The sequence below is a fragment of the Schistocerca piceifrons genome, chromosome 2 (assembly GCF_021461385.2).
Source record: "Schistocerca piceifrons isolate TAMUIC-IGC-003096 chromosome 2, iqSchPice1.1, whole genome shotgun sequence".
Classification (NCBI taxonomy): Eukaryota; Metazoa; Arthropoda; class Insecta; order Orthoptera; family Acrididae; genus Schistocerca; species Schistocerca piceifrons.
In genome coordinates this window covers 472865551-473442266 of record NC_060139.1, presented here as the reverse complement: position 1 = coordinate 473442266, position 576716 = coordinate 472865551, and the positions used below count along the sequence as shown (strand labels likewise).

The window sequence follows — 576716 nt, the reverse complement described above, 5'->3', positions numbered from 1 at the left end:
CGTTTCACCTTCGATAGTTCTCACATAAATGGGTGGGTGAATTACCGTTAGCTGTGCAAATACAAGACTTTTTTGTGTGCGATCACCACAGCTTGTGATTGTAATTTTCTGTTTATGAATCAAGCACCTTACCCAAACACCTACAGTGACAACAGGTATTGTATTTTCTCTTAATTTATGTCTGAATGCTGATTACCACTATGGGAGCAAGGGAGGAAATGGCATAGACATGTTACTGGCAGCAGTGGCAGCATAGTGTTGGGAGTGTCGGCTGTTGTTACACGAAAGTCAGTGAGGCAGAACTGTACACTTGTGGGCTGTAGAGGAACAGGACTGGAGGCAATCGGACTGTAGGGCAGGGGGTTCCCTGCCAGCTGCGAGCTAACATCCCAAAGATGTTCGGCTTCACATGCGTTTCATCTGCGTCGAAATGTCTTGGCTCAAGCTCAATGTGTTTTGTATGGAGGAAATGATGATCTGATGCTTCCTTAAAATACTGATAATTTAAATTTACTGTATCTTTTAAACAAAAAAGTTACAGAGTTGATATTTACAACATTTGTCATTTTAATGATGCGCTTCTATATGAAATATCGATTGTTGAGATCGACCAAAGCGTTCAGATTTTAGCATTCAGGTCTTTGTTACAAAACTTGTCAATTTCACATTAACAGTAAATCCTAAACTATTGTAGATGAACAATAGTCAGGTTTTATTGGGTTTACCATGACAATTTATGAAGGATGGTAGATTAAAATTACTGTGACTTCATTCCTTGCAGTACTACAGAATTAAATAATCTTCATAAATGTTTCCCTTTATGGCCGATATTTAACACTGCTACGTCTCCCTGGCCACAAATGGCTTCCACGGGGTTTCCCTATGACGTAGGTTCTCGTCTGTTTCATTCGCACACTACAGCGCCTAGGCCTCATTCAGCACAATAGACTCCTGTGAATTTCCCCATCTCGTGGCGAATCTACGCTCTTTGTGGCACACGGTCCTGGACGACACGGTTTGTTTCACAATTCCTGAAGGGTGTCTCTTTCGGCCATATACTTAAATGAGAGCGAAATGCTCGTTAACTCTCACAGCTCTGCCCCACCTGCCATGGGTGTTCACAGCGGTAGCATCAGTAGCAGACTGAGTAATACACACCACTGCTTGGGACACACACTTGGCCTCTCAGTGTAGAGGAGTAGAAGTGGTGACAATATTTAGTTTGTAACAACATTTTGTGTCATAATTGTTGTTTAATTGTTTATTCTTTGGTCAAACTCGGATATAAAACATTTGGGAAAACACTGGCGAAATATGATCACTTATGTAGGAGACATTTTATTATTTACAACTGTATATGTACATTTCATTCATTCTGATCTATAATATTTTGTAGTTTTTTTTTCTGTACGCCTTAAATTCATGTTTAATGACATTCAAATCTGTAGCAGTGACGACATTTATTGGTATTCTGTCTGTGTATTCTTCTTCTGCAGATTGTCTGTTTATAGTGTCAACTGTTGCAGATATTGGCACTGGCGGAATACAGGCATTAGTACATTGTTCTAATTGCCTCATATTTACGCTATGATTGCGTGAATAGTCTATAAAGTCATAGTATACAGCCCTAACACATGGTTGCCAGCGATATACTCTGTCTTTTGCACGTCTAGTTCCGTAGGACTAAGCCATAAGTTTAAGTAAATGCAATCAACAAAATAACATAGGAATCAGCTTGATTTTCAAGGAACTCCTCAACAGAATACAAGGACTAACCCATGATGCTCCTCTTCAGTTTCTATTTGAAATCGCTCGGATTACTGCTAAGATTTTTGAATTCTTGTGGCCGCTTATTGAAAATGGTGGCAGCAGTATACTGCACACCTTTCTGCACAAGAGTTAAGGAAGTGCGATGCGAATGCTGATTGGCTTCTGCCAACTTATTAACTGAGTGAAAGCTGCTAATTTCTGGGAATAAGCTGATATTGTTAACAAGAAACGTCAGTAAAGAATATGTATATTGAGAGGCCAATGTCAAAACACCCAGATTAGTGAACAGGGGTCGACAAGAGGTTCATGAACTTTCAGAATGGGAAGAGTTATCCCAAAATATAATACCATACGACATAAGCGAATGGAAATAGGCAAAGTAGACTAATTTTCGTGTCTAACGATCACTTACTTCAGGTACCGTTCGAATAATAGAAATGGCAGTCTTTGAACAAAATCCTGAACGTGGGCTTTCCACGACAGTTTACTATCTATCTGAAAACCTAGAAATTTTAACTGTTCAGTTTCACTAATCATATGCCCATTCTGTGAAATTAAAACGTCAGATTTTGTTGAATTATGTGTTAGAAACCGCAAAAACTGGGTCTTACTGTGATTTAGCGTTAGTTTATTTTCTACAGGCTGTGAACTTATATCATGAACTGCACTTTTTGAAACCGAGCCAATGTTGCACACAACATCCTTTACTACCAAGCTAGTGTCATCAGCGCCGGCCGGAGTGGCCGATCGGTTCTAGGCGCTACAGTCTGGAACCGCGCGACCGCTACGATCGCAGGTTCGAATCCTGCCTCGGGCATGGATGTGTGTGATGTCCTTAGGTTAGTTAGGTTTAAGTAGTTCTAGGGGACTGCTGACCAAAGATGTTAACTCCCATAGTGTTCAGAGCCATTTGAGCCATTTTGAGTGTCATCAGCAAAGAGAAATATTTTAGAATTACCCGTAATACTAGAGGGTATATCATTCATATAAATAAGGAACAGGAGTGTCCCCAACACTGATCCCTGGGGAACCCCCCAATTGACCATACCCCTCTCAGACCCCACATCACAGCCATTCTCAACACTGCTGTCTGTTGTTAAAGTAAGAGGTGAACCAATTTTCATAGTCCATAATGGTCCAACTTCTGGAGCAATATTTCGTGATGATCACAATCGAACGCCTCAATTAAATCAAAAAATACGCCTAGCGTTCGAAACCTTTTGTTCAATCCATCCAGTACCTCACAGAGAAAAGAGAATATAGCATTTTCAATTGTTGAACCACTTCTAAAGCCAACCTGTCACCATCGCTAATGCACAATATAATTCTCGGAAATTGACAACACTTGTGTATTTAATGTACATACATGTGTCTCCAGAAGTTATTTCCAGCATTGTTTCTCTATACATCTTGATATAGGTACCTTCCTTCCAGACGTATGGAACTCGATAGGAGTGACATGGTGTTGTCATCACCTTTCTTTCGATTTACTCTACCATACTACAAAATATATATAAATTTAATGTGTAGGATATTAATAATAATAATTTTTCATAATACTAATAAGGGATGGGAAATTACTTATTCTTATTTTCTTTGTTCGATCTCTGCTGACATTTCATGGTGATCATTTTGCTATGGAGTTCAGACCTCAAATGAGTGACAAAACTCACAGGACTGGGGTAATGAAAAAGCGGAGGGGAGGGAGAACTTGATCCCTACTGGCCCAGTGACCTTCGCATATGAGAACAATGGCCCTTTGTCCCATTGTTGACACTGTGGTTTGGTGACCTCACCTCATGCCTGGAGGCATGAAAGGGAGGGACTTACCTTATCAGTGATCTACGAATACTAGGGCAATGGCCCCCACTAACGTTGAGCCAGCACTGTGGTTCATTCACCTCACCTCATGTCCAAGGGATGGGAAGGGAAGAGGCTTATGTTATCAGTGACTTTACCATATGATAACAATGAGTCCTATTGAGGTTGAACTCTCCTTCCCCTATTACTCACTTCCCACTTAGTTTGGTAATTTTACATATTACCCTTCTTTCATATTATAGTATTAGGCCTCAATTTGCGTCTTAATAGAAAATGACAATCACAACACGATGTTATGAGACAATGCAACGAATAAGTACCGTTGTTCCCAATTAAGGTTCACAATCTCATACAGGATAGTGAATGAGGTCACTTTCTCATCTTCAATACACATGTTATTAGCATAGTCAACATATTTACATATCGAAAGAAAGTGTCACATATTCGGACCTTATGAAGACTAATACTATGTTGCTGATTCTGGAGCCTACTGACTAAAACAGTGACTTACAGTCAATGAATTTTGAAAAACATCAATGTCTAGTTGGTCAGTCCTCCATAGTTCACAATGGGAAGAGATTAGACGTAATATGTTACATCTGCAGAATAACCTTACCACCCAGTTTAGCAATGTTTCTCTTCACAACGAACCATCGTTTGAGCACTAATCAAATTTTCAATTCGCGTTTCATCATTACCTGTTCAGTACAAAATACTCAAAAGTAACGTTTCTTACATGTCGCCCGCTCAATTTTTCGAACGTTCATAATTATTACAGGCTCATTAATAGAGCAACAGATTTGTATAGTGTTTTACCTTGCAAAGTAATACACAAAACAAACAATTGTTACAATAGTAATCTAGTCATAAAATTAAACAGAAAATTAAACAACAAATACAGTCATAAACGCGCTACATACGTAACCACGAACAACAGCACATCAAAACACCACACGGATGAGACCGATGACCAACCCTAACCACACAAAGAAGCACACATAGCGACTAAACAACAACGACACAAAGAACACACGAAAACAAGGAAGAAGATTCAAGATCGCACACAATGACAAACAAACACAAACTCACACATTAAATAACAAATATTTTCAAAAGTCTAGGCATAAACGTAGCACCCAAAACAGACAGTTCAATCCAAAAATACATTCCAAAAACGACAAAAGACAGAGGCATTTACCAGAAAGGAAGAATATACCAATGATACTGCAATAGATATGATGGAGCGTACGTATGACAAGCCAGGACAACATTCGACACACAGTACAAAGTACATAATATCAGAGCGTCGAAATATGGGACATGCCACTCAACTTTTGCCGTACATATACGAGAGTATAATCACAAACCTACTACATCAGAGAAAGACACGAGAATAGTTAGAACAAATAATGAACGACATCTCCTCATCTTAATAGAAAATTATCACATATAAAAGACGAATGCTGAAAAGAAGCGACTACGAAATGACCAAGTGAATATGAGTAATCACTCATTTTTTACACTGATTGTTCATATGATAGAAATTTGAACAGATTACAAATCTCATTCATCTCCTAAGTATAGAAACAAATAAGAAAGAAAGTAATAATAATAATAATAATAATAATAATAATAATAATAAATAAAAAATAAGAGTGTGTACACACAAGCACGCAAAACACACGTAAAACTTACATCCACAGACATAGTCAAACAAAAAACAATTGAAAGCAAAAACTGAGAAGGTTGGCAACATTTACTGAAACAAATTACATGCTTCAATCAGAAAACAGTTAGACCACGAGAAAGCTGCAAGCTTTCAACTGGTTTGCCACATGAGAGAAACCAGTTTGGCTTACAAATAAATAATTAGACACTGATCTGTAAATACCTATGCATTTTACTAAGAAAACTTCAATGACCGTCTTAAATCTATAACAATAAGCTACTTATCCAAAAGAAAAAAATCATCACTATAGCCCACATAATAGTCTTGAGGGATTCAGCAACAGTAGAGGTATTTACAATAATTCTCATATTTTGTTCTGTCTCAAATGCACATTTTTAATTAGACTGCCTGTTTCGATCACTCTGGATTATCTTCAGATGTAAGTAGTACTTTGACAGGTGGTTCTGAGAAGACAAGTTGCTGACGCAACTGCTTACAGCTGAAGACGCTCGAAAGTGATAGAAACATGAAAGCTACTTAAAAACGTGCAACTGAGACGGAATAATAAATGAGAAATATCTGAGAAAAAATTGTGTAATATTACAGGATACCCACTGAAAATGCCATGGAAATAACGTGAAAAACGTCTGGGCGCACCAGTTACATAAAAAACTTCACTTGCAGTATACAAAAGGCGTTTTTACTGCAATTTATATTCAGCTGCTGCGAAACTAGCCAGCACAAACTTGTTAACCCATAGAAAGTTTTTATTTTTCACTGTGCCACACACGTCTATGGTAGGTAGTCTTTTTGCATTTTATCGCTGTCACTAATTCACTTTTGCAGATTGGCCTGAACCGTTGCTAGTTTCCAGCCAATTCACAGTAGTTTCTTTACTTGTCCAGGCTCGACTCGGTTGAACAGAGTAGAACGTCGCATTTCACTATTGAACTGATGAAGTCGTTGCGCAGTAATAATTTTAATTCTACTGAATATCTATATCACTAATGCTAATAAGTTCCACTCTGTTTGATACAAATTCGCAAACTGCCGTAGCAATCGCCTACATTAGAAGCGACAGTGAGCATAGCGTGTAAAGAGAGATGGCGATCAGTGAGAAATTGCAGGGCTGCGCACTTTCGAAACAAAACACGCAGAGGCTGACGCGACGTGTCATTGTGAGGAAGACAATGTGATGAAATCAGCAAGTGCCTGATGGCCTACCGGTCCGCTGAAACGAGCCTGGTTCTCGCGCTTTCCACCAGTAACGTCACTCAGTGTAGTCGGAAGCATCAGGTAGCTGTCACGTGAATAACAAAGCGGATTCAGTTGTCATTCTCGACAGTACCCTAATTGCTCATCTGCATAGGTGCTCACAAGCTTCGATATGTCGGGTACCTACCGTGTGACCAGCACTGTCAGCGGTAGACCGTAGCACGGTGAGTAAGCCCTGTCGTTGTCTTGAAGGCGTCTTATTGGACGGGCAGGTACACTAAAGGAAAAATTTTAAAAAATCATCACTCCTAAAGACGTGGTGTAGACATCATGCTTGTACCGCCATTGATAAAGAGCAGTTGCAACTGCTACGGTCACAGGTTCGAATCCTGCCTCGGGCATGGATGTGTGTGATTTCCTTAGGTTAGTTAGGTTTAAGTAGGTATAAGTTCTAGGGGATTGATGACCTCAGAAGTTAAGTCCCATAGTGCTCAGAGCCATTTCAACCTTTATATATATATATATATATATATATATATATATATATATATATATATATATATATATATATATATAAAGAGCAGTAAAGGCAAAGGCGATGGTTGAAATTTTCGTCCTGTTGATGAATTAGGAAAAATTATTGACCTCCATCGGATGCTGAAAAAGGAAACTTATTTCTAATACAGCACCCGTAGTAAACACAGCACATATTTGTGGACAACGCTGTTGAGCTCAATTCGTGTAATTAGCTGAGCTTCCACGAGGTCGTTTTGTGTACCTGCAAGCGGTTGTATAATACAGCCGTGTCAAACAACTATTTTGCATACCAGTTATTGCAGCAACAGTTATTTTTCTATATTTGTAACGGATACTAATAAATAGGAGTTATCTGCACTGTTTTTGGCTGACACATACTGATCAATGTCATATTCTATCTTATAATTCTAAAGCTTGTGTAGAATATTGGTGTTTTTTGTATTATAACTTGGGGTAATAGAAAGTTGTTTTCCGCGACCACTTCATTAATGCTACACCAAACAGCCGTCTTGTCTTTTCGATTCCTTAAAATGTAATTGCGGAAAATGCAAGGTCGGTTATGACGGTTCAAAAAATTTTAGACCATAACACAAGTTTATTTTACGTACATAATGAAATATGATACAGTATCAGTATTTGGTTTACTATATTGTAATATTTATTGATAAATGTATCATGGGAGGAAGAAAGGCGCCTTTCTTGCTGTACGGACTGCGTGCAACATGATGAGAAGGGTATTTTCAGCATGGGCGGACCCACAGAACAAGGAAAAAAGAGGCCTGGATTCAATATACAGGGTGATTCAAAAGTAAGTGTACACACTTTGTGAAAGTAATGTATGCATCAAAATAGGCATAAAATGTTAAATTAAAGTTTGTATGAAATTGCTTTATTTTAGAGTTGTGTAGTGGAGTGGGGACCCCAAAAATGTTCAGATGTGTGTGAAATCTTATGGGACTTAACTCCTAAGGTTATCAGTCCCTAAGCTTACACACTACTTAACCTAAATTATCCTAAGGACAAACACACACACTCATGCCCGAGGGAGGACTCGAACCTCCGCCGGGACCAGCTGCACAGTCCATGACTGCAGCGCCCGAGACCGCCCGGATAATCCTGCTCGGCGGGGACCCAAAGCGCAACACAAAGGAAACAGAATTAATTCTTCTCCGCAAGCAACGATACGAAGGGATCCGAAATTTAGCACAACTGGGTACTGCACATTTACCGGAGAATGTGTTCAAAATGATGTCCATGTGGATGAAGACAGGGACATGTTCGACGTCTTACCGCCTTGAGGGAATGTCTTCCATGGTACTAGAGGGAGCTGTAGAGGGCAGAAACTGTGGAGGAAGACAAGCAAATAATTGAGGACGTAGGTTGCAAGTGCTACTCTGAGATGAAGAGGTTAGCAGCACAGGAAAGGAATTCGTGGCGGGCCGCATCAAACCAGTCAGTAGACTGATGACAAAAAAAAAAAAATAAAAAAAAATAAAAAAATAAAAAATAAAAAATAAAAAAAACACGAGTTCCTTGAGCTTGAGACGGCCCCAAACGTCGAAGTCCAGGGGTTAAGATCCGGAGATCCGGCAGACCACGCAGCTGGTCCTGCACGACCTGCTCGCTTATTGAGGCACGCAACACTGAGATACTCTCTTCCCTCCCTCCTGAAATGTGCAGGGGCACCATAGAGTTTAAACCGTGAATTGGTTCGTGTAGCGAATGTGCCGCTATGCAACAGACCACCCAATTCATGATCCAAAAACTGTCTATACATTATGCCAGTCAGATGCTGTGGAATAATATGCGATCCTAGTAACTGATTGTCCATTATACCACACCAAATTTTCACCACAAAACGATGTTGGTGTCCTAGTATTGTCGTTACGTGAGGGTTTTCATACGCCCACAGCGCCATAGAGTACAGCGGACTACACCAAAGTCAAGCAAACAAAGGCATTTAGTACCAGAATCAATCGAGCCGTGTAGAGGGGTGTACGAAGCAACATCAGTCGATATGCAGGCGAACACGACACGCCAAAACCCTCTACTAGCCCATGACAGTATATGTCCCACAAACGACTTTATGCAACATAATTCGGAAATAAAGCAATTTCAGACAAAATTTCATTTAACGTTTTCCACTTATTTTGGCCAATACATCACACGCACGAAGTTTGTACAGTTGCTTCCGAATCACCTTGTATAAATAATTATTTGAACTTGTGCACATTTTCAGGTAATGTTATTTTAGTTAACTGATATTAAGGGCTCGTCTGAAGTGTAATGAGGTGAAGTAAACGCTTTCGGCAGATAAGTTTGTATCTGAGTTGATGAGCATTAGAATACTCTCATTAGACGTTTATACAGTTTCAATAGGATTCGGAACTATAGCAAAATAGTATTGATGTAATTTGGTTAAGAGTTCTGAAATGGTGTAATGTTATTCATTAACAGACGGGCTATTAATGGTCGATTTATTCCTCATCTATAGACAAAAACTGGATGAATTTTATTAGTTACCGGAAGATACCAAGAGTTATGGCTAAGAACATATAGGAGCTGAATAGTACTTACGTTGTACTTAACTACTGTCTTGTGGAACATTCAGTGAGTTGTATAATGTAGATGCGGGAGATAGTTAGTGAGTAAGCTAATGCTTGTAGTTGCAAGCATTTCTTTTTTTTTCCAAGTACACTATGTGATCAAAAGTATCCGGACACCTACGAGGTACTCCAAATCAGCGACCTCAGTAGTCATTAGACATCGTGAGAGAGCAGATTGGGGCCCTCCGCGGAACTCACGGACTTCGAACGTCGTCAGGTGACTGGGTGCCACTCGTCTCATACGTCTGTACGCAAGATTTCCACACTCTTAAACATCCCTAGGTGCACTGTTTCCTATGTGACAGTGATGTGGAAACGCGACAGGATACGTACAGCACAAAAGCGTACAGGCTGACCTCGCCTGTTGACTGACAGAGACCGTCGACAGTTGAAGAGGGTCGTAATGAGTAACAGGCAGACCATCACACAGTAATTACAAACAGCGTCAGGATCCACTGCAAATACTATGACAGTTAGGCGGAGGTGAGAAAACTAGGATTTCATGGTCGAACGGCTGCTCATAAGCCACACATCACGCCGGTAAATGCCAAACGACGCCTCACTTGGTGTAACGAGCGTAAACATTGGACGATTGAACAGTGGAAAAACGTTGTGTGAGGTGACAAACAACAGTTCACAATGTGGCGATCCGATAGCAGGGCGTGGATATGGCGAACGCCCGGTGAACGTAATCTGCTAACGTGTGTAGTGCCAACAGTAAAATGCGGAGGCGGTGGTGGTATGGTGTGGTCGTGTTTTTCATGGAGGGGGCTTGCACCCCTTGTTTTGCGTGGCACTATCCCAGCACAGGCCTAAACTGATGTATTTTTTTTTAAGTACCTTCCTACTTCCCACAGTTGAAGAGCAATTCGGGGATGGAGATCGCATCTTTCAACACGATCGAGCACCTGTTCATGATGCACGGCCTGTAGCAGAGTGCTTACACGGCAGTAACATCCCTGTAATGGACTGACCTGCACAGAGTCCTGACCTGAATCCTATAGAACACCTTTGGGATGGTTTGGAACGCCGACTTCGTGCCAGGCCTCACCGACCGACATCAATACCTGTCCTCAGAGCAGTAGTCCGTGAAGAATGGGCTGCCATTCCCCACGAAACCTTTCAGCACCTGATTGAACGTATGCCTGCGAGAGTGGAAGCTGTCATCAAGGCTAAGGGAGGAACACCTTACTGAATTCCAGCACTACCGATAGAGGACGCCACGAACTTGTAAGTCATTTTCAGCCAGGTTTCCGGATACTTTTGATGACATAGTGTAACTAAAAGTGGCGACATCATTTAATTATTTTTGTTTAATTTGTTTTGTTTATTCGAAACCAAGTCTACAGTATAGGATACGACCTTGTAGACAACAGATCACATGTTCAGAAACACTATAAGGAAGGAAAAAAATTAATTTATGTTACAGCATAAAATATGATTGTCTGGTTATTACTTTATCTAGTATGCCATCCAAAACACAGATAAGTAAAACTATTAATAATTAATTGCGAAAGACAGAAAATTAATCAAACATTACAAGAAAGACGTCTTAGTCAAAAAATAAATAAAAGAAAAAGCTATGCTACATGTAAAAAAAAGAATGATTGCTGAAATAGTGTAAGATGTCTGTCAGATTTGAAATTATTTAATTGATTTTCATGGGTACCTAATAATATTTTTGGTTTTGTAAATACTACTGTACTTAAAGGGAAACAGAAGGATATAATAAGACAGTTTTTTGCTCTGACATAATGGTACAAATATAGTACAAAATGTCTTCGTTCAAGTTATCTCCGAATTTTTCCCACGGATAGTTAGGATTGGATGGCGGACATGTGATGACTGTTAACAGAGGCGACCACCACTGTAATGTGCCAGCGCCAGTTATTTTCAAGTAAATGAAGTTTTTGGCGAGATTCTCTGTATGTCTAGCGTTCTACTCCCTCACTCATATTTAAATTTGTGAATGAAGTTGGTCCTTTGACAGTAGTCAGCAGCGTTCTCAAATAGTAGCCTTCGGAATTATTGAATGTACTGTGTAAATACATCCCACTAGGTCAGACGAATGCGTATTCAAGAGACTTTCAGTTCGAGTGCCCTGTTTACGTAGTTGCAATTTTTTCTCTGAGGCATTCGGTGTGTCGTGTTTAAGAACCTCTGCGTACAGTATGTTTTGGCAATTGCATCTTCTTCACATAGCGTACAAAAATGAGTTGTGTGCGCTGGTGCAGTAGCAACATGTCGTGCGCTCTCTTAAGTGATATACTGTCTTCCTCCACTTCCAAGGTAAACACTAAAATGAACAACATTTGGATGGAGACTGTGAATTTGGAAATTCAAAATGCGCCTCACAACTTCATTGCTACTGATACATCGACCTTTCTGAAATAGTAAACTTCAGCCGTTATCATGAATGAATTCTTTGAGAGAATTTTACGTGCATTTGTTGTCTGTCATGCACGGTGATTGTGGCTTCACAGCACCGTATGATCCCAGCACAATACAATGAGTAACAATATCGAACAGCAATCCGTCTTCTTCACGATCTGATATTTCTGCAAAAATCAGATCATCAATTTGAGGAAACTATATTTTTGTTACTAGCAGCATTTTTCTATTCAGTGGAATACATCTAGCATCGAGTTTCACCATAAATGTAATGCACCACAATCAAATCCACCAATAATGCGAGTTTTTGCTCGAAAATTTGTGCAGTCAGCTCGTGCCGACCTGGTGTATAGGCAATAGAAGCTCTTTTATCCTCTCCCATGCTGGATGGCATGTGAATGTGATGAAAAAGTCAGGACATCTAAATGAACGAACATACAATATGTCATAGAGTCTCGCCCGTCTTCCTGCATATGTCACCAGTAACCTTTCTGCAAGTGTTACCATTTTGCCGATGTTTCTGATGTTTTCATAATTCTCAATCACATCTCTCAAATGAATGTACTCTCTTAAGGCAACGATTTTTTTATCTTATCGAATGGGGACGAGAAGTTCAGATTCAGTTATCGCATACACGTTTGTCACATGTTGATAAAAAGTTAAAGGTACTGCAAAATTCAATTTTTGCCGCTTCGAGGTATCATTCTGCGGTTGCAATAATAAATGACTTTTGATATTTTTTATCGAGTTATTCACCTATAGGAAGAAATAAAATGAAAAAAGCGAAAAGATAAACCAGCGGAAAAATGTTGCTATGGGAACACAAGCAACGTGAATATTTTTCTGATTATTTTAAGACTCTGATTCAAAAGTGGGGTACCAGCTGCTGCCTCATTCTACCTTAGCACCTTTAAAAATTTTCCCAAAAATTTGGCACGGGAATATTTTCTCACTTTTTTAAAGACGCAACTCGCGTATCACTACCACAAGCTGTTCTAACTGTTAACTCACAGTCACTAGTCCATCGCCGTATGTCGCTCAAACCTATCCTCTCCCAGTTACCCTTTCTCACTCAGTCATTCAGCCCAACTCTTTGTCATTACCTCTCTGTGCCTCTCTGTCACTGTCTCCTGCGTCACAGCTACAGTCCCCGTAGATCTGTCCTACTACTACAGTCTCCTCTCACCGTAGCGTCTGCCTCTTGTTCTCTCTTACTACTGGTACCTCATTCCTTCCTTCTCACTGTTGCTGTCTCGTCTCGCTGTCACTATCTCTCTCTTCCTAGTTGTCATTGTCATATACTCTGTCTCTAAATGCCATTGGTTCTCACCCACTTCCACTTTCTCTGTTTTCCTCCCCCGTGGCTCTCTCTCCTTCACTCTATTCCTAGCACTGTTCTGTCATTGTCAACTATGCTCCACTGCCATTCTGTCCCTCTCTTTCTCTCACTGTGCCATTGTCTCCTTCCCTCTTTCTACAACACAACTACTACCCACTACCTTCCAGTTTTTACTACTTTTCTGTATTAATACCATTGACATTGTCTTCTCCTCTCTCGGCATAAAAAAGCGCTAATATGTCCGCATGCCAAAATTTTTTAAAAATGTCTAAAGATGATAAGGATCGTTGAATGATGCACCTGGCACCCTAATTTTCAGTCAGAATCTTTTAAAATAAACATAAACTTATTCGTATTTTTTTGTTCCCCGATAGGAGCATTTTTTCCGCTGGTTCCCTTTTTTCCCCTGCTGGAGCAGGGCATGTAACTCATCAGAAACGAACTTTATAGTTCAGAAAAATTTTGATAGTTCACTTATGCGAAACTGAAATAACGCAAAGCTACTGCCGGACCCAGAAGAAGGACGCTGCAATCGAGGCCGAAACATTCGTTTATCTAGCAGTAATTTTATACAATATGACGCGGTACCATACCCAGAAAACTCACGTCGACTGACTCTGGCCGCGGAAGGCTACGCAAATATAAACGGAAACCTAATTTAATAATGTTTTCGCTTCACACCAGATGTGATGTGCGTATTTTACGTGTATAAGTTGGGTAACTTTTAACATCTGTATTTTAGAAGCGGATAAAGGTATCAAGAAAATTTTCGAGATTGTTCGAGATCGGTATCCTGGGAATATATGTGAAAAATTACAGCCGTGTTTGAATGTGCGGCTCGGTTTTGGTACGGAAAAACGTGAAAACTATTTTTTGAGTTTTCTAAGGTACAGTCCATCAACTAACAGTGCCTCCATAAGCCCATAAGGCCCTCCGTAGACCACATCAAATGCAAAACGAACCGACCGATTTGCTCCATTTACCTAAGTAGGAGGATGTGTGTAATATTCATACTTTGTACTGTAGGAAGGTGGCACTAAGATCACTCTTCTGTTGGATACACAAATGGTCCATAGCCCAAGAGTTACCGAAAACACTTGACCCTACTTTTTTGTTACCAGTAGAACCCGAGGCACGAGCATCGGAAAAGCCCGTTTTTATGCGCGGCGTTTTGGAACATATAAGTATGTATACCTAATAGGTATGCATACTGTCGCATTCAGACCGCTATTAATCTGCTTACTAATGCATGAATGGTGATTTTTATGCGATATAGTGTGTGAAAACAATAAATACAATTATGTTTAGCAGGATAGTTTGAATAATATTAAAATTATAACCATCCTCCGCCTCCCAAAAAATTATAGGATACTGCATCGCATCGTGAGATAGGTGTGTTTCGTTGCCACGTTCAATCACGCTACTCCGTCGTTGAAGTATTATATTTAGCGTATCACGTTGTTCTCCATCTATGACAGTCGACAGTTCGTTGGTTGGTGCGTTGTAGAGTCAGACATGCTGATCGACTGGTGTTTTGTCGACTCTTACATGGATTGCGTAATTCTGTGCCGGTAAGATATCAATTGATTTTTTGAACAGTATTATCGGGGCGTTGTGTTGGTGCAAAGAAGTTTTCAAAGTTCATTTAATACGAAAGTTGGTGCCTGGAATCGCACTGCCTCGCAGACCAATTTGCATGTCATGATCGTCGCGCATTTAGTAGATCTGTAAAAATTTGTGTTCCCGGGAACTGGTATAAGTGATCCTACGCGATGATATACTTGCCCTCGAAGTTTGGATGATGGTGTATTAGTCTTGGAACACTTTATCGGCTCCAAAGAATGTCATTTGAAATACCGAATTACACTACTGGCTATTAAAGTAGCTACACTAAGAGCCAATGCAGATGATAAATGGGTATTCATTGGACAAATATATTGTACTATAACTGACATGTGATTACATTTTCACGCAATTTGGGAGCATAGATCCTGAGAAATCAGTACCCAGAACAACCACCTCTGGCGGTAATAACGGCCTTGATACACCTGGGCATTGAGTCAAATAGAGCTTGGATGGCGTGTACAGGTACAGCTGTTCATACAGCTTCAACGCGATACCACAGTTCATCAAGAGAAATGACCGGCGTACTGTAACGAGCCAGTTGCTCGGCCACCATTGACCAGACGTTTTCAGTTGGTGAGAGATCTGGAGAATGTGCTGGCCAGGGCAGCAGACGAACATTATCTGTTTTCAGAAAGGCCCCTTTCAGAACCTACAACATGCGGTCGTGCATTATACTGCTGAAATGTAGGGTTTCGCAGGAATCGAATGAAAGGTAGAGCCACGGGTCGTAACACTTCTGAAATGTAACGTCCAATGTTCAAAGTGCCGCCAATGCGAACAAGAGGTGACCGAGACGTGTAACCAATGGCACCCCACACCATCACGCCGGGTGATACGCCAGTATGGCGATGACGAATACATGCTTCAAATGGTTCTGAGCGCTGTGGGACTTAACATCTATGGTCATCAGTACCGTAGAACTTAGAACTACTTAAACCTAACTAACCTAAGGACGTCACACAACACCCAGTCATCACGAGGCAGAGAAAATCCCTGACCCCGCCGGGAATCGAACCCGGGAACCCGGGCGCGGGAAGCGAGAACGCTACCGCACGACCACGAGCTGCGGACGAATACATGCTTCCAATTTGCGTTCACCGCGATGTCGCCAAACACGGATGCTACCTTCATAATGCTGTAAACAGAACCTGGATCCATCCGAAAAATTGACCTTTTGTCATTCGTGCACCCAGGTTCGTCGTTGAGTACACCATCGCAGGCGCTCCTGTCTGTGATGCAGCGTCAAGGGTAACCCCAGCCATGGTCTCCGAGCTGATAGTCCATGCTGCTGCAAACGTCGTCGAACTGTTCGTGCAGATGGTTGTTGTCTTGCAAACGTCCCCATCTGTTGACTCAGGAATCGAGACGTGGGTGCACGATCCGTTGCAACCATGCGGATAAGATGCCTGTCATCTCGACTGCTAGTGATACGAGGCCGTTGGGGTCCAGCACGGCATTCCGTATTACCCTCCTGAACCCACCGATTCCATATTCTGCTAACAGTCATTGGATCTCGACCAACGCGAGCAGTAATGTCGCGATACGATAAACCGCAACCGCGTTAGGCTACAATCCGACCTTTATCTAAGGCGGAAACGTGATGCTACGCATTTCTCCTCCTTAGACGAGGCATCACAACAACGTTTCACCAGGCAACGCCGGTCAACTGCTGTTTGTGTATGAGAAATCGGTTGGAAACTTTCCTCATGTCAGCATGTTGTAGGTGTCGCCACCGGCGCCAACCTTGTGTGAATGCTCTGAAAAGCTAATCATTTGCATAACACAGCGTCTTCTTCCTGTCGGAAAAAATTTCGCGTCTGTAGCACGTAATCTTCGTGGTGTAGCAATTTTAATGGCCAGTAGCGAGTATTTGCGGATGTTTTGTAAAAAGTATTTCGGATCAGCTGAGTTACCCGAAAGTAATGACAAGAGATGTTCAGGTGGTGAATGCAACGTCGGACGTCTAACTTCGCTATTTGCGCAGCACGTTCTTGATATTTTATTATTGAGCTTTTGTACACCACAATGTCGACACATCTTTTTCTCCTTTTTCCGATGGCTACTCTTGAACGTAGACTGTAGTCGTTATTGGCACTGAGGCGGATTGCACCAAGATTCAAGTACACATGTACATGTACAAGCATTCTGTTTCTACTCTTACTGTCCGCCGCTTTTCTCATTACGATGGACCTGACTGATCGATCTGTAAGCGATCTGCTTCGTTGATTGCCTGCCGCTCTTCGCTTATCTGAGAAGCTCGTCATCAGATTCTGTTTCGTGCTCCGCTCGTAAATTACCAGATGATGGGTGTTTGGGAGGCATGATTATTTTGACGCATAAAGCAACAACACTCATAGCAACAATGTTGTTATTTACTTTAGGATTGAGAAGAGTACATTTCAACAGTTTTTAAAAATACGTTACTTTACCGCTTTGAAACACAATGTTTATACACTTTAAATTAATAAGTGATTGTCAATGGCACGGACCGCAAAGACAAAACTAAATATTTTTAATATGCCACACCGATATAATATTGCGATGGGCCTATGTAAGACTCTGCCTGTTTCACTGAATATAAGAATAGCTTAAGCCGTATACAAGACGAACAAACAAACAATTATAATTTTTTTGACGAGGAACCCTCGCAGGCCCACAAACAACGAACCAGAGTTTCATCGTTATCGGAGGAATCGTATGGGAAAGCATAGAAGTCGAACAGTCAAACAAGAAAATATTAGTTGATACATGGTAGGTAAAAAATTAAAGTTATGAAAAATATAAAAATATAGAGACATAAAACATCAAACCTGATTTCGTGTTGTTTTCAGCACCATATTTTTAGTCTTTTAGTTGATATCCGTTCTCTACGTTAGTTCCCCTTGTGTAATGGCATGTTAATCTGTTTTTACATATGAGCATCTTTCTCACTGTTGCTGCAAAAGTTATTTCTGGCAAAAACGAATATGAAACTTCTTTCCTACAGTCTCATGACAGCAGTCGTGATACAGTGGCCACTGAAGTTATAGGTCGAATACAAAGACTTTACAGTCTATTTTCAATCAACAATAACACCACTTAACTCCCATACGTCACTCTAAAATTACCAGTAACAATGTGTGGAAATACTGACAGACTTCATTTGACAAAACAGTGACGATGGTGATTTGGAAACAAAAGAAATGCCGGAGCGCAGTATCCTAGTTGTTCGCGATAAACTCAGACGCAGACGGGGACAGATATTTATCCTGTCAGACACAGATGGACTTGCGCGGCACGATGTGGAACGCAGAAATTGCCCATGATCTTTCGTAACGAACCATGCGGAGACTTCGTTCTGAGCGACGCAGAGAGCCCCGACGAAGCGTAAATGACGTCTGATACAAGGACAGGCAGGTGACCTTTCAGAGCAGAGATATATTCAAATCCAAAATTGTAGTTCCGTCGTTCTAGTAAAGGAGAACAGGCGAACTATTGCTTTCGTCACAAAGACACCAGCACACCACTCTCCCTGTCGTCGTCCAGACTGAATTACAATTCCTTCTTCGGTACTCTAATTATTCATGGGACACTGGTTCATTCTTGAAATGATACTGAAGTATTATGTAAACACAAATCATTATTTTTGGAATCGGTCCACTACATAATATGATTTCTACACCATTCCATTCTGATGTTTGGGACCAGTATTTCAGTGTACTTCCTTCAAGCAAAACGTAAAGCAATTTCGTTTTCGTCTAGGAATCTAAGTAGTAAATACTAATAGCGGATAAGTTTGATGATGACGGAGTAACTGGTCATACACGTGTTCAGGCAGTGTAGCATAACCAAGAACAACATGAAACAATGTTTTTCGAGAGGTACCTGAAATTATCTGCTCTTCATTATGACGTAATTAGATGTCACATATAGTTATCCAACAGTAACCGTAATGCAGACATTTGACGGAAATGCAGACAGTGTATGTGAAGTTTTAAAGTATAAAAAAAACTATAAGGCAGCAATAGTTGGCCATCGATGTGTAAACAATTTGCTGCCTGGTACAAATAGAATATAATGCAGGTTGACTGTCGAAACACGGAGAACAAAAGTCACTTAATGAAAACTGAAATTCAAACAAATGATTACTGTACGCGAATTACCTCAACACACAATCTACTGACTTTACGCAAGCGCCTCTTGCCAATGGAAGATGTAATTATCCTGGTAACATTTTTTCCTTACTACAGAAAACAGTTATTTTAACATAAATCTAAATCTACATCTACGCCACACTTCGCAAGCTACCTAATGGTGAGTGGCGGAAGGTACTTTTTGTACCACTAACTGAGCCCTCCATCCCTGTTTCACTCGCTGATAGCGCGTGGGAAGAATGATTGTCAGTGAGCCTCTGTATTGACTCATTTCTCGAATTTTCTCCTCATGCCCACTAAACGAGACGTACGTGGAGGAAAGTAACATATTGTCCGATTCTTCCCGGAAAGAGCTCTCTCGAAATTTAAATAGTAAACCTCTCCATGATACACAACACCTCTCCTGTAACGTCTGCCAATGGAGTTTCTTGAGCAACTCCGTAACGATCTCGCGCCGTCTAAACTGTCCCGCGACGAGACGCGCCGCTCTTCCTTGGATCTTCTCTGTCTGTTCTATCAGTCTTACCTGGTAGGGACCCCAGACATACGAGCAATACTCAAGAATCGCTCGAACAAGCGCCTTATAAGCCACTTCCTTCGAGGATGAGTTACATTTCCTCAAGATTATTCCCATGAATCTGAGTTTGGCATCTGCTTTTTCCAGTACTTGTTTTATGTGGCCATTCCACTTAAGGTCGCTCTGGATAGTTACTCCTAGATATTTTACGGTAGATACTGTTTCCAGATGTTTGTCATCAATAGTGTAGCTGTACAGTAGTGGATTTCTTTCCCATGCATGCGCAATATGTTTTATCTATTTATGTTGGGATCAACTGCCAGAGCCTGCACCATTCATCAGTTCTCTGGAGATCATTCTAAATAGTTATCCTCTGGCGTTGCTACTTCGTTATAGAGAACCGCATCATCTGCGAACAGCCTTCAAGAACACCCGAAGCTTTCTACTAGATCATTTGTATATAGGGTGTCCCACTTACCTTGATCACCCTAAATGACTGTTTGTCCAGATGTAAATTACAAAATGTTTCAAGCAAATGTGCTTTAGCCGTCAGAGGCACATCAATCAGCATCATTGCCTTCGTTGTAGCTTTGTTTTTTACAAAGATATGAACAGCGCTATGACTTTTTTAAATGGCACCCTGTATATTTTATTTGGTAATTCATTTCCTCTTCTAATGACCTATTCAAAAATACATCGCAGTGTACCATTTGTAAGTAGGCTGTTTAGGTTTTTTTATTGGTAACGCCACCTCTGTATGAAAACCACTGGCTGTGCTGTGTGCAGTCTGTGGCTGCTTTGCATTGTTGTAATACTCGCCATTGTAGTGTTAGGCAGCTGGCTGTGAACAGCGCGTAGCGTTGCGCAGTTGGAGGTGAGCCGCCAGCAGTGGTGGATGTGGGGAGAGAGATGGTGGAGTTTTGTAATTTGTCATGAACTGCTATATATACTATGACTTTTGATGATACTAAGGTAAATACATTGTTTGTTCTCTATTAATATCTTTCATTTGCTAACTATCCCTATCAGTAGTTAGTGCCTTCCATAGTTTGAATCTTTTATTTAGCTGGCAGTAGTGGCGCTCGCTGTATTGCAGTAGCTTGAGCAGCGAAGATTTTTGTGAGGTAAGTGATTTGTGAAAGGTATAGTTTAATGTTAGTCAGGGCCATTCTTTTGTAGGGAATTTTGAAAGTCAGATTGCGTTGCGCTAACAAAATATTGTGTGTCAGTTTAAGCACAGTCGTGTATAATTGTTCTAAGGGGACGTTTCATATGTCGACCCTTAGCCTAGGATACCTCACTGGAATCTTCTGATTTTTCTTGTAGTTTGTGTAATTAGCGTAGATTTTGTTTATTGCTAGCACGTAGCTGTAGAGAGAATCTCCTTTGTAGTTGCAGTCTTTCATTGTTGTACAGTAAAACAGTTGTGGCATGCATGTAGATTTGCAGCAAGTATTTCGCAGCTGCAATTAACTAGATATTATTTTCAGTGCTATTTTAATGTGTTCTCTTATTTTTGCTCTTCAAATTGTGTTTTTCTGTGTTGTCGTGCGAAATACTGTGACAATAATGGCGTGTGAAAAACGTAATACTAGGCTCCAAAGTAAACTGAGAAATGACAGTGAAAATGAAAGCAGTGTGTTAGCGCCACCGAGTAATGAATTAACTGATGTTCAAAGTAGTAATTTGGTAATTGTGCATAGGGAAATGGAGCGGGCGGCAAACAATGGCGTGGACAGTGAAACAATTAGTGAAGAGGGAAGCATTATCGATCGATCGGTCGGCAATAGCTCGCCTCAGGAAGCCGAAATGACACGACACGATCTCGCAAATACTGTAGATTCAGGTTTTGGATCCTCACCGTTTTCTCAAATAAGTCAAGACACATTTTCTGCTTGTCAAAATGTGAATGTTTCCGGTGTAAATTCACTGCCGAAAAGCACTGAGGAAAATGTTTCAGACACCAATGTATTGTTATTACAATTAATACAACAAATGGGACAAACACAGCAAAAGCTTCAAAAGTTAGACACAATGGAACAAAATCTTAAAAAGTTAGACTCATTGGAGCAAACTCTTGAACGAACACGTGAGGATTTAACTACTGAGTTACATCACATTGAATCGAAATGTCAAAAAGTCTGTAATGACGTAAAAACACAAATTTGTGAGCATTTCCAACCTATTTTTTCGCGGAATGAAAATGCATTACAGAATCACGAAGCAGCCATAAAAAAAACTGCAAACTATTGTTCATGAAAATCATGAGACCTTGCAAGCAAAATTTGACTCAGTTGCATCTATCGATTCGGTTACGCAACTTGCAAAAACTCAGGAAAACTTAAAGGACACAGTAGATACTCTGAAACTTGGCTCAGAAAAACACACTGAGGAAATAAGTACACTATCGGAGAAAGTAGCCGAACTTTCGGATCAGTTCACTAACTTATCTACAAAGGTAGATGATGATCTGACTGACACAACACCTGTAGCCTTCACGGACACAGAAGAGTATGAACAAATTAGAAAATTCAAACAAAATCAAAATCAAATCAATACACAGTACAAAAGAGAAATCCGGGAAGTGCAAGATCAGTTGGCACAAGTAGTACAAGAATTACGTGTTTCAGAGGACACTCGCGCCCCAATACGGGAAGAGGGACATAGAAATACGGAACAGACACAAAATAACAACACAGGGCACTTCGGAAATTGTGAAAGAAGTTGGCAAGGTACGCCGAATTTTGAGATGGAACCGCCGAAACGACGTAACAATGACCGACATGCGACTTGCCGACATGATGATTTTGACTATAAGCTGTTCATTACTACACGTAAATTCAAAACATTTAAGAATTCTGGCAACGACATTCATCCACAAGCATGGCTCCATCAATTCTCTCATTGTTTTCCTCCCAACTGGTCGTTAGAACACAGATTAGAATTCATGTGTGGCTATTTAGAGAATGAACCAGCTGTAAGAATGCGATCGGTCATTCACGATTGCCACAGTGAAGGAGAATTTTACCATGCCTTCCTCTCAGCATATTGGTCTCAAGCCACACAAGACCGAGTAAAACATGGCATCATAATGATGAAACATTTCGAACAATCTGAATTCTCCAGTCTTGTGCAATATTTTGAAGACATGTTGCACAAGAATCAGTACCTGTCAAACCCATACAGCCCCTCAGAACTCATCCGCATTTGCTTAATCAAATTACCTGAACATTTACGACATATTATTTTAGCAGGACGTTGCAAAGACGACATTGAAGCATTTCAAGGACTCTTACAAGAACTGGAAATTGACACTGACAATCGCGGAACGCAGGAGCGCAACAATTACAGATCACATCCGTCGCAATTCCGCGATGAAAGAAATAATAAGTGGACACGACAAGGCTATTCTTACAACGCAAATCGTGACCAAAACAGACACCACCCATATGACAACCACTGGCAGAGTAATAATAGTTACAGAGAAAGATCGCATTTCCGTAGTAATGAATATGACAGAGACAATCATAGAAATAGACAATATGACAACCAGAACTATTATTATCAAGGGAGACAGAATAACTTTAGACGCAACGGTCCAGCGCGCAGTTACGACTCAGGGAGAAATTCTCCACCACGCGACCGACAAGAAAGAAACTATGGAATCTACCGACATGACGACAGACGATATGATCGTAACGACAGACCTGAATTGCATCAGAACTGGCGGAATTCAAACAGGGCAGGGCCCTCTCGTCACAGTGAATTTGTAGAAGTTAGGTCTCCAAATCCCAATAACGGCGCGCGCCAACAAAGAGACAGACAGTGACTCGCACCGCAGGCAGCCGAGTGCGCCGGCTGGCTCAGCGAAAAATAACATAGACGCTAACCTTGAGAAAAATTCCAGTATTCTTTACCGACGTATACCGCCTGACAATTGCATTCAAGTTCAAACTCTGCGTACTAGGAACATTTCACATGTAAAACCGCTTATTGAGAGATAATCTGCTTTTTAACTTTGTCTTTGCCATAAAACTTTTCACTTCACATTTCTAGTATGCTTTGTCAGATTTAGAATCTGTTAACATGTAACAATGTTTGAAGTGAAATATCCAGTCAAGAATCAAGAGAACTTATTTAAACAGAAATTACGAATGCATTGTTATAGTGAACAGACGACACAGTGTTGTTATTTGTACATTCTTGCTTGTTAGTTGCATGATTACGTAACGACTATCAGGCTTACATACTTAGGACACATACTGGTACTGCTAATGAGATTTTAATGCAACATTTTGGTTTACTTGAAAATACATTCTGGGTTTAAAGTACTTTCTGTGAGATACCAGAGGACACAGTGTTTAGTTTATGTGACAGCTACATGATGTTATCACGACGCTACTAATGAGTGACAATTTACAATGTTGCTTTTGCAGTGTATCTGTTTTATATCTGCACAGTTTTCTGAATTCTTCTAGGAAGAAAAACATGTTTTATTAGTAACTTTTGTGGTATAGCAACAATGAGACAGCCTTTTTCGTGGCATAACAATACGTTACTGTACAGTACTTTCTTCATCACGCCAATAAGCATAATAACTACGATATCTATACGCAAAGCATTTCACTTTTGTTTATCATGAGGTAAGTACATTGACTTCTGCAGAACTTAGCTTTCGGAGGAAGATTACTACAACACTTCCACAGAGATTATGTTGCGACAAGATGCACAGTTTAGCGCTACAGGACACGTATTTGAGTGATTAATTTTGTACTTAAATCATTTATTTTTAAAGATATTTGAAGTACAATGATACAAAGGTTTTCCATGATACATTTTATTCCATTGCTGTAATCTGTAACACCTGAGGGTATAATTACATTAATCCTCAGGGGGGTACACGCTTACTTTGTGTACCGTGTGTGTGGCAACCACAAGGAACCCTAGCTAATATGGTATTTGCTTATACAACTTTACACATCGGTACCATATTTCTCTAACACACAAATTACACATCTATCTGATCATGTAACTGAGAGATAAACTTTTTTTTATTACATCAGTGACAGATGTTTACGCAATTACACAGTTGGATAACTTCACACTTATGAAATTGTATTTTTGTCTGTACTTTGTGAAATGCTTATATTTTTTCGGAACCATTGTGATACTATGAGAGCTTTGAATGATATATTTGGTAAGGGAGCATGATTTTAAAGTACGTTTGAGGTAGATGACACTATTGAAATGAGCAGAGAATCTTTTTTAGGTTTTGAAATTATTGGAGGAAGCTACGACGATTTTGAGAATTGACTGAGATGTTATGATATTTTACGATGACGATGTGTATTATGCTGTTGAGGTATGTTTATGTCAATAAGATGATGCTACCATATATGAGGAATGTGATTACGTGTTTATATGTATATGAATAATGAATAGAAGTTAGGGACTCTTGACTTGTGAAACAGGATGTTGGAAACCAAGAATCATACTTTAAGAGTTATGAAATGTGTGTAAATGCGTGAATGTATCACAATGCCGGCGAAAATTTTTTTGGACACTTATATTTATAGGTTTTTGTTTCTACAGATTTGCAATGCTAATTCTTGACCTGTGAAATATTTTTATGTGAGACTGTCACTGTAGCGGAAACTGCTGTCGTAAATATTTCCGTAAGAAAGTTAAGTGACCACCTGCACGTAATGCGTCGCGGGCACCCACCTGGGCGACGGCCGCCCGAAAAAAAAAGCCATTAGCCTTTCAGAGACGCAGGTGGAAAAAAAAAAAGGGAGGCTATTATCCTGGCTATTGACGTTCCTTTGTAGAAAGCATCGCAAATATTACAAGCTCATTACCTGAAAACATATGGCTACTCGTACTTTGTGCTAATTACTGAAATGCTTATGAATTGATGGGAAATATTCTTACATCTGCAAACCTGATAATGACAAGTGTCTTTCTACGAGAGTTGAGAGCTACTGACTTATGAAATGTCACATGACTATTGAATGATATTTGTATGCTTTGGTTTGCGTAATTGCTCATTTCATTTGATACCTGTTTTCCAGCTGTGTTACAGCATTAGTTTTATAAAATAAACTTAGATGCATTTGCTAATGTGAACACTTTCTGTCAACAGATCTATTAAATAATAATTTTGTGATCCACATTCTTTAAAAAAAAGGAGCACTTGGAAAGGAAAGAACAATAAGAAGGGACTAGTAACAGTAACTGGACACATAATTTTCTTTTCAAGTACATGGTAATATTTTTTTTGCAATAAGTTGTTGTGGTGCACCACTTTAATTACATAGACATTAAGGTGTGATTATACATTTCCCTGATCTGCATTGTTATCTTTAGTGTACTATTTTTTCTGCTTGAGCTATGTCATGTTTAGATATAAGCTGCTGTTTGCCAGGCATAGTGCTACTGAACTTTAATTTGTGGTACTCTGCTAAGCCAGATTTATTTTTTTGTTTGCTGCGCATTGCCTCATCTTAGTTGTAATGTTGAATTGCTTGGTAATTTAGATTTACTGTAGCTTGCTTTGCGATTTTCCATTTTTTTTATTGCTGTTCATATTCATTGTTTTATGTGCTGCTGCATTGCCTCGTCCCTTAGTTTAGCATCTGAGCTCAGTAGATTTAAGTTAGCTTAAGAGGGGGTAGACTATATAAGAAACTGACTATGGAGAATAGGTAAAGAATGCATTGCGAAGTTATATAAAAAAAATTTGGGCCCAAATGAGTATTGTACAATCAGAAATAATTATTTTGAAAGAAATATGAACAGAATACAGAAAGCAGGCTTAGATAGGACTTTTTGGGAATAATGATGAACAAAGGGAGATCTCCATGCAAAATACTGCAGTAAACCAAACCCTGTCCTTTCCCTTTTGTGTTATCCCACTATATGTTTGTGTACCCTTGTGTATTTGTTTTCTTCGTGTCTCTGTGTACTGTTTCATAGAACTTTTTTCTCTTCTAATACTAAGTTACATTCACTATGATGAGGAATACTGTTATCCTCAAATACAATTGGCATTAATAATGTGTTATTTACTTTGTAAAGATGTTTAGACATTATTTATTCTGTTTTGTGTTAATGCTCATGTGTGAAGTTGATGTTTCGAAAGTTATTCCGATCTTTTATGTATGTACTCATGTCATAATTCCTGTAACATTGATGTATATGTTTATTTCTATTCTTTTGTAAAGCCCCTATTATCTACAAATGTTATCTGTATTATTATGTTTCAATGATGTTTTCTGTATCTTTGTAATTGTATTCTCATGTTATAAAATTGTACTTGACACCAGTTCATCAAATTAAGTAACTTGTAAGTTACATTTCACTGCACACGTTTCTGTTGGTCATAGTATATGGACAATATGTGAGAAGTAGGGACTGTTAGTGTTTGCACATGTGTTAATAATTCAGCAAGGGACTGGATAACAGCATTGCTGGTTCTAAGGACAATTTCAAAAACTTTGTGAGTGCACATGTGGTGGTTTATGGACTTGCTATATTATCCGCAAGACTCTTCAATGGTGATTGTGCACCTGCACAGTCACAACAGATGGCTGCTGGCCATCTCTACAAGGACTACAGTGGGTCTGCACCTCTGGTGGACCACCAATACCATACTCTCTGCCAGGACTACAGTGGGCCTGTCCACAATTTCTACAAGGACTGCAGTGGGTCTGCACCTCTGGTGGCCCACCAATACTCTCTACCAGGACTGCAGTGGGTCTGCTCTGTGATGACCTACCTACCTATATTCATCATCTTCGAATGACTCTGCTGTGGGTTTGCTCTGTTGTGGCCCATTACCTGTATGCATGTCAAGAGTCAGCACTGTTGTTCCGTTGGAAGGACAACACTACTTCTTCAAGATTGCATGGAAATCCACTACTTCTGTGTGCATTTTCTTTTACTGCTCAGACTTTGAGAAAAACACTGCAATTTTACTGTGATGAATCAGGACTAACTTTATAGACTGTGAGAAAATTTTAGCTTTTGACCAACATTGTATCAATAAGTGTGTGCATTTGATTTCTTTGTTATTGTAATTATGAAAAAATTTTGCAAATCTGTATTGGCCACTGCCCAATCCAATTTGTAAAATTTTTTGTGGGGAGCATGGGGGCTATGTAAGTAGGCTGTTTAGGTTTTTTTATTGGTAACGCCACCTCTGTATGAAAATCACTGGCTGTGCTGTGTGCAGTCTGTGGCTGCTTTGCATTGTTGTAATACTCGCCATTGTAGTGTTAGGCAGCTGGCTGTGAACAGCGCGTAGCGTTGCGCAGTTGGAGGTGAGCCGCCAGCAGTGGTGGATGTGGGGAGAGAGATGGCAGAGTTTTGTAATTTGTCATGAACTGCTATGTATATTATGACTTTTGATGATACTAAGGTAAATACATTGTTTGTTCTCTATTAATATCTTTCATTTGCTAACTATCCCTATCAGTAGTTAGTGCCTTCCATAGTTTGAATCTTTTATTTAGCTGGCAGTAGTGGCGCTCGCTGTATTGCAGTAGCTTGAGCAGCGAAGATTTTTGTGAGGTAAGTGATTTGTGAAAGGTATAGTTTAATGTTAGTCAGGGCCATTCTTTTTTAGGGAATTTTGAAAGTCAGATTGCGTTGCGCTAACAAAATATTGTGTGTCAGTTTAAGCACAGTCGTGTATAATTGTTCTAAGGGGACGTTTCACATTCACTGAAAAACAATGTTATTAATTACATAACACAACACTGACGTTGACGCTCCCAGTGCTTAGTGCAGGTACTCAGGGTAATGGAACACATCCATGTGCTGAAGTTGACAGAGGACAAATGTAAACAAAAGTAGAATGCATACCCGTCATTCCGTCAACCATCGTCAGTTGAAGAGTTGTGTGAGTAGAACGTTCACAAACGAAGAGAAGGTAGAAATACTACTCATCTGTGGGGACTGTAAGTTAGCAGAATAGTAATTGCAATACTGTTTTCTTATGTATGGGTACATTTAGTACAGTTGTTTAGTCCTTTTAATTACTGTTGTGTAGAGTAGGCATACAGTAAAGGCTGTCCTTCCTACAAACTGCATCAACATAACGTTTCTTTTATTGTTGTTGTTGTTGAAGGTAGGCGAAATGATACGCAGGCAGCGGAACTGTACAGAGAGCGACATCCTGATAAGAACCCACATACCCGACGGATGTTTTCTCGTCTTGTTGCGACGCTTCAGGAAACGGGAAATTTCAACCCACGATAACGCAATCGTCGTAGCACTCGCACAGACGAAGTTGCCGAAGTTACTGTTCTCGCTTCCGTTGCTATGAGTACACATGTGAGCACACGACAGCTTAAACACGAGACTGGCACTCCTAAAACCAGCGTACATGGTATTATTACACGTCACTGGTTCCATCATTACCATGTACACCTACATCAAGAATTACATGGGAATGATTTCCAATTTCCAGAATCGTGAACAGTTCTGTCAGTGGGCACAGCAGCAAATCCTTGCCAACCGTAACTTCATCTCCAATGTTCTATTTACCGATGAATGTTCCTTGAAACAAAGAACAGGTAAATTCAAGGAACATGCATTATTGATCCAGCGACAACCCACGATGGCTTAGACAGGTAGAATATGAGCGTCAATGGAGGGTTAGCTTCTGGTGTGGATTGCTTGGTACTACAATTATTGGCCCTTATTTCACCAATGGTAGTCTAAACGGCACAGCGTATGCCAACTTCCTCAGACTAATTCTTTCTCTTCTTCTGGATGAAGTGCCGCTAAGAACCAGAAGGCTTATGTGGTATCAACATGAAAGATGTCCAGCACATAATGCCTTCCGTGCACGTAGTGTTCTGAACCGAAGATATCCTGCCAGATGGATTGGTCAAGAAGGAACAGTTACTTGGCCTGCTAGGTCTCCTGATTTAAACCCTCTGGACTTTTTTCTTTGGAGACACATTAAAGACGTTGTCTATCGCGATATTCCAACAACTCCAGAGGACATGCAGGAACGTATCGCGCTTGCTTGTAATTCTCTTCATCTGGCAACACTGGAAGCAGTAAATAATTCTTTCATTCAACGTGTGCACCAGTGTATCGGTGTTCAGGGTCACCACTTTGAGCACCTTTGAACTTTCTACTCCTGGGCAATGGTACAGGAGAGTCAAAGTCAATTTTGTGTTATGTTTTTACTTGGTTGTCACTTGCTTTCTGACAACTCCAGCAAGTGGACGAGTTTGTGATCCCAGTCTCAAAGTCAATATTGTATTATGTAATTAATAACGTTGTATTTCAGTGAATGGTAAACTGGGACACATTTTTAATAGGAGAGGAAATGAATTACCGAATAAAAATACAGGGTGCCATTTAAAAAAGTCATACCGCTGTTCATATCTTTGCAAAAAACAAAGCTACAACGAAGGCACTCGTGCTGATTGATGTCCTCCTTAACGGCCAAAGAACATTTGCTTGAAACATTATATAATCTGCATCTAGACAAAGAGTTATTTAGAGTGGTCAAGATAAATGGGATACCGCGTATATTGAAAACAGTAGTGGTCTTAATCACACTTATTTGGGGTGCTCCGGAAGTTACCTTTACATCTGTCGATTTTGTTCCGTTAAGAGCGAGGTGTTAAGTTGTATCTACAAGGAAGCCTTGAATCCAGTCGCAGATCTGCTCCGATACTCGATAGGATAGTTTCTTTTCACTAAACGCCAGTGAGGGACGGTCCCATGCCTCCATATACTGGGATTCTGTTATTAAGGAAGGAAGTAAGAATGAGGAAGAAGAACTTTAACCGTGACAGCGGATACTATCTGAGCAGTGCATGGAAACGAGCGCTCGATGCAGAGAAGCAGCAGACACATATCACAAACATGATACTTGAATTGGAGTGGCAATCATTAAAACGAAGGCGTTTTTCGTTGCAGCGGGATCTTCTCATGAAATTTCAATCACCAGTTTTCTCCTCCGATTGCGAAAACATTCTGTTGCCACCCACCTACATAGGGAAAAATGATCGTCAAGATAAAATAAGAGATCAGGGCTCGCACAGAAAAATTTAAGTGCTCGTTTTTCCCGCGTGCTGTTAGCGTGTGGAACGGTAGAGAGAGACAGCTTGAAGGTGGTTCATTGAACCCTTTGCCAGACACTTAATTGTGAATAGCAGAGTAATCACGTAGATGTAGATGTAGAGACATTCCTTGCAGGGTTTACTTTCCCACGGAAGCGGTGGCGCCACCAGCGCAGACGTTGACACCGTCTGCGACAGCACTACGTAGTCGCCGACCAATCACAAGCCGACCATTCAGAAGCCGTCCACGGGTCATATAAGACCACCACAACAGCAGTGAAGACACTGAGTTTCTCCTTACGAGGACGATGGAGGCTATCGTCGAAAGCTTGAGATCTTATCCCGAATTGACGCGGCAAGAAAACCGAGACTGTCTTACATACATAGTCAGGGACGGTGTCAAATGCCTTCCTGAAGTCGAGGAACGCGGCATCCACCTGGGTGCTGTTATCTACGGCGCCCTCTGTATCTCATGGAGTAACAGAGCGAGCTGAGTTTCGTAGGATCTCTGCTTGCGCAATCCATGTTGATTTTTATAGAGGAGATTTTCATGGTCCAAAAATGTCATAATTCTTGAGCGTGGAACATCTTCCATAATTCTACAACAGATTTCATTTAATGATATAGGTCTGTAATTGTGTGCAAATGTATGACTAGAGCGACGTTTTAGCAACTTGGGGCTCATCGCAAGTGATCATCACAGCAGGATAGTATTTCAATCATTGGTGTCATACTTGACCATAGCGGGTCAACACACAGAATATTTTTGAGACTCTTGTAGTATAAGCATTGTCTCTGGCTGGTAACTAACAGCGGGTAGGTTTTACCAAGCTAAAAATAGCTCTCACAGGGGTTCTAGTTCTACCTGGGTGGTTCTGAAGGAACTTCCTCACCCAACCTAAACGTCAGACGTTTTTTAGTAAAGTCAGTGGAAAATTTATAATAGTGTGTAGTACAAATACGGTAGTAAAAGGTCCTTCCAGGACGCAGCTATAAAGAGTGAACTGTAGAAGCGTAAGGGAGAGGCAAGAGTGATATAGAGAGACAGCAGGTAGTGAATGAAACAGCAGGACTCACAAATCGAAAGAGTGTGTTCGACAGTTTCTAGATTATCTGTGGCACTCGAGGATTCAAGACATCTTTGGCGAAACTTTTCTGATTGAGGTGAACGTTGATGTTGTCCTGCGAGGCGTTGAAAGGAACTGCTAGGACGTTTGGAGCTTTAGTTTACACCCAAGAACGTAGATCACGATGTTAATCAGCATTTCGCTTTAAAAGTGCTAAAATAGTGCGAAATTTATCCTTAGTTTTCCGTCAGAAAGGCAAATGTGGAAGCGTTCATTCGAAGGACAAAGTTGAGATTTATCCAAGCGTTGGCTACTTCAATGACGACCATTCAAGAATTTTTCACATAGTAAGACGTTAACAGCATTGTTGCACTACATTTCAGTGCCAGCCGTGTTGTTGGTAGTATCTCTCAGTATAAGTTGGACAGAGTACGTCGCGTAAGAAACAAATATCTTGGAATTATTCTATAATAATACAGAAGAGAGCCCTATACTTGATTTAAAATAATAAAGTGAGCTTCGGACGACGTGTTACTTTGTGTATTCTGTTATCTTGAAAGTCTCCTTATGGATAAAATGTATGCATACTGTTGAACCCTGAATTTACTTTCAAAACCTTTTCTTAAGAATTTACTTTATTTACTAGCGATTCATCAAGAACATTAACACATTTAATCACACTATGTAAGCGTGGAAGTAGTTGCCAGTGGGTAACTGATGAAAAGAAATTAAATTTCTTTCAACAAATGGAAATTTTATTCCTAAAAGCGCCTTTTTTATTTTTTAAAACCGATTTAAAATTATAATCAGAAAGCACTCTCTAAATATCAAGTCACAATTTATTCAGAGGCAGAAAGAACAAATTTTTATAGTATGAGCTTCCGGGCTGAGAACCTTGCCGCTAACTTTTGACACGGCCGTAGTCATGACCGCTGACAACAACCTCTGAAAGACTACACTGGTGCAAATCTGCAACACACCAGATTACTTTAAACTAAAAATTTTAACAACTCACACAAGTACATAAACTATGCACCCCGTAGGAGGGATGGAAATGGTACAACACATTAACATTAAAAAAATTAACTTGCCACCGAAGGTGCAACTTGATTTTAAAAAAAAACTGTTACGGTGGAAGGTTGGCAACTTTATATACTAAAATGAACATTTAAATAAAACCCATGAAATGCAGTCTTACATAAAATATACAAACATGCTATACATTACACATATACCGCCTCTCAAGATGATAAGCAAGATAAAAACATATTTCAGGAATTCGGCCGTTACACTTCAAGCAATAAATTCGTAAACACCGAATCCGACAAACATGACAGAGGCAGCTATTAACGTATGGCAGATTGACAGGGAGATTACTGAACAACCCGAACCGCAGGTTGCTCTAATCCGCCCCTACTTCACAAGGGAAAAACGGACCACCCAATTCATAAATAACCACCTTCCCGCGGGTGGGCAAACGGAGAAGATTGGTGGGACGACCACAAAACAAAGCGGCTGGTAACCTCACCAAGGAAACAAGTAGAATTTAACAACTAAATGAAACAACATATCTCCAATCACTTAACTTCTAATAAACTGCGATTTCTGGCGAAGACCTGGCGCAGCACCCCCAACGCTCTCCCGAACCGTCCGCTGCCAGCCGCTTCAACGGACGCAGGAAGGCGCACCGATCTCCCGTCTCACGGCGTCGCAGTTCGTACCGGCCAGCCCGATGTCGTGGGTTGACTCCTGTTGCTTTCGTGTCGACCGCGAAGCCACGACCCCTCGCTATACGGCGTGGCCCACTGGACTAACGTGGCGACCTCACATGCGCCGACGCTCAAGGCGGACAAGTCATCTTGTATCCATGCGCGACCGACCAACCGATCGATCCAACCGCCAATGACCATTGCCTGAACAAACTCGGGCAGACTGGCAGCCTAACACATACTAGCACTCCGGACGACAGACAGACACTGACTGCCCCACACTTACCCGGCTGACCAACTGTCCAGACTCTTCGCGTAGCGAGCTCATAGTGCCCCTTAAATGCACGTGAACAGGCAGCCTTTCCCCTTTCCCACCAGAGGGAAACACCAAAGCTGCGATTGCCACAGCGGCGCCACCGCCAGAAACGGAGGGCGACTGCTTCACACTACGCGCTGCAGCGCGCTGTTCAAAACTGTTCTTTGTAACGTTGATTTTTTTAAACAGGAAAAACTATTGTGACTCTGAGTAGGTACCTCTGCGGTAATTTCCTGACTCGATAAGCTTCGATTGATTTTTAAAATTTTATGTGTTATTCTAGAAACAGTAATTATAAATTCGGTCTTTGTTACATAAATGTATTTAATGACAATTTTCTTTGTGCTCAGCACCTTAACTTTCTCAGATCCTATTTCCCTAACATTTAAAAGGTAGCAGAGTGTGGTTTCAATCCACAGACTGTGGGTTACAGGCCCAACACGCTTTCATAGTAAAATGTCAGCCAAATGCAATGAACAGGCGTCAACAGCTAGCACACCCACCCCAGGTCACTATCCAGGGAGACGCCTGAGATGATCGATCCCCGGTAAACAGGCCTCAAGTGTGAGCTGCATACACGCTTATATCCTACTCGAGGCGCCATAAAGGTGCTACCTCGTGAGACGTAAAGAAGCCATAGCTAGATGACAAAAGAAATGATCTTTCTTAATTGCAGGGAGGCCTATTGGTATTAGCAAGCGCATAACTCAGAAGCAAGTATTTTCTTACGGAATGATGTACTTTTCAGCAGAAATCTAAGGCTCCAGAACAGACGAGTGCAGAACTATAAAATTTGTTAATATTTGCGTGAAAAATTTTGCAGAAATATTTGATGATTGTCTTAAAACTGAAAGGCAAAGCAGGCAGTATCGGCTATTGCGATGTATAAACCGCTAATTGGGACTCTCGTATCAGACTCAGGTTTATTATGTCTTTCGGATTTTTATTTGTTTGTACAAAAGCCATTCACGAGTCTGTTGTAGTTAATGACGCCAGACAGTATTACACTTGGCGTTTCTCCACTACGCCAATCAGTAATGCAGTCTGACGAATGGTGTTCACCACGGTAGAGTCTAAGAAATTTGCAGCCATCACTGTAGGACGAGTTGAAGCAACACTGTACTTCGCTACTCAGAATGTCAATGGCTACATCCATATGCCCGCTGCAACGTGAAGTGTTGGTGGATCCTAGTCAATGGAAAGCTACACAAGGGTACATATGCGACCAGTCCAACCCTCAGTAGACAACGTCAAAACGTCGACACAGGCATGTCCACACCTGTTGCACGGCTCCATTATTGGGCCAATACGGCGGATGAAGCTGCTCTGCCAGTTACGACCAAGCAGACAAGTTGGCAGTCATCCCTTGCTGTGGTCAAACTTTGTAGGTATGTACCCGCTCGTCACTGTGCATGATGATGATGTTGTTTGGTTTGTGGCGCGCTCAATTGCGCGGTCATCAGCGCCCATACAAAGTCCCAATTTTTACACAGCCCAATTTTTACACAGCCCAATTTTTGTACACGGTCCAATCTAACCACTGTCACGAATGGTGTTGATGATGAAATGATGAGGACAACACAAACACCCAGTCCCCGGGCAGAGGAAATTCCCTACCCGACCGAGAATCGATCCCAGGACGCCGTAATCCAGAGACAGCAACGCTAGCCACTAGACCACGAGCAGTGGACGTCGCCGTGTACGACCCTCTTTTCACTGGTTCCAGTCGTTCTGCTCCAGTCCAATTCACCTTCTGCCTTTATGACGTACTGACGCGGGGACGGCATGTTAGGTTTCGGATTTTGCATTTTTGATGTTCGAGAGTGCCCGTATGCCCTTCTTGGTGGCATGTTTCGACCTCAGTCACACACTGATACGCGCTCTTTGCCGTCGACGAGACAAACCAACATTTGCTTGCACTTTCTACTTCATTTGACGGCTCTGCGACCAGTGAGCGTGGCGTGAAACTGATCAGTCCTGTCACACAAAAGACGGCACTGAAGAGCCTATGTGCATGTCATATCTCTGCAATGTTAATCACTTATTAGGGCTGCACTATTCTACACATTAATCGATGTGATTATATCCAAAGAATCTGGTACACCTGCCTAGTATCGTGTAGGGCACCCGCGAGCACGCAGAAGTGCCGCAACACGACGTAGCATATACTCTGAAGTAATGCTGGAGACAAATGACACCATGCGTCCTGTAGCTCTGTCAATAAACCCGTAAGAATACGAGCGGGCGGAGATCTCTTCTAAACAGCACGTTGCAATGCATCCCAGATGTGTTTAATAATGTACATGGCCGGGGAGTTTGGTGGCCGGCGGAAAAGTTTATGCTCAGAAGAGAGTTCGTGGAGCCAGTCTGTAGCAGTTCTGGACATTTGGGGTGTCCCATAGTCTTGATGAAATTGCTCAAGTCCATCGGAATGCACAACGGACATGCATGGATGCAGGTGATCAGACAGATTGCTTACGTACATGTCGCCTGTCCTTCCTAGACGTATCAAGGGTCCCACATCACTCCAACTGCACACGCCCCACACCATTACAGAGTCTCCAACAACTTGAACCGTTCCGCGGTGACATGCAGGGTCCATGGATTCATGAGGTTGTCTCCACACCCGTACAAGTCCATCCGTTCTATACAGTTTGAAACGAGACTCGTTCGACGAGGCAACATGTTTCCAGTGAACACTCCAGTGTCGGTGTTGACAGGCCCTGGCGTGGCGTACAACTTTGTGTCGTGGAATCATCAAGGGTACATGAGTGAGTCTTCGGCTCCGAAAGCCCATATCGATGATGATTGGTTGAATGATTTGCACGCTGACACTCGTTGACGGCCCAGTATTGAAATCTGGAGCAATTTGCGGAAGGACTGTACTTCTGTCACGTTGAACGATTCTCAAAAATGGTTGGAATGGCTCTGAGCACTATGGGGCTTAACATCTGAGGTCATCAGTCCCCTAGAACGTAGAACAACTTAAACCTAACTAACGTAAGGACATCACACACATCCATGCCCGAAGCACGATTCGAACCTGCGACCGTAGCGGTCGCGCGGTTCCACACTGAAGCGCCTAGAACCGGAACGATTCTCTTCAGTCGTCGTTGCTCCAGTTCTTGCAGGTTATTTTTCCGGCCGCAGGGATGTCGAAAGTTGATGTTTTACCGGATTACTGATATTCACGGTACACTCGTGAAATGGTCGTACGGGAAAATCCCCACTTAATCGCTACCTCGGAGATGCCGTGTCCCATCTGTCGTACGCCGACTGGAACACCACGTTCAAACTCACTTAAATCTTCTCATTGTAGCAGCAATGACCGATCTAACAACTGCGTCAGACACCTGTTGTCCTATATAGGCGTTGCCGACCTCAGCGCAGTATTCTGCTTGTTTACATATCTCTGTATTTGAATACGCATGCCTATACCACTTTCTTTGGCGCTCCAGTGTATATATATTTAAGACGAAGACGGCCAATGACGTCTTCAGTGAGGTTGCAAACTGCACAGAAGGCTCGAACTCTTGCGGGAATCGGCCAAATGCCGCGAGCAATGAGGATATTGGGCAAGGGGCACTACATTAGTGGATAGTGGAGTGTGGATAAGATGAGAATTTGTGTATGACGGGAGGAGTGCCAGAATAGTCGGTAGAGTTGCGATGGCTTAGTGTTCAGGGTATCTGCAAAGTTAGCAGGAGACCTGGTTTCGAATCTCGTCCGGGAAAAATTTTCAACTTTCCCCATTGATTTAAATCAGTACTTTCTCACAGGTAATGTCTGTAATTCCTTTCTGTCTTAAATTATTTGGAGTAATTCAGAGAATTCTTTCTAGTGTCGTAACTTTCACAGACACTACCGTTAAAACATCCCCTTTGAATAATTAAGTCCGCAGCTCGTGGTCGTGCGGTAGCGTTCTCGCTTCCCACGCCCGGGTTCCCGGGTTCGATTCCCGGCGGGGTTAGGGATTTTCTCTGCCTCGTGATGACTGGGTGTTGTGTGATGTCCTTAGGTTAGTCAGGTTTAAGTAGTTCTAAGTTCTAGGGGACTGATGACCATAGATGTTAAGTCCCATAGTGCTCAGAGCCATTTAAACCATTTTTTTGAATAATTAATGAATGACCTTGCTGGTGAACCTCTTACGTTATTTGATTTTCAAACAGCTGAGCAAAACTGAACGTACTCAGACATTCAGTAAACTGACACACAATATTGTTAGCGCAACGCAATCTGAGTTTCATATATATCAGTTCATGATATCCAGTATTACAAATTTACTGTTTCTGGCGGACACACGTCCAGATCGTCCACTCTTAAAATTCTGCCATCTGTCTCCCCACATCCACCACTGCTGGCGGCTCACCTCCAACTGCGCAACGCTACGCGCTGTGTTCACATCCAACTGCCCAACACTACAATAGCGAATATTCCAACAATGCCAACCAGCCACAGACTTCACACAACACAGTCAGTGATTTTCATACAGAGCGCTACGTGGCGTTACCAACATAAAAACCTAAACTGTCTACTTACACTGTATTTACATCAGACTGTGAATCTGTGAGAGACTGGAAGACTAACATTCCTTAAAAAACCAGTTGTATAGCGGAAAGAGTAATCTGAGACATCGTAATTGCAAAGTTAAGTCACTCTCTTCACAAGCGCGCTGTAATCATAACTTAACATACGCAGCCGCTGGTAATTGTGGGTATCGCGCTCGGTAATTTGAATAATGAACGGTTTATGGAAAGGGACCAGGAAATTCGGCGCAGCGTCCTCCTTGTGGCGGTGAGACGAGGAGAGCGATTTCAGAGCAGCGCCGCTCGTATTACGGCAGCCGAGCGGGGCCGCGAAAGGAGACCGCGAGTGCCGGAGTCGCAGCGCCACGGCACACATACTGGGCACGGCCGCGTCCGCCGTCCCGTTTCCCGTTAGCCGGGCCCGGGCCCACGTCCGCCGGCTGCCAAACCGGCGGGCCGGACACCGGGGGCCGCCCAGCAACAGCCCAGCCACCGCGCCCTCGTGGCGCTGGCTTCGCATGGGTCCGCAGTTCTTCAGTTAGCAAACGCAGCTCTCCATCAATCTGAAGGATCGTGTCACACTGTCGGATTGTCACAATAGCGCAACAAAACTATACCGACAAAAGTCGTGGTATAGCTCCTAATACCGTGTTGCACCTCATTTGCCAAGCGCAATGCAGCAACGCGACGTGTCATAGATTCTAGAGGTCGTTGGAGGTCTCCTGCAGAAATATTAAGTCATGCTGCCTTCGTACTGGTCAGTAATTGCGGAAGCGTTGCCGGTGTAGGATTCTGTGCGCGAACTGACCTCTCGATTAAAAAAAAAAAAAAAAAAAAAAAAAAAAAAGTGGTTCAAATGGCTCTGAGCACTATGCGACTTAACATCTGAAGTCATCAGTCACCTAGAACTTAGAACTACTTAAACCTAACTAACCTAAGGACAGCAGACACATCCATGCCAGAGGCGGGAATCGAACCCGCGACCGTAGCGGTCTCGCGGTTCTAGACTGTAGCGCCTAGAACCGCTCGGCCACTCCGTGACATCTCGATTAATTCCTGTAAATATTCGATGGAATTCATGTCGGACTATATGGGTGGTCAAATAGTTCGCTCGAATTGTCCAAGGGCTCTCTATTGTTCCTGGTCTACATTATCGACATACGAGACAATCTGAGTAGCTGTCTTGGATTCTTTGCAGATGATGCTGTCTTTTACCTTCTTGTAAAGTTGTAAGTAGGCTGTTTAGGTTCTTATATTGGTAACTCCACCGTCACGTAGCGCTCTGTATGAAAATCACTGACTGTGCTGTGTGCAGTCTGTGGCTGGGTGGCATTGTTGGAATTTGCTATTGTAGTGTTGGGCAGCTGGCTGTTATCAGCGCGTAGCGTTGCGCAGTTGGGGGTGAGCCGCCAGCAGTGGTGGATGTGGGGAGAGAAATGGCGGAGTTTTGAGAGCGGATGATCTGGACCTGTGTCCATCAGAGACAGTAAATTTGTAAGACTGGATGTCATGAACTGATATATATATATATATATATATATATATATATATATATATATATATATTATCACTTTTGAACACTATTAAGGTAAATATATTGTTTGTTCTCTATCAAAATCTTTCATTTTCTAACTGTGCCTATCAGTAGTTAGTGCCTTCAGTAGGTAGAATCTTATTAAGCTGGCAGTAGAGGTGCTCGCTGTATTGCAGTAGTTCGAGTAACGAAGATTTTTGTGAGGTAAGTGATTCATGAAAGGTATAGGTTATTGTTAGTCAGTGCCATTTTTTTGTAGGAATTTTTGAAAGTCAGATTGCGTTGCGCTAAAAATATTGTGTGCCAGTTTAGTGTTGATCAGAATAGGTAAAGAGCGAAGTGTCTGAGTACGTTCAGTTGTGCTCAGCTGTTTGAAAATCAAATAATGTAGGAGGTTTCTCAGCACAGTCATTCATAAATTTTTCTAAGGGGACGTTTCACTGTCTTTGTACTCGTCAGTAATTGCGAAAGCGTTGCCGGTGTAGGATTCTGGGCTCGAACTGTCCTCTCGATTAATTCCCATAAATATACTATGGGATTCATGTCGGACGATATAGGTAGCCAAATAATTCGCTCGAATTGTCCAAGGCAGTGTTGTGGGCTCTCCATTGTTACTGATCTATATTAACGACATAGGAGACAATCTGAGTAGCCGTCTTAGATTGTTTGCAGATGATGCTGTCATTTACCGTCTTGTAAAGTCATCAGATGATCAAAACGACTTGCAAAATGATTTAGATAAAATATCTGGCAATTGATCCTGAATAAGGAAAAGTATGAAGCTATTCACATGAGTACTAAAAGAAATCAGGTAAATTTCGGTTACGCGACAAGTCACACAAATCTGAGGGCTGTAAATTCAACTGAATACTTAGGGATTACAATTACAAATAACCTAAATTTCAACGATCACATAGATAATATTGTGGGTAGAGCAAACCAAAGACAGCGATTCATTGGTAGAACACTTAGAAGGTGCAAAAGGTCTACCACAGAGACTGCTTACTCTACGCTTGTCCGCCCTATTCTGGAGTATTGCTGTGCGGTGTGGGATCTGCATCAGGTGGGACTGACGGATGACATCGAAAAAGTACAAAGAAGGGCAGCTCGTTTTGTATTATCGCGAAATAGGGGAGATAGTGTCACACAAATGATACGTGAATTGGACTAGCAGTCATTAAAACAAAGGCATTTTTCGTTGCGACGGGATGTTCTTATGAAATTACAATCACCAGTTTTCTCCTCCGATTGCGAAAACATTCTGTTGCCACCCATCTACATAGGGAGAAATAATCATCACGATAAAATAAGACAAATCAGGGCTCGCACAGAAAAATTTAAGTGCTCGTTTTTCCCGCGTGCCGTTCGACAGTGGAACGGTAGAGAGACAGCATGAAGTTGGTTCATTGAACCCTCTGCCAGGCACTTTATTCTGAATATCAGAGTAATCACATAGATGTTGATGTAGATGTAGACTGTTCTTCAAATCACTCGTGAACAGTTGTGGCAGAGTGACGTAGTCGTTCGGGAACATGAAGTCCATGAATGACTGCTAATTGTCTCCTGGAAGCCCATCATGACCATTTACAGTCAATGAACAGTCCAGTTGGTCCAGGGGACCCAGTTCATTCCACGTTCACACAGCCCACAACATTATGGAGCCACCTCTAGCTTGCGCAATGCCTTCTTGACAACTAGGGTCCGTGGCTTCGTGGGGTCCGTGGCTTCGTGAGGTCTATGGCACAATCGAATCCTACCATCAGCTCTTACGAACTGAAATCGGGACTCATCTGACCACGCCACGGTTTTTCTGTTGTCTAGGGTTTAACCGATATGGTTGCGGCCCAGGTGAAGTGAATGTCTTACTATTAGTAAAAGTACTCGTATCGGTCTTCTGCTGCCACAGCCCATTAATGACAGGTTTCAACGCTCTGTCCTAACACATATGTTCGTCGTACGTCCCACGTTGATTTCTGCGTTTATTTCACGCAGTGCTGCTTCTCTGTTATCACTGACAACTCTACGAAAACGAGGCAGCTCTCGGTCGGTAAGTGAAAGCCGTCGGCCACTGCCTTGTCCTTGGTGAGAGGCAATGCCTGAAATTTGGTATTCTGGCCGTACTCTTGACACTGTGGATCTCGGAACATTGAATTCCCCAACGATTACCGAAGTGGAATGTCCCATGCGTCTGGCTCCAACTACTATTCCTTGTTCAAAATCTGTTAACCCCCATCGTGCGGCCTTAATCACGTCGTAAAGTTTCCACGTGAATTATCTGAGTACAAATGACAGCTCCGCCAGTGCAATTGCCCTTTCATATCCTGTGTACGAGATTGTGCCGCCATCTATATATGTTCATATAGCTATCCCATGATTTTTGTCATCTTAGTGTACATTCGTCCTGCTGAAAGGCGACGTAGCAAGAAATCTGAAAATAAATGTAAATTTGATTGAAGTTTCTCATAGTGAGAAATGAGAAGGAGCGATCTCTATGTACTTTAAAGAAATTTTTTATAGGCAGGATGGCGTTCAAAATTGTTTTTCATTGACCTGTTTGGACAGGTACAACTTCATCTTCAGATCTTCAAAACCTTTCTTGGTTGTACGTCATGTTCCACTGCGCGTTTATTACTCATGCCACGTTAACATTTTAGAGGAGAGTGTATTTCACAATCCCCACAAATTTGTCAAAAATAAAATTACAACCGGGTTTGTCAAAGCTAAAAATGTGACTAAAGTAAACTCCGTCCGGACAGGTCTCGGAAGTCCCAACGGCACCGACCGGCCGCCGTGTCATCCTCAGGTTATAGGCGTCACTGAATGCGGATATCGAGGAGCGTGAGGTCATCATGCCGCTCTCTCGGCCTTAGTGCTCAGAGCCATTTGAACTATGTTGGACCAGGCCTCTTTAAGCAGTTTGTAGTTTTAGTGTGTTCTGAAGAAGGCGTGCTTATCCGCACTATCTAGGGCGCTGCAGTCATGGACTGTGCGGCTGATCCCTGCGGAGGTTCGAGTCCTCCCTCGGGCACGGGTGTGTGTGTTTGTCCTTAGGATAATTTCGGTTAAGTAGTGTGTAAGCTTTGGGACTGATGACCTTAGCAGTCAAGTCCCGTAAGATTTCACATACATTTGAACATTTTTATCCGCACCGAAACCTAGGTCAACATCCGGTTTCACTTTGCTAACGAGGCGGATTCTTTATAATCATTAAATTATTCACGATTGCTGACGCGCTGCAATGTTGGAAGTTCTCATATTTCAAGAGTGTTTTCATGTGATGTCTATCATGATAAATGCAATTAAGATCATTTTACTGGAAAGAAGGCGAATTGTTAGTTGAGTGTTTTGTGTCGTCGCTGCCACTGTAGAGTCTTGTACCATGGCAAGCAAGGAGATGATGTTGTCTGGTAGCCAGTGTACTCTTTTACAACTGCACACATGCGTTAACAGGGTTCTTTATTCACAAGAACTAGAAGCTGCTTACCTTAAGCTAGCTCATGCGTTGTGTACAAGCTCTTCTGTAATAGTCCACGTCAGCCTCACTGCTGGTGAAGTACAAGTTCTGCTATAGACACTGACCGGCCGCTGTGGCCGAAAGGCTCTAGGCGCTTAGTCCCGAACCGCGCTGCTGCTACAGTCGCAGGTTCGAGTCCTGCCTTGGGCATGGATGTGTGTGATGTCCTTAGGTTAGTTGGGTTTAAGTAGTTCTAAGTTCTAGGAGACTGATGACCTCAGATAAGTCCCGTAGTGCTCAGAGCCATTTGAACCATTTTTTGATATCGTAAATTAATCACTTCGGTCACTGCCACGCATCATGTATAGGTATTGTCCCCATCTGTCTTGTCCGTGTATTCATTAATTTTTCGTAGATAAACAATCACATTATCTTGAGTGATATTCTAACAATCACAGAGAACGCAAAACTGAGCCATCGCAAGCTGGCAGCGAACCCTACCGCTTGCCTTAAGTGCACAGCACAAATATTCTCGGAAGTTCTGGAAAGAGCCTACTTGCCTCTGAAATGAGTTTCACTACTTCAAATACTAGCATACCTTTTATCCTTCTGCTACTTTCAGTACCTGTAATGAGCCCTATTGCCCTTATGGAAGCAGGTGAAAATCCAGCCTTTCCTTAAACTCTCACAGCTGAAATGTGTCGTTGATACTTCCCTCAACACAATCTATTTCCTTTTCCTAGCACAATCCACTTCCCCATTTGAATTTTCCAAACAACCACCTACCCTAATATTTCCTCTAATTTGGCGAAGCAAAGCGGTGCCGCTGAGTGCGCGTAACGACAGGGGGCGCCGCAGGAGGAGTGACGCGAAGCAGAGGGGCACAGAGCGGCGCTGAGCGAACCAGGCGTGGCAGTTCATGAGAGCGGCGACCAGAGCGTTGGGGTGCCTCCAGGTACGTTCGGGCATCGCCGGCGTCATTCGAGCATTGTTGTGGGTAGCAGAGTCAGCACCGTTGTTGGCGTTTGTGTTTCTTTTGTTGCACTGTTGAGAAAGCGACAGCAGTGGGAGCCTAAATAGCAGCTGTTTTCACTCGGTAGCCATTACAAGGCCAGCGAAACAAATGGTTCAAATGGCTCTGAGCACTATGGGACTCAACTGCTGTGGTCATAAGTCCCCTAGAACTTAGAACTACTTAAACCTAACTAACCTAAGGACAGCACACAACACCCAGCCATCACGAGGCAGAGAAAATCCCTGACCCCGCCGGGAATCGAACCCGGGAACCCGGGCGTGGGAAGCGAGAACGCTACCGCACGACCACGAGATGCGGGCACCAGCGAAACAACTAGAGGAAACATCAGTGTCACAAACTGCCCGTACAGAATATTTTTCCTTATTCTTTTATTTCTTCCATTGCCTTAAAACGAAAGGCGACAATAAAGTTGAAGTAGCGTAGCTGCAAACACATGAAAATCGTATTTTATTATGTGAAAAAGTGTTTTCAGATCCATCTCATTTGGACAGTTCCATTTGAAGCTTTGTTGAAGTTTCGTCCTGTCAGATACGAGCCTTATATAGAATGTTGACTTTTTACTGCATGTTCAAATGGCTCTGAGCACTATGGGACTTAACATCTGAGGTCATCAGTCCCCTAGGACTTAGAACTACTTAAACCTAACTAACCTAAGGGCATCACACACACCCACGCCCGAGGCAGGATTCGAACCTGAGACCGTTGAGGTCGCGCAGTTCCGGACTGAAGCGCTTAGAACCGCTCGGTCGCAACGGCCGGCTGAACACAAAAGGCAACACACTTGATGTCTTTGGTAGTGGAGAATCTGGCGGCGTATTAAGCTGCCCTCCTTCCATCAAGCGAAATACACTACAAGAATGAAATCTACCACTTTCGCCTCATTCTTATCTCACCTGACATCGATTGGAATGAATTTGCCGTGAGGATCTGCAACTACCATTGATGATTGAATGAAAATGTTTTATAAACACTGTACTGGAATTTTCTGAGAGTTTTAGATGAATGTGCTTCCTATCAAACATCACCAGCCCCGGTTTTTAAAGTTCTGTGTCTCGTATAAATCATTTACAGTATTTAGAAAACCGTCTGCAGAAGGCATTCACTTGTTGTGGCTGAAGATAATCTCACTACACTTTGGTAGTTGACACCACAATTCTTACAGTGGTTACGAATTCTGTTGTGAATTATGAATCCTATTGTGAACGTCAAGGCCATATCTCGAGAACTTTTTCTGGTTACTGTGAACCTGTAACAATTCTCATTTGACCATCTGACGAGGACGCTTAAAAATTAAACTATTCCACTGAAAATATCTGCAGTTACTTGTGTATCGCGCTATATAAGGAAGTTCGCACAGCAACAGTATGGCACTCTACTCTTCTCTTTGTGTACTATCATTTGCCGGAATCTTGATTCGAAATCTCAAACCGTTATGAGATAACAGAGTGTTATGAACATTTCATTCTCAGTTAATTATCTGGGTACGCGATCGGAACGGAATGCGCTATATACGATCCATTCTCTCGAGAATGGAGTGAATTATAGATTCCATCCCAAGTTTAAAGAATAGTTCAACATGTAAACTAAGTTTGGTACACAGTAACGTATTACTTGATGTGCACCAAAAGCAAATTCATAGTGGTATCCATTTTTCATTGCAAACTATTCGATTTTCTTGCACTACCTGGCTCAATTTTGTAATAACACAACACCTATGACGATTAAAGAAATGATAAGCAGTTTATCGTGGATCTGAGGAATATAGCTATGATAAATGCGAGAGTCAAATTTTTTACCGAATAGTTTTTTTAAAAATAGAAGCAGCATGTATCTAACAGCTGCAGTAATTAAATACAACAACATTTCACACCTTTCTCAACACCAGGTTATCTTCTTTCACATCCCGCTTTTGTTTCAGCTTGCTTCACGCCAATATTTTTGTAACGATATTATGAGAAAAGTTAATTTACTAAATTGTATTACGTTTTATTTATGATTGCTACGCATTTTCTGCTTTGAAATGTAAAAATTAATAATCCTAAGCGTTTACCAGTGTATGAAAATTAAGATAATTTTTGAAGTCTCTGTGACGTGACAAATACAGAGACCCTTTGTAGTTTATATTCCATATGGATAGAGAATCGATACATTAAGATAGAGTCGGAAAAAAGACAAAAGAAGTTAATCATTAAATGTAATATGGATTGAATTAGATTTTGATTGTGAATACAGTGGCATGGGAGTGAGTAAAAAAGCACTAATCTCTCAAAGAGCTTACGGACTCCATAAAGCCGATATCCAATAAGACAGCAGAATATGTTTTTAAGTATTATCTTGGTTGGTTGATTTGGGGGAGAGGAACAAACAGCGTGCTCACCGGACCTATTACCTTTCGTTTTATCGTTACAAAATGCAGTTAAAGTAGGATAAAGCAGTATAATAATTAGGACAGTTGTACCTTAATCAATATTTTTGGATTTGTTAAATCATGAGGTATCATACTGTATTCTGTGGATTTCTGGATCATTAATTTTCATATTTAATTACAAATACGGAAAGAAATTCATCGGCGAGAAGTACACTTTTTCCAATTAACACATTACATGTCATTCATCATCAGAAGTCATTTGCTTACGAAGCGACCTGCGAAAATTAGTTGTTGTGAGCAAACGAATTGAAGTGCTGCTTTACCAATTGTTTACTGTTGACTATAATACTCTCTTTGAAATTCTGAAGGGAATAGGAGTAAAATCTAGGGAGCGAAAGGGTTTTTACAATTTGTACAGAAACCAGACGGCAGTTTTAAGAGTTGAGAGGAATAAAAGGGAAGCAATGTTTGAAAAGGGAATGAGAGAGGGTTATAGCCTGTTCCCAATATTATTCAATCAGTACATGGAGCAATCAATAAACGAAACCAAAGAAAAATTTGGAATAGGAAATAAAGTCCAGGGAGAAGAAATAAAAACATCGAGTTTTGCCGATGACATTGTAATTCTTTCAGAGACAGCACAGGATTGGGAAGAGCAGTTGCAGTTGAACAGAATGGACAGTGACTGGATAAAAAGATATAAGATGAACATCAGCAAAAGCAAAAGAAGGATAATTGGATGCGTCGAATGAAACCAGGTGCTGTTGAGGGAATAAGATTAGGAAACTAGGCACTTAAAGTAGTAGATGAGTTTGCTATCTGGGCAGCAAAATAACTAATGACAGCTGAATTAGATATTATATAAGACGTAGATTGGCTATGACAATAAGGGAGTAGAAGCTTTCGAATGGTCGTACTAGAGAAGAATACAGAAGATTAAATGGATAGATCATGTGGACAAGAAATTTTGGCATAACTTGACTCAAACAAGGAATCGTTTGATAGAACACATACGAAGACACCAAGTAATCACGAATTTAGTATTGGAGGGAAGTGTAGGGTGTAAAAACTATAGAGATGCCCCAAGTGATGAATAGAGTAAGCAGATTCAGAAGAATTCAAGTTACAGTAGTTATTCGGAGATGAAGAGCCTTGCACAGGATAAAGTAGCATGGAGAGCTGCATCAAACCACCGTTCCGACTGAAGAGCACAACAGCTACGACAACAGTTGGTAGAGGCACCAAGTTAGGAAACATTGTGTAGCGGGTTCGTGCCTAGCTATATCCTGATTTTCTTTTCATCTTCGCATTTTCTAAAAGATTGTGGGGCTCTCTTATGAAATTGATACAAATATTTTCTGTAACATTCGACGCTATGCGCTCTCTCTTAGGTGTGTTTTTGTCCGAATGTGTGAAGTTTTACTAGCTGAGGTCCTTTGTGACAGAACACGTAACTTTCATTTTTGACTTACAACAATTCAAGGATTTGAAGTTTTTAGTTACGTATGCTACATTCAGAACAAAATAAACAGTATATGAAAAAGGGACGAAATTTGCGTTCTCATAGAGCTAACGAAGGAATTTTAGACCCGTCCATTTTCGTAAACGAATTGTGTGGTTTGTGAGTCAGACAATTCTTGCTGGAGAGCGCTACAGTCGTAAACCAGTTATGAGCACCTCCCGTGTGATGCGGATACTGTGTCTCGTGAGGTTGGACTTCCTGTCCGCGTCCGCGTAAACGTTGGCTGCCGCGTCCTGTGAGAGGATGGCTTAAGTCATGACACGGAAATGGTGCGTACGTGCCAGTAGGTTGTATAACATCAGGTCCCTAAGATGTGTTGACGTGGAGACCTGACAGAATGCCAGAAAGGACGTCGTGGTTGTACCTGACAATGTCGACGACGTGAATCTGGTTGCCCGATTTGCTAATATATCAACACGGGCTGTCCAACGTGTCTACGAGGATTGCTTTACGCTTGTAGCCATATGACATGGCATAAAAACAGCTGTCATAAAAAGACCATAATAGACAGGAAACGGAGACAGTCGCATTCAAACACGGCAGGAAGTGCTGCTGTCTACCTCAATGAGTTTCTGAACGAATATTGTGAAGAGAATTGCATGCAGTGGGTACCCCGGAAAAGGCCGGTGCAGACACTGGCACACAAAGCAGCGCGTCTTCAGTGCGACAAACATCACAGCAAGTGACAGCAGCGGACGGGAGGCGCGTTGTGCGGCGCGACGTGCCGATGTTCTGCCTCTCTTCAAACGATGCAAGGCATCGAATGTACCAACGGTCCAATGAGGCGTTTAAGCCGCAGTGGTCAGAGACAGTAGCACAGGCGGCAAATGACAATATCCGTGTTCACAGAGGTTCACGAACACGTTCCAGGTTTGACGAACACTCAGGCACCCTATTACAACTCGACTGGTCCGCTAAATTACCCGACGTTAATCTCAGAAAATATGTGGATCTGTTTGGAACACATGCGAAGCGTAACTGATATCCCCTCAGCATGGTAGCTCTGCCGGATCTGGTCAGTAATGAGTGGCTTCAGCTGGATATGGCATAACTCATGAAAATTGTGGATTCTCTTCCTCGGCGAATTGTGGCCATTATCCAGAGGCAGTGTTCCACAGTATTAGCCTGACGTCTCCTGGTGGTGACTTACTTGTCCTGTGTACTTATCCAGTACTACAGGACACAAGTGACTTAAGAAACTACGAGCGATATCAGTTTAAAACAACTGATTCTTTACATAAAATTTTACACTTTATGATGTAAGTGTTGCTGGTTTGAAGTTTTGTTGAGTGATGCTTTAGTAATCAGTGTGTTTAGGTATTAGGCTCCTCTCTATCCTGAATAATTTTATCGGTCTTAATGCTTCATTTTGGTGTGAATCCATCTGTAATATAAACAAGTCTAACAAGGGATCGTGGTGTTCCAAACGACAAATTGTTTTGTTCCTATTACAAATGAAGATGCTAACACGATTACGATGCACAAAGGGTCGAATAACTCTTCTAGGGAATTTATGGCTGTGCGTCTTCTCTCTGCAGGAAATTTGCCGCAGACTTAGTTAATGCCGGGCATCTCTGGGTTTCCGGCGGAGCAGCAATTAGAGCCGGAAGCCTTTCCACGAATGCCACAAGGTCCGAGAGCAGAGCTCCGGCAGTTTTAATTACGAAGACACACTAGTGGGCGCATTCAGCAGTCCGTAAGTTCTGAAAGGGGAGTCAGGTTAGTGAGATCCGAAATACGTATAATTTGCTTCTCTATGTGCTTCGGAGATCCTCACGCATCAGCGTATTTATCTCAAAAAGGCGATCTCTGTACATTCAGGCCATCTCCTGTCTGCAAAGCGTTTGGTATTACTTACGTGACTTGCTACATTTTGTTGTTATCCCCGTCATTGGTACAGTTATCTGCTGGTTGTCCAGACGGGTAGACGATGCGATTATAGTGTACGATATTTAGACGACTATCATACTCGTCTGAGTCAGGTGATTAGAGCCACTCTTTTGAGTGTCTCCACTGCTGAAAATATAGCCTGTCTGGTTGGAATCAATCTTACAGCGGGACTCTCAGTGACACTACAAGCCGATTGGAAGGCTGAAGCAGTCCTCGGAATATTGTGTGTCAACATAGCTGGATACTATCTACCCCTGTTTTGCTCGCCGGACACCGTTCATGAAAGAATGATGTGTTATTTCAATGTGTACATTCTAAAAGACATGTTACGGTACGGTTTCCATATAAGAGCTTCTGGTAACAGCACTACAGTCCGATTCACAAATTATGGCGGTTCGCGCAGGTCGAGGGGCGTTCGGAGATCGCAGGGTTGCTGGTTTTTAAACAATAATTACGGTTCGCGCATATACGTGCTTTGTACTCAAAGAAAGCGTGTATCGTTCAAATTGTCCTTCATTGGTTTGTGTAGAATTTGTCGCTTACCGCCACCATCAGCGATGACAATTCGCAACAAATGGACAAAAAATTCACTACATAACTCGCTACGATCACGTTTAATATTCACATTGGCTACCGCATTCACAGCAGAGCACTTAGAACGCTGCCGAACACTGACTGGTTGACGTACGTGCGCAGAAGCAGCCTGAACTCGACCACCATCGTTCGCGACTCAGACAGTATGAGAGTAAGTTTAACCAGCAACATTGTACTGCTTTAAGCTATACTTAATTACAGGAAACATTTTACTTTGTTGGTAGTCTTGATAAAGTTAGTTATTTCACTTCACGGCGTCTGTGAGAAAGAGGTTCTAATACATTTATTATTAGCTATCGCTAGATAAAGCTCACTCATGCGGACAGCGATATTCAGACAAGCAAGAATGGTGGCAATTGCAGACGTCAAGTTACCCTATTTCAGTAGCACTACTTAGCGGCGTGAGGAAACTAAACTTTTTAGTTAGTCTAGGCCTAATTCGTGATACAGTAGTACATGAATGTGCAGCCGGGTGAACAGCCAACGGGTGCAATACATCGGTAAATTACCGCGTTCCTGCCATCAGGTGCGCTGATGAACTGACAGAATCGGGGCGAGAGTGCGTTACACAGGATGGTTACCTGATGAGTTACAAACTTTCAGCGATCATGGAAAAGGGTAAATGTATCTATCTGAGATAAGGGACCCTGGTCTGGAAACAACCGAGTCGAAAGCTATAAACGAAAATCGTTCTGATACCTCTGACAGTGGACTACATTTACCGGCACTGTTGTTGCTAACATTGTAGGGTAGGCAACCTGTAACACCTCCGTTTATTATCCCGACCTGATCTGATCGAATAGCAGTCCAATATTTATTATTAACACGACCGTGAACCTAATGGGGCTGGCAATCGGAATTGACTGCTACGGAAGTTGTTACTTTCCAGTTCGTCCTGTTCAATACTATAATACTGAATGTCTGGTAAAGGAACACCAACACAGTTTTACTAATTACGAACTTATATTCTTCTCAAAGCACAAAAAGGAAACAGCCACTGCCTTCGTCATACATATCTAATTACGGCTAATCCCAGCACAGGCTTCTTCATTTTCCATTATCGTCACATGCTAATCCATCACTGCATCCAACACTGCAATCCAAGGTTAGGCCGGCGCGGTAGACGCGAAATCAAATATCGGCACTAGTAACGTCACTGATCACTTTCGTAATGATACTTCTTCACTTTCCCGGTATTAATCTATTACATAGGGGTCTAACCACGGCGATGGCGACACCCTTCTCCGTTAAAGCCCTGTATTTCAACAATGGCGTTCACACACCCGCCAACCACACTGCGCATCTCGACACTCGCTCTCTCGACACGTCACAATCGATTGTTCGTCCTATCGACCTGTGCCAAGTGCAAAGTTATAGTAAGGGCCTATGGACCCCTTACAAACCCCAACGAGCGCTTAGGAGTAGAGGTTGACATAATAACACAAGTAATCCAATAAAGATGGCCAGCAATCCTGGTATACAATGTCTGTAGTAGACTGCAGTCTGTGTTTACAAGTTAAAGTACTAACGTCGATCAGCCTAACTAACCAAATGGACTTTTACCCAGAGACGGAATTTGCAGACATGATTTTCGTGTAAAGCTAATCAAATGAAAGCAACAGAGAAGCGCACAGGTTGGACAGGACCAAATAGCTGTGTAGAAGAAATCAATCTGATGCCATGGTACGAGGATTGTTCCAACACTTAAGTTCAAATGGTTCAAAAGGCTCTAATCACTATGGGACATAACATCTGAGGTCATCAGTACCCTAGAACTTAGAACTACTTAAACCTAATGAACCTAAGGACATCACACACATCCATGACCGAGGCAGGATTCGAACCTGCGACCGTAGCGGTCGCGCGGTTCCAGACTGAAGCGCCTAGAAACTGAAGTGAAGCAGAAAAATTGGTACCACATTACAACGACCGAGAAGGACATTTACTAAGGATGGGGCCCCTCCACGCCCGCACCAACGTGGTGACCAACACAAAAGTTCTACTGTCACCTCCGTATGCATGTTAGTTTTGAATCAAGGCGTCACAGGATGCAGGCTGTGATGTTATCCATGCGTCTGGGTAAGGCTACTCATTAACATGGTCCATCAGGAGATAGTAGTGGTCGAAAGCGATCGAAGGGTAGCGGTTGTAAGAGCAGAGGAAAAAAAGTGCCAAGGCCAGCGCCAAGGGAAAAAAACCTCTGCGACAGTAGGACGGGAAGTAAGAGCAGTAGCGGTTTGCTAGCTGCGACAGAGCATGCAAGGTGAGGGGGGTTAGCGTGAGGTATCGTGCAACGTTACCTATGTACTGCGTGGTCGTTCGCTGGGTCAGTCCGGTGCCGCGGCTGGGCTCCCTCGTTGTCTCCTGGGCCGGCCGCAGTGGCTTACTCCCTGTAACACAAAAGTTCGGCGCGGCAGCGCGGCGACGCTTGCGCGATGAAGACTGCCCTGGCGGTTTTCTTCTTTGCACCTTTCACCTGCGGTGCTGCTGGGGCAACCGCTGGGACAGGCGCGCGAACGTCCTTCTGCGAGGTCGCAGGAGTGTTCGCAGGTACGACTGCACTGAGGCCTTGGGCGAAGACTGCACGCAGTTGCCTCAAGGCCTCTTCCTTCTCTGCAGCCACGGCGGCTGCGAAGGCAGCCCTCTCCACCGCCATTACGGCTTTGAGGGCTGCTGTGGCCTCCTTCACGGCGATGCCGAGCTCGAGGTCACATCTCTTCGCGGGAGGGCGAGCTGCGTCCTGGCGGCCCGTTTCCGAGCGGCCGTCCCCGCCCCTGGCAGGTGGATCTGCTGCTGCGCCGTCCCTCAGCTGCACCGGGCTGTTCTCCGCCCTACGCCGTTTCCGACGTCGTCTTCTCTTCTGCTGCTGCGTCGGTGCGGCCGCGGCCGCTTCGCCGCCCCCGGCACGGCTGCGGCTAGAGAAAGCCGCGCAACCGCGCCAGCTGGCGACGTGCGGGCCGCCACACCGGACACAAGTCGGCAGAGCGTTGCTGCCGCGGTCGCAGGCGCGGCTGTCGTGCTCACCTGAGCACTTGACGCACCGCGCCGCGTTGCGGCAGTACTTCGCAACATGGCCCTCGCCCTGGCACCTGAAGCACTGGGGCTGAGGATCCATGGCGGTCGGGAGAGCCTCCGTCGTAACCGGGAAGCCCAGCAACTTCCGCAAGTCGAAGATGTCGCTCCCGCCGTCGACCGTTTGCACGGTCACGGCATAGAGCGGCGCCCTCTTCCTGTTGGTCCGGTTGTGCAACCTTGCGGCTGCATTACCAAACCCGGCTCGCAGCAGCCCTTCCCGGACCGCTGCCTCGTCACAGCACCAAGGCAACCCCCTGAGGAGTGCCTTAGTCGTCTTCATCCTTCCTACGGAAGGTGCCTTCTCCCGCGCCGGCGGCGCGTCGACGATGTGGTCGGCCACTGCGACCTTGATCGCCCTGTGGTCGGCCACGTTTGCGGCTCGAACGCAGATCAGCGAGTCTGTATCGACAGACTCGTAGACCACCTCGTTCCGAGCGCAATTCGTCATGGTGTCGAACAGCGCTGTCCACCCGCCTTTGCACTTGACGTACAAAGGGGGGACAGGCCGCGACTCGTCTTCACAGGAGTTCCTTGCACGGTCGGCAGACTCAGAGAGTCGCACAACCGAAGGACCCTTCGTAGCGGCAGGTTTCCTCTGCGCACCCTTCTTTCCCATGCTGCGAGGCGCGGAACACGACAATTTGCACGCGTTGTCAAAACAACGCACGACAATTTGCTCTCCGCAGCGCCCACAGCACAGAAAACGTCTTCACGAGCTCTATGCGGCCGAGTAAGCGAAGCGCGCAACAGCAGCGATGCGCTCGCCTCGCCAGCTCAGGCCGCTCTCTACCGAGAAGGACAACGAACTCCCGACTTACGAGTGAGGATTGTTCCAACACTTAAGTTCAAATGGTTCAAAAGGCTCTGATCACTATGGGACATAACATCTGAGGTCATCACACTTCCATTGAGTTAATAGACTGATCTGTCTCGCGCCACTGGCTCATGTGCAGCATCGACTATCCCTCTTGCGGCCCCATTGCCAATATCTGTGAGGAAGAGTTGGTATCTGTGGGATGTGTCCTTAGAAGGTCTTTGCTTGCCGATACATATATGTGGTTCGCTGGCCCGAGAGAGAGGCACAAAGTTCGGGGATTGGCTATAGCGCCGCGACAAGAGGTGGTCACGAGGTCCGGCGGCCGAAGCCCGAGCTGCGCAAGGAGGGCCTGCGCAGAGCGAAGATACCGGGGAACTCCACCGGGGTCAGCTGCGACTACAAACAGTAGGCCGACATCCCGTCTGTTAGTTGGCAACATTCGTGTCGGACGACCGCTCGTATCCTGGCTGCCCTCTTCTGCCTCGCTTTCATCGGCGCCACTCACAAGGGAACCTCCCCATCGCACCACCCTCAGATTTAGTTATACGCTGGCACAGTGGATAGGCCCTGAATAACTGAACACAGATCGATCGAGAAAACAGGAAGAAGTTGTGTGGAACTATGAAATAATAAGCAAAATATACAAACTGACTAGTCCATGCGAAAGATATGCAACATCAAGGAGAGTGTGAGCTGAAGAGCGCCGTGGTCCCGTGGTTAGTGTGAGCAGCTGCGGAGATGGAGGTCATTGGTTCAAGTCTTTCCTCGAGTGAAGGTTTTACTTTCTTTATTTACGCAAGGTTATGATCTGTCCGTTCGTTCATTAACGTCTTTGTTCACTGTAATAAGTTTAGTGTCTGTGTTTTGCGACCGCACCGCAAAACAGTGCGATTAGTAGACGAAAGGACGGGCCTCTCCAATGGGAACAGAAAACATTTGGTCGCAAGGTCATAGGTCAACCGATTACTCCACAGGAAAACACGTCTGATATATTCTATAAGACACTGGTGACGGCATGTGCACCATATGACAGGAATATGTTGTCGACCCACCTAACTTGCACACTTGGCGAATGGGTAAAAAGATTCTTCTACCTTGCCCGATTTAAGTTTTTTTGTAGATGTGATAATCACTCCCAAAAGTGATGAAAACATAAGAGTTTGCCACATAAATTGAAAATAAGAAATTAATCTTTTCGCTCGAGGGTAGACTTGAACGAAGGACCTCTCGTTCCGCAGTTACTCACGCTAACCACGGGACCAGGGCGCTCCTGCGCTTATAATGTCCTTGATGTTGCGTATCTTCCACATCAACTACTCAGTTTGTATATTTTGGTTATTTTTTCATAGTTCCACACAACTTATTTCTGTTTTCTCGATTGATCTGTGTTCAGTTTTTCAAGGCCTAACCACTGTGCCAACTTATAACTAAATCTGAGGGGGGTGCGATGGGGAGGTTCCCTTGTCAGTAACCGCTGCGACGCACCGTGGATCCATGGAACTGCTTGCTGATAAAGGGGAGTAAGGTTCTGTAATCCTCGTGGTGATTTGTATTAATGTCTACCTGCCCTCCTTATTACACTCCTGGAAATGGAAAAAAGAACACATTGACACCGGTGTGTCAGACCCACCATACTTGCTCCGGACACTGCGAGAGGGCTGTACAAGCAATGATCACACGCACGGCACAGCGGACACACCAGGAACCGCGGTGTTGGCCGTCGAATGGCGCTAGCTGCGCAGCATTTGTGCACCGCCGACGTCAGTGTCAGCCAGTTTGCCGTGGCATACGGAGCTCCATCGCAGTCTTTAACACTGGTAGCATGCCGCGACAGCGTCGACGTGAACCGTATGTGCAGTTGACGGACTTTGAGCGAGGGTGTATAGTGGGCATGCGGGAGGCCGGGTGGACGTACCGCCGAATTGCTCAACACGTGGGGCGTGAGGTCTCCACAGTACATCGATGTTGTCGCCAGTGGTCGGCGGAAGGTGCACGTGCCCGTCGACCTGGGACCGGACCGCAGCGACGCACGGATGCACGCCAAGACCGTAGGATCCTACGCAGTGCCGTAGGGGACCGCACCGCCACTTCCCAGCAAATTAGGGACACTGTTGCTCCTGGGGTATCGGCGAGGACCATTCGCAACCCTCTCCATGAAGCTGGGCTACGGTCCCGCACACCGTTAGGCCGTCTTCAGCTCACGCCCCAACATCGTGCAGCCCGCCTCCAGTGGTGTCGCGACAGGCGTGAATGGAGGGACGAATGGAGACGTGTCGTCTTCAGCGATGAGAGTCGCTTCTGCCTTGGTGCCAATGATGGTCGTAGGCGTGTTTGGCGCCGTGCAGGTGAGCGCCACAATCAGGACTGCATACGACCGAGGCACACAGGGCCAACACCCGGCATCATGGTGTGGGGAGCGATCTCCTACACTGGCCGTACACCACTGGTGATCGTCGAGGGGACACTGAATAGTGCACGGTACATCCAAACCGTCATCGAACCCATCGTTCTACCATTCCTAGACCGGCAAGGGAACTTGCTGTTCCAACAGGACAATGCACGTCCGCATGTATCCCGTGCCACCCAACGTGCTCTAGAAGGTGTAAGTCAACTACCCTGGCCAGCAAAATCTCCGGATCTGTCCCCCATTGAGCATGTTTGGGACTGGATGAAGCGTCGTCTCACGCGGTCTGCACGTCCAGCACGAACGCTGGTCCAACTGAGGCGCCAGGTGGAAATGGCATGGCAAGCCGTTCCACAGGACTACATCCAGCATCTCTACGATCGTCTCCATGGGAGAATAGCAGCCTGCATTGCTGCGAAAGGTGGATATACACTTACTAGTGCCGACATTGTGCATGCTCTGTTGCCTGTGTCTATGTGCCTGTGGTTCTGTCAGTGTGATCATGTGATGTATCTGACCACAGGAATGTGTCAATAAAGTTTCCCCTTCCTGGGACAATGAATTCACGGTGTTCTTATTTCAATTTCCAGGAGTGTATTTTCTGGTTTGTGCCCGACCCTCAAAGTTTTACTCGGTCGGCTCTTTGGTCGTAAATATAGGCAGTAGTACAGTACTAAGACACTAGTTGTCGTTTGAAAATATGTCGCGCTATTATATTGCCTTTTCTTCCTGGTTTGTACCCGATCATTAATATTCTAATTAATCAGCTCTTGGTCGTAAATACAGCCGGAACAATTGTACTAAGGCATAGGTTGTCGTTAAACAAAACAGGGACCTCGTGGTTACACTTAGCTGTTAACCGGTTCAACTCTTTGACTGTAATTGCATTTCACAGTGATTAGTTATAATCTGAATAAGCTATTGTACTGAGCTGTACGTTTCTATGTTTGAAAGACCGGGTCATTATTGGTGTATTTCAGCTGGGTCTTGTGGTTCCGCCGAGTGAGTTCTCTTGTAATAAGTGTTCACAAGTAATGTTTTAAGACGTTCCTTTAGAGTGGCCTTAATAACTGACAATCAGTTTAACTTTGAAAACATTAACAGCCAACAGTCACCAGGGTTCTAGTCAAAATAAAACTGTCAGAAGGAACGGATTGGGATCCAGTCGCACCTTGGCTGCCGATGTAATATCGACTCCTCACCTGTTTAACCTTTAAGCAGAGGTGCGCATCTTAACCCCGAACCTTTCGACGTACAGTTTTCAAATTAAAAGTTAAGTCATCTGTTTTGAGTAACTGAATCACTCTTGTCGTCAATGGTGCTTATATAGTTTCACGTGTTCCGGAAGTGCATTTAATAAGGCATACTGTGTCCAGCACGGTAACAAACACGGCTGTTGCACCCGAAAAATGGCGGGCTGCAGGTCCGGCGGTCTTCTAATCATTGTCATAATGTTTGCTGTTTTGCAATCAGTACTTCAGATTTCTTTTGCAAAGATTAATAGCTTACTCAAGTTAAGGTTTAAGGTCAAAAGAATTTTGCAAATTCATTCATTTGGTAAAAGAAAGTTTTATGGTCAAATGCTTTAATTATCTATACAACACAGTTTATATATTATTAAGTAAACAGGTTGTGTGAAAAGAAAGTTATATTGGTGGTCCCTCCCGTCCACGTTTGCCTTAATTGCAGTAAGCACCACATATCAACAAGATGCAGTGCTTGGTCGATTGGGTGAGGCGCCTGCAATCAGCACTGGATCAGTTGCACGTCAAATGAATGTTTCGCAGAGTACTGTGTGGTGAGTATTACGGGAAATGCAGCTGTACCCTACCATTCACAGAAAATGCGTGCTTTGGCTCTTACTGACTTTGGACCTCGTGCCGTGTTCAGCCAATGGTTCTTGCAGCGCCTTACAGTCGATCTCATTTCCTTGCGTACGTACTTTTCGTGGATACAGCTCGTTTCAGCAGATATGGAGTGCTATATAGTCGCTATTCGTCATTTTTCGGCTGATGAAAATCCCCACGCTACATTTGTGAAGAGCCATCAACACAGATTATAAGTCAACGTTCCTGCAGGCTTATCTGTGATTATGTACTACGCCCATTTCCTCTTCCTCCCCACTTAAACGCACCAGAGTACACATTGTTTATCAGAGACATACTAAACAGGCACCTGGAATATATCCCACTTGTTATTCGTCTAAGGATGTGGTTCCAACATGATGGAGTCGCACCTGCCTTTAGACTGAGGCTTCGTGAATACCTTTTTCACACATTCCCTGAAGGGTGGATAGGCAGAGGAGATCCTGTTTCGTGGCCAGCACGTTCACTTGATCTCACATGACTTGATTTCTTCTTGTGGAGCCATGTTACGAGTCTTGAGTACGAGATGTCTGTCGAGACTGAAGGGGATCTCCTGGAAAGAGTTCTCGCTGCCATCGATGCTGTTCAAACAACACCAGGGATATTAGAACGGGTGCGAAAGAGCTTTGTGTGTTGATGCCATGCCTGCATTGACGCTGGGGGACGCCATTTTGAACAACTGTTGTAAATCTAGCAGCTTGCGAAACTTCTGCAGGTAACTGCAATTCATTATTATTGTACCTTACACTTAGGATTTTTGGTCTCTCTGACATATTACGTCCGCCGTTACTAGTCCATTAACTGTGGAAATTATGTAAGGTCATTGAGGAGTATTCTGTGGGAATTCTGTACTTTATGATCAGGGTTCGGAAGTTGGGGCCCTTAATTTGAGCGCTGCGTGAGGCGAAGCGGGATCATGAGTAGCTCTCCGCCGCCTATACCATTCGATTTGGTCCTTTCGGATTAGGAACTCTTACTCCAAATTGACACTTTTAACTTTCTCCATTATCCTTAGAAATTTGTAAAATCATCACGATATCACCCTATATGTTTTTTCCCTCTTCTCCAGACCCACTGACTACTATGACTCGCTTTTCCATCCATGGTCGAGGCCGTATGCTGTAGGCGTATATGCCGTCTCCGGCGTCAGTTCGTTGTGGTTGCAGGGTACCTCCTTCCTCTTCTTAATCAAATTGTGGACTCAGACGCCTCACTCAGGTTGTAGAAGCACTCACGGGTGATCAGCTGATCCAATAGTTGCACGCCGAAAGGTTCCAATGATGTCTGTATCAGTGGTTGTAATCAATTCCATGTAATCCCAACAGTTAGCGCTCTGCGACCGCAGACTTGTTGGGCTACAGTACCGCTGGTGTTCGCAGTGTCCCATTTCTCCTCACAACCCAGTAACATTTTGTCCACAAGCAAAATAAAAAAGTGCCAAGAAAATATTGATTAGCAACTAAGATTACAGTAATAAGCATGATTGCCTTTTTTGTAACTTCCTTCGTTACAAAGACATGAACAGCAGTTAGACTTTTCGAGCAGGGTTCTACATTATTTATTCGGTTACACACTCTTTCTCCTCAAAATACGTTTAAAAACTTATCACGGTGTATTATTCACGTAAACATGGCGTTACCGTATTAAAAAAGTAGAGCAAAATCGGCTTTGACTCTTCTCTACTAGCAAATAGTGCAGATACCCAGGATAAAATAACTTGCTGGAGTTGACTGTAAGCACATGGAAATACACGCCGGTCACTGAGTCAACCATCTTCAATTAAACTTTTGTGTGAGTACAATAGACACCAACGAAAAGGAAGTAGAAGTGCTACTCATCTGTGGAGAATGTAGGTTACTAGAAAAGTAATTACGTTCCCTTCTGTTTACTATCAACTCCAGCATCTGAACGAATTATGTTACCCTGTGTACCTATGCTGACGCTACTACAGGAGAGTCAGTCAGTTATGTGTTACGTTTTTAATACGTCATTCAAGACATATTATCTTGAAAATACATGCAAACAAAGGAGAAATAGAAATACGGGTATTAATTGTCCATAGCCTAGTGTTTTATTTAAATATTTTTGCCCTTTTTCTTACCTTAACTGCCTAGCTGTAGTCTTCAAGTGTGATCTGTACTCTAGAGTATTATATAAAATTTTAAGACTATCAATAATTATAAGTTTACTGCAGCCAAATAGCCATACAAATTTAAAGTACAATGATAATAATAAATGAAATTAGAAATTTTACATATTGTGATTTGATAGTCACTTATTGAACGTGTCGGTTGGTACAGAGTTCTATATGGTAACGTTTGCATATTTGAAGACACAGTTGACACTCGCACATTGCATTTGGTCCATGATATGATGTGTCTTTGCAAATAAGGTGGTGTAAACCATGGACTGCCATTCTGGTGATCACATGGGTCATTCCTAAGTTTTCCTTTGTCCATGTTCAGTCAATCATGGGGCCTGTGCTGTATAATTTTGGAAGTACGTCTTCCCTTTTTCCCTTCAATGTTTTAAGTATACTTTCCAAAGCGCTGCTTATGGGTAGCATCAGGTTTGTCCGTAGGTCTTCAATGAGGAAGGTTCCCTCGCCACCGGATATACAAGTCTGGATCGTGTTGTTTTGGACACTACTATTGCTTTCTTTATATATGTCGCCTTCACTTTTTCTAGTGTTGTTATGTTTTTCACTGTACTTCAGTATTGGGAAGATTTTGGCTCTGAATAGTGCCGTTGTTGCCTCTAGTATAAGGGATCTGATTTATTTTATTTCATGGATTGCCATTATTGCTTGCATTGCTCCTCTGTTACTTGTTGTGTGAAACATTTTGCAGTTGTTAGTGTTTTGACCCCTAGGTACTTGAAGTCTGCTACAATCTTCATTTTTCTCTCCCGTATGAATATCTCAGCCGACGCAAGTGCTCTTCCTCCATTTCTGAGTACCATCATTGCTGTTTTCCCACATTCATTTCGAAGCCGTGTTCCACACGCCAATCTTCGATATCGTTTATCACTTCTTGTAACTTTGCAATGCTCTTTGCGCCTATTACAATATCGTTTGCATATGCATACGAGACTATACCGTTCCTTTTGGGTATTCTTATAACTTTTTCCGCTGCAAGGATAAATAACAGAGGACTCATAGGGTCTCCCTGATGTATTCCATTTGATTGGAATATCGGCTCCGGTAGGGAGAGGTTATCTGAGATCCTTATTTCGTTCCATTGCAGTGTTGCGCTTATGATTCGTGTCCATACGTTGTTTTCTCCTAGGATTTCCTTTAGTTTTTGGTCATTAATTTTCTGTTTATAAAGTCAAAGGCTTTTGTGAAGTGTATAAATACTAAATAAAACTTTTCTCTGATTTCAAAGAGCTTCCTTAGCTCTTTAGCAGGAGTTCTTTAGCAGTCAGAGTTGATTTTCCCTTCCTTAATCCCATTTAGCTTTCAGAAAGGTGTACGTCGAATGCTTTCTTTACTTTCTGTTATTTTTGTGAACACTTTGGAAAGTAAGTTTTGTAAGGCTACGCCTCTGTATTTTCTGGGGTCCTTGAGATCTCCTTTCCCTTTATATCGCACCTTTACTATAATCTGTCTCCACCGTTCTGGATTGGAGGCTTTTTCTATGCACTTATTGTAGAGTTTTATCGACATTGTCCTTAGTATTTTGGCAGTGTCTTTTAAATATTCGCTGTAAAGTCTGTCAGGGCCTGCAGCTTTTTTGTTCTTGCCGCTTTTAATGACATCTTTGATCCATTATGTGGCCATTGGGACCCATTCCACAGTTGTGGCATTGTATCCTCTCTACCCTCTGGTCTCCCTCTCATGCCTTCCTTGTCCAGTATGTTGTCGAAGTGCGTCTCCCATATTTTCATATCGATGCAATGTGTTTCAGCTGGTTTTCTGTGGCGTAGTTCAATATATTGGGTCTTTTGAGGCTTCCTTCATTAGTTTCTTTCCTTCTCTTGCCGAGAATGTTCTTTTCTTTTAGAGTTTTCTTATAGACATTTCGTTTTTCGACGTAAGTCCTGAGAAGTAGAGGGTTTTCTCTGCACTGTTTTAGTTTTCCTTAAACCGCAACACTGTGTCGAACCATTTTTTCATTCTTCTTTTGTACCTGGAACTGGCGGCTTGTCTTGGGAGTTCTCCTATCGCTTCTGTTGTGTCCTCTAGTTGCGAAATGTGTGTTAGCATTTCGATTTTTTTTATGTCGTGTGAGTTTGCTTCCACTTTCCTGACGTCTATTGTTCTCGAAAGTGCTTCTTCCTCTTTTTCTTGCGTCTTTCGCCATGCTCCTTGGGTATTTATTTCCAGAGGGATATATTTTCGACGTGGTGTGTGCTCTGCAGTCCAGAGAGGTGATATATTACCACTGGTTGGTCCCCTTATGATTGCAATGGCTATTGTACTTTTTTCCATTGTGGTAAATAAATGCAGGTATGTTGGGATTGTTTAAAAGGATAAAGCCTTCTTCCTGCACCTTTTCCACTATTACTTTTGCTCTGTACTTTTGTGTATTCACTCTGCAGTTTAAGTCTCCAGCAATAATTAGTGGTTTATAATGGTCATTCTGAGTGATCAGCGACCTGTTTCACCTATTATATCAATGGCTGCTTTTTTCGGTTTGGAAGCCTGCTGATATTTTTGTAATGTGCTTCGTTTCTGTCTGGAATGTATGTTCCTGTTTGACAGTTGCAGTTATTGGGTTTAATTCCGGTTTTATGAGGACAGCTATTCCTCCACTGGAATTTCCTCTGTCGCCTTGTTTTGTATGGAGATGAGTGCAGTAAAATTCTGGGTATTGCTAGTTTGCGGTTAAAAATGTTTCTGTTAGGACTGCTATGTCATATCCCTGTAGAAAATCTCTTGGAGCTGTGTTCATCGCCCTTTTTAGTCCTTCTACATTCCACAGGACGCCATAAATTCAACTAAATACCAGGAATTACAATTACGAAAAATTTAAATTGGAAAGAAAACATAGAAAATTGTGGGGAAGGCAAACCAAAGATTGCGTTCTATTGGCAGAACACTTAGAAAATATATGCTTGTCTGTCCTGTTTTGGAGTACCGCTGTGCGTTCTGGGTTCCTCACCAGATAGGATTAATGGAGTACATCGAGAAAATTCAACGAAGAGCATCACGTTTTGTATTATCGTGAAATAGGGGAGAGAGTGTCACGGAAGCGATACAGGATTTGGGATGTCACCATTAAAACGAAGGCATGTTTCGTTGCAGCGGTATCTTCTCACTAAATTTCAATCACCAACTTTCTCCTTCGAATACGAAAATATTTTGTTGATAATGACCTACATAGGGATAAACGATCTTCATAATAAAATAAGGGAAATCAGAGCTCGCATGGAAAGTATAAGTGTTCGTTTTTACCACGCGCTGATAATAATGGAATAACAGAGAATTATTGTGAAGGCATTTCGATGACCCCTCTGCCAGGCACTTATGTGTGATTTGCAAAGTATCCTCGTAGATGTAGATGTAGAGATGGATGCTCTCAGATGGGAACATTCCCCGGTACCTCGGAAAATATCATCTGGTCCGGCTACATCTGACCCTGCACTATCACAGTCATACAACATGGTTGGCTGCGAGCCCGCAATAAAGTAGTATTGTAAGTAGGCTGTTTATGTTTTCTTATTGGCAACGTTACATAGCGGTCTGTGTGAGCATCACTGGCTGTGCTGTGTGCAGTCTGTGGCTGGTTTGCATTGTTGTCTGCCATTGTAGTGTTGGGCAGCGGCAGCTGGATGTGAACAGCGCGTAGCGTTGCGCAGTTGGAGGTGAGCCGCCAGCAGTGGTGGATGTGGGGAGAGAGATGGCGGAGTTTTGTAATTTGTCATGAACTGCTACATATATTATGACTATTAAGGTAAATACATTGTTTGTTCTCTATTAACATCTTTCATTTGCTAACTATCCCTATCAGTAGTTAGTGCCTTCCATAGTTTGAATCTTTTATTTAGCTGGAAGTAGTGGCGCTCGCTGTATTGCAGTAGTTCGAGTAATGAAGATTTTTGTGAGGTACAGTAAGTGATTTCTGAAAGGTATAGTTTAATGTTAGTCAGGGCCATTCTTTTGTAGGGATTTTTGAAAGTCAGATTGCGTTGCGCTAAAAATATTGTGTGCCAGTTTAAGCACAGTCGTGTACAATTGTTCAAAGGGGACGTTTCATATGTCAACCCTTAGCCGAGGATACCTCACTGGAATCTTCTGATTTTTCCTTGTAGTTAGTGTAGCTTTTGTTTATTGCTAGCGCGGAATTATAGAGAGAATTTCCTTTTTAGTTGTAGTTTTTCATTGTTGTACACAGTTGTGGCATGCATGTAGATTTGCACCAAGTATTTCGCAGCTGCAATTAACTAGATATTATTTTCAGTGCTATGTTAATGTGTTCTCTTGTTTTTGCTCTTCAAATTGTGCTTTTCTGTGTTATCGTGTGAAATATTGTGACAATAATGGCGTATGAAAAACGTAACACTAGGCTACAAAGTAAACTGAGAAATAATAGTGACGACGAGCGTAGCTTATCAGCACCACTGTGTAATGAATTAACAGACATTCAAAGTAGTAATTTGGTAATTGTGAATAGGGAAATGGAGTGGGCGGCAAACAATGGTGTAGGCAGTGAAACAGGTAGTGAACAGGGAAGCATTATCGATCGATCGGTCGGCAACAGCTCGCCTCAGGAATACGAAATGACAGGACACAATCTTGAAAATACTGCAGATTCAGGTTTTGGGTCCTCACCGTTTTCTCAAATGAGTCAAGACACATTTTCTGCTTGTCAAACTGTGAATGTTGCCGGTGCAAATGCACTGTCGAAAAGCGTAGAGGAACAGATTCCAGACACTAATGCATTGTTATTACAATTAATTCAACAAATGGGACAAAATCTTCAAAAGTTAGACACAATGGAACAGAATCTTCAAAAGTTAGACACAATGGAACAAAATCTTCGGAAGTTAGACACCACACTTGAACAAACACGTGAAGATTTAACTACTGAGTTACATCACATTGAATCGAAATGTCAAAAAGTCTGTAATGACGTAAAAACTCAAATTTGTGAGCATTTTCAACCTATTTTTTCGCGGCATGAAAATGCATTACAGAATCACGAAGCAGCCATAAAAGAACTGCAAACTATTGTTCATGAAAATCATGAGACCTTGCAAGTTAAATTTGACTCAGTTGCATCTACCGATTCGGTTACGCAACTTGCAAAAACTCAGGAAAACTTAAAGGACACAGTAGATACTCTGAAACTTGGTTCAGAAAAACACACTGAGGAAATAAGTACACTATCGGAGAAAGTAGCCGAACTTTCGGATCAGTTCACTAATTTATCTACGAAGGTAGATGATAATCTGAATGACACAAAACCGGTAGTCTTCACTGACACAGAAGAGTATGAACAAATTAGAAAATTCAAACAAAATCAAAATCAAATCAATACACAGTACAAAAGAGAAATCCGGGAAGTACAGGATCAGTTGACGCAGGTAATACAAGAATTACATATTTCAGAGGACACTCGCGCTCCAATATGGGGAGAGGGACATAGAAATACGGAACAGCCACAAAATAATAACACAGCGCATTTCGGAAATTATGAAAGAAATTGGCAATGTGCACCGAATTTTGAGATTGAACCGCCGACACGACGTAACAATGACCGACATGCGACTCGCCGACATGATGATTTTGACTATAAGCTGTTCATTACTACACGTAAATTCAAAACATTTAAGAATTCTGACAACGACATTCATCCACAAGCATGGCTTCATCAATTTTCTCATTGTTTTGTTCCTAACTGGTCATTAGAGCACAGATTAGAATTTATGTGTGGCTACTTAGAGAATGAACCAGCTGTAAGAATGCGATCGGTCATTCACGATTGCCACAGTGAAGGAGAGTTTTACCATGCCTTCCTCTCAGCATATTGGTCTCAAGCCACACAAGACCGAGTAAAACATGGCATCATAATGATGAAACATTTCGAACAATCTGAATTTTCCAGTCTTGTGAAATATTTTGAAGACATGTTGCACAAGAATCAGTATCTTTCAAACCCATACAGCCCCTCAGAACTCATTCGCATTTGCTTAATCAAATTACCTGAACATTTACGGCATATTATTTTGGCAGGACGTTGCAAAGACGACATTGAAGCTTTTCAGGGGCTCTTACAAGAACTGGAAATTGACACTGTCATTCGCGGAACTCGAAAACAGGAGCACAACAATTACAGGTCACATCCGTCACAATTCCGCGATGACAGAAATAATACACGACAAGGCTATTCTTTCAACGTAAATCGTGACCAAAACAGACACCAACCGTCTGACAACCGTTGGCAGAGTAGTAATAGTTACAGACAAAGATCGCACTTCCGTAGTAATGAATATGACAGAGATAACCACAGAAACAGACAATATGGGAACCAAAACAATTATTACCAGGGGAGACAGAATAACTTCAGACGCAACAGTTCAGCGCGAAGTTACGATTCAGGGAGAAATTCTCCACCACGTGACCGACAAGGAAGAAACTACGGAATCTACCGACATGACGACAGACTATATAATCATAACGACAGACGTCAATTTCATCAGAACTGGCGGGATTCTAACACGGCTGGGCCCTCTCGGCAAGGCGAATTTGTAGAAGTTAGGTCTCCTAATCCCAATAACGACGCGCGCCAACAAAGAGACAGACAATGACTCGCACAGCAGGCAGCCGCGTGCGCCAGGTGGCTCAGAGAAAAATAACATAGACGCTAACCTTGAGAAAAATTCCAGTATTCTTTACCGACGTATACCGCCTGACAATTGCATTCAAGTTCAAACTCTGAGTACTATGAAGAGTAAAGGATTGCACCACACTTCACATGTAAAACCGCTTATTGAAAGATAATCTGCTTTTTAACTTTGTCTTTGCCATAAAACTCTTAACTTCACATTTCTAGTATGCATTGTCAGACTTAGAAACTGTTACCATGCAACAATATTTGAAGTTAAATATCCAATCAAGAACCTAGGGAACATTTTTAAACAGAAATTACGAATGCATTGTTATTGTGAAGAGACGACCCAGTGTTATTGTGTGTGTGCATTCTTGCTTGTTAGTTGGATGATTATGTAACGACTATAAGGCTTACATACTTAGAACTTTTACCAGTACTGCTAATGAGATTTTAATGCAACATTTTGGTTTACTTGAAAATACATTCTGGATTTAAAGTACTTTCAGTGAGATACCAGATGACACAGTGGTTAGTTTATGTGACAGCTACACGATTTTATCACGACGCTACTAATGAGTGACAATTTACGATGTTGCTTTTGCGGTGTTTCTGTTTTATGTCTGCACAGTTTTATGTATTATTCTGGAAAGTAAAACGTGTTTTAGTAGTAACTTTTGTGGTATAGCTACAATGAGACAGCCTTTTCCGTAGCACAACAATACGTTACATTATAGTATTTTCTTGATTACGGTCAGGTACGTAATAACTACGATATCTATATGCAAAGATTTTCACTTTTATTTATCATGAGGTAGGTACATTGACTTCTGCAGAACTTAGCTTTCGGAGGACGATAACTACGACACTTCCACAGAGATTATCTTACAGCAAGACGCACATTTAGCGCTACAGTACACGTATTTGAGTGATTAATTTTGTACTTAACTCATTTATTTTTAAAGATATTTGAAGTACAATGATACAAAGGTTTTCCGTAATACATTTCATTCCATTGCTGTAATTTGTAACACCTGAGGGTATAATTACATTAATGCTCAGGGGGGTACACACTTACTTTGTGTACCATGTGTTTGGCAAGCACAAGGAGCCCTAGCTAATATGGTATTTGCTTATACAACTTTACACATCGGTACCATATTTCTCTAACACAGAATTACACAGAATTCTGCAGTAAAAGAAACCATGTCCTTTCCTTGTGTTATCCCACTATATGTTTGTGTACCCTTGTGTATTTCTGTTTTCCTGTCTTTATGTGTATATCTGATGAGAGCTATGTTGTAAAATTTTTCTGATAATATGTTATTTTCTTTGTTTAGACATTATTTATTCTGTTTTGTGTTAATGCTCATGTGTGAAGTTGATGTTTCAAAATTTATTCTGATCTTTTATGTATCTACTTATCTCATAATTCCTGTAACATTGATGTATATGTTTATTTCTATTCTTTTGTAAAGCCTGTTTTACTACAAATGTTATCTGTATTGTTATGTTCTTTAATGATGTATTTTGTACCTTTGTTATTGTATTCTTATGTTATAAAATTGTAATTGACACCAGTTCAACAAATTAAGTAACTTGTAAGTTACATTTCACTGCACACGTTTCTGTTGGTCATAGTATATGGACATAATGTGAGAAGTAGGGACTGATAGTGTTTGCACGTGTGTTAATAATTCAGCAAGGGACTGGATAACAGCATTGCTGGTTCTAAGGACATTTCAAACAAATTTTTTGTGAGTGGACGTGTGGTGGTTTATGGACTTGCTATATTCTCCACAAGACTCTTCGATGGTGATTGTGCACCTACACATTTGCAACAGATGGCTGCTGGCTGTCTCTACAAGGACTAAAGTGGGTCTACATCTTTGATGATCCATCAATATCATTATTTCTACAAGGACTGCAGTGGGTCTGCACCTCTGGTGGCCCACCAGTACCGTAATCTCTACCAGGACTACAGTGGGTCTGTTCTGTGATGACCTAACTACCAATATTCTTCAAAACGTCGACTGACTGTGCTGTGGGTTTGCTCTGTTGTGGACCAATACCTGTCTGCATGTCAAGAGTCAGCACTGTCTTTCCATTGGAAGGACAACACTACTTCTTCAAGATTGCATGGAAATCCACTAATTCCGTGTGCATTTTCTTTTACTGCTCAGACTTTGAGAAAAACACTGCCACGTTACTGTGATGAATGATCAGGACTGTCTTTATGGACTGTGAGAAAATTTTAGCATTTGACCAACATTGTATCAATAAGTGTGTGCATTTGATTTCTTTGTTATTGTAATTATGGAAACTTTTATCAAATCATTATTGGCCACTGCCCAAAACAATTTGTAAAATTTATTGTGGGGAGCATGGGGGCTATGTAAGTAGGCTGTTTATGTTTTCTTATTGGCAACGTTACATAGCGGTCTGTGTGAGAATCACTGGCTGTGCTGTGTGCAGTCTGTGGCTGGTTTGCATTGTTGTCTGCCATTGTAGTGTTGGGCAGCGGCAGCTGGATGTGAACAGCGCGTAGCGTTGCGCAGTTGGAGGTGAGCCGCCAACAGTGGTGGATGTGGGGAGAGAGATGGCGGAGTTTTGTAATTTGTCATGAACTGCTACATATATTATGACTATTAAGGTAAATACATTGTTTGTTCTCTATTAATATCTTTCATTTGCTAACTATCCCTATCAGTAGTTAGTGCCTTCCATAGTTTGAATCTTTTATTTAGCTGGCAGTAGTGGCGCTCGCTGTATTGCAGTAGTTCGAGTAATGAAGATTTTTGTGAGGTAAGTGATTTCTGAAAGGTATAGTTTAATGTTAGTCAGGGCCATTCTTTTGTAGGGATTTTTGAAAGTCAGATTGCGTTGCGCTAAAAATATTGTGTGTCAGTTTAAGCACAGTCGTGTACAATTGTTCAAAGGGGACGTTTCAGTATTAGCTATCTGCTTTGATGTATTACCTTTTGCATGAACTCCTATAGTTCCTTTTCCACCAAGTGAGAGTGTAGTGTCCTAAGCGCTTACGTCTAGTATGACTGACCGTGGTTAGTGCATATAGGATAAAATGGTACTGAGCGCTATGGGACTTAACATCTGTGGTCATCAGTCCCTTGAACTTAGAACTACTTAAACGTAACTAACCTAAGGACATCACACACATCCATTCCTCAGGCAGGATTCGAACCTGCGACCGTAGCAGTCGCGCGGTTCCGCACTGAGGCATGTAGGATAATGTGTTGTCTTTATGCTACTGGTGACTAAGACAGGGAAATGACAATGTCACTTTCATTGCATCGTGATGAAAGGCAGTAAACGACACCTTTAAGATAGGACGATGGGAGCCGCCAGGAATCATGCATCCGACAAAAGACTGTAATGAAGCATTTAAGACAACTGTCGCACACCTACCGAGTTATTCTTTAAAATAATGATTTCCAGAAATAATGCCAACTGAGATACACAACGGCATTGTATGTCTTCATTATGAACATTATAGATGGAAGAAAAGTAATACAAAGGGAACTTGCAACGTTGTATACAGAACGTTTGTAGAGGAAGATAATTCCCCAGAACTGGAACACTGGTGTAATTATATTACTTCATATGAAAGGAATGGTAGCAGACGCAGAACACTACAGTCCCGCCAGCTTCCTTTACGTAATGTAGAATATAAGCAATAAAACTATCATGAAATGCGTAAAAAAACTTTAGATTTTAATCATGAAGAGTAGGCAATTGGCTTTACAAATGGATACAGCGCAAAGAACCATTGGCAAGCCGTGTACAAAATTTTAAAACAAAGTAATGAATATGAACTAACGCTTTACGCAGGATTTATGCATTTGAGAAAGTTCTCGACTCTGTTTCAACAAATAACCCTTCATGTTACAGCTTCCAGTAGACTTCAATCAGGATGGTGAGAAAAGCAAAACTGAAAGAGGAATCCGACGATGAGATTTCATATTATCCTAAGCAAACGTTCCGGATGTTTCCAAAACCTTGAACAGCAGACGACGACGCAGTACTTGTTAGTGAGAAGTGTCTGAAGCAGTCGTTTACCTGACGGTATTGTGCCTACCGTTCCCCTCTAGTGCAGGTAAGTTTCAACAGCGAATGGAAGAACTTACTGCAACAAGTCTGAAAATAGGTTTGAAATTCAGTTAATAGTGTACAACTAACCTAGCTATGAGAAACTTGTAGATGGTTACATTGAAGTCATTGAATCTCTTCTTCAGGGTTCTGTCCTTATTGCAGTTGAAGAAAATAAAACTGTCAATAAATTACCAAAGGAGATTAAAGAAGGCAGTTAAAAAGTACCTGTAAAGAAGTATATTCTGTATGTTGAAGGATTACTCAGATAACACAGAATAGAAGTATATGTAAAACAAATAAATAATGACGATAGTAAAACACCTATCTTTCCACGAAACATTTTCACACTGTATTTTTTCCTTCCTTTTTTTGTTTTCTGGGAAAACTTTCTCATAAAGCTGTGGAATGAATCCTAATAACACGTCATTTCTTTCTGAGCTCAAGATCTCAGTCGTTATAGAGTGATGCTGACTCATTTTTTCAGGCTAGCAAATGGAAAGTTATTAAGCAGAAAATGGCCCTGACGTCAGTTGATAGAGTGTATAGTGTTACGAAGCGGTGTGTGTAGTGTGTGTGCAGGACTGTGAGTGAGAAATGAATAAACAGCGTAGCTTTGGCCTTTTACATTATGAAATAACTTATCTGTGAAACATTATTGTACACTACACATAAATCGAATGAGTCAACGCAGAGTGGCGATTTATTCGCTAAGGAAGGAGCTCCAACCTTCATCCAGCCATCTCATTTATGTTTCCCGTAGTTTCCCTAAAATACACTGACGGGAAAAAAATTCCAACACCAAGAAATAATTAATGCGAGAAATGAAATATCGGGAATACATTTGTCTAGGTAACATATGTAAGTGATTAACGTTGCAAGATCACAGGTTAATGTAAGCGCGAGAGAATCCATTGAAAATGTGAAATCTGATACATGAATAACCGATATAATCGCCAGAATGTTGAATGGGAGCATGCAAACGTGCATTCATTGTGTCATACATGTGCCAGATGTCAGGTTGTAGGATGGAGTTCCATGCCTTTTCCGTTTGATCGGTCAATACAGGGACAGTTAATACCAGTTTTGGATGACGCTGGTCTTCCGATGGTGACCCATATGTGTTTTGGTTGGAGGCATAGCTGGAGATCGAGCAGGCGAAGGCGATATGTCGCCACTCTGTAGAGCATGCTGAGTTACAACAGCGGTATGTGGTTGAGCGTTACCCAGATGGGAAACTCGCCCTGGAATGCTGTCCCTGAATAGCGGACCAACAGGTCGAATCACTAAACTGACGTATAAATATACAATTAGAGTACGTGAAATAACCACGAAAGTGCTCCCGCTATCATATGAAATCCCACCCCAGTTCATAACTCCAAATGTCTACAGTGTCTAAGCATGCGGACACGTTCGTTGCAGGCGCTCTTGTTGCCACCTTCTAACCAACACACGGCCGTCACTGACACCGAGACAGAACTGGCTTTCATCAGAAAACACAAAGACTTCCACTTCGCCTTCCAATGAGCTCTCGCTTGACACCACTGAAGTCGAAATTGGCGGTGGTCTGGGGTCAGTGGAATACACGCTACAGGGCGTCTGATTCGGAGTTGTCCTTGAGGTAACCGATTTGTAACAGATCGTTGTGCAACTGTAGTGCCGAAGTGCCGAAGTGCCGATTGGTACTCAAACTGCTGCTGCAGATGCAGTACGATGCGCCAGTTTTATACGCCGAACACTAACACTATCGGCAGTGCCACATGGCCGTTCGGATCCTTGTCTTCTTACAACCGTGCCTTCTACTGACCACCGTTGCCAGCATCATCTACAATGCCTACATTCGTGCCAAGCCTTCCTGCAGTAACGTAGAAGGAACATATACCTTCTCATAGTCCTGTTATACGACCTCTTTCAAACTGAGTGAGGTGTTGATAATGGCGTTCTTGACTAGCATCAACTCACCACATCCAGTCTCAAAGGTAACAATACTCACGACCGTTACAGCGTGTATTTAAAGTAAACTTGATTTGCAAAATGGTTCAAATGGCTATGAGCACTATGGGACTCAACTGCTGAGGTCATAAGTCCCCTAGAACTCAGAACTACTTAAACCTAACTAACCTAAGGACAACACACACATCCATGCCCGAGGCAGGATTCGAACCTGCGACCGTAGAGGTCACGCGGTTCCAGACTGTAGCGCCAGAACCGCTCGGCCACCAGCGGCCGGCTTGATTTGCATCCCCATAATGCCGCTACTAACGTCCCTCTTATGTGACTGGCTCGAAATTTGAATAGAGATCATCTTATAGATGTAGAAACATGCCTACGAACTTTCGTTTATGTCGCACAGCTACTTCTTGGTGTTGAGATATTTTTCCGTTTGTATATCTACATCTACATCTACATTGATACTCCGCAAGCCACCCAACGGTGTGTGGCGGAGGGCACTTTACGTGCCACTGTCATTACCTCCCTTTCCTGTTCCAGTCGCGTATGGTTCGCGGGAAGAACGACTGTCTGAAAGCCTCCGTGCGCGCTCTAATCTCTCTAATTTTACATTCGTGATCTCCTCGGGAAGTATAAGTAGGGGGAAGCAATATATTCGATACCTCATCCAGAAACGCACCCTCTCGAAACCTGGCGAGCAGCTACACCGCGATGCAGAGCGCCTCTCTTGCAGAGTCTGCCACTTGAGTTTATTAAACATCTCCGTAACGCTATCACGGTTACCAAACAACCCAGTGACGAAACGCGCCGCTCTTCTTTGGATCTTCTCTATCTCCTCCGTCAACCCGACCTGGTACGGATCCCACACTGATGAGCAATACTCAAGTATAGGTCGAACGAGTGTTTTGTAAGCCACCTCCTTTGTTGATAGACTACATTTTCTAAGCACTCTCCCAATGAATCTCAACCTGGTACCCGCCTTACCAACAATTAATTTTATATGATCATTCCACTTCAAATCGTTCCGTACGCATACTCCCAGATATTTTACAGAAGTAACTGCTACCAGTGTTTGTTCCGCTATCATATAATCATACAATAAAGGATCCTTCTTTCTATGTATTCGCAATACATTACATTTGTCTATGTTAAGGGTCAGTTGCCACTCCCTGCACCAAGTGCCTATCCGCTGCAGATCTTCCTGTATTTCGCTACAATTTTCTAATGCAGCAACTTCTCTGTGTACTACAGCATCATCCGCGAAAAGCCGCATGGAACTTCCGACACTATCTACTAAGTCATTTATATATATTGTGAAAAGCAATGGTCCCATAACACTCCCCTGTGGCACGCCAGAGGTTACTTTAACGTCTGTAGACGTCTCTCCATTGATAACAACATGCTGTGTTCTGTTTGCTAAAAACTCTTCAATCCAGCCACACAGCTGGTCTGATATTCCGTAGGCTCTTACTTTGTTTATCAGGCGACAGTGCGGAACTGTATCGAACGCCTTCCGGAAGTCAAGAAAAATAGCATCTACCTGGGAGCCTGTATCTAATATTTTCTGGGTCTCATGAACAAATAAGGCGAGTTGGGTCTCACACGATCGCTGTTTCCGGAATCCATGTTGATTCCTACATAGTAGATTCTGGGTTTCCAGAAATGACATGATACGTGAGCAAAAAACATGTTCTAAAATTCTACAAGAGATCGACGTAAGAGATATAGGTCTATAGTTTTGTGCATCTGCTCGACGACCCTTCTTGAAGACTGGGACTATCTGTGCTCTTTTCCAATCATTTGGAACCCTCCGTTCCTGTAGAGACTTGCGGTACACGGCTGTTAGAAGAGGGCCAGTTCTTTCGCGTACTCTGTGTAGAATCGAATTGGTATCCCGTCAGGTCCAGTGGACTTTCCTCTATTGAGTGATTCCAGTTGCTTTTCTATTCCTTGGACACTTATTTCGATGTCAGCCATTTTTTCGTTTGTGCGAGGATTTAGAGAAGGAACTGCAGTGCGGTCTTCCTCTGTGAAACAGCTTTGGAAAAAGGTGTTTAGTATTTCAGCTTTACGCGTGTCATCCTCTGTTTCAATGCCATCATCATCCCGTAGTGTCTGGATATGCTGTTTCGAGCCACTTACTGATTTAACGTAAGACCAGAACTTCCTAGGATTTTCTGTCAAGTCGGTACATAGAATTTTACTTTCGAATTCAATGAACGCTTCACGCATAGCCCTCCTTACGCTAACTTTGACATCGTTTAGCTTCTGTTTGTCTGAGAGGTTTTGGCTGCGTTTAAACTTGGAGTGGAGCTCTCTTTGCTTTCGCAGTAGTTTCCTAACTTTGTTGTTGTACCACGGTGTATACTTCAGGCAAATGAAGTTACCACTGACTACTTGCTCCATCCTTATCATACTAGACCTGAACGTGTGTAAATGTGTTTATATGTTAATTATTGTATTTTTGTTGCTCTTAAATAGTAGATTAATACCAAGACAGTCCAGTATCCTTGTAAAAGTGATCAACGGATGAATAAAGCTACAACTACTACCACTGCTGCTGCTGCTGCCAGCTCCCTGTAACAGGTAGTGACCGATGGATGGTGTGCGCAGCCAGCGCCCGCCGTATGAGAGAGAAGAGAGAGGCGGGTTGCAGACCTTCAGGAGCGGCAATCGCCTCGCCCCTTGTCCCCTGCAGTGGGAAAAACAAGCAGCGCGGTGACTGAGACAGGCTGCTCGTGACGTCAGCAGTCGTGACCGGCAGAATCACAAGTGGCTCTCGGATCGCTCTTTTCTCAGATCAACGAGTCAGCTCTGCTAACTACCTCAAGCATTCTGAGCCCACGACTTGACCGTCCCGATGGCCACTGGGTTTAATTTGCCCTACCATCCGCTTCACCTCCGTGAAGAACAGAGACTAATGGGGCAATGAATTCTTAGTTATGTTTGCTCTTGGAACGTCTCGTAAAATGTTGTTTCTCTTATTAACCAGGACCCTGTTTTAGAAGGACTGGGTACATTGGCTTTATGGTCGTCTAATTAAACTGAAAGTTGCTGTATAAAATGAGAATGCCACATACCATTTGAAGCGTGCGCGGTTCGTGTTCATCCCGTTTATTGTTTGTCATCTTCTCTTACCATTTACTAGCGTCACTAACTTCCTGCCTTACCTGCCCGTGAGTGGCAGCAGCAGCAGCGCTTATTGATAAGTGCACTGTCGTACCATCTCTGGAGCGACCGATAGTATTTCCGGGTCGTCCTGTGTCTGTAGTTCAGTTGGGAGCTCCGTCGAGGCACAGCAGCAGTGAAGTCGAACGCAAGAGCAGTGAGTCGGCGACGGAGCGCCAATGAGGTACGGACAGCCAGTGCTCGCCGACCGCTGGTGACACACATGAACTGTCCGAAGAAAGGAGATTGGAGCGGGATGACCATTGGTTGGTCGTTCGTTTGGTCGTCTCATCTGGCGACGTGTATTAGGTCTTTTGACGGTTTATGGGCCTCGTCAGTTGGTTATCTTGCCGGACGTGGGTCGGAACCGTCTTTGTGCCGAGATGTCGGGTGGTCAATGGGCAAGTGTTACGTCTGCATGGGTGGTCCGAGCCAGTGTGCCCGGGTCGCTGTGTCTCCGAGTTCCGAACGGACATGGAGTTGGTTCAAATGGCTCTGAGCACTATGGGACTTAACAGCTCAGGTCATCAGTCCCCTAGAACTTAGAACTACTTAAACCCAACTAACCTAAGGACGGCACACACATCCATGCCCGAGGCAGGATTCGAACCTGCGACCGTAGCGGTCGCGCGGTTCCAGACTGAAGCGCCTAGAACCGCTCGGCCACACCGGCCGGCCGGACATGGAGTTGCGTCGGGTTGGAGCTGTAGTCAGCTTCGGACACCCAAGACTCGCCCGAGTAATACCGACAAACGTAACTTGAGTGGGAACGACCTGGGTAGGTCGTTCGGTCGTTCGTCTCATCGGACGACGTGTATTTGGTCGCCGACCGCTTGTGGAAACTCTCACTCTTGTTCCACAGAGATTGCTTTTACGATTGTTCGGGTTCTTTTGCAAGTGTGTGTACGTGGAACCGTGTGCAGCTTCTGTGATTTCCACTGAGCAGATGATTGCTGTCTGCGTATTGGAGTTGTCAGTCGGTCGGTTGAAATAGAGCAGCGAGAGTGTCGGGTGGAAGAGAATTTATTAAGCTGTTGGTTGGTTCCTCAGCCGTCCCTAGGTCGTGTCGCCACCCGATTGTTCAGTGTTACGCTTGACTGCCTATCTCACCTAAACTGTGGTTAGAGTTTCCTCCCCAGGACGACCTTGGAACACTTCTGAGTACTAGTGTCTGTTGTTTGCGATTGTGATTTTATTTGGTCGCAGGTACTGTGCCAGGACTTAATCCATGTTTTAATATTCTCTGTCTATGTTTAGTATATGACCTTCAGAAAAACTTCATGACAACTGTTTTAAGATTAGGCCTTCACCAGTGTTTCATTTAAAATTCTTGTTGCTCTGTATTTAGCCCTTCAGTCGCATTTGTTTCAGAATCTGTGGCTTCAAAATGTAAATCCTTGTCTGTAAGGTTTCTCTTTCATTATCTGGAATTCTTCAAACGACCTTCAGCAGTGTTCTGTAAATGTTTATTATAAGGTTGTCTTTAATTATTCTTGAGTAATTGTTTGGGCCTTCAGCAGACAAGATACTTCAAGTTTTCTTAAGATGTTTTTCTCTTGTACTGTGTAAAAGCTTATCTTTAAATCCTCTCTTTTATTATGTAAAAAATATTTATTTGGGCCTTCAGCCGTAGAGTTAATTTGAATTTCCTTAATACGGCCTTTATCCGAAATTTGTAAATGCTTGGCTTTTAAAGAATTTCCTTAGCTGATCTGAAATATTATTTCGGCCGTTAACCGAGAAGATATTGCAATTTTACTTACCTAATGCCTTCAGCTGTTACTCTAAATTGTGGTGTTTTAAAAGGAATCATTTAAACTTATTCTGGAGAAGTTACGTGGGCCCTCAGCCGAGAATTGATCTTTGTTGTTTTAAAGAGAAAACTGTGCATTGGTTTGAGGAATAACGTTGTGTGTGTTCTTGTATAACTACCAGCAATTGACCTTGGCCCCTTTCCACAACCTGATCCGCTCTGTCCTGCGAAACCAGATTTCACCATTGTTAGCTGAGGTAGTGGCTAGTGGTTGAGTCGACTAAATCATAATGGTTTTCTTCTTTAGCACACTTGGAGCACTGTTCCTCCTAGAAGCGTCAGTGTTGTGTCGTAAGTGTTACTGTGTTGAGCGCATGTGCAGTGTATTGTCGTATTTTGTTGTTAATGACGGTAAAAGGCAAGGGATGTAGTGAAAGCTGGTGCTCGTCCATAACCCACTCATCTGAACAGCACTAACGGGCCACAGAACTTGGCATCCTCATCCGACAAATTATCCCCTTCAATTGTGTGACAAGCTCTTGCACCATGGCACGAAAGAGAGAGCTTAGGTTAAAAGTCCGGTTATTTGCAGCTTCATTTCGTTACCTGTCTTTTAACTGCCGACGAAATGCTGGCGATGAAAAATTCTTCCATCAAGAGGTCCGACCGACGACCCCGAGTCTAGCGCCATCGTACAAGCGCTCATGAGGGACCTCGGCTACTGACAGAGGTTAATTACACTGGCCTTAAGTACGTCTTCGTCCTTGAAAAAGCGTTCGAAAATGTAAAATGGTGCGAGTTGTCCGAAATTCTGAGGAAAATAAGGGTAATGTATCGGGAGATACGGGTAATATACAACATGTACAAGAGCCAAGAGGAAATAATCAGATTGCAAGACCGAGAACGATGTGCTCTGATTAACAAGTGAGAAAGGCAGAGATGTAGTCTTTCACCGTTACTGTTAAGTCTATACATCGAAGACGCAATAATGGAAATAAAAGGAAGTTTCAAGAGTGGAATTAAAATTCAAGATGAAAGGACATTAATCATACTAATGGAATTCTCACTCTGCAGCGGAGTGTGCGCTGGTATGAAACTTCCTGGCCATGACTCCGCAATATCCTTTTTTCCAGGAGTGCTAGTCCTGCAAGGTTCGCAGGAGAGCTTCTGCAAAGTTTGGAAGGTGGGAGACGAGATACTGGCGGAAGTAAAACTGTAGTACGGGGAGTGAGTGGTGCTCAGTTGGCAGAGCACTTGCCCAGGAAAGGCAAAGGTCCCGAGTTCGAGACTCGGTAGCCACAAAGTTTTAATCTGCCAAAAAGTTTCATTAATAATACGATTCGCTGATGAAACTGCCATCCTCATTGAAAGACAAGAAGAATTACATAATCTACTGAATGGAATGAGTGCTCTAATGAGTACAGGATATGGATTGAGAGTAAATCGAAGAAAGACGAAAGTAATGAGAAGTAGAACAGTGACATACTTAACATCGGGATTGATGTTCACGAAGTAGATGAAGTTAAATAATTCTACTACGTAGACAGCAAAATAACCAATGACGGACGGAGCAATAAGGACGTCAAAATCAGACTAGCACTGGAAAAAAGGGCATTCTTGGCCAAGAAAAGTCTAGTATTATCAAACATAAACCTTAATTTGAGGAAGAAATTACTGAGAATTTACGTTAGGAGCACACCATTGCATGATAGTGAAACATGTACTGTGGGAAAATGATGAACAGATAGGAATCGAAGCATTTGAGATGTGGTGTTATAGGTGAATGTTGAAAATTAGATGGACTGATACGGTAAGAAATTAGCACGTTCCGAGCAGAATCGAAAAGGAACATGTGGAAAACACCGAGAAGAAGAAGAGACAGGGTGATAGGACGTCTGTTAAGACATCAGGGATAACTTCCCTGGTTCTAGAGGGAGCTGTAGAGGGTAGAAACTGTAGAGGAAGACAGAGGCTAGAATACATCCAGCAAATAACTGAGGACGCAGGCTGCAAGTGCTACTCTGAGATGAAGAGGTTGGCACGGGAGAAGAATTCGTGGCGGACCGCATCGGACCAACCAGAAGACTAACGACCCAATAAAAAAAAGATGAGGAAGGCTCACTATGGTCTAAACCCGCGTCAGAAAACTCTTACGTGAACAAAGAGAGCTTCGTCGTAGATCCAAGAAGCTGACGAACAAAAGTTGAACGAAGCAAAAGTAAGCGTAAGGAGAGCAATGGGAGGAGCATGCAGTGACTTTAGAACTAAAATTTTCCCAGCCGATTTGACTGAAGACCCTCAGAGGTTTTGGTCTAACGTAAGATCACTGGCATCGGGGTAGCGTTTCTGATTCATAATAAAAACGTCTTCGGCCCGGTTTCGAATCCCGCCGGTGCTTAAATTATGATTAATAATCAGCATTGGCGGCCGAAGACATCCGGCATAAGGAGTTAACCCCATTCTGCCAACGACATTGTCAAAGAGGGCGGAGGAGCGGACAGAGGTTCAGGGTACTCTCTTGTCCTTGGTGTGGGAAACTGCTCCTAAAGGCGGAAGAATCAGCAATGATAAACGGCATGAGGATGCAGAAGGCAATGGAATCCACTGCATTAAAGACACGTAACGTGTATCCACAGGACATGTGGCCTGTATTTGAAGGAGTGTCATGATGATATCTCCATTAGCAAAAGATTCCGGAATAGTCCCCCATTCGGATATCTGGGAGGGGACTGCGAAGGAGGAGGTTACCATGAGAAAAAGGTTAAATAATCAACGGAAGGAGAACGTTCTACGAATCGAGGTGAGGAATTTCAGAAGCTTGAACGTGGTAGGGAAGCTACAAAATCTGAAAATGTAAATGAAAAGGCTCAATCTAGATATATTAGGCGTCAGTGATGTGAAGTGGAAAGCAGACAAGGATTTCTGGTCAGTTGAGTATAGGGTAATATCAACAGCAGCAGAAAATGGTATAAGAGGAGTAGGATTCGTTATGAATAGGAAGGTAGGGCAGAGAGAGTATTACTGTGAACAGTTCAGTGACAGGGTTGTTCTTATCAGAATCGACAGCAAACCAACACCGACAACGATCGCTCAGGTAGGCGTCGCAAGCTGGAGCTGAAGAGAAAGAGAAGTGTATGAGGATATTGAAAGGGTAATATAGTATGTAAAGGGGGATGAAAATCTAATAGTCGTGGGCGACTGGAATGCAGTTGTAGGGGAAGGAGTATAAGAAAAGGTTACAGGAGAATATGGGCTTGGGACAAGGAATGAAAGAGGAGAAAGACTAATTGAGTTCTGTAACAATTTTCAGCTAGTAATAGCGAATACCCTGTTCAAGAATCACAAGAGGAGGAGGTATACTTGGAAAAGGCAGGGAGATACGGGAAGATTTCAATTAGATTACATCATGGTCAGACAGAGATTCCGAAATCAGATACTGGATTGTAAGGCGTACCCAGGAGCAGATATAGACTCAGATCACAATATAATAGTGATGAAGAGTAGGCTGAAGCTCAAGACATTAGTCAGGAAGAATCAATACGCAAAGAAGTGGGATACGGAAGTACTAAGAAATGACGAGATACGCCTGGAGTTCTCTAAGGCTAGTTACAGCAATAAGGAATAGCGCAGTAGGCAGTGCAGTTGAAGAGGAATGGACATCTCTAAACAGGGCCATCACAGAACTTGGGAAGGAAAGAATAGGTACAAAGAAGGTAACTGGGAAGAAACCATGGGTAACAGAAGAAATAATTATTTTCAGCCACAATGGCTATGTTTGTGAACCGTGACTGTGTGGGAAAGTTATTTATTTCAAGTTTCTACTACCAGTCACTTTTTATTTTATGCTTAATCTAACATAATGCAACGCGTTCCGAACATGTTTTGTTCATCTCCAAGCGTTTGTACATACATACATCGAGAAATGTTGCTTAAAAATAAACAGGATTAATCTAGAACACTTTGTTTTTTACTGTAGCTGCTAGTGTGGTATTTGGGGGGAAGGAGGGGGGCAGTGTATATCTAGAAACCGAAGTCAGTGATGTCTTCTGCTGGTTTTCTTCTTCTTTGTTGTTGACTATGTATATCACTGCCTGTATCGGATGCAGATAGATTTGCATCAGTTATGTGTTACGAGAATAGTGTGAAAGGCTTTTGTATGACAGTTGATCACTTACAATTACATCATCTTGCTGCTTCACTTGCATCACTGGTGTAATGGCGGAGCTGTTGATTGACATTACACTATTGCACATTATATTTTGTCACTGATTGCCACTGCACAAGTTGCTTCGATGTTATACACACAACACAAGATGGCGGCCTGTAGCATGTGAGTCTGTATCGATTATCGAGGTTTTGTATCGATATTCTTGGTTCTAGTCAATTATTTACATTGACATTTCTTGAATCTGTTGAGCTAGAATTGGCTTAAGACTGTTGAAGAATTTTGAGTTTTTGAATACGATTATTTCATTAAGAATGTTATCTCCATGCTTTGTGTTATGTATGAAAATTTCCATTTCTTCCATGATATTCATTCTTTTACTTTTTCCTGTTTTGTGTAAAATTTAGAGGTTGTCTTCGATTTTCAAAGGGTGGCCTGTGTCTTTAATGTGAGTTGCTACTGCTGATTTGTTACATTTATTAAGCCTGTAGCAGTCTAAATGTTCTTTGAATCGGGTTCTGAAATTTCTTCCTGTTCGGCCGATATAATATTTATTACATTGGCTGTAGGTAATTTTGTAAATCCCACACGCATCAAGACTTGTATCTGGTGGTTTTATATTGTGAATAAACGCGTTGCATTATGTTAGATTAAGCATAAAATAAAAAGTGACTGGTAGCAGAAACTTGAAATAAATAACAGAAGAAATATTTCAGTTGATTGATGAAAGGAGGAAGTACAAAAATGTTACGGGAAACTCAGGAATACAGAAACACAAGTCGCTGAGGAAAGAAATAAATAGGAAGTGCAGGGAAGCTAAGACGAAATGGCTGCAGGGAAATGTGAAGAGATTGAAAAAGAAATGATCGTCGGAAGGACAGACTCAGCATACAGGAAAGTCAAAACAACCTTCGGTGACATTAAAAGCAAGGGTGGTAACATTAAGAGTGCAACGGGAATTCCACTGTTAAATGCAGAAGAGAGAGAGAGCGGATAGGTGGAAAGAATACATTGAAAGCCTCTATAAGGTGGAAGATTTGTCTGATGTGATAGAAGAAGAAACAGGAGTCGATTTCGAAGAGATAGGGGATCCAGTATTATAATCAGAATTTAAAAGAGCTTTGGAGGACTTAAGGTCACATAAGGCAGAAGGGATAGATAACATTCCATCAGAATTTCTAAAATCATTGGGGGAAGTGGCAACAAAACGACTATTCACGTTGGTGTGTAGAATGTAGAGTCTGGTGACGTACCATCTGACTTTCGGAAAAGCATCGCCCACATAATTCTGAAGACGGCAAGAGCTGACAAGTGTGAGAATTACCGCACAATCAGCTGAACAGCTCATGCATCCAAGCTGCTAACAAGAATAATGTACAGAAGAATGGAAAATAAAATTGAGGAGGCGATAGATGACGATCAGCTTGGCTTTAGGAAAAGTAAAGGCACGAGAGAGGCAATTCTGTCGTTGCGGTTAATAATGGAAGCAAGACTAAAGAAAAATCAAGACACGTTCATAGGATTTGTCGACCTGGAAAAAGCCTTCGACAATGTAAAATGGTGCTAGATGTTCGAAATTCTGAAAAAAGTTGGGGGAAGCTATAGGGAGATACGGGTCATATACAATATTTACAGCAGCCAAGAGGGAATAAAAAGAGTGGGCGACCAAGAACGAAGTGCTCTTATTAAAAAGGGTGTAAGACAAGAATGTAGCCTTTCGCCCCTACTGTTCAATCTGTACATCGAGGAAGCAATATGGAAATAAAAGAAATGATACAATTCGCTGATGACATCGCTATCCTGATTGAAACTGAAAAAGGATTACATGATCTGCTGAACGAAATGACCAGTCTAATGAGTACAGAGTATGGACTGAGAGTAAATCAAAGACGAAGGTAATGAGAAGTAGTAGAAATGAGAACAGCAAGAAACTTAACATCAGGACCGATGATCATGAAGTAGATGAAGAGAAGAAATTCCGCTACCTAGGCAGTAAAATAATTAATGACCGATGGAGCAAGAAGGACATCAAAAGCACACTAGCTGTGGCAAAAAAGGCATTCCTTTCCAAGAGAAGTCTACTAATATCAAATAACCATAACAGAAAAGAAACAACTCACAAATGATCAGACCAACTTGGCAAACCCCATAGTCTTTAAAATGATTGACCACTTAATATAACATTAAATATACACATATAACGACAGGTTCCATTTACCGCTACAATCTACTCCTAGATTCTGTCCTACAATCACCGTCCAGGACCATCCCCGCCCCCCCACCAAAACAAAATAGAATTGTCAACCCACCCTCACTCCTCTCAAGTTTCTACAATTTCACAAATTTTCATAAACTCACACAAACACACACAAAAAATTAGGTTCACAGGTTGGCAACACTCACAACGTGAACGAGAACAAACGAACATACGTAAACACTGTTACTGTGTGGAATGAGAAACAATTTACAAAAGTGAAGTGTAAGTAATGCAGCGCAATAAATACTGCAGAATGGCAAAAACTGCCATGTGCAAATGTGAATCGAAGTCTTTCGACGTCAACCGCTGCCAGCGAGTAGAGAAGGAGCAGACTATGTAAAGAAACACCATAAGTAACCTGCACACCAACTTTATAAACAAAATACTATTTTAACCTAAAACAACCAAAAAATGTACAAGCGTATGTATCCAATTTGCAATGTAACCACGGAAGATGCTTTACATATAAAGGTGAAACGCCTCTGGTGTAATTCTTGTTAATTGAAATGCAGTCAGCTCAAGACGGACAACCAATAGTAACAGACAATTATTATAGTTTTAGGGATTTTTCTGCCCAATCAGATTCAAGTAAATTTTAATTGTATACATGGTTATTATGCTTTTACAGGTTTTTGGTTAAGTAATTTCAGGTAAATTAAAATTTTAAAAGGCGGTAGTTCTATTTAGTTGCGTGTTTCCGTGAATTATTTATGTGCTAAATATGCACAGGCACATATAATACACAGAAGATATACCCAAAAAGGAAGATTGTGATTACTGATTTTGTGTGATTGTTTGGTTTTAATAAAAATCTGAAAGTGCCACTCCGCCTTCCTACCACCCAATCGTCGCTACATGTTGTCTGTGGGTACACTTTCAATCATCGAAATGGCAGACGTTAAGATACCTAGTGACTGGAAAAAAACGCAGGATATTCCCGTTTTCAAGGAGGGTCGTGAGACAGATGCATCTAGTTATAGAGCTATATCGATGGCGTCAATCTGTTGTAGAACTATGTGCCATGTTTTGTGCTCAAGAATGGTGACACTTTCGGAGAACGAAAAACTCCTCGATAAAAATCATCATGGATTCCAGAAACAGTGATCTTACGAAACTCAGCTCGCTTTGTTCGTCGTGAGATCCATAGTTCTGTACATATCGGCGCTCAGTTTGATGCCATTTTCCTTCAGCTGAGGAAGGCGCTTGACATTGTCCCATGTTACCTTTTAACGAAAAAATACGAATTTACCGAATATCGGCCAACATTTGCAATTTGATTAAAGACTTCCTTGCAGATAGAACTCCACACGTTGCTCTTAATCGACAGATGTGACGATAATTTCAGGGGTACTTCAAGGAATTGTGATAGGGCCATTACTGTTTACAATATATATGAATTATCTATCAGAAAATGACGGAAGCTCCAAAGGCTGTTCGCAGGTGATGCAGTTGTCTATAAAAAGGTTGGATCGCCAGAAGACTATAGCGTTACGCAAAAAATGTTCAAATGTGTGTGAATTCCTAAGGGACCGAACTGCTGAGGTCATCGGTAACTAGACTTACACACTACCTAAACTAACTTATGCTAAGAACAACACACACCCCGATTCCCAAGGGAGGACTCGAACCTCCAGCGGGAGGAACCGTGCCATCCGTGACATGGCACCTCAAACCACGCGGCCACTCCGCGCGGCAGCGTCGTGCAAAAAGACCGGCAGAGGATAGATGAACTGTCTTAGGGAATGGTAGTTGACCATGAATTTCAATAAATGTAACATATTGCGCATACACAGGAGAAGAAATACACTGCTGTACAACTACACCATAGATGACGAACAGCTGGAAACGCTGTCTACCGTAAAATATCTAAGAGTAACTATCCATTGAGACCTGATTTGCAATAACCATATGAAACAAATATTAGGAAAACCAGATGCCAGACAAAAGAAGTGACTTACACACCACATGTTCGACCGATTCTTGAAAATTGCTCATCATTACCAGATATACTAATAGAAAATATAGAGAAGATCCAACGAAGAGCGGCGAGCTTCATCACGAGATCATTTAGTCAGCGCGAGAGCGTTACAGCGATGCTCAATAGACTCTACTGGCAGACGCTAAAAGAGAGCGTTGTGCATCATGGAGAGGGTTACAATTGAAATTCCGAGAGAGTGCTTTCCGGACAACATATTACTTCCTCCCACATACCTCTCGAGAAATAACCAAGCCGAGAAAATTCGAGGCAGAGTTAACACTGAAGTTCATCGTCAGTTATTCTCCCCACGCGGTATTCGCCATTCGCCACGCTGCCAGTTAGTGACAGCAGATTTACCCTCCACCACACACAGCCCACAGTCAGGTGGAGCGGAGTGTTGATGTAGATGTGCATCAATGGCTGACTTAGTAGAAGCGCATTTTTGTGATTTGATGTCATTTCTTCTATCACGAAGATCGACGAATTGCTGTGTCTAAAAATTGACATAAAACTTTCTACAGTTTGAAGTACTTATCATTACTCACTTTGTTTACCCTTCCGCGCCTATAATGTGTCAGCTATGAGGTACCTTCTTTTTAAAGCATTCCTAGATTTCACTGTTTTCATCATGTCATTATATTCCCGTAACATTCATTTACTTACAAGTGAAATTTGTTTTTTGTTATTATTCAAGCTGCTTCTAACCTTTTTCGGCAAATTTGTACACGTTATTCGATGATGTGGAACAAGTATTCTCAATTCGTGTGTGATTAAACAAGTGGATTTTTCCGAGAGAACGAGCTGCGAGATTGACCGTGTCTTCCAAATTTTTCTTAAAGATAGACCACTGATAACTCATACGTGTACGTTATTTGCAGTTTGATGTTAGGGAACATACCTAGACACAGCTTGGGCAACGATGATTTTGTGGTGTATATAGGTTTCATGGCCAGTTCGCTCAACAAATATGCAAGCGATCCCCTTTCTCCTTTGCGGTCATGTTAAAAGCCTGCTTCACAAGGCTCCAGCCTTGAGATTGAAGTTCAAAGTCTCGTCAGTAATTAAAAATATAGTAATAACTCGATTGGACACGGATGGAAGAATCGATCGTGTTCCTCATGTAAACAACGAAAAACTAAAAATGACGGTTGAGCGCCAGGATACGCGTGTTAACCACTACATTAGGTTTAATGAGGTGCGAAGAAGACTTAAATATTTGAGAAGAAGATACAAAGAGTTTGTCCTAATACGTTACATATTGTAGCACAGCCAGTCTATTATCACATTGTTGGAAGTAAAAAGACGAATAGCAGGCTGTCACATTTGTTGTATTTGCACCTGAAGTAAAACAGTGTCGGCGGTCATCTCCGACTACAGAACTACACGACGCAACGATAACTGGGTGACATTACATTAGTGATTACAAGGGTGGTAACATAAGTGACACGAGAAGCGGACACAATAGTAGCTGCAGTCAGTTTTCCGGATATGCCAAAACGACCACAGTAAAGCGATACGTGACGCGACATTCTAAAATGGCAACATAGTACGTTTTACTTGTGTCCTCGTTCCTACTTAATCACGACTGCGAGACTTCTGGACTTTACTCCCAGAGTAGCAGCAGCGGAGAGGGCTCGTTTTCCGTTTGACGAGAGTCGTCCCGGCCGTAATCGGCGTAACTGGAGCTCGTACGGCACACTAACCTTTCAGAGACGACTGCGATCAAAGCGGCGCAACGTGTGAGCGGCCGACTTCCCAAGTTCGCTTTCAGACTGCCGACAGAACTCAGACGGTAGTTCTGCCTACTGCAGAATAAGGGAAAACTCTCTTAAATTTCATTCTAGTTAAAATATGGGGATGAAAATGATGTCTCATTGTAACTGATACAAATGCAAATCACTACTCAAAATAATAAAAAAACACTTATTTTATTTTTGCTATGGCTGACAGTCATCGCCGAGTTTTCTTTTTTGTTGAGCTTTTAAGTGTTAACCCAACGGCATTGCCGCAATGCTAGCACCGGTCACTGAAGTCGAGCCCTGTCAGGCTTGACTAGCAGTCAGATGGTTGGCCTTCCGGAACCGCCGTGAGCTGCTGGCAAGAAGGGCGCACTCAGCCCTGGTCAGGCCAGTAGTCTGGGAACTAGCGGCTCCGGTCACGAAAACTGACAACAGCCGGGAGAGCGGTGTGCTGACCACGTGCCCCTTCATAGCCGCCTCGAGCGACGCCTATTGAAACCTTCCCGTCTCCTCTATATCTCTTTTTTTTTACGCAACCTTCCCTTCTACAATAACCTATGAAACCTTTCCTGAGGATTTCTATCTCTTGCTTAATAATAACAAATGAAATCTTCCCTTTGAAATTTATTCTCTTTCTCAACTTCGCATACAAATTTAATTGCTGCTTATTAAAAGTGATTTTCTGATTATTTCGACAAAACAGAATGTGTCGTCGTCGTGACCCTCAGTCGTTATCTGCAATAACCCAAAACCTTTTTTACTGTTACTGGATCACTATCTGACTGCTACATCGAACTGCGACATGAATATACTTACTCTGGTTTACTGTACTCTGTTAACTGCTGGTGGGCTGTAATAATAAGTGGCTGTATTTATTACCAAAGCTGACGTTATTCTTTAATTAATTTGACTGAAGTTACGTAATTCATAGTTACACTTTTTCTTGACAACAATAAAATTTTTGCAAAGTTTTACGTTGATGGTTTTTGGGATGGATTATAATCAGTAATGTAACATTACTGGCAAAAATTAATTATATTCTAAAAACGCTTCAAATATTTACTGTTGGTAATGAAATGATTTTACAAACGTTCAAATGGTACTTACTTTTTACAAAAATCTTACAACTAGCATTGCGCAAACATACATTCAGTAGTCTTGAGTTTCGCAAAGAAAATAATTCAATAATATTAGTTCCTCTTATGATAATAGTTAGTTGATGTCTCTGTACATCCGTTTATAATCTCTTGTAAATCATAGCTGGTGGCTGGCAGGCACACTGCTCCTCTCAACCTCCCGCTTCAGACCTGCTACCAACTCGCTTCACATCTCCCTTACTACTGACTTCCTACGGACGCTAAAGTGCGGTCTCTCCTGCCAACAATGCTTTCTGGTGCAGACAGTCCTTGCTACCATTACAAAATGTGTCAATGCGCGGTCTTTCCCGTTCTTTTCTTAAAATGTATCCATACGCGGTCTCTCCCGCCTTTTTTTAAAATTATATTAATTTGCGGTCTCTCTTGCCAACAATACAATTATTTCCAATATGACAAATATTAATTATTCCTACTTAATCCTATTAATAAAATATAAACATGTTTCATAAACTGTGGTTCGACAACAGACAATAGAAATATACACGTCTTACACTATTAGCTGAGGTGATCCGTCGGTTGGTCGACACTGTTGGTTGCCCTTAGTTTTTAAATATTAAGTCTGTCAGGAAAATTAGTCTATTAATTAATTCTCCATATTTTATCCATTATGAAATGATAAATCGACACCCTAGCTGCAAACAGGCGTTGATATACATCATTGGGGACATGTTGAAAATGTGTGCCCGACCGGGACTCGAACCCGGGATCTCCTGCTTACATGGCAAACGCTCTGTCCATCTCTTTTTTTTTCTGAAGTTTATTTTAATTTTTTTTGTTTTATATTTGTTTATTTATTTATTTATTTTATTTTATTTTATTTTTATTTTCAGAGGCCTTCTGCGCCCCGCTGGTAATATGTTGAGTCACGTCTTCTCGAAATTGATGTGTTCCGTTCAATTGTTCAGAAATGTTCATTGGTTCAAACAGGAAACCTTCTCCTCTCTTGGCTTAACACATTCCAGCTGCGAGGCGGCTCGTGGAAAGCACTCCCAAGGAAGTTCGAGAAAAATTGTCTGTATTTTGGGTGACGGACAACGACATAATGACGGGCATTAAGGTATGTCCAAAAATCGAGTACAGAGTCTACAGTTTGTCCAAATAAGTAGTGAATGGCATGTCCGCGAATCCAATTCACAGCATTGGTCTTTGTCCGAGGAAAATAGTCACGTTCCGGAAATAATAATGAAAGGGGAGTAATCCGATCCGGAATGTCCCGCGTTAGAAAAGCCACAATACGTCGAACCAAGTGCCAAACCTCCGCCGCCGGTCCGCAAACAAACCGATGTTCATCATTGTCTGGCACTCCACACGTGGAGCATAGAGGTGATTGGGCGAGGTGGATACGATGAAGGCGAAATTGGTTGATTTGCTTACCATTGACAGTTATGTACCAGACAGATTGAACATTCGTGTCAAGGTAACAGGCGAACACCGCGCGCCATACATGACGCCAGTCAACCTGTGGGAACTTTAGTTCAATCGGGTTAGGTGGACGACCTAATTGGAGGACATTGTATACTGCCTTTGTCTTGAGTAAAAGCTGTCTTGGTAAGGTGAGGCGTAGATAACTGAGTTCCAGAAAGAAGTACCGTATATAATGGAACTGGGCTGGAACATCCGAGATCATCACTGGGGCTGACAGTGAGACCGGCGAGTATGCCGACAGGAGGAGACCAGTGAGGCTCGTTGGGCAACGTGTCCATACCGTCATCTGGGAGCTGACAAATAGGGCGCGAGCTCTATCCGGCACGTGAAACAGACCTATCCCACCTCGTTCACGGGGAAGAGTAAGGGTCACATAGTTAACTTTGAACAACATCCCAGAGCTGACGAAAGATGCCATCGCTGCCAACATGCGACGTGCCACAGTAAGCGGGAAAGGTAGAACTTGCGCTACATGGGGAACTCGGGATGCGATATATGTATTGACATATCGAGCTCGTTGGAGAATATCTAGGGATCGAAGGCGATGGTCCATAAGCCCTGCTCTGATCATTAAAAGGAGGCGTCGGCAGTTGATGGTGGCTGAACGCTGGAGATCAGATGAAAAATCTATTCCCAAACAACGAATGGTATCAACGGTGGTGAGAGGTGTAACGCACTCCACGGGAAGTCCCGTGCCAATGGACATAACTTGCGACTTACGTACGTTTAAAGAGCTACCCGACGCCTCACCATAAGTCGCTACCCACGTCAAAACAGCTCGAACTTCGTCGGCATTACGTAAACAGATGACGACATCGTCAGCATAGGCCGAGCAACAGAATCGGAAGCGATCTATGGACAACCCTACCAAACGTTGTCTTAGTCCACATAGCAAGGATTCCAAGGAAAAGGCGTACAAAATTGCTGATAGAGGGCAACCTCGACGTACGGATCGACCTATTATTATCGGTGGAGTGAGTCTGCCATTGTACATAATCCTGGATGAGGCACCCCGCAGAAGGCGCATCACTACCGTGATAACGGCGACCGGGAAACCCATATGGTGGAGAACGGCCGTAAGGAACGAATGGTCAACCCTATCAAAAGCTTGACTGAAGTCCAAAGACGCAAGTGCCCCAGAGAGGCGTTGTGCCTGGGCAACGGCGATCATATCCCTGTAGCGGCATAAGGCCGTGCGAATATTGTTGTTGCCTCCCAAAGAGGCTTGGTCTGGTGACACAACATATCGGGCAACGTTTTTAAGTCGTGCTGCCAAAAGGCGAGTGAAGATTTTCATATCACTGTTAAGGAGGGTGAGGGGCCGATAATCACTGATATTGTTGCCACCGTGCGGTTTATGTACAGGAACAATAATTCCTTCCATGAAAGCGTCCGGCACAGGTACTTCCGGAGACATCAGTTCCCGACAGATGGAGGTGAAGGTGGACTCTAACAAATCACGGAAGGTGCGATAAAATTCGAGGGGAAGACCGTCGGGGCCCGGGGAGCGATTGATGGTTCCTGCCCGGATCGCATCGCGGACTTCCTCATCAGTCGCCTCCGACATCAAATCAATCGCCGCATCTCCTGGGATACCACCGAAGTTGAGCTGTGAGACTTCCTCGATCAACTCTGGGGAATGTGGAACTGCGGCGTAGAGCTGCCGGTAGTGAGCGTGAAGCACATTCCCTATGGCAGGTTGGGTTACGTAGCGACGCCCTTCTTGATCCGTTAGGACGTGAATCAATTTTCGGCGTTCTTGGATGATATGGTACATCGACGGATGTTCATGAGGCATGCGATCAGCAGTACGAGATCGTACTATCGCCCCGTCCAAATGCCGTCGCATGAGATTGGAGATTTGGGCCTTAGCTTGGTTCATCCTTGTATGGCGCTCAGGGGAGGCTGGCATCGTGGAGCATTCTCGTAGGATCCTGTAGTAAAAGTCCATAGTGCTCTTCCTCCAGGCGACAACATCTTTGCCATACCGGATTAAAGTTTTTCGAAGAGCAGGTTTTGCACACTGGATCCACCAGGATATGGTAGACGGATACGTGGGTCGGCGTCTATTACATGTAATCCAAGTGTCTTCTATTAGAAGTCGACAGTCAGGTGAATTAAGAAGTGCCGTGTTCAGTTTCCATAAACCACGTCCGTGCCATACTGCCTGTCTTGTGAGAACAACATCACAGAAGTAAGCCTCATGGTCTGAGAAAGCAACAGGCCAGATTTCAGCCTGTCGAGTGTGTTGAATTAGGGATCGCGAGATGTAGATGCGATCCAGTCGGCTAGAGGAGTGCGCAGTGTGGTACGTAAAGCCCAAAAGATCACCGTGAACATGTCTCCACGTGTCGACAAATTGTAGCCGCGTGACGACTGTTTCCAGAGCTGCGCATGGTGAGTGACGCGGCAATTGATCCTGAGGTCGCTGGGTGCAGTTGAAGTCTCCACCCATGATCCAGTCATCGTGTGGTCCCATAAAAAGGGGTGTGACTTCATTCGCGAAGAAGGCATTGCGTTCACGATGGTAGCTGGAGCCCGACGGCGCATAAATATTGATGATGCGTACACTAAAGAGAGTAAGGGCCATACCTCTGCCGCTGGGGAGGTTGGGGAGGTATAGGACATCTTCGGCAGGAAGGCCTTCGCGTAAGATGATGGCAACACCACTACCGGTGTCCGAAGCGGGAGAAAGATGCACCGTGAAGCCATGTGGTGGTGAAAAATCGGCGACATGCACTTCCTGAAAAAGTGCAATATCTATGTCCGCATCATAAATCATATCGCGGAGCAGCGCTAGTTTGTGGGGCGCACGAATGGTCGCGAGGTTAATCGTTGCGACACGATAATGCTGGTGTTGGAGTCCCACAGGCACAGGCGGGGCTTCTTCTTCAGGAGCGAGAGGTCGTCGATCTTGCCGGTCCGCTGAAGAGGCTGCTATTGTGGAGAGTTTGCGGGCGCGGGCGCAACCGATGGGGGTGCCCCATCATCAGCAGCATCCACCCCAGTCCCGTCGATCTCCACGTCGTCTGCCCAGGAGACTGATGCTGCGGTAGGGCATCGGCTGTGCACGGCATCCACGTGGAGAAGAGACGTAGTTTTCGTCTCATCGGATAGGCTCTCTTCAACGTCGACCTGTGGGGGCGACGGCGTCAGTAATGAGGGGTGTTCATTGCCAGTGGTCGCCTGTGGCGGGTCTGTCGCATCAGCCTTTCGGTCATCAGAGATCGGTTTGTCGTCCATCTTCGGGTCTGCATCCCCGGTATCCATCCGTAGAATGGATTCATCAGGGGGTGTACGGCTACGTTTCTTTCTCTTTCGTGTCGATCCTTGTTTTCGAACAAGTCTTTCAGAGTCCGATGGCGGGTGGCTTTCGTCTGACTCCGGACCAGTCTGAAGGAAAGCAGAAGTAGGTACCACTCCCGGATCAACGTCCATCTCAGTAGCATTTTCAGTCACAGTGCTGCGATGATTCGGCAGGTTAGGATCTGGCGTCTGGGGCACCTCAGAAGGAATCTCAGGAGCGGTTGCATCTACCTGATCAGACGACGTCAACGAAGCAGGAAGACTGTGTAGACGTGCTACCTTCCTGGGCAACCTTGGCGTATGTGACAGGGATCTGAGTCATCACCGCTGGGGACGCTTCCTCGCCGACCGGCGTCTGGATCAGGCGGCGTCGCATGCAGGCGGATCTGACGTGGCCTTCTTGTCCACAACCCGCACATGTTCGGGGTTGGCCGTCGTACATGACAATGGCTCGCACCCCGCCAATGGTCAGGTATGATGGAATATGCTTTTTCAGTTCAATTTTGACCTGACGCACACCATTAAGGACATGGTAGGTCGTGAAGGTTTGCCATTTTTCTTCTACGTAACCGATGACGTTACCGTATGGTTGTAACGCAGAGACAACTTCGTCCTTCGGCACTTCAAAAGGTAGTTCAAACACCCTAATCGTGCGTTGACCGTACTCTGCAAGTTCAAGTGTTACAGCTCCGACGTGACCATCAGAGTATTTGAACTTAAGTCCATTGGCATGGCGGCGAATAACATCTTCACACACCTCGGTGTTTGTCATTTTAATATGAACGACACTACTCGTGATCGAAAAATGGATTCCGATAACGTGGTTAGGATCTAAACGAACTTCTTCACGTATGAACGTTTCAACTTCATGTGCACGAGGTCGCGCATGTTCAGCTGGGAAGGAAACTTTAAGGGTCGCACGGCGGTAAGCGCTCGACATATTGTTCACGGTGGACGGACGCAAGCCTGAAAGCTACGACGCGGAAGTAAACAAACGCCTGCAGCGGAGCACTGGCCGGCGCGCGGGGCCGTCCGCACGCTGCCACGGCTGAGAGCCGACTCATCGAGGGCACGGAGTATAATGCGCCTGCAGGGACTTATCCCTTGTACGCTCCCCGTGAGACCCACATTCCCAACAGGTCCACACCACTACATTCGTAGTGCGCCTAATAGATGTTTGCCCATCACATTCATTACTCGTGGCAGGTTAATCTACCAAAATCTCTTACGAGTTGGGGCACAGCGTGTGCGTTCGCACAAGAGGGTCAATGGCCGGGTATCTCGGATCGATAGAGCGTCTCCCATGTAAGCAGGTGATCCCGGGTTTGAGTCCAGGTCGGGGCACACATTTTCAACATGTCCCCAATAATGTATATCAACGCATCTTTGCAGCTAGGGTGTCGATTTATTTATCATTTCTTTCTAGAGAAGCTCCACGGTCATCAATGGTATCTGTACTTTCGGGAACAGATAATACCTTCATATATAGTTTTATCCATTAGTACTCAGCTTGCAGATTTGCATCTCCCTGAAGATCGACTGACTGACGAATTAAACGCTGACGCTTAAACGGTTTATCGTTCTGAGTGACATAAGGGTACGGTTAAAGTCCTTTCATTACAATTTTTGAAGTTTTCTTATATACTGTATAACATCACTTTTACGTGAAAACAAATGCTTTCATTCGTTCATGAACGAAAACGTTATGAGCATCTGTTTAACAGCGTGGTGGTTCACCTTTTGAACGCAGTACAGCAGAGATACTATGTGACTCGCATTAGATAGGTCGATGATAGGTTTCCGGAGGTATGTGGCACCAGGAGTCTACGCACAGATCACCAACTCCCGAAGATTGCGGACTGGTTGTTTGTGGACGGGGATCTGGCACCCGTTAGCGTCCCAGATGCATCCTGCCGAGTTCATATTACTCGAATTCGGTGACCAACATATCAACGTGAGTTCACTATCATGCTCCTCGATTGTCTGTAGCACGATTCTCCTCTTGCAAAACAGAGAGCTATTCAGGTTGAAGATGGTGTCATCATCGTGTAGACATCAAGGATGGAAGGATTCAGCTGATCCACAACTGTGCTCACGAGGTCCCCATCTCCTGAGATCTGTTCTATTACTTGATTACTACTGATGGCAGCCAAGTTAAATGTCCCCCAATAGCACAGTACTGCCCCCACCAACGGGCGTCCGTGGCGCGGTGCACGTTTCGAGCAGCAACTCCCCTGGATAATGGCGTATTTGGATACAGCCATCCACCTTGTGTCACATTGAACGTGATTCATCCGACCAGTCCACACTTTACTATTGATCTACGATCCAATCCTAATGATCCGGTGCCTGCCACAATCGTAATTCACAATGTCGTTGGGTCAACATGGCACCACGTAGGAGTCCACGGCTACGGAGTCTCATGAGAAACAATGTGCGCCGAGCGGTGTCCTCCGAAACTCTTGTGCCTCCAGCAGCACTGATTTTTGTCGTCAGATCTGCCGCAGATCGCCCTTTGTCCCGCTTTGCAGAGCAGGCAAACCTCTGATGCACACAGTTTGTAATGAGGCGTGGACGGTTATCACCCTGCTACCAACTCGTGGTTCCACCATCCCTTACCCTCTCTCCATGGATCCTCACGACACTAGTAAGAGGACAGCCGATCAGCATCGCCTTTTTAGAGGTTCTCTTTCCTAGGTGCCGAGCCATGACAATCTGCCCGTCGTCAAAATCTCTTCTCCATTTGCGGCTGGTATCGTCGCTATAATGTGTCCCTGTTATACCTATACACTATCCTTATCGCGTCACATGCCCACAACGACACCAGGTGGCGCTGAATCTCACGAGGGGCGGTGGTCATAGCGGTTTGCTGGTGAGTATATTTGATCACAAACAGTTCGTACCAAGATGAACAAGACCACTTATGACACAGTATGATAAAAACGTTCTTTGTCCACTTGTGACAAAAATTTTCAACCGTCAAGCGGTTAGTAGTCTAATTTAAAATAGGGAAGAATGCAGGGGACGCCATCCCCCAAGGACCATCAACCTGGCATTACAACTTATTTTAAATTGGACTACCGACCTCTTGACGGCTGAAGATTTTTATCACCTGTGAACAAAGAAGGTTTGGTCCTCTACAGGTTATCGTTTGAAATAAAGTATAACATAAATCTGAGTCCTTGAAGATGTGGCTCTAACGCATCAAACTGGTTGGATCATAAACAAAGATTTATCATGTAGATGAAGCGGTCTTTTTCGTCATGCAACAATTCTACAGCTGTGGAGACCCACAACACAAAATTTGGAGCAACAAACAATTCATGTGAAAATTTGCTATCTTTGGTTATTACAATCACATTCTGTCTAAGGATATCATCATGGCGTATCCTTCCACTTCCAGTTCACGAAATTCACAAAATATTAACGAAATACCAGATGACCGCTTGGTTTTACGAATTATACCGAACTCTTACAATTAGTTCCAAAATGTCCGAATAAATAATATTTTCCTGTAAACGTGTGATATAGTTTAATACAAACTCAATTTCATATCGAAACCGTCTGTTCCTTAATAATGTCCAATTTTAATTATGCAAATAATTTACTAACGCCGCTGACCATCACAAAACCCCATCATTATATTTTTGTTGTTATTACGGTACACCTAGTATCGCAATAAAAGATACCAAAATCGGGGGAAATTTCTTTCATGACAGATAAAAACGAATTAATATTTTTTAATAAATGACTTATGAAGTTGCGACATGAGTTTGGGACCTAATTTCATCAAGAACACGAACTTCAAAGTAAAATACTCCTATATATTTCGAATAATTACGCAGTTACAATCTTTGTTGAAAGTATCACCCCACATAAGGAAACAGAATAATAATGTATTTGATTTTCTTAAATGGGTGTTAAGACAGCTACATCACACAAAGTCCAGCAGCTCTTTGAAGCCATTCATAACACATGTTTTACTCTGGATGTTGCAGCGTTTTTTCACATTCTTAGATTTCCGTCAACCGCAATGTCAACAATTTTCTGTATGTTCCTACAAATATACCAGAATACTCTCAGAAGTTACAGCATCGTTTCTCTAAATCATGTAAGTTGCCAATAGCACAAATTCACGTACTTCCGTCACAGCGGACTCCTTCTTGCAATTACATGTTAAATGACAAATGGTTCAAATGGCTTTGAGCACTAGGGGACTTAACATCTGAGGTCATCAGTCCCTAGAACTTAGAAAAACTTAAACCTGACTAACCTAAGGACAACACACACATCCATGCCCGAGGCAGGATTCGAACCTGCGACCGTAGCGGTCACGCGGTTCCAGACTGAAGTGCCTACAACCGCTCGGGCACACCGGCCGGCGTGTGTCAAATGACAAAAATAAAGTCTAAAAATGTATTCAGTCGTAATTAATGCAGAACGACTAAACAAAATCTTGTATGTTTTAATAAAAATTAATTTTCACTAATTATGCACCAAGTCTTTATCTAAGCACCGATTGGAGATAAAATTATTTCTGTCGCAAAACCGATTAATAGTAAGCGACTGCAAATTTCGTTTCAATATGTTGCGCCATGTCTAATGTATGGTGGAGCATATTGTATGTACCAATTGCATTTGCGACCCTAATCAAATACGCGTTGAGTGCTGCGCATGCGGACACCGCTGAGCAGGAGGGAATCACGCAGTTAGTATACCATGGAGCTGTGTTGTGTGTATACGCGAAATGCCGCGGTGGAAGCCTTTGTCCAAACTGGTTCTGCTACAGAGAGTCGGTAGGCATTGGCACGGAACATTAATGATCGCCATTTGGCTGCACCGAGAGACACAGTACCCTCAGAAGGGTTAGAGAGTGCAGGTCCTCATTCGTCAGACTGATGAAGAAATGTCCGAACTCGTGAGAACCTAGAATGAGTACGCGTAAAGTCTGAACATAGTCCCAGATATACAGCACGGCGACATGAACAAACTTTACAACTAGCATGACGTTCATTGGACTATTTGCTGGATGAGTTCAAGTTTCACCTGTATAAACTGCAAGTCGTTCAAGAGTTCAGAGACGCTGGTGAACAAAACAGACTTGCCATTCCTGCTGATGTTCTTGTAATATTCTGTCGACAACAACTGTTCCTCCAACATTTCCTGACGTCTGTTGTAGCTAACTTTTTCATGACTGGATATTGGAAGAAGAAAATTTTCCGGTGTTGGTCTCAGGAAAACCTAGAACATTTAGATAAAACCCCCGGTGAGTCCAAAAGCTGTGGTGTAGTGTGAAGTTGGCACATGTGCGATTATCGATCCCTTTTCTCATTTTCTTTCTTAAGGGTGACAACAGTAACAACAGTGAATGTCAGCAGCTACTGTAAAATGTCGCAGAATTTCATGATTCTGGACTTTTAGGCAATGGGGTTACTAAATAACATTCGGTTTCAGCAGGATTGTGACACATCCAGTACAAGAGACCAAAGTATGACGATACTTTGGCAAACGTTTCCATGTTATGTTATGTCCCATTCTGGCGATGTGACGTGGACAGCGCGTTCCCCAGATTTAACGGCTCCAGATAACTTACTCTGGGGTTATGTGACAGAATGGTCTTTGTAAATCGTTTGCAGGCAGTTGGCGAACTTTTGAGTGCCATTCTCGTCAAATAAGCACCCTTCCTCAGGATATTTTCATCTACATCTACATGATTACTCTGCACTTCACAATTATGTACCTGGCGGTGGGTTCATCGAACCGCATTCAAGCTACTTACTGTTCCATTCTAGAATGGAGCACGGGAGAAATAAGCCCTTAAATCTTTCTGTGCGAGATCTGATTCTGATTATTTTACGATGATGACCATTTCTACGTATGTATATTTTCGCAGTCGGATGAGGAAATTTGAAATTTCACGAGAAATTCCTGCCACAACGAAAAACGTGGTTTTTTGGAACTTTTTCGATGTCCTCCCGTGATTCCCATCAGATGCATATCCCACACACCAAAATGGGGCGGACAAGCGTGGTGTAAGCAGTCTCTTTAACAGATCTTCTGCACTTTCTAAGTATTTGCAATAAACCGTAGTCTTTGGTTAGCTTTACCCACAACATTATCTGTGTGATAGTTCCAGTGTAACTAATTCGTAATTGTAAACTAATTTTTAGTTGACAGCCTTTAGATTTGTGTGAATTACCGTGTAAGCGAAATTCAGAAAATTTCTTTTAGTACATATGTGGATGACTTCACACTTTTCATTACTTGGAGTCAATTTCACATTTCAAACCATACACACACTGATGGAAGAAAATCACAACATCAAGAAGGTGCTGTGAGGCATAAACTGAAGTTGGTAGGCGTGTTTCAACATCGGAATTATGATGTCTATACAAATTTCGCGCCAGTCGCATAAGCTAGTAGCGCCACTATAAGGATGCACATCAGGTTTGCTTGAAACACATGCTGGAACTGTCGGAAGTGTTACTTAGCCTTGAGATTAGACGTGATGAGTTGATGTTAGTCAAGAATGCCTTTAAGGCGGCGAAGACTCCATTATCAACATCTTACGGAATTTGAACGAGGTCGTACTATCGGATTACGAGCAGGTGGATGTTCCTCCTGTAAGACTGCAGAACGATTTGGCAGGAATGTAGTACTTTATTGCTGGCCGCGGTGGTCACGAGAATCTACAGTCGCAATAAAACCGGGCTCCGGACGGCCGTGTGGCACTACCGAGAAGGAACACCGTGTTCAGCGTGTGGCTCTGGAGCATTGTATTGCATCTGCAGCAGCAGTCTGAGCAGCAGTTGTGACCGTAGTGACACAGTGAACTGTTACAACTGGTTACCTTAAGAACAGCTCTGAGCCAGACGCCCTGTAGCGTGCATTCCACCGACTACAAACCACCGCCATTTGCGACTTCAGTGGCGAGAACTCATTGGAGGACAGGGTCGATGTCTGTTGTGCCTCGGTGTCGTTGATAGCCGTGTGTTGGATAGAAGGAGGCAAAATGAGGACTTGTGACCAACCTGTCCACGTGCTAGACACCTTCACCTGGAGTTACGCTCTGGAATACGATTTGGTATGGCAGCAGGAGCACTCCCGTGGTTATCCAACGCACCCTGACTGCAAATGTGTACGACAGTCTGGTGATTCCACCTGTTGTACTGTCCAGGCGGTGTTCTCCAACATGATAACTCTCGTCCACATACCACTGTTGTAGCCCACCATGCTCTATAGAGTGACATATTGCCTTGGCCGCTTCAATGACCAGATCCGTCTCCAGTCGAGTACCTGTAGGACACCGTCGGACGACAATTCTGACGTGGGCCACAACCAGCATTAACTGTCCCCGTATTGACTAATCGACTGCATCTGGCATGGAACTCCATACCACAAACTGACATCCGGCACGTTTGCATGCTTGCAGTCATCATTCCGGCAGTTACGCCGGTTATTAATGTACCAGAATTTCGCATTTGCAATGACTTATCTCGCGCTTACATTAACCTGTGATATTGCAATGTTGATCACTTAAATATGTTACCTAGGTAAATCTACTCCCGCTATTTCATTACACTACACTAATCCTTTTTTGGTGTTGCGTTTGCTTTTTGTTTTTTTGTTTTTTCGTCCAGTGTATATTTCGTAAGTCATTCTGCAATTGGTTTTGATCATCTGATGACTTTACAAGGCGATAAATAATATCTGCAAACAATCTAAGAGGGTTGCTCAGATTGTCTCCTATGTCGTTAATGTAGAATAGGTACGGCAGAGGACATGTTGAGGCATGTTACGCAACCGTTCTCCAACGCATTCAGCAGGCAAACGGAGGATATTTGGAGGAATTTATTTTGAAGGCGCAGTGAGGTCCGTGTTATATACTGTTGTAACTGCCAATTTATTTACTTGTATTTCATAACTGTATTAAATTGCTAAGTGCATTCTCCTTGTTTCTCTTATCATTTTTATCATTGTATGTACATAGCCACAATACTGCTCCTCCTCCCCCCCCCCCCACCCCTCCCCCGCAGTCTTGTATATGTACTGATGCACCATTCAACAACAGGAATCACCATTATTTTCTCTGCCTCGTGATGGCTGGGTGTTGTGTGATGTCCTTAGGTTAGTTAGGTTTAAGTAGTTCTAAGTTCTAGGGGACTGATGACCATAGATGTTAAGTCCCATAGTGCTCAGAGCCATTTGAATCACCATTTACAACAGATTTCAACGCGCTCTACCGTGTACAGGCGCAACATGCATGCAGCTACACACTGACGCTACACTACTGTTAAAGGGGAGGTTCGTGATGAGCCTATTCGCGGAACTCACTCGTCGGAGCTTTGGCTGATCTCATCGACTTCGTGAGCATGTACCGACTCCAAGACAGAACACGTTGTGACGAAATTTCAAGTATGAATTCTTACAAAATAGCATTTAAAAGGACTTTCACATTAACGGGTGTTTTAAGTTCTCATAGCCTCATTTTTAAACTAACTGGTAATAGGACTGTTATTAATTTCTGTCAGTTCCATTGGTTTCAGCTGTCATGTATTACATTGTAATAGGACTGTTATTAATTTCTGTCAGTTCCATTGGTTTCAGCTGTCATGTATTACATTACCATTATTTATGAAATTAAATTAACGCACAGTTTTGTCCGATGGTAGCTAAACGAACAATCAACAAAGCAAACTCAGACTGGCCATCCCGTTCCAAACCCCCCCCCCCCCCCCGTCCCCTATATAGCTTACCTTTTCGTTCCACAAAACCCTCGACAAGTGAAAGGTCTCCTAGGGGAGTATATCACCCTGACAACTAATGTACTTCCCAACGTTTTAAATCAATATTTTATAATATTTTAGCTGACCATTGCAGATACGTTGTTTAATTCACAAATGTGACTCCAAGTGATGTTTTATGGTACTCCCTGAACCCGTCCGCAAGATTCTCTTAAAATATGGAATGGCAGTGTATGGTGCAAAAATCTGCGCGATACTGACGGCACTGGAACTGGTGAGATATAATTATGAAGCTCCGCATTTGCTCTTAGTCCCTAACTACCCTTGAATCTGGACAGCTCTTGTACGTAGCACACAAGCAAGCACATACGATCCAGGAGATACTTCTCCGTCTACAGTGGTAGGGGGTGAAAAAATGGTTCAAATGGCTCTGAGCACTATGGGACTCAACTGCTGTGGTCATAAGTCCCCTAGAACTTAGAACTACTTAAACCTAACTAACCTAAGAACAGCACACAACACTCAGCCATTACGAGGCAGAGAAAATCCCTGACCCCGCCGGGAATCGAACCCGGGAACCCGGGCGTGTAGGGGGTGAAGGGGCGGTCTGTTTCATACCAGGACATTTGAGAAATCAGGGAAATATGGGTGTAGGTTAGGTAGCCAAGGAAGCCTGCTCGGACACATTGTGGCACAACGTGCCGTCCACATGCGTGATGGAACTTCTCTGTTGAGGCACAGAATAAGGCATCTCAGTGAAAACCAGTAGTTAGAAATCAAGCTTACGAATCAGTTATTGCATTCCTCTTTCGGCCACAGCCACAGAGGCAAGAGAAAGTAATGTTAGCGCACCTCCGGATAAACCATTGTCTTACAACAAGATTTCCCCCTCCGGCCAAAAGGCCGATCATTGTCAAGAGTTGGTGGTTTATGTACTTATTTACACCACTTTCGAACCGAATTTATTCTGTATCACGACAAGGAAGCAGTAACAAGCGTGCTAGTTGACCTGCGCTCCATTTTCGGTTACGGCGAGATGACTGGTGAGCATTTTAAAGTTCTATCGTGTGTGTGACATGCCTAAGTTACCAAGTAGAGGATTTTTCTCGACAACTGAAAGTGGCTGGCTGACTTACATGTTTTGTAAGTGAGCTTCTATCAACCACATACTGATCAAACTGTTTAATTTACTTACAGTTCTAGGTTTCATGTACAGTAGAGTCAATAAACTGAGGTGACAGATCGTGGGATAGCAATACGCACATATACAGATGCGGAAGTACCGTGTACACAAAGTATAAGAGGGCAGTACAATGGCGGAGCTGTCATTAGTACTCTGGTGACTCACGTGTAGAGGATTCCGACGTGATTATGGCCGCACGACGAGAATTAACAGACTTTGAACGAGGAATGGTAGTTGGAGCTAGGCACATGGTACATTCCATCATTAGGGAATTCTATGTTCCGAAATGCACGGTGTAATGAGTGTGCCGAGAATACCAAATTTCAGGCATTACCTCTCACCACGGACAACGCAGCGGCGGTGTTTGCGTAGAGTTGACAGTGTTAACAGACTAGCAACACTGCGTGAATTAAGCGCAGAAATCAATGTGGGACATACAATGAGCGTATCAGTAAGGACAGCGCGGCGAAACTTGGCGTTAGTAGGCTATGGCAGCAGACAACCGACGCGAGTACCTTTTCTCACAGCACGATGTCGCGTGCAGGCTGCTCCTAGGCTTGGGACCATGTCGGTTGAACTCTAGACGACAAACACCGCGGCCTGACCGGATGAGTCCCGATTTCATTTGGTAAGAGCTGATGGTAGGGTTCGGGTGGAGCGGCGGACTCCACGAGGCAATGGACCTAAGTTGTCAACAAAACACTGTGCAAGTTGGTGGTGACTCCATATACCGTGGGCTGAACCGAATCTAGGCTGGAAACGATTATGCTCGGCTACATGAAGGCCATTTATAGCCATTCATGTACAACGAAGGAGTTTTTGTGGATGTCCACGTCCCTTGTCACCGACCCACAATTGTTCGCGATTTGTTTGAACAACATGCAGAACAATTCGAGCGAACGATTTGGCCACACAGATCACCCGACAAGAATCTCATCGAACATTCAAGGAACATATTCGAGAGGTCATTTCATGCACAAAATACCGCACCAGCAACACTTTTGCAATTGTAGACCGTTATAGAGACAGGATGGCTCAATATTCCTGTGCCGACCTGGCGTGGCCGAGCGGTTCTAGGCGCTTCAGTGTGGAACCGTGCGACCGCTACGGTCGCAGATACGAATCCTACCGCGGGCATGGATGTCTGATGTCCTTGGGTTAGTTAGGGGCTGATGACCTCAGATGTTAAGACCCATAGTGCTCAGAGCCATTTGAACCAATATTTTTGCAGGGGACTACCAACAACTTGTATCAACAGCACGTTAAGTTGCTGCACTAGCGGGGCAAAAGGAGGTTCGACACGATGTTAAGAGGTATCTCAGTGTATATGAGACAGGGTAAGGAATGAGTGAGTGAGCTTTTAAAGAAGTTTTTATACTTTCACGTTAACATTTTTAAAAATTTTAATCAAATTCCAATCAGAAATTATAGTATAGGCATTAACAGCCTAGATGTTCAGTGCCCTAAATATCAAAATCATCATCGTTATTCTATAAAATCCCTAGAGATGACATTTCCAGAAAACATTCAACCTTAAATGATGATGATGATCATGATTATGATTCTTATATGGATATTTGATTATTATACGCACAGTCATATTTAATGAATAATCTGAGATTAGGATGGTCAAAATAGATAATCTGAAACATACAATAATTATAGAAATATGCTCAAAATTACTTCCCTCGCTCAAAATACGTACTGCCTCTTTGGTCGACGGTCAGTATCCCCTAGCCACTGTTTGGGTAGCATCTTTCTTCAGTCTCTTGATACCTCTCACTGTTTCTGAATAAATCATATAAAGTGTTGCACTTATAATGACGCTCAGTCTCTTCCCGAATCACAATATTTACACATTGCGGACACAAAAAAAAAAAAAAAAAATGGTTCAAATGGCTCTGAGCAGTATGCGACTTAACTTCTGAGGTCATCGGTCGCCTAGAACTTAGAACTAATTAAACCTAACTAACCTAAGGACACCACACACATCCATGCCCGAGGCAGGATTCGAACCTGCGACCGTAGCGGTCGCTCGGTTCCAGACGGTAGCTCCTAGAACCGCACGGCCACTCCGGCCGGCATTGCGGACACAATGCAAACATTTATAAAATGAGTAAAAATAACGGAAACGGCTCAGTGCTGTAGAAGGTCTCGTGATCACGCCCACCCGCTGACCCAGACTTGTCATATTGCATTTTTAACTTCTGGTGTTCTGAATTACCGTTGTCTCGCACTAATGCGTAATTGTAGCGTGCCACATGTTGAGGCAAATGTGTAGATACGCAGCACTAGATTCCTCTGAAGAGCGTGCGTTGCTCGCGTTCTTGGGTGATTGCGGAACATCGTTCCAGGGATAGCAGAGCAGTGCTAAAGAATGGCGCCAGCTGTGGGACACACGAGGCCTTGTACACAGGTGCCAGCTGACAAGTTCTCGGCTGAGACAAGTCTCGCGCGTGCATTCTCGGTACTGTGACTGCTCCTACAGACTGTTACATCTAATAACTAGCCTAATTCTCTCAGTATATACGCATGTGGAAACCTAAGATTCGAAATTCATACCGGTCTGCACAAGGTGGACTCATAGTAGAGCACGAGAACCGAGCAAAAGCGAAACACGCCACATGTCTTGTCACTTTTTCGAAGTAAAATTCTAGAAATATTGGACATGTTGACACGTACTAAAATCATTATTTTAAAATTTCTCAAGCAAAAACTTATTTCTATAGAAATTCAACCCAAAAATATGATTACAACGAAAATATAGTCAACTGCTAGCAGCTGAGGTTGATCAGAAAATCTGCCAAGAAATGTCAACTACTTGTTGGTTGTGCTACTGTGCCACATATACATACAAACCTGTAAACGACATAGCTTGATAATCTTTATTGTTTTTTTCCCATGTTAAAGATCTTTGAGGCTATACTACAGAGTCACAGCGTGTAATAAAATCGTGACAAAAGAGTTTTCGAAATATTTGCAGTCGCCGAAATAGAGGTAGCATCTCTTATATTTTAGACATGACTGTCGTGTTTTGGCCTCAGAATAATAGTCCCAGAAAACAAGTTCAATGATACAATGATTATATAAATTTAAGCAACATTGCGGGGTAAAAATGCGCTTAAAATTTTGACCCTTGTGGTGGCTGAAGGGAGCACCACCCAGAATGTAGTGACAATCCCATTGTAAATGTCTATTTCCAATCTAAGAGATACTTGAGCCATTAGGTACTCCCCTTTACAAGATTTGAACTGAACCAGCACCTGATTACGTTTGTTATGAAGTATGCTATGATTTTCTATAGAGGGCGTTCAAAAAGCTTTGCACAGTCGTCTCTAATTTTTTTATTTTTTTGCAGGAGTAGAATGAAACTTTTTGAGAACACACTTGGAACATTTAGCTACAAATTGGTATATTAAAGTATTTTATTTTATTTGCAGGTGAGCCATAATGGTTCGTGAATATCAGGTTGCGGCAACGGTCGGTGATGGAGTTCCACTTCAAGACCGGCGATGACTCTGCCACATCGATTCACAGGAAGTTGCTCCCTGTTAATGGGGAGGACACAGTGGATCACATCAGTATCCAGCGGTGGTTGTAGAGGTTTAAAGAAGGTCATTTCTCTCTACTGGACAAGTCACGATGCGGTAGACCATCGACAGCAGTGAGTCATGTGAATAAGGAGACCATTGATCAATTTAATTCAAAATGACTGATGAGTGATGACACGACAGCTTGCTGAAATGGCTCGTTTGTCACAGGGTAATCACTGGCACAATCACTAGGGCACAGAAAAATCTGTGCACGTTGGGTGCCTAGATTATTGACAAGAGAAATGAAAGATTGTTCGTCATCCTCCCTACAGACCGGACTTGGCTCCGTCTGATTTTTAGCTCTTTGGTCGTCTGAAGGCCCACCTCCGTGGTAAAACGCTTGATAGTGAGAAAGACCTTATTTCCTGTGTCAAGCGAAGGTGTAAAAGTCAATTCCCAGACTTTTACCAAAGGACATTTACGTCACGGAAAGAACGTTGGGCCAGATGCGTCTCAGCCGATGGAGGCTACGTTGAGTAGGCTCAATGTATAGCTACCTGTAAATGTTCCAAGTATGTTCACAAAAATTTTGATTCTCCTCCTGCAAAAAAATAAAAAAAATTAGAGACGACTGTGCAAAACTTTCTGATCGCCCTTTGTATATGCGTAAATGGTTTGGGGAACGGAGTGGGCAGAAATCTGCAATTGTTTTCTAATGATACTGTGGTGTACAAGTAAATGTCGAAGTTGAGAGACTGTATGTGGATACAAGATTACTTAGACAAAATTTCTATTTGGTGTGATGAACTTCAGGTAGCTCTAAATGTAGGAAAATGTAAATTAATACGGATGAATAGGGGAAAAAAAACCGTAATGTTCGGATACAGCACTAGTAGTCACGTCGTTTAAATATCTGGGCGCAACGTTGCAAAGCGATATGAAATATATGTGAGGATTGTGGTACGGAAGGTGAATGGTCGACTTCGGTTTATTAGGACAATTTTAAGAAAGTAAAGGATACCCGACACAGGAGCCCATTTTGAATAGCGGCTTATTCTTGAATACTGCTCGAGTGTTTGAGATCACCACCAAATCGGAATGAATGAAGAGATCGAAGCATTTCAGAGGCGGGTGCTAGATTTGTTACCAGTAGGTTCGAATAACATGTAGGTATTACGGAGATGCTTCGGGAACGCAAATAAGAATCTCTGGAGGGAAGGCGACGTTCTTCTCGTGGAACGCTGCTGAGAGAATTTGGAAAACAGACGTCTGAAGCTAACTGCACAACGATTTTACTGCTGGCAACATATATTTCGCGTAAGGACTACGAAGATAAAATAAATTAGGGCTGGTATGGAGGAATATAGACGGTAGTCTTTCCTCACTCTCTTTGCGGGAGGAAACGACTATTAGTGGTACAGGGTACCCTCTGCCACACACCGTACTGTGGCTTGCGGAGTATGCATGCAGATGTGAATGCTGAAACTGCTTAAACTGTGTTGCTTGTAAAACATGTACGAGGGTTGAGACTTAAATAGTGGCAACTATTTATTCAAACCCGTTACAAAAGAGTTACACGTTTGCACCTGTTACTGTCCTTCGAAGTAGTCACCAGCGTTGTGTAGAACCCTTTGCCAGCGATGTGGAAGGCATAGTATGCCTTTAACAGAGCCTGTTCTGTTGATGGTGCGAATGGAGCGGTCTACTGCCAGACGAATCTCTGGAACAGTTCTGAAGCGAATGTCACGTAGTGGCTCCTTCATCTTCGGAATCAAATCAAAGTCACAATGGTCGATGGTACAGCACTTCCCAGCCCCATCGACCGAACAGAATAGCCATAGTTTGCGCTGTATGCGTCCGCCCATTGTCAAGCAAAATGACGGGTGGGTTGGGCAGTAAGTGTCGCCGCCTCTTTCGCAAAGCTGGTCGCAGATGATTTAAGTCCTTGTGACTTTGATTTGATTCCGAAGATGAAGGAACCACTTCGTGGAATTCGCTTCAGAACTTTCCAGAGGTTCGACAGGCAGCAGACCGCTCCATTCGCACCACCATATAACAGGCTCTGGTAACAGTATACTACGTCTTCCACATCGCTGGCAACGGGTTCTACACAAGGCTGGTGAGTACATTGAAGGACAGTAACAGGTGCAAACATGTAACTCTTTTGTATCGGTTGTGAATAAATAGTTGCCACTATTTAAGTTCCAACCCTCGTATATAGTAGAACTGCTTTTAGAGAGTTATTTGCTGTGCTGTTAATTTATGGACAATGTTTTAAAGACGTACTAAGAGGACACGACTACGTAACGCGCACTCTGAAAAGACTCTTGGCTAGATTGCTAATAGGTGCAGCCGAATCGATAGCGATTGACATACGTTTAATGGTGGTGAATGCTTTACGGTGGCTACCAATTTTAGCTGTCAGGTAATACTGTGTTAAACTGCGTCTAATACGTTAATATCTATGACGATTTCAAACTCAATTACACGCAATGTTTCGCCGATCGTTTACTTGGCGCGTCATTTCAGTCTTTGTAAACATAGACGCCCAACGCAAGGTGATTCCCCAGGTTTTTTCGACGTGATTTATTAATGTTGTGTTCTCAGATGTTCAGCTGAATGTTGATTCCATGGAACAGAAAACTAGCCTGAAAACCCGAAAGCACACCACTGATCAGCGTGTTGCTCGCTGGCTAAAGTTCCTGGGTAACACTGGTCTCACAAGACTTCCTGCAAACGTGACTTCATTTTGACGTCAGACGCCATATCGAAGATGTCAAAGAGCTGTCTACTGATTTTCGTTATCGTACAATTCACAACACGTGAGGCGAGTGTCACGTTCCAAACAACAACATCTGCCTCAGTTAGAGAGAACTAGAGGTTACACTTTTTCTTTACCGCAGAGTACGTTAATCTCGAAATTACGTTTTTTACATGTGTAAAGTTCTGCATACATGTGGACTGGACTGTGGATAGTGGAGAGATTAAAGTGTTTGCAAAAATTAATTCCGAAACTTAGTGACAAACTTGTATTTAATGTACGGCATATATTCAACATTGTTCGTTAAAGTATCTTAACAACGTAAGATTGTTTTAAGAAGATCTGAAATAGTTTCAGGAATTGGTCTGTAATTAAAACCTATGGGTAGCCTTTCTAGCAGACGAATTAAAGCAGTAACTCATTTAATTTATCTTCTATGAGTAAATGCTATTTAAAAACACCAGTTCATTGAGGCTCTCTCGAAAACGCGTTGGCATTGTTACAGTTTGTTGTAATAAAATAAAATAACTGAAAACGTCATATTGGCAGTTAACATGGAGGAGTACTTTAACTGTAGACATTCCTGATTTACAAACAAGTAATCTAAAATAACTAGCTTGCAAATTTTTTTAATGTAAGGGTGAGACTAACCTACCTTTTAATTCTCTTCCAAATGTCTCAGTCTTTTCTATGCTTCTTATTCCGAGTGGTTTGTTTTACCAGATGAGCAATGGTATTCACACTTAATTCGTAAACTATTGACAATGGCAACTCATTACTGACAGAGCACTCTCACATGTATGTAACATCGAATGTTACCTATTAAATTAGTAAAGGAGCTTGACTATCTTGGGGGTAACAAGACGAGCACCTGCAACCTCCCACTACCACGCTCCGCGCTCACAGCTACTACACCACGATGAGATTACGGTAGTTTAGACACTGCTGTAACTCACAGCTCATAAACGTTTTAACTGCCGATAAGTCACTATGTGACATTTAATTATAATAATATTTACAATAAGTCATACATAGAACGACGTGTTTTTATAAATCTTGGATACGTCAAAATGACGTCACGTGTACACGAAGTCTTGCGAACAGTTAACCGTGTGAGAAAGGCCCACATCTAACGCTGACGAAAGTCGACAGCAGTTCCTGCTGTTGTCGATATTGCTTGTGACGTCAAAATAACATGAAGCAGGAAGTCTTGTAAATGAGTGTTGTTCGAAGTTGTTAGGGATGAGAGGTCACTCAGTGTCGATGTTGTTTTGTTTCTATCGTTTCAGCTACTCAGCCATACCTCCGACAGTTTTGTTACCGTCCGAGTGTGCTATCAGCAGTCCAGAGTCCTGAAAGTCGCTATTCATCTGATGTCACATTCTTCCATGCCATCAGCAAGCTTCGCAATGCTCGAGATTTTGCCTTGGTAAAACGTAGTCGAATTACAGATGTTTGCAACTAGCAGCAGAAGCGGTAGTTACTGCGAATACTCCAGTGACACAAATACCAGACATCAAGAAAATAACTTTTCTTCACTTCCTTGAGCTAATTCTTATCTTTTTCCTATCTCACTGCTTTTCAAAATCGTGTTCTTCGGTAAAAAACTGTTTTGTAGAAAATATACTGTAAATAAATTTTGATATACCTCGCAACAAACGTAACCTATGTTGATAGTAGTTTCACACAACTTCGTTTAAATTCGCCAAATGCCAATACTGAATAGATCAAGCACTGTTCATCTCGGAGATACGTGCTCCTGTTGTTAGTAGCATTTACGTGCACGTCGTTCACAATTCAGTTCGTCGAAATGAAGATTCGAGTGTAACGTCCTGTCGACGGCGAGGTCTTTAGGGACAGAACGCATGACGAGGATGGACAAGGATGGGGAAAACATCCGTCGTCCCTTTTTCAGAGGAGTCACCCTCGACTTCACCTTCAAAGATTTATGGAGATCACGTAAAACCTAAGTATGGAGGACCAGACTGAGAATCGAACTATGGTCTTCCCAATAGGCGAGCAGCGCCTTACTCTGTCTTGGTATTTTCTGCCATCTTGCGGACGTACATCCGGAAGAGCATTAATTCATCTTCCGATAGTTCAGCTGGTAACCTTACAGCCAACCAAAGTGAATCGGCCTCAGAATTTAAACCACTTGACACTGTATTGTGGAGCAAACGCGCATGCGTCAGAGGTAATACTGTCAGTAATAGGAGCGTCAGTCGTGGATAAGACACTATGCGTCCAGCGTTGAAACAAGGCAAGCGCAGAGCCAGCAAATCTACAGTCCTTAGGAATTACGTGATTCTGAAAGTGATATCATATGTTGGCAGTGAGGACTCAGAACAATAATTTCTCTGAGGCAGCTGACATGAAATGGGTGTCCATGATTTGTCAAGGTGGCTGAGCAGCTTGTCTGTGAATTGCCAGGGGAAATAAAATAGCCACCGCAGATCTCTTGGGTTGTAAAAGACGGGCGTCTCGCTTGTGTTCGATACTCCGTTCTAGTACAATGCGTATTGTTTGTTGTATGCACCACTTACCACACGGACAAGGAATTTCATATGTACCCGCCTTTCATAAAAGTAAATCATCTTTCACAGAACCCAGAAGAGCTGCTGTTTCGACCGCTCGGAGGAACATCACATCTACTTTATGCTTTTCGTTGACCTGGAAATGTTTGAAAGAATATTTCCCATATAGTGTGCTGCATTCGGACCCGAAAGATGGTGACACATTCTATCCGTCTGGAAAATGAAGCAACACATATTCCTAAGCTTTGTGGCTCAGTTCACCCTATAGTCTGTGGTGGAGTGGACTTGTGATATCACAACAACTCCCCCTTCGTGTTCCGTTCGCGAATAGTGCGTGGGAAGGATGACTGCCGATAAACTTCCGTATAAGTTCCAATTTCTCTGATTTTCTAGTCGTGATCTCTGCGAGACGTCGCAATAAGTCGCCCGACTCTTCTTGGAACGCACGCTTTGGAATATCAACCATAACGGCGTTGCTCATCAGAAGATCCTGTGGTGAAACATGCCGTTTTTCATTGTGTCTCCTCTATCTGTTCTACTGTGCTCGACTCAATGGCCAAGTGTAAGTCTTTCAGCTGGACCCCTTCCACAACTTGATCTCTTCCAATGAAACTCTTGTGACTTAGCAAGACAGCCAAGTCACAATGAGAGGAAGCCGAAAGGCACGCGTTAAGCTCACGCAGATTGGCGTGAGGTCTGGAACAGTTAGAGGAATTAATAGTAGCAAATAAAGTACGTAGTTGATGTAATACTTAACTTTAATCCTCAATTGTAGAACATCTCTCTTGACGGTACATGTTATAACCACAATATAAAAAAATATCAAATGCTATGGCGCCTTGCTAGGTCGTAGCAAATGACGTAGCTGAAGGCTATGCTAACTATCGTCTCGGCAAATGAGAGCGTAGTTGTCAGTGATCCATCTCTGGCTAAGTCGGCTGTACAACTGGGGCGAGTGCTAGTAAGTCTCTCTAGACCTGCCGTGTGGCGGCGATCGGTCTGCAATCACTGACAGTGGCGACACGCGGGTCCGGCGTATACTAATGGACCGCGGCCGATTTAAAGGCTACCACTTAGCAAGTGTGGTGTCTGGCGGTGACACCACAGAAACTACTTGGTAAGAGTTCCTAACTGGCGACCAGCAGTGAAGAGTAAGTGGAAGGAGTTTCTGCAAACCATGTCTTTCGTAGATGAGTCATATTTTATTAAGATTCATGCAATATATCTCTGCGTCTGCTTCTTCTACAGTCGTTTTGACGTGCTCTTTCTGTTTTGGCGAAGCCACAAGCGCCGGAACGAAGAATAAGAACGCAAGACCGGAGAAGACGGTGAAACGACGTCGGCCAATAGCGCGCTGACCAGGACGTCACCACGGTAGGAGCGACATCTGGCCGAAGTGAATATAAGCGCCGCTCCTGCCAGCCTCGGCCCCCCTGGTTGCTCCTCTCCTCTCCCATCCCCGCCCTCTGCCCTGCCTTCATTGTTGTGTCCCCCCTACCCTCCATCTCTACACCCTACATCTCCTTTCCCAAGGTGGCTTCCATCAACTCCCCCACCCGGATGGTGCCCTCTCTCCCTCCATTTATCCCTCCTATCAACTCTGATCCTCACTCCCCCTCCTTTCCTCTGTCCTTTCCCTGGGATCCCTCTTCCCCCCTTCCCTCCTGTTTTCTCCCCACTAAACCTCTCCCTACCTCCCTTCCCCCCCCCCCCCCGAGTCATTTTGTATTCCCCTCCTCTGCCTACCCCACTCCCTGTCGCGTCTGCCCAGCGCCCCCCACCCCTCTTATGGGTCCTCATCCTCCATCAGCTCCTTTCCCGGCTGTCCTCCTTTTTTTTTTTTATTTTCCCATCATCTGTCCAGTTTCCCCCGACCTCCTCTCGGCTGTGGTATGTCACATTTGCCAACTTTTTAGTGCAGTGTTCCAGTGACTGTTCAGTATTGTTCGTCTTTCTCGTGTTGCGAACAGAAACCATGCTGTCGCTGGATGTGAATTTTATGTCTTTTGCGAACAGAAACCAGACTGTCGCCGTGTTTTTTTCAATTGTCTGTCTATTGTTTTACCTGTCTGCTTTGTATGTATTTTCTTAGCGTCATCATCCCTCTGTTCTTTGTTTTAAGTTCCACGATTTCTTTTCGTCATGTTATTCTTTAAGTCTCCGATTTTGTCGCCAGTTTTTATTATTTATTCTCTTCATCTTTCTAACAAAGTCTGTAGGCTGAAGAGCGGCATACTAAGCTGCTGCCAGCCCGCCCCCTTCAGGAGGAATTGAAATTCAATAAAGGAAAAAAAAAAGGCAGCCTCGGCCGGACGTTAGTGGACAGGATTCGCAGAGTATTAGCACGGCCTAGCACACAGTGCTATGAGAACTGTTATTAGTGATCCATATCCATTGCTTGTTGGACTTTGTCTATAGCGAAGAACATTACTATTTGCATGTCGCTCTTTGCTTGTGACGCCGACATAACTCCAAAGTTCAGTATTGTCAACCTGCTTTATTGAAATAAAACTGTTAATGTTATTTGCTTGAATTGTTGTACAGCATTCCAAGAATGCAGCGTGCTTTAGGCACCCTATATGAGACGAGTGGTTAGGACCCCACATCTGGCGACAAGGGCTCAAAAACTTTACACTTTAGGTCACTCTGGGCTGTCAGTCATCTGTGTTTTACAGCTGTCACCGTTTCCAAAGATTTATCGCCAACAGAGTAATCGCACAGCAATGGCTCCTCCTATTTATTGACTTTACGTTGATGCCAACTTTCCGTCCTTGCACGACAGGTCATCCCGCAGTTCTGGCGGTGTAACCTTTCTATTGACAACATTGTTGTCCGGGTACATACACACCCTCTGATGTTATCCTCTTGATCACATACGTATATACTGCCTGACAAAAGTAAAATAGATGAAGTACCCAGAATACATGATAGAATGTCATGTAGATTCACACAAGTACCCACTGAGCCGTGGCGGGCCGGCCAGTAGTATCTCTGACATGAGTAGGATCGATTTCCTACTACAGAGGTTTGTCTTGGGACTTGGGCCGGCTCGGGATATAATCGAGTGCCAACCGCGAGTAAGGGTAACAACGCTTTGAGAACGGATGGCAACGGTGCGAGGGTCGGCGATTGGCTGCCGGGCAGAAGCGAAGACGGCGTGCCTTAGACCGGGCGGCGGTTATCGTGTGGTGATACTGGAGGCGGCGGGAGTTGGCCGGCGCTGTGCATTCTCCGGCGATCTCGTGAGCTGTGGATGTGCCCGCTTCCTTGGAGGGACACGCTGCTAAGGTCTTGCGAAGTGATGGTCTGACATCTTCGCAAACCGCCCCAGCATCAAGACACCCAGTCAAGTACTCTAATTACTAAGAGCGCTTAGTTAACTGTGACTGTGATCGCTCTTGCCTCAGTAAGACGTTTCAGGACGTCTGATGTTATGTCTGTTCGATTACCTTTGATGCCTCTTACTAAGGGTGTGCTCTGCTTCGCATAATATTGATGTATTTGCAGAATGTTAGTTCATTAGATATTATTAGTAGGTGTTTAATTTGGTTACGATATCGGTTAATCAATGTGTATATGTCCTCTGCGGGCAATCTGAGTTTTTATTTCTATAGGTTACCGTGTTGAGCTTTGCTGGCCGATTTAAGGTGGCCAATATGTGTGTCATTAAGTTCTAGTGAGTGTCGGTTCTCGTGAGCTAGTTCATTTCCCACCCCTAGAGTTTGTTATCAGGTACTGTTTCACTTAAGCAAAGGACTTGCGAGTGAAATTAGCTGTTGTTGAGCCTTGATTTTATAGCGTTAATTTACTGCTCAATCTTGAATGTTAAAGTTAAGAGAAGTTTTTTGGCTCTGTTGTCGGGTGTGGTCTGTGTTTCAGTGAGCTGAGGCAGCGGGTAACCGAAGCGCAGAGCTTCCCTTTGGATTACAAGTTTGGCTTACAGGCGGTGGACTTCACCTGAGCTCGGCTTCACCTTCGGTAGCGTTTGCTGGGTTCACATTTCGGTGGTCTACTCGACGTGGGGTTGCAAACAGAGACACGTCTTAGTTCGAAGTTAAGTATTACTTCCCTCAGTCGGTTCCTTAGTTCGTGGTTAAACTTCGGCCTTATAAGCTTGGCCCTTACTTCTGTTATTACACATTTATGATTGTACAAAGTTGTAACTTTCTATGCCCTAAAAGCCCATCTTACAAGCCAATGGGCATTTGAATAATTTCGGGGTTGGATCTGCAAGGTTCTCTAGTCTAGTAATTTGCAAGATTGCCCAAGTTACGTTTTAATAAATATGTTCTAATTATTCGTGTTAAAATTGAGCTGTTGTGTCCACTGTTATTTTACAAGTAATGTTAAAGTATTGGAATTGAAAGGGTCTTAAATAACGTGTCTCAGCTAGAGTTGTTTTGTTAAAGTTATGGACAAATTCAGCTTCTGTCAATTTTTATATGAGATCGTTACTAATGGTTTATTAGTTTATTAATGATTTTATGCAATGAGAGAGTTTCTTAAATATTTTACCTGAGTGGCGTTTCTCAATATTTATGGGAATGTGTTGGCTAATGGTTTATTAACTTGCTTATCTTTTATGTAATGAGTGTTTCGTAAATAATCTTGCCTGAGTGGCGTCTGTCAATTTTTATGTGTGATTATTTTTGGTAGTTAATAAACACATTGGAATTGAAATGTTCACTTTATTGGGTCAGCCCTTCCACTCCCTTTAGATTTGAAAATTAAACAATGCAGGTGTTAAGTAAAAACGTTCCACACACCAGCGGAGAGCATGTAAATGATTACAGCTGCAATTCTCTGTGACAGGTAGAATGGCCACTAGAATGCAGCAGTGTTGTTCTTGTTTATTGTTGTTATCAGGCCTACTAGGGTATATAAGCGGGGTTAACACTGTCACACGTTGAGTAATCACCCAGAAGAACGCGGAGATACCGTATACAATGTGAGGCAGCGTTATCAGCACTTCACAGACCTATGAAAAGAGGCCTCATTGTGGGTGTCCATTTAGCAGGCGTGTCAAATTGTGTAGTATCCAAGGTTTTGGTGCATTCATATGTGACAGTGGCCCGATGCTGGACTGCATGCGGGAGCGGAGGTAGGCATACTCGTTGTTAAGGCACCGGGGGACCATATCTGATCATCACAAGGGAGAATCGCTGCACTGTGCTCCAGGCACGTAGCAACCCCTCCACAACTGCGCCTGCCGTCGGAGAGCAAGTGATAGAACCTTTGCAACATTCGTCATCTCGCATTATTCGGAGACTAGCAGAAGCCGGACCAGGGAATTTCCGTCCCACTCACAGGCTACCGTTAACACCACAACACAAACGGGTGCGTTTGGACTGCTGGCGTGATTGGGAAGCATGGACTGCTGATGAACGCTGTAGCACTGTGTTCAGCATTGAATCACCGTTCTGCACGATCCCTATGACCACCGTCGGCGACTATGGTGACGGCCTAGGAAGAGGCTCCATTCGCGAAACGTTTTGGAGATAAACACTGGTTCCTGGCGTCATGGTGCCGGCACCTATTGAGTATAACATCATGTTGCAGCTGCTAGTGGTCCAGAGAACTCTGAAGGCACTCTGGTACTTCACGGACACCCTGCGTCCCCATGTGTTACCTCTGATGCGACAGTATTGTGGTGTCATTCTTCTACAGAACAGCTCTTGACCACAAACGGCACGAACCTCTCTGAACTGATTAACTTCTCTATCAACCATCTGTGTGATGTTGAAGTACTTCTGCGGGTACCAGGATTCCCAAATATGTCTCAAATGAACATATGTTGGACCAGGTTGGATGTCAATTCCATCAGAGCGACAGTATCCAGGGTATCAAGGACCAGTTACGACACACATGGGCTATCTCGCGTCAGGATAGCATCGATTGCTTTATGTCACGATTCCCCACTGAAACAGTACATGCATCCAGCAGAGAGGGTGGAACGTCCTACTGATAAGTGGGATCATTCTGCCAAGTTCTTTGTAAATTTCACTCAATTTTGTAATCACTAAAATAACTTCAGATACCCTCTCAACTTCTAAAGTTTGATTTCGTTTCGTCGCCCCCTTCTGAATATTTCACTTCTTTTCTGTAGCTGTGTATTGTATTTGGTTCGACAGATAACGGTGTCAGTATGAGTTTCTGGACTTTAAGAGTGTAATAACATTGACTGCCTCGAGGATGATTACTCTCTGGCACGAGGGAAAGCGGGGCTTTGGGAAATCACAAGGTGTATCAATGAAAACGAATGAATATGACCGAATAATTTTATTGTCTGAATATGGTATTAGGGGTGAAAATGCAGGTATTTCTATTGATGACTGAGGGCAGCGTACTGAACAACATTACGTATTATTTACTTCATTAGAAAACTGATTATTACGACTGCTATGAGGAGTATATTTTTAGATTAGCTGTTGCCTCTAAGTCATTAATGTTCATTCCTTTCTGGGTAGTAGATCAGGTATCGAGCTGTGGATGCATGGACGCAAAGCAGGTAGTCTGTACTGATAGGCATAGTCCACTTTGTGGCGCAGATATGAGCGTGCAGAAAAGATCAGGTAGTAAATTATGAGATTTTTGTGGGAAGACTTTTCCACGCAGAGAAAAAACAACTAACACGCTATAGAGGGTACACGTTAAGGCATCAGTTATCAAAATATCTCTACCTACACACCTAACACCCTCTATATTTCTGTATATAAAATGAAATGTCCTGACTGACTGACTCACCATTGCCAACCCCAAACCGCTAACGATAGAAACTTCAAATTTGGAATGGGTGTGAATCTTGATACTGTAGGCTTCGTTTAAGAAGGAATTTTTAGACATTTCACCCCTAATTGGGGAATGGAAAGTTTTTTGAATGTGTATTGGTATTAAGGTAACTGTGAAACCAGTGCTACGAAAATTGGTATTTCGTTTCTCAGTCGGAAATACACTCCTGGAAATGGAATAAAAACACATTGACACCGGTGTGTCAGACCCACCATACTTGCTCCGGACACTGCGAGAGGGCTGTACAAGCAATGATCACACGCACGGCACAGCGGACACACCAGGAACCGCGGTGTTGGCCGTCGAATGGCGCTAGCTGCGCAGCATTTGTGCACCGCCGCCGTCAGTGTCAGCCAGTTTGCCGTGGCATACGGAGCTCCATCGCAGTCTTTAACACTGGTAGCATGCCGCGACAGCGTGGACGTGAACCGTATGTGCAGTTGACGGACTTTGAGCGAGGGCATATAGTGGGCATGCAGGAGGCCGGGTGGACGTACCGCCGAATTGCTCAACACGTGGGGCGTGAGGTCTCCACAGTACATCGATGTTGTCGCCAGTGGTCGGCGGAAGGTGCACGTGCCCGTCGACCTGGGACCGGACCGCAGCGACGCACGGATGCACGCCAAGACCGTAGGATCCTACGCAGTGCCGTAGGGGACCGCACCGCCACTTCCCAGCAAATTAGGGACACTGTTGCTCCTGGGGTATCGGCGAGGACCATTCGCAACCGTCTCCATGAAGCTGGGCTACGGTCCCGAACACCGTTAGGCCGTCTTCCGCTCACGCCCCAACATCGTGCAGCCCGCCTCCAGTGGTGTCGCGACAGGCGTGAATGGAGGGACGAATGGAGACGTGTCGTCTTCAGCGATGAGAGCCGCTTCTGCCTTGGTGCCAATGATGGTCGTATGCGTGTTTGGCGCCGTGCAGGTGAGCGCCACAATCAGGACTGCATACGACCGAGGCACACAGGGCCAACACCCGGCATCATGGTGTGGGGAGCGATCTCCTACACTGGCCGTACACCACTGGTGATCGTCGAGGGGACACTGAATAGTGCACGGTACATCCAAACCGTCATCGAACCCATCGTTCTACCATTCCTAGACCGGCAAGGGAACTTGCTGTTCCAACAGGACAATGCCCGTCCGCATGTATCCCGTGCCACCCAACGTGCTCTAGAAGGTGTACGTCAACTACCCTGGCCAGCAAGATCTCCGGATCTGTCCCCCATTGAGCATGTTTGGGACTGGATGAAGCGTCGTCTCACGCGGTCTGCACGTCCAGCACGAACGCTGGTCCAACTGAGGCGCCAGGTGGTAATGGCATGGCAAGCCGTTCCACAGGACTACATCCAGCATCTCTACGATCGTCTTCATGGGAGAATAGCAGCCTGCATTGCTGCGAAAGGTGGATATACACTGTACTAGTGCCGACATTGTGCATGCTCTGTTGCCTGTGTCTGTGTGCCTGTGGTTCTGTCAGTGTGATCATGTGATGTATCTGACCCCAGGAATGTGTCAATAAAGTTTCCCCTTCCTGGGACAATGAATTCACGGTGTTCTTATTTCAATTTCCAGGAGTGTAAAAACAAATAGATACTTCGGCATTTTATAAATTCAGCCACTAAGGTGCTAATATAGTAGATGAAAGTTCTTTAGAAAAGTCATAGCTGACGTATTACTAAAGCATTTTTAAACCTACATCCACGAAGACTGGTACTTTATTTCTCAGTTAGAAATAAAAAAATACGGGTGTCAGTCTTTTTGGAAAGTCAACTGCTCAGAAGGTGAATTAGGGAAAGAAAATTTTCTGAAAATATTTTGTTATGAATGAATTTTAAAGCTAAATCTAAGAAAACTTGTATCTGGCTCCTCAACAGAAATAAAAAATACGTGTTACATAGTTTTTTTGGAAATTCAACCCCTAAGATGGTAAAAGAAGAACGAAAATTTTTATGAAAATGTTTCTATATATTAAATTGCTGCTTGACTTCTAGAGATATATGCATTAGGGGATGATACTTTCTATGCAGGTACTACCAAAAGACCTCAAAAGTCAGGATTAACAAAGACCTCCGACCCCAGCTATCGGAATCGCTCTTTGGTCAGAAGTACATTCTAAAAAAACCATGCTTCTATGGCTTTATTTACCGTGAAAAGTTTGGAAGATGTTGCAGTTTGCGACAATATAAAAATTCGATTAAAGAAAAGCAAAAAAATCTGTGACCACACAACTAACACGGGTGAAGCAGAAGGCGGTAAAGTAGTACAGCATATATGAGGGTCGTTCAATAAGTAATGCCCGACATTTTTTTTTCTCAGAACATATTTATCATTAAGAGTCAGCATTTGGTGACAATATACGACAACATGTCTTGTCCATGTCCTATTTTTCTACGTAGTCTCCGTCACGTTCTACGGCCTACGCCAACGTTGTGGGAGAGCATGGATTCCCTGTCGGTAAAACCTCTTGTCCTGTAGGTGTAGCCATGTTTACACTGCATGACTGACACACTCGTCATCTTCAAAGTGTGTTCTCCGTAGAGAATTTTTAAGAGCCGGTCGGAAGGAATAATGGCATCCGCACGATTCAGCATGTCTCGAACAGTGGCTGAGACAGGACGTCCAGAGCGTGGCTGATCGTGAAGCTCTGTTTCTGCATTTCCTGAATCTGTAACTTTTCTGAGCCATGGTCCAACAGTACTCCTATCAACGGCAGTATCGTCATACACTGCACACAAACGTTTATGGATGGTCACAACGCTTTCTTTTTCTGCTCACAAGAATTCAATTCGAGCAATTAAACAGAGAACCGACTCGTGGAGATAATATCTTGGACCTACTGATAACAAACAGACCCGAACTTTTCGACTCTGTAAGCGCAGAACAGGGAATCAGTGATCGTAAGGCCGCTGCAGCATCACTGAATATGGGAGTAAATAGGAATATAAAAAAAGGAGGAAGGTTTATCTGTTTAGCAAAAGTAATAGGAGGCAGATATCAGACTACCTAACAGATCAAAACGAAAATTTCTGTTCCGACACTGACAATGTTGAGTGTTTATGGAAAAAGTTCAAGGCAATCGTAAAATGCGTTTTAGACAGGTATGTGCCGAGTAAAACTGTGAGGGACGGGAAAAACCCACCGTGGTTCAACAGCAAAGTTAGGGAACTACTGCGAAAGCAAAGAGAGCTTCACTGCAAATTTAAATGCAGCCAAAACCTCTCAGACAAACAGAAGCTAAACGATGTCAAAGTTAGCGTAAGGAGGGCTATGCGTGAAGCGTTCAGTGAATTCGAAAGTAAAATTCTGTGTACCGACTTGACAGAAGATCCTAGGAAGTTATGGTCTTACGTTAAATCAGTAAGTGGATCGAAACAGCATATCCAGACACTCTGGGATGATAATGGCATTGAAACAGAGGATGACACGCGTAAAGCTGAAATACTAAACACCTTTTTCCAAAGCTGTTTCACAGAGGAAGACCGCACTGCAGTTCCTTCTCTAAATCCTCGCACAAACGAAAAAATGGCTGACATCGAAATAAGCGTCCAGGGAATAGAAAAGCAACTGGAATCACTCAACAGAGGAAAGTCCACTGGACTTGACGGGATACCAATTCGATTCTACACAGAGTACGCGAAAGAACTTCCCCGCCCCCCCCCCCCTTCCAACATCCGCCTACTTGGAAAAGAGTACAGGTAGTTCCAGTTTTCAAGAAGGGTAGTCGAGCAGATGCGCAAAACTATAGGCCTATATCTTTGACATCGATCTGTTGCAGATTTGTAGAACATGTTTTTGCTCGCGTATCATGTCACTTCTGGAAACCCAGATTCTACTGTGTTGGAATCAACATGGATTCCGGAAACAGCGATCGTGTGAGACCCAACTCGATTTATTTGTTCATGAGACCCAGAAAATATTACAGGCCGCCAGGTAGATGCCATTTTCCTTCACTTCCGGAAGGCGTTCGATACAGTTCCGCATTGCCGCCTGATAAACAAAGTAAGAGCCTACGGAATATCAGACCAGCTGTGTGGCTGGATTGAAGAGTTTTTAGCAAACAAAACACAGCATGTTGTTCTCAATGGATATACATCTACAGACGTTAATGTAACCTCTGGCGTGCCACAGGGGAGTGTTATGGGACCATTGCTTTTCACAATATATATAAATTACCTAGTTGATAGTGTCGGAAGTTCCATGCGGCTTTTCGCGGATGATGCTATAGTATACAGAGAAGTTGCAGCATTAGAAAATTGCAGCGAAATGCAGGAAGATATGCGGCCGATAGGCACTTGGTGCAGGGAGTGGCAACTGACCCTTAACATAGACAAATGTAATGTATTGCGAATACATAGAAAGGAGGATCCTTTATTGTATGATTATATGATAGCGGAACAAACACTGGTAGCAGTTACTTCTGTAAAATATCTGGTAGTATGCATACTAAACGATTTGAAGTGGAATGATCGTGTAAAATTAATTGTTGGTAAGGCGGATGCCAGGTTGAGATTCATTGGAAGAGTCCTTAGAAAATGTAGTCCATCAACAAAGGAGGTGGCTTACAAAACACTCGTTCGACCTATACTTCAGTATTGCTCATCAGTGTGGAATACGTACCAAGTCGGGTTGACAGAGGAGATAGAGAAGATCCAAAGAAGAGCGGCGCGTTTCGTCACAGGGTTATTTGGTAAGCGTGATAGCGTAACGGAGATGTTTAGCAAACTCAAGTGGCAGACTCTGCAAGAGAGGCGCTCTGCATCGCGGTGTAGCTTGCTGTCCAGGTTTCGAGAGGGTGCGTTTCTGGATGAGGTATCGAATATATTGCTTCCCCCTACTTATACTTCCCGAGGAGATCACGAATGTAAAATTAGAGATTCGAGCGCGCACGGAGGCTTTCCGGCAGTCGTTCTTCCCGCGAACCATACGCGACTGGAACAGGGAAGGGAGGTAGTGACAGAGGCACGTAAAGAGCCCTCCGCCACACTCCGTTGGGTGGCTTGCGGAGTATAAATGTAGATGTAGATATACGCTGCTTGTAACGTGAGTTGTATGTATACGCCATTTTGACACTGTACTACGGCTCTGTGATCAGACAGAACGGTTCGAAACTTCACCGGCGTACAGAACGAATATCAAATGTGATGCACCAACTAGGACGATTGTCTATGTACATTAATGGCTTTTTTTTAAAAAAAAAAATGGGACATTAGTTATTGAACGACCCTCGTATAAATGGTACCAAAGATATCTCCTATCACATCAGTTTTCACGAATCCTCTCGCAGTGGTGGCGCATCACGACGGTAGGAGGGGAGGAAAGCGAGGCGCACACGGGAGCGCGCGCCCCCTCGTCACGCAGCAGGGTGGCTGTCGTGCGCAGCAGCGCCAAAGGTCGGCCCAGCCACGCCACGCCACGTCGCGACCCACATCCTCCTAAGCGCAGCGCCGGTCACGACGAGCCGCGCCGCCCTGGCGAAAGCGGCCTCCTGGTCCTCCTCCACTTGCAGACAGAGCGGACTGCATCCCGCTCAGCGCACGCCCGCGCCGCTCCAGGCGGTCTGCTCAGAGCTGCGCGAGCGGTTGCGTCACCACGGGACGGGACGTCTGGGCGTGGGCCGCTGTCGTGAGGTGGCTGGGGCTCGCTTTCAGAGACGGCGCCGGCTCCCTCTACTTCTGCATCCGCACCTACATACACCGATCAGCCAGAACACTGTGACCACCTACCTAATAGCCGATATGTCCACATTTGGCAAGGATGAAAGCGGCGACGCTTCGTGGCGTGGAAGCAACGTGGCCTTGATTGGTCGCTGGTGGGAGCTGGCACCACATCTGCACGCACACGTCACCCAGTTCCCGTAAATTTCGAGGAGTGGGGCGATGAGCTCTGACGCCACATTCAATCAATCCCAGATGTGTTCGATCGGGTTCACATTTAGCGAGTTGAGGGGGGACGGGGGTGGGGGGGAGAGGAGCACCACATCAATTGGAACTCGCCACTGTGTTCCTCGAACAACTCCATCACACTCCAGGCCTTGCGACATGGCGCATTACCTTGTTAAAAAGTGCCACTGTCGTCGGAAAACATGAAGGGGTGTACGTAATCTGCAACCAGTGTACAATACTCCTTGGCTGTCGTGATGCCTTGCACGAGCTCCACTGAACCCATAGATGGTCATGTGAATGTTCCCCAGAGCATAATGGAGCCGACGCTACCCTTTCTCCCTCCTGCAGTAGATGTGTCACCGTGCTGTTCCCGTGGAAGACGACGGATTCGCGCCCTCTCATCGGCATGATTAAGTATTGGCAGTCTTCAGACCATGCAACGCTCTGCCACTGTGCCAGTGTCCAGTGCCGATGGTTACACCCTCATTTCTGTCGTAATTGCCGATGTCGTGATGTTAATATTGGCACACGTATGGGTCGTCGGCTATGGAGGCCCATCGTTAGGAGTGTTCGGCGCGTTCAGACACATTTGTACTCTGCTCAGCATTGAAGTTTGATGTTAGTTCTGCTGTAGCTCACCTACTGTCCTTTTTCACCACTCCGCCCAGTCTACCACCTCCGACATATGTAATGAGGGATGGCCACACAATGCACGACCTCTGCACTTGGTCACACATTGGTTTCACCACTTGTCGAAGACACTCACCACACCACTCCTCGAACGCCCGACAAGTCATACAGTTTCCGGAATGCTCGAGCCGAGCCTCTGGGCCATCACAATCTGCCCTTGCTCAGACTGAGATGGATCGCTCTCCTGCCTCATTCTGCACACGGAGAGTACACTCAATGATACTACAAGCACTATGCGTGTGTCTCGCTAGCAGTCATTGCTTACCAAGAGACGATGCTGTCGCCTAGACAGATTTATATCGATAGTAGGTCGGTGGTCATTATGTTCCGGCTGATCAGTGTACATACTCTCCAAGGAATCATATTGTGCGTGGCGGAGCGGCCACTTGTACCACAACTGTTCCATTCCCCGTTCCACTCGAAAATCTATATCTACATAAATATTCCGCAGTCCGCCACACGGTGCACGGGACGGGGGTTGGGGGGTACTCCGTACCACTACTAGTCATTTCCTTTCCTGTTTCACTGACAAATACAGAGAGGGAGATGATGATGATGTTTCGTTTGTGGGGCGCTCAATTGCGCGGTCATCAGCACCCGGACAAAGTCCCAACTTTTTTGCAGTCCAATTTCCTACACAGTCCAATCTAGCCACTGACACTGTAAGTGGGGTGCTTCTGTGTTGGCAGCGCTGTGTAGCGCTTTGCATTGGATCTCTGACTGCGCTTTCTTTGTAAGAGACTCTGTGGCTGGTTGGACTCGTTGTTGGAAGTTAATCGCCAGTAGTGTTGGGCAGCTGGAAGTTAGTCGCCAGCCGTGATGGAAGTACTGTTGGGGAGTTGGAGGTGAACATCCAGCAGTGATGGATGTTAGATGTGAGAAGTTAGCATTGATGGAGGGCAGAGGTCTGAAGTATTAGCGTAGGCTAACGATCTGGAAGTATCCGACTTGGAGATTGAAAATTATTCATTATTATATATATTTGTACTGGATGTCAAGGACGATTTATATTCGTGTTTGAACTGGATGTCACATTATTAATGTAAAAAAAATACATTATTTGGTTTGCAACAGAATCTTTCCTTTGCTAAGCACATGCCTATTAGCAGTTAGAATCTTTTATTTAGCGTCGCGCGGGATTAGCCGAGCGGTTTAAGTCGCTGCAGTCATGGACTGTGCGGCTGATCCCGGCGAGGTTCGAGTCCTCCCTCGGGCATGGCTGTGTGTGTTTGTCCTTACGATAATTTAGGTTATGTAGTGTGTAAGCTTAGGGACTGATGACCTTAGCAGTTAAGTCCCATAAGATTTCACACACATTTGAACATTTTTTTTTTTTATTATTTAGCTGGGAGTATTGACGCTCGCTGTATTGCAGTAGTTCGCGTAATGAAAATTTTTTTGAGGTAAGTGCTTAATGAAATGTACAGGTTATTGTCACGATTGCTTCTTATTCAGGGCCATTCTTTTGTATTAATTATTTGAAGCCACGTTGTAATTTTTTTTGTGTAGTCAGATTGCGTTATGCTAGAATGTTGTGGGTCAGTGTTGACATGATAAGAAAAAGTAAAGAGAAAAGTAGGCTCAGTACATTCAGTTTTACTCACAAGGGAACCTCCCCATCGCACCCCCCTCAGATTTAGTTATAAGTTGGCACAGTGGATAGGCCTTGAAAAACTGAACACAGATCAATTGAGAAAACAGGAAGAAGTTGTGTAGAACTGTGAAAAAATAAGCAAAATATACAAACTGAGTAGTTCAAGGGAAGATAAGTAATAATAAGGACGGCAGCAATGCAGGAGCGCCGTGGTCTCGTGGTAACGTGAGCAGCTGCGGAAAGAAAGATCCTAGGTTCAAATCTTCCATCAAGTGTAAATTTTAATTTTTTATTTTCAGTTTATGTGACAAACTCTTATGTTTTCATCACTTTTTTGGGAGTGATTATCACATCCACAAGAAAACCTAAATCGGGCAAGGTAGAAGAATCTTTTTACCCATTCGCCAAGTGTACAAGTTAGGTGGGTGGACAACATATTCCTGTCATGTGACGCACATGCCGTCACCAGTGTCGTATAGAATATATCAGACGTGTTTTCCTGTGGAGGAATCGGTTGACCTATGACCTTACGATCAAATGTTTTCTGTTCCCATTGGAGAGGCACGTCCTTTCGTCTACTAATCGCACGGTTTTGCAGTGCGGTCGCAAAACACAGACACTAAACTTATTACAGTGAACAGAGATGTCAATGAAAGAACGGACAGATAATAACTATGCAAAAATAAAGAAAGTAAAATTTTCAGTCGAGGGAAAACTTGAACCAAGGATCTCTCGTTCAGCAGCTGCTCACGCTACCACGGGACCACGGCGCTTCTAAGCACACTTCGTCCATGATGTTGCTTATGTGGCCCATGGACTACTCAGTTTGTATATTTTGCTTATTTTTTCACAGTTCCACACAACTTCTTCCTGTTTTCTCAATTGATCTGTGTTCAGTTTATCAAGGCCTATCCACTGTGCCAACTTATAACTAAATCTGAGGGGGGTGCGATGAGGAGGTTCTCTTGTCAGCTGTTTCAGAATAAAATAACGTAGAAGTTTCGTCTTCTGGGTCATTCAGCAATTTAAGTAAAGATTAACACATTTGAATAAAGAAGTTTCAACACGAATGATGATGATGACGAAATGAGAGAGAGAGACGGAAAAATGACTGCGTACATGGGCCCGGATTTCTCGTATCTTACTTCATGGGCCTCAAGCGCAGTGTATGTTGTAGGCAGTAGAATCGTTCTGCAGTCACCTTCAAATGCCGGTTCTCTAAATTTTCTCAACAGTGTTCCACCAAAAGAGTGTCGCCTTTCCTCCAGGGATTCCCATTTGAGTTCTCGAAGCATCTCTGTAACACTTGCATGTTGTTCGAACCCACCAACCAAAAATCTAGCAGCCCGCCTCTTAATTGCTTGGATGTCTTCCTTTTAATCCGACCTGGTACGAATCGCAAACCCTCTAACAGTGTTCAACAATGGGTCAAACTAGTGGCCTACTTTCGGTCTCCTTCACAGGTAAACCACACTTCTCTAAAATTCTCCCAATAAAGCGAAGTCGACCATTCGCGTTACCTACCACAATGGCACATGCCCATACCATTTCATATCTCTTTGCAAAGTTACACTCAAATATTTAAACAATGCGACTGTGTCAAACAGTACACCACTAATGCTGCATCCGAAGATTACGGGTCTGTTTTCCTACTCATCCACATAACATACACTTTTCTGCATTTAGAGGATAGCAGTATTAAAATAAAAGTGTACCAGTGTCTCTATTAAACACTTAAAAACATTAAAAGTACAAGTAACTACGTCACGGTCATTAAAACTTCCAAGGACACCATCTTCACTAAAGCTACCACAACGTACAATAGATCGATGGAAAGGTTAACGTTCACGGTCGGAAATGCAACAATTAATATAATATACTGGGCTGTTTTGCCGTCGTCGAACGGATTTCTTCAAAAAAAAAAAAAAGTAATGTTTCGTCCCCACCTGCGGAGCACATTTTCAAGAGGGATCGTAGCTTCTTTGAGTGACCGGTTCACAACCTGGCTCGCTGCTGACTGCAGCAAAATTCCGTTTACCCGTGATACGGCGTAGTGGCTTGACGTCACATGCTTTGATTATCCGAGCGAAACTGGCACTTGTCGGTTGCAGTCGTCCGCTGTCGCTATCACTCCATGGTGGCAGACTAGTACACATCATCTTCAGTACCGGGATTGCACGCCCTCCTCCTTCCTGTCGAAATCCCTGGAGTGTATAATCCCCATGGCTCTGTAATGCCTTTCATGGTACCAGCATGTGGCTGCCAGTATCTCACTACATTTTCAGAAAAGTTGAATTATTTTTTCATGAGGAAGAGCTTCACAAATTAAGGAAGTCAATAACTCGTTCTACATCTACATCTACATTGATACTCTCCAAATCACATTTAAGTGCCTGGCAGAGGGTTCATTGAACCACCTTCACAATTCACTATTTTTCCAATCTCGTATAGCTCGTGGAAAGAATGAACACCTATATCTTTCCGTACGAGCTCTGATTTCCCTTAGCCGGCCGAAGTGGCCGTGCGGTTAAAGGCGCTGCAGTCTGGAACCGCAAGACCGCTACGGTCGCAGGTTCGAATCCTGCCTCGGGCATGGATGTTTGTGATGTCCTTAGGTTAGTTAGGTTTAACTAGTTCTAAGTTCTAGGGGACTAATGACCTCAGCAGTTGAGTCCCATAGTGCTCAGAGCCATTTGAACCATTTGATTTCCCTTATTTTATCGTGGTGATCGTTCCGCCCTATGTAGATAGGTGTCAACAAAATATTTTCGCATTCGGAGGAGAAAGTTGGTGATTGGAATTTCGTGAGAAGATTCCGTCGCAACGAAAAACGCCTTTCTTTTAATGATTTCCAGTCCAAATCCTGTATCATTTCTGTGACACTCTCTCCCATATTTCACGATAATACAAAACGTGCTGCCTTTCTTTGAACTTTTTCGATGTACTCCGTCAGTCCTATCTGGTAAGAATCCCACAACGCGCAGCAGTATTCTAAAAGAGAATGGACAAGTGTAGTGTAGGCAGTCTCCTTAGTAGGTCTGTTACATTTTCTAAGTGTCCTGCCAATAAAACGCAGCCTTTGGTTAGCCTTCCCCACAACATTTTCTATGTGTTCTTTGCATTTTAAGTTGTTCGTAATTGTAATACCTAGGTATTTCGTTGAATTTACAGCTTTTAGATTAGACTGATTTATCGTGTAACCGAAGTTTAACGAGTTCCTTTTAGCACTCATGTGGACGACTTCACACTTTTCGTTATGTAGGGTCAACTGCTACTTTTCGCACCATTCAGATATTTTTTTTTCTGAAACGTTGGTCCGCCCTCTGGCCCTTATGTAAGCAGTTATTCGGTTTGGCACTGATTGATAGAGTTGATGGATGTCCTCTTGAGGTGTATCGTGCCAAATTCTGTCCAACTTGCGCGTTAGATCTTTAAAATCCCGAGACGGTTAGGGGGCTCTGCCCATAATTCTTGGGGAGAGATCTGCCGAACCTTCAGGCCAAGGTACGGGCTGGCAAGCACAAAGACAAGCAGTAGAGATTCTCGCCGTGTCCAGGTCTGCACTATCTTGCTGAACTGTAGGCGCAGGATGGCTTGCCATGAAAGGCAACAAAATGGGACATAGGATATCGTCGAACTACCGCTGTGCTGTAAGGGTGCCGCGGATGAGAACAAAGGGGTCCGCACTGTCACTCCTGGTAGTCCAGGGCTTCACCAGACACATCTCCCCTGGTCAACGGGGTTCAGTTCAAAGAGGTACTCATCACTGAAGGCGACTCTGTTCCAGTCACTGAGATTACAGCCTGAAGCGTTTCAGCTTTCGTATGTGATGATAGATTTCTTTCCCATATAGGTCACTTATATAACTACATAGGCTTCTGTGGCGTATGTTATGATGATTAAAATTCTTCTGGGTGTTGTACAGCGTCAATGTATAAAATACTTTAATTATAAACTATAAAAGCGATGTTTTATTCAGGGCAAGACTGGTTTGGAAGGAGGAAAGGTGTCTATTTGCTGCAGACGATGGGTGTTGGTACGTCTTATTTGTGAAACTTGGCCCTTGGGTATAAAAGGCTAGTCAAGACGGAAGGGAGAAGGTAGCTATTAGTGGACTAATCGGCTGTCAGCGATTCGCGACAGTCTGTAAATCAGCGCTTGGCTTTTAGTAGGTACGGTACGTTTTCCTCCTGGTGTGCGCGGAAATGCACTGACAGCTCACCTACAACAGATTGTTTAGGATTTCGCGTCCATGCAAACTCGTTGGACTGGGTTAGCCGGCATCCCGAATGGTGGAAGTTGGTTTTGATATCAAGTCTCTCTTCGCCATTATACCTGCAGCGGAGAACATTTGCGTTCTACAGGGTCAGATCCCACTTGGTGTTTGTGATACTACGCGCTTATGGCTGTCATTAACGTACTTCGCCTGGCGGGGAAAACATTAAGAACATTTTGAAGGAGTAGCAATGGGCTACCCCTCTCTCTAGTCGCCGCGGATATCTTCTGGAAACTTCTGAGTAAACGGCCGTAGCTTCTGCACTGTTACGTCCCCGTTGCTGGCTACGGTATGTAAACGACACATTCGTTATCTAGCCACACGGATAAGCGGAGTTGGGAAACTTCCTTCAGCATTTGAACAGCCTGAACAAGAACTTGTAGCTCACCCATTGAATGGAAAACAACGGCGCGTTACCAGTTTTGGACATAGAAGTATATATAACTGTCGACAGCATAATGGAACACAAAGTGTACCGGAAGTCAAACCACACAAGTGAGTACCTGCACGCAGACAGCCACCATTACTCAGCGGCACACGCTGACTGCCCGTGCCTGCCCGATAAGTGACACTAACAACATCGAAGAAGAATTGATGGCGCTAACCCACACGTTTCATGCCATTGTTTATGATAATATTATAAGAAAGGTAAACCTGGTCAGCCGGAATACAACAACAGAAGAAGGCAAGAAGAGCAGCTTCCGCTAGTGCATTTACCGTATGTGAAGGGCTTCAGTGAATGGCTAGACAGCATCCTCCACTGACGAGGTTTCAAACCGATTTCCCGCAGCAGCCACAGGATCTGCGACATGATATGTTCCACCAGGCATGCAGTGAACGTCCTTCATACTGCAGGAGTGTATCAGCTACGTGCGCGATTGTCTACACAGCCGAGACAGGGAGGCCAGTCGGCAGGCCGGCAGCTGTGGCCGAGCGATTCTAGGCACTTCAGTCCGAAACCGCGCTGCTGCTACGGTCGCAAGTTCGAATCCTGCCTCGGACATGGATGCGTGTGATGTCCTTAGGTTAGTTAGGTTTAAGTAGTTCTAAGTCTAGGGGACTGATGACCTCAGATGTTAAGTCCCATAGTGCTTAGAGCCATTTGAACCATTTTGAGCCTGTCGGCACACGAGGAGCAGAACATGAACGTTATGTGTGATCAGCGATAGCTGAGCACCACCGTGAGAGCGAACAGCTTATCATTTTCCAGGAAGGCCACGTACTGTCGAAAGAGTCGGGAACACGCTAACGCAAAATACAAGAGGCTACTGAAATTACTACGCAGCCTGACAACATTGGACATGGGCGCGACAGCCTATACAAAATGCTATAAAGCAATTGCGAGTGCGTTTCTGCGCACACCAGAAGGAAAACGTGGCCACCAAAAGCCAAGCATTGATCTTCAGACTGTTGCCAATCACTGACATTCCGGATAGGCCACGAATAGCTTCTTTATTCCCCTTCCTTTTCTTCATGCCATTGTTTATCATAATATTATAAGAAAGGTAAACAAGGTTATATTTTAGGAGCAATAAAGTTTTTCAGTAACCAGTCTGCAGTAAACAGAGGCACCTTTGCTCCTCCCAAACATGTTTTGACATGAGGAAGGGCGTTGTAATTCACTCGAAACGTCACTTTTTTATAGTTTTTAATACTTGAAGTCTTTTATACAATGACGCTGTCGAACATCCAGAAGAATTTTAATCATCGTGATACCAGTTGCGGGAGCCTACGTACTCATGATAGGACTCGATTACTGTAAACCGTATTGTAAGACCGAGGAAAACATGGTGGAATCGAAATAGCCCTAGGCCTAACCCTGGAGTGGCTCAAGATGAGGAAGATCAAGAAAATACACACATCAAAAAAAGTTTTGCATCACCCCGGTTTCCAGAACTCCTGAAGATAGACGTTGACTGTGGATATTGTATCACAGATACAGTCCCTTCGACTGTTCAGATATGTTACTAAACCCGCCCAAGATGTAAACAACCATGCATGAGCAGCGCCGACATCCGATCAGTTCCAGTCATTCCAACAGGAAGGAGGTACATGACTCGTATTGCCTGTAGTTCAACCATGCCTAGACGGTCAATACCGCGGTTCGATCGCGTCCGCATTCTCACTTTGTGCCAGGAAGGGCTCCCAACAAGAGAAATGGCCAGGCGTCTCGGAGTGAACCAAAGTGATGTTGTTCAGACATGGAGGAGATACAGAGAGACGGGAACTTTCGATGACATGCCTCGCTCAGGCCGCCCAAGGGCTACTACAGCAGTGGATGGCCGCTACCTACGGATTATGGTTCGGAGGAACCCTGACAGCAACGCCACCATATTGAATAATGCTTTTCGTGCAGCCACAGGACATCGTGTTACGACTCAAACTGTGCGCAATAGGCTGCATGATGCGCAACTTCACTCCCGACGTCCATGGCGAGGTCCATCTTTGCAACAACGACACCATGCAGCGCGGTACAGATAGGCCCAACAACATGCCGTATGGACTGCTCAGGATTGGCACCAAGTTCTCTTCACCGATGAGTGTCGCATATGTATTCAACCAGACAATCGTCGGAGACGTGTTTGGGGGGGCAACCTGGTCAGGCTGAACGCCTTAGACACACTGTGCAGCGAGTACAGCAAGGTGGAGGTTCCCTGCTGTTTTAGGGTGGCATTATGTGGGATCGACGTACGCCGCTGGTGGTCATGGAAGGCTCCGTAACGGCTGTACGATACGTGAATACCATCCTCCGACCGATAATGCAACCATATCAGCAGAATATTGGTGAGGCATTCGTCTTCATAGACGACAATTCGCGCCCCAATCGTGCACATCTTGTGACTGACTTCCTTCAGGATAACGACATCGTGCGACTAGAGAGGCGGGCATGTTGTCCAGACATGAACGCTATCGAACATGCATGGGATAGATTGAGAAAGGCTGTTTATGGACGACATGATCCACCAACGACTCTGACGGATCTACGCCGAATCGCCGTTGTGGAATGGGCAAATATGTGCCAACAGTGCCATGATGAGATTGTGAATAGTATGCCACGACGAATACGGGCATGCATCAGTGCAAGAGGACGTGATACTGTGTATTAGAGGTAACGGTGTGTACAGCAATCTGGACCACCACCTCTGAAGGTCTCGCTGTATAGTGGTACAATATGCAATGTGTGGTTTTCATGAGCAATAAAAAGGGCGAAAATGATGTTTATGTTGATCTCTATTCCAATTTTCTGTACGGGTTCCGGAACTCTCGGAACCGAGGTGATGTGAAACTTTTTTTGATGTATGTGTTAGCTGCTGGCACACTTTTTTTTTTAATTTAATTATATGGCCTTCGGTTTTCTGACCGTAAATTCATCACCAAATGCAAATTCTTTCTCCTGGAGCAACATAAAAAATAAAGATTAATCTTTTTAAGAACAATAAAATATTCTACCTTCACCTGCAGTTAGATAATAACATTTAAATAGCTGTTAAGACCAGCAAGTTGCTTGGCTATACACGATAAAAGTTACGAGCGTTTGTCTTTTTAGCTACATTCTGGTAGGGCTATTAGTAGATTTAGTGAACGTAAGTAACCATAAGCATGTGGAAGTTGTCGCAAAACCAAATACTAGTTCCTCATTTATTTTATGGGAGCTTCTCCAGTTATCATAAGCAAATCCTCATGAATCGGGTAAGACCCATACCAGCTTGAACTGAGATGAATTGTAACTCATTTTGTTATGCTCCAACATACTGCGCAACGGTTTCAACTGCATCTTAACTCTGCACGACAGCCTCTCTATGCAGCCTCTGTATAGTGAAAGGCATTAATTTGCTAAACTACTCATGAAAAGTGGATCACGTGAATATTATTAAAGCAAGAAACATTATGATATAACGGACGTTAGCGCTTAGCAAGTTTCGCTAATGAGTATTTCGTGGCTAAACTGTGTGAATAAATTATCAGTCCCATTTATATCGTTTATTTTGTCAAGAGGGAGAGAGGTTCAGGGGTCCGGACCCCCGCCCCCTTTATCCTACGCAGAAAACGCAAATATTTCCCGAATACCCGCTTTGTGAAACCCCGGCCCACAAGTAAGTAGTCACGCACCACAGTTGGTTGAGACAGCAATAAACCGTGTTGTGATGCAACAAACTATAGTACTCTGAATTGGGGATTCCGTTCTCCCACTTCTCTGGCACCTCTTCCCCCCCCCCCCCCCCTCCTCCCATTGCTATGCGCGCCAGGACTGTCAACAATTAACGGTGAAAGTTTCGGGCATCGTGAATCAACCGGGCTTAAAATTCGCGTGCGTGTGTTTGATTAGTCACATTTGAAAAAACCATGGAACGGACAAGTCAAAAACCTCTTTTGTGATTCGATCACCAGGGACGGGTTTCTTGAATTTATCTATGTAGAAGATGTTTCAACTCAAGCACTGGCAACAACGATCATAGCGGTTCTCATATCTTATAACTTGGATATGTATAAATTTATTGGGCAAAGCTCTGATGCCGCTGCAGTGATGAGCGGCCGGTTACAAGGCAACAACAATTGCAGAACGATACCCAAGGGCGCAATTCGGACACTGTGTGACGCACGTTCTTAATTTAGTTCTAGCGCATTCATGCGATATACCTATGACACGCAACTGTATTGGAACTACAAAAAATGTAATAAAATTTTTCGACAATCTCCATTACGCGCAACACATGAGACACTTCAGGATGCTGCTAATAGCGATGCCACTCAAGTATACCAACTGCAGACCACCTTAGAAAATAACCAGTTTATTGTGTCGCTAGTTGTACTGACTCAAGTTTCTCATATACAGCGAACCTAAAAAAAAGCAATGCAGAAGTTCAATGTGGACGTAACCAACACTTGCAGCTATGCGAAAACAAATAAACTACTTTGCAAAACATTCGGAATGAAAGTCAATTCTCAATCCTTTCCGAGCAGGCAAAAACACGAGCACAAAGACAGTCGTTCCAAGAACAACTGGAAGGCAAACCCTGCACAGCAACGTACCAGGAGAAAATGAGGAAATATATTACCGCCGAAACGTATTTTTCCCTTTTATTGAACATGTGATTACGGAACTCGATACTCGTTTTAAATAATATGAAGAAACGATCGAAGGAATTCAGATGCTTTTGTCTGAGAAAACCAATAATGACTCCACGACAAAAGAAAGTTTTAAAAAGATAGCACAAATATTTTGGGTGCAAATGCAGGCACAGTATTTCTGAGTGAATATGACATATGCCACAATCACTGGAAAACGGTAGGTCAAACATCTGCCCCTGCAATATAAGCTAATGATCAGTGCAATGAACAGTTTTTCCCTTTGATAAAAAGGTTCTCATCATTTTAACCACACTCTCAGTGTCTACTGCTACTCCAGAAAGATGTTTCTCCACTCTAAAGAGGCTAAAAACTTCGTTATAAATAAAATGAGAGATGACAGACTTACTGGTCTTGCTCTAATTAGTGTTCATCGTGATCTGGCAGTGCAACTAGATTCTGAGGAAACAATAAATAAGTTGGCAATAAGACGTAAAAGGCTAAATATAATACATTAACTAAAGCTATTTTTGTTATTTATGAAATTATAGTAACTTATGACCTAAAGTTACAGCCAAATGCCAAAGTGTCACCAACTTAAATATAAACAAAGAATACTGTAATAATATTATAATATTTTATTATATAATACAAGTAATTGCATTATTTAATAATATACACTCCTGGAAATGGAAAAAAGAGCACATTGACACCGGTGTGTCAGACCCACCATACTTGCTCCGGACACTGCGAGAGGGCTGTACAAGCAATGATCACACGCATGGCACAGCGGACACACCAGGAACCGCGGTGTTGGCCGTTGAATGGCGCTAGCTGCGCAGCATTTGTGCACCGCCGCCGTCAGTGTCAGCCAGTTTGCCGTGGCATACGGAGCTCCACCGCAGTCTTTAACACTGGTAGCATGTCGCGACAGCGTGGACGTGAACCGTATGTGCAGTTGACGGACTTTGAGCGAGGGCGTATATTGGGCATGCGGGAGGCCGGGTGGACGTACCGCCGAATTGCTCAACACGTGGGGCGTGAGGTCTCCACAGTACATCGATGTTGTCGCCAGTGGTCGGCGGAAGGTGCACGTGCCCGTCGACCTGGGACCGGACCGCAGCGACGCACGGATGCACGCCAAGACCGTAGGATCCTACGCAGTGCCGTAGGGAACCGCACCGCCACTTCCCAGCAAATTAGGGACACTGTTGCTCCTGGGGTATCGGCGAGGACCATTCGCAACCGTCTCCATGAAGCTGGGCTACGGTCCTGCATACCGTTAGGCCGCCTTCCGCTCACGCCCCAACATCGTGCAGCCCGCCTCCAGTGGTGTCGCGACAGGCGTGAATGGAGGGACGAATGGAGACGTGTCGTCTTCAGCGATGAGAGTCGCTTCTGCCTTGGTGCCAATGATGGTCGTATGCGTGTTTGACGCCGTGCAGGTGAGCGCCACAATCAGGACTGCATACGACCGAGGCACACAGGGCCAACACCCGGCATCATGGTGTGGGGAGCGATCTCCTACACTGGCCGTACACCACTGGTGATCGTCGAGAGGACACTGAATAGTGCACGGTACATCCAAACCGTCATCGAACCCATCGTTCTACCATTCCTAGACCGGCAAGGGAACTTGCTGTTCCAACAGGACAATGCACGTCCGCATGTATCCCGTGCCACCCAACGTGCTCTAGAAGGTGTACGTCAACTACCCTGGCCAGCTAGATCTCCGGATCTGTCCTCCATTGAGCATGTTTGGGACTGGATGAAGCGTCGTCTCACGCGGTCTGCACGTCCAGCACGAACGCTGGTCCAACTGAGGCGCCAGGTGGAAATGGCATGGCAAGCCGTTCCACAGGACTACATCCAGCATCTCTACGATCGTCTCCATGGGAGAATAGAAGCCTGCATTGCTGCGAAAGGTGGATATACACTGTACTAGTGCCGACATTGTGCATGCTCTGTCGCCTGTGTCTATGTGCCTGTGGTTCTGTCAGTGTGATCATGTGATGTATCTGACCCCAGGAATGTGTCAATAAAGTTTCCCCTTCCTGGGACAATGAATTCACGGTGTTCTTATTTCAATTTCCAGGAGTGTATAAATACTTAACAATTTTATATTTGTTTCCTTTGTCATCCATAAGACATTATTACATACATTACACATTTTTATTTGAAGGTGCCTAGATTAATCAGTGCTTGCTTGCAGCCTTACCTGGATTCTAATGTACTTATGGGATTTTAATTTCCAACTGATTGATTTTATTGGTGGTAAACAACCGTGTCTTTTTATGGTGTGAACGAAGTTATCGGCAAAATCTAGTTTACCTTCCTAAAGTGCAGCGATGGCAGCCCCCTTTTAAGAGCTATAGGTATGTCACTTCATATAGGTATGACGAAGTTACAAAAAGGAGTAATCAGTAGCTGTTAAATATAGTAAACAGACTAAGTTGACGTTCACTTTTAGCTAAGGGCTCAAGCAGATAATTTCGAATGGTGCCAAGTAAATTTCTCATGTTGAAGAACATTAATGAGCAAACAATCACGGTAAGCGTAGCACTAAGCAACTCATATTAGCAGGCATGATCACGCATTATCGAAATGAATACAAAGGGACCCACATGCCATGAAGTTCCGTCAGTTCTGAAAGAAAACAAAATAAATTGAAATCGAAGTCCAGTAAAGCGAGCCCACTATGGCTTAAGTTGAAACGCATTAATTTGCAATTTCTAAGTACCGCCTTATTTGAACTAGATGCATGTGGATTATTTGTAAAGTTCCATGTGGAGCTTACCTCAAGACGCGGTCTGGCTCTCACTACTAAGCACTGGTGTTTTCCGTTCAACTCTCTCCGCTGCGATGGCAGTAGTCCAGTCACGTCACGTTCCATGAGCAAACCATTCGCTAACCACCAGACACGTTACGAGTTTTGCAGAGGCATTTATCCATGTTGCGCCAGTCAGACTGTGCAAGCAGAGGACTGTGCAGTAGACCAGCGAACTGTCGTCTGCTGTTCAACAAACGACATGTGAATGTCTGCCTAGTATACAGGCACCTCTCAATGTTCGATATTCAGTAGCCTTGAGTTCTGGTCTTAACGAAAGCACTATAGGGCCTGTAAGAATTTCTGTAAACCGTGTTCCATAGAGGGTCTATTATCAAGTTAGCGCTTCCGGTGAGACAGCCACGTCGTTGAGACTAATCCGAATAGTCTTAAATCTTCCTTTGGTGAAAGGGTGGTGACCTTCAACTAGATTTCGACATCCATTCTGAACAACTGTTGTTGGAGGTTGTCTGCCTTATTTCTCCTCAGTGGGCACACAAAGACAATTTGATTGACATAATGTGATTCATCATTCAGTCGTGCGTCCGAGATAGTATTATTTCTTGTTCCGATGCTTCGGCTGATAACCTCACAGGTGAGTCGCTTGCAGAATTTAAACACTGTAGAGAAAACGCACGTGCGTCAGAGATAACAGGAGCGGCAGTCATAGATAAAAATTTATGCGCCTAACAGTAAAATAAAGCAAGTGCAGAGTCATAAAATCCACAGAGCCCACATTTTATGCGGCTGATTGTTGTGGATGACATGTGTTGGAATGCCAAGCAGTGGAGACTCAAAATAATTTTACCTCTGAGAGCGCAGACGCGAACTGCGTGGTTTCTATGTCCTCCACGTCTCCACATCTACAACTAGATGTGTATTTTTTACCAACTGCGAAACTGCTATGACTTAAATTCATCCGAGGATTACTGTGTTTAAGACGTTTTGGAAATAATGAGTTTTTGGTTTATATAAGAATAAAAAGCAACAATCAAAGTAGCAATTTCTTTTCTTTTTGTTGGAGGTGAACGGTTTGGATTGCAACGACCATCAGTCGACCAAAATTAAATTAACCGGACTCCACGGGGAGCCGGTGTCCGGAGCCACTATGTACTAACAAACGGTAGCCGACATCTACATGTCTCAGCAAAAGGATACGAGTGAAGCCCATGCGGAGCTCAAATGGTTCATATGGCTCTGAGCACTATGGGACTTAACTTCTGAGGTCATCAGTCCCCTAGAACTTAGAACTACTTAAACCTAACTAACCTTAGGACATCACACACATCCATGCCCGAGGCAGGATTCGAACCTGCGACCGTGGCGGTCACGCGGTTCCAGACTGAAGCGCCTAGAACCGCTCGGCCACTGCGGCCGGCCCCATGCAGAGCATCGGCCTCGATACAGTCCTGGTAGAAATGGCTTCCTGATTCCACACATTCAGATGGCCGACTCTATTTGATATCTCTCAGACGCTTTTCGCCTTTTTTACTTTACGGCATCTTCAATGGGATATAGAATGGTACAGACTTGATTTTATATGTGTTATTTGTAGATTTAAAACATTTCACGTGTCGATTTTAAGTTAATAACTGATTACTTACAGTTCTACGCGGTTTTGGTTGTAATCTACTTTTCCTCTCATCTGGTCACATGCTGGAGGTTGCACTAAAACTTCATTTATGAAACGTAAGCACGTTTTCATGTTCCGAACTTTTTTCTTCGGCGTTTTCGTATTTTTTTTCTCTTATTGTCGCGGCGCACTTTTAGTCTTCTGTCACATCCGTAGATATTTGATCTTAAACAGTGATTTAAAGACGTAAATACTTCGAGTTCACTATATCTCTTATCCTGTTTGGTTTGTTTACGTACATGTTGACAACCTCACAGAGTACATTTTATTGATTTATGTTTATATCTATATGTGTGTGAGTGGGGGGGAGTAAGTAATGTATATACGTATGGGTAAGTATTGTCTGTAGTAGAGGTAGAGAGTCTGTCTGAGGACGAGTGGGTTGGTGTGTTGGTGGTTATTCAGTGCGATTTGTAGAATACTGAATACGAATGTAATGGATGTCAGAGCGTGGTTGAAAATTTTGGTGTTCAACTGATACGAGTATTGGTTTAAGTGTTTTGTGGAGGGGTTCATGGACAAGTGAGTGGAAAGGGGTTGCATGGCATTATTATTACTATGATAATAATGCGCTGTTGGAATGTTACGCTATTATTTTAGCTATTGGTGTCAGTAAAAAGTTGTTTGCCATGTGTACTTGATCGTTCAACAGGATTTTCTTTTCTGTTTTGTTTTCTGTGTGTGGTAATTTTCTTGCAAGGTTAGGACGTGTTCTTTAATGTTGATACCTATTAGTTTGATATCTTCCTCTCTACTGGCTGGTTTGTGATTATGTCCGCTTGAGTGTTCTGCAAACGTGGACTGGTTTCTCCCAAACTTCCATGGTCTCATGTGTTCTTTGTATCTGACATAGAACGTTTTGCCTGTTTGTCCTATGTACCTGCCATAACACGTGTCACACTGACTGGACTATATCTGCTTTCTGATATATGTCTCGATTTTTGTCAGTTTTGGGATGTATTTTTGGATGGAATTCTCTGTTGTGTGTGCTTCGAAAAGGCTGGGGATTTTATGTGTGAGTTGGTGTTTGCGTGTCTTTGTACACCAGCTTTTGCTTTCCTTTATAGTTTCCTTGTTATTCTGATTTATCTGCAAGAAAATTGCCACAGGCAGAAAACAAAAGCAGAAAAGGAAACCCTGTTGAATGATCAAGTGCACATGCCAAACAACTCATTGTTTACACTAATAGGTAAAGTAATAGAGTAGCACTCCAACAGAGGATTGTTATCATAAGAACTCCACCTAACTCCTCTCCACTCAGTTGCCCATGACTCCTTCCACAAAACATTTAAACCGAAACTCAAATTAGATGACCACCAAAGCTTTCACTCACTCTCTGGCAGCTATTATATTCATTTTCAACATTATACAACTTGTACTGAATAACTACCAACACACACACACACACACACACACACACACACACACACACACACACATGCACTCATGCACACGCATACACACTATATATTATTATTATTATTATTATTGGTGTTTTGCCCTTAAAGAGCGCATTTGGACTAAACTACATGGCCAGTTCCTTTTGCTGCCTTCCTTGCTGCCCAAACTTCCCTCATTCACTCGCTGTGTTTCTGTTTCCGGTCCTCTGTCCATGCTTCTTGTCGGCTTTGTGTCTTCGGCTTCATCTTGATTGCCTTTTTGGTTGCCCATATTTCTTTCATCTACTGGCTGTGATCTTGCTTGCGTTCTTCGGTCCATTTTATGCCTGTTCGTTTGTCGCATTGTATCTCATGTAGTTTACTTTTATTAATGATGTTTCTGAACTTTAGCCTGTCGTTTATTGTGTCTGCTGTTATGTTGAGCTGGTTCAGGTCGTTTTCTACCTCTGCCACCCATTTGTTGTTTCTAGTGGTTACCCAGTCAAAGATCTGTTTGGTCAGCCTGTGTGATGGCATTCTGTATAGGTGTCCATAGAATTGTAGTCTGCGTTTTCTAATCTTTTCTGTGATTGTCTCCGTATGTTTGTACAGTTCCTTACAAAAAGGTACGGCCAAACTTTCAGGAAACATTCCTCACACACAAAGAAAGAAAATATGTTATGTTGACTTCTGTCCGGAAACGCTTACTTTCCATGTTAGAGCTCATTTTGTTACTTCTCTTCAAATCACATTAATCATGGAATGGAAACACACATCAACAGAACGTACCAGCGTGACTTCAAACACTTTGTTACAGGAAATGCTCAAAATGTCCTCCGTTAGCGAGGATACGTGCATCCACCCTACGTCGCATGGAACCGCTGATGCACTGATGCAGCCCTGGAGAATGGCGTATTGTATCACAGCCGTCCACAATACGAGAACGAAGAGTCTCTACATTTGGTACCGGCGTTGCGCAGACAAGAGCTTTCAAATGCCCCCATAAATGAAAATCAAGAGGGATGAGGTCAGGAGAGCGTGGAGGCCATGGAATTGGTCCGCCTCTACCAATCCATCGGTCACCGAATCTGTTGTTGAGAAGCGTACGAACACTTCGACTGAAATGCGCAGGAGCTCCATCGTGCATGAACCACATGTTGTGTCGTACTTGTAAAGGCACATGTTCTAGCAGCACAGGTAGAGTATCCCGTATGAAATCATGATAACGTGCTCCATTGAGCGAAGGTGGAAGAACATACTGACGAAACAAAAATGAGCTCTAACATGGAAATTAAGCGTTTCCGGACACATGTCCACATAACATCTTTTCTTTATTTGTGTGTACGTGTGTGTGTGTGTGTGTGTGTGTGTGTGTGTGTGTGTGTGTGTGTGTGTGTGAACAAACCAAAAAGGATAAGACATATAGTGAACTCAAAGTAGTTATGTCTTCTATCACAGTTTTCAATCAAATAGCTGCAACTAGTTACAGAAGACTAACAGCGCGCCACGACAATAAGGGCAAACAATATGAAAATTCTGAAAAAAGTTGGGAAGATGAAAATATACTTACGTTTCATAAATGAAGTTACAGTGCGACCGACAGCATGTGGCCAGATGAGAGGAAACGCATATGGCAACGATAAATGCGAAGAACTGTAAGTAACCACTTATTAACTTAAAAAACGATGTGTGAACTGTTTTTCAATCTACAAATAACACATATCAAAACAAATCTGTGTTTTTCTATTCTCCACTAAAGATGTCTTAAAGTAAAAAAAGACAAAAGATATCTGGGAGAAATAAAATATTGTGCAGCAAGAAAAGGCGGCTTTTATTTGCAAAACACATTCATAACTTTTGAGATTGCTGTTGGTATGGTTTGTTACTGATTCTTGCAAGTGTAATCAAGTTGAAAATATACAAAAGTAAAGTATTACTGCAAGTCGTGCACGTTATTTAGATATTTTCAGTCATGTTTCATTTTCAAATGATTAGCAAAAGTGGCCTTCAGCAGTGTAATAAGTGAAGCCGTCGTGGCAGGAATGTTTGGTCAGCTTCACAGACAGACAGTGAGTCAGTTTTATTTGTAAAATGGAATTGAATCTCTTCTAAATCGTATTAAAGGAGTTCGACAATTTTTCTGCAGACGATACGTTGAGGATTCATTTCGTAATTTCAAAGAAATCCCACAAGCCTAGGTTAGTCGAGCTGTGGCTTGGAGCGGAGGAATAAAAGACGGTAACTTACATATTTAAACGTATAGAAATACAGTGTGAAATCATTTATCAGTGTTTAGACTTGAAAAATATTTTGTAATCCATCGAGTTTTAAGATACCTACAGATCATATTTACACATAAAACAGTTTTGTGCTTCACTCAGGATACTGATATAGTTAAACAAAACACTTACAGTCTCCCACCACGCAAAATATTTGAGAAGTTAGGTAGTAGTATATTTTATTTTAATTTTATTTAATTATAAATTCCTGGATTTTAGAAAGCGTCCTTGAATGTTATAATCTTGCTACGCTAATGCATGGGGTTCAAACGCATTTCTCGCATTCACACTGAAAAATTTTAAAAATATGTGCAGAAAGTGCAACTGTGCGAGATCTTAAATCAAACCAGAACATTACCTTACACGAACTGTCACGTAAAGCCCCGATAAGAAGCTCAGAAATAAATCGAAGTTTATTCAGCACAAGTTTTAAATTAAAGTTCCACATACGTGACTGGTTAAAATCACAAGTTCAGATCACTCACAAACTATCGCACTCAAGTTTAGCAACTCAGACTAGTTCGCCCAACGGGTATTATCCTGAATTCACAAGCTGAAATATTTCAGTGTACGCTATCGACACACGAAAATATCTCAACACCTAAAAAATTTCGGACACTGTAGAGATACAAGTCGCTCATACATACATGTTGCCTCATCTACTTTTCAGATCCACAATCGGTGCCAAGCCGAGCCGAATAACTGCTTACATAAGGACTAGAAGCGGACCAACACGTTATTAACTTGCTCAATTTGTTAAGATCTTTACCTTGAGTAAATCATCCAATTTTTCTGGAATTTTAATCATTTGTTTATCTGTACATGTACATAACGTCTATCGATTTCCGTTCCGTCCCATTCGTGATTCGGTTAATTCCCACGCGAAGACATCAAGGAGCAAGATTTTCGCGCATTGAACCCAGCTGCGGCCAATATCAGTGCGTCCGTGCGCTGTGGGCGACGGTTGACCATTCCGCAGATGGCTGCCTAACGCTTTCGGTGTCCCGTCGCTTCTGCTATTACGGGAGAAAGTGTAGTAAATGTTACTTGGTAAGCGCCCCTAATTCATATGCTCAGTGTGTTTAACTGCCAAAGAAAGGATCAGAGAAAGAATGCACGCTGGAGAGAATGCTTTCCACCTGACAGATTGAATTACAACTTTCACTGTGGCTGCCGAACTAGGAGATAGTCGATTGTGCTCCCTAAATTGCCTTTAAAGTTCATGATTAGTAGGAATACCTCAACACTTCTTGGTATTGTACGAGTATATTACACAAATGCACGCAACTGTACACACAGTTCTAACTACTGAAGAGATAGTTAATCGTCGAGGCCCATCTGAATCTAAGTTCGACACTATGAATTTCAATTGAATTCTTTCATTATTGTTTAACAAAAATGTATACAGGGTAACGTTTCCGACCGCATGAAACTCTTTTCTTGTTTCTGCACAATTTCTTATGTACCTAATCTCGTGTGAAACACTATAACCCCATGCGGAACAAAAGGACGTACTTTCCCCGTGCTTAATTTTGTTAGCAGCCCTTCGCTGGAACATTAAACTAAAATAAAAGTAGTGGCCTGCAACACCCTCTAATACCCATTGTTTAATCAATCTATTTCGCAATTCCATATATCAGAGAAACAATATAAGCTGAACGATAGACTAACAATAACTAAGCCACAGAAACACATAATATAAGTGTATTTGTAACAAGTAAAAGTTATTTAATGGATACACAAGGGGTCTAGAAACAATCATCTCCCCGTAACTCAGGTGCTGTCTACATGTGTTGGTGTCAAACAAAGATCTTTTCCAACATCAATCAATAAAATTCTTCGGAAAGTGACATAAAAGGAAACGAGCAATTCCTCCTCATATCGAAATCATCCTTTTTTCGACAACATGAGAGTTCTGTGAGTCTCGTTACACATAAGCTGATGAGACAAAGGACCCATTAAAGTGTTCATTAGTGACCAGGTATTGTTCAGGTTTCCGAATTACAAGAGCAGTCTACTTTGCTAAATAGACTGCTAAGAGTCCTTGGACGCCTTTTCTCGGATGTTTCGGTAGATAATTGCAGGGTGTAGCTGAAGTCACCCGAAACAAACAGTGATCACCCTGTGTTTCACGCTACGCCCATCATCCATTAAAAGCGTCTGTTTGTTTCCCGTTACAAACAAAATCATTTTTAAAGTCGAATTTGCTTGCTCATTTGATAAAGCTGCTCAAATTACTTACGAACGATACCTGTTTTATCCATATTTACCAAGAGTGACAGTAAAATACGTATAACAACAAGTACTACAGCACCGAACGAGCATCGCTGCTGCATGGCCTAGCAGTCGGTGAGGGCCCAGGGCGGCGTGCGAGTCGCAGCTCTACTGCTGATCATTCTTCGTGTTTTACTGTCCCTGTTGATACATATCCATAATACAAATATCGCACAAGATTAATTTGAGACCGCTCTGTTGAATGGGCAGGCAGAATTCTGCTTTAAAAATGAATTTGTTTGTAATGGGAAACAAACCAACACTTTCCGTTGACGCTGGATATCGCATGAAAACGCCATGAGCGGTATTTCTTCGGGCTGACTCCAGCTATACGCTGCAAAAACGAACTTGCTGGAACATCAAAGAGAATATGCCTGGTGACCTTTAGGAGAGACGCCCCAGTCCCATATATGAACTAGTATTTTTATATCTGATGCAAACAAATCTTTGTTCTGTTGTTTGAACCAATTTCCCACAAATTCGCTGATATCTTCTTCCGAGAAATCGCGCTTCATCCTCCCTACCAAGAAATCCTCAATGCAGTCATAGGTTTTGTTTACTACAGCATATGATCCTACTTATGTTAATAAATGACTGCGTGTTATTTATTAAAACTGTTTTTGGAAGTGAAGAAACATTGCACCGATCCACGGCTTTCAGGATGTCATGCGAGAGAAGCACGACTTGGTTTACACATGGCCAAACTTTTCGGAATCCTTGCTGGTTGGCTTGAAGGTGGTCATTCTGTTCGTGGCAGCACATTATCCTTGAGATCGGAATATGTCACAGGATTATGCAACAAGTGAACGTCAATGAAACTGGATGGCAGTCTTATGGATCGTTTCTATTACCCTTATTCTAGACACTTTGATGTGTGCCGTCTTAAAATTATTGCGCACAGTTTCTTTTTCCTCATATATGGGTGTATAGGGCTGAACGGCGATGATGTGGAACGCACTGAAGAAGGTACCTGGAAAGATGCAGAGCATCGCCTAACCAGCTTTGAGGTCGGTGATCAAAACAACATAAAATTAAGGCTATACTTGTTCCTCTCATTGTGTAGTTCGCTGGGCACACGATAAGAAGCGAGTCTCTCTCTGCGGTGAAGTGAAGGGAGCGCAGAGGTTTCGGCTGCCTCTCCATGTGTGCGGCCCGCCACGTGAAAGGCGTGCAGTGACGGGCCGGGCCGGGCGCCAGCTGTTGCGGCGCCACATGGCGGCCCCTGGGCCGTGAAGGATGGCCAACCGGATTCTCCAGACGCCGCGCCGCGTCCACCAGGAACGGCCGGTCTCTCACCAGCTGGCGCGTAGCTTGACGCAGCACTTGAACCAGCTCACACAGTGGCTTTGTGATCAGGAGGAATTTATGTCGATCCACTAGATCATGAATCGTCACCTCCAACTGGGCAAGTAAAACAGGTTCTTCCAGATGGCCACCGAATGTCAGACACGACCTTCCAAAGAAAACAGATCTAAAGTTCAGAGAGAAAAAATTAAAACTTTGAGGTTTGCCAGTGACATTGTAGAGCAGATGGACGGAAGTGTCTTGAAACGCGATGATAATTATCAGTTGCGAAGGAAATGGAAACAATGTCGACTCACAGTAGTCGAAATAAATCAGGCGATAATCTACTGGACAGCGAGTGGGAAGCGGACAGTATGGAACAGGTCAGGGGCGACTGAGAGAGATCTAAATACAATGAAAAGACTTTTGCTTCTGTTATAATAGTAGGTTTTATAGAGGGAACATCCGGGACGGATAGGGTTATACAATATACACACATCAAAAAAGTTTTGTATCACCTCTGTTCCGAGAGACCGGAACTTGTACAGAAAATTGGAATAGAGATCAACGTAAACATCATTTACGCCCTTTTTATTGCTCATGAAAACCACACACTGCGTGTTGTACCACCATACAGCGAGACCTTCAGAAGTGATGATCCAGATTTCTGTACACACCGGTACCTCTAATCCCAGTAGCACGTCCTCTTGCAATGATGCATGCCTGTTTTCGCCGTGGCATTCTATCCACAAGTTGATCACGGCACTGTTGGTCCAGATTGTACCACTCCTCAACGGCGTTTCGGTGTAGATCCCTCAGAGTGTTTGGTGGGTCATGTCGTCCATAAACAGCATTTCTCAATCTATCCCAGGTATGTTCGATAGGTTTCATGTCTGGAGAACATACTGGCGACTCTATTCGAGCGATGTTGTTATCCTGAAGGAAGTCATTCACAAGATGTGCACGATGGGGGCACGAATTGTCGTTCATGAAGACGAATGCCTCACCAATATGCTGCTCATATGGTCGCACTATCGGTCGGAGGATAGCATTCACGTAAGGATAGCATTCACGTATCGTACAGCCGTTTTGGCGCCTTCCATGACCACCAGTGGCGTACGTCGGCCCTACATAATGCCACCCCCAAACAGCAGGGAACCTCCACCTTGCTGCACTCGCTGCACAGTGTGTCTAAGGCGTTCACCCTGACCAGGTTGCCCCCCAAACACGTCTCCGACGATTGTCTGGTTGAATACATATGCGACACTCATCGCTGAAGAGAACGTGATGCCAATCCTGAGCGGTCAATTCGTCATGTTGTCGGGCCCATCCGTACCGGGCTGAATGGTGTGGTTTCAAAGATGGACCTCGTCATGGACGTCAGGAGCGAAGTTGCGCATCATGTAGCCTACTGCGCTCGCGTTGCGTCATAGCATGGCGTCATGTGGCTGCACCAAAAGCATTATTCAACATGGTGGCGTTGATGTCAGGGTTCCTCCGAGCCATAATCCGTAGGCAGCGGTCATCCACTGCTGTAGTAGCCCTTGGGCGGCCTGAGCAAGGCATGTCATCGACACTTCCTGTCTCTCTGTGTCTCCTCCAAGTCCGAACAACATCGCTTTGGTTCACTCGGAGACGCCTGGATACTTTCTTTGTTGAGAGCCTTTCTTGGCACAAAGTAACAACGCGGACGCATTCGAACCGCGGTATCGACCTTCTAGGCATGGTTGAACTACAGACAACGCGAGCCGTGTACCTCCTTCCCGGTGGAATAACTGGAACTTATCGGCTGTCGGACCCGCTCCGTCTAATAGGCACTGGTCATGCATGATTGTTTACATCTTTGGGCGGGTTTGGTGACATCTCTGAACAATCAGACGGACTGTGTCTGTGATACAATATCCACAGTCAATGTTTATCTTCAGGAGTTCTTGGAACTGGGGTGATGCAAATCTTTTTTGATGTGCGTGCGAGGGGAAATCAAATGAAAACAGATCACCCGCCGCAAGGGGGCTGCGGAATTGTTCCATTCAAAACTAATCACCACACGCGTTAAGACGTTTATCCCGGTGAGAGACGAGACGATCAATTCTTGTTTCGCAGAAGGCGTCGGCCGCTGACGGATTCACAACCACACCCTCGCCTGCATTCCCTCATGTGTCTGAAACCGACGTCCACACTTGTCTTTCTTCAGGTCGCCAACGATGTGAAAATCACTTTATCAACCAAATCGTTGAAGAGTAGCCTTTGTCTGATTGGCATTCTCGGGGCGGACGTTATCGTACAACAGGATGGTTCTGTCCGACAGCCACCAGTGGAAACATCCCACATTCCCCCGCCGAAAAATCCGAAGCTGTTCACACAAGTTCCGGTAAGGCCGTGACGACGATCTTCTTCAATTAAGTTTTTTGCCTAGGATTCACAATCATGTAGAGCTTTATGAAAGACATCATGTGTGCTCGCAGTATGTAACACCGTCACGAATGTATTTAATAGTAATGACAACGACATATAAATATGTCTGCTCATTTTAAGTTGACATGGCTTAAAGCCACAAGAATCTGCACTTGATAATGGCCTAAGGCCGAAACTGCAATCGTGAAATAAAGAAAGTGATACAGGCACTGGCGTAAATAGGATATCCTTTATACGACGTTCTTCTTCAACTGTAGGGGCGCTCTGCTCATTGAATTCCTCGAGTGTGGAAACACAGTCAATGCGCAGCCCCACAAAGACAAGTTGCAGGTAGTGCAGATGATTAAATATCGATATGTTTTCACATCTATAACTAAAAATAATATCGATGTACGTGCACTGCACTTTCTACCTGATATATCGATATGTCTATGCCAAAATGTTAATATCGAATGCCGATATTTTTATTTTATATAATTTTTTTCGCAATTTGCGGTACACATTTGAAGTTGTGCTTTTGCAATTGTTGTAGAACATAATTTTACTTTCATTGTGTGAAGGAGTCATTCTAGTTTTTGAGCTTTCAACATGTCCACTTTTCCTCTTTGTCTGTGAGAGGCAAGTATCTGTGGCACAAAAGAAGTAGTGCGGTTGCACTGGCAGGTGGCAACGTGAATGAAATGACAAGATTTCTGATGTGAAGAATAGCAAACAATTTTTAACGCAGCCAGTGTCCTATTTCTTCACATCGGCATTCTTCAGAAACAGTTGCTGAAAATAATGAACAAATGAATGACTGGTCTTTGCAGTGGGCGGAGACGTTTGAAGGGAAAGGCTGACGTAATCGGCGCTTGACGCAACCAACAGAAACTGCAACGTTTACGTTCATCACGCAGTTTTGACGTTGCCAGGAACAAAAAAAAAGAAAGATAAGAAAAACAGGGAAGTCGACGTGAATTGTTCCGGACAAGTCGATATGTAGCGAAACCGAACGACGGACCCATCCAACACGTTTTATTTTGGCACTTACATGCATTTACCATTGTTAGCAAAGTGGTTATCGCCAAGCGTGAACGTGCACCGTTTTCCTTTCGATTCTTGCTCTAAAGCGGATAGGCAGGCTGCTAGTTTGTTGATGTACAGAATATCTAATAACAAATCAGTAAAAATGGTTCAAATGGCACTGAGCACTATGGGACTAAACATCTGTGGTCATCAGTCCCCTACAACTTAGAACTACTTAAACCAAACTAACCTAAGGACATCACGCACATCCATGCCCGAGGCAGGATTCGAACCTGCGACCGTAGCAGTCGCGCGGTTCCGGACTGAGCGCCTAGATCCGCTAGACCACCGCGGCCGGCAATAAATCAGTACTTAAATACATAGCTCTAAGACCGGTAGTATATTTACAGTGTGAATCCGGTATGATTTTAGGCCTGTACGTCGATGTTACTTTCTTCGATATATCGATACTTTTTCTCTTTATATCGGTAACCTATAGTGATATTATTTTAAAAATCGATACATTCGATTCCCAATATTTTTAAAATATCAGCAGCCCTAGCTGTAGGAACTGCGACGTGACGTAAAGAAAATTTCAAATCAAACTGGAATAGTTTCTCCCTGACAACTCATTCTTTCTATAGAAGATTTACTGTAATTGTAATGTGTAAAGGTGATGAGTAGTGATTACTAACGCACACCTCTATTATTTAAAAGAAATAAAAAAGACCCTCAAATGTCAGCATGAAGCCATATTTACAAATTAATATGCAATGTGACTCTAAAATGACTCGTTCCATATCGTTACCATTTATCATGCAAAATGATCCATGGAACATGAAACTGTCTACTGCACCAGGCATTATGTTTCATTTCATTACTGTTTTACTACTAACTCTATTTGCAACACATAGCACTGAAAGTACCCACAATTTAGGAGATATGATGTAATAAACACGAAAGGTTGATTCTTTAAAGAATTGGTGGTTGAAGCTTACTGGTAACTTACGACAGAGTGAAATCATGGAAACAGAATACAACCTGTTGCTAATTTCACGTATTATACACATTGTTATATAAGTGAATGTGTGTTTCTAAGCTGAGTAAATGATGTATTCCTTAACAGTTGTTAAATCTATGAACGAGTAGTAGAGAAGTGTAAATTTGTGTGCAAGATTGCATTGAAAATTGGTTTCTGCATAAAACTATGCACAAATTACCCATACTATACTACTCCAGTGTTTGATAGTGAGAGTAGTTCCAACAAACTTTAAAACTGATTTTAAAGCTTTTCTAAACCTCTTCTAGCTTGTAAATTTAATGTCCAATATTTAAAACATTAACTCATTTGGAAAGTAATCAGAAGTCTAAAGCTCTTTTGTACATGGGAGTTCGATTCTTGAAACAATCAGAAGTTCACTGGTATGTAACAATTTCACTGCATAGTTATACATTATTCCGATTCCGCACCGCTGTTGACTGATTCGAGAGCAGTGACTGACACCGGTACTTACTGTTTGCTTGTCCGTAGTTTCAGAAGCAGTCGTGTAAAGATACTACGGACCCACGCCCTTCGACTTTTATAACTGACGACTGGTGTCCCTGTGTATTACCTCTGTCACGTACAGTAATTCAAATAGTGTATTCTAGTCACCATTAGCAAAAGCATTTTCCAAATCAGGAAATGATATAAACGTAGGATTGCCTTTCTTTAACCTATTTTCTACGATAAGTCGTACGGTTAGTACTGCCTCACGTGTTCCATAATTTCCCCGCAACGCAATCTGGTCTTCCCCAAGGTCGGCTTATGCCAGATTTTCCTTTCTGCTGTAAACAATTCGTGTCAGTATTTTGCAACCATGACTTATTAAACTAATAGCTCGGTAAAATGGTTCAAATAACTCTGAGCACTATGGGACTTAACTTCTGAGGTCATCAGTCCCCTAGAACTTAGAACTACTTAAACCTAACTAACCTAACGACATCACACACACCCATGCCCGAGGCAGGATTCGAACCTGCGACCGTAGCGGTCGCGCGGTTCCAGACTGTAGCGCCTAGAACCCCTCTGCCACCCCGGCCGGCTAGCTCGGTAATATTCGCATCTGTCTGCATATGCTTTCTTTGGAATTGGAACCATTACATTCTTCTTGTTGTCTGAATGTATTTCCCCAGTCTCACATATCTCGCACTCCAGGTAGAACAGTTTCCTTATGGCTCACTCACCCAAGAATATCAGCAATTATGAGGAAATGTCATCTACTCCAAGGAACTTACTTCGGCTTAGGTCTTTCAGTGCTCTGTCGAGTTCTTCTCTCGGTATCATATTCTGCCTAGTCATCTAATATTCAGTATTGTTTTGTATCACCGCGTTTCGGAAATGTCTGTTCTCTTCTTGTCTCTGTTGTTTTTCCTGCACTTTTCGCTTCAGTATAAGGCTACTGTCCAACAAATAGTTTCAGAAAAACTTTCTAACATTTAGTTTTCCTTTAGATGTTAAGACTTCGATTTTTATCTATGTGTTTCGCATTTTGATTTTACTTTCCATATCCAGTTGTTATAGCCACAAACACCTGCCGGTGTATCAGTGCAGAATTGGTGAATCAAAGTCCAAGGGCAGTGCTGATCCCTGACAAAGACAGAGAATAATTCAATACTATTTCAGAACCCAGTCAGGAGACGTTCAGTAGGGGCCATGTTATTACTTATTGTGTCTTCCTACAAATAGATGCTGTTGAATGTCGTTCTGTTATAATTTAGCTTCGCTCCAAGACAGATGGCTTCCGTAGTCCTTCATTTTCTGGCCTTATCCTGTATGCCACTAAATCCCTCTTTTATTCCCCATTCGCCCAAAAATATCACTGTACCTTTCGAATATCTTTTAACTTTTGTCACCCACTCCTGTTGCATATGATACTGGTATAAGGGTCAGCCAAATGAAAACCGGACACCCGCCACAATGGGAACATGAAATAGTTCCATTCAAAAGTAATCATCACACGCCTTATGATATTCATCCCATTGGGAGACGAGATGATCAGTTCCTGTTTCATAGAAGGCAGCCGGGCGCCGACGGACACATAACAGCACCCACTTTTCCTTAGATCACCACAGGCGTGAAGATCGCATGAAGAAGGATATGGGCTGCACGGAGAATGCTGCAGTGTTTCCCAAACAAACGGCTGAAGTGTGCAGGATGATTCCGTCCGATAGCATTCCTGTGCGTTTTGACTTTACGGCACGTCGCAGTTCCTACAGCTAGGGCTGCTGATATTTTAAAAATATCGGGGATCCGATGTATCGATTTTTAAAATAATATCACTATCGGTTACCGATATGAAGAGTAAAAGTACCGATATATCGAAGAAAGTAACATCGACGTACAGGTCTAAAAACATATCGGATTCACACTGTAAATATACTACCGGTCTTAGAGCTATGTATTTAAGAACTGATTTATTATTAGATATTCTGTACATCAACAAACTAGCAGCCTGTCTATCCGCTTTAGAACAAGAATCTAAAGGAAAACGGTGCACGTTCACACTTGGCGATAACCACTTTGCTAACAATGGTAAATGCATGTAAGTGCCACAATAAAGCGTGTTCGATGGGTCCATCGCTCGGTTTCGCTACAAATCGACTTGTCTGGAACAATTCATGTCGACTTCCCTGTTTTTATTATCAACTATATTCTAGTTGCAGCATTGTGCACTCCTTTTTTGTGCTTATGACAACATTAATGTGGGATAATGAATTTCGTTTTCCCTTCAGGTATTGTTATTATGTGAATGAGCATCACGGATTATTCTTACAGCATTTTTGAGCAATGAAAGCTATCTTTCTTAAAGATTAGTTACCCCATAACATTATTCCATACGAACTATTGAATGAAAATACACTCCTGGAAATTGAAATAAGAACACCGTGAATTCATTGTCCCAGGAAGGGGAAACTTTATTGACACATTCCTGGGGTCAGATACATCACATGATCACACTGACAGAACCACAGGCACATAGACACAGGCAACAGAGCATGCACAATGTCGGCACTAGTACAGTGTATATCCACCTTTCGCAGCAATGCAGGCTGCTATTCTCCCATGGAGACGATCGTAGAGATGCTGGATGTAGTCCTGTGGAACGGCTTGCCATGTCATTTCCACCTGGCGCCTCAGTTGGACCAGTGTTCGTGCTGGACGTGCAGACCGCGTGAGACGACCTTTCATCCAGTCCCAAACATGCTCAATGGGGGACAGATCCGGAGATCTTGCTGGCCAGGGTAGTTGACTTACACCTTCTAGAACACGTTGGGTGGCACGGGATACATGCGGACGTGCATTGTCCTGTTGGAACAGCAAGTTCCCTTGCCGGTCTAGGAATGGTAGAACGATGGGTTCGATGACGGTTTGGATGTACCGTGCACTATTCAGTGTCCCCTCGACGATCACCAGTGGTGTACGGCCAGTGTAGGAGATCGCTCCCCACACCATGATGCCGGGTGTTGGCCCTGTGTGCCTCGGTCGTATGCAGTCCTGATTGTGGCGCTCACCTGCACGGCGCCAAACACGCATACGACCATCATTGGCACCGAGGCAGAAGCGACTCTCATCGCTGAAGACGACACGTCTCCATTCGTCCCTCCATTCACGCCTGTCGCGACACCACTGGAGGCGGGCTGCACGATGTTGGGGCGTGAGCGGAAGACGGCCTAACGGTGTGCGGGACCGTAGCCCAGCTTCATGGAGACGGTTGCGAATGGTCCTCGCCGTTACCCCAGGAGCAACAGTGTCCCTAATTTGCTGGGAAGTGGCGGTGCGGTCCCCTACGGCACTGCGTAGGATCCTACGGTCTTGGCGTGCATCCGTGCGTCGCTGCGGTCCGGTCCCAGGTCGACGGGCACGTGCACCTTCCGCCGACCACTGGCGACAACATCGATGTACTGTGGAGACCTCACGCCCCACGTGTTGAGCAATTCGGCGGTACGTCCACCCGGCCTCCGGCATGCCCACTATACGCCCTCGCTCAAAGTCCGTCAACTGCACATACGGTTCACGTCCACGCTGTCGCGGCATGCTACCAGTGTTAAAGACTGCAATGGAGCTCCGTATGCCACGGCAAACTGGCTGACACTGACGGCGGCGGTGCACAAATGCTGCGCAGCTAGCGCCATTCGACGGCCAACACCGCGGTTCCTGGTGTGTCCGCTGTGCCGTGCGTGTGATCATTGCTTGTACAGCCCTCTCGCAGTGTCCGGAGCAAGTATGGTGGGTCTGACACACCGGTGTCAATGTGTTCTTTTTTCCATTTCCAGGAGTGTATAAAAAAAATATGTCCGCTTACTGATATGTTTCTGTTTTTTTCTTAAAGATGAGTTACCCCAGAACATTATTCCATATGACACTATTGAATGAAAATATGAAAAATATGTCAATTTATTAATTTTTTTCTCGTCAAGATTTGCACCGATTCTAAGTGCAAATGAGGCTAAACTGATTTGTTTTAGGTATTCAAAAATCTGCTTTTTACAATTTAAATTCTCGTCAATAGGGACACGTAAGACTTTTGAAGTTTGCACCATATTTATTATTTCCTCTCCATGTGTTATGCTTATGATTGGTTTAGTACACCTAGATATGCAGAACTGGATATGCTGTGTGTTTTTAAAACTGAGATTGAGATCATTCACAGAACACCAGTCAATGATACTTTTAAAAACTCTGTTTATCATTTCTTCTGTTTCCACATGTGTGGTTGGAATGATTACAATACTGGTGTCAACTGCAAAAAGTGATTCTGCTTGTATTACATATATGAGGAGCAACAGACGATCTAAGATTGAGACTAGGGGAACCTCGTATGTGATTTCTCCCCAATCAGAATAACGTCCCCAGACTACATTGGTTGAATTACTGAGCACAAAATATGAAACGTCCCCTTTTGAACAATTACAAATGACTGTCCTTAAACTGATACACAATATTTTTTTAGCGCAAAGCAATCTGACTTTCAAAAATTCCTACAAAAAAATGGCCCTGAGTAACATCAAACTATACCTTTCACAAATCACTTACCTCACAAAAATCTTCGCTGCTCAAGCTACTGCAATACAGCGAGCGCCACTACTGCCAGCTAAATAAAAGATTCAAACTACTGAAGGCACTAACTACTGATAGGGATAGTCAGCAAATGAAAGATATTAATAGAGAACAAACAATGTATTTACCTTAATATCATCAAAAGTCATAATATATATAGCAGTTCATCACAAATTACAAAACTCCGCCATCTCTCTCCCCACATCCACCACTGGTGGCGGCTCACCTCCAACTGCCCAACGCTACGCGCTGTTCACATCCAGCTGCCGCTGCCCAACACTACAATGGCAGACAACAATGCAAACTAGCCACAGACAGCACACAGCACAGCCAGTGATTTTTCGTATAGAGCGCTACATGGCGTTACCAATAAGAAAACAAAACAGCCTACTTACATAGGCCCCATACTCCCCACAAAAAATTTTACAAATTTTTTTGGGCACTGGCCAATACATATTTGAAAAAATTTTTCATAATTACAATAACAAAGAAATCAAATGCACACACATATTGATACAATGTTGGTCAAAAGCTCAGATTTTCTCACAGTCCATAAAGACAGTCCTGATCATTCATCACAGTGAAACTGCCGTTTCTTTTCTCAAAGTCTGAGCAGTAAAAGACAATGCACACGGAAGTAGTGGATTTCCATGCCGCCTTGAAGAAGTAGTGTTGTCCTTCCAACGGAAAGACAGTGCTGACTCTTGACATGCAGACAGGTAATGGGCCACAACAGAGCAAACCCACAGCGGAGTCAGTCGAAGTTTTGAAGAATATTGGTGGGTAGGTCATCACAGAGCAGACCCACTGGAGTCCTGGTAGAGATTGTGGTATTCGTGGGCCACCAGAGGTGCAGATCCACTGCAGTCCTTGTAGAAATAATGGTATTGGTGGGCCATCAAAGGTGTAGACCCACTGTAGTCCTTGTAGAGATGATGGTATTGGTGAGTCATCAAAGGTGTAGACCCACTGTAGTCCTTGTAGAGATGGCCAGCAGCCATCTGTTGTGACTGTGCAGGTGCACAATCACCATTGGAGAGTCTTGCGGATAATATACGAGTAGCAAGTCCATAACCACCACTTGTGCACTCACAAAGTTTTTGGAATTGTCCTTAGAACCAGCAATGCTGTTATCCAGTCCCTTGCTGAATTATTAACACACGTGCAAACACTAACAGTCCCTACTTCTCACATATTGTCCATATACTATGACCAACAGAAATGTGTGCAGTGAAATGTAACTTAATTTGAAGAACTGGTGTCTATACAATTTTATAACATGAGAATACAATAACAAAGGTACAGAATACATCATTAAAGAACATAACAATACAGATAACATTTGTAGTAAAACAGGCGTTACAAAAGAATAGAAATAGACATATACATCAGTGTTACAGGAATTATGACATGAGTACATACATAAAAGATCACAATAACTTTTGAAACATCAACTTCACACATGAGCATTAAACAGAACAGAATTAATAATGTCTAACATGTTTACAAAGTAAATAACACATTATTAATGCCAATTATATTCGAGGATAACAGTATTCCTCATCATAGTGAATGTAACTTAGTATTAGAAGAGAAAAAAGTTCTATGAAACAGTACACAGAGACAGGAAGAAAACAAATACACAAAGGTACACAAACATATAGTGGGATAACACAAAAGGGAAAGGACAGGGTTTGTTTTATTGCAGTATTTTGCATGGAGATCTCACTTTGTTCATCATTATTCCCAAAAAGTCCTATCTGTACCTCTTTTCTGTATTCTAACCATATTTCTTTCAAAATAATTATTTCTGATTGTACAATACTCATTTGGGCCCAAATCTTTTTCATATAACTTCGCAATGCATTCTTTACCTATTCTCCATAGTCAGTTTCTTATATAGTCTACCCCCTCTTAAGCTAACTTAAATCTACTGAGCTCAGATGCATAAACTAAGGGACGAGGCAATGCAGCAGCACAAAATAAGTAACACAAACAGCAATGACCAAAAAAATGGAAAATTGCAAAGCAAGCTACAGTAAATCTAAATTACCAAGCAATGCAACATTACAACTAATACGAGCCAATGTGCAGCAACAAGAAAAATAAATGAGTAGTAAAACTGGCTTAGTAGAGTAACACAAATTAAAGTTCAGTAGCACTATGCCTGGCAAACAGCAGATATCTAAACATAACATAGCTCAAGCAGAAAAAAATATTACACTAAAAATGGCCATGTCTACTACCTATGTCACATCTTAACACTGGAGTGATGCATCACGAGAACTTAAACTAGCAGATAAGTTACCAAATCGTAAAGAAATTATTTATGCAATTCCTGTGAAGGGAAATGTCTATTTATGTGCCCTCGTTTTCTTGGAAGTAGATCATAAATTTCTTATTGACTGGATCTGTAGGCATAAAATAACTATATTAGTACATATATTAAATTTTATTTTAACCAATGCTGCAGTGCAGCTAGAAACTAGATATTAAAGAAAATGAGCAAATATGTACAAAGGACGGCATGAAACATCATTCATTAACCATATGGCATTTCATAAGGCAGTAAAAATTCTCTCAATTCTCGAGAAAAACGCTTGTCATAATCACGTGTGCAGATGTAAGTATCTTTCCAAGTAATGAGCGTGTCGTATTTGCGGTGCTTTCTACAAAGGAATGTCGATAGCGAGGATAATGGCCTCCCTTTTTTTTTCCTGTGCTCTGAAAGGCTAATGGCCTTTTTTTTTTTTTCGGGCGGCTGTCGCCCAGGTGGGTGCCCGCGACGCATTACGTGCAGGTGGTCACTTAACTTTCTTACGGAAATATTTATGACACCAGTTTCCGCTACAGTGACAGTCTCATATAAAAAAATTCACAGGTTAAGAATTTGCGTTACAAATCTGTAGAAACAAAATCCTGTAAATATAACAGAGGCCAAAAAAATTTTCCCCAGCATTGTGATACATTCACGCATTTACATACATTTCATAACTCTTAAAGTACGATTCTTGGTTTCCAACAACCTTTTCTACAAATCAGAGTCCCTAAACACTACTCATTATTCCTTACCTCATTATACATATACATATTCGTCGACACTTCTTCAATATTTCATCATGAGAAAAACGTAGCATAATAAACATTCCTCAACAACATAATACACATCGTCGTCGTAATAATAACATCATAACACCTCAGTCAAATCTCAAAAACGTCGTAGCTTTCTGCAATAATTTCAAAACCTAAAAAAAATTCTCTGCTCATTTCAATAGTGTCATCTACCTCAACCGTACTTTAAAAATCGTGATCCCATACTACATATATCATTCAAAGCTCTCATAATATCACAATGGTTCTGAAAAAATATGAACAGTTCACAAAGTACAGACAAAATACCATTTCATAAGTGTGAAGTTACCCAACTGTGTAATTGCGTAAACATGTGTCACTGATGTAGTAAAAAAAATGTTTATCTCTCAGTTAAATGATCAGATAGCTGTGTAATTTGTGTGTTAGAGAAATATGGTACCGATGTGTAAAGTTGTATAAGCAAATACCATATTAGCTAGGGTTCCTTGTGGTTGCCACACACATGGTACACAAAGTAAGCGTGTACCCCCCTGAGGATTAATGTAATTATACCCTCAGGTGTTACAGATTACAGCAATGGAATGAAATGTATCACGGAAAACTTTCTTTGTAATTCAAAAATCTTTAAAAATAAATGTTTTAAGTACAAAATTAATCACTCAAATACGTGTACTGTAGCGCTAAATGTGCGTCTTGTTGCAATATTATCTGTGTGGAAGTGTCGTAGTTATCGTCCTCCAAAAGCTAAGTTCTGCAGAAGTCAATGTACTTACCTCATAATACACAAAAGTGAAATGCTTTGCGTATAAATGTCTTAGTTATTACGCTTATTGCCGTGATGAAGAAATTACTGTGCTGTAACGTATTGTTGTGCTACGGAAAAGGCAGTCTCATTGTAGCTATACCACAAAAGTTACTACTAAAACCTGTTTTACTTTCCAGAATAAAACAGAAAACTGTGCAGATATAAAACAGAAACACTGCAAAAGCAACATTGTAAATTGTCACTCATTAGTAGCGTCGTGATAAAATCGTGCAGCTGTCACATAAACTAACCACTGTGCCATCTGGTATCTCACTGAAAGTACTTTAAATCCAGAATATATTTTCAAGTAAACCAAAATGTTGCATTAAAATCTCATTAGCAGTACTGGTAAATGTTCTAAGTATGTAAGCCTTATAGTCGTTCCATAATCGTGCAACTAACAAGCAAGAATGTACACACACAATAACACTGTGATGTCTGTTCACTATAACAATGCATTCGTCATTTCTGTTTAAATAAGTTCTCTTGGTTCTTGACTGGATATTTAACTTCAAACATTGTTGCATGTTAACAGTTTCTTAAGTCTGACAAAGCATACTAGTAATGTAAAGTGAAAAGTTTTATGGCAATGACAAAGTTAAAAAGCAGATTATCTTTCAATAAACGGTTTTACATGTGAAATGTGGTGTAAACCTTTACTCTTTCTAGTGCGCAGCGTTTCAACTTCAACGCAATTATCATGCGGTATACGTCGTTAAAGAATACTGGAATTTTTCTTAATGTTAGCGTCTATGTTATTTTTCGCTGAGCCAGCCGGCGCACGTGGGTGCCTGCGGCGCGAGTCATTGTCTGTCTCTTTGTTGGAGCGCGTTGTTATTGGGATTAGGAGACCTAACTTCTACAAATTCGCCTTGCCGAGAGGGCCCAGCTCTGTTTAAAGCTCGCCAGTTCTGATGGAATTCAGGTCTGTCGTTTTGTCGGTAGTTTACACAGTTTCTTTCGTGTCGGTCACGTGGTGGAGAATTTCTCCCTGAATCGTAACTGCGCGCTGAACTGTTGCGTCTGAAATTATTCTGTCTCCCTTGATAATAATAGTTCTGATTACCATATTGTCTGTTTCTATGGTTATCTCTGTGATAGTCATTTCCGTGGAGAGGTGATCTTTCCCAGTAATTATTACTACTCTGCCAACGGTTGTAATACGGGTGGTGTCTGTTTCGGTCACGATTTGTGTTGTGAGAATAGCCTTGTCGCGTCCAGTTATTATTTCTTTCATCGCGGAATTGCGACTGATGTGATCTGTAATTGTTGTGTTCCTGGTTTCGTGTTCCGCGATTGTCAGTGTCAATTTCTAATTCTTGTAAGAGTCCCTGGAATGCTTCAATGTCATCTTTGCAACGTCCTGCCAAAATAATATGTCGTAAATGTTCAGGCAGTTTGATTAAGCAAATGCGGATGAGTTCTGAGGGGCTGTATGGGTTTGAAAGATACTGATTCTTATGCAACATGTCTTCAAAATATTTCATAAGACTGGAAAATTCAGATTGTTCAAAGTGTTTCATCATCATGATGCTATATTTTACTCGGTCTTGTGTGGCTTGAGACCAATATGCTGAGAGGAAGGCATGGTAAAACTCTCCTTCACTGTGGCAATCGTGAATTACCGATCGCATTCTTACAGCTGGTTCATTCTCCAAGTAGCCACACATAAATTCTAATCTGTGCTCTAATGACCAGTTGGGAGGAAAACAATGAGAGAATTGATGGAGCCACGCTTGTGGATGAATGTCGTTGCCGGAATTCTTAAATGTTTTGAATTTACGTGTAGTAATGAACAGCTTATAGTCAAAATCATCATGTCGGCGAGTCGCATATCGGTCATTGTTAGGTCGTGTCGGCCGTTCCATCTCAAAATTCGGTGCACATTGCCAATTTCTTTCATAACTTCCGAAATGCCCTGTGTTATTATTTTGTGGCTTTTCCGTATTTCTAAGTCCCTCTTCCCGTGTTGGAGTGCGAGTGTCCTCTGAAATACGTAATTCTTGTATTACCTGTGTCAGCTGATCTTGTACTTCCCGGATTTCTCTTTGGTGTTGTGTATTAATTTGATTCTGATTTTGTTTCAATTTCCTAATTTGTTCGTACTCTTCTGTGTCATTAAAGACTACCGGTCTTGCGTCAATCAGATTATCATCTACCTTCGTAGATAAATTAGTGAACTGATCCAAAAGTTCGGCTACTTTCTCCGATAGTGTACTTATTTCCTCATTGTGTTTTTCTGAACCAAGTTTCAGAGTATCTACTGTGTCCTTAAAGTTTTCCTGAGTTTTTGCAAGTTGCGTAACCGAATCGGTAGATGCAACTGAGTCAAATTTAGCTTGCAAGGTCTCATGATTTTCATGAACAATAATTTGCAGTTCTTTTATGGCTGCTTCGTGATTCTGTAATGCATTTTCATGCCGCGAAAAAATAGGTTGAAAATGCTCACAAATTTGTGTTTTTACGTCATTACAGACTTTTTGACATTTCGATTCAATGTTATGTAACTCAGTAGTTAAATCTTCACGCGTTTGTTCAAGAGTTTGTTCCAATGAGTCTAACTTTTGAAGCTGTTGCTGTGTTTGTCTCTGACTTTGTTCCAGTGTGTCTAACTGTTGCTGTGTTTGTCTCTGATTTTGTTCCATTGTGTCTAACTTTTTAAGATTTTGTTCCACTGTGTCTAACTGTTGCTGTGTTTGTCTCTGGTGTTGTTCCATTGTGTCTAACTTTTCAAGCTTTTGTCCCATTTGTTGCATTAATTGTAATAACAATGCACTGGTGTCTGAAACATGTTCCTCAGTGCTTTTCGGCAGTGAAGTTGCACCGGCAACATTCACATTTTGACAAGCGGAAAATGTGTCTTGACTCATTTGAGAAAATGGTGAGAACCCAAAACCTGAGTCTGCAGTATTTGCAATATTGTGTTCTGTCATTCCCGATTCCTGAGGCGAGCTGTTGCCGACCAATCGATCGATAACGCTTCCCTGTTCACTACCTGTTTCACTGTCTACACCATTGTTTGCCGCCCGCTCCATTTCCCTATGCGCAATTACCAAATTACTACTTTGAACATTAGTTAATTCATTACTCTGCTGCGCTAACACACTGCTTTCGTCTTCACTGTCATTTCTCAGTTTACTTTGGAGCCTAGTATTACGTTTTTCACACGCCATAATTGTCACAATATTTCACACGATAAACAGAAAAGCACAATTTGAAGAGCAAAATAAAATAACATAGCAATGGAAATAATGTCTACTTAATTGCCAGCGCAGCTGCGAAATACTTGGTGCAAATCTACATGCCTGCCACAACTGTTTTACTGTACAACAATGAAAAACTACAACTACAGAGGAAATTCTCTCTATGATTACGCGCTATCAATAAACAATAGCTACACTAATTACACAAACTACAAGAAAAAAATCAGAAGATTCCAGTGAGGTATCCTTGGCTAAGGGTCGACATATGAAACGTCCCCTTTGAAGAATTTTACATGACTGTGCTTAAACTGATACACAATATTTTTTTAGCGCATCGCAATCTGACTTTCAAAAATCCCTACAAAAAAATGGCCCTGACTAACATTAAACTATACCTTTCACAAATCACTTACCTCACAAAAATCTTCGCTGCTCAAGCTACTGCAATACAGCTAAATAAAAGATTCAAACTACTGAAGGCACTAACTACTGATAGGAATAGTCAGCAAATGAAAGATATTAATAGAGAACAAACAATGTATTTACCTTAATATCATCAAAAGTCATAATATATATAGCAGTTCATCACAAATTACAAAACTCCGCCATCTCTCTCCCCACATCCACCACTGGTGGCGGCTCACCTCCAACTGCCCAACGCTACGCGCTGTTCACATCCAGCTGCCGCTGCCCAACACTACAATGGCAGACAACAATGCAAACTAGCCACAGACTGCACACAGCACAGCCAGTGATTTTTCGTATAGAGCGCTACGTGGCGTTACCAATAAGAAAACCTAAACAGCCTACTTACAAATTCTACATTCCTTTGGTCAGATATGCCGTTATCCATTGGTTGCCTATACCATCAGTCTTATAAAACTTCAATTCATCTAGGGGAATACTGCGATTCAAACAGTCGAATGCCTTAAACAGGTAGCAGAAAATACCAGCCGCGCTATTTTATTATTTAATGTTTGTAAAATTTGGTGAGTGAACATGTATATAGCATTCTCAGTAGAGTAACTCTTCTGAAACCCAAAATGAGTTTCACTGAGAATATTATTGTTGCTAAGGGGAGATACAGTTCTAGAACGCATTACTTTCTCAAAAATTTTGGAAAATGATGCCACCAATTAAACACGTCGGTATTTATTGATATCTATCCTATTATCTTTCTAAAATAGGTGTTTGACAACAGCATGTTTCACTCACTCTGGAAAAATCCCTTGATTTAGTGATACGTTACGTATTTCAGATAATACTGGGTCTGATATATAGGAACAAATCTTTAGTACTCTATTGGAAACACCATCAAAACCAGATGAGCTTTTATGTTTGAGAGAATGTAGAATTTCCTTAATTTCAGAAGGAGAACTTGATGATATATTCATACAATTGAATTTTATGAGAGTTATATTTTCATCATACTGTTGTGATATTTTCCTTGAAATATTTGTCCCTACACTTTCTACTACATTTAAGAAATTATTATTAAATGTATTTGCTACCTGTGACTCATTGTCTGCCCTTCCACTCAGTTCAATAGTAATATCATCCTGTACTGTGGCTGATTGTCCTGCTTCTCATTTTACTACATTCCATGTAGCCGTAAATCTGTTGGCGAAATTACTTATTTCTGACATAATGTTCATATTCTTTAATTTTTTTAACGTACGATCTCTACTTGTCCTTGCCAAAAGACACATTTCCCTTTTCCTTTCACAAAATACTTTAATCTCTCTAGTGATGATGGTATTTTACATATCTTTTTAATGTCCTTTCTGATTATCTTAAGTAGATAGCTATTTTCAAATAATGATATGAATTTATCATGGAATACATTAAATTTCACATAGACATTCGGATCATTATAAATTTCATTCCAGGTCATCTTTTGTAAACTATTCTCAAAAACATTTATCGTGGAGTCACTAATTATTCTGATTTCCACTGAGGAGTATCCATGCTGTAAGCCATTATGTTATTTGTCCTACCAACTGAGCATCATGATCAGTGATAGCATTTGTTACTGTGTAACCAGTTAATTTTTTGCTTTGAACTTCACCAAACAAAACATTATCAACTAGTGTCCTACCACCTTTACCTGCCCTTGTTGAAAGTTAGTTACAGAGGTCAAACTGAAGGATCCAAATAAGGTTTCCAGCTTATTTTTCTTATCAGCATCCATTAGAAAATTTACACTGAAGTCATCATAGAATATTAACTGCTTGCTGCTGTCTGACAGACAGCATAGTAAGGAATCCAGATTCATCATAGACTGTTCAAAATTTTCCAGTGGGAATATACATACAGAGTTACAATTAAAAGTGAACTAATTTTCAGTATTAATTCATAAGTACATACTTCTATATGCTGATCAATACAAAACCTACTTGTCTCAGTGTTTTGAACTTGTGTTCTGTCTTAATATGTGTAACAACTCCTCCCTTTCCCATTTTAGTTTTGCATGAATAAGCTGTTAGAGTGTAATCTTCCACATGTAACTTACATAACCCTGCGGTCATGCAGTGCTTAGATGGGCACAGGATGTCTCTTTCTTCAGAGCTCCCTAAATTTTCCAAACAGATAAGAGTCCCTCCTACGTTATTACTCAATCCTATAATACTCGGATGAAATAAGCTAACTTTACTGTTCTGTGCATTTTATGGGGCTCTTCTGTTATTTTGATTTATTTCAAAACAGGGTGCATGAATCCTGATTCTAACCTAAGTAAGGTACCTCTCTGACAACAGTAACCACATTTGTCATACTGCATTAAAAGCGAAAACTTACTAAACCATAAGTTTTTCTCCTTTCTTCGCTTTCTGGAGACTATCAGCGAAAAAAGGTGTAGTAAAAGTTTACAATTATGCTTAAGGTCTGTAAAAGTTAACAATTATGTGTACAGTCTGATGCAAGTCACTAAGTGTCCTCATTCTCAAATTCTGGTTGAATGTAGTCTGGGTATTTGCACTGGGTGAGTTACTCTGCCTCAAGACACTACACAGTTTCTAGTTTTAATACTTGTCTTACTGTGTTAAACCTTTAACGAAAGATTATACTTCTTAATGAGTAGATGATGACAGCAATATAAATTTTTTAAATATTTGTTGCTCCTAGAAGCCATAAGTAGCTAACCTTCAGCTGGAACCATGCAGCACAAAGCATGAACCAGGTTAGCCATATAGTATTACAGACAATCACAATTCATTTGCTTGAGCTTTTGAACCTCAAGCAGCGAGATCTGTCATAACTATAGTAATTTTATTAGGTCACATTGGAAATTTTGTTTTAAGTCCCATACACAGATACGACACAACTTAGGATGTATAAAGATGATAAAAATAAGAACCTCTATGGCGTTACACAGTGTCTTATAATATATGGAAAACATATACTGAAGGCCTGAACAGTCTGAAATATTTCTCGGATGCACAGCGACAGACGTGCTCATCAAAGAATAACATAATTCACCGATCCAATTGAAATATAACGCCTCCATTGAACTTCTATGCTTCAATGGCACGCTGATATATTAGATATTAGAAAAATATCAGATTATGCAGCGATGAAGGAACTTTTTTAAACAGTAGAAACAAATGATTTAGCATCGGAATGTCACAAAATTAAAACTAGGAAAAATTATTAAAGTATGCGCAGATAATTTGAGAAATATCGCCAGTCTAGTTTGAAGTTCCGTGAACATTTATTGATGACTGTGAAGTCATATGAAATACAGGAGGGAAGAATGCTACTTTGTAATAACAAATCAGAAGCTGCTCTGGTTCAATTTTCATCAACTGAAGGCAAATAAAATGTAAAGTTTGAATACAACATTCTTGGAACGAAAATAGAGTCACGAATACTTAAGACAATACCTGCAAGATGTTATTTATCGGATATTACATTGAACTCATTCATAGTTTGGTAATAGCAGTTCGAAATGAAATAATAAGTACATAAAGAAAATATAACATCATGTGTTTAATAAAACTACTGTCTGGATTGCAAATAAGACTAGAGCATGCCATTGCGATCGGAGCGTAGCTAGTGTTTGTCACTGGGCTAGTTCTCCTCATCATCTGTAGGTGTGGTGTTGTTCAAATTTACGCTATCTATGGACTGAAATGTGGCTTGAGGTGGCACCATCAGACCGTGCGTACTGTTCTTACTCTCCCGTTCCGCCATAACACTTTTTATCACTTTTGCAGTTCGGTATTTAAATTACTTATTTCTGATCGACGAGAATGCTTCCTTTAATTTTTATTTAGAAGTAATAAAATATAACCAACTAGTTCGACATTATGTTGTCTCTGGTTAACATTTATTTTGGAAAAGAGACCAAAGAATTTGATGGACTGTAACCATTTAGAACTGTTTACTAACATTTAATGCAGAATGGCTTAATGTTAGCGACCGTTGGCAATCAAAAAGCGTAGAAGCTAGATGAGTGCCATGTAATGGTTCGTAATATCTTAGAAGAAGAGCATACTGTGGAACGAAGAAAATCGAAGAAAACCCAATAATGATATGTGATGAATAAATGTTGCCAGCTAATTGTTGACGTAATTGACGAGACCAGTTGTCTAGTTTCCGTAAGTTATTCCAGCCATTTAATAAAATGATATCGGTAGGGGCACCTGAATCAACGTGTATGATTTGTAACTGGCAATAACTAACTTTTCTCATTGTCAAAGCCGTTCAGTACTTCTCCTTTCCGCTACAAATGTGGCCCCTCGAACGTATCAGTACACATCCAAGTAACCGACTCTCAACTACGTGAGCCCAGCTTGGATTCAGAAAATATCATGTATGAATTTCAGAGTCAGTAGAAGCACACCATTTGTTTCAAACACAAGAACACAATCTGCTGGTGGAAACAGTACAGCTACCTGCCATCAAGGACTGAACCCAGCAAATATGATCGTATCTGTTAACACAACACGCTTGAGCAGTCCACATATACACACTCTTCCGTACCACCACGTACTGACATCAGATATGCTGTTTTCCAGTCAATTTTGTGAAACTCACCAGACTAGCTGCTGTCAGAGCATTCACGAGATCAAAGGCACAAAAGCCCACCATCCAGGCACGGCCGTCTCGTCCTCGCTCCATAATTTGTGCACTTCCTCCTCGCTGCCCCGCAGATAACCTCCCTGGGCGTCAACGATTTGGTTTACGCTAGTTGACGGAAGTGCTGCCAACTTAAGCTACTATTGGAACAGTGCCAACCGTGGCACAATCTTTCCGCGAACCATTCGTGATAGAACAAGACAAAGGAATGGCCGAATGGAGATTATGGGCAGAGTCTCCTGAATGCGAGTCCAGTGCCCTTCCTCTGCGTCACCTCCCTCCGTCGGTGTTTATGTAGCTCAACCTCACATCCACCAACAAAATTTCGATGTTTTTCGAGGATATTTTCCGAGCATTTTAGTGCGAGGGATCCGCGGTCTCCGGCGGCTCTTTAAAGAGCAGTTGCATTTCTTTTGAATTAATAGCGCTATTTCTGTTTGTGCCCCTGTTCCACTCAAAATATCTGCACAAAGGAGCAACTGTCGACGGTATGCACTGTGTGCCTGGTTTCGAAACAAATTTTCCCCAGTCACTCACGGTACTTTCTGTTGACAACGCCGGCCGGGGTGGCCGAGCGGTTCTAGGCGCTACAGTCTGTACCCGCGCGACTGCTATGGTCGCAGTTTCGAATCCTGCCTCGGGCCTGGGTGTGTGTGATGTCCTTAGGTTAGTTAGGTTTAAGTAAGTTCTAGGGGACTGATGACCTCAGCTGTTAAGTCCCATAGTCCTCAGGGCCATTTGAACCATTTGTATTTCTATGTGTTTAGTGTTGTGCATTTGGCTGATGACATAATAGGTTTTTCACTGTTGTTTTCCAAACAAAAGTAATTTTTTATTGCTCTGCAGTAAACCAATGGAAACCACGGGTTCCTTGCACCAGAAACTCAGAAAATAGCTCTGAGAAACCGAAATTTTGTCGGTGGAGTTCAAGTTGGCTCTATAAAAATTTGTACATCCAGTGTAAAATGTTGTAAGGTGACCAGTTCACCACTTGATGCAACCAGTGTTTCCTTCGTATCAACCCCTCCAAGACCCAGGCGATCATCATAGGCCACACCACCCACTCCTTCCATCTCCATGATTGCTACCTCCCCGTTTATGGCCGTCCTATCCACCTCACACCTACCCTCAAATACCTTGGCCTCACCGTCGACCACCGCCTCACCTGCACTTCCCATCTCCTTACCATCCAGCGCAAAGCTCACAACAGACTCCGCCTCCTGAAACTCCTGTCCGGCCAGACATGGGGTCTGCATCCTTCCACCAACCTTCACAGCTACAAATCCTTGATCTGGCCAATCCTTTGTTATGCCAGCATTGCTTGGATTTCCGCCCCTCCCAGGTGCTATAAAGCCCTCCAAACCCTCGAGCACCACGCAGTCTACCTCGCCTTCCATATCTGCCTTCCATCCCCCATACGTATCCTCTACGACCTCATCCCCTTCCCCTACCTTCTGCTTTTCCTTGAACACATTCGCACTCTATCTATCGCCGCCGACTCGATCCCCCCACCTCGTGGTGTCCTCCTTCCTCTCCACCCCCCGGCCCATTGCCGCGCCTTTACCATTGTGTCCCGCCCTCTCGCCATCTTCACACCCTCCACCTCCTTTCCCAACGCACCTTCCAGCACCTACCCCTCACAGATGATGAACCTCGCCCAGACATCTACCCCTCCTACCAGCTCTAACCTCACCTCCCCTTCTCCTCAGGGCTCCATCTCCACCCCAACCTTCCCCTGAGTGGCTGTCCCCCTCCTACACCCCCTCCCTCTCCCATGTTCCTCTTTAGTCTCTCTGCACTCTTTCCTACCTTGTCTTCCCTCTTCATCTCCCATATCCTGCCTCTAGGGGCGCCCCCTGTCCCCCTTTTGCCTCATCCTTCCGCCTCCCCATCCCATTCCCCTCTTTTTCCCTTCTCTCCAACCTCTAGTCCCTTAGCAGATCCCTATTAGTGTCTTTTTTTTATTCTTTGTGAGCATTTCGTCGTTTCCAGTAGTTTTGTTTTTTAAGTGACTCGCTCTGTGTGAATTTTATGCTGTGGCCGACATTTAACTTCTGTTTGACTGCAGAGATCTGCGTTCTTTTAACTTTATGTCGACTTTTTAATTGTCCCCCATTAATATGCGGCCGGCTAAATTATTAATAAACTTCTGTGAGATCGCGAATCTCTCAAATTTTACTCCCATGGTCTTTTCGCGAGGTGTACGAAGGAGAAAGCAATGTGTTGGTTGAACCTTCTAGGAACATGTCTGCGTCTGGTAGATGGCTGAGCATCTCCGTGACGCATTCGCGCTTGCTAAATAATACGTAACAAACCGCGCTGCTCTTCTTTGTATCTTCTCGGACAGCAAACTGACCAGTCGTGTTGAAGTGCTGGTCGACGAGGGTTCATTGTGGCAGTATTGGTACAGGAACAGAAAGGATCGTAAAGGTCGCCGGTTTACGGGGCAGCATGGGCAGATATTGGGACACGTGTACCTCTGCTGACGGCGTGTCGTGTTGTGCCGTCTGCGCACGCGCGCGCGGAGGCAGGGATCTGGCCGCGGCCGCGGCCGCCGTCACGTAGCGGCAGCGCGCCGTGGCCGGCGCAGCGGCAGCCACGCTGCCGCCACCTGGGCGAGCTACGTTCACCCAGCTGCGGGAATTCCTCGCAACGTCCTGTGTAAAACGCATGCGAGACCGCGCTCCCCATTCGCACGATGCAACATGTTAGTATTTCCTAGGCTGCGCGCAATGCAGTGCCGCTGCGGCTCTACCCGCGGGAAACGCTTGCGTGCTTCGGGAGGAGTCTGTCCTCCAACAGGTCGCAGCGATTTGCTCGGTTGGAAGACTGGAGGAAGTCTAACTGAGCAGCAGTGACTACCAGTCCACAGCTGCAGTATTCGTTTGGCACGCGCGGGCAGCAACATCCTTCCGATTTAATTACTGAAACATTCACCAGAAATGTCGGCTGACCGCTTCCCTGCCTCACAGGCTGAGCAGCTTATTGAGTTGGTATTCAAATAGCATATTTTGTGGAACATGGCTGACGCCGAGTTGGAAAAGTAAATGCGAAAGGAGTTAACTTGGGCAGAAATCCAACAAAAAATGAATGAAACATGTAAGAAGAAATGTCTTTGTTTATGTCCAATGTAATACATTTATACATTTATTTATAGTGACCTTTAACCACAGTTATAATGAGTTCGATGTTGTACTATGATCACTACTATGAACAACGATTAAAATGCCGCCCGTTGAAGTAATCAGTGAATCCGCTTCTCACAATGAATCCTCCAGCTTTGGTGTAACCGCTGACACCCACCAAGGGTATCATGTTGTCCTTTGGCGGATTCAAACATGGCAGAAAGAGTGGGATGCATCCGACTAGGGTCCCCGAGTACACTCTTTCTTTCCTGATGTACACGAGAGACTACAACTGAAAAATGTCGACCCAAGCCGGGGGATGCTCCACTTCCTGACAGGCCATGGGCCGTATCCGGTGCATTTAAACCGTATGGGAGGAACTGGGACACCAGAACATGTCACGTTGCTGTGCAACACGCTAGCACAAGTGAGACCTATACAGAAAGACAATGACACCGTCAAAATAATACGTAATCCCGATGACTGGAACACAATAAATAGCGTAGCCGATATTGTATCGAACACTTTGCACGAAGAATACAAGCGCCAAAACCCATATGGAAGGAGGTGTAGACAAGCACAAACAACAAAACAAACCACATGGGAGGACACAAACACGACCACAGGTTCCGAAACCGAGGAAAGAACACTAAGTGAACATGACTCAGAAGGGATCAACATGTAAGGGACCAAAAGCAACAATGTATGACACTGCATGCCACAACACAGTCACAAACAACACAAAAATCATAAAACGAGTAAACATCGGCACCACATGCTAAGACTGTAGTAATAAGGTAATGTAGCTTGGGAGGAGAAGGCTCGAAGAACTTTTATTCTGATGCTCCTCCTCAATGGCATCCTGCATAGTGTCTAAAGTATACTGCACACAAGCAGTATTGTATTGCTCGTCTTATTGTATGCAGACAGAAGTACACTCTCTTTTCTGTTCAAAGCTATAATCAATGAATTTCATTTATCAGAAATGTAATAAGTTATTTAAGGAATAATGCATCAAGTAGCAATGAACTATATTTTATTTCAAGTAAAAAGCTACAAACATGTGTATTTCTCATGTGAAGCTAAAATTCATGTATCGCATGAATGAAGTGCTCAATCAGCATTTAATCTGTATAATCTGTGCGAACATACATTAGCGCAAACCATTTCAGATGAGAATAGCTCGATGTTGTACCGAGACCTTCTCATTTGAAACAGATAGAAGTAGGCCATTAATAACGAACGCGCTACCTAGACTGTATTATTCATCCAAATACAGCATATCACTTCCCTCTATATATTACATATTATTCTTAACTATGCTCATTGCGTTACATTTTCTTTTTTGTTTTGCTTTTCTTTGACATTTGCATTGTATAAATTATATTCCTATCAACTAGGTAGTAACAAATTATATGGAACCATTTTAACAATTGTTAAGCATTCAATTCTCTATAACCTCAGGGAAATCTTTATATATTATGTTCTTTACATTATTTTAAAAAGTATTAACAACTGTATACAATAAGACTGTAACAATGAGAAGTCTTTGCTATTAGATTCAGAAGCATCCGACCCACCTTACATTTCAAGGTGGTGGGTCACTCTGCACTGTTAATGAAATAAATAAATAAAAAATAAATGTTCTTGGGCAGTTCATTAGTTTCCAATACGTCTGTATTATAAGGCAGTGGGAACTGGCATTCCTCCCCATCGTCGAACAACTGTTTTGTTACTAAACTGTTATACGCTTGCTCTTCTTTACGATGTAACAATATTCGCGTCACTGTTTTGCGTTTTCTGAGTACTCTTTCCTAACTTCCACGCACTTTCGGAGTGCCGAAATGAAAAGGATTTTACATCGACCACTGCGTCGCATGTTTCGCCTTGCTAATACTAACGCGACGCACTACACCGCGCCTATAATAGCAAAATGTTCCTCGCAGCCCACTGAAACTCTCGTCGTGCAAATTAACCACACACAACACTGCTCTCGTGCTACCCACACAGTAGCGTCCACAGGCTTCCAACAAACTGTAAAAATAAATGCAAACGTTTCCGAAACTTTTTCTCCTTTGTCCCTCCCCCCCCCCCCCCCCCCCCACACACACACACACACGCACACAAGAAAGTGTAAAGGGAAACTACATTTCAAATGTTCGTTTTTATTCTTTTTAAATTACGCATCATACGTGACATTTTAATTTACTACTTTATTGTTACTTACTCTGTTGGCCAGAAAATTTGCGCACGTTATCAATATGTACTACTGAAGTCGACTACAAAACTGTGTTATTGTACGCCACATAGTTTAGCAGATGCGGCAGATAAATACTGAGCAGCGTGGAGAACGAATTTCTCTTGAAAGCCTAAATATTTCTCTATTTTAATAGCAGAATATTTTCATTGAATTAAAAAAAAATGCGTCAGAAGGTAGTTCTCGTATCATTCTATCACGAACAGCTGTCAAATTATTATAAAAATCTACTTCCATTGTTTAGGTTCTAATGCGCACCGCCCAGCGCCTAGGAAAACGTTTCGGGCAGCGTCCTGTGGCCCTCATAGGGGAGCGAAAGACGCAAGCGTATTCCGCAGCAGGCCGCGATATATTTCCGCACCAGGCAAACGTAGCTCAGCGCTTCGTCGCGTTACCAGCGCAGCTGCACGAACGCCGCCGCACTGCTGTGGTGACGGGCGTGGGCCGTGAGTAACTGAGACCATCTGAACATCTATCACTGTAACAGCTTGAAGTTACGAGGGTGGTTTCACATGTGTGGTAAATTTTCATGAAGGAATGAAAAATTTTTGCTGCACTTTATTGATCAGTAAGCTTGATTATTCCAATGATCATATAAAGAACTTCAACACTCTACAGTCTACAGTTAATCGTTGACAGCTGTCTGAATTCGTAAGTGTGTCAACTGCAATAGAAAATGCAAAGTTTTCATTTGAAAGGTTGGACTGTCGCAGGAATCAAAATCTATTAAATTCACGCCGAGTCTGCACCACAATTGAAGATAAAAAAAAATGGTTCAAATGGCTCTGAGCACTATGGGACTTAACATCTGTGGTCATCAGTCCCCTAGAACTTAGAACTACTTAAACCTAACTAACCTAAGGACATCACACACATCCATGCCCGAGGCAGGATTCGAACCAGCGACCGTACCAGTCGCGCGGTTCCGGACTGAGCGCCTAGAACCGCTAGACCACCGCGGCCGGCCAATTGAAGATCATTTACATTTGGATTCACGAATTTAAACGCGGTCGAACAAGCATCGAAGACGAAGAGCGCTCCGGCCATCCCACTGAGATCACCACAAAGCAAACCACTGACAGAATCCATTATGTAGTAAGGCAAGACTGCAGAATAAAAATTTGTGAGATTGCTAAGACTGTATGCAGGTCAACGAACGAGGGCAGAATATCTTGCGCGGAGGATTGGCTACGAAAAACCTGTGTGCGAAGTGGGCGCAGCGATTGCTCACAGTCGACAAAAAGCACGCGATGTTTAACTGCAGTCCGCAAGAATTTTGCGCCAATTTGTGACCTGTTAATGAAACCTGGATCCATCACTACATACCAAAGACGAAATGCCAGTCAAAACGAAGGATAAAGGCTGGTGAACGTGCACCGAAGAACGCAAAGGCCATTTTCTAATCTGGTAACGTGATGACCACTGTTTTCTTATATTTCCAAGGGTTAAATTTCATAGATTGCTTGGAATCAGACTGAACCATAGCTGGACCCTTTTATGCTTCATCGCTGGATCGTTTGAAGCTTTCCTTGGTTGAAAAACGACCACGTTTGACACACAAAAACGAGCTCTTTAACCACAATAATGCACCATCCCACATATCAGCCGAAAGTGCTTGAACTGAGCTTCCAGTTGATTCCTTAGCCACTCTATTCACCAGGATTAGCCAAAGTGACTTCTTCCTTTTCCCTAACTTGAAGTTTAGGCATACTGGGAAGAAATTTCCATCAAATGAGGAAGTGACAGATACAGTCAACGAGTATTTTGCAGAGTTTGACAAGAACTATTATTCCGATAGAATTAAAAAGCTGGGGGATTGCTGGACCAAGTTTATATCCCTCAAAGGAAACTATATCGACAAGTATGGTGAGTTGTTCACGAAGCAAACATATTTTCTTGCTTTTTTTCCAGCCTTATGAAACCACTCTCTTACGGTAATGACAATGGTCCTGTTATGAACCGAACGTAAGTACTACGTTATCAAGATTGCTACTTTCATTGGCTTTCATCTTTACCTTTCACTGTCCTCCAACGACGAGGTAAGCACATCGGACCGAAGATTAGTCAGGCTCAAGAGATATTACGCTTTTACCATATAATCTTGCCTCTAGCCTCGACAAGGCCATTAGTTCCGCGAGGAAGAGAGCCGACAACTTTCTTCAGGTATATCATACCCACCTGAAAATACTCACCGATGATTAGATCCCACAGAGCTACCAATTGTGGGAATGTTCGTTGCTCCCTTTCACCCGCTGTTGCAAATATTCCGGAGGTTTTCTATTGGACTAAGGTCGCTTGATTTAGTGCGCCGGTCGAGGTCGAACATGGCGTCTGAATATTAGTCGTACCAGGAAAGTTTCCGTGCACCCGGATGGCATACTGCCTTTCTCATCCTGGAAGAGGAGACTGTCCATAGCACACTTATCACGAAGAAGAAGCAACACTTCGTCACCGAGAATGTTGAAATAAACGTACTTGTTCATGTACACGCTTATCTCAGCAAGCGCGCTCAAGTCGAGGTACGGACAAAAGCCAAAACACCACAGAACCACTTCAGGCTTGAAATACACCCTCCACACTCTTAGGGTTAAGCGTTTCATTGGCAGTCAGTGCACACAACGTCTGACATTATTTGAAAAAAGACAAAATTTCGACACGTCAGACCACGTGAGAGGCTTACAGATTCTGTACAGTTTGACCAGTTGCAGCTTTGTATGCCGCTATGAGTGACGGCTTTATACGAGTTAACTTGCGCCACTACATGCAGCTCTCTTCACAGTATTTTCTTGGAAATCTGTCGGGTTTGAAACTGATTGCCCATGACAAAGCGTGACAGTCGTCTCCGGTCCCTCTCGGTTAGGATCATTTTAAGTTCACTGCTGTTACGTCGTGGTACGAAGGTGCCAGTGGTACATCACTCGCTGTAGACACGCCGGTCAGTCCGCGTCAATACACCAACTAATCGGACGATTTTATTCACGTCCAAAGACGATTGTCTACTTATGCCATTCAGGTATTCACGTTGACCAATTTCACTGCGTTGATTGCATACAACTGACGGCTACGTACTTATCACTACATTGTCATCACTTACGTCACCGATGGAGAGTCACATGATCGCTTGGTGCCAGTTCTGCACTATCTACAGCACTCCAAAGAGACGAGTGTGTGCTCTTTTATGGGAGTGACTAATACTTTGTCCAATAAACTTATTGAAACGTGCTATTTACAATTACTTTAAAACCGCAAGAGCTTGTGTAAAATTGCCAGCAACCACGTACGTGATGGATCATCATCAACCATTTGACATCCATTGCAGGATTATGAAAGGCTTCCTCTAAAGGCTGCTAATATTTAGCACCGTGGACTCGCATTCGACAGGACGACGGTTCCATCACTGAACCATCCAGATTTAGGTTTTCAGTGAATTCCCTAAACCGCTGCAGCCAAATGTCATCGCGGTTTATTTGAAAAAGAGTTCGACCGGTTTTCTTCCCCATCCTTTCGAAAATCAGAGCTTGAACTCGGTCTCTAATTACCTCGCTGTCGACTGGACATTAAACTCTAATCTTCCTTCCTTCTTCTCTTGAACATGTGCAGGCTGGAGAGTGAAGGGTCTTTATGCTATGATGCGAGTCAGCAACCATTACGTTCCAAGAAGCAAAATGTTATGTTCTCATTGCTGCTGATATATGGGTGGAAGATGTCGAAGGGGATCTGTCCCTGCACGAATCTGGACATGCGAGCAAAAGATAACATGACACGAGTGCATTTTAAACAAATATATTTTACTCAACTTGTTGCACTGTTGACAACTTATGGCAGCCGTGGCAAGCTATTAGTAAAGCCCCAATAATGGTGTGCTCTATGTACGTTGAATGTTTGCCGGTAAGGCTAGCTATCAACAGCTCGGTGTAGCGTTAGGCACAAACTAGCAACACGGAACTAACCTTGAAGGTCCCCAGGTGTCCGCAGCTTAGAACACCGTTCAGGGCGGTCTTGATGGGTTGTCGGCGTGAACAATTTCTGTCCAGTTCCACCTGTGAAGTATCGCGCCCCATCATCATCCATATCGGATCAACATTAGATAGAACGGAAGCTGAAGGTGAAGAGATAGAGAATGTATATGAGGGTACTGAACAGCTAATTCAGTACGCAAAGGGAGATGAAAATCTAATAGTCATGGGGGACTGGAATGCTGTTGTAGGGGAAGAAGTAGAAGAAAGAGTTATGGGAGAATATGGACTTGGTACTAGGAATAATAAATTTCTACTAGTAATAGCGAATAATCTGTTCAAGAACCACAAGGGACGGAGGTATACCTGAGAAAGACCAGGAGATGCGGGAAGATTTCAGTTAGATTCCGAAACCAGATATTGCTTTGTAAGGGGTACCTAGGAGCTGATTTAGACTCGAATCACAGTTAAGCAGTGATGAAGAGTAGGCTAAGTTTAAGAGTTTGGTCAGGAAGAACCGATGAGCAAACAACTGGGATAAGGAAGTACTAAGGAATGACGAGGTACGCTTCGAGTTGTCTAAGGCGTAAATAATGTAGTAAGGAATAGCTTAGTAGGCCTTTCAGTTGAAGAGGAATGGACATCTCTAAAAGGATCAATCACAGAATTTGGAATGAAAAACGTAGGAAGAAACCAAGAATGACAGAAGAAATACTTCAGTTGAGCGATGAAAGAAGAAAGTATAAAAAATTTCAGGGAAATTCAGGATACAGAAATACAAGTCGCTGAGCAATGAAATAAACCGTAAGTGCACGGAAGCTAAGGCGAAATGGCTGCATGAAACATGTGAGGATATCAAAAAGAAATCATGGTCAGAAGGACTAACTCAGCATAAAGAAAAATCATAACAGCCTTCGGCGAAATTAAAAGCAAGAGGCGTAACATTAAGAGTGCAATGGGAATTCCAGTGTTAAGAGCAGAGCAGAGAGCGTATATGTGGAAAGAGTACATTGAATGCCTCTATAATGGGGAAGATTTGTCTAATGTGATAGAAGAAGAAACAGGAATTGATGTAGAAGAGATAGGGGTCCAGTATTAGAATCAGAAATTAAAACAGCTTTGGAAGACTTAATGTAAAATAAGGCAGAACGGATAGATAACATCAAAATTTCAGAAATCATCGGGGGAAGTGGCACCAAAACGACAATTCACATTCGTGTGCAAAATGTATGAGACTGGCGATATACCATCTGACTTTCGGAAAAATATCGTCCACACAATTCCGAAGACTGCAAGAGCTGACAAATGGGAGAATTATCACACTATCGGCTTAGGAGCTCATGCATCCACGTTCATGACAAGAACAATATACAAAAGGAACGGAAAAGAAAATTGAGATGTGTTAGACGGCGATCAGTTTGGCTTTAGCAAAGGTAATGTCTCCAGAGAAACAGTTCACACGTTGCTGTTAATTATGGAAGCAAGACTAAAGAACAGTCAAGACACGTTCATAGGATTTGTCGACCTAGAAAAAGGGATCGACAATGAAAAATGGTGCAAGACGTTGGAAATTCTGAGAAAAATAGGGGTAAGCAGTAGGTTGAGACGTGTATTGTACAATATGTACAAGATTCAAGAGGGAATAATAAGAGTGCACGACCAAGAACGAATTAAAAAGCGTGTAAGACAGGGATGTAGTCCTTAGCCCCTACTGTTCAATCTGTACATCGAAGAAGCAATGACGGAAATAAAAGAAAGGATCAAAAGTGGAGCCGGCCGCGGTGGTCTAGCGGTTCTAGGCGCTCAGTCCGGAACCGCGCAACTGCTACGGTCGCAGGTTCGAATCCTGCCTCGGGCATGGATGTATGTGATGTCCTTAGGTTAGTTCGGTTTAATTAGTTCTAAGTTCTAGGGGACTGATGACCACAGATGTTAAGTCCCATAGTGCTCAGAGCCATTTGAACCATCAAAAGTGGAATTAAAATTCAAGGTAAAAGGATACCAATGATTAGCTTCGCTGATGACAATGCTATCCTTACTGAAAGTGAAGATGAATTATAGGATCTGCTGGGTGGAATGAATAGTCTAATGCGTACAGAATATTGATTGAGAGTAAATCTAGGAAAGACGGAAGTAATGACAGGAAACAGAAATGAGAACGGCGAGAAACTTCACATCAGGATTGAGGGTCAGGAAGTAGATGAAGTTAAGAAATTCTGCTACCTAGGCAGCAAAATAACCAGTGACCGACGGAGGAAGGACGTCGAAAGCCGACTAGCACTGGAAAAAAGGACATTCCTGTCCAAGAGAAATCTACTAGTATCAAACATAGACCTTAATTCGAGGAAGAAACTTTTGAGATTGTGCACTTGGAGCACAGCACTGTATGGTAGTGAAACATGGACTGTGGGAAAATCGGAACAGAAGAAAATCAAAGAATTTGAGATATGGTGCTACAAAAGAATACTGAAAATTACATGGATTGATAAAGTAAGGAATGAGGAGGTTCTGCACAGAATCGGAAAGAAAAGGAATATACAGAAAACACTGACAAGTAGAAGGGACAGGGTGATAGGACATCTGTTAAGACATCAGGGAATAACTTCGATGGTACTAGAGGAAGCTGTAGACCATAATAACTGTAGAGGAAGAAGAGATTGGAATACATTCAGCAAATAATTGAGAAAGTAGATTGCAAGTGCTACTATGAGATGAAGAGGTTGGCACAGGAGAGGAATTCGTGGCGGTCGCATCAAACCACAAACCAATCAGAAAGTCAGAAGACTGATGACTCAAAAAAAAAATAAAATAAATAAAACTACTAAGATACATGCTGACGCGATTCGAATTTCAAACAGCTAATTTAGCCTATAATTGATATAAAAAGAAACAATTAATTTAATACAGTATCTCTTAGTGCATTCATTGTACATTGCATATTTACAATAATTATGATATGATATTCATTTTCCTTTCCCCACAGCTACAGTTCAGACAACAGGAACGCGAGATACTTATATTCAAGTAAAAAAATTCTTCCACACAAATATATCCTTCGCTGCTAGTACTTCACTGATTTGATGACTGTTGAATGATACACTTTTTAGTTAACCAAGTAACTCACTTTCCCTTTTTATAACAATGTACGTAATAAGTGAAATTAGTAACAAGTTGTACACCGTTGATCTGATTTCACTGTACTGTAAGGTATCTCTGATTATTTAAAGAATCGATCCATTACGTTTATGACTTCATATCTTCTGAACTATGAGTCGCACGAAAATATAATTTTTCATGTACATTGAGAGAAATATGTCTTGCGAATAGAGTTAGTAGTAAGAAATTAATACATTAAAACGTCATATTTGTTTCCGAAATTTTACTGCATGGATATCTCAAATGTAGTAAGAGGTAAACTATTTCCTTTCATTATTTTTTGGATGTATCAGTGAGAAAATATATGTAAAGTTTATTGGAGGTCGCAAAGTGCCCTCATTCTCAAATACTGGATGAACATATCGTGGGTAACATGCGCACAATGAGTTATACTGTCTCAATACGTATGCAAAGTTTCTAACAGCAATACTTCACTCACTGTGTTAAATTTCTGCCGTAAGTTTATACTTCTTAATGACGAGATTATGACAGCATATAAAATTTTAAATTCGGCCAATAACTGTACGAAATGCCAAAAATTGAATTTTTGTTGCCCCTAGAAACCGTTAGATGGCAATCTGTAGGCCTAATGGGGTCAAGTGTGCGGCTGATCGTTAGGAATACAAGTTAGTACTTTTTTTTTGAGTTGTCATTCTTCTGACTGGTCTCATGCAGCCCACCACGAATTCCCCCTAGTACCACAGAAGTTATCCCGTGACATCTTAGCAGATGTTCTATCATCCTATCCCTTCTTCTTGTCAGTGTTTTCCATGTATTCCTTTCCTCAGTGATTCTCTGGAGAGCCTTCTCATTTTACCTAATTCTTAACATTGTTCTGTAGCACCAGCAGCACATCTCAAATGCTTTGATACTTTTCTTTTCCGGTTTTCCCTCAGTCCTCAAACAATGCTGTGTTAAAAACGTACGTTCTCAGAAATTTCTTCCTCAAATTAAGGTCTAAGTTTGCTACAAATGGCCGCGCGGAGTGGCCGCGTGGTTAGAGGCGTCATGTCACGAATTGCACGGCCCCTCCCACCGGAGGTTCGAGTCCTCCATCGGGCATGGGTGTGGGTGTTGTGCTTAGCGTAAGTTACTTTAAGTAGTGTGTAAGTCTAGGGACCGATGACCTCAGCAGTTTGGTCCCTTAGGAATTCACACATATTTGAACATTTTGATACTAATGGACTTCTCTTTGTCGAGAATGCCCTTTCTGCCATCGCTGGTCTGCTTTCGACGTCCTCTTTCCTCCATCCGTCACTGGTTATTTTGCTGCCTAGGTAGCAGAATTCCGTAACTTCATCTAATACGTGATCATCAATTCTGATATTAAGATTTTTGTTGTTCATATTTCTGCTACTTCTCATTACTTTCGTCTTTCTTCGATTTACTCTCAGACCATATTCTGTACTCATCAGACTGTTCATTCCATTCAGCAGATAATGTAATTCTTCTTCACTTTCACTCAGGATAGCAATTTCATCAGCAAAACGTATGGTTGATATCGTTTCATGTTAAATTTTAATTCCCCTCTTGAACCTTTCTTTTATTTCCATCATTGCTTCTTAGATGTACACGTTGAACAGTAGAGGTGAAAGACTATATCCCTGTCATACGCCTTTTTTAATCTGTGCACTTCGTTCTTGTCCTTCCACTCTTATTTTTCCCTCTTGACTGTTGTACATGTTGTATATTACTTGCTCTCCCTGTTGAAAGTGTCCTCCTTCATAGGGCTTCAGTGTACTTTATCAGCCTATCCGCTTTCTCCTCTGCATTTAACTTTGGAGTTCCCATTGCACTCTTAATGTCACCACCCTTGCTTTTAATTTCACCACAGGTCGTTTTGACTTCTCTCATTTCTTTTTGATTTTTTTGCATTTTTCATTCAACCATTGCGCCTTAGCTTCCCTACACTTTCTATTTGTTTGGTTCCTAAGTGACTTTTATTTAAATGCACGAAAAGTTCTTGTTGAGAATAACGAATTATTTAGGAATAAAGGAAGCGATTCACCTAAGGCAGAAGCACTGCATCGTCAACAGATACAGAAGGTACAAAGCCTTACTTTTCTAGCTTTCCGAATGGAATTCCTTTCTCAAGCTGTGGGAGAAACATGCACACACACACACACACACACACACACACACACACACACACACACACACACACACACCTGTCTCCCAACATTGGACTCTTTCGACTGCCACCTCTTTCCTGGCCCACAGTGAGTGAACTGGGATGAAGTGGGTATGCTGTAGTGTGGGGTTGGGTGATGGATGGAAAGAGGTGGGAGGCAGGGAGGACTCTGGGGGGAAGCGTCTAGTGGCTTGTGGGAGAGTGGAGAGCTGTCTGTGGGCTAGCTAGGGCTGCAAGTAGAGGGGGCATGTGGAAGATGGCTGGGTGCCCGATCCCACAGACTAGGGCGTGAGATGGCAGCATACAACTAGGTGACACGAACAAACAAACACACTATTTGGTGGGGGGATAGCGAGCTACCTCTGATTTAGGCCAGTGAAGTTAAGAGAGTGAACGATATGCTATAAGGATAGCTACTATCTGTGCAGCTCAGAAAAGCTAGTGGTGGTGTGGAGGATCTAGATGGCATTGCTTGTGAAGCAGTCATTGAAATCTCACATGTGCTCTGCTACATGTTGTGCCACTGGGTGGTCCACCGTGTTTTTGGCAACAGTTTGACACTGGCCGTTCAGTCTGGTTGACAGCTGGTCGGTTGCCATATCAATGTAAAATGCTTTCAGTGGCTGCAGCAGACCTGGTATATAACGTGGCTGCTTCCACAGGTGACCTGGCCTCTGATCGCATAGGATAAGCCTGTTATGGGATAGGAGTAGGGTGTGCTGTGTGGGTATATTGGGCAGGTCTTACATCTTGATCTTCCACAAGGCAGGGGATTGTATGTGGGAGTGGCATAGAGATGGACTAGGGTGTTGGGGAGTTTGGGTGGGTGGTGGAACACCACATAGGGAGGAAATGGAAGTATCCTGGGTAGGATGTCCCTCATTTCAGGGCATGATGATAGATAATCAGAGCCCTGATGAAGAATGTGGTTCAGTCGCTTCAGTCCCGTGTGACATCTAGGAAAGTGGCATGACGGGTGGAGGATGACCAGGTGAAGTAGATGGGAAAGAAGGTATTGAGATTGTGGAGGAATGAGAATAAGGTGCCCTGGCCTTGGGTCCAGATTATAAAGTCATCAATAAACCTTAACCAGACCAGGGGTTTGAAATTTTGGTAACCTAGAAATGTTTCCTCCAGGTGGCCTATGGAGAAGTAGGCGTGAGAGGGTGTCATGTGGATGCCCATAGCTGTTCCACTAATTTGTAAACCTCCCCTTCAAAGGTGAAGTAGTTATAGGTTAGGATGTAGTTGGTTAGGTGTACGAGGAATGAAGTGGTGTGTCTGTAATCGGCAGGGCATTGGGAGATATAGTGTGTAATTGCAGCAATGCCATAAGCTTGAGGGATGTTGGTGTATAAGGAGGTTGCACTTACAGGGACGAGTTGGGATCTGGAAGGTAAGGGTGTAGGGATGATGGGGAGCCAGTGCAGGAAGTGGTTGGTTCTTTAACATGGGAGGCTAGGTTTTGGCAATTTGTTGCAGATGTTGGTCAACAAAGGCCGAGATTCTTTCGATGGTGCCACTATAACCAGCCACAGTGGGGTTGCCCAGGATTGTTAGGTTTGTCGATTTTGTTGGGATGAGCAGGGAGATGGATTCAGGGAAGAGGTTCTGAGAAGGGCCTAAGGATTTCAGCAGGGATTGGAAATTATGTTGGATTTCTGAGATGGTGTCACTTTGGCAGAGCTTGTAGGTGGCGGTGTTAGACAGCTGGTGGAGGCCTTTTGCCAGGTAGTCACTCCAGTTCATTACAACAATAGTGTAGCCTTTGTCTTCTGGGGGATGATCAGGTTGGGACCCATTTTAGGTTACGTAGGGCATTTCTTTCTTCTGCTGAAAGGTTATTGTTCTTAGGTAGGGACCTGGAGAAGGATGGTGAGGCCAGGTTGGAAGTTAGGAATTTCTGGAAGATGACTAGGGGATGGTTAGGCAGAAGTGAAGGAGGGTCAAGTTTGGATGTGGTACGAATTGGGACAGGTAGGGTTTGATGTTATGGCTGGACTAGCTTTGGTTGGAGGGGTTGGTGGCAAAGAAGAGTTTACACTGTAGGAAGTGGGAATAGGAGAGTAGGTCTTTCACAAGTCCAACATGGTTAATCGTGAAAGTAGGGCAGAATATGTGGCCTTTGAATAGGACTGAAATTTCTGTTGTGTGCTGTCTTCTCACGCCCTAGTCTGTGAAATAGAGTGCTCAGCCATTCCCCCTCTACCTGCGCCCATAGCTATCCCATTGATGGCACCCCACTCTCCCACGAGCCCCTAGACACTCCCCCCTAACTGCTCCCTCCCTCCCACCTCTCTCCTTGCCTCAGCCCACCCCACAGTGCACACCTACCTCACCCCAGTACACTCACCATGGGCGAGAAAAGAGTTGGCAGTCAAATGAGCACAATGTAGAGAAACAGGCGTGTGCATGTGAGTAAGTGTGTAAGTGTGTGTGTGTGTGTGTGTTTGTGTGTGTGTATGTGTGTGTGTGTGTGTGTGTGTTTGTGTGTGTGTGTGTGTGTGCATTTGTGTGCATGTTTCTCCTACAGATTGAGAAAGCTAGCAAAGGAAGGCTCTGTGTCTTTCCTCTGTGTGTCTGTCGATGACTTTTATTTTTTAATTCTTGTGTCTCTCTGAACGCTGTTCTACTTACTTCTTCATCGACCATCTGAAAAATTTTCTTTCCAACTTGTGTGATTGCCCTTTCTAGAGGTGACCATTCCTCTTCGAACGAAATGCCTACTGAGCTATTCCTTATCGCAGCATCTATAGCTTCAGAGAATTGCATCTTCTTATTCCTTGGCACTTTCGTATCCCACTTCTTTGCTCTTTGATTCTTCCTGACTACTCCCTTAAACTTCAGCCTACTGTTTATCACTTCTAAATTGTGATCTGATTCTGTATTGTACCTGGGTATGCCTTATGATCCAATATCTGATTTTTGAGTCTCTGTCTGACCATGTTGTAATGTAACTGAAATCTTCCCGTAACTCCCTGCCTTTTCCATCTGTACCTCCTCCTGTTGTGATTATTGAACAAAATATTCGCTATTAATAGCTAAAATTTATTACAGAACTCTTTCTTCTCTCTCATTGCTACTACCAAGCCCATATTCTGTTGTAATCCTTTCTTCTACTCCTTCCTCTGCATCTGCATTCCAGTCCCCCATGACTTTATTATTTTTAACTCCTTTCACGTACTGGATTACCCGTTCAATATCCTCATATACTTTCTCTGTCCCTTCATCTTCCGCTTTCGACGTTGACATTTATATCTGAACTATTGTTGTCGGTGTTGTTTTGTTGTCGGTTGTAATGAAAACAACCCTCTCAGTGAACTGTTCACAATAACTCACTCTCTTTCCTACCATTCTATTCATAACGAATCCTCTCCCGTTTACAGTTCTCTGCTGCTGTTGAAATTGCCCTATCCTCATTTGACCAGAAATCTTTGTCTTTTTTACCTTTCATTTCCTAAGTCCGCTGTATCATGATTGAGCCTTACCATTTCCCTTTCAGATTTTCTAGCTTCCTTAGCACATTCAAACTTCTGACGTTTCACGTCCCGTCTCTTAGAACGTTTTCTTTTCGTTGGTTATTCAATTTTCTTCTCACGGTCACCTCCTCCTTGGCAGTCGTCTCCCGGAGATCCGAATGGGGGATTACTCGAGACTCCCTTGCCAGTGGAGAGATAACGACACTTTTTCAGTCACGGGCCACATGTCCTGTCGATACGCATTACGTATCTTTAATGCTGTGGTTCACATTGCCTTCTGCATCCTCATGTCGTCGATCATTGTTGATTTGCCCGTCTTTAGGAGCAGTTTCCCACCCCAAGGGCAACTGAGTGCCCTGAACCTCTGTCCGCTCCTCCGCCCTTTTTGACAAGGATGTTGGCCGAATGAGGGTGACTTTTATGCCAGAAGGCTTCGGCCGTCATTGCTGACGATTTTTATTCAAAATTTAAGGTTAGCAGGACAGCTCCAATTTTTAGAAACCTTCTCAGATTCCATTGCAAAGGAAAAAGAATTCCAGAACCTAGCCGTCGGCACAGGATTATACTAAACATCATTCTCTTCTTACTATGTAAGATTATGTTGCTCTCAGAACTAAAGTGAAACCACCGTCTTCTACAGGCTTACGCACCCTTGCTGAATCAGTTATGACAAAATAGATAGAATACATAAGGACTTACAAGAAAAAATGAAAATGTTGTTTAAAAGTTTGAAGTTGTTACATATCTGCAATGAGTAGTTGACTCTGAACATAAAAAAGAAAAGTTGGAACGTCTAACAATGATTATAGAGGACAAAGGAAAGGAAGAAGGAAAATTAGGCTTTAACGTTCCGTGAACGACTATGTGGAGGACAAGTTCAGAATAGGTAAGTAAATCTGCCTTGTCTTGTTCAAAGCAACGATCCCCGCAGCATAAATCCGGAAAGTAGTACAGCGCAATCATATCCACAGCTTAAGGGATTTTCGAGATTCATAAAAAAAGACACAGCGATAAGTTGTGGATTAAAAAGTTTCTCTTACAGCGCTGTATACTGAAAAACCACGTGTAGTGTTCCCTCCTCCGCTGAAGTATGGGATGTAGTAAATTAGCACGGCAATACAGGGTCCACAAAAGGTGGGGATGACTTGCACCAGCGTCTTCCACTTAAGGCACAGAATCAGTGAGAGGAAAAAGGGGGGAGGGGAGGGGAAATTCCTGGGAGTATGACCTCCTCACCACCCTCACGCCATCCCGTTTGCTAAAAACAATTTACACTTTTATAGATAGAAAGTTAATGGCATCGAAAATGGCAATGACTCCTAAAAAATTACGAGCTATGATTAACGAAACATGCTTTTCTACCTCGATAGAACGGTGCCTAGTAAAGCACTGTGGTGTTCAAATAAACGTTGGGTTTGATGAATGCTTTACTTTCTAGTTCCCTGAGTGATAGCCCACGTGGAAAGGCTTGCAGTCAGGCCGGCAGCGAATAACGCACCACGAAGGCAATGTGCCCATTAACAAACTAATCGTACCTGTTACCAACGACAAATCCAGAATGGTTTCTCAGTCTAGAGACGGAGCCAGAAAACTACAGGAAGTTAAGGTAAGAAAGACAGACCTTCTAGTTATAAAAAGATAAGACTGCCTTTTCTGGAACGTAGGTAGAAGCGACCAAAACAAACGACATTCTGCCACTTTAACGCTTGCATAGTTCGCAGACCCATGCGCACAATGAGATTGCTAAATTCAGTATACCATTCTATTTTACGTCATGCATATAATGATACTGTCAAACTAGCAAGAGTTTGTTGCTATTAGGAAAGGTAAGGGCGTCATCACCCACGAAAATTAGTTTAAACGCAAAAGTGCTATTCTAGGCATGCTTTTAATGGGATTGGTATGTTCTTGCCTTCATTAGACTTTTTTCAACTGATTTACCCAGACAGTTATAGGAAGACCTATTGTTTTACGTGCACTCCGAATTACGACACATTCTCTGCATTATTTACATTAAGAAATAATGCCAGTGGTAAAATAAGTGATAAGGGGCAGAAAATTTTTTATTACTGTCACGGATAGACCCCATACCTTTAGAAATAGTGTCTGGTGCTTTACCATATCTTCTTTTTTTCCTTTTTTTTTTTTTTTTTTGCTCACACTTTATGCCTTCCTTGGCTAGCATCAACGCTGTAACCACTGCAGAACTTTTTCTCGGCACAGAGTATTTTTATTTGCATCGAATATTATTAGAACAAGTAAATTCTTCTTCAAGGTATTACATCTTCTTTAAATTATGTGTAGAGAATATATCAATAAATGAGTAAGTAAATACATAATAATAATTAACAATAAATCTTCTTCCTTAAAGAAATAAAAGGTTTCACTTCACTCTACGATTCTTCGTATTGAGACGTATGGTATAAAATGAAAAATGATCTTCCATGTGATCAAGTCTATGAATTTTCTGTCATCTAAACATAGTTTTCACTTTGGAAACAACATTGTGTTTTGATGAAAAACCTTTCTTCTTTTCAAAGTTAGGAGGTCGCATTTTCGTTAAATTGTCTTGGAGGAGAAGTTGTTGCACAACATGTTACATTTTCGTTTATTCTGCAGAATTCTGTGTTGTTCTGTGACTATGCCTTTCAATGTAGACTAACCATTTTGCGTCCACGCGTTCACACATAACTATCTGACCTGCTGCCCAGGGGAAGATAAGCGTTAATAGCTGCCTCTGGAGACATATACTTGGAGTTACTAACTAACTTAATGAGATAAATACTGATGTAATGTTGTTCAGTGCACCGTCACAGTTACCAATAGAAATAACTACATCTATACCCGCAATATCCTGTATATAGACTTGGAGTGACAAGGATTTCCTTGTTAGACTGTAGTAGGATTAATTGCTAACCGCTGTGTCAGTATAGTCCTTAAGCCAAATGCATCCCATTTCGGACGAGAGCTTCCCAATGATGGATTTCTGTGAATTGTAATTTCTTAGAAGCAACGTACCGAGCTCTGATATAAATAAATTAGTATTGCGTTAAAATATTTAAACATTTGACTATTGTTATTCTTTTTAAAATCATGTGCATTTTTGGTGCGTTAAACTGAGGGAGGGGACACCAACTGCGAACTATGTTAGAAGTAGAGTATATATAGAATGCCGAACAACAAAAACTCTGGAGGGATAGTGATAAAAAACGAAACGCTGTTGAGAAGAGCAATATGACCCAGAATGTTTTCGGCATCATGGTACGTCCTGAAGAAAAAAAAACAGGGCATGGAAAGCAACCATGAAATGAAAAATATAATCCGTTATATGACAATTAATCGTAATGAAGAGGATGGCTATGGTGCATCATCAGACCGCAAAGCCAAATGCGGGATATTAATGGAGAATGACAATAAGCAAATAAATTAATATATATTCCTGTCGCATTTTTTACTTTTTCCTTTTATATTTATATTTTTGTCTCTAAATATATAAACTCACATTTCTTTCAAGCAAGAAACAGTTCAATGAATTTGGCACCACTTCGACGGCCTGAGTGTTCCCTCTCTATTGTTCCCTCTCTCTCTTTTTCTTTTTTTTTCTTTTTCGCTGCTTATGTACTGAAACTGTTTTCCATCTGTCCTCGTGATGTGGTGTGGACACCATTCCACATCTCCCACCTCAAATATCCGTAGAGGTCACCAGCTGTCGATCACGAAACCTTCACATCAGCTGCCAACGACGCCAGCAACGAGGTATAGAAGATGTTTCTCCCGAGTGTAAAACTATAAGGTTAACTCTTTCAGACCTGAATTTCTTCTGGTACGGAAATTTTATATGTCGTTGTTGTGGTCTTCAGTCCTGAGACTGGTTTGACGCAGCTCTCCATGCTACTCTACCCTGTGCAAGCTTCTTCATCTCCCAGTACCTACTACAACCTACATCCTTCTGAATCTGCTTAGTGTATTCATCTCTTGGTCTCCCTCTACGATTTTTACCCTCCACGCTGCCCTCCAATACTAAATTGGTGATCCCTTGATGCCTCAGAACATGTCCTACCAATCGATCCCTTCTTCTGGTCAAGTTGTGCCACAAACTTCTCATCAACCCGATCCTATTCAATACTTCCTCATTAGTTATGTGATGTACCCATGTAATCTTCAGCATTCTTCTGTAGCACCACATTTCGAAAGCTTCTATTCTCTTCCTGTCCGAACTATTTATCGTCCATGTTTCACTTCCATACAAGGCCACACTCCATACAAATACTTTCAGAAACGACTTCCTGACACTTAAATCTATACTCGATGTTAACAAATTTCTCTTCTTCAGAAATGCTTTCCTTCCCGTTGCCAGTCTACATTTTATGTCCTCTCTACTTCGACCATCATCAGTTATTTTGCTCCCCAAATAGCAAAACTCCTTTACTACTTTAAGTGTCTCATTTCCTAATCTAATTCCCTCAGCATCACCCGACTTAATTAGACTACATTCCATTATCCTTGTTTTGCTATTGTTGATGTTCATCTTATATCCTCCTTTCAAGACGCTATCCATTCCATTCAACTGCTCTTCCAAGTCCTTTGCTGTCCCCGACAGAATTACAATGTCATCGGCGAACCTCAAAGTTTTTATTTCTTCTCCATGGATTTTAATACCTACTCCGAATTTTTCTTTTGTTTCCTTTACTGCTTGCTCAATATACAGATTGAATAACATCGGGGAGAGGCTACAACCCTGTCTTACTCTCTTCCCAACAACTGCTTCCATTTCATGTCCCTCGACTCTTATGACTGCCATCTGGTTTCTGTACAAATTATAAATAGCCTTTCGCTCCCTGTATTTTACCCCTGCCACCTTTAGATTTTGAAAGAGAGTATTCCAGTCAACATTGTCAAAAGCTTTCTCTAAGTCTACAAATGCTAGAAACGTAGGTTTGCCTTTCTTTAATCTTTCTTCTAAGATAAGTCGTAAGGTCAGTATTGCCTCACGTGTTCCAGTATTTCTACGGAATCCAAACTGATCTTCCCTGAGGTCGGCTTCTACTAGTTTTTCCATTCGTCTGTAAAGAATTGGTGTTAGTATTTTGCAGCTGTGGCTTATTAAACTGATTGTTCTGTAATTTTCACATCTGTCAACACCTGCTTTCTTTGGGATTGGAATTATTATATTCTTCTTGAAGTCTGAGGGTATTTCGCCTGTTTCATACATCTTGCTCACCAGATGGTAGAGTTTTGACAGGACTGGCTCTCCCAAGGCCGTCAGTAGTTCAAATGGAATGTTGTCTACTCCTGGGGCCTTGTTTCGACTCAGGTCTTTCAGTGCTCTGTCAAACTCTTCACGCAGTATCGTATCTCCCATTTCATCTTCATCTACATCCTCTTCCATTTCCATAATATTGTCCTCAAGTACATCGCCTTGTATAGACCTTCTATATACTCCTTCCACCTTTCTGCTTTCCCTTCTTTGCTTAGAACTGGGTTTCCATCTGAGCTCTTGATGTTCATACAAGTGGCTCTGTTATCTTCCAAGGGTCTCTTTAATTTTCCTGTAGGCAGTATCTATCTTACCCCTAGTGAGATAAGCCTCTACATCCTTATATTTGTCCTCTAGCCATCCCTGTTTAGCCATTTTGCACTTCCGTCGATCTCATTTTTGAGACGTTTGTATTCCTTTTTGTCTGCTTCATGCACTGCATTTTTGTATTTTCTCCTTTCATCAATTAAATTCAATATTTCTTCTGTTACCCAAGGATTTCTTCTAGCCCTCGTCTTTTTACCTACTATATCCTCTGCTGCCTTCACTACTTCATCCCTCAAAACTACCCATTCTTCTTCTACTGTATTTCTTTCCCCCATTCCTGTCAATTGTTCCCTTATGCTCTCCCTGAAACTCTGTACAACCTCTGGTTCTTTCAGTTTATCCAGGTCCCATCTCCTTAAATTCCCACCTTTTTGCAGTTTCTTCAGTTTTAATCTACAGGTCATAACCAATAAATTTTATATTTACGTGGTAATGTTCATAAGTGATTTTTTTATGATTTTAGATAAAAGATTTATGCAAAAATCCGTACCCATTTTCAAAACATATTTTGTGAACTTGACTTCATTTTAAGGACTAAAACAACTAATTACTAAATATCGTCTATTGCAATAAATAGTAAAATGTTTGTTTCTTGTAGTGGCCATTTTCGCAGAAGTTGTATGTGCAGCATGCAAAAATCATTTTCTTTGAAACAACTGCAATTTATAGCATGCAATACAACAAAATTCAATTAAACAATGGAATGTAGCGAACCAACCACATTCGTGTATTCTGATAGTCACTACCTGCTGCACACTTCCACAGTGACTTGCTAATATAATAGTGATGCCCAATAGTTGACAAGGTTGAACATTCCAAAATGTGCATCTCAGATTTCCATTGGGAAAAATACTACTGTTCCTGCTAAGACAGAGGATCTGAAACGGTTAAAGAAAGTTTTCCACAGCTACTATATTTCTGTCAATGCAGAGAAAATGTAAAAGAACAGAAAACAATGAGACTAAGTTAGAAGGAGAAAGTAGTCAAGGAATAGTGCATTTACTGCCGCGAACTAAGTAGTAAGGAAACAATAACACAGTAATCACAGACACGGGTAATTTCTTAAAAATGTGGTGACAATAAGGCACAAAAGCAGTATAAGGACTTCACAGTATTACGAAATTTCAAATTTTCTCACATATTTCTTACTTTAAATCGTTTATGAATACATTTCATTACTTGTTTTATTTAGTTTTTATTTTACTGTAATAATCAGAAAATGATGAACCATAAAATTTAGTACTGCATATTGCCTAATGACAGACCACATACGAGTATGTCGAAACGCGTGGCGTAAAGAACAGTGGTTGGATGCAGTCTCACTATCTCATTTATGTTTACGGTTAAACTTGATAATAGCAGTCAAAGCAAACAAACATATGGTCTTCTCCTAAATCGATATCTATACTCCACAAATAGCCTCTTGATGTGACGCGAAGGCTACTTCCTGAATTACGATAAATTTCCTCCTTCCTTCTCCCACTAGCGAATTGTGCTTGTGAAGAACACCCGTACAAGCTCCAATTTCACTGATTTCCTTGCCGCGATGTTTGTGAGACAGTATTATGTTGTCTGACTCTTCTTGGAAAGTGTGCTGTCATAATTTCAACAGCTAACCTCTTCGTGACACGCAACGTCTCTCTCGGGATCTGTAAGCATCTTCGTAATGTATCACGCTTACGTTACACTCTTATTTGGATCTTCTCTGTCTCTTCTATTAATACAACCTAGTAAGCGTTCCAAGGCCGATGTGGAGTACTCAAGAATCGGTCGAACAAATATTGTGTAAGCCACTTCTCTCAAGGATGTTTTCCATTTCCTTAAGAGCCGATATATCTCAGTTTGGCATCTACATTTACTGTAGTTAGTTTTATGCGCTATTCCTCTTAGGCCGCTGTGTAAGATTACACAGAGACACGTTTCGATTGTCACTGTCTCCAACCCAATCGAACAACAATGCGCCTCTTTGCCTATTTATGTGCAGTGTGTTACATTAATTTACATTTAGGGTCAACTGACAATCCCTGCATCAGCTATCGATTCTCTGGTGGTCTCCCTAAACTCCACCAGACTAATCTTGGATTGCAACCCTCCTATAGACAAAAACATCGTCTCCCAAGATATCCTCTTGGAGCTAAAGACGTTGATCATTTCAGGATAATGTCGACATCAACGGCCTTACTACCCTCCATTGGCGTACCGTGTCTAGTGACCTCTATGTCAATGGGAAGTTAATTGTTTCCTTCCTTCGGGGCACTCCCAAAATTATCTCTACATCTGGCTATTTGGTACGTTAAGAGCAACGCGTTGAGACCTATCTGCTATATAGTAAGTCCTGGATCCAGTTACAAAAATCCCAGTACTTGGCAAATTCGTATTTCGACATCATTATGAAACAATAGCGATTGAACTTAATATTTTGATAAAGAACAGTCCAGATTGCAATTAATTTTTATTTTTAATTCTGGTTACTGGCTTCGGTCTATAAGACCAAGGCTCCAGACGACCTGAGAAGCCAATGCATGTGGCAGCCGTGTAGTACCAATTGTTCAGCGAATCAAATGACGGAAAATAATTTGGTAGTACTACACAATGAAACCAGTGGTAAGGCCCTTCAGCTGTTAAAACAACTGGAAATATGCAACCATAAAATCGCAAAGGCTGATTCCAAGTTAAATTAACAGACAGATTCGCTAACCATTGTTATTACAGTAATTTGACCAACTCAAGTAACACCAGAGAATTTTAAAGTCTGATTTCAAATATATTTCGTTACGTATGTCAGTTTATTTAAGACTCTGATATCTGGCACTGTGTAATGAACTTTATCTTTGGTCATCTCATATTAAACTGCAGCAGTGAAGTGTTATGATATGTACAATAAAATGTGCGCCTTGAGTAATAATCCAGCCTCTGCTGACATTAAAACGCTAAAAATTTTCTTCCTGGATTTTTCTGTAAGTTATTCCTTAAATGTAATCATATTTTCCGTCAATTGATTCGTAAGTTTCGAAGCTTAACATCTAACCTCATCACAAAAAGAACATACGTTTCGCATCACCTCATTCAAGAGCAGAAGTAAATAATGTATGAAAACGATCTGCACCTGATGATGGTCTCCGACAAGCGTCGTGTGATTCAATAAAACACAAAAAATGTGACCGAAGTCTGGACCGAGCAGCCAGAACATTATGGACTTGTGTGTGTGTGTGTGTGTGTGTGTGTGTGTGTGTGTGTGTGTGTGTGTGTGTGGGTGGGTGGGTGGGTGTGTGTGATGAAATTGAAGTGTTACAGGTTAGTGACTGGATTTCTTTGTGGCAGCTAGAGGGGTAGTAACAGGTTTATTTATGTCTCACGAGGACTGAGGGCTCATGATCATCAACTCCTTACGATATGTAGTTTACTAGGATTGACGCAATAAAGGGACTTCAATGACGGCACGAGGCACCCTAATGCGGTGCCAGCGCCGATGTGTGACTGAGTTCGTGTATTCCAGGTGTCTGGAGTGCAGGCGCGTGAGTTCGACCGTATCCAGCAACTTCTGTGTGAAGAGTATAATCTATTCATCGACTCTTGAACAGTTGATTGGCTCAGCTGACCGTGTAGATTCAGTACTCGTGCCCAACTCGGTGTCTCTAAGATGAGACAAAAGCACCGGTTCTGAAGTCATAGAATGATTGAGAGATTGGAAGTGCGCTGGGAGGACTGTTGTTCAAAAGAGGCGAAGTTTCGTGTGGACTTGCATATCAGTGCTGTTAAGCAGAGGGTACAAATTTATGATGAAGCGAAGGATCTCTATCGGTTTCTCCTCGGTGTGTTGTTTAAAGAGGAGTTTGCTGTCCAGGATGATCCCCAAATATTTGACGTGGTCAGCCCATCCAGTTCTCTATGGCGAAGGGTGAGCCTGTCGCGCAGGTCAGGTGCTGTCGCGTAGAAACATTACAGTGAGGGTCTTTGTAGCGTTAAGGTGATGGCATTGCCTGCAGCCCTCCATTCGGTGGCAATGAGCTGTTGCTAAGACGCCTAATAACCACAGTCACTTGATGACTGCTAGTTGGTAGGGTGGCATCACCACCGAATTGGGCCAGTACCAGCCACGGAACAGTTGGGAAATCTTCCACGTAGATGACGAATAGTAATAGTGACAGTACCAAGCCATGGGGGATGCCTGTTTCAAGCTAGAGCGATGCCCTTCCATCTTAACCAAGAGTTGTCGATGCCGGACGAAACTGTCAATAGGATGGAAGCAGTAGGGCGGAATTGTTCCCAAGTGATGAATTTTGAACAGTAATTTGTCCTTCCATACACGAGCATGAGCCTTCTCTATGTCAAGAAAATGCGGCCTTGTAGCTTGATACGTTAAGATTGTAAACTATGTATTCCGCCATTCGTAGAAACTGGATTTTGGTGAACAGTTTCAGTTCGAAGAGAACTGATCAGATCTGATAACGTCATTGTCCAGAATTGGTTGTTTCTGTCTGACAACGATGAGCCATTGAAGAAGTTTTGATAACATGTACAGCAAGCTGAATGGTCTGTAGTTGGTCGGTTGTATCAGATCTCTGCCAGGCTTTGGTAATGGGACTGTGTGGGTGATCGTCCACTGAGATGGGAAATATTCCAGGAACAACCACTGAGAAGTACTAACAGCTTTTTCGGTAGCTGTTTGCTCTGCATGTTACTCACCCAATCTGACCAGGAGGTGAATGGTTTCCCAACCTACGGATCAGGGTCTCTATTTCAGCGGGTACTGTCAGCTCTGACAACATCAGAAAAGCTATGTCCTTGATCTCCTGTGCTAGCTGCCGTGTCAGTACCATGTCTTAATCACCACCATTTCGATCTCATCATAGGATTACCTGATAGAAATGGTCAAAAATTGCTGCGAAGTCTCGTTCGTCGAATTTTCTTCGTGGACTCAGGTATGCTGCTATCAGTGTGACAACGCCATGGGCTGTGTTGATGGTAACAGCCATCGCCACCAATGTGGCTAGTTGAGGAAGAGTGACCAGTGTGCGCATGATGGCCTTGTTAATGAATATGCCCAGGTCCCCCTGGCCACCCGCATCATCAGTACGGTAACCAATCATATTCTTGAGCTTGAGGACGGTGTTGGCTGGAGATGGGTCTCTGTCAAAAACAGAACATCCACTTTGTGGCAGAGGATGAACTCTTTGAGTTCCGGTTTCTTGAGGAGTACTCCTTTGGCACTGAAGATACCAAATGTGAAGTTTTGCATCCTTGAGGATCTGCGAGCCATTGTTGGAAGAAAAGATCTTCATGGTGCCGTCAAAGAGGACGAGAAGTTTTGATATTGTGTCGGGTGATATGCTGAGCTTTTGAAAAATTTCAATGAGGACTGAAAAGATGTTCTTCTGGTGGAGTGAGGACACAAATTCAGAAATGATGGACAACATCTGAGACAGTTTACTAAAGTCGACGGCAGGTTGGCCTGAAGTAGCTGGAGCCAGAAGTTGTCTGTTCCAAAGGTTTGGTGAATGTCCCTTGGAAGTTGATGTGGGCGTCTGTGGTTGCATTGATGGGAAATCCTTAAGTGTTTCCATTTGTGGTGATAGTGGGGTTGACGTTGGTCGCTGCTGGCGGGCTAGTGCAGCTTGACTCTGTGCTGAGTAGATTTCCAAATGGCTCTGAGCACTACAGGACTTAACATCTGTGGTCATCAGTCCCCTAGAACTTAAACCTAACTAACCTAAGGACATCACACACATCCATGCCCGAGGCAGGATTCGAACCTGCGACCGTAACAGTCGCGCGGCTCCGGACTGAGCGCCTAGAACCGCTTGACCACCGCGGTCGGCGTAGATTTCCAGTGCCTGCTGAAGGGATGGGCATCCCCTCCATTTAGTAGGATGTTCGCCTTGGCAGTTGAGTTTCTGGGTCTCAGTTTTGTTGTATTCGTTGGATGGGTGATTGTCGGTACACTTGATGCAGCAGGATGGTAGTGAGCAATAGTTCGCTCTGTGGAAGAACTGCTAATGGCGGCTGCGCTGTGGCATCCTTCCTTTGGGCGACGAGTTTCGATTTGTACCTTAGTGTCCAGTATATATCACACATCTTAGGTGGACTGGCTGGTAGGACCTGCTGAGAGCATAAGACAGTAGGCTAGTTAAGGTACAAGTTTATTCGGCTGTTCATCTCTAGATTTGAATTGATGAACCGATGCCTGCGGAAATCCTAAGGATTGAAGTTCTTTTTTGATAGCTTCTGCAGTGATCTCCGCTGGCAGGTACTTAACCACTACTTTCTATGACTTATCAGCTGGTGACTGACATGTAAAGAACGAAATGTTTGCATCCCGGAAGAAGCGGAGTCCCAGTCATTGGTCTGTAATCGATTCAAAATGATATTTGATGTTATCACCTTTGTAGATGGATATGATTGGCCCACGGACATGTATCTTCAAATCTGCATATAGAGAGAAGTACAGGCCTGTATACTGAATGGTGATAGATAGACGGTCCCGGAGTAGGTTAAGTAGTGGCTCCTGTAGCTGTCGGTTATACTTTGACGTCCATTTGTTCCGCCTCTGTCTGGAGAGGATCGAATTTATTGGACGTCGGAACATATAATTGACGTTTGCTGATGTCGTCGATGTTTCTGGAGTTTTTCCTTTTGCACCCAGTCTTCTTCCGCCAGACAAATTGGAAATCGCCATCAGTATCGATGTCAATCGCGAGGAGCCAGTCGATGTTGGAGTCAGATGCGGGCTCGTGTGTGTGTGTGGTCTTCGCCGGACTGTGTACCCATGTCATTGTTTGACGTTAACTGGGCAGTCCCTGACTTGTTGGTCCCGTCGTATCCTGTCTTGGATTCTGCAGGAATCGTGATGGGGTCATAGTTTTCCAGAGCATCAATCCTGCCCGTGGAGCTGTGTCTGGTGCCAGAACGCGAACGTTGTCGAGGAAGATGTAGGATAATCGGCCGTGGCTGGGACGAAAGTTGTTGCCATGAGTAGTGCTGCCAGAGTGTACTATTTACGAAGCCGCTGTCGTCATAAGCTGTTTTCCGCCAGCCGTAGCCTGTGTCGTCGTAAGCGGGTTGGCCGTTGGGACGGGCGGCGGCACAAGCACAGCCGGACGGCGATCGGGCGGCCCCTGCGAGACCGAGGCGGCTGCCTTCGCCGCGCGCAAACGCATCGATCCGCTCACTTTTTCATCGGGTATTTAACATTATGCTCACCTACCTAGTATCGATATGAACCTGTCCAGGCGAGAGTAGCGTCACCTGGCGAGGAATGATGCTAGTCAGACACACGTACATCGCATGTAGTATTACTAAACGTACTGTCCATTTGTAGAATGGGCAAGGTGCGCGATCTATCTTTGCCCGAGGCAGATTACGATGGTCAGGAGGCTCGGCATGAGCATTTCGGAAACTGCGTGACTTGTCGGGTGTTGGAGGAGTACTGTGGTGAGTGTCTTCAACACGTAGCGACACCAAGGTGAAATCATGTACAGACATTGTGGTGATGAGCGTCCAACACTCATTACAGATGTCGGACGTCGTAGGCTGAGCAGACTGGTAAACCAGGACAGGCGGCAAACAGTGGCGAAAGTAACATCAGACTTAAATGCTGGGCAGAGTAAAAGTGTGTGTAATCACACAGTGCACCGAACGCTGCTAACGAAGGGCCTCCGCAGCAGAAGACCCCTGCATGTGCCAATGTTAACACCACGACGTCGGCAACTACGACTGAAATGGGCACGTGACCATCGGCACTGGACATTGGCGCAATGGCACAGCGCTGCATGGTCTGACGAATCCCGACACCTTTTTCGTCATGCCGATGGGAGTGCGCGAATCCATCGACTTCCAGGGGAACAGATCTTCGACACCTGTACTGCGGGATGGAGACGAGCTGGCGCCAGCTCCATTGTATTCTGAGGAACATTCATATCAGCAGCCGTACGCCCAGTGGAGTTCGTGCAAGGTACCAAGAGAACCAAGGGGTGACTTGTTGCAGACCACGTACACCCCTTTATGACGATCATGTTTCCCGACGGCAGTGGCATTTTCAGCAAGATAATGCGCGATGTCACAAGGCCAGGATTGTGATGGAGTGGTTCAAAGAACACAGTGGCGTGTTCCAATTAACGTGAAGCCTCCCTCCCTCCCAACTCGCCAGATCGAAAGCATCTGGGATGTGACTGAATGTGTCCTTCGAGCTCATCACCCCCCTCCCCAGAATTTACAGGAGTTAGGTTACTTGTGTGTGCAGATGTGGTGCCAGCTCCCTCCAGCAACCTACCAAGGAATCATTGCTTGCGTGTCACGACGCTGCGCCGCTGTTATCAGTGCCGAAGCTGGACATACCGGCTATTAGGTGGGTGGTCATAACGATCTGGTTGATCTTTGTAAGCAAAAATCTTTCAAAGTTCTTGAACTATTTTCTTCAGGACATCTTGTTTAGGCAATGATCATCAGCATGTACCAATTTTAAAAAAGCATAACACTATGCGGTCGGTAATTATGTCACGAGTTATGTTATTTTGCTACCGGTTTCGCTTCTGAACCATCATCAACGGCAGGAAAATTATTGCAGATGTATCACATATCATACATATTTTAACATAAGTTACCACAGAACACCATAACTGTCAAGAAAAATCAGAAATTGTGACAAGATTAAAATATGACTGCGTCATGTGGCAGAAACGAAACCGGTAGCAAAATAAAATAACAATTACAGAAAACACAGCGTTATGTATTTTTTTTAAAATAATATTTTCTTCAGATTTTTACACGATACTGTAATAAACGTTCGGAATGACGTAGGCTACACAGATTTATTTAACGTTGTTACCAAAAATCTCGTAAGTTTATTGATCGATTAACTTCAAATTCTTAGGCGTAGGCCATATATTTTTAATATATATGGTACATAAACATACATTTGTAAGACGGAGGGGAAACACTGTAAGATAAAATCTAGAAAATCTCTATACCCATTTACTTGAGATTTTTACATGATACTCTAATAAATATTCCGCAGGACAAAGGCTGTGTATTTTTTAAAACAAAAATTTACAGGTTATCTGTTAAAACTGATTATAAGAAAGTGGTACGGTATAGTATTGGTAAGCAGGGCTCATGGGTTGCTGGGGGGAAATGCTGGCCCCATTTGAGGATACAAAAATTTATTTTCACCACTTTATTTAAGACAGAGCACTGGTAACAACACAATTACTAATTAGCATTTTCAAATTGCTGTGATCCACAGCCGGCCGACGTGGCCGTGCGGTTAAAGGCGCTGCAGTCTGGAACCGCAAGACCGCTACGGTCGCAGGTTCGAATCCTGCTTCGGGCATGGATGTTTGTGATGTCCTTAGGTTAGTTAGGTTTAACTAGTTCTAAGTTCTAGGGGACTAATGACCTCAGCAGTTGAGTCCCATAGTGCTCAGAGCCATTTTTTTGTGATCTACAACGATTGTTCAATTGAATAAAAGCAATGAGAATAATTCTAAAAATTTTAAAACAAAAACAGCCTCACGGCCCAACTTTAAGTTAATAAAAATACTTTACACTAATATAACTTTAAAGTAACTGCAGACCTAAGTTGTGAAATTCAGACCTTGTGAATATGAAAAATAACATTTTGTGAAAGCTTTTAGGTTTCAAAAATACTCAAATAGCAAGATCTCATAAATACCTGAATTAACTATTTTGGAAAACATTCGGCAACATGATGTTATGATAGCCTGAGAGATCTACACAGCAATCAGCACATTGTCGACGTTTGGCGTTGACATCGGCAGCGCGTCTGAATTGCGTGCTCGAGAGCTCAATTGACAACAACTGGCAGGAGGGCCTGCGCACACCAATAACGGCTTCTAGAACTCACAAGCTCAGTATTAATAAACAGTTCACTAAGATATTAAAACCAACAGCGAATCACTGGGTAGCGCCAAATGCAGGAAGAGATGTTAAGCGTTATAGTGTGACAACCGCAGTTACTACTAACCGCAGTAGTTCATTAAAAAGTCTCCAATGACGTGAAACTTCACTTGACAAATTTGTAAACCACAACTAGCTTAAGATGATAATTACAAGACAATCCGAACACAACCTTAAATACCAAAGCACCGTTTGATGGCGCAAAGTTTTTACTATTATAGTTGCTAACATGGAAGAAGTTTGCAATGCAGCGGAACCGGGCCACAGCGCAGTTACATGGACTTGCATTACCAAGTATCCCGGACCCACGTCCAAGCGGTTTAAGGAATGACTTGCCAAAATCAAAGTGGCTACACTCAGCAGACACATCCAAAAGTTCCACCACAAAATGGCTCACCATTTAAAGTAAGCCCAGGAGCTCGCTGTTAACATGTACGTCCGCGCTCTCCTCAGGATTCGAGATAGACACGACTCTTAAACAGAGCCTCTGTTGACCGGTGACTGCTTCCGCGCTCCAGTTCCGCCGCCGCCAGACCCAGGCGCCGGAATGTCAACACGGTGCGTCCTCGCAGTACACCAAGCGCCGACTGACTACTCGCAATGCTGCGTGCGCTGTCTTTCCTCCGTCACTGCCCCCGACTGAGTCTCACCTCGCGAGCCGCGGCCGTCCTAAATAGAGAGCGCCAGCCAACCAGGACGCCGCAAAGCGCGTAACTTCGACAGAGAAACTATCCTGCCAAGAGCATCGCAGGAAGTCACAGCTCAGAAATAAACTGGTGTGCTGTACTGTATTGTAAAAATGTGCGGTTTGGTTTTCTTTCTGGCAGACAGTTTTAACTACAACTGAAGGGTATTTACAGCATGAGGGAAATTGCTTTTTCCATATATATTATCTCTACACACAGCATGTTTCCGTAAGAGCGTGCAAAAATTTTGCGGGACATGGAGGATGCTCCACTGAACAATTTGAGATAAGGAACCTGGAATCGGAGGAGCCAGCTTAAGGAGGTAATATAAATACAATCCCATTACTGTGCACTTTTTTATTTACATTAGTTACAGACAGCTAGTTACAGACAACTGAAAATACCATCATTGACACAATGAATGTACCATTTGTACCGTATCTTAAAAAATGTGCCGAAAGTGACGGCCATCAGCCTCGAAGCAAACCTGACATTGGCGAACAAGATTCTGACTCACCCTGACAATCTTCCTGGTGTGTTTCGAATTACATCCGTGTCAAGCTCCGTATCCACTGGGATCTCACACACACTTCAGATATCTCCATAGGAAGTACGAGTAATCAAGGGGATTCATGTTAGGTGACCTCGTAGGCCATGGAAGGGACCTCCCCTTCCAGTCCAGCGACCAGCAAATACAGCACTGAGAGGATTGCGGACATCCACACTGAGGTGAGACGGTGCACCGTCATGTCGTATCCACATCCTCTCGCGAACAGCCAAGAGTACGTTCTCCAGCAACTCAGGTAGAACTCTTTGCACGAATCTCAAATACAGGTGGCCATTCAGTACATCTCCTAGTAATCAGGCTCTTCCTCCTTGTTGCCTTGCAGAAAATAAAGAATTTGCATGTTAGCACACAGCACAGTACGTGTAAACTTGTACGCATTTTAGTTGTAAATAAACTGGAAAACATTAAAGCTAGACAAAGCAGTAGACAAGTTTGGTTTCATATCTACTTAAGCTGGTTTCTCCGATCCCAGGTTCCCTACCTCAAACTGTTCAGCGGAGCATTCTCTATGTCCTGTTACAGTTTTGCACGCTCTTGCTGAAACATCCTTTGTACATAATTATATAAAAAAAGAAAAAACCGCAGTCGGTTTTAACGGAAAACAGAAAAGTTGTACTTGTGGCTTATCGGTTTGTGGTTAGAATACTACTACGAAATCTGAATCATCCGAAACTTTGTAATCATACCCGTCTGCCAATTAAAACTATTCCAAATACTGTGATCAAAGCTACTATGCTCACAGATCCAGCAGCAGAGGTCTTTTATACCCTTCTTCGATGACCCCGACCGATTTATCCATTCATTTTAAGCGATTTCAATTCCCATTCAAGGATTCATTGGCAATAGAGCAACAACAATAAAAAAACTCAAGGTCAGAGGGAAGGGCAAGAGGAGATGGACAGAGTGAGGGGTGGGGAAAGAAATAGACATTGAGAGGGATAAAGAGAGTAGGAGACGGACAGAGAGAAGGGGGAGGAGGTGATGGAGAGAAGGGAGAAGGAGATTAGGATATATATCCAATTCCCATACATATTTAGCAATTTCGAAAGATTGCCAGATTCGTTACTATAAGTATATTGTTAATAGTAACAACCCTGTTAAACTCCAGTGCTGTTCTTTCGAAGTTACCTTCACCTCTATCGATTTATTCCATCAAGAACAGCCTACGAGGGCCGTTCAGTAAGTAAAGCAACACTTTTTTCTCATCCAATTTCGGTTGAAAAAATTCAGAATTTGTCGTGGGACATCGTGGAGTATTCTTGCTTCACGAAGTTCCGATTGGGGATGGCGCTGTACGTAGCCTTCAAAATGGAGTTCGCATCGTTAGTACGTTCCAAGCAGAGCTGTCATTGGGTCTATTTGGCGGAAAAGCAGAGAGTCACACTTACTCACAGGCTCTTGCAGAAAGACTGCGGAGACCTGGGAGTGAACAAAAGCTCGGTGAGTCGATGGGCGAGGCGTTTGTCATTATAGGAACGACGTTGCGCAAACCTGTCCGATCTCCAGCGTGCCGGCCAGCCGCACACAGCTGTGACCCCTGCAATCCTGGAACGCGCGGACACTCTCATTCGAGGCGACCGATCGATCACAACCAAACACCTCGCTACTCAACGTGACGTCTCTGTTGGTCAGCGCACCCGAGACCAGCTCACAAAACGTAACTGCACTGTTCTTCCTCATTCGCTCATCCACCCTACAAATGTTCAAATGTGTGTGAAATCTTATGGGACTAAACTGCTAAGGTCATCAGTCCCACACTACTTAACCTAAATTATCCTAAGGACAAACACACACACACACCCATGCCCGAGGGAGGATTCTAACCTCCTCTGGGACCCATCCACCCTACAGCCCAAGTCTCGTAGCTTCTGACTTCCATCTGTTTGGCTGAATGAAGGATGCCCTCCACGGGAAGATGTACCTGAGTGAGTAGGAGGTATTGATGCAACAAGACTTTGGCTCCGACGTCGATCAGTAGAGCGATACCATGTGGAAATACAGGTCCTCCCGGTAATATGGCGTGAAGCTGCAGCACTGAACGGAGATTATATTGAAAAATAGTGTTCCGCAACCGAAATAGTGGAGAATAATATGGTGTACTAGTATAGCGAATACAACCAGCCTGCTTTCAAAATATGTAGCATTACTTATTGAACGCCCCTTGTATCTAGGTATAAATCTACATCTACATGACTACTCTGTAGTTCACATTCAATTGCCTGGCAGAGGATTCATCGAACACCTTCAACACTTTGATCAAGCGTTCCACTCTTTAACACAGGGGGGGGGGGGGGGGGGAGAGGGGGCAAACTAACTCTTAAATCCTTCTCTGCAAGCTCTGATTACTCGTGTTTTATTACAATGGTCGTTTCTCTCGATGTACAATATGTGATCAAAAGTATCCGGACACCTGGCTGAAAACGACTTACAAGTTCGTGGCGCCCTCCATCGGTAATGCTGGAATTCCATATGGTGTTGGCCACCCTTAGCCTTGATGACAGCTTCCACTCTCGTAGGCATACGTTCAATCAGGTGCTGGAAGGTTTCTTGGGGAATGGCAGCCCATTCTTCACGGAGTGCTGCACTGAGGAGAGGTATCGATGTCGGTCGGTGAGGCCTGGCACGAAATCGGCGTTCCAGAACGTCCCAAAGTTGTTCTGTAGGATTCAGGCCAGGACTCTGTGCAGGCCAGTGCATTACAGGGATGTTATTGTCGTGTAACCACTCCGCCATTGGCCGTGCATTATGAACAGGTGCTCGAATGTGTTGAAAGATGCAATCGCCATTCCCGAATTGCTCTTCAACAGTGGGAAGCAAGGAGGTGCTTAAAACATCAATGTAACCCTGTGCTGTGATAGTGCCACGCAAAACAACAAGGAGTGTAAACCACCTCCATGAAAAACATACCATAGCACCACCGCCTCCGAATTTTACAGTTGGCACTACACACGCTGGCAGATCACGTTCACCGGGCATTCGCCATACTCACACCCTGCCATCGGATCGCCACATTGTGTACCGTGGTTCGTCACTCCACACAACGTTTTTCCACTGTTCAATGTTTACGCTCCTTACACAAAGCAAGGCGTCGTTTGGCATTTACGGGCGTGATGTGTGGCTTATGAGCAGCCGCTCAAGAATGAAATCCTAGTTTTTTCACTTCCCGCCTAACTGTCACAGTACTTGCAGTGGATGATGATGCAGTTTGGAATTCCTGTGTGATGGTCTGGATAAATGTCTGCCTATTACACATTACGACTTTCTTCAGCTGTCGGCAGTCTCTGACAGTCAACAGACGAGGTCGATGTATCCGCTTTTGTGCTGTACGTCTCCCTCCGCGTTTCCACTTCACTATCACATCGGAAACAGTGCACCTAGGGATGTTTAGGAGTGTGGAAATCTCGCGTACAGACGTATGACACAAGTGACACTCAATCAGCTGACCAAGCTGGTAGTCCGTGAACCCGCGGAGCATCCCATTCTGCTCTCTCACGATGTCTAACGACTACTGAGATCGCTGATATGGAGTACCTGGCAGTAGGTGGCAGCACAATGTACCTAATATGAAAAACGTATGTTTTTGGGGGTGTCCAGATACTTTTGATCACATACTACATCACGCAACCGCTACGGTCGCAGGTTCGAATCCTGCCTCGGGCATGGATGTGTGTGATGTCCTTAGGTTAGTTAGGTTTAAGTAGTTCTAAGTTCTAGGGGACTGATGACCTTAGAAGTTAAGTCCCATAGTGCTCAGAGCCATTTGAACCATTTGAACATACTACATCTACATCTACATCTACATGACTACTCTACAGTTCCCATCGAAGTCTCTGGCAGAGGATTCATCGAACCACTTCCGCACTATTGATCTATCGTTCCTCTCTCTAACAGCGCACGGGTGACTCGAACTCTTAAATATTTCTGCGCGAGCTCTGATTTCTCGTATCTTATTAGAATGATCATTTCTCTCGATATAGGTGAGTGCCAGCAAATTATTTTCGCATTCGGAGGGTAACGTTTGAGATTGAAATTTCCTGAAAAGATCTCTCCGCAGTGAAAGACGCCTTTGTTTTAATGAATGACATCCCAAGTCGTGTATCATATCTGTGACACTCTCTCCCCTATTTCGTGATAATACAAAACGAGCTGCCCTTCTTTGAACTTTTTAGATGTCCTCCGTCAATCCTCTGCTAAGGATTCAGCATCACACAGCAATAATTCTAAGAGAGAAATGACAAGCGTAGTGTATGCAGTCCCCTTAGTGGATTTGCTGTACCTTCTAGGTGTTCTGCCAATAAAACATAGTCTTTGGTTTGACTTCCTTAAACATTCTCTCTGTGATCGTTCCAATATAAATTCTTCGTAAAGGTAATTCCTAGGTATTTAGTTGAATTTACTGCCTTTAGATTTGTGTGATTTATCGTGTAACCGAAATATGATGGATTCCTTTTAGTCGTCATGTATATGACCTCAGACTTTTCGAAAGTGAGGGTCAATTAGCACCTTTCGCTGCATATAGGTATATTGCTAAATCATTTTGCAGTTGGTTTTGATCTTCTGGTGACTGCATCATCTGCAAAAAATCTATGCGGGCTGTTCAAATGGTCTCCCAGATCGTTTACACAGGGAGTAGTGGGTATAAACACAGATATTTCTGTTGATGACTGAGGGCGATGTGCTGAAGGACATTACGTCAGTATTTATGTCATTTACAAACAAATAATTATAGCTGTTAGCAGTAGTGCGGTTTCAAGTTGGTTGGTATCTCCAGGTAAACGTGCTAAGAGCAAACCATTAATGCTTATGCTGGGCAACAGTTCAGGTGTTGAACTATGGCTGCATGGATGTAAAACGTTTGGTCTACACTGACAGTCGCAGTCAACTTAGTGGTGCAGTTACGACTACGCAGAAAACATCAAGTAGTAAGTTATGTGACACGTCTGTGGGAAGACTGTTCGATGTAGAGAAAAAACAACCACCTAAAGATATCTGCTCTTATACCCGTTACACCGTGTATGGCCAGAAACAGCAGGGGGCTTATAACATTTCTTTGGGAATGTCAGATATCATTCCTGTTTTACTCGGTGACTTTACATGAGCTGCTACGAACTGTGGGATTCCTGACAGGAAATAACGAATCCGGTCATACCACTGAGATGCTGTTCAATACCCACGCAATTTGGATAGTAGCTGCCTGTCATAAATGGTATCAAATGCCTTCCAGACACTAGAAATATGGAATCAGTTTGAGATCCCTTGTCGATAGTACTCATTACTCTGTGAGAATAAAGAACTGGTTCTGAATCCGTGCTGACTGCGTATTAACAGATCGTTTTCTTCGAGGTAGTTCATAAGAATCGAACACAATATTATGTTCCAATATCCTACTGCAAATCGACGTCAGTGATGTGGTTACGAATCTTTCGCTATCTGCTAGGAAATTCCAACATTCAGTAAGCTACACTACTGGCCATTAAATTTACTACACCAAGAAGAAACGCAGTTGATAAACGGGTAGTCATTGGACAAATATACTATACTAGAACTGACATGTGATTACATTTTCTCGGAATTTGGGTGCATACATCCGGAGAAATCAGTACCCAGAACAACCACCTCTGGCCGTAATAACGGCCTTGATACGCCTGGGTATCGAGTCAAACAGAGCTTGGATGGAGTGTACAGGTACAGCTGCCCATGCAGCTTCAACACGATACCACAGTTCATCAAGAGTAGTGACTGGCGTATTGTGATGAGCCAGTTGCTTGGCCATCATTGACCAGACGTTTCCAATTGGTGAGAGATCTGGAGAATGTGCTGACCGGGGCAGCAGTCGAACATTTTCTGTATACAGAAAGGCCCGTACAAGACCTGCAACATGCGGTCGTGCATTATCCTGCTGAAATGTAGGGTTTCGCAGGGATCGAATGAAGGGTAGAGCCACGGGTCGTAACACATCTGAAATGTAACGTCCACTGTTCAAAGTGCCGTCAGTGCGAACAAGAGGTGACCGAGACGTCTAACCAATGGCACCGTGTATCATCACGCCGGGTGATACGCCAGTATGGTGATGACGAATACACGCTTCCAATGTGCGTTCACCGCAATGTCGCCAAACACGAATGTGACCATCATAATGCTGTAAACAGAACCTGGATTCATCCGAAAAAATGACGTTTTGCTATTCGTGCACCCAGGCTCGTCGTTGAGTACGCCATCGCAGGCGCTCCTGTGTGTGATGCAGCGTCAAGGGTAACCGCAGCCATGGTCTCCGAGCTGAAAGTCCATGCTGCTGGAAATGCCGTCGAACTGTTCGTGCAGATGGTTGTTGTCTTGCAAACGTCCCCATCTGTTGACTCAGCGGTCAAGACGTAGCTGCAGGATCCGTTACAGCCATGCAGATAAGATGGCTGTCATCTCGACAGCTAGTGATACGAGGCCGTTGGGATCCAGTACGGCGTTCCGTATTACCCTCCTGAACCCACCGGTTTCTTATTCTGCTAACAGTCATTGGATCTCGACCAACGCGAGCAGCAATGTCGCGATACGATAAACCTCAATCGGAATAGGCTACAATCCGACCTTTATCAAAGTCGGAAACGTGACGGTACGCATTTCTCCTCGTTAAACGAAGCATCAAAACGTTTCACCAGGCAACGCCGGTCAACTGCTGTTTGTGTCAACTGCTGTTTGTGTATGAGAAATCGGTTGGAAACTTTCCTCATGTCCGCACGTTGTAGGTGTCGCCACCGGCGCCAACCTTGTGTGAATGCTGTGAAAAGCTAATCATTTGCATATCACAGCATCTTCTTCCTGTCGGTTAAATTCCGCGTCTGTAGCACGTCATCTTCGCTGTGTAGCAATTTTAATGGCCAGTAGTGTATTAAGTCCTTCTAAAGAATCGCTAACAAAGCCTGAACAACACTTGCAGTATCCGCACTCCTGCACCTTGTCGTTAGGGAGAACGCACGACAGGTGGCCGGTCCGAGGACCGCTGGTGAACTGGATGGCAGGAGCGGCGGCGCGGCCGTGGTGGGGGCTGCCGGCCGCGAGTGCCCGCCGCCTCCGCCAGGGGCGTGCCGCGTGTGCGCCAGCCGCCACCGGCCCGCTGTCAGTAGCGCAGCGGCAGTCGCACGCGACGGACACGCATCTAACAGCACACGCGCCACGGACCTTGGACCTCACCGCTAGCAGTTACAGGGTTAGGACGCTCCGTTCGCCCAGGCCTACCGAGTGCACCCCCCGGCGAGCAGTCCCCCAGCTTCCTGAGCCGACCACCCGCTTCCTGTCATCGAGCGTCGCTGCGGAACGCGATGCTCCGATCGTGACGGCCGAATCGCTGACGACGCGAGAGTACGCCGCCAAGGTAAGGAAGGAAGGCCTAACGGCACCGCCGCGGCCAGCTGCCCGATACTTTCCGTCGCTAGTGGCACCGTTACCTTCCTCTCGGCCACTGCTGCCAGCGGCTACTCGCTTCCTCCGCCTCGCCCATCCGTCATTAGCATGCCCGTCACCGTCTCCGTGCACTCTTTAACAAATTATTCGTCTTTCGATCGATTCCACAGCTTCCCCGACCTACCTTGATGATCTACAGAGCAAGAAATATTTTTGAGATCTTCAGGTACAGTTTTCCACGACAGAAGAAGCCCCTACTTTATATCTAAATAATCAGCAGCCGGCTGCATAAAAGAAATTTAATTTCTTAACCCGTTTCGGCCACTTTTTGCCCTTCTTCGGGATATTAAACCTATCGCATTATTTGCGAGTGTCAACAATAAGGTGCTTTCGGCAAAATGCAGTTGTCATGTGGTTCATAATGCAAGTCAGACTTGTTGTTTGGCTTCTTTATACCACTTTTGTGCAGGTACTACATAACAACGGCATTTTGCTGAAAGCATCTAATTGTTGACACTCGAAAATATGATAGGTATAATCTTCGGAAGAAGGGCACTAAGCGCCCGAAACTGGTTAGGAAATTAAATTTCTTTTATGCAGCAGCCTCCCGATATTTCTATGTACACAAGTACAGCTGCCGAGTATGGATAAAATACTAAACCCCGAGTTTACTGGAGCAAAGAACACTCTGTGTTGACGTGGCAAAAAATTCGGTATGAATCTCAGATAATGTTTCTAAGGAAACTGTCGTATCTGTTTTCCTAAGGGTGTTAATTGTTTTAATCGCTGCATCGTAACCTCCAAAGACGACTAGCTTTTGAACGTGAGTAGCATTTTATGATTCTCAGAGAAATGGTGCGATGTTAGGATTAGAAAGAGTCACAGAGACGAATCGTGGTGGAGCAGACAACTGCAGAGGAATTGAAAACGCACCCAATATGGTTTGGTCATCTAAACTTTAAGACGATCGACGGTCAAACTTTTAAAAGTAAAAGAAGAAGAAGTGTCGAAAATTGAAGTAAGTCGGTAAGTCATGGACATAAGAGAAATGCAAGAAAATGAACAAACACGCATATTCCGAGACGGTATAGATATCTGTACAATCTCGCATACAGACAGAGACATTCGATTTCCAAATACCTTACAGAAAGCTTTAGTCAGAACAAACAAACTGCCCGAAAGATTAGCAACAGCATAAACAATTACATAAAATATAGTTACTTGTTGATAATAGTAAGATATTGTCAGTAAAACAGTTGTAAATGTCACTAAAGCTATGCTGGCTTGGAATATACCTAAAGCCGTATCATATGACCTCCTTCTCCTCGTTTGCATTTGTGTGACAAAAGTTTACCACAAATACTGCGTGGTACAAATATTCATTTCCCGAAAGGAGCATTCGAAGAAATGAACGTCATTGATATATGTACTTCATCGTAAATTCAGAGTGTGAGTTCAACAATAGTGAACTCCAAATGACTGAAGAATTAGTGGATTACTTACAGCACGTTCAGAGTAGGATATGCCATTTCTGTATTCATGAGAATAAGGAAAGAAAAAGTATCATCAAAATTTTGTAACAAACGTCTCGACGATCTGTGATAGCAATAGCACAGGCTAAACCTTCAATACGTGCCCATTAGAAAACAACTTCCTCATTTTAATCGTGTGTATATAGACAAGTACCCAATTCTGGATTCTATGCCTGACAGTTAAGCCTCATTAAGTGTAAATAACCTGCATAAAGTTACACAACAGTCTACACGAATCAGTCGAACGAGCGCCTTACGGCGAATTGACGTCTACAGTTAGAAGCAGTCCGTTCTAGCGGTAGCGATGTCAGGAACGTGCCTGCTTTGCCGTCCTGCTCTACTATTTCGCTCTTCTTTTTAAAGCACCGCGGACGGCACGTCGAAGTAGTATATGTAAGCAAAGATACCTAACAGCGAAAACGCCGGACGTGTGGGGTAGTGAAAATACGTAGCGAGCACGTCAGTCTTTTTTTTTCGCCACTTGTGTGCTATTTATATGTAGGCCCAAAAAGCTGTGAAGAAACGGTAGTTTTTGCCTTGGCTGAATCTTTCTCCTTCATAAATTGGGAAGTAACGTTGTGAGACATAAATCTCTCTCCATAAACATTAGACAAAGAGATGTTGGTGATGGTTGTTGAAAACTGTGGAATAAATATTTATTTCTTTGCCTCGTACGTGGATCTGCGATTGCTGTTTGAGCTGCATAAATCAAAGAATTGCTTCCTCGCTTCTTTAAATCTGCTTAATTTGTAAGCAGTCCTTAATGGTGGAAATCATAGTAGCAGATTCGGAATTTATCACTGAAGTATGACGGTAGTGATTCATTCTATAGTAGCATGTTAAGTGCGGTTGCGGTTGAGGGAATGTCCGAAAGCATCGTACTTGGCTGCAGTCTCCTCAAGACCTGTAGTCAAAGGAAAAAAAAAAAAAGCTGTGCACCCGCTACGTACCGTCGTCATTCATGCTTCGCACCGGATGAGGTAGCCCTGTGGTCAACACACTGGGCTCGTGGTTTGCACCTTTCCGGCTAACCAGATGCAGGTATTCCGTGGAACTTCCTCTGATAACGCCGCGGCTGACTGCGTCTCCGATCCTTGTCTCTCTGAACGAGTCTTCTGTCTCAAATAATCTTTCTGACGACGAGCCGTTAAAGCACATTTTTTTCTTCCTTTCTATCTCCGCCTTCTGCTTCCCCGCGTGAAGCATTGGATTCATTGCGATCATGTGTGACTCTTCAGTTTAGTGTTGGGACGGTTCTCTGTACTTTCATACTTTATGGTGCTATTAGTCGCAAGACGCTCGAGAAGAGACACATGTTGGGCAAAGATCTAAATGAACATCAAATGCCAAGTTGGACACCGATACAGATTCTACGTCAAATTATGCCGCCATCCGTTTTTCGAGAGGCTGAGTGAAGTTGACATTGGCGGAACGCTCTGCCAATAACAAAAAAATGTGATAATTTACGTTGTGGTCCAGTTTCTGTGAGAAAATGGCGATCCCTGTTTACTAAATGCAGTGCGCTTAGAAAGACAAACGCTTACAAACAGTACGCGAACGACTGGTGACTTATAAGTATGCATTGGTGTCTTCTTTTCACTCTTTCAGTCATCGCTGAAGATAGTCATTATGTCACCATTAGTGCCATGTGTTTTTATCCCATTCTGCAGGTAAGACTCCTAACTCACCAATAAATTGTCCAACCGCGGCCGAAAGTGCTTACCTGTGCGTTTTTGCGCCACGTTGCTCAGAAATGTTGGTTCTAGTGCTGTCTGCTGTGTGGTATTTCTGACCCTCAGAGTCGTTACTAACACCCAGCTGGGCGAGAGAGGCCAGAAAAATAAAAGTTTATAATGATGTAAATCGTTGCCATCGCTGTTTCGGATTCGTGTGTCTGCATCGTTCATATAAATACCAAAATGCGAAACGTCACCGACAGACATTTTTTCCTTCCAAAGGCTTAAGCAAACTTTCACTGGTCTCTTGTCCACCTACGCACTGCTTGAAATACCCAAAAGCTCTCGAGCCATTGGCGATATCGATGTAGGACTCTTAAACGAAAATGAGAGATAGTGTGGCGCTGTAGTGCTAAAAAAAAAAAAGTTCTGTGCGCTGCTCAGTTCGGATCGGTACCGAAGATTTTTCGTCAAAATGTCGCGGTGAAATCATAACAAGTGTTCAATTTTAATATGTAGTTTATATAACAATCTCTTTAATACAACGGTTGCACAGAGTAGTAGAACGATTACAGAACTGCTAAAAATCACAAGTTCGACCTGTCACTGTCCACTGTATGCGCGATGGGCCAGCTACGTAATCGCATCGCACCGTTTTCTTTCATTCCTTTTCGACTCTACCGTAATACTAGCATTTGCTAGGCACTGTATATTTTAGGCTTTTAGGACTCCTTCGAACGCAGTTTTCTTCTGACCCATGTTTTCTGTTATTACGAATCCTTTCAGAAGACTTTTTCATTATTTTGTAATTTTCAGTTTAATACCGATTTTCACTTATATTCCAGGAAATATCTTTATTGTTTCACTTGGGTACTAGAACATTCATAGTGACAATTGAATAACATTTGAATCAGTGTCTTAACTAAAGGTATTTGCTCGGTACACCAGTTTATAACTAATTCGTATAGATCAGGCGTATGTGCATACGCAGGTGCGACGAGTTCACAGTCATATCAAATACTGCTCGACGAACACGTTCAGAGGTGCGCTATCCGTTTTGTGTTCAACCACTGTTTACGTCATATTAGTCTCGTAGTTATTATATTTTATTAACTGTTGTTGTTTTTGTGGTCTTCAGTCCACAGACTGGTTTGACGCCGTTCTCCATACTACTCCATCCTGAGCAAGCTTTTTCATCTCCGAATAACAACTGTAAGTTACATCCTTCCGAATCTGCTTACTGTGTTCATTTCTTGGCCTCCCTCTACAATTTTTTTCCTCGCGTACTTTCCTGGAATTGATGTCTCAGAATGTGTCCTATCAACCAATCCCTTCTTTTACTCAGGTTGCGCCACAAACTTCTTTTCTCCCCTCTTCTCTTCAGTACCACCTCCCCAATGGTTAGATGAGCTTCCCATGTTATCTTCAGCATGCTTCTGCAGCACCACATTTCTAAAGCTTCTATTCTCTTCTTCTCTACACGGTTTATCATCCATGTTTCAATTGCATACAAGACTACACTTCAAACAAATAGTGTGAGAAAAGACTTCCTAACACTTAAGTCTGTATTTGGTGTTAACAAATTTCTTTTCTTAAAAGCTTTTCTTGCTACTGCCAGTCTACATTTTATATCCCCTTTGCCATAGGAAGCTACAATCGTCCGGCCATAACTGGGAGATGGCTCACTGGAACTACAACAGATTACTTCATTTTATGAGAGAAATGATAAAAAGATTTAGTTCACTTGGTACAGCTCTTTGCCACAGGAGTGCGCAACAATTTACAAGTGACATTTGATTAGAAAGCTGTTCAGCATTCACAAAAGTACATGTCCACGTGAGTCTTGACTGACACTGGTCCTACTCGATGACGCTGGCTGCTTCACGAACTGGGCAGAACGCTTCCACGCTCGGCTCTATACTGACCTCCGTGCGAGGGCGCTGCTGTGCTGAGAGAGGGCGTGTCTTCTTCCGCCTCTCCCATTCGTCGTTGCGGATTGTAGCGAGAGCTCGCTAACGTTTGTGGTATCGATGTACGCTGTCGAATCTGGTGTGTCACCGCGATCTCCGGACGACACCACATTGTATATTCAAATCTTACAAATCTGACGGTTTTCTTGTCACAGAAATAGGTCGACCGACGAGCGAATAAACGTTTTAACGTCAAAACTAGCCAGAATTTGAGATCGCTTTACGTTGCTCTTGTTGTTGTTGTGGTCTTCAGACCAAAGACTGGTTTGACGCAGCTCTCCACGCTACTCTATCCTGTGCAAGCTTCTTCATCTCCCAGTTCCTACTGCAACCTACATCCTTCTGAATCTGTTTAGTGTATTCATCTCTTGGTCTCCCTCTACTATTTTTACCCTCCACACTGCTCTCCAATACTAAATTGATGATCCCTTGATGCCTCAAAATATGTCCTACAAACCGATCCCTTCTTTTAGTCAAGTTGTGTCACAAATTTCTCTTCTCCCCAATTCTAGTCAATACCTCCTTATTAGTTATGTGATCTACCCATCTAATCTTCAGCATTCTTCTGTAGCACCACATTTCGAAAGCTTCTATTCTCTTTTTGTCTAAACTATTTGTCGTCCACGTATCACTTCCATACATGGCTACACTCCATACAAATACTTTCAGAAACGCCTTCTTGACACTTAAATTTATAGTCGATGTTAACAAATTTCTCTTCTTCAGAAACGCTTTCCTTGCCATTGCCAGTCTACATTTTATGTCCTCTCTATTTCGACAATCATCAGTTATTTTGCTCCCCAAATAGCAAAACTCATTTGCTACTTTAAGCGTCTCATTTCCTATTCTAATACTCTCAGCATCACCCGATTTAATTTAAAAAAATGGTTCAAATGGCTCTGAGCACTATGGGACTTAACTGCTGTGGTCATTAGTCCCCTAGAACTTAGAACTACTTAAACGTAACTAACCTAAGGACGCCACACATTGAAACGTCCCCTTAGAAAAATTAATGAATTACTGTGCTGATAAACCTCTTACATTATTTGATTTTCAAACAGCTGAGCAGAACTGAACGTACTCAGACATTTCGCTCTTTACCTATTTTGGTCAACACTAAACAGACACACAATATTTTTAGCGCAACGCAATCTGACTTTCAATAATCCCTACAAGAGAATGGCCCTGACTAACATTAACCTATACGTTTCACAAATCACTTACCTCACAAAAATCTTCGTTACTCGAACTACTGCAATACAGCGAGCGCCACTACTGCCAGCTAAATAAAAGAGTCTAACTACTGAAGTGACTAATTTCTGATAGGCATAGTTAGCAAATGAAAGATTTTGATAGCGAACAAACAATGTATTTGCCTTAATAGTGTTCAAAAGTCATTATATATATATATATATATATATATATATATATATATATACACTCCTGGAAATTGAAATAAGAACACCGTGAATTCATTGTCCCAGGAAGGGGAAACTTTATTGACACATTCCTGGGGTCAGATACATCACATGATCACACTGACAGAACCACAGGCACATAGACACAGGCAACAGAGCATGCACAATGTCGGCACTAGTACAGTGTATATCCACCTTTCGCAGCAATGCAGGCTGCTATTCTCCCATGGAGACGATCGTAGAGATGCTGGATGTAGTCCTGTGGAACGGCTTGCCATGCCATTTCCACCTGGCGCCTCAGTTGGACCAGCGTTCGTGCTGGACGTGCAGACCGCGTGAGACGACGCTTCATCCAGTCCCAAACATGCTCAATGGGGGACAGATCCGGAGATCTTGCTGGCCAGGGTAGTTGACTTACACCTTCTAGAGCACGTTGGGTGGCGCGGGATACATGCGGACGTGCATTGTCCTGTTGGAACAGCAAGTTCCCTTGCCGGTCTAGGAATGGTAGAACGATGGGTTCGATGACGGTTTGGATGTACCGTGCACTATTCAGTGTCCCCTCGACGATCACCAGTGGTGTACGGCCAGTGTAGGGGATCGCTCCCCACACCATGATGCCGGGTGTTGCCCCTGTGTGCCTCGGTCGTATGCAGTCCTGATTGTGGCGCTCACCTGCACGGCGCCAAACACGCATACGACCATCATTAGCACCAAGGCAGAAGCGACTCTCATCGCTGAAGACGACACGTCTCCATTCGTCCCTCCATTCACGCCTGTCGCGACACCACTGGAGGCGGGCTGCACGATGTTGGGGCGTGAGCGGAAGACGGCCTAACGGTGTGCGGGACCGTAGCCCAGCTTCATGGAGACGGTTGCGAATGGTCCTCGCCGATACCCCAGGAGCAACAGTGTCCCTAATTTGCTGGGAAGTGGCGGTGCGGTCCCCTACGGCACTGCGTAGGATCCTACGGTCTTGGCGTGCATCCGTGCGTCGCTGCGGTCCGGTCCCAGGTCGACGGGCACGTGCACCTTCCGCCGACCACTGGCGACAACATCGATGTACTGTGGAGACCTCACGCCCCACGTGTTGAGCAATTCGGCGGTACGTCCACCCGGCCTCCCGCATGCCCACTATACGCCCTCGCTCAAAGTCCGTCAACTGCACATACGGTTCACGTCCACGCTGTCGCGGCATGCTACCAGTGTTAAAGACTGCGATGGAGCTCCGTATGCCACGGCAAACTGGCTGACACTGACGGCGGCGGTGCACAAATGCTGCGCAGCTAGCGCCATTCGACGGCCAACACCGCGGTTCCTGGTGTGTCCGCTGTGCCGTGCGTGTGATCATTGCTTGTACAGCCCTCTCGCAGTGTCCGGAGCAAGTATGGTGGGTCTGACACACCGGTGTCAATGTGTTCTTTTTTCCATTTCCAGGAGTGTATATATATATATATATATATATATATATATATATATATATATATATATATATATATATATATATATATATATAAAGTTCATGACATTCAGTCTTACAAATTTACTGTCTCTGTCCAGATCATCCGCTCTCAAAACTCCACCATATCACTCTCCACATCCACCACTGCTGGCTCACCTCCAACTGCGCAACGCTACGCACTGTTAACAGCCAACTGCCCAACACTACAATGGCGAGTATTACAACAATGCCAACCAGCCACAGACTGCACACAGCACAGCCAGTGATTTTCATACAGAGCGCTACGTGGCGTTACCAATATAAAAAGCTAAACAGCCTACTTACAACATATCCATGCCCGAGGCAGGATTCGAACCTGCGACCGTAGCGGTCGCGCGGTTCCAGACTGTAGCGCCTAGAACCGCTTGGCCACTCCGGCCGGCGTTTAATTCAACTACATTCCTCTTAATGTACAGAAATGTTTGTGACGTCTCTCTACGGACAGCTATAAAAATTTCAGTTGCGCCTCACTAACAAACAAAAAAATCTGCAATCGTACCGGGCGGGAACGTGGCGGAGCTGTGGCATGTTGCGAGGGCGTTGTGTGCAATGGACAGCCCTGCGGCTGCGGCTGCGGCTGTGGCGTAGCGGAACGTGTCTCCGTTATTAAATGGCCGGCCTGAGCGCGGAGCCGGCCAGCGCGTTTAAAGGCCGCCGAGGTGAGCCGGGCCCGCCGGCCTGGCCTGGTGAAAGGCGGGACGCGGAGCGCCGCCGCCGCCACGCTGCCAATTTCCACCCGCCCTCCCCACCACCTCCCACCACCGCTATCACACACTCACCTCCTTTCGTTGCCACGTCGCTTCTAACTTCTTTCTAATCCATCAAATGTACTCAGAGAATACTTTGGCGCCTACCTCTACGTAGATGCTCCGCAGACCACAGTACAGTGCACGGCGAAGGGTACCCCGCACCACCATTAGTCATTTCCTTTCATGTTCCACTCGCAGACAGAGCCAGGAAAAAACGACTATATGTCTCCGTATGAGCCACAATTTGTCCTTATCTTCATGACCCGTTCTGCCGTCAGCTTCAAATAACCGTTCTCTATTTTCTCTCAATTGGGTTTCTCGAAAAACTTGTCACCTTCTCTCCAGCGATTCCCGTTTCAGTTCCCGATGCAGGTTCGTAACTCTTGCGTGTTATTCCATTCTACCAGTAACAAATCCAGCAACCCACCTCTGAATTGCTTTGATGTCTTTCATTAGTCGGGCCTCGTATGAATCCCAAATACTCGACCAGTAATCAAGAATAGGTTGTATTTGCGTCCCATATGAGGTCTCCTTTACAGGGCAACCACACTCCCCTAGAATTCTCCCAGTAAACCGAAGTCGACCATTCGCCTTCTCTTTCACAAACCTCACATGCTCGTTCCATTTCATATCGCTTTGCAACGTTACGCCCAGATATTTAAACGACGTGATTGTGTCAAACAGGACACTACTAATGCTGTATCCGAACATTAAGGATTTGGCCGGGCAGTGTGGCCGAGCGGTTCTAGGCGCTTCAGTCGAACTGCGCGACCGCTATGGTCGCAGGTTTGAATCCTGCCTCTGGCATGGATGTGTGTAATGTCCTTAGGTTAGTTATGTTTAAGTAGTTCTATGTTCTAGGGGACTGATGACCATAGCTGTTAAGTCCCAGAGTGCTCAGGGCCATTTGAACCATTAAGGATTTGTGCTTCCTACTCCGGATTAACTTACATTTGTTTCACATTTAGAGCCGCCATTCATCACACCAACTATAAATTTTTTCTAAGTTATATTGTATCCTTCTATAGTCACTCAACTTCGACACCCTACCGCACACCACAGCATCATCAGCAAACAACAGCAGAGTACTCCTTACCCTAATCGTAAGATCATTTATGTATGCAGAGAATAACGGCGGTTCTGTCACATTTCCGGGGTCACTCCCGGCGATGACCTTGCCTCTGATGAATACACCCTATACCGGTAACTTAAGAAGTATTCGAGCCCCTCACGTATCTGTGAACCTATTCCATATGCTCGTACCATCTTTAACATATGGCAATAGGGAAACGAGTCAAAGATACCGTGTCAAACGCTTTCCGGAAATTTAGAAATATATAATGTGTTGCCCTTCATCCTTAATTCGCAGTGTATCATGTGAGAAAAGGGCGAGCTGAGTGTCGCACTAGCGATGCTTTCTAACACCATTCTGATCGGTGGACATAAGACTCTCGGTCTCAAGAAAATTCATTATATTCGAACTGAGATGTGTTCAAGTATTCTACAGCAAACTGGTGTTAGAGCTATTAGTCTGTAATGTTGCGAGTCCGTTCTTTTGCCCTTCTTATATAGAGGAGTCACCTGCGCTTTTTTCCAGTCGCTTGGGGTTTTGCTCTGGGCAAAAGATTCGCTATAGATAAAAGCTAAGTAAGGGGCTAATGCTACAGAGTACTCTTTAAAAAACCGAATTCGGATTCCATCCGGACCTGGTGACGTACTTGTTTTCAACTCTTTCAGTTCTTTCTCTACACCAGCGATGCTTATTACTATGTCGTCCATACGGGAGTCTATTCGATGGTTAAACGACGGTATGTTTGTACAATTCTCTTGCGTGAACGATTTGTTGCTCGTGAACTTTAAAACTTCGGCTTTCGGTTTGCTATCTTCAGCTGCCACACCAGACTGATGAGCAAGTGACGGTACGGAAGCCTTACACCATCTTAACGATTCTACACGTAGGGTTCTCTACCAGAACTTTTGCTAAGGCATGACTGTGGTAATTGTTTCATGCCTCGCTCATAGATATTTTCACAGACGCGCGAATCTCTGCGAACCTTTGCTTGTCATCATTTGCGCGTTCTCTTTTGAACAGAGTGCGCAGCCTGGTATCGGTTACTTTAATACTCTTCAACCATGTGCGGAAACAAGCGAACCAATTTTTTTTATTTATTTATTTTAGGCATTCTATCTCGGTATGGTAGATCCGCAGTTGCCCAGCATTAAGGAAATTTGATATTTTTTTTATTTTATCCGTCTCAGTTACATGAACAGACAATCTATGCTGCAGCAGTTACCGGTTTCGGGTTGACACGGTCATTGTCAAACAACACACCTTGCTATTAACAGTAACCGTTCATACAATATGGTGCCAAAAGGCACGAATGGCTTCCGTACAGGAAGTAAAATTCGTCACAAATAATCCATCACAATTTCAGAGGAATACTGATGTCCATACCCACAACACCACAGAAAAATGACCTTTATTACCCACCATTAAAGCTGTCAATGGCTCCAGACGGTGTTCAATATTTAACAACAGAAATCGTTGATGAATATAACCTAAAATCATTTCTTCATTAAAAAAACCGCTTGTTTTGAATTACAGTGCACGAGTAGGACCAAAAAAAAACAATGTTTCACTACTAAATCGCTTATACATATCTTGAAAACTGACTCGTTCCCCGTCATTTCGATAATAGAATCATTCATATGGACGGTGGAACATATAACTAACTAAATTTTACTGTATCACGGTGTAAAATGTTCCAACGTTTCCGACACTGTTGCAGACGTCTTTGTCACGGTGACGTATACATCAGCTATCAGACAGGAACGAACAGTAATATCACTCGATAATTTGTAACTTTTACCCTGTCACACTGTCACGTGCTCAAAGAACTTTTGCTGTTATGTTATCCAAGCTGGGCCATGTTGAAGTCCATGGCTGTTATTCAATTAAGGAATGTCCAAGGAGAACGCAACCGGGCAAAGGTACTTTCAAGAAGTTTTATTTTACTGGCGTGACCGGTTTCGGACCATTCAGATGGCAACGCTTGTTTGAGTGCTGTATCAGAATTGTCAGTAGCACGTCTTCTGTTCCTGTAACTTGATCTAGTGAAACATTGGTACACCTACATTTCACATTGTTCTTCATGACAGTTAAAACTTCTCAAGTGTTCTTTACACGTGACAAGACATCATTCACCAGAACAAATTACATGCTTTTGACGGTTCCGATATTGCACTAAAATAATCGTTGCCATCTCAAGCTTGGCATATTGACCGGAAATCGCTCATGGTATAAAATAAACGTTCTGAAAAGTATTTGCGATTACGTTCTCCCTCAACAACCCTCATAGGACTTCTGCTCATACCCTCTTTTCTTTTGCCCTCCGTGACAACCCAGCTCCGTAGATGACCGAGCCCTGTTGCTGTTTGGATCTGATAAGGAAAAGTGTAGTGAGTTTGCCTTCAGAAGGCAGAATCAGCATACATCATACGCGTTCGAACAGCAATGGCGCTGGGTGTAACTGTTGGACTTGTAGTTTATTTCCAATGTTCTATTCGTCAGAAAAGCAGGTTGAACTTAGAAACCATCCATTTTCTTTTGTGCTGAGATTATCCTGTGGACTCTTCTCTCTTACTTCTATCTGCATTGTTAGCCTTAATTTCACTACCCTCCGACCTCTAGCTACATTGTACAGTAAGATAATGACGTACAAAAGAATGAATTGGCAAAGTCTAATCATGTGAGTAGCATCTTGTAAAACGTTGTAAATGTTCTGCTCGTATTTATACTCCGTATTTAGAGGTAATTTTGTGTTCAGTATCACTATATTATCGATAGCAGTCAATACAGTGGGGCGAAAGTCTTGACTGTGGAGTCTGTTAAGTTAAATAGTATTGTAGTAGTCCCATGCCTACAGTGCAGTGAATATTACGACCTTTCAGTACTGAGTAATCTGCAATGTCGCAGAATGTTCTTGAGTTTTTTTATGAGTTCGTAGGAAAGCCTAGCAACAGATGTATAAAAGGTCGGAAAACCTTGATTTAAAACGATCCAGAATTAACAAAAGTAAAAAAAGGTATTCTTTTATGTGATAAAGATTTCTCCTATGCACCACTTCATTTTTAAGAGACCTTGAGACGGATACGTCGTCAATCGTTCTTCAGACTGCAACAGTGTTCGTTCAGTGTACGTTACCAGCTGAGTGAAATTTGAATAACTGTTCCGTTCTCGCTAACTGTCGTTATAAAAAAGCTAGTACATACAAACTATTCTTGACGATCGACACAACACTGTTAGGTTTGCGGACTTCCGAGCTCTTCGGTGCATGTAACTGTTGCAAAACATCTCTCGTATAGTGTGTTTTAGACCATTTTGAATAACCAGTTACTTATGCGTTACTGGTCATGAAAGACGGTTTCACCAAAATCGCTAAAACAGCGCAAAGTTTATCATGAGACAATCTCAACATCACCTACGAACGCTAATCGTCTGCCCACAGCGCTACGAAATCATTCCTGAATTTTTAACGTGGGAAACTTCTTCAATCCTGAAACTTTTAATAACATTTACGTACATCCAAGAAAAAACGGACTTTAACTGTTCTATCAATCATTGCAATAATCGTAGAGCTTCACCATAAAAAAGACTGCAATAACGTTTCATATTTTCGGAAGGTAAATAGAGAAAATGCAGCCGGTTATCCTTGCCAACACCGAGCGTGTAATTAAAATTTCCAGACTGACATTCGAAGGAGAAATAATCATGGCAGCGAGAAAGAATGAATATCTGACACAATATTTGGTGGTTGTACTCTACCACTCCATAGTAACAACATCAAGATGAATCGTTGAAGTTTAACATGTAGCCGAGGTCACGGTCAGCCGATACGGGGCACTAGCTGCAGCGGACAGTCGTGCGAGGGGGAATCGTTGACGGCCTGCTGGAGTGGTCGTCTCGGGATGTGCCTGAAATAGCTGTGGGAAACCGCAGAACAGATATGTGGCAAGAGATTTCAGTCCAGTCTCTGCAAGAAAACGCGTTCAGAGCCTAAACACACCTTCTCACTCGGTAACAAGTCAGATTACGATAAATGCGAAGTGGTTGTCCCCACGTAATCTATACCATTAAATTTGAACGATGGGTATATTTCGATAGCGAGTGCATCGTTTTTAATGAGCCTTTATCTGTGACTCCAACTGGACGGCCAGCTGTGCATTAAGTTGCACCCACACCACATGTGCGATTATCTTAACTTAAAGCACTCATACGCCGCAAAACAGAAACTTATGAAGTCTGTAGTTTTACAATAGTCGACTAACTGTGATTTAGATATCCAGTGGAATATGTCATCTTACAACCGTGTATGTAAAGTGTATGCATTGCACTTTTACCTCATTGAGTATGGAGAAACTAATAAAGTACAACTAGCTGCCTGTTATACGTGCACAGTGTGATGATTAATTAAAAAATAAAAACTGAGGCTGAAGTACCTTTACCCTCAAACGGCTAACCCGGATCGTGACGCCCTTCCCAAATGGCTCTGAGCACTATGGGACTCAACTGCTGCGGTCATAAGTCCCCTAGAACTTAGAACTACTTAAACCTAACTAACCTAAGGACATCACACACATCCATGCCCGAGGCAGGATTCGAACCTGACGCCCATCCCATTTGCAGGTTGCCTATATATCGGCTTCCTAGAGAAATTTGATTTTCAGTATGTCATACAATTATTGCAAAACTGAAAAAAATTAAATGCTGTCATAATCTACTTATTAGGAGGTATAATCTTATATTAAAGCTTTAACCAAGTAAGACAAGTAATAGTGTTAAAAACTGCATGTACAGGGTGTTCAAAATTCATGTTGCATACTTCTTGAGGTTGCAAAACGTGATCTACTACGTCCCCTTACAAGTTAGTAGATCAAGTTTTACATAGGAACCTGTGTCCGGAAACGTCGTCCAACGACGCTACAGAGCGTCCTAGGTGCCGGCGCCTATAAATATATATGCAGGGTGATTCCGTGATGATGATGCTGCCAACTTTGTAGGATAATGGAAAGGATAAATGTGTCAATTTGAGGTTTTTGTTGTTGTTGTGGTCTTCAGTCCTGAGACTGGTTTGATGCAGCTCTCCATGCCACTCTATCCTGTGCAAGCTTCTTCATCTCCCAGTACCTACTGCAACCTACATCCTTCTGAATCTGCTTGGTGTATTCATCTCTTGGTCTCCCTTTACGATTTTTACCCTCCACGCTGCCCTCCAATGCTAAATTGGTGATCCCTTGATGCCTCAGAACATGTCCTACCAACCGATCCCTTCTTCTTGTCAAGTTGTGCCACAAACTCCTCTTCTCCTCAATCCTATTCAGTACCTCCTCATTAGTTATGTGATCTACCCATCTGATCTTGAGCATTCTTCTGTTGCACCACATTTCGAAAGCTTCTATTCTCTTCTTGTCTAAACTATTTATTGTCCATGTTTCACTTCCATACATGGCTACACTCCATACAAATACTTTCAGAAACCACTTCCTGACATTTAAATCTATACTCGATGTTAAACAATTTCTCTTCTTCAGAAACGCTTTCCTTCCCATTGCCAGTCTACATTTTATATCCTCTCTACTTCGACCATCATCAGTTATTTTGCTCCCCAAATTTGAGGTAAGGGTCCTTATACCGAAAACGACCTAGTCCAAAGTTATAACCGGAAATCGTTCTGATACTCTGACAGTGGAATACGTGTACTCGTACTGTTCTTGCTAAGACTGTAGGATAGGCAACTTTCAGAGGTGGCAGTATGGACCAAAGCAAGGAAAAAATGTCCAATGAAGATGGGTTCTAAAATGCATCACGGAAACACCCAGTATATACGCACATTTACAGTCCCCGGAGCCTATAAGTTTGAGGCTCTGTAGTATAGGTTGGAGGGATGGGTTCGTATGTGAGTCCTGATCTGCTACGTCCCCTCTACAACTTCCAGATGTGTCTAACGTGAGCTGTGTAATACCCTGTGTGTCTTGAGGCAATGTAATTCACCGCGCGCAAATACCCAAGGTATATTTATCTAGTATTTGAAAATGACAGCCCGCATCTCGTGGTCGTGCGGTAGCGTTCTCGCTTCCCACGCCCGGGTTCCCGGGTTCGATTCCCGGCGGGGCCAGGGATTTTTCTCTGCCTCGTGATGGCTGGGTGTTGTGTGATGTCCTTAGGTTAGTTAGGTTTAAGTAGTTCCAAGTTCTAGGAGACTGATGACCTACGATGTTAAGTCCCATAGTGCTCAGAGCCATTTGAACCATTTTTTTGAAAATGATAGCACTTAATGACTTGCAATAAACTTTACGCAGAATCTTTAACCTTTACGAAACTTTTTCCCGCTGTCTCCCCCCATCAAAACAATGAAAGAAAAAAAGGTTTATCGCTTTCTTCATTTTCGCTGTTCGTGTAAGTAATAAAACCGCCGCATCAAACATAACGTTTTGTCAGGGATTTTCTCTGCCTCGTGATGACTGGGTGTTGTGTGCTGTCCTTAGGTTAGTTAGGTTTAAGTAGTTCTCAGTTCTAGGGGACTGATGACCATAGCTGTTAAGACCCATAGTGCACAGAGCCATTTGACCCATTTGAACCATAACGTTTTAACTTATTATTCCTTTACCACTACCTCTACTCGCGATTCATTTTGCCCATATTACCCCAGCACTGAATGTATCTGCAAAATTATATCATTGTACAACACATAGTGCGGGAGATATAACGTCATAAACAGTGAGATGTGTGAAAAACACGTTGTCGGTTTAAACGGAGCGCAAGTTACGCAGATCACATGCACACTCACACTTAGCAACTTCCAACAAATTTTAAACATAATTTCAAACCTTTTCCAAACTTTCTGTCACTAACACGCTTAATGTTAAAATTTAATATGTAAAAAATTTCTAAAGTAATCAGGAATTTGAAGCTGTTTTACACTCGACTCTTTAAAGAATTTAGGTGTACTGGTGATATTGTAATTAGAACGAATATTTTTATTTAGAATACCAAATTCTGTTTGCGAAGACGTAGATGATGGACACATTCGCGAATGGTTAAACAGCGATCCCTGTGAAGCATAAATTGATCAGCAAAGTGACGTGAATGTGTTGAATGAGGTCTTATCGGCAGAGGACGAGAGAAAAGACGAGGCAATCGAGGAACCCAATATCACGCACTCTGGTACAAAGAAATACTTTGATCTGTTATTAGAGTATAGAGAACAAGATTCGTTTGATTATATCGATGTTTTCAATAACCGCAAAATGAGAATCGTGAGGAAAAGAGTGAATAAAAATTAGAGAAAGATATAAGAATTGGACAATTATTTCTCGAAAGTGAACTGAGACCAAGCGATTCTAAATATAGTCTGTCTGAAGTGTACCTATGTAAAGGGATTGTCAGTTCACAGCGAGTAACGCGCAAATGATGCAATGGTTTTTAAAATGTGACATGTTGCATGTTTTGTAAATATAGTATGTCACAGTTGCCAGGAGAAACGAGTGTTGCTTTGGATTATCCGTGTTTTGCAGTTTTAAGCTCGCATTAAGCCATATATTCTGGAGTTTTCTACACGTGCCGTTAGTGTACACGCATTTATTTCATTTTTCTTAACTTACCAGCCATCATTGTCAGTACTTTTAGTTATGTGATATGTTTAACACGTGGTTAATTTGGAACGACGATATTAAAGTTTCTGTTGGGTAGTACCTGCAGATTATGCACTAGAGTGTTGTAACTTACAGAATATTCTTCCATGCTCCTTCCCATTCAAAAGAGTGTTATGGGATATCGCATTGCAAATAACCGTGCCGTTCCACTACCCATTGTTACGTGTTGCAAATGCTGAATGCTATCTATTGAGATACTGTTTCTTGATGTTGCTCACAAGCTTCATTCTCTTGTCGTTATACTTTACTTCAGATACTGAAATATCCGGAGTGGGTGAGTGTGTAAAATAAGGAAAACTTTACAAGCAGAAAAGCCCCACTAATGACACTAATGCTGATGATAACGGATATCTTAAGCAGATAAAAAAATTGTACATCAACAGTCAAGGAACAAAATTTATGAGTAGAAATACTGAATAAGAAATCTGTGGTCTTTGTAAAATTTCAACTGAATTTTGACAGGGATTTTTGAGCAGATACCCGGCTACGTGGCCAAGGTTGCTAACGCAGGCTTGGTGCGGTTCTACTCGAGTTGGTGGTTGGCAGTTCAAATCAAGGCGATGAAATAAATCTTCTATATGTCGTCGCGGGGAGAAAAGGTTGAGGTGTACATTTCCTTATCATTAGACTTCGCCAAAGTCCTGCGGTAAATCTCAAACTTCTCCGCAGTGGTCAGTGGAGTGAGGGCATGTGGTACTCTTAATGGTGACCTGTCCATCGGCGTGACACGGGTAATACTGGTGGCCCCCAGATGCTGTTCGAAAGGAGTAGGCTGCATGTCGGGACGGTATTTCACTACCATCCTAAAAATTCACAAGATTTACACACAATCAGCACACACATTAGAAAAGTAACTCTCACAGGCTGCGAAGGACAGGTGCCATTTTCCAGGAAGAAGAAACACTTTTACAGATTAGGCGGCTCAATTTATCCCTTGGGTCTCCCAACGAAGAATTCCATACGAATTTATTTTATTATGCAGGTATGAAGACTGGTGAAGTGAACTACACGGTTCAAAACCGTACGTTTTCACACTTTTGTTACTGCTAACAGCATCATCTACACAGACGAAGGCAGCCCTTTACAAAACCTTGCTGCGACTAATTCTTGAGGATTTGTCAACGGTCCGAGTCACTTACATCATAAGGTTAACGGAAGACATACAGAAGATACAGGTATGGCTTTGTTTAACCGGCGTGTTTGCTAAACTCCAATCGGAAAAGCTGCGATACAGTTGATCTGCATGGCGGAGAGCGCTATTCTCGATATACTGGGAGACCATGTTGTAACGAGGGTCGAGAAAATTGCTAATATCCCGCGTAATGAATACAAGACAAAATTAAGGAATGTCGGTCTTATACCGAGCGGTCTCGACATCTATCCCCGCCCCCTCTCACCCCATCTAATGGAATATGAAAGTGATTCCAACACACCACACATCTGCCGTACAGAAACTGGCGAGATACCAATGTATTTGTTAACGGTACGTATCAGTGCGCTACACACTCAACACAGTGTGTCAGATATACGTATGATCCAGGAGCTTCTGTGGCTACATGTTGACCATTTAACTGGTTTTACGCCTATTTCGCCCATAATTATAAGTTTAACGTTACAGACCAGAAGAAAAAAACATTCGCAACTGTATGTCGTTTCACTGGTTAAGAATTTAAACGCAGTAGGAGAATCTGCCAAACAACTAAGTTGATTACCTTCTTCAGATTGCTTATTAACAAAAGGGGAATGTGTTGAAATGCCGTTGTTAGTACGCCAAGCTGTCTAGAAAGCACCAAGCAATAACTCATGAAGTGCAGGCCAATCATTATCTATATTAAACATTTATGAGAACTGAGTACTTTCTCTCTCAGCCGAAAGTTGACAAGACTGTTATGTCTTAATACATTAATGAATTAAAATCAGCAATATAACTTAATATATAGCATTTTTATCTCCCTACTCTATTATCAGACGTAAAGCGAAACTCGCTGAACTCTATTTTTGCAAAACCACTTTTATTACTAATTTTTCCTCACGCATTATTAATAGGAGGGGGTACATCATGTACTGTACTGAATTTGATGCAGCGAATCTGAGCGAAGTTCAAGGCAGTTGTACTGTGCAGCACAAACTAATACTTGTAATTTCTTCAGCAAATTCATACTGGTTGAAATGTCAACATTGACTGTATAAAAAACAGGACTTCTTTAAATTTTTATATCGGACCTTTACCGGGCATCATATTCATTTTCAGCGCCATACACTTAAAACCACGCTTTAACACGTGCAGTCACGTATTTGAAGTCTGATGCCCGTAAATATCATTAGAACACATGAGCGATCTTGAATGTATATACGGCGGTCAACTGCATGAATATATGTGTTCCTGCCTCGTATTATTAAAGCACTGACCAACATGTTCAAGTCAATAGAACGAATGAGGCCAAATGACCGTTATGTCTAGAGTGTTTCCTATTGGGGATTTTCGATATTTGCCAGATTTTCCGGTGTTAATACTAGTCTTTTAAAAACTGTAACATCGATGTTGAAGATATTAATACTGGGGAGAAAAACAGGCTACTTGTTACCACTGTCAATCATTTTTTCGTCGTTTAAGCAAATCTTTTTTTCTGAACATGTCTCATGAGAAGTAGAAATAGCATCTGGAAGAAAAAATAATATTTCGTATTTTGCTCACGTGCTCAATTTGACAACAAATATATGTGTTCAATAGACTGACAAACTGCCTGAGCTGATTAGTTGAGCCAAAAGATTCTAACGAGCTTCGAACAAAATGTAGCAGCAAGGGGTTAGCAAAAAAAAAGATGATAAGACGATCACACCTCAAATTGATTAAAGAAGTACCTATTAAACGCAGTTCAAGGTTCTTTATGATGGACAGATTTTTGCAGCTGCGTGCAGTGATAATAATATCATTAACTGGCATGGTAGAGCACCACCTATGCTAACGGCTGCAGTCTCGTGATGACTGGGTGTTGTGTGATGTCCTTAGGTTAGTTAGGTTTAAGTAGTTCTAAGTTCTAGGGGACTGACGACCGTAGCTGTTAAGTCCCATAGTGCTCAGAGCCATTTGAACCATTTGAACGGCTGCAGATACTGAAAATCTGGAAAATGATCACAACATTCAGCGACCTGCGGAAGTGATTACTCGTGAAATTTGGGTAGAAAAGAACGTTGCAAGCTGTAAAGTAATCCCTATAATTAGTACATTGAATATCAAAATATCTGGCCTGCAAGCAATTCAGATTATTGGAGTGAATCTGAAGTGCAATATAAATCAAAAAGTTCTTATTGCGAGCTGAACATGTTAATCATTTAACCACATCCTGTATTCAACATGCTTTAGCATGTTCGCAGGCCATTAAAACCACCAGGTATTTACTTTCAGCTGGTGAAAAACTGTGAATGAGCTCGTGGTCTAGTGGCTAGTGTTGCTGCCTCTGGATCACAGGGTCTTGGATTCGACCCCCAGCCGGATTGGGGATTTTCTCTGCCCAGGGACTGGGTGTTTGTGTTGTTCTCATCGTTCACCATCATCATCTCATTCGTGGTAGTGGTTAGATTGGACTGTGTAAAAATTGGGGCTTTGCATGGGCGCTGATGACTGCGCAGTTGAGCGCCCCAAAAACTGAACATTATCAAACCGAACTTTCGATGAGGATGCGCAACATGTCGATACGTAACAGGAAAACAAAGAAACCAAGTTTAATTTATGGAAAGAATATTAGAAAGCAGCACAAGAAAAAGATAATTGAAAAACTTGGGCAGAACGGGACCTACAATTACGGTTCAGTTATGATCTGAAAGATCGCCTTCTAGGTCGTAAGCGAGACCCATTAGAAGTATGTGAACACAATTGTCGATGGTATTTATCCAAAACTACAAAAAACTACTGAAGTGTTTGAGATGTAAAATCACATCGTCAGCTTCTGAAAGACTGCTCTTGAAAGTAGGATACGCTCTGTATCAAAAACGCGATAGATTGAAAGGGAAATTTCTCTCAGATTTGTGATCTTTACAGTGTGTATACAGAAAGTTGTGATATATTGTAATGTTGATTATTGCCGCATTTGTTAATTAATATTTATGACTGTAGACGTATTTGTAGGTTTGTTACTTCGCCTTTCAGTCAATTCAATATTTAACGACGGTGTTAAAAGGTTCGATATTTTGGGGACGATTATTATCAGCAAACGATGTTTGGATGTCGATGAAGAAATCGAAGTGTGCGTCGAAGATTTGCCAACATCGGAAATCCCTTATTCACATAGAAGGCCAACGAAATGTCCATCAGCAGTCATTGCCGTCATTTTAGTCTCCCTATACACGTTCGTCACATTAATACGTTCAATGTCAACGTTCAATAAACACCCACACACGGCATGTGGCAGCACTAGCTGTGGAGGGCGTATAAAGCGTTGTGTGTTGCGGAAACGGAGCGATTTATCTGACGTCCGAAAGGCTCACTGGTTTTCGAGCCAGAGGTGGAAACTTTGTATTCGCGTGCCGCCTTGGTTAAAGTGCCGGGTGATCAAAAAGTCAGTATATTTGAAAACTTAATAAACCACGGAATAATGTACATAGAGAGGTAAAAATTGACGCAGATGCTTGGAATGACATGGGGTTTTATTAGAACCAAAAAAAAACCAAGTTCACAAAATGTCCGACAGATGGCGCTGGACAGAAAAAACTGCTACCGCGACGGGTGAGAGGTACGCCGATATGTTACAGAACCGCATCATCCTCACCCTGGTTGATAAACACCTGCTGGAACGTACGATGTTTATGCAGGATGGCGCTCCACCCCATATTGATAGACGCGTGAAAGATCTCTTGCGCGCCTCGTTTGGTGATGATCGTGTGCTCAGCCGCCACTTTCGTCATGCTTGGCCTCCCAGGTCCCCAGACCTCAGTCCGTGCGATTATTGGCTTTGGGGTTACCTGAAGTTGCAAGTGTATCGTGATCGACCGACATCTCTAGGGATGCCGAAAGACAACATCCGACGCCAATGCCTCACCATGCCTTACAGTGCTTTTCACAACATTATTCCTCGACTACAGCTGTTGTTGAGGAATGATGGTGGACATATTGAGCATTTCCTGTGAAGAACATTATCTTTGTTTTGTCTTACTTTGTTATGCTAATTATTCCTATTCTGATCAGACGAAACGCCATCTGTCGGACAGTTTTTGAACTTTTGTATTTCTTTGGTTCTAATAAAACCCCATGTCATTCAAAGCATGTGTGTCAATTTGTACCTCTCTATCTACATTATTCCGTGATTTATTCAGTTTTCAAATTTATACTGACTTTTTGATCACCCGGTATATCGTGACGGCAAAATGGCGATAGCCAAAACCGACGCCACAGATCATAGATGAGAAGGACGAACGATGGCTGCTATGTGTACGGGCGAATATACGTGCAACTGCTGAACAACTTGTCGCCCACATGAACCAAGAGGAAACAAACAGTGTCTTCTCAATGTCCATTCAGCGAACATTGCTGCATATGAGCCTCTGCAGGAAGCGCCTGGTTCATGCACCCATGCTGACAGCTATTCATCCGCGACGGAGGATGGAGTTTTAACTCCAGCACCGCCATGGACGTCCACCGAGAGGCGACAGGTAGACTTTTCAGTTTAATCACGTTCCATGCTCCCTCGGACTGAAACCAAACACCCTGCAACAATCATCGGAAGGGTCCAGGCCGGAGGAAGAAGCGTTTTGTTCTGTGGAATGTTTTCGTGGCATTCCCAGAGTGACCTCGTCACTCTGGATCTACACAATCGTGCATGTGTGCTAGGGGACTAAGTGCATCCCTGCATGCAGTTTTGTTTTACCTCGACACCGCGGCAACTACCAGCAGGACTATGTAACATGTCACACAGCTGGCAGTGTGCGTGTACCAGGACGGGTACACCGTACACCCTTGGCCACCAAACTCCCCGTATTTAAACTTAACCGAGAATACGCAGGACCACCTCAGTCAGGCTGTTCGCGCCATCAGTTCTCAACAGAGAAAGCAACCGCAGCTGACCACCGCACTGGAGTCGGCACCGCTCGACATACCTGTCGGCACCTTCCAGAACCTCAGTGACTTCTCTTGCACGTCTCATAGCTGCAAAAGATGGTTATTCGGGGAACTGACAGGTGGTCACATAAATGCGAGTGGATAGTTTCTGAAAATCATGCGCGTTATGAAGCAATAGATGATACTACAAACTGTTCCTTGTATGCAGATGATATCAGTTTAAGTGTTACAGTGCCTACGAACGATAACATAAGTAACTCTACCTCACTCAAGGTAGATATACTTTCTGACTGGTGCAATGGCAATAGCCTGTCTATGAACGCAAATAAAACACAGGAATTAAACATTTCTTATTACAATAGAACCACCTTACAGACAGTTCCTGTAAAGTTTCTTGGCATTGTTTTGCAAAATAATTTAGGCTGTCAGGCACATGTGAATTATTTAACACCAAAACTTTCTAAAGGAATATTTATTCTCAGAAAATTACAAGCAACAGTAGATGAGAAAATTTTGCTTTCTGTCTATTATAGTTATATTCAATCTCATTTGACGTATGGGACAATATTGTGGGGAAATAATTGCTACTCAAAATGCTTAATTACGGCACAGAAAAAAACTGTCACACTGATATGTAAAGTACCACCTAGAACTCACTGTAGAGAATTATTTATTAAACTTAGTATTATGACCTTGCCACGTACATACATATTTCAATGTCTCTTGTACATTAAAAAGAACTTGTCTAGTTCTGCCCGAGGCAGGATTCGAACCTGCGACCGTAGCGGTCACGCGGTTCGAGACTGAAGCGCCTTTAACCGCACGGCCACACCGGCCGGCAATAAAAATCAATCAATCAATCAATATAAAATGTTGTGCGGCCTTCCTTTCCCTATTTCAGCCATTTGAATATATTACGGAAAAATCATTCACATATAACAAAAATAAAAGGTGATCCACTAGTCATCACCGTAACACGCCAGTAGCTTTTTCTCGCCGCTCGAAGATGCTTATTCATTATTCGCACTCCCCTTTTAGCGGTTATTATATTGCACAGCGTGCTACTTGCGAGGAACCGGCGTAATTTTCCTGTGGGATAAATGGAGTCGCTATTTTTCGCAGTCTCGGCATCTGACTTTTAAAACTACGCCGTAGCCGGCTCGGCGCGCACATGAAAGAGGTGCGGCGAGATGCGGCCCATAAGTTAGGCGGGCGATCCGTCCTATTTGGACCAGCCGGACGCTGTTAGGCGTTATTAGAGCGGAACCAAAAAAGAGCAGGCGCAGGCGGCGGCGGTGGGACCACCTGCAAACGAGGCCGCCGGCCGAGGATCGCGCACACCTCGCAGTGGCCGGCGCGGCAGGTGGAGGCCGAGCTGCGGCTGGGCCGCTGCGGCACCACTCTGCCGGCCGACGATAAGGGCCGCTGCCCGGCCTTATCTGCGCACCCGAGTTAAACATAATATTGTTTGTCGCCCGTTATCGATCACAGTTTGCTTAGCCCAGCTTCAGTGACTGTGCGCCACATCACTCCCGAGAATTAATCTGCACACGTAATTATAAGATCTCTGGTTCGGGATTTGGGGGCCAGTTGGTCATTTCGTAAAACTCCTGTATCCTTATACGAGAGCTGCCACTTTCGAGCTCAGTTCTGACCTCGGCTGTGGAGTTAAGGTAGTATGTCTACAACTTCATTGTCTTATGGGCATTACTATTCTCACTAGTAATGCAGGGTGTTTCAACAAAATTAATCCGGTTTCACAAAACTACATTTTGCATATGAGACGTTCTCCGTCACGGCGCTGATTACTATTAATGTTCGGAAAGCGTCCCTTCCTAGAAGAGTCAATCGATATATTTCTTCTTCCAATGTATACAGCGTGTAACGTGTGTAAGTGCAGATATTTCTATGTGTCGTACCTTAATATGTACACATTTTCAAAGTAGTTTGTTAATTATTTTTTTATTAAGCACTGACCTACATAATTTTCCCTGACAAAGACAATCCAAACTTAACCCATTCATTTATTATCCACAAAATACAAACCCAACGCAATCTGACTGCTGTACATTGACAACATGACTTCCAATAATTAACGCAAAACAATGGCCCTGAATTGCAAGAAATCCTGACAGTAATACAAATCCAGGAAATATGAAACTACCTCCAACTCAGTTAATTGCCTAAACTCTTTTCAGTCACGAATCCCAACAGTGCAAACCCCGTTTGTTTTCATAAGTGCTATCGACAAGGGATTTCAGATCGATTCCGTATTTTTGGATTTCTGGAAGGCTTTTGGCACTGTACCACACAAGCGGCTTGTAGTGAAATAGCGTGCTTATGAAATATCGTCTCAGTTATGTGACTGGATTTGTGATTTCCTGTAGAGGTCACAGTTCGTAGTAATTCACTGAAAGTCATCGAGTAAAACAGAAGTGATTTCTGGCGTTCACCGAGGTAGTCTTATAGGCCCTTTGCTGTTCCTTATGTATATAATTATTTGGAAGACAATCTGAGCAGCCGTCTTATGTTGCTTGCAGATGACGCTGTCATTTATCGACTAATAAAGTCATCAGAAGATCAAAACAAATTGCAAAACGATTTAGAAAAGATATCTGAATGGTGCGAAAATTGGCAGTTGACCCTAAATAACGAAAAGTGTGAGGTCATCCACATGAGTGCTACTCGTAAAAGGAATTCGTTAAACTTCGGTTACACGTTAAATCAGTCTAAAGGTCGTAAAGTCAACTAAATACCTAGATATTACAATTACGAACAGCATAAATTGGAAGGAACACATAGAAAACGTTGAGGGGAAGTCTAACCAAAGACTGAGTTTTATTGGCAAGACACTTAGAAAATGTAACAGATCTACTAAGAAGACTGCCTACACTACGCTTGTCCGTCCTCTTTTAGAATACTGCTGCGCGGTGTGGGATCCTTACCAGATATGGTTCAAATGGCTCTGAGCACTATGCGACTTAACTTCTGAGGTCATCAGTCGCCTAGAACATAGAACTAATTAAACCTAACTAACCTAAGGACATCACACACATCCATGCCCGAGGCAGGATTCGAACCTGCGACCGGAGCGGTCGCTCGGCTCCAGACTGTATCGCCTAGAACCGCACGGCCACTCCGGCCGGCGTTACCAGATAGGACTGACGGTGTACATCGAAAAACTTCAAAGAAGGGCAGTACGTTTTGCATTATCCCGAAATGTGGGACAGAGTGTCACAGAAAGGATACAGGATTTGGGCTGCACATAATCAAAAGAAAGGCGTTTTTAGTTGCGACGGAGTCTTCCCACGAAATTCCAATCACCAACTTTCTCCTGCGAATGCGAAAATATTTTTTTGACGCACATAGGGAGAAACGATCACCACGATGAAATAAGGGAAATCAGAGCTCGTACGGAAAGATAATAGGTGTTCGTTCTTTCCGCGCGCTATACGAGATTGGAATAATAGAGAATTGTGAGGGTGGTTCAATGAACCCTCTGCCAGGAAATTAAATGTGATTTGCAGAGTATCCATGTAGATGTAGATGTAGATGTAGTAGATGTAAGTCACTTACCTCCCAGAAAATCTTCATAACACGAACTACAGCAATTACAGCACGTAGCAACAACGGCCAGCTAAATAAAAAGATTCTAATTACTATAGATTCTAGCTACTATGAGGCATATGGTTAACAAAAAGAAAGATTTTGTTGAAGAGCAAACAATGTATTTAGAAAGTTTTACCTTATTCATCTGACATCGAGTTCCAAAAATTATATAGTTGTCAATAATTCCACTATCCAAACATTATCAATAACATCTATCATCAAACATTTCCCTGCATATTTTCTTATAAACACATCATTTCATTTCACTTTACATTGCGTGTCCTACCAACACAGAGTCTCCACTATCATTTCCATACACTTCCCTATCCACTCGCTAACTGCTAGTCCGTCCAACCACAGAATCTCTTGCCGAGGGCGCAGACCGCTGTCAGTGATATTAACATTCTGTAGCGCTGCCAACATACAAACAGGCTACTCACAACTTCAGTGTTGTTTTTTTCCTAGCATCGAACAGTCTTCCCACGCAGACATGACAAACTTTATGATCTGATGTTTCCTGCGCAGTCGTAGCTGCACCACTAACTGGACTACGTTTGTCAGTATAGACTGACCGTTTTGCGTCCACGTATCCACACTTCAGCACCTGATCTGCTGCCCAGGGGAAAATAAGCAGTAATGGCTTTCTCCTGCCATTTGTAATTCGAAGTACTAACCAGCCTAAATACGTACGCCTTGTAATAGCTGTAATTATTAACCTGCAAATGACACAAATACTGATGTAATGTTATTCAGTACTCTGTCCTCAGTCACCAATAGAAATATACCCTGCACACACTGTATCTCATGAGAAGACCATGAAGGTAAAGTTAGAAAGATTAGAATTCACACTGATGCTCAAGCAGCAGCCATTCGCAAGTGTAACAGAGAAAGACACAGTGAGGTCAAATGTAGTGAGGTATCTCAAACAGAATGACCTCCTCCGTGATAATCAGCAAGGATTCAGAAATCATAGATGATGTTGAATGGAACTCGCACTTTTCTCAGATAACGTCCTGAAAGCCGTGGATGAAGGCTGTTCAGACAGATCCAGTATTTCTCGATTTCGGGAAAAAACCTTTTGACTCAATACCACACCTACGCTTATTATCAAAAGTACGATCACGTGTGGTATCGAGCAAAACTCGTGACTAGACTGATAATTTCTTCGTAGGAAAGGCGCAGCACGTTACCTCTCAAGGAGAGTCATTGTCAAATATAGAAGTAACTTCGAGTTTTCACAGTTGTGGAGAAAGTCAAATCTCCATTCTGTGCAGATAAGTGAATACTGTAGCCGAACGGGCGAGTGAAGTAGCTCCACCAGAGTGACAACATAACTTGCAACTTGACAGCTGGCATCAGGGTAAACGTTTAGTACCGATGCGTAAACTAATATTCACCCAAAATTTCTATCTTCCTTTATGTAAATGTACTCTTGCGAAATCGGATGAATGACCTTCAAATACCCTGCATGTATGATATGGCCGTAGGACAATATTTAAGGAACTAAGTCCTCGACAACGGAAGTTGTAAAGAAAATTGGATAAAGTGATTTTCAGCATACTGTATCGGAAAACATTTTAATACCGGTCGAAAGAAAAGTGGATTAGACATTACCAATGATAAGATCCGCTACAGTTGCAAAAACTTCTAAGGAAAGCACATCCCGGTTTCGGGACCCGTGTCCGATCTTCAGGTGCATCTGAAAAGTTATGAATAAATAATAATGCCTATACAAATTGCTGGCATTAAAAAAGCTAAACAGAACTTATACTAAAATTCTTAAGAAAAAACACTATTTACGTACATAAAATTGAGTCGAATAACAGAGGTTAAATTAGATTAAAATAGTGCATCCAAGTACATGGAACCACCGTAAGTGAAATCAAAACATAAACTATTATCGTCGCTAAATCCCATAATGCCCATACCAAAATTTACGGGCCGGGCTTAATGCCGTACCAAACATGACCCGCATAAAGTTAGATAGGCGGTCTTTCAAAGACTGAAACGAACAAAATAGGAAGTATATAGTCTGCGCACCTGCAGGCATGTGTGAATACACGGTGTGACCGCTGAGTAAGGAGTGCGACTTATTAGTGCTGCATACACACCCATCAGGCCCGCGCCGAGCACACACCAAATATGAAACACCGGCGGGAGGGGCTGTGTAGCCGACATGTAAGATAGTGCACTGCACGCGCCAACTGACTGTCTAAATCGGAGATATTTGCACCGTTACCGTTGGTTCTAAAAACTCACAGACTAGCATCATCTCCAGTGATCGTTAACTGCACTCAACACGAAACCGGGTTGTGCTTTCCTTTTAGAAAATAAAAAAAATTCGAACTGCAACGGATCTCATCACTGTAGATGAATATCAACAGCTGCTGTTATCCCGTCAAGAGAAGTTGATTAGAGTTTATCACATTTGTCTATAGTCGCGTTATTAGGACGGAGCGCTAGGATACGGACAAGGAAGGTGCCTATCGTAGCATTTTTGCCTTAGTGACCTAGGACACCAATGGTAAGTCTAAGCCAGAATTACTAGGTGGAGATTTACGCCGAACGTCGTCCGGATACTACTGGAACGTTGGCCATTTTTTTCTAAAAATATTTTTAAATTGTACATCAGATAAAACTCAGATGTCGTGATACAACAGCGTTTGTAGGTATGATAATACGTTAGTGCTGGAAAAAATTAGTTCCGGTTTTGGCCACCAGGTGCAAATTCGGCTCTGTACATCACGTCGTCGACGTGTCTGATGCTAATATCGAACAAATAGTCTAAGTGGTGGTTGATAATAAAAGCAGCATTATGCCTTTCTCACTTCTTTGACAGAGCGAGGTGGCACAGTGGTCAGCACACTGGACTCACATTCGGAGGACGACGGTTCAAACCCGCTTCTGGCCATCCTGATTTAGGTTTCCCGTGATTTCCCTAAATCGCTTCAGGCAAATGCTGGGACGGTTCCTTTGAAAGGGCCTGGCCGACTTCCTTCTCTAATCCGATGGTACCAATGATCTGGCTGTTTGGTCACCTCCCCAGAATCAACCGACCAATCACTTCTTTGACCTTTTCTGCCCGCGTCTCGTTCGTAACCCATGCCACATGTAAAAGTTTCTATACATCTGTTTTGCATTCACAGGGCCAGACGTACACCTGGTGGCCAACATTGCAATCAATTTTTTTCCCAACGTAAATGGGTTCTGTAGCGCATTACAGTACCTACCAAGTTCCGCTACCACACTATAATTACAGCCCACACTGGACCTCTGTGAAGAGGTGCACTTCAGTTACAACCACCCCATACCTGCAAACAAATAAAAAAAAAAAAGGAATTAGCTCTACGACTACTCTCCTCTATAAAATTACTATATAAATCATAAGACAGTTCGGCTGCGACATACATAATTCAAGTTATAAACAAGGCCATCAACTACAGTAACTAAACATCACTTGTGGTGAGATTTTGTGAACATCTCAGACATTCCATCGCTGGTGGCGGGCAGAGTGGGTGAGTAGTGAAGCGCTAATTGGTCGTGCTGTGCGTCGACGTAGCTTTTCCTCAGTTGAACTTGCCGTCACAAACTAGCCTTCGATACCCTCATGCACGGCCGGAATGCCACAGCGCCGTAACGCTGGCCGCGGTAAACAGGACGAGTGCTTTCCGGCGCGAGGCGTCGGCCCATGGCCGCTCTAACGGTACCAGCGGCGCGCGCGCGCACACAACATGTTTTCGTGGTCCACCTTATCGCGGCCGCCAGATCGCACGCCCTCTCACGGCTGCTGGCCGGCCACGTTATTTTGATCGGACCTCCTGCCGCGCCGCGCCGTTTCGACACAAGCCACCACTGAGAGCCTTGGCGAGCTCTACCGATGCACTAACTCTGGTTGACATCGCTAGTTCCGTGAGCTGCCCGTTGTGTTAGTCCGGAGCGACCGTAAAATAACTTTGTGATTGATGTTTCAGTGAGTCGAGTTGTAGAGGACGCGCGTCACCCAGCCGCAGCTACACTACTGGCCATTAAAATTGCTACACAACGAAGATGACGTGCTACAGACGCGAAATTTAACCGACTGGAAGAAGATGCTGTGATATGCAAATGATTAGCTTTTCACAGCATTCACACGAGGTTGGCGCCGGTGGCGACACCTACAACGTGCGGACATGAGGAATGTTTCCAACCGATTTCTCATACACAAACAGCAGTTGACACAAACAGCAGTTGACCGGCGTTGCCTGGTGAAACGTTGTTGTGATGCCTCGTGTAACGAGGAGAAATGCGTACCGTCACGTTTCCGACTTTGATAAAGGTCGGATTGTAGCCTATTGCCATTGAGGTTTATCGTGTCGCGACATTGCTGCTCGCGTTGGTCCAGATCCAATGTCTGTTAGCAGAATAAGAAATCGGTGGGTGCAGGAGGGTAATACGGAACGCCGCGCTGGATCCCAACGGCCTCGTATCACTAGCAGTCGAGATGGCAGGCATCTTATCCGCATGGCTGTAACGGATCGTGCAGCCACGTGTCGATCCCTGAGTCAACAGATGGGGACGTTTGCAAGACAACAACCATCTGCACGAACAGTTCGACCAGCTTTGCAGCAGCATGGAGACCATGGCTGCGGTTACCATTGACGCTGCATCACAGACAGGAGCGCCTGCGATGATGTACTCGACGACGAACCTGGCTGCACGAATGGCAAAACGTCATTTTTTCGGATGAATCGAGGTTCTGTTTACAGCATCATGATGGTCGCATCCGTGTTGGTCACATCGCGGTGAACGCACATTGGAAGCGTGTATTCGTCATCGCCATTCTGGCGTATCACCTGGCGTGATGGTATGGGGTGCCATTGGTTACACGTCTCGGTCACCTCTTGTTCGCATTGGCGGCACATTGAACAGTGGACGGTACATTTCATATGTGTTACAACCCGTGGCTTTACCCTTCATTCGATCCGTGCGAAAGCCTACATTTCAGCAGGATAATGCACGACCGCATGTTGCAGGTCCTGTACGGGCCTTTCTGGATACAGAAAATGTTCGACTGCTGCCCCGGTCAGCACATTCTCCAGATCTCTCACCAACTGAAAACGTCTGGTCAATGGTGGCCGAGCAACTGGCTCGTCACAATACGCCAGTCACTACTCTTGATGAACTGTGGTATCGTGTTGAAGCTGTATGGGCAACTGTACCTGTACACGCCATCCAGTCTCTGATTGACTCAATGCCCAGGCGTATCAAGGCCGTTATTACGGCCAGAGGTGGTTGTTCTGTGTACTGATTTCTCAGGATCTATGCTCCCAAATTGCGTGAAAATGTAATAACATGTCAGTTCTAGTATAATGTATTTGTCCAATGAATAGCTGTTTATCATCTGTATTTCTTCTTGGTGTAGGAATTTATGGCCAGTAGTGTATTTTATTGTACCCCACGTGCTCGTCGCGTTGCCTGTCCTTCAGACGCAAGCAGCAGGTTGCATTGCCTTGTCAGTTTATGCTCCAAGGGAAGGCAGGCTGTCCGTGGTACTGTCTGTCGCATGAGCAGATGTGACCAACTGAAGTCGGGACTCATCCGACGAGGCCACGGGTTTTCTGTCGTCTAGGGATCAACCAGTATGGCCACGAGCCCAGGAGAGGCGCTGCAGACGATATCGTGCTATTAGCAAAAGCATCCCAATCGGTTGTCTGCTGCCATAGCCCATTAACGCCAAATTTCGCCGCACTGTTCTAACGGATAGGTTCGTCTTATGCCCCACATCGACTTCTGCGGTTATTTCACGCAGTGTCGCTTGTCTGTTAGCACTGATTACACAGACTCCGCTGCTCTCAGTCGTTAAGTGAAAGCCGTCGGCCGCTGCGTTGTCCGTGGTAAGAGCTAATGCCTGATATTTGTGATTTTCGCCACACTCTTGACTCTGTGGATTTCGGAATATTGAATTCCCTAACGATATGCGAAATGGAATGTCATATGCGTCTAGTTCCAACTGTTAATTCCGGTCGTTCGGCCATAATCGCTTCGGAAACCTTTTCGTACGGGTGACCTGGGTACACATGGCAGTTCCTCCAATGAACTACCCTTTTATACCTTGTGTACACGATTCTACTTACACGTGTACATGTGCAGATATCTATCCTGTGGCTCCTGTCAGCACGTCGCGGATTTATCTCACCTGCAGCGCAGCGCTGCGAGTTTGTTTATTAGATTCCGGCCGCGGCCCCCACTGACCCTTCCCGCGTCACCTCTGACTGAGCCCACGACGAGACGAAATAAGTGCTTCGACCGATCCAAACGATTTTCAGCAACCTTCTGCAGCACCGCATGTCAAACGCTTCGTATCACTTCCTTTCCGGTTTTCCGCGGTTTACTTCCACCGAATACTGTGCGCAGAGGTTATGTCGTATGTTTAATACTAGCGAGGAATGTGCTCTTTGCCTCTGCTAATATGCTTCTTATGTGCTTTTCGATTCGTGCGTCATGCGTTATTTTGCTTCCATCGTAGCAGATTTCCTTCACTCCGTCCACTACTTGGTTGCAGTTAAGTTTACCGTTATACTCGTTTCCGCCACTTCTGAGAATAGCAACGTCATCACCGAAACTTTTTACTGATATCCTTTCACTCTGCTTTTTAATCACATTCCTCAGTCTTTTATTTCCGTAATCCTGTATTTGAAGGCTGGTGCCCAGGTGCCCGCCGCTTGTAATACCGTCCTCGCGGTCTACATTGGTCGGTGGGCTGGAGGCCTGGAGGCTGGTGGCGATGTTCAAAACGCCGCTCGCGGCTTCCACAGGAACCTTCGAGGCATCGGCTCCGGCGGTATCGATAAGCTACGATACTTTATTTTCTAGGTCGACAGTTCCTTCAAAACTAGCTTAACCTTTCTTAAGTCTTGTTGCCACTATCAAGAGTAACGTCGGAGGTTCCTTTATCTAGCCTATATCTTCCCTAAAGCCAAATTGAACATCATCTAAGAGAGTTTCAGTTTCTTTTGTATATTTTTCTGGTCAGCAAAACGGACGCAGTAACTGTCAAGTTCACTGTGCGGCAGTTCTCGCGTTTATCTATTCTTGTTATCTTCAGGATAATGTGAATGATATTCTACAGCACGTCCGATAGTATGTCTCCAGGCTCAAGGATTTTACACGTTAATGTGAATAATGATTTCAGAAATTCGATGGAATGTCATGCATCCCATCTACCCTCTTCGATCGCAAGTCTTTCACAGCTCTGTAAACGTCTTTCCCTAGCGTTGTATTTCCTAATACTTCACACTGCTATCCATTTTATCCTCTAACATGTTGTCAAATAGTTAGTTCCATTCGGAGAAGATGGCATTCTTTCCATCCATCTACTCTCTCTCTCTCTCTCTCTCTCTCTCTCTCTCTCTCTCTCTCTCTCTCCTCTCTTCTTAAATGTGGAATTCTCTATGCACTCTTTATATTGACACCTTTGGTTTTAAATTTAAAAAGTATTGTTGACTTCCCCACGTTTTAAAATAATAGTACATTAAAAATTAAGCTATCGCTTCGTCATCCTGGTGTAGTTTAATCGAAGAAGCATCGGAGAAGGATTCGCCCAACATCTCTTAAACCAAATGCTGCGATGTTTCCTTTCGAAAGGACAGTGTCAATTTCCTACCTCATTTTTCCTAAGCACATGACTTGTACTTTGAATTAACCTCGGCTTTGCTGGGACGTCTAAAGTAATACCGAAAACTCTTGTGCTGTATTTATTTTTCCACTCTTTTGCAACGACAGAGCTTGTCCCGTGGTTAAGAAACTCGCTTTATATTCCCAAAGGTGCAAGATCAAATCGTCGTTCGGTCTCCCTGGATTGCTTGTGATTTCCCTAAATAATTTGAAGCAGATAAGAGAATGTGTCCTCAAACATGGTAAAGCCGCTTCCTGCTTCATCATTTTCCAAACTGAGCAAGTGCTTCGTCTCTGATGACCTTGGTGTTTAGCTTCAGCCTTCATTAGTTTCTTTACTTTAATTCCTCAAAACAAAGGCAGTTAATATGTTATCGTAAGAATATTAGAATTAAACATATATTTTAGAGAAGAAGTATTATTCTCCGCGACCGCCTGCTTAGCCGAATGGTAACATGCTTGCCTACCATGCAGCGGGCCCGGTTTCGATTCCCGGCAGGGTTGGGGATTTTCTCCGCCCGTGGACTGCTTGTCGTGTTGCCCTTATCATCACCGACGCGCATGTCGCCCAGTGTGGCGTCGCATGAAATAAGACTTGCTCCCGGCGGCCGAACTTACCAGGACGGAGCCTTCAAGCCAACATTGCCACATGATCATTTCACTATTATTTCAATGGTAATGTTGCATTACGCCATACCTGTGGCACCAACACTACCATATATGTTGCTCAAGCAGTAAGTGCTGTGCCCTCTGAAGTTCCATAAAACATGTAACAAAGGGAACGCATTACTTATCACTTGCCACAAATCACAAAATCTCAACTGTATGTATACAGCTGACAAATAAACACATTTAACCGTGATTGCTTGTGATCTAAAGAGATCTGACACTGTTCTAGACAGCTGGAGAGTCTATTCGTACTCCTAGTACACCATGAAACTGAAGCATTATCAGTACAGTATTTCCCACCTTGCCATCACTGTTGTGAAATCTTCACCGAGATGAATTTCCTAATGATGATGATGAAATACCTTTGAAAGCGTTATCCGCATACAATAATTATTTTTCAAGGACGATTCAGTGATAAATTTAATCGCAGTGTCGTCCACTTTCAGTGATGAGATTAATATCAGTTTCATCTTTTATCGAAAAGCTAGCAAGGAACGAAAGACAAGAAATTTTTTATCTTCTCTTGTTACCACATTTTCATATTTTTACTGTAACACGACTTTTGAGTGGGTACGTGTTAGACTACAAATCCAGAGATTGAAAATATGATACTCCATCGGTCCTATTACCCGTTTCCGTACAGGAACTTGAACAATAAGTACCGTAAGTTCTCAAGGATGTATGCAACAGGAAACATTCCTTCGGAAGTGAGACCTTCGGATATGTGTATGAAATGCTACTTGGCAAACACGGCACCATCTCAATTTTATGGGAGCCCAGAGTCGAGTTTGAAGGCCAAGGGCCGGCCGGAGTGGCCGAGCGGTTCTAGGCGCTTCAGTCTGGAACCGCGCGACCGCTACGATCGCAGGTTCGAATCCTACCTCGGGCATGGATGTGTGTGTTGTCCTTAGGTTAGTTAGGTTTAAGTAGTTCTAAGTTCTAGGGGACTGATGACCTCATATGTTAAGTCCCATAGTGCTCAGAGCCATTTGAATCATTTTTGAAGGCCAAGGAAAAAGGTGAATTCGTAACACTGAAACAAACATATCGAGAGAAATTAAAGGCTGCAAGAAATTGTACCATATCTGTAACAAAAACTTTTTCAGTGTCTGGTAGATCAGGAGAAAACAAGCAAAATTTAGATAACCCTATTGCAATTTTGGACGGTCAGCGTTGAGACGGCAAACGCCATTGTCGACCATGGTCAGATGATATTTTGAAAGCAGAAGAGTAATGTAATAAAAATATAATATAATATAATAAACAAAATGTTGTGGAACAACAGAACACAACTGTAGAAGGCACTAAAGATCGAATTCTGGACGAAATATTTAAGATCCCATTCAATTTTCATTATAATTTGCGTGAGTTACCTGTTTTGCAACAAAATGATAGTGTTCCATGACGCTGCACATTCTATACGTGTTTGCACAATACACACGCGAATAGTATCAGTACCGACTTTCGTAACTCTGCATTCAGCGTAACTACATCAATGACTTACCAAAAACAGTTTAGTAACAGGTCATTTCAACAGATAACAGCCAAGAGTAGCAAAACCATTGATAGCCCGTTCTGACAGAAACATATGTTCTTGGTGAAGACGTACGACAGAATTATGTTTCTTTCTTGATGTACGATTCTTGATATGACCAATATCTTTATAAAATTGATCCACAGATAAATAAAAGTACTACTGTTATTACTATTACCTATTACGATTTTCGTGCGCAGCAACTTGTTTGTCCACTTGTCGCTAAGAATAACGTGCGTCAGTCCTTTTGGCCCACAGATAGATTGTTCGAGAACGATATTGGGATACTACTATAAAGTGTAAAATGTGGCTGTGTGTATGTTTGTGTATGTGTGTGTCAGTCTGAATAGACTGTCACAGAGTTCTAGCTGTTATCACCAGTTTCCTGAGCTCTAGAATACAGCCAACTAATGTTCTACCCGCCTGTAGTCGTTAATGCACGCCTGTATGGTAGCTCTGAACACGGAGATAGCAGGGTGCTAAGTCCGCTAAGGAAGAGATACTGCGGGGGAGAGGAAGAAGGAGGGGAGGATGAATAAAGGTGGAAGCATAGGCATGCCTAAGTATTTCATGAAATAAGAACATGTGGCACTTTTGATAGTGTCTCGTCTGTCAGATAAGAGTTTAAAACTCGGCTATTCGAGAGGCGTAGGGAAAGAGCCAACATCGAGTTCTATTCCCTCCTTTATTTTTTTTTTTTGCCTCTTTTCCACATGAAAACGCAATAGTACACTGCACGTGCATTCATCGCAGACATCCATGACACACCAAATATTCTGGATTCACTACACTGACGATAACACAGAAATTCAACTTTAATAATTAACTGTGTCCCACGGACGCCTATTGAAATTGATAACAGCGTTCTGTTCTGAGGAAGTAATGAGGTATCGTAGTAATACTGTGTTAACAAATTATTCGGTTTCTTCAGAGTAATCCATTATTCTATGGGGCGACAGTTTCAGACAGTCTGTTACGGGGATCTGAACTACTTTCAACGACAATCAATGAGAACGTTCTTCCAGAAAAGAAGCAGCACTAACTAAATGAAAATGGTCATGTTTAAAAACGTGTGTGGCTGTTCTACAATTATTGCGTAATAGCATCAGTCTGACAGTCATTGTCATAGTGCCGGTTCACTTTCTAACGTAGAAGTCTTAGTAAAGGTACAATAGCTCCTATGTACAAAGAAGGAAGACGAAGGGAGAAGGAAGTAGTTAAGCGTTTGACGTCCTGTCCAAGATCACTAGGGAAGGAACATAAACTGGCAACAGACAAGAATGGAAATCAGACGTATCCTTTCACAATGGAACACTTCCCGAAATTGTCTTCACCGACAGGGAAACCTGACGAAACCTCGATCAGGATAGCTACAGAGAAATTTTCATCCACCTTCCACTAAACTTGATTCTATTGTTTGAATCGCAGTTTCCATAGATTAACGTAAGCATGATTTTCCGTAATCGTAAGTATCTTTTCGTTTAACGTTACTTCTATTTGTATAGGGTCTGAACTGGTTAGCATTAGTTCACCCTGAATAAGCAATTTCTTTCTTTTCTATGACCGTCAGTACAACCTGAAGTTATCGGGGCACTGTTATTGCATTTGTCTTTCCGTTGTATAAAGCTTGCACACTGTGCCTTAGCGTGCCAACTCTCGTGGGTCTCTGAGTTGCAGACAGGCAACGAGCTCCGCATTTGCGTAACGAATTACATTCCTTTAAAAGTGGCTGACAGCAAGGCGTTGTACCAGACAAATAAACTTTAATTCATCTCTGCAACGCCTTCGACACTCTCTAGCTATCACGAAAATTGGTACTGCTGTAAGAACAATAAATAAAATAGTTTCAGGTTTCATTTCTGTTGTTAGAAATTTTATTGCATGGTCGATTTCGAGGCTTCTCGCCTCATCCTCAGATGCACATCTGTACACATCTAATCGACATTTACATTTTTATTTCCCAACTCATATAGGTTGTCAATCGACATACCAGTAACCACTGTAAGTAAATGAATAAATTCACAGGAAGCAGCATCGTAGGATGAGGCGTGAAGCATCTAAATCGATCATGCAATAAAACTCATAAACGACACTAGTTTATTTATTGTTATTACTATATGTGGGTGTGTTCCCACCATCCGTTATGATGTATAATGAAGATATTATTGCTATTATTACTTTACTAGCTATTATGTTCAGAAATGTAGTTTTTTGGATAAATATATCCAAACTATATCTATACTAATACCTTCAGTGCTGTGACATCTAAAAATAACCTTACGAAAATACTTCCAAATGATTTTCAGTCAATCGTTTCCAGGCAAGATCCTTAAAACGTTTGAATGTGGTCCCGATATGGGCACAAAAATATTTTGAAATCTACTCTGTCTTCACCGTATCTTGTAGGATTGTGAGACGTTACAAGATCCGATGATGACAGCTCGAAACCGATTATAATAAGAAAAGAATTACCATCGATCTCGAATAACTTGATTCTCCAAGAATAATAAAACATTGAAATCGCCCCCGAAGACTGACACAATGTCGTACTGCAGAAGAATGCTGAACATTTGGTCGATAGATCGAGTAACTAATGAGAAGGTGTTGAATCTAATTGCGAAAAAAAGAAATTTATGCCACAAATTGACTGAAGGTGAGATCGGTTGATAGGACTCTTATCATAAGGAATATACAATTTTGTAACGGTAAGAAGTGTTAAATTATAGATGGAGACCTAGAGATGAAAACAGTAAGATGGTTCAAAAGACATAGGTTGCAGAAGTTATTCGGAGATGGGGAGGCTTGCACGAGATAGAGTGGCATGGAGAGCTACATCAAACCGTCCTAAGACTGAAGATCACGATAACGACGACAACAACAACAACAACTAGAAGAAGCGACATGATGATACAACGTGCGTTAAGTCATCAGCATGTAACTTCCATTTCTCTAGAGTGCCCTACAGAGGGCAAAATTGTCCAACAATCGAAGATTCAAATGGCTCTGAGCATTATGGGCCGTAACATCTGAGGTAATCAGTCCCCTAGACTTAGAACTACTTAAACCTTTTAACCTAAGGACATCACACACATCCATGCCCGAGGCAGGATTCGAACCTGCGACCGTAGCAGCAGCGCGGTTCCAGACTGAAGCGCATAGAAGCGTTCGGCCACAGCGGCCGTCCCAACAATCGAAGACGTTGAATGTAATTGTTACTGTGATATGAAGAGTTTAGCACTGGGGATGAAATCGTTGAGGACCGCGTCAAACCAGTCAGAAGAACGATGACAAATAAAAGTGCAGTGAACGGCACGGAACGTAGTTCCACGCGTTCAGCGACCGGCGTAAACCATGGACGGGCGCAGATGGGCAGCACCTGATAGGTCGATACCATTATCTGGCGGACGTCCAGAACGTTGGCTCGCGATTAGCCTGTTTGTGCAGTAACGAGCCACTTACGTCACGCCTGTTGCGCCAAGCGGGAGGAAAAATCTCTGCCGTAGCTATCTCCAAAGTCGAGAGATGACCAACCACACAACGGCTGCGCGCCTAAAGCTCAGGGAAAACACGAGCGCTCGTGCGTAGCTGGGCTTTCCATTCATCTATCGACCGTCCACCCTTCTCCAACGCTGGGTCCTTGTCACTGAAAAACTGTCTTTAGTCCCTCAAATCTCCTTGCCCACCTGTTAAAGTGTACCTGTTTGACGCAGACGGTTTCAGTCATTTCACAGAGCTATAATAATGTCATTCACGTCGACACAATCTCAGTGCATATATTTCGGCATACGGGAGTCGCTAAGCCTGTAGCCATCTCTGTGGTTTCCGAGAGGCATAAACGATTTTGAGGAATCTTGTTTCATACTCTCCTTCCATTTTGTAGTAAACGATAAGATGCTAATAACGGTAGACATAAAACACATCATGGACAAAGGCAGTACCCAGACGCCTTTTCTGGTGATTGTAGTTGTATTTTTACACATGTTTCAGTTGATTCGTAATGATGTAGGACGCCTTTTCTGTCCTCAAACGCCAGCAGAATCTGCGGTTTAGTATTTGCAGTTAAGGTTGCACATATTCGCCAGTGAATAAGCTATAAAAATTTTTAGTCTTCTTACTTGCACTCGTTCTGAAGATTCGTACAATAGTTTATTGTGTCAGTATCGCGTAATTACTACAGTTATTCACATTACCGATTTCATTGTACTATAGCCGTCTTCAGATGTGATAATAATCCACAAAAAGTTATATCAAGGTATATAAAGTTATACGCATATTGAGGACCATAAAAACAGTATAAAATACGTCAGTAAAATATGCACCACGTCATCACATGGTGAAAGAGACTGCGTGTGACGACATGATGCGTCTTCCATTGACACATTTTATACTGTTTTCATGACATTCAGTATGTATGTAACTTCAGTTTATAAGTCTCGACAAAACTTTTTTGGCTATCACCGTATCTGAAGACGGCAATAACTTGCCGAAACCGGAAATGCAAATAATTATAGTCATCAAGCGACCTCAACATAATAAGTTACATGAAAACTTATAAGGTCGAATGCCTCTATTCGAGAATATGTCAATTCTTACAAAGCACGAAAGTTTCCGTGACCCCACTATCGATGAGGCACTGATCAGCAAGAAGACGACGCACCATTACTCTAGCATCTTAGCAAAAAAGGACAGTACTCAGCTCTTTAGTGAGACAAGATACTGCATTAATCTTATATTGCTTTGATAGTTGCAATGTGAAGCTTGACCTCGGAGATACGCCATCACCAAGTCATTCTGCGGTTTGGAACCCGTCAATAGCCTCAGTTTTTTGATATTACGTGTTTTATCAAATAAACTCTAGCCTCTGTTTACACGATGTAACGCTGTAATCTGACATGAAGACGGTATTTAACATAATTCCCTTAATTTCTGTATTCCTACCACATTACCTGCAGTGTTACTAGAAATTTCATCAGTACTCTTCCAGAATTATCTGTTTTCATATCGCGCTGCTAATACGCTGGACTCGCATTCGGGAAGACAGTGGTTCCAATCTCAGTCCAGCCATCCCAATGGAAGTTTTTCATCGTTTCTCTAAATCGCATAAAGCAAATGCCGGGATGGTTCTTTTTAAAAGACCCATCTGGTTAACCTCCACATCCTTTCCCAGTCCTAGTATGTACTCCACCTCTGATGACGTTGGCGACGCAACGTTAATCCAGAATCTTTCTTCCCTTTCTAGTCAGGTCAGATAGGTAGAACCGCCACTGTTAACAATGAATTTAAATGACGTGGCATATAACGTCTGAGGCTGTTCACAGACAACCAAGTTGTGTGCGAGTAGGTGTTATCATCAGAAAATTGTCACAAAACTAGGAAAGACTTGCAGATGATTACTGCCTGATAACCTACATATAAATAAACGTAATGTAAGTCATGTAAATAGGGGGGAAGGTCCTATAATGTCTGTTACTGGATTTATTTATAAATTTATTATTTACACGTCAACTTCCTAAGGACCAAATTAAGGAGCAAATCTCCAAGGTCTTGGAACGTGTCAGTACATGAAATTACAACGTAATGGTAATAACAGATAAAAATAAAATGTTTATGAACCAAAAAAAGTCAAGTCATAAGTTTAAGTAAACGCCATCAACAACATAGGAATCAGCTTAATTTTCCAAGGAACTCAACAGAATAGAAGGAGTGACCGATGAGGGAACTCTTCGATTTGAAAGCCCGTTATTACTACTAAGATTTTTGAATTCTTGTGGTAGCTTATTGAAAATTGATGCAGCAGTACACTGCACACCTTTCTGCTCAAGAGTTAAGGAACTCCGATCCAAATGCAGGTTGGATTTCTGCCGAGTATTAACTGAGTTAAAGCTGGTTATACTTGGGAATAAGCTGATATTGTTAACAAGAAACTAGCGTAAAGAATACATATATTGAGAAGCCAATGTCAAAATACCCAAACTAGTGAATAGTGGTCGGCAACAGGTTCGCGAACTTGCACCACTTATTGCCCGAACCGCCCACTTCTGAGCCAATAATAACCTTTTAGAATGGGAAGAGCTCGGCGACCAATCACACGATCCAGCCTTAACAGTCAAATATCTAAGACAGGCTTTCCGAATGGGTTCATGATGGGCTACCATTTGACCCAAGCCACGAAGAACACAGATCACACTGCAAGGTTTACACGACAGTGGAAATTCGACCATGACGGCGATCTTTTATGCAATTCGTTGTTGACAACTTCCTGACTGTTGTTTTCTGTCTACTTGCGTCCATAGTCCAGCAATACTCTAGAAATGACAACATTTGCTGCCTGGAACAGAATGATATGAATTTCATAGGCATTATTACTTGAAGTGTTACTTCCTTTCCTGGAGACGATGAGGAATCCTGCCCTATTATGGATATGACATATGTAACCAAGACTGATATGAGTACATCTTAGGAGGAATGAGTATTCAGTGACATACTTCATAGTAACTTGTTAGTTGAAATATAGTGACCATAAATACATTTTCTAGTAGAATATTTTAAATAGTTACAGTTTGTTCTCCCCGCTTCCCAAACTTGAGTTTTGTATTATACTGCTTATACATCAATGGTCTTAGAAACATTGTTCTTAACTGTAGACCAATACGTGAAGCTAACTAATTCGTTCTTGAGAAAAACTACTCCGACTGCGATAGGCTATTTTTCATGTGTCTTGGCAGTCCTGTGAAAACCAATTATCTTTCGTTTTTTTCGGCTGAACGTCTCCTTTTATTTTCCCACAAGTTATTTTCTGCTCTGAGCTTTTCGCTGTTCTCGTTCATTCTTCTTATTGGTCACTGTGCAGCACTTTACGTTCATATATGAGATCTCACTAATATTTTCTGAATCTAGATACACAGGGGATGGACAAAAATATGGAAACACTGCGAGAAATGCATGTTTGATTATAAACACAAATACCAGCCAAGCCTGTCCACAAACGGCACCTAGGGCAATGTGCTCAGTACGTTGCAAGGTCAGTGGTGGGCAGAACAGTAAACTGTATATTTGAGAAGTCACTCTGTCGGAAATAAGTGAACTCGATAAATGGCAAATTATTGGTGCTCGTAATCAATGTAGCTGAAATGTTTGGTGTTTCAAGGACCACGGTGTCGATAATTTATACAGCAAACAGGGAAAGCAGGAAAACATGACCCGCTAACTCATAACGCGGATAAAAGCGTGTGTTGCATGATCGCGCCAGACCTCATTGAGGAGGAATGTGAAGAAAAATAACAGGACGATAGCTGCAAAAGTCACTGAATGTCGCGCTAGCGAACTCTGTCCACAACAAAACAAGACGAAGGTTGCTCCATAAGCAGGAAACTGCAGGGAAACCTGGAACTCTAAAACCAGTCAAGCGCCTAACAGGAAAACGTGGTTCCGAAGCCAGAAAATCTGGACTGTGGAGTAATGGAATAACGTCATTTCGTCGAGCGAGTCTTGTTTCACACAGTCTATAACTTCTGGTCGAATTTATGTCCCAAGAGTGAAACATGGCCGGGCTTCGGCGACCAGTTGGGCAGCGATATCGTGGAATTCCGTGAGCGCCATAGTTATTTTGCAAGGTCGCATTATTGGCAAGGATTATGTGACTGTTTTGACTGGCCAGGTTCATACTGTGTTACAATTTTTGTTCACCAATGGCAATGCTCTTTACTAAGCCAACAGCTCCGACGTTGATACAGCTCGCGTCTTCCAGGAGTGGTTTTGTCAGAACGAGGGTGAATTGTCTCAGTTCCCCTGGCCACCAGTCACCAGGACTCAATATTATTGAAAATTTGTGGCTTACTGTGGAGAGAAGTGTACTAGATCGCTATCCACCTCCATCACTGTTACCTGAACTTCCCACTATTTTGTACGTCAGTTTGTACAATGTTCCCTTGAAAACCATGCAGGACCTCTGTTTTCTATTCCTAAACAACTGGAAACTGTTTTTGAGTGTATACGATTTACTTACAACGTATTAGGCGTGGTAACGTCTTTTTTTCCTTTTTCTTTGTATTTCCATATTTTTGTCCACTCCCTGTAGCTGCTCAAGACACAGTACGGTATATGCCCAGGGGTACCTGGTACCTATACGCCTCCCCTTGTGTTCCACTAGCGTTTGGAGGTAGTGACGTAACCGATTTCTTTTGTTTATGCTCTTAGTCTCCACGAGCAGTATTTGATAAGATGCAACAACGTGCACAGCCTGTCTCGAATTACGCATCTCAAAATTTACTGAACACTAATTCATCGTTATTCCAAGTATATCAAAATTAATTCCCTGAGCATTTACGCCACACTTTCATATGTGATGTACGGGCGACGCGCCTCTGAATTCACTCGACAGCTGCTGCCATGCCCCCTTGATAACGACTCTAAACACCAGAGCAGTACTCTACAAGGCTACGCGTTCCTTCCAGTGTATACACTGATTCGTCGAGAGCAAGTAATTGAAAATGACACTCCCTAAGTAAGGCACTAGACTGCAGGCTGCCGTGTTGACAGCCATCGTCCTTGCACCAAATACTTACAACGGTGTCCTTGAGGGGAAAGCGAGAGCTAGGCAGGTCACCTTGTCTGTCATTGTTCTGGTGCGCCCACCACTATTGCCGACAGACTTGGTGTATGCTTAAGTGCTCCCACAGATAAGAGTAGTTCGTCTTTTTGAAACGACGTTAAACAGCTACTAAGAAAAATATCGTATCTCGCTTTCGCCTGTTAAGTATTGCGTCATAGACGAGCTAACGATAGCCGAACGCTGTGGAGAGGGGGAAATTGCTTATGTAAGAGACTAAGGTTGCGCACGCATTAAGCTACACTTCGCCAGGAATTTTATTTTTTTATTCGTATCTAATTTCCAAGATTGCTTTAGATCGTCGACGACGCCCTCTTACGATTCGTATTAATCTCTGCTCAGGCTGATGTTCGAGCGCCTGTTCCAACGTAAGACGGTGATAGAGTAGCCTTTAGGCATAAGCACGGCGAGGTAGTTAAGAGATTAGACACGTGGTGTCTTTTTTTTTCGGACTTTTTCCATAGTCTTGCAAGAGATGGGAGTTTTGTTGGAAGGAAGGGGAATTCAAATCCCAGTCCAGCCACCGTGATTTAACTGAGCGGAATTTATACGGCTGCGCGCCCGAAATTTTATGGAACAGTCATTGCGCCGCGAAAATATGAAGATACCTTACACAAGTTTTCTGCCTTCATCACCCCTGTCCAACTCCGTCTTGTACCCCGCTTCTAATGTCCTCGACATCTTCTGTAGCGTTTAGCACTTGTTTTTTAGCCAGCTGCATTACACCTCTGTCGTCAGCAATACATTACCACTTACTTCTGATGGTGCTGGTTTTCTTCAAATCTGTCTGAGAAACTTGTTTGAAGAGAAGATGTGGCTTTCAACTGGCCGTGTATCTTTCTAAAGCATCGGGAGCATGGTATCAAGGGCAATTAAACCATCGACGCTCTCGCTAAGAATGCCACTGGACTAAGACGTATTGAGATGTATCTTAAACAGACTTTCTCTAAGACGTACGGCGGGAGATCAGAACTTCTGGAACTGTAAGTGGTGTCTATCGTACCAAGCATGGGGTATAACATTATGCAGCTGTGCTGCCAAGTACATCTGCACGACCGTGGTACTGCCTTGGTATGTACCACAGAATGTTTCTGGTCGCCATGTTCTGCTTCCGGTTTTGATCACAGATGGTACTAAGTGCACTTCTGTCGTCTACAAGTGACTGACTCAGTCCTATACGATTATGGGGCGAAGGATGACATCGACCACATCATTTTCGGCTACCATCTGTGACACGAAGCGGAAACCAATTTATTTTAGTGCTTCATAGACGACGACTTCCACAACTAACTTTTCAGCTGCAGGAGACATTAAAATTTAATTAATTTATTCACATATTATGTAAATATTCTATCACAGAATGCAAGTCATGAAGGTACGAGTACGTGCGTTGTGTGTGTGTGTGTGTGTGTGTGTGTGTGTGTGTGTGTGTGTGTTCGTCGAAAGAGAAAGAAAGAGAGAGAGAGAGAGAGAGACTGAACATTTCTTTTATTTATTAAAATAAGTGCTGTTCACAACAATTTATAGCATGCCATGTGTCGGAAGCTTGCCAAGCGGAAGATGTCCGAAGGTCACAAATGGAAAAATTGTGGGTCTAGCTGTGCTTTAGATTTTCGTACGAGATACATTCCTCTGACTGTCCTAGCGTACGTCTTTACCACATGACGAGCTTACACTTTCTTCTACCACACGAACTTGAGGATTCTCCCGTTTAACTTCTTTCTTGTCTCGTATAGGTTGTCCAGCTTTCACGGCCATAAAGAAGCGGGCTGGTTACAAAGGCACAGCAGCTACCGGTCTTGCTGTCTTGGTCGTCATCTCGGCATCCATCGACAAGTTACTGATTATGACGGATCCTAAGTACGTCAGGCTCCAGATATAGAAATAGATGATTGATGGTAATGGGTGGGCGCGTGTCTTTACTTCACATCAAAGGTTGATTTCATTCAAGTCGATGGTAACACTAGATTCTTTGCAGGCATGATATCTGATTCTCGCTCTTTCCTAGTATTTACCCCATCGCATGGAGTCTACAGTGATGATGATCTGACAAATTTAAATTTGTGGCCAAGTGGCCTTTCTGTCGCCACAGGTGTCAGTTAAACCAAGGAAGTGAATTCGTCGTGCCATCTGTCTGTGAATCGTTTAAGCTTTGTTGTGTGTCATACTTTCTAATGCGGAGGTTGGGGATTGGCCGAGCATTTGTCTAAACGAGCATTGGAAGCTACCTATTAACCATATTCAGACTGATCGGGATACCAGACCAGCTTTCGTTAATACGCCGGACGGATTCGAACCGAGTGTAGCTCACCTCCCTGCCTCGATAGCTACAGATTGGTGTCTTAAGCTATATGAGCTGGTCATGCGATAGCCGGTAACTGGACGCACAACATGTCAACAACAGTGCCGTCACTAAATCGTAGAGCGCATCTCTGATCACTTTTCACCGCCAATGCAAGTATCATTTATAGGCAGTGTAGTTCACTTATTGACTAATGTTTGAAAATGAATATAGTAGAGTATGCATTGCAACAGACTTACATGTCTCACTAGTAGATGGCGTTACATGCAGGCTTATCTGTTCAGGGTAAGTATTATAATACTTCTCGCAAGGATTGCTGGGGACAGTTTAGGGAAATAACTCGTCGCCGGTCGCCGCCTCTGGCCTATTTAGCTGTAATAGATGTAGAGAACTGGCTGGCCTAGATCCGGGGCTCCTTTCCACAGCCGATCCTGCGGCGCCTTACGTAAGGGCAGGTGTTTTCCTTCTGCTCTCGCCTTAAGCGCATCTGACAGTCTGCCAGCAGCTAGACCGCCTGCCAGAACCACTTGTTCACTGCTTTCCTACCACAGGATAGCTTGGTCTCCTTCGTAACTAAAAATGGCATATGTCCTTGTAGCACAGATTTATAAAACAGACAGGCAGAAACATACCCTCAAAATTCTGTAAGTGTGCCCAGAGCTATCAGAACTCTGAATATGTTTCTTCAGTTGTGTATCTCTATTCTACGGTCTTCAATAGCGTAACGTCATTACTATTAATAGCGAAAGTAAACGCTCCTTGCAGTTCATGTCATTTAACATTTTGTACATTCAATGGCGTACTACGATTTGTTGCTAAAACCTCTACGACTGTATATTAGACGGTTGGCAGAAGATACGCTGCGCTGGAAGCAACAGTAATCCTCAAAGGCGATCCTCCATGGGAGGAGCAAGAACTATGTGCGACGTAATAGCCGGACGAGAAACTCATGATCGGTAGCAAAAAATACAAGTTGCAGGATCCTTTCCCTTTTACGGAAATAAAATTTGGAAATATATCAAAGGCCTAAAATTACTTAAAGTTTAGATGACAGTTTATCAGAGTGTTCCAACCAGCAGTCTACTGGTAAATGTGTAATGTTTTATTTAGTAATTTATTCGTCTCCACATTTTGTGGTTTTTGTTATACGCGTGTTTATAAATCTGAGGAAACAACAACATGATTGACATGTCAAAACCAAAGTTGGTAAGTGCAAAATAAACGCACGGCATCATACCGAGAGTTCAAAGAGTTGCGACACCTCAGTGTTAATTCTGAAATAGCTCGATCGGTGACCCGTGGAACCCAAAAGTTAAGCTAGCAGTAGCTTTTCAAACGAAGAGAGTGACTGAGTACTAGTAGCATGGACAATTGCTATAAAGTCCTACGATAAAAGTAATATTATAATTGTACTAATCACTGCATCAGAGAAAGGTCCTGACAGTAAAGTACCAGGCTAGCCTCAGGGGTTATCCACCTTGCATGTCATCTTTTTGTAGAGATATTTGGGGTGCCCACCCCCCATAAACCATGGACCTTGCCATTGGTGGAGAGGCTTGCGTGCCTCAGCGATACCGTAGGTGCAACCACAACGGGGAGGTATCTGTTGAGAGGCCAGACAAACGTGTGGTTCCTGAAGAGGGGCAACAGCCTTAGTCTGGATGATTGACTGATCTGGCCTTGTAACACTAACCGAAACGGCATTGCTGTACTGGTACTGCGAACGGCTCAATGCAAGCGGAAACTATGGCCGTAATTTTTCCCGAGGGCATGCAGCTCTACTGTATGGTTAAATGATGATGGCGTCCTCTTGGGTAAAATATTCTGGAGGTGAAATAGTCCTCCATTCGGATCTCCGGTCGGCGACTACTGAGGAGGACGTCCTTATCAGGAGAAAGGAAACTGACATTCTACAGATCGGAGCGTGGAATGTCAGATCCCTTAATTGGGCAGGTAGGTTAGAAAATTTAAAAAGGGAAAAGGATAAGTTAAAGTTAGATATAGTGTGAATTAGTGAAGTTCGATGGCAGGAGAAAAAGACTTCTGGTCAAGTGAATATAGAGTTATAAGTACAAAATCAAATAGGGGTAATGCAGGAGTAGATTTAATAATGAATAAAAAATAGGAGCGCAGGTAAGCTACTACGAACAGCATAGTGAACGCATTATTGTAGCCAAGATAGACACGAAGCCCACGTCTACAACAGTAGTACCAGTTTATATGCCAACTAGCTCCGCAGATGACGAAGAAATGTATGATGAGATAAAACAAATCATTCAGATAGTGAGGGTAGTCGAAAATTTAATAGTCATGGGGGACTGGAATTCGATAGTAGGAAAAGGAAGAGAAGGAAAAGTAGTGGGTGAATCTGGACTGGGGATAAGGAATGAAAGAGGAAGCCGCCTGGTGGAATTTTGCACATAGCATAACTTAATCACAGCGAACACTTGGTTTAAGAATCATGAAAGAAGGTTGTATACGTGGAAGAGGCCTAGGGACACTGGAAGGTTCAGATAGAGTAGTAAATGAGTTTTGCTATTTGGGGAGCAAAACAACTGAGGATGGTCGAAGTAGAGAGGATATAAAATGTAGACTGGCAATGGCATGGAAAGCGTCTCTGAAGAAGAGAAATTTGTTAACATCGAGCATAGATTGAAGTGTCAGGAAGTCTTTTCTGAAAGTATTTGTATGAAGTGTAGCCAAGTATGGAAGTGAAACGTGGACGATAAATAGTTTAGACAAGAATAGAAGCTTTCGAAATGTGGTGCTACAGAAGAATGCTGAAGATTAGATGGGTAGATCACGTAATTAATGAGGAGGTACTGAATAGAGTTGGGAAGAAGAGGAATTTGTGGCACAACGTGACTAGAAGAAGGGATCGGTTGGTAGGAAGCGTTCTGGAGCATTATCATCAGTTAGGTATTGGAGGGAAGCGTGGAGGATAAAAGTCGTAGAGGGAGACCAAGAGATGAATAGACTAAGCAGATTCAGAAGGATGTAGGTTGCAGTTGGTACTTGAAGAAGCTTTCACAGGATCGGGTAGCATGTAGTGCTGCATCAAGCCAGTCTCTGGACTGAAGATCACAACAAAACAACATCATGGGGTGGACAGAAGTAAGACAACACAAAAACGCAGTACATTAACGTGCCTAATACGCCGTATGAAAACCATTGGCTTTCGAAACACCTTCCAGTCGTCTCGGAATTGGTACATTCAGGTCCTGTTTGGTTTTCAAGGGAAGCTTATACCATTCTTTCTGCAAAATAGAGGCAAGTTCAGTCAAAAACGACGGAGGTGGACAGCGATCATGCGTCCTTCTCTCCAAAGCAGGCCACAAAAGTTCAATAACATTCAGATGTGATGACGTTGGTGTCCAGAAAGATGCGACAATTCATAGTCGTCTTCAGAAAACTAGTCCTGGACTATGCGAACTGTGTGAACGGGGGCTTGTCGTCTTGAATCACATCACCATTCACGAAGAAACATTGTACCGTGGGATGCACTTGGTCAGCCAAAAGGGTCACATAATCCTTGGCAGTAATGCGGCCATGGAGAGTAATAGTGGCGCGTATAGAATACCATGATATGGCTGTCCAAATCATCAGCGAATCCCTCTCATGTATCACTTTTGGGACGCAAACTCGGCCAGAACTACCAAACAGTGTGCGACATGACTCACCCGTCCAAATTACATCGTTCCATTTCTCCATAGTTCAGGTTTTATAGGTTCAGCACCAAGTTTTCCTTTTACTGGCCTTTGCATCACTGCTGAGTGCGTTTGGAATTCCAGCTTGCTTTGCATTTCCCTGCTTATGGAGCTCCCTGCGTGCTGTTTTACTGCTGACAGGATTCACGACTGCGACATTCAGTTCCACAGTGACTTTCGCAGTTGTCGTCCTTTTATTTTTAGTCTCAATCGTCTTCAGTGACCGTCCGCCACGATCACTCAACACACCTAGCGGCTGATGTTTTCCCGCTTTCCCCGTATGCGCCACACACATCTTCGATACGGTGCCTTCTGAAGCACCAAACATTTCGGTTCATTTGGTTACGGAAGCACCCACCATATTTGCCGACGTTCGAATTCACTTCGCTCCGACCCAATGGACTCACGACCACACAGAATAGTGTTCTGACTACAGATAACACTGTAGCGTATTGAGAACACTGCATACGTGCTGTTCGTTGTCAAATACGACAGGACAACCTACTGGCTTCGCTACTGTCTGTATTTATGTCGATCATGCGTTTCCCGTTTTGTTCCCATATTTATGGCCAACTCCTGTACATGTGTTGACTTCTTAAGTAATACAACCCAGTACGTTATCCTCGACGGTGAGTGCTCATCGGAGGTGCCCCATGGAAGTGTGGTAGGTCTGCTATTGTTTTCTATCTACATAAATGATCTTTTGGATAGGGTGGATAGCAATGTGCGGCTGTTTGCTGATGACGCTGTGGTGTACGGGAAGGTGTCGTCGATGAGTGACTGTAGAAGGATCCAAGATGACTTCGACAGGATTTGTGATTGGTGTAAAGAATGGCAGCTAACTCTAAATATAGATAAATGTAAATTAATGCAGATGAAAAGGAAAAAGAACCCCCTAATGTTTGAATACTCCATTAGTAGTGTAGCGCTTGACAGTCACGTCGATTAAATGTTTGTGCGTAACATTGAAGAGCGATATGAAGTGGGACAAGCATGTAATGGCAGTTGTGGGGAAGGCGGATAGTCGTCTTCGGTTCATTGGTAGAATTTTAGGAAGATGTGGTTCATCTGTAAGGGAGACCGCTTATAAAACACTAATACGACCTATTCTTGAGTATTGCTCGAGCGTTTGGGATCCCTGTCAGATCGGATTGTGGGAGGACATAGAAGCAATTCAGAGGCGGGCTGCTAGATTTGTTACTGGTAGGTTTGATCGACGAATGGAAAAACCGGTGGAAGCCGACCTCGGGGAAGATCAGTTTGGATTCCGTAGAAATGTTGGAGCACGTGAGACAATACTTACTCTACGACGTAGAAGAAAGATTAAGGAAAGGCAAACCTACGTTTCTAGCATTTGTAGACTTAGAGAAAGCTTTTGACAATGTTGACTGGAATACTCTCTTCCAAATTCTAAAGGTGGCAGGGGTAAAATACAGAGAGCGAAAGGCTATTTACAATTTGTACAGATACCAGATGGCAGTTATAAGAGTCGAGGGACACGAAAGGGAAGCTGTGGTTGGGAAGGGAGTGAGACAGGGTTGTAGTCTCTCCCCGATGTTATTCAATCTGTATATTGAGCAAGCAGTAAAGGAAACAAAAGAAAAATTCGGAGTAGGTATTAAAATCCATGGAGAAGAAATAAAAACTTTGAGGTTTGCCGATGATATTGTAATTCTGTCAGAGACAGCAAAGGACTTGGAAGAGCAGTTGAACGGAATGGACAGTGTCTTGAAAGGAGGGTATAAGATGAACATCAACAGAAGCAAAACGAGGATAATGGAATGTAGTCGAATTAAGTCGGGTGGTGCTGCGGGAATTAGATTAGGAAATGAGACCTTAAAGTAGTAAAGGAGTTTTGCTATTTGGGGAGCAAAATAACTGATGATGGTCGAAGTAGAGAGGATATAAAATGTAGACTGGCAATGGGAAGGAAAGCGTTTCTGAAGAAGAGAAATTTGTTAACATCGAGTACAGATTGAAGTGTCAGGAAGTCGTTTTTGAAAGTATTTGTTTGGAGTGTAGCCATGTATGGAAGTGAAACATGGACGATAGATAGTTCGGACAAGAAGAGAATAGAAGCTTTCGAAATGTGATGCTACAGAAGAATGCTGAAGATTAGATGGGTAGATCACATAACTAATGAAGAGGTATTGAATAGAATTGGGGAGAAGAGGAGTTTGTGGCACAACTTGACAAGAAGAAGGGACCGGTTGGTAGGACATGTTCTGAGGCATCAAGGGATCACAAATTTAGCATTGGAGGGCAGCGTGCGTAGAGGGAGACCAAGAGATGAATACACAAAGTAGATTCAGAAGGATGTAGGTTGCAGTAAGTACTGGAAGATGAAGAAGCTTGCAAAGGATAGAGTAGCATGGAGAGCTGCATCAAACCAGTCTCAGGACTGAACACAACAACAACAAAAGGTTTGATCATCACACGAGTGTTACGGAAATGGTTCAGGAGCTCGGGTGGGAGTCTCTGGAGGAAAGGTGGCGTTCTTTTCGTGAATCGCTACTGAGGAAATTTAGAGAACCAGCATTTGAGGCTGTCTGCAGTACAATTTTACTGACGCCAACTTATATTTCGCGTAAAGACCACAAAGATAAGATAAGAGAGATTAGGGCTCGTACAGAGGCATATAGGCAGTCATTTTTCCCTCGTTCTGTTTGGGAGTGGAACAGGGAGAGAAGATGCTAGTTGTTGTACGAGGTACCCTCCGCCACGCACCGTATGGTGGATTGCGGAGTATGTATGTAGATGAGGATGAAGACGTGTCGTATAGTTTCCTTGCACATTAAATGTAAATTGGACGTTAAGCAGCAGACAGTACAACTCGTGCCAAAATCAAACATCTTCTTTATCTGCATCAATTTGTCATCTTCCTAAGCGACCTGTGGTAGTTGTGTTTAATTCCTAACGTTAAAGTGGGCGTGATTGTGATCACTACATGCAAATCTTTGTCATTTTGATAACGATATAGATGGAAGGAGGTGAAAACTAGCGCCGACATTTAGCCTACGACTGCTGCCGGGTTCCAAGGATACCCTGTCGATTTCCTGTTAGGGGTGTGTGTGGCATGCCGCGATGTAACTGGCGCGTAATCTCGCGTAAGGAGAAGGGCAGCCGCGCCCCCGTTTCAGCCGCACTCGTGAAAGCCGTGGGCGCCCGGCGGCTGGAGGCGGGTGTCTGGTGTCTGGAGAGAGAGAGAGAGAGAGAGAGAGAGAGAGAGAGTGGAGCCGCTGCACTGGTTTCGCCACGGCTCTGCGCGGCACGCCCCCAGACGAGGGCGCGGCCTATCCGCTATCGACGGTATCTGCGCCGGGCACCGAGCGCTGCACGCCGCTAGCGCTGCTCCGTGCCATCAGCGGCAGATCCGTTCCCACGATAAGCCTGCACTCAGGTCAGCGCTCCTGCAGGATTCGCTGCAGTGCAAGGCTCCGCTCAATTGACAGGGTAGGAAGAAACACGGAAATGGTGTAGCTAGTTTAATACCTGCGCAAGGAAAAGTCTCTTGGATAACTCTCTTTAGTTCACTTTCAAACGTCTTTTTCTTGTCAGTCTTCTGACGACTTTCCCTGTCGCCTGAGTTCTACGTCTACACTGAGGCGTCAAAGAATCTGGTATAGGTCTCCGTGTTCAAATACACAGACATGTCAACAGGCAGAATACGGCGCTGCAGTCGGCAACGCCTGTATAAGACAACAAGTGCCCGGCGCAGTTGTTAGATCGGTTACTGCTACTACAATAGCCAATTATCAAGATTTACGTGAGTTTGAACGTGGTATAATAATCGACGCACGAGCGATGGGACACAGAATATACGAGGTAGCGATGAACCGGGTAAAACATCATATCTCCGATACCGCTGCGGCCGGAAAAAGAACCTGCAAGAACGGAACCGGCGACGACTGAAGAGAATCGTTCAACGTGATAGAAGTGCAACCCTTCCGCATATTGCTGTAGATTTTAATGCTGAGTCATCAACAAGTGTCAGCGTACGAACCATTCAACGAAACATCATCGAGCCGGAGGCCCACTCTTGTACCCTTGATGGCTCACGACACGAAGCTTTAGGCTTCCCCTGGCCTGTCAACACCAATATTGGACTGTTGTTCACTGGAAACATGTTGCCTGGTCGGACGAGTCTCGTTTCAAATTGTATCGAGCGGATGGATGTGTACGGGTTTGGAGACAACCTCATGAATCCATGGACCCTGCATGGCAACAGGAGACTGTTCAAGCTGGTGGAGGCCCTATCATGGTTCAAATGGTTCTGAGCACTATGGGACTCAACTGCTGAGGTCATTAGTCCCCTAGAACTTAGAACTAGTTAAACCTAACTAACCTAAGGACATCACAAACATCCATGCCCGAGGCAGGATTCGAACCTGCGACCGTAGCGGTCTTGCGGTTCCAGACTTCAGCGCCTTTAACCGCACGGCCACTTCGGCCGGCAGGCCCTATCATGGTCTGGGGAGTGTGCACTTGGAGTGATATGGGGCCCCTGATACGTCTAGATACGACTCTGACAGGTGACACGCATGTAAGCACCCTGTCTGATAACATGCATCCATTCATGTCCATTGTGCATTCTGACGGACTTGGACAATTCCAGCAGGACAATGCGATACCTCAACATGTCTAGAATGGCTCCAGGAACACTCTTCTGAGCTTAAACGCTTCCGCTGGCCACCAAACTTCCCATGACATGAATATTTTTGAGCATATCTGGGATTCCTTGCAACGTGCTGTTCAGAAGAGATCTCCACTCATCGTACTCTTACGGATTTATGGACAGCCCTGCAGGATTCATGGTGTCAGTTCTCTCGAGCACTACTTCAGACCATGCCACGCCGTATTGCGGCACTTCTGCGTGCTCGCGGGGGTCCTACACCATGTTAGGCAGATGTACCAGTTTCCTTGCTCTTCAGTGTACATCCTCACACGTACTCGGCAAGCCACCGTCCTGATGTAGCGAAGGGTACCTTGTACCACTACTAGTCATTTTCTTTCCTGCTCCACTCGCAAATAGAGCGAGGGAAAAACGACTATCTATATACCTACGTAAGAGCCCTAATTTCTCGCATCTTATCTCCATAGTCCTTACGGATGTTTTACTTTGGTGTCAGTAGAATCGTTCTGCAGTCAGCTTCAAATGCCGTTTCTCTAAATCTTCTCAATACTGTTTCTCACAAAGAACATCGTCTTACCTCCAAAGATTCCCATTTCATTTCCTGAAGCATCTCTATAATCTCTGCATGTTGTTCGAGCCTACCGGTAACAAACCTAGCAGCCAGCATCTGAACTGCATCGATATCTTCCTTTAATCCAGTCTTGTTCGAATCCCAAACACTCTTACAGTACTCAAGAACGGGTCTCACTAGTGTCCTGTATGTGGTCTCCTTTACAGATGGACAGCACTTCCCTAAAATTCTTCCAATAAACCAGAGTTGACCATTCGCCTTCTCTGCAACAACTCTTACATGCTTGTTCCATTCCACATCGCCTAGAAACATTACGTTTTTCCTAGTTATCAGCATTAAATTACATTTTTCTACATGTAGAGCTAGCTCCATTCATCATACCAACTAGAAATTTTGTCTAAGTTATCCTGTATCCTGCTGTAGTCACTCAATGATGACACCTTTCTGTACACCGCACCATCATCAGCAAACAGCAGCAGACTGCTGCTCGCCCTGTCCTCCAGACTAATTATGTATATAGAAAATAACAGCGGTCCTATCATACTTTCCTGAGGCATTCCTGACTAAACACTTTTCTCTGATGAATACTGTGTTATTGGTACTGGATTCTGTTACTTAAGAAGTCTTTGAGCCTCTCACATATCTGGGAACCTATTCAGTATGCTCGCACCAATGTTGACAGTCTACAATAGGGCACAGTGTCCAATACTTTTCGGAAAACCAGGAACATGGAATCTTCCTGTTGCCCTTTATCCACAGTTTTTCAGCTGTTTCAGTTGTTTCTCTACGTCAGGGATGTCCGCCAGACTTGAGTGTGTGCCATGTTAAAATGTCGGTATTGTTGTACGATTCTCCTGCGTACACCATTTCTTAAACGTGAAAATTAAAACTTCGGCTTTCCTTTTTTTGTTTTATTTTTTCTACTACCACGTCAGACTAGTTAAATAATCACTGAATAGAAGCCTTATAAACACTTAGTGATTTTACAGTTCCTATTTTGTGCCAACTTCTTCATCTTAGAATAGTACTTGCACCTTACATCCTTAGTTGCTTGTTGGATGTATTTCAGTCTCTGACCTCCTCTACAGTTTTCACCGGCCACCTGTCTCTCCAGTAACATGGAATTATTCCTTGTTGTCTTAACACATTTCCTATCATCCCATCCCTTTTTGTCAGTGTTTTCCATACGTTCTTTCCTTCACCGGTTCTGCAAAGGACCTTCTCATTCCTTTTCATCAGTCCACCCAGCTTTCAACTTCCCCATACGGGCCACATCTCAAACGCTCCGATTCTCTTCTTTTCTTATTTTCTCACAGTCTATAATTCACTACCGTACAGTGCTGTTCTCCAAGCATTCATTCTAAGAAATTTCTTCTCTCCAAGCATTCATTCTAAGAAATTTCTTCCCCAATTTGTAGATCGTGTTACTCTCTTAGCTTTATGGAACTGATGGCTTTACACGTAGCTGGTTGAAATCATACTTAACAAACAGAATTACAAAGTGGTGCTGAATATTTCAAACCATGTTGGAAGGGTCGAAAACTTCTGTGACTAGGGAGTCTTACAGGGTTCAATTCTGGGTCGCCTCCTATCCCTTGTATTTGTGAATGATCTTCTACAGTACTTAACATTCAACAAGTAGAATTGGTGCTTTTGGAGTCGATAGAAGTGTTGTAACAAATCCCATTGGAGAGGGAGTAACGTAAGAGGTAGTTAAGGATATTTTTCAAAGAATTTTTAAGTGGTTCTCTGAAAATAGGACTGTCCCTAAATTTCGAAAAACGACGCACTATTTTGAGTTCTGTACCAGAGGAGTCAATGTTCCAAATTTTTGGGTGTACGTACTGATGAAAACTTGTGGAAGAAACATGTTCCTGTACTTCTCAAACATTCAAGAATGCATTAATTGCACAAAAGCGAGGAGTAAGAATAATATATGATGTTCAGTCACCGACGTCATGTAAGTTCTTCTTCAGGGAACTAGGCCTTTTGCCATATTGCAGTGTCTGTAATACTAAGAAGTACGATTCAATGTTAACAACACGTGGTCTGCAGTATCGTATTTACCAGCCGATACCTGGCAGCGACTTTTAATTAAAATGTCCTCCGTTGTCCATAATACACTCCTGGAAATTGAAATAAGAACACCGTGAATTCATTGTCCCAGGAAGGGGAAACTTAATTGACACATTCCTGGGGTCAGATACATCACATGATCACACTGACAGAACCACAGGCACATAGACACAGGCAACAGAGCATGCACAATGTCGGCACTAGTACAGTGTATATCCACCTTTCGCAGCAATGCAGGCTGCTATTCTCCCATGGAGACGATCGTAGAGATGCTGGATGTAGTCCTGTGGAACGGCTTGCCATGCCATTTCCACCTGGCGCCTCAGTTGGACCAGCGTTCGTGCTGGACGTGCAGACCGCGTGAGACGACGCTTCATCCAGTCGCAAACATGCTCAATGGGGGACAGATCCGGAGATCTTGCTGGCCAGGGTAGTTGACTTACACCTTCTAGAGCACGTTGGGTGGCACGGGATACATGCGGACGTGCATTGTCCTGTTGGAACAGCAAGTTCCCTTGCCGGTCTAGGAATGGTAGAACGATGGGTTCGATGACGGTTTGGATGTACCGTGCACTATTCAGTGTCCCCTCGACGATCACCAGTGGTGTACGGCCAGTGTAGGAGATCGCTCCCCACACCATGATGCCGGGTGTTGGCCCTGTGTGCCTCGGTCGTATGCAGTCCTGATTGTGGCGCTCACCTGCACGGCGCCAAACACGCATACGACCATCATTGGCACCAAGGCAGAAGCGACTCTCATCGCTGAAGACGACACGTCTCCATTCGTCCCTCCATTCACGCCTGTCGCGACACCACTGGAGGCGGGCTGCACGATGTTGGGGCGTGAGCGGAAGACGGCCTAACGGTGTGCGGGACCGTAGCCCAGCTTCATGGAGACGGTTGCGAATAGTCCTCGCCGATACCCCAGGAGCAACAGTGTCCCTAATTTGCTGGGAAGTGGCGGTGCGGTCCCCTACGGCACTGCGTAGGATCCTACGGTCTTGGCGTGCATCCGTGCGTCGCTGCGGTCCGGTCCCAGGTCGACGGGCACGTGCACCTTCCGCCGACCACTGGCGACAACATCGATGTACTGTGGAGACCTCACGCCCCACGTGTTGAGCAATTCGGCGGTACGTCCACCCGGCCTCCCGCATGCCCACTAGACGCCCTCGCTCAAAGTCCGTCAACTGCACATACGGTTCACGTCCATGCTGTCGCGGCATGCTACCAGTGTTAAAGACTGCGATGGAGCTCCGTATGCCACGGCAAACTGGCTGATACTGACGGCGGCGGTGCACAAATGCTGCGCAGCTAGCGCCATTCGACGGCCAACACCGCGGTTCCTGGTGTGTCCGCTGTGCCGTGCGTGTGATCATTGCTTGTACAGCCCTCTCGCAGTGTCCGGAGCAAGTATGGTGGGTCTGACACACCGGTGTCAATGTGTTCTTTTTTCCATTTCCAGGAGTGTATATACGAGTACAGGCTGTGACGTACGAACGACGACGTATGGAAGTTTGGGTCTGCCCCTGAGTCGTACACGGATAGTCAAAGCGGTTAAAGCGACAGCTCGCATAAAGTAGGAAATCCGGGTCCCGAGTCCCAGTCTAGCACAAATTTTCATTTCGTCATTCCATTACACAGCTGATGGTTATCTGTATTCGCAAAAGCGAATACATTTCATGTGGTGGGCATTTTAACTGTGCCATCGCTATACATACATTCGCTAATGAAATTCTTCGCTAGTAATCCAACGTAATATGAGAATAACACTATGTCCATACTTACAACACCAGAGGGAAAAATGGCCATTATCACCCATTATTAAAACTGTCAGTGGCTCAGAAAGGAGTTCAATGCGTAGCAACAGAAATTATTGGTCATATGCTCAATATCATAAAATGTCTGACAACTAACAAGGCAAGTTCTGAATCTGACTTAGAACCATTTCTCCAGGAAAGTTCCTTCCACGCTTCTGACGAATTTCTGTTTGTAAACTGGTAGCCATTAAAAAAGTGAAAAATGAAAAAATCATGTAAAAATTTGATTCTGAGTGTAGTTGCTTGAGTAGAACTAACAAAATTGTGTGTTCATTAATACACTAATCGCATCCTATAAACTGACTCGTTCCACATCATTTCGATACATGAATCGTTCAAATGTTCTACGGAACATGTAACAAACTAGCTAACTAACCAAAGCTTATGTTTGATACTAGTAGACATATTCTTGCTACCAATTCCCTTTCTGCCCCTGCTAATTTGCTTTCATTGTCTTTCTTGCTTCGTCCGTTATTTGTTGTTTTGCTTCCAAGATAACATAATTCCTCCATTTTATTCACAAAGGACATTTCAGAGTAGAATCATAAATTCGTGTGGCTCAACGGCAGTGTACAAGTCTATCAGCTGTACGCCACTTCTGCGACATGCGTGTCCCTGTCTACCTCAATTATTTTACCGGGGAAATGGGACCTGCAGTTTAACGTGGAATCCGAACTATGTGTCGCTCGTCGCGATTCCTCAAATCGTTGAGAGGTGAAGGCTACATTACAGGGTGACTGAAAATTTCCCTGGACCAATCGGGATTCGGTCCCGCGACTTCTACGTTTCCAAGCACGCGCCTTAGCGTGCATGTACCGGAGGAAAAAAATATCGCAACACCAAGAAGGAGCTGTGCGACGTAAATGAAAGTTCGTAGGCGTGTTTCTACATCTGAAAGATGACGTCTATTCAAATTTCGGCCGGCCGGGGTGGCCGAGCGGTTCTAGGCGCTACAGTCTGGAACCGCTCGACCGCTACGGTCGCATGTTCGAATCCTGCCTCGAGCATGGATGTGTGTGATGTCCTTAGGTTAGTTAGGTTTAAGTAGTTCTAAGTTCTAGGGAACTGATGACCTCAGAAGTTAGTCCCATAGCGCTCAGAGCCATTTGAATCATTTTTCAAATTTCGTGCCAGTGACATAATAGTGGTGCTAGTAGCGCACAATTAGGACGCAAATCAGGTTTATTTCAATTACCCGCTGTAGCGGTCATGAGTGGTAGGTACCTTTGAAACTAAACATGGTGAGCTGATTTTAGTGAAGAATGCCTTTAAGGCGACAAAGACGCCATTATCAACACTTCACTGAGTTTGAACGAGGTCGTGTAATAGGACTACGAGAAGCTGCATGTTCCTTCTGATGTTTTGCAGGAAGACTTAGCAGGAATGTAGCCACTGTACATGATCGCTGACAGCGGTGCCCACGAGAATGTGCGGTTGCAAGAATACCGTGCTCCAGACGACTACGTGGCACTACCAGGAGGGAAGACTATCGTGTTTGGCGTAAGCTCTAGCGCATCGCACTACAACTGCAGCGGAATTTGAGCAGCAGTGGGCACCACGGTGACATAACGAAATGTTTCAAATCTACTTCAAGGACAACTCCGACGCAGACGCCCTGTAGCGTGTATTCCACTGACCCCGATCACCTCAATCTGCGACTTCAGTGACGTCAAGCGAGAGCTCATTGGAGGGCGGGGTGTAGTTCCGTTGTGTTTTCTGATGAAAGTAATTCTGCCCCGACGCCAGTCATGGCCGTAAGTTGACGAGAAGGAGGTCAGTTGAGGTCCCGCAACCAACGTGTCAGCGTGCTGGGCACACTGGAGTTACAGTCTGAGGTGCAATTTCTTATGACAACAGGAACACCCTGACTGCACTTTTGTACGTGAGTCTGGTGATTCGACCCGTCGTGCTGGCATTCATGAACAGTATTTTGCGACAGAGTAACGCTCATCCATATTCCGCTGTTGTAACCCAACATGCTCTACGAAGTGTCGGCATGTTGCTTTGGCCCGCCCGATCACCAGATCTGCCTCCTATCGAGTAGTTATGCGACATCATCGTCGCGTCATGCACGAACAACATTATCCGTCCCTGAATTGACCGAGCAAGCGCAACAGGCGTGGAACTCCATCATACAAACTGACATCCAGTGCCTGTACAGCACAGTGCATGCACGTCTGCGTTTCACATTTGCAATGGTTAATCCCGCGCTTACGAATACATTAATCTGCGACCTTGCGACGCTAACCACTTAAATATGTCACCTAGACAAATGTATTCCCGAAATTTCGTTACTCTGAATTAATAATTTTCGGGTAGCGCCTTTTTTCGCCTGAGAGAGAGAGAGAGAGAGAGAGAGAGAGAGAGAGAGAGACAGAGGGGCAGAATATGCATAAGGTGAATCACTTAAAACTTGCACCGCAAATATTGCGGATATTGAAAGTGCTATTGATATGTGATGTGTGGTTTTCACATAATGGATTGATAATCAGGGGGGCGTGTTGTTAGCCAATAAACAGATTGTAATAATAGAAAGTATATTTTTTGTGGAAAGATACACTTTTTTACGTGGAACAATGCCTACTGATATTGACAAACTAAAAGTAGGGTAAACCACAATGTTTGTTGCGGGATTTTAGTGCGAGTCGTTTACGAGAGACTGTATTTTGAAAATTTTCCACACCGACCCTTGTCTGAACCATTCAGCCTGTGTATTTTCTGTATACGATGTTGCTATGTTTTCTTACACAGTGCTTGTGTTTTCCTTGAGTGCACTGCAACTTACTAGTCACTTAGTGTGTGACCGTCCAAGCAGTAGTTCGTGGGTGGACGGTGGGATTTACTAATGCAGAAGAAGGCGACATGCTCATGGTGTATGGGGAGTGTAGGAAGAATGTAGTTCGTTCTCGCACTGTGTGTGCGGCAAGATATCCCAATAGACGTCAACCACCTCGGTAATTGTTTATCAACCTTTTCAACCAGTTACTTGAAAAGCACATAGACAACGTAACAGAAGGAAACAAGTGACAACAGAAAAGGAGTAAATTAATATTCTTGCTGCTGTTGCAGCTAATCCGCGCGTTGGCTCCCCCGCAATCGTACGAGGAAGCGGTACGACTCAGTCAAGTCTCCTATGCATTCTCCATCGACATGGGTTCCATCCCTACCACATCACTCTCCATCAAGGGCTGCGTGGAAACGATTATGAGAATAGTGTTAACTTCTAAACATCGTTTATTAAGACACGTTACTCCAGACGCACCATTTATCTTGTTTAGCGATGAAGTCACATTTCCCAATCATGGCCAGGTAAACCGCCAAAATATGAACTATTGGTTTGTTGACGGACCTCGTTGGCTTCGCCAGGCGGAACGTCAGCATCCATGGAGTGTAAATGTATGGTGTAGGACAGTGAACCATCAACTCCTAGACACGATTTTCCTAGAGGAAACACTGAACGTGCAAAATTTTTACAGCCTCCTAACAGACCATCTTCCACGGATGCTATAAGACGTTCCTCTGAAGACTAGGAGGGACCTGTGGTAACAACAAGATGGCATTCCAGACCATAGTGCACGAAGTACTACACAATATCTTCACGAATTGTTTCCAAATCGTTGGACTGGACACAGAGGACTTATATCTCAGTCTTCCCCGGGCTTGACGGCTGTAGACTTTTTGTCTCTGGGATAAGCTGAAAGACGCTGTCTACAAGGACATACCAAGTACACCCGATAATATGCAATGAGGTATTACTGCAGCCTGCTCGGACATCTCCGCTGAAAAGCTAGCGCGTGTGCAACAGTCGTTCCATACCCGTCTGGAAGCGTGTATTGCCACTGACGATGGTCATTTTGAACACAACCTGTGATGGTGAATTGTCCCGTTACTGGTCATAATCCACATAACATGCGTTGTCCTTTAGTGTGTGCTACAGTTGTCGGTGTGAGAACATATCAAAGTACGGTACATCGTAAACGAATCGCATTAGAATCCTGAAATAACCACCACTGATATTAACCATACTTTTAGTCTGTTAATGCCAATATGCATTGTTCCATTTAAAAAGTGTATGTCTGCACAAAAAATACACTTTCTAAGTATTATTACAGTGTGTTAATTGGCTAACAATACGAGCCTCTGAGCCTTTGGGTACCAATCCATTTTGTGAAAGCCGCACATCAATAGCACTTTCCGTTTCCGCAATCTTTTCTGTGCAAATTTTAGGTGAGTCGCCTAGTACATAACGTACTTCACCACTAGACCACCAGGCCTGGCGGAATTGAATATACACATTCGATGTGACGCGACCGTTTCTCAACTATTGATTTCTTCAGCAATCAGGCCACGCTCTTGTCCGCTGTAGTACATGTAATAGTAGCAACAGAGCGCCTTGGAGTCGGGGCGCTGTATTTGTCTCCAGAAGTGTGGAAGGGACGAGATGGGTGGTGACATGCTCAGCTCTGGTGGCTCAGTAGGAAACACACTTCCCCGGAAAGGCTCGACTCCTGAAATGTGCAGCACAGCTAATAGCCCGCTAGGAAGCACACGTAAGGCCGCAGCTATAACCTTGGGTCTGCGATAAAGCTATCGTTTCCGCTATATTCTTCACCCTAGCCGTGCTAGACTTGCAGACTTAACGGGACTGCGTCTTCTGGCGCTGGGAAGAGAGAAGAGGAGAGGAGAAAGGCAGAAAGAGGTCGGAGCTGTGAGTCAGTCCCTGAGGCGAAGGGCGAGAGGCGCAACCAGTGAGTCAGTGGGCCGAGCTCGGCCCGCTCAATTGGAGGAACAGTGGCAGCGAAAAGTATTCTGCGCCGACACACGATCTGAGCCAACAGTTTACGCTAAACACTGAACTGCACTGAACAAAATTGTTTTAGGTATATACACTTCCACTCAAATTATATGAATAGAATTTCCATTGTTCTGTCTCCAGTTACAGAATTCCGGCTTTGCGTACCAAAGCATAGCATGATCTGACCTTGTTACAGACCGAGGTATTTGGTATTCTTATATAGTTAATCCTCAGTCCTTATCCTGAGATGCGTGGCATTCTAGTTAGAGACAAAAACATTTGTTCGCAGTAGCTTGTAGGTTTGAATGTATAACATCCATTAAAACAGCCATAATGATGCGCGCAGCTGGACGAACGAAATGTGAAGGTGATAACAGTCTCAGATCAGTGTCCTACGGCGAAATGCGAGAAGAACAAGACCGCTGTTGAAGGCTGCTGCGACAGCAACCAAACGTTGACAAGACAACGTTTTAAAATTTTCATTTTCTTGACCACGGCTGATAAAGCACCGGGTGATCAAAAAGTCAGTATAAATTTGAAAACTTAATAAACCACGGAATAATGTAGATAGAGAGGTAAAAATTGACACATATGCTTGGAATGACATAGGGTTTTATTAGAACCAAAAAAAAGTTCACAAAATGTCCGACAGATGGAGCTGGACAGCAAAACGTCAGTGACTGCGCATGACAATCGTGTATAAAAAGAACTGTAATGAGAGAGAGAATCAGATGCGCCAGCAGTCGCAGCATGTTGACATTAGCTGAAAAGGCGCTTTTAGTGAAGCTGTATTATCAGAATGGCGAATGTGCTGGTTCAGCGTTACGATCCCATCGCCATAGGAAGGGGATTCGAACGGGTAAAGGTCCGTTGACAAATGCAGCTGTGGCGAGAATGATTTCGAAGTTCGAAGCCACGGGTTGTTTGGACGAATTTGGGCTACCGAAAATCCTAGAACTGTCGTGGAAACTCCATTGCACGACGAGAAAGTCACAGTATGGGTTGGATTTACCACATCTACCGTTGTCGGGTCTTTTTTCTTCGAGGAAATGCGTGATTCTGGTTTTGTAACTGCTACCGTGACGGGTGAGAGGTACGCCGATATGTTACAGAATCGCATCATCCCCAGTCTGGCTGATAAACACCTGCTGGAACGTACGATGTTTATGCAGGATGGCGCTCCACCCCATATTGCTAGACGCGTGAAAGATCTCTTGCGCACGTCGTTGACTGTGTGCTCAGCCGCCACTTTCGTCATTCTTGGCCTCCTAGGTCCCCAGGCCTCAGTCTGTGCGATTATTGGCTTTGGGGTTACCTGAAGTCGCAAGTGTATCGTGATCGACCGACATCTCTAGGGATGCTGAAAGACAACTTCCGACGCCAATGCCTCACCATAACTCTGGAAATGCTTTACAGTGCTGTTCAAAACATTATTCCTCGACTACAGCTATTGTTGAGGAATAATGGTGGACATATTGAGCATTTCCTGTAAAGAACATCATCTTTGTTTTGTCTTACTTTGTTATGCTAATTATTGCTATTCTGATCAGATGAAGCGCCATCTGTCGGACATTTTTTGAGCTTCTGTATTTTTTGGTTCTAATAATACCCCATGTCATTCCAAGCATGTGTGTCAATTTGTGCCTCCCTATCTACGTTATTCCGTGATTTATTCAGTTTTCAAATTTATACTGACTTTTTCATCACCCGGTACATTTGGTTACATGCGACATGAAGCGTTAGACAGGATCTTGCTATGTTCTCCGGTGCCGTCGTTAGATTACTATTAACTGTGTATTACGTTGTCAAAAATCGATAAGCTCGTACGACTGTCGTGTGACGCACTGCTGCTAAGGTCAAGGTGACGGATTGCGCAGTTTCCGCAAATAGCTAGGCGGCTTTCTTGCATCCAGTGGCTATTGTAAGGAGGATGATATAATTGTCGCGTCTATCGCTACATACATCCTAACGTCATCAGCTGTATAAGATGACCGCTTATCGGCGACATCGGATGCACTCGTGGTTTTCTTAACAGGACTTGGCAGGCCTGAAAAACAGAGCCAGAACAGCGATACTCGCTAATCTGAGGTTATCGGCTCGGTACTTAACCGTCTGTCAATACAGAGCTCATTAGAGACGAAACGTTTCTGCTCCGGCTGCCCTGTTTGCGCTCATCTGCGGCATTTAATTGCAGCCTCATAATCGCTCTCTTCGCTGGCGTCCAGCCCCCGTATTCACTTCAACTAAATACATGAAATGCGTTCCAGTTGCGAATATGGACAACCATCAGCTGTATAATGTGTAAGCAGCCTGTTTGTATGTTGGCAGCGCTACAGACTGTGTTAATATCGCAGACAGCGCTCTGCACCCTCGACAAGAGATTCTGTGGTTAGACGGACTAGCAGTTAAGTGAGTGAATAGGGAAGCACATGGACATGATAGTCTTAGTGGAGACTCTGTGTTGGTAGGACATGCATTTAAAGTGAGATGAAATTATATGTTTATAACAAAATATGCAAGGAAATGTATGATGATGGATGTTTGGTTGATAATGTTTGGGCAGTGGAATTATTGACAACTATTCAATTTTTGGAACTGGATTTCACATGAATAAGGTAAAATTTTCTAAATACACTGTTTGCCCTTAAACAAAATCTTTCTTTCGCTGATCATATGCCTCCTAATAGTTAGAATCTTTTTATTTATCTGGCTGTAATAGCTACTTGCTGTGATTGCTGTAGTTGGTGTTATGAAGATTTTGTGTGAGGTAAGTAACTTATTAAAAAGAATAGGGTTTGCATTGTTGGGATTTGTAATTGAAACGAGTTTAGGCAATTAACATAGTTGGAGGTAGTTTCTAATTTCTTTAATTTCATATTTTTTGGACTTGTATTATTGTTAGGATTTCCTACAATTCAGGGCCATTCTTTTGTGTTAATTATTGGAAGTCATATTGTCAATGTATAGCAGTCAGATTGCGTTGGGTTTATATACACACGTGTCTCTATGAAGTGTCTGCGCGCTTTTGAGGTCATCACGTGGCTAACTAGATCCTCTGATTCGTCCCCAATAGCATGTGTAGCACCAGCTCGGAAGTTAAATCTGTTCCGGTGTCAGCATCCAGGATATCAAGGACTGGTTACAGAACTGTGAGCCATTGTGCCTCAGGCGAGGATACAAGGGCTTCATGAAACCCTTCCCAACCGAATCATGGCATACAATCAGTTAATCGTATATAATCAGTTAAATAACAACACATATCATCTCAGCGTAAGCGCGGTCGCACGCACGTACGCACGCACGCACTCACGCACTTGAATGAAGCATAGAAAATTTAACTGCAATATTGCGGTAAATAAATGAATTTTTGGCTTTATCTACAAGACTATTCGATGTAGGCCGGTCTGTATTTAATCCAATGTGTTGGTCCATTTACCCCTTCCCCCTCTGTCGATCTTCTCTTCCTCCCTTACTCTGTCCATCTGCTCCTACCCTTCTACCTGTCCAGCCGCTCCTCCCTCTCTCTCTTCCTTCTACCTCATCTTATATTTTCCCATCTCGTCCTTCCTCCTCTCTGTTCATCTACTCCCTCCAAGTTACCAGCACCAGTCTAATAGCAGGCTGGCGGTTTTTACCTCCACAGTATTTCTTTCCAGATAGCAAGTGGCGAGTACCAAGTTTGGTTGAAATCATGCCAGTGGCTTAGGAGGAGATGTGGAGTATACATTTATACGGATATAAAGATAGATACATCGATTTTTATAATATTCGTGGATTTTTTTCATGTATTTCCCACCGAGAGAGGTGGCGCAATGGTTAGCGCAATCGACTCATATTCTGGAGGACGACGGTTCAAACCCGCATCCGGGCATCCTGATTTAGGTTTTCCGTTATTTCGCTAAATCGTTTCAGGCAAATGCCGGGATGGTCCCTTTGAGAGGGCACGGCTGACTTCATTCCCCATCCTTGCGTAATCCGATGTGACCGATGACCTCGCTGTTTGGTCCGCACCCCCAAATCAACCAACCAGCCATGTATTTTCCATGTCGTAAAGCTTGTGCTACGGAATAGAAACGCCACTCAATGGAAACCATCGTGGAATAAGAATACTCTAGGTGTTTTAACAAACATGAGAATGCTGAAATAATTTTCATTTAATTTGAAAGACTATTGAAAACATATGTCGCACCATTTGTAATGGGAGATTGAAAAGCTGATGTCTTGATTTACTAGTCATGGAAGTTTCCTTTCTTCCTGTATCATGTTAATGACTATTAAAGGTTTTATTGTCTTTGCTACAGACATAACAACAAGGTTAATATCTGGTGGGAGGAAAACTGTTTCAGTAGAGCTAGCGCAGCAATGTCAAGCACGTGCAGCTCCGTTAAAAAACTGTAATTTGCGATCCATATAATGCCAACAACTGCCGCTGAATGGCGTTGCGGTCGAAATTACGATGAGGAGCATGTTCCGGGCGATGCACCTGCTCTTTTCTAAGTGTGGATCAACCGTGATGGAAGCCGTGTTGGGAGTACTTCAGAGGAGAAACAAGCGCCGTGTGAGGACGGCTTCAGAGTTTGTGGACAGCGGCCGCTGACTCGGATGAGACTTGGCGCGGCGTCACGGAAGACGCGAGCGCGTCTGAAGCCTTAAGGACGTAGGAGGCGCTCTCCGCGGCTCACCAGACGGCTTTCGCAATCTGCTGGAGCCAGGGGGCGCGCCCCGCGCAGACTGCGCGCCGCCTTGCTCAACGTGGCGTCGCGAGCGGAGGGCCTGCGTAGGCCAGGCCGCTGCCGGCTGCTTTCTCCACGCTCTAGGCCTACTCCGCCACCGTCCCACAGTTGTCGCCGGGTGCCGCTCTCAGCAAGACGAAGCTGCCGCCAGTTTGCTCAGTGCCCCACGCAGCGTGCGTCAGATACCGGCGCGTCGCTTTCAAACGTTCTTAGTCCTCGGTCGGCACGCGGCTGAGATCCGGCCCGCGGCTGGTTTCAGTCCAGCCCGCTGAAGAAATTCGTGGGACTGAGAGCCAGGTCGCTCGCATTGTATTCCGCCCGGGACCCATTTTCAGTGTTTTCTGACAACTTTCGGTTAGCCTCGGGTTGGCAGTTATGACGCACACCACTGGAAGGCCGGCCGGAGTGGCCGAGCGGTTCTAGGTGCTTCAGTCTGGAACCGCGCAATCTCTACCGTCGCAGGTTCGAATCCTGGCTCGGGCATGGATATGTGTGATGTCCTTAGGTTAGTTAGGTTTAAGTAGTTCTAAATTCTAGGGGACTGATGACCACAGATGTTCAGTCCCATAGTGCTCAGAGCCATTTGAACCAGTAAGCGACAGTCACACGAAAATTACCGGCTGCTCGCGAAATATGCTGACTTGAACAATGGCAGCAGGTGCCATAGCTTGTTAAACAAACAAGCTGCCTATTGCCAGTTCCCGCGTCAACTTCTGTGCTAGTTGTTTGTTAATTCCGTGCAAGTGTTTCCGTGGATCTCTGCTGAGTTCATTCGCAAAATGAGTTGCAATATGAAGAGAAAAGTGGATGCTGAATGTTACCAATTTCAGCAGAAATGTAGAACAGTGTAACTGTTGAAACAGAAGGTAGTTTCAGAACCTTAGACATAGCTGCGGAGCAGCAACTGCGTAAATCTGAAGGCGTTGAAAAATCAGTTACCCAGTTGCAAATAAAGGTTTATTAGTCCCTGACCTAGGCTTCGATATTTGTAAAAATATCTTCTTCAGAAGTGGTAGTCCCTATTACATCTAATCTGATGTACCAACATGTGATGTAACAATGGCGACTGCTTCTCAAGAAGATATTTTTACAAATATCCAAACCTAGGTCGAGAGCTAACAAACCTTTATTTGTAACTGGTTAACTGACTTTTCAACCTCTTCTGAACGTAACTTATAATCTGCAACGATCTGCTTTTACAAGCGTTTATTTTTTTATGATGACGCTTCGAGATGCCTGGCATCCCACCTTTTTATGTTTACATTTATTTACCTGTCGTGAACATTGTTTCATTACTAACGACGTTGCATAATTTTGCAATGGAAGTTTTTAGGACAGCTATTGTAAAACATCGTAACTAAAGAAACACTGTTCACGGTACATAAATAAATGTAAAAATATGTCCCTGTGGCGAACATAAAATGAGTGTCCTCCCAGAAACACGTGTTTTGTGGCATACGTTGTTGGCATGGCTTGCTGGAAAACGGATGCCATTCATATCGATGCACTATCCCATAAACATTAGCTTTAGTTTGGACTTTTTGCGCTACGAGCGCTGCTGTTGCGTCACGTGACGAGGCCGCTCGCCAGCTTAAGTGAGTATATGAGTCGGGCCCACGTGTCACCAAAGGGTACCCACATATGCTTTTGTCCATCCTCGGTTTTGTCGTTGCGTCAATCAAAGTCCTGATCGTGGGCGCCGCGTGAAGCCACTCACTCTCAACACTGAACGGTGTACAACACTAATTATACGACTTATTCATTCGAAAATGTTTATTGATGGACCCAGATTAATTCCCTGCACTGGAACATTTTTTGCACACTTTTCATTCTCCACTCCTAGGAATAGAGCTGGCAGTTTCAGATACGGCCCATTGTAAAGTCACTCCTCCCTTCATCCAACTACCAGATAAGCCGGTAATGGCGGAAAGGGCTCCCCATTTACGAATAAATGTGAGGATCTTATCAGTATAGGGTCCAGTGCTCAGCGTGTCTGGCTGCTATGGGGAGCACCTGCGTCCCATTTTCCTTGGTGGGAAGGACTGGAAAGGCATGCACTCAGCCTCGTGATGGCAATTAAGCAGCTGTTTCAGTGAGAAATAGTGGCACCAAGGTCAAAAAAGCCGACAACGGCGGGGAGAGCGGTGTGCTGGACCCACACTCCTCTGTCCAGCATTTAATAATGCCAATGGTGGAGGACGACACGGTGGTCGGTCGGTCCCGATTGGCCCATCAGCTACAGAACACAGAGTTTTGCACTGCATTTTTATCGTTCCCGACACTTGTTTGACAACCAGGCGGAATCTCCCAAAAACTTGGTCACCACCGAATAATTCAAATTACACTTTGAACCAAATAAACGACGCACCACGAAGGAATGCGACAGAAATCGGTAGACCTGAAGTGCATGTACACACAAACAACTGGTTACAATTTTAAAAAATCGAATGATTCTTTCAAGAGAAAGAGTTTCACAAAGCGGGCAAGTCAGTTACCCGATGGTCCTCCTCTGGTTCTTATGCAAGCAGTTATTCGGCTTGGTATTGAGAAATTTGTTCGATTTACTCCTGTGGAATATCATGCCAAATTCTGTCCATTCAGCCAGGAACGTCATTGGCTGCAAAATAATTGTCATCAGTGAAGCTGTGTCTGGAGATGCCCCAGACAGCAGTGGGATACCAACTTGACTGTCTCTCGTCATACGGCCCAACAACCAGGAGTGATGGACGGTCTGGGATGCCATTTATTTTTATGGTACGACCGTTTTGGTTCTCATCCACGACATCCTTACAGCACACCGGTTCGTCGACGATATCCTAAACCCCGTTTTGTTGCCCTTCATGGCAAGCCATCCAGGGCATACATTTCAGCAAGATCGTACGCTCCCACCGCACACGATGAGAGTTTCTACTGTGTTTATTCGTGCTTGCCAAACCGTACCTTGGCCAGCAATGTTGCCCGATCGCTTCCCAGTTTGAGAACGTTTGGACCTTCATGGGCAGTGCCCGCCAACCAGCTCGAGATTTTGACGACCTAAGGCACCAGTTGGCCCGCCCGGTTGGCCGTGCGGTCTAATGCACGACTTTCCGGGAGGGAAGGAGCGCCTGGTCCCCGGCACGAATCTGCCCGGCGGATTTATGTCGAGGTCCGGTGAACCGGCCAGTCTGTGGATAGTTTTTAGGCGGTTTTCCATCTGCCTCGGCGAATGCGGGCTGGTTCCCCTTATTCTGCCTCAGTTACACTATGTCGGCGATTCCTGCGCAAACAAGTTCTCCACGTACGCGTACACCACCATTACTCTACCACGCAAACATAGGCGTTACACTCGTCTGGTGTGAGAAGTTCTCTGGGGGGTCCACCGGGGGCCGAACCGCACAATAACCCTGGGTTCGGTGTGGGGCGGCGGAGGGGTGCAGTGGACTGCGTAGTTCAAAATGGCTCTGAGCACTATGGGACTTAACATCTGTAGTCATCAGTCTCCTAGAACTTAGAACTACTTAAACCTAACTAACCTAAGGACACCACACACATCCATGCCCGAGGCAGGATTCGAACCTGCGACCGTAGCAGTCCGACTGCGATAGTCGTCGTGGGGTTGTGGACCACTGCGGCTGCGACGGGGACGGAGCCTCTCCGTCATTTCTAGGTCTCCGGTTACCATACAATACAATACAATACAATACAAGGCACCAGTTGGACAAAATCAGCCGCGATATCCCTGAGGAGGACATCCAACAACAAGCCGAATAACTGCCTGCTTAAGGGTCAGAGGTTGACCAATGCGTTATTGACAAGCTCACTTTGTGAAGGTCTTTCTCCTGTATAGATCTTCCAATTTCCTGAAATTGTAGTCAATTGTTTGTCTGTACATATACATTAGATCTACCGATTTCCGTCCCATCCGGATAACTTCTTCGTGTATGTCTTTTTTGTTTTAGAGTATATTTTAATTTATCTCTGGGACAATAATGAGTGTGTCTCTGTAAAGTCCGGTGCCATGGGGCATGACTACTCTACATGAAAAATCGGTTTATATGGATCTCTAGCATCGCTCTCATCGGCGAGAAAGGATTAAACTTCTCACTGCTCCGAGGCCAATAATTAAAAGTCCTGTAACTGGATCCCAAGACCCGATCACAACACTAGAAGATGTACACTGCTAGCGGTTCACATACTGCCTCCAACTAACACTAGGAAACTTCACCGGAACCTCCACAATAGCACAATAGCAAGACAGATCAAAGTCAATACGGATAAAGTCACATGAAAACATGACATTTTTTCCGAATTCAACCTCCGCTAAAAACAAAGAAAAGGACAGGAGTTCAGAAAATGTGAGAAGAGGGAAAAATACCATAACTAAATTTTATAAAGATATACTGTTTTTAATCTATACAGATATGTACCAAAATTTAGAGATATATTATGTACATGGTAGTATATTTCCAGAACGACCACAGGAAACACTCTATAAATAAAAGCGAAACGAATCTGAGAAAAAAAATCTTTAAATACCGTAACCTTAAGACGAAAAAAAACGATAATGATTGCATAAAGAATACAGCTCAGAACCCTCTACGTTAACTGGAATCCCATGAAAAGCTGCCTTGTGCTTCATCATCACCACGAACGTAATACATCGGATGTAATTTTGCAGGAATGTAACCTACATGTTGCATAACATATTTAAGTTCGTAAGATTAACGGCCTGTACGCGATAAGGATATCAGACAATTCTCTTTCTCTCTCTCTCTCTTTCTCTCTGTAGCAGAGAACGGCTTCGTAGATAAAAATACTTAAGCACAAAATTCACTCATATTACCAATTGTCAGGTAAATTACGTTGGTCAGGACGTTGTTACGGAACATAGGTGCACTGTTCTGCTGTTTAAAAAAAATAGAGAGCGGAGTGGGAGGGGGAGGTTCCTTCTCCTAGGCAGGTTCCTTCTTTATTATAAAATAATCTCTTAGAATACGTACGCAAAGCATTTAGTTTCCCATCTTCTCTGGGGCGGAACTAAAAGCGAAGTTCGTCTCAGTAATAATGACACGCCGTGCGCTGTACTAAAGGCTGAAATGCAACTTCACTCTCAAAGCGCCTCTTTAATGAACACCGAGGGACTGGACGCAGAAGAATAGAAAGGAATGAGAGGCACCAGCGCTGGCATTTCTGACTGCAAGAAACTCTCGTGCTTTCCCCGATCCGCCTGGAGAAAGGCAACTCAGCTTTCTAGCAGCGCGGCGCCGGTGCAGCCGCTACCACAGTGACTGTCTCTCTCCACCGTGTTGCGCTCCTGCCGGTGTCTAATACAAGGTACAGTTTCTTCTATGGCAAGGAGTTAACAACAAGAAACGTACATTGATTGCGCTAGAGAGTACCTATTTCGCTGTGGTTGATAAGACACTGTAATTGCTAAAGCAGTGTTATTAGTACTACATCTCGAGTCTCACTCCAGGGAAATGCATCGACAGCAAAAGGATCAAGAAAAACTTGCATTCTGCGGTTATTCTACAACACTTAGTACCTCTGATAATGGGCCGGCCGAGGTGTCCGAGCGGTTATAGGCGCTACACAAAAAAAAAAAAAAAAAATTCAAACGTGTGTGAAATCATACGGGACTTAACTGCTAAGATCATCAGTCCCTAAGCTTACACACTGCTTAACCTAAATTATCCTAAGGACAAACACTCACACCCATGCCCGAGGGAGGACTCGAACCTCCGCCGGGACCAGCCCCACAGTCCATGACCGCTCGGCTAATCCCGCGCGGCTAGGCGCTACAGTCTGGAACCGCGCGACCGCTACGGTCGCAGGTTCGAATCCTGCCTCGGGCATGGATGCGTGTACTGTCTTTAGGTTAGTTAGGTTTAAGTAGTTCTAAGTTCTAGGGGACTGATGACATCAGAAATTATGTCCGATAATGCTCAGAGTCATTTGAACCATTTTTGAACCTCTGATAATGGAGTGCATTTTACGCTAACAATACTCTGCGCTGGTGCCGCGTGACAATAGAACACAGCAGTCATTAATATACACTCTAAGGTATAAAAAGAGAAAGCGAAGCTCCACGAAGGAATTATCCAAATGTAATGAAAAATGGTAGCTGTGACGTTCATGTGCAGACAAATAAATGATTACAATTTCAGAAAAAAAAGATTTATTCAAGAGAAAGAGCTTCACACGTCTTCGGTATGGAATCACATTGACTGGGTACTGTTGTCTTCAGTTATGAGTCCCGCTTTTAACTGACCCGCCGCGCGGGATTAGCCGAGCGGTCTCAGGCGCTGCAGTCATGGACTGTGCGGCTGATCCCGGCGGAGGTTCGAGTCCGCCCTCGGGCATGGGTGCGTGTGTTTGTCCTTAGGATTATTTAGGTTAAGTAGTGTGTAAGCTTAGGGACTGATGACCTTAGCAGTTAAGTCCCATAAGATTCCACACATATTTTTTAACTGACCCCCGATGAGCAGCGGAAACGTTTTAAAGTTCTTATTTTTAGTCTCTCTATTATTTAATGAGCGTTTTATTTATGTGATTGCGTATAGTTATTGATTTTTATTTATGGTTTGGTTTAGCGATTCCTTTTCACTGTTTGCTCCTTTTATTTGAGTTGAGTCCTTTTAATTACGTTTGCGGTGGTTATGAAGTCTATATTGTTTACTGTTCTCCGTAAGTTAAAGAACTACACGACTGCTCACTTCAATATCAAAAAGGGAAGGCTTAGCAAAGTGGATACACACCTGTCTTAACTGATAAGCACCACTAACGTATTCACAGAGACTATCTTGCAATGCTAAATACAAACTAATGGTTGATGGTACATTGTAGTTCAGAAATGAAACGATCGTATAGATCGATAAAAGGACCGGTTATCTCGAAATATGATTACTGTTTTCTCATTTGATGTTCCTCATCTGGCAAGTTCGCTTTCATATTTTAATGACCATCGGCTGTAGCTACCGTCCAATCAGTTGGCCGTATTTCTGGCGAGGCGAAAAACAAAATACGAGGTTGGGACAAGTACCCGAATTGTAGTGCTGCGGTCTGATAAGTTAGCACAGAGGAGGGGCCAGTATTTCTTTAGGCCAAGGCAGGTTAAGAACGCGAGCCTTCTCACTCACCAGAAGTACAGATGAATAATTATAAATTAAGGAATCCTGCGAAAATTTAACATTTGAGCGTGTGCCACTTAGTTCACTGGAAATCACATGGGACAGAATTAGGGTTTCACATTACGGACATCCAGAAACGTTTTCAGATCGATAGTAAGAGCTTCTTAGCTCAAGTAAGGTAACTGAAATTTCTGTTACTGAGACACGATTAAGACTATGCTAAAAATACCTTTTGCACTTTCCAAGTAATAGGTACGTCCAATAGAATAAATAATACAGTACTTCGCACAAAGTACAACTATTACATCACTAGAAGGCTTCAGGTCTTATGGTCGACATATTGACGATATTAAACCAAGAAAATCTCAGGAACACGTCACAGACCAAATGTCAGGATGCTTATTTAAACAGGTGATGTCCGTTTTTATTCTTCCCACTCCCATAACTTTCCGCCGGTGGCCCGACGTCGATGGACCCTTGAACTCTGACATTTCTGCAAACAAGGACACTTTCCACCAGTGTGTGCAGAGAGGCGTCTGATTTCTACAGCTTAGCTGCACGTTCACTGTGACATCTACTTACGGGATGCCTCTACCGATGCCAGGCTGCGGCTGTCAAAACAAGGCATAGTTGCAAATGCAGTCACTTTCCTGGGTGCGATGGGAAAAGTCGATAACAGTCTTCGGTACTGATTCATCAACGACGGAATGTCTTAGCACTAAATGAGTAAAACAGCAATCTGAGATGAGTGTTTTATAACACACGTGACGGGAGAAGACACAAAAACCTCAGTGACATAACATCTTGGCTGTGTCGCTTGAAAGAAATAAGGACCTCACTGAGAAATAAATGCTGTTACTTGTATCATGAGGCTCGGTGGATCATTAGTAGCCGACCGGTGTGGCCTAGCGGTTCAAATGGTTCAAATGGCTCTGAGCACTATGGGACTCAACTGCTGAGGTCATTAGTCCCCTAGAACTTAGAACTAGTTAAACCTAACCAACCTAAGGACATCACAAACATCCATGCCCGAGGCAGGATTCGAAGCTGCGACCGTAGCGGTCTTGCGGTTCCAGACTGCAGCGCCTTTAACCGCACGGCCACTTCGGCCGGCGGCCTAGCGGTTCTACGCGTTTCAGTCCGGAACCGCGCGATCGCTACGGTCGCAGCTTCGAATCCTGCCTCGGGCATGGATGTATGTGATGTCCTTAGGTTATTTAGGTTTAAGTAGTTCGAAGTTCTAGGGGACTGATGACCTCAGATGTGAAGTCCCATAGTGCTCAGAGCCATTTGAACCATTTGATCATTAGTAACGCCAAACAAAAAATACTAATGCATTCTGTTCTACCCCCAGTCTGTCACTTTTTCCATCTCTGACAATGGTTTGTTAATGGGAAAAACATTAAGTTGCACAGTGCTCGAAGCCCATCCAACGTACGAGAAAGGTACTCCTATAACTGAGCTAGACATTCAGTTCACAGTTCAGAGGAAGGCAATGGCATACGACCTGCAACCTTGGCGGACAACACCGGCGACGCCTCGACCATACTTTGACAACTACATCTACATCAACACGACTACTCTGCAATTCACACTGGCAGAGGGTTCATCGAACCTCCTTCAGACTATTTCTCTACATGTTCACTGTCTAACAGCGAGCGGGTATAATGAACAGTTCAGTCTGTCCGTATGACGTCTGATTTATTTTATTGCGACGACGATTTCTCCCTATGAAGGTTAGCATCAGTAGAATACTTTCGCATTCAAAGGACAAAGCAGACGAATACAATTTCGTGAAAAGATCTTTGTTTTAGTGATTGAAACCCCAGCTCGCTTGTCATACCCTATTTCGTAATAATACAAAACAAACTGCCTTTGTTTGAAGTTTGTCGATATTCTCCGTCAACTCTATCTGACAGACATCCCATATCGACAGCAGTACTCTAGCAGAGGACGGACAAGCGTAGTGTAGGCAGTCTCTTTACTAGACCCGGTGCTTCTTCTAAGTATTCTGCCAATAAAACGAAATCTTTGGTTTGACTTCCCTATAACATGTGATCGTTCCAATTTCAGCTGTTGGTAATTGTAACCCCTAGGTATTTAGTTGGATTGACGGCCTTTAGATTTGTGTGGCTGATTGTGTAACCGAAATGTAAAGGAGTCTTTTTAGTACTCGAGTTGATTACATCACGCTTTTCCTTATTTAGAGTCTATTACCACTTTTTTCACCATAAAGATGTCGTGTCTAAGTCATTTAGCTATTGGTTTTCAACTTCTGATGACTTTACTAGACGGTAAATGACAGCATCACCCGCAAACAATCCTTGAGGGCTGCTCAGATTGTCTCGTACATCGTTTACACAGATTAGGATCAATAAGGGCCTATAACACTTCCTTGGGGAACGCCGCATATCTCTTCTGATTCACTCGATGAAATCAGAAATCCAGCCGCGCAACTGAAGCCGTACTCCATAGACACTTAATTTGATTAGACGTCTGTGGTGAGGTACAGTGTCAAAAGCGTCCTGGAAATCTAAAAATATGGAGTCAATTTGGCGTCCCCTGCCGATAGCACTCATTGCTTCGCGAGAAGAAGGAGCTAGATGTGTTTCATAAGAACGACATTTTCTGAATCCCTGCTGACTAAGTGTCAATAGAACGTTTTCTTGAAGGTAATTCGTAATGTTCGAACACAGTACATGTTCCAAAACCCAGCTGCAGATCGGCGTCAGTGATGTGGGTCTGTAATTCATCCGATTACTCCTACTTCCCTTCTTGAGTATTGGTGTTACTGTGCAGATTTGGTTTGAAAAACATTCTGGATGATTAGAGAGATAGGCATTAATTCAGTAGAACGTTTATGGGACATAATCGAGAGATCAGTTTGTACACCAAATCCTGCACAGGTAACACTTTCGCAATTGTGGACGGTAATAGAAGCAGCATGGCTCAGTATTTCTGCACGAAACTTCCAACGGCTTGTAGAGTCCATGCCACATCGAGTTGCTGCATTAGGTTGGGCAAAAGCAAGTCCGACACGATATTGGAAGGTATCCCATGACTTTTGTCACCTCAGCGTAGTGCATGTGAAATAACCCGTTTATGTGACGATCAGCAGTGAAGGAATGTGCCAAAAATTTCGTTTCCTGCATTTTACTTGAATTTCGAACTTGCACACAAAGCTTCTAGCTCTTCAACTGAGCGCAGACTGAAGGCATTCCTTTGGCGTCTCTGCTGGCGTCTCGTACAGCCAGACCTGAGTGCCTCTGTCGCCGTGGCCAGCAGCCCTGCCGTGGCGTCCCAGTGCGGTAGGCCGTTAGACTGCAAGGTAAGAAAGTTCCCTGCACTGACGATCTCGCCTGGACGCGCATTCCGCTCGCAGCGACCCGTCCTCCTATTGCCAGCGCAGCGCCGGCCTGCGGCCGGACTGCGGGCAGTCTAGCTGGCTGGCTGGCTGGCTGGTGGCTTATCGAGGACAGGCGGGCCCGTGCCCTCGCCAGGGTCACGGTCAGGATCAGGGTCAAGGCCGCTCTGGCCTGCCAAGCAGAGCGGACCTGCAACCAGCCCTCATCTCGTCTTCCTTTTTTTCTAGCGCCCCAGTATCACGGCTAGCCATGGGTCGTTGTCTCTCTTTGGTGGCGGCCCAAACTGCGACTCAAGCAGATCACTGTCAACTATCGCCTAGCAGGACAGCTGTTGGATAACCCGACGAGCAGGATGCTGCAAGTATGCAGTCAATTTCTATTTTAAAAAGTGCTCATCATATACACCTACATTTCCCACCATAGCGTGTGCCTATTAGGTGAAGCAGCGGCGCTTTTTCCGCGCGCAGTCGAAATTCCTTTCTCACCGTTGCTTACATGGTAAATCGTTGGGGGCATCTGTAAACTGAAGAACCAAAAGCACTCCAACTCAAGCAGGCACAAGCACAGCGCTAGTCTATAATTAACTTTGAAATTGGGACAACTCAAACTATAAATTTCGTGGCAGATTAGAACTGTGTGCCAGACAGAGACTCGAACTCCGGACCTTTACCTTTCGTGGCAAGTGCTCTACCAACTGAGCTCCCGAGCACGACTCACGACCCCTTTTCACAGCTCCGCTGCGTTCCAAACACCGAAGTTCTCCTGCGAAACTTGGAGAATTAGCACTCCTGGAAGAAGGGAGGTTCCACAGAAATGGCTTAGCCACAGCCTGGGAGGTGTTTGTAGAATGAGTTTTCACTCTGCAGCTGATTGTACGTTCATATGAAACTGTCTGGAAGATTAAAACGATGTACCAGACCAGAAACTCAAATTAGGAACAAAGGAAACATTCAGCCTCAAGGCACAGTAGCGATTTACGAGGGGCGTTCAATAAGGAATGCAACATATCTTTTTCTGAAAGCAGGTTGGTTTTATACTGGATTCCGACACGCCAAATTATTCTTTAAGCTTTTGACTACAAAATTCTTTTTTTAACATAGCCGGCTGCTGTGACCGAGCGGTTCGAGGCGCTTCAGTCTGGAACCGCGCGACCGCTACGGTCGCAGGTTCGAATCCTGCCTCGGGCATGGCTGTGTGTGATGTCCTGAGGTTAGTTAGGTTTAAGTAGTTCTAAGTTCTAGGGGACTCATGACATCAGACGTTAAGTCCCATAGTGTTCAGAGCCATTTGAACCATTTTTAACATAATCCCCGTTCAATGCGACAGCCTTACGCCACCTCACTGGGAGGTACTGCATGGTATCACTCTACTGTTCGACGTCGACGCCAACATCTTGCTGCAGCAATAACTTCCCCGTCATTCACGTACTGCTTCCCGTGCAGTGCATCCTTCATTGGGCCAAACAGACTAAAGTCGGAAGTTGCAAGAACCGGGCTTTAGAGTGGATGAGGAGGAACAGTCCAATAAATTTTTATGAGGTCCACTCTCGTGTGCAGACTTACGTGAGGCCTTTCGTTCTCATGGAGAAGTTCGTTTGCATTTTTGTGGCAACGAACACGCTGAAGTCGTTTCTTCAAATTACTGTGAGTAACACAAAACGCTTCAGAGTTGATAGTGTCACCATGAGGGAGGATAACAAAAAGAACAACCCTTTCAGAGCCCCCGAACACCATCGCCATGAGTTTACTGGCTGAGTGTGCGGCTTTGAACCTTTTCTTCGGAGTAGAAATTGTGTCCCGCAACTCCATGGACTGGCATTTGGTTTCCGGTTTAACATGATGAACCGATGTTTTATCACCTGTGACGATTTTCGATAAAAAGTTGTTATGGTCAGCGTAGGCAATTCCGTGCAGATAGTCGTCCGTTTTTATGGTCTTCTGTCAAGTGGCGACGAACCCAGCGGGCTCACACCTTTGAACACCTCGCTGGTGGGTGTCTGTGTCAGCACTACCAACAGAAAAGTCCAACTGTGCAGCAAGGTGTTTGATTTCAATTCGTGGATCACCTTGAATGAGCGTCCACACGTTCCAGCAAGGCAGGAGTCACAGCTGTATGCGGCCGGCCGGCACGCAGGAGACCGGACAGATTTGGACGACCTTGTTGTGACGTGTCGCTTAACTGCCAGGTCTCAATAGAGATTCTGGAAGCGCCCATGCAGATCTACGATGGTCTCTTTTTCTTCCAAAAGGAACTCAGTGACAGCTCTTCGCTTGGGACGCACCTCTGTTACACACGCCATTTTGAATGCTACGTATAGTGCCACCACCTATGGGAACTTCATGAATCTATAGGGGCTGAAACGGGAATATTCCACGATGTCGCACAACAATTCCGCATTTTTTTCAACCGAAATTGGGCGAGAAAAAAATGTTGCATTACTCATTGAACGCCCCTCGTGTAGGTACTACAAACATCATCTTCATCGCTTCAAGAAATAAGACTTTTTTTCTTGTTGTGCTAGGGTCGCACGTGGCTAATTCCTAGATTGCACACTTGGGACGTTTTGCATGAAACCACAAGCTTTCTTGTCAGAAGATAACTCTGCAGTGATAGCGAAACGCGACAGTAACAGCTAGAGTCATTTACATACCTTACTACAACTATGCTACCGGTCGAATAGAGACTTAAAAACGAAACTTCCTGGCAGATTAAAACCATGTGCCGGACCGAGACTAAAACTCGGAACCTTTGCCTTTCGCGGGCAAGTGCTCTACCAACTTTTTTTAAAAATCTCATTTTGTTCGCTTTTGTTCGTTGCATCTGCTCGGGGCGGATGGCGTAAGACATCCGTTTAAGTTCGATGTTGATCGATTAACTCAGTTTTTTTATTACAGAGGGCAGCTAAACCTCTGACCGAACACGCTGAGCTTCCGTGCCGGCTCTCCTGAGCTACCCAAGCACGACTCACGCCCCCTCCTCACACCTTTACTCCCGCCAGTACCTCGTCTCCTACCTTTCAAACTTTACAGAATCTCTCCTGTCAACCTTGCAGAACTAGCACTCACGAAAGAAAGGATACTGCGGAGACATGGCTTACCCACAGCCAGTGGGATGTTTCCAGAATGAAATTTTCACTCTGCAGCGGAGTGTGCGGTCTCACGATTTGGAATTGTAAATAGCTGGATACTGTTCGTGGTTCACCGGCTTAGGCTGTTCCAATACACCAGAAGGAAGTATTCGACATTAATTCGTTCTCAGTATAACTATTTCAGTCATTAGATTCTTACTAGTAACATCTAACATTGGAACACTACAGAAGTGCTCCCAACCAGAAATTTCCGGGTTCGTGAGGTGTTTCGTTTTTGATTCGGAAAGTTAACAGGTTGCAGCTTCATATTTTGCATATCACAGAGGTACAGATAACAGCCATTGGCGGTGAGGCTCAGTATTTCAACACAACTACGCAAAATATTAATGAAAAACTGGTGACTGATTAACAGAGTAACAAAATTCTCTGTAACACGGACTTCCTTTCTAAGCTTGCATAGACCGTACAGGCTGATAAAATATCTCTCGCTTGTGGATATACGAAATGTCTATTTCCTTACTGCCTTTAGCGATCGTTCTTTTTATCAAATGTTGACAGTTGTTGTCTTAGCAAAACAACGTGTAAGGTCAAAGGATCTTCCTACTTCCAGAACCGAGATCAGTGGAAGGACTTCGTATCAGGAAGTTGGCTGATTTCAGTCGTATCCTACAGTCAGTTTTTCCGAGAGGCGTTACTGTAAATCACAGAGAGGAACAGATGCCTGCATCTGTGCATAAAATAGCTGAAGATACTCTGTCTGGTCCATACCAATAGGCTGTTTGCTTGCCTTGAGAGGTTAAGAGCGTATGTGAACAAGACCATAGAGACTCTGTTCGAAATCCAGCAGGCAAATGAAACCAATACCTACTGCTTAGTTTATTGACTAGTAAAACTGGTTCAATAGATGAGTGTTCTATGAAACGGGTTTTTACTTTATTTTGCTTCATTGTGGGGTATAAATACAGTGCTTTTGCTGCTCTCTGCAATGCTATAGAACTGTGGAGGGACCTACAAGGACTCCACGTATAACGGTTTTTCACTGCTCACACTTGACGCTGAGGCTCCCGCATTGGACAGAAAGCCACGCAACGAGAGAGTGAGGCGGCTGTGTGGTGGCGCTTTGTCCTCGCAGCGCTGGTGTGGTCTGCCCGTTATCTCGGCGTATCTTCAGTATAAACAGAAAGCACTACCGTCTGGGAACGCCTTTCAGACATAGTTATCACAACGATACAGAGATAACAATCTCTCAAAAGCGTTATCTTAGTAGGTAAATAGTGTCGTTCCACTTTAGCAGATATGGCAAATGGCATTAGATAATCCACTGTATGCGTTCACAGGACCAGCGAGTGGAATACACGCAACATTTCATAAACTGTATTACGTACTTCGTGTCCCTGTCTTAATATCCCAAACCACTTATAGTTGAATTCTACAAAAAAATGGTTCAAATGGCTCTGAGCACTATGCGACTTAACTTCTGAGGTCATCAGTCGCCTAGAACTTAAAACTAATTAAACCTAACTAACCTAAGGACATCACACACTGAATTCTACATTAACGGCAGAATGTATCAGCACAAATATAAAATTATTCAGTTTGCCTTTTACAAGATAACTCAAATCACTGTAGTCATTTTATGCACAAGGCACCCAACGTGTATTTACGCCTTAATATTTCATAAACAATTACAGATTTCAGAACAATGCTTTCGACAAGTGATAGCATACAAACGGATGAGACTTTTTGGCGCTAAAGACTCAGGCATCGAGACCATTGGATCCTATAGTCGCAGACATTATGAATATTTTCTTCTTAATACCCGTGATTTTATTAGCTATAGAGTTATTGAAGCAGCTATGGATCTTTAATTACAATGAGAGCTACTGTCAGTGTTTGATAGTTCTTTAAAAAAAGGAGGTAAAGTAGTATTAATGGTTCGATGGAACTTCGCAGTAATATCTGGTAAATGTGCTATACGTAAAAGGCGTATGCCACCGTCACTTTGCAATTTCGCCCACATTGCCGTCTAAGTGTCATATAATGGGATTGAATCTGCACGTATGGCAATCGTTGCTCTCACATTTAGCAAATGCATCAGTTATTTTTGCAAAAAAATACGGTGGCAAAAAATTAACGACCATCATATCAAATTGTTGATGGTTCGACGCCCACTTCTTGACGCGCCTTCTGTTGGCGTTCGTCTCGCGATCTTCTGCCTTCAGGCGTTCAGTGATTTCTCTGACGTTTCGCCAGCACGAGAGACTAGCAGTGTCAAAGATGCGCCGTACGTTGGTGGTGGTCGAAGGCCGAAGGTGCCGAGACGAGGAAACGCATCCGACATTGTATGAGCGGTACCCTTCTGTAGTGGCCGCGGTGGTCGAGCGGATAGAGCAGTAGGCTGCGTCTCTCAAAATCACGGGCTCAATCTCGGGTAATAGAGCGGATTTCTCCTCGTTCCACCCTCTTCGGGGCGGCTTCAGGCACACTGAGACTGCTATCAGATCACTACCGGCGTTCCCTCCTGGGTGTAAAACGGCGGCTGGAGCGCTGGCCCTCCGCCCTACCCCTCCCAGTGACGCGGCAAAGAGCAATTCTGGACATATTGGGTGTCACATTGTCCTGCTGGAATTGTCCAAGTCCGTCGGAATGTACAATGGACATGAATGGATGCAGCTGATCAGACAGAATGCTTACGTTCGTGTCACCAGTCAGAGTCGTATCTAGACGTATCAGGGGTCCCATACCACTCCAACTGCACACGCCCCACACCATTACAGAGCCTCCACCAGCTTGGCCAGTCCCCTGCTGACACGCAGGGTCCATTGATTCATGAGGTCGTCTCCATGTCGGAGATCTGATGTTCCACCAGATTCCTGATATACACGGTACACTCTTGAAATGGTCGTACGGGCAAACCCCCACTTCATCGCTACTTTAGAGAGACGGTGTGTCCCATTGCTCGTGATCCGACTTTAACACCACGTTCAAACTCACTTAAATCTTGATAACTTGCCACTGTGGCAGCAGTAACCGATTTAACTACTGCGCCAGACACTTGTTGTCTTATAAAGGCTTTGCCACCGCAGCACCGTGTAGTGCCTGTTTACATATCTCAGTATTTGAATAGGCATGCCTATACCAATTTCTTTGGTGCTTCAGTGTAAAATGTCAGATAACAGGTCTGCAATAAATAGAGAAATAAATAAAGTGCCTGATATAAGAGAGGAGCAGTGCGACGCGGATTGAGCCATAGTAACATCGTGGCACTAGGTAGGGGATGGTAGGCAGTGGCCGGGCCCGCAGCTCTGGACGCCAGGGCGACAGAAGGGTTGGCGCGTGGCGGTCGCGACCCTTGACTCGGCGCGACCAACGAACGCCCGTGAACTGCGGGCAGGCGGCCAGCAGCAGTGGCCGGCGGCGGCCGCTCCCAGATAAAGCGACGGGGCCGCTCACGCGGCCGACTAACAGTATGCGACGCTAATGTGGCCCAGCTTAATTTCTGCTATCAGACTCGTCACAGACCGGGAAACTGATGGGTCATGTTTGCTAATTCAATCAGATTGCGCTCTACCTCTAATTGCTAAAAAAAAAAAAAAAAAAAAAAAAATTACGCGAAGACACTGTGAAAGGTGGCTACACTGTGCCACTGCGCCAGAGATTGCGCCAAAGAGTACTATTAAGCCGCCTCCACAGTGTGTGTTAAGAGTTCGTAGAAGTGGTTGTTGAGAGTTCGTGGCAGTCAGTGCTTGTGAAGAGATCGTAGAGGACAGTTTTGTCGAGAGCTCGTGGTTGTTGTGAAGTTGGAGCAAGATGTTGTAGTAAAGAGTGTAGTTCCATGTCTTATGCAGTTATTTCATGGGAGAGATAGCAGATGTTATTGTAATGAGTGCATTTCGTCAATATATATGAAGGTAAAATTTATAATGTTCCTTTATTAGTTGTGTATCTGAAATAATGTGTCACTACAGGTTCAGTCAACAAAGCATCTGGCTCGTGTTCTTGTATTAGAGTGAATTTTGGTTTTCTTGCGTAATTATAGTTTTTCTAAATTTCTTTTGTCACGTCAGTATAATTGGTATCAAAATTCTTGTCTTGTTGGAAAAGAACCGTGCCAGATGTGGACGTTGAGTCACACTCCCACATACAGAACAGTGACTCTTTTGCTTATTGGTTTTGTTGGTTTTTTTTTTAGTTGCTGGGGACTTAATTAATTAATTGTGTTTACGAAAATCTACTTACATTGTTTGTTGCAGTCAGATAGCGTAATAATACTAGTCAGGGCCAACCGATTACGAGACTTACGTAATCGGACAGACGGACATACTAAAACTAAAAAACATTTTCAATCTTATAATATTTAATTAAGCCCCCATGCACGTGGCGACCGCTGCTTCGGATCGTCCCTTGGAATTTTTCTGATTGTGAAAATTGTAGACTGTAGTATTGTTGTAGTAATTTTGAGTTTAGTGATTGTAGTCTGTATTGAGTGTGTAGATTTGGTAATTGGCATTCTTCTAATGGCATTTTTCAAAATTTAATTTTTATTGCCTTGTATACGCGTTTGACAATCTTGTGCAATTATTTCAATTGTTCGATTGATCGTGTTTGAGGGAGACATTGCGTGTGAATAGTATTGTTGGAGATAAGGGGTCATTGTGTGTGATTTTCGTACAGTGACGAATCTTTCGTATATTTTGTAAATGATTACGCGATCAATGAAAAAGGCAAAAATGATGAATAGTGAGAATAATGAAATTGTTAACATGGCGAACTCGCCAACAGAGGAAAACAGTATGATGGATAATGAAGTGGAAAACAATGTAATAAGTCGGGAAAATAGTCCGGAACCATTTCAAAATTTTTCTCAATCAGAAAATTCACAGAATCCGAGATTAACGATAGAAGATTCTGAAATTGTATCGAACACAGATAGCTTTACAGCTATGACGGAGGAAACTGGTTGTGCGGGAAATGTTAGGCGCGGAAAGAATTGCGAACCGGCTACCTTGGAACAGTTGATGGGTGCAATATTAAATCTGGGATCACAAATGGGAACTATGGTAACACAGATGGGAACAATGAAGACAGAGATGGGAACAATTAAAACTGAGATGGGAACAATTAAAACAGAGATGGGAACAATTAAAACAGAGATGGGAACTTTGGGATCTGAAATTAAAACTGATATGGGAACAATGGAAACACGGATAGGATCTGAATTTAAAACAGAGATGGGAACTTTGGAAACACGGATAGATTCACGAATAGGGACATGTTTCAAAAATATGAAAGATGAATTAAAGAAAGAAATCAGGGAAGAAGTACAACCGATTCTGAATTCTCACAATAATAGATTAATTGCAGTAGAAATTAGACAAAGGGAACAGGATAGAGAACAGGAAGAAAGAGATCGCGTGATAGTACAGAAATTTTCAGAGTTAAATTTACAACGTGCACAAGACAAGGAAGAAATAATTGAAAGAATCGAGGAATCCGTACCAAATGACAGAATAAATAACTTAACGCAACAGTGTGAACAGTTAACTACCAAATGTGTCAGTACTGAAACCCGAGTCGCGACACTTACGGAAGACGTAAATAAACAGAAAGAAAAAATAGGTGACTTATCGGAAAGAGTTGAGGAAATTTCAGATAAATTGACAAATCTTAGTTTACATGGGGACAGAGATTCAGATGATACAGCCCCATTGCCATTTGCAGAAACCGAAGAATACCAGAACATAAATAAGCATGTTGAAAATCAGGGAAAATTTAATGAACGCGTGAAAAGGGAATTTGAGGCATTACGAAAGCAAGTCAAGCAGATCGAAGGCGAAATCGTAGGAAAAGACGGCAGAAGGAACTTAGAATCACAGATAGCAGAGGGGTATGAAGAAAGTAATTTATTTCATTTACGGGATGCAACAAGAGAGCGCCAGGCGCGCGAACTTTATAATAATCGACACTCGGACTGGGACAGACGCGGTAGGTCTTTGTCGCCACGAGGCGAAAACTTTGACTATAAACACTTTTTGACTGTTCGGAAATTTAAGATCTTCCGCAACTCTAAGAATGACATACATCCATGTGCATGGTTAGATCAATTTATGTACGCACTTCCACCAAATTGGCCACTAAGTCACAAACTGGAATTTATGTGTGGATATTTAGAAAACGAACCGGCGACGCGGATGCGCGCACTCATTAGAGATTGTAATAATCTGAATGATTTTTATCATGCATTTCTATCGGCATATTGGTCCGAAAACACCCAAGACAGAGTCAAACACAGTCTTATTATGCAGCGTAATTTCAAACAGTCTGAGTTCCGCACGCCGGCAGAGTACTTTGAAGACATGATTCGAAAGAATCAGTTCCTGTCCAACCCTTATAGCCCGACTGAATTAATTCGCATTTGTTTAACTAAGCTGCCACAATCCATAAGACAAATTGCTTTGGCCGGAAGATGTAAAGATGACATTGAGACTTTTAAGACTTTGTTGCAAGAACTGGAGTATGACAACGACGACGGGACCTCTTGTAACTTTTTCAGTAACAGTAATTACAATAGATTTTCAGAGAAAAGTGATAGTGGTCGGAACGGGCGTTATATGGGTAATTTTGAGAATGACAGACGTAACAGACACGACAATAGATACCAGCCCTATGACAATAACAGACGTTCTAACAGAAATTACACAGACAATAGCGGTTATTCGTACCGGAATGATCAATCATACGGAAACAGTAATCGGTATCATCAGGACAGAAATTATTCATACAGTAATAGAAATTCTTACTACAGAAATAACCAGGGTAGTAGATACAACAATAATTTCAGAAGTGACAGTCGAAATTATACAAGAAGTAGTTATGCAGACAGACAGGAAAATAGAAATTTTAATAACAGACACAACCCAGAATTTGCATCTAACAGACAGGAGGGACCTAATTGGCATCCTCCACGTGACAGAACTTCAGAGAGACAAGTGCAAATAGTAGAAATGGATCCGCGAAATGACGCGAATACTCAAAGACGTGACGCAAACAATCGACAATGACTTGCAGCTTCGGCTTCTGGCAGCAATATAGACGGTTCAGAAGGTAATGACACTACGACTTTACACTACGTACGCCTGGAAGACATGAGAGACATTTTGTTAGATGAAAAGGAAAATAATGTAGACGCATTTTTACATCCTGTTATTGAAGTATGTGTGGGTAAGAATAAGTTCACTGCAGTATTAGATTCTGGGAGCCCATGGAATGTCATTAGTGAATCAGTTTTTCGTATATGTGTAAGAACTATTGCTTGTCCTGTGTTACCTATTTCTAGAACTACAATTCGAGGTGCGATTTCTGGAAAAAGTGTGGAGGTCAGACAACAGACCAATTTAAATTTTGTTTGTCAAGGATACGAATTTTCTGCTAATTTTATTATTGTTCCATTACTCAGTACACAAATTATATTAGGTATGGAGTTTCTTAACGCACATAAGGCAATTTTGAACTTTAAAGAAGGAAGTGTAAATTTGACTGTTGCTGGAATGCCGAAATGTCTAAAATTTTTCGAGTGTTTAACAAGATCTGAGTCAGATACAAAATGTTTAAGGTTTCTTACTTCTGATGTTTTCGTTGAGCATTATGACGACAATGTGTTTATTCATGATAATGACAATAGATACAGAGACGCGATGGATGAGATAATTAATAGCGAAGAATTAATTAAAGAGAAGGTTAAGAAAGCTGAAGTGCCAGATGACGTTGCAAGAGAAGAGCTGCACCACATTTTAACTTCACATGCTACAGTGTTTAGTCATCACACAGGAACTATACACGGCTTACAATATTTATTTAAAGTAAAAGAACACACACCATTTCGCGGGAAAACGTACGCTATTCCTTTGGCCTACAGAGACAAGGTTAAGAATGAACTTCAGTACATGTTAGATCAGGGCATTATTGAGCCTGCAGTCAGTCCTTATACTAGCCCATTACACGTTGTTCTTAAAAAGGATGGGTCAATTCGTTTGGTTCTGGATTCCAGACAGATAAATAACATCATTATTCCTGAAACTGACCGCCCACAAAATTTAGATGAACTTCTTCAACATTTCCATGGAATTAAAGTTTTATCCACGATTGATATGCGCGCAAGTTTTTGGCAAATAGAACTCCACCCTGACTGTAGAAAATATACTGCCTTTTTAGCTTTTGGTAACTGTTACCAATTTCGGAAATTACCATTTGGACTTACTGTATCTTCAGCAGCATTCATTCGTAGCTTAAATGAAATTTTACCTGTTTATCTTCGTGACAATATTACTTCATATGTTGACGATATTCTTATTGCTAAACGTTCTTGGAGTGAACACAACAAAATTTTGGACTCATTATTACGTGTCTTTGCAAAAGTTGGCATTACAGTAAACTTGGAAAAATCTGAATTTGGTCGTTCTCAGGTGAAATTTCTCGGTCACATTATTTCTACAGAAGGTATTCTTCCTGATCCAGAGAAATTAGACGCTATTCGTAATTATGCTGTTCCTACTACAAAACGTGATGTTCGTAGTTTCCTTGGTGTCTGTAATTTTCTGCGACGCTTTGTTAAATTGGACGATTTGGCCACACCTCGTTTATGTGAACTATCTGGAAAGAAATCTAATTGGTGTTGGGATGAGGAAGCTCAGTCAGAATTTGAACAGCTTCGTGATGCTTTAGTTGCTGCTCCACTTCTTTCACATCCAGATTTATCTAAAGAATTTTGTTTGGCAACGGACTCATCATACAAGGGCCTAGGTGCACATTTATTTCAAGAGATAGAAGAAAACGGCGTTGTAGTACAGAAGACTATTGCATTTGGAAGTCGCGTTCTCTCTAAATCCGAAAAGAATTATTCGATTACGGAACTTGAAGCTTTGGCTGTTGTTTGGGCTTTCACAAAATTTCGCACATTTTTGTTTGGCAGACATACTAAGGTTTACACCGATCATCGAGCTCTGGAATTTCTTATGTCAACAAAATTAACTCACGGCAGATTGTCACGATGGGCGTTGTACCTCCAGGAATTTGACTTTAGTATTGTTTACATACAGGGTTCTTCTAATATTGTTGCCGATGCTTTATCACGTGCACCTATGGGTTTGAAACAAAATGCTGAAGAGGACTACAAGGAAAACAATTATTGTTTGATGTATATTCAAGGTGTTGCGTTTGAGAACTTTATTTCGTCTTCGCTCCAGGACATCGCTAAGGAGCAAAATAAGGATCCAATCTGGAAGGATATTAAGGAGAAGTGGAGGAGAAAGGAAAGCGTGGCGATTAGACAGCATTATTTAGTTCGCAATGACATTCTTTTTAAACGAAAATCGGTCGACAACTCCGTTTGGTTAGTTTGTATTCCTGATGAGTGGGTCAATAAATTGATTTGGTATACGCATTTCAGTTATGCACACTTTGGTCCCCGAAAATGCTATCATAAATTACGAGAAAATTGCTATTTCAGTAATATGGAAAAACGTATTCGATCTGTTCTTGCCAAATGTAAATTATGTCAAATGGCTAAGCCTTCAACGATTTCTCACAGAGCACCGTTGTTTCCCATCATTCCAGCGAAATTAAAGGAGATGGCTGCAGTCGATTTGTTCGGTCCAGTGGTTCGTTCTACTAATGGTTTTGCGTACATTTTCGTAGCAGTGGAACTGACATCAAAATATGTGTGTTTTACACCTTTACGCAAAGCAACAGCTCGTTCAGTATCTAATGCTTTCCTCAAACATTTTCTTAAAGAAGTTGGTCATGTTGATAAGGTTATATCAGATAATGGATCACAGTTTCGCTCTAAAATTTGGCTTCGTACTCTACACCGTCGTAAAATTAAACCAATCTTCATTTCACTTTTTCACCCTCAATCTAACGCTTCAGAGAGATGGATGAAGGAAATCAATAAATTGTGCCGTCTTTATTGTCATCAGAATCACAGAACTTGGGATCAGTACCTTCATATTTTTCAAAACATTCTGAATGAACTTCCTAATGACTCAACTTCTTTACCACCTCTATTGATATTAAAAAATAAAGTACCAACAAATCGCATATCTGAAATCGTTCCTTTTCCGCCTTCACGGAAACTGCGGCATTCTGAAGTTGTCAACCTGGCTCTACGAAATATTGCGTCTGCGGCTGCTAGAAGAGAGAAATCAGCTAAGCGTCCTGGTCGTTCAAAATTCTTGTCAGTTGGTCAAAAGGTATTAATTAAGTCTCATCGTTTGTCTCATAAAGGAAAAGGCTTGTGTCGCAAAATTTTTCTGCTTTATAACGGTCCATATAGAATTCGCAAAATTATTCATGATAACACTGTTGAAGTAGAAACTCTTAAATCTCGACGCTCTAAAGGAATACATCACATATCCAACGTAAAAATTTTTGTGGAATGACATACTTGTGAGAAACCAACAGTTTACGTAAACACGGAGAATGCAAGAGTACCGCGCTGTGTTTTGGCGGCGGCACATACTCAAAGCAACAGTGAAGTCTGCGCGCCGCACAAGGCAGTCGTTGACCGCAAACAATTGCTTCCTACGTCACACGCCTACAGCTGATCGAGCGCTCAGTGCGAATGCACTGACAGCCGTAAACAAACACACAGTCTAATTTCTCCGATTAAATTCAGTATAAAGCTATAAGGACTTGTTGAATTGTGTTATTAACATTCAGTATTTTGCAGGATACGGTTGTATAAAATATTTAAGAACTTCAGGTAAATTCTGTGCGTGTCCGACGTTAAGACGACTTGCTATCGAGAAAATTTCAGAAAGAATGTAATTTCCAAGAAGAAACTAATAAACTAAAAAGGTAACTATTAATTGAGTTTATTTTCAGGTAACAAATTTCCACTTAGGTACGTACTTTAGACGTAATTTGCTGCTCGCGATTACGTGATTCATACTTTGTGCTAATTTCATGTTCTATGAATTTACTTGTGAAGCGACGTGCTTGTGTACATTTACTGATTTTGACAATTATTGATTAATGAACTGGGTTGTAACTTGTGTATATTATGCATCGCTTGAGTGCTATGCTTTTTCACTGATGTCATATTTTTTTATTATGTGTCTGCTGTGCTTATTTATTTAAATTATAATTGTAACCTGATTAATTGTGCTGATGTGATTAGGTATGTAAGTTATACTTCGTCATTTATCTGCTTGCGCCTTCATGTTTACTTATTAAGATTACATATGAACATTTAATTGCTTATGCTGATATGATACTAATGACCTGTTTATTACGTAAGATATATGTTTACTGCTATGCGTATGGATTACATATTTACACATTTCTGTTTTGTTGCCATAACTGCTCTTTAATTTGGTGTATAGAAATGCTGATATACTGTGTATGAACATAGAGTTTAGGTCACACTACTGTATTAACTATAGATTGTTCGCTTGGCAGAGCCTCGTTGTAGGAATTGTGCTGCATCCACTTGTTGACATTCTGTTCTCTACTGGTATATTTACTCGCTATTGCATGTTTTGCTTACGCTCAGTGCCTTATATTTTTAAGATAAAAAAAAATTAACTGCTATCATTCGACGAACGACATTAGTACAAGAAAGTCATCGAAGTCACATGAGTTGAGGTTTTATGGAAGCTGTATAAATTTATGCTAATAGGAAGGAAGCTAACGACATGACATACCAATACTAGGTTTAGACCATTAACAGTTATTACACTGCATTTTTCGTGAGCAATTGAAATAGGAAGTGACACTTGACACAAAAATACTCCACATGTTTGCTTCTGTTTGCCGTAATTCTTGAAGTGGTGTACACACTGTGAAATATTATGATCATTCACACTCCGTAATCGTACTTAATTACTGAGAGTTATTCGAACTAAGTCTGTTAAAGGTCAGGTATGCATTTCTTTTATTTAATGATGGACAAGGAACCAAAATGTATCTTATAATTTATAATGAGTAGAAAATTTGGGTCAGATGGATTACACAGAGGTTGTGTGTTGACAATGTGTCTTCGGATTGTATGAGATGATGAGGTTTGCATTAGGATTTTATCTGTACTTGTTCAAGGAGACTGACTAGAGGAAAGAGTTGTTATGGAAGTGAAATGATATTGGTGCTGAGGTTTATATGTAGCGACGTATTATTGAGGTATTGAGAGTATATTAAGTTGTTGATTATTGGAGTTTTTGTGGACAAGAGGTAAGGTAAATGATATTGATGATAAGACGTATTGAAGAGGTATTAGTGACGTATTGAGATTATGTGATGCAGATGATTATTGGAGTTTTGGTGTATAAGAGGCAAAGTAAGTGAGGAGCATATTTTTTTTTTTTTTTGGTTGGTCTTATGGAACAAGGAGGATGAAGATAGCAGACTAGAACATTAAAATAGAAGGAAGATAGTCTATACACACACTTTGTTAAATAACTAAGCAGTATATACTTTTTTTTTGGAGAGAGGAAGTAATTGCATATCTTGGCTCACTGACAGTTGTTCAGCAACAGTACATTTTAATCTGGCTTGGCAAACATTGGTCTTGACATGATGACTATGACGTTGACTAACTATTATTAACTGTTATACATTGCTGCCAGTACTACTTGATACACATGATGAACATCAGATTTAGACAGAATTTCATTTACACAATTAACACTATTCAGTTACACAGTAGTACTTAATGTGGATGAGAGATGAGTGAGTGTGTTGTGTGTTTTCCTTTCCTAATCCTAACCACCTATCTCCTAAATATTATTTTATTTGTTTGTAGTGGCTTGCACTGACACCCATAAATATTATAGGTTTATTGGTATTTGTGTATTGTAATAGTTAATAGGACAATTATCTGACATCATTTGTGTGTTTGTTATGATTTGTATGTTACTGTAAAAGCATTTGTATGTGTATTCCAACTATTGTTCATGCCTGAACTGTCTGATTAGTGAAGATAAATATTCTGAACTGTTACCTGCACGTTTCAACATGATGTGTGACATTAGGACATGTTTAATTTGTGCTCATAAACTCTGATGGACAGTGTGATCAGTGCTAGTGAATTTTTATCGAACTGCTTCTACTGAAATGATGTCACTTGTTGGTGTCTGCACCTGCTCAACATTGCGGGGTGCAACTAATGAACTGTTTTTACTGAAATGATGTCACTTGTTGGTGTCTGCACCTGCTCAACTTTGCTGGGTGCAACTGATGGACTGCTTCTACTGAAATGATGTCACTTGTTGGTGTCTGCACCTGCTCAACATTGCTGGGTGCCACTGATGGACTGCTTCTACTGAACTAATGTGACTTGTTGCTGTGTGTACCTCTGGAACTTTACTGGGTGCCACAGATGGAACTGCTTCTACTGAAATAATGTCACTTGTTGCTGTCTGCACCTGCTCAACATTGCTGGGTGCCACTGATGGACTGCTTCTACTGAAAAGATGTCCCCTGTTGCTGTGTGCACCTGATCAACATTGCTGGGTGCAACTAATGAACTGTTTCCACTGAAATGAAGTCACTTGTTGCTGTATGCACCTACTCAACATTGCTGGGTGCAACTGATGGACTGTTTCTACTGAAATGATGGTCACTTGTTGGTGTCTGCACCTGCTCAACATTGCTGGGTGCCTCTGATGGATTGCCTCTACTGAACTAATGTGACTTGTGCTGGGTGTACCTGCTAAACCTTACTGAGTGCAACTGATGGACTGCTTCTACTGAAATGATGGTCACTTGTTGGTGTCTGCACCTGCTCAACATTGCTGGGTGCCTCTGATGGACTGCTTCTACTGAAATAATGTCACTTGTTGCTGTCTGCACCTGCTCAACATTGCTGGGTGCAACTGATGGACTGCTTCTACTGAAAAGATGTTACCTGTTGGTGTTCTTTTTGTTGTATTGACTAATCATTGAAAGCATTTTATGTGAACATTTGTATAAACTGATTTTTTGTATATTGTGTAAACTATTATGTAAAGCCACATGTATGAAAAGAAGTTGTATTGCTTACTGTATTTCATATGTTAGGTTAGTGAAAGGTCAGTGCAAAGCCAAAATTTTAACTAATTATGTGATGTTTAGGTATTAATATTATCTTTTATTTTTGTCTGTATTTTTGTGGACGAATTTGGTGGTATTTTCACCACCAATGCTGGCAAAAATACCATCAAATTCTGGCCTGTGGAGGAGGGGCATATGAAAGGTGGCTACACTGTGCCACTGCGCCAGAGATTGCGCCAAAGAGTACTATTAAGCCGCCTCCACAGTGTGTGTTAAGAGTTCGTAGAAGTGGTTGTTGAGAGTTCGTGGCAGTCAGTGCTTGTGAAGAGATCGTAGAGGACAGTTTTGTCGAGAGCTCGTGGTTGTTGTGAAGTTGGAGCAAGATGTTGTAGTAAAGAGTGTAGTTCCATGTCTTATGCAGTTATTTCATGGGAGAGATAGCAGATGTTATTGTAATGAGTGCATTTCGTCAATATATATGAAGGTAAAATTTATAATGTTCCTTTATTAGTTGTGTATCTGAAATAATGTGCCACTACAGGTTCAGTCAACAAAGCATCTGGCTCGTGTTCTTGTATTAGAGTGAATTTTGGTTTTCTTGCGTAATTATAGTTTTTCTAAATTTCTTTTGTCACGTCAGTATAATTGGTATCAAAATTCTTGTCTTGTTGGAAAAGAACCGTGCCAGATGTGGACGTTGAGTCACACTCCCACATACAGAACAGTGACTCTTTTGCTTATTGGTTTTGTTGGTTTTTTTTTAGTTGCTGGGGACTTAATTAATTAATTGTGTTTACGAAAATCTACTTACATTGTTTGTTGCAGTCAGATAGCGTAATAATACTAGTCAGGGCCAACCGATTACGAGACTTACGTAATCGGACAGACGGACATACTAAAACTAAAAAACATTTTCAATCTTATAATATTTAATTAAGCCCCCATGCAACTGGTTTGCGATGTAAGTTGCCCACTACGATCTACGTCAGTATTCCGCACACAAATATATTATTTTTCGACAGAGGTCCGTCATTTCCTATTTTACGTCCTTCCTATTCCACTGGTGGCTGACATGCGTGGAGTTCAACCGTTAATACATCTCCCTGCAAGTAGTGCGTTCTCCGGTCCAGTGTCTGGCCCACTATGTAAGACTGGACTGGTGCAAGGCTTTCATTCGGACGCCGCTTCGCCGACTTACGAACCTACGAGGGTTGCTCCAAAAGAAATGCACACTATTTTCTTTTAATCCATCTTTTATTCTACATGTTTGAAAGTTTTACAGTATGTAGATACATCCTTTAGGACCAATATTTTCATTTCTCCATATAATTTCCATCCCTCTCAACTGCCTTACTCCATCTTGGAACCAGCGCCTGTATACCCGCACGGTAAAATTCTGGACCAACCTGTTGTAGCCACTATTTGGCAGCGTGCACAAGGAAGTCCTCATCTTCAAACCGTGTTCCACAAAGAGTCTTTCAGTTTCCCCAAGAGATGATAGTCACACGGAGCCAGGTCAGGGATGTAAGGTGGGTGTTTCAGTGTTGTCCATCCGAGTTTTGTATCGCTTCCATGGTTTTTTGACTGACATATGGCCGTGCATTGTCGTGCAACAGCAAAACATCCTGCTTTTGCCGATGTGGTCGAACACGACTCAGTCGAGCATGAAGTTTCTTCAGTGTCGTCACATACGCATCAGAATTTATGGTGGTTCCACTCGGCATGATGTCCACAAGCAAGAGTCCTTCGGAATCTAAAAACACCGTAGCCACAACTTTTCCAGCAGAAGGTGTGGTTTTGGATTTTTTTTTTTTTTTCGTGGGTGAATTTGCATGACGCCACTCCATTGATTGCCTCTTCGTCTCTGGTGAAAAATGATGCAGCCATGTTTCATCACCTGTCACAATTCTTCCAAGAATTTCATCTCCACCATTCTCGTACTGTTCTAAAAGTTCGCTGCATATCGTTTTTCTTGTTTCTTTGTGAGCCACTGTCAACATCCTGGGAACCCACGTGGCACAAACCTTTTTTACCACCAACACTTTTAGTATTCTGCAAGCACTTCCTTCCCCTATCCCAACGTAGCGTGACAATTCTTTTACTGTGATGCGTCTGTTAGCAGTCACCAATTCGTTAACTCTCTGCGCATTGTCTGGAGTGTGTGCAGTACGAGGCCTGCTGCTGCGAGGACAATCCTCAATATTGCCGTGCCCGCTTTCATCACTTAACCTGCTTGCCCACCGACTAACTGTACTGCGATCGACATCAGCATCTCCATACAGCTTTTTCAACCTCTTGTGGATGTTTCCCACTGTCTCGTTTTCACAGCACAGGAATTCTTTGACAGCACGTTGCTTCTGACGAACGTCAAGTGTAGCAGCCATTTTGAAGACGTGCTGTGACGGTGCCACTCACGGGAACAGGTTGAGCTAAGTTTGAAAACAAGCAGGAAGGATGTATCTACACACTGTAAAACTTTCACACATGCAGAATGAAAACTGTATTTTTACAGAAATAGTGTGCATTTCTTTTGGAGTGACCCTCGTACTTCAGTAATCGTACCGTGGAGATGGGGCCAGCAGCTTAAAAAGAAAATGGCTCTGAGCACTATGGGACTTAACTTCTAAGGTCATCAGTCCCCTAGAACTTAGAACTACTTACACATAACTAACCTAAGGACATCACACACATCCACGCCCGAGGCAGGATTCGAACCTGCGACCGTAGCGGTCACGCGGTTCCCGACTGTAGCGCCTTTAACCGCTTGGCCACCCCGGCCGGCGCCAGCAGCTTAGCGTGGAATCGGAACCACGTGTCGTTTCTGGTGAATCTTCCCATTATTGAGATGTGCCGTCTCTAATGACGGCGGCACGTTAAATTCTAATCTCCACTACTTCCTTCCTATTGAGATGTAAAGTATTCAGTGCCCCGACCGGGATTCTGACTCGGTTTTCAAGCATGGGTTTTAACATTAGCCACCAGGCCCCATACATGAGAAAATCTAATTCTTCGTAAAGTAAATGAGAATGCCCGCACCACAAATGAACTATTTGCTGCGACAGTTTGGCATGCGACTATTTTTCGAGCCTTATCTCTATTCTTACACTCAGAATGTTTAATCGAATCGGTCGTTTCAGAGGCAGTGAACGAGGAGTTTACTCCTGTCGTGTTCTTGCGATCCGCCAGAATTTTTGTGCACAACCTCAGGCGCAACTGAAACGCGTCTGAAACTTGCTGAAGTTTGTACTTACCGAATATGTCTAGCTAGTGGTGGTCGCCTGCGACATATGATCATTTGACTCCACGCACTTGGACATGCGATCGATGAACTGCTAGAAACGTTTCTGAATGCCAGTTTCTGTGAGGCTGTCCGGAGAGTTCCCCGATTTTGGTTTCTTTCGGAGTGCGAGACCGCCTCTGTGGTAAACGGTACGCACACTGTCGCTGACTGACTTCCATGAAACGAGCGATAGAGTAAGAACACCAGGGTTGAGAAGGTCACTTACATGCCGCCAGACTGACAAGGAAAGTCATGCTTGAGCATGAGACATTACGCACACAGGCTTAAACAATTTCTGTACCAAAAGTAACGTTATATCGCTGATCTCAATTACTCTGCAGTCAGCTCCTCGAAACAGCAACACACAACTCATTAAACCTTTGAGTGCGAAGGACTGCCAGAGGAGCTCGGCGCTGCCGTGCCGCGCGAGATTGTGTGCAAAAGTAGGTTTAATACCTGCACTTCTTTAGCACTTTAGTAGAATACGAAATAAATTTGACTGATGTACTACTAGAGGTTTCTAGCCACCCAAAATGTGAAGTTTTAATCAAAAGTGTACGGCTTTTGTCAGATCGGTCAGCGTTTCCAGCAGACCTAGACCAAACTTTGTGATTTGCTGAAAACCCAACACATGGTGATTCAAAGAACAGTGTTTGAAATCATTGTCACTTAGTTGTTAGCACTTCGGGTGGAATGTCAGTGTGTAGTTGTCGTAAATCCAGCAGTTTACATTTCAATGTATCCTTGGATTTCTGTCGATTCTAAATTTGCCGCATTGCTGTAAGACTATAGTGGATAGTGTAAAAATTCATAAAGTCTCTTAAATACTACAGTGCAAGTCCAAACCCCGGAACTGTATAAAGTAGGCTTTGAACTAGTGTTGCTAGCGTTGCCCGTGGTAGTCACAGGATTCAGTATCCACTGTGTCGACGACACATGTTTCTTCCTTCATATCGCTCAGAAAGCACACTTCCCGTTATCTAATTTCAGGGTGACAATTATTGAACTATATGAAATAAATCGTCAAAAATTCTGAACAGTTTGCGTTAGGACATTCAAATTTCACAGTTGGCCTCGGGACATGATGGGAATTAGTATGGTTTGGTTTAGCGACGAAGCCCACTTCCATTCGAATGGGATAGTCAATAAGCGAAATTGGCTCATCTGGGGGACTCAGAATCCGCATTTCGCGATCGAGAAGTCTCAGCGGGTGACTGTGTGGTGTGCAATGTCCAATAATGGAATAATCGGTGCGATATTCCTTGATGGCACTGTCACTACCAAACGGTATGTGAAGGTTTTGGAAGATGATTTCATCCCCACTATACAAAGTGACCCTCATTTCGACAAGATGTAGTTCCTGCAAGACGGAGCTCAACCATCGAAGCAGGAGAGTGTTTTATGTCCTGTAGGAGCACTTTGGGGACCGCATTCTGGCTCTGGGGTACCCAGAGGCCACTGACACAGACCTCGATTGGTCGCCATATTCTCTGAATCTAAAGAAATGCGACTCCTTTTTGTAGGGCTATATTAAGGACAATGTGTACAGCAATAATCCCAAAATCATTACTGAGCTGCCCGCCCCTGGTTGCTGAGTAGTCAGCGCGACGGAATGTCATACCTAACGGCCTGCGTTCGATTCCCGGCTGGGTCGGAGATTTTCTCCGCTCAGGGACTGTGTGTTGTATTGTCCTTATCATCCTCATTTCATCCCCATCGACACGCAAGTCGCCGAAGTGGCGTCAACTCGAAAGACTTGCACGAGGCGAACGGGCTACCCGACGGGAGGCCCTCGCCACACGGCATTTTTCCATTACTGAGCTGAGGACAGCATTCAGATCATCGACAACATCGATGTTCCGACACTTCAGCGGGTCATGCAGAATTTCGCTATTCGTGTGCACCACATCATCGCCAATGATGACAAGCATATCGAACATATCATGAACTAAATCCGAAAAACTGTAGTGACGTTTACATATTGAATACAGTGTGTTCACGCCGTAGTAACTAAGTTACGTTTTTTTCGTATAGTTCAATAATTGTCACCCTGTACAAATATCGATGTCACTGGGCGAGAGTTACTATTTCCCGTAATAAATGGAAGGGCCAGCGGCCTTGCTGCAGTGCTAAAACCGGTTCCCGTCAGATCATGGAAGTTAAGCACTGTCGGGCTAGGCTAGCAGTTGGATGGGTAACCCCCCGGGTCTGCCGAGCGCTGTTGACAAGCGGGATGCACTCAGCCCTGTTAAGGCCAATTGAGGAGCTATTTGATTGAAAAGTATCAGCTACGGTCACGAAAGCTGATAACGGCCGGGAGAGTGGCAAGCTAGTCGCAAGCCCCTCCATATCCGCATCCAGAGACACCTATCGGCTGAGGACGACACAGTGGTCAGTCGGTACCTTTGGACCGTCCGAGGCCTGCTCGGACGTAGTTTGGAAGTGAAAGTGTACAGTATTGGTGAGTTGAGAAAAATTCATTAAGTTTTGTTGAAATATGTTGAAGTTCCAAGCTCACACGACGCAAGACTCCAGTCCAATCAAGGAATCACGCCTTGCCCTCAGGCCCGGCACTGACTTAAACGGGCAAGCGTCACAATCAACGGGCCACCGAAAGCCGCCGCAGACAGGGGGCTATTTGGCAGCGCGGCCCACTTTTTACGTAATTGGCGGTGCTTCCCGGCGCGGGTAATTACGCCTTTCTCCGTGCGGGCGCCGTTAAAGCTGTTAGCGAGACAGGCAGTCCGGCGGCGTGGCTGCAGGACCAGGGGGTACTCACCTCCAGCCAAATGTCGGCACCACTTACTGCGGCCTGCAGCGCAACTGTCTCGGCCGGGCGCTGAGGCGCACAGCGACCGTTACCCAAATACTTCCCGGAAGGTTTCACAATGCGGGTGTCTGCCAACATAGGTGTGAAATCAGCTCTCACGAGATTCTACCACTGGTGAAAGAATTCCTGGGAAAATGTTGTGTGTTATCGCCCACTTGACAACAAGGAGATGGGTCAAAGTAGTCAGTTCAAATGGACTATTTTATTCACTTTCTTTCTCTTGGGCTACGTCTAGGGAAATATGAAGAAAAAATAAGTAAAATAAAGTATGTGTTTGTTGGTGTAAATCTTGGTCTTGAGGACGTTTATTGAAAACTAGCTGAGTACCAGGCGATGCCCAGCTATGTATGTATTCCAGTTCTATTGGTCCTTCGTCTCTCTCTCTCTCTCTCTCTCTCTCTCTCTCTCTCTCTCTCTGTCCGTCTCCTCTACTGCCCTCTCTATCCAGCTCCTTCTCCTTTATGTCGACCTCCTCAACCCCCCAATCTCTGTCCATCTCCTCCTGCCACCCTCTCTGTCCATTTGCTATCCCCCCCCCCTCTCTCTGTCTCTCTTTCCATCTGCTTCCCACCAATCTCTCCTAACCTCTCTGTCCATATCTTCCTCCCCCACCGCTCTCCATCTCTTCCTCTTTCCTTTCTCAGTCCATTTCCCCTTGGCCTTCTGTCTGTCCGTTCCTTCCTCCCCCTATCTGTATCCGTCTCCTCCTCCCCCCCCCCTCTCTGTCTATCCACCTCTTCCTCTCCCCTTTCTCTCTCCACGTTATCACTCCTGTCCCTCCCTCCGCCGCAACAGCGGGGTTTCTGGTACTCATTCCCACAGTATTTCTTTCCCGACAGTAAGTAATATGCGTACCGAGTTTCGTTGAAATTGAGCCAGAGGTTTAAGAGGAGTCTTTTACCTGTGGTTTAACCTGAAAATGCGCGTTGTATGCAGTATATTTCACACATTTTTTTGCCGGCCGAGGTGGCCGAGCGGTTCTAGGCGCTACAGTCTGGATCCGCGCGACCGCTACGGTCGCAGGTTCGAATCCTGCCTCGGGCATGGGAGTGTGTGATGTCCTTAGGTTAGTTAGGTTTAAGTAGTTCTAAGTTTTAGGGGACTGATGACCTCAGAAGTTAAGTCCCATAGTGCTCAGAGCCATTTGAACACATATTTTTTTATCTCACCTCTATTTCTAGCGAATTTCTTCCCGCAGTTTCGCTTTCACGCATCTCAGTGTTTATGACGCCTTACTTTCTGACGCATGTATTGTATAACGATTTGATTTTGCATGTATATTCAGTGTACATGTGAGTACTACCTGCAAGGTGTGTTGCGAATATAGTTAGTAGTAAAGAAGTAATAAATTAACACGTCACTCTTGATGCGGCAGTTTTACTGCATGAACAGTGAAAATGTATTAAGCGATAAACTTTTTTCGTTTCATCATTATATGGGCCTGTCCCCGAGAAAATGTTTCGTAAAGGTTTGAAATTATCTTTAAAGTGTTTGCAAGTCCCCAAGTGCTGTCGTTCTCAAGTACTGGATGAGTGAAGTCTGGGTATTCGCGCTCCCTGTGCTACATTTCTTCTCCATCCTCACCTGTTTGACAGTAAGTAACACGTATACCAAATTTGGTTTCAATCGATCCAGTGGTTTAGGAAGAAATGTGGAACATTTGTACATACATACATTAACATTATAATATGTATAGATAAAAAATTTAGCTAGGAAACAAACAAATCTGTTGGCAATAATCATAAACTATACCACCTAGTGTTTATTTATTTATTTGTGATTTGGCAGATTTACTTTATTTTAAGTTTTTGGCCAGATATTCTTCCTGCCGCCACAGTCACCAGTTAACCTAGCGTACGCGCCATCTGTGTCTGAATCGCGTAAACTTCGTTCTGTGTGTTGTCGTATTTGAATTGTCTGTGTATCGTATTGTGCGAGGCAAAAAATTAGGAACCAGCACATAATTTGCCTAAACTGTAGTGGAAAATTGTCTAGAAGCAACTCTCAGGCTGCTCGGTGTAACAGACCAGTGGTCCTCCCATCCGCGGCTGGTTTACTGGCTTTTCGCGCAAGTTGTCGCATTACACTTCGAGCTGTAAGAGCAGGTTAGAGGAATCCTACTTCAGCGGCCTGGATTCTGCTCATATCATTTTGCCTGCCAACTCAGGTTTCAGATCCACAGAGCGTAGTAGACACTGTCATGAGTTTGCGTAATTGCGTAAACTGTTTCGCGGATTTCTTCCAATGTGTTGCTAATTACTCCACAGGTTATGTTAAATTTTAGGATCTTGTTATGAATGTTATTGTCGAAATTACCGTCTGTCCCACAGCTGAGATACTGAAAGTGGGTTACCTGTTCTAGAATTACTTTATTTATTGCAATTTTAGATCTTACAGGCGATTTCCCCTCGAATCTCATAATCTTTGTTTTATTGGTGGAGATGTTCATGTTATATTTAGAAGCCAACAAGTTATGGCTGTAAAAGGCTCGTTGAAGGCTGTCTTCAATTTTTTGAATTATTATTTATCATTTGCGAACGTTATTTGAAACATTTCTCCATTTTGACCTCTATGCTGTAAGCGTTACTTTGTTTCCAAGACCGGAATAGGTCATCTACGTAGTTGCTGTAGATCGGTCGACACAGGCCACATCCTTGTCTAACTTTTTAGGTCGTTAAGTGTTTAGACAATTTACCTCCATCTTCGACTAAAATTTTTGTCTCTTTGTTAAAGTGTTTCTACAGTGGTAATTATACGCGTTGAAAAGCCTCTTTTTCAGTAGGGTCCGGTAATAGGTGTCTATTTCTCAAAAACTTTATCATTATCTACAAACGATATATGCGTCTCTGAATTACATTCAATTCTCTATCAGTTATTTTATGATAAAAATACATCTACATCTTCATCTACATCCGGAAGTCACTTGACGGTGTGTAGCGTAGGATATTTCTGGTATCACTATCTGATAGCCCCTTCCGTTTTCTCTTCGCGAATAGCGAGTGGGAAGAATGATTGTCAGTGGACCGCCGTATTAGCTCAAAGCTTTCGAATTTTCTCGCTGTGGTCATCTCGCGAGGCGTTTGCGGGAGGAAGTAATGGGTTGTCTGGCTACTTCCCGCCACTTTCTCTTTCGGACTTGCAGTACCAAACCATCCCGTGATGCGCAACGCCTCTCTTTTAGCGTCTACCAGTGGCGCGTGTCAAACATTTCTGTAGCACTCTCGTGGCGTCTAAACGACCCCATGACGAAGCTCGCAGTTCTTCGTAGGATCTTGCCTCTTCTGCCGGAAAAAGATTATTACACCCATTTAGAGATTTGTCCGTCTCTTGTGGTCTCGCGGTAGCGTTCTCGTTTCCTGAACAGAGGGTCCCGGGATCGATTCCCGGCGGGGTCAGGGATTATCACCTGCCTCGAGATGACTGGGTGTTGCTATGTCGTCTTCATCATCATCGTCATTCATCCCCATTACGGTCGGAGGAAGGCAATGGCAAACCACATCCGCTAGGACCTTGCCTAGTAGAGCGGTGCGGGTCTCCCGCATCGTTCCCCTACGCTCTGTGAAGGAGTATGAGACATCAAAAATGTTCAAATGTGTGTGAAATCTTATGGGACTTAACTGCTAAGGTCATCAGTCGCTAAGCTTACACACTACGTAACCTAAATTATCCTAAGGACAAAGACACACACCCATGCCTGAGGGAGAACTCGAACCTCCGCCGCGACCAGCCGCACAGTCCATGACTGCAGCGCCTCAGACCGCTCGGCTAATCCCGCGTGGCTATGCGACATTGTCATCATCATTTAGAGGTTTCTAATTCACTCAAGATGTATTGTTGCAACAGTGCATATGGAGTACATGAAATGATTTACATTTACAGATCGATAGCACAAGCGGTTCTGAGGTGGCAGGTATCGACCCGTGCTGAAATGGTTCAAATGGCTCTGAGCACTATGGGACTTAACTGCTGTGGTCACCAGTCCCCTAGAACTTAGAACTACTTAAACCTAACTAACCTAAGGACATCACACACATCCATGCCCAAGGCAGGATTCGAACCTGCGACCGTGGCGGCCACTCCGGCCGGCCGACCCGTGCTGAAACATCCATATTAGTACGTGGTGTATCCTCTACGGACGAGAATGCTGGTGCTGACTGTGGCATCCAGTTGATCGTACAGATGTAAGATGTAAGTTCTGTAAGAGTTGCTGGTTGGCGAACAGCGCGAATCACTTCTCGTCCCATCACAAATCACATGTGCTCGGTTTGAGACAAATCTGGAGGTCGTGCTGGCCAAGGGGAAGTTCTCCACGTCTTATAGAGCGCGTTAAGTTTCAGGGTGGTGTGGGCGAGCGTTATCCTGTTGGAACACCACCTCAAATTCCTGTTGCTAGAACGGCAAAAGAACGCGCTAACAACATTCTGCACGCACCGAGCGCTCGTTAGAGTCCCCTCCAGAAACACCGAACTCGAACGAGAGTTGAAGCTAATCGCACTCGAAACCATAAGGTCTGGGGTGCGTCCAGTGTGTCTTGGACGAATGCGCTCTGCAAGACGGCTTTCACCACGACTATGTCGTACACGTAGACGACCGTCACTTGCGTGCAGGCAGAATCCACTTTCATCGCTACAGGCCACGGCGCGCCACTCCATCTTCCAAGTGATCCTCTGACGACATCAGTCGAACCGTGTTAGTCGATGCTGTGGCGTGAATGGAAGACTGCTAATAAATAGTTCGCGGGCTCACAAGCCCGTTTATCTGTGCTGTGGTAGCTGTAGGACTCTTGTGGGCGTCTGCGTTGCGTGGACGTCCAGAACCTCGTCTACGGGTGTGAGAATGTTCACGTGACCACCAATATCAGTATCGTTGTACAACTGAGGCAGCTAGTACAATTTGTGTGGTAATTTTCCCAAAGCACCATCCTGCCACTCGCAAGTCTTTTCAAACTCTCCGAGCACGATTGTGTCTCCCTGGCAGGGTTGCGTGCTTGTTCACATATCTGCACCACACTGAGCCCTCCAATAGTGAGGATTCCCCACTAAAGGGTAGGTACAGATGACGTTTGGCAGCTACGGTTCAAAATGGTTCATCAGTCCTCTAGACTTAGAACTACTTAAACCTAACTAACCTAAGGACATCACACAAGACAAGACAAGACAAGATTAGAACCTGCGACCGTAGCAGCAGCGTGGTTCCGGACTGAAGCGCCTAGAACCGCTCGGCCACCGCGGCCGGCCTGGTAACTATGCTACTACATTATTTGTTCACGGACGTCATTGAAACCGTTATCATTATATGTGCGACTGTCCAGGTGTACTAACTTTTTTTCCGGCAGTATATGCGTCATAAAGAACACTGTGCTGTTTCCACGTTCGTTTCGACAAATGTTGGGCGGATCCTCTGTCGGCTTCACAGGAAATGTGAGACACAGACACTAAAAATACGATGACGAAAGAAGTTTTACACGATTTACAAACAAATGACTTCCCTCTATTAGGTTAACTGGCGACAATGTGACAAGAAGAGAACCAGACCACGAATATGAAATAAAATAAACCTGGCAAATCACGAAAACGGTATAGCCCATAAATGACGCTGTAAACTCTAGGAAGGAAAGAGGCGGTGTGGCCGAGTGGTTCTAGGCGCTTCAGTCTGGAACCGTGCGACCGCTACGGCCGCAGGTTAGAATCCTGCGCCGGCCGTGGTGGCCGTGCGGTTCTAGGCGCTTCAGTCTGGAACCGCGTGACCGCTACGGTCGCAGGTTCGAATCCTGCCTCGGGCATGGATGTGTGTGCTGTCCTTAGGTTAGTTAGGTTTAATTAGTTCTAAGTTCTATGGGACTGATGACTTCAGGTGTTAAGTCCCATAGTGCTCAGAGCCATTTTTTAGAATCCCGCCTCGGGCATGGATGTGTGTGATGTCCTTAGTTTCGTTAGGTGTAAGTAGTTCTAAGTTCAAGGAGACTGATGACCTCAGATGTTAACTCCCATAGTGCTCAGAGCCATTTGAACCATTTGAAGGAAAGAGGCTTTAACCATCAGCTATAGATGGTAACTCTTCGAAGTCTTACAGCGCTAGAGTCAATGAAATGCTGATGAAATAAAGAAATCTCGACTGACAAATACGTGTGCTGTGGCGATCTCATTTTGTCCGTGTGGTGCGTGCAGAAGCCAGGCGCGCCGTTACGGGAGCGCAGCACGGGTAGCAGCGCCACACCGCGCCGCGGCGATTCCGCCCACGAGCGCCAGCACCAGCGACTGGCGCCATGAATAAATGCATGCGGCGCTGCGCTGCGGAGTGGCCGGTGTGTCAGCCAGCGCGGGCGCGGCCGTTTCTTGCAGCCCCCACGTCGCATCGCGCGGCGGTGCCGTCAGTCGCCGTGTCAGCTGGAAGGCCTCAATCAGAGCGGCCCAGCGCCACCGCTGTCGCCGGCCGTCACGCCTCCCTGCCCTTGTCCTGCCCGCAAACAAGTCCGAGCGAGCTGTAGGGAGAGACGGAGCCGGCCTACTCCAAACGTAGCTGTGGAGTTCGCTTCTTTAAAATTTACATTCACATGCACAAGATTACTCTGCATTTCACAATTTAGTTTCTGCCAGAAGGTTCAGCGAACCTCTTGGTAGATTACAACTGTGTGCCGGACCGACACTGGAACTCGAGTCCTTTGCCTTTCGCGGGCAAGTGCTCACGCACTGAGCTACCCGAACACGACTCACGACTCACGACCCGTCTCCACAACGGTAAATCCACTAGCACCATCTCCTATCTTGAGGTACTGTTGGAAGTAAAGCTGTGAGTAGCCCGCCTGGCTAGCCGTGCGCTCTAACACGCTGCTTCCCGAGCGGGAAGGCGTACCGGTCCCCAGCACGAATCCGCCCGGCGGATTAGTGGCGAGCTGAGCCGGCCAGCCTGTGGTTGATTTTTATGGCGGTGTTCCATGTGGCTAGGCGAATGCCGGCTTGTACCCTCTATTCCTCCTCAGTTACACTGCGTGTGGCGATTGTTGCGCACAAACTGTCTCCACGTACACGTACACCATAATACCATAATTAGTCTACCACGCAAACATTGAGTGTATGAGACGTTCCCGGGCGGGAGTGGGGGCGGAGGGGGGTAGGGTGGTCCACTGGTGGCCGAACCGCACAATAACCCTCGGTTTTCGGTGTGGGGCGGCGGTGACGTGAATAGACTGCTGTGTCCGGTTGTGGGGTTGTGAACCACTGAGTGCTACGGCGGGACAAAGCCTCTCCGCCGTTTCTAGGTCCCTTACTCAACACGCAATACACAAAGCTGTGAGTAGGGGCATTGAGTCGTGCTTGGGTAGCTCATTAGTTTTGCCGGCGAAAGGCAAAGGCTTCAAGTTCGAGTCTCCGTCCGGCACACAGTTTTAATCTGCCAGGAGATTCTACATCAGTGCGCATTTCACTGCAGACTGAAACATTCATTCTGGCAATTTCAAGTTATTTCTCTACCATTCCACTCTCGAAAACTTAATTTGAGACACTAGCAGCCTTCGTTCGCCTCATACCCGCAGAACATCGATGCCTGGTGCAGAATTTCCAGTTGGCCGTTAAAGGTATCATATTCGCACAAATAGGTGGATGTTCCCGTTATTGTATGATTACGAGGTTGCTTAGCAACTGGTAGCATTAAGTATCTGGAAATATGCGCACAGAACGACATGAACTGTAACGAACACATGCAAACGCCAGGCTGAGATTAATTTTAAGTCCACCAACGAAGGAAGTAGCTGTCAAAACTGTCGTTCGACTGTTACTTGAATATTTGTCGTCACAGTGGGACCGTTGCCAGGCAATAGAGAAGGTGCAAAAAAGACGAGCGTGTTTCGTCGCAGGTTCGTTTAGCAGCCGCGGCAGGGGTCACGGAAATGCTCTCTCAACTCCAGTGGCAAACGCTACACGAGAAGCGTTATGCATTAAGCTAGGTTTCCTGTTAGAATCCAAAGAACTTACGTGACGAAAGTACTGCAGAATTTCGACCAACAAGGCACGGTTGCCTCGGCGATCTGCAGACAATAAGTAAGTCAAAATGGTTCAAATGGCTCTGAGCACTATGGGACTTAACATCTATGGTCATCAGTCCCCTAGAACTTAGAACTCCTTAAACCTAACTAACCTAAGGACAGCACACAACACCCAGCCATCACGAGGCAGAGAAAATCCCTGACCCCGCCGAGAATCGAACCCGGGAACCCGGGCGTGGGAAGCGAGAAATAAGTAAGTCAATGAAAACAAACTCTTCTCTCTATTTTCTGGCGCTTCATAAATTTGTAAGTGCGTCGTTCAATTCTGTTTGCTGGATTTGCGTTAACACAATATCATGCAGTTATAAGAGTTTCTCCTGCACGTTAGATTGTCAATCAGCTTTCTGCTGCCTCCCTGTGTACTACAAGCGCTATACCCTGAAATACGTGTATTTGCCCGAAAGATTCAAAACTACTTTAGTTTTGCCACTGAGCACGGGCCTAACTACCCGATAGCATTTATCTGTGCTGTGGCGATACGAAAATTTCCCAGTTTATGTTTTGACATTAGTTTTGGTAATTTTCTAGAATGATTGTCTATCGAAGTCGCTGGGTCCAAACGACATATATCGAACGTGCGATCCTAAATCGATCACGCGACTCTGGTGGCGGGCGTTATGAGTATGTTTAAGGTGGTCACTACAGCAATGACTAAAGAAGACTGTTACAAAAATACTCGCAATTACAAAGGAGATGACTTACCTTATTCGTCGTCGGTGTTGTCAGGTGAAGGTCCATGTGATGTGTACGCTACGGGAACAATTCCCTTTTTTCCATTAATTCGCGGAAGTATTTAACTTAGAGCAACTAAGGGTACGACGGAAAACAGATAAAAATGACGATCACCAATAATTGATCGTTTTAGGGTCGCACATTCGACTTCGATAGGCAATCATTCTTGGAAATTAGCTTAGTTGATGGATCGTAAAACTAAGAGGAAATTTATGGAACGTATTAGCCATTAGAATACTTCATTGTGACAACAGTCCCGAATCGGAGCATTTGTGCATTATCATTGTACAAATGATCTCCACAGCGTAAGGAGTATAGTTCGAAGAAAATTTGTCTAATTTATTGTGGTGACCTGATTTTTTAAAAAATTTATTTATTTATTTATTTTTGAGTCATACTCTTGTGAGTGGTTTGATAGAGCCCGCAACGAATTCCTTTCCTGCGCCAACCTTTTCATCCCAGAGTAGCAGTTGCAGCCTACATCGTCGATTATTTGCTGGACATATTCCAGTCTCTGCCTTCCTCTACAGTTTTTGGCCTCTACAGCTCCCCTGGCCTCTACAGTTATCCCTGATGTTTTAACGGAAGTTCTATCATCCTGCCTCTTCTTTCTGTCAATGTTTTCCACACTTACTTTCCTCGCCGTGTCTGCAAGAACTCCTGAATCCTTACCATACGCGTCCACCTAATTTTCAACAAAATTCTGTAGCACTACATCTAAAATGCTTCGATTCTCTTCTTTACAATCTTCCCACTGTCCACGTTTCACTACCATACAATACTGTTCTCCAGACGCACATTCTCAGAAATTTCTTCCTCGAACAAAGGCCTATGTTTGATACTAGTAGACTTCTCTTAGCCAGGATCTGTCCAACGCCGCCGGCCGGGGTGGCCGAGCGGTTCTAGGCGCTACTGTCTGGAACCGCGCTACCGCTGCGGTCGCAGCTTCGAATCCTGCCTCGGGCATGGATGTGTGTGATGTCCTTAGGTTAGTTAGGTTTAAGTAGTTCTAAGTTCTAGGAGACTGATGAACTCAGAAGTTAAGTCCCATAGTGCTCAGAGCCTTTTCTTTCTTTCTTTTTTTTTTTTTTTTTTTAACGCCGTGATCTTAAATTCTTCTCCCTGTGGAGCGAGCTAGTGCATCACTTGCGTGGGAAGTCAGTTCACCTAAAAACTAACCTGCTATTCGTGACGATGAAGGAAGAATTGAAGTATTTCTGCCTTCTTTGTACCCAAAACCAGTATAAGTCCTTCCTAGCAGATTGGTATGTTACTTGTCTAGCCTATTTGCAACGAAGAGCACTGAGTGCTCCAAAATATTTGAGGCACTTAACGGGTGCCGATTTCCTACTGCGACAGCGCGAAAACAGTTACTACGACATCAAATGTAGATCACCCTGATCCGTCATAGCAGAATTCAGCACGCAACAGGAGCCGTCCAGCAGAGTGGTCTTAGCACGCGCCCTGAGCCAACTGCGGCACCTGACGCCGCAGCTCGTCTGCTCCGCCCTGCCGCGACGCCTGCACGGCGAGATCACCGCAGGTGACCCCGTGCTGACACTTGCTGCAAGCGGCCGTTGCGCAACTCAGCGCAGGCCACGACGCGTAATGGAGAAGTACCGCCCCCTCGCCCCGCAACAAACGCTGTGATTACCGGCTATTCAAGTAGTTTCCGACGAGGCTCCCTTCCGTGAACTTGGCGTCTTCTGTGAACACACTCCACAATAGTAAATGACCTTGACGCTGGCGAGACGTCAGTCGTCCCGTCTGCACGAGATGACCTTTCGATCAGATAAAATCTAATATTATCTTCAGGAAATAAAATCCAAATGGCTTTTTCCTTTCTTCTACTTTTTGTAAGTGGAACTACTCCAACAAGACGTACAATAGACTCATTTCATAAAAAAAGGCTTAAAATTCACTGTCCTGGCAATATCGAGACAAAGCTATGGAGCACTATGTGATAGCTTCCTTGGCGTGACTGGTCACCCGCGTGCTTCCGGGTACTTGTCATGTTGTCGTCTCCATCTTACGCACAATATTTCGACGACCGACCCAGCCATACACTTCAGTTCCGTACAGCAAATACAGTCGTACCAACAACTGAGAAAGCAAATGGGCATGAGTCAGTAAATAGGCTAGAATGCTCCAAATTCTTGTATGTACATATTGATGAAAACTTGAATTGGAAGAAGCGTATTACTGAGCTTCTCTAACAATTAAGTTCGACTGCTTTTGCTCTCCGTGTAATTACTAACCCCGGAAAGAAATGTGAAGAAAGAAGATTGGGTTTAAAGTCATCTCGACATCGAGGTCATTAGAAACAGAGCACGAGCTCGGATTAGGGAAGGATGGGAAAGGAAATCGACTGTCCCCTCTCAAAACAACCATCCTGACATTTGCATGGACCGATTTAGGGAACTAGCGGAAAACCTAAATCTGGATAGCCGGACGTGGTTTTGGACTATCGTCCTCCCGAATGCGAGTCCAGTGTGCTAACTGAAACGTCCCCTTTGAAAAATTACTGACACACAATATTTTTTAGCGCAACGCAATCTGACTTTCAATAATCCCTACAAAAGAATGGCCCTGACTAACATTAACCTATACCTTTCACAAATCACTTACCTCACAAAAATCTTCGTTACTCGAACTACTACAATACAGCGAGCGCCACTACTGCCAGCTAAATAAAAGATTCAAACTATGGAAGGCACTAACTACTGATAGGCATAATTAGCAAATGAAAGATTTTAATAGAGAACAAACAATGTATTTACCTAATAGTCATAATATATATAGCAGTTCATGACATCCAGTCTTACAAATTTCAAAACTCCGCCATCTCTCTCCCCACATCCACCACTGCTGGCAGCTCACCTCCAACTGCGCAACGCTACGCGCTGTTAACATCCAGCTGCCGCTGCCCAACACTACAATGGCAGACAACAATGCAAACTAGCCACAGACTGCACACAGCACAGCCAGTGATTTTCATACAGAGCGCTACGTAACGTTGCCAATAAGAAAACATGCCCCCATGCTCCCCACAAAATATTTTACAAATTGTTTTGGGCAGTGGCCAATAATGATTTGATAAAATTTTTCATAATTACAATAACAAAGATATCAAATGCACACACTTATTGATACAATGTTGGTCAAAAGCTAAAATTTTCTCACAGTCCATAAAGACAGTCCTGATCATTCATCACAGTAAAACTGCCGTTTGTTTTCTCAAAGTCTGAGCAGTAAAAGACAATGTACACGGAAGTAGTGGATTTCCATGCTGTCTTGAAGAAGTAGTGTTGTCCTTCCAACGGAAAGACAGTGCTGACTCTTGACATGCTTACAGGTAATGGGACACAACAGAGCAAACCCACAGCAGAGTCATTCGACGTTTTGAAGAATATTGGTAGGTAGGTCATCACAGAGCAGACCCACTGTAGTCCTGGTAGAGATTACGGTATTGGTGGGCCACCAGAGGTGCAGACCCACTGCAGTCCTTGTAGAAATAATGGTATTGGTGGGTCATCAAAAATGCAGACCCACTGTAGTCCTTGTAGAGATGGCCAGCTGCCATCTGTTGTGAGTGTGCAGGTGCACAATCACCATTGAAGAGTCTTGCAGATAATGTATCAAGTCCATAACCACCACTTGTGCACTCACAAAGTTTTTGGAATTGTCCTCAGAACCAGCAATGCTGTTATCCAGTCCCTTGCTGAATTATTAACACACGTGCAAACACTAACAGTCCCTACTTCTCACATATTGTCCAAATACTATGACCAACAGAAACGTGTGCAGTGAAATGGAACTTACAAGTTACTTAATTTGATGAACTGGTGTCAATTACAATATTATAACATGAGAATACAATAACAAAGGTACAAAATACATCATTAAAGAACATAACAATACAGATAACATTTGTAGTAATACAGGCTTTACAAAAGAATAGAAATTTACATATACATCAGTGTTACAGGAATTATGATGTAAGTTCATACATAAAAAATCAGAATAACTTTCGAAACATCAACATGAGCATTAAAACAAAACAGAATAAATAATGTCTAAACATCTGTATGAAGAAAATAACATATTATTAATGCAAATTATATTTGAGGATAACAGTATTCCTCATCATAGTGAATGTAGCTTAGTACTAGAAAAATTCTAGAACATAAATCTTATTAGCTAAACACATAAAGACTGGAAAAACACAAATATACAAGAGTACACAAACACAAGGGGGGATAACACAATGGAAAGGACAGGGTCCGTTTTCAGTGTAACATTTGGTACTGCAGTCCAACCCAAAACTTCATTCCATAGATCTTTCATCTTATTTCAACATTTGTTTCCACCAAAAAAATCCTATCCAAGCATGCTTTCTGTATTTATATGTTCACATATTTCTTACCTCATTATTTATTTTCCATTATCTTACATCATTTATTTCCAAGAAAATCCTACCTAAACTTGTTGTCTCTAAACCCTACTTTTTTGTTCACATGCTCTTTCAAAATACTTTTTTTGGCCAAACCATATTCTTATAGCTTCTCAATGCATTTCTTCCAATTCATCACAACTCGTTCTCTTATATAGCCTACCCCATTTTAAGCTAACTTAAATCTACTGAGCTCAGATATATACGCCAAGGGACGAGGCAATGCAGCAGCACATAACAATTAATGCAAACAGCAATGACAAAAAATGCAGATTTGCAAAGCAAGCAGCATTATAGAAATTAGCAAAGCAATTGCAATATTACAACAAATATGAGCCAATGTGCAGCAACAAGAAAAATAAATCCGTAGTAAAACTGGCTTAACAGAGTAATATAAAGTCAAATTCAGTAACATTATTCCTGGCAAACAGCAGCAGCAAATGCATTAACTTATATCTAAACATGACAAAGCTCAAGCAGAAAAAAATATTACACTAAAGACAACAATGCAGATAAGGGAAATGTCTATTCAAATCTTAATGTCTATGTAATTAATGTGGTGCACCACAAAAACTAATTCTACAAAAAATTTAAGTACTTGCAAAGAAAATTATATATGCAGTTACTGTTATTAGTCCCTTCTTATTGTTCTTTCCATTCCTAGAGCTCCTTTTTCGAAGAATGTGGATCATAAAGTAATTATTTAATAGATCTGTTGACAGAAAGTGTTCACATTAGCAAATGCATTTAATTTTATTTTATGAAACCAATGCTGCAAGACAACTGGAAACCAGATATCAAATGAAATAAGCAACTATGTACAAAGTAAAGCATAAAATAATCATTCAGTAGTCATGAGGCATTTCATAAGTTAGTAGAAATTCTCTCAATTCTCATAGATAGACACTTGTCCTAATCAGTTGTGCAGATGTAACAATGTTTCCAAGTAGTGAGCATGTCGTATTTGCGGTGCTTTCTACAAAGGAATGTCAATAGCGAGGTTAATGGCCTCGTTTTTTCTCCACCTGTGCCTCTGAAAGGCACACACTAATTGCTTTTTTTCCAGGCAACTGTCGTGCGGCTGGGTGCTTACAGTGACCTACCTTCCTTACCGAAATATTTATGACATCAGTTTCCGCTACAGTGACAGTTTGATAGAAATAAGATTTCACAGATCGAAATATTTGCGTTCCAAATCTGTAGAAACAAAATCCTATAAACATAACAGTGTCCAAAAAATTTTCGCCAGCATTGTGATACATTCACGCATTTACACACATTTCATAACTCTTAAAGTACGATTCTTGGTTTCCAACATCCTTTTTCACAAGTCAGAGTCCCTAACCACTACTCATTCTCCTTATCTTATTACACATATACATATTCATCAACACGTCTTCAATATTTCATCATAATAAATACATAGCATAATCAGATTCCTCATATAGCATCATCTCATTGATAATAAACATACCTCAACAACATAATACACACCGTCGTCGTAATAATAACATCATAAAACCTCAGTCAAATCTCAAAAACGTTGTAGCTTTCTGCAATAATTTCAAAACCTAAAAAAAATTCTCTGCTCATTTAAATAGTGTCATCCACCTCAAACGTACTTTAAAAATCATGTTCCCATACCAAATACATCATTAAAAGCTCTCATAGTATCACAATCATTCTGAAAAAATATGAACAGTTCACAAAGTACATACAAAATACAATTTTATAAATGTGAAGTTACCCAACTGTGTAATTGCGTAAACATGTGTCACTGATGTAGTAAAAAAAATGTATATCTCTCAGTTAAATGATCAGATAGCTGTGTAATTTGTGTGTTAGAGAAATATGGTACCGATGTATAAAGTTGTATAAGCAAATACCATATTAGCTAGGGCTCCTTGTGCTTGCCAAACACATGGTACACAAAGTAAGCATGTACCCTCTGAGGATTAATGTAATTATACCCTCAGGTGTTACAGATTACAGCAATGGAATGAAATGTATCATGGAAAACTTTCTTTGTAATTCAAAAATGTTGAAAAATAAATGGTTTAAGTACAAAATTAATCACTCAAATACGTGTCCTGTAGCGCTAAATATGTGTCTTGCTGTAAGATAATTCTGTGGAAGTGTCGTAGTTATCGTCCTCTGTAAGCAAACTTCTGCTGAAGTCAATGTACTTACTTCATCATAAACGAAAGTGAAATGCTTTGCATATAGATATCGTAGTTATTATGTACATTACCATTATCAAGAAAGTACTATAATGTAACGTATTGTTATGGTTCGAAAAAGGCTGTCTCATTGTAGTTATACCACAAAAGTTACTACTAAAACATGTTTTACTTTCCAGAATAATACAGAAAAACTGTGCAGATATAAATCAGATACAGCACAAAAGCAACAATGTAAATTGTGTCACATATTACTAGCATCGTGATATAATTGTGTAGCTGTCAAAGAAACCAAATGCTAAGTCATCTTTAATACCACAGAAAGTACTTCAAAAAAAGAATGTCTTTTCAAGTAAACCAAAATGCTGCATGAAAATCTCATTAACAGTGCCCGTACATGTTCTAAGTATGTCAGCCTTATAGTCGTTACGTAATCGTGCAACTAACAAGAAAGAATGTACACACACAATAACACTATGTCATCTGTTCACTATAACAATGCACTCGTAAATACTGTCTAAATATGTTCCTTAGGTTCTAGACTGGATAGTGAACTTCAAAACATTGTTGCATGTTAACAGTTTCTAAGTCTGACAAAGCATACTAGTAACATGAAGTGAAAAATTTTATGTCAAAGACTAAGTTATAAAGCAGATTATCTTTCAATAAACGGTTTTACATGTGAAATATGGTGTAAACCTTTACTCTTCACAGTACTCAGAGTTTCAACTTGAACGTAATTATCATGTGGTATACGTCGGTAAAGAATACTGGAATTTTGCTCAAGGTTAGCTATGTTATTTTTCTCCCAGCCAGCCGGCGCACGTGGCTGCCTGCGGTGCGAGTCATTGTCTGTCTTTTTGTTGGCGCGCGTCGTTATTGGGATTAGGAGGCCTAACTTCTACAAATTCACCTTGTCGAGACTGCCCTGCTCTGTTTGAATCTCGCCAGTTCTGATGCAATTCAAGTCTGTCGTTACGATTATATCGTCTGTCGTCATGTTGGTAGTTCCTGTAGTTTCTTTCTTGTCGGTTAAGTGGTGGAGAATTTCTCCCTGAATTATCACTGCACGGTGGACCGTTGCGTCTGAAGTTATTCTGTCTCCCGTGATAATAATAGATCTGGTTGCCATATTGTCTGTTTCTATGATTGTATCTGTTATATTCACTACCGCCGCGGAGAGGTGATCGTTCGCTGTAATTATTACTACTCTACCAAAGGTTGTCATATGGGTGGTGTCTGTTTTGGTCACGATTTGTGTTGTGAGAATAGCCTTCTCGTGTCCAGTTGTTATTTCTTTCATCGCAGAATTGCGACGGATGTGACCTGTAATTGTTGTGTTCCCGTTTTCGCGTTCCGCGATTGTCAGTGTCAATTTCTAATTCTTGTAAGAGTCCCTGAAAAGCTTCAATGTCGTCTTTCCAACGTCCTGCCAAAATAATATGTCGTAAATGTTCAGGCAATTTGATTAAGCAAATGCGGATGAGTTCTGAGGGGCTGTATGGGTTTGACAGGTACTGATTCTTGTGCAACATGTCTTCGAAATATTTCACAAGACTGGAAAATTCAGATTGTTCGAAATGTTTCATCATTATGATGCTATGTTTTACTCAGTCTTGTGTAGCTTGAGACCAGTATGCTGAGAGGAAGGCATGATAAAATTCTCCTTCACTGTGGCAATCGTGAATGACCGATCGCATTCTTACAGCTGGTTCATTCTCTAAATAGCCACACACAAATTCTAATCTGTGCTCTAATGACCAGTTGGGAGAAAAACAATGAGAGAATTGATGGAGCCATGCTTGTGGATGAATGTCGTTGCCAGAATTCTTAACTGTTTTGAATTTACATGTAGTAATGAACAGCTTATAGTCAAAATCATCATGTCGGCGAGTCGCATGTCGGTCATTGTTACGTCGTTTCGGCGGTTCCATCTCAAAATTCGGTGTACCTTGCCAAGTCTCTTCATAATTTCCGAAGTGCCCTGAGTTATTATTTTGTGGCTGTTCCGTATTTCTATGTCCCTCTTCCCGTATTGGAGCACGAGTGTCCTCTAAAATATGTAATTCCTGTATTACCTGTGTCAACTGATCTTGTACTTCCCGGATTTCTCTTTGGTGTTGCGTATTAATTTGATTCTGATTTTGTTTGAATTTCCTAATTTGTTCGCACTCGTCTGTGTCATTAAAGACTACCGGTTTTGTGTCATTCAGATTATCATCTACCTTCGTAGATAAATTATTTAGCTGATCCGAAAGTTCAACTACTTTCTCTGATAATGAACTAATTTCCTCCATGTGTCTTTCTGAACCAATTTTCAGAGTATCTACTGTGTCCTTTAAGTTTTCCTGAGTTTTTGCAAGTTGCGTAACCGAATCGGTAGATGCAACTGAGTCAATTTTAGCTTGCAAGGTGTCGTGATTTTCATGAACTATAGTTTGCAGTTCCTTTATGGCTGCTTCGTGATTCTGTAATGCATTTTCATGACGCGAAAAAATAAGTTGGAAATGCTCACAAATTTGTGTTTTTACGTCATTACAGACTTTTTGACATTTCGATTCGATTTTATGTAACTCAGTAGTTAAATCTTCACGTGTTTGTTCAAGTGTGGTGTCTAACCTTTGAAGATTTTGTTCCATTGTGTCTAACTTTTGAAGATTTTGTCCCATTTGTTTCTGATTTTGTTCAAGCGTTGTGTCTAACTTTTGAAGATTTTGTTCCATTGTGTCTAACTTTTGTAGCCTTTGTCCCATTTGTTGCATTAACTGTAATAACAATGCACTGGTGTCAGAAATATGTTCCTCAGTGCTTTTCGGCAGTGAAGTTGCACCGGCAACATTCACATTTTGACAAGCAGAAAATGTGTCTTGACTTATTTGAGAAAACGGTGAGGACCCAAAACCTGAATCTGCAGTAGTTGCAAAATTGTGTCCTGTCATTCCCGATTCCTGAGGCAGGCTGTTGCCGACCGATCGATCGATAATGCTTCCCTGTTCACTAATTGTTTCACTGTCTACACCATTGTTTGCCGCCCGCTCCATTTCCCTATGCACAATTACCAAATTACTACTTTGAACATTAGTTAATTCATTACACAGTGGCGCTAACACACTGCTTTCGTCTTCACTGTCATTTCTCAGTTTACTTTGGAGCCTAGTATTAGGTTTTTCACACGCTATTATTGTCACAATATTTCACACGACAACACAGAAAAGCACAATTTGAAGAGCACAATAAGAAAACACATTAACATAGCACTGAAAATGATATCTCGTTAATTGCAAGTGCAGCTGCGAAATACTTGGTGCAAATTTACATGCGTGCCACAACTGTTTTACTGTGCAACAATGGAAGACTGCAACTACAAAGGAAATTCTCTCTACAATTACGCGCTAGCAATAAACTAAAGCTACACTAATTACACAAACTACAAGAAAAAATCAGAAGATTCCAGTGAGGTATCCTCGGCTAAGGGTCGACATATGAAACGTCTCCTTTGAAAAATTACTCACACAATATTTCTTAGCGCAACGCAGTGTGACTTTCAATAATCCCTACAAAAGAATGGCCCTGACTAACATTAACGTATACCTTTCACAAATCACTTACCTCACAAAAATCTTCGTTACTCGAACTACTGCAATACAGCGAGCGCCACTACTGCCAGCTAAATAAAAGATTCAAATTATGGAAGGCACTAACTACTGATAGGCATAGTTAGCAAATGAAAGATTTTAATAGAGAACAAACAATGTATTTACCTAATAGTCATAATATATATAGCAGTTCATGACATCCAGTCTTACAAATTTCAAAACTCCGCCATCTCTCTCCGCACATCCACCACTGCTGGCGGCTCACCTCCAACTGCGCAACGCTACACGCTGTTAACATCCAGCTGCCGCTGCCCACACTACAATGGCAGACAACAATGCAAACTAGCCACAGACTGCACACAGCACAGCCAGTGATTTTCATACAGAGCGCTACGTAACGTTGCCAATAAGAAAACATAAACAGCCTACTTACATAACCACTGAACAAACGTGACAACCTCCTGACTTATATTGCATATTCCTACCCAGTAACGTGCTACCGAATAATTTTCTATGGTAACTCATTACTGACACATAAAATATCGATTGCATAAAAGCGAGCAGGATGTATAATACGTGGTATTCACCAACGGACGTCAAGTAGGTAACTGTTCAAGAAGCTTGGCATTTTAACTGAGCTGTCACGATACAAATATCCGCTAATGAAGTTCGTCATAAATAATCCATCACAATTTTAGAAGAGCAGTGGTGTCCATACCTACAGCACTAGGCGGGAAAAATAACCTTTATTAGCCACTGTTAAAGCTGTCAGTGGCTCAGAGTGGGGTTCAATATGCAGCAGCAAAGTTTTTGATCATTTGTCCAATAACTTAAAGTGTTTCGCGGGTAGCGAAGCAGGTTTTAAATCCAATTTAAAAGCATTTCTCCTGGGCAACTCCTTCTATTCCATTGAAGAATTGCTACTTAAAAACACGTAGCCAATTAAATAATGTGTAGTTCCATGGACGGGACTAAGAATAATAAAGTGCTCATTAATGCTAGCACTAATCTTGTACACATATCCTGTAAACTGATTCGTGCCACATCATTTCGATAAAAGAATCGTTCAAATGATCTATGGAACATCTAACCAACTAACCGTCTTTTTCAGACGCTGCGAATTGTGCTGTTGTGCGTACTCGCCGTCTGGACTCGAGCTAGACTGTGAGCACTTCTCGACAATCCAGACATGGTGTGAGCTCCAATTGATGAATAGCGATGTACGAATCGTCCAGATGCACACAGCCACTAAATAAATACATCAGAACAAGTTCACGGCCACGTTCCTTTTCTTGCAGTTGCTCAACTGAGCTACTGCTCTGTCTCTGGTGTTTTATTCAAGGACCCACCTCACATTTTCCGGAAACAGTTTAGGGAAACCATCAGTTCATTTCAATGAGTTATAAAAATAAAAACAGAAAGAGGTTCCTACTCATTGGTCTGAAGATGACCACAGTAGTGGTCGAAACCGGTCACCTTGTTAAATAAATCGTGATCAAGACTGTTTTTAATAGTAATTATAAAAATAATAGCTAGAAACAAGTCAAAGCGACTATTCTTAATAAATACACTTTAATTTTCGACTTTGGGTCTGTGTATTAGGGTGACATGGGATCCATTAGAGAAAAAAAGGGAAATTCTGCTATTTGGAGCTGACTGCTAACTTTTTGTTTTAAATACTATTACTACTTAATATTTGTACTACACTAAACTCATGAAATTTTAGATGAAGATCATTCAGCTAACGTTACCAAATGTACTGCCGAACATCAAAATTAAACTAGATTGCGTTTTCCATTTCCCACTGCGTGTACTATTTGTTACAACATTTTCGTTTAATAAAATAGTTGTGATTCTTCATCCTTTCTCGGCGGAACTGTAGAACATGAGGCTCTCACGTCTCCTGACATCGTAGAACAGTTGCCTCGAGAAATGTTATGTGGAATTCACATAACATGGCACAGCGACAGTTCCTAAAGCCGTGTATTCCATAAAATAGTAATTACATAATGATGTCTTTTCATCAAGAACAATTTACGTTTTCTTGCTTGTGACTGTAATCACTCCTCGTTCATATTTTATGCATTTCAGTTTTCCGACTGAATGGTTTACATTTATTCTACTTACACTTACACAAAATGAGGTAAAAGTAACATAGGATAGGAAGTGCACTATATCCTGTATGGGCTGCAAACGTTCATCTTTTCAACACTTATCTCTCTGCCATGACTGTTATTCTGTCAAGAATGAAAGGGTACAATTTACTATACCACATAACCGCGATTTCCACTCTTTTCCCTTTACTAAAATTTGACCTTTATAACCTACACAGAGACCAACATTTTTGTTTCTAGTGACATATGAAGAACCCTATTTGAGATTGTCTGCCATAGAACACTGACAAAATCACCGTATAAGTAAAAAAAAAGTGGCACTTTGTATACAAATAACAAATGTTTGCAAAGTTTTATTCATCGTCACCAAGTTTTTGAAGGCACGCTGCGAAGATATTTCTAAAAGATAGTAATTGGTCTTTCTACAGCTGCTGATAAGCATTTTTATTCTCACGACCCCACCTGTTCGAAGATCTTAAATCTCATTCTCAAATTATCATTTTGTCGTCCTACTTTTTGACCTTAACGACAAAATTATGTACGAAACATTTGAGAAAGACCGTTAAAGTTTCGTAGCTAGTACGAATGAAAATATCCTCAAAATTTTCGTGCAAACATCAGTCGCAATCTTCCTGAAATAACATTTTAGACTCATACACCTTTCGCTGCAATAAATACAGGGTATTCCCGAGAATGGTTCATTGATTGCTTGCTCTGCTTTTGTCTTTGCCTTAACATTACGTTTTATTAATGATAGATTATAACAAGTGTTTTGTTAATTTTATTCTGTAGCCATTGTTTCTTGGTTCCAGGTACTGTTACGACTAAAACACGGAGAAACGAGGCCATCGCCTTGATGTTGTTGAGATAACCTAGGTCTTGCTGATGCACGGTAGGTTTACGATAATCTGTTCAGAAATTTGTTTTCAGCACATGAAGCTAATCTCTCTGTATAATATTTTATGCGAATAACAGGCTTCCATTTTCATCGAGGCTGTTCACGGCAGAATAGACAAGTCTTTCTGTTACAAGCATACTGACTCTAAGATAACATTTGTGCTAGCCACTCTATGTTACCATAAATGGTCTCTAACAATTTTTCTATCATGGGAGCATTAACAAAGCAGTGTATACTTGACAACAGTCCTTGAAGTTCTCTTGTTCTATCGCTACAAGACCTTTGACAGTCTTGATCCGTAAATGAGATACGTATCCGATGTTGGTTCATTATCTGATCGTGATATTTACATTCTGCCAAATTCTTGCCACAATTATTGTTTTTTGGTGAGCATTTTGGGTATCAGAAAAAAACAGAGCTAACAAGTACAGTATAAGGTATTTTTGAATTATATTGTGCCTTTATCACAGTTTTTTAATGTCACACAATGTTTCCAAATATGTAAAGTTTGTTTCTAAACGATTTTATTACAGAAAGATAACAGAAATGTATGAGTTAATGTAAAATGTGGTGCAGCGCTTGCACTGGACTTTATGCCCACGATCATTCTTACAGAACGTTCCCTTGTTGTATGACAGACAAATGTCGATCTATACAAATTGTATACGAATCGCACAATTTCGCTTCATTGTTATTATTGTCACGCATATTTTGGGGCTTAGCGCCGAAATTTTTTTTAATATCTAAGTTGAACCAGGCGGTGGAAAAGTTTCTTGCTTGGTCTTCTATGTGCAACCATCTCAGCCTGACCTGACATTTATCACAGTTACTCCAAATTTCAAGTGCAGAGTGTTGAAGAGGGAACGATGCCTCATGAATGACAAATGTAAGAGCAGAGTTAAGATTTAAGTAAGCATCTTCTGCTTCATAGTCCCCTGCAATTATCTTGGCTGCTTGAACTTTGTTAATAAATATAATAAATTTCAAAATGTGTCGATTCATATTTAAATAGTTACTGTTGAGTAAGCAGGTTTTTGCTGGCAACAACAATATTCTGAAAGATGATGTACTGATGGAATTTCTCGGAAGTATGCTTGAGAAACTATGTTTTGAAATGATTATTACAGTAATTGTAGTTGTAAAATAAATAAACTGCTCCGAAGAATCAAGCAAACCTTTCTGGTGCAAACCGAGTATTGGCTGCATATTATACACAACACTTCATTTGATTAAAATATAATAGCTATATCTTCAAATGTAGACCAAATCTAAAACATCACTTCATTTCATTAAAATACTATAGCTATATCTTAAAATGTAAACAAAATCTAAAATTTATACAATTTCTCGTTTTCCTCTTTTCATTCTCAAGAGGATAATTTAAACGGCATTCTTCTCCACTTTCAGTTTTTAGGAGACGTGAAACTTTTATGTTAAGAACTATGTTATCAGGCAGTTAATAGTCAGGGAACCTGAAAGAATTGTAATGAATAAGTGACATCTGCATTTTATAGCGTAACAAAATACATGTTTCGTGTTTATTTACCTCTTCAGCAGAAAGCCAGAGATAATACAGCTTGATTGATTCATTTATTGATCTCAGTCAAGCAAACTATACAGTCAACCCATTTAACAATTACTGAAACAATAAACGTGAGATATAACATTTAAACCAATACAAGTATACAGATTCGTGTTGACACATGGTGTTGCATTAGCGATGACAATCAGTAGAGTTTCTTTACATTTTTTTTTACATTGTTCGATTTTTGAGTAGTATCGGTTCATCTTATAATTTACAGAACGATTTTTACCTAAGACAAACAGGAAGCTAAGGTTTTGTAAGTGGTGCAACTGTTTCGAAGGAAGCAAGATTGAGTTTAAGGTCCTGTCGACATCGAGGTAGTCAGAGACAGAGTGCAAACTCGTATCGAGTCAAGGATGGGGAGGGAAATCGGCCGTGCCTTTTTCAAAAGTACCATCCCGGCATTTGCCTGGAGCGATTTAGGGAAATCACGGAAAGCCTAAATCTGGATGGCCGGACGCGAGTTTGAACCGTCGCCCTCCGGAATGCGAGTCCAGTATGCTAACCACTGCGCCACCTCGCCTCGGTCGTGTAATTCTTTCCATGGAATAGAACTGGCACTGAGATGGGGAATGTGATTCCGTGTTTCCCAGGTTTCTTCTATAACTCTTCCATATTACAACTATTACAACTGTTGCTAATCCAATCCGTGACGCTTTCGTTACAAAAGCAACATTTCAGCAAAGACAATTTATAATTACACATAATATTTCTGTTTATTTAACATAGAATAGATTCACTCTTTTCAGAATTTGTTTGAATTATTCAGTATTACTTTTCACTTCGTATACAAAATTAAGTGACACCAGATATAATTTGTTGTCTCTGTGAGCTGGTGACAGCATTCTCGACGTGACTTTAGACCGAAAGTACCTTATTTGATTTCTGTAACAATCAGTGCCATTAATCTTAGATCATTGGAAGACGAGAGAAACATTTTCGGTTTAGTATTACCCAACGTGGAACGTTTAGGGAAGAAGAGCCTCCACATCATCAGTCAGTGATCTGTGGTGCGACATCAGAATGCCTCCCAAATGCAGCGAGTCAGCTCGGGCAGCTACCAGAGACGGTCAGTGACCCGGCGAAACGGGCTGAGCACACAGGTTGGTCGCCCACCTCCCCGCCCCCTCTCTCCACCCGCCTCCCATCACCGCCCCCGCCTGCCCCACCAGGATTGCTGCGCTCCACATGTGAGGGCCGGCCCGCTCCAGATTGTCTTTTTCTGCAACCTGACGGCGGCGCCGCGCCTCTAGCAGGCAGCGAACGAGTTTCGGACACCTGCCGTTCGGAGCTGCAGAAACCCGTGACTCTGCCCGCCTGCTTCCGTCTCGGTTTGATGGCACAAAACAGCCTGCATACTACTGATTCTCCCTACTGCTGTTGCTGATAACGTGGACCAACTTCCAATTAATTACGAAATAGCCTGTGTTATTAAGTATGATTCAATCCTCCTTCGAACATGCATGCAACTATTCGTATTTATTCGCCAATACCAGGTCCCTGAAATATTATGTCCTTCCTGGAGTGAATACACGTAATGTGCGAGTGCGCATGGGCGACGACGTATGGATTCTTGGGTCTGGCCGTGATTCGTGCTGGGATAGCCGAAGCGGTTAAAGAAACCACTCGCGTAAAGCAGGAAATCCGAGTGCTAGTCCTCGTCCGGCACAAAATTTCATTGTCGTCATTCTAATATAAAGCCGAAGGTGGTTCATATTCGCATCCTCAAATGCATTTGCTGTATTCCAATTAATTATTATTTTTTTGCTGTGGTTATTTATGATTGGAGGTGAACAAAATATCTTATTCAAAATCACTGGTACGAGCAACGGACTTCTACATTTATTTATAGTTAGGTTAGCAACCAAACAAAGCACATCGTATTTACACACTTGTAATAATCACTAATCACCTTAATTCCATTCCATACTGACAGGGCGCGCGGGATTAGCCTTGCGGTCTGGGCGCTGCAGTCATAGACTGTGCGGCTGGTCCCGGCGGAGGTTCGAGTCCTCCCTCGGGCATGGGTGTGTGTATTTGTCCTTAGGATAATTTTGATTAGATAGTGTTAAGCTTAGGGACTGATGACCTTGAACATACTGACAGGGGAATTAACTGCCCGTTACCGTTTCTTTTAACAGGCTTCGCTACTCTGACTCCACCAGACCTACCATTCGCCGGCCGGAGTGGCCGAGCGGTTCTAGGCGCTTCAATCTGGAACCGCACGATCGCTACGGTCGCAGGTTCGAATACTGCCACGGACATGGATGTGTGTGATGTCCTTAGTTTAGGTAGGTTTAAGTAGTTCTAAGTTCTAGAGGACTGATGACCTCAGATGTTAAGTCCCATAGTGCTCAAAGCCATTTGAAACATTTTTCGAACCTACCATTCCCCTCGACCTACAACTCATCACTGTTATTCACAGATTACTTTTATTCGTAGCCACATCCACCAGAGGTAGCGTACGCTCAGTATTATCGCTGCTCGCTGAATATATAAATAATATCGAAATTCCTTTAAAAGCTCGATGTATGCGGATACTGAATTCTATCCTCGTATGTATTCCGACACTAAATTCTTAGTCTTCGTTTGAATTTGCCACCCTGTTAGGAAGGCTATTAGCCATGACGACGTTATAACAAAATTCTGCTCAATCTGTTTAGCACAGACATGGAAGTTCACACGGTGAAACATTTTTCGAACGACACTGACAGAACTTTCTAATCCACCCTCATCTTCTCCCGTTATTATAGAAGGACAAGGCCATACTAAATCATCTGTCTACCTGGCAACAACTGAGGCCGACAGCTCTACAGAGAATTTTATAGGGATGTTGTGTCAATCAGGCACGTCGGTCATGTAAAAGAATAATTATTTCTCCAATCAGGCTGCAGGCGCCGCTTCAGCCTTTGCTCTGTCCCTTATATAATTTTCTTTGAACTGATAAACATATCTCCAAACTGACGCACTGGAAGATACGGGCTGCAAAGTTTTTCTTCCAGATACACTATCTAATTGTGGTTCCGGTTCCGACTTCCCTTGCAATATATTTTAATGAAGTTGTTTCCTCACTAACAAAAAAAAGGCATGTTATGCAAAATAAACACTCTGAACACGTCGGTATTATTTTTCGGTTTGAACACCTTATAAAATGTAGTACAAAGGTGTATGAAATGAAGGAGAGAAAGATGAAAACTAAAAATAATTTCCTAGAACATGAATGTGGTACAATAGAAGAGACTTCATTTCGACCCCTATGCTTCATTTATGATATGGCGAAACTCTAAATAAGGTCACGTGTTTCCTTGTTTCGATAAACGAATTTGGTTGTTCTGATAACATTGTTAATGCTGGGAGCGCTTCATAAATATTTTGTTGTCGTGGTTTTCGTCTTTTACGTATGTATCATTCAAGTCAAAATACGTTTCAAATTTTTAATGCAAACGTTCTTGATGCATACCGAGGTAAATATTATTATAACAGAGATACCTAGCGTGCGCTAGTGCCACGGCATGCGGCTCCTGTGTACCCACTTCTAATGCCGGCGGTGTGGCATATTTTAATCGCCATAATTTCTCGATAAGGTGAGGGAAAGTGATGGTGAAAGTTCCTGATCCAATGATTATGAGGCAGTGACATCGTCTGTATCACAAGACTATGATGTGATCTTTTTCCTTATACCTGGGTCCGCAACCACCAAACATCATTAGAAGAAAAAGTATTTCTGTTGTATTTTCGATTTGCCAGTAGGTATGAACAGAGTTCCCCGTTATTATCTTTCACTATGTTATCTATAATCAATTACGGATTAGCGCATGTAGATCCTATACTCGTCTTCATAATGAACTGTAATGCGTTATACATGGTGAGTTCTTTTTATCTTGAGACAACGGAATATCCCCAAGATTACGCATCGGATTAAAAAATGGAAAAATACGTGTTCAGTATCTTTAGAAATGCTATCCGGCGATAGTGACCCCTGCCCCACCCTTCGAGGGTGGGTCGGGGAAAGCTTTAAATATTAATTATTAACCTCTGATTTTTCATTGTAATTTAGGATTCTGCGGGAAAAAATACGTAACTTTTGTGTGTAACAATTTTGCCGTTGCACCATAGACGGCGCTGTAATCGAAAATAGCACAGTCGACTTTAAAACGGTATTATCTCGGGAAAGATGCGTTGGATCAAAAACGAAAACCAGATGTGTTCAATAATTGTGAAAACAGCTTGTCTGAGGTATGTCCTGTCACCTATGGGGTGCTTGTTTGTAAGTATTACTTCACAATAAGTGCTCAAACACGTCGCCCCCTTCGGTTCACTTATTTATCGGCAGATGGAATAATTAGTTACAACTGAGTGTTCCCGATGTAATCTGCTGACATGCATTTCTGATACGTTGAATCATATCATCGTGCCTTGCTGGCACTTCTTTGTAAACTTCGCTCTTCCAGTAACCCCTTCCCATTTGCACGAGGCAGCTGAGACAGGGCACACAAAATATACATAAAACGTGTAAATATAGCCGGTCGGGGTGGCCGAGCGGTTCCAAGCGCTACAGTCTGGAACTGCGGGACCGCTACGGTCGCAGGTACGAATCCTGCCTGGGGCATGGATTTGTGTGATGTCCTTCGGTTAGTTAGGTTTAAGCAGTTCTAAGTTCTAGGGGGCTGATGACCTCAGATGTTAAGTCCCATAGTGCTCAGAGCCTTTTGAACCATTTGAACGAGTAAATATATCACCGCTTCATCGTCCACATTAGCTTATCGACATATTTACTTGTTCTGGATATATTGTCTTAGATGCCTCATCCTTCATAATGCAGCAGGACCTTCCAGAAGGCGGTATGATTTTGTAAACATAGATATATAAGAAGCTCCCGACTTTATAAGTAAATTTCGTTCTAGAGCCAGTTTCAAATCAAGGACTTTACGACAGTTATTTAAAACCATAAAAAATATATATGGCTGTTGATGTGAATGAAATTCTTCTGCCGGTTGTACCAGCTGGATGGTGATAGGTCCCGCTCGCTACCGTTTTGCAATGTTCCCGAAATCGACTCATACACTCTATTGATGCCATTGTGAAAATTGAGAGCTATGTATAACTTTTTCAGCCAATCCACGCACCTTCTAAAGAATAAGTGAAGAGCTGTTTCTACATGCTGAGAAGTCCTCCAACACACGATCACATTTTAACTACCAATTACCTTCTCACTGGAGAGGAATAATTTTCCTTATCGGATTTTTGGTTTATACAGCGTGTCCAAATAGTCAGAGATATGACGAAACGATCCTTCGAAGCAAGAAAATTATAGTAAACATGTACTCTTAAGTCCATGCATTAAGAGATACCAGCACTTGTTCGTTTTCGCTACTCTGAAACATCTCTTGTGCTGAACAAGCGCTCCTAGCTTTTAGGGTACGCATTTTAGAGCCCATGCTTACTATTTTTTTTTTCTTAGAGTGTTCGTTCCTGTCATATTCTTGAAGATTGACAACCCTGTATTATGACTGGCCACTGTCACTGGCGCTGTTCCTTATGTCCTAGCTGCTCTATACATTGATGTGGGTGTAATTTGTTGCAACTAATGACTTGCAACCCAACTGCGACAAGTTTATGAACCTTCACTTCTGAGATACTCAAACTACTCATCCTCAGTTTGACGGCTTTTTGATTTTATATTTAAATGAGTTAGTACTTTGAAAATTCTAGAGAAGATTTACTTTTGGTAAATTAAAAGCACAAAAATGTAGATGTTTTCCATTTATAAACAAGAAGTTATTCTAGAAGCAGTACCAGAATACTCGGTTAACAGGATCTTTTCGTCATCCATCCTGCTTCCATTTCAACATGCCCCAGTGTCTTCTTTCTGTCTGACAGCGGACCAGTATTTGTGTCACGTTGTCAAGATTATCCCAGTTTTCCTATTTCTTACTTCCTTTACCTTGTTCAGCTAATGTGCTCCTCTCGTTGCAGTGTCAGTTCTCTAACGATGTCTCCTTAGGTGTAAGAGATACCCGAAGACTCTTGTCTTGACAGGTGAAATAAATGTGTAAATAAATAAATAAAAAGTTTTCTGACTAGTGTGAAGTCCACACGCTAGTTCCACATGCAGATGGAAAATGCGGAGTTTGGCGGTAGATAAGGCTGCGAAGTGGTGTCAGGGTGCTGGTGGTGGTGAGAGGGCGCAGTGGCCGCTGAGAGGTCGACTTGGTGCGTCTGCAAGCCGGGCAGCGAGCACGTGGCCGCCCGCGGGGTGAACGGCCATCCACTCCGGGGCAGGGCGGCACCGCGGGGGGCCCCTGCAGGGCGGCAACCCGACGCTCGCCGCTACTGTCTGCCCTGCTCACTCAGCTTGCGACACCACCACCTTCAATTATTATTACGTATGTGAGCGAGCACTGACCTGACCACTTGCCTTGCACCAGCGACCCTACTTAGCCACGTTGTCTGCAACCCGCCGCTGTTAAACCTGCTGCGAACTGAACGAACCCTGCCATCGTCATACTATTCCACGTCTTTCTCATTCATGAAGTCTTACGTCAGACGCGGCAAGGTCGGTTACCCTCTTTCCTTTCTCCTTTCCACGGACATTAGCGCCCGCCCAGTCGGTGAGGAGAGTCTCTGGCGAGCCTACAAATACTACAGAAAGGAATGCCGCTTAGCATTGGTCGCGGCGTACCTTTCCACTTAACTGTATCTTTTTGTTCTGGCTACAAGTCGGCAATTTGTCTTGACGTGGTCGTAGTTTTAGTCAGAAACGTAACGAGAGTGGGAAAGAATCCGGAATCCTGTCCATATTATTCGGCACGAGACTTTCATGAGTGTCAGAGTCTGTCTTAATCGTACTTTTACAATTTCGAACGTTTTGTCTTGACTTTTAATATAAACTGAAAAAAAACTCACGTTTCTGTTAACACTTACTCATTTTGACGGATTCTTTCTGTTTTATCGAAATCGCTTTCTGTTAACTATTTTTGAATTGTAACGCATACAGCAAGGTGCGAAGTGTGATGCTACTAGTACCAGGTTAAGATCTTGGACCTCAATTTTCTAATTTTGTAATAATACTGCTGATTAAAAGTGACCTAGTGTTTTCGACGACTGCAGAACAATTGGCGAAGAGAAGCCACAACCTGAAGAACTGACGCTCATATGTGTACTTACGCGTCGAATCCCAGGTCCTGCTTGACAAAATCAAACAAAGTTACAGTTTAACTAACTTTTGTCACTGTGGAGAGCACGATAGAAGTGATGTGGCGAATATGTCCTGTTAACTTCGAGTCTGGCTTCTTTATTGTAATGTCTCCTGCCAGACTAAATGAAGGACGGCTGTTCAGCGGTTATACATCCGCTTTTTGGCCACATGTCACAAAAATACTTACGATGCTTTTATTTTATCATAAACTGGGTCAAACAAAGGTTTGAATTTTCAAGATTTATTGAAGTTTCACACTTTTAATGATGATTTCAATGCCATACGTATTTGCGTCTCCTGTCTAGTAGTCAACATAGGTCCATATTATGTTTTAATGCGCCGAAGCGTTCATAATAGACACGTGTTGACTGGATGAAGTCAAATAGTTCAAATGGCTCTGAGCACTATGGACTTAACTGCTGAGGTCATCAGTCCCCTAAAACTTGAACTACTTAAACCTAACTAACCTAAGGACATCACGCACATCCATGCCAGAGGCAGGATTCGAACCTGCGACCGTAGCGGTCGCGCGGTTCCAGACTGTAGCGCCTAGAACCGCTCGGCACTCCGGCGGGCTGGATGAAATCACAAAGGTAAAAAAATACTGGTTACAGGAATTTATCTAACTTAAAAATTCCAATGGCGATGAATAAAGAAATTTTAAAATTAAAAGCCTTTTTTTGTTTAGCTAGTTGGAACATTACAGTAATTTAATGAAAGAAACATTTTCAGTGAACAATTTTATTTCAGAATAAAAAAATGGAGAATAATATACTTCGGTTTTTACAACCAAGGAGATTCACATCTACAACTCAGTGTTACTGCAATTTAAGGCACTATATTCTAATCTAACATTGCCTAAGCATAGTGTGGCCGAGAGAAAGTCATGCATATTGAATCTGAAATCAATATTTCAACTTCAGCTTTACGTACCGATGTAGACAATGCTCATTGTATCATTTCAAATATTGTAATAGTATTGATGATTAAAAGTGACCTAGTGTTTTCGACGACTGCAGAACAATTGGCGAAGAGAAGCCACAACCTGAAGAACTGACGCCTATTGATGTACCTACGCGTCGAATCCCAGGTGCTGCTTGACAAAATCAAACAAAGTTACAGTTTAACTAACTTTTGTACTCATGTCACTGTGGAGAGCACGACAGAAGTGATGTTCCTGTTCTGCACACTGGTGGATAATGAAATCTCCGAAACGTCCTGTTTCTAATAGACTGTTTTTAAATTTATTTTCTTCGCCGTAAAAAGCATAATATCTCTGGTAGTTTTATTTCGTATAGTGTGAACAATGGTCTCTAAACGGCAGCTGTGAGAGTGCTGGCCAAAGATACTCGTACTTTATTCGTTGCCGAACTACAACGTGGCTGTCACGGTGCGTCAGTAGGAATCAAAACAAAATGCTTTGCACATGTGCGTTCATATGTTTCTGTTACAACGGATGTTCTAGGTATCACGAGAAGAATATAAATATCCTGTCTCAAAACTAGTGTACGAAACTGAGACAATTCCGCTGTAACATTCTGCATCTACATACATACTGCACTAGCCACCAAGCGGTGTGTGGCGGAGGGCACTATTCGTGCAAAAGTCATATTCCCCACCTCTGTTCCACTCGCGGATCGAGCGAGGGAAAAACGACTGTCTGAAAGCCTACATTACAAAACACTCATCGTGCCCTGGGTCGAATACTCCTCGCGAATTAACGGCGAGATCTGATAAGTCGGCCAGTCTAGGTATGGTTCTCAGGCGGTTTCTCACATCCAAATAGGTAAATAATGGGCTGTTACCCACGGACCTCCTCAGATACAAGCTACACAAAAATTTAGAAAACGTTGTCACACTTGAACATAGATCAACTCTAGACGCAAAAAAATGGAGTAAACAGCTTTCATCCCCTGGGAGGGCGGGAGGGGGGAGGGGGGTTGACAGAGGAAGGAGGTGAAGTTGTCGAAACGTTAGTATGATCCGACATAGACAGTATGATCACAAAACTTGTTCTGCTTTATTTCACATATACCTTATCCACACACTCCGTTTTTAAGAAACGCTATGAGAGACATTAGAAGTCGGTTATTAGGTACTATATTAACCAAACCTTGAAGTAAAAATAATTCATAAAAACGAGTGTGTAAACAAAGCGGACACCTGTTGAAGCAAATTGTACCATTTGCTCAGACATGCCACAACTGATGATAAAAATTACGAATGAAATAAGCAAGTACTCATTAAGTATGAACATGCTTTAGAAAAGGCAAATGCACCTATGTCTGCGTAAACAAGATACATTTTTACATTTTGAGCCATCGGAAGTAATATAGCGCCTACCATCATTTTTGTGTCTTAGAGAATGTCACTGAAAATGTGACAATGTATTTCGGTAAACAGAGTATTAAATATTGTTTTTTGAGGAAGATTATATGCATTTGTGAATGCGCTTGCGGCCTACTTTGACATCATACAGACAATGAATTTCGCAAACAGCGTTCCAAATACTTTTCAGTTTCCCGCAGGGTATACACAATAAAGATACATAGCACACGAAATATTGCTGTTACCATTTGTAATAACAAATTCATTAGAAAGGATGTATAACTCGTAGATTAGGTGAAGCAAGGAATTGCTCTGGTCATGTGGGCGTCTTAGAATGAAGTATTGCTATACTAATCTGATCGGATAGTTCTCTGCACAGATAGTGCTATATTCTGTGACACGAGGCTTATAATCAGAAATGTAAGTAATCCCTACTCATGTCCAGACTGATGCAATCTTTTTGCCTAACTACAACATGGCAGACGATACAGACGGAAGGAAATTGTTGGCACTTGTAAGTTGTGTACTCCACGGCTACAAATGGCTCTGAGCACTATGGGACCTAACATCTATGGTCATCTGTCCCCTAGAACTTAGAACTACTTAAACCTAACTAACCTAAGGACATCACACAACACCCAGTCATCACGAGGCAGAGAAAATCCCTGACCACGCCGGGAATCGAACCCGGGAACCCGGGCGTGGGAAGCGAGAACGCTGCCGCACGACCGCGAGCTGCGGGCTCCACGGCTACAGTTCTTCACCCAATTATTAGGTCAGAGTAGCACTGCCTTCAAATTAGAATGGCCCAGAATTATTCCTGCACAGGGGTAATAGTGTTAAGTGGTTTCGGTCTATCTCTAGCCTCGAGGAGAACAGAAAAACAATAGGCAGGATTGTTTATTATTTTGATGTATACGTGCAGATAATTCTACTGGTGTCTGAGGGCACTATACTGAACAACATTACATCAGTATTTGCATCATTTGCAGAGTTGTAATAACAGCCATTATTAGTCGTATGTTTTCAGGTTGGTTAGTACCTCCAAGAACGCGTGGTAAGAGCAAGCCATTAATGCTTATTTTTCCACTGGGCAGCAGGTCAGGTGTTGAGACGTGGACGTGTGAACGCAAAATGGCTACTCTATATTGACTGGCATAGTCCACTACGTGCAGTACGACCATGCATAAAACATCAGGCTGTAAGGTTTGTGACACGTTTGTGGGAAGACTGTTCGATGCAAAACAAAAAAGCAATACACTTACATGTATATCTATTAACGTACCACATGTGAAAATATATGCACTTGTAACCGCTGCATACTGAATAGCTTAGCTCCCTAGTAAAATAATTGTACAACCAGAAGCGTGTGTTTTAGCATAAGAGGAACTACCTAAAGCAAGCTGATTTAAATGCACTCACTTCCACGCTGACGTGTTGACTGGATCTCGTTTTGTAGCCACAGCTCGACAGCGACGCGTTTCCGACACACGGTTACCCGAAAAAACTTAGCTCGACTGGATATCTCTTACCAGTCTCTCAGCTCATCGTAAGTTGTTTTTCTATACAGATCAGTAGTCATGACCAACCCAATGAAGTTTTGCAGGTCCTACGAAATGGTTTCACAGGCCGCAGGCCGCGGATTGCTGACCACTGTGTCAGCGTATGCGAGCAGAGCAGTGTCGCCTCACATACTAACCACCCAATATCGACTAAGTCTAGAGTTGTGTTGTACCAAAACCGCTGTTCGGTAGTTTTGGTAGACTACGTACATGACGTAGTAAACGGCAGGATGACCAACAGTACTGGTTGCGCTGGTAGGGCAAGGCAGCTAAGTGAATGTGTAAGAGAGAGACTGGGAACCGACGATTTCTCTTTCTGTTTTGTTTGTTTGTTTTGCAGATAATTAGTGCGACACATCATTCAGAATTAGTCTGTTGTGTAGTTTATATCCTTACAGAATATAAATGGCATTTTATAAGTAATAAAAATTAGCTGATGGCGTAACTTCTGCGCTTGTATGTAACCAAAGCAATTATTTTTGATGCAAGGACAAGTTTACATGCATAAGTATAAAAAAAATATAATTGTTATACTTTTTGTACTCAATAGAATGTGCTTCATTGTGATCAAAGTTGAGTGTCCTGTTATTACTGACAAATACGTAAGCTGTTTATGAATAACAGAAAGAAATTTCATTTTATCTTTATATTGAGGAAACTGCGTTTTCTAGAGCTATGTGATAAATAATGTGTTTTCTTTATTTTTACTATAATATTATTCTTTTTCACGTTACAAATCAGCAATTTTCGAATAGGACCTAAGTTAAACACTGACAATTTAATTTTGCTGTAAATACTGTTTATTTGTGACAGACAGGAGGATAACTGTGTAACACAAGAAAATTGCGTAGGTTATCCAGCCCTTTACACATCCTCACTCAGTCTTTAGACAGTTCGCTGCTTCCGGTATTTAGGGGAATCTGACCGCTTGTTTAAGGAAAGCGATCGTTATGGGGTAACGCCCGATAGATATGCAACACACCTAACGTACAGGTAATGCGGGTACGACCTCAACTGACCAAAGCTGCTAGGAAAACTACCTTATTCTACGTTTACTTACTGTAATCTACGGTAGCCTGCGGTAGTTTTACAACTATAACTAAATGAAATCACAGTCCTCTGGCGCTGGCGCCGCCGGCTGAAAAGGGACACCTACGTGGCTTTCACCGGCGCGCGAAATTACGCGTCACGTCTGCGGGGAAACGGCGCCGGCCCGCCAGTGCGCCGGCCCGCGTGCACCTGTGTGGATGCAGCCGCAGCTTCAGCCGCTGCAGTAATTGGAGAAAGCCGAGCTGGCGGCGCTGGCGGCGGTGGCCGCGGCGAGCGCTGGCTTTCACGGCGACCTGCCCGACCGCCAAGCGCAGTGCCGCGCACCGAACAGCGGCCAACCGCCAGCCGGCCCCGGAACGGCGCTCTACCACTCCTCCCCGCACACCCCCACCGTCCCATCGCGCTGCGACACCCAACCGTTCTCCCGTCGAAGTCAACAAAAGAACAACAATATAGCCACTCGTTTATTCAATCGCATATCGTTTTGCGTAGATCCCGTGACGAAGGAGAGCCGTCAGAAATGTGCAGTGAATCTAGGTATACAGTAACCAGCGGAAAGATGCTTCTATCGGAGCACAAAAAAATGTGTATGTGTTCCCGTTTACTTAAAAGACTATGACTGAAAAGCGGTAGCAGCTGCCTTACTCTACCTCTGAAAACTTCCCAAAAATTTTGGAATGCGAACATATTCGCGCTTTTTTATTCTGAGGGAGAAGGAGACAGTGGCAGTGGGAAACAGACGAAAAAGTAATAAATATTGGAAGATAGTACACGGTGGTTGTGTTACAGAAACAGAGAATAAGACAATGGCGGTGCGAGAGAAGACACAGTGGCAGTGGAACATCCACTGGTCAGCTAAAACATTATCACCACCTGCTTAATAGTTTGTTTGTCCGTCTTTGGAACGAAATACGTCATTGCATCCGACAGTTTGTTGGTAGGTTTGTGGAGGTATGTGACATTAGACGTTTACGCACAGGTAAATAAGGGGCCGCTGATTTGCGTAGGCGGTGATGGCGCCCGACAGCGACCCATTTGGGTTACTATAATGCACCTCAAACCACGGTAGCAAGGTTCTGGCTCCGACACACGGACAATTATACTGCTGAATGATGTCATCGCCGTCGGGGAAGACATCAAGCGTGAAGGGATGCAGGTAGTTCGCAACCGTCAGCTTTTTCTCGATTACTACCACAGATCCCATCAAAGCGCAGGGGAATGTCTCCCATAGCTTAATACCGCCTCCATCGGCTGCGTCCGTGCAACGCTGCACGTTTCGAGCCGCCGTTCACCTCGATGACAGCATTTGTGGAGACGACCAGCGACCTAGTGTAGCGAAAAAGGGAGCCGACACGTTTCCATTGACCGACGGTCGAATCCCGGAGATCCCGTGCCCACTAAAATCGTAATTGACGATGTCGCTGTGTCAACATGGGAGATCCGTATTCAACAATGTGCGACGAACGGTGTGCACCAGCATTGTGCTCTTTCGGCGTAGAGGCCACAAATCACCGTCTATGCTATTTTACACAGCAGACAATCCTCCGAAGCCCACGTTCTGAGAAGAGTTGTGAACGTCCAACCATTTAGCGCCTAGTGGTAGTTTCACTGTCCTTCTACCTCTTTCCGCAGATGCGCACGACAGTAGCACGTGAACATTCGACCAGTTCCGCCGTTTTCGAGACACTCGTTCATGGGCTTTGTTTAATAATAATCTGCCCTTTATTAGAGTCCCTTATTTCAATGGATTTCCCCATTTGCAGCCCATATCTTCGCTAGACTGATCCCTCGTCCGTATCTGCTCCCCTTACATACTTTTGTTAGAGCGTCACGTTCCCGCAACGCCACCAGGTGGCATCCAACGTCGCGATGGCCATCCGTCGTAATGTGGTGGCTAATCAGTGTAGTTGACAGTGACAAATCAGCGCTAGGAAAAAATTGAAGGAGTCAATAGCAGTGGGTGAGGAATAAAGAGAAGGAGAAAGTGCAAGTGAGCGAGAGCCAGTCATAACGAGAGACAGATTCCGTGACAATGACGAGGAGGAAAAGGGAGGTAGTGAGAGTGAGAAGATTCGCATTTTTTGTGCTCCGATAGGGGCACTTTGTTGCTGTTTCCCTTCTTTTCTCTGCCATGGCAGGGCATGTCACTCGTATGAAGAGAACTTTACGGGTCAGTAAAATTTTGGTAGTTTGCTTATGCGAAATTGAAATTACGCGAAACTAATTTCACACCTCAATCCGGATTTTACGCGTGCAAAATTTGCATATGCTTCGGTACTACAACATGAGGTTCCCAGAACCCTTCTGATGATAACGGACACATTTAACAGCATATTTCTACGTGTTGCGTTACTTTATAAACTTTTCCGCCTTACAACGGATATTAATTGCGTATTTTACGTGTATAAGTAGGGTAATTTTGAACAACGGATAAAGATAGCAAGAAAATTTTCAATGTTATTCTAGATCGGGATCTTAGAAATACATCGTAAAAATTACAGTCATTTCCTGTGCATAGCCGTCTTGGAACCCGCGGCTCGGTTTTGGTACCCAAAAACTATGTTTATTCGGGTTTTCTCAGGAACTACCCATGAACTAAATGATGCCTCCATAAGCCCGTTATGGCACACCAGAGACCACATATACCTGGGGGAAAAATACCAGCCGGTTTGTTCCTCTTGTCTAAGCTGGAGGAAGAGTGTAATATTCAAATATTAACCCTCTACTGTCGGGTATACAAGTAGGCCCTATTCTTGTTCCATCTGCCTCGTTTCTATTTGACTGCCCCTTATTCTTCAACATGTAAATACCGACTATAATCAACTAAAGTACAGACATTGTAGACCAGGACAGCTCATGTCAGTGTGCCATCTGCATTGCTTTAGTTGAATTGTTATTCCAATATGTACACCGAAACGCTCGACGGGATTGCGTACCTTACAATGTTAGCAATAATAGTACGGGTTCATGTATTCGATTATCGTAGACACCAGGAGAGTTGTCGCCTATAACTTTCGACTCGTTCGTTTCAGGACTGCGTCCCTCACACCACATTCGTAAATTTACCCTTCTCCATCGTCGCTGAATGTTTGTAACATCATCACGGAATCACCTGCATAGAAAAGACTCACTATTAAACCTAGCCAAAGGACCGAAAGCAACGCGCGCACACACACACACACACACACACACACACACACACACACAAATGTGTGTGAATATCTAAGGGACCAACTGCTTAGGTCTTCGGTCCGTAGACTTACACACTACTTAAACTAACCTATGGTAAGAATAACACACACATACCCATGCCCGAGGGATGACTCGGACCTCCGGTGGGAGGGGCCACGTACACACACACACACACACACACACACACACACACACACACATTATAACAATATGTTTACTTTTGTGCGTTAACATACAGCTATAATCGGCGGTGGAAATATATTTCCAGAGAAAAGCGCATGATGATATATTTGTATTTTAGGCCAATAGACATAACTAGTTATTGTAGTGGTTTTGAATACCTTTACTGGTCTGGGCTAAATGACTATTGAAGATATAATTGTCTTTGGATAGTTCAACAAGAATTTTCTAAGGGATCGAAGTTTATCATGCATTTACCAGTAGAATAAGGAGCGGAGAAACTATTTCGCCGTATGCAACTTCCGTCCGATTTCGACGAAACAATTTGTGACTGTTAACCATCAAAATTTGCAGAACCATAAAAGTAAATTAAATATGTATGAGACAAAGGTTCTATACTAAATAATTAGTCCATACACAAGTTCCATTTAACTTTGAATTTATGGCAGTCGATATATAACAAATTTACATCTTTTAACGTTTCCAGATACACGTCGCACAATGTAGCTTCTCACATGAATCTATTGCTATGCAGTATGGCACTTTCACATTAGACCAAAATAATATTTTTAAACAATAATAATACGGTGGCAAGACATGCGTGTCCGACACAAATTACGAGAGACAGAAGAATGAGAATATCTAGTACATCAAAAGAATGTGTAAAAATGTTGTTCTTTTGTCCGCCTTTGGCGCAGTGGCTTTCAAAGTCAATAGCTCACTGTATTCTAACGGCGCTTCCACAATAAACACGTCACGTCACAGGACGTTATTTGCTAACTGTAGCTGTTTCCGAGCGACTGCTCGGTTAGTGAATGATTTAAAATGGTAGGGCAATCACAGAATGTTACAACATACACGAGAGTTTACAGCGCTACCGGAAAAACAACAGTTCGACAAGCAATACGACAAGAGCATATGTAGAACATTTTCAAGACACACAGTAAGTAATAAAAGATATACTGATCAAAATGTGCATAGTTCAAAACTGCACTGTAACTTAGACGAATATGTAAGCTGAAGGTGCCAAAATGCCTACGTATTTCAGGCCATTGATGATGCATCAATAAACTGAGGCGAAATGGGTCTGGTAGAACAAATATTGCCTTTTTTCAATTGCACAGAGACGATCGTCACCTAAACAATCATTAATATAAGATTAGAATTGACCGTTCCTCACAAGCGTCTTCTAACCAAACTGCGTGTCTACGGAGTATCGCCTCAGTTGTGCGACTGGATTCGTGATTTCCTGTCAGAAAGGTCACAGTTCGTAGTAGTAGACGGAAAGTCATCGAGTAAAACAGAAGTAATATCCGGCGTTCCCCAAGGAAGTGTTATAGGCCCTATATTGTTCCTGATCTATATTAACCACGTAGGAGACTATCTGAGTAGCCGTCTTAGATTGTTTGCAGATGATGTTGTCATTTACCGCCTTGTAAAGTCATCAGATGATCAAAACGACTTGAAAAATGATTTAGATAAGATATCTGTATGGTGCGAAAAGCGGCAATTGACCCTGAATAAAGAAAAGTGTGAAGTTATTCACATGAGTACTAAAAGAAATCAGCTAAATTTCGATTACGCGATAAGTCACACAAATCTGAGGGCTGTAAATTCAACTAAATACTTAGGGATTACAATTACAAATAACTTAAATTGGAACGGTCACATAGATAATATTGTGGGTAGAGCAATCCAAAGACTGCGGTTCGCCCGCATCTCGTGGTCGTGCGGTAGCGTTCTCGCTTCCCACGCCCGGGTTCCCGGGTTCGATTCCCGGCGGGGTCAGGGATTTTCTCTGCCTCGTGATGGCTGGGTGTTGTGTGATGTCCTTAGGTTAGTTAGGTTTAAGTAGTTCTAAGTTCTAGGGGACTGATGACCATAGATGTTAAGTCCCATAGTGCTCAGAGCCATTTGAACCATTTTTTGAAAGACTGCGGTTCACTGGCAGAACACTTAGAAGGTGTCACAGGTCTACTAAAGAGACTGCTTACACCACGCTTGTCCGCTCTATTCTGGAGTGTTGCTGTGCGGTGTGGGATCCGCATCAGGTGGGACTGACGGATGACATCAAAACAGTTTAGCATAGGGCAGCTCGTTTTGTATTATCTCGAAATAGGGGAGATAGTGCCACAGACATGATACGTGTATTGGAGTGGCAATTATCAAAACAAAGGCGTTTTTCGTTGCGACGGGACCTTCTCATGAAATTTCAATCACCAGTTTTCTCCTCCGACTGCGAAAACATTCTGTTGGCACCCACCTACATAGGGAGAAATGATCATCACGATAAAATAAGAGAAATCAGGGCTCTCGCAGAAAAATTTAAGTGCTACTTTTTCCCGCGTGCCGTTAGAGAGTGGAACGGTAGGGAGACAGCATGAAGGTGGTTCATTGAACCCTCTGCCAGGCACTTTATTGTGGATAACAGAGCGATCACGTAGATGTAGATGTAGACCTAGACGTAAGCGTTCGGGTGATGACGATATGCACCAATCGGAATTAGTGGGTGGAAAGTGGAAGCCAGGCGCTGCTTGGAATACCTGCTTGGAATGTGTTATACATGCAGTGGCGCCGTTTGCGTAAGGTCTGTGGCCGCAACGCGGCAGCGGGAGACTTTAGACACGAAATCTTGTGTAACAGGAGCCGCCAGCTACTGCTGAGGCGGCGGCAGCTCTCGCCATACCGGCTGCCGACGAAAGCGGAACAGCGCGAGGCGCTGCCGAGCACGCCCGCCGCCCCTCCGTTTCCCCGTGACTGCGGGACAGCAAAAGTTACGACCGCACCGGGGAGCGTGCTGGCGGCTTACGGCGCGCACAGCGAAGAACTCGGAAACCAGTAAAAATTATATTAAAATTCAGCCTCTTTACTCTACCAACCGTCAAGGCCACTTCTCTGCAAACAACTGAGTTTGTGTAAAATCGATGTTTGAAGACCAACGAAGCTAAAGCTACAGAAAAACAAGTCGTTGAACAAAGAAACAAAATACACATTCACAAGAGTCATAATGCAGTATTAACTGACAAAAGGCTAAATATTTGCTTAAAACCATACATAGACTGATTCAGTTCAGGTGTACACTTCAGATATTTCCTGCACCGTCCAAGATATCGTAATTCAATAGGGCGGTGACTATTTTACAGTGTCTGTATTGTTCGATGCATTGTTCCTTCCGACAAAAATGTCAAAGCGAGGCAATCTGACGAACAAAACAATGTCTCTCCCTGTGCTGGAATCACACGATTTATTTCCGAGAGCTAAGGGACGTGGACTCTAGGACGTTTGAAAGTTCGGGTCCGGCCATGAGTCGAGCACGGATAACCAAAGCGGTTAAGGCGTCCGCTCGCGTAAAGAGATAAATCCAGGTTCTAATCCCCGTCCAGCTAAAATTTTCATATGTTACTAGTAAATAGTATTGCCGCTGTACAATCGTATTCACAATTTGCGAATGTATTTCATAATATCATAATTCTTTCATCCAAATTATCTGTGAAAAAGTCTCCACTAAATGATGTATAGTCCCTTTGCGTTACAGCGACATCTGTATCAACTTCGCTCTTTACAAAAAATGGTTCTGAGCACTATGGGACTTAACATCTGAGATCATCAGTCCCCTATACTTAGAACTACTTAGACCTAACTAACCTAAGGACATCAAACACATCCATGCCCAAGGCAAGATTCAAACCTGCGACCGTAGCATTCGCGAGGTTCCGGACTGAAGCGCCTAGAACCGCTCAGCTACAGTGGCCAGATTCGCTCTTTCAAAAGGAACTATGCCAATTTTTTCCCGTTCCTGTCTCATGTGGAACTTCGTAGGCTCACACCCAAACAAGGAAATATGTCACAAATCGAAAATCAAATGTTACATCGCCGCGACACCAATCTAAAAGGGCATAGAGAAAATCTACATCTACATGGTTACTCTGCAATTCACACTTAAGTGCCTGGCAGAGGGTTCATCGAACCATTTTCATACTACTTCTCTGACCGATGACCTCGCTGTCTGGTCTCCTTCCCCAAACAAACCAACCAACCATACTACTTCTCTGTCATTCCACTCTCGAATGGCGCGTGGGAAAAAGGAACACCTAAATCTTTCCGTTCGAGCTCTGATTTATTTTATTATTATGATCATTTCTCCCAACGTAGGTGGGTGTCAACAAAATATTTTCGCATTCGGAAGGGAAAGTTGGTGATTGAAATTTCGTAAATAGATCTCGCCGCAAAGGAAACCGCCTTTGTTTCAGTGAATGCCATCCCAACTCACGTATCGTATCAGTGACACTCTCACCCCTATTGCGCAATAACACGAAACGAGCTGACCTTCTTTGATGTTTTTCGGTGTTCTCCGTCAATCCTATCTATGTTGTTCACGTGCGTCGAGAACGGGTTAGTTTAAAAAAAAAAAAAGTGTTTCACAGACCAAGAGCAACAAGATATCCTACATCTTTATGGAGAAGGCAGAAGGAAAGCGAAGAGAACAATCGAGTTGTGTGCAGAAAGGTATCTCAACAGACGGTGTCCAAGAAGAATGACAATTCAGCGAATGGGCAAAAATGTTGCTGTTGGCATTAAAGTTTTCTCCGCCGTTCCGCTCCTGCAAGTACACTCTCTCTCATCTGCGTCAGGCTATAGCGCCCCCTCATCCTGTAACAACACTAACCTCAATATCAGAAAGCAGTCGGTTAATTTTCAAAACAGATAAAACCTACGTACTAAATGTTGTAACTACTCTGAAACTTATAACTGGATTCTGAAGAGCGAAACGCATTTGAATTCGTACGCAGTTGAATTCGTCTCTTTTAGAATTACGATTCTGGCAGAATAAGTTACCACAGAACCATTTGAAAAGGCAAAATTCACACCGTAATTTCTGTCACTGATGGAAAGACACTACACGTCTCTTAGAGAGCACTTTCTAAAAATTAATCTGTGTGAAAACACAGTAACAATTTTTTAAACAGATCCGGAAATATTTGAGACGAGCTACTTAACTAAATCACCCGTAGTTATATTTCCCAAAATAGAAGTTGCTATGTTCTCGTGCGTTATCCCATTATTCGTCGTTCAAATCCAAATGGTGGGGGTTAAATGAACTGATTAAGACGCTGCGAAACGGAACAGTTCGCAGAGCACTTGGCCGCGAAAGGCAAAGATCCCGAGTTCGAGTCTCGGTCCAGCACAAAGTTTTAATCTGCCAGGAAGTTTCATGTTACAGTGTTTTTGGCCTACCCTCACGACAGCACTGCAGAATGAATAGCCACAGTCATCACATTATCCAGATCTTTAACACCAGCTGCTCGATTCCGTTGTGTTTTAATCACTATGTTGGGGCTCCATATTTAACGAACAAGGAGGAACTGTAAAACACAGTATCCTTTGTTTTGGGGGATATGACTGTAAGTACTACTGCAGATGTTATCATATTTGGCTCTTTGCCAAATACTACCTCAGTTGCAACTCGTGAATCTGCTAGTCATAATTGTTATATGCTGCTGTTTTTTCAGCGTCACGTGCTCCTGCGGTTTTGATATTCGTTAACCTTAAAGCGTCGATTGTATAGAAATACAAAGTTTTAAACTGGATGCTGCTATCTTCAGTATAGGAATAAACTCTGCTGCCTATGACGCTGAAGTGCTAAGGCTTATTTATTTCGATTATTTTCAGTCTTATTAACATATTTTGGGGTAACTCCGGGCAATCACCAAGAATAGTGGTAGTCCAGAAAATGGCTGTCACACAGATTTGCGAATTCACTTCGCAGACATCGTATAGGCCGCTTTTCAGAAGTCTCAGAATTTTAATTTTGCCATCCGTTATAAGATATGTTGATGATAATTTTGACTCATTCAGAACAAAATGCTACGTTCATTCAGTGAACACCACATGGAAAAACTATTTTCGATTAGATAACAAATGATTAAGCACTGTACATAAAGGTGCATACTAATCAGCAGTTTCCGTTTTTAATAAGATTCTGCAGAAGTGCAAAATTGAGTGATAAACCTCAAATATTAAAATCCAAGACGAACTGTTTCCTTGCGCCACAATACTTCTATTTTGAACAAGAGTTCCTGATAGTAGTTGAGAACTTCTCTTAGTAATGTTTTATTTATTTGTACACTTTCTCACAAATATTTTTCGCGCTTTATTAGTTCTTCAGTTATTTTGTTTTCATATTTTCTAATCAGTATTCTGTGAACTACGTACTGATTTGTTCCATGAGCAAGTATCTCGGTTCCTATGCTCCCAAGGAAACTAATAAATAAATAAATATTACCGATAAATTACCTTGATGGGTGGTAGAACGAACATATCTACGTATATTAAGACAACATTTACTTGGTAATAGGCTTTCAAGTTGGAGCATTTCTCTTGTGAAGTTTGTGGACGGAACAGCATATAGTACAGTAACTGAAACTTCCTGGCGGATTAAAACTGTGCCAGACCAGGAGTCTAAACCGGAACCTTTGCCTTCCTTGAACAATTACTACCCTGAGCTACCCAGGCACAACTCACAATCCATCCTCACACCTTTACATCCGCCAGTACCCCATTTCCTATCTCCGAAACGACGTAAAGGTTCCCGGTTTGAGACCCGGTCCGGTACAAAACATTAACGTGTCAGGAAATTTCAGATAAGGGCGAACTCCACTGCAGAATGAAAATTAATTCTGGAAAGAAACTTCTATGCTGTCGCTAAGCTATTTCTCCGCAATATCCTTTCGAGCAGTGCTAGTCATGGAAGATATGCAGGAGAACTTTCAAATTGGAAGGCAAGAGATGAGGTACTGGCGAGAGTAAAGCTGTGAGAGTGGGTCTTAAGTCGTGCCTGCGTGACCCAGTCGGCAGAGCAATAGCACGCGAGAGGCAAAGATATCGGATTCGATTTCCGGTCCAGTGTGCATCTTTAATGTGCGGGAAGTTTCAAATAGCGCATACGCTGCTGCAGAGTGAAAATCCGTACTGGAGTGCTGTAATTTTCTAAGCAAGCACCTGTAATGCAGGACGGCACCCCATGTGTAAAACACCTGTTACGCCATCTCCCTTGCGAATACTGAACATGAGTTATAAGTATTTGGCCGCTTACGTTCCTCGTTCGGCCAGTGAAGTAGGTCGTTTCTAAGGGGGAGAAGGCGCAGCTCTCGCCATTAATGTCCGCAGTAAACGTGTCCTGTATCCTGCGGTAACTGTCCTCGCAGGCCGTAATACCGTATCTGCCACTTACAGCACGCTAAACTGAAGAATGTCTCAAGCACATCCTTTTTACTGGACGGAGACTACACCCTGAAGTGGTTGCACAACGACCCTAAAACCAATACAGTAGATAGGTGCATAAGGCTGTTGTCGTTCGTCGGGACCCTACATTAGTTTGTTTTGTAAACTCGTGTACAGAGTTCTCAAGAAGTTACATCACCACACCGCCTTCTTGAGGTCTTTTAAGGTTCTGAAGAAATGACGTAATGGCCGCGAGGAACACGTTCGCTGCTAGCACGTAAACATACCGCTGCCGGCGCCGCAAGTAATTCCTCGTAACTGTCCTGACGTAAAAGCAAGCTAACCATGACCAGATTGAATCTTCCACGCTGTATCGGTGTGCGAAGAGTTCTGAAACTTCCTGGCATGTTAACAGTCTGTATTGGACCAGTATGCGAACCCGGGACCTCACCTTCCGCGGTCACTGGTCATACTCTTTTAATCTACCAAGGAGCTTCAAAACAGCACACACTCCGCTACCGAGTGACAGATTCATTCTAGAAACAGTCCTTTAGCCTGTGGCTGATTCATTTCTCTGCGTGTCCTTTATTACAGGAGTGCTAATTCTGCAAGGTATGGGAGAGACGAAGAGTTCTGTGGAATTTGGAAAGTAAGACAGAGGTACCAGCCGAAGCGAAGATGTGAGAGTAGGTCATGAGTTGTAACTAGATAGCTCTGGTGGTCAGAGCCTTTCTCATTAAAGGCAAGATTCTGAGTTTAAATCCTAGTCCAGTACACAGTTTTAATCTGCCGGAAGTTTCGCTAACGTCCACTTATTATTATTATTATTATTACGCGAAGAAACAAGAAATATTAATAAAACTTTCTTAATAGGCCTAATTTACGTTCTTTTAGATAGTAATTTCAGGTACTTACGTTCTTTTAGATAGTAATTTCAGGTACTTACGTCCATCTCCATGTGGAAAAGTGTATTAATCAAGTTGAGTCGTCTAGAACACCCCGCATATTCATTGCAGTGAACTTCATTCTTTCCTTCAATTGCTTACTCTCCATCGGAAAATAGGTGCAGGAACACGAAGTTGGTGCAACAGAAATACAACGAATTTATACACACTTCGTAATTGATTTGTGGTATAATATATAGTTACTGAAAAATATAGAGTTCGTTTTGGCTTGGCGCGTGTAACACAGTGTCGTTTTTCTGATAACAAATCCCCGTTCTGCGTGGATTCTAGTTGTATTACGCTATAACGAACACCTACTCGACTACTAATCACTCAAGATAGAGGTCATAGACTTTTTTTCAAGACGGGCTCGATAACTGATAAAAATCTCGTGTCAATCATGGGTAATGCAATGATCAAAAAACAAGGACTAAGAACATATTTATTTACCAAAAAAATTGTCAAAGAAGGCAACGTTACCCAGAGGTTGTGTGCACATATCTAGCGTGCATGTATCCGAGTCTCACAAACTAAGCAGCAAAGATAAGTTGGTTACATTTGTGAAACTGACTTTGTCTTTCAAGATGTCATCAGTGTTTTGTTTGGTATTGCTATAGTCAGTATATCAGTCAGTTTCATCCGATTTGCTGACTTAACGTACCTCGGTTTTGAAAATGTTTGCTCAAAGACGTAAATTGTTCAAAACACCGATGCCATACCACCGGCAGATTTCTTCAGTTTCGAAAATTCGGCATCAGGTAAGCAGCGGCAAAACTCAACACGTTTTCCTTCTCTGTGCTTCTCTTTCAACGAGTCATTTCCTTGCAACCCAGTGTGTTCAACTGTAGTTCAAATGACATATCATCAGTGTTACAGTCAAACGGATTCTGGAACAGAAAAATGTCATTCTCATTTCTGTCAAGATCGTAAAATCTCTCTAAAAATGATTTCAAGACACAAACAGTTTTTTTTTCCTATCTCGTTGGAAATCAAAGCTTGACGTCTTCGGGGATTCTAGCACAAAACCGTCTGAAATAGTGAATGTGAGAAATTTTCTCCTTCCAGTTGTGCTACAAACAATGACAGCTTTCACCAAAATCGTTTGACGATTCTAAAGAGATTACAGACGAGGTTATCCTATCCCTGAAGTCTGAATTTCAGTTCATTCATGTTACTTATGATATCGACCCAAAATGACAACTTTGACTATCAGCGACGATATGACAGCTGTGGACCAGTTATATCCTTTTTAGAGAGAAAAACATCCATTTCTGTTAGTAGTTTGTGAAAATCGGAACGGAACTTGACCGCAGCTGAGCCATTTCGCTGCTGTGTGGTTAGGCAAAACTCACAGAATTCAGAATCCATTTCTTCAAGACAATCTTGCAACTGACGGGGACTGAGTGCGTGTCCTCGAATTCACAGTAGAAAACACTGGTTTCATTGCACAAGAAACATCTTAAGTCTTTCTCACAGATTGCTTGCTGATGTATGATGCCGTGTGTGAATAGAGCGTCCGCAATTTGCAAATCTTTCAAGTGAGTCCTGATTATTGAACACAGTAAATTTAAGACATGTAGCTGCCAGGAGGTCTCCGCAGGTCCGAAGATCTCCTAACATTTTAATTTGAAATGTATCATAACGTCTCATGTTTCATAAGTTTTACCAATCCCATTCGTCGGTCCGAATGAACTGACGTCACTGGCTGGATCCGGACCGCTGGCCATAGTCCAGCGACCCATGACAGAGGTGCATGCCGTGCGGGATAGCGCAGTATTGACGATTCTGAACTCGCAGTACGAGACAAGTGCAGTTCACATCGCATGGCAGTTGTAATCATTGAAGTTTCCCGGAATAATCTGTAAATCCATTTCAGGCAAATATCTAAATGGCGGGAAAATTCCGTAAATCCATTTCAGGCAAATATCTAAATGGCGGTCCATCAACAAGGTCAACAACTGTTTCTCCGTTAGACCTTGATCATCTGGGGCCAAGCTCCATTTGCAACGTGTATTAAACATCACAATATAGCGCTCGGCCTTACCCGCCTCAGTCATTTCCGATGCAAGATGGAGACATGTGAACATTATGCAATCTCGAAGGAAAAATAACCTGCCGAAAATAATTCGGATGTTTGACAAGTTATCGCACATCATGAAAGTATTTTTTTTTTTTTTTTCAGTTTACCTTCACATTCATCCAAGATGATACCACACCGAGCGGACAACTGTCGTGAGATGGTAATGGATGCGGTGGTCCTCGGCTAGTCATGCCTTTGCGGTGCATTTGTCTCCTAGCAATCCTTACAGTAACAGAGTCCCGAAATCTCACATTTAAATTCGCTGCAGTCTGTCACGTAGCGGACCGCCGATCTTCCCGTTTGCCTCTACAGAGGTGACGTCACGTCAGACACTTGTTGTCGTCCTATGCGTCTGTTTACGCGAGTGGAAATATTGTTTGTGCGATACTGAAAATCTACTCGAGACACCGTTGACCTCGGAAACCAGAATTCTTGTGTAATCTCCGATATGCTACGACCCATGCGTCTTGCACTAATTATCACCCCTCTCCTTCAGTTAGTTAACTTCTGATTTGGTGCCATCTTCAATAAACTATCTGTAACACACTAGTCAGATAAGATATCTTGTCTGCGCCACATGTAACCGCGACAAGGACATCGTACACGCCACATCTTCAAACGGGGTAAGCCTTGCCGTAACATTTGGTTAGAAACCGCTACTGTACTAGTGAGAAACCGCTGCTGTGGAATAATACGGCATGTTACTGATGCCCTGGACCTTGTACTATGCGAAAGTTGAGCTCAGAATGAAAGATGCACATATTATTTGCATTATATCGCAGTCAGATCGTGGACGCCTGACATATGGGACAACCCATTTCCGACGCCGTGCAGGAACTGGGCTTTGCGCGTGCTTAAGTGTCGAGGTTGTACAATTAGTACCTCGGTTCTGGGGTAGCCGCTGGATAGGACGTGTGGACAGAATGGGCCGCCGCCAGCTATCGCGGATTGCAGCTGGGAGTAGATGGGACACAGCGAAGCTAATGACTCGTCGATCCACTGCTGGATAACAACCGTGGAGTAACTGTACTGTCCTGAGCCGGCTGTTCGCTATGGAGTACAGAAGCCACATCCTCGCACGAGTGCCTCTGCTCACCGCACATGATAGAGCACGGAGTTTAGCACGGTCACAAGAACAACGCCGTTAGAAGCTCGAAGAACGGTAAAATATCGTCTGAGTCGCGGCACTCTTCAGAACACACATTTTCGGTGCTGTTGTGTTCTCGGAATTCTGTTGCATTTCAGACCTGATTCAGACGTGCTGGCGTAAGTTGTCGCCAGCACACCGGTCGGCAAAGACGAAGCGCGAAGATCAATAAATAGGCGCCAATCACAAGAGAGGCCGGAGGCACGCCCACAAGCAACAGGCCATCAACGCCCTCTAAGACAACACGTATTTAGGCCCCCGCTCACTCACTCAGTCATCCAGTCGGCATCTGTTAGTTTCCTCGCAGAGCGGGTTCAGTTCATTACGGGCTACGACATTACATAGCGACCAGATTAGTGACTATAGTGGAACTATTATTGGTGGGCTTGTACAAGAAAACATGGACTCTATTGAAGTTAAATAAATGTTTCCAGTTAATGGAAATAAAAAACCGTATTAATCCACGTGTGCATTTGTGTTGTAGACAGAGGATACAGGCCACCCGTAACAACATCCTCTCCCTTGCTTCCTTCCATTACAAGACTACATCAGGCGCCAGACCTCGAAGAAAGTCATGCGTTTGTAGTTGGCGCATGGCCTTTGTGCCAAGCTGTGCTTCCATCTCGAGTTTCAAAATTGATAGATAAGTATGTGGTGGATTTTGTGGACTACAGTTCTACTAGCTAAAAACTTAATGCTGTATTTCTGTACTTGTATTGTCACAAATAAAATTTATTACCTCAGTACTAATGGCATTTATAACAAAAACTTTACTCCTGCAATATTTCCGAAAACTGACATTTTTGAGCTCGTGGCTGCGGACAAAATACCATCTGTTTCTTGCAAAGAAGAAACCAGCAGCCAGCCACCGTTAGTGAATCTATTTATTTACACAAAATTCGCCGTTACCGGTTTCGAACCGACAGCTTCATCCTCAGACAGCTGTTCATGTTTACATTACATTTGTTGTTGTTTACATCAGTTTTTGGAAAGAAAGAAACAGCGAGCAGCATATGTAAACAATATCAAGTATAATATAAACCCGAAGAGCTATCTGAATTTGAACCTGTTGATTCGAAACAGGTAACGGCATTATTTAATAAAATAAATTAACAGCTTCATTATTAGTGGCTGGTTGCTATTTTGTTCTTTGCAACAGTCAGCTTGTAAAAAAAATATTATTGGCACTTGGAACTAATTAGTTTCCTGGTGTTGCACTTATCACGTTCTCAATAAAGTATGTTTTCTAATTTGTCTCATTTTTTGCCGTAATTCTGTTGTATCAGAAAACGTATTAAATTTTTTGGATAGAAATCAATTATGTAGAAACAAACATACATTTCTTTTTCATTTTTCTGACAAGTGTCGGATGTGGCACTTAGAATGTTTCTGGTTGAATGTTTCTGGTTTCCACTCCTCATTAATGTACGCACGTGAGAATATACCTGTAACGGAACGATAACACTAATAAACTCCAGGACCATCAACGTTAATTCATGCATATCAGCTTTGTGAAGACATGCGGTGAAAACAGGCGCAAATAATACCAAGTCACTGTGGTGAGCTCTGAGCACTATGGGACTCAACTGCTGTGGTCATTAGTCAAGTCACTGTGGTACTGCACTATTTCCCAGAAGGATTGGTCAGTACTCAGATATATCACAAGAACGATCATTTGAAACAAAAAACTTCTTATGGACATATACCCTATCCCGAATAGTTTCGGAGACAGAACACGTTCATTGTATATTGTTATTTATTTTCTGTGTTATTCAATAGACTCCCGGGTTTATACGTGTAGACACGTGCAACAGTTAGTAAACACTACACCATGAGATTTACAAACCATCACTTGAGAAAATCGTGTTTTCAACATATTAGCGTCTAAGCACTATCGTACACTTCACATTACAGCTGTTGTACAATTCACAATATTCTAATATCCCACCGTCAACATTAATGCATTTGTACACCCTTGGGGGAAGAATCTTTGTATGTCAATCTTTGTAGAAGATGGTGGTTGGGGCGAAGGCTGGTTGCTTTGAACTGAACAGCAGTTCACCTTCAGCCGTAAAATTTTGAGCTCTTTTATTAACCTACCGGTCTTGGTGTTACATTACATCGTCATCAGACCCCTTGGGTTTTATCCGACATACTATTGTCAAGGGGGCTGATGACGATGTAATGTAACATCGATACCGGTAGCTTAAAAATGAGTTCAAAATTTTACAGCTGAAGGTGTACTGCTACTTACTTCATGTTGGGAGAAAATGTTGTATCGCTTGTCTGAGCGACTCTACATGCTCCCTAAGGAGGTCAGCGGCGTCCTCGATGCGACCAATTAGTTCATCTCGACTGAACTGTGAATAGTTCATTAGTACACCTGAGATTTCATCCAAACCCATAAACAAAAATCTAATAGCGCAAGCTCTCATCAGGATCAGTCCAGCGATTAGCGTAAGACACATATGTGCACGATACTAGCCCCAAGACAAATTTGCATTAAATGTGTTCTGTCCCGGAAACCATTCGGTATATGGCGTATGTCCATTTTTGTTTGAGATGAGCGTTGCTGTCATATCCCTGACTATAGACTATTCCTGCTGGGGCACCTTGTGTTTCATCTTAGAGGAGAACTGTCAACTGTTTGGGTGTAGTGTAAGAGACGGTTGTAAAGTAGCTTGTTTGAGTATGACAGATGCTAAAAGTCGAAAGGGACGAACCTGTTGGACATAGTAGGTGGAGGCTGGCTGGGATTTCCGGAGCTGTCCTGCCGGCGATACTGTGGTGTGGGAGGAGTGGCCACCCCGCGGCACTGACACGGTCACGGTCGGGAGCGTCCAAGCGGCTGCGGGGAATACCCGGCCGCTAACAGCGCTAAGCGCCGCGCCGGATGCTGTCTGCGCTGCGTCACGTCACACGTCACGTCACGTCACGCCGCACGGCGCAGGCGCCCGGCGTCGGCAAGGACGGTGGCGGTGCAGGCCGCACGGCGCAGAGCGCGGGCGGAGCTGCCGGCCCTGAGAGCGCGCGCTGGCAGGTCAACACTGTTACAACAACAATATGAGATGTCCACTGAAGGGTCAGACCACACGGGGTATGTCTAATTAACGCAAGTCCTCGAGGAGCAGCGCCCTGTCTGTAATTCATTTACTTTTATTTTCGTTCATAATGCTGGTAATTCGATGCCATGGCTGCCAGAGTGTTATGAGGGTTATTTTTTACATACAAGTGTCGACAAAAACTGATCGTATTACTTTTATTTCATTTATTCATACTTTTTGCCGAACCAGTTTTGGACACACCGCCCATTATCTACATCTACATCTACATTTATACTCCGCAACGGCGCTGGGTGCGTGGCGGAGGGCACTTTACGTGCCACTGTCATTACCTCCCTTTCCTGCTCCAGTCGCGTATGGTTCGCGGGAAGAACGACTGCCGGAAGGCCTCCGTGCGCGCTCGATTCTCTCTAATTTTACATTCGTGATCTCCTCGGGAGGTATAAGTAGGGGGAAGCAATATATTCGATACCTCATCCAGAAACGCACCCTCTTTAAACCTGGACAGCAAACTACACCATGATGCAGAGAGCCTCTCTTGCAGAGTCTGCCACTTGAGTTTGTTAAACATCTCCGTAACGTTATCACGCTTAGCAAATAACCCTGTGACGAAACGCGCCGCTCTTCTTTAGATCTTGTATATCTCCTCTGTCAACCCGACCAGCTACGGACCCCACACTGATGAGCAATACTCAAGTATAGGTCGAACGAGTGTTTTGTAAGCCACCTCCTTTGTTGATGGACTACATTTTCTAAGGACTCTCACAATGAATCTCAACTTGGCACCCGCCTTAACAAAAGACAGACTAACATGTAACATGTCAACATGTCAGAACTTTAATAATAAATTGCAACGTTACAACTTCGGTAGCTCCTAAAATATACTTACAGCCAACTTAGTTAATGTAATTATCAGGTGTAGAAGTATGAAACAGGAATTTGGTTGCAATAATTACACGTCTGTTGCTTGAAATTCCATGGCCTCCACACTCTCCTGACCTCAACCCTCTTGACTTTCATTTATGGGGGCATTTGAAAGCTCTTGTCTACGCAACCCCGGTACCAAATGTAGAGACTCTTCGTGCTCGTATTGTGGACGGCTGTGATACAATACGCCATTCTCCAGGGCTGAATCAGCGCATCAAGGACTCCATGCGACGGAGGGTGGATGCATGTATCCTCGCTAACGGAGGACATTTTGAACATTTCCCGTAACAAAGTGTTTGAAGTCACGCTGGTACGTTCTGTTTCTGTGTGTTTCCATTCCATGATTAATGTGATTTGAAGAGAAGTAATAAAATGAGCTCTAACATGGAAATTAAGCGTTTCCGGACACATGTCCACATAACATCTTTTCTTTATTTGTGTGTGATGAATGTTTCCTGAAAGTTTGGCCGTACCTTTTTGTAACAAACACCCTGTATAGAACATCTGACCTGTGCGGGATACACATAATGGATGTACAAGTTCAGGTCTTAGACGCGTGGTTGACGACATAAGGGAGTTCGGCGTCGGCCGTGACTCGTGCACGGATAGGCATGCGATAAGCGGGAAAACCGGGTTCGACGGTCCGGCACACATTTGCATTGTCGTCGTTCCATTCTGCAGCTGATGGTTGCCCTTATTCGCAAATGCGAATACATTTAATTTAGTTCTTCAGAGTACTTGAATCCCTTGATCCATGACTTTCAGAATGTCATGTGAGAAAAGCCCGAGTTGGGATTCGCCTGATCTATGTTTTCGGAATTCATGCTGGTTGGCATTCTATTCTAGATGCCACGCAACCTCTTAAAGTCTGTACACTGAGTGGTTACAAATAAAGTGCAGCTACTCACAGAGGTCCAGTGTGGGCTGTAATTATGATATGGAAGCAAAACTTGGTAGATATTCTAATGTGTTAATGCAGCGCTAACGCTGGAAAAGAAAATAGTTCCAATTCCGGCGACTAGGTGCCAATGTGCGGACGTGATTGGAAGATAGACGTATAAAAATGGTTCAATATTTAATGAATCAGGAACATGACGTGGCAGAAAAGGCCAAACAAATGAGGAAGGTACAATGTTCATGTTATTATTAACCGCCACTTACACGATTGGTTCAATATGAGCATCGGAGAGGTTGACGAGTGCTGTCCGCGCCAGTTTTGCACCTGGTGGACAAAATTCGAACCAACGTTTCCCAGCATAAATCGGTTGCGCATTAACGCATTAGAATATCTACCAAGATTCGCTCGCACACGATAACTACAGCCCACATTAATTATACCAGTCCGGTATTTGGTCGACAGGAAAGTTGTTACGTTCCTATCCAATAGCCCCTCTCGTTTCCCCGTTATAGGCCAGAGGGCAAGGAGAGTGCGCGAGACCAGGGAAAGCACAGTGAGCGCAAATGAAGTCGTTCTAGCGCGCTGCCGAGAGTCGTCAACACAATTCCAGTCAGTTACCACCGCTAAATAAAGGAAACGAGGCGGGCACGTCGCCGCCAGAGGTAGCTAACCTCTCCCGCATGACAGCTTTTTGCCGCGCGAGGCGGCCGTAGGTGCTCCTGTGTGAGGAAAGCTGCAGGGCGGCGCGGCGGCCAGAAAAGGCAGCGCGGTGCGCCTAGCGGGGATCGCGGAAGCACATTGCGGCTGCCGGCTCTGCGCCTGCCGTGCTGTGCTGCAACTGGCTCAGTAGCGTGCAGTCCAGGCTGATACGTAAGCACATTGAACAACACCACCCTCAACAGAGATGAACAGTCTCCTTTCAGATGTTAAACATGTTATGACCTGTCGAAACTACAATCGTCCAGTACGGGTTCTTTGATTGCTTTGGGAGATGGCTAATCGGAACTATAACATACGAAACATCAGTTCATTTTATTACAAGAAAGATAAAAATGGTTCAAATGGCTCTGAGCACTATGGGACTTAACATCCATGGTTATCAGTCCCCTAGAACTTAGAACTACTCAAACCTAACTAACCTAAGGACATCACACAACACCCAGGCATCACGAGGCAGAAAGATAAAAAGATTTGCTTAACTTTCTACAATCCATTGCCACAGAATTGTGTCGAATATCTACAACTGTCTTTGAACAGTGAAGCATCGTTTGATATACTCATTTACAAACTCTTCTCTTAAAGAACAAGTTCAGCGTTCACAAAAGTACAGTGCCATCTGAGACTCGAATAGCGCTGGTGTCCTGACTAGATGATGCTGACTGCTTCATCTGAGGCCACCAACAGGGCAGAGCGAGCATATGCTCGGCTCTATATAGACCTCCGTGCGATGGCGCTGCAGTGATGAGAGAGAGAGAGAGAGGGCGTTCCTTCTGAAGCGCCTCCCAATCGTCGTCGAGGATTGCTGCGAGACTGCGCTTATGTCTGTGGTATCGCTGCGCGTTGCCGACTTTGACGTGGCACCGCAATCTTTGAACGACACGGCAAAATACGATTTAGGTGTTTGAAAGCCACACGTGTACAGCATTCCATGCGAATGTGGTGTGTCTTACGTGGGGCAGACTATTAGTACAGTCGAGGAGACGTGCAGGGAACACCAGCGGAACATCCTACCAAAACAGCCAAGCAACGCAGCATTGCCTCAGTTATATCAAAAGAAATACGTCGAGATCAGTATCGTGGTGCAAACGCCAAGTTTCTGGGGCAGCGTCATTAAGGAGTCTACAGAATTAGCAATGTCGGAAAACCTAACAAACCAGGCTCGGAGTCGGGCACCCAGTTTATTAAGATATGACCGGCCATCTCATCCACCAGACAGCGAAATGCTGAGCGAATGTGCGCTTCACGAAATAACAATGCAGGCTCTGAAAAATATATGAGAATCAAAGGGCCTAGTGTTCGGCGAGAGTCGAACTCGGCTGTTCTAAGTGGCACAACGCCAACAGCGCTTCACAGTCTGGTTGGAGTCCGGGCATCGAGTACAAATAACAGCAGTTCACAGTATCTGGTCGCCGGAATATTGTGAACAAAATGGAACCAACAATGCGGTTGTAACCTGAAAACATATCATTAACCATTCACGCTGAGAAAACCTGAGTGGTCACAAGAATTTCAAACTCTCCCTATTTTATTTATGAAGACAATCATTTTGACGCGGAAAAGAGTCAGTTCCACATAAACGTATTTATTTTAGCTACTGCAGATCGCTTCGAAGGCTATGAAATATTTACTCACTATTCATCCACAGGAGAATTCTTCTTTTCAACGAGCCGGCCGAAGTGGCCGTGCGGTTAAAGGCGCTGCAGTCTGGAACCGCAAGACCGCTACGGTCGCTGGTTCGAATCCTGCCTCGGGCATGGATGTTTGTGATGTCCTTAGGTTAGTTAGGTTTAACTAGTTCTAAGTTCTAGGGGACTAATGACCTCAGCAGTTGAGTCCCATAGTGCTCAGAGCCATTTGAACCATTTTTTTGCTTTTCAACGAGAAATAGTGACAAGGAACACAGATGTCTCGATTTTCAGGGCTGACCACTGTGGTTGCTGAAGTCAAGGGGGTCAGAAGAATAGTGACTGGGACAGAAAATTACAACAAGTAGAGTCATGTAATACGAGTAAATTCATAATCTATGCTTGTTTCTGAAAACATCGTTCAGTTTGCTGCGGTATGTACACCACTACATAAATAATTGAAGAGATGACATCTGAGCGCATCGTGGCTGCATTTAATACAATGAATGAGGACATACATCGTCTGCATCACTTTTTATGTTTATTCGCAATACCTGTTTCGACCATTGTTACAAGTCATCTTCGGATCCAGCACGTAGTTGCTCAGTCAAAATCATGTAGTCTTAAATCAATCTTCGCCCTACTGACGAAATGCGATTCTCAGTCACTACATTCTGGATCCGAAGATGGCCTGTAACAAAAGTTGAAATAGGTAATCCGAATAAACATAAAGGTGCCCCAACTGTGCTTGTCCTTCTTTATTATATAATAGTCCTTCTTCATTATATTGTCCTTGTTCATTATGTAATAGTTAGAATTGCAATTCGTCAGTAAGGAGAAGACTTAACTAAAACTACATAGTTTTAATTCAGTCTTCACCCTACTGACGAAATGCGAATCTCAGTAACTACATGCTAGATCCGAAGATGGCCTGTAACAGAAGTCGAAGCAGACAATGCGGATAAAAATAAAAGGTGACCCAGGCTGTGCATGGCGTTCTTCATTATAGCAACAGTATGAATCCAGATTCAGCAGACGGTCATAGTCCGTCAGAAAATTTAATTATGTCATTATGTAACAAATATACATTATCTGATCAAAGGCATCCCAACAACCCTGCACAATATCGAATTCCCCATTGAATGTCATGAGAGGTGACTCGCCAGTATAAAAGGAGGTCGGGAGTGTTGACTTCTCAGTGGAGAAGCACTAATAGTGGAACGTGTCGGTCAGGACAGTTCATTGATTTCGAACGTCGGCTAGTCAGCGGATGCCACGTGACTGACTGGGAACAACCACAGCTAAAACCGGGCCAGGCTGACGTCATGTACTGACGGAGAGGAACCGTCGAGCTCTGCGGACGGAAAAAAAAAATCACGTGAAAACACCGGAAGGAATCGTTCGTGAGTTCCAAAGTCCTATCAGCAATCCAGCTATCACAGTGACTGTTCTTAGGGAATTGAAAAGAATGGTGTACAGTGGTCCTCATAAGTCACCCATTCCCGTAATCCTTGCTAAGCGATGCTTGAGATGTGGTAAAGAGCGACGCCGTTACACAGTAGATCATTGGAAATGAATAATTTGGAATGACGAATCACACTAGACTCTGTAGCAGTAGGACGGAAGGGTTTCGGTTTGGCGCATGCCTGGAGGACGTTACCTGCCATCATGTGTAGTACCGTCCGCCCCGATAGCTGAGCGGTGCCGGCCGGGGTGGCCGAGCGGTTCTAGGCGCTACAGTCTGGTACCGCGTGATCGCTACGGTCACAGGTTCGAATCCTGCCTCGGGCATGGATGTGTGTGTTGTCCTTAGGTTAGTTAGGTTTAAGCAGTTCTAAGTTCTAGGGGACTGATGACCTCGAAAGTTAAGTCCCATAGTGCTCAGAGCCATTTGGATCATTTTTACGGTCTGCCTCCGGCGGTGCTACGGCACGGACGTCTACGTCCCTGCCGGAGACGTTCGCGCTCGCGCAGTTGTTTACCTCTTCGGCGTACTCGCACGTTTGGACGACTCGATATAGAATGGCACATGCATACCGAAAGCCGACTCTCAAGATCAGTTTTTCGAATGAATATGCGAGACCGAAAGCCTACGAAATAGAAAGGTTCCTACGAGACGAAGTTAAACTTGACTACAACAAACTTATCGGAATACACCTCTCCATAGTGAGCAGTGTCGTTTACGTCAAGCTGATTAACGATGCAGTATGTGACAGAATCATCCGAGATACTAAACGTGGACTCACATTTCGTCACTCTGATGGACATGTTGGAGAAGTAACTATTGATCACGCTGGACTGGGCTTACGAAACATACGTATTTTCGAACTTCCCTTCGAGGTTCCGTCTGACTTGGTCATTGACGCCTTACGCCCATATGGAAGAGTGCTTAGCCACGTCGAGGAAAAATGGTCCAACTTCACGACTTACCCCGTTCTCAATGGGGTGCGTCAAATCAGAATAGAACTGACACAACATGTACCCTCGTACTTGTTCATCGGATGTAGAGCTATAGTCATCTACGATGGACAACCCAAAACATGCTCAGGCTGCGGGAAACAGGGCCACGTCCGTTCCGAATGTTTGCAGCGGAGGATAGTGCAAGTTCCAAACAGCGAACCCGTGCCTCCGTCCACGTTGACGCCGCTGACACTAACGTATGCGGACGCATTTCGAACAGATCCCATCCCGAAGAATGACCAGCTACAGAATCCTGACAGCTTACAGCAACTGACTGCAGCCTAGACCGCCTCCAGTGACCAAACGACGCACACTTCTGCCGCTCCGGTGCCGACGACGCCCTTAACCGAGCGGAAACGATCCGTAGGAGGTATGGAAATTGATCCTGCGGTTGTGCCGACAGCTGTTTTCGTCCCTGAGCACCGGGAGTCACTTCCGCACTCGGAAACGGAGGCGCACACGCGCAGACAACGATCGCCGAAGCGCCACAAGAAACGACGGCTAGCGCCGTCGGATACCTGCTTACTGCAGTCCACGTCAGATGGACTTGGGTGTAACGTCGATACAGTGCATCCGGATGCGCAACGGGAGGTTCTACCTCCCACACAGCAGTACGACGCGAATCATGCCAGACAGGGGTTGAATACAGACACACCGGACGGAAAGCCGACGGAAGGAGTCCCTCCACCCACCGCAGCAACGCCGCCGCCTTCGGTCAGCCAGGCCGGAGTAACACGACGGTAACTGGACCTCCAGCACAGGAACTGGGCCGACGAATCCGATACTGACCCACAGACCGACGACGCACCCGCAATGGCGAGTGCTGCGTCCACCGGATGTTAACCACGTAGAAGATGCAGACTGACGCACAGACAACATGTCGCCGAGCAACAGCACGCAAATTAACATAAGCGTTCATGTGCACTTTACGCACTGAGGAACAGCGGCAGGCATATCGAACAGCCTCTATTAATATTAATACGATCAGAACGCCTGTCAAATTGCAATTATTACGAGACATGTTGCATGCGTCAGACGTCGACATCGCTCTTCTGCAGGAAGTATGTGTTGAGAGCTTCCCCGGCCTCTATGTGTACGATACGTACATTACACCTACTACCGACGGCGGCAGCGGAACAGCGATACTTCCACGCGGCAGCACAGTGGCCGAGGTCGTGGTGTACCTGCCGTCAGCGCGACGACCGGCGCTCACAGTGCCGGCAGTACGGGTCGTTAACATCTACGCACCGTCGGGGTCCGACAGACGGCGCGACCGATCCCGATTTTACGCAGAGGAGATTGCAACACTATTCTTAGGTCGGTATGAACATGTCTTATTTGGAGGCGACTTCAACTGCGTGCTCGCACCAAGAGATCAACACCCACGTTATACTTCATGCCCGGAGCTGCGGCAACTCATACAGGACATGAATCTCATTTATACATGGGAGACGATACATGGCGACAGACGTGGATACACCTACGTCACGAGTCACTCTGCAAGTCTTCTCGATCGCATATACGTAACACGTCGTCTCGAACCTGCCATCCTTGATGCGGAATTGTGGCCTGTCGCCTTTTAAGATCACATAGCATATATATGCACGGTCTCCCTGAGTCGTCAACAAGTGTGGAGGAGTCGCAGTGTTTGGAAACTGAATACAGCACACCTCAGGGAACCTGAGTGCAGACGCTTAATCGAAGACACTTGGCACGTGTGTGAACGACGCCTCCCGACATATCCGACGACGTTGCAGTGGTGGCTGGAATGCGTTAAGCCTGCATTGCGCTGAGCGTTAATTGCATACGGAAGAGAGCAGATGATGTGGAGGCGACACACGACGGAATTTTATTTCACGATGCTCCGCGAACTTTCTGTACGAGCACCTTCACAGGAGCGTCGGGCCGGTATAAAACGAGCACAGGCCCAAATAATTTCCATAACGCGCCGCCGTCTGGAAGGTGTCGCAATCCGTGCAAGGGCCTTTGAAAGACTCCGTGGAGAATCACCGTCGATGTATCACGTTATCAGAGAAAAACACGTACTGCCAGATGGTCGCCGTATGACAGCGCAAAAAGACATTGCCAACGCTTTTGTGGAACACTACGGTCATCTCTATGAAGAAGCGGAACACGATCAGGCAGCCTTTCATGAGGTCCGACGAACGCTCTCCGCGTGTCTCGACGAGACGGCCAACCTGGAGTTAACAGCTGAAGTCACAGTTGACGACGTAATGGAAGCGATTGATAAGGGAGCGTCGTACAAATCGCCGGGGTCCGACGGGTTTCCGTTAGAGTTTTATCGTACGTTTAAAGATCTCATGACTCCACGGTGGACTGCCATGTACTGCGAATTGATGTCTCCCAACGTGCCTCTTCCACCCTCCTTCGTGGAAGGAATGGTCATCCCCATCCACAAACCATCTGGCGGCACAGGGATACAGGCCTACCGGCTACTGACCCTTCTTAATTGCGACTACAAGATCTACACCAGGATATTTGCAGCACGCTTTAAATGCGTAATACGCCAAGTAATATCACTTGACCAAACCCAGCTACGAGGAGATAGCAATATACAAACGGCACTCAGCGACTACCGCGATGTTATCGCACTGGCATCAACATGTCGTCTACGGGGTGCATTGGCATCGATAGACTTCGATCGCGCATTTGACTGGCTGAGCCATGCTTATCTCACGGACGTGATGGTGCAAATGAAGTTTCCGGAAAGTTTTGTCACCGTCGTCATGAGACTACTCCACGGAGCCGCATCCAAAGTGCTCATCAATGGACGCTTGGTGGGGCCCATCACCATCTCACGATCGGTCAGACAAGGCTGCCCGCTGTCAACGATATTCTATGCCATCGCTGTCGAGCCGCTGCTCTGCGGGCTCCGGAATCGACTCCAAGGAATGACCATAAGGCATAACAAGTTTATATGCAGAACGTACGCGGATGACCTAGTGTTTTTAGCACGGTCAGGCGACGAGGCAAGAGCGACCTTGCATTGGATTAATTTGTATTGTATGGCTACGGGAAGTCGCCTGAACATGGCAAAGTCGGGAGCGATGAACATCGGGAGAGGACTCCAGACAGGAAATGTAGCACCATTACAGCCGATCAACAAGATGAAATGCCTAGGAATTATCTTCACTACAGACATTCGACGCACGGCGGCACTGAGTTACAGACACCTTCTGCAAACAATTCGTGCGAGTGTCCGAAGTCACAGGTTAAGGGCGCTGGATATGATACAACGGGTCACCTTTACCAACACTTATCTAGCTTCTCGCATCCCCCACCTGGCACAAGTTCTTCATATGCCGGTGGTGTTGGCCCGCCGAACCCTGGCGGCACTAGGATATTTTGTGAGCACAGGTCTGCTTTTTAAGGTAGGATACGAAACCCTCACCCTTCCTCGTAGTCTTGGAGGTCTTGGACTAGTCCACGTACGCGACCGAACAGTGGCTATTTATGTAACCACAATGATAAAGATGTGGTCACGCCACCAGACAAGTCTGACGGGCACCTTGATAGACGAACTCGCTCCACCTTCTCGTTCGGCTCCGGTAGCGGTGTCTCACATCTCACCATCGCTTGCCCATATGCGAACCTTTTTTGTGGAACACAGTTATGTACATATGGAACTACCGACTACCAGGACGGCAACGGCACATGATATATACCACATCTTGACTCGACGACGGCCGGATAATGCCGTAGAGCGCCGCCAACCAACAGTTACGTGGTCAGTGGTATGGCGTACAGTGCACCACCCACACCTTGATATGGGAACGCGCGCTCTGTGGTATCAGGTGGTAAATCGGAAATACGTGACTCGTTCCGGGCTGCATACAATTCATATGGCGGACGAGCCACTATGTCCGCAGTGCAATGTTATAGTCACAGAGGAGTATCGCTTGATATGCGGACCTTCGGCGGACGTATGGTGTTTGGTCAAAAAAATGATCGCCTTCCTCCTTCGGGTGGGGCCGCAAACAATAGCACCACGGATACTACTTCTCCCAGATAGGACATATTATCCCCGAACAAAGACAAATGCAGTGACTTGGATTCGAGGTTTGACTGTGCGTTATCTTTTCCGAGATGGCAGTAAGAATGTACTCGACTTTTGGGCCTTACTACAAGAACATCACTCACAGCTTATGAGACATCCGAGATATCGAACATATTACGCAAATTTTTTAGGGAGTGCCTTGCTTGATCCCCCAACCAGTTGGGGTGTCCCGGGTAGGAGAATGTAATTATTGCCTATAAGTAGCAGAACAAGAAAGGAACAGGACAGTGGAGAGGATCCACAAACACACGTGAAGACGTACCCGACACCAACACGAGGTATAACGGGATTAGCGAGGTACGCGCCCAAAAGAGGAACGTAGACCGTTATTGTTTTGTACTGACAGAAGCAGGATTTTTTTCACTATTATGTAAAAAAAAGAAGTCCACTTATTTACGTTTCCCAGAAAAATTTATTTTATAAAGTCATCGTCTTATATATTTAAAAAAATGCTAGAATCAGTTTATGTTTGTTAGTGTTACATCATTCTGCAAAAAAAAAAAAAAAAAAAAAAGTCCACTTATTTACGTTCCCCAGAAACATTTTCTTCTATAAAGGTCATCGTCTTATATAAAAAAAATTCAAGCAGCAGTTTATGTTTGTTATTGTTACTCCATTATGTAAAAAAAACAAAGTCCACTTATTTAAAAGTGAGCAGGAGACGCAGGTTCTATTCCTGGTTTTGGTACAAATTTTAATTCGTCGCTTCACTCTGCGTATATACACTGAAGCGCCAAAGAAACTTAAAAAAAAAGAAAAGTGGTCTGCGTGACGGACTGCTGTCCTGCGGGCCCGGGTTCGATTCCCGGCTGGGTCGGAGATTTTCTCCCCTCAGGGACTGGGTGTTGTGTTGTCTTCACCATCATTTCATCCCCATCCGGCTGGCAGGTCGCCCAATGTGGCGTCGATTGTAATAAGACCTGCACCAAGGCGGCCGAACCTGGCCCGCAAGGGGCCTCCAGGCCAATGACGCCAAACGCTCATTTCTTTTTCCCAGTGGAGTGCTGAGGGGTAATATTATGGTCACGGTGCAGTCTCCTTATTACACTAAACATAGAAATGGCTAAAATGCTAACTGCAAAGAGATATAAACATATTTTACTGCACTGTTTATCGTGTAAAGTAGAGGAACAGCTTGGAGATGACGTTTTTGTCAGCTTGACAATGCACCGTGTCATAAAGCAGCATCTGTGAGGCAATGGTTCAGGGATAAGAACATTCCTCAAACAGACTGGCCTGCCCAGAGTCCCAACCTGAACGCAATGGAACACACCTGGGTTCAGTTAGAAAGTCGACTTCAGTCCAGACGCCAGCGTCAACATTACTACCATCTCTGACTTCGGCTCTTGAGGAAGAAAGCACCACCATTCCTCCATAGACAATCAGACACCTCATTAAAAGTATTCAAAAAATGTTCACATGTGTGTGAAATCTTATGGAACTTAACTGCTAAGGTCATCAGTCCCTAAGCTTACGCACTACTTAACCTAAATTATCCTAAGGACAAACACACACACCCATGCCCGAAGGAGGACTCGAACCTCCGCCGGGACCATCCGCACAGTCCATGACTGAAGCGCATTAGACCGCTCGGCTAATCCCGCGCGGCATTAAAAGTATTCCCAGCAGAGATGATGCCGTCATGAAGACTAAGGGTGGACACAGGGCATACTAATGTCCAAAAATAGGTGGCCGGATACGTCTGATCAGATAGCGTGTAACGACGTACAGTTAATGTAAGGAAAGTGCGTTAAGTCTGCTGTTGTTTGTCTTATTGTGGATTAACGTTGCATGAAACGGATGCTGTGCGTAAGACATAGTGCTGGCATATTACTGCCGAGAAGCAAGCAATTAGGTCACCATGTTTAGAAGGACAGATAACAGGAGAAACTGTGTCATATTTTCACTAGTTATATTGTGCAGAGTGATTTACAGTACAACCAAAATACTGGCACCATTTGGTGATGAGGAGCTGTACTCCGCCATGTCTCCTCCTGTTACAAAATCTGAGTGCCATATATGTAGCAGTAATAACGTATAAGTCTTGTTATGGTAACCCCCTAAATGCGCGACACAGCACGTCGACAGAGGAGGAGGGAGAATGTGGTGCTTCCGGGCATTTCGTGAGGAGAGCAATAAATTAAGAGAGGAGAACGAGTGTCGTTTTGGGGTCAGAACCCGCACGACGTGTCAGGCACTATGCGGGACCTGCCTTCACTGTCACATTTGTCCCCAAACCGCCAGTAGCGGTGATTAACGCGCGACGCTTGGACCTCACTGTGGTTCGGGTCTCGACCTACCACCGCCTTCCTCAATTTTTTTAGTGTGATGAACAAAGTTCAGGGGGCGGGCAGGTGAAAACTGTGCACTCACATTTCTCTCGACTCTTTGATTGGTAGTGTGTTCTTGATATCTACATAAATCGTTATTAAATGATGAGAATGTCATGCAGTTAACCGAATACTAGTTTACGAAAAATATGACCATATGTCCTTAACATATCACAGTTATTCAAATGGGGAAAAAGAACCTACTGTTGAACGCGGAATCAGAAACTGCGAAATCTTGCCTCTGGTCAAGTTTCAAGATTCTGGTTCTACTGGAAGTATCCTATATGTGACACAAATGGCCGTATCTTTCGATTGCAATGGCTTAGAAGTTCAAAATTTTTGTCAACGCCAAGGCACCGTAAAAAAAAATGGTTCAAATGGCTCTGAGCACTATGGGACTTAACTTCTGAGGTCATCAGTCCCCTAGAACTTAGAACTACTTAAACCTAACTAACGTAAGGACATCACACACATCCATGCCCGAGGCAAGATTCGAACCTGCGACGTAGCGGTCGCGCGGTTCCAGACTGTAGCGCCTGGAACCGCTCGGCCACTCCGGTCGGCAAGGCATTGTAGACCTCAGTTCAACCCGTTCCTGAAAAAAAGGGATTTTAACAGTCGGACAGACAGACAGACAGACAGACAGAAACATGGACAACAAAGTAATGCTATAAGAGCTCCGTTTATACCGATTAAGGTACGGAACCATAAAAACGAAGTCTAGACTAAATGCACACCTGAAAAGGTGCACATGGGGAAGGACTACAGTGTCACAGTAACGTTGACCAATGAGTATACCGTGTTCAAAAATTTGGAGGTCACTACGCCCACGCAGCATTCTGATTGTCCACACCATAACACCTGGGCCATCAGAACTATCATGTTCGACAGTGTTCCTGGATGTATTACGTGTTCACACCTCTCTCCGTGTCAGGGTGCTGTACTGTAGTAGTAACTTCCCTGTGTGATCCATCCTTCATCGAGCTACGTTTCTTGGTTCTTGGGAGTTACTCATGATGCGAAAGTGACTTTCGTCCTGCACACCGGCATATATGTAGAGACGGATATAATTTTCTGCCGTCCCTGAACAAAAAGTATCTCTCTGTGCCAAAAAATAGTGTTTGTGGCAGTAGTGGGAGAATAGCGAATGTGAGATGAATCATACGTACAGACGTTGTGGGAGTGAGTTGCTCCTTGTGGCTGGATCCGATCGCTGCACGCGCCGCCTGCCGGATCGGCACAGCTCAGCCGCGGCCTTTCTGCTGCGTCGCCAGCATTCGTATCTTCTTCCGCGGCGAGTTGCATTGTGTTTGAAAAGACGAAATACGACTCCCCGCACCCGACTATTGAACCCTCCAAAGGTCTAAAACCCGTACTGGAGTTCCAGTTCTGAAAGTCACCTTTTTATTATTATTTACGTTAGGGATTGAAAACACATGAAGTCAAGATCGCTCCTGAAATCTACTTCATTTGGATAGTTTCGGCTAATATTCTAGCCATCTTGAGATCATAAAACATTATTTCTATGTCGTGTCTGTTTTTTAGCAGATGTCCTAAAGAACTGACAACACTTTGATCCAGCAGCCACCATGAATTAAGACATAGTCCCAGTGGGCGTTGATTAAATCGATGGGGGAAAGTTGAACATTTGTGCCGGACCGGGGTTCGAAATTTGGGAATTTGTCGTGAGGTCTTATGGGACCAAACTGCTGAGGTCATCGGCCCCTAAGCTTACAGACTACTTAATCTAACTTAAGCTAACTTACGCTAAGAACGACACACACACTCGAACCTCCGACGGGAGGATCCGCGCGGACTGTGACAAGATGCCTCAGACCGCGAGGCTACCCCGCGCGCCTCCGGGGTTCGAACCAGGGTGTTCTGACCACCAAGCCAACCGGACACAGTGGTCATCGCAATTGCACGGTATGCCCTAACACGCCTCCCGTCACACCCAAAATCTCAACTTATCTCACTCGCAGCATTTCAGCGATTCCCTTAAGAGTTCTAGCGTGGTGTGCATGCGCACTGAACAGATCATTGGTCACCCTCGACTTAATTATTTATATGTGGTGTCTGTTCTTTCGCAGATGTCCGAAAGAAGAGACACCACATATAAATAATGATTGTGTCAGTTACCAAGTTCACAGACACAACATCGTTGTTTTAAGACCATCGTTCTATTACTCTGGTCACGAACGATGAAAAGGTGTTGTTAACTATGTCACGTATGGATGCTGTCATTTTAAGAAGGATTTTAACTGTGTGTCAAGTCGTAATGGCACCAACACTAATCAAGAATCTTTTATGATCTGAAGGTGGTTAGATTGTTGGCTCAAACTAGTAATCCATCCAAATAAAGAAGATTTCGTGTACGATCTAGATATCACGGGTTTTCAATCCCTAACATAAAAAATGACAAAAGATCTCATATCTCACGGTTGATAATGTCAACAAACTTGACTCGCCATTATATTTTTAATAGAATATAGCATCCTGATGCATAAAGTTTAACACATCTCTGTTGGTAGACACATTGAATTTACAATCAGGAAATATTGTCTAAATTATCTTAATCTTATTCTGTGTAATATCTTTGGAGTATTGATCGGATGATCATTGAAATATTACTTAATAAAGAAATAAGATATTAAATAAAACTTGATTCTGAAACTCAAACCCCGTAACAGCCGAATCCCTGTGCTTATCTGCAGCCTTTACTGATATCCTTGACGTTATAGCCCGGCAGGGCGAAGGGATGCAGCATCGCCACTTCCTCTCCAGGCAAGGTAGCTCCTTCATTGTTCTCAAAGAGCTGAGTGGAAGCCGTTTCTGGGCTAAAGGCGAGGAAAACTCGACGGTGAGACCTGAGGCGCCAGAGAGTGACCACTCAGCCAGGGAACTGAACCTACCGTATAATACCAGGACGATGTGTGTGCCTTATATCAAGTAAAACAAGTACTGCAGCTATTAAACTTTACATCAAAATTACGCTTGTCACGATTAACAATCTTTGCGTACGTTTTATGCTGGCTGCTGTGCTGAAACTGCAAGTACGACTGGTTCACACTGAAGTCCCCACTCCGCCAGAGGAGCCAAATGCCACCTCTCCTCTCCACTCTTTTAACGGTCTGGCCTATTTGGTTTTGGTTCCTCTAGCGGTGTGCTACGGTACTGTGGTGAGGGGATTTCAACCACGACTAAACACATGTACTCGCAAACACACAAAACATTAATTACGAAAATTCATTATTCGAGGTTATAATTAATACTCCGTCATATTCTGTCATCCGCCATACTATTCCCGAGCCAGGATAAGTCGCATCAGCTTAAAAGCACGATAGTTTTCGCTAATGCTGCAGCTTGAACTAACAATACTGACCCATTTACCACGCTAACAATAAGATGACTGATGATTACCGATAGCGCTTCGTTACTCGCTACTTTCGTCTTAACGTGACCCTCGCCCTGGTGAACTTATATACAGAGAGAGAGGCCAAAGCTGTTTATACCGTAGAGAACCTGCACAGGCGGTCGCCGTTTGTTTGCCATAATTGGTTCAAATGGCTCTGAGCACTATGGGACTTAACATCTATGGTCATCAGTCCCCTAGAACTTAGAACTACTTAAACCTAACTAACCTAAGGACAGCACACAACACCCAGCCATCACGAGGCAGAGAAAATCCCTGACCCCGCCGGGAATCGACCCCGGGAACCCGGGCGTGGGAAGCGAGTTTGCCATAATTCAGGCGGGCAGTACTGTCGCCTGTTCACCATCACAACCCAAGGATTTGACACTCAAATTATACCAGAAATTCGACCAGGTTGTCTAGTATATGACTACTATATGTTTCATATGGAGTAAATTAAAAATGTGACGTGTCACAGTGTATTAGCCTTTTATTACAACGCTCCGTGAAAAATAAATAAATAAATAAATAAATAATAGGAATCGAGCAGGAAACAAATTGTCTCATTTGTATTATTTTAGGCGCTCTGAAGTGATTTCAGAGTTTCCTGTTTGGGTATTCATTGTTGAAATTAGTAGCCTCTATATAGTTTTTTTTTTTTCATCCACCTTAAAATATTTTAGATGAGATCATTGTGGATCCAGAAACTATGTTTTACGCGGAGAAATCGAGAAGACATACTTCTGTAGTGATGTTTAGAAACGCTAAGGAATGAAAGCATGGCAAAACAAATTTGCAGTAGCCGATTTTCGAAAACGATACTTCTGTTAATACAATTACTCTTATTTTCAAGCGACTGGTAACCAAATATAAAAAGATTATGATCTAAAATTTGTTAATTGACACTTCGGTTCGATAAATGCAGCTCAGATAGAAATAAAAAATTAAAAAATGTGTTGACGCTAAGAATCGAACTGGCGACAACACGGTTTATTACCTGTTAATGCTGCTTACTGAGCTACGCGCGACATTGCGACAGAAGAGCGAAATTTTTTGTAGATATTGGTGCCCAGGAATTTTCGTAGTGGATGGAGATGATATGCTATAGACTGGAAAAGTTTTCCAAAAGTGTTCAAACCCAAAATGCAACTACATAAAGCACTGCGAGCGTACCAATGCAGAGAGACCCGTGACAAAAAAATGCCGCTGAACAGTCAGTCACTTGCAATTCCACCAATGGCCACTCTCTCTCCCTCTGCGTATACGCTCTCTACCTCGCCCGTCTGACAGTGGACGCCTGGTGGCGTGACCGAGGTAAGTGCACAAATAACAAAAAACGAGTCGTTCGCTTGTGATTCCGAATCTACTCGCACAGCTTATTTCAAAACAGTGTCCTAGTTATTTTGTACACATAACACTCGGATGGGATCGGAACGTTCCTATGAAGTGATACACTGAAATGAGATAGACTACTTGAATTTTAAAGCAGGTTCGAGGTACCAAATAGAAACTGATAAGTAATTTTTGTGCAGCGTACAGACCATATAAACAGTGTGACCACTTTATGAATAGATGGGAACCATTATCACCTTTGGCACTAAGTCTTACATAACAACGAGGACAGAGCTGAACAAGAATTACGATTTATTTCGCTTTCGAGCTCATACTTCTTCAGAAGGAGGGAAGCATGAGGAAAGGTTACAGAGGTAGCTTTCAAATCAGAAGAAAGACAGGTACATACTCACAGAATGTACCAAGTAGTCGTAACGTAATATCTGCGAATATGGCGTCCACGTCACGCACCCATAGAAATTCCTGTGCGGGTGCTACGCTACCACCACCTCTGCCTCTAACGGACCGTAAGCTTAACACTGTTATGGTAGCAAGCATCTGCTGTACTAACGTGTTCTAAACTATACTAAGTATTACCAAAACGCAGTTTATGACTAGACATTGTTTTCGGTCGTAAGTGTTTGTTAGTCACACACGCAATCATTAGCATTCTTGATGATAGTTCAGGCATATTTCTACTATGCACGAATGTCGTAATCATTCTTTACGTTCCTGGAGCCGTACTTACTAATAACATACATTCGTAATCAGACAGTCTGCGTACTGATAATCTTTGTCTACTAGTGTAAGGTAAAAAATGCCTAGTGTTCTCGCACTAAGCTGAAAATGAGTACTAACTCTGTTCTGTTTCTTAACTTCTCCGATTCTCTGTCGGATGACGTTTTATTTTTTGAGCTACTAAACTGGTGTTGCAGGACGTTAATTCGTTTTTTTCCACTTGTTGATATAACACTGATTTATGGCCATTGCTTCATAATAAAACTGTTTGCTCAGTTATCATTCAAGTCTTCATATGAGACTCATTTAGCTCTCAAAATGGTAGCAAGTTATCTTCGTTTTCATTGATTATCACGGTACTCCACTAAGTCAATCGAAGAAGGTGATGTCGTAATAGGTGCTTGCGATAAACCAGGTACACTCCAGAGCAGATACCACGCTACTTACGACCGCTGGTAAGTTAGCAACCGCCAGATGAAAACTCGTTTCCGGTCGAGTGAGTTGATGATCAGAATAAATATGTAAACCGATAGCAACTTGTCACTCTTCACCACGACTTAATGTAGGCAGTTGTACTCCCCTCCTTAAGCATTAAGCATCTGTGTAGCACTTCTTAAAGGAATTCACAACTCCATGGTTGCAGTTTCAACATTTGAGCCATTTTGAAGCGGAATAATTTCGTTCCCTAGCAGATTCAAGATTCCGAAACTTACAAGTCATGTCATCGACATATAGTCCGTATCCAATGGCTCTGAATGTAACTCTTTTTTGCAACATTTGTGTAAATAACAGCAAACTGTTGTACATACACGCAGCCATTAGATATAATACATTCCCAGCTAATTTTTGAATTTTGACATGCGCTGACATTACAATCGTGGAGTTTGAATATAAGATAATTGTAACAGTCAAAGACGAAAATTCTGTCCTTCAGAAAGACAAGGAGAATGCGGAACAGGTATATGCGCATAAAGTTACATATCGAGAGGTGCCACGTAGCTTAGAGCATACTAAGCCGGAACAGATTTTCCTGCCGTTGCCAGTCGAACACCGTGTAGACTGCAGCCATAACGTAGAGCATCTCGGTGTGAACATGAAATTTTGTTGAAAATGTGAGAAAACTCTGACCGAAATGTTTCAGGGCGTAATGGAACAGACTTAATGATAGATAGCACGTACAACAAAAACTGACTCAAAAAAGCGACTGCCTTTGGCAATGATGTCGGAAGAATCGGCGATTAGCAAGGACAGTGTTAACGCTGCCATTCATGAACATGTAAGTAATCGTATGACCTTTTACCGATTCATGAGGAGAAAATTGGTAACGGGTTATCAGCCGAGTGGCGTCGTCTTCTAGTCGCAACGTTTGAATGGACTGCGTATCCATCATCTTCAGGTGACAGACAGCATCCCGACACTTCGCCTGAAGATGATGGATACGCAATCCATTGAAACGTTGCGATTCGGCTGATAACCCGTGAAGATTTCATAATATAAACATATCAATGCAGCGTGATTTCGTTCATTTCTTGCAAATGGTGCGAGAAATACTTGTGTTTTACCTGTTTCTAAGATAACTTTCACGCCCCTGATTGCGAGAACGCTCACGGATAGAGGATCAGTTAGAATTAGGCAGTAATACACTTTAGGTGTATTTTTGACTATATATCACGATGAAAACAGCTGTCAATAGATTATAATAGACACTTATTTGATTATTAATCATACTCCCTATGTTTCGCTTTAAATAAGGCCAAGGAAAACATTTCGATTATCGGAATATTATCAGACACACCGAAAAAAGTATCGAGTGAAACAAAATGCCACGACCAAGAATCGAACACAGACCGGCGGTTTAATGCCTTGACCGCTCGAGTGCCGACATCGCTCTGGCAGACACTTTGAATGACGGGAACCCAAGCTATAGCATGAAAACACAAAAACGTTAATAACTTTGTATCCCATAACACATTAATAAAAATGTTTGTTTTGGATGATTTGTCGATGTATGGCATTGAAAATAGGATTTACCGATATCAACTTTGACCTCGATTTTTTATAAACTAGGAAGTGTCTAGCAAAAAATCCGAAACACGTGTCCCATTATTTTCAGTTTAGAACGTCCTTGCAAAACTTGATCAAAATCGGTGACGCACATGTGTGACCCTCCCCTTGTGAATAATCTGGTACTGTGGTCGAATAAATACAAACGTATTATAAGTTTAATTTAATTTACGTCTATGGTCATCAACGTTATTTTTATGGAACAGATATGATGATCGTCGTTAAAGACCGAAACCGGTAATCTGTTAACTAAAAGTTTGTGACCATAGACGTAAATTAAAGGAAACTTACTACATACACGGGTCAGTGTTTTTTCGCGACGATGTTGCAGCTTGTGAAACAAACGTTTAACACCTCCCATAGTGTTGTGCATAAAAAAAGCACTGTGGTCTTCAAAACTATCCGTCTGATTGACAATCGTTTTTAGACACAACCACTTCGCAGTTAAATGCATTGTTTCTTTCCAATACTGTTCTGGAACTGGAACTGGAACTGGAACAGCCGCCGTCGTCTCTTGTACCGTTGTAAAGGCCAAAGTAGCGTTGGGTTCGTCTTCAGCGGAAGCCTGGGAGTAGTGGCGCAGGTCAACCGCCCCGTGTATCCTGTGAGGCGCGGGTGAGGGGGAGGGGGACGGGCCCGCCTGCCCGTTTCTAATCGTGCCGCAGCCGCAGCGGCGGCGGGCGGCGGATCGCGGCCCGTCACGACGCCGTGTGTCTTGTGCAACGCAGCGCGCCGGGAGAGAGCACAGCGGTCGTGCTCTCCATAAATCCCGACGCCTCCGCGATGCTCCGCAGACGCCGAAAAGGGCAGAGTCTTCCCCTCCGTCACGAGGTACGTCTCGGGAGAGCAGCGCGGTGAAACTGCTACCGTCGGGAGTCCGGCAGGCCCCACTGCAACGGCTGTAAACGATTACATCTACTCTGTATGTGGATCTTTTCAGAGATAGCTGCGGGACCCGACTGATCGATACACTAAGTCAAATCAAACAAGTTTCAGCCGTCTAGTTTCCAGACTTATTTTACTTGGCTACCAGTTTCGGCGATTTACTACGCCGTCTTCAGGCCCCTGACCGACGTGTGGGAAGATTTCACCTCGGTCAAAACAGGGGGCCAACAGTACTGGTATTAGTAGATTTCTGCTTGCTGCTGACAGTCAGCAAATGATGGTTGAAGAGATCGCTATAGCAAGCAGAAATCTACTAATACCAGTAATGTTGGCCCCTGTTTTGACCGAGGTGAAAGCTTCCCACACGTCGGTCAGGGGCCTGAAGATAGCCTAGCAAATCGGCGAAACTGGTAGCCAAGTAAAATAAGTCTGGAAACTAGACGGCTGAATCCTGTTTGATTTGAGATTCTGGTTATATCTACTGTTGTATTACGCAAGCCCTCGTACGGTGTGTGACGCAGAGTACACAGTCCACGAGAACCATACCCACCATCCCCCGCCATCCCCATTCCGTTTCATTCCCATAGCGCGTGCGAATAAAAATAGTCGGTACCCATTTATGCAACTCACAATTTTGCTTCTTTTGCCGTTGTTGTCATTGCGGAGACTTGACCGTCGCAGTTTTGAAAATTTTGAGAATAGGATCGTGAAGCCGTTCGACACGATGACAGAGTAAACCGATGCTGCGTCGAGGCAATTTGGACGATATCCGTATGTGTTGTGTTGGTTTAAGGATAGCGTCCTACTCTGAGTGAACTTGGGCAGATCTCTCTCCGGTTCTTCTCTGCAGGGTATTTGTTTGAACTTAAGACAAGTAAACACTTCGAAAACGACATATCGTAAGAAAAAAAATGTTCTAGGTGAAAAATTAATATTGGTAATCGGGACATCTGCCAGTATTACAACTGGTCACCTCCTAGCTACCCCTCGTTCGTGGGTGGGTCGACTTTGTATTTTCAAATGGAACCCTCCATTTTTATTGCATTTTCGGATTCTATGCCAAAAAAACGTTCGGTTTACCCAAACCATCGCTTTTCATTTGTGGTAGATGGCGCTATAATCGACAAATATCAAGTGTATCCGTTTTTCCAGTTAAGAACCGACGCATTTGATTCTACATTTCACTTACGATGCAAAGGTAAATCTTTGTGTCCTAACGGTTGATATCTATGTTCAAACGTTACCTGAGTACTGCAAATACGATCGTAGAATACAAATAGTATGGCTGGACATTGACACTTCTGGCAAATAAGCTACTCGTATGGTAACGCAGTTTTCTGTTCACTACGAGGTCGTTTGTGGGGAGTCCCCAGACCATCTGAATGCATCGGATTGCATCCCTCCAACTCCACCATCAGGGTGATTGATTTATATGTGTGTTTCCATCCAGCTGCCGTAATTCTCGCTTTGGTCCCCACGCGTCTACTTGCGGAATACAAAAAAAAATGGTTCAAATGGCTCTGAGCACTATGGGACTCAACTGCTGAGGTCATTAGTCCCCTAGAACTCAGAACTACTTAAACCTAAATAACCTAAGGACATCACAAACATCCATGCCCGAGGCAGGATTCGAACCTGCGACCGTAGCGGTCTTGCGGTGCCAGACTGCAGTGCCTTTAACCACACGGCCACTTCGGCCGGCTTGCGGAATACAAATCACAACCATTGTAATAATGTAAAATGTCCATGAAGTGGTGACACATGCAGGTGCCATGGATAGTCATCGAAATCAACCACCCCAATGGTGAGAGGCAAGGGGATCAGCCGATATGAAGCATACAGATGGGAGCACGAAACTATTACATCCACGTCGTTGTTCCTGGACCACACCGACCCTAGTTTCTAACCTGACACTGATACGGCTAAGCCCACTGCACTGAATAATCAAATGTGAAACAATAAACTACGTTTCGAATATCAAGATCAACCTTCAGAACAAAGATTTACACGTACGTCGTAAATGAAATGCAGACTCAAATGCGTCGGTTCTTAATCGCAAAAACGGGCACGCTTGATATTTGTCGATTACAGTCCCACATACCACGAATAAAAAACAATGGTGTGCGTAAACTGTATTTTTTGGCGTAGAAACCGAATATGCAATTAGAATGGGAGTTTTCGAGATATTTAATTGTCTCAAGTTAAAACAAACAACCTGTATAGCGACCCACACATCGATTTTTTTATCATAAAGCTAAACATTGATAACAGTAAATTTTGACTAGGAGCGATGGTAATGCCTATGATATTTTTACGTTGTTCACCTGATGATGTGGTTTAAAGCCGCGAAACCGGTCGTGTTTTAATAAACAACAATTTTACCAGCTGTAAGCAGAGTTCTTCCTAACATAACTGATAGAAAGTATGTCTAAAAACAGTTAAAAGAATTCAACAGTTACATCGTAATAGAAACATACTACATGCTACATTCTTCTGTACGATTATTATTCTTATCAAAAAACGATATTAAACCACAATATTTTTAATGAAAAATCAATCACGATAAAAAATTATGGAGATGTAAATATACCTTATAATTTTCCAAATTAATGAGATTTTATCTAAAGTACGAGTTTCAGTTTGACATCATAATGAGCTCGTCCAAAAATATAGCTGAAGGATTTCATAATACAAAGAACACAGGTGATAGGAACACTGCTACAGAGATGACTAACTGGTCTCCTCCCGCTCTAACGCTCTAACAAGGGGAGGCCGCCAGTTGTGAAAAAAATGGTTCAAATGGCTCTGAGCACTATGGGACTTAACATCTTAGGTCATCAGTCCCCAAGAACTTAGAACTACTTAAACCTAACTAACCTAAGGACATCACACACATCCATGCCGGAGGCAGGATTCGAACCTGCGACCGTAGCAGTCCCGCGGTTCCGGACTGCAGCGCCTAGAACCGTACGGCCACCGCGGCCGGCCCAATTGTGAAATTCAGATTCGATTCATACTGCGCATAATAAAAGCTCATGGCCAGAGGTGTAATGTGGCAAAGCACCAAGATGCACTTCTCTGCCATTGTCGAGAAAATCGACAGTTAAAAGAAACCGTTGCGGTGAAATACTCTCTACGATTAATAATTTTCTACAGCGTCGTGACGCAGCGGTTAGCGCTCGGGTACGTAATCCAAAGGTCGCCGGATCGAATCTCGCGCCATGCAACCCTTTTTTTTTAGTATTTGTTTTTTGTAATTCATATATATATATATATATATATATATATATATATATATAATTCCCTGCAATCAGTTGCAACAATTATGCATATAATAAGTTGATGAAAGTCGTTTGTCGTGGAAAAACTGGCGACTTCGAACATCATTATGTTTTCCGCAAACAAAGTTGTATTTCACAAATGTTATTAATTGTCTTCATAATGTTAACCACGTACAGTTAACGGAAGACGTAGAAACGGTATTGCGAAACGAATGCATATAGCGTAAGTCAAACGTTCGAATTAGAATAGAGACCCCACGAACACAAATTTGCTGCGGCGGGTATGAAATATAAACTCCGTTACTCGCTCGTTACACTTGAAGGACAGATGTTGAATGGGCCGAAACGAGCCGCCGCATAACAGCGTAGTTGCCTGCTAACTTCGAAAGAAGGTAGATGCGGTCCCTAGCGCAACTTATAACATCGTCGAAAATCAGTGCGGACGGGAGAGCTTTGGTACACCCTGTTAAAAAAACGGAAAAATGGAGGCGGTACAATTGGAGATCGATCTGCATTCACCAACATGCATAAGCAATTCATTAATAGTTTATATATATATATATATATATATATATATATATATATATATATATATATATATATATTAATTACAAAAAACTAATAATAAAAAGAATTGCATGGCGCGAGATTCGATCCGGCGACCTTCGGATTACGAACCCGAGCGCTTACCGCTGCGCCACGAGGCTGTAGAAAATTATTAATCGTAGAGAGTATTTCACCGCAACGGTTTCTTTTAACTGTCGATTTTCTCGACAACGGCTGGGAAGTGCTTCTTGGTGCTTTGCCACATTACACCTCTGACCATAAGCTTTTATTATGCGCAGTATGAATCGAATCTGAATTTCACAATTGGCGCCTCCCCTTGTAAGTGGAAGCACCAGTTCTCGCCTACCGTCGTGATGGCTTACGGTTCAAATGGCTCTGAGCACTATGGGACTTAACATCTGTGGTCATCAGTCCCCTAGATCTTAGAACTACTTAAACCTAACTAACCTAAGGACATCACACACATCCATGCCCGAGCCAGGATTCGAACCTGAGACCGTAGCGGTCATGCGGTTCCAGACTGAAGCGCCTAGAACCGCAAGGCCACACCGGCCGGCGATGGCTTACGGAAGAGAAAAACGGCTTAAAGAAATCCCCCGTGCTCTCCGTCTGTTTTATCCTGTTCTCGTCACTCAGTTCGTTCGCCGCGTTCCAGAATAGACCTTACCCTTACCCAGATCTCTGTGAATCGTGACAACACTGTCCATTGTGCTCGCTCTTTTTCAATCCCTCTGACATCATTCTTAGAGACAGTCGAAAACTTCATCTATGGAATCACGCCACATGACAGTGGACTCCAATGTGGTGCATAATCAACAGGGTCAATAATGTGTCTAAAGTACTGCAACTAATCGAAAGCAAATAATGCATTTACCTCCATCCTCGTTTTCACTAATTTTGAGATCGATATTTATACGTTAGTCAGTAGCACTATGAAACTATCGTCACACTACTTTCAGCCTACTGGAGATTAGTAACTTCGACGTTCGTGGCGCTTCTAGACGTCTCTGTATGTGCCATGTAGATTGATTTTCCTTTATCGATTTTAGTTAGTGAATGAAACAAATTAGAGATGTATTGGCTCCTTACGATCGACACAATACAATTAACGCTTTAGACACATTCTTGTTGAAATTTCAAGCGAGTAGTATAGTTCTACCGCATACATCCAAAGAACGTGCTCTATTATGATTGTCAAACAACGTTCGGTCAACATAGCTACATGTATATCACAAGGTTTGGTACTGCTAGACTTTGCTGTAACGGCTTATAAGTGGTGGGTCGGGCCGCGACGTGTGTATATGATTGGACGTGAATGTATGCATATAACCACTCTCCGCGACGCGCACACAACGTGATCCACACCGGTTGAGAGCGTAGTGTGGGCTGTGTTAGTGTGAGTGAGGCAGTACAAAAGCAACGACAGTATTCTCAGTGGAACAGCAGGTATTCGTTGTGGAAGGTTACGTGTCAACAAAGTCGTGGAAACGGTGTGGTCAGTTGTTTCGTGATAAGTTTAATGGTGTCAACGTGCCAGCAAAGAGTGCCATGAAACGCCTATTCGGAGAATGGCGTCAGACAGGATCTGTTTTGGACAAGTCAAAAAACATCCCGAAACGTGCCCGCACACCAGAAAATGTGGTTGCAGTTTAGCAGAAAATGCGTCAGAGTCCTACCAAATCATCATGACACCTGTCGCGAGAGACCCGTGTATCACTTCGATCATGCTAGATAACTCCATCTGGACCTCCACATGCATCGCTAAAGAGTGTCTATTGTTCATGCATTAAAACCAGCAGATGCTTCTCAGCGCATCCAGTTTTGTGAATGTCTGTTCACTGAGATAATAATGAATGGCTTGGAGATGGATATTCTTTATGTCTCATGAAGCTCGGTTTCATCTGAGTGGTCATGTCAACTCAGAGAATCACAGGTTCTGGGCAGCGGAAAATCCGCGTAACTTCCACGAACCACCATTGCATGATCAGAAGGTTGCAGTTTAGTGTGCCGTGTATGCACGCCGCATTATTGGTCCCATGTTCTCTCATCAGGCGCATTCATACTCCAATAGCTGTGTTCGACAGACATATTCTCACTACATTACATTTCATAATGAGCAAGGACCGGTTAAAATAACCCGCCCACTTATACATTTCTTCAACGGGTGAGTTGACGCAGTGTTTAAGATACAGGACTCGGATACTAAAGGCATGTGCTTCAAATCAATGGTTGGCAATCCTGATTAAGGCATTCCCCGCGTTCTTACGTCAAAGGCATTGCCAATTACTTGATTGGTCCTTACCCAAAGAAGTTAACATTAGACTGTAGTGGCAACAGGACTTTCGAGTTGGTTCATTTTGATTTTGTATATGTTCGTTGGACTTTTTTTAAAAAAAACTGCCTTAGCTTCGCCCGAAACATCTAGATGATCCTCGTGCCATTGACTTCGGCGCAGCCGTTTGCTGGCAGATACAGCCGTTTGCGGTATCTAGCCAAATATAACAACTATGTTTTGCTTATTACAACCTACTCGCGTCACGCGGGACGAAACCGACGATGTCATTACTTACTTTGTTTGAAAGTGTTTCCTTAATTTTGAAAGTGACATAACGAGTCTGCCTATCCTGATTCATTGGCACTACAATACTCTGTGATTGCTTTTTAGAGCAAATTCATGAGAGTGCTACGCTACAGCCGAGGAAAGTGAATGAAGCAAAATATGATCCAGATAGTTGCTCCATATTAGTGTCTTTCACTCTGAAAGAATCTGCAAGTTTAGCGATATTTGGAACTTAAAAAAAAGTATAATGCTATATCAGATTCTCGTGATGGGAAAGAAATCGCTCTTGACACGAATGTCGAACGCTCACTCTGAGGAAGAACACCTGGAGCAAAATCAATGTCCGGGACGGGCGAGATAGCTTAACCGATTTTTAATGCCAGCAGACGCAGGCTGATTGGTGGACCTGAGGATAAACAGCGAATGAACCGCGACGCACCGGCCATCAGAGACCAAATGGGTAAAACGAGGAAAATCAAACACTTTGCACCCGTGTCGCACAACTCATTGCTCCATACGGAATAAACCACGACTTGACTGCACTGTTGAAAAATTAGAAGTTATTTCGTTTATTTAAACCCAGCAAATCTGTTCTCTACTTGTAAATCAAAATGTGTGCACAAAACAGCCTACCACAACGACGTCCGACATTCTAACGGATTCTGCTCAGTAGTAGTCTCGTTACTCATATGAAAACCTTAAACGTATCTCTTCAGAGACCACTTTCAGTGTACAAGAGTCTCCGCCACCCAGAGATTTATTCGATGAAATAGATTTTCCAAACAAATGCGTATATTGATGGTACTTCTACATTAATCAATGTACAATGTACAACAGACTGTCATGTTTCTGAAGCACTATTATTCAGAAACATTTTCAGCAGTTTTGCTAGACGAATGAACTGCTTTGTCTAACAACATTTGCCATTTGTGCAAGGCTATTATAGCGAAACGATGAATAAGAGAAACTGTCTGTTTTGTGCTGTAGCGTAAATATTCCAGGCGAGTCCTACCTTCGAACTTAAAATGCATCCTGAAGATGCAGTCTGAAATGTTGTTTGGTTTTTTGTAAGCATTGACTACAGATTTAATAAGTTGATTTTTCTTTTATTTTTCTACCGTATGAAGGAGTAGTTGCAGTTGACCTTATTTTTTTACATATCCTGACAGCTTTCTAGTTTCTTCTCCGTTTGAGAAGGCAGTTTTGTTCATTACAGTAAGTACAAAACATACTTAGCTTCCACGTATAAGGGCAACAAATTTGTCTGTACGTCAGTTCTAGCAGTCCTAGTATGAATATAACTGATATAATTAATCTTACAGTATGTGACGTACGGGACTGCAGTATTAAGAATACATAAGGGGCAGTCAAATGAAAACCAAACAGACGGAAAATAAGTAAGTGAACTGTTTACTATTTCAAAAGTTGTCGAAATTAACTGTTAATACATTTATCCCACTGTGAGACAAGACGGTCAGTGTCATGAGCGTAAAATGTTTGCGGTTGCCTACGGCAGAATGATTGTACCCAACTGTGCACCTTTTCGTCCGAAGCAAGTAGACGGCCACGGATGTCTTTCTTCTGGGCTCCAAAAATATGACAATCACTTGAGGGGAAATCGGGATTGTATGGAGGATGTGTAAGTGTGGGCTCACATGTTGCCATGGTTGCTTCGACTACGCTGCAGAAGTTTCGCTAGGAAGCCCTCCTCCGTACAGTCCCGATCTCTCCCCGGGCGATTTCCATAGTTTGGGAACCCTGACTAGACATTCGTGGTTGTCGGTTTATACAAAGAGGTGGGCGCCTGAATACAATCATGGCTCCGGAAGCAACTGCAAACATTTTTCCATGAAGTCATTAACTGTCTTGCCCCACAATAGGATAAATGTATTAACAGGTATGGTGATTACTTTTGAAATAATAGACAATTTACTTACTTCTTTCCACCTGTCCCGTTTTCATTTGACTGTCCCTTATATGATTATGCCCAGCGTGGTCTTTTGTTATGTTAATTTTTTTAAGCTTGACCTCTCATACATCTTTTCTTGGATTTTTATTAAAAAAATGGTTCAAATGGCTCTGAGCACTATGGGACTTAACATCTGAGGTCATCAGTCCCCTAGAACTTAGAACTACTTGAACCTAACTAACCTAAGGACATCACACACATCCATGCCCGAGGCAGGGTTCGAACCTGCAACCGTAGCGGTCGCGCGGTTCCAGACTGAAGCGTCTAGAACCGCTCGGCCACTCCAGCCGGCCGGATTTTTATAATCACTTAGCTGTGTTAGTATTGACTTGATGAATATCATGACACACGAACAGTAAGGTGGCTGTAGCGGCTCTTCCTTCAGTGAGCATTTCACTATCGCACCGAAAACATGATGCCAGCGCAAGTTTCTATTCTCCAGATTGCCGGCCGCGGTGGCCGAGCGGTTCTAGGCGCTTCAGTCCGGAACCGCGCTGCTGGTACGGTCGCAGGTTCGACACCTGCCTCGGGCATGGATGTGTGTGATGCCCTTAGGTTAGCTAGGTTTAAGTAGTTCTAACTCTAGAGGACTGATGACCTCAGATGTTAAGTTACATAGTGCTTAGAGCCATTTGAACCATTTTGTTCTCCAGATTGGAAATTTTTAAGCATCGCTACTTTGTGTTGTTCTGTGGATAAAGTCCGCTTACAGATGGTCGGTGGCAGCCTGTGTTCTCCGCGAGCTGTTCCTTTGCCTGTTTTGCAGTTTCCGAACGCTGCGAATCCTCAGACGGTTACTTTACAGATTATTGGTGGCCCAGTTTTTACCCTGTACAGTCTTAGCCCACAGTGACCTGGAAAAGCAGAGTTGCCTTTAGATATAATGACCCCAGTTTCTGCTGCAGGCATCTTCTATGAGCGGCAATCAAATGAAAACCAAACACCTGCCACAACGGGATCATGGAATCCTTCCATTCGAAGGTAGTCACCACAGATGTTGAAATATTTATCACACTAGTAGACGAGACGATCAATTCGTGTTTCATAGATCGCGGTTGACCTGACTTATCCACCACCGTGCTGAGATTTGTATCTTAATTTTATTGTAACTTTATGTGAATGTAATAACACACATACATAGACACATGATATGTTGCTATGTCAACCTACCTTACAGATATATTTTATTTTTATATAAACTCTTAGATGTTAAGCACTATTCTTTTTTTAAAAAAAGCACACACAGTAAATATTGTATTTTACTTGCTCCGCACCTTTCAACACACCGCAGATATCCTTGCACTTCCTCGTCCACTGACGCCGACGTCCGCGCACGTCCCTCTTCAGGTCGCCAAAGACTTGAAAATTACACAGTGAAAGATACAGGCTGTACAGAGGATGTCGCACAGTCTCCCAACCAAATCGCTGAAGCGTAAGCTTCGTCCGATTGGCAGTGTGGAAGTGGGCGTTATCGTAAAACAAGATAATTCCGTCCGATAGCATTTCGACAGCCCGAGGGCAAAATGCAAAGCTGTCAATGGAAACATACCTTACCTCCCCCGCCAAAGAATTCAAAGCTGTTAACAGCCGGTAAGCTCATGACGACCTTCCTCTTCGACTGCAGGGGGGCCCTTTGCTCATCGAGTTCCTCGAGCGTGGAACTATGATCAATGTGCAGCGCTATGAAGACACTTTGCAGAAACTGCGACACGCCATAAAGTCAGAAACGCTCAGGACGTTGTCGGATGGAATCATCCTGTTGTCCGATAACGCCCGCCCCACACTGCCAATCGGACGAAGGCTACGCGTCAGCGACTTGGTTGGGAAACACTGCAACATCTCCCGTACATCTTTCACCGTGTGAGTTTCACGCCTTTGGCGGCCTAGAGAAAGTCATGCGCGGATGTCTTAAGTGCAAGAGTGGCCACGGTTGTGGATCCGTCAGAGGCCTGCCGCGTTCTATCAAACAGGCAGTGATCGTCTCGTCTTCCTGTGCGATAAATATCTTAACGCCTGTGGTGACTATTTTTGAATGGAACCATTCCGTGATGGTGCGGATTCGGTTTTTATGTGATTGCCCCTTATAATATTGCTCACGTACTGACTGCACGTTAATGGTTGACCCCGCGTCGTCTTGAGACACTTGGTTTTCAGACCAGTGTGTGCGTCCGAGTAAGAGCATGACGTTGGTCTTCAATGACAAACTGTCATGCTTCTGGTTGCAATATCTGACGACGGAGCGAGTTCAGTTAATGATCAGAATTTTGTCCGTGTATAAAATAACCCAACTAGCACTATGAATCGATTAATACGTTCCAAACAAGAACTCCAGTGTGTAACGAAAATACGTACTAATGTAGAACTGCTGCACGAGATATGCTGTAGGGGAAGCTTAGCTGATTGCTACACATGTGACTGAAGCTTCACAACGAAGCAGTCTCATGTGTGGCTCTCGAAAAATTAGGTGTGACTATCACGTAGAGATGGGACGATATTTGGATGGAGTCCTTTGCAGTCGTGCTGAAGTGTTTTAGATACAACGCAGTAACCGCATTGGTAGCTAGTTCCGATGGCGAAGCGGTGTGCCTCCGAAATATCTCCCCATCTCGACGTGAGCAAGTAGCACGATTACCAGTGGTCGTAAAGATAATTTTATGGTAAATTTCCGAGCTCCCCCCACAGAAAAGCAAGCACTCGAGTGTTTTCACAATTACTCAGAAAAAAACTGCACTGAAGTAGTTTAGTTACCAGTGCTTAACAGCTCCCTCAGTTTTGCTGCTGGTTCACGTTACACTTCCCGATATTTAAGCGATCCTAATCACGCACCTCCTCTCCTTATCCAATCCTATCAATCCACGTAGAATACAGTCGTTGCTGCGACTGGAGGCCGCGTTACATCGCATTCATCCAGTTGACAATTTTCGAAATGTGACGTTGTCATGAGATCAGAATAGGTACGTAGAGAAACGCCGAGAATTAAAACATTTATTATTACTACGTGTCGGCGTTAGTAGAGAATTATTGTTTTCGATTTAATCTTTGCTTTTAAATTGTTGACTATTTTTATTATTATTATTATTATATTAAGTGAAACATGGAAGATAAATAGTTTGGACAAGAAGAGAATAGAAGCTTTTGAAATGTGGTGCTACAGAAAAATGCTGAAGATTAGATGGATAGATCACATACCTAATGAGGAGGTATTGAATAGAATTGGGGGGAAGAGGAGTTTGTGGCACAACTTGACAAGAAGAAGGGACCGGTTGGTAGGACATGTTCTGAGGCATCAATGGATCACAAATTTAGCATTGGAGGGCAGCGTGGACGGTAAAAATCGTAGAGGGAGACCAAGACATGAATACATTAAACAGATACAGAAGGATGTAGGTTGCAGTAGGTACTGGGAGATGAAGAAGCTTGCACAGGATAGAGTAGCATGGAGAGCTGCATCAAACCAGTCTCTGGACTGAAGACCACAACAACAACAGCATTATATATTATTATTATTCAATCTCATTTTAAGTTAACTTCAACGAATTAATCTATTTAATGTTCCTCTTTGTAGAAACTATGGAAAGAAACCAGAAATTAATTACTGCCACAGCGATGGTCTCGAAGATATCGTTGACCAGCTGCAGAACTATAAAAGATTGCTCGGCAGTTCGGAAAAAGTAAATTGATTCTTTACTTCGTCAGTAGAACTTTCGAAGACCGTCAGATTGTAATGCAGTTCACAAATGAAACGCGGATGTCCGTCTGGTAGCATAGGAAATTAACAGATAATTATTCACGAATTAATAGCCTTCTCGATGTATTGACCGCATCTGCAGATTGGCCAGGGAGCATCCAAAAATCATTGTCCGAAGCTCTATAGCAAAAAATCGTTGTGCACAATTTTATGTGAGTCATTTTAAATGAACAGAAAATATTAACTTTTGACGTAAAATGGTGCATTTACGTAATTATTACACTCGTTTGCAATAAGAATACTCTGAATCTGATGCAATTAACGTCGTACAATAGCAAATCAAATTCGACAGACTCTGATGGTGTCACAACAATAAGGTTAATTTCTCCACGAGACCAACTCTGAGAGCGTCCTTTATACTTTACGTCATGCTAGAGAGAAATATCGTAATTACAATTCAACCGTTGCACTTCTTTAGTATAAACTGGTGCTCTCCAAAGAGAAGCGCAACCGTCAAGGAATGTCCACTGCGCACTCCCAGTCGATTTACAGGCAATATTATATCAATGATGAAGTTTTTCCGGGTTATCAGTCGAGTCAAGGCGTCGTGCAACGACAGCGCTTCGTCAAGTTTGCTTCTCATCTCCAGGCGAGGCATATCAGTCAAAGATCCCGCTGAATAATGTAAACTGCTGCTGTCTCGCAGCACTTGTCACGTAAAATTATAAATAACTGTCTCTCACTACCAAATAAACACAAACACACGGAAAGATATAATATAAAGAGAAAATGATGAACCACAGATCATTTCTTATTACGTTAGTTAACAAAGACTGATTCTGAGACGTATAATTGTTTTCCTTTGTTCTAATAATTAGACTTAAATGTCTCAGGGAAAAATATAATTATAAGAACTATATTTAACTTCTCTTCGCCTGTCTAACGTTGTTTCGATGCTGAGATCAGGAGATGACGTTCACGACGAGGAACGCCGTTTATTCCTAAGAGAGCTTTAACGTTCGAAGCTATGTGTCTGGGAAGAGAAAAACTTTCTATAGAGCAGTAAATGTTTATTCGTGTTCCTTGTATGTCTGAGTTACAAGTTATGATGTATGAGAAGCATTTTAGTTGGCACGTATATGTGAATTTCAAGCTGCACACTGCTCTCGAATTCCGACACAAAAGCTAAATTTTGTAGACTATATTTATGCCAGTACCTCATTATTGTTGTTTTGTTTAATGTTGTATTGGATATGAAACAGAGAAATTTGCTAATTTATTTTTTGTTTTACTGTTTTCAACAGGTAAGCAGCGAAATAAAACGACAGATCCGCAACATACTGGCTTATTTGGATTTCACATGGTTTGTATAGCGGACGCTTTGACACGAAGGGTTCCTATCGGTGGTAAGTTTACTGACTGCCCTCATTTTCTTTATGATGTTATGTGTGCAGTATAATTGACACTAAAATTGCAAAATTTAGCGCTGAATTAGACATCTGAACATGGCGTGGCTTAGATAAGCTTCGGATCTCACTCCGAGTCTACGGAAAGAATGTACAGTAGTCATGGCTTCTCAGGAGGTGTAACAGAAATTGGCATCAGTCGTGACGATGCTTCCACCTTTACAGGGCGTTTTGGCGACAACTTACTTCGGTCTGTATTCGCGCAGTTCAGTAGTTTTCCATCCGCCGTATAGATTTTTAGTTGACTGGAGCAGTGAAACTGGACCACACCGCTAGTTGGCACAAGGCTGCTAAAATAAGAGTGAATGCGGCCGCAGTAAGATCTGTGGCTTCTGTGGCCAAACCTGGCCACACCTCAATAGGTTCTTTCTCAGCTGCGTAGTGCGAGGTGATGCATCTTCTTCTTCTTCCGTGTCCGGATGCACCAATTATATCTTCCCTTCCCAGTAATTAGCAACGTAGATTGCTTTGTCATTGACTTTCAAAATATCATCTTTAGTGCATGTTATAGACATGTCTGGGCAGATCAGTAGGTGGTCCAAGTCCTGTATTGCTCCGCATTCACACCTATCGCTATCACTGTAACCCCATTTAAATAGGTTTGATTTGCACCCAGTTACTCCAGTGCGCAGCCGATTTAATGACCTCCAAGTTGTAAAAGGTAGTTGAAATCCTGCAGATCCCTCCTCAAGTAGTTCCAGTGTGGCACCATTTCTTTCCAGAGAGATAATCGCCTTGCGACGGGCTTGGTGGCGAGGTGATGCTGAAGAGCAGACAGTAGAAAAATCGTAAATGGACTGACAGCCAAGTCCGTTCCGTTTAAAGTGCAGGAAAAATTTCTTTTCTCTACAAGCCAAGGTATTATGGATACATTACAAGGGATATGGGCGGAGAAATTGGCAAGTATCGGTTTACTACAAGAACAAGAAACGAAGGAAAATCATGATTCTGTCAGTATCTCGCGCTGTTCACTTAAGGAAATACCATCAAATACAAAGTATTTATTAATATATATTAATCAGCCAAGTGAGCCTCTTTCATCTCTCTGGAACTCAACACTTCGTCCTGAAATTGATGATTTGTCCACCACCGACATATTTGTGACTCAACGTTCTATATGCAATTATCATCTCTGCTATGTTGTCAAAGTATAATACTGAGACCGTGACTCACCTATTTGCTTATAGGAACGAAGAACACTGTAAGTAGCTAAGCGTCCGAAATATCAAAATATGTGGGTGCTCTACACGGAGAGTTCTTCGAAATTTTCTGAAATCATTAGTTCTTAACATCTTTTCTTCAGCAAATCTGATACTTGTTTAGGAGCCGCAGGTATGCAATTTCTTCCTTTACTGTAGATATGTTACACTTCCAGCAACATTTTCTTTTTTCCATCAGTCTTTTGAATGGTTTGGTGCAGCCCGCCACGAGTTCCTCTCCTGTGACAACCTCTTCATCTCATAGTATCACTTGCAACCTACCTCCTCAATTATTTTCTCGATGTATTCCAATCTCTGGCTTTAGTACCATGGAAGTTATTTCCTGATGTCCTATCATCCTGTCCCTTCTCCTTGTCACTGTTTCCCACATATTCCTCTCCGATTCTGCGCAGAACGTCCTCATTCCTTACCTTATCAGTCCACCTAATTTTCTACATTCTTTTGTAGCACCAGATCTCACATGCTTCGATTCTCTTCTTTCCTGAATTTCCCACAGTCGATGTTTACTACAGCACAGTGCTACGCTCCATAATACATTCTCAGAAATTTCTTCCTCAAACTAAGTAAATAGACTTCTAATCGCCAGGAATGCCCCTTTTACGAGTTTTAGTCTCCTTTTTTGTCCTCCTTGCTCTGTCCATCATGGGTTATTTTGTTGCCTAGGTAGCAGAATTCATTAACTTCGTCTACCTCGTGATCCCCAATTCTGATGTTAAGTTTCTCGCTATTGTCATTTCCACTACTTCTCGTTCCTTTCGTCTTTCTTTTATTTATTCTCTGTCCATATTCTGTATTCATCAGACTTTTCATTCCATCCAACAGATCCTGTAATTCTTCTTCACTTTAACTGAGGATAGCAATGAGGATAGCAATGTCATCAGCGAATCTTATCATTGATATCCTTCCTCCGTGAATTTTATCCCATTCTTGAACTTTTCTGTTATTTGTGTTATTTTTTTTCGATGTATAGATTGAACAGTAGGGGCGAAAGACTACATACCTGCCTCACACCCTTTCTAATCTAAGCACTTTGTTCTTGGTCTTCGAATCTGATTGTTCCCTCTTGGTTCTTGTACATATTGTGTATTACCCGTCTCTCTCTATAGCTTGCCGCTATTTTTCTCAGAATTTCGAACATCTTGTACTATTTTATACTGTCGAACACTTCTTCCAGATCGAAATATAAGCTGCTGGTGCAAATATCGTATAAACGAGCTCTGCCGCGCGGTTTGAGGCTTCATGTCACGGACTGCGCGGCCCCTCCCGCCGGAGATTCGATTCCTCCCTCGGGCATGAGTTGTAACGTTGTTACTTTATTTTTCTATGAAAGCGGTACTTATGGACAATAAAAGCAGGTTAAGCTGTCTGGGGAAGTTAACCTTGCATTAGTGCGCAACTGTTTCACCAGGTATCCAGTCTAGCTTACCAAATTCCCAACCAGACTAACATTAATTATAATCTTTTAATAGTCATACGACAACCGGTGATATATATATATATATATAAAGAGAATTTAAATAAAAAGAAATAAATCAGTTTATATTTGGAAATTTATTTTAACATTGATCATTGAAATTTCAGCATATTAAATTTGATTCATAAATAAACTGGTGCCTTATTTAGGATTGTGGAAAATGTGAGTTTGTAATCTTACGGAACACATCAAATATGGAGCCAAGATTGGGAGACTGCATACAACACTGCATTCATAAAATAACACACGAAGAACGTTGAAACATATGCAAGAGGAAATTAACCACAACCAACCGATTCAATTTTCGCCCAAAGAAATTACGTTCGTAGCACAATCCTGTCCGTCATGTAGTTACCACACACTGGTATACTAAATTCATACTAACTCTCTGTGAAATCTTCCCAAAAAGAATAGCTGAGGGCTACTTTGATGATTACACCACATGCTTCACGTGGTCAACATGGTTTACACAAAGCGTGTAACTCCACAATAATTTTGATAATTAAAATAAATTAGATCGAAAAGCAATTTACAAAAGAAAAACCTCGAACTGGTTACTAACGTCTTACTATTAACCTGATGGGTCAAACAATTATATGAGCGCGTGGTAGTGGTCTCACAAAGTACACCCCATGTGGGTTGAACATAAAGAAAAGTTGCTATATTGAAAAATACTGTCAAGTCGAGACGTTATAATCTCACACACATTCGCATTTAAGATTGATGATCTTAGTTAGAGTTACTGATCAACACGTGGTTCCACTTTACTCACAAAGTAGTGACAAAGCAACTACCGGGAAATAATCTGAACTTCACACGAGAATTACACTGTGCTGCAATTTAAGATAACATTAGATATTTTAGAGCTAAACCTGAAATAAAGGTGATTAAATTTTCAGTTAGGCTGAACTTAAGAAATCCATTGTCCTACGGACTTAGCAGACACGCGCTTAGCCGGAGATCTTACCACTTCAGACGTTCGCCACGGACAGACTGACCTGCGCTCCTACCGAGCGTGCTTCCTGAGGGTGGCTCACAAATACCAACGGAAGTGGCCAGAGGGGCAGCTTCCTATACCAACATGACAAGGGACGGCCAGGACCATGCTAAGAATGGAAACCTCTCTGCTTTTAGAAAGCGTAGCTACCTGTTCCGACGTTGGTCCTACTGTTCTCTAGCAGACAGGCTTGTCTGCTACCCTCAAGCATGCAACTAGAAATACATTTGCTCATTCATCCTCTCACACAGAAGGGAAGGGGGATGACAGTATCTTATCATATACAGTATATAAAAGAAAGCAGATGTAGGTTCCGTATGAGACTGTGTGACACGAATTACATATAAACTGTGTTTTAAAGCCGGCCAGTGTGGCCGAGTGGTTCTAGGCGCTTCAGTCTGGAACCACGCGATCGCTACGGTCGCAGGTTCGAATCCTGCCTTGGGCATGGATGTGTGTGATGTCCTTAAGTTTGTTAGGTTTAAGTAGTTCTAAGTTCCAGGGGCCTGATGACCTTAGATGTTAAGTCCCATAGTGCTCAGAGCCTGTGTTTTAAAGTGTAGTAGTGTGACAGATCGTTCTTGTTTATGTGTAAAAGTAACACGTTCCACTACTCAGTCTCCTCCCAGATAGTCAGAAACGCCACAGTAAATTTAGAAGAGGAATTTATGCCGTAAATGACAACAGATTTAAGAAATTAAACATGAAAGGAATCCAACAGAGACCTTTCAGAGTGTGAGTGTTGTTCTTAGCATAAGTTAGTTTAAGTAGTGTGTGAGTCTAGGGACCGATGAGCTAAGCAGTTTGGTCCCTTAGGTATTCACAAACATTTGAATATTTGAACAACCTCGGAATGGCATCTTAAAGAGCACCCTGTACGCCACGCCGTCCAGCTGCTTCATTATTATTCGTAGACATATGATGACGCTCATACAAAGGAGGGAGGTCTTCCCTGACCAACACGGAATCGCCAAGTTTTGAAGCAGCTCCCATTACGGGAGCCAGTGGCCCATGAACGTATCAATTTCAGTACAAAACTGGATCTTCCCCAGGAAAGAATCGGTTCCTAGACTTTCGTCCCTGACGTGGTGTCACCGTCAGAGGAGGCTAGTTCGATGGTCGAATCGATTTTTTCACAGTTATTTGGTTGCTGAAAGAAGAAGACGTTTTGTCGTACAATTTGTTATTCCCATGGCACACGTCAAGGGAATCACAAATCCCACCGCAGTGGTTCACGGAATGAAGAAACGTGATAGTGTTGATGATGATCTGTTCATTGGGTGTGAAGCCCAATATCGGGTCCCTTCTGGGGATTATTCAAGAGGAGTATGGTATGCGCCAAGCTGTATTACACCCAATGCCTTCCGTATCGACACAGTCATGACACTACAGCCTAGGAACCTCCACTCACTGTCAATTTAGAGAGCCAGTTCCTGGATTTGGGGAGGCACACCAGCTCTGGATCGAATGCACCAGCGGTTAATGACTGGGGCCGGTATGTCAGGCAGCTTAGTTGTAGTTTTTAAGCGGTTTTCCACATCTGACTAGGTGAATACTGGGATGATACTCACGTCCCGCCTCAGGTACACAGTTTGTAAACGCTTTGGAAACGTTCTCACAGTAGCGCATGAGACAACACTAGACACAGACGCATGAGGTACACAAATTCCGTCCTAGGGTAAGAGAGAAGAGGTGTCGAGAGGAATGGCATCCGGCTGCCCTCTACGACTGCCAAATACAGTAATTAATGTGGCCACGCTATGAAGATACGTCGTGGAGACCAGCAAGCAGCAGAAGAAGAAGATAGAAGATAGAAGATGTGAATGTTCTAACCCTGAATTTTCATGAGGACAGGGTCCACTGCATTAGTGTAATTATTGTATGAAGTCATTCCACATTTGTCCGTTAAAAATTAATTCAGTATTCTAGGAACGAAGGAAGAAAGGAAGATTAGGGTTTAACATCCCCTCAACCTATCTCATGAGTCAAAGTGAGAGTGATGACCATTATCTAGCCTAGCGTACAGGGTGATTCAGCTGCCCATACTGCTGAGTTACACAATGCCTTCAAATACCTCTCGCAAGATTTTCATGTTCTCTCGCTTGATATGGGCAAACTGTTAGTCCTACAGGAAAAAATGAAGAGGACGTATTTGTAGGAAATGTAATGTAGTTAAATTCTATATTGGGCTACGTTTTCGATAGAAGCCTTAGTTTCCTAACTGTTCAAGGAAAACGTACGAAAGAGACCTTCAAATGAGTTTTTGTTCAGCAACTCGAAAGCTGCGCACTGTATCGAAAACGTATCTCATACACTATTTAACTACATTAAATTTCCTGTTCATTTATTCTGCATTTGCGTGTAGCGACCGACATAATATGAAAATCTCGCGCATGGTTTTTGAAGATGTTGCGGGTTGCATAAAACACAGCACCACAAGCAGCTGGATTACGCTGCGAGTGTCACAGAGCAGAGATATCTACATCTACATGATTACTCTGCAATTCACATTTAAGTGCTTGGCAGAGGGTTCATCAAACCACAATCATACTATCTCCCTACTATTCCACTCCCGAACAGCGCGCGGGAAAAACGAACACCTAAACCTTTCTCTTCGAGCTCTGATTTCTCTTATTTTATTTTGGTGATCATTCCTCCCTATGTAGGTTGGGCTCAACAAAATATTTTCGCATTCGGAAGAGAAAGTTGGTGACTGAAATTTCGTAAATAGATTTCGCCGTGACGAAAAACGTCTTTGCTTTAATGACTTCCATCCCAACTCGCGTATCATATCTGACACACTCTCTCCCCTATTACGTGATAATACAAAACGAGCTGCCCTGTTTTGCACCCTTTCGATGTCCTCCGTCAATCCCACCTGGTAAGGATCCCACACCGCGCAGCAATATTCTAACAGAGGACGAACGAGTGTAGTGTAAGCTGTCTCTTTAGTGGACTTGTTGCATCTTCTAAGCGTCCTGCCAATGAAACGCAACCTTTGGCTCGTCTTCCCCACAATATTATCTGTGTGGTCTTTCCAACTGAAGTTGGTCGTAATTTTAACACCCAGGTACTTAGTTGAATTGACAGCCTTGAGAATTGTACTATTTATCGAGTAATCGAATTCCAACGGATTTCTTTTCGTACTCATGTGGATCACCTCACACTTTTCGTTATTTAGCGCCAACTGCCACCTGCCACACGATACAGCAATCTTTTCTAAATCGCTTTACAACTGATACTGGTCTTCGGATGACCTTACTAGACGGTAAATTACAGCATCATCTGCGAACAGCCTAAGAGAACTGCTCAGATTGTCACCCAGGTCATTTATATAGATCAGGAACAGCAGAGGTCCCAGGACGCTTCCCTGCGAAACACCTGATATCACTTCAGTTTTACTCGATGATTTGCCGTCTATTACAACGAACTGCGACCTTCCTGACAGGAAATCACGAATCCAGTCGCACAACTGAGACGATACCCCATAGGCCCGCAGCTTGATTAGAAGTCGCTTGTGAGGAACGGGTTCAAAAGCTTTCCGGAAATCTAGAAATACGGAATCAACTTGAGATCCCCTGTCGATAGTGGGTCCGGCAACAAACGATTCGGAAGAAATCTGCAGAGCAACACGGTGCATAATGTCACTCGGGCACTACACGGCGCTTAGAATGGGTGTGCTCTGGCCGTAGCCGCGGGCGGGTCTTCTCGCGACGCTACGGAAACCCGGTGTGCCGGACGGACGGAACGTTCCAGCGTGGAGGAACGGATCTGCAGGCACCGTGGAACGGCCGCATCCCCCGCTCAGTGACAATGGTCGAAAGCAGGGCGGCCCGACAGGAAAACGAGGCTGTTGTTGCCAAACAGGATGGCGGCGGATCAGCGCCAGCGGCAGTGGAAAGCGGGAAAAGTGTGGGCCGAGCTGAGCAGAGCCGAGGCGAGCCTTCCAACTGGCGCGGCGGCCTTTCGCCGGGCAACCGATCGCCCGGCCCACTTGGGGGGCGCTTCGCCGCGCCTCGCTTCCGGCAGCCGCCTCACCAAACAGCGTCGCGCACCGCTGCTCCGGACCAGAGCAGAGCGCAGCGGCGAAAGCGAGGCACGGAGAAAGGGGTTTCTCCGCAAGGCGGGCCGATCACGTTGTGTCGCGCTACACGCCCAGCCCCATTGCCCATCCACTTACCTGCAACACTTCCTCGCACGAAACTATAGTCTTAATTCGAGATTTTTTTCTTTCTACTGTCTTCCAGACCTGTTTCGGGGCGGGCACGTTGCAGCTACCTCCTACTCTACCATACATGTCGAAAATAAAGATAAAACAAATTTTTTTAAAAAAAAATCACATTCCACTATTTAAATTGCTGACATTGGTGAGATATGAGAGCAGGAAAATTAAAGAGACCTTTGGAGTAAAGAGAACCACTTGCATGATTATCAAGAGCACAGATGGAAACCCAGTTCTAAGCAAAGAAGGGAAAGCAGAAAGGTGGAAGGACAGTATAGAGGGTCTATACAAGGGCGATGTAATTGAGGACAATATTATAGAAATGGAAGAGAATGTAGATGAAGATGAAATAGGATAAATGATACTGCGTGAAGAGTTTGACAGAGCACTGAAAGACCTGAGTCGAAACAAGGCCCCGGGAGTAGACAACATTCCATTAGAACTACTGACAGCCTTGGGAGAGCCAGGCCTAACAAAACTCTACTACCTAGTGACCAAGATCTATGAGACAGGCGAAATACCCTCAGACTTCAAGAAGAATGTAATAATTCCAATCCCAAAGAAAGCAGGTGTTGACAGATGTGAAAATTACCGAACTATCAGTTTAATAAGCCACGGCTGCAAAATACTAACGTGAATTCTTTACAGATAAGTAGAAAAACTGGTAGAACACGACCTCGGGGAAGATGAGTTTGGATTCCGTAGAAATGTTGTAACACGTGAGGCAATACTGACCCTACGACTTATCTTAGAAAATAGCTTAAGAAAATGCAAACCTACGTTTCTAGCATTTGTAGTCTTAGAGAAAGCTTTTGACAATGTTGACTGGAGTACTCTCTTTCAAATTCCGAAGGTGCCAGGGGTAAAATACAGGGAGCGAAAGGCTATTTACAGTTTGTACAGAAACCAGATGGCAGTTATAAGAGTCGAGGGGTATGAAAGGGAAACAGTGGTTGGGAAGGGAGTGAGACAGGGTTTTAGCCTCTCCCCAATGTTATTCAATCCGTATATTGAGCAAGCAGTAAAGGAAACAAAAGAAAAATCCGGAGTAGGAATTAAAATCCATGGAGAAGACATAAAAACTATGAGGTTCACCGATGACACTGTAATTTTGTCACAGACAGCAAAGGACCTGGAAGAGCAACTGAACGGCATGGACAGTGTCTTGAAAGTAGGATATAAGATGAACATCAACAAAAGTAAAACGAAGATAATGGAATGTGGTCGAAATAAATCGGGTGATGCTGCGGGAATTAGATTAGGAAATGAGACACTTAAAGTAGTAAAGGAGTTTTGCTATTTGGGGAGTAAAATAACTGATGATGGTCGAAGTAACGAGAAGATATGACATGTAGGCTGGCAATGGCAAGGAAAGCGTTTCTGAAGAAGAAAAATTTGTTAACATCGAGTATAGATTTAAGTGTCAGGAAGTCGTTTCTGAAAGTATTTGTATAGAGTGTAGCCATGTGTGGAAGTGAAAAGTGGACGATAAATAGTTTGGACAAGAAGAGAGTAGAAGCTTTCGAAATGTGGTGCTGCAGAAGAATGCTGAAGATTAGATGGGTGTTGTGACTTGGCAAGGCAGCCAAGTCACAATGAGAGGAAGCCGAAAGCACGCGTTAAGCTCACGCAGATTGGCGTGAGGTCTGGAACAGTTAAAGGAATTAATAGTAACAAATAAAGTACGTAGTTGATGTAATACTTAACTTTAATCCACAATTGTAGAACATCTCTCTTGACGCTACATGTTATAACCACAGTATAAAATAATATCAAATGCTATGGCGCCTTGCTATGTCGTAGCAAATGACGTAGCTGAAGGCTATGCTAACTATCGTCTCGGCAAATGAGAGCGTAATTTTCAGTGATCCATCTCTGGCTAAGTCGGCTGTACAACTGGGGCGAGTGCTAGTAAGTCTGTCTAGACCTGCCGTGTGGTGGCGCTCGGTCTGCAATCACTGACAGTGTCGACACGCGGGTCCGACGTATACTACCGGACCGCAGCCGATTTAAAGGCTACCACCTAGCAAGTGTGGTGTCTGGCGATGACACCACAGATGGGTAGATCACTAACTAATGATGAAGTATTGAATAGGATTGGGGAGAAGAGAAGATTGTGGCACAACTTGACCAGAAGAAGGGATCGGTTGGTAGGACATGTTCTGAGGCATCAAGGGATCACCAATTTAGAATTGGAGGGCAGCGTGGAGGGTAAAAATCATAGAGGGAGACCAAGAGATGAATACACTAAGCAGATTCAGAAGGATGTAAGTTGCAGTAGGTACTGGGAGATGAAGAAGCTTACAGGATAGGGTAGCATGGAGAGCTGCATCAAACCAGTCTCTAGACTGAAGACCACAACAGCAAGATGAGAGCAGAAATAAAATCTTTGAGGAGTTGTTATAATATAGTACTGTATTAGAGCCGAATAGATTACTTCAAAGAAGTCGTATTCAAATTCATACTCAAATTACTCTTTTGACGCGTTTCGGATTTATTTCCGTCATCAGATATCCAAGTGTCCAGAGGGTCATAGGATATGAGCGTTAGTAGATATAAAAGTAACATAAGCTGACAGACTACTCACAGCAGCTCCGATGCAGTTCTACATGGTCGCCCCATTCTACAAGATTTCATGTCTCATCTGTATTACTTTGGGGACTGTAGATAACATTAATTCTGACAGAGACGCTAAGGACGCAGATCAGTAGAATGGAACGGACAGTGTCTTGAAAAAAGTTTGTAAGACGAACATCAACAAAAGTAAAAAGGTGGCAATGGAATGTAGCCGAACTAAATTAGGGGGTGTAGAGGGAATTAGATTAGTAAATAAGACACTAAAAGTAGTAGATGAAGTTTGCTATTTGGGCAGCACATGTGGAGAGGATACAAATAGCAGACTGACAACAGCAAATAAAGCGTTTCTGAGTAAGAGGAATTTGTTAACATCGGATACAAATTTAATAGTTAGGAAGTATTTCTTGAAAGTATTTGTCTGTAGTCTAGCCTTGTACGCAAGTGCCACTTGGGGCTTGACAGTAGTAAGCAAACTCAAACTATGTCGGTTGTAGCAATTATGCTGAGATTAAGAGATCTGAACGGGATAGTATCATGGACATCAGCATTAAAACAGTCTTCGGACTGAAGGCCACAACACCAACATTGATGAGATGATAGCAGACTCTGACGGTGGTGAAGTTTGTGTTGTCACAGTGCTATGTTGGTGTTGGAGGATCCGTCGTTACAGTGCAAGTGGTCTGTCTGTACAGACATAGTAATCACCTCTAGATAAAATGTAGTAATGCCTGGGGTTTCCGAATGTGAAGACGCGACATCATGAGGAGCTTAGGAAATAATGTGGGCTGGGGAAGAGCATTGTCAGTTGGGCATGGTGGGCTAGAAGAAGAAGATGTGCCAATGCTTGTGACGAAGACAGGGAACTGTATGTATTTAAATGCTCCACTGGCTAAGATGTGAATGAGGCTAAACAAAGGCTTCAAGCTGGAATACTGTATAACAGGAGTGGGTTTGGCAGTGGTGGCCAAGGTACTTTGGAGGCACATGGATCGGGCTGCTAGTGTGATTCGTTGGAGGCTACGGGGTCGCTCAAAATGATGGACATTTTGGACAACAGTGGTTACAAAGTGGTTTGTATCTTCAGTGTTAAGGACGGAATGTAAGGAGTTGCTTGGGTCGGGTGATCATAGCTAGATCAAATGGAAATGGTTAGTTCGCGTTAGATGGGATGAGGATAAGTCTTACATCTGTAGGAGCTTGATTATATTCCGCTGCTCGCATTGAAACATGCACCCATGTTGTCACACAATGACTGTCGTTGTCGTTTCTACGCAATCCACACTGAGTCTTTCCAGTGCTGGGCTTATTTACAGATTTCTACTGATTCCCTAAACTTGCATTGATTCTCAGTAAAAGTCACAGATTGGTGTGAATTACACGCCAATACATCACTACTGGAGGCCAATCCAAAACTTGAAAAGAATTCACGAAGAAAATAAGATTAAACTCCACGACATTACAGCTGTTTCATACTCTTCTAAGACACGTTGAGAGGCAATATAGGTATTCAGATTCGTGTGAACGGCATCGTCTGCGTGCGGTGTCGGAGATCCAACGTGGATCCCCCGTGTAGCAACCAGGTACCTCATCCCTCAGCCATGGGCGCGGAATCTTTAACTTGCAGCTGATTCAATTACTTATCTTGAACACGAGAGGCGTATGGAACCAAGATAGAAAGCTTTGTGGCGCAGATTCAAGTGTCGCCATAGCTCATGATAGACACACTAAAACTCCAAATTGGAAAATGTTTAATATTGTCTTTCCTGCTGCAGCTAATTGATTGCATCAACAGTCATCATCTCTTGGTACCCCGAATCTGGAATTATTCAACCACGAGTTTAAAAAAAACTTCAGAATTAGTATGAGATAAAATAACATGACGTAAATTTAATTTCAGGGTAATTGCAATCAGCTGGCGTCTGCATCAATATCACGAAGGGAGAGAAAGCTATTATAAAACTTCTGCAGTGACAGGGTAGGAGGACAGGTTATTAACGACAACTGCGAAAGCCTTTTGCCTTACGTAAGATGGAGAGAGGGAGACGTACGATAGTTAATTAAATCTGCATTCATATCAAACAGGAAATTCCGGAATGACATTTTTCTTTCTGAAGCGTAGTGTTTATTGAATTAAATCTTCAGTTCAAAAAAATGGCTTTGAGCACTATGGGACTTAACATCGGAGGTCATCAGCCCCTAGAACTTAGAACTACCTAAGGACATCACACACATCCATGTCCGAGGCAGGATTCGAACCTGCGACCGTAGCGGTCGCACGGTTCCAGACTGTAGCGCCTAGAACCGCTCGGCCACTCGGGCCGGCTAAATCTGCAGTGATATTTTAAATCTCGAGATAGGACGTAAACCAAGAATGTAACATTTCAGTGGCCATTGTCACTATCAACCTATTCCACAACACTCTCTTCGCGAATGTTCTGTCACTCTCCATACAAATCTCCTAATCACTGTGCTATTTATGTCGGTCCAAACGATTTTTTATTAAGGAAATATATTGGAGTGTTCACAGAACTGAACCGTTCGTTATGGGTTATAACATCGCCGCACTGGAAATTAAAATGGCGTATCGAACCGATTACTTGATTAACTGGTTACAAGACTTTTGAAGCCTTGTAACTAATTTCCGTCTACACGTAAAAATTTTATGTATTGAAAGGAGTCCCAAAGCGTCCGTTAAACAAAGTTTTCACCTCTTCAAGAGATTGTGAGCTTGGTCGCTGCTACTTGAAGTAGAAACTCTGATGGTGCAGGTAATCGTTCGTAATCAGGACGCTATGTTTTGTAGCTAGGCTTAAAAAACGGAGCTCGCCGACAGTAGCGATGTAGGCAATTATAAGAAATCATGGCAATGAAAAAAAGCTCTACATTTCACCTGATGTGCTACTGTAAGGAAGTTTTACTGAATTGCATTAAACGGAGTTAGAGGCACACCCCACATGTCATCTTCTCGACCTATAAATTTACGCCAACATGTTTGGAATGGAAGTCACGTTGCCACTATAACTGATTTATGGGTCTTCAGCATTTTTCGCTCGGAAATAGAATGGAGTTCACGTCAAAGTCCATCGTGTAATGCAGTAGCAGTTCTACAAGTATTCATTTCTGCGCACAGTATGCTGCTTAAAAGAAAAAGAAAAAAAAAGCCTCATGCAACCAAGAATTGAAAATATCCCATAAATATACGTGTACACGTAACTGAGATGTTGTGAGTTGCTGATACTCTCCATATTACCCAGTAACTCAGAGACCAAGGGATCGCAAAATTATTTAACCAGAACGTTGGAACGACAATGAAAGATCTTATGGGTCTCATTGGTGAGTTTCCTATATGTAGATGATATTCTATATATAGAATATGAAACGAGCGACCTTCATCATGCAGTTTGCACTCTCGTTGTGCTCACGTGTATGAAAGTTGACCATGTTTTCATTACCAGGTTTGCCCGGAAGCTTAGTATAAGAATAGTGGCTTCTAGCAGCGTGTGACTTACGACACGGTGGTTCTCGCTACGTGCGGTTTGTCATGTCGGCCGAAACTTTCATAACGAGTGCATGTGGGCGCCCTCACGTACTCACTGGGTCTAACATGGGACAGATACTGATTCAGGACTCCCGGAGCCCTTGGCAAGTAACTGTGCAGTTTATCCAGTATCAAACACCGTCCCACCTACGAGGTATCGCCTGTATTCCATTATGTGTGGTCATTAACATTCTCTTTACACAGAATGTATCAGCTTCATTTAGGTTTACATGTCACATGGAGACAAATCTAGTGCTAACTTTTTATCATTACAGACACTACTGATCATGGCAACTTGTATCACTGACATACGCGTCAACAGTTTATACATGTAAAGTATACACCTCGACTGGACTATTCCTCCTGGCTCGTATTTTCTGTTAACCAAAGGTTACTTTCTCTGGTGTGTCGAAACTAAACATTTAAACTACAAATCGAACTATGGATTTATGAATACAGTATGACCATTTTAGCGGAGGTGTGCGTCGAGAAAACTTAGTAGGTACAACCACATCAGTTCTGAGTTTGTGTTCGAGACTTCTGGGACCGTCTACGTCCTCACTGTCAGCGATTCGGTTAACAGATTTTGAATCCAAATATTGACATATAAATAGTCGAGTAATAGTTTTCAAATATTACAGTTTTGGCCTCTTTCGTACTCTTTCATGTGCCCATGTCGCATGACTTCTTTCTTCAATGGTCAGTTGAACTTTTCTTTGGTCTGCCTATTTACCTTTCCACAGTTAATAAAATATTTCGGGCTATTATGGCGTGGTCGAATGGCTTTCACATTAAAATCCAATGTTTCGTCCCCATCTGCAGAGAACATTTTCAAGGGGGATCGTAGCTTTTTTGATTGCCCGATTCACACCCTGATTCGCTATTGCAAGGGTGTGATCAGACCCTTAAAGAACATAGGATGAAACGTTGGATTTTAATTTGAAATCCATTCGACCACGGCATAATAGCCCGGAATATTTTGTCAACTGTGCCATTTCCGGCCGTGAAAGGTTATAAGTTATATTATTTGCCTTTTACAGATCAGATGCTTTTGCTACGAATTTTATTTTTTTGTTGTCTCACACTCAAGTTTTATTATTTGTGCAACTATTCCATTTTTTTATATACTAGCTAAAACTTTTAGCTGATAATTATTGTTCTTATTCCTCTCTAGCATCATACAGGAAGCCATTTTTCTCACAAATTCACCTTCATTGTACGGATTCTCCATTATTTTCCTGTTGTTAGTTTCAGAACTTGTTGCAATCGCAAAAGCACATTTTACCTCGTTGAAAATAAACATTCTTTATGTATATCGGTAATTTCAGTATACCTGCCTACGAAGGCAAATTAATTTCCGATTAACATCTCTCGTTTACGAAGACGATATCATCAAAAGGACTGAACTTCTTGCCGGCCGTTGTGGCCGTGCGGTTCTAGGCGCTTCAGTCTGGAATTGCGTGACTGCTACGGTCGCAGGTTCGAATCCTGCCTCGGGCATGGATGTGTGAGATGTCCTTAGGTTAGTTAGGTTTAATTAGTTCTATGTTCTAGGGGACTGATGACCTCAGAAGTTAAGTCGCATAGTGCTTAGAGCCATTTGAACCATTATTGAACTGAACTTCTTCACTCTGTCTCTTCATCTTCCGTGACAATTTTGGCAGAGATGAGGCTAGTTTATATTATATTTTTCACAAACTAATAATTTCAGAACTTTTCAGCTGTCTATGAATTGTAAATGGCTTTGTGGAATATGTTGTCACTGCCAAAAGAAATTTTATCATCAACTAAGAGTGATGTCAAATAAAGTGGGTTATCTTTATCGCTTTATTCCTACACATTGAGAAGCCGACTCCCGTTAATATAAATGTTACCACGCCCGGTTTACCTTTAACAAAAATTCGCAACTGGGACAAAACTTGCATCCCATATATGTCACTTTGTGCCATCTTTCGAGAATATTGTAGTCTAATCAGTTACTTTATATTTTAAAATTTTGAAAAATTTTTATCAGTTACAACGAATTCTTCTAACATATTCCATAAATGTTTTAAATTTTTCAGTTAAACTTAAGCCAAAAATTTAATAGTTAGTAGGAGATGTCACTTTCCCCAGTGAATGTCGTATTCAATATTTACAGGTTCAGGACGTTACATACTCACCAGTCTCTCTTTAAAAAGTATGTTGTCAATAAAAGTCAACAACAGTTAACTAATTTTTTCAATTTTTTTATGGTGGACGTAAAGTAACCACGCGTTAAGGCGTGTTATGGAAAATACGTTGTTGTTGCTAAAGTTAATACAGTGTTAGTTCGTAAGTCTTTAGAACATTTCAGAATTATGTCGAATGAACGCAGACGCAGGGAATCGTTAGTTGGTGTACAGGAGATCCAATACCATTTTCTTACAACGAAGCCGATTGATCACAAAAATGAACACACAGCAAGCTTAACAAGATTCGGAGAACCGACAAGGAGGATTCAGTGGGCGATTCGTCATGGGCTCGTTTAGTTAGCGCGAGAGCAACAGAGCGCAGGCTGAATATTTACAGGGCTACCATTGTCTCTGTCTTGTTATGAAGTGCTGTAATTGGTCGGAGTGCGCCCTAATGTCTTCTTTAGGTTGTAGCTGTTGTTGCTGTTGTGACAGGCTGTTCTGTTTTCCTTTATTATTTATTCAATTTCTGGCAGCTAACGTAGCTACGTAGCACGACTGGTCACCTGGCGAGGGCGAAGTTGTATTTCTTCTCTATTAGGGGATGTGACTGGCGAGGCGTTGTGTCACGTGATGGTCAAGACGCTTAAAAAAAATTTTAAAAATAAAAAATAAGGAAAACGTAGGGCATTTATGGAAATGTGTCGATATTCTTTCTTCCCGCAGATCGCCCACTAATGGGACAGGAAAAGGGCGAGGAAACGTGAAAGAGAGAAGCACAAGAGTGATTGACGCTCGGTCACATGCCGGTTGGCAGTTTTTGGAGTGCCACTGTAGGTGTAGCGTAGCTGATGAATTTCTATCCTGATTCTGGGGTTCCATCATTTCTTCAGGACACAAAGAAATTACGGATATTGGCTGCGAGTGGGCATTGATTTAAGTCAATGGAGAAAGTTGAAAATTTGAGCAGGACAAGGATTCGAACCCGCGTCTCTTGCTTACATGGCGGATGCTCTGACCACTAAGCAATCCGGAGACAGTGGTCACCGAAAATGCAACCACGATCCTAGTACGCCTCCCGTCAGACCCAAACTCTCAACTTATCCACACAGTACTAATGTAGTACCCCTTAATCATTATCATCATTACTCGTGGCATTTCGCCGATTCCGGTAAGAGTTCGAGACTGGTGTGCATCCGCACGGAATAGATCATTGACCGTCCTCACCTTAATTATATATATGTGGTGTCTGTTCTTTGAGACATGTGCGAAAGAACAGACAACACATATATATTCAATAATTTTTTCTTAATGCGGGGCCACAGTCATAATATATTTCTTTTAAGTCAGTACCGACATTAGACTGTCGTTCATTTACATTGTTACATTCACACTTACACAATCATGCTTTCGGCTACGAAGTGCCATTATCAAGTGTTTTAAGTGTTATAAATTGCCTGGGATGGCATACTGTCGTATTAAAATACACTATTAGACACTTTGTCTAAAAGTCGATATTTCTGGCAGAGACTACTGTTTCATTACTGTGTACACCATCGTGACTGAATCAAGTACACTGTAAATAAACAAGAATCTAATGGCGGTACTGACTTTAAAGAAACATATACATTCACTTCTAGTCGTCTCGAATTCATTCACTGAAAGTAATCGGTATCTGGAACTTAAGTGCTTGAACACTGTCCCCTTCCAGCTTGCACTCTGATACTCCCGGCAGGTTTCCCACAGCGATGTAAATGGAATGATCTTATTAAATAATACTCAGAGCAACTATAAGCAGAGTACTCCGAACTACACGAAAAAAAAGTTAGCTACATTTCTATGTTGTTGTTGTTGTGGTCTTCAGTCCTGAGACTGGTTTGATGCAGCTCTCATGCGACTCTATCCTGTGCAAGCTTCTTCATCTCCCAGTACCTACTGCAACCTACATCCTTCTGAATCTGCTTAGTGTACTCATCTCTTGGTCTCCCTCTACGATTTTTTCCCTCCACGCTGCCCTCCAGTACTAAATTGGTGATCTCTTGATGCCTCAGAACATGTCCTACCAACCGATCCCTTCTTCTAGTCAAGTTGTGCCACAAACTCCTCTTCTCCCCAATTCCAATCGATACCTCCTCATTAGTTATGTGATCTACCCATCTAATCTTCAGCATTCTTCTGTAGCACCACATTTCGAAAGCTTCTACTCTCTTCTTGTCCAAACTATCGTCCACGTTTCACTTCCATACATGGCTACACTCCATACAAATACTTTCAAAAATGACTTCCTGACACTTAAATCTATACTCGATGTTAACAAATTTTTCTTCTTCAGAAACGCTTTCCTTGCCACTGCCAGTCTACATTTTATATCCTCTCTACTTCGACCATCATCAGTTAATTTGCTCCCCAAATAGCAAAACTCCTTTACTACTTCAAGTGTCTCATTTCCTAATCTAATTCCCTCAGCATCACCCGACTTCATTCGACATTTTTATATCTTTCGCTATTTTGAATTTCTGGTGTGTTACTGTCCTCTTATCCTGCCTAAGCAGGAACTTAAGAGTCCCGCGGAACACGCATTTGAACCTGTGCTCTGGAGAGTGGAGTTAGCGTACGGCGTATCCGCGAGTACGGGGAGGACGCAGAAGCGAAGGTCCGGAGCGAGGTCTCTGTACTTCGCCCACGCGGCGGGCAGCCGGCAGCAGGCAATTAAGAGCCGCGCCGGCCGGTCCCCCAGCCGAAATTCTAAAGAGTGCAATCAACCTCGGCACGGCAGCGGCAGCGGCAGCGGCGCGGAGCAAAGTCGTGACTGGAGATCCAGAGCGCCGATAGCCGCCACCACTGACAGCGGGCCGACGAGGCTGCCAGAGGCTAGCCGGCTCAGCCGCTGACACCGCCAGCAGGAACGCGTCCTCCCTGCTACTGGGCCTCGTCTCCGTTTGCTGATTTAACACGGTTCGTCACTCCGCTCGCTAACTAAATATCATCCGCATTTTAGCTTAACTCCTGCAAGCCGTATCGTCGATTATCTGCTCTGTGCACCCATCATGCACACAATTCCGAAGCCTGCAACACTCGGCAGGTGCGAGAATTATCCTATAATCCTCATGCACCCAAGTTACTCATAAGAATGATACACAGAAAAATGGAGAAGAAAATTGAGAATCTCTTAGATGACGATAAGTTTGACTTCAGGAAGGGTGAAGGTAGCAGAAATCCAGTTCTCACATTGCGGTTGACAATAAACAAGTTCTAGGAGAGGAGGAGGAGGAGATTAGTGTTTAACGTCCCATAGACAACGAGGTCATTAGAGACGGAGCACAAGCTCGGGTTAGGGAAGGATGGGGAAGGAAATCGGCCATGCCCTTTCAAAGGAACCATCCCGGCATTTGCCTGAAGTGATATAGGGAAATCACGGAAAACCTAAATCAGGATGGCCGGACGCGGGATTGAACCGTCGTCCTTCCGAATGCGAGTCCAGTGTGCTAACCACTGCGCCACCTCGCTCGGTCAAGTTCTAGGAAACTGATGACCTCAGATGTTAAGTCCCATAGTCCTTAGAGCCATTTGAATCATTTGAGCACGTATCCATCGAACATGTGGACCTGCTGTACATACTATTCCTTTGGTTTTATTTTTGTTCATGTGCATTTCATATCCTTCAGCTAGACTCGCTCCAATTCATTATGTACGCGGGGCGTTCAATAAGTAATGTAACACACTTTTCCCAGCCAATTTCGATTGGAATAATTCGAAATTTGTTGTAGGACACCGTGGAATATTCCCGCTTCAGACCCTATAATTCGTGAACTTCCGATACGCGACGGAGGTATACGTGACCTTCAGAATGGCGTTTATAACGGAGGGGCGTTCCAAGCAGAGCGATGTCATTGATTTTTTTTTATCGGAAAACCAGAGCAACGCAGATATTAATAGGGGCTGGCAGTGAACAAAAGAAAGGTGAGTCGTTGGGCGAGGCATCTGTCATCATTGCAACAAGGATGCGCAAACGTGTCCGATCTCCCGCGCGCCGGCCATACGTACACAGCTGCGACTCCTCCAATGTTGAAACGTGTGGACACTCTCACTCGAGGTAATAGTTGGATCACAGTCAGACACCTCGCTGCTCATCTGGAGGTGACTGTTGGTAGTGCTGACACACTCTTCCACCGGTTGGGATACTCAAAGTCGTGTGCGCGCTGGGTTCCTCGTCGCCTAACAAAGAACGTAAAGACCAGTGAAGGACGATACGTGTGGAACTGCTTGCGCATTACGAGGCTGATCGTGATAATTTTTGTCCAGCATCGTCAGAGGCAGACAAGCGTGAATTCTCTACAGCTCTGATCTCACACCTTCCGAGTTCATCAGTTTGGCCCAATGAACGATATACTGCGCGGGAAGCAGTACGTGAATGATGGGGCGGTTACCGATGCAGCAGGAGGTTGGCTCCGACCTCGACCAGTGGAGGGATACCATGCGGCCATATAGGCACTCCCAATAAGGCGGCGTAAGGTCGTCGCATTGAACGGAGATTATCTTGAAAAATAGGATTTTGTAACCAAAAGAGCGGGGAATAACATGGGGTATTTGAATCCTGAATAAAACTGGTGTGCGTTTCTTACTGAACAACCCTCGTATCTGGTACACATTCCTCACGCCGATATCATTTTTAAGGTGTCTCGAGCGAAGTTCACATGTCATGGTTTCCATCATGTTTTTTGTTTGTAATAGTTCTTTCGAAAACTTAAAGTTGATTACTTAATAAACGTAGAATTATAATTAGTTTGAAATAAATGTAGATGCAAGCCGGCCATAGAAAAAGCCAGTATTTAAGTGTCCGACATTGATCAAATGTGTTGTTTTTATGAAATAAATGACACGTTCCACATTAAAACTCGATAATGGTAACTTTACGCTCGGAACCAGCAATCAGTAGGGATGTTACAGTTAAGTGGATGGGTCATGCTGAATCGCCTCCCTGCTACCACAATTGGTATATTCACATAGCTTACTCTGTTGACTCCAAGATGAAAGGGGACAAGGGGCGGGTGAGTTACAGAAGGTACATTAAACTGCTGTCCGCAAAAAGCCATTCAGTCTGAGCACGGTCTTTCACAGAGACATCGGTACCCGAGGAGCTTTAAATAAAAATAATAATGGAAAACGGAACGAGTGCGCCTGCCTTATTGCGAGATACAGTCATTTCTGTAGATACGATAGCTGTAGAATTCACGCCATGACCCTGTTCGAAGGTTAACGTATTCTTGCTACTAGTCCTGTAGAACTGGCTGAGCGGCACTTGTGTGACATTATCTACGAGCATGACCTGTTTTGCAACAAAAATATGCGGTGAGAATTGCTCTTCCTGACGATAAGGTGCAAGCGACACTTCTCGAAATGGGGCAGCAGTAAGAAACTGGATTCGTACTTGTGTCGCGTCGTCCTGATACAGGCTTTTTGACGGTCTCTCTTCAACCGTGTTACAACCGATTTGTCTTTCCTTGTTCGCCTACTTATCTGAGTGCGCCGGCACGGTAGCTCAGCGTGTTCGGTCAGAGAGCCGGTTGGCCTCTGTAATAAAAAACTGAGTGAAGGGATCAACAACTAAACCGCCTAGCTAATCCTGTTTAAGTTCCAGTCATTCCCCTAAATCATTGAAAGCGATTGCCGGGATGTTCCCTTCGGAAGGGCACGTTCAATTTCTTTACCCAACCGTCCTTGCGTTCCGTCTCTGATAGTCTTTTTGTAAACGGGCCGTTAAACCCTAATCTTCTTTCGGTTTTTTGACATCTCGAAAGATTTGCACCAGCCTGTACGGCATCCAGATTTGAAGCTTGTGTTCTTCTAATGGAGTTCCCTAAATCAGGATTAAAGTCGTGTCATTAGCATGATTTTGGGAAATTTACATTTTTCTTTATAACTCGCTATAAACTTCGCTTTCTCTACTCCTCTCACGATCCGATTTCGACCTATGATGAAAGCTGCCATTAAAGATTTGTAGGTAGACGATATCAAGGGTAGGTAAGTACGAGAACTATCGCACATTCAGATTAACATCTCATGCATCCAAGCTGCTGACAAAACTGTAATAGAGAAAAATGGACAAAAAAATTGGGGATCTGTTGGATAACGATCAGTTTAGCTTTACTTGGTAAACACACCAGAGAGGGAGGTCTGACATAACGTTTGATGATGGAATCAAGATTTTACAATAATCAATGCAGTCACTGGATTTGCCGTACTGGAAGCAGCGTTCGACACTATAAAATCGTGCAGTATTATCGAAGTTCACAGGAAAATGTCTGCAAGTTATAGGAAACGACGAATAATATACAATATGTACGAAAAGAAAGAGGGGAAAAAGAAGACCGGAAGGCCAAGAACGAATTTCTTAGATTTGAAAGAGTTTGTAGTCTGTGGCTCTACTGTTCAATCTATGCAATGGAGAAGCAGTGATGGAAATAAAAGAAAGGTTCATTAATGGAATTAAAATTCAAGATGGGAGGATGTAATGATTGCATTCGCTGATGACAGTAAAAGTGAAGTACAGGATATGTTGGGTAGAATGAACAGTCTAATAAGTATAGAATATGGATTGATAGTAAAGCGAAGAAAGACTCAAGTAAAAAGAACTAGCAGAAGTTAGATAAATGACAACATAAAAATTCGAGAGCACGAAGTAGACGAAGTTAAGGAATTCTGCTACTTTGTAAGCAAAATAACACCTGACGGGCGAAGCAAGGAAGACATAGAATGCAAACAGAGAAACAGAGCATCGTTGGCCAAAACTATTAGTAAGGAACATCAGCCTTTATGTGAGGAATAAATTTTCTGAGACCGTGCGTTTGGAACGTAGAACTGTGTGGTAATGAAGCATGAACTGTGGGAAAACCAGAAAAGAAGATTATCGAAGCATTTGAGATGTGGTGCTATAGAAGGATGTTGAAAATTAGGTGGGCTGATAAGAAATCAGGAGATTCTCTGCAGAAGAGGCAAGGAGAGGAATGTGTGGAAGACACGGACAGGAAGAAGCGACGGGATGATAAGGCTGTGCGTTTAGATATCAGGGAAGAACTCCCATGGTACTTGAGAGAGCTGTAGAGAGTAAAAACTGTAGGGAAAGACAGAGACAGGAATAAATCCAATAAATACGAGGGCGTGATGAAATATAAAGCCTTCAAACTTTTTATTCTGTCCTCAGTAAAGGTTGAGGTATTACATGTCAATGCATGTCAATTGATCGACTTTCCCGCTTCGCTGACGCAAGTTACAACCAACCCTCTGCCGCTAGAGGGCTCCGAAATGTAGCGTGTAATATGGCGGTGTATAACCTAACTGCATCGGGGCGGGAGAAACAGCGTGCTGTAATCGAGTTTCTAACCGCAGAAAACGTGCTTCTAATTGAAATGTACAGGAGTATGAAGGCCGTGTCGGTGAGCGATGGGCTGCGACATCTGCAGCAATCCGAAGCCTTGGGTTCACTGTCATCGATCGTCCTCCATCCATTCCCGACTTGACCCCGTCCCATTTTTATCTGTTTCCAAAACTTAAAGATCACCTTCGAGGACTACGCTGTGACAGTGCAAGAGCAGGCGAGGTTGTGGCTCCGTCAACCAAGTCAAACAGGCTACAGTGACGGTACCAATAAACTGGTCTCTCGTTGGGTGAAATGTGTCGTCAGGGTGACTATGTCGAGAAATAAATATTTAGACATGAAGAATAAATATCTATACATTATACACTGAGTGAGGTGGCGCAGTGGTTAGCACATCTGACTCGCATTCGGAAGAACGACAGTTAAAACTCACGTCTGGCCATCCTGGTTTAGATTTTCCGTGATTGCCCAAAATCGCTTCAGGTAACCGCAGAGATCGTTCCTTTGAAAAGGGCCCGACCGAGTCCCTTCCCCATCGTTCCCTAATCCGATGGCATCGATGACCTCGCTGTTTGGTCCCCTCCCCCCCTCCCCCCCCCCAAAAAAAAATTAACCAGCCAACCTATCTACAAACCTTTAAGGGTTTTCACTTTAAAAAATTCGGAGACAGTACTTTTTACCACGTCCTCGTATTTGAGAATGTTTGGTACAAATGCTGCTCTGGGATAAAAAGGTAGGCAAAGGGGAGGAATTCGAGAAGGTAACATCAAATCAGTTGGAAGACTGATGACCCAAAAAAAAGAGGAGAGAAGTTTTTGGCGAAATAATAGAGCCTCGAGTGCTTGCTCTGCAAGATATTTGCAGAAATGTTGGTCCGCAGGAAGGACAGAGACGACACTAACGAAGCTAACGTAGAGTGTCAAGGTCGGTGACGTAAGAAGCCGGCTTCAGCCGGCGCGCCGCCAGGCTGACCGTAAATAACGGGGAGAGGTTCGGCGCGGCCGTCCTACGCCGGGCTGTCGTCGTTGGCCCTCCACTGTGCACTGGACTGGCAGCGACCAGCGCCGGCTATCGCTCACCGCTACTCCTCCACGAACAGCGTCCCCGAGACGTCAAAAGTTTTCGTTTTCTGAAGGTAGCGACCAGCAGTCGAGGCCATATCCAGCCGCTTTTAAATGTCGCCAGAGAAATTGCTGCAAACCATCTCCCCCCGTACTTTCCGACAAAATCATTCGACTATAGTTGCAGATAATTTGCATTCTCTTGCAAATTCCTTTGGGCGTTTCAGGTGAGGAAATCCACGTATTGCCGTTTTTTCCGTGAGCATAAGATTATTATTATTAGCGTACACTGAGGCGACACAAGTTATGGGATAGCATATGCACATATATAGATGGCGGTAGTATGCCGTACACAAGGCATAAAAGCGCAGTGCACTGGCGGAGCTGTCATTTGCACTCAAGTAATTGATGTGAAAACGTTTCCAATGTGACTAAGGACTCACGATGGAAATTAACAGACTTTCAACGCGGAATGTTAGTTGGATCTAAACGCATGGAACATACCATTTCGGAAATCGTAAGGGAAATCAGTGTTCCCAGACCCACAGTGTCAAGAGTGTGCCAAGAAACCCAAATTTCCGGCTTTACCTCTCACCACGGACAATGTAGTGGCCGACGGCCTTCACAGTTGTCAGTGCTACAAGAAAGCAAAATTGTGCTGGCGTAAGCTATCGCCAGCACACCGGTCGGCGAGGAGACTGCGAGAATGTCGACAGTAGGCGCCGAAGCAAGCGAACCCGTCAGTAGAGATGCCAAAGACAAACCGCAAAGAAACGCGCCTCCGACGCCGTCTCGACCGCCAGTATTTAGACGGCCGCCGCGGACCGGAGGGCCCAGTCAGCTGCAGACAAGCGACCAGAGTAGTGTACGCAGTGGACTTGTACCTCACCAGCAGTGAGGCTAGCTTGAACTATTACGGAAGAGCTTGTACCGCAACACCTGGACTATCTTACGTAGCTTCCTGCTTAAGTTAATAAAATGGTTCAAATGGCTCTGAGCACTATGCGACTTAACTTCTGAGGTCATCAGTCGCCTAGAACTTAGAACTAATTAAACCTAACTAACCTAAGGACATCAGACACATCCATGCCCGAGGCAGGATTCGAACCTGCGACCGTAGCAGTCGCTCGGCTCCAGATTGTAGCGCCTAGGACCGCACGGCCACTCCGGCCGGCTTAAGTTAATAAAGAACCCTGTTAATATACGCGTGTAGTGAAAGAGGATACCAGCCATCAAACAACCTCCTCTCCTTACCTTCCGTGGTGTAAGGCTACAGTCACAACGAGACGACACAAAAAACACTGCGTTAAATAACCGCAGAAATCACTGTGCGACAAACAACGAACATACCCGTTAGGACAGTATGGCGAAAGTTGGCGTTAATGGGCTATGGCAGGAGAGGAGCAATGTGAGTGCCTTTCCTAACAGCACGACATCGCCAACAGCACCTCTCCTAGGCTTGTCACCATATCGAACTCTAGAAGACTGTGACCTAGTCAGATGAGTCCCGATTTTAATTGGTAAGAGGTCGTGGTATGTTTCGAGTGTGACTCAAATCCCATGTAGCCATGGACTCAGATTGTCAAAAGGTACTATGCAGGCTGGTGGTGACTGCATTATAATGTGGGCGTTGTTTACATGGAAAGGACTGGATCCTGTGGTCCAACTGGACTGATCATTGAGCGAAAATGGTTGTGTTCGGCTACTTGGAGACTACTTGCAGCCAGTTCCCAAATAACGATGGAATTTTTGTGGATTACTGTGCACCATGTGACAGGGCGACAATTGTCCGCGATTGGTTTGATGAACATTCTGGACAATTCGAGCGAATGATTTGGTCATCTATACCGCTCAACACGAACCCTGTCGAAAATTTATGGGACATAATTGAGAGGTCAGTTCGTGCACAAAATCCTGCACTGGCAACGCTTTGGCACTTATAGACTCCTAAAGAGGCAGCATTGCTCAATATTTCTGCAGGGCACTTGGAACGACCTGTTGAGTCCATGCCACATCAAATTGCTGCTGCACTATGTCAGGCAAAAGAAGGTCCGTTACGATATTAGGAGGTATACCATTACTTTCGTCACATTAGTGTATGTTTTGTAGGATAAGGCACAGTCGTGACGTTATAAACACCTTTAAATTTACTGGACTCTTTAACCATTCGAAAAGGCACAAAAGAATTTCGGACACGTGCCCTGAGAGAAAATTACGATGCTAAAGTGAATTAGAAGGACCCTGAAAGTTTCCGACGGACGAATTTTTTTTAATACAAATGTATATTGGAAACTGGAAATTTTTGTTTCTGTAACGTTTTAATTTGCTGTTTGTCGTGGTCTACAACCCGCGGAGTGATTTGATGCTGCCGTCCACACTAGTTTATCCTGCGCAACCGTCTCCGTCTCTGCAGAACTGCTGCAAATGGTCCCTCCTAGAGTTCTTACTACAGTTTTTACCCCACTCATTTGCCTGCATTAACGCACTGACATTTTCTTGATACTGGAGGTAGGTGAGACATGTGCTCCATATGTGGCCTAAGTATGTCGGCACGATTCGTGTCTACGTACTGCACGCATACTTTAGCCATTGGACATTATTCGCTTAGGCCCATTATGACACGAGTGATTCATATTCAACGTGTTTCACAATCTAGATTGTAATGCGTTGTGCCTACATATTGTTTTATAAATTTGCATTCACTACGCATGTATTCCTATTCCGACATTTGGCTCTTCGTTAGTGTAGGAAGCACACACGAACACCACGTTTAAAGCCTCCACCCACGCTCGGGGCGGTATCTGAAACCGTGACCTCTGCTTTACGATACAATGACGCTACAATGAAATAAGTTCTTTTCAGCCTTACCGTATGCTCTGTTTACGTGACAACGGACATGACACTGTTCTGTTCCGGCACATAATATGGCAACGTTTAAAAAATGAGTCATTTTGAACGTTCACAATGTTTTACATTATCATAACTTTCTTCGGTGTCTTCTTGAATGCTTTTCACTGAAAGGTACACTATTCAAGTTTTTAAAAAAAATACATAAATGTCTGAACAGAGAACGAGTATTACTCCTACAGAAGGATACCCACCAAACTGCGTACTATTAGTTTCCGAAGTCCTTTCGATCTACCTAATCGTCAATGAAACATTGGTGAGGTGTACACATATTTTCAATGTTAGAGAAAGACAAAGTACCGTGACCGTCGCATGTCCCTCCTCTTACATCTTCTCAAGTGGTAGTGGTCTCATTTAAGGGAATGCCTTGTTGCCTTGTGAAGACGACAGCTACTGAGACAAATAACTCATTAGTCAATTTTATCTCGTAGAATATTATCCAAATAATACACACATTAGCCACTTACATTGAAGGGAGTGTATTCTCGTCCATATACAAGTGACGTACAGTTTCGCGAACATCTGTGTAACGGGTAAGTCGAGTGTGAACCTGGGCTTCACTTCAGTACATGTATTAAATATAGATAAAAACCCCGAAAAAACTCAGGCATCAACCTCCTATTTTCTATCCTTGTTCATCCTAGCTGTTACAGTTAAAATGCGATACTGGAAATCTGTGGCAGTACTTGCGAATCAAATAGAGGGTGTTACAAAAAGGTAGGGCCAAACTTTCAGGAAACATTCCTCACACACAAATAAAGAAAAGATGTTATGTGGACATGTGTCCGGAAACGCTTAATTTCCATGTTAGAGCTCATTTTAGTTTCTTTCACCTACGCTCAATGTAGCACGTTATCATGATTTCATACGGGATACTCTACCTGTACTGCTAGAACATGTGCCTTTACAAGTACGACACAACATGTGGTTCATGCTCAACAACAGATTCGGTGACCGATGGATGGCAGAGGCGGACCAATTCCATGGCCTCTACGCTCTCCTGACCTCAACCCTCTTGACTTTCACTTATGGGGGCATTTGAAAGCTCTTGTCTACGCAACCCCGGTACCAAATGTAGAGACTCTTCGTGCTCGTATTGTGGACGGCTGTGATACAATACGCCATTCTCCAGGGCTGCATCAGCGGTTCCATGCGACGGAGGGTGGATGCATGTATCCTCGCTAACGGAGGAGATTTTGAACATTTCCTGGAACAAAGTGTTTGAAGTCACGCTGGTACGTTCTGTTGCTGTGTGTTTCCATTCCATGATTAATGTGATTTGAAGAGAAGTAATAAAATGAGCTCTAACATGGAAAGTAAGCGTTTCCGGACACATGTCCACATAACATATTTTCTTTCTTTGTGTGTGAGGAATGTTTCCTGAAACTTTGGTCGTACCTTTTTGTAACACCCTGCATAGGCTGATACCTAGTGACTCGAGCCGTTTCTTGACTCCACCCACCTTCTGGCTCTGCAGTGCCTTCCACCGAACGCCTGGCGTCTTCACAGCACACCGCTGCCGAGTTCGAAAGCTGAGCTGCAGCCCGAGCAGTTGCAGCGCGCAGTTCGCCGTACAGCGTTCCCCAGCCCGCTGGCCTCGTTCCGTTCCTCATCGACTCCGTTCACGAACATAACGTGACACGATTTGCATCTCAACAAGTTTGCAGGTTTCACTGACTGCTTTCACTTTCAGATAGTGTGACCCTAGCGCGCTCGTTTTCTAATCAGTTCCGTCACGAAGCTCCTTCGACACCTGCAGCAACTGAATAGCTCATCATTATTCATACATAAATATAGACGAAGAAAGGCTATTAAATCACAGGGAGACGTTCGCAGCAGACAGCACTAAGCAAATACGGCACCGCTAAGCACATTGTGCCACAACGCAGTGTAACACCACAATCTTATTTCATGGACGCGTAATTCTCGAATGAAGACGTACTGAGAGGTGGTAGCAGCGGTGGAAATACTGAGAGCGGATGATACTAGCATAGTTTCGAAATATGTCACTTCTCTTTCCTTTCAATTAAGTAAAGTACCGCATTTACAACCTTCATAAGCTGCAGCACATCAGTAGCACTTCGCTAAAAGCCGGACAATAGACTGAAGGAAAATGGAAGATCTCAGATGACAACTTTTTAAAATAATTGGAGTTATACATTCACTCAATAAGATGCAGCAGGTTCGACAAAAGGTGAATTAGACCAAATCAGTGTGTGAAAAGTGCACAAGTGAAGCACACAAACGTTATGAAACTTGCGGGACGTTCAAAGCAAAACATGAAATGCAAATGATTGGAATTGCAGATCTATAGTGCGTGCAAAGGATGGGCAGCTCCCTCTGAACAACTGAGTCAGACATACGCACCTTCTGAAATAAGATTGGAATTCGATGCCTTTTCAACGTCATACTTATCAGACACTGAGTATTAGTGAAGATGGACGGAAAATGAAATTCGCCGTTTCCTTTACAGAGGGAACATCATGGTGTCTTGGTTAACAAGTCAAAATCCTGTATGAGGACGAACAGACGGAAACTTGTAAGTCTGCCTCTCGTGGAAACGGCCACAAGATACGTGCCATGTAGTCCACTAAAAGTCGTCGTCGTGAAAATAATTCTTCGCATCGTGAAAGTCCATAAAGCGAAAACGATTCGTGTGAAGACGACGCCGAAAAATTAACGAAGAACTGTAAACCTGTCAGCAGATCATGCGATACCAGCCTTAGCAGAAGTAAGTTTTCATTCAATATCCTCCCCATTTTCAGCTACATTCAGTGAACGTTTCGTCTCGTTTACAGCGTCATGTGCGAAACACTGCAAAAGAAAATCAGTTCTACCTACGTTTCTTTTCAATAACTTAGTTTTTTTTCTTACTTGACGCGAAGACAGTGCATAAGAATGCTCAATGCCAGTTGCTGTGATCCGAGCACGATGATACTTCATTTATACAATCTCAACGAAGGAGATGGGCAGAGCTCATAACGATGTCGTAGGGACAACCTGTGCTACGTCCTTGATTAGAATCCCTCCTATTCGTCTGACATTCCTGTGTGTATGTGTGTCTGTTTCTTGATAACGTGAGTGTAGGACGTGTTTTCGTGTATATGGAAGATTCAAATCCCAGCAGTAAATTAAACGTGTTTGGCACGCTTCAGTTCAACGATAAATGCTAATCTCACCTCTTACATTCTATAAATGACTCACTCATCTCATCACGAGAAATGTAAGAGGTAAGAATTTCAAAAAGAAAATATTTTAATAACGTAGTTTGTCTAGCAACTCATTGATTCTCTTTGATAGAAATTCCTAGAGTTCGAATTAATCCACTTCCAAACTGTTAGCCCTTCTTCACGCATATTACAGGACGGTAGACATATACGAGGCGTGTTTTTAAAGTAAAGTCCGATTAGACTCGAAATGGAAACCACTGTGAAAATCCGATGGAACTTTGCTCAGATTTGTTGGGCAGTGTCTTTAGTGTTCCTTTCGATCGCTTCACGTCACTCTTTTCAGTTCAGAGCGCAAAGTGATCACGTAGATATGCCTAAAACAACAGTGTCTCCCGCCAAGTATGTAGATCTGGGAGAGATGTCGCCTGAAGGTATGCAGACCACATAACATATTTGTCATGCGTTCCTTTCTTCATGACAGTTCCTGGCCGCATTCTACAGGGGCAATGAAGATGCTCCTGCACCGTTTTCGGTGGGAAGTATTTGATCACACACAATGCAGCCCTTAATTGGCTCCCTCCCTTGTTCCACTTTACTCTCATGAACCGCTGGCTACGAAGACAACATTTTGGCACAAACAGCGAAAGTCAGACCAGCGCAGCGAATTGGCGGAAAGCACAGGCGGCTGCTTTCTGTGACGAGGGTGCTGGAAAGTTTGTACAACGCCACGACAAATGTCTAAGTCGGAGTGGCTTCTGTTTAGGGAGGTAGCTGGAAGGTGTGGCTAACTGTTTCGAATAAAAAAATTTTTGATTTTCACTGTGGTTTTCATTTCGCGACCGATCGGAGCTTACTTTCTGAACAGCCCTCGTACATAGCTTTATCAGGCCCTTATCTCGTAAAGGTTTTACAGAGATATGTTTTACAGAGATGTTCTTCTCTTCCAAGAAATACAAGTCAGTTTATAATACATTACTGCGTGTGAGCACAAAAATTTCGTGTATCCGTGCCTCCCTTTAAGTTATACTAATAGGTAAACCTTCTATTCATTGTTAAGATATTTGGAAGCTGCAGTTCGTCTACAAAAAAAAACTCTAACGTCCAAGAAATTATTTTCATGGCGGATTCGACAAATATATTCAAGTTATCACACACTTCTTCCGCAGGAACGATGGAAGGTGAAATAAGAAGCTACTCTCACAGAGGCATATGCTGCAGCGTTGGTACGCTCCATCCGTCTATAGAACAGAAAGCAAGCACAACATATGATACAATAAAAAGCATCCTCTGCCATTTAATTTCCAATGAATTGCAGAGTATAGGTGCGACAGCCTCAGTTCCGCTGCGTGACTGAGTTGCGGAGCGCAATGGAGCAGTGATTGTGACACTGAATTTGTTTTTGAAAGGAACATGGTTCTTATCTTCGTACATCCATTCTGAGTTCGGTTTTCATTAGTTTCATAGCATCAGTCCAAGGGAATATCAGTACTGTTTCCTTAGCAACACTAAGGCCGAAATTAAACTAATACTCTCCCTCCTAACAGGTAACCGTTCAAATAACTGTATATTTACGTTGCTCCCACTCTCGTAATCAGTTAAAGTGGCTTGTGCAGTACGACGACGAGAAATTAACCTGCCGTTACGTGGTTACAAAACTGTAATCCTGCATTTATGTGCCTTTACTCCGTTCCCTTTTGAAGTAGGTGCAATACTTTGCCTAAGTGATTCAATTTATACACCGCTGTTCAGAAGAGTAAAATACGTGCTTAGCATTAATTAGGTTTTATATCGTTCTTACGTTCACATCTCCAAATACAGATAACGGTTTAGCACCGAGTGAATAGCGATCGTATCTCAAGCCATTTCACTTCAGTAGCAGAATATATCCCGTGGCTCCGCGGGATTCAGAGATCCGACAGACACTTCCCAGCAGTCGGCTTTGCTTCAGCTGCAAAGGCAAGTATTCGATTTCCGTCTCTGACTCTATTCACAAATGTTTAAGTGTAGTTGCACGTCTCACTCAGTGTCTAACGGCGGAGAGTAGCAGCCCTACAAGCATTGAATTACGGTCTCTGGGTTCCTTACTCTTATATTACGTAAACAGGCACGATCATCATTGATGAATCCATGTCGCTATGCTGAGAAGTGTATGTGTAATGAGTGACGAGATACCGTAGCGTTTGAATGTGTGTGTGTGTGTGTGTGTGTGTGTGTGTGTGTGTGTGTGGGAGAAGAGGGAGGAGGGGAGGGAAGGCGGGGCAAGGAGAGAGAGAGAGAGAGAGAAAGTAGGAAGGAGCGACAGTGTGTGAATGGATAAGTGTGACGTGTCAAAAGATGCTTGCTGTAGCTCCCTTAAATTTCCACAAGATTTATATTATTTCTCAGACACTTATTATCTTTACATTTTTGTTGGAGGCCGTGACCGTCACAAACAGGCTGACATTAGGAGGGACAGGAAAGAAACAGGTTGTAGCCTTGTTAAAAAAAAGGAAAAAGAAAAAGTTCCGGACAGCCACCTAAAGGACTACGTAGAATAATCTAGAACCAGTATGGGAACGACAGAATTGTGGTTTGAAACCGGCTCCTGTATCTTATGCGGACATCGTGTCACTAGCTGCGACACCTCACCCGTTGGTATCGGTATATCTCCACAATTTTCAAGAAACCTACTTAACTTTTACTGTAACTGGCAATCCTGTAATAACGTAAGTATCAATATCTATGATATACGGCGTACTGACAATGTCTGAGAGTATATCATTGCAAGTACAGTTTTTTAAACTTGCGAACATTATACAGCGTTACTGGTAACCTATTTTTATCTTTATCGCCAAAATTATTTGCTAATCAGACGCATACATGAGACGCCTCGGATTTTTTCAGACGTCAGATCAAAATAAATGAACACGAAGTATGACGTTGTACAGTAAATGAAGTACTGCTAACATCAATATCTGATTAGGTACTTTACTGACTGTAGCTGATATGCAGGACTTAAGTCTAGAAAGCCAAGCTATTATCATGTTTAGTCTACTCTTAAAGGTCGGTTCACACTGTACGCCAACGGAAAGGAAAGGAAGGTGACGTCGCCATCGAATGGTGGTGCGTTCACACTAGACGAAACGTCAACGTAACGTCACTTTACGGTTCTGAATTATGTAAGGGAGGTAATAAGAGGCCATACATGGAACGAGTCAGAATACAGTAACAGAATAAAAGAAGTAGCAGTTATGAAGTTTATTAATGGTTGAAGAGAAATTCATAGAAAATCTTTTTGAGAAAGGCTGCGTGTTAAATTTCCCGCATTGCTGAGGAATGTCGTTCAAACAACTGAAAACAACAGCATTTATTTACTCTCGAAAATCCATGCGCACAAACACATCAAATATTGTTCAGAAGTCAATACCTAGAGTCTTTTAACATTATCCATTGTGGTTTTTTCTTAAGAACGAAATGAGACACTTTCATTTTTCTCCTTCAGTAGCACTTCTCGTCATCGATGTTAAAAAAAATGATATTTTAGTGAATTTTTATCGTCTGTTTATGTTCTTATTCACGCCCAACGTGGGATTTTTCTGTGGCCAGGTATTTTAAAACGTAAATATTTTTTCGCTTCAGACATTTAGCCTCTTTTGTGAAAGAGCGTTAATAGTAAAAACATCGAAGTCCTCAAACCCACGTAATGTGCCACGAAAAAGACATATATTCGTCGCGACATATTCTGCAACTCAACTGAATATTTGTTTTACTGTCTGAGTTGCAAATTTATTTTTATGATACGATTAATTTCGATCGATATTTGATCGTCTTAAAATCTAAAAACAAAACAAATATATAACTACGTATCCGTTTTCCATTTCTTTACAATGGGCAGAAAAGTATTACATATAACTACTGCATTTAGCTATGTGCCTGCTTTTGCAAACCGCCATCCCCATATGGTACTGCGTGCAAGGGTACTGTGGCTTGCAGAAGTGGACTGAGGTACATGCGCTACCAAGCAGAAGCAAATAGAAATGACTATGAATGTCACCCTCGCTTTCTGTAATTTTAGTTACTGCAGATAATTCTAATTTATAATTTTAGTGTTTTATTTTTTATAGTTTTATATTTCCTTCTTTTAAACTTTTAATATTCTAGAAACAATTTTATTTTAGGTAATTTCCACATTCCATAATTTTATCGTAGGCCTATCTCTTTTACAAACGCGTCATACAAACTGTGTCCCGAAAAGTTCATACATAAAGGAAACAAGAGATACAAACAAAATACCTTTATTGGAATTCAAAATAATCATCATTAGCTACAATACACTTGTGGAATCGTTCGAAGCACCGTGGTCACGCGCGTTGTTGTGTATCAGCATCAAATGGTTCAAATGGCTGTGAGTACTATGGGACTTAATTTCTGAGGTCATCAGTCCCCTAGAAATTAGAACTACTTAAACCTAACTAACCTAAGGACATCACACACATCCATGCTCGAGGCAGGATTCGAACCTGCGACCGTAACAGTCGCGCCGTTCCGGACTGCGCGCCTAGAACCGCGAGACCACCGCGGCCGGCACCACTCTGATGGTTGACGTCGGAGCCGCCGTGTTTCTGCACCAGTAGTCTCCCCACCACCGACATACTGCTTCCCGCGGAGTGCAGCCTTCACTGGGTCAAACAGATTGAAGTCGGAAGGTGAGAGACCCGTGGATGAGGAAGAAGAATCTAAAGAAATTTTGAGAGCTCCTCTCCGGTGTGCAGATGTGTATGAGGCCTTGAACTATCATGGGGAAGGAGAATTTCGTTTGCGTTTTTGTGACGACGAACGCGCTGAAGTTGTTTCTTCAGTTTCCTGAAGGAAGCACGATACATTTCAGAGCATAGCTGCAACACGAAGGAAAGTATCAAACAGAATAACCCTATCAGAATCCTAGAAGACCGTCGCCATGACCTTATCCGCTGAGGATGCAGCGTTGAACTTTTTCTTCGGAGGAGAGGTGGTGTGACGACGCCTCGTTGATTGCCGTTTTGTTCCCGGCGCGAAGTGATGAACCCGTGTTTCATCACCAGTGCCGATGTTCGACAAAAACTTGCCACGATCAGCCTCGTAAGGTATAAGCAATCCTGCATACACGGCCCTTCGTTGTTGTTTAGTCTTCTGTAAGGCGGCGGGAAACCCAGCGGGAACACACCTCTGACAACCCCAACTGGTGAACGAGTGTGTCAGCACTGCCAACAGAGACGTCCAGTTGAGCAACGAGGTGTCTCATTGTGATCCGTCTATCTCCTCGAATGAGAGTGTCCACACGTTCCGACATTGCAAGAGTAGCTGTGTGCTGCCAGCCGGCACACAGGAGTTGTGACAGGTTGACCCGACTCTGTTGCGATGATGACTGACGCCTCGCTCGACGACTCACCGTGCTTTTGTTGACTGTCATGTCTTCGTAGACATTTTCCAAGCGCCTGTCAATATCAGTGACGCTCTGGCTTCCCACCAAAAGAAACTCAATGACAGCTCTCTGCTTGGAACGCACCTCCGTTACAGACGCCGTTTTGAAGGCTAACTATAGCGCAGTCACCCGCCGGAACTTCATGAAACTATAGGGACTGAAACGGTAGAAGTCCAGGATGTCGCAAACAAATACCGCATTTTTCCAACAGAAACTGGTCGAGAAAACTGTGTGTTGCACTACTTATTGAATGCCCCTTGTACAACAACGCGTGACCACGGTGCTTCGAGCGATTCCACAAGAAGGGTTCGCTGACAATTTCAACAGCTTTACAACCGATGCTTGAAATGTGATGTACCTAATGGTGATTGCCTCGAAAGTCAGTAAAAGTATTTTGTTTGTAACTATTCTTTCTTTTATTTCCTGAGACGATTCACGGAACATTTAAGACGGACCTTGTGTTAATATAAATTGTACGGCATGCAAATTATTTAAGCTCGTGTCATTCGTGTCACTCCTTCCCTCTGCCTTCTCTCCCCTATCCCACTCCGCCTCGGCCCACTATTCCCCTCTCTGCCCTCTTCCAGTTACCTGCCTTACTGATTCGACAAGTTACTCACGTAAGAACATATGTAAAAGCAATAGTTAGCTGTCTAACACTTCTCTACCTATTGTAAAGTAATAGAAAGTCGTTAGTTTTTTCTCTGTTTGAGTTTTAGATCTGAAGATGATCAAAAGTTGATCGAAACTAATCGCGTCACAAAAATGAATACGCAACTGAGGTGGTAAAACAAAGGATACATTTTTAAAAAATTGGATGTGGATTAAGATGACACGAAAACACAATACTCTCACCCACAACGTCAGAAGTAGCTTCCCGAGAAACCCAGAAGATGACGTCCTGTCCCGTCCAGTACCGGTCCGCGACGTCCAGTGTTAATCGACATTACAGGTCTATGGGATTTCTTTAGTTATGAGTAATAGTAAGGAACAGGTTCAGTGGAAGTGCTGTATTGCACATTCGTAGGCTGGACGCGAGCCATGAAACGAAGCGAGCGTACTTGTTGCGCTATTACCGACGAAAGGCGGCCGTAACGCGGGTCTGGCCTGCCACATCAGAGCGGTTAATTACGCTTAACGGCGCTCAGCGGCAAGGGGCCAGCGTCAAGGGGCTAGCGGCTCCCCCTGCACACGTGTAGCTCCAACTTCCACCATGTAAGCCACAGGCAGTTTGTGACCAGTGGGGCACGATAATCCATTCTCCCCCCTCCCCTCCCCCTCCCCGTTTCACCCACACCATTTTTATTCCATTTGCGGATGGAACGCGGCAATAAAGATTATCGACTTTTTGAAATTTCGGGAATAATTTTGTCTAGGTGACATGTTTAAGTGATTAACACTACAAGATCACAGATAAATGTAACCGCGAGATAAGTCATTGCAAGTGTGAAATGCTTATACGTTAATAACTGGTGTAGCCGCCAGATGTTGAATGTAAGCTCTCAGACGGACATGAATTGTGTTGTACAGATGCCGGATGTCAGTTTGTGGGATAGAATTCCATGCCTGTTGCATTTGGTCGGTCAATACAAGGATGGTTAATACCAATTGCGGATGACGCTAGAGCTGTTGGTGATGTTCCATATGTGCTCGATTGGAGACCGATCTGATGATCGAGCAGGCAAGGCCACATGTCGACACGCTGTAGAGCACGTTGAGTTACAACAGCGGTATGTGAGCGAGCGCTATTCTGTTGAAAAACACCCCAATGTTATTGATGAATGGCAGCACGACAGGTCAGATCACCAGATTAATGTACCGGGTGATCAAAAAGTCAGTATAAATTTGAAAACTGAATGTATCACGGAATAATGTAGATAGAGAGGTACAAATTGACACACATGCTTGGAATGACATGAGGTTTTATTAGAACCAAAAAAATACAAACGTTCAAAAAATGTCCGACAGATGGCGCTTCATCTGATCAGAATAGCAATAATTATCATAACAAAGCAAGACAAAGCAAAGAATATGTTCTTTACAGGAAGTACTCAATATGGCCACCATCATTCCTCAACAATAGCTGTAGTCGAGGAATAATGTTATGAACAGCACTGTAAAGCATGTCTGGAGTTATGGTGAGGCACTGGCGTCGGATGTTGTCATTTCAGAATACCTACAGATGTCGGTCGATCACGATACACTTGCGACTTCAGGTAACCCCAAAGCCAATAATCGCACGGACTGAGGCCTGTGGACCTGGGAGGCCAAGCATGACGAAAGTGGCAGCTGAGCACACGATCATCACCAAACGACGCGCATCTGCGGACATTTTGGGAACTTTTTTTTGTTCTAATAAAACCCCATGTCATTCCAAGCATGTGTGTCAATTTTTACCTCTCTATCTACATTATTGCGTTGTTTATTAAGTTTTCAAATTTATACTGCCTTTTTGATCACCCGGTACAGACTGGGATAACCACGAGAGTGCTCCTGCTGTCATACGAAATCGCATCTCATATCATAACTCCAAATATTGGTTCAGTGTGTCTGGCACGCAAACAGGTTGGTTTCAGACCCTCAACTGACCTCCTTCTAACCAACAAGCGGCCATCACTGCCACCGAGGCGCAACCAGACTGCATCAGACATCTACCCTAACCTCCCATGAGTTCTTGCTTGACAGTACTGAAGTCACAAATGATGGTGGTTTGGGGTCAGTGATATGCACAAGACGTCTTTCTCGGAGCTGTCCTCGAAGTAACCCATTTGCAACAGTTCATTGTGTCACTATAGTGCCAAATGCTACTAGAATCGCTGTTGCAGATACAGTACGATGTGCCACAGGCCATACACCGAAACCGGCGGTCTTCCCTCTCGGTAGTGCCACGTGGTCGTCCGGAACCCGAAGTTCTTGCGACCGTACATTCCCTTGACCACCACTGGCAGCAATCACGTACACTGGCTACATTCCTGCCAAGTCATTCAGCAATATCACGGAAGGAATATGCGGCTTTTCGTAGTTCTGTTACACGACCTCGTTCAAACAGTGAGGTGTTGATAATGGCGTCTTTGTCTCCTTTAAGGCTTTCTTGAATAACATCAACTCACCAAGTCCAATGTCAAAGATAACTAACACTGACGACTGTCAGAGCATGTATATAAAGCAAACACGACTTGCATCGTTGTAATGTAGTGGCGCTACTACCGCCAGTCGTAAGCGAATGTCGCGAAATTAAAATAGACATCATGTTTCTGCTGTACAAACACGCGTACCAGCTGTCGATTATGTGGCACAACTTCTTTTTGATGTTTTTTCTGTCATTGTATAAGCCACAATTTCTGTATTTTTACAAAATTTTTAATTTCGCGAAATCACTATCTGTTCCGAAGTATGTGATGAAAAACTGACCGCTAGATGTCACAAGAGGCGCACTCATCAGTATAATAGGAGGCGGCGAGTAGTGTGGTTTGGCGGATGCCTGGAGAATGTCACCTGTCATCATTCTCAACCTTGAGAACGGCAGGGTGTGCTCCTGCCGAAATATCGGCGGTGGTCGACGACGTCACCCGGCAGCAAACCCGTAAATTATTTTAGCTTCCAGGTTGTCGTGTGGTGTGTAGAAACGAAAAATAAGGTGTTCACCTCGAAACATCGAAGCTGTGCTGCAGCATCTTCGAGGCAGCACTGACACAGCTGCTAAAAGAGACGGATTCGATCTTCTTCTGCCAGAAGTAGCAAAAATGGCGCCAGCGAAGCATTCCCTACAAGTTAATCGCCGCGCGCAGAAGCAGGCAGCATTCGGGCGCTGACGTCAAGGTCGTAGATTACGACGGCCTGCAAAGGTCAGCGCCCACATAAAAAAATACCTGCGTCGCCGTTTACCCGAAAAAATAAAAGAAGAAATTGGTGCTAGAGGCGTGAGCTCCCCACCTAAGAGCAAGGTGCACTCTGGAAAGCGAACACTCTCCGCCACTGGCTGTAAACTGGATTCATAAATCGATTACTTACGCTGTATCTTGTCCCGTAAAGTGCAACCCGAGTGCGAGATTATCGCAGCCATGTCGTGACCAGAGGTTGTTTACGGCGTCCGCATTACACTGCTCGACAATACGGCGGAGAAGGCATACGGCGCGAAGGTAGCTGTCCGAACCAGCATACGACAACTGGCCCGACACGTTGCTTTAACCCGACACCTGATGGAAAGTTTCCGGAATTACCCTGTCGTACACGTCGTGGCTTAGAAAATTGGAACTATTACAAAATGCTGAAACTCAGCTTCTTGGATACGATAAGTCTGTGGCCATTTCAGAAATAGTCACTACTTGAACAAAACTCCATTACGGCATGTGACAAAAAAGATACATAACAGAATTCCACCAGATAGTAATTTTAGAGGCTCATTGTAAGGTCTACAGTACTTGAGAGAGTTCGTATGCTGCGTGGTGTGGGATTCGCATCAGATGGGATTCACAGAGGACATCGCAAAACTTCAAAGAAAGGCAGCTCGTTTTCTATTATCGCGAAATAGGTGACAGAGTGCCACGGATACGATACGCGAGTAGCGGTGGCAAGCGTTAAAACATAAGTGTTTCTCGCTGTGGCAGGATCTTTTCATGGAATTTCAGCCACCAACTTTCTACTCCGAAGGCGAAAATATTTTGTTGATGCCCATCTACATAGGGAGGTATGATAATTGTACTTAAATGAGTTAAATCAGAGCTTGGATGGAACGGTAGAGAAATAGTCTGAAGTTGGTTCGATGAACCCTCTGTCAGCCACTTAATTGTAAATTCCGATGTGAATGTAGATGTAGAACGTGCTGCAAAGATTTCTCCGTTACGTTAGTGTTGCAAAGCGAAATTCCATCGCGCTGTTTTTATTATGCTGGGTGCTTCAGGAGGAATAATTAATATTAAGAGGTATAAAAGGAACGCTTAATCGTAGCAAAATACTTCATATGGACGTATGCCCTATCTGAATGGTTTCCGACATAGAGCACGTACAGTGTATAAGAGGAACGCTCAACTATAGCAAGAAAATTCATATGGAAATATGCCCTATCTGAATAGTTTCCAAGATACAACACACCCAATGCACATGGCACACACAACTGGCCTGAATCATACTTAACAAACACAATGCAAAAATTTTTGGTGAATAATTCAAACAATGTTGGAAAGGTCGAAAATTGTAGTGAGTGGGATAAATCACAACTGGAGTCCCTCAGGTTTCAGTTTTGGGTCCAGTCCTATTCCTACGGCAAATAGACATCTCGAGCAAAGAGGGTGAAAGCAACGAGATAGGTTGGGCCAGAATAAAACTTCAAAGAGGTTGCGTGAGTATGACTCATACGTGCGCGCCACTAGCCCGAAAAAAACGTACATTAAAAGTGCTGTACCTCGTAAACCATTCGGAATGTGGCATATGTCCGTGTAAAGTTTTTTGCTTCCCTGAATATTGACTGTTCGTCCTGGGACACCCTGTATCTAATAGCGAAAACTTTTACGGTTAAAAGTATACGACAATAGAGGCAAAAACGTTCCAGTAAACATGGCCCCACAAACGAGCCGTTTGCAATATAAATGCGAGCATCTATTTATGAGTTGTCACTGATTTCAGTATGATAAGTTGCCCTAGTTAGCTCAAATGTACCTGAAATGTAAATGTTTCAATTTAGGCCGCACCTTATTAGGCTTAAATTTCACCCATGGCCCATGACTGGGGAACGTGGTACAAGCAGGATGAAGTGCCGGTTCGTTTTGCCGCGAGGAGTGGCCGCGCGGTTTGGGGCGCCATGTCACGGATTGCGCGGCCCCTCCCGCCAGAGGTTCGAGTCCTCCCTCGGTCATGGGTGTGTGTGGTGTCCTAAGCGTAAGTTAGTTTAAGCAGTGTGTAAGTCTAGGGACCGATGACATGACCAGTTTCGTCCCTTAGGAATTCACACACATTTGAACATTTTGAACCGGCTTGTTTTTCTGCTGAGGTAAGACGAGCTGCAACGCGCCTTTATGGCCCAAGATGGGTAGTTTGAGCAACGCCTTACCTTGGGGTCCAAATCACCTGTCCTTGATTCTATTCTAATGCCTGTCGTGATATCAGTAGTGAAACGTATAGCACTGCCTTCGGCACGGTTGAAGAACTGGAGCAAAACATTGCGCTTTTTTCAGAAGATTATCTGCACATGTTTGTAAGAATTCGTACACCAATACAGAGACTAGTGGGGTATTGCATCAAAATGCGAGGACTACACGTGGAACACATTCGTTAACAAGCACAAGTGTACAATAAATTGTAAGGTGTAACGTACTTCGTATTCCTTGCTGAGAAATGCCGTCTACAAAATGTGAGCCCAATTAAAAGGGGGCTTAAATGAAAACTTTAAATTTCAGATATATTTGAACCAACCAGGATAATATTTCATACTGAAGTCAGTGGCGACTGGTAACCACGCTTTCACAGTTCTCTCATAAATGGCTCGTCTGCAGACCCATGTCTCACGGAATGTTTTTGTTTCTGTTTTATACTTTAATGCGTATAAGACGTCATTGTTACTTAAGATGACGACGAGTGAAATTATTCGAACGGCAGCTACGCATCTTTTAGCCAAAGAGCTTAAGATGACGTTGACGAAGAAGAAACGGACCCAAAAACGTTGGTTACGGGAATGGGAGTCTCGTAGGAATCGTTTCGGTGCATACAGTACGATAATAAGAGAATTGTCTGTAAGGAAGACTTTTGAATGAGTAAAATCAATTGTGAAATAGTTCTGAGCGACATTTATGCCTGTATAATAAATTTCTAGTACACGTATACGAGATTCCATGCCAGCTCGCATTAAATTACAAGTAACGATTTGATATCTAGACACTGAAATACACATATCGCATTCCAAACATCACTATTTCTAAATTTTTATGGAATACTGTGTGCTATCCACGTGGGCGTGCTGAAACGTAATACCTCCAAATTTCTTACGTGGAAACTCACGGCTGGGTTGGAGATTTTCTCGTCTCAGGGCCTGGATGTCTGTGTCGTGTTCATCCTCACCATTACGTCCTCATCGAAGCGCAAGTCGCCACAGTGGCGTACCTCAAAAGACTGGCACCAGGCGATCGGGTCCACCTGCCGGGAGGCCCTCGCCACACGCCATTTCATTTCATTTATATAAATGAAGTACATAAAAATGACCATTTGTGCCAAAACAGCCTCGCTTATTTGATGTGTATTACGTCTGCTGCAATATTAGAACGGCCTATTTCGTTTTATCTAGCAGAAAGTCACAGAATAGACGTAATCAAATTGAGAAACCACAGCAGTGTTGGGTACTAAAAATAAATGTGTAATGTCTTATGGGACTTAACTGCGAAGGTCATCAGTCCCTAAGCTTACACACTACTTAACCTAAATTATCCTAAGGACAAGCACACACACCCATGCCCGAGGGAGGACTCGAAACTCCGCCGGGACTAGCCGCACAGTCCATGACTGTAGCGTCTTAGACCGCTCGGCTAATCCCTCGCGGCTGTTGGGTACTATTCGTGTTAACAGCATTTTCAGTATTAGACAGCGATATTTTGATTTTTCATGTAGCGAAACGTTTGACGAAGTTTGACAAGGTTAATAGATTCTTCCTCAGAAAGGGAAGCAAGCCGTGTAGAGGTGTACTAATATCAGAGGGAAAAAAATGCTGAGACCTTAGGGTTGAAGAAATGTGTACTGTCTTTCTTGTCTCTTGTCTTTACTGGCTTTATGTTTCCTATATTTATGTCACACGAAAGAGAAAGTTATTAGCTTATAGGCAAAATGACTGCAAATTTTCTGAAGAGTTCTTATTCTCCAGTTATTATTCTCCCGGTCACAAATAACCCCACCCAGTACTAAAATGGTTCAAATGGCTCTAAGCACTATGGGACTTAACATCTGAGGTCATCAATCCCCTAGACTTTGAACTAACTAACCTAAAGACATCACACACATCCAAGGCGGAGGCAGGATTCGAACCTGAGACCGTAGCAGCAGCGCGGTTCCTGACTGAAGCGCCTAGAACCGCTCGGCCACTGGGGCCGGCCAGCCAGTACTAATTGTGAGGCTTTTTTTAAGGGGTGTAGGAAGTCAAACCAGCCGAATGGGAGCAGGAGAGGCACTGCAGTACATTTTAATTTAATGGCCTAATTTCTACTGTCCTGAAAGCAGGTTTGATGGCTTAATTTCTACTGTCCTGAATACAGGTTTGATGGTTTCCATTACAAATTATGCACGTTTGAATCCCACAGAGCAGAATACAGTGACGCGCGATAGAGGAATGTGTGAAGAGGCGTGGCACTGCACTTAGGCACATTAAGACCGAATAACGTCTTACACTTACTCGAAAATATATGTTTTGTACACCAACCTTTTCAGAAAGATGTGTGCTACAAAATGAATACGATTTTGAAAAATTGTTTATTTTTTATTTTTGACGCCCTATCTCAAACGCACGAAGAGGGAGCGGGGGGCGCTACTATCAAGTTTTTTCCCCGGTTCGGAAATATCGTAGATCCGGGGCTGCGTATAAGAGTCGTCCAGGTCCCTCACGATTGCCTCAGTACCTGTTGATCGATTATTGCCCTCGATATGTAGGCGTAGTACGGAGTTGCGCCACTGTCATCTTGCCCACGTTTGCCCTCGATCATTTTCCATACCGCTTGCGAAAGCCGTGCCGAACGCCTGCTGCGCGTTCTGCACTCAACTTATGCCGCCGCCGGCGATCCGCCTGTAAGCACTGGACGGTCAGGCGGCTCGCGGGGAGCGCGTGAAGACGGGAGGTCAGCGGTCGACCAGGGGGTCGGCGTCCACACGTGGCGCAGGCTGACGGCTCCCGTTACTCGCAGCGCGCTGCGCGTCAGTTACGTCATCTATCATGGCGAGATTCAAGGGTCCGCTCGCTGACCGAACAGTCGGCGCGTCTCACTGCCTCATGAAAGTCCCGGATTACATTCTCTATACTGCAAAGATTTGTAGTATTTGAATTTTAAATTCGCAGTTTTTGCAAAGGACGTGCTTGTAGCGGATATTTACTCAAATTAAAACAATTATTCCACAAGAAAACAGAGTTCAACTTGATGTTGTTGTGGTCTTCAGTCCAGAGACTGGTTTGATGCAGCTGTCCATGCTACTCTATCCTGTGCAAGCTTCTTCATCTCCCAGTACCTACTGCAACCTACATCCTTCTGAATCTGCTACGTGTATTCATTTCTTGGTCTCCCTCTTCGATTTTTACCCTCCACGCTGCCCTCCAATGCTAAATTTGTGATCGCTTGATGCCTCAGAACATGTCCTACCAACCGATCCTTCATTCGACTACATTCCATTATCCTCGTTTTGCTTTTGTTGATGTTCATCTTATATCCTCCTTTCAAGACACTGTCCATTACGTTCAACTGCTCTTCCTTTGCTGTCTCTGACATAATTACAATGACATTGGCGAACCTCTGAGTTTTTATTTCTTCTCCATGGATTTTAATAGCTACTCCGAATTTTTCTTTTGTTTCCTTTACTGCTTGCTCAATATACAGATTGAATAACATCGGGGAGAGGCTACAACCCTGTCTCACTCCCTTTCCAACCGCTGCTGCCCTTTCATGTCCCTGGACCTTATAATTGCCATCTGGTTTCTGTACAACTTATAAATAGCCTTTCGCTCCCTGTATTTTACCCCTGGCACCGTCAGAATTTGAAAGAGAGTATTCCAGTCAACATTGTCAAAAGCTTTCTCTAAGTCTACAAATGCCAGAAACGTATGTTTGCCTTTCCTTAATCTATTTTCTAAGATAAGTCGTAGGGTCAGTATTGCCTCACATGTTCCAACATTTCTACGGAATCCAAACTGATCTTCCCCGAGGTCGGCTTCTACCAGTTTTTCCATTCGTCTGTAAAGAATTCGCGTTAGTATTTTGCAGCTGTGACTTATTAAACTAATAGTTCGGTAATTTTCACATCTTCAACACCTGCTTTCTTTGGGATTGGAATTATTATCTTGTTCTTGAAGTCTGATGGTGTTTCGCCTGTCTCATACACCTTGTTCACCAGATGGTAGAGTTTTGTCAGGACTGGCTCTCCCAAGGCCGTGAGTAGTTCTAATGGAATGTTGTTTACTCCCGGGGTCTTGTTTCGACTCAGGTCTTTCAGTGCTCTGTCAAACTCTTCACGCAGTATCGTATCTCCTCTTCACCTTCATCTACATCCTCTTCCATTTCTATAATATTGTCCTGAAGTACATCGCCCTTGTATAGACCCTTCAACTTAGAAGTCTATATTTTATTCATTGAGAACGCGAAATCATTGACCGACTACCGAAATACAGTCTTTGGGTAGCAATAAAAGACAAAGGCGCATAACTTACCAGAGACTATAAGAACCGGAAATATGGATTCCACCAGTTCTGTTGACGACTAGTGGATGTTGAATGGGGGAGGGGTATAACAACCTGTAAAAGTAACCGTACGACTGGGAGCGAGTCAAGGGGGTCGCTTATAACGGAGCACTTTTATTCCCTAAATTAACGTGGGTATAAAAGACTGCAAAGAAGTACGAAACACTTTAGAATTGGCACTGCTGTTTGACGTACAATTTTACTTTCCGAGGATCAGGTCTTTCACTTGTGTAAGCGAGACTGACCGACATTTCGTCACGCAGCAGCTCTTCAGCAGAATTTCAAAATACTGTCTAGACGTATCATGATCTAAAGCAAAAGCAATCAAGACCAAATGTCTTTATCGTTTAAAGATTGTAATTGACAATAATATAAACTAGTTAGTTAGGAAATTTAAAAACTTAGATTTTGATGTCCTGTAATCAACATGAAAGTTGACAAATAAGTTAAATGAATTGCCATTTGTGTAAGGTATTATAAACAGGATGCTTAACAACTAAGCCATGCGGACACATAAATCAGTTTTTATGAAATTATGGCAATTCGTTGTGAGATTGAGACTGTGAACATATAGAAGTTGGCCAACCGTTGTGGTCGAGCGGTTCTAGGCGCTTCAGTCTGGAACCGCGCGACCGCTACGGTCGCAGGTTTGAATCCTGCTTCGGGCATGGATGTGTGTGATGTCCTTAGGTTAGTTAGCTTTAAATAGTAAGTTCTAGGGGAATTATGACCTCAGATGTTTAGTCCCACAGTGCTCAGAGCCTTAAAGAAGTTGATAACTACTGAAAAAGCGGAAATGAAATTCCCCAAAAGAGATGAAACAAGAAGCGAAAATTTAAATGAAAATGTAAAATAACAAAAAAGCAGCTTTTAAGAGCACCTCTCGCAGATGGAAGACAGAAGGTTTGGGGAGAAGGCTTCGCTCTATATATCAGCTGGTTGGAGAGGTGTTGAACGCCTGAGGAAGAGATGGGAGACCTTGGAATTCTTATTCGATTGAACAGACTGTATGGTCCACCATGACAGTGATGATGATGATGATGATCGTGATGATGATGTTGATATTGCAAAAACGTTTTACCTTTTGAAGACTAGAGAGGCTTTCCTGAACGCAATGATGATAACTGAACGTCTAAGGCTTAACTGAAGATGGAATAGTGGTGCCTCTTCTGAGTACTGAAGTCAGTGGTCATTGCTGTCCAATGGTGGCTTTGGCAGAGAGTGATGCAATGGTGAACCTGTCTCCCAGGCCTGATTGCTGAGCTACGATGCAGGGGTTTAAGGCAGACTCATGTCTCAGACAAAAACAACACCTGGTGGTGGTGTTATGTACTCGTAAAGTATGCGTTTCGTGTTATCTAACGTCATATATTTTTCCGTATTTATTACATAGTAAAAGCGATACTGCTTCGCGAAGCCAAGGAGATATGATATTCTGGCATTACTTACCCCACATTTCTTTCTACTACTGAATATGGTTGAGATTTTCCCCTTAAACAACCCTTGATACTTCATATTATTTATCGTTTGGTCCAATACATCATTTTTAGTAGAATGTCTGTTCATAAGAGTCAGGGGTAACGCTACTAATTTATAATTAGAGTAGTTAAGACGTGAAACAGCGAGTTCAGCACAAAGTAAATAATTATATAAAGTGGAATAAGGAATAATGATAACATAATTAACCATATTTGCTTTATCAGATTTACTTATTATGATGTCCCATAAATTCAGAGACTTAGTAGAACCAGTGGTGAAGCAAGAACTGTCTCAACTTTACCTTAAATCTATTTAATGTCGTTATATATTTTAAGCAAGAAGGCATACGACTGTATGACAAAACTCAAAGCATTAAATACGTTTATTTTATATAAATTTGCACTTATTGTGCTTATGTATAGGGTCAACTTCTGCCTAGTTTCATATGAGTGAAAATATAGTTTCGTTGAAGACGTTATCTTCTCTTAAATTCTCTCTTTCGTAAAGATTAGTATTTCATAGGGTATTTCACAGTTTTTGTTTCAAACGTCTAGGGGCAATAGATCACGTCATAGTGAACTACTTTCGTTAGAGATGAAATGTTCACTGACACTTGCCGGCGACGCTGGGCATCGTTTTATTTGATCAAACTAGCTGGGTCCAAAAGCTAGGAGTGCTGTTTATTATCCACCCTAGTAAACTGATGCAGTGATTTTTAACAAGATCACTTAAGAATGAGTGTCTCTAAGCGGAGAAAGATATTTTAGAAGCGGAGCAGAAACTATAATTTTGCTACCCCCTTTCAAATGGAGCAGACGACCTGATTGTAGGCAACACACAAGGCATGCAAATACTATGAAGTGCCTACACCCTGTCACTTCTCAGGGGCATAACAAATACACTCCTGGAAATTGAAATAAGAACACCGTGAATTCATTGTCCCAGGATGGGGAAACTTTATTGACACATTCCTGGCGTCAGATACATCACATGATCACACTGACAGAACCACAGGCACATAGACACAGGCAACAGAGCATGCACAATGTCGGCACTAGTACAGTGTATATCCACCTTTCGCAGCAATTCAGGCTGCTATTCTCCCATGGAGACGATCGTAGAGATGCTGGATGTAGTCCTGTGGAACGGCTTGCCATGCCATTTCCACCTGGCGCCTCAGTTGGACCAGCGTTCGTGCTGGACGTGCAGACCGCGTGAGACGACGCTTCATCCAGTCCCAAACACGCTCAATGGGGGACAGATCCGGAGATCTTGCTGGCCGGGGTAGTTGACTTACACCTTCTAGAGCACGTTGGGTGGCACGGGATACATGCGGACGTGCATTGTCCTGTTGGAACAGCAAGTTCCCTTGCCGGTCTAGGAATGGTAGAACGATGGGTTCGATGACGGTTTGGATGTACCGTGCACTATTCAGTGTCCCCTCGACGATCACCAGTGGTGTACGACCAGTGTAGGAGATCGCTCCCCACACCATGATGCCGGGAGTTGGCCCTGTGTGCCTCGGTCATATGCAGTCCTGATTGTGGCGCTCACCTGCACGGCGCCAAACACGCATACGACCATCATTGGCACCAAGGCAGAAGCGACTCTCATCGCTGAAGACGACACGTCTCCATTCGTCCCTCCATTCACGCCTGTCGCGACACCACTGGAGGCGGGCTGCACGATGTTGGGGCGTGAGCGGAAGACGGCCTAACGGTGTGCGGGACCGTAGCCCAGCTTCATGGAGACGGTTGCGAATGGTCCTCGCCGATACCCCAGGAGCAACAGTGTCCCTAATTTGCTGGGAAGTGGCGGTGCGGTCCCCTACGGCACTGCGTAGGATCCTACGGTCTTGGCGTGCATCCGTGTGTCGCTGCGGTCCGGTCCCAGGTCGACGGGCACGTGCACCTTCCGCCGACCACTGGCAACAACATCGATGTACTGTGGAGACCTCACGCCCCACGTGTTGAGCAATTCGGCGGTACGTCCACCCGGCCTCCCGCATGCCCACTGTACGCCCTCGCTCAAAGTCCGTCAACTGCACATACGGTTCACGTCCACGCTGTCGCGGCATGCTACCAATGTTAAAGACTGCGATGGAGCTCCGTATGCCACGGCAAACTGGCTGACACTGACGGCGGCGGTGCACAAATGCTGCGCAGCTAGCGCCATTCGACGGCCAACACCGCGGTTCCTGGTGTGTCCGCTGTGCCGTGCGTGTGATCATTGCTTGTACAGCCCTCTCGCAGTGTCCGGAGCAAGTATGGTGGGTCTGACACACCGGTGTCAATGTGTTCTTTTTTCCATTTCCAGGAGTGTATAAAAGGATGTGTTCTATCGCCAAGAAGTGGCAGCGAACACTTCGTCTCCAATAACAGTTGATCCTAATGATATGATCTGTCACCACTACACTTTAGATGCAAAGACTTTGAAGCACCATACAGATCAAACAATGCAGAGGCAATATTTTCAGACTTTTAATTAGTGGCCTACAGGGCTCTCTGCACTGAGCTTGATTTATTACTCTGATAATTTCTTTCTGTATTTTAAATACATTCTTCTTAGGGTTCCGTATTTCAATCAGTAAAAATGGAACCCTTATAGGATTACTTTGTTGTCTGTTCTTCCCTCTGTCTTTTTCTTCGATTGTTAAAAACCCTTTTCCTCAGGAACGAGTTGTCGTATCAAGCTGACATTTATGTGACATACTGAAGTCTTTAGGCCCTTGCTAGTGTAATAAATGTAAGCTTCCAGATCACTGCAACCAAAAGATACGACCATTTAGGTCACACATTTTCATACTACCAAGCTCACTCATTAAAACCTATAGGGTACTTCCCGTTGGCCTAGAGTCATGAAATTTGGCAAGGGGTAAGGTTTCACAGCACAAGTAAAGAAAAAAGTCCGAAAATTATTATTTGTAATTATATCACACGAAAAAATATTTGTTTTGTAGTTTGTTGCCGACGTCAAACTTGAAATAAAAACAATGAATAGTTCTGCAGACTAGTCTGCGAATATTTGTTTGACATACAATTTGAAATGCTTCATGTGCATGCAGTAATCGCTATTGGATACATGATGATAGATAAATTCCGAAAAGCGTCATATGAGCAAGAGAATCTTTCCCTGACTGATTTTTGACTTTCACCATAGCGACCCAGTCAACCTGAATGGATGACTACTGATTATTATCATAACAGGCGCCTGCCTCATGCATGACTACGTCACATTTATATTATTGACATTAAAATATTGTTGAAAATTTTGGAATCCCTGGGAGCTATATTTTGCCAGTATCAATGTCGATAATGGGCGAAAGTGGTCGAGGTTTTAGATTCCCAGGATGGTTAAACGGTCTATACACATAATTAAGTTTGTACGGAGCTCTCAGTGCGTGAATCCTACTCGCACCTGGTCACTTTTTTTTTTAATTTTGGAATTACCCCAAAAAATAATTTCTTAGATCAGACGCGATTGTATACTGCCATGGCACATTGTCACTACTGATGAGTAGTTTACATTTTGAGCGAGAATTCTAACAATGTACGTAAGTGTATTCAGTTTTATTATTTATTTTGCTAAGGTGATTTCCCATTTCAAATCATTCTGAATGTTTATGCCTATAAATTATGTTCACACACGTAGCCATCCATGCGAATATATTAGTGAGTTAAGGATGAGAGCAAGTGAGATGCAGCTTAAGGATCACTTCGTCTCTCATCTACACAGACAGAGTCTAAGTATGCGCTCTGCATTTTGTGGTTAAGGGTGTGAAGCGTCTTGAGGAGGATTCGTGGGACTTTTTCCTACTAGCATCGAGGGTACCGTTCTGTGAAACTTCGCGGAAACGGTCTAGAGCAACAATTTTACCTTTCTCTGAACCACTCCTCTAAAAACTGCCATTACACATTTTCCTGTACGGCCTCCTCATATCTCCTTCTGAGTTACTTCAGTCTATTTTAATCGTGTTGACCGCTTTCTCACAAGGAAGACATACTCTATTTTAATCTTGCTGTCCGCTTTCTCACAAGGAAGACATACTGCCTGAGATTTTCCATCTCATTTACGAGCTCATTGAATGAGGATAACATGATGTAATTGGTCGTTACCATTTGCATTTACTATATTGCTTCGATACTCGAGTGACAGAAAGTCAGTCTTGAGGAGGCAGGCACAGCTCAGCTCTCTGTGCGACAGCAGTCTTACGTAATGACAAGTGGAACGTGCCTGCTGATTAAACAAAGGCCGCAAACGGCTTATCCTGCCAGTTACGCGAGCTGCTAATCAGTCGCCTTTGAGAAAACAACAAAGTTGTAACCACCACACAGAAAATGTCGTGGAGAAGGCGATCCAAGGACTGCGTTTTATTGGCGGGACACTCAGAAGATGCTACAAGTCTGCCAGAGGGACCGGCTTACACTACGCTTGCCCATCTTCGAAGGACATCGAAATAGTTCAAAGAAGGGCAACTCATTTATATTGCCACCAAGATGGAGTGAGAACGTCACAAATATGTTCATGGTGGCAATCATTAAATCGAAAGCTTCTCTGGTTGCAATCACCAATTTTCTCCTCAGAATGCCAAAAGACTTTATTGACTCGTATGTGTGTAGGTAAAGCTGACCATCGTGAGGAGTTAACAGAGCTCGGATGGTAAGATTTAAATGTTAATTTTTTTCACATGCTATTCGGCACTAGAACGGAAGAGAAATAGTCTGAAAATGGTTCTACGAATCCTCTACCAGACAAGTAGTCATGTAGATGTAGATGTAGATGTACACCTGCGAGGTCTTCTCTGACACGATTAACCCTCTCCAATATGAAACAATACTCTTGTTAAGTGAAAGGAATCCAGACGTTTATTGAAAGGAGGAACTTGTCCCCGCCCTTTCTCTCACAGACATTTTCGTGAAAACTGCTATGCTATAAATGTGTAAGGAAGAAGTAAGATCGTGGTTTAACGACGCTTTCACAGAGAAGTCATTAGCGACGGTGTACGAGCTCAAATAGGACAAGGATAGAGAAACTGGCTATTTTCAGAGGAAAGATTTCAGCACTTGGCTTAGAAGATTTAGGGAAACCACCGAAATATTCCATCTTCGGTTGGCACCAAAGTCGCACTGAATTTATAAAACGCCAACATTTTTGCCGAGTGGTTTTATGTGGGTATTATATTCCATTTTTTTATTTATTTCTAGAATAAATTACCACACAACAGACAGTCGCTTAGCGAAAATGATGTAATTTCATAAATCACGAAAAACTAAATCAGAATGAACGGATGAATTGGAACCCCTTATTTTCGTCTAAGAGTCCAGCATTTTGCTCGTTAGAACGAAGTATCTGTGCGGGTAAAACTACGGAGTGGATTCAGCAAAGCTTGTGAACACCGTCACATTTGAAAATCTGAAAACGAAACTGTGTCCCAGCCAGAGATTCGAAGCGGATGCCTTCTTTTAACGGCAGAACTCTACCAAATGAGCCACCAGTGTATACCATCACCACCGACTCACAACCCTACAGTTATTGCTAAGCGAAACTCTCGAGCTTCTCCGACAAATTTGCAGAGCTTTCTCAGGGATATTTTTTGAATATTTTGGAATAACATACACGTGTTAATAATTGGCAACCAATGCTGTACAATCGCAATAAAGTCATGAGATGTTCAATTGGCTCTTTTATTAGAACATGTTACGCGTTTCGGGATTACACGCATCTTCAGACATCACACACTTCAACTCCTTCCTAACCAACCAGGCATACAGCCTTGACAACTCAAAGAAAATGTCGAATAACATATGACTGCGACCAAGCAGTCTTGAAGCAGAAAATGATCGCAGGCCTCAGACGGGATTTTATGTCCTGTATATCAAACATAAACGTGATCTCCGATGACTCATTACAGACTAATAGCATCTCATGTGGGTAACAGTGGATTAGTCAAAGCGGTCCTGTTCCGTGCTCAGCTCAGTCAGCAAGTATTCATCCAAAACTTACACTAGGCAAGCAGCAGAAGTGATACCTGATCACATCTAGCAAAGACAAGAGGTTAGCTCACTTTGAACCCATGGCTCAGAATTTGCGTACCGCAAGAGGATCAACTTCTTTTTAACAACGTAAAATGTTTGATTCCGTCCGGAAATAATACTCAGAATTTCTCCACAAATTGAGGCAAGTGCTACGAGGCCTGCATCCGTCAGAGCCCCTTTCCTCGGCAACATTCCTCTGCTGAAAACGTCTCGCGTCGCGAAGACTTGTACCGGCTGACCTCGTGGTCACGACAACTTCTCGCAGCTCCACCACGTTTCGAGCAAGTGGACCAACGTAAACACGAAAGTCTGGAAGCAAATTAACATATACATGGAGTGCAGTTAAGTTGCCTGACACAAGTCTTGCGTCAGCTGCGTCAGAAATTATGTTACCGACGTTCCAATTAACTACGTATGCTCATAATTGGCCCACTGTAGACCAATTGGTAAACACATTAAAATTTTATTCCGGAGTAGCGTCCACTCTGGTTATTTTTTTCCTTGATTTTCATAACACCATACGCTAGACTGCTTAAAACAGGCTGCAGCAGATTCTTTCACCATCCTTTAACAAATAAGCTAATGTATCAGTACCAAATGACCTGAACATTGACATAACCTTACGCTTCGTTTGTTCGTTCCAGGGCCTTGTTTGAAGTCTTTGGGATGACATTTGATAATGATCCGCCTGCATCTGAGGCCGAGGGATTTCTTAATGAGTTTGTTTGCTCCAGTGTTACAAGCAGGTGTTCGATTCAGCACACAGATTTACAGCCAATGAGAAAACAGCCTAGAGGCGGCTTTCCATTTTGATAGGATCAAGAGAGTATGGACACGTGAGATGGGAGTAGCGTCTTTGAGTAGACACCAAAACTGTCCTGCATCCTGGGTTCAAAGTCAGCCACTGCTTAAATTTTGAATAAAACTCATCAGCAGTGGGTGCCGAAGACCCTTGTTATAAGGAGTCACCTTCGTTCTGCTAACGGCCTTGCAAAGAAGACAGAGGACCGAATGCCTCAGTTGCAGGGCAACCTGTTGTCCCTGGGATGGGAAACTGTCTCTAAAAAGCGGAAGAATCAGCGTTGATCAACGGCATGAAGATACAAAAGGCAATGGAAACCATTCCATTAAAGACAAACAATGTGTATCCACAGAACATGTGGTCTCTGATTGAAAATAAAATCTTAATGATATATTCATTGGCAAAAGACTCCGGATTAGTCTCCCATTCGGATCTCCGGGAGGGAAATGCCAAGGGGGAGATAAACATGACAAAAAGATTCAATAACCAACTAAAAGGTAACATACTACGAGTCGGATCGCGAAAAGCCAGAAATATGAACGTGGTACGGAAACTACAAAACCTGAAAATGGAAAAGCAAAGGCTCAGTGTAGTTAAAGTGTTGCTCAGCACCGTGAAATGGAAGAAGATAAGAACTTCTAGTCAGTATAGGGCACTATCAACAGCAGTAGATATTGGTATGACGGAAGTAAGATTCGTTCTCATCAGAATCGACTGAAAACTAACGCCAACAACAACAGCAGTTCAGGTATACATACGGACGCCACAAGCAGGAGATGAAGAGACAGAGACAGTATATGTGGATATTGGATGGGTAATTCATTATACAAAGGGAACTGTAATAATCACGCAGCATTGAAATGCGGTATTTGGAGAAGGAACAGAAGAAAGCGTTATAGAACAATATGAGCTTGGTAGTAGGCACGAGAGAGGAGGACTACTTGAGTTCTGTAATAAATTTCAGCAAGTAATGGCGAATACACTGTTCTGTATCACAAGAGGAAGAGGTATACTTGGAAAAGGTTGGATCTCGCAATGTTAATCACTTAAATATGTTACCTAGCCGGCCGGAGTGGCCGTGCGGTTCTAGGCGCTACAGTCTGGAACCGCGTGACCGCTACGGCCGCAGGTTCGAACCCTGCCTCGGGCATGGATGTGTGTGATGTCCTTAGGTTGGTTAGGTTCAACTTGTTCTAAGTTCTAGGGGACTGATGTCCACAGCAGTTAAGTCCCATAGTGCTCAGAGCCATTTGAACCATTTTTTGTTACCTAGACAGATGTATTCCCGAAATCTCATTACTCAACATTAACTAATTTTTGGTGGTGTGATTTTTCTTCTGTCAGTGTATTAGGAGAGTACTTATTTTGACGTAACACTGTATATGACATATATGAAATGTATTTGCAATTGCGCATATGGACCACCATCAGCTGCTGTATGATGGAAAGATTTGTGCCAGACTGGGAGTCGAATTCGGATTTCTCGCTTATCATGAGTGGTCGCCGTACCATTAGGCTATCTGAGCAAGCTTCACAGATAGAGTCAAACTTCCATATGTAATCAACCAGGTGTCTACAACCTGTACCCGTGCATTCATTATGTACATTCCATTGCAGCGGAGGCATTGTAATTGTAAGTCGCTTGTCCCGTGTAGATGGATAACTACGACAATGCAGTGCCTCTGTTGTGTGAGTGGAGCCGACAGGAATCGCCGAGCTTCGAGGCCTTTTTTAAGGGACCGAAAGCGTGATAATCGCAAGGGGAGATATCAGCGCTATAGGGAGGTCCCCCAGTTGAGCTGGCGTAACTTTTGCGTTACGACATTTGCGATACGGGAACTCGTGTTATCATGAAGCAGCGGCCTTGTCACAGTTCCATAATGTTAGCTTTTGACAGACATGCTGCTCGATACACAGTCTGGATTCTCCGATGGTTGTCTATCGGTATTTGTCCTACGGCAACCGAGAAAATAATAATAGCACTTTGATCCAGATTGGATGCATTTGGTAACAACGTCGCCATAGTTGATATCTCCGCTATTACTGCGCGCTCGTCGGAAAGACACGAATGCTACACTAATCGCTTGCCTACACGTCGGTGCTGATATACCCGCATCGGAATCGCGCTGCGTTGTATTATACCCTGCAGCTATGCCCTCAATCGGGAACTTCTTGTTCGCCTCTTGTATGTGCCTCGACTGCCGGCGTAACTCGGATATCTGGGCCGCACCGCGGCAGTAGAAGAGAGGAGAAGAAAGGACAAAAGAAGAGGCGCCGCCGGGACTGGAGCGGGTGTAGCAGGACAGGTCGTCTCAAGGCCGGCGGAACTTGACCTTTGGGAAGGCCGCGGCGTGATAAAGTGTCCAGCTGACGCGACCAGGGCCAGCACATCTGCGGAAGGGGAGGCAACCGGCGGCGGCCGCTCGTAACTGTAGCTTAAATGTCAGCTGTCTGGGCGCCTACAAGTGCCTGTCTCCTGTGCGGGGCTGCCACCTGGGCCTCTTGCGTAAGCTCTGCCGGCGTGGCACTCGCCTAGCTGCGGGGCACAGCTAGAAGCTGGGAGCGGCTGTACGTGCTGCCTGGCGGGGGAGGCTAGGACGGGGGCAGTAACTGCCTCACCAGCAAGGTGTCTACGTTATTACCGAAGGGCTACCGAGTGGATACCAGCGGCGCAGGAGTAGGCTTGTCACGTCTGCAGACAGCACCGAACTTCTGGTTTTAGAGAAAGTGACATTACAGTGGGTTTGGTTGGCCGTGCGGTCTAACGCACGGCTTTCCGGAGCCCGAAGGAGCGCCTGGTCCCCGGCACGAATCCGCCCGGCGGACTTGTGTCTAGGTCTGGTGAACCGGCCAGTCTGTGGATGGTTTTTAGGCGGTTTTCCATCTGCCTCGGCGAATGCGGGCTGGTTCCCCTTATTCCGCCTCAGTTACACTATGTCGGCGATTGCTGCGCAAACAAATTCTCCACGTACGCGTACACCACCATTACTCTACCACCCAAACATAGGGTTTACACTCGTCTGGTGTGAGACGTTCCCTGGGGGTCCACCGGGGGCCGAACCGCACAACAACCCTGGGATCGGTGTGGGGCAGCGGAGGGGTGAAGTGGACTGCGGTAGTCGTCGTGGGGTTGTGGACCACTGCGACTGCAGTGGGGACGGAGCCTCTCCGTCGTTTCTAGGTCCCCGGTTATCGTACAGTACAATACAATACAGTGGGTTTAGAGAGATGCTGTGCACTGGACTCAGACTACGATGTTGATTACGTTTGAAGTGCGAAACAAGGTTGGCAGAAGTGTTTTTCCACAGATACGCGGTTGTTTTTCATTTCGTCCCACTGTTGCATAGAATTTAACTGCTTTGTTCTCTTGTCGGAAACTACTAACTGCGATGTCTAGTATTTAGATTTTTAATTTGTTTCTAAGTTTCAGTGCTTTCAACGAAGAAACGTACGAGGGCATTCAGCAAGTAATGCAACATATTTCTTTCTGAAAGTAGGTTGATTTTACTCAGGATTCTATTATACTACATTATCCCCATTTCTTCGGCTACAAAATCCTGTTTTTCAAAATAATCCCCGTTCAGAGTGACGGCCTTGCGCCACCTTGCAGTATCAACAACACCCTCCCTTTCGCCCCCCCCCCCCCCCCCTCGCCATCTTCTACGTAGCGCTTCTTACGAATTGTATCCTCCACTGCGCCAAACGGAAGTCGGAGGGTGCTAGATCCGGACTGTAGGGCGTATGAGGAAGAACAGTCCAATGAAGTTTCATGGGCCCCTCTCGGGTGAGCACATTTGTTTGAGGCCTTGGTTGATTGGTTGCATGGTTGATTTGGGGGAGGAGACCAAACTGCGAGGTCATCGGTCTTACCGGATTGTCATGGAGAAGGAGACGTTCGTTTGCATTTTTGTGCCGACAAATACGCTAAAATCTGTTCTTTAATTTCCTCAGGGTAGGACAGTACTCTTCCGAGTTGATCGTTCCACCATGACATAGGACATCTAACAAAATACACCCTTCAGAGTCCCAGAAGACCGTCGCCATGGCTTCACCGACTGAGGGCGCGGCTGTGAACTGGTTCGAAGTGATGAATGCCTGGGGCGATGTTCGACAAAAAATTGTCAAGATCAGCGACGTAACGCAAAAGCAATTCCGCGCAGATGGTCCTTCACTGTTCTTTACGGTCTTCTGTAAGACAGCGAGGGACCCAGCGGCCACACAACTTTGAGTACCCCAGCTGGTGGACGAGTATGTCAGCACTGCCAACAGAGACGTCCAATTGAGCAGAGAAGTGTTAGATTATGATCCGTCGATCACCTCGAATGAGAGTGTCAACACGTTCCAACATTTCAGCAGTCACAGCAGTGCGTGGCTGGCCGGCACGCGGGAGATGGGACAGCTTTCCGCAACTTTGTTGCGACGATGACAGACGATGCGCCCAACGATTCGACGCGGTTTTGTTCACCGCCAGGTCTCCGTAGACATTCTGCAAGCGCTTATGAATGTCTGCGATGCTCTGGTTTTCCATCGAAAGAAACTTACGGACTGCTCTCTGCTTGGAACGCCTCTCCGTTACAGACCAGTTTGAAGGCCACGTATAGCGCTGCCACCTATCGGAACTTCATTAAACTACAGGGGCTGAACCGCGAATATTCCACGATGGCCTACAAAAAATTCCACATTCTTTCCAACCTAAACTGGTAGAGAAAAAATTTGTTGCATTACTATCGAATCCCCCTCGTATTTTTCTTTGTGAATATGTTTTTCAGCAAGACGATAAATATACAAATTTACTGCAGGAGGCATTTGCTGAAAACTGTACCTCGTGGCAGTGCGGTTTAAGGATTTGTTAAGAAATTTCGAGAAACAGGCTCAGTGTCAGATACCGAACGATCTGGAAAACTAACTAATTGTCCGCAGCTCGTGGTCGTGCGGTAGCGTTCTCGCTTCCCGCGTCCGGGTTCCCGGGTTCGATTCCCGGCGGGGTCAGGGATTTTCTCTGCCTCGTGATGACTGGGTGTTGCGTGCTGTCCTTAGGTTAGTTAGGTTTAAGTAGTTCTAAGTTCTAGGGGACTGATGACCATAGATGTTAAGTCCCATAGTGCTCAGAGCCATTTGAACCATTTGAAAACCAACTAAACAAAACGAACAAAAGTTGTTTGATATTTCTGACTCCATGCAGCAGAGCCCAGCAAATTTGTTGTGAAGGTGGCACAATAAGAAGACATCGAGCTTGGAACCACGCACAAAGCACTTAGGCAAACATTGAAATTGTTGACGTAAACGTGACAGTAACGCAAGAATTGAAAGATGCGAATCATGAAAAGGGAATGCGTTACCGCAAATGGTACTGAAAGGAATACCGCTGATATTCTTGAAGTCACCTTTTATACAGAGGAGGCCTGGTTACACCTCTCTGGTCAAGTTAACACGCAGAACACACGATTATGGTCAAAGGAGAATCCTAGTGATGTGCTTGAAACACCATTACATGATCAGATGGCGCATTACTGGACCTTATTTTTTTTTTTTTTTTTTTTTTTTTGTAGAAACCGTGAACAGTGAACTTTATTGTTCAATGATCCATAATTCCATTGCACAGCTAAAGAAACACGAAATCAACTACACATGATTTCAACAAGATGGCGCTTTTGCGCACTCAGCTAACAACACAAGCGTCTTCTGGAAGAGCTTTCTGGGCAGCGTGTTATCTCAAAAAACCTAGGGCCCCACTCACTCACCGGACCTTACTTCACCATGACATGGGATACAGACATGGCAGTGCCTTTGTTGAAGTGGCCGCAAAGGCTCTCTGCGTGGAACTGTGACCACACAGGTCTGTGGCAGCGACAACCTTGTTAACGTGAGTCTTTAGGCTGGAGCAATCCTACAAAGTGACAAGGTCCGACTGCACAGGATCCGTCTCTCAAACGAGTGTTTTCATTACTAAACAATTCTCATTCATCATTTTTCGTTGCAGCTATAGACGCAAACCTTGTCTGGACCTAAGCAGTGAAATAAACTGAAAATTTAATAATAAAAATCTTTCTACTCTCTTTTAATAGCGCTTTTACTATAGTCATAAAATACTGCCTGCGTTCCAAGAACCGATGCATTTTATGGTTCTCCAGCAGAGGAAGAAAGCCGCTAAAACTTAAGTATCTTCTCATCAGTAACATGAAGTGTAATATCCCCTATATTATATGCTTGTCTTGATTACGGCAAATGAAATACGTTTCCAGGACAGCTCAGAAACACGACAGCGGCATTAGTTCTGTATTGCCTGTTGTATTAACGACTAGAAAAGAGCTCAGGCTACCGTATGGATTGTCAGGCATGATTGTTCTAAGCACTTCCAGGTCCTGGGCGTGAAATAAAATATACAAAATCAGTGCCGCCAACTGACAGAGAATCGCGTGGGAAATCTTGTCGAGAGATAAGCAGATCGTGTTTTGCAAAACATCTCTTATTGTGTGGGAAGTTCCCACTGCGATGTTAAATCGAAAAAAATCGTACAAGATAATCATACAATGAAGTAACTGTTTGTATCAGACTACTTACAAGTTTGAAAGGCAGAAATCAATTGAAAGATGAAGGGTACGTAACATTCTTTTTTTTTTAGTGATTGACACCTTTTTTTGTATTAAGTGAGGGAAGAACTAAATCAGATTAAACAGTGTTCTCCCATATTTTCTTTTATGCTGTTCCAAGACGGAACGGAGACAAAGAGAGCCACATTAGCACGCGATTTGATCAAGCAGATTATTATTGGCGCTACCTTGATAACGACGTTCAACGTATTTTACATTTTCAGTCCAACAGTAAAAAAATTGACTCATATAATGATATTTTTCTGTTCAGAACATCCAGATGTGATAAATATTTCGATATGTAACCTTCCAGAATTCTGAGAGTAAATGTTACGTTTTAATTTGATACCAGTTTCACAACATTCGTTTTCGTCATGTTTCCAGAAATAACAACTGTCACCTTCAATCTTTTTCTCTCTTCCTTTTATTTGTTTGTAGCATCCGTATTTGTTTGCAGTTTCTCTTCCATCAATCTTGGAAACAGACAACAAAAGGGTACCTTTTCTGCTGACAATCGGAGTTTGTCATGTAGGAAATGTTTTAAGAGCTTACATTCGGATGAAACAGGCAACTTGCAGTTTTCCGCCTGAGCTGTGTCCTAGACTTACGCGGAAGATGAAATGGAAAGAATGCGAGAGTGAGAAAAAAAATATCCTTTTTAACATTCCGCGACGATATTTCCGCTGACAACCTTCCAGCCTTCTTCAGTTGCGTGGTTAGCATATAGAGTACTCTTCACCGGGCTAATTTTTATTAATCTTATCCTTTTTAAAGTCTCTATGTGAAAGATGTGATTTCTTCGTTTCTTCGGTGGAATGGCTTACTGGCGAGGCAGTGTGGCCTGATGCTGGACGGAGCTTCGACCTGCCACAGAAAGCCGTATAATGCGATAGCGGTGAAAGAACTCCGCTACACTGACTCGTGGCTTTCTAACCGGTCCTTTCGTCAAACATAATCTCACCTGCTATTCAGTTTTACGACGTTTTTGCCCACGAGAGCGTGTGCGCCGACTGAGCAGCGAGCCAATTAGAGGGCGAGCGCTGCTCGGAGTTCGCCCAGCACTCGTTGCTGCTCCCTCGGCTTTTCTATCCGCACTCGATCCCCAGTCCAGTCAAAGTTTAAATATTTCACACTTCCTCCAGCTTTGGGAAATGGAGCAAATCGACTGGTTCTTTTTGCATTAGATGTCTAAGGTACGCCTTAAGGAGCTCTTGAAGACACAGTTTAGTTCGTGGGCATTTCCTGAGAAAACCCGAAAAAAGCGTTTATCACCATTTTTTCGCCGTAAGCAGCTGATGTCTGAATAACTAACCGCAGAGAATTGCTCATATTTTAACATTATATTCTCTACACACATATCTCTCGTTTACAAAAACCTTTATCCATTATTGAGAGCCGGCCGGTGTGGCCAAGCGGTTAAAGGCGCTACAGTCAGGAACCGCGCGACCGCTACGGTCGCAGGTTCGAGCCCTGCCTCGGGCATGGATGTGTGTGATGTCCTTAGGTTAGTTAGGTATAAGTAGTTTTAAATTCTAGGGGACTGATGACCTTAGAAGTTAAGTCCCATAGTGCTCAGAGCCATTTGAACCATTATCGAGAAACATCCCAAAAACATGGTTTTTGGGTGCCAGGACGCAGCCGCGGATTACATGACGGCTATGCTCGGCAAATGGCTGTACCCTTTACGATGTGTTCCTAATATCCCGATCTCGAACAATATTGAAAATTTTGTTGACACCATTCATCCTTTTCCGAGATACAGAGGCTCAAAGTTACCCTATTTGTATACGTAAAATATGCACTTGTGTGAGGCGAAAACGTAGTTTATAAAGTGACGTAGTACGGAGAAATATGTTATAAAGTGCCTCCGTTGTTATCAGAAGGGTTTTGGGAACTCCATGTTGTAGTACTAAAGCACATGCAAAATTTTTGTGATGTATGAGGAGCAGAACTAGTTTTGCGTTATTTCAATTTCACATTAGTAAACTATCAAATTTTACTGACACATCAAGTTCTTTTCATATGAGTGACATGTCCAGCGCCGGCCGTCGGTGGCCGTGCGGTTCTAGGCGCTCCAGTCCGGAGCCGCGCTGCTGCTACGGCCGCAGGTTCGAATCCTGCCTCGGGCATGGATGTGTGTGATGTCCTTAGGTTAGTTAGGTTTAAGTAGTTCTAAGTTCTAGGGGACTGATGACCACAGCAGTTGAGTCCCATAGTGGTCAGAGCCATTTGAACCATTTTTGACATGTCCAGCTGTAGCAGGGAAAAGTAGGGAAATAGCGGAAAAAAAATTCATTAGAGGACCAAAAAGGCTAATATGCTCCTTCCTGTTTAATAAACGACTCAGAGTGAAAAATGAGGTACCATTTGCTTAACTCTACCTTCATCAGCATCTTTTAAAATTTTCACAAAAATTTTGGACTACGAAAGTATTCACGCATTTTTATGCTGAGAGAGAAGACACTGACATTGCGAACGAGACGAAAAAGTGATAAATACAGGAAAATATTAGGCACTGGTCGTGGCGTATAAGGAGCGAAGGAGACAATGATAGAGTGAGACAAAGAGAGGGAGACAGTGGCAGTGGAACAAAACTGATAGTGACAGAACAGTGTCAGGAAAAGAGTGAAGGAGACAGTGCAGTGGCGTAGTAATAAAGAGAAGGAATGGATGTGGGTGAAAGCCAGTGATAATCAGAGACATAATCCATGGCAATGGCAACGAGGAAGAGAGAGAGGGTGACAGTGGGAAGAGACAGCAGCAGTGGGAAGGAATGAATGAGATAGTACAGTAAGAGAGAGCAAGAGAGAGACGGTGACAGTGAGATAACACAGTAGTAGTAGAACAGAACGAAGCAGACTGTGGCTGTGAGACGGGAGACAGTGGCAATTGGAGAGACACAAATAGATAATGAGTTGGCTGAATGAGTGAGTAAGAATGGACAAGTGGAAGTGGATGGGTATGAGCTACTTACAGAGTTGGACTAGTGGGCGTGAGCGACATTCAGAGGTGAGTTAAAAACAAGTGCATATTCTCTATTCTTGTGCTCCGACAGGAGCATATTTCCGCAATTTGTACAGAAACTAGATGGCAGTTATAAGAGTAGAGGGGCATGAAAGGGAAGTAGTGGTTGGGAAGGGAGTGAGACAGGGCTGTAGCCTTTCCCCTATGTTATTCAATCTGTATATTGATCAAGCAGTAAAGGAAACAAAAGAAAAATTCGGAGTAGGAATTAAAATCCAGGGAGAAGAAATAAAAACTTTTGAGGTTCGCCGATGACATTGTAAATCTGTCAAAGACAGTAAAGGACCTGGAAGAGCAGCTGAACGGAATGGACAGTGTCTTGAAAGGAGGATATAAGGTGAATATCAACAAAAGCAAAACGAGGGTAATGGAATGTAGTCGAATTAAATCGGGTGATGCTGCAGGAATTAGATTAGGAAATGAGACGCTTAAAGTAGTAAATGAATTTTGCTATTTGGGGCGCAAAATAACTGATGATGGTCGAAGTAGAGAGGATATAAAATGTAGACTGGCAATGGCAAGGAAAGCGTTACTGACGAAGAGAAATTTGTTAAGATCTAGTATAGATTAAAATGTCAGGAAGTCGTTTCTGAAAGTATTTGTGTGGAGTGTAGCCATGTATGGAAGTGAAACGTGGACGATAAATAATTTGGATAAGAAGAGAATAGAAGCTTTCGAATTGTGGTGCTACAGAAGAATGCTAAAGATTATATGGGTAAATCACACAACTAATGAGGAGGTATTGAATAGGATTGGGGAGAAGAGGAGTTTGTGGCACAACTTGACTAGGAGAAGGGATCGGTTGGTAGGGCATATTCTGAGGCATCAAGGGATTACCAATTTAGTATTGGAGGGCAGCGTAGAGGGTAAAAATCGTAGAGGGAGACCAAGAGATGAATACACTAAACAGATTCAGAAGGATGCAGGTTGCAGTAGGTACTTGGAGATGAAGAACTTCGCACAGAATAGAGTAGCATGGAGAGCTGCATCAAACCAGTCTCTGGACTGAAGACTACAACAACATTATCATGCTGCGAAATTAAGTAATCCAAAGCATCTCACATGCGAAAGTTACAGTGAAAAATGTAGTAGCTGAGTAATTCCTATTTCACTTACATTAAGCTATAAGTTAAATTGCTACGTAAGAAATAATAAGTGAAACAGTGTAAGCAGTTTTCACAGCAAGAGGTGGGTGGAAAAGAACGGAAACGAGTAGACGTCTGAGAACTGGAAATTGCAACAGTTCTCGTTCAGGTGTGGAGTGCTGCTGACACGAGCCGATGCGCAATGTGAACCTGCAGGTCTTATCGTTTGTGGTATTTGTCAGGTCTAGAGAACATGTTGGAATCAAGAGAGTTTCTCAATTCTCGTGTTGGCAAAAAGTAAGCCGTGTGCCGAGAGGCCTGAACTGCCCGGGCAGTGAGCGGCCACGGTTGTGGATCGCTGGGAGCTGGGCCAGAGCGGGTTCCCGTTACTGGCTGGCCTGGTCGGCGCTCGCCGCTCGCCGCTCGCCCTGGCGTGTTTGGCTCGGCCTGCTGCAGGCTCGCAGGGCGTGGCTGGCGCACGTTTCCAGTCTCTCTCTCTCTCTCTCTCTCTCTCTCTCTCTCTCCTGTACCCCGCCCACGGCTCGCATGAGCCGCAACTGTCGCACAGGACCTAACGGAACACCACGCACACACAACGCGCCGCCTTTCCAAACCAGACACGGATACAGTAATAAATATGGAAGATGGTCTCATACACCTCGGCCTCAGGTTTTTACTGGACGATATCCTCAAAAGTCGATGGACTCTTTCCGTCACTTACTATGGGTTTTAATCATAGCCTCAAAAAAGTGAGTATGTGACCATGAGCCTTGGCGATGGAATTAGTCTTCTCCACATATTCCGCCTTCACGTTTCTCGACCAAGAACGACTTGGCGTACTCCTTGGCTATAGAACTCTGCATTCTTTTGTTCTGGAAGCTTTCCAGCTCTATAAATACCTCGTCGTCATTCTGGAAATGGCTGTTTCGCAGAGGCTTCTTCAACCGAGGAAACAGCGAGACGTCAATGGGTGCCTTGTCAGGAAATTACGGAGAGTCTATATGTAGATATACCCGGTGATCAAAATGTCAGTATAAATTTGAAAACTTAATAAACCACGCAATAATGTAGATAGAGAGGTAAAAATTGACGCACATGCTTGGAATGACATGGGGTTTTATTAGAACAAAAAAAAGCAAAGTATTGCTAGATGCATGAAAGATCTCTTGCGCGCGTCGTTTGGTGATGATCGTGTGCTCAGCCGCCACTTTCGTCATGCTTGGCCTCCCAGGTCCCCAGACCTCAGTCTGTGTGATTATTGGCTTTGGGGTTACCTGAAGTCGCAAGTGCATCGTGATCGACCGACATCTTTAGAGATGCTGAAAGACAACATCCGACGCCAATGCCTCACCATAACTCCGGACATGCTTTACAGTGCTGTTCACAACATTATTCCTCGGCTGCAGCTGTTGTTGAGGAATGATGGTGGACATATTGAGCATTTCCTGTAAAGAACATCATCTTTGCTTTGTCTTACTTTGTTATGCTAATTATTGCTATTCTGATCAGATGAAGCGCCATCTGTCGGACATTTTTTGAAAGTTTGTTCTAATAAAACCCTATGTCATTCCACGCATGTGTGTCAATTTGTAACTCTCTCTCTATATTATTCTGTGATTTATTCAGTTTTCAAATTTATACTGACTTTTTGATCACCCGGTACACCATACTCAGCAAGCCACCCAATTGTATATGGTGGACGGTATTTCTTGTACCATTAACTGATAGCCCCTTCCCTGCTCCTCTCGCGAATGGCGCATGGGAATAATTACTGTCGGTAAGCTTCTGTATTGGCTCTAATTTCTCGAATTTTTTCATCGTGGTCATTTCGCGAGAAATATATAGGAGGAAGTAATGTGCTGTCCGATTCTTCCCGGAAAGTGATCTTTCGAAATTTCAAACAGTAAACCTTTGTGTGATGCTCAGAGCCACTGGAGTTCGGTGAGCATATCTGTAACTCTCTCGTGCAGAACGAACGCCCACGTCACGAAACGCGCCGCCCTTCCTTGGATTCTCTATCTGTTCTATAAGTATTACCCGGTAAATTAAATAAAATGATCGTGTGGATTGATCGCCGGGAGGCTCCATCCGGGGAAGTTCGGCCGCCGAGTGCAAGTATTATTCCAGGTGACGCCACAGTGGGCGAATTGCGCATTGGTGGCGATAATGAGGACAACACAGCATGTGGAGAAAAATCTCCAACCCGGCCGGGAATCGAACCTCGGCCTGCTGTATCGTAAGCAAACACGTTACCACTCAGCTAAGCAGGCGAACAGTCCTACCTGGTAAGGGTCCGAGATTGGTGAAACCGGTCGAACTAGCATGCCACTTCCTTCGTAGATGAATTACATTCCCTTAAGATTCTTTCTAGGAATCTGTCTGGCATCCGATTTTCCTACTATGTGCTATATCCTTAATGTCGCTCTGCATTGTTACTCCTAGATATTTTACGGTAAATTCTGTTACCAGCAGTTTCTCATCAATCGTATAGTTGTGCAGTGGTGGAATTGTTTTCCTATGTAAGCGAATGTATTACATTTATTTACATCCAGCGCAATTGCCAGAGGCTGCACCATTCGACAATCCTCTGCAGCTGATTTTGCAAATCGGTACTGTCTTCTGGCGTTGCTACTTTCTTGCAGACAAGTGCATCATCTGTGAACATTAAAAAGCTTCCGACACTTCCTGCTAGATCGTTTATATACATTGCAAACAGTAAAGTTCTTATCACACTTCCTCGGAGTATTCCAGAAATTACCGTTACATCTGTCGATTTTGTTCTGTTAAGAGCGACATGTTAAGTTCTATCTGCAATGGTCCAATACTCGGTAAACTCGCATTTTTTTTTTTTTTACTAAACGGCAGTGTGGGACGCTGTCAAGTGCTTTCCTGAGGTCAAGGAAGACGGCATCAACATCAGAGCAGTTCTCTGCTACACGATAAACCTCATGGCGGAACAGAGAGAGCTGAGTTTCGAAAGTTGATAGCAAAATTTGACAGGACAGTGAAACAAAATGTGTGATCGTGTCCCGTGCGGAATGAGCCGAGGCGGTGTCGTGCAGCAAAAACTCCCCATAGACCGCAATGCTTTGTCCTGGCAGCGCCCCGTAATCCACTCAGACGATTTCCATAGTACCCTCCTGTGATAGTTTTTCTCTCACAAGCTTAATCTATTCACCACACCAAGGCACTCCCGAAAAAAACTCATCATCAACTTGCCCGATGATGGCTGGCTCATCGCCACTCTTTGGTGGCGGTGTATCCACATGCTTCCACTGTTGTTTTGCTCTTTTGTCTCGAAATCATAGCGATTCTCCCAGCACTCGTCCATGATGACTGGGTGGCTAAAGAAGTCGCCTGGGTTGTCCTGAAACAGCTGCAACATTTCCGCTGTTGCCTCGCTCCGGCGGACTTTTGAATGGGTGTGAGTAGTCACTGAACGCAGACGGGAGCAAATTTCGTCAATTTCAAAATTTCGTGCAAAATTTTCACTTTTCCCGCCATCGTCTCTGTTGTTAAATGCCGGCATTCGAGTACCAGGGCTCCCCGCTCTCTTACGGTTCCTCGTCCTCCGCAGAGAAATGGTGTTTCACTTTGTTCTTCGTCAGTCTGACTTGTTTGCGCCATCTGACCACTGTGTCATACGGTGGCGTATTTTTTTTCCCGTACCCTTATTTTCAGCATGGACTGCTGCGGCGCTATGCCCGTTCAAATACAGAAAACGAATTAACGCGCAGTACTATTAAGTTATCAAGACGAGCGGCGTGGTACGGTACTGTGGCACGTGGGTTTTAGTGCGTACCAGAGCTTCAGACTCGTGCATGCAAACAAGTAAACAATTAATTATGTAACATTATTTGCTGGAAATGATAATTAAAACTTTATGATTACCCCTGGTACATATTCACTGTTTCACTAGACGAGAACAAACGACTAATGCTGGGCAAAATTGTATTTAAATCAACCTCCAAAGACACAATTCTGGAGAAGAGGTAGTAAAAACAAATGACAATTTTTTCTCCAGTAACTAATAATAATAATGGGAAACAGGGGAAGGAAGGAAATATTCCACTTCTGCAATGAGATGTACGACAAAGGAGAATGACCTGATGACTTTCTTGCAACGGTATGATACCAACTGAGAAATATCCAAAAATGTGATAAGTATAGGACTATCAGTCTAATTTCTCCTGGGTTTAAAGTATTGTTGAAAGTGCTGAATAGAATGCTTTGTGGCAAGTTGAATACATAGATTGTGGAGGAACAGCTCGGATTTAAAAGAGGAAAAGACACAAGAGATGTCATTGGCCTGTTAAGAGTCACAGAGGCAAGATATTTTGAGAAAGGTAGAGAAATTTATGTAGTTGTTATTGATTTGGGAAAAAGCTTTCTACAGATACAATGAAACAAGCAGCTGAATATTTTCAAGAGGGGGAATTTTCAAGAGGTTTCAAAAGGGAAGCGAAAATTATGTGGACTTGAAGTGGATGGCAGAACACAGGAGATTATGGAGAGTTACAATGCGAAAACCTGCCTATGAGCAGAACATTGATATTGATGATGATGATGATGATGATGATGATGATGTTGATACAGATCTGTATCTACAAGATAGTAACTGCCATCAAATGCACAAACGATGGGCATTCTAAAGACCTTAATCCACCGAACACATACCCTTTCAAACGCCGATAGTCTGCAAACGGAACTGGAACGCATGAAAACTCTGATTTTGAACAATGGATATTAGACTCCGTAAGTACAGACAGCGCTACCGACCTACAAACGACAAAACAAAGAAGTGGATGAGGCTTTCAAGACGACTGCTTATCTACCATATATTCGTAATGTTTCAGTGAAGGTTGGTTGTTTGGGGGAAGAGACCAAACTGCGAGGTCATCGGTCTCATCGGATTAGGGAAGGATGGGCAAGGAAGTCGGCCGTGCCCTTTCGAAGGAACAATCCCGGCATTTGCCTAAAACGATTTTGCTGAAATCACGGAAAACCTAAATCAGGATGGCCGGACGCGGGATTGAACCGTCGTCCTCCAGAATGCGAGTCCAGTGTGCTAGCCACTGCGTCACCTCTCTCGGTATATATTAGTAGTTTTAAAATTACAGCATAATATTCGAATGACACGCAGATATGTAACTGCGAGACAGTAAATACGAAACCTGATGTAATCTATTGCTGACGAAAGCTCAGCAGAAATGTCTGCGCTACTTACACCTGTACTGAGTGTAGTAATGGCGAATGCTAGCTACATCCTGAGAATAACTAAGAGTAACACACACTCACGGAAAAAGGACACCCAAAGGGTAATACGTGCCAGCAGACGTGACATGACTGTTGAACATGGAAAGCTGAGAGGTTCTTACGTGCACGTTGCAGCGAACGAGCAACGGAGTGTAATTCCGAAAAGGTGCAGCGGCGTTAATTGCATCCGGATAGGCAGCTGACGCTCGGCCGCTCTCGAAGTCTGTTTTTCTTTTTCTCTCTTGTCACGTGACATCCCACTAAGAACTGTAGCGTTAAAAGTGTTGTAACTCGGTTTGGAGTGTGCCTGTTGGAGGATTCCGGTACTCTCCTATTGAAGGGAAGAAAAACAGTACCTTAAAGGTCAGGTGAGCATTATTAGTGATAGCACACTGGCTCAACTTGAACCGGAATACAGAATGAAAAAGGTAGATGAAGTCAGTTTGACGTTCACTTGAACCGATTTAGTGAAACCAGAGAAATCAGAAAGCAAGTCGCCCCACGTAATATGAACTTCGTTCCTCTTGAACATCAAACATTGCCTTAAACTGTGCACTGCTTCACTCGGTCCGTGTTGAAGTATCCACCCACATCGGCGTTGTCCAGTGGGTATTCGGAACTTGTCTTGCTGTCTCTGCAACATGGTGCTTCACGTAACCGTCTTCCAACCTTCAGGTGTTGTAGGCCGCTTGTATTCGCCAGTACCTACGTGCACACTGCTCCGACACTCCCGCAAGCTTGATTTATACGTTTGAGTATTACTGTACTTCACGACTGACGCCCCACTACAACGATCGAAAAACACTCTACGCAAATATGATGTAGTGCTTCTGTTTTTACCTGCTTTTCTTACACGTCTTTTCGTTTTCTCTCATTTTCATTGCATCTCCGTCGACCAGGGTCTTTTAAAGCACATTTCATCTTCACCAAACTCACACAATTCGCAAATTCATGCCGCTCCTTATCTCCGTAGGCTGCTCTGGCTTATTTCTCAACGGCTCTTGAGGGTCTGGCTATAAAGATTTAGTCGTAAGCTGACGGCTTATGGCAGATGACTTGCACGAGAGCAACATCAACTTATGTAGGGACTTCAGAGAGCAAGTTTGACACGTCGTCCCACGCTAAGACCTTTGCGCAATAAGAGAGGCTCATTGTCAGAACATAGTAGGTGTTCCGGTTTTCCTGTAGATCCTGTTTTGCTGCGATACGGTGTCACGTTTCTGTGTCAATAAAAGTTACTTGGCCCGCTGAATAACATGTAACCTCTTTTTATAGTCACTTCGCACGTGACTTCCTCACGAGATGGGCTGCACATTTACTTTCAGAATCCCGCCGGACACAAGAAATTATCCTGAAGTTTTCTGGTGTCATGGCCTGGCGTTGTGCTACGCACTTGGCAGAAGTTGGATGAGGAGTCAGATAGACACGACCACCGAACTACAACAATCTCCGCGTAACTTCCGAAACTGCTAAGATAGGACGTCGTTGGAACCGCAGAAGAGTGAAATGTCGTGATATTGTTCCAGAGCCGATGCTTTGGTTACCGTGGGAATAGGGCGGTTCATTTCTTTAAGAAACCTCGCCAAGTCTATTGTCAAGATAAGCCTTTTCCAGCTGTGGCAACTGCCGCGGCGAAATCCTGTGCAGTGGAGTTTGAAGACCATCATGTCTCTCTCTGATCGGTACTGTCGCAGCCGCCACCGTAATTTCATCGCCTCGCCGAACGCCAAGACTACCGTTCACCTTCTAAGAGGGCCCAAGAGCAGCACCCCGATTTCGTGAGTTTCCATCAACTTCCGAAAATTTCTTCAAGATCAAGCATTGCGATCAGTCAGAGCTATGGCTACAGATTATTTTGCTTTTGTTGAGTCACCGGTACTCACGTCTAATTTGTCTCATTTTCCGCTATCTGCAACCCTTGGGTTGTGGTGCCTCCTAGAAACGTTTTCCACAAATATTTTGGGATGCCCGCTGTGGCCCATGCCAGTCACTGAATCCTTAGGAGAGTGTTCTGGGTGCGCTCCAAACCATTCCCAAGTGTCAAAGCTCTGCTCTGAAAGAAAAATTGGCGAAATTGGTATGTGTTTATCACTGATGCGGTTTCTTGACATTCTGTCTCCTGACGCAAAACTGTGGACTGCCTGTCATGGTGGCATTGATCAGAAATCACAGTCACTCTGCAGTAGTCTCTCCAGCTACACTTGACTGGTTGTAAACACTTCCCTCGACACTGTGACTTTGGAAAGTTCAGCTTCATGTAACATATCGTTTTTTGTTTCAAGAATGAATCTTTCCGTCTTGAACAGAGTGTAGGCTCTAGCAAATGGATTACAACGTTCGGCCGGACCGAGGCACGAATAAAAAATTGTTAAATGCATTACACACAGAACACAAGGTCCACCACTTTATCTTTATGGTTAGGAATATCTTCCTCTTACTATTGCTTTTTATTTTTTTATGGCAATTCTATTACTTACTACCATCTTAAGCGTGGCAGTGGCTATATAGTAAGAAAAGTAATTTGTAAAACAGATTTAAAGGTGTACGAAACGTACGGATTTCCACGTTTGAAGACTACCTGATGCTGTCATTTTACACGATAGGCCTATTCAATAATTTTTTCTAGTTCTTTCCCTTAATCATAGAATTGGGTTTTACGCTCTCTGGACATCAACTAAACTCGAGTTTCATTTTTATATTGATCGTTGTGTTTCATAATTTGGCTTACACCTTCAGTTCTTACTAAGCTCTGTGTGTCCTGCGTTTGTAGTGAGCCAACTGTCTGGTTGAATTTTCTGTCCTCTTAATTTCACTTCTTTATTTCCCACTTTATCACGTCCTTGTCCTTTTTACTTTCTTCTCCTCCACTGTTTTTAATATAGTTCTTTTGTAACAATATTTCAATATTTTATGGTTTTCTGCTTTTCGTGTTTCCTTCTATAATGCTTCATTTCTATTCAGTATTGTGTACGAAAGAATTTTTTATTGATTAGCTTTCATCAGAAGACTTCATTAATTAAAGAAACGTAGACTCTAGAGAGGGAGCACGAAAAACACAGATTCAATTCCCGTGAAGCAAAACACGAACGTTAACCAGTTAAAAATTGTTGGGCACACACTGTTTTCAGGAACTGAGAAAGGAAAAAAAACATAGAAATCTGAGATAATGTCACATGCAATGACATTAGAAACTATTTTGGAGCATAAATTTCAAGAAAAAACGAAGTAAAATATAAAACACGAATAGAATTTCCGAGGGTAGATGAACTTCACAGAGACAGCTGACTCATTACATATGTAGTAGAAGGAGACACAGCTTATTAATAATTATAGATTGAAGCAAAATTAGTAGATAAAACCATGATGACCATAAAAACTGAAATTCTTAGATCTGTCATCCGAGTTACTTTTTGTAGTCAGAAAATAGCGGAGTATCCAATCATCTCTCTTTGCTTAACTCCAGGCAATTATAGAACGGTAAGCGATCAATCCCCTCTAGAATCAATCGACAAGCCGGTCATTAGGTGCTTGTCAATCTAACTTACCAACGTAATATAAATTATGCTAACGTTTGCCATTGCGATTACGGGATTTCAGACCTAAGGAGAAACAAAAGATTATTGAAACGAAGGACATTCCTTAAAGGTGCTCTTTAATCTTTCATGGCTACAAAGGCCACATTTACGGCAATAAAATCAGATTTAGTGAGATGCACAGAACCAAAATGGTATCCATCGTGAACATAAAAATGAAGGAAGAGTGATAAAGAGAAAGGATCTTATGCGATTTCTGCGACTGGTAACAATTCGCTATAAGACTGTATTCAACGACACTCCAGTGAGTTCAAAAATAACTAACGTAGTTTATCTTTAATTAAGCCATAGTTAATATTCCTGCAAATCGTAATAGATCTTTACGCATGAAATCACTTCTGTTTGGCTGGATACCTTGCTCGATTACTACCTCTCATATGATGCTTTCGAACTTCGCTTCGAAGCCACACGTAGGTTTGGTCCGTGCAACAGACTTATCGGCATCTGGAGCGCTAACCTTGATTGTTTGCTGACCTGCCGGGGGATATCAGAGCGCCGACTTTTGGCCCCGCGCGCTACGCTGACTCCTGTCCTTGGAGCGCCTCCCAGAAAGTGCAGGCCGCCCGGCTCTCAAAACTGCTCGGCTCCGCAGTTAAGATGCTGCTGCAGGGACGCCACGTGGTGCACTGCCGGCGAGCTTTCTTAATCGTCGACACTATCCCTTGTCAGTTCTCGAGGATTCTGCGCATTGCAAGTCCTTATCGGGCTTAGCATTTCGAAATTGAAATTTCTTTTCGAAAACCGCTCTGTCGGCTACCGCTACTAACTTTAGCTTATTACACAAAGAGTGCGACAACGTAGTAGCTTCTCTTTTTCGTTTACGGTTCGAGTGAGTTGGTGCAATGCTAAGACAGTGCACTCCAACTCGAGGGGAAGATGCCGTACTGAGGCGCCCGTGGTTTTTCTCTAAACCACTTCAGTCAAAAACCGAGAAAGCTCGATCAAGAAGGACAATGAACATCCGACCTCATTCCAAAGAAGGGAAAGCACAAAGGTGGAAGGAGTATATAGAGGGTTTATACAAAGGCGGTGTACTTGAGGACAATATTATGAAAATGCAAGAGGATGTAGATGAAGATGAAATGGGAGATACGATACTGCGTGAAGAGTTTGGCAGAGCACTGAAAGACCTGAGTCGAAACAAGCCCCCGGCAGTGGACAACAATCCATTGGAACTACTGACGGCCTTGGGAGAGCCAGTCCTGACAAAACTCTACCATCTTGTGCGCAAGATGTATGAGACAGGCGAAATACCCTCAGACTTCAAGAAGAATATAATAATTCCAATCCCAAAGAAAGCAGGTGTTGACAGATGCGAAAATTACCGAACTATAAGTTTAATAAGTCACAGCTGCAAAATACTAACGCGAATTCTTAACAGGCGAATGGAAAAACTGGTAGAAGCCGAGCTCGGCGAAGATCAGTTTGGATTCCGCAGAAATGTTGGAACACGTGAGGCAATACTGACCCTACGAGTTATCTTAGATTAAGGAAAGGCAAACCTACATTTCTAGCAACTGAGAAAGCTTTTGACAATGTTGACTGGAATACTCTCTTTCAAATTCTGAAGGTGCCAGGGGTAAAATACAGGGAGCGAAAGGCTATTTACAATTTGTACAGAAACCAGATGGCAGTTATAAGAGTCGAGGGGCATGAAAGGGAAGCAGCGGTTGGGAAGGGAGTGAGACATGGTTGTAGCCTGTTCCCGATGTTATTCAGTCTGTATATTGAGCAAGCAGTAAAGGAAACAAAAGAAAAATTCGGAGTAGCTATTAAAGTCCATGGAGAAGAAATAAAAACGTTGAGGTTCGCCGATGACATTGTAATTCTGTCAGAGACACCAAAGGACTTGGAAGAGCATTTGAACGGAATGGACAGTGTCTTGAAAGGAGGATATAACATGAACATCAACAAAAGCAAAACGAGGATAATGGAATGTAGTTGAATTAAGTCGGGTGATGCTGAGGGAATTAGATTAGGATATAAGACACTTAAAGTAGTAAAGGAGTTTTGCTATTTGGGGAGCAAATTAACTGATGATGGTCGAAGTAGAGAGGATATAAAATGTAGACTGGCAATGGGAAGGAAAGCGTTTCTGAAGAAGAGAAATTTGTTAACATCGAGTATAGATTTAAGTGTCAGGAAGTTGTTTTTGAAAGTATTTGTATGGAGTGTAGCCATGTATGGAAGTGAAATATGGACGATAAATAGTTTGGACAAGAAGAGAATAGAAGCTTTCGAAATGTGGTGCTACAGAAGAATGCTGAAGATTAGATGGGTAGATCACATAACTAATGAGGAGGTATTGAATAGAATTGGGGAGAAGAGGAGTTTGTGGCACAACTTGACAAGAAGAAGGGACCGGTTGGTAGGACATGTTCTGAGGCATCAAGGGATCACAAATTTAGCATTGGAGGGCAGCGTGGAGGGAAAAAATCGTAGAGGGAGACCAAGAGATGAATACACTAAGCAGATTCAGAAGGATGTAGGTTGCAGTAAGTACTGGGAGATGAAGAAGCTTGCACAGGATAGAGTAGCATGGAGAGCTGCATCAAACCAGTCTCAGGACTGAAGACAACAACAACAACACCTACTCCTATAACCCATTTCAGCTTGTGCTCCGTGATCAGTGCTGACATCAATGTACACTACCTGACAAGATAGGCGAAGCACCCAGAAGGGGAGGAGAAAACGAAATAAAACTTCACACCAGTCATATTGTGGTGTTGCAATTCTTCTTATTTCCATGCTTGCTATGAAAATTGGATGAGGAATTCCGCCTCATGTAAGTGGATTACTTGGTTTCCTTTCTTAAGTGAAGCTATTGAATGTTTATGTTGGTAGCTGCGATTTTTCCGAGCTTGCGCGGTGTTTTCGGCGCCATTACGTGTTGTGGCCACAGCGGCGAAAACACCTTGCAAGTTCGCTAAATCGCAGAAAATTCCTGTGAAACGACAAAAGTGGTAGAAATCAGCGTGTTACCACACCACAAACAAAAGAGACAAACACCACAATATCAGAGGTACCAGTACAAAACTGTTCGACACTTGTCAGAACAAAATAAAACAGTGATAAAGAGAAAAATAGACTCCGGAAACGTCCGACTAAATCGCAGATTCAGTTAACTCTGCAAGTAGAAATGGAAAGATGTCCGCTTATTTAAAAAATATGGACTTGCATCTTTAACCTCACAAACTTCCAGCCCAACTTGGCGCTAGCGGTTCTTTCAACAGTCTCTCAACGAAATTTTATTGGCACATTTGGATCTTTCAGAATGCGTTTACCGACAAAACACGAACTATCCTTCATAAAAAGAAGTTCCCGTCACTACGCAGTAAAGCCATTTTCTGGTCGGTTTTATTCTGACCGGCACGTAGTACAAGCTGACTTAAAAATAAAATATTATTGTTATTTGTTAGTCCATAGAAATCAGTGGTCAAATGCCTTATCATTTTCATGACTAGAAACTTCGAGTCTTTCTTCTAGGTGCTATAGCGAGCAGATTTGCACGTTATTTAATTTGTAATATTTATTAAAGTTACTGGTGTCTTGAACAATGACTAATTGATGATAACGTTTTATATTTTCGTCATCGATGCAGCCACAAAGGTTTCTTCTCGCTCAGTATTTCTCTTTTACTGCCTCTGGCAGACAGCCAGTTTATGACATACAAAATACAATATTTTCTTTCTGTCTTCGTTTCTCACGAAGTACATGTCTAACCTATGAAACACATACTACTGGTTTTTCTTTCTCCAGAACCAAAGCGGTATATTACTTCAAAGTCCTTTTAGTGCACAAAAACAAATACGCTCACACACAGTTTCGTTAGTTCTGAATCCAAAGCCTAAATTAGACAAAGCAACGCACTAGTTTTTCATCTGGTTTTAGAATCTTGCGTTTGATGCACGTCCATTAACAGTGATCACCAAGAAACAAGGGCAATCCGTTAACGGAGACGAGATGTGACGAACACCGGTTACCAATCGTAAAAATTTCCATTTTATCCAAAGTAAAATATATTTAGCGGAAGTTTCCTAAAATCCGCAGGGCAATACTTTTCTCAGTGTCTTTACTTGTTAACTTTTAGTCAAACTATTCATTTTTACCTTCCTGACGTTCTTAACGTTTGGAAACAATTACCAAATAGCAATGGCGAATGAACTGGCTTACTCTTAAAAACTGTCGCGCTCTTGTTTCGGTAAAGTCATCCACACTAAGGTTGCGTGTTTCTTTCATAAACCATTTAAGACCAATTTTAAGCCAACCACGAAAAATATTTAATTTGAATCATGATTGAAAACGCTTCTAACATACACATTAAAATTTTTTAGAAGAAGAAGACATACTTAGCAGATACTTTCAGTGAAAAATGTTTGTACACACAATAACACAAAAGCGTATTCACTGGATTCGCATTCTGGAGGACGGCGATTCAAACCCGCTTCCGGCCATCCAAATTTAGGTTTTGCGTGTTTTCCCTAAATCATTCCAGGCAAATGTCGAAATGGTTCCTTTCAAATGGCACGGCCGATTTCCTTCATCCCTGACGCCACTCGACCTAGTGCTCCGTCTCCAATGACATCAATGTTGACGGGAAGCTAAGCCCAATCTTCCGTCCTTCCCTCCTTTACAAGAGCGTATTTGTTTCTCGTTATGGATGTCGAATATTAGGCAAAACATTGCTTTTTCTCTCTCCGTTGTTTTGTGGTAGTTCACATACAACTTGCATTATTACGAGAACTTTGACAAGATGCAGCCTCATACACACTTTAAGTATTCTCTAAAACTGATTGATTCTTATCTTAAGAAATGTGCCAGTCGATGTTTGTTGTTAATCTGTTCAAAATGGTTCAAATGGCTCTGAGCACTATGGGACTTAACTTCTGAGGTCATCAGTCCTCTAGAACTTAGAACTACTTAAACCTAATTAACGTAAGGACATCACACACTTCTATGCCCGAGGCAGGTTTCGAACCTGCGACCGTAGCGGTCGCGCGGTTCCAGATTGTAGAGCCTAGAAACGCTCGGTCACCCCGGCCGGCGATAATCTGTCATGATCTCGTTAACTCAGTTGTAAAGCATAATCTTGGACAGCTGTACCAGCACAAAGTAACACTCCCTCACGTTACAAATAAAGAATTTGTAAAGAATTTGGCAGAAATAATTAGAGAGGGTTTCAGCAGTCGGCGTTTTCCATACCCCTATTGGCCAATGTTTGTGGTTGTAGTCAAATACAGACACTTGCCTGTAACATTGTCCGGTCAATATAAGAGACAGGGGACACAATCTGTCATAGGATGTTTACAAAGTTCTGCAATTTTTGCTGTGGTGTACGTAATAATGCGCGTTAATTCGTGCTGTTCTCGTATATCTTCGTCAGACTATCTTTTTGTTTCCGGTTACTTAATGTTGTTTATAGCCCTTGAACGTACACTGTGGCAATAGTAATTCGAGCTACTGTCATGTGTCTTCGTCAGGCTTTTTGTTTCTTTTTTTCTGCATTATGCTGTTTACGATCCTTAGAACGTACTGCGCACAATAATAATCGAAACCTCACGTAATGAATCAAGTATTTCCAGACAATGATCCTGAAATACTTGCACGGCTCTTTCTCCATGCAAACAGTTGTGCTGCTTACTTCGTAGAGGTTAAAGTTTGTGCCTTAACAATTAACCTCAGCGACTGGCAGAGCCCACTGGTTCATGTATTTCTCTGCAGCTGCGTATGCCTTGAAGAAGTATGGCTCAAATGGCTCTAAGCACTATGGGACTTAACGTCTGAGGTCATCAGTACCCTAGACTTAAACCTAACCAACCTAAGGACATCACACACATCCATGCGCGAGGCAGGATTCGAACCTGCGACCGTAGCAGCAGCGCGGTTCTGGACTGAAGCGCCTAGAACCGCTCGGTCACAGCTGCCGGCCACGGACAGTATGTGTCGATGTCTAGTTGCAACGTCAGACAAAACAGTATTTAGCAATTTCTAAAATATTTTGCGAAGCTTTTTTATGATATGAACTTTTATACGATTTTTTTTTTCTTTTTCTATATAAGGAACGTGCCCCAAAGTTTGTAAGAGAAACCATGTAGACATTCTACGAAAAGCGGTATATCTATCCTACACTGGTGACGGTAACAGTGAAAGGTTGGTTGGTTGGTTTGGGGAAGGAGACCAGACAGCGTGGTCATCGGTCTCATCGGATTAGGGAAGGATTGGGAAGGAAGTCGGCCGTGCCCTTTCAGAGGAATCATCCCGGCATTTGCCTGGAGTGATTTAGGGAAATCACGGAAAACCTAAATCAGGATGGCCGGACGCGGGATTGAACCGTCGTCCTCCCGAATGCGAAACAGTGAAAGGAATCAACGGTGGTTCAAATGGCTCTGAGCACTATGGGACTCAACTGCTGTGGTCATCAGTCCCCTAGAACTTAGAACTACTTAAACCTAACTAACCTAAGGACATCACACACATCCATGCCCGAGGCAGGATTCGAACCTGCGACCGTCTTAGTCGCACGGTTCCAGACTGCGCGCCTAGAACCGCGAGAAATCAACGGTGGTAGCGGGAGTGTACACCTACGACTCCTTGTACTGGTACCTGAGTGGCGACTGAGGCCCTCAGACGAAATCGGCCCCCTCCAAACAGCAGCAGCGTGCTGCGGTGCTGCGGCGGTAGGGGGGCAAGAGGGCCACGATTGCGACCGGGTCTCTGGAATGCGGCTGCCCGCTTCCTGCCCGGCCGGCGATCTCAGTTTCCAGGGCTCTGCCGCTCCCCACAGCGCACCCACTGCTGCAGCAGGGAAGCCACTCTGCTGACAGCACAGCTTACAAGGAGGTCGCCGAGCATCACTCAAACACTTTTCCTACAGATTCCTGGAGCATCTATTCCAGTTCGATTCAGCCACTGCATTTCTTGCCGCAGGTAAAATAACCCAGAATATCGAGGGCGCCCTTCATCATTCACAAAGAGAGAGAGAAAGTGTTCAGGGACACGTGAGAATCCGCGGAAATGGGCAGAAAGTATTGATTCTACAAAAGCGAGCAGTAAGCATAATAATGGTGTTCACCTGCGGGCATCATGTAGGTACTTCTCCAAAGAGCTATGCATTCACAATACATATATTCGCCAATGAAATTCAACATAAATAATCCATCACAATTTGAGAAGAACGGTGATGCACTTACCTACAACACTAAAGCGAAGAGTGGCCTTTATTACCCTGGTTAAAGCTGTCAGTGGCTCAGAGAGGAGTTCAACATGCCGCAACAAAAATTATTGATCATTTGCCTAATAACATAAAATGTCTAACAATAGCGAAGCAAGTTTTAAATCTAATTTAAAATCATTTCTCCTGGACAACTCCTTCTATTCCATTAAGGAATTTGTACTTAAAAGCTAGTATCCAGTAAAACGGTGTAATTGCGTGAGTTGGACTGAAACTATTAATGTGTTCAACAAAACACTAATCATGTGTATATATCCTGTAAACTGACTCGCTCCCCAGCGTTTCGATAAAAAGAATCGTTCAAATGGTGTGTGGAACATGTAATTAACTAACCAGTACTGTAGCCAAAGAGGCGTGTTCCCTACACAATGTGACCCGCAGTGCTAACCCTTCCCATTGGTGACAAGGTCCGCGATGTGCCTTTGTTAGTGAGAGTGGATAAGGGTGATGGAAAACAATCTTCGACCAATTAAAGCAAATGTAAGGCCGTGTCGTACCTCCTTCCAAACAGTCAAATGTAATTACGTCTGCTAGTTTGTCTTCGAATAGAGCACAGCCATCTGACACGTAATTTCATCACAGACTTGAAGACCTGCCAGTTTGTACTGGTTGTGGCGTACAGGAATGGACAGTGTCTTGGAAAGAAGTTCTAAGGTGTACACCGACAAACATAGATCAAGGGTAAATGAATGGAGTCGAATACGTGACGAGGTGCAGGGAAAATTACGTTAGGAAGTGAGAAGCCGAAAGTTACAGACGATTTTTGTTATTTGGACAGTAAAACAATCAAAGGGGATATAAACTGTGTACTGATAATAGAGAGAAAAAGTATTCTGAAAAAGGTAAATTTGTGAACGTATAATGAAAATTTAAGTGTTAGGGTATCTGTTCTAAGGATACCTGTCTGGGGTATATCTTTGGACGGAACTAGAACGTGGACTACAAACAACCCAGACAAGAAGTGAAGCTTTTAAAATATGGTGCTTCAGGGGAATGCTGATGTGCAGAAGAGGTACTGAGTCTAATCGTGCGTCGAAACTAGTAATGTACATTTTAAAAATTTCATTGTTTTAGTGACTGTGGCTTGACGAGCGTCCGTTGTGTCAAATAAACGTTTTAAATTATCAGAAAATATTTTACGTGGTACTGGAGGGAACTGAAGAGGGTGAAAAGTGTAGGGGAAAGCGTCCAAAAAATAATTTAGTGGCTGCTGCGAGATGAAGAGGCTAATACGTGAGGCGCTCGTGGCGGGCCGCATCACGCTAGTGAGAAGTCTGACGAGTCAAAAAAAAAGTTTATGTAAGAGTTGTGCTTTAAGTGCATTTCTAAGCATGTTGATTTCTGTAACGTCTTTCATCGGACAACTTATTGCACAGTTCGATTCCCTACAACAAAATACTATTTTTTCGGGATATTCAAGTTAAATACACTAAAGCGCCAAAGAAACTGGTATAGGCATGCCTATTCAAATACATAGATATATAAACATGAAGAATACGGTGCTGCAGTCGGCAACGCCTATATAACAGAAGTGTCTGGCGTAGTTATTAGATCAATTACTGCTGCTAGAATGGCAGGGTATCAAGATTTAAGTGAGTTTGAACGTCGCGTTGTATACGGTGCATCAAAATGGTTCAAATGGCTCTGAGCACTATGGGACTTAACATCTATGGTCATCAGTCCCCTAGAACTTAGAACTACTTAAACCTAACTAAGCTAAGGACAACACACAACACCCAGTCATCACGAGGCAGAGAAAATCCCTGACCCCGCCGGGAATCGAACCCGGGAACCCGGGCGCGGGAAGCGAGAACGCTACCGCAGGACCACGAGCTGCGGACTCGGTGCATCAGCAATGGGACACAGCATCTCCGAGATAGGGGTGAAGTGGGGGTTTTCCCGCACGACCATTTCACGAGTATACCGTAAATATCAAGAATCCGGTAAAACATCAAATCTCCGACATCGCTGCGGCCGGAAAAAGATCCTGCAACAACGGAACCAACGGCGGTTGAAGAGAATTGTTCAATGTGACAGAAGCGCAGCCGGCCGAAGTGGCCGCGCGGTTCTGGCGCTGCAGTCTGGAACCGCGAGACCGCTACGGTCGCAGGTTCGAATCCTGCCTCGGGCATGGATGTGTGTGATGTCCTTAGGTTGGTTAGGTTTAAGTAGTTCTAAGTTCTAGGGGACTAATGACCTCAGCAGTTGAGTCCCATAGTGCTCAGAGCCATTTGAACCATTTGAACAGAAGCGCAACCCTTCCGCAATCTGCTGCAGATTTCAGTGCTGGGCGAGCAACTAGTGTCAGCCTGCGAACCAATCAACGAAACATCATCGATATGGGCTCTCGGATCCGAAGGCCCAGTCGTGTACCGTTGATGACTGCACGACTCGCCTGGACCCGTCAACACCGACATTGGACTGTTGATGACTGGAAACATGTTGCATGGTCAGACGTGCGGATGGGCGTGTACGGGTGTGGAAGCCACCTCATGAATCCATGGACCCTGCATGTCAACAGGGGACTGTTCAAGCTGGTGGAGGCATCCATTCATGTCCGTTGTGCATTCCGACGGACTTGGGCAATTCCAGCAGGACAATGCGACACCCCACACGTCCAAAATTGCTACAGAGTGGCTCCAGGGACACTCTTCTGAGTCTCAACACTTGAGCTGACCACCAAATTTCTCACACATGAACATTATTGAGGATATCTGGGATGATTTGCAACGTGCTGTTGAGAAGAGATCTCCACCCCGTCGTTCTCTTACGGATTTATGGCCAGTCCTGCAGGCTTCGTGGAGTCTGTTCCCTCCAGCACTACTTCATCTACATCTACATCTACATACATACTCCGCAATCCACCATACGGTGCGTGTCGGAGGGTACCTCGTACCACAAGTAGCATCTTCTCTCCATGTTCCACTCCGAAACAGAACGAGGGAAAAATGACTGTCTATATGCCTCTGTACGAGCCCTAGTCTCTCTTATCTTATCTTTTTGGTCTTTCCGCGAAATGTAAGTTGGCGGCAGTAAAATTGTACTGCAGTCAGCCTCAAATGCTGGTTCTCTAAATTTCCTCAGTAGCGATTCACGAAAAGAACGCCTCATTTCCTCTAGGAACTCCCACCCGAGTTCTTGAAGCATTTCCGTAACACTCGCGTGATGATCAAACCTACCAGTGACAAATCTAGCAGCCCGCCTCTCAATTGCTTCTATGTCCTCCCTCAATCCGACCTGGTAGGGATCCCAAACGCTCGAGCAGTACTCAAGAATAGGTCGTATTGGCGTTTTATAAGCGGTCTCCTTTACAGATGAACCACATCTTCCCAAAATTCTACCAATGAACCGAAGACGACTATCCGCCTTCCCCACAACTTCCATTACATGCCTGTCCCACTTCATGTCACTCTGCAATGTTACGCCCAAACATTTAATCGACGAGACTGTGTCAAGCACTACACTACTAAAGAAGTATTCAAAAATTACAGGATTCTTTTTCCTATTCAGACATTAGTCGAGTCCATGCCACGTCGTGTTGCGGAACTTCTACGTGCTCCCGGGGGCCCTACAGCTACACGATATTAGGCATGTGTACGAGTTTCTTTGGCTCTTCAGTGTATAAGGACCTTCTTCCATGATCATGAATGGAGCTGTTATTGATATACTTACCCATTTTGTACTTAGATGGTGCAATGGGAATCGCTAGTCCTTTAAGCAGTTTTTATAATGAACGCAATAATTGTTTTTAGTTGTTATTCTTATGGGCGTTTCAGAAGCTTGAATACTATGGCCATATTTTATGCACTTGATCGCCAAGACGTGACAACATAGCTGTGGACTGGATCTACATAAGTTTCAATCACGTGATTGTATCTGCTAGGTTATTTTTCTATATCTATTTGGCGCGAGCAGAGACGTACAGTATGGGCTGGCGCGTGGCAGGCTCGTTCCGCTGCCTAACAACGAGGCGCCGCTGGCGTGCCTGCGCTGCTCGCGGCACTCGCCGCGCTGTTGGAACAGCTGTTCCCGCGCAGCTGTCTGCACCGGCGCCATTGTCTGAGCAGCGCCACAGCCGCGCTTGCGAAACGCGATGCGCAGTCCGCAGCTCTCAACCTGCGTAACGCCCATTATTCTGGCTGGCAGAAGTCTGCACGCATCCTCAGGAAACGATTTCCACGGCCACTGCTAGGCCTGTAAACAAATACCCACTCTCGTGTCAACAAGAGACAGCCACAGTCACGGCAGTACACGGCAATCAAAACTCGAGGACACGGGCCAAGCGACGCTGGCTCGCAAAAGGATCACGTGCTTAAGTCCCACGTCGACCATAGACGTGCGTTTTAAATGTGTCGTTTGTGTGAGATCTGAACAATAACGAACACACTCGTACCATAAGTGGCATTCGAATATTTGCTAGGTTCCCTAAAAACGTTGACTGTAGTTCGTAGAGTACATTATATTGGAACATAAGTTGTTAAAGGGTGACGGAATGGATGATCTCCGGGTCCTAATTAAAAATAATAATAGGGAGGACAAATAAGAGAGTAGTGATTTACCACCAGAAGGGCACTCTTATTCATTGGTCTGAAGATGAGCACAGTTGTGGTCGAAACCGGTCACCGCAATAAATAATTTGTGATCAAGACTGTTTTTGATAGTAAATATTTTTAAAAATAAGAGTTTTTTTGCCTATCTAATTAAGAAAAGGATACGGTGGGAAGGTAATGGACGTTGTCAGGTGATGTAGCATAACGCATCAGCGAAATGCGAATTTCGCAGCGTTATCCGCAAGAACAAATGGCTCAAATGGCTCTGAGCGCTATAGGACTTAGCTTCTAAGGTCATCAGTCCGCTAGAACCTAGAACTACTTAAACCTAACTAACCTAAGGACATGACACACATCCATGCCCGAGGCAGGATTCGAACCTCCGACCGTAGCGGTCGCGCGGTTCCAGATTGTAGCGCCTAGAGCCGCTCGGTCACCCGGTCGGCCGCAAGAACAGAATCATCGTCTAACAGTTAGAGACATAAGATCCAGCCAGAGTCTCCGCTGCGACTTCAGGTCATCTGGAAGTGAGTGCACAAAATTCTCATTGTGAAGCAACATTTTCTGCTCGTCGCATTCTAACACTAAGACACTTTACTTGAAGACGCTAATGTAGACTTAATGTTACCTAGCGGCCCTCACTCTGGTCTGCCTAATCTCGAGAGAAGTGTCTGTTGGCTTTAAACTTCCTTGCAACATGTAAACTCCTCCTTGTCCTCCTCGGTCATTGTCCAGAGTTTCTGTGTACGCCGTCAGTGACCAATGTTTCAAAGAGATCAAATGAAAATGGAAATGCAGTGTGGCGAGGGACTCCCGTCGGGTAGACCGTTCGCCTCGTGCAAGTCTTTCGAGTTGACGCCACTTCGGCGACTTTCGTATCGATGGAGCTGAATTTATGATGACAAGGACAACACAACACCCAGTCCCTGAGCGGAGAAAATCTCCGACCCTGCCGGGAATCGAACCCGGGCCGGTTGGTATGACATTCCGTCGCTCTGACCACTCAGCTACCAGGAGCGAACAAAGAGATCAAATCAAAGTATATGGTTCCAGAGACATTTTCAAGACTCAAACATATAGGAAGTTCACATAAAGAATGAAGTGACGAATGAAAATTTGTACCACAGCCAGTATTTGAACCCGGGTTTCCTGCTCTCTAGGCAGACGCACTAATCACTACGCCACCCTGGCTCAGTGGCTTTGCAGAATGGCACGGACTGCCCCAGCACGACACCCTTTTCTATCCAAATTCCCATTCACGCCTCAGCCCAGAGTGGCGTAGTGGTTAGTGCATGTGCCTAGAGAGCAGGAGATCACAGTTCGAATCCCAGTGTTGGTATAAATTTCCATTTGTCGCTTCAGTGTGCATATGTGCATTTCAAAGAAATTTTTGAAAGTGAATGTGTGTATACAAATGGGGCGCCGTCATTGTGCTTATGAGTGCAGGTATCATAGCTATAGCCGGCCGGAGTGACCGAGCGGTTCTAGGCGCTTCAGTCTGGCACTGCGCGACCGCTACGGTCGCAGGTTCGAATCTTGCCTCGGGCATGGATGTGTGTGATGTCGTTAGGTTAGTTAGGTTTAAGTAGTTCTACGTCTAGGGGACTGATGACCTCAGATGTTAAGTCCCATAGTCCTTACAGCCATTTGAACTACTTTTTGTCATAGCTATAAAATTAATGTCACTAACACCATTAGTACAGGTTGACACTAGTATGGGTGCATATCACAGACGTTTTCTTTAATTTTGTATAGGAAGTCACCCGTCCTGGCTTCACACTAAATATCTACGGCTGAATGACTTGTCTGGCGTATCGGTTATAAATTTTATACACAAAGCTCTCTAATGGATCAGTCGGTCTATTAGTGAAAACCGCATCAAAATCTCTACAGTATTTCCCGAGATTGGGCTTCACGCACAGACAGAGAAATATGATGGGGGCACTTCATTATACGTATGGATAAGTAGTGATAGGTATGTACAGATTCTGGTCAAGCTTCACTGCTCTTTGAAGTTGCGGCGAATCACCTGTAGCTGACCAGCTCGTAGTTCCAGTCATTGCCACAAGATGTCTCTCCAAACGCCAATTAAAATAGAAAGAAATGACAATACACATACTGCACAGTGACGGAACGTCGGCATGTCATCTTGCAATGTTGTTTGTTATTCACTGAACGCGACTGATTGTCACAATCGTCAGTGGAGAAGATGCAGCTAGCTGCTAGGTAGACAGACCATGTTTCCTATGAACGCAGTGCTCTGTGGCGTACGACAGCCAGGATTTGAACCTGGGTTTCCTGCTCTCTAGGCAGACGCACTAATCACTACGCCACCCTGGCTCAGTGGCTTTGCAGAATGGCACGGACTGCCCCAGCACGACACCCTTTTCTATCCAAATTCCCATTCACGCCTCAGCCCAGAGTGGCGTAGTGGTTAGTGCATGTGCCTAGAGAGCAGGAGATCACAGTTCGAATCCCAGTGTTGGTATAAATTTCCATTTGTCGCTTCAGTCTGCATATGTGCATTTCAAAGAAATGTTTGAAAGTGAATGTGTATATACAAATGGGGTGCCGTAATTGTGCAGTGTGTTATTCAGTGAATAGCATGCACGATTTCTATTTGCCACATCATTGACAGTTCCTATACTGAGCACCTGCAATGAGTGTTAAAAACATAGGGAGATGTTCCATCCACTGATGTGTGTCTGTTTCCTGTATGTCTTGTAGCTAGCGTGCAGTTGTCTTGTGGATTTCCATTCACAATGCATTAGACACCCCATATTTTATTGCAGTGTGCAGATTTATTGTCATATTCCAAATAATGAGGCTGAAAATATTACGATTACTATATAAAGGGTAAGCACTTCCGGTGTTTCAGAAGACCACTGAGCAAAAACTGCTAGACATACAGAATGAGGGTACATGCAGTGGATAGAGCATCTCTGCAGTTTCGAGTTCAGTGAATAGCATGCACGATTTCTATTTGCCACATCATTGACTACTACACTGAGCACCTGTAATGTGAGTTAAAAACATGGAGAGATGTTCCATCCACTGATGTGTGTCTGTTGCCTGTATGTCTTGTAGCTAGCGTGCAGTTGTCTTCTGGAAACATGGAAGTACTTATGAATAACACTCCGTCAGTAACATCAGCTGGACTTGCAACAGTATAATCTGTCTGCTCTCTTGCCGATGTGGCTGAACACTGTCTAAGTTTAGCGTGATGAATCGTCCTAGACGCCAGAGACTGACGGTCGCTTTTCTCCGGCCCACAGCAGCATGCGGTCAGGGGAGGTGTTCGCCTGTTCGCCGGACGACGCGGCGGACTGCGACAGCGTCGGCGTCGACGTGGGCGGCGCCGTCTGGCCGGACGACGATGAGGAGCTGGAGCTGGACGTCGAGCTGGAGGTGGACGACGCCTCCATGGAGTCCGGCGGCAAGCGCGGCAAGATGCGCCAAGGTAAGACTCGCGCCACCACTCTGCCCAAGGACAACTGATCTGTTATTGTTATATCGTTTGAACCCCAAAACAGCACCTACAAGCATCGGATAGCTCCTCCTTCTTCCGTCTTTCGAATAGTTGACAGCTCTCCACTTTGATCTATTAGAATCTAATTTCGTCATTTCAGAATAATCGGAAACTTCTGCTTTACATATACGAGAAGCTCGCCAGATCGTGAAGGCCCAAGAGATGTCTACTTACTGTCTGGCCACCGTGTTATCCTCCGCCTTGTGATGTCATGTGGATGCGGTGTGGAGGCGCCATATTGTCAGCACTTCGCTCTCCCGGTCGTTTCGTAAACTTTCCAGACCGTACAGCCGCTACTACTCGGTCATGTAGCTCATCAGCTGACATCACGAGGCTGCAGACACCCCGTAGCTGTCCTTCGACCAAGAAAATAATCCTTGGCAGTGGCAGGAATCGAACTCGGGTTCTCCGCATGGCAGCCATCTACGCTGACAACTCAGCTACGGAGGCGGACTGCATTACGTACAGCTTGCTTTCAAGACGTCAGTCGCGCTCTATCTCGGGTTATCTTCTCTTATAATGTTCCTTCCAGATGATTTTGGAGGAACTGGTTGTGTTGTATTAGGTGATCAATCCACTAGTGTCCACTTCGCTGTTGTTCTCCTAAACGACCTGTCTTCCCCAATTATTTGCAGAATTTCCTAGTTTATGATTTTATCTGTTCACTTTACTTTTAACAGGCGTCTCCAGCACCATATCTCGAACGCTTCAAGAGATTTCGTCTCATTGTTACCTACAGCCGTATCATCCTATCCTCCAAAAGCAGCTCGTACCACCTGTTTCTTCCCTTCAATTCTCACTTTTTTCTTTCATTCATAGACATTGCTTTCCTTCTTTAATTCCTTGCTTTATGCCTTCTTTGCTTTTATTGTTTTTTTAAGTCCTCTAATTTTAACACTCGTGTCTTCTGGTTTCTTATAGCACGCGACTATTTCTACCTTTTATCGTTCAACTCCCATTTTGTACGTATCCATTAGTACTGTGTCCATAACTTGTAACACTCTTTGGAGATTTGTTTCATCTGGAGCTATCACCGCTATGTCATCCGCAAATCTATTCTTTCTCCATTTATTCTGATACCTGTACAGCGTTATTTGCACTCGTGTGTTGCCATATTCTGTGCAGATGTTGAATAGAAATGGGGACAGATTGCGTCCTTGTGCAACGCCCTTAGGTATTTTAATTTTTTTTGTGTATTTCTTCCTTTTATCATCGCTGTTTGTTCTTTGCGTGGATCTCGTTACCTGTCCAGAACTCCCTTCTGTCAGTTGTTTGCTCGTGAACAAATGAGTCTACCTTATGTCTGTAAGCAGTCTGAGCAGCTGCCGGTGGGTCAACAGACTTTTCCGTCATACCCTTTTAGGTGTTATGTAATCGTTTGGTCTTTCGGTTATCACTTATGAGGTGGCCGAATTTATTGGCTAATTGTCAGTCATCCGTTCATGTCACATGATCGTAAAATTTCAGACATCTTTTCCTTTCAATGGAAATATCGCGTGATGGAACATGGGTCAGCTGAGTTTTGTGTAAATCCATCTTCGGTCCGAATAATTTCCTCAAAATCTGGAAGGGAGCGTTGGGGATAGGGGTGGGGGCGGGGGCGGGGACCAGGTCGTCTTCTAATGTGGAAATATGTATATTGTTCCTGTGGTCTAACGTAAATTAATTATACCCTCCAAAACAATGAATTACGAATTCAATGGCTACTAAATGGAACATGAATCACAACTAATTTTTTATTCCGTTAAATTGTCTCGTAAAACATGTGGCAAGCAATAACAATATGTAAGAAACCTTTGTACATAAACTTCCCAGAAAAGTTTGCTCAAAAACAGCCATTGATAACACCTTGATTCAGGATTATGGAGACAAACAGCTGTAATGATGACAGTTCATGTTTTCTCAAGTTGCAAAAAATATAGGTATTCGGAAGAAACGAAAAACCGAAGCCATTGTACCGAATGTGTTCTCTACAACCAATATCGCCCTAAACAATCGAAGATTAAAAATTCTTCCTTTTGAACCTGAACCGTGACATCCGTAGTACGGTTTCACATAGTTTTTTTCTGAAATGTAAACCCTGTCGTCTGCCACGAAAGCACATGGTGGAGCCTTTGTTCTCCAGGTAAGCAATCAGCTTGTGACAAGTTCACTTTCTTTAAATTAATTCACTTATGGTTCTGTTCTTCAAAGCACCTCCATCTGAAATTCTTCCTCGGCAGCCAATATTTGGGTAAAAACTTTGTAGCAGCCATCAACGACAGCGATCAGCACAATCGTAATCGCCCGTTTGTAATTGTAAAATTTGCTCAGACTAACGACAGAGCACTGCAAGACTATATGCTTTCCATCAACAGCTCCCACACCATCGGGGAAGTAAATCACCTGTGAGAACACACATCCTTCTTCACACCAGTCGTTTTCAGTTACCGGCATCTGAAAGAAAGCAGTCTGATTTCATGTTTTGAAGATTTGACAATGAGAGGAGTGTGTGGGAAGGGAAAATTTCTGGCCCTTCTACTACACCGTATCTTTCACAGAAAAAAATTAGGCGAATGGATGGGAAGCAAGATAACTACCGTGTCAGTTCCTAACTGCTCAAGAAAATTTTGCAAAAGAAGGAAGACAAGGTATTGATGAATCCATACTCTGTGGTCAGTGTGCGGCATGCATGCGAAGGAAAATGCACAAATGCAGGGGCAATGAGGAAACTAAAAGTGACCCACCTCTCGCTTCAAGCAAAATTAGACTTCTACAAGAGTACGGAATCGTCAACGTGTGGTTGTGTCAACGGCATCAACAATTAGTGTTGATTCCCCTGTTAAATTCGTAAGCAACAGATATACTGAAGACACAGACCAAGTAAAGTCGTGCTTTTTGATTATGTATGTTCAGTTCTTGAAATAAAATGAATGAAAAATCGGTAAAATACGTATTTAACTATATTTTTGATTTAGTTACCTTTTCATAATCCTTCAAGATTTCCACTAGTGACCAACAAACTCCAGGTATTATTTGAGATATAGCCTGCTTCAAAATGCGAAATAAATACGCAAGGCTCTGAAATAAATCTCCCGTAGCCAAAAAATCAAGAATAAATGCGTCTTTGGTTGACTGTAACTGCTTTCGTGAAAGTTGTAACTTTTTTTAAAACAAATTTGCTACCACATCTTCCAGAATGTCAAAATCGTCGGATGGATGATCTCCGAGTGAAGTTACGGGCACCAGAGCCGTGTTTCATATTCCGCTCCCGTTGCAGGTTATTCCCATCAGTTCTTCTGTGATATATTTTCGTCCACCTACGACGACGACGCCTTTCTTTTCGTTTGCATGAACTTTCGAGTATTAATAGCGCAACACTACATATCAGTACTGTTACCTTTCACCATACATAATGGTGCCGGCGATGCCAATGGACTACGATAATTGTTTGTCGCCATTGTGGGAAGAGACTTTAACAAGAAATGAAAATGCAAATACTGTTGCGAAACACCGTAGAAAACACCTTTCCAACAGAAAGAGTGTCAGTGTTCACGAATCTTGGGACTGGCTTTACAGTTTCGTGAGCATAGCTCGTCAGCTGTAAAGGTGGCCAAATGGTCATACCAGTCACTGGACTCGCGATGGGAAGGACGGCGTCTCGAATCCTGCTCAGGTCATCCAGATGTAGGTCATCTGCGATTTCTTCCCTGAATAGTTGTAGGTGAATTCCAGGATGTTTCCTCTGAAATGACACTGTCGATTTTCCGTACCATCCTTTTCCAATCTGAGCTTGTGATCCATCTCTAAAGGCCTCATCGTCGATGCGACGTTAAACTCCAATCTCCTTCCTTCATCCACAAATGTGCGCTCTGCTTCCTTGCGAATGGTCGAAAACGGATACAGTGAAAAAAATGTGCATAGCTTGTGTAGCGATTACATCATTCTGTCTCTGAAGTATCGCCAGCTACTATTATGTCCACACTTGAATGGCGTGCGAGTCACGTACCATCCATTTTCCATACAAGTCATATGTGTCAACAGAAGATTGTTCCTTTCCAACAATAAAATGACTTAACGCCTCTGGTTTTTATGTTGGCATCGGAGGTAAAGTGGTGACTGAGAAATGGCTGTTTACTTTGTGTAGCACGCACTCGCCGATCTTGTGGCTAGGTCACAAGAAGGGACGGACGCATGTTGGTGCTCACTGGCAAAGGTCCGAGAATTTATCACGCACACTCTGTACACACGCTAATCAGTTTCTGTGTCGGTCGGTCAGTGCTGCGGCACGGAAGAAAGCAGTTCGTTAGCAGCCGAGGAACTTCGGTGAAATGCCTTGTCCTTTACTTTTGTTGCAATGTAATTTAGTTTGTGCAGCCTCTGCAGGAGGAATTATTCTGTTCTTTACACGAACCTTCCGCACATATATGGAACACAACCTTAATTATTAAACTGTAATAACACACTGCTGAAGAGAGTGAAAGAGACTAGTAATTACACACATCATGATATCATAACCGTAATAGATACTCTGCAAATGTTCTTGTTATCTTAAGAGCCGTTCTGTGTTTAATTATATTAATTTTATCGAACCTGACGACTAGCTTTATGAGGATTACTCAAAATTCACGCATTTTCTAACGTTAAAAATTCGATATCATTTGTTTCTTTCACGATTTTATGGCCCTTCATTTTTACAGGTTTTTGATATTCCCTTAAGTGGTCATTCTTGTAAAACACTCGCCAGAGCGGTTCTTGAGTACTGTTCGCCAGTATGGAGTCTTGAAGACTTGAATAAAAGAAAATTCACGAGCAGGGTTAAAGTTCCAAGATCTTACATTCCACGGATGTAAATATATTGGTTTCTCTCACATGTATCTCATTGATATTCATCATGACAGGGATATTTAGTCGGGCTTACATAAACGCGCACCAATAGGGATTCTTCCCGCGGACTCCTGCGGAATGTAATTCAAAGGAGGTCAAACGATATCGATACATATCCGCTGCCTCGTGTTGTGCGCTTGTGTAGTACCGATTTAGGTGAGAGACTAATAACCATGCTGTTGAATCCCTCGGAAACCCCGATCATCATCTGATTTATATGCAGGAAAAGTCGGGTGAAATTGCGAATATAACCTTTAAACCTGTTGTTGGGGACTGGAAGGATCATATGACACAGACTTCTTACAACTGTGTAACTTGAAGCAAAATATATTATTTTAATGTTATGTACTAAAATGCCTTGTTAGAAAAAAAAATTCAGATAAGATGACGAACAAGGTCAGCTAACATGACTAACTAAGGCAAAGATTTACTTAAACAAGAGGCTACAAGGGATAAGCAAATGAAAATGAGATAGATGGAGGAAAGTAAATAAACTCTTTATAATTTCAAAAGTAACCGCCATTGCTGCTAATACATTTACCTCCCTGTGAGACAAGACGGTCAATGCCTTCATGGAAACATGTTTGCGTTTTCCTGCGTTACCATGATGGTACCCATTTTGCACCCCTTCGTCCAAAGCAAAACAACGGCCCCAAATGTCTTTTTCAGGGCTCCAAAAATATGGAAATCTCATGGGGAGAGATCAAGACTCTATGGAGGGTGTCACAGGGCACTTCAGAGATACTTCTGCAGCGTATAACTGCGTACGCTTTCCCGGTCAGAGTCAGTTGACATAAAAGTTTTCTGAGTATGGTCGCCGCGTCATAATGTAATAAAAAAACCGACTGTAATGGAGAACCCAACGTTGGCAAATAGACACAGAGAAAGGGCACTGTAACCATGGTCGAAACGCTGGTTTCTCCACTACAGTTTGTTACATTACGAAGCGGTACCGTAACTAGAAAACTTTTACGTCTTCTGCAGCGTAGTCGAAACAACCGTGGAAACGTGGGAGTGTTTTGAACGTTCTTTACGAATATCACACTAAAATACTTACTGTTATACGTTATCCCTTGCGAAGTACGTCAAAAACTCACATACAATGGGCTTCAACACTTTTGCTTACGAAAAAATATACAGATTGCGGGATGAAATGTTTGGTCCTGACACATACGGCTAGTCGCTAAAGCTTCGTGATGATGTAAACACTGTCCGTCCACCTAACGTCATGTTCGTGAATTATCAAATTCGTCATCTCATCCTCTTCGACATCTTACACGAAATTCCCCTACACGGATGTGGCTGTGAGAACGGAACAGTTGGCTCAGTAACTTGTTAATGATTTTCATCAGTTTGAGATAGTACTTATTAAGCGTATGAGTTTATATGCAACCTGTACTTTTCATAACATGGCTTAAAAGTTGCAAACTGAAGTGCAAATTTTTCCGCAGATTCGTGGGACAGCTCCGGATCGGAAGGGGGCCCCTCGTCCCGCAAGCAGACACCTCGGCCCCGTCGCAAGGGCAGCCTCGGCAGCAGCGGAGGCGGCGGGGGCGGCGGTGGTGGCGGCGGCGGCGGGGGCGGCGCAGGTGGCGGCCGGCGGCGCAAGTCGGGCATTTCTGCCAGGGAACGTAACCTGCGCAGGCTCGAAAGCAACGAGCGAGAGCGCATGCGCATGCACTCGCTCAACGATGCATTCGAGGTGAGTGGCTGAGCAATGTGGCTTGTAGGCAAGTCGTTTAAAGACTTAACTGCCATGAGGCAATGAGTGAGTAAGAATACATGTTCTTAATCGAGTTGCAATTCGCTTCCCGCACAAGGAATGACTTGCTTATCAACCAGGTCCGGTCTAATTGATCACAGGGACGTCACAAAAGTGAAGTAACGTTGAATCTGGGTTCGATGGGAGAGGGTGTGTAGACAGTAACGCGACGAGGCATTTCATAAAACGTCTTCAAAATAATGTCCTGAAAACCGCTCTACCATTCGGCATGTGGCAGTATACTGCCATGGCGTTCCAACTACATGTGGCCATACTGAAATCCTTTAATTCCGCAGTACAGAATGCGCTATTATGAAACTTCATGGCAGATTAAAATTGTTTTTCGACCAAGCCCATTGCTTGTTTTTGAAGTTTTATTTACCTTTGAGTTCATCTTTCCAACTTACAGAGCCGCCTTTCGCAAGTTATTAAATAAATTAAAATGCAAATTTCATTGACGTTAACTATAATATTTAAATAAGTACAATGGTCAAAAAGTCTGGTAATCAAAATAAAAGAGCACACACACACAAACTGCCCACTTTTCACACCGTTTTAATTTGTCAGTGAGCTCCAGAGGCAGCTGGTCAGAGACGTGATGGAGAATATAACTTCAGTCGGAAATATTTTACCAGGTAGGGAAGGGTAGATTGGTTGGCTGATTTAACCAGGGATACAAAACGACGGTCTCCTGGTCCCTTGCTGCCCACATCTAAATTTATTCTATTGTGCGCTATCTCCCAGCCAGTAGGTAGTAGAGTAGTACGAGACCCTTCACTAGGTTTTTTTCTTAGACACAGTCTCTTCAGGAATTAATGACCCAAATATTTTGTGCCTTTTGGGCATCCAGTCCTTCACACTGGAAGATTAAATGTGACGCAGTTTCGTCTCCCGCACTACATAGTCTGCATTTAGGGGCTTCTTTCTCTATACCCATTGTGTGCATGCTTTTCCTGAAGTTTCCATGGTAAGTCATTAGATCTATCATAACTTTAATCTGTCTTTTCTATTCAGGCCCAAGCTTCCTACGTTTTGGTTTTCTGTTTCCAATTTACTACATACTACCTCGTGATCCAGCCACGTAGTTCGGATTTACCATCGGCTTAGTGACTGTTAAGACAGGTTCCGGACCAAGAAATGAAGTCATCGCCCATGCAGTGGCCACCCTGCGTAAATGATGACGCAAGTAAACATCGGACTGTTCACGACTGTCCTGTATTAAAGTGTAAATTTCTCTGTACTCTCTCATAGACTGACCACATACGACATGGTTGATGACGATTCTCAGCCAATGAAAACGTTAAGCTCTGAGACTCCATTTATTATATTCAAAATAGTATCCTTTTTGTTGACACTAGATTCATACTTCCCCTTTTCTCCTGTCTTCATTAACAACACACACACACACTCACACACACACACACGAATCTTCCTGACAAATTAAAATTGTGTGCCGGCTTGACACATACCCCTAATCCTGCCCATCAGTGAGAATTTTCTTATCAACTGAGTTATCCGGACACGATGAACTGCTTGGTTCGCGTCCCGGCCCGACACACAGTTTTAATCTGTCAGTAAGTTTCAAAAGAGCGCACATTCCGCTGTAGAGGGAAAGATTCCTTCTGGAACTTAATCTGGGTAACCGAAACTAAATTATTACATTCTAATTTAGTAGACGACTAGCTTCCATTCAGTGTTGTTGTTGTTGCTGAGGTCTGCAGCCCTCTTTGCTATTCAATCCTGTGCAAAGTTATTCGTCTCTGGAAACTACTGCAACCTTCCTTCCGTATCTCTTTACTGTATTCAGTTCTTGGTCTCCCTGTACGATTTTCCCCCCACACTTCCCTCCAATACTTAACTGGTGGTACCTTTGTAATCTTACCGTCCCACACATCACTATTAAAATTCTCTGCCTTTGCACAAATTTTGAAAGCTTCGAGAGGGGTAATATATACAAAAGAATAACTTTTTAGTTATCTTCATAATCCCGTTGTTGTTGTTGTTGTTGTTGTTGTTGGCTCAAAGTCTTATCTAGGGGTACATTCTTGCAGCTGAAATTTCGATTTTGTAGGTTCTTGATGACTAAATAACTGATGAAGATGCGCCTGTATTATTCTTGAATTTTTATTCCAAAGAGTTTACAAAGCAAAAGAGTTTACAAACTTTTTTTACCAAAGAAGATTCTTCACCAAGTTATATCATTATTTTATAAATCAGAAATAAATTTAATAATTAGAGTTAGATTGTACAATTAATAATATGAATTTCAAGTATACCAGAAATCTCGTAATTTCAAATATTTTTATAAAAGAAGAGTAATTTTAACTGTTAGTACATATCGATTGTAACACATTAATTTCTTTTTTATACATTTTAGCCTGAAATATGATACACGGTATACAAATTCATATGAATTCTTTTCATTTACATCCATACTCCGCAAGCCACCTATCCACTTTTAATGAAACACCTGAGATAATTTTAACCTATGAAACAATCGATAGTATGCATGGTGTCGGTTATCTCTATAAAAAAAGATAATGTTAGAAGATGATGTTTCATTATACCTTGATGTCCCAGGGGGGGGGGGGGGGGGGGTGCTCTGAGCACTATGGGACTCAACTGCTGTGGTCATCAGTCCCCTAGAACTTAGAAGTACTTAAACCTAACTAACCTAAGGACATCACACACATCCATGCCCGAGGCAGGATTCGAACCTGCGACCGTAGCAGTCGCACGGTTCCGGACTGCGCGCCTAGAACCGCGAGACCACCGCGGCCGGCTCCCTTGTTTTAGTCAAGTTGTGCTACAAATTTCTTTTCTCCACAATTCTGTTCAGTATTTCCTCTTTTACTTACGCGAACCTTCAGCATTTCTCTGTAGCTCCAGATTTCAAAAGCTTCTACTCTCTTATTGTATAAACTGTTTATCGTCCATGTACCACTTTCATATATGGCTAAACTCCATGCAAGTCCTGCTCCTCCTGCCACCGAAGTTCACTAATTCCCACTACATCTAAATTCAATCTATCCACTTCTATTTTTCAATTTTCTAATCTGCCTACCCGATTACGTTTTCTAACATTCCATGCTCTGATCCGTGGAACGCCAGTTATGTTTCTCCAGATGACGACATCCTCCTGAGTTGTCCACGCCCGGAGATACGAATGGGGGACTAATTTATCTCCGGAATACTTTGCCCAAGAGGATACCATCATCATTTAACAATACCGTACAGCTCTATGCCCATGGAAAAAATTATGGCTGTAGTTTCCCCTTGCTTTCAACCGTTCGCAGTACCAACACAGCAAGGCTATTTTGTGTGATGTTACAAGACCAGATCAGTCAATCACCCAGTATGTTGCCCCTGCGACTATTGAAAAGACTGCTGTACCTCTTCAGGAACCACACGTTTGTCTGGCCTCTCAACAGATAACCACTCCGTTGTGGTTGCACCTGCGGTGCGTCTATCTGTATCGTTGAGGCAGGCAGGCAACTTCACCAACGGGAAGATATACTGTTCTTGGTCAGTACAAACAAGACTTTTTTTTTTGTAATTTGGGAGACTGAATCCAAAGGATACTTTCCACCCAACAACTGATTATGAGGTTTACCACTGTATTCACTTCTAATGTTATCGACAACGGGCGGAAGCGTAGTTGCGATAGATACGAAATGTGTGCAGTCGGTGGTCTGCTGCATTTACCGAATGGAGAAACGTATGACCCTGATTTAAACTCGCCTCTGTACGCCAGTATACAATCCATCGTTGTACTTCCTGCGTCGACCAAGTTCGCTATCGTCTTCAACACGTTTTAGCATTAACGCCTCAGCTTCCGCAACGCTGCTGCATTTATGGTAATAGTGCTGTAACTGAGCGAGTTGGCTCTGTGGTTAGTGCACTGGACTCATATTCGGGAGGACGACGGTTCAAACCCGCGTCCGGCCATCCAGATGTAGATCTCCCGTGATATTCCATAAAGCGTTTCAGGCAAATGCAGGAATGGTTCCTTTGAAATGGCGCGACCGATTACCTACCCCACACCTCCCTAATGCGAGTTTGTGTTCTGTCTCTAATTACCACTGGCCGGCCGGGGTGGCCGCGCGGTTCTAGGCGCTACAGTCTGGAACCGCGTGACCGTTACGGTCGCAGGTTCGAATCCTGCCTCGGGCATGGATGTGTGTGACGTCCTTGGGTTAGTTAGGTTTAAGTAGTTCTAAGTTCTAGGGGACTGATGACCTCAGATGTTAAGTCCCATACATAGTGCTCAGAGCCATTTGAACCATTTAATTACCCCGTTGTCGACGGGACATTAAAGACTAATCTCCGCGTCCTCTTACGAAAAATATCTGATTATAATTAACTTTTTCTTTAATTTTCATTTTAGTATATGATTCTTCTTTAAATATTGTTGAGTTTGCTAATTAATCTAATAGTGTTGTGATACCACTGCTTTTTGCAGCTACTTTGGAAACTAATCCTGTAACACTGTTTTCAGCAATTACGGGAAGTCATACCACACGTAAAGATGGAGAGGAAATTATCGAAGATTGAAACGCTGACCTTAGCCAAAAACTACATAATGGCGTTAACTAACGTCATCTGCGAGATGCGGGGCGAGGAGAAACCTTACACGTAAGTAGAATCAAACTCAAATCCAGTAAATCACCATGTGCCAGCATTAGATGACAAAGTTACGGCCAAATACCTGCTCTAATATTTAGAATGAAAAGTATTTATTGGACTTCTGCAATATTAGGAACTTGACGACAAGTGTTGCTTTCTATAACCATTGTTCTAATAAAACTGAATTTTACACGAAATTCAGTCTCTCCCACTAGACAAAATGCTTGTGGCGGATCTCAAAGATCGGCCACTCCCTGTTCCTTCTCTAGATCTTCTTCCTCCTGAGTATCTACCTTATGAATGCATCGATAAAGTTTGATCATTCTAAAGTTAACTTAACTTATTGTTGTATTTTTCAAACAACAATATATGATCAGAGAACCTGCACGTAGTTTAACTATTGCTGGTTAAATTTATTTACTCATAGCTCAGTAATCTCTATCTACTTATTACAAACTCAATTGAAGAAACTAATTATTCTAGATATATATGATCTATCTAGCGAGCAGTTCAAAGCTAGTAGCCTCAGCAAACATTACGAAGTTCTAAAAGAACTAACATGCTCCTTACCCTCTGCATCTCCCAGCTGAATGCGTCTTTCACTGCACCGTGCACGCTACGTGTGGGCGTTAATTGTCGTGCAATATATCGACAATGCTTCCTTCATGTTTACGTGCAGTATTACTCAAAGGCATTAATAGTTCCCCGAATCATATAAATTGTCTGTGGCCTCTCTACCACCATTTTGGAGAATCCCAGTCTTTGAGCGCAGAACTTGCTCGTACCTACAGGTTTATGCCGTTATCATCGCCTGCCATACTGTAGTTCGTCAAAAGTTTCCGGTCGATCTGTACGTTATCAAGGTTCATTTACATATCTCTGATTATGTCATTAGCTGCAACTGTAAATGAAGCAGAGAGGTATCAGACTGACACAATACAATTAACCAGATGATCCCCACATCTTCTTCTCCTTCCTAACTTTCGCCTTTGTCTTGGAGACCATATGTATGCTCTCTCTGCATTCCTTTACCGATCATTTCTGCTCCTTGCTTTCGTGGCCCATTCTACTAGGCCCATCGCGTCCGTATCCTTGTTGATACCATCCTTGCATCTTGTCTGTGCCCGTCTTCGGCACTTTCTGTCCTCCACGGATCCTAAGAATGCTACACACGGTGGTCTTTCCTCTTCCATCCTAATTAAGTGTCCCATCCACAGAAATCTACTTTCCTTCATCCTTTGGCTCATATCAGCTTGTAAGTACAGCTCTGCCAGTTCCTGGTTTTGCTGGCCGGGATGGCCGTGCGGTTCTAGGCGCTACAGTCTGGAACCGCGCGACCGCCTCCTGCCTCGGGCATGGATGTGAGTGATGTCCTTAGTTAGGTTTAAGTAGCTCTAAGTTCTAGGGGACTGATGACCTCAGAATTTAAGTCCCATAGTGCTCAGAGCCATTTGAACCAAGTTCCTGGTTTTATTGTTCCCCTCCAGTCCTGTGACTGGGGGTCCATGTTAGGGGCCAAGTATTTTCCTTAATATCTTTCTCTTGAAGACTAGCGGTTTTTGTTCGTCTGCTTTCCTTGATGTAGATGTTTCAGACCCATACCGAACTACTAGGAGAATTACAATCTGATGTGGTGGGTTTTTAAAACTTTTCAAAACGTCGCTTCTGCATAGCACATCCTGTAATCCAAAACATGCCCTATTTGCCGCTGTGATCATTGCCTTAATCTAAGTTCCCATTCTATTCTGTTCGCCAAAGGCGCTTCCCAAATATTTAAATATGTCTCCTCTTTTAAAAGATAATTCATCAGCTCTCAATGATCCCCACATAACCAGAATTATTGCTTCCTTCACATAATTTAAGAATTGTGCAGTAGTCTCTCATTGTTTTGTTCCTTCGAATAGTAATAAAAATTCGTGGCAAGTTTCTTATGTTAAAATTGTGAAGGCACATTTACTGTGTATGTTCTGCTAGAAATTGATAAGTATTTTACTATCCATCAAGTGTCATTTTCTCTCTGCTTTCAAAACAGATATCTGTACTCCTTCAAATTGTGTATTATCTTTCTGAACATGTGACTACAACATACTCTTGAGAAAAGTAGTTTTAAATATTTGGAGTACATGTATCTATACAGTGAGTGGCAATATATACTCTGGTAGACAATGTACCATTTTATATACTATATGTAAATATGTAGGTGTACATTTAGAGTGAGATGAAGGTACCATAGCAAGTGTTAGTATAAGTTTATTCTGAAGAATTACTTTGATAGTACATTTTTCATTTTTATCATCGTTAATGGCATGTACAACGTTCGTCTAAAAGATTACGGGACTAATTGTATTCCTGGCGCATAAGCGACGTCAGCGCAGTAACTATGAAGACAGCTTGCACTAACAACTGTAAACAACAGTTGTGTGTAGTTTTAAACAGTTCCGACGGATGGCAGAGCCATAGTGAACCATCAAAATGGAGTCTACAGAAGACACTCGTTACAAGCAACGTGCTGTAACTGAACTCACAGGTACGGAGACTTTCTATTATCAATACCACAAAGTGCAGTATGAGTCTCTGATAGGTCGCCAAGACTAAAGAAGTTGCGATAGCGCCGTGAGCGTAAAAAAAAAAAAAGGCGATGAACATTGTCTTCACCTGCTCAGTTTTGGTAAACCATCAGAAATCCGTTCTGCACTTTGTCGTATTGATAACACCAAGTCTCGTCACCTGTGAATACAATTGCAGCACGTTGCTCGCAACGTGTGTCTTCCGTAGACAACATTTTGATAGTTCACTACGGCAATGCCACGTGTCGGAATTGTTTGAAACTTGGCACATCTATTATTTAATGTTGTTAGTTCATGCTGGAACAATAGTTACTGGACAGACTTCGTTGATATATCAGGAATAAAATCACTCTCGGAACACTTTGGACAGCCGCTGCTTGAGCCAACTCCCCCACTTTATTCAAGAGGTGTCTGCATTTTTTGTGACAGTTGGTTGTATGAAATACACATGTTTATTTGGAAACGACACAGCAAACCTGCCACCGTTGATTGATCTAGTTCTGAAACAGATCAGATTCCGTCCCCAAAAATTAGAACATCTGCTATTATAAATTCATGTTGGCATAGAATCATGATTTTGCGCTGTATTGACGTTTTGTGCCGGTCCCTCCCCCCCACCCCCCCCCCCCCCACCCCATCCCCAATGTTGTAGTTAAGCAGAAAATCTAACTATGAGAATCTTTTTCCAGCACGTTCAGACAGCTGCTGTCAACATCCATGTCTTCATACACATCTACATAAATACTTTACAAGTCGCTATACAGTGTGCATGGAGGATTGTACAGATGTCATCGATTTTCCGTTATATTCCATTTGCGTAGTGATGGAGGAAAAATGATTGTCTATATGTGTCTGTACACGCCCTAATCTTTTTATATTATTTTCATTATACACTACACCAGATATACGGTACAACAGTGGTAGTATAATGTTCGTACAATCTTCTTCGAATATAGATTCTCTAAATTCATCCAGCAGGTCTTCACTGAACTGTCTTCCAAGGATTCGCATTGCAGTTCTTTAAGCATTTCTGTTACTCTTACATATAAATTATGCTTTATTGTACAGATTAGAAAACATTTGTCTATTGCAACTAAATGTTTTAATTATGTGTATCAAACATCTTTCGCCTATTCATGCTAGTTACCTCCAGTGTTCTATAATGCAAATAAACACATTTTGACAATAGATACGTAGTAATTCTTAGCAGTTCACTTAAACCTAACTATTTCTATTTATAACTACATAGTTGTTTTTTTTTCACTTACATTCATTTTATATTTTTCTCTTGTGTCTATGTCTTATTGCGAGTACTAGATGTAGATAATACGAGATTCTTTCTATTGCAATGTCACATTTCAAAATTTCTCTGTACATAACCTGCACTGCAGCACACTGCACATATTCTTGCTCATTTACTGTAGGGCTGACTAAGGAATCTGGGAGCTGTAGAGGATGAGAGCAGAGTGGGGTGTTGGAGTGGCTATGGGGAGAGAGTCTGGGGCACCGTGTGTGAGTGTGTGTGTATGTATGAGTACCACATTCTTATGGTAAATTGTGAATAAATTGAATACTCTTCTTCTATTATCGCTCTTTTGGTCAGTCAAAGTATTTTCATTTTTATTTATTGCCTTCTGTATGAAGTATTCTTCCTGTAGAGCAGCCCCTTCGTTTCACTGTTATGGCAAGACTACCACGTCTATTTTTATCCAGTTGTAGCGCTGATGGTTTTCTTTTATTAGATTTTCTTAATATACGAAGTGAGTCCATTCACTTTTCAACAACCTTGTACGTTATTTGTACCCGATATTAAAAGTTCTTACAATCATCCCAATGTATTTAGAGTTGCAGCTATTACATGTTAGTTCACATATTCCTGAAAATTTTTATTTATCTCCCTGTTCTGTCACAGTTCCTAATTTCTCTTGTCTTGTTCTATTTGTCTTGAAAAGTATGTTAATTTTGAGTTTTTGAAGATGTTACTAATCTTGTGTATAAGTTGGTTGTAGTGTGTTATCTTGATGATTTTATGTTTGTGTTGAGGGATGTGCTTTCTGATGTGAGTGTGCATTATGTGTTTGTGTATCTGGATTGTTTGTAATTTTCCTGACTTCTTTTTGTGTTTTGCTTTTAATGATGTGTAGTTTTTATCCTTTCTTGCAGTTGTATCTATTGTTTCGTGCTATTTTGATGATCATATTTAGCTCTTTTACTTAGAGGTGTTCTGCACAATCTGTATACCACATGTCTGATGGCTGCCATTTTTTTGAGAATGTGGGTGCTTTGAGTCTTGTGTAATAAGTCTGTATCTGCTTCCTTTCGTGTTTGTCGTTAGATTTTGAGGTCGAGGGAAAAGTCTGCAAATATTAATGATTTTATACTTACGTATTAGCTATACCAACTTGTTAATATCGAAGCTGCATGTCTCTGAATTTGTTTGATATCTGTTGTCTTGCCAACATGATAAAGGCTCCAAACACCAAAACAATGATGGTCACATTAACGTCTTGCATACGGTCTGACAAATCTTCTAAGAAGCAGCATCTGTTGCAGAATAGATACACGGAAAAGGCCATAGGTAGAAAGAAGTGGACTAAGACGCATTTCGCTAACAGAAAGACAATCTCTGGAAATTACACATAAATATTTTAAAAGGGTATCCATGTAGAAGTCATGGTACTCTCAACTCTGGTTAATTTAATACTTATCAGATCCCATTAAGACTTTCGTGACGTCTTTGATTGGCTACATTCCGAAACAGATGGTGGGATATAATATAGGGTATTTATAAATTCGTAATACAAAGTTACCATTAATTGTGAAAAAGGTAAATAACTTACAGAAATGTTTGATACAGCACTGAATGTAGTATGTCTTCAAGTTTTAATTAGAAATGTTCAGTTTGGACTGAGCAAAAAATAAAGAACTGTAAATCTTGTTACAGCTAACAGCACAAAAAATATGATTTACCTTAGGAGAGTCCCGTACATGTTCGATTATGTGACATGGTTTCTGCTCACCTCATATCCAAACGATTGTCTTTACCATAGGTATGGTAGGTGGTTTCGTCAATGAATACAATTTTATTAAAAAAGTCATCTTCATTCTGCATTTTGTTAAACATATCTAAACAAAACTCAGCTCGTTTTTGTTCTTTCTTTTTTATTTGTCAGTTTATCTTTAAGCTTTCAACAGTTCCAGTTTTTAGGGTTTGATACCAGGCGTTTCTGTAATACCTTGCACACTTTAACGTTAGGCATATTTAATTCTAAGGTGGCTCGTCTTGTTGATTTACACGAACTACGAATGTAAGACTGCCGAACTTGTTCAACTGCTGCGTCAGAGCCTGCTGGCGGATTCTAATCCGGCGTCCTATGTGATACACAGCCAGTTTGGGTGAAACGGTTGTACCGATTAATAGCAGTTTGCCTCTGAGGTGGTGGCAGACGATATTTAGCTCTGAATTGTCTCTCAACTGTGGGAGCGGATTTGGATTCGTGAAAACATACACAACACTGCGCACACTCTGCACCGTTCGTTATATGACTCCGTGATGACTCTCGGAGTAACTCATTTGCTCATGCCACCTATCGGGAACGTCGGGAACTAAGCGCGTTAGATTTGGATTTAAACTTGAAGATGTACCGCATTTTGCTGTATCAGACATCTCTGTAAGTTATTTACTCTTTTCACGGTTAAAGGTTACATTTGTGTAACTAATTTGTAAAGGCACTATATTGTGATTTAGTGAAAAAAATACACTACTGGCCATCGAAATTGCTACACCAAGAAGAAATGCAGATGATAAACGGGTATTCATTGGACAAATATATTATACTAGAACTGACATTGTGATTACATTTTCACGCGATTTGGGTGCATAGATCCTGAGAAATCAGTAACCAGAATAACCACCTCTGGCCGTAATAACGGCCTTGATACGCCTGGGCATTGAGTCTAACGGAGCTTGGATGGCGTCTACAGGTACAGCTGCCCATGCAGCTTCAACACGATACCACAGTTCATCAATAGTAGTGACTGTCGTATTGTGACGAGCCAGTTGCTCGGCCACCATTGACCACACGTTTTCAATTGTGATCTGGAGAATGTGCTAGCCAGGGCAGCAGTAGAACATTTTCTGTATCCAGAAAGGCCCGTACAGGACCTGCAACATGCGGTGGTGCATTATCCTGCTGAAATGTAGGGTTTCGCAGGGATCGAATGAAGCGTAGAGCCACGGGTCGTAACACATCTGAAATGTAACGTCCACTGTTCAAAGTGCCGTCAATGCGAACAAGAGGTGACAGAGACGTGTAACCAATGGCACCCCATACCATCACGCCGGGTGATACGCCAGTATGGCGATGACGAATACACGCTTCCAATGTGCGTTCTCTGCGATGTCGCCAAACACGGATGCGATCATCATGATGCTGTAAACAGAACCTGGATTCATCCGAAAAAATGACGTTTTGCCATTCGTGCACCCAGGTTCGTCGTTGAGTACTCAGTCGCAGGCGCTCCTGTGATTGATGCAGCGTCAAGGGTAACCACAGCCATGGTCTCCGAGCTGATAGTCCATGCTGTTGCAAACGTTGTCGAACTGTTCGTGCAGATGGTTGTTGTCTTGCAAACGGCCTCATCTGCTGACTCCGGGATCGAGACGTGGCTGCACGATCCGTTACACTCATGCGGATAAGATGTCTGTCATCTCGACTGCTAGTGATACGAGGCCGTTGGGATCCAGCACGGCGTTCCGTATTACCCTCCTGAACCCACCGATTACATATTCTGCTAACAGTCATTGGATCTCGACCAACGCGAGCAGCAATGTCGCGATACGATAAACCGCAATCGCGATAGGCTACAATCCGACCTTTATCAAAGTCGGAAACGTGATGGTACGCATTTCTCCTCCTTACACGAGGCATCACAACAACGTTTCACCAGGCAACGCCGGTCAACTGCTGTTTGTGTATGATAAATCGGTTGGAAACTTTCCTCATGTCGGCACGTTGTAGGTGTCACCACCGGCGCCAACCTTGTGTGAATGCTCTGAGAAGCTAATGATTTGCATATCACCGCATCTTCTTCCTGTTGGTTAAATTTCGCGTCTGTAGCACGTCATCTTCGTGGTGTAGCAATTTTAATGGCCGGTAGTGTACTAGTTAGTATGCTGTAATTCGAGAAGCTTATACTTTGACAATTGCTTCTGCTTCCAGGTTCTTCGACGTCGAATGTGCCTCAAACGAGAGCACCAACGGCAACAACAGCGCCGGAGAGCCGGAAGACATGGAGCCCAACAACAACTCGCTCTACCAGGAGAACCTGGAGCCCGTGTCCGCGCTCTGACGCCGCCGGCCGCGCACCGCCCCTCCACGCAGTCCATAGTTACCGGCACGCTGGCCCAGCCGCCTGCCACCGCCGCACGCACCTGCCAGTGTTGGCCCACGACCCAAGTGCCTTACTGTTAACGTGCTCATACTCAACATTCCAGCTCCAAGACTGTGGTTCACAGCAGTGCAAACATAACTAGAAGTCAGTCGTTTAAGTGGATTTTTTTTTAAGTGCTTGCATTGTGAACCGTAAACTTCTCTTCTAGAAACAGCTGAGTGCGCGAGTATTAAACTGTGGTGTGCTGTGTTTCGGTAGCAACGAACCTTTTCGAAGCATCAGCAGCACCAGAGGGAGTTGTGTGAATTTTCGCACTCTTTACGGAGACCTGTATCGAGGAAAATGTGCTCACAGAAACTATGCTAGAAATAAGAATAGTCTTTAGTTATTATAAGAGTGTTTAATGTTCTTTACCTACATTGGGTACATGAATATTTTTATATACGTGATACTTAATACTTGGTACATTATATTAATGACTTTGTATTAGCTCTTCTCAGCAACTCCAACATCAATTGAGTAGCTATTGTGCAATCGTGTAAGATCTACAGGGTGCGATTTGAAGGTGATGAATGAAATACTTATTACTATTCCGCTTACAAGTTAGCGGTGGAATATTGTATAAAGCAGATAAACTCGTAATTTAATATAATCCTGCCATGAGAAATGTATAGATCGTAGTTTATGTGTCCTTCTGTGTAAGAGATCATAGTATGCTAACCTACAAAATGTGTTATAGAAACAAGGGGAAGTCATTAACGCCCTGCTACTTGATCTGCAGATCAGTACTTTCACTTTTCAGAAATGACAAAGTGTGCAAAAAATCAAGTTACCGCAAATGCTGATGCAAAATATGTCGTCAGAAAGGGACTGTACCCTCTTCGATCACACGTAAAATCCATCCATATGTGGTGCCAAACCAAACGTGATTTCTTCTCATTAAAACTGAATTCATACAGTTTTCATGCATTGTTTATTTAGTAGTATGTGCACTTACCTAAGCTACATGAGTTCTCCGATATTATTCTGATGTTACCTATAAAAAGCTTCATCTATTTTTCTGGACACAGACCACCGACGCAGAGGTTTGAAATCCACAGAAACAGATCCATTTATTAACACTTCAAATTTACGATCTGCATGTAGCTTTTCTGCAACGTTCGAGTCGGAGCCGAGTCTCACAGGCATCGCGTTAAATTTATTATTTCTTTGCTACTAATTCTATTCGAACCCAATTTTGCAGGCACTGCCCACATATACTAGTGAATGTACGTGCAAAAGCATGCCACTGCACGACACTCGGGCCACTGTCGAATCCACCATAAGCTATTACCATATACGACACGGCTCCTCTCATCTGTTCACACAATTTTATCTCGAATTACTCGGTACAAAACCAAGTCGGCATATAAGTTTAGACACTTCGCAGTCCTTCACCACATATCTTTACATCCAAGTCACCAACCTATGTACATAGAATCCGTCCATTATTTCTTTGTCCCTTTCACAGGGGCGAAACGTGGAACAGAAGAAGCAAGTTCAATCAAAAGCGTGCTTGTGGAATATAGACTGTTTTTGTGTTGTTATTTATCATTAAGAAAAGAAAAGAAAGGAGACAATGAAACCCAGTCATGGCACGTAGCTTACAGGCTTTGATTAATATAAAGGATTACGTCGAATGAAGTTCTCCATCTCTAGACCGATTGCCGTCACATACCGTCACTTCGTGAAATAATGTGGAAAGATTTAAAATCTTACCTCGGATGTCCTTCCCCTCTTAAAAAGTACTGTGAATACAGTACAACGTAACACAACAGAGCTTTTGGGGGAATAGTTGAATGAGCTCAAGAGAACTGTATATAGTAAAATAAATAAAGATGGCAGAGGGGCCACATAAAATACAAGCTATTTGCTAAACCTTCTAAGAAGGCGTACCTGCGGCAGTATAGACACAAGAAGGAGGCCACACATAGAGAGATGTTAATCAAAACCAAAAGGACAAAGTGAGAAGCCACGGTACAATGCTATCATAGTACCCTTAATAAATTATAGTCATATATAAAGCTCTCGAGGGAAAAAAATTAATGCCGAACATGTTTCGATAACGAAGTGACAAAAAGAAAACTAAACCCAGAATATTCAGTTTCATATTTTTAAATATTTATTCAGAAAAAACAATTAGTGTTAGCACCATTCACTCTAACATTCAACAGTGAAAATGGGTTCCACGTTAATCAGACCTAATGTTGTTAAAGATAGTTGGATGAGCCAAGACTCAGAAACGGCAAAGGACCCGTCAGTGTCTCTAAACCTGGAAGTGAATTAGCCCCGCTCTTTTAAGTAAAATCTATCACACATTCCTCAAGGAAAACAACGAATAGCTGGGTGTAGGTCATAAACATAACGATATATATGAAACGAAATAGCTGCTCCACGGCAGCGTTATGGATCCTATATATACGTTTTCGGTAAGAGCTGTATCTGATTTAGATTTGATGCAATACACATATGATTAATATGTTACCAAATGCGGCTTCAGTTCACAATCCTCGTAGCTAAAAAAGACTGCCTGAATACCACGCTATACTGTCCTAAGGTTGATTCATGGAGACTTGTCATCACTGCTATTGTGCCAAAATAAATTTATTCCCTATCTCACTGACAAGCTACCTCATTCTCCCCATCTATAAGTTGGGCTATGATTTATGATTAACAGCAGACAGGCTTTGTAGCGGCAGGACTAACTGTCAGACTGGCACAGAGGATAATAACTGACTGAACACCGTAATCAACATAAATGGGCTTGCTGGGTAATGTGAAAACGGATCTTTGAAATATTATGCATTCAGTAGGTCCCGACATTCATCAGTTGTTATGTCAAGACATGATTACTGTCTATGGTTACTCTTTAATGGCGAAATTACGGGGGTTGGAACTAAAATAGTGGCAACTATTTATTCACAACCGATACAAAAGCGTTACACGTTTGCACCAGCGTTGTGTAGAATCCGTTGCCAGCGATATGGAAGGCGTAGTATACCGTTAGCAGAGCCTGTTCTGTTGATGGTGCGAATGGAGCGGTCTAAAGTTACGATGATTCTCGTGTACGACTGCTGATGATGTTATCCTAACGCATTACGTTCGTTCACGGCAGACCGTCAATGCACAGTATTACTGTTTGTTTTTCGAGCATCACCTGCGACCAGCTTTGCGAAAGAAGCGACGACACTTTCTGCGCAACCCACCCATCATTTTGGACGACAATGCGTGGGCGCATACAGCGCAAGCTGTGGGTGCCCTGTTCAGTCGATGGGACTGGGAAGTACTGTACCTTCCACCATACTCCCTGGACTTAAGTCCTTGTGACTTTGATTTTATTCCGAAGATGAAGAAACCACGTCGTGGCATTCGCTTCAGAACTGTTCCAGAGATTCGACAGGCAGTAGACCGCACCACCAACAGAACAAGCCCTGCTAAGGGTATACTATGCCTTCCACATCGCTGGCAACGGTTCTACACAACGCTCGTGACTACTTTGAAGGACAGTAATAGGTGCAAAAATGTAACTCTTTTTTATCGGTTGTGAATAAATAGTTGCCACTATTTAAGTTCCAACCCTCGTATACGCACTCTAGATTTATACAGAAACAGTGTGTGACTACTACCTTATCCATCACATTCATGTGAGTGTGTTTTGATTTCTGGCAGATTGGCGAAAACAATCGTCTTAATTTATTCAATAAGAGATAAAAATGTTCAAATGTGTGTGAAATCTTATGGGACTTAGCTGCTAAGGTTATCAGTCCCTAAGCTTACACACTACTTAACCTAAATGATCCTAACGACAAACACACACACCCATGCCCGACGGAGGACTCGAACCTCTGCCGGGACCAGCCGCACAGTCCGTGACTGCAGCGCCTTAGACGGCTCGGCTAATCCCGTGCGGCAATAAGAGAAAATCTGTTTGTTATCCTGTTTGCCTTATGTATTACAGTCGCACATCGCAGATGCAAGGACCACACCGAATCTTGAATGAATGAGAAATCTTAAGCTCTAGAATATGATCTTTACTGACAAAAGAAAGCGCAATGGGAACGTAGTTGATCCGGCAAGATCATGTGTGGTCGCAAAATTTACATGCATTTTTTTTATTGATCTGTTTCGAAATGATACCTCATAAAATTCTAGCAAGTGCTTTGTCTTTTCGGGAAAGAACCCAAACGACTGACTAAATTCCATAGAAAAACTCATTTATTACACAACAATTCACTCTGCACACCATACAATGCCACCATCAGGAATAATACTGAAACTAACTATGCTTCCGCACATACACTGGCAACGGAACAAACTCAAATCACAAATGAGGAACACTGCCTTCAGAAGTGTAGGGGACAAAATCATCAGTTATACTGGAAGAAAGAATAATACAATCGAACATGTACGTTGAAATTTGAAGGTGTAGCCAATAGTTAAACAACAGAGAAAAGCACAACCATGGAGATGTAATTTCTGTTCTCAATAGATGGAAACATGCAGTTGAATCGGAAAGAGCTAAAGGCTAACAGGGAGATCATCTCCCGTGGGCAAAGTACGTTAAGTTTAGCAAAATTCATCATAAAATGCAGAGACTGTCAGTGCCGGTAATCATTGTGCCAGAAAGATCGGACGCCATGTAGCGAAACAGTTCACAAATCGCCAGCACAAACTTTTCGCCACAAAAAGGAAGCGACCTCATCGTCGTGAAAGTTGCGTTACTGGAAGACAGTAACTTCCCATCCACGTTAGAATTACTGTCATAAGTAATCTAGTCCAGTGAAACTGTCCGAAAAAAAGCCTGTACCTTGCAAAAGGTGGGGTAGAAGAGTTTATTTTTTCGACTCGTTCATATGGCTGGAAAGATTAGAAAACCGAGTTTTGCCAACAAAATTACGCTTGGGAAAACTTTCTGCAGTCAAAAAACTTCGAAAATTTCGGACCTTTTTCAGTTTTTTTCAAAATATCTCAGTTTAATTTGCTCCTATCGCTTTGACGTCTATTTTCTTTTTTAAAGAGCACAAAATTCTCTACAAATTTGATTCTTACCATTTTTTGCTACGCCCAGTATCTAAGGCGCTACAGCGCGTCAAAAAATACCAATTTTTCAAATTTCGAGCAAAGAATAGTTGGTGACAATTTCCACGATGTAAAGTTCCGTAGAAAAGATAAAGTTGTGACTCTCCTTTCTGCGTTCAATTCTGTAAAAGCTGGGAGCACTAAAATTACTCTTGTTGATCCTTTAACTCTTTTCCAAAGGATTTGTTTAATGAAACAAAGTGAAAAAGAGTTAAAAGCCTTTCTGAAATATGAACTTGCTCCTTACCCAATGTCCCTATTCTCAGAAAAAGGCATGCGAAAAGGAACAAAATCTTCATTCTACAATGCCTTCGTTCCAGTGGAAGATGTGAAGTCAGGTGGATCGAGTAAATTTTTTGTCATTGATGGAGGGTACCTTATCCACAAAGTGACTTGGACTCGAAATATTTGCTTCAAGTCAATAGCCCAAAGGTATGTTTCTTACCTGAAATGTCATTTTGGATCTCAGTTTTGCTATTGTATTTGATGGGTATCCATGTGAGGGAGACAAATGTAGCACAATGAGTGCTGAGGGGATTCGTAGGTCCAAACAACATTCTTCTGTTGACGTGGTTGAATCAGAGATGGTGAACAAAGTCCCTCAGGAAAAGTTCGTGTACAACGAACGAAACAAAATGCGTTTGATCACACTTCTTAAAATGGAATTTCTGGAGTGTAGCATTGAAGTGCACCAGGCACAAGAAGATGCTGACGTTTTAATTGTAACATCTGCCATTTCAAGAACCAAAGATTTTGGAAGTGTTGTCATTGTAGGAGAAGATGTTGACCTGCTTGTGCTCATGACCGGTTTGGGGCAAGGCATTGAAAACTTATTTTTCTTAAAGCCAGGAAGAGGAAATGCAGAAGACAAGTGGTTTTCCACTGCATCTTACGAGTTTGACAGTGAATATATTCTGTTCACTCACGCCTTTAGCGAATGTGATACAACATCTGCTTTTTTGGTCAAGGAAAAATTAAGTGCTGCAATATTGTTGCAAAAAATGAACACCTAACCTCAGCGCTTTGCACGTTCAATAAACCACATGCTATCCGTGTAGAAATAATAACAGCAGGAGAACAGGTTACTATCGCATTGTATAGTGGAGGTGTCAGCAGTTCCCACACTCTAGACCATTTGCGGTACCAGCTATTCGCCAAGTCTGCCACAAAAAGCAAACTTAATCTTGCACGGTTGCCACCTACACAAGATGCTGCACAACATCATTCGTTGCGGACTTACCAACAAGTCCAAAGTTGGATGGGAAACTGGGAACCTCCTGAGAAATGGGGCTGGAATCACAGTGACCACGGTCCAATATCCGTTATAATGAGCCAAGATCCAGCACTTGAAGCACTTCTTCACATTGTTTCATGCTCATGCAAACTGAACTGTGGCGGAGCGTGCTCCTGCAGAAAAGTGGGCTTGAAATGTTCTTCAATTTGCAAGAAATGTATTGGGGTCAACTGTGAAAACGTGCCAAAATTTTTATATGAAGACAGTGAAGAAGATGTTATGGAGGATGTTGAGGAAACCGCTGACGAAACCAACGAACTTGCTGAGGCTGACTCGCTGTTTAAATAAGAGGTCAATCTGGGATCAACTCTATGTACAGACCCTGAATCCGTAACTCAAGGTATTTCTGGTGACACTGAGGAACCTGGCCCATCAAAACGTTGGAAGTGACGCTCATGTCTCTCTCAAGTGCGCTTAAGTGCAATATCACAAGTATTACACACCCAGAACTGTCAACATTTTTTAGTAACTGACAATGCATTTTAATTGTAATAAAGCTACTTATTTTTAATGTCAACTGTGTGGCTTTTATACACAAGAATAATTACCTACCTAATTAGGTTGCCTATTGCAGCTAATAATAGTTCAGTTTCCTGAGACAATTTATTTTGTGTGCGCACGCGCGCGCGCGCGCGCGCGCGTGTGTGTGTGTGTGTGTGTGTGTGTGTGTGTGTGTTTTTGTGGTTATGTCTCTTAATGATGTATTTTTATATTTATAGTTTTACAAATACCAGGGCTGAGGTGGCCCATAGTGAACTTCAGGTAGTGATGTAAGCATCACAATAGTTGGGTGCCCAGCAATACTCATGTTGCATACAGAGAAATTGAATACCTGAAAGTGAGGTGGTAAATTCCAACTTATAACATGATGTATAATGTATTTATACTACACAAACAGACACTGAAAAAATAGTGTTCAAAAATAAGGTATCTTGCCACTATGCTCAAAATTTGAAAAATTGGTATTTTTTGAGGCGCTGTAGCGCCTTAGATATTGGGAGTAGAAAAAAATGGCAAGAATCAAATTTGTAGAGAATTTTGTGCTCTTTAAAAAAGAAAATAGACGTTAAAGCGATAGGAGCAAATGAAACTGAGATATTTTGAAAAAACTGAAAAAAGTCCGAAATTTTCGAAGTTTTTTGACTGCAGAAAGTTTTCCCAAGCGAAATTTTGTTGGCAAAACTCGGTTTTCTAATCTTTCCAGCCATATGAACGAGTTGAAAAAATAAACTCTTCTACCCCACCTTTTGCAAGGTATATCTACTATTTGACTGGACTAATCGCTGAAGGCGAGAAACCAAGACTTCAAGGGACATACATGTGGCTGGTAGCCAGGGAAGCTTCCAACGAATGCAAGGGACGACACGGGGAAGTTATCACAAGTCAACACCAAATCACCAGATGGACAATTACTACTGCTAGACCACATCTAACGGTACTCACAAGTTAATTAATCTTTACGCGAAAATACCATCAAAAGTGACGTAATTAATTAATAAAAGAATATGAAACTGTTGTTACCATCATGTTTAAAAGACATAGCCCACTGAATGCATCCTTACATAATGATTTTAAGGAACAAGCATACTCACCCATCAAGGTCTGCAGCACGATTGCCTAGAAAATATGCTTTTCCCCTCCCGTTCGGCTCTTGAAGCGGTACTTGGCGTTTTTTATCAAAAGGCGGTGGGGGCGGTGGGATGGCATCGGCACGATTAGCCAATGGGAGGAGGAAAAGCCTACAAAGCGTACTCTTTGCTGCTTGCTTTAATTCTGGACGTGTAGAAAGAATCGCGAAAGCTGTTGATTTGCTACAGGTTATTCTACACAGTATTTTTGGATGATAGGCAGATGATTCTAGAAGCTGGTAACACTACTTCAGAAAAAAAATCTTCTCTGCCCCTACGAGACATTAAAAAAGACTCGGCCATGGTTTCAACGCAACGCAACGGACAAAGAAGGAAAATAAACTAGCAATGGGCACATGGAAGAGGCTGCTGGATTCAAGAAAATATAAACGACATCCCGCAGTGATATTCAGCATGTGTTTGAGATGTTTGATATAACTGAAAAAAAGAGGGCAACAAGATCGTGTCGTTGCAAGTTATGAAATATAGGGAGGCGGAAAAAACGTACAATTTTCAAAAATATTTTCGAAATATTTTTGGAACAGTGTAGGGCGAAGAAGCGCACGTAATACTGACCATTTGTAATTACACCACGAAACTAAGTCACCTCATATCTAAAGCAGCAATCTGAAAGAAAGGAATGCATTCACTCACGCAATCGTGACAGCACAATCGCACAGTATTCACATGTACACTTACGTGCAAAGCACGGAACTCAGTAAAAGTAATTACTGCTATCAAACAATGGGAGATAAGCTACGCTTGAGGAATTTAGTTATTTCAAGTCCTTTATCACTTTTAAATAAGCTGCTCAGTGCAGCATGAACCAACATTTAGAGAAATACAAAGCTTAAGTGCAAGGGCAGAGCAGGTAAATATTCTGCTATTCCTAAATTGTTGTTTGTGTACCTCCTGTTATTACTGTTGTAATTTATCATTTCAATTACTCAACAAGAGGAACTACTTCTATGAGTCGTGAGAAAACGATGCACACGAACACAACAACACTTTGATTTACACGTAAGGTATACTCTCAAATTGGTGCTTTAATGTCATGAATGTTCAAGTTCATAAATTGACTAGCAGCTGGCTAAAGCAGAATGAAGTGTTACCGTTATCAAAAAATAATTATCTAGCTGCCGATGGCGCTTCAATATTGTAAATGAGCAAAACCACCCTTATTTCAGTTACACGGACGAGTTTCTGCGCTGCTTTCGACATTTGCCACCTCCTAGAATCTGGAGGTATTTCTTATATTTTTATTTACTTCTTATTATTGTTCTCGATTCTTCCGTTTTGAGAGCGTGTGAACTTGAGTCAATTGCAGCTTCACTTCCTTTTCTTCTTTTCTTCTCAAAACCTCTTCAATCATTCACTGTGATTTTTTCTTTTTTACCTGTCCATTTTTCCCTGTTGTTTCTTTCGTTGAGAGTTGCTCAGGTTTCTTGTTTCTTATTTTATTTCTGAACTGCCTCCTGTCCTCAATTTCTTCTTCTGAAATATTCAGTTGTAGCAGGTCTTCTTGCGCTCCTTTCATCCAGTTGGTCTCTACTTTGCTTGCATATAACGACGTTAAATATTTTCTTTGTGAGTTTGTTTTCATCCATTCTGCATAAGTGTCCGTAGAACTGTAGGCGTCTTTTCCTAAATTTATCCGTGATATTGTCTTTGTGTTCGTAGAATTCCTTTGTAGGCCGTCTGACCCAAGTTCTGTCTCGGAGCACCGTAGGTTTTTCTGAGAATTTTTCGTTCTAGTTTCTCTGCGTCATGAATTTTTGTGATCCCAGTAATGTGGTTCCTCTACGACAAACGCGTTTTGGTGGCGTAGTTTCGCATTATGCGACATTGCTATTTTGTTGTAGTGATTCCACGTCAGTTTGTACGCCTTTTGCAATTTGAATATTCTTTCTCTGTTGGAGATTGTGTTCAGTCCTACTGATTGGATGGTTTCTCATAAATACTTGAAGTCAGTGACCTGTGGGATTTTACCATACTGTGTTTTCAGTGGAAGTTTTCCGGCTGGGCTGGTGTCCATGCACTCAGCTTTTTCATAGGAAATTTGGAATCCAGTTTACCAGAAGAGTTCATGTAGTTTATCTAGCGCTAGTATGGCTTCATCTTTGTTGTTAGTTAATACAGCCAGGACATCTGCAAAGGCCAGGCACTTCACAGTGAGTCTGAGAGTCTGTTTCGTTTCTTTTTTCCAGTTTGGATACCTTTGACGTCTTTTCCCATTCTCTCATTATTTTTCCCAGTACTATGCTGAACAAGTGTGGCGATAGGCCACGTCCTTGTTGGACTCCTGTGTGAATACCGAAAGAGTTTGAGATTTCTCCCATGAATTGAACTTTTGAGGTGTTTTCTGGTGAAGTTTCCTGCTCTTTCCTGGGTTGCGTGTTTTCGATGCGTCACAGCGCCACCGTCGAGTTGCACCTACGGCCACCAGGTGCCGTGATCAGTCATCATGATTCATAGTTTCACGCACCTGACCAGTCGCAGTGCACTTGTTGATGTGTCAACATGAGGTTGGACAAAAGGAGCAGGGCATTTTTGGTGAAGCTCTGTTACCAAAACAACAGTAATACTGCAGTTGTACTTTGAGAATATCGCCGGCTGAAACGATGCGTCACGACAGTTGAACGTCCCGTGGTCCACCGTACGGAAGATGCTTCGGCCATTCTCTAATGATATCCGTACAAAATCCGTATCGTACAGCAGCTTGCACCACAGGACGCACAACGACGTGTTGACTTCGCTCTCCACTTTCTCGGAAGGACGGAAGTTGACGATGGCTGGCCCTGGACCATCCTATGGAGAGAAGAAGCTCATTTTTCTCTGACGGGTGAGGTGAACGCACAGAATTGACAAGTGTGGAGGTCTTCATCTCCACTGTGCATGAAGTTCCTCTGTATGATGAACGTGTTACCGTATGGTGTGGCTTCACAGCTACGTTCTTCCCATTCTTTTTTGAATAGGTTGGCGCTCAAGGACCAAATATGTGCACTGTGACTGTCCAGCGTTTCTGCGATATACTTCGCCAACATGTCACATCCGCCCCACAGGAGAGAGAGCCACTGACCTCAACAGTTTTCATACAAGACTGGGCCCCACCCCACATTGCTCGTGAAGTTCATTTGCTTTTCCGAAACAGATTTGGAAACGATCGAATTATCAGCCGATCGGTTCCAAATGATTGGCCGGTACGATCACCTGATCTCACTCCCTGTGATTTCTGGTTGTGGGGCTACCTGAAGGACTGCGTTTACCAGGGGAACATTCATACGTGTGCTGATCTGAAGCGCAGTATATCAAGAGAGGTGCTCAGCATACCTATGGACATTGTTCGTTCTGCTGTGCAGAATGCAATCCTGCGCTTTCAGATTCTTCTGGACACTGATGGGCGCCATATTGAGCCCCTTTTGTAGCAGTGATGGTACCGGTATGTAATGGTATGATGTGCTGTAGCATCACATAAAAATTATTTCAGTTTTATTGATTCTGCATTATTTCTCTTCCCCACGTCCTTGACATTAATGCTACCAAGTTGGGTCCCCATACAGTAATTAGTTCCGTGTTATAACGTGTTAAGTAGGGAAAGTTTAATTATAACCACCCTGCATTGACGTTCCAGATGTGTTCAGTACAGGATCTCTTTTTGCCAAATCCTGCCTGATATTCGCCAGTCTGTGGCTCCGCTTGCAGTTGACCTCGGTGCAGGAGAGTTGCAGATAGAATTTTATAAGTTATTGGAAAAAGTGAGACTCCTCTGTAATCTGTTTTGTCTCCTTTCTTGTGGAGTAGATGCATCAAAGTATTCTTACATCCTTTAGAGATTTTTTTCTGTTTTCCAGACTACTGACATTATGCTGTAAATTTTTAGCGTCATGTTTTTATGGTCCAGTTTATTTATTTATTTACTTTCTTGCAGCGGAAGATTCAGCGTTGCTCCGTAGTCAAGCTGAATAACAGAACAGGGTCGAAATAGTGTCCCTGATCTTTTCCCTTTCGCTTCCCGTACAACTCCTATCAAACTGCAGAAAGTAATTGGTCCAACGTCTTGGTGCGAGGATTCCCAGCACGTGATAAACATAGCAGCTGTATACATCTGCATAATATTCCGCAAGCCACCTAACGATGTCTAAAAGAGGGTACTCCTGGTATCACTAACGCATCCTCCCTTCCCTGTTCCACTCGCGAAAGGCGCGTGGAAAGAATAACTGTCGCGAAGTCTCTGTATTAGATCTAATTTCTCCAATGTTTTCATCTTATTCGTTTCGCGAGATATATGTGGGAGGAAGTAATATGTTGTGCGACGCTACCTGGAAAGCGCTCTCTCGAAATTTTAATAGTAAACCGCTCCGTGATGCACAACGCCTCTCTCATAGCTTCTGCCACTACAATTTGTTGAACATCTCTGTAACGATCTCGTACCGACGAAACAATCCCGTGACGAAATGAGCCGCTCTTGGTTGGATCTTCTCTGTATTTACTATCAGTCCTGCCTAGTAATGATCGTAAATTGATCAATAATAGTAAAGATCGATTGCAAGCTCCTTGTAAGCCACTTCCTTGATGGACCAGTTACATTTCCTTAAGATTCTTCCTATGAACCTCAGGCTGGCAGCTGCTATTTCTACTATTTGTTTCACGTGGTCATTCCACTTAAGGTCGCACTCGATTGTTACTCCTAAATAGTTTACGTAAGATAATGTTTCCAGCAATTTGTCATCAATAGTGTAGTTGTACAGTAGTAGATTTATTTTCCTATACATGCACAATATGTTACAAGGTCACCTGCCAGAGCCTGCAACATTCATCAGTCCTCTACGGGTCATTTTGCAAAATCGATACTGTCTTCTGGCATTGCTTTCTTTCCCATAGACAACCGTGTCATCTGCGAACAGTCTTACGGAGGTTCTGACTCTTTCCACTAGACCATTTATACGCACTGTAGACAGTAATGGGCTTATCACACTCTCTTGCGGTACTCGTGAAATTACCTTTCATTTGCCGATTTTTTCCCTTGAGAGCGATTGTTGAGTTCTATCTGTAAGAAAGTCTTCAGTCCAGTAGCAAATCTGGTCCGATACTCGGTAAGCTGTTATTTTCTTCACTAACCGGCAGTGCTGGACGGCGTCAAATGCCTTTCTGAAGTCCAGTAATACGATATCAACCCGAGCGCTGTTGTCTAAAGCGTTATGGATCTCGTGGAGGAACAGAGCGAGCTGAGTTTCTCAAGATCTATGTTTGCTGAATCCATGTTGACTTTTATAGAGGAGATTTTCATCCTCCAAAAACTTCATCACCTGCACGTGCCCGTCTTCCGTCCCCAGTCGAAACTTCTCACACTCTATGGAGTGCAACACAGCGCACATGCAGTCATATAGCTACGAATTCTGTAATTTAGATGGCATAGCGTGCTGATAGTTTCACTTAAGCACCTTACCCAAATTGTCATGGCTGATTGGGGCGTTGGGATAGGAGTACAACAAAAGTTATCTGACATTCGTTCATAGCATCCATTTTATTTAAAACATCCATATAAATATAATTTATTCATTCTAGAAAAATACGCCTCCAACATTTACATACTTTTATATGTTCTTCAATATATTGAAAATCGTTACTCAAAAAATATCAAGTCAAGAAGCTATTGACATCAGTGTACCCAGACAATTAAGAGCTCAGTTCACAGATACTGGCCAACATCTTTAACAATGAATATCTTACCATAACTGAGAAAAACTCCTACGAGGTCTAAACAACTTTAAAACAATTGTCCCAAATGTTAATTACAATAGAATGCCAGAACACGTGTTAAAACAACAAACATAACAATACGTTACATAAAACTTTCGAAGTATTAGGTAAAGCCTGTTCAACTCAATAAAGCACAAAACAATTCAGTAGAACAAATGATGAAGCTGCAACAACGACATACTGGTTGGAAGACAGTTATATCTGTCGTAATCACAGCAATTTTACGTCGTACAATCCACATATGACTCCCATCTCTTAACGACCAGTAGAGCCACTGACGTCTGCTTTCAGTACAATTTGGACCAGCTTCATAGTTTACATTTGAACATATCGCTTTTCCCTTAATGCAGTTCCTTTCGTGAAACATGCACACTTTAGACACAGGTTAACAGTACAAAGAGACGGACACTAACTTTTCAAACCTCAACAAAAAGAACAGAGGTCAGGTGCAGTAGTTGCAAGAAATGTTTATAAAGTCCATTGACATATGTAAAACTAATCTCGCCTTAGAAAATATAGTGAAAACATCAATCTTAACACGACCGTTATAGGTATTTGACAAGCTTTACATTTTCTGCGACAATATTAATCACGAACCACAGTTTTACTTGGGGCCTCAGATAGGTTAAAATAATCAGTAGTACTGAACAAAGTAAGCAGAACAATATTTTTAAATCAACTCCAATGAAGCACCCTGTCATATCATATACAACCGTTCGCTCGACGAAAGATCCGTACCCAAAGACTGGAAAGTTGCACAAGTCACACCAATATTCAAGAAAGGTAGTAGGAGTAATCCACTAAATTACAGGCCCATATCGTTAACGTCGATATGCACGTATTGAGTTCGAACATTATGAATTACGTCGAAGAAAACGGTTTATTGACACACAGTCAACATGAGTTTAGAAAACATCGTTCCTGTGAAACACAACTAGCTCTTTATTTACATGAAGTGTTGAGCGCTATTGACAAGGGATTTCAGATTGATTCCGTATTTCTGGATTTCCAGAAGGCTTTTGACACTGTACCACACGAGCGGCTCATAGTGAAAATGCGTGCTTATGGAATATCATCTCATTTATGCGACTGGATCTGTGATTTCCTGTCAGAGAGGTCACAGTCCGTAGTAATTGACGGACAGTCATCGAGAAAAAAAGAAGCGATTTCTGGCGTTCCCCAAGGTAGTGTTATAGGCCCTTTGCTGTTCCTCATCTGTATAAACGATTTGGGAGACAATGTGAGCAGCCGTCTTCGGTTGTTTGCAGATGACGCTGTCGTTCATCGACTAATAAAGTCATCAGAAGATCAACACAAACTACAAAACGATTTAGAAAAGATATCTGAATGGTTCGAAAAGTGGCAGTTGACCTTAAATAACGAAAAGTGTGAGGTCACCCACATGAGTGCTAAAAGGAACGCATTAAACTTCGGTTACACGATAAATCAGTCTAATCTAAAAGCCGTAAATTCAACTAAATACCTAGGTATTACAATTACGAACAACTTAAATTAGAAGGAACACATAGAAAATGTTGTGGGGAAGGCTAACCAAAGACTGCCTTTTATTGGCAGGGCACTTAGAAAATGCAACAGACCTACTAAGGAGACTGCCTACACTACGCTTGTACGTCCTCCTTCCGCATACTGCTGCGCGGTGAGGGATCCTTAGCAGATAGGACTGACGGAGTACATCGAAAAAGTTCAAAGAAAGGCAGCACGTTTTGTATTATCGCGAAATATGGGGAGAGTGTCACAGAAATGATACAGGATTTGGGCTGGATATCGTTAAAAGAAAGGCGTTTTTCGTTTCGACGGAATCTTCTCACGAAATTCCAATCACCAACTTTCTCCTGAGAATGCGAAAATATTTTGTTGACACCGATCTACATAGAGAGGAACGATTGACAGGATAAAATAAGGGAAATCGGAGCTCGTACGGAAAGATATAGGTGTTCATTCTTTCCGCGCGCTTTACGAGATTGGTATAATAGAGAACTGTGAAGGTGGTTCGATGAACCCTCTGCCAGGCACTTAAATGTGATTTGCAGAGTATCCATGTAGATGTAGAATCATTATATATCTTGAAGCAACCAGAAATAATTACTATTCAGATTACAGTTGTAGCGGCAGCATTGATCTTCCAGAGTAGGTTGCATAAGTAGAAGTATACCGTTAAAGGTCAGTGATATTTCACACATTGTGTAATAAATAGACTCTAAATCAGGGCCACATCGTCACAACATCGTCCAGTTTGAAGGTGACGCGACAAGCATCATGCGACCGTGCCCACTCGCCGCTACCACTACTGCTTGTCGAATGTGACTTATACTTCCTTGCGGATGTACACGCGCACAGGCACTCAGTCGTACGCCATAATACGTATCTGGAAAGAACTACTCCTGCCTGAAAAGCACTCGAATTTGACTGCAACAGTAGCAAACATAAACCAGGAGCTCGGTACCACAGTCTAGCTAAAGACGGTACTGTTCGACTGTGCAGAAGCCAGTGGCATTCCCCGAGAGCTAACAGACTGCTCTCTGTACCATTTCCGTATAAGCAACCGACAAGCACAATTCTGCCACCCCAGACGGAACTTCCAATCCCATCCGTTCCTTGTGTGTTACTGCACACCCCTCAGATTACGTGCTGAAATATGTTTGACACACGGCTACAATAGTTCCAATTACAGGCATGTATGGCTGATCATAAGGTGCCAACCTGGACATAAAAGTACTGCCCCTGATTCAGTCCAAGGGTGTTAGAAAACAATTCGAACAGCAAAACTCGGGGTGGTGTTGGGGGTTCTCCAACCTTCATCCAGTCGTTTACTGGCCCTCGGTTACACGTTTTGTAGCTTACAAAACACATTAGTTATGCCACTTGACATTACAAATTAGAACGAGTGAAACGATAAACGACTGTTGTCCTCTTGCAAAACCAATCCAGAGTCACATATTTTAGATTGTGATTCATATTTTCATATCAGATTACTTACAGTCTATACAATGATGGAAAGAAATTGCAGCGCCAAGAAGGAGTTATTTGAGTTAAGCGAAAGTTGGTAGACGTGTTTCTACAGCCGAAAGATGCCGTCTATTAAAATCTGGCGCCAGTTGGATAAGAGTGGCGCTAGTAGCGCCAATATGAGGATGCCAATCAAGTTGCTTTAAATACGCGCTGTAACGGTCGTGAGCGTCAGTTACCTTCGATACTGGACGTAGTGAGTTGATGTTAGTGAAGAACGTCTTTAAGACAACGACAAGGCCATTATCAACAGTTCACTGAGTTTGGACGAGGTCGTGTAATAGGGCTACGATAAGCTGGATCTTCTTTCCGCGATACTGCAGAAAGACTTGACAGGAATGTACACACTGTACATGATTGCTGGCAGCGGTGGTCATGGGAAGTACAGTCGTTAGAAGACGGGGCTATGGATGGCCACGTGGCACTGCCGAAATGGAAGACAGACACAATTCGAGTGACAGTTGGCACAACAGTAACACAATGAACTGTTACCAATCGGTTACTTCAGGGATAGCTTCGAGCCACACTCCCGATAGTGTGCATTTCACTGACCTCAAACCACCACCGTTTGAGACTTCAGTGGTGTCAAGCGACAGTCCATTGAAGTGTGGAGTGGATGTCTGTTGTGTTTTCTGATGAAAGCCCCTACTGCCTCGGTACCAGTGATGGCCGAGCAGTGGTTAGAAAGAGACCAGTTGAGGGACTACAGCTAATCTGTCTTCGCGCTAGACACACTGGACATACACCAGGAGTTATGGTATGGGGTGCGATTTCGTATGACAGCAGGAGCAGTCTCGCGGTTATCCTACACACGCTGACTACAAATTTGTACGTCAGTCTGGTGATCAACTAGTTTTGCTGTCATTCATGAACAGCATTCCAGGCGGAGTTTTCCAGCGGGATAACGCTCGCCCACATACCGCTGTTGTAACCCAACGTGCTCTACAGAGTGTTGTCGTGTTGCCTTGGTCTGCTCGATCACCAGATACGTGTCCAGTCGAGTTCGCATGCGACATCATCGGACGACAACTCCAGCATCATCCACAACCAGCATTAACCATCCCTGTACTGACCGACCAAGTGCAACAGGCGTGGAACTCCATCCCACATCCCCCCCTCGGAGGTTCGAGTCCTCCCTCGGGCATGGGTGTGTGTGTGTGTGTGTGTGTGTGTGTGTGTGTGTGTGTGTGTTGTCCTCAGCATAAGTTAGTTTAAGTTAGGTTAATCAGTGTGTAGGCTTAGGGACCGATGACCTCACCAGTTTGATCCCATGAGACCTTACCCGAAATTTCCAAATTTTGCATCCCACAAACTGACATCGGCATCTGTACGACACAATTCATCCACTTTTACATGTTTGCATTCAACATTTTGACAGTTACACCGGTTATTCATGTACCAGAATTTCACATTCTCAATGGCTATTTCCGCGATAACATTAACCTGTAATCTGGAAACGTTAATCATGTAAATAAATTCCTCAGAGGAATGTATTCCAAAAATTTCTTTACTGTATGTTATTTGTTTCTTCGTGTTGCAATTTTTTCCGTTTTTGTGCTGTCAGATTTCAAATGAGTAAATATTTATTCACAGATTGACGTTCAAAATGGTTCAAATGGCTCTGAGCACTATGGGACTTAACTGCTGAGGTCATCAGTCCCCTAGAACTTAGAACTACTTAAACCTAACTAACCTAAGGACATCACACACATCCATGCCCGAGGCAGGATTCGAACCTGCGACCGTAGCGGTCGCACGGTTCCACAGATTTACGTATTAAATACTGCATACTCAACAGAATTAATGAAATCATTGTCCTAAAGCCTAAGAGAAAATTGATCGCAAAGCGTCTGAAAAGAAAACATTTTGCGTTGAAAATAGCTGAAGTTTACTGATTTTTATTAAACTCATAGGCTTTAAAAGGTAAGCAACTTAAAGTTATTTCGTAACATTATTTATCTACCACAAATCTATCAATAGCATTCAGGATAACTATAGCACTGATTACCTTATTAAACACAGAGTTTTGCTTCAGTTTAGAATTCCTTTTTCGGTAAATATTAAGGTGCACCTGCATCCTGGTCACAGTCCAAGTATCTCTTTCAGATGAAGCTGTATCTGCTAGCAGAATATCAGCTGTGTTACTCTCATATAATGCAGTTATAGTTCCTACTTCATTTAACACTTCCGATGGAAATTTGTACGTTTGAAGCAATAAACCCCCCAGAAAGGTGCTACTTTTTATTGCAGTTCTTGAGATTAATACTTTAGACATATTGTACTACGTAGTTTTTTTCGTCTAAATGACACTGAAAGTCTTCCCATCACTGCAGCTGACCTCAGGAAACCTAGTGAATATATTGCAACATTCATTAAACTCGAATGGATTAAACCCAAACGCTATTTATATTTACTCACTTTGTGCCTGTAATGGCAAGTCATGCTACTCGTATATCAGAAGCTATGATTATGACACTTAATGAATACGGGTGATATTCAAGTTACAGCGAATTTCACGTTCACTCAACAGAGCGTGAAGTTAGTCATATTTCAACTGCAACCGAACAGGCCTTGATGGCCCAACGTTACGCGACACTGCATGCGGATATGGAGGGGCATGTGGTCAGCACACCACTCTCCTATTCGTTGCCAGTTTTCGTGACCGGAGCCGCTACTTATCAATCAAGTAGCTCCTGAACAAGGGATGAGTGCACTTCGCTTGCCAACAGCGTTAGCAAACCCGACGGTGACCCACGTAAGTGTTAGCCAAGCCCAACAGCGCTTAACTTCGGTGATCTGACGGTGTTACCACTGAGGCAAGGCCGTCGACGTGAAGTAAGAAGTCATATAATTTTCAAAATTGCAACACTTGACTATACATAGCCAAAGAGGGTCATATCGTTAAGGAAGGGCTTTTGGTTCGTACGTTTGTCAGACCCTTCGCTTGTTGGAACAATGTCCTTTTTTTCCCCAGACTTCTAACTGGTTCGATGCGGCCCGACACAACTTCCTCTCCTGTGTCAACCTCTTCATCTCAGAGCAGCACTTACACCTTACGTCCTTAATTATTTGTTTGATATATTCGAATATCTGCCATTCCCATAGTTTTTACCCTCTGCAGCTCCCTCCAGTACCGTGGAGGTCGTTCTCTGACGTCTTAACACATGTCCTGTCCCTTCTTCTTATCAGAGTTTTCCACATATTTGTTTCCTCGCCACTTCTACGGAGAACATCCTCATTTCTTATCTTACCGGTCCGTCTGATTTTCCACACCCTCTGCAGCATCACATCTCAAACTCTTCGAGTCTTTTCTCTTTCGGTTTTTCGACAGCACATGATTCACTACCAGACAATGCTGTTTTCCAGAAGTACATTCTCAGAAATTTCTTACTGACATTAAAAAAAAAAAAGAAGTTTGATATTAGCAGACTTCTCCTGACCAGAATTCCCTCTTTGCTTGTGCTAGTAAGCTTCTTATGTCCTTATTCTTCCGCCATACTTTACTTCGCTTCCAAGGTGGTGAGTCTTCTTCCACTTTGTCAGCATCGTGGTCCCTAATTTAGATGCTGAGCCGTGCCGGATCCGGTCGATCTCTCGATCGCTAGATGGCGACAGCGGAGCAACATCTTTGGTTGTTCTCCGCATGAGAAACTTTGAACAGCACGAAGGAGTACAGTTAGAATTTGAGGCCCTTATTACAAGAAGCACTTGCGGATCGCGAGGCCGGTTTACCTCCGTTGTCTGGAGTCCATAGTAAACGGCTTTTGTAGAGCACACACCTCGTCCCGCGGAATCGGTGTTTTGGGTTGGCTGTGGTCTGGCGATGGGACTCTGGAAATTTGCATCTGCCGAGCGCGTCGACATTTTGAGTGCCACCTAGCTATCAAATCATCAAATATTTCGGCGAGACTCTGTGACTTCTGCGCCTTTCGCCTTCCCGAAAGGTCAGCTGTGTTTGCTCTTTACGGGGATTCGCCCCAAAAGAACTGAAGTTTACCTTAATGGAAGCAACTTGTTTCATTACAGACGTTGGTCGAAACTGTTTGTGAAATGTGTGGAAGTTGCTTTGTCTGTGTTAGAGAGCCAGTGTAGTTACATTAATCAGAACCCACTGTTAAATTGGTCATATTTCGTGTGGCTTACCGAGGACCATGTTCAGGGTTGAACTGTGAGTTCTTCCTTTTAAATACGAGATGAAGTCTAACTTACTTACTTTTTTTTTTTTTTTTTTTTTTTTACCATGGGACCAAACTGCTAACGTCATCGGTCCCTAGGCCTACACACTACTAAATCTTACGCTAACGACAGCACACACACCCATGCCCGAGCGAGGATTCGAACCTCCGACGGGGGGAGCTGCGCGAACCGTGACAAGGCACCCAAAGACCACGGGGCTACCCCGCACGACGAAGTCTAAGTTAATTAGAGTGCCATTTCCCTGTAACCATTTTACTTAAGCATTGGCAAGACGTTTTAGTAGTGTAATGTAATCAGAGTGTCGTTTGATTATAATCCTTTTAGTTAAGCATTTGTAAAATATTTTGGTGGGGTTGTTAGTTGACCTGCCCTGAGATTTTCCATGGTAAATTCTCCTAAAATAAGAAGGTATTTTTCCACTGTAGTTGTTACGGGTACCGTGGTAAACCAAGTTTGAAATCTGAGTTTCGGTTGTTAGCTATCTCAAATAGTGGAGTTTACGTTAGTAAGAGCTCCCCGATTCGTTGCTTATGGTCTTATTGCAAAACACGTTAAAAGCTAGCGAGTATGAATTTTCTTCCATTTCGCCGGCCGGTGAGGCCGAGCGGTTGTAGGCGCTACAGTCTGGAACCGCGCTACAGCTGCGGTCGCAGGTCCAAATCCTGCCTCGGGTATGGACGTGTGTGATGTCCTTAGGTTAGTTAGGTTTAAGTAGTTCTAAGTTCTAGGGGACTGATGACCTCTGAAGTTGAGTCCCATAGTTCTCAGAGCCATCTTTCATTTCAAAATTTTGTTTAATGACTGCTCCTCCTGCATAATTAGTTCAAGTAACTGTTCGTCAACTAATTTTGGGGGCACGTAAGTTTTATTGCTTTTCTCATTCCTGTAATAAGAGTGCAACCCAGATGTGAAGTACTTGGTTGCTTGTGACCGTCTTCGCTGAAAGGGCAGATGCTTTTTTTTTATTTATTTATGTGTGGCTCTTAAATGGTAATATAATGAAATTCGTGTCACCCTTTGTAAAACAGTGCTCTGTTACTAGTTTTCTAAGGTTAGATCAAATGGTTGAAATGGCTCTTAAATGGTAATATAATGAAATACGTGTCGCCCTTTGTAAGACAGTGCTCTGTTACTAGTTTTCTAAGGTTATTTCAAATGGTTCAAATGGCTCTGAGCACTGTGGGACTCAACATCTGAGGTCATCAGTCCCATAGAACTTAGAACTACTTAAACCTGACTAATCTAACGACATCACACTCATCCATGTCCGAGGCAGGATTCGAACCTGCGACCGTAGCAGTCGCGCGGTTCCGGACTGAAGCGCCTTGAACCTCTCGGCCGGTTAGTTCTCGTCTGTTGTACTTCACGTTGTACCGAGCATCACTGTGGGTGGCGATTTCACACTGCCCACCTTGTCCTTCGGGTTATCCCGTCTGTCGCGCGCGGAGTTGTATCTGTACAGCTTCTCCTCGTTCTGAACGTATGTCACTAACGGACATGACGCATCGCTTGTGTGGCTCCTATTAATTGTTCCCAAAGCTGATGCAATCATTTAAGATTTTATATTTAAAAGCCAATTAAAAAATTTGATAAATGTTAAATTTCGATTTTTAATATGCAGCTTGGCTGACTTCAGATACCTGTTAATGTTTGACAAATATCTTGGTTTCTTGTTTGTTTAAAAGATATTTTGCTGCCGTAATTGCTTATCTCATTTCCTCGTTAGTACTCGACAAGCTGTATAATTTCTTATTTTTAAGAGTTATTTTCCTGAAGTCAGAAGGTTGTTACAGCTCAACGGCGTACTAAGCTGCTTAATCGTAAATACACCCAGTTCAGTTGCTAAGTTCCTCGCCGTTCTCATTTCTGCCACTTCTCATTACTTTCGTCTTTCTTCGGTTTACTCTGAGTCCATATTCTGTAATTATTAGACTGTTCATTAGATACAGTATGTCCTGTAATTCTTACCCGTTTTCACTGAGGATAGTCGTGTCATCACCGAATCTTATCATTGATATCATTTCACCCTGAACATTAATCCCACTCTTGAACCTATATCTTATTTCCGTAATAGCTCATTCGATGTATAGAATGAACAACAGGGGCGAAAGATTACGTGACAGTCTCAGATCTTTTTTAATCTGAGCACTTCGTTCTTGGTCTTCCATTCTTATTGTTCCTTCTTGGTTCTTGTAAGTACTGTATATTACCTGCCTTTCCCTATTGCTTCACCTGTTTTTCTGATCATTTTGAACATCTTGAAACATTTTACAGGTCGATGAATGCTATCAGCGTGCCTTGAATTTTCTTCAGTCTCGCTTCCTATGTGAATTGTGACTTCAGAACTGTCTGGTGCTCTTATGTTTCCAAAAGCCAAACTGGTCGTAATCGTTTCGGCTATGGCCGCTTAAAAATTAATCTGTAGAGATGGCGCACTGGTGCGCTGACCCAGCTTTTTGTTTTTTTTTTTTCTTTTCTTTTCTTTTAGTTTTCAGTCTTCTGACTGGTTTGATATAGATTAACACTTGAACCTACGTCCTCAATTACTTGCTGGATGTATTCCAATCTCTGTCTTCTTATACGATTTTTGCCCTCTACAGCTCCCTCTAGTACCATGGAAGTCTTCGCTAATGTCATAACAGATGTCCCATCATCCTATTCCTTCTCCTTATCAGTGTTTCCCATATATTCCTTTACTCGGTGATTCTGCATGGAACCTCCTCATTCCTTACCTTGTCAGCCCACCTAATTTTCAACATTCGTCTGTAGCACCACATATCAAATGCTTCGATTCTCTTCTTTTCCGGTTTTCCCACAGTACATGTTTCACTACCATACAATGCGTTGCTCCAAATGTATATTCTCAGAAATTTCTTCCTCAAATTAAGTCTCCTCTTGGCCAGGAATACCCTTTTTGCTAGTGCTAGTCAGCTTTTGATGTCCTCTTTGTTCCGTACGTCACTGGTTATTTTGCTGTCTAGGTAGCAGAATTCCTTAATTTCACCTACTTCGTGACCATCAGTCCTGTTGTTAAGTTTCTCGCTGTTCTCATTCCTGCTACTTCCCATTAGTTTACATGAAACCAATATTGTGTACTCATTAAACTATTCATACCATTCAGCAAATCATGTAATTCTACTTCACTTTCGTTCGGGATAGCAAAGTCATCAGCGAATCGAATTATTGATATCTTTTCACATTAAATTTTAATTCCACTTCTGAAACTTAGTTTTATTTCCATCATTGTTTCTTCGATGTACAGGTTGAACAGCAGGGGCGAAAGACTACATTCCTGTCTTACACCAGTTTTAATCCGAGCACTTCGTTTTTGGTTGTCCACTCTTATTATTCCCTCTTGGCTCTTGTACATATTGTACACTCCTGGAAATGGAAAAAAGAACACATTGACACCGGTGTGTCAGACCCACCATACTTGCTCCGGACACTGCGAGAGGGCTGTACAAGCAATGATCACACGCACGGCACAGCGGACACACCAGGAACCGCGGTGTAGGCCGTCGAATGGCGCTAGCTGCGCAGCATTTGTGCACCGCCGCCGTCAGTGTCAGCCAGTTTGCCGTGGCATACGGAGCTCCATCGCAGTCTTTAACACTGGTAGCATGCCGCGACAGCGTGAACGTGAACCGTATGTGCAGTTGACGGACTTTGAGCGAGGGCGTATAGTGGGCATGCGGGAGGCCGGGTGGACGTACCGCCGAATTGCTCAACACGTGGGACGTGAGGTCTCCACAGTACATTGATGTTGTCGCCAGTGGTCGGCGGAAGGTGCACGTGCCCGTCGACCTGGGACCGGACCGCAGCGACGCACGGATGCACGCCAAGACCGTAGGATCCTACGCAGTGCCGTAGGGGACCGCACCGCCACTTCCCAGCAAGTTAGGGACACTGTTGCTCCTGGGGTATCGGCGAGGACCATTCGCAACCGTCTCCATGAAGCTGGGCTACGGTCCCGCACACCGTTAGGCCGTCTTCCGCTCACGCCCCAACATCGTGCAGCCCGCCTCCAGTGGTGTCGCGACAGGCGTGAATGGAGGGACGAATGGAGACGTGTCGTCTTCAGCGATGAGAGTCGCTTCTGCCTTGGTGCCAATGATGGTCGTATGCGTGTTTGGCGCCGTGCAGGTGAGCGCCACAATCAGGACTGCATACGACCGAGGCACACAGGGCCAACACCCGGCATCATGGTGTGGGGAGCGATCTCCTACACTGGCCGTACACCACTGGTGATCGTCGAGGGGACACTGAATAGTGCACGGTACATCCAAACCGTCATCGAACCCATCGTTCTACCATTCCTAGACCGGCAAGGGAACTAACTGTTCCAACAGGTCAATGCACGTCCGCATGTATCCCGTGCCACCCAACGTGCTCTAGAAGGTGTAAGTCAACTACCCTGGCCAGCAAGATCTCCGGATCTGTCCCCCATTGAGCATGTTTGGGACTGGATGAAGCGTCGTCTCACGCGGTCTGCACGTCCAGCACGAACGCTGGTCCAACTGAGGCGCCAGGTGGAAATGGCATGGCAAGCCGTTCCACAGGACTACATCCAGCATCTCTACGATCGCCTCCATGGGAGAATAGCAGCCTGCATTGCTGCGAAAGGTGGATATACACTGTACTAGTGCCGACATTGTGCATGCTCTGTTGCCTGTGTCTATGTGCCTGTGGTTCTGTCAGTGTGATCATGTGATGTATCTGACCCCAGGAATGTGTCAATAAAGTTTCCCCTTCCTGGGACAATGAATTCACGGTGTTCTTATTTCAATTTCCAGGAGTGTATATTACCCGTCTCTCCCTACAGTTTACCCATATCTTTCTCATAATTTCGAACATCTTGCACCATTTTACACTGTCGAACGCTTTTTCCAGGTCGACAAATCCTATGAACTTGACTTGATTTATTTGTTAGCTTTGCTTCCAACATCAACCGTAACGTCATAATTGCCTCTCTGATGCCTTTATCTTCCCTAGAGCCAAACGGATCGTCATCTAACACATCCTCAATTTTCTTTTCCATTCTTATGCGTATTATTCTTGTCAGCAATTGGGATGTATGAGCTACTTAGCTGATTGTGCGAAAATTCTAGCACTTGTCAGCTCTTGCAGTCTTCGGAACGTGTGGATGATATTTTTCCGAAAGTCAGATGGTATGTCGCCAGACTCATACATTCTGCACACCAACGTGAATAGTCGAATTGTTGCCAGTTCCCCCAATGATTTTACATATTCTGATGGAGTGTTATCTATCCCTTCTCCCTTATTTGATCTTAGCTCTCTTAAATTCTAATTCTGGATTCGTTAACTTTTCTATATCGACTCCTGTTTCTTCTTCTGTCACATCAGACAAATCTTCCCCTCCACAGAGGCCTTCAATGCACTCTTTCCACCTCTCTCTTCTGTGCATTTAACAGTGGAATTCCCATTGCACTCTTAATGTTACCATCCTTGCTTTTAATTTTACCGATGGCCGTTTTGACTTTCCTGTATGCTGAGTCTGTCCTTCCGACAATCATTTCTTTTTCGATTTCTTCACATTTTCGTGCAACTATTTTGTCTTAGTTTCTCTGCACTTCCTGTTTATTCATTTCTCTGCGACCTGTATTTCTGAATTCCCGAATATCCCTAAACATTTTTGTACTTCCTTCTTTCATAGAGCAACTGAAGTATTTCTTTTGTTATCCATGATTTCTTCGCAGTTAACTTCTTTGTACCTGTGTTTTTCTTTCCAGCTTCCATGATTGTCCGTTTTAGAGACGTCCATTCGTCTTCAACTGTACTGCCTACTGAGCTATTCCTTATTGTTGTATCTAAAGCCTTAGAGAACTTCAAGCGTTATCTCGTCATTCCTTAGTACTTCCGTATCCCACTTCTTTGATTCTTCCTGACTAATCTCTTAATCTCCAGCCTACTCTTCATCACTACTACATTGTGATCTGAGTCTATACTACTCGTGGATACGCCTTACAATCCAGTATCTGATTTCGGAATCTCTGTCTGACCATGATGTAATCTAAATGAAATCGTCCCGTATCACACGGCCTTCTCCAAGAGTACCACCTCCTCTTGTGATTCTTGAACAGAGTATTCGCTATTACTAGCTGAAATTCATTACAGAACTCAATTAGTCTCTCTCTTCTCTCATTCATTGTCTCAATCCCATATTGTCCTGTAACCTTATCTTCTGCTCCTTCCCTTACAACTACATTCCAGTTCCCCATGACTATTAGATTTTATCTCCCTTTACGTATTGTATTATCCTTTAAATATTCTGATATACTTTCTCTATCCCTTCGTCTTCAGCTTGCGACGTCGGCATGTATACCTGAACTGTCGTTGTCGACGTTAGTTTGCTGCCGATTCTGATGAAAACAACCCTATCAATGAACTGTTCACAGTAGCATACTCTCAGTCCTACCTTCCTATTCATAACGAATCCTACTCCCGTTATACCATTATCTGCTGCTGTTGATATTACCCTATACCAATCTGACCAGAAATCCTTGTTTTCTTTCCATTTTATTTCACTGACCCTACCATGTCTATATTGAGCCTTTGCATTTCCCTTTCAGATTTTCTAGCTTCCCTAACACGTTGAAGCTTCTAACATTCCACGACCCGACTCGTAGAACGTTATCCTTTCGTTGTTTATTCAGTCTTTTTCTCATGGTAACCTCCCCCTTGGCACTCCCCTCCCGGAGCTCTGAAGGGGGACTATTCTCAAATCTTTTGCCAATGGAGAGATCATCTTGACACTTTTTCAATTATAGATCCCATGTCCTGTGGATGCATGTTTCGTGTCTTTAATGCAGTGGTTTCCATTGCCTTCTGCATCCTCCTGCCGTTGATTACTGCTGATTTGAAACTTCCTGGCAGATTAAAACTGTGTGCCGGATCGAGATTCGAACTCGGGACCTTTGCCTTTCGCGGGCAAGTGCTCTACCAACTGAGCTACCCAAGCACGACTCATGCCCCGTCCTCACAGCTTTACTTCTGCCAGTACCTCGTTTCCTACCTTCCGAACTTTACAGAAGCTCTCCTGCGAACCTGCCAGGAAGTTTCATATCAGCGCACACTCCGCTGCAGAGTGAAAATATTATTCTGGAAACAGCCCGCAGACTGTGGCTAAGCCATGTCTCTGCAATATCCTTTCTTTCAGGAGTGCTAGTTCTGGAAGGTTCGCAGGAGAACTTCTGTAAAGTTTGGAAAGCAGGGGACGAGGTACCGGCAGAAGTAAAGCTGTGAGTACCGGCCGTGAGTCGTGCTTCGGTAGCTCAGATGGTAGAGCACTTGCCCGCGAAAGGCAACGGTCCCGAGTTCGAGTCTCGGTCTGGCACACAGTTTTAATCTGCTAGGAAGTTTCATATCAGCGCACACTCCGCTGCAGAGTGATAATCTCATTCTACTGCTGATTCTTCCGCATTTAGGGACAGTTTCCCATCCAATGACAAGAGTGTGCGCTGAGCCTCTGTCCGCTCCTCCGCCATCTTTGATAAGGCCATAGGCAAAATGAGCGTGACTTCTTATGCCAGAAGTCTTCGTCCGACAATGCTGATTATTAATCAAAATTTACGCGGTGGCTGGATTCGAACCTTTTTTTTTTTTTTTTTAACGTATTTAGACTTTTATTTACAAAATAACAATTTCGTTTTACAAAATACAGTTTACATTTTACTTGTAAAGACGAGACAATCCATTCTTTATTTTTATTTTTCTGTTACTGTACTATCCAGGTAATGATTTCATTTTGTATCTTTTTTTTAATATTTTTCGAAAGTCTGTCAGTCTGAGGTTTTTTTAGTTGTTTCTTGCACCGTTTATTGTTGTAGTTTAGCAATTTAGCTTTTTTGAACATTTGTACGCTACATTTATACGTATGGCAGAGTGAATATGGAGTAAGCATTGATTGTACGATCTAGTTATTTACAGAGAATAATTAGTATATAAGAAAACAAAGTTATTTTATGGAATTTTACTTATTACTAGTTATGGTATTATTATTGATATTATTTTTGTAGATGTTTTGAGTTGAGGATGTGCTCTATTCATTTTAAAATAATGTGTTATTACTATCCTCTTTTTAAATCTTGTGTTAGAAACAAGGGGGAGGCATTTTACGTTGGGTCTTGAAAAACGAGACCTTAGTGGGACATGCACTAGGCATGAAATCAGTTTGATAGAAATATTAACGAGTGTATCAGTTGTCAGCTCTTGTTTGATGGGTAAAGTGGTATCCAAAGGGGAAACCCTCATGAAAAACTATCTTAACATATTAAACAATCCATGACAAAAGAAAAAGGACATTACTATTTTAGCGAATTTTTAAACCTATTTTTTTTTTTTCGATTGAGGAAGGAGCAATTCACTAGGAAGCATTATATTGTGCAATTTTAGAGCTAGTTTACTATCGGTGGTGCGAGAGAGTGAGGAAGACTGAAAGGAGGAAACTATTCGTGGTGGCAAGACAGACATATATAAGCATGTAGATCACTAGTTTGTTGTACTGATAGGCCTGTAATAGTTTTGTGGTACTCACAGTTTCGCACACCTCTCGATTGCACACGATGGAAGGCAGAAAAAAAAGCACAAAAACACAAAAGACAAAAGGAAACTGGGAGCTACGGTTATATTGACACTATATTGTAAACTTTTACGCGTTCGATCACTTTTCACTGTCACTTTTTTTTTTTTTTTTAATAAAAAGCACTGTAGCACTTTAACACACGCATCACTGTTGGTGCTTTTGGGATGTGGGAGGACATCTGCGGGAACCCGGGGCCAAGAACGTTTTGATTACTAATCAACGATGCCACCCCTACACCACCGATCAGTCTCAGACCCACTTTCCAGTGGGAAAGTAGCAATTTCCGACTCCCTCATGCGCCCCCTCGTGCAACTACCCTTGGCGATGACAAGGATGTCGAGGAACAGCCGCCAGCCGGAGCAAACGGAGGCAGATGCTGCATCTTCAAAAAATACTCTCCGTTATTAGCGCTTCTGCTGTGTAAAAGTTACTAAGCAGTCAGTGCCAACTCCAGGATGGCGACTCTGTGTCGCCAATACATTTCCCTGAGGTGTTTGACTTTTCCTAATTGAAATTCCAAATTTCCGTGAACCAATTTTTGTTCTACGTGGGAGCAAGTTTTACTTTACTTGTTTTAATGGCCACACGTCAATTTTTTTTGAGTTCCCACATTAATAATTAGCATGTATGCCACGTTGAACGAGGATTTACAGTTTATCCACACTTGTATATACCTCTATCTTCCGACAGTGATGTCGATACCCTCCGATATCCGTCACTGACAACTTCTACGGCGGCCGGCAAGGTGTTCCAGTTGACCGTCCCACGGGCTTGGCCGTTCACATCAAGGTGCAGGGAACATCCGATCGTCGGGCTGCTGCAAAACACTTAGAATCGTGCTGCGTTGAAGTCCTGCTTCGCCTGCTGCCTTTCAACTGGACTACGAATTATAGATGGATCCCGTGTCATTGGACTGCCTGCATTATTCTCATTGTGTTTCTGCAATTGTGACGACTCGGAGTGTACTAGAACTGTGAATTACTGTATTATGTGATTACAGTGTACCCCTTTTTTGTGTGATAAAGAGTGTCGAGCACCATAGCGTATAATATCGCCGACAAGGACTTGAACTTACTTCTTGTGTTCAGGACAACAGGCTAACAGAGAAATTGTTCAGCTCGACATGTCATATTCAACCCTGAAATTTTTCGCACAGGAAGTATGCGCGGAAAGATATACAGCGTCAAAATTTTAGCTACTAAGGTGCACTGCAACTTTTTTTTTTTTTAAATGTTAAAGTTAACCATTTTTGCTGCATGAAGAACCGCTGATTACAGAGGTTTATACAAACATCCCTGACTATTGCGCCAGTCGGCGAATAAGCAGAACAGCTGTGACAGACAAGACACATACCGCGAAGTCCAAAATGCACACAAGCGAACTTTAAGTACTTAAAACATACCAAAAACGTCTCACATCATTCATTTTTTTAATAACATGCAGTGCATATCGACAGTTGAACTTTTGTAGGTGTAATTATTACACAAGTGACTAGCAGAGAAAACTAAGTCAAGGCATTGTATGGTGTTACATTACGGACAACTTCCATTACGCGGTAGTTTAATTTATTGGTATCAAATACTTTATAACAATTATTGTAGCACAGTTCTTATGATAATTGTTGAATAATGCATATTTTGCTAACAATGAAACACTTCCTTGTTTGTTGTCTGGTGTTGTCACATATCGAAGTGGCTGTTGAATGACGAAAACAAACATTTTCTTACAGTAGGACCATTCAATAAATGAAAAATTAATACGTTCAGGCACCTCACAGTAATTACTAGTTTTATTTAGACAGACTTTGGATGTAGTAAGAAATCGTCGCGGCCGTTGTTCTGCGTACTGTGCCAGGCGTTCTTGATCAAATTCGTAAAACATAGTGATGCAAATTGACAACTCGCAAAAGACGTGAACTTCAACAGTACTGTTCCGGTGACAAACCTGAAATGACAAAGACCCATCGGAAATAATGTTGTCCCAGAATTTTCCGAAAAATGCTTTACAATGTCGAAGAATTTCTTCTACCGAAATGCTGAATCACACTATTGGTTCTAGGTGGAATCCGCATTATATTAACAGTCTTTTCGTCTTCCTTCTGAAGACAGATGTAGCGTTATGTACAGGGCAGAATCACAACAAAAGCACTAAATTATTTTCTACAGCTGATAAGAAGACAACCCAGATGCACTATTGAAAATTATTCTCTCCCATTTTCCCAGATTTTCCTTCGTTGATTACAAGATATTCTCAAGTAAAGCTTTTTTTTTAATTTTCGTTTCTAATTTAGCTCGAGGCTCCTGAAGATAGTTATAAAACCGCGGAAACACTAATCCACTGATACTTATCACTAGCATTGTTTTATATGTATATCTCATAGCATTCATTGACTGCAAAGCGACTTTGTCTTTTTTTCACTCGAATTGATAAAAGGCGATCAGCATGCAGTTCTTGTACGAAATATGACCAATTCGTTCATACACAGCATTTTATGGGATAACAAGAAGCTTCGTCTTCACGTCATCTACGACTTTGTCTGCAGTATTACCCACTAATGACATCACCTGCACACGTTTACCTGAAATAAATTTCGTAATTTTGCGTCTTCCTTTCCACATAATTTCATGAATCTGTTTAACCATGTTGCAGAAACCTAGAAATCAGTAACGTTCATCCCACTTGTAATTCAAGGGTCCCAGCCACGCAGGTCTCCCTCAGTAACAGTGCACTGACTCTCACTAGCAGTTCTAAATCTTTCGAATCGTTTTTCTTTGACACTTTGCGAGTTTCATTTTGACGTATATTTCGTATTTCGTGTAAATCTTTCTTTCATTTATACGATTCATGTTCACATTTTATGTAACGAAGGCAGCTTTGCGCGTTAAGCGATTTTCCCCTCCTTCGTTTAACCAAAATATTTACAGTCTTCGCTTTCTCACTGAAGGTTATTAATGCACAACAATCTTTGTTCAAACAATAATTCGCAGAACCATTAGAGCAATTTCAGTTTCTTGTAATGTTTCTACAGTTTCTAACTAAATGTCGACATCATTGGAATGAATGTCCAGAAAGTTAGCTTGTAAATAGCACGTATGTATGTCTTCAGTATGTGATTCCGATTGTCTACCATGTGCTTCATATATCATATTTGCAACGTTGAAAACATTAGTTAAATTCCACATTACTGTGAAACTGGAAGCTGCACAAAGACAGATTCTATTAGCAAGCATATATGATGAAAGACACTAAGAAAAATCGTTTTATCTCTATTTTCAACACTTAGTGATACTGGAAAAGCAATTGAAATAATTATGGACATTGAATGAGTTTCAGATTCGAGCATACAGTAACTGTCTACAACTGCCAGAGAAACAATCACCGGAAACTGAAATTCTCTTTGCAAATTACGATTACGTTGTGCCGCATTATCTGTTTACCTCTTTGTCTTCAACCAAGAATGTGCGCGTTCCGTGTTGCGCATGCGCTGCCTGCTACAGCTCCAGTAGGGGTGTACTTTTTTCCAGCCGTCTGTTGAGCTACGATTTTGGTGACATTAAACATTTTTCATTTTTAATAAATACTTTCAACGCGCCTTAGCAGCTAAGATTTTGACATACTGTTTCTTTCGCCGTGATCTTCATGCATAAAAAATTTCAGGACAGGTTTCGAGGTATTGGACTTCCGTAAGTTCAGTGATCGAGCATCGAGATTTCATGAAACTGTGACAGCAACAGCTTCAACTTCAAATGCAACAGGAAGTACAAGTAAAATAACAATTTAATACCAAGTTCGACAAGAACAATACAAAACCAGATTCTGGAACAAATGCTTGTAGTATAGCACTCAGCGCTATTTCATCCAGAGGGTGAGTGCTCCTGCTACTGACATTTTCCACGCACATAGCATAACCAACGTTACTAAACAGATTGCTTTTCTACTATCTTCTAACCCCCTAACATTGTGTATTCTACGAAAATTATGCGCTATCCATAAATCTGCATGTTTAGATTTGTTTGAAATACATAGCGTGCTGCCTAAGCATTACAGGAACAAACACATGTTTGTAGCAGATAGGCACGATCTGTTTTTTTTATTTTTTTTATTTTTTATTTTTTTTAATTTTATTATTATTATTATTATTTTTTGTTTTTTTTTGTTTAAGTTCCATCAACCACATGCTGTATGGACGATTGGGCAAGGCTGACCTGTAACCTAAAGCTGCCAATTTTTTGTGTAAAAATATTAATTGTAAAAATCCTATAGTGAATCGTTAATGCAAGATATAATAATCACGTATGGACCCAATAAAGAAGGTTGTGTACAAATGTTGAAATTAACAAATCCTACTCTCGAAGAAGTGTTAACAATAGCAAAAACTCTTGAAATGTCAGGTTAATCTCAACACTAGTTTGAAGAAAGCTGTGTATCGTCTGTAAGATCGCTTAAATATCAAGTGCAACCCAGAGAAAATTTGAGGAAAGTGAGGTAGACTAACTGGGGAGATATCAAGAATGGTCCCTTATTGTCCTTAATATATATTAACGACTTGCCACTCTATATTCATGAGGATGCAAAGTTTGTTCTTTTTGCTGATGATACAAGTATAGTATTCACATCCAAGAAGCAAGAATCAGCTGAAGAAATTGCAAATAATGTCTTTCAGAAAACTATTGAGTGGTTCTCTGCAAATTGACTCTAGTTAAATTTTGACAAAACACAGTTTATACAATTCTGTACAGTAAATGGCATAACACCATTGATAAATATAGACTATGAATGAAAGTCTGTTGCTAAGGTAGAATACTCAAAATTTCTGGGCGTGTACATTGATGAGAAATTGAATTGGAAGAAACACATCGATGATCAGCTGAAACGGTTAGATTCAGCTCCTTATGCTATTAGGGTTATTGCAAATTTTGGTGATAAACATATCAGTAAATTAGCGTACTATGCCTATTTTCAGTCACTGCTTTCATATGGCATCATATTTTGGGGCAATTCGTCATTAAGAGAGAAAGTATTCATTGCTCAAAAGCGTGTAATCAGAATAATAACTAGAGCATAGCCAAGATCGCCTTGCAGACATTTATTTAAGGAACTCGGGATATTCACAGTACCTTCGCAATATATATATTCACTTATGAAATTTGTCATTAATAACCCATCCCAATTCAAAAATAGCAGCAAAGTGCATAGCTACAACACTAGAAGAAAGGATGATATTCACTATTCTGGATTAAATCTTACTTTGGTGAATTACGCTGCCACAAAAATCTTGAGTCATTTGCCAAATCGTATTAAAAGTCTGACAGATAGCCAACCAACATTTAAAAGCAAATTAAAAGAATTTCTAAATGACAACTCCTTCTACTCAATAGATGAATTCTTAGATATGAAGTAGTAGCTGTAAAAAATTCCATTAATTAATTATTTTGTGTAAAGAAAACTTATGTTAAAGTGACACGTTCCACAGCATTACGAAATGTCGTATTCATGATCTATGGAACAAGGATTAATATATGTATGTATGTATGTATAAAGCGTCGTTTCCATTCACGCCACAGTAAGCATGATTGTAGGTCATCAAGTTCATCTTCGTCATCCGACTCGGAGTTCAAAACCTCTGACATCCAGTTAGTAATAAAGCCCAAATAACAAATCAGCAGCAGCACTTACTTGACTCCGTCTTCACGTAGTCCCCCTAGCATACAATCCCGCTATAAGAACAGCAGTAAACAGTACCCAGGGCGTCCAGATTGTTTTCCAAAACATACGTGCTCTCCATGCCTGTGTAGGGGAATGTGCTGCGCACAGAGCTGTAAACAAGGAAATGTCGCGGAAGTTTGCAAAATTGACACCACGTGGCACAGACAATGCCACAGCAACGTAAACATATTATAGCCGCAGTTGAACTCTTTCACAAAGGTACCGGAAAAGTTTTCTCTCCACTAACGATCAACACCTAGTTAATAAAATTTCTTTTTGATACCGTTTCACAGGTTTCTGCTGTAAATGAGGAAACCTATACTCAGATTTGTTCTTCAACTCTTCAGCTGACATGAGAAAGGTTACAAACATACAGCAAGCACCACATGTTTCTGCGTGGTGGAAACATAGAAACAGTGTGCTACAAAAAAGTCAGCCTTCCATTACTTTCTTTGTTGTGCCTTCACGTCAGGCGCGAGACATTTTTGAGATGGATGCTTATTCATATTTTGGTATTAATATAACAGTCATCAAGGTTGAACCAGCAGTTGTACCATTCGCTGATTTTGATTCGTTATACACTGAATTTTCATGCATGTTTTCACCAGGCTAAAGCTGTTGGAATTATAATGTAGCTCACATTCCACTAAACTTTACTGCAGCACTTCGCTACTGTAGAAACAGACCAGTGCTAGTAGCACTGTAAGGTGATCACAACTTAGTATTATATCGTCTGGTGCAACAAGATATTCTCATACTCATCACGTCCTGCTCCTGGACTATACCGTTGGCAGTGTTACGAAAAACCAGTTGGTTCCCAACGTGCCTGTGGTCATTTGAAATCACCTACAAATGCACAGTTACAGATTGACGTCAATCTCATTCCAAAGCCAGAGCAGTTCATGTCAGGCCGGTGCTTCCCTAAAGTTGATGTACCTGACACTTATTTACAATTGCCGTTAGAGGAACCATCATGTCAGTTTATTGTTATCAACTTTCTGTTTGTATTGTACAGATAAAAACGGTTGCCTTTCGGAATTATCTGTGCACCAGCTAATTGAAAACATTCCGAACACAGTAAAGTATCTGGACGACATATTCGTAAGAAGCGCTATGAGGGAGCACCATCTGGCGAACTTACGTCTACTGTTCCTCCCACAACTAAACTGACTTCAGTGCACCTACAAAAGTTGTTTTGAGAGCAAGTGGAGTACTTGAGCCACGTACTGAGTCATAAAGGACTTCATCGGACTCAGTAACAGTTGGAGCCCTTAGAAAATAATCCAAGTGCCTACTTATATAAAAATAAATTATTATACAAAATTTATACCAAAAGCTACGCAGGTCACCAGACCACTTAATAATTCACTCAAGAAATATGCAAAATGTGAATAGTCACAAAGGTGTCAGGAGGCTTTTAAAACACAAGTTAAAACATTGTATAAAGTTCACTCCTCGCCTCAAAAGTCTTACTCTGGCCACCGACGCGTCTCTCTTCGGCTGTTCGCTCCCAAAAAAAAACGATGATGGGCGTGAACAACCCACTGCATACACTTCACGATAGATCAGTTGAGGCTCTAAGAACCATCATCATCGACTGTGAGACTGTAATATGTGTGCAGGCTCCTAACATCTCTTGATCTTGTGGTGGGTAAGGTTAATCTGCGCTGTAGGCCCACATTGTACGTTCGAACGTTCACGGAAAGCTGTGTCACTGATCTCTCTGGTATTTACTTCCACACAGGCTCGATGACGTTGTGCGTTAGACAGTTGTGGTTCTCAGCACCACAGTTACTCACAAATCGAAGAAGAAATACTTACGATCATATTTGGCACCCAAGACTTCCATAGATTTCTCTACACCAGAAACTTTTGCTTCATAACGAACCATAAAGCATTAATTTCCTTGTTCGGCTCTAAATACCGCCTGCCAGAAAAAAGGCACAACCCTAAAAATGATGGGCTCTCTCTCTCATCAACTACAATTATGCATTTCACGATCGACTGGCAACAAAACACGCTAACGCCGATGTGTTATCCAGTCTACCTGTGAGGCCAGATCCTGCATTTGACTCTCGGGAAACACTGTGCTTCCAAACAGGGAACATCTTACAAAACTGTCTACAAGCGTTTCTCATCATTGCATCTATAACTGTCAAGGATACCGCTCAGGACCTTCTCCTCAAACAAGCTGTGAAGTACATTTGCTAAGGTTGACTGTAATGCCTCCCACATGTAGTGTAACGACGCAAGTTTTGTATAAATGATTTTCTTTTGACATACGACCATGTGCAGACTTCGTCATCTACGTCAGTTACAACACACTTCAAAATTATTTAAATTCTTTTTAAATTGTCTCTGAATGGTTCTTGAACGAAACTGTAAAACATCATCATTTGAGTCGTATGCGCAGAATTTCGTCACTCAGTCCAATTTATTTGCGCAAACTTTTTTTCAATTTAGATGTCGTTTTGTTTCTTCTCAGAATTTATATTAATGCAAGTTATCTGATTTAACAAATATTAGAACCACAATGAATAAACTTTCCAGATTCAAACTCGCGATGAACGTTGTCACACTTAATAATCTTGTCAAAAAAATTAATAATTCATTAACATAATTCTTCATAAATAAATTCTCGGTACGCGTATTTAAACTTTAGTAGCATCCACTAGTTTATTATCTTCCTACATATAGACGTGAACCTGAGCCTTGACAAGATAGGACTAACCATTTACAACATGATTAAACTTTCTATGACATCATTGTTGTAGAAACATCACGAATTCTTATTTTTTTCAGTTTTTAGAAGCACGACGCAACAACTCGGTTTCAGGATCTTCTGTTGCTCTTTGGCTGTCGACCCGCGACGTACAGTGGCCAGCAATTTTCTCTCTGGTCCCGGCAGTGAAGAAGACGCTGTCTCCGTTCGTTGCGCCGCCCTCTCCGTACATGAAACATAAAAAATTAAATACAAACTTTAGACAATTCACAACTATTACAAATATTACAAAAATACATAAAAAAACACTAAATTAACTTATATTCACCTGCAAACTGGGCTGACACTGGTGGATGGGTGACGCTTCAATTTCGCGTCCCACTACACACACCACTCCATTCAGAATTCCGCACATATTTCTCTCTATGGTACCGGGTGTACTGATGCTGACGTCAGACGACGATGACTGGTGGGTGGTCACCCTGCCACCACTGCGTCAGCATGTCATGAACCTCCTGCATGCAACAAGCAAAACATGGGGATTTGCTTAAGAGGACCGATGAGTGGACGTTCTGTGTATCCATTTTGTTACAGCCGTATTTCCTGTTCTGTTTCTACTTTACAGCAGATCCAGTTGAACACTCACATTGCTGTATTGTGCAGCTGTTTATGAAATGAATCTATCCTCTCACGTTCGGATATAGAACTCAATGCGTTACAATCACAATTCACCATGTCAAATATATCTACCCCTTATTGCTAGACATATATAATTCTTTTACATGAATAGTAGTCTGATTACTTCCCACAAACGTCTGGTGATACGTCGGAACATAAGCCATAGTACTTTTACGTTCAAGAAGCATAACATTTCTTTCATTTATAGGTGTATAAAAAAAAATGATACGTCCACACTTGCACCAGCTGGGTGTCGTTTTCGCACTGCCCAGTAGCAAAAACGCCTCCGGCCATCACATATTTGTCGAGGAATAAAGGATGTAATTCCAGTTTTAAAAAGTCCTAGCGTCTTTTGTATTTTATCGTTTTCACCATTTTCACGAAACCTTTTCGTATTTTTGATACTTGTAAATCCAGCCAACATGCAGTTACTTCTTATGTATATTCAGACAGCCAAGTCGGGGTTTGTGTCTGTGCATTCCATGCTTAGCTATCTAGACCTACCTACCACCACCAAGATCATATAAATTTCCTCTGACTAAGAAGTCATTGCGAGTGCAATATATACTAGAGTGCGTCCATTCGGAGTTAATTTTCAGGACCAAGCAAAAGGTTGGAGAAACCGGAAACCTGTTCTGTATCGAGTCAAAGCATTTTTGAAGTTCCTGTTGCTATGCACAGTACCTGTTTAACACTTTGGAGCAGGACGAAGATCAGCGCGAGATTGGTCTGTTGTTGCAGCCGGCAGAATTCAGTTTGTTACGAAAAAACAAAAGAGCCTGTTAGAGCGTCATACAAAGATTTTGTTTATTACATGTGCGAGTAACAGCGAGCTTGTGATACACACCTGTTTAGATCCTACAGCACGTGTGTGCGGGAGGGGAATTTTAAAAAAGAAATACCATGTTATGTATAAGCCTCCTATAGGCTTGACGGCAAAGAATGCTTATTTCCAAGCTTACATGGAATTCTGTTCGTCCCTTTCAGTGCACCAGCTGTATGTAACTGAATAATCACTATGAATCCATCGTTATTCAGTTATTCAGCTTCAAGTGTGTGCTGGATGTCTGTGAATAAGGTACTGCCATAACTCTAATAGCTAATTTGAGGGGTGGCAATGAGTGTATTGTGCAAAGTATGATCATGCCTTACTTATCGCTGTTAAAGGTTGATAGTGACTGCACAACTCTGCTTATTCAAGAACAGAGCAGTACCCTCACATTAGAAAAAATATTCTAGAGCTTCCTCAATGTGTTACGACATTTAGCCTTGATGGCTACAGATTCTCTGGGAAAAGAGAAAGTTACTGCTTACAACGTGTTTGAGAGGGTGAAATCAAGAATTGTGTGTAATGAGCTCTCTGATATTAATATGAAACTGGTTAAGAGTCGTCGCCACGTGAGCGCTTTTGATTACTACATGTTCCCTACACAACTTGTACCATGTGTTGTACTGTAGTGCCCCCAGAATTTTACGAAAGTCTGGAGACTCGTGTTCCAGCCGTTTCGAACACGCGTTATTTTAAAGCAGGGCGTAAGGATAAGCATAGGATACTGTACCCTTTTATTGTTTGTGCAGGCGAAACTGGAAGGGAGATAATTCGTCGGCGCTGGCAAGTGTTCAGCGCGACCTGCCGCCAAGAATAAGCAAATACGGCCCGGGAGCTCCGTGGCCGGCTGCAAAGATTAATGTAGCATTGTACTGTTAAAAAACAAATGAGACTCGAAATAGTGACTGTTCATTAGACGTTGAAATGTTGTTGAGAGTACGTGGACTGGACGTGGATAGTCAGCCACGATAAAAGCTTATGTATTAATTGTGTTAAAAAATGTGTAATTAACTGATTCTGGGTGCCCGGTAATGTGTGGGCTTACGTCATACAGTTTAGTTGTTTTTTTGTACAAAGTGGAAATAAATATGTTCTGGTGCATTGAATGATATTCCAAGAGCAGCGTATTTTTTAAATAAGAAGAGAAAGAGCAAGAGAGTGAAAATTTCCCCTTCCTAGCAGTGAAATCTTCGGAGAAGCGTCCGGTGCTAGCAGAAGACATCGGCGCTGCAAGAAAGCAGAACCAGCATTCTTCAACAAGTAAGTCCACGAAAACGCTTAAGCTGTATAGAGAGAGCTTAACATTACACCGGGCCACCGTAGTACATCGCATATATTTTATTTGTTACCTGACGTGTTTAAAAGGAATTAACTCTTTTAAAACAATGAGCCCTGCTTTAACCACTATGACTCGAATGCCCGATGCCAGATTGTTGGACAACCATCAGTTAAGATATATTGTGTTGGGAATTGCGAGGTGCCGGGGCTAGCAGTGTATTTAACACTAAATTCTTCTAGAATCTACATATGTAAATGATGCTCTAAGCCCCCCCCCTATTCTAACTCCGACTTTTGCTGTTGCACAAGGATAAGAAAAAAGCGAACTGACTCTAATCAACCCTGCCAGTGGAGTAGAAGAGAGTTTGGCACCTGCAATAATTTAATTTGGTAAATAAGTTAAATAAACGAAGGTTTCATTAGCATAGTGAGGAATGATAGGGTTGCTCTACCGATTAACAGAATGAAAGTTCTGTCCAAAATAACAATATGATTTATTAAGACTAAACACAAAATAATAAACAAAACCACATGAAACATTTACAATACATCAAATTGGCTCAAATTGAATACTCAAACAAACGCTGTGAATGTGAAGTTGTGCCTAAACTAGATTGTGAGGATTATGAGGAAGTGGTATGTTGAGCCAATTTCTTGCAACTCAAATCTTAAGAGAAAACACATAGCCAACCCAACATTAATTGCTGCTACCCAAGACAGAACAAAGTTAGAAAAAGACGAACAGGCGCGCTCTGCTGAGCTCTGACGATCACCTAGGAAAATCCCTGTCTGCCGGTGCTGCGGACATACATTACCAATCTGTCTTCTTAACTGCAAGAACACGATTTGGCGTACCGGAGGCGATGGCTGGTTGCTTCGACGGCCCGTCGTGGTGATGATAACGTCGCGAGTATAGCCCGAAACAAATTATCCTGGCCTGGTTGTTCCAGACTAAAGACTTCCTAGCAATACAAATGCGCCTCTGAGGGAGACGAAGAAAGCTCGCCACATAATCACTGACGGTACAGTGATTGATTTTAACAAGCGAAGTCACCCAGTAACTCCGATACAGTCAACATTAGCTAAAACTGCTCAAGACAGACAACATAGGCCTCTTGTACACAGAACGCCCAATTGCCAACTGTACACGGAAAGCTACGTTGAAGTCGAAACTTCAGCAACTTCGTCAAACAGTTACAATTAAATAAAAGTATATTAGGCAGCCCACAGAAGGCAGGCTGACCCAAACAGCGAGAGCTCAGTCTTGTAACCTACTTCCACCGAAAGGCGTGAGACGACTACTCACAAGAGCACCCGTACAGGCCGAACACACAACATTCCCGCCCCCACGACAGTGGCCGTGGTTAAACGTTCCAATCAGCAACTCGAAAACCGGCAGAAAATTCCACTCTATTGCCGGAGCACTACCATTCCACCAATGGAGATTCTTGGCGCCAATTTCTGCGCTGATTTTGCTACTTCACGGAGCTATGCCCTGAGCAAGCCAATCACAGTTACTATTTTTCAGAAAGCGCGGGAATTTTTCCGCCACAACTGCCTGGGTACACAAGTCATTCCCACGCCTCGCTGGTAGCCCGCCAGAAAGTCTTTTCGCTAAGTTTCTGCGAAGTAACGGAACCTCTAGCCCAGCCGCTACTTCAGGCCCCTGCGGACGTCTCTCTTGACAATGTCGGCGTCTGGAAAGCATTCACTCGACTTCCTCACACTCGTCGGCTTAACCCTCTCGAGATCCGCAGAGCCCGCCTGTCACCGGACCACCTGGGTGACGAGAGACGCTGCGTGGGAAGTCCGCGTGTGAAGGAATAGCAACTTTTCACCGCATGCAATTAGAGAGGAAAATCGTAAGATAGAAATATGAGAGGGAGCTCATGCCACCTCTCAGAGTATAGCTGAAAAGATGAATAATAATAATAATAGTGTCTGTTCCATAGCCAAGTAAGATGACACTACTTTTTTAATGACCTATTTCTTTACTTCATAGTTTCTATGATAATGAACATAGACGGTTTATGTTTAAAGATATGGCATACACTGAAGAGACTGGTGTAATTGAGACATTGCCAGCAGGCACTGCATCGCCGAGGGCTTTCAAGGATGTGAAGTGTGTTAAAACACAGAAGAGTGCAAAGTGGTTAACACATTTCTACCATGGACTACAGTGAGATGATCCTGATATACCTTATAAAGATATGGTGACATCGCTTCGATTATTCGACCTCCATCGACGTGAAGGGGAAGGAGAAGATCTCATGGATGCGTCGAATCTTCATGTTTGCTGCTACTTAAGACCTGGAATTCTACAGCTAGCCTGCTCTCCATGATCTCAAAAAGAAGATGTGTGAGAATAGTGTTGATGTTGTGTCTGCTCAAGAAAATGTAGAATTACTCTTAGAAATAAATGAAATTTTACCTCACAACCTGTGTGTTCTTTTCTTATGTTGATTATATACAGTGTTGCCCAGATACCACGTCTGAGGTTCTCCTAGAAGTAATTTTAGACTTGTTTGCTATGTCTTTGGAAGCAGATGCGGTCACATGCCTCCTGCTCCAATAACCAATAAGTGCTGCACGGTAGGCGTAATCCCACGCAACCATTTTACATATTTTGTTATTCTCTGTCTTAAACTACACCTCCTTAATAGCACTCATCTTCAAAAAAAGTAATGTCATTTCAGTCATGCACATCCTTTACACATACAGTGCAATAGGGGATAGGTTTTCTGCACACAAAAACAACAAAGACGTATGGTAACGAATTTTTTTCATTTATTCAGTTGACTCAGATACAACTCAGTTCTTGAAATTATAATATAGTTCTTCTTATACAATATAATGCTTGAGGTGCAGTTTGACCCTGCTATTCCAATTGAGAGATATTTTTAACTTACGTACTACAACAGTAACACTGACAGAATATTTTTATTACAATTTTTTTCCGGTAGCACTGGATAAGAATGTTTACAACTTTTCCAGATATATAAATCCACGCTAAAAACTAACATGGAGATACTTTTTTTTTTTACTACTACAACTAAATTCCACAGTCCCAGTAGCATAGCTTTTACAATAATTGTGATGGACTTTTTACACGTAGAAACTAATTACCACAGCCCCAAAAGCAAAGTGACAAAATAAAACACCTACAGCCATCCTTATGATTCCATTTTATTTTGCTGCAAGCAGTTTCAGCGCTTCAGTGCGTCATCTTCAGGCTGTTGTTGATGCGGTACAGGTTGATTGATGGTTGGAATGCGGACACATTATCTGCATATCCAGTAATGCTGGGAATTGATGTGATATCTATAGGTATCATATTAGCCTGTTCCGCATCAACAACAGTCTGAAGATGACACACCGAAGCGTTGAAACTGGTAGCAACAAAATAAAATAAAATCATAAGGACGGCTGTAGGTATTTTATTTTATCACAATAGTAAACGGCCGTCGTCTCAGAGACCTCCTGGCAAAAGGATGGACATACAAAAACCAATAGCAAAGATTTTTACAATAATTTAAAATAATCTGACCTGGAGGGCTAGTGACGTATGAAAAATTTTAACACTACTCTATTTATAAGACTAACATGGGGCACAGATATATATATTTACACGGTACACATACATTGCGTATGAATAAATAAATAGACAAAAAAATTTGTTTAGGCTTTTGTTAACATTTTTAATTTTTTAAAACCTGTTTCACACTTTTTTACACACATGGTCTGCATATACATGACGTGTGAATATCCACATGTACATAGTACACATAAATAAATAAATATTTAAATCACACACACACGCACACACACACACACACACGAAATTACTTACACTATGATAAAAGGGTCATAGTACTAATGTGCAGACATTTCTCTCTCTCTCTCTCTCTCTCTATATATATATATATATATATATATATATATCGCTCATTCTCTCCTTCTCATTTTACCAGACAGCCCCTCCTCTCCTCTCACTTCAAGTGAGTAGTGTGAGTACAGGAGAGTTTCAATCCCCTCATCACCAATGACCTTTTGCATGACAGGCCGATTTCAGACTGCAGCACAGTGTACACCTCGTGTCATCCCGAACGAATATTTGTTTGCCATACCATATGCAGGCACCGCAAATAGTCATCGATAGAGAGGGTACTCGACACCATACGACACACACACTTAGCCTGACTCTGTGTGGTACTTTCCAATGTGCGATGAGGATACATTTTTGATCACGAACCTACAAACTCCACAATCGACAATCCATTCGCATCGTCTTTAATAAGGCCGTAAAAAACTCCGCAATCGACAATCAATTCGCCTCGTCTTGCGTAAGACTGATAACCTTCTTGTTCTGTGGAACAATACCATACAGATTATCGGCTGTGTATGAGGACGTGTCAGATTCAATACCGTAGTATTTTATTACTTCATATGGATCACAGTTCTTCGCTCAATAGATGAAGTTATCCATATCCATATACAGTAATTTAGGATCTGCGATATTAGCAACAAAGTTCTTATTGAATATGGTGGCCCACTTGAAATTTGGTCTGACCATACATTTTCTTGCGCCTCAACGTCCATCCCATTTGGTTCTAATCAAAATTTCACGTCGTTCCCTCAAACTCTCCATTGTTTTGCCAAAGACTGAATTATTCATTAATTTATAAAAGTCTAAAAAAAACTAATAGGATATGTGAGTTCTACCTCCACCACATACCCTGCATCAGAATCAGTCGCCATACCCCCAATGAGTTTTCCACCTAATTCCCTGCATTCGTCTTTGGGCACCCATCAAAACTCACCAATTGGCAGTGACTGTTGCATGGCAAGCCCGTACAAGTTATTTACATCCAAGTACATTATGTAACTCCAATCAAGGGATACGTTGAACATCTGACCCGCATGTGGTTTATTTGCTGTGGCATGCCTATGGACACATTGGCAACGTCTCCCACAGACATCAATAATTCGATGCTGCATTTCGTTTTATTGACTGTTGCGTCCCAGGACAACACACATGCCGTGTAACACATAATATGTGGTCATGCATCGACTCCAGAATTACCTGAAAACGTCCGCAAGCAAGTGCACATCTGTGACTATGTAAACCGTGCACACTCTCCTTAAGTGGTGATGTTGAATTTCCGCCAGACATTCATGGCATGCTCATACTCTGCATCCATTATGGTGTAGCCTGTTGTGTTGCTGGAGAATGCAGCTATGTCGGGTAGTCTGGTTTCATTGAGTTTTACACATCCACATACTCACATTGGAAATCCCTTTCCTAGTCACAAGTTGGAACTTTTCCACGTCAGGAAATGCAGCTTCAGTGATATACATATCCTCCAGAGGTAGAGTTTCTGTGAGCTTCTTGAGTGGCGCCTGCATAAAACGTAGCATGTCAAGGAAGTGGAGAGTGATTCTCGGCGTCGTTCATTTGGAGAAGGAAATGTATTTCTTGGCGCTCTCAGGCAGGACACTGACCCGATTTTTCTCCCAACGGTAATCAGCCAAGTGCTCAACAAGAAAGTGAAGACTCGAATCATAGGACGATACGATTTCGTACACTGCTGCGTATGGAACGTGTCTTTCTGTAAATATGGTATGTGAAGTAGTAGGATCACCTTCACAGCAGGTCACAGGAGCAAGGAGACATTCGAAGTCAGTGTACACTCCTGATTGTCAGCATTTTTAAACTTAATGAATTTGTTTTCCTCAGTTGCCATGATATCACCTACAGGGTCCTTGGAAGCGCCATCTAGTAGATGTGTTGCTAATAACTTGTCTGAGGAAAAGCCATTGAGGCACCTCAAGCAAATATGCTTTTTACACTTGTTGTTACTCAATTGAGAGAACAGAAGTCGGGACATGTCTTTGATCCAAACAATGATAATTTCCTTTCTCCTTATTTTTCTCCTCAGAGGAAAAAAGCATGTTTACATGCATATTACGCTCACCATAAAATTTTTAGAAATGGAGGGGGCCGACAACTATATACATGTGCTGCTCATCTGGCTTGCTTTTTTTCTCCAGGCCATAAAAGTGAACCGATATGCAGGTATTCTGCACCTCAAATTTAGGTATGTTCTGGATCTTGATAGGGAACTCGATACCCTCAAAGTTATACTCTCTGGGGATAGTATTTTTAGATACATTGTACTTACCTCTATGATGCGGATTTTTCTCGTAATTTCTCTCACAAGCGAGACTTACCCTGCAAAACAAGCCTGATTGTTTCTATTTTCGACATTAATGCATGCCCTCTTGTTAGCTGTATCCTTAAGAAGCTCTGTATATCTAGACCCTCTATTTACTGGATCATAGACAAGTGCAAAGCAGAGGGAGGGCACCAGCGCTGCTGGTGCAATTTGTTCATGCAGGTTGCCTACATCAGGGGCTCATATGAACTCAGGGGCAAACCTATTGTTCTCCTTTGATTGACACGTACTTAACCAATTGTTCTGCTAAAAGAATCCTTCCTTTTGATTGACAGGTACTTAACCTATTGGTCCCCTACCCACTCCCCCCACCCCTCAGGAAACCACCAACCCACCCCATCCCCCTGTCTGCTACAGGTACATTTTCAGTTCTGAGTTATTGAAATAGCCCCTCGCACTCTTATCAATGTGATTGACTACTTAATTAAATTGATCAATTAATTAACTCCCCCCCCCCTCTAGTAAACCACGCCCCTCCAGGAAATTGGCGAGAAATAGACTCAGTTGATAGGTCATTTGGAGGGAATTCCAGTACAGTGTATGGAATACTGTTTAAACAATTTAGACAATGTATGGAATATTGTTTAATTATTTACGGTAGTATGTGGAATATAGATTATTTATTTGGTTAAGAAATTTGTCAGGAAATCGATTTCAGTGCATGGAATATTGTTTAAACAATTTGGACAATGTACGGAATATTGTTTATTTAAACGATTTAGGGCATTCAAGGCAGTGCAAGGAATATAGTTTATTTATTTAGTTAAAGAATTTTTCAGGAACTCGATCACACTACCACTGCCCCCCTCTACCCACCCTCTCCCCCACCCCTTCTCTACCTAGTAATTGGCGGCTCTGCGGCGGAGAGGAAGGAAGGAAGGAAGGAAAGTTAAAGCAACAATGGATAATTCTATTACTAATGTACTCAAAAGCTTTTGACGTAAAGAAACATTACCCGCTTAATTTTTGGATATTCATAAAGCAAATAACAAAGGTCAGATGGAATAGCTCGACATACCAAAAAAGTTCATAAGAGAAATTTACAGTTTCGTAAGACAAAAAATAAAAATAGTCAGATCGAAAGAAAAAATTATTGGTCTGAGATTGGGAAATGGCTACAATATTAGTCAATGTCTGCAGAGCACCCATAAAAATCAAAATCGATTACTGATGTTTTATACATCACAATGCAACAAAAGGTGGTTTAAACAAGTTGGTTAAATTGTAGTAGAGATGCCCAAGGATATACTTAGGATCAACGGCATCAGGTGCGGTAAATGCTCTCGTAGTAGAAGAATACAAAACCCCACTTCATCTCTGAAGACAGCTACTGGCCGTTAAATATTACTTGAACCGAATGGTGATTGATGAACGTATACTAATCACAAGCATTAAGTCGTTTTCGATTGTGGTCAATAATGACTGTGGAAGAACAACCACCTCCGCCTTACAGTCAAAAATTACGGAATCATTTGAAAATGAAAATTATTATTACAAAGAATCCTCCGATCTAAGAATGCGATTATTCAGCTAAAATGTACCACTTGCCTACAAGTCTTATTCTTAGACCACAAAAAGTGATGTCAATATATACTAAAAATGTATGGAGACATATTATTTCTTCATGCATGATGATAGATCCAAGTGAACCTTAAATTATTATATAGGTTGCTCTTTGGTACCCACAGTCAGGAAAGTATAGAAAATGCCAGTTATTACAAGACACTTCAATTTTTACTGTAGAGTCAGTCACTATTCTTCACGCACTAAAATATGCTAGGCACATGGCTCCAAATAAAATTCTGATAGTGAGTGATTCTACATCTGTTTTAAGTTAGGGACAACAATAAACTAGGCAGGATCTTTACATAATTATAAAATCAATATAATACAGGGCGTATCATAATTAATGGTCCAAATGCATACAGCTGGAAGTACGTGACACTGGAAGCAAACAAGTTTCAGGAAACAAGTACTCTAAAATGCATGCTTTAAGATCTACGAGCACTTCTTCATCTTCGATACCGTGAAACATATCTCGTCTACTGCAGCCTCCTTGATTTCCATATTTTGATTTTGGGAAGAAATAGAACATACTAAAACAAGAAAAAACTGTCGAATAAACTTGTGCTCTGATGTGCATACCTTAAGAGCTATGAACATTTTTTCATCTTCACCACTGTAATTCACATTTATATTGCACAAGTGTTCATAATTCTTAAGGTGTGCACTTTAGAGCCCCTATTTACCGGATATTGTTCTGAACTTGGTCCATACTGCCTCCTCCTAAAATATGGAAAGTAAAGAGATTGCAGTAGAAGAGATTTGTTTCACAATATCCAAGATGAGAAGCGCTCATAGCTCCAAAGCACTTGCTTGCTAAGAACATTTTCGCTTCTATTATTATGTACTTTCAATGTAAGAGTTTACGACATTAATTATGATACATACTGTAGAACAGTGCATTCAGTGTAACTGAAAGAGAAGCTCATAGACATGACTTGAGTGAAATAAGGCTGCAGAGTCAGTTACAATGAAAAAGTGAATGTACTTTTAAAGGAACCAGGGACACATTTAAATATAAAACACCACTTACAGATTTTTATAACATTATCAAATTCAAAATTAATTTCCTCTGGCAAGAAGACTGGAACTCATAGAAACAGTCATTACATGACAGTTCAAGAGAAGATCTTCTTGAAACCATGGTTCCACAAAACCATCTGCAGTGGAAGTGCACCTCCAGTTTAATGAGAATGAGGCTAAGCCACACGAATTTTCCAATCCATTTATATTGCCTTGGTCTTTGCGATGCACCCTATCATGAGTGTGGAAATGAAGCAGCTGCTGATGTGATCCTCCTCCAATAGGGATGCTCTCTGTTAAGGATTAGCAGGAAGAACTAGTGGAGAATATGATACAGAAAGAAGTACGTTTGCTTTGTCATGTACCACTCTCTTACTGTGTGGAATAGATACAACCTATAACACAGTGATAAAATATCCAAACAAAAGTAATTTATATATTTAGTGCATGCTCACAATAAGAGAAGTAGCCGTTCACATACGTGGAAGATAACGTAATAGATTCAGTGTGTATAGCACGAAGACACGTTGGTTGTAGGCCCCAATTGCCCTCCTAACCAATACGCGGCCATTATTGGCACTGAGGTAGAACCAGCTTTCATCAAAAAACAGAACAGACCACCACCCTGCCCTCCAATGAGCTCTCGTTTGACACCACTGAAGTTGCAAACGGCGGTGGTTTGGGATCAGTGGGATGAACGCTACAGGGCGTCTGGCTCAGAGATGTCGTTGAAGTAACCGATTTGTAACAGTTCGTTGTGTCACTGTGGGGCCAGCTGCTGCTTAAATTGCCGATGGTTTAACCTCTCGGTAATGCCACGAGGCAATCTGGAGCCCGGTCATCTTGGGGACAGTAAATTCTCGTGACTATCGCTGCCAGCAATCTGTACAATGGCCACATTCCTGCCGGGCCTTTCGGCAGTATCGCAGGAAGAACATCCAGCTTATCATAGCCCTATTACATGATCTCATTCTAACACAGTGAGGCGTTTATAATCGCGCCTTTGTTGCAGTAAAGCCGTACTTGATTAACATCATCTCACCACATCCAATTTCAAAGGCAACTAACGCTCACGACCGTTACAGCTTGTATTTAAAGCAAATCTGATTTGCATCCTCACAGTGGCGTTACTAGCGCCATTTTTATGTTACTGGTGCGATATCTGAATAGACATCATCTTTCAGATGTAGTAACATACCTGCCAACTTTCGTTTATGTGACACAAATTCTTCTTGCTGTTGTGGTTTTTTACCGTCAGTGTATTTCAGACTTTGTAGTTTCAAACATGCCTGACCTTTTCGATGGTGTCAGCATAGATAAAGGGATTACTGATCCTGACGTGATCATAACGATGATGTTTTCTAAAGAAAATAAATCCATCAAGAAGGTTAGGAAAGTACTTTTTTCTAGAAAGAGCAGATAAGCAGTTGTTATCATCCCACTTAGAACGACTGGGCATAGATTAATTTCAGTAAGATGGACGTGGGAGCAATTACATACAAAGTATAATCAGATTGTAAATCGCGCTCTGGAGAAATATACGCTGAATAAGTGAATTAAGGACCGAAGAGACCCACCGTGGTTTAGTAACAAAAATCGGAAATTGCTGAGGAAGCAGAGACAATTGCACTCTCAGTTCAAAAAAGAACGTGCAAATGGCGTAGGCAGAAGTTAGTCGAAATTTATGGGTCTGTAAGAAAATCTATGCAAAAAGCATACCAAGCTACCACCATCGTATCTTAACAAAAGGTCTTGCGGAGAACCTGTGAAAATTCATAAAATCGCAAAGCGAGTCGATCGCTTCTATCCAGTCACACATTGACCACTTTTGTGTGGGAATAGAGGACATCAAAATGAAAGGTCAAGTTTTAAGTTTCGTGTTTAAGATATCATTCACGCAGGAGGATCATACAAACATAACGACATCTGACCGTTGCACAGCCTCTCGTATGAAGGCAATAGACAAGTGAAAGAGTTGAAAACAAGTAAGTTATCAGGTTCGGATGGAACCCTAGTTCGGTTTTATAGAAAGTGCTCTACGACATTGGTCTCATACTTAGCTTGCATTTATTGCCGATCTCTCGTCCAGCGCAAAGTTCCAAAGTGACTGGAAAAAAGTGCAGGTGACTCTCACATATAAGAAGGATTAAAGAACAGACACACAAAATTACAGACCAAACTTGGGTTTGCTGCAGAATTCTTAAACATATTCTTATTTCATATACAATAAATTTCTTTGAAAAGGAAAATCCGCTGTCCACAAATCAGCATGGATTTAGGAACCATCACTCGTGAGAAACTTAGCTTCCCATTTTTCCACATGATATCCTAGCAACCATGGCTGAAGAGCAACAGCTGTATTCCATGTTATCAGATTTCTGGAAAGCGTTTGACATGGTACCTCATTGCAAATCGTTGGCAGAGGACAAAGCATCGGGTTAGGTTCCCAGATATGTGGGTGGCCCAAAGACTTCTCAAGTAACAGAACCCAGTACATTGCCTTCGATTGCGGGTATTCATCGGAGACAAGAGTATAATCAGAAGTGCCCCAGGAAAGTGTGATAGGGTCGCTCTTAATCTCTATATCCATAAATGATCCGACGGACATGGTAAGCAGCAATCTGTGGTTGTTTGCTGATGATTCTATGGTGTACAGAAAGGTGTCGTCGCTGAGTGTCTGTTGGAGGACACAGGATGACTTAGACATAATTTCTACATCTACATCGATATACATACGCCACAAGCCACAGTACGGTGTGTGGCGGAGGGTACCCTGCACCACCACCAGTCATTTCATTTCCTGTTGCACTCGCGAACAGAGCGAGGGAGTAACAACTGTCTTTATGTCTTCGTATGAGCCCTAATTTTTACAATCTTATCTAGTTGGGCATTACGTGCAATGTACTCGTATGTTGGCGCCAGTAGAATTGTTGGGCAGTCAGCTTCAAATACCGGTTCTCTAAATTTTCTCAATAGCACCTCTCGAGGAGTACATCACCTTCCCTCCAGGGAGTCCCATTTGAGTTCCTGAAGCATTTCTCTAACACTTACGTGTTGTTCGAAGCTACCGGTAACAAACATAGCAGCTCGCCTTTGAATCGCTTTGATGTCTCCTTACAATCCGACCTGGCACGGATCCCAAACACTCGAGAAGTAATCAAGAATAGGTTGCACCAGCGTCCTATTGTAACCTCCCTACCATATTTGTTTCTGTATCAAATTTAGCTCAAATTTATCTCCCATTCTATAAAAGTCTACGTATTACCAAAATTGTGTACCCACAAACTGTTATACGACTTAAACTCGTATGCTAATTTTTGACTAAACAGAACCTAATTTGAACTAAACTGTAACTGATCTGAATGCAACTTGTCTTCATATTAAATGCTTAACAGAAGTAAAACAAATATGTGGCCCTAATCAAAATTTCTAATTACCTCGCGTCTTGATAAAATTGTTGCAGATTTCTCGAAATCACAACAGCAAACAGCAAGCAGGCAGTTGCTAAGCTAGATTTCTATTTCTAAATAAAATTTCCAACTGCTGCATACCACATATGGTAATGCGTAATGATAAACAGTGGGGTGGGGAGACCAGCTATTTCTATGAAATGGCATTCCAAGGCAATGATTTTGGAACGAAGTAAATATTCAGAAAGACAGAATAAAACTTCGCGTGATCTTCACATGTAACATAGGTCTGAACAACACTACCCTTAGCAAACTTAACAATGAGTTTTAAGAGGTTGCAATGTTAACGGAGAATTCCTATAAAAATCAAATAGCGTAATCAGTCAGACTCGTGGAAGTGGGGTGACCGTTTTCTCAGCTGTGAGCAAGTGAACAAAGTTAACTAGTTCCCAATAATCATTTCTAAAAATTAGATGTGCAGTGCTGCAGTCTTACCTCAAACTTCCTCTCTTCAAACAATACTAACTTTATTCAAAATTTGTACTCTCTTCGCTCTCCAGTATGTACGTCATATTCATCCTTGCTGTCCTGTACAATAAATTTTTCTTCATGCAACAGACAAAATCACAAGTCACCACAGCACTACAGAAAACCTCCATCACCTACCACACGTTAACTACTAATGTATCAGATTGCCCAGAGACAAAGACTGCGCCACAACGACACCAAAGACTGTTTAACAGTAACGTAACTTGGTCTTTCTCTCTCTCTCTCTTTCTCTCTCTCTCTCTCTCTATCATGCACATCAATAACACACAAAAATCAAAATAAAGTGAGCACATTACATATGTTTCACCTTCCCTCAGTAGAATTCATTTCAGATAGGAATGGGACAAAAACAAAATTATAAACATTAAGAACAGCAACTTACAAAACATGTTATACCCACAAAGAGAAAAATACCTTGACAAGAACATGAGTTAAAGAACTACAAGTAAAACATATTTGCAAAATTCAAGAAATAAAATTAACTAATCAATATAATTCATTACAGCTAAGGTATCATGTTTCATTATGTTTATGAGAGAATTCTGCACATGACTATTTTGAAATTTCATATATCACGTTTTATATTGTAGTAGTATTGGTGATCACATTGTTTTTATATAGCACACAGTAAGTAGGTTAGATTTTCTGTGTCACACAAGGCCTACCTTTCTGAAGCACAGTCACATATGGCAGTAGTAATTTTCACGATGATACAAGTGTGCAGAATGACCTACAGAAAATTCTAAATGTATTCGAATAAATACATACGTGTGGAGATCAGTGAAATACACAAAAGTATAGAGATTAAGGTAAAAAGAGACATACAAGGATAGTGATCACACACAATAAATACACTCATGAGGCTAATGGTCATACACACAGATAAGGAGAACACAGATATATAATTAGGAAAACATGGATTAAGGAATAGACAATGTTCACATAAAAGAATACCTTATGCCGTCAGTCAAATCTCAGTCTATTATTATAGCTAATATGGTCAGTAATTTGCGTGCTATCTAGTTATATTTCATCCTTTAGTTTGTGCACCTTTTAATCCATTTGCCCTTAATTTCATCATACTTCAACAAATACCACTGTTTAATTTATCTCTTCGCTTCTTCCAGTCATATGTTTCATACATTCTTACAAGTTCATATTATTTACCTCCATTGCCCTAGCTAACCATTTGCCACGTTTGCCCTACCTAACCACCTCTCATATTTGGCCTTCCTAATCATTTCATCTCCCGTTCATCTATATAACTATTTCTTTGCACATGCATATGTTGTACAACTTCCTTTTTTACATTTTTCTTTTTACTTTCTCCTTACACATCATTAAAGCTTTCTTACACATCTTTCACGACTTATGAGAGCTCCCTACGGTACTACACTTAACATAATTATTATGCTAGTGCCACCGCATCGTACAGTAACAATTTATACAGTGAATATGCATTATAAAGAAATTTAAAAAATGATGTAAGTGTAAGAGGCAAATTCAACGTACAAATTTCGTAAGCTAAAGCAGTGCATGTTATTATGTTACACAATCTGTAAATACAAGAAGGTAGTTAGTCTGCAATGTCGCGCATGTTAGTAGATAAATATTTATATAAAAAAATCTTTCCAAGGCAAAAAAAGAATAAACCTGAAAAGCAAGAGAAACGTCATCATTAGTATCCCACATACTTCCTGTATATTGTCTGTCCATGTCAAACCTGGCTAATGATGAATCTCAATATCTCTTCCAAAATTTAAAAATTCCCAAACACCTACAGTGATGGACAATATTGTTATGATATCCTTTCACACATATGTAAAGTTTAGCTGTCAGACAAAGAAAAGGCAGATTAATTCTACAGAATTCAGTACGAGTTAAATTTTGAGTTCAAGTAGCTATATACAAATCAGGAAAAAGTGTCATTCATCAATTGTTGTCGTTGTGGTCTTCAGTCCAGAGACTGGTTTGATGCAGCTCTCCATGCCACACAATTCTGTGCAAGCTTCTTCATCTCCCAGTACCTACTGCAACCTACATCCATCTGAATCTGTTTAGTGTATTCATCTCTTGGTCTGCCTCTACGATTTTTACCCTCCACGCTGCCCTCCAATACTTGATCCCTTGATGCCTCAGAATATGTCCTACCAAACGATCCCTTCTTCTAGTCAAGTTGTGCCACAAATTTCTCTTCTCCCCAATTCTATTCAATACATCTAATCTTCAGCATTCTTCTGTAGCACCACATTTCGAAAGCTTCTATTCTCTTCTTGTCTAAACTATTTATTGTCCGCGTTTCACCTCCATACATGGCTACATTCCATACAAATACTTTCAGAAACGACTTCCTGACACTTAAATCTATACTCGATGTTAACAAATTTCTCTTCTTCAGAAACGCTTTCCTTGCCATTGCCAGTCTACATTTTATATCCTCTCTACTTCGACCATCATCAGTTGTTTTGCTCCCCAAATAGCAAAACTCATTTACTACTTTAAGCGTCTCATTACCTAATCTAATTCGTTCAGCATCACCCGATTTAATTCGACTACATTCTATTATCCTCGTTCTGCTTTTGTTGATGTTCATCTTATGTCCTCCTTTCAAGACACTGTCCATTCTGTTCAGCTGCTCTTCCAGGCCCTCTGCTGGCTCTGACAGAATTACAATGTCATCGGCGAACCTCAAAGTTTTTATTTCTTCTCCGTGGATTTCAATTCCTACTCCGATTTTTTTTCCTTTACTGCTTGCTCAATATACAGATTGAATAACATCAGGGATAAGCTACAACCCTGTCTCACTCCCTTCCGAACCACTGCTTCCCTTTCATGCCCCTCGACTCTTATAACTGCCATCTACTTTCTGTACAAATTGTAAAAAGCCTTTCGCTCCCTGCATTTTACCTCTGCCACCTTCAGAATTTGAAAGAGAGTATTCCAATCAACATTGTCAAAAGCTTTCTCTCAGTCTTCAAATGCTAGAAACATAGGTTTGCCTTTCCTTAATCTAGCTTCTAAGATAAGTCGTAGGGTCAGTATTGCCTCACGTGTTCCGATATTTCTACGGAATCCAAACTGATCTTCCCCGAGGTGGGCTTCTACTAGTTTTTCCATTCGTCTGTAAAGAATTTGTGTTAGTATTTTGCAGCCGTGGCTTATTAAACTGATAGCTCGATAATTTTCACATCTGTCAACACCTGCTTTCTTTGGGATTGGAATTATTATATTCTTCTTGAAGTCTGAGGGTATTTCGCCTGTCTCATACAACTTGCTAACCAGATGGTAGAGTTTTGTCAGGGCTGTCAATAGTTCTAATGGAATGTTGTCTACTCCCGGGGCCTTGTTTCGACTTAGGTCTTTCAGTGCTCTGTCAAACTCTTCACGCAGTATCATATCTCCCACTTCATCTTCATCTACATTCTCTTCCATTTCCATAATATTGTCCTCAAAAACATCGCTCTTGTATAGATCCTATATACACTCCTTCCATCTTTCTGCTTTCCCTTCTTTGCTTAGAACTGAATTTCCATCTGAGCTCTTGATATTCATGCAAGTGGTTCTCTTTTCTCCAAAGGTCTCTTTAATTTTCCTGTAGGCAGTATCTGTCTTACCCCTAGTGATATACGCTTCTACATCCTCACATTTGTCCTCTAACCATCCCTGCTTAGCCATTTTGCACTTTCTGCCAATCTCATTTTTGAGACGTTTGTACTCCTTTTTGCCTACTTCATTTACTGCATTTTTGTATTTTCTTCTTTCATCAATTAAATTCAATATCTCTACTGTTACCCAAGGATTTCTATTAGCCCTCGTCTTTTTACCCACTTGATCCTCTGCCGCCTTCACTATTTCGTCTCTCCAAGCTACCCATTCTTCTTCTACTGGATTTCTTTCCCCCATTCTTGTCAATCGGTCCCTAATACTCTCCCTGAAACTCTCTACAACCTCTGGTTCTGACAGTTTATCCAGATCCCATCTCCTTAACTCCCACCTTTTTGCAGTTTCTTCTGTTTTAATCTACAGTTTATAACCAATAGATTGTGGTCGGAGGCCACATCTGCCCCTGGAAATGTCTTACAATTTAAAACCTGGTTCCTAAATCTCTGTCTTACTATTATATAATCTATCTGATACCTTTTAGTATCCCTAGGGTTCTTCCATGTATACAACCTTCTATCATGATTCTTAAACCAAGTGTTAGCTATGATTAAGTTGTGCTCTGAGCAAAATTCTACCAGGCAGCTTCCTCTTTCATTTCTTAGCCCCAATCCATATTCACCTACTACGTTTCCTTCTCTCCCCTTTCCTACACTCGGATTCCAGTCACGCATGACTATTAAATTTTCGTCTCCCTTCACTATCTGGATAATTTCTTTTATTTCATCATACATTTCTTCAATTTCTTCGTCATCTGCAGAGCTAGTTGGCATATAAACTTGCACTGCTGTGGTAGGCGTGGGCTTCGTATCTATCTTGGCCACAATAATGCGTTCATTATGCTGTTTGTAGTATCTTACCCGCATTCCTATTTTTTATTCATTATTAAACCTACTCCTGCATTACCCCTATTTGATTTTGTATTTTCAACCCTGTATTCACCTGACCAGAAGTCTTGTTTCTCCTGCCACCGAACTTCACTAATTCCCACTATATCTAATTTTAACCTATCCATTTCCCTTTTTAAATTTTCTAACCTACCCGCCCGATCAAGGGATCTGACATTCCACGCTCCGATCCGCAGAACGCCAGTTTCCTTTCTCCTGATAACAACGTCCTCCTGAGTAGTCCCCGCCTCGAGATCCGAATGGGGGACTATTTTACCTTCAGAATATTTTACCCAAGAGGACGCCATCATCATTTAACCATACAGTAAAGCTGCATGCCCTCGGGAAAAAATGCGGCTGTAGTCAAAATATCCACGGATTTACTGCCGGTCTACAGTGTCCAACGGGCACAATATTTCGGCGATCATACATGTCGCCATCATCAGGTGAACTGACGGACTGAGCTCCTGTGAACGTGCCGGCACGGAGATCCGTACGCTATGGCTGCTCAGAGGGTACTGGGTTCGGTCGCGGCGGCGGCCGATTCAAATACCCTCCGCCCGCGGCGCGCTCCCTCCGCTGTCCGCGCCCCGCGCCACGGTCGCGCGGTGGAACAGATTGCGACGGCGTCTGAGATGGCGTCGGAGTGATGGCTCTGTCCGCCGTGGTCGTCACAATTATACGTTTGCTCGATTTACTCTTGGTTAACCCAATCGCTGGTTCCCAAGCCTTGCTAAGATTATAGCCACAGTCACGGTTTATGAGGTCGTCATTGGTGCGAATTTCGATGGCCTCTCTAACAACGTTGTCCCAGTATCTCGACGTCTCTACCAGAATCCTCGTGCGTTCACACTTTATAGCGTGATTTTCCGACAAACAATGTTCAGCGACCGCCGACTTGCTCGGATACATCAGTCGAGTGTGCCTCTGGTGTTCACGACATCGATCCTCGGCGGTGCGCATCGTCTGACCAATATACGACTTGCCACATTGACACGGAATCTGGTACACGCCGGCCTTCCTCAAACCGAGGTCATCTTTGGTGCTCCCCACCAGTGCACGAGTTTTATTCGGAGGACAAAACACAGTTCCGACCCGGTGTTTCTTCAAAATGCGGGCGATTTTCCACGAGAGTGCGCCTGTATATGGAATATACCTCCTCTCTCGTGATTTCATCTATCTCCACAGGTAGTGTTGTAGTGGTTGGGCAGAGAGCACGTTGAATCTGCCACACTGAGTACCCATTTTTTTTCGAAATACAGTTCTCAGATGTTCCAATTCGTGGGGTAGACTCTCTGCGTCAGAAATAGTGCGCGCCCTATGTACCAGAGTTTTAAGTACCCCATTCCTCTGCGAAGGGCGGTGGCAGCTGTCTGCGAGCAAATATAGATCAGTGTGCGTTGGGCAGTGCTTATACACTAATGAACCAAGACAATGAATGACGCCGGGAGGCATTGCGGTTACATGCCGTATTTAGGAAAGTATATAACTGGAGCAGAAACGAATAGGGATCCATTTCTAGCCACAATACGAGCCAAAAATACGGAAATCCACTGATGTAAGCGACTTGAACAAGTGGCAGATTGATTGAGCAGCTATGGAATGTTGTTGAAAAAAGGCAGAATTACGAAGAAGTGACAAGGTGTTGGGCGTCCCCGGCTCATCAGGGAATCTAGATGTCGGAAGCTGTCCCACTCTGTAAAACAGGATAGGCAGTAACCTGTGGCAGATATGGCAGCAGAGTACAGTGCTGGGGAGGCGCTAGTGTCCTGTAGCGCACCATTCAGTACACCTAGTTAAAGATGTGACTCCACAGTAGACGACCCCTACGTGTTCCCGTGTAGACTCAGCGACATCGTTAATCACGATTGCAATGTGCAAAGGAAAACTGAGATTCGACTGTGGATCAATGGAAACGCGTCGCCTCGTCTGATGATTCTCGTTACACCAGGTCAATATTCTTGTACGGATATGCCCTCATCCAAGCGAACGGCTTCTCGAAACATGTGCCACGCCATGGGTCCAGGCTGCTAGGGCAGTATTATGTTATGTATGACATTCACCTGGGCTTCCATGGGACCTGTGGCAGTAATCTAAGGTACAAAGTCAGCTGCAGACGACGTGAATATTGTTGTGAATCACTTACATCCCTAAATCTTGATGGCCGGCCGGTGTGGCCGAGCGGTTCTAGGCGCTTCAGTCTGGAACCAAGCGACCTCTATGGTCGCAGGTTCGAATCCTTCCTCGGGCATGGATGTGTGTGATGTCCTTAGGTCAGTTAGGTTTAAGTAGTTCTAAGTTCTAGGGGACTGATGACCTCAGATGTTAAGTCCCATAGTGCTCAGAGCCATTTGAACCTAAATCTTGATTTCTTCTCCTGCAGTGAACACATCATCCAGCAGAATAAATGTCTGTTTTCCATGGTCAGAATCGTGTTAGAGTGGTTTGAGGTGTATGATAGTGAGATGACATTGATGTCTTGGCCACAAAATACGACTGATCTGAACCCGATGGAATACGACAGGGACGCTATCGGGCACCAGCTCCCCGCCGATAAAATACTGGCCCATAATTTATGACAATTGTATGACCTGCGCATAAACATCTGGTGCCACATATCTCTGAAAACCAACCACGGACCTGGTAGATTCATGCCAGGCAGGATCGCTGCTGTGTGGCGTTCCAAAGGTGGACCAACAAAGGTGGACCAACACGATATTAGCTAGGTGGTCATAATGTTTTGGCTCATCAGTGACGCTTTGATGTGTCACGAATTATTTTGCTCAAACCTTGCTTAGACATTGTCAGGAATTCTAAGTCATTGTAACTTCTGATGTTACCAGGAATCGCAGTGCTGCTCTCAGCCATTCATGGTGCCATTTTCTATGCAGAGTCACGAGTGTTAGTAGCGGAACCATGACCCAGGACAGCCTATCACGTAACTCTACGTGTTACACGTGTGGGAGAGAAGGATATGTCCAAGCAGTTTGTTTGCAACGTCACGAAAACGCTACTTTTGCCCGCTCTTGAAAAAAAAAAAAAAAAAAAAAAAAAAAAAAAAAAAAAAAAAAAAAAAAAAAAAACAGGCTCGTGCACATGCAGTGAATGCTGTGTTTTCTAAACCTACAACAGGTTCTGACAAAACTAAGAGTAAGGTTGTGCCTCCTTCTCGCCCTAGTGCTGTGTAACGACGTTCTAACAAACTATTTATCTCATTACGAATTGTTGTCCGTCGTGTGAACTTTCAGTTAGACAAAGGTGCTTCAGTAACTTTGCTTAATCGTGCCACGTGCGAACAGTTAAGCTCATCACGCCTTTCTAAATCTAGCAAGCACCTCACCGCTTACAACGGACAGGAAATTCCAGTGCTTGGACAGTGTAGTTTACCTGCCACTTGCAAATCTCACACTAGGGCAGTGAATTTTACTGTGTTGAAATCAAGAGACAGTTAGAACATATTCGATTTAGATGCCTTTGATTTGTTTGCGTTTAGCATCCAAGGCAAGGTACTTTCAGTGTCTGCTTTTGAACTACGAGACAGTGTAGTTAAAGTACTTCCTGAACTATTTTCAGAAGGAATGGAAAAATCTAATAACTTTGTAGCGCATGTTACATTGAAAGACAATGCACAACCTAAGTTTTTCCGGGCCCGCCCCGTTCCGAGTGCTTTAAGAGACAAAGT

The 576716-nt window shown here is 43.1% G+C and overlaps 1 protein-coding gene across 3 annotated transcripts; it reads left to right on the top strand.

Annotated features, from left to right (window-relative positions):
* The first annotated feature begins 213074 nt into the window (after nt 1-213074).
* Nucleotides 213075-515828, top strand: LOC124775092 (protein dimmed-like). Of its 3 annotated transcripts, XM_047249903.1 has the most exons (7): nt 213075-213324; nt 339296-339375; nt 405769-405870; nt 495399-495583; nt 501970-502220; nt 506779-506915; nt 514696-515828. In XM_047249903.1, the coding sequence occupies exons 4-7, from the start codon at nt 495403-495405 to the stop codon at nt 514823-514825; spliced, it is 699 nt and encodes a 232-aa protein (XP_047105859.1). In that variant the 5' UTR covers nt 213075-213324; nt 339296-339375; nt 405769-405870; nt 495399-495402; the 3' UTR covers nt 514826-515828. The 3 variants fall into 3 exon arrangements, with proteins under 3 accessions (XP_047105859.1, XP_047105860.1, XP_047105858.1); XM_047249904.1 differs by lacking the exons at nt 339296-339375; nt 405769-405870 and having other exon boundaries at nt 495402-495583; XM_047249902.1 differs by lacking the exons at nt 339296-339375; nt 405769-405870.
* The last annotated feature ends 60888 nt before the right edge of the window (nt 515829-576716 follow it).

Excerpts from the sequence above, each read along its gene's own strand:
- LOC124775092 (XM_047249904.1), top strand. The coding sequence starts at position 495,403 with ATGCGGTCAGGGGAGGTGTTCGCCTGTTCGCCGGACGACGCGGCGGAC. Across the intron at positions 495,584-501,969 it reads GCGCGGCAAGATGCGCCAAG|ATTCGTGGGACAGCTCCGGA; the intron begins GTAAGACTCGCG and ends ATTTTTCCGCAG. Across the intron at positions 506,916-514,695 it reads GGCGAGGAGAAACCTTACAC|GTTCTTCGACGTCGAATGTG; the intron begins GTAAGTAGAATC and ends TTCTGCTTCCAG.